Here is a 541,478-nt window from a genome sequence, read left to right on the forward strand (position 1 = left end):
CAGAACTAAAAAGGACCTAGATAGATGGAAAGTATCTCATGTTCATACATTTAACAACATAATACTTTTAAGGTGGCAATTCTCTCCAAATTGATTTATGGATTTAATGCAATCTCTCTCAAAATTTCAATTGTCTTTTTCATTATAAGTATAGACAAGCTGATTTTATAATTCATACAGAAATTCATGAGACCATAATAGCCAAAATAATGTTGAAAACCAAGGAAGAGATCGGTAGACTTAAATTTCATTTTCAAAACTTACTACAAACTTACTGTACAAATCAAAATTGGCCTAAGAATAAACATATCGATCAATGGAATAAAACTGATAGTCTAGGAAAATCTTCACATGACAGGTCAATTGGTTTTTGATAAGGGTGTCAAGGCTATTCAATAGACAAAATAATAGCCTTTACCACAAATGGGACAGGGGATATCCACATTAAAAAAAAAATCATTTGCATCTCTACTGTACACCATACACAAAAATTAGCTAACAATGAACCAAAAATTTAATTTAAGAGCTAAAACTATAAAATTATTAGAATACAACATAGGTAGAAGATTTGTGACTTTGGATTAGGCAAAGTTTTCTTAGATATAATACTAAAAGCACAAGCAATCAAAGTAAAAATAAATTGGATTTCATAAAAACTAAAAACACTGTACAACTAACTTAAAAATGGACAAAGGGTTTGAATAGACATTCCTCCAAAGACAACGTGGAAATTACCAATAAGCACATAAAAAGAGGCTCAACATCATTAATCACTAGGAAATGTAAGTCAAAACCACAATAACATCACTTCACACTCATTGGGATAGCTATAAAAAAAGTGTCGACAAGTATGTGGAGAAACTGGAATTTTCATACATTGCTGCTGGAAAAGTAAAATGGTGTGGCAGTTGCATGAGAGTTTGGCAGTTCCTACACACAGATGTCCTTTATCAGGCTGAGAGAGTTCCTTTGTCTCCCTATATTATTAAGTGTTTTCATCATGAAAGGGCATTGTAAAGTGTTTATTTTAAATTTATTGAGTTGATCATATGTTTTTCCTTTTATTCTATTAATATTTAATTCCATGAATTCTATCAATATCTAATAACATTCTATTGGTATGTGGTATGCTAAAAAATGACACCTCAAAGATGTCCAAGTCCTAGTTTCTAGGCCTGTGAATATGTTATTTTATGTGATAAAGGGGAATTTGAAAATGTGATTCAGTTAAGGATTTTGCAATGGGGTATTTTCCTAGATTATCTGGGTGAAATTAATGTAATCTCAGAGGTCCTTATGAAAGCAGAGTAGGAGGATCAGGGATTTCCCTGGTAGTTCAGCTGGTAAAGAATCCACTTGCAACGCAGGAGACACTGGTTTGACTCCTGGATTGGAAACATCCCCTGGAGGAGGGCATGGCAACCCACTCCAGTATTCTCCAGTATATCTCCAACCCACTCCAGTATTCTTGCCTGGAGAATCCCCATGAACAGAGGAGCCGGGCAGGCCACAGTCCATAGGATTGCAAAGAGTCAGTCACGACTGAGCAACTAAGCACAGCACAGCACAGGAGGATCAGAGTCAGAGAAGGTGTTGTGATGATGAACAGAGGGCGGGAGAGAGATTTGAAGATCCTTATCAATTTGTGTTGTTTTTAAGCTAGTAAGTTTGTGGTAATTTGTTATAGCAGCAATAGGAACTGATACAGTTAACACTAATTGTTGTTTGTTGAACCAAGCTTGCATTCCTGGGATAAATCTCACTTGCTCATGGTGTGCCATCTTTTAATATACTGCTGGAATCTGCTAGTATTTTGCTGAGGACTTTTGTGTATATATTCACAGGGAATATTGATCTATAGTTTTTCTTTACTTGTCTTCATATGCTTTAAGGTCAAGGTAATATGTCTGGCTTCACAGAATGAATTAAGAAAAATTTCCTTTTCTATTATTTTGGAAAAGTGTGTGAAAGATAGGTATTAATTTTTCTTAAACATCTAGTAGAAGTCATCAGTGAAGGTCCTGGACTTTTCTTTGTTGAAAGTTTTTTGATTATTGGCTCAATCTCTTGTGGATCTATTTAGATTGTCTACTTTGTCTTGAATTAGTGTTTGTAGTTTGTGTCTTTCGAAAATTTTGTCCATTTCACCTATATTATCTAATTTTTGGTATTCACTTATTCATAATATTCACTTCTAATCCTTTATATTTCTATAAGGTAGGTAATAAAGCCACTTCTTTTCTTGTTTTAGTTATTTGAGTCTACTATTTGTCTGTTTTCTGGTCATTCTAGCTAAAAATTGTTAATTTTTAAAATCTTTTTAAAGAATACTGTTCATGGTGTTCTCAAGGCAAGAATACTGAAGTGGTTTGCCATTCCCTTCTCCAGTGGACCACATTCTGTCAGACCTCTCCACCATGACCCGTCCATCTTGGATGACCCACAGGGCATGGCTTAGTTTCATTGAGTTAGACAAGGCTGTGGTTCGTGTGGTCAGATTGGCTAGTTTTCTGTGATTATGGTTTCAGTGTGTCTGCCCTCTGATGCATTCTCGCAACACCTACCATCTTACTTCGGTTTCTCTTACCTTGGACATAGGGTATCTCTTCACTGATGCTCCAGCAAAGCGCAGCCGCTGCTCCTTACCTTGGACAAGGGATATCTCCTCACGGCCACCCCTCCTGACCTTGAACGTGGAGTAGCTCCTTTCAGCGCTCCTGCCCCCGTGCAATGCTGCTCCTTGTTCATGGGGTTGCTCCTCTCGGCCGCTGCCCCTGACCTCAGGAGTGGGGTAGCTCCTCTGGGCCACTGCCTGAGCTCAGAGGTGGGGTTGCTCCTAACAGCCGCTGCCCCTGACCTCGGGCATAGAGTAGCTGCTCTCAGCTGCGTTTCTGCCAGGTCCGTCGCAGCTGCCGCGTTTTTGCGGAGTCCGTCGCACTGACAGATGAACGCCCCAGGTCGGTAGGTGCCCAAAATGCTACTGGAGATCAGTTCAGTTCAGTTCAGTGGCTCAGTCGTGTCCGACTCTTTGCGACCCCATGAATCACAGTACGCCAGGCCTCCCTGTCCACCACCAACTCCCGGAATCTATCCAAACATGTCCATTGAGTCAGTGATGCCATCCAGCCATCTCATCCTCTGTTGTCCCCTTCGCCTCCTGGCCCCAATCCCTCCCAGCAACAGAGTCTTTTTCAATGAGTCAACTCTTTACATGAGGTGGCCAAAGTACTGGAGTTTCAGCTTCATTATCAGTCCTTCCAATGAACTCCCAGGACTGATCTCCTTTAGGATGGACTGTTTGGATTCCCTTGCAGTCCAAGGGACTCTCAAGAATCTTCTCCAACACCACAGTTCAAAAGCATCAATTCTTCAGCGCTCAGCTTTCTTCACAGTCCAACTCTCACATCCATACATGACCACAGGAAAAACCATAGCCTTGACTAGACGGACCTTTGTTGGCAAAGTAATGTCTCTGCTTCTAAGTATGCTATCTAGGTTGATCATAACTTTCCTTCCAAGGAGTAAGCATCTTTTAATCTCATGGCTGAAATCACCATCTGCAGTGATTTTGGAATCCCCAAAATAAAGTCTGACACTGTTTCCACTGTTTCCCCATCTATTTCCCATGAAGTGATGGGACCAGATGCCATGATCTTAGTTTTCTGAATGTTGAGCTTTAAGCCAACTAAGGATCAGTGGAGAAATAACTCCAGAAAGAATGAAGGGATGGAACCAAGCAAAACAACACCCAGTTGTGGATGCGACTGCTGATAGAAGCAAGGTCCTATGCTGTAAAGAGCAATATTGCATAGGAACCTTGAATGATAGGTCCATGAATCAAGGTAAATTGGAAGTGGTCAAACAGGAGATGGCAAGAGTGAATGTCGACATTCTAGGAATCAGTGAACTAAAATGGACTGGAATGGGTGAATTGAACTCAGATGACCATTATATCTGCTACTGTGGGCAGGAATCCCTTAGAAGAAATGGAGTAGCCATCATGGTCAACAAAAGAGTCCGAAATGCAGTACTTGGATGCAATCTCAAAAATGACAGAATGATCTCTGTTCGTTTCCAAGGCAAACCATTCAATATCATGGTAATCCAATTACTTGGATTACATGCCCCAACCAGTAATGCTGAAGAAGCTGAAGTTGAATGGTTCTATGAAGACCTAGAAGACCTTTTAGAACTAATGCCCAAACAAGATGTCCTTTTCATTATAGGGGACTGGAATGCAAAAGTAGGTAGTCAGGAAACACCTGGAATAACAGGCAAATTTGGCCTTGGAGTAAAGAATGAAGCAGGGCAAAGACTAATAGAATTTTGCCAAGAGAATGCACTGGTCATAGCAAATGCCCTCTTCCAACAACACAAGAGAAGACTCTACACATGGACATCACCAGACGGTCAACACTGAAATCAGATTGATTATATTCTTTGCAGGCAAAGATGGAGAAGCTCTATACAGTCACCAAAACAAGACTGGGAGCTGACTGTGGCTCAGATCATGAACTCCTTATTGCCAAATTTAGACTTAAATTGAAGCAAGTAGGGAAAACCACTAGAGCATTCAGGTATGACCTAAATCAAATCCCTTATGATTATACAGTGGAAGTGAGAAATAGATTTAAGGGACTAGATCTGATAGATAGAGTGCCTGATGAACTATGGATGGAGGTTTGTGACCTTGTACAGAAGACAGGGATTAAGATCATCCCCATGGAAAAGAAATGCAAAAAAAGTAAAATGGCTGTCTGAGGAGGCTTTACCAATAGCTGTGAAAAGAGAAGCGAAAAGCAAAAGAGAAAAGGAAAGATATTCCCATCTGAATGCAGAGTTCCAAAGAATAACAAGGAGAGATGAAAAAAAAAAAAAAAAAAAAAAAAGCCTTCCTCAGCAATCAATGCAAAGAAATAGAGGAAAACAACAGAATGGGAAAGACTAGAGATCTCTTCAAGAAAATCAGAGATACCAAGGGAACTTTTCATGCAAGGATGGGCTAGATAAAGGACAAAAATGGTATGGATGTAACAGAAGCAGAAGATATTAAGAAGAGATGGCAAGAATACACAGAAGAACTGTACAAAAAAGATCTTCATGACCCAGACAATCACGATGGTACGATCACTCACCTAGAGCCGGACATCCTGGAATGTGAAATCAAGTGGGACTTAGAAAACATCACTACAAACAATGCTAGAGGAGGTGATGGAATTCCAATTGAGCTATTTCAAATCCTGAAAGATGATGCTGTGAAAGTGCTGCACTCAATATGCCAGCAAATTTGGAAAACTCAGCAGTGGCCACAGAACTGGAAGAAGTCAGTTTTCATTCTGATCCCACAGAATGGCAATGCCAAAAATTGCTCGAGCTACCACACAATTTCACTCATCTCACACGCTAGTAAAGTAATGCTCAAAATTCTCCAAGCCAGACTTTAGCAATACGTGAACCGTGAACTTCCAGATGTTCAAGCTGGTTTTAGAAAAGGCAGAGGAACCAGAGATCAAATTGCCAACATCCGCTGGATCATGGAAAAAGCAAGAGAGTTCCAGAAAAACATCTATTTCTGCTTTATTGAACATGCCAAAGCCTTTGACTGTGTGGATTACAACAAACTGTGGAAAATTCTTAGAGAGATTTGAATACCAGACCATCTGACCTGTCTCTTGAGAAACCTGTATGCAGGTCAGGAAGCAACAGTTAGAACTGGCCATGGAACAACAGACTGGTTCCAAATAGGAAAAGGAGTACGTCAAAGCTGTATATTGTCACTCTGCTTATTTAATTTCTATGCAGAGTACATCATGAGAAACGCTGGGCTGGAAGAAGCACAAGCTGGAATGAAGATTGCTGGGAGAAATATCAATATATATCAATATCAGATATGCATATGACACCACCCTTATGGCTGAAAGTGAAGAGGAACTAAAAATCCTCTTGATGAAAGTGAAGGAGGAGAGTGAAAAAGTTGGCTTAATGATCAACATTCAGAAAACAAAGATCATGGCATCTGGTCCCATCACTTCATGGGAAATAGATGGGGAAACAGGGGAAACAGTGTCAGACTTTATTTTTTGGGCTCCAAAATCACAGCAGATGGTGATTGCAGCCATGAAATTAAAAGACACTTACTCCTTGGAAGGAAATTTATGACCAACCTAGATAGCATATTCAAAAGCAGAGACATTACTTTGCCAACAAAGGTCCGTCTAGTCAAGGCTATGGTTTTTCCAGTGGTCATGTACGGATGTGAGAGTTGGACTATGAAGAAAGCTGAGCGCTGAAGAATTGATGCTTTTGAACTGTGGTGTTGGAGAAGACTCTTGAGAGTCCCTTGGACTTCAAGAAGATCCAACCCATCCATTCTGAAGCAGATCAGTCCTGGGTGTTTTTTGGAAGGATTGATGTTGAAGCTGAAACTCCAGTACTTTGGCCACCTCATGCAAAGAGTTGACTCATTGGAAAAGACCCTAATGCTAGGAAGGATTGGGGGCAGGGGGAGAAGGGGACGACAGAGGATGAGATGGCTGGATGGCATCACTGACTCGATGGACATGTGTTTGGGTAGATTCTGCGAGTTGGTGATGGACAGGGAGGCCTGGTGTGCTGTGATTCATGGGGTCGAAAAGAGGCAGACACAACTGAACGACTGATCTGAACTGAAACTTCTAAAGAATTTTTAAATACATTTGTTTGGTCTTCCTTTTCTGTTTTTTGCTTTGTTTATTTTCACTTTCATTTTATATTACCTTACATATGATTGCTTTCAGTTCAGTTTGGTCTTCCTTTCTAGTTTTGTTTGTTTTTTGGCCATATTGCATGACTTGTGAGATGTGGGATCTTAATTCCCTGATTAGCGATTGAACCCTTGGCAGTTAGAGCTTGGAGTTCTAACAACTGGTCTAACAGGGAATTCCCTCCTTTCTAGTTTCTTAATGTTGGAGAATATGGTATTGATTTGAGATCTTTCTTCTTTTTTGACATAGACATTTGTAGCTATGAATTTCTCTCTGGGCACTACTTTAACTGCATCTCATAAGTTTTGGAATGTTGAGTTTTCATTTTCATTCATTTCAAAGTATGCTCCAATTTCCATTGTGATTTCTTCTTAACTCATTGGTTATATAGGAGTGTATTTAATTTTTACATATTTGTTGATTCTCTAAATTTCTGTTATTGATCTTTAATTTCATTTCACTATGGTAGAAAAAGATGCTTATTATGATTTGAATCTTTATAAAATTTAGTTAGACTTTTTTATTGGCCTATATATGGTCTTTCCAATGTATACAAGTGTTCCATACATTGTTGTTCAGTCAGTCCTGTCTGAATTTTTGTGACCCCATGGATTGCAGCTTGCCAGGCTTCCCTGTCCCTCACCATCTCCTGGAGTTTGCTCAAACTCATGTCCATTGAATTGATGATACCATCCAACCATCTTATCCTCTGTCATCCCCTTCTCCTCTTGCCTTCAATCTTTCCCAGCATCAGAGTCTTTTCAAATGAGTCAGCTCTTTGCATCAGGTGCCCAAAGTAGTGGAGCTTCAGCCTCAGCATCAATCCTTCCAATGAATATTCAGGGTTGATTTCCTTTAGGATTTATTGATTTGATCTCCTTGCTGTCCAAAGGACTCTTAAGGGTCTTCTCCAGAACCACAGTTCAAAAGCATCAGTTCTTCCGTATGTACTTAAGGACAATGTGTAACTGAATTGGATGGAATATTCTATAGAATTTGTTATATATAGTTTGTTTATAGTGTTGTTCAACTCTTCTATTTCCTTATTGGTTTTATATCTAGTTGGTCTATCCATTATTGGAAATGGAGCATTTAAATTTCCAATTAATATTGTTGAATTTTGTAGTTTTACCTTATATTCTGCCAGTTCTGCTTCATGTATGTTGGGACTCTTTGTTAGGTATGGATATAATTGTTAAATATTGAACTGCCCCTTTTATCATTATAAAATTTATTCTCTGAGTCTAATAACAATTTTTCTTTTAAAATCAATTTTCTCTGATATTAGTATAGCCACTCCAGCTTTCTTATGGTTAATTTTTCATGGTATATCTTTTACTACTCTTTTGCTTTCAACCTATTTGTGTCTTTGACTCTAAATTTCTTGCAAGACTGATATCTGAGGTTATTGATATCTGAGCCTCAGATATGCAGATGACACCACCCTTATGGCAGAAAGTGAAGAACTAAAGAGCCTTGATAAAAGTGAAAGAGGAGAGTGAAAAAGTTGGCTTAAAACTCAACATTCAGAAAACCAAGATCATGGCATCTGGTCCCATTACTTCCTGGCAAATAAATGGGGAAACCGTGACAGACTTTATTTTTTTGGGCTCCAAAATCACTGCAGATGGTGACTGCAGCCATGACATTAAAAGATGCTACCTCCTTGGAAGGAAAGTTATGACCAAACTAGACAGCATGTTAAAAAGCAGAGACATTACTTTGCAAATAAAGGTCCGTCTGGTCAAGGCTATGGTTTTTCCAGTGGTCATGTATGGATGTGAGAGTTGGACTATAAAGAAAGCTGAGTGCCAAAGAATTGATGCTTTTGAACTGTGGTGTTGGAGAAGACTCTTGAGAGTCCCTTGGACTGCAAGGAGATCCAACCAGTCCATCCTAAAGGAAATCAGTCTTGAATATTCATTGGAAGGACTGATGTTGCAGCTGAAGCTCCAATACTTTGGCCACCAGATGCGAAGAGCTGACTCATTTGAAAAGACCCTGACGCTGGGAAAGATTGTAGGTGGGAGAAAGGGACGACAGAGGATGAGCTGGTTGGATGGCATCACCAACTCAATGGACATGAGTTTGAGTAAACTCCGGGAGTTGGTGATGGACAGGGAGGCCTGGCATGCTGCAGTCCATGGGGTCACAAAGAGTCAGACACGACTGAGTGACTGAACTGAAGACTGACATCCTATAAATTCAGGATGTAGTTGGGTCATCTTTTTTCTTTTAATTCATTCTGACAATCTTTGCCTTTTAATCGAAGAGTTTAATCCATTTATATTTGATGTAATTACTGATAGGGTAGGATTTATATCTTCTGTTTTGCTATTTGTTTCCTATATGTTTTATGTCTTATTATTCTTTTATTCCTCCATTACTGCCTTTTGTGTTAAAAAGATATTGTCTTCTAGGAGTTTTATGGTGTCATGTCTCATGTTTAAGTCCTTAATTCATTTTAAGTTTATTTTTATGTTTGGTGAGATCATATGCAAAACATTCTCTGACATAATTCAATACCAATGTTAACTTAGGTCAATCTCCCAAGGCAATAGAAATAAAACCAAAAGCAAACAAATGGGACCTAATCAAACTTACAAGCGTTGGCACAGCAAAAGAAACCATAAACAAAATAAAAGATAACTTACAGAATGGGAGCAAATATTTGCAGTGTGACTGAAAGGGATTAATTTCCAAAATACACAGATACCTCATACAGCTCAAGAACAGTAAAAAAACAAACAACTCAATTGAAAAGTGAGCAGATGCCCTAAATAGACATGTCTTCAAAGAAGAAATACAAATGGCTAATAAACACATGAAAAGATGCTCAACATCCCTAATTATTTCTTGTTCAGTCACTCAGTCATGTCTAACTCTTTGTGACCCCATGGACTGCAGCACGCCAGGCTTCCCTGTCCTTCACCAACTCCTGGAGCTTGCTCAAACTCATGTCCATTGTGTCGGTGATGCCATCCAACCGTCTCATCCACTGTTGCCCTCTTCTCCTTCTGCCTTCAATCTTTGCCAGCATCAGGGTGTTTTCGAATGAGTTGGCTCTTTCCATCAGGTGACCAAAGTTTTGGAGCTTCAGCTTCAGAATCAGTCCTTCCAATGAATATTCAGGGTTGATTTCCTTTAAAATTGACTGGTTTGATCTCCTTGCAGTCCAAGGGACTCTCAAGAGTCTTCTCCAGCACCACATCAAATCTTTGGCACTCTGCCTTCTTTATGGTCCAGCTCTCACAACCAAATGTGACTACTGGAAAGACCACAGCCTTGACTATACAGACCTTTGTCCACAAAAGAATGTCTCTGCTTTTTAATACACTGTCTAGATTTGTCATAGCTTTCCTGCCAAGAAGCAATCGTCTTCTAATTTCATGGCTGCAGTCACCATCCACAGTGATATTAGAGACCAAGAGGATATCTGTCACTGCTTCCACCTTTCCCCCTTCTATTTGGCATGAAGTGATGGGAGCAGATGCCATGATTTTAGTTTTTTTAATATTTAGTTTTAAGCCAGCTCTTTCAGTCTCCTCTTTTACCCTCAAGAGGGTCTTTAGTTCCTCTTCCCTTTCTGCCATTAGAGTGATATCATTCGCATATCTGAGGTTGCTAGTATTTTTCCCAGCAATCTTGATGAGAGCTTGTAACACAGCCAGCCCAGTATTTCACATGATATGCTTTGCATATAAGTTAAATAAACAGAATAACAATAAACAGCCTTGTCAAACTCCTTTCTCAATCCTTGACCAATCAGTTGTTCCATACAGGGTTCCAACTGTTGCTTCTTGATCAGCATACAGGTTTCTCAGGAGACAGGTAAGATCGTCTACTATTCTCATCTCTTTAAGAGTTTTCCACAGCATAGTCAATGAAACACAGGTAGATGTTTTTCTGGAATTCCCTTGCTTTCTGTATGGTCCATCGAATGTTGGCAATTTGATCTCTGGTTCCTCTGCCTTTTTTAAACTTAGCTTGGACAGCTGGAAGTTCTCAATTCATGTAATACTGAAGCCTAGCATGTAGGATTTTGAGCATAACCTTATTAGCATGGGAGATGACTGCAATTGTCCCGTGGCTTGAACATTCTTTAGTACTGCCCTTCCTGGAAATTGGGAAGCGTATTGACATTTTCTAGTCCTGGGGCTACTGCTGGGTTTTCCAAATTTGCTGACATATTGAGTGTAGCACTTTGATAACATAATCTTTTAAGATTTTAAATAGTTCTGGAATTCCATTGCATTCACTAGCTTTATTGACAGCAGTGCTTCCTAAGGACCACTTGACTTTACATTCCAGAATGTCTGGATCTGGGTGAGTGACCCTGACCACACCATCGAGGTTATCTGGGTCATTAAGATCTTTTTTGTATAGTTCTTCTGTGTATTCTTATTCTTTTCATCTCTTCTTGGTCTCTTCTGCTTCTATTAAATCTTTATCATTTCTGTCCTTTATTATGTCTATCTTTGGATGAAATGTTCCTTTACTATTTCCAACTTTGTTAGAGATCTCTAGTCTTTCCCCTTCTGTTGTTTTCCTCTATTTGTTTGCATTGTTCATTGAAGAAGGCCTTCTTCTCTCTCCCTGCTAGTCTCTGGAACTCTGTGTTTAGTTGGGTGTACGTTTCCCTTTCTCCCTTGCTTTTCACTTCTCTTCTTTCTTTGGCTATTTGTAAAGCCTCCTCAACCATTTTGCCTTCTTGATTTTTGCTTTGGAATGGTTTTGTTCACTGTCTCCTGTACAGTATTACAGACCTCTGTCCATAGTTCTTCAAGCACTCTGTTTACTAGATCTAATCCACTGAGTCTATTCATCACCTCCACTGTATATTCACAGGAGATTTGATTAAGTCATACCTGGCTGGCCTAGTGGGTTTTCCATGCTTTCTTTAGTTTAAGCCTGAATTTTGCTATGAGAAGCTGATGATCTGAGCCCCAGTCAGCTCCAGGTCTTGTTTTTGCAGACTGTATACAGCTTCTTCATCTTCAGCTACAAATAATGTAATAAATCTGATTTCAGTATTGACCACCTGGTGATGTCTATGTGTAAAGTCGTCTTTTGTGTTGTTAAAAAAGGGTGTTTGCTATGACCAGTGCATTATCTTGGCAGAATTCTGTTAGCTATCACCCTGCTTCATTTTGTACTCGAAGGCCAAACTTGCCAGTTACTCCAGGTATCTCTTGACTTCCTACTTTTACATTCCAATCCCCTATCATGAATAGGACATCTGTTTTTGGTGTTAGTTCTAGGAAGTCTTCTAGGTCTTCACAGAACTGATCAACTTCAGCTTCATTGGCATTGGTGGTTGGGGCATAGGCTTGAATTTCTGTGATGTTGAATGATTTGCCTTGAAAATGAGCTGAGATTATTCTATTGCTTTTGAGTTTATACCCAATTACTGTATTTCAGACTCTTTTGTTGATTATGAGGGCTACTCCATTTCTTCTACGGGATTCTTGCCCATTATATAAAAAGGCAAATATATATGACACTGAAAGATGAGTCCCCAGGTTGGAGGGTGTCCAATATGCTACTGGGGAAGAGTGGAGGAGATAACTACTAATAACTCCAGAAAGAATGAAGTGGCTGGGCCAAAGTGGAAATGGTGCTCAGTTGTGGATGTGTCTGATGATGAAAGTAAAATCCTATGCTGTAAAGAACAGTATTCTTTACAGTCCCAGTATAGGAACCTGGAATATTAGGTCCATGAATCAAGGTAAATTGGACGTGGTCAAACAGGATGGCAAGAGTAAACTTTGACATCTTAGGAATCAGTGAACTAAAATGGATGGGAATGGGTGAATTTAATTCAGAATTACCATATGATTCAGCAATCCCACTCCTGAGCATATATCCAGACAAAACTCTAGTCCAGAAAGATACATGCACACCTCTGTTCATAGCAGCACTATTTACAATAGCCAAGACATAGAAACAAACTAAATTGTCCATTGACAGACGAATGGATAAGGAAGATGTGCTACAGACATGCAATAGAATACTGCTCAGCTATAAAAACAGATGACAAAATAATGCCATTTGTAGAAACATAGATGCAACTGGAGATTATCATACTAAGTGAAATAAGTCAGAAAGAAAGGAAAATACCATATGATATCACTTATATGTGGAATTTAAATATGACACAAATGAACCTATCTGTGAAATGGAAACAGACTTAGAGGATAGAGACCAGACTGTTGGTTGCCAAGGGTGAGGGCACTGGGGGAAGGATGAGCTGGAGGTTGCGGTTAGCAGATGTAAGCTATTATATAGGGAATGGATAAACAACAGGATCAGGAGCACAAAGAACTATATTCCATATCTAAACCAAATGAAATAGATGGGGAAACAGTGTCAGACTTTATTTTTTTGGGCTCCAAAATCACTGCAGATGGTGATTGCAGCCATGAAATTAAAAGACGCTTACTCCTTGGAAGGAAAGTTATGACCAACCTAGATAGCATATTGAAAAACAGAGACATTACTTTGCCAACAAAGGTCCGTGTAGTCAAGGCTATGGTTTTTCCAGTGGTCATGTATGGATGCAAGAGTTGGACTGTGAAGAAAGCTGAGCGCCGAAGAATTGATGCTTTTGAACTGTGGTGTTGGAGAAGACTCTTGAGAGTCCCTTGGACCGCAAGGAGATCCAACCAGTCCATCCTAAAGGAGATCAGTCCTGGGTGTTCTTTGGAAGGAATGATGCTAAAGCCGAAACTTCAGTACCTTGGCCACCTCATGAGAAGAGTTGTCTCATTGGAAAAGACTCTGATGCTGGGAGGGATTGGGGGCAGGAGGAAAAGGGGATGACAGAGGATGCGATGGCTGAATGGCATCACCAACTCGATGGATATGAGTTTGAGTGAACTCTGGGAGATGGTGATGGACAGGGAGGCCTGGCATGCTGCGATTCATGGGGTCGCAAAGAGTCGGACATGACTGAACGACTGAACTGAACTGAAACCAAATTAAAAGATTATATATAAAAAGTGAAAGTGAAAGTCACTCAGTCGTTTCTGACTATGTAGCCCACCAGGCTCCTCCGTCCATGGAATTCTCCAGGCAAGGATACTGGAGTGGGTTGCCATGCCCTCCTCCAGAGGATCTTCCTGACCCAGGGACTGAACCCGGGTCTTAACATCTCCTGCATTGTTACATAGGTTCTTTACCACTAGCACCAACGTTAACTATGAAAGGAAGTGAAAGTGAAAGTCGCTCAGTCGTGTCCGACTCTTCGCGACCTCATGGACTGTATAGTCCATGGAATTCTCCAGGCCAGAACACTGGAGTGGGTAGCCTTTCCCTTCTCCAGGAGATCTTCCCAACCCAGGGATTGAACCCAGGTCTCTCGCATTGCAGCTGGATTCTTTACCAGCTGAGCCACAAGGGAAGCCCAGTTAACTAAGGGAAGTAAAGTTAACTATACTTCAGTAAAAATGTTTTATACTTGGTCAAAAAAATAGGATTGTCCAGTGTACCATTTTAAGTCCCCCCCCTATTTTTTATTATATATAGTTTGAGTTTATTTTCTTAGTGGTTACCCTGGGAGTTACCATTAACATCATAATTTATAACAACTTTGTTTGGAATTGTTCAGTCACTACGTTGTGTCTGACTCTTTGAGATCCCATCAGCTGCAGCATGCCAGGTGTCTTTGTCCTTCTCTGTCTCCTAGAATTTGCTCAAACTCATGTCCATTGCATCAGTGATGGTATCTAACTATCTCATCCAATGCCACCCACTCCTCCTCTTGCCCTCAGTCCTTCACAGCATCAGGGTCTTTTCCAATGAGTCGACTCTTCACATCAGGTGGCCAAAATATTGGAGCTTCAGCTTCAGCATCAGTCCTTTCAATGAATATTCAGGACTGATTTCTTTTAGGATGGTCTGGTTGGATCTCCTTGCTGTCCAAGGGACTCTCAGGGGTCTTCTCCAGCACCATGGTTTGAAAGAGTCGATTCTTCCACACTCTGCCTTCTTTATGGTTCAACTCTCATATCTATACATGACTACTGGAAAAAACCACAGCTTTGACCTTTGTCAGCAAAGTGATGTCTCTGCTTTTTAATATGCTGTCTAGCTTTGTCATAGATTTTCTGCCAAGGAGCAAGTGTCTTAATTTCATGGCTGCAGTCACCATCCACAGTGATTTTGGAGCCCAAGAAAATAAAGTCTGTCACTATTTCCATTATTTTCCCATCTATTTGCCATAAAATTCTGGGATCAGATGCCATGATCTTAGTTTATTGAATGTTGAGTTTCAAGCCAGCTTTTTCACTCTCCTCTTTTACTCTCATCAAGAGGCTCTTTCAGTCAGTCAGTCAGTTCACTCAGTCGTGTCTGACTCTTTGTGACCCCATGGACTGCAGCATGCCAGGATTCCCTGTCCATTACCAACTCCCGGAATATCAAACTCTTGTCCATCAAGTAGGTGATGCCATCCAACCATGCCATCATCCTCTGTTGTCTCCTTTTCCTCCCACCTTCAATCTTTCCTAGCATCAGAGTCTTTTCAAATGAGTCAATTCTTTGTATTAGGTGGCCAAAGTATTGGAGTTTCCACTTCAGCATCAGTCCTTCCAATGAATATTCAGAGTTGATTTCCTTTAAGATTGATAGGTTTGATCTCCTTTCAGTCCAAGGGACTCTCAAGAGTCTTCTTCAACACCACAGTTCAAAAGCATCAGTTCTTCGGGGCTCAGCTTTCTTTATGATCCAACTCTCACATCCATACATGACTACTGGAAAAACCACAGCTTTGACTAGATGGACCTTTGTTGGCAAAGCAATGTCTCTGCTTTTTAGCAGAGGCTCTTTAGTTCTTCCTTGATTTCTGCCATTAAGTGGTATATCTGAGGTTGTTAATATTTCTCCCAGAAATCTTGAGTCCAACTTCTGTTCATCTAGCCTGGCATTTTGCATGATGTACTCTGCATGTAAGTTAAATAAGCAGGTGTAACAATATACAGCCTTGATGTATTCCTTTCCTGATTTTGAACCAGTTTCATATCCAGTTCTGTTACTTCTTGTCTTGCAAAAGGTTTCTCAGGAGAAAGGTAAGGTGATCTGGTATTCCCATCTCTTTAAGAATTTTCCACAGTGCATTGTGATCCACACAGTCACAGGCTTTAGCGTAGTCAATGAAGCAGATGTTTTTCTTGAATTCCCTTTCTTTTTCTGTGATTCAGTGAATGTTGGCAATTTGATCTTTGGTTCCTCTGCCTTTTCTAAATCCAGCTTGTATATGTGGAAGTTCTCAGTTCACATATTGTTAAGCATAGCCTTACTAGCATGGGAAATGAATGCAATTGTCTGATAGTTTGAACATTTTTTGTCCCTGCCCTTCTTTTGGGACCAGAATGAAAACTGACCTTTTCCAGTTCTGTGGCCACTGCTGAGTTTTCCAAATCTGTTGGAATATTGACTGCAGTGCTTTAACTGCATCATATTTTAGGATTTGAAATAGTTCAGCTGGAATCCCATCAACTCCACTAGCTTTGTTGGTAGTGATGCTTCTTAAGGCCCACTTGACTTCATACTCCAAGATGTCTGGCTCTAGGTGAGCGACTGCACCATCATGGTTATCTGAGTCATTAAGATTTTTTTGGATAGTTCTTCTGTATACTCTTGCCACCTCTTCTTAATCTCTTCTGTGTCTGTTAGGTCCTTATTCTTTCTGCCCTCGTTGTGCCCATCTTTGCATGAAATGTTTCCTTGGTGTCTTGAATTTTCTTGAAGAGATCTCTAGTCTTTCCCATTCTATTATATCCTCTATTTCATTCCATCATTCACTTAAGAAGGCTTTCTTATCTTTTCTTGCGTTTCTCTGGAACTCTGCATTGAGATGGGTAATTCTTTCTCTTTGTCTTTTGCCTTTTGCTTCTCATCTTTTCTCAGTAAGGCCTCCTCGGACAACCACTTTGCCTTCTTGCATTTCTGTTATTCTAGTTTGGAATAATACCAATTTAATTTTAAAAGTATATAAAAACTTTGCTCCTGCATAGCTCATTCCACTCTCCCTTTCTTTATGCTCTAATTGTCACAAATTACACCTCTATACATTATGCACCTATAACACAGACTTAAAATTATTGTTTTATGCAATTGCCTTTTAAATTATATAGGAGAAGAAAGTTACAAACAAAAACAATCAAATTATATTGCAAGACAACAATATAAGACTAAGACAAGTCAGTGTAGGCTACTGTAACAAAATGACATAGACTGAGTGGCTTAAATAACATTTATTTCTCACAGTTCTTCAGGTTGGGAAGTTCATGTCAGGGTGCTGGGTTGGTTGAGTTTTTGTGGGGACCCTCTTTCTGGCTTGCAGATGGGCACATTCTAGCTGTATCCTCAACAGGGTGAAGAGATTTCCTGTCTCTTCTTTTTTGTTCAGTTCAGTTCAGTTGCTCAGTCATGTCCAACTCTCTGTGACCCAATGAATTGCAGCATGCCAGGCCTCCCTGTCCATCACCAACTTCCGGAGTTCACTCAAACTCACATCCATCAAGTCGGTGATGCCATTCAGCCATCGCATCCTCTGTCATCCCCTTCTCCTCCTGCCCCCAATCCCTCCCAGCATCAGAGTCTTTTCCAATGAGTCAATGCTTCGCATGAGGTGGCCAAAGGACTAGAGTTTCAGTTTTAGCATCATTCCTTCCAATGAACACCCAGGACTGATCTCCTTTAGAATGGACTGGTTGGTACTCCTTGCAGTCCAAGGGACTCGCAAGGGTCTTCTCCAACACCACAGTTCAAAAGCATCAATTCTTCGGCGCTCAGCTTTCTTCACAGTCCAACTCTTGCATCCATACATGACCACTGGAAAAACCATAGCCTTGACTACACGGACATTTGTTGGCAAAGTAATGTCTCTGCTTTTCAATATGCTGTCTAGGTTGGTTATAATTTTCCTTCCAAGGAGTAAGCGTCTTTTAATCTCATGGCTGCAGTCACCATCTGCAGTGATTTTGGAGCCCAAAAAAACAAAGTCTGACACTGTTTCCACTGTTTGCCCATCTATTTCCCATTAAGTGATGGGAGGGCATTAATCCTATCACAAAAGCCTCATGCTCATGACCTAAACTAAAGCTAAGAACCTCCAAAAGCCCCGTCTCCAATTATGATTCCTCCCCACTGGGGATTTGGCTTTACATATGAATGCTGGGTGGATAGTTGTTGTTCTTTTGTCACTAAGTTGTGTCTGACTCTTTACAACCCTATGGACTATAGCCTGCCAGGCTCCTCTGTCTACGGGATTTCCCAGGTGAGAATACTGGAGTGGGTTGCCATTTCCTTATCCAGGGAGTCTTCCTGACCCAGGGCTTGAACCCGTAATCTCCAGCATTGTATGTAGATTCTTTACCACTGAACCAAGCAAACAAATTTCCATTTCATAGCAACTGCCTTTTATATTTACTTATGTAATCACTGCAGATAGTGATTGCAGCCATGAAATTAAAAGATGTTTACTCCTTGGAAGGAAAGTTATGACCAACCTAGACAGCATATTAAAAAGAAGAGACATTACTTTGTCAACAAAGGTCTATCTAGTCAAGGCTATGCTTTTTCCATTGGTCATGTATGGATGTGAGAGTTCGACTATAAAGAAAGCTGAACTCCGAAGAATTGATGCTTCTTAATTGTGGTGTTGGAGAAGACTCTTGAGAGTTCCTTGGACTGCAAGGAGATCCAACCAGTCCATCCTAAAGGAGATCAGTCCTGGGTGTTCATTGGAAGGACTGACGTTGAAGCTGAAACTCCAATACTTTGGCCACCTGATGCAAAGATCTGGCTCATTTGAAAAGACCCTGATGCTGGGAAAGATTGAGGGAAGGAGGAGAAGGGGACGACAGAGAATGAGATGGTTGGATGGCATCACCGACTCAATGGACATGGGTTTGGGTGGACTCTAGGAGTTGGTGATAGACAGGGAGGCCTGGCATGCTGCGGTTCATAGGGTTGCAGAGTTGGACACAACTGAGCGACTGAACTGAACTGATGTAGTTACCTTTACCAGTGCTCTTACTTCTTCATGTGGATTCCCATTTCTTTGCCATGTGCCTCTTTTGCTTTCTTGTTCATTTCTCTTCACTAATTCGTCTTCTTTTTTTTTTTTAATTAAAAATAATTTTTTTTAATTCGTCTTCTTTATCCACAACTTCAGGCAACGTCTTTCTCATCCTGTGGGCCTTTAAGTACTTTACTTCCTATCTGTGCAACCGCTGACCTCTGCTGCCTCCAAGGCTGCCTTCTGTCCCTGCCCTCATCCCAGGGGCAATGTGTAGACATCTATTTCCCAAGCTGTAGGAACATAACCCACTTGAGGGAAAACTGACTTACAAATACAATATTTACCATGTTGTCTCTAGAAGGCTGTACTATGCCAGCCAATTTCACATAGTTCAGTTCAGTTCAGTTCAGTCGCTCAGTCGTGTCCGACTGTTTGCGATCCCATGAATTGCAGCACGCCAGGCCTCCCTGTCCATCACCAACTCCCAGAGTTCACTCAGACTCACGTCCATCGAGTCAGTGATGCCATCCAGCCATCTCATCCTCTGTCGTCCCCTTCTCCTCCTGCCCCCAATCCCTCCCAGCATCAGAGTCTTTTCCAATGAGTCAACCCTTCACATGAGGTGGCCAAAGTACTGGAGTTTCAGCTTCAGCATCATTCCCTCCAAAGAAATCCCAAGGCTGATCTCCTTCAGAATTGACTGGTTGGATCTCCTTGCAGTCCAAGGGACTCTCAAGAGTCTTCTCCAACACCACAGTTCAAAAGCATCAATTCTTCAGTGCTCAGCCTTCTTCACAGTCCAACTCTCACATCCATACATGACCACTGGAAAAACCATAGCCTTAACTAGATGGATCTTTATTGGCAAAGTAATGTCTCTGCTTCTGAATATGCTATCTAGGTTGGTCATAACTTTCCTTCTAAGGAGTAAGCATCTTTTAATCTCATGGCTGCAGTCACCATCTGCAGTGATTTTGGAGCCCAGAAAAATAAAGTCTGACACTGTTTCCACAGTTTCCCCATCTATTTCCCATGAAGTGATGGGACCAGATGCCATGATCTTCATTTTCTGAATGTTGAGCTGTAAGCCAACTTTTTCACTCTCCACTTTCACTTTCTTCAAGAGGCTTTTTAGTTCCTTTTCACTTTCTGCCATAAGGGTGGTGTCATCTGCATATCTGAGGTTATTGATATTTCTCCCGGCAATCTTGATTCCAGCTTGTGCTTCTTCCAGTCCAGCGTTTCTCATTATGTACTCTGCATAGAAGTTAAATAAGCAGGGTGACAATATACAGCCTTGACATACTCCTTTTCCTAACCATTAAATAAAGCATTTATTAGACTCCAGCATGGATGTTGTAAAGCACAGGGTAGGAGCAGACCACCAGAGCTGGCCATTAGCACCACATTATTCAGGGCCATTGTTAAAGAACTAATCAATTGTGAGTTAGAGTTTGAGCCATGCATAACTTATTCATGGCATGGTGTCACTATTAATTGTGTTCCAGAGTGCTGAGAAAAGACTAAAATGAGCTAAAAGTCGAAGGTTTAAGGTTTCTTGAAACAAAGCTCATTTAATAATATTCATAAGTGGATGACGTATTGTGGTAACCAGTCCTTGGCATTAGTCCAATTCCTTCGGTGATCCCATGGGCTGCCCCGATGCTGAGTTTTCTGGAAAATAGTGATTAGTATTCAGCATGAGTCTGGGGAGAAACCATACACAGCACATCTTGTATTTTCAAAGCTCTAAATGGAAACTAAATGAGAAGGAGAGGTTTAAGATTTCCACATAAAATCCAAAAGTTGTATTAGGCTGGAGAGAAGGGCCAGATTTCCTTGCAGTTTGGGACTTAATTCCTCAGAGCCCAAAAGGACCGGAAACTTTGGAACTGCAAAACATGAAGAAAGCTTGGAGTTGCATACTGCTCAGGCACTTTTTAATGCTACTTATCCAGCTACTATTATTATCTTGAACAATAATGCTGGCTACCATTTATTTGGATCTACTGTGTACCAGACTCTGTCTTAGGCTTTTGACCTTACTGTACCAGGCTTTTGTAGACATCAACATATATAGTTTAATTTCAATCTTTCATAGTAGGTTGTGTTCATTTCATTTCAGTCGCTCAGTCATGTCTGACTCTTTGTGACCCCATGGACTGCATTATTCTCATTTTAAGATGAGAAGACCATGCACCTCACGTATCTGTGGTATTGAGCACACAAAAATTCCATGGGTGGAATGATCATGAAGCATCTTATAGCTGCCTCTTCTTGTTCCTTTAAATCCACTCTGTGAGGCTGATTCTTCTCCTGACTCTGGATGAAAATTTTGGCTCATGAATTTTCTGATCTCTTGGTAATAAAAGCAGTTCTCCAGTCACTTTCTTAAGTCAATTTAAGGTGTGAAATATAGTCTCAATTCAGTAATAAAAATATCTAGTTCCACTTAATAATCCAAACTCTGAACTTATTTAAAGTTAAAATGACTCCTTCTCCAGTGGCTTGGGCTGCAAACCTGCTTGGGTCCATGATAAGGCTCTTTGAGCTTTCCCCACCTGGGCCTTATTCTTCTTCTGTGGGAATGTGGAGGATGGAGAGGAAAGGGAAGCAAAAAAGTTCCCACTGATGCAGCTATGGGGTTGAAGCATCCTTTGAGCCTTGACCTTTCTCCTAGAGCACATTCACAGGTTGTTTGGAGATACGCATACACGCATCACTCCATTTTATGCTGGGATCTTTCACCTACATCCTGCTGTATGGGAGACCTATCTTTTTCCCTTGTGGCTCACATTTGTTCTTCAGTTCCTGGGATGTTGACAGGTCACAGTTGTTGTGGTCCCCTCAAACCACACAGTCTTCTTGAACAGAACCCAGGGCCCCTACCCTGGCCCTGTTTCATATAAAGCCCACACATTCTGACACACTCTGGAAATTCAGGCTGATCCTACTGCAGTTACCTCTCATTTGCTCTGCCATCAAAAGAGCTAGGCAGGCTGCTAAAACTGCATTGTGTTCCCCTGCCCCATTCATCAGAGAAGTTGATGGCACCCCATTCCAGTACTCTTGCCTGGAGAATCCCATGGATGGAGGAGCCTGGTGGGCTGCAGTCCATGGGGTAGCGAAGAGTCAGATACGGCTGAGCGACTTCACTTTCACTTTTCACTTTCATGCATTGGAGAAGGAAATGGCAACCCACTCCAGTGTTCTTGCCTGGAGAATCCCAGGGACGGGGGAGCCTGTTGGGCTGCCGTCTATGGGGTCGCACAGAGTTGGACATGACTGAGGCGAGTTGGCAGCAGCAGCAGCCCCATTCATATGTTGAAGTCCTAAGCCCCAGTATGACTGTTTTTGGAGATGGGGCCTACAAGGAAGTAATTAAGGATACTAGTAAAGTAATGCTCAAAATTCTCCAAGCCAGGCTGCAACAGTACCTGAACCATGAAATTCCAGATGTTCAAGCTGGTTTTAGAAAAGGCAGAGGAACCAGAGATCAAACTGTCAACATCTGTTGGATTATTGAAAAAGCAAGAGAGTTCCAGAAAAACATCTATTTCTGCTTTATTGAGAATGCCAAAGCCTTTGACTGTGTGGATCACCACAAACTGTGGAAAATTCTGAAAGAGGTGGGAATACCAGATCACCTAACCTGCCTCTTGAGAAACCTGTATACAGGTCAGGAAGCAACAGTTAGAACTGGACATGGAACAACAGATTGGTTCCAAATAGGAAAAGGAGTATGTCAAGGCTGTATATTGTCACCCTACTTATTTAACTTATATGCAGAGCACATCATGAGAAACACTGGGCTAGATGAAGCACAAACTGGAATCAAGATTGCCAAGAGAAATATCAATAACCTCAGATATGCAGATGACACCACCCTTATGGCAGAAAGTAAAGAAGAACTAAAGAGTCTCTTAATGAAAGTGAAAGAAGAGAGTGAAAAAGTTGGCTTAAAGCTCAACATTCAGAAAACAAAGATCATGGCATCTGGTCCCATCACTTCATGGCAAATAGATGGGAAAACAGTGGAAATAGTGGCAGATTTTATTTTTTTGGGCTCCAAAATCACAACAGATGGCGACTGCAGCCATGAAATTAAGACACTTCCTCCTTGGAAGGAAAGTTACAACCAACCTGGACAGCATATTAAAAAGAAGAGACGTTATTTTGCCAACAAAGGTCCATCTAGTCAAGGCTATTGTTTTTCCAGTAGTCATGTATGGATATGAGAGTTGGACTATAAAGAAAGCTGAGCACAGAAGAATTGATGCTTTTGAACTGTGGTGTTGGAGAAGAATCTTGAGAGTCCCTTGGACTGCAAGGAGATCCAACCTGTCCTTCCTAAAGGAGATCAGCCCTGAATATTCATTGGAAGGACTGTTGTTGAAGCTGAAACTCCAATACTTTGGCCACCTGATGCAAAGAACTGGCTCACTGGAAAAGACCTTGAAGCTGGGAAAGATGGAAGGCAGGGGGAGAAGGGGACGACAGAGGATGAGATGGTTGGATGGCATCACTGACTCAATGGACATGAGTTTGAGTAAACTCTAGGAGTTGGTGATGGACAGGGAGACCTGGTGTGCTGCAGTCTATTGGGGTGCAAAGAGTCAGACACGACTGAGCAACTAAACTGAACTGAAGGAGGTCTTAAGGTGGGGCCCTGATCTAACAGGATTAGTGTCATTATAAGACAAGAGACAGAGCACTTATTAACAGCCTTCCTCCCACCATCTCTCTCTTTCCCTCTCCTTTCCTTCTTTCTTTGTCTCACACCATATCAACAACCCTCTCCAAAGAAATCCTTCAGTTGTTAGTGCTTTCAGACACAAGTGGGTTAGTGGTTTAAGAGACATGTTTTGACTCTTGGTTTGACAGCTTTGGCCAGGCATTTGATCTTTCTAGCAACACAAATTCCCACCGTAACGCTGTATTATAAATAGCCATAAAAAGCTAGACCTGTGTCTTGAATCCAGATCTCTTTAAGATGTGTTCTTTCCACAATTATATTGCACTGATTCCTGAAATGGCAAGATTCCAGACCGCAAGCTCATGAGGCAGGACTGTGCCTGTCACATTTCCTTTTGAATTCTGACGCACCTGGCACAGAGCCTACACCACTGTGCAGGTGATGTCAGCTAGCATGGTGCCGGGCACACAACAAGTACTCAATGAATATTTGTTAAACTTGTTGAATGAATCTCGGCAGCCAGCTTTCCAGGATCAGAATGAGGGACTGGGAATCACATAAAGATGCCAGAGCCTTCTGGAGGGTCCAGGGAGGTGTTTGTGAAGGGAACCTCCATGGGACACAGCTGGGTAAAGTTACCACCTGCGCATTTTCCACAAGGCTGGATGGCCCTGGAGCCACCTGGGTCCAGCTCACCCCTCTCCCTGCTTTTTCCCAGGCATACATGAGCCATCTCTTCTAGGAGAAAATCTCAGAGGACAGAAGCACACTGCTGTGAGCAGGCTGGAGTTGGCTGCCTGGAGGAGCGGGTCTCTGTCCCGGGGCCTAGATGTCAAGGCCTCAGCCATGGTTTGTAGATCAGCCTTGGCCGTTGGCCGAGGCAGAGGGGGAAAAACCAAGAGAAGCATAGTTAGGAGGGGGGGCTGGAGGTCTTTGCTGCTTTCACTTTCACCCCTAGTGTGCGGTGTGACCTTGGCAAAAATCTGTACTCTCTAAACAAGCCGGGGAGTGGGAATCTGCTAGCTAATGCTTTGCATATGTATGTTGCAAGGAATAATGAGACAGGCTCCATGAACCGTATTTTGTCCTTGAGGGACAAACAGTTCAAACTATTTATTTTAGGAGAATGGCTTAACCAACTCCTCTTGCTCAGCCCAGAAACACCCCCGGCAATCCTGGCATGGGCTCTCAGAAGCAATGAAGCCTAATTAGGTGTCCTTTCCTGCCTGGAAACTAGCTAGCCAGCTCCACGCAGATGGCAAATGCTGTTGATCAGGCATTCAGGGTCCCCTGTGTCTGACCACAACCACCTCTTGTCCTCATTCACTTATTGAGAAGTCTTTATGAGCCATTAATCTTCATCAGGCTCAGTGGGCTTGGGATGCAGGACTAGAAACATACTGGTCTTTGCATCTCTCTGTTCAACTCCCATTATGCCCACAACACTACAGCCTGAGTTCCAGCAACTTTCCACCCATCTCTGTTCCCCTGCACAGCCTGTCCCTCCTGCCCAGAATGCCCTTTCCTCTCCTCTGCCTGCCAAATCTTTACTTTCCTTCAGTGTCCTCTCTGTGAGGTTTCTCACGTATTCCATGAAGCAGAGTGAATCATTCTCTGTTCTTGTTTTGTGAGAGCCAACGATAAGAGTACCTCCCTGGCTGGGGCATTCCTGCTGTGAAGGTGACTGTGTCCCCTCTGTCTGTACAGTGACGTCCATCTGTAGAATGATGGATACCCCTCACTCTCATTACTCTTCATTTGGGTAATGAAGAATGAAGAGAGTAATGTCTTTTCATTACTCAAAGCTGATAGGACTTCATTTCAAGGTTCTTTCACCCCAAAAGCTGTCACCAGACCTAGATTCCACAGCCAGATTTCCTATAGGCCTCTGGGGGGTGGTTTTGAATTCTGATAAGGTAACATGTATTGTGGCTTACAGGACCCTACAGGTCCAGGGTAGGAGACAGGAGGTCCAAAGGGCCAGGAAATGAGATAGAGTAAATAGTTTGGTGTTTGATTTCCTAGTGTTTTTCTAAGGAGAGCCACCAAGAGTCAGGTGCATTTCTCACCTTGGGAGGAAGTGTAGGCCACGGGTCAGCTGAGGGCAGGCTGGCTGAGCGCAGGAGATGGCCACTGACCACTTGCTTGGACATAAGCCTTTGACCTTTCTGCTTCCCTTCCGTGGCACACAGGCCCCAGTGTCCACCTGTGGGTGCTGTCTGCATCCTCCTGAGAGTCAGGACCACTTTCCTCTTCTCGCATGTTGTAAAATACAATGTCCTCCTAGAATACATGAAGTACAGCAAGACTGACTGACCAGGAGATGACTGCAAATGACAAGAGTGTTTGTGACTCTCAGTTCCCAGGAGAGGGGAGCAGGCCATGCCACTCAGGGCCACACAGGAAGCCCTGGGGCCCGTCAGGAGTCAGAAAGTGTAGGGGGCAGATATGGGGAAAGGTTTTTTCTTTTTTTGGCAAAAGCCTTTACTGAGGTTTCTATAGGAAGAAACAGGCGAGGCAGGGTAAACTGCCTTAGGATTGCCTGGTTAAAATGATTTCAACTGCGGAGGGGTCTAAGGGCTGTGATGTGCTTAGTCGCTCAGTCGTGTCCAACTCTTTGCAACCTCATGGACTGTAGCCCACCAGGCTCCTCTGTCCATGGGGATTCTCCAGGCAAGAGTACTGGAGTGGGTTGCCATGCCCTCCTTCAGGGGATCTTCCCAACCTGGGGACTGAATCCAGATCTCCTGCATTGCAGGCAGATCTGAGCCACCAGGGAAGCCTAAGGGCTGTCCCTCATTATCCAGCACCTGACCCTGGGGTGCTCAGGAAGGTGGAGTGGCCCAGAATGTGAGAGCCTGATGGAGGAGGTGGCCGGGGATGTGGGCTGTGGACTGGTTGGTTTTCATGTGAGGAACACGCTGTCAGACTAGTCTAGGAATTGGCTAGCCTTGGGAGGGGCATTCCCTTCAGGGTCAGCTGTCAAACCCCAGATGTCAAAGCACCAGATAACAGAAAAGACACGGATGATACACGTCTCAACCTGAAGCACACAGCTCACTGGCCTTTGTGGGTGTGCACCCCAGCAGTGGTGGCCTGGACATCCTTCACAGACAGGCACAGCCCTCATGTTACTCCCCAGCTGCGCCTTGAGTGGGGGACCTGGGACCACGCCCCAACAATGCCCAGCACCTGCTAGGCTGTGGGCCTTGAGAGACTCTGGGAGACAGAAGCGGGAGGTCATGGGGCACTGAGGGCCATGAGGAGGAGCTGTTGGGAGGAGGATCCAGGGCAGGGGTGTGTGTGTATGGAGGGACAGGAGGGAGGGGGTGGCGTTCAAAGGCACAGGTGAGAAGTGGTGCCCCTTCCTGGAATTACTGTGCCACATGGAAGAGACCAACTCAGGTGAAGTTGAGAGTAGATAACATGAGATTCTTAGGAGCCAGCATAATTCAAAGAGTTGTACCTGGAGTTACCTAGAAGATTGTGCTGAGAAGAGTGATGTGGCATTGCTGGGTCCCACCCATGGCCAGGGGCTGGGCCGAAGAGTTGTCCGGACAGGCCAGAAGAAAAGGAAATAGAGCAGGATCTGCGAGAGAACAAGTTTCATTAGTTTTGTTAACTATCTTTAACCCTGTTGCATCTGTGGACTTAAATATTCACAAGCTAAAAGTTGAGAGCCACATCTGATTTGGTGGGAGTTTTTAGGACTTTAGGCCTGGGAGACAATATCTCAGGTAACCCTGAGAGAACTGCTTCTAGGAGGAGAGGGAGGATTCAGGTTATTCAGAGGCAGGTAGTCTGAACCTCAAAAGATTATTGTTCATTAAAGAAAACCAGATATCCCAAGTTAAGGAATTTAGCACTATTTTATGAACGGGAAGATGCAAGAGTCTGGGCTCACTGAAATCATTCCTTTGATATGCACCTCAGCTGTCAGGGCCAGTACACTCTTTTCATATCTTGAACTTACTTTCCTCGGGGCTCACCTTTCAGAGTGGCTGCAGTCTGATGGCCGCTAGATGGCAGGTATTCTTCCCTTTCTGAGTTCCCTCAAGGCTCACAAGCTTACCACCCATGGTGGCTGCAATTGCTGGTGACTATGATATCCTTGTTAACTGATAAGGCAGGAAGTATTCCATTTCTCACATCTCAAAGAACTACAGGAAGTGGCCTCCAGTGGAGTGTGCAAGGACAAGGTGTTATTGGGGCAGAAAACTGTAATCTATAGAGCCAACCTCAGACTGGTGACCCTCATACTCCAGGCTCAGACACACTTCCCACTGTGTCATTGAGAACAGGCAGAGGAAGGGGGCACCATTGCTGATCCAGGGGCCCAGATAGCCCGAGTGTTTTAGCCAGTGGCAGTGACCAGAGACGCGCCTGGCAGAGATGGGCCCAGTGCCTCCCTGAACACTGAGCTCACAGTGCCATGGTGACAGGCACTGGCAGTCCGTCCCTGGAAGGACTGACCTCTCATGAAGTCTCTCCTCTGCCAGTGGGCTCTTGCCCACCCAGTGTTCTGCTGGGCCTGAGGCTGAGCCTGGGGAGGTCCAGGTCCTGTCTACGATAGCTCTCGGCCTCACAGGGAGACAACTGACCGCTGGATCAAATGCTGGGATCTGAGTCAGAGTGGCCAATGCACATCAAAGGGCGCAGGGAGAGGCAGTTTAGGTTGAGGGTACAGCTGTGGAAAGGCTAGAGATTTTAGAGTGCTGAGAGAAGGGCTAGCAAATATTTTCTACAGAGTCACATGTTATGCATTTTAGATTTTGCAGACTGTACAGTCCTCCTCCTGGGCTCTGTCTTTGCTGTACACAAGCAATTGCAGGAGACAGACTAAGAGGTATACGTGGCTTATTCCAAGTAAACTTTCATTATAATGACAGCCAGCGGGAAGGGACTGGCTGGTGGGCCATAGTTGGGCTTCCTTAGTGGCTCAGACAGTAAAGAATCTGCTTACAAAGTGGGAGACCTGGGTTCAATCCCTGTGTCGGGAAGATCCCTTGGAGGAGGAAATGGCAACCCACTCCAGTATTCTTGCCTGGAGAATTTCATGGACAGAGGAGCCTGGTGGGCTACAGTCCATGGGGTCACTTTCACTTTAGGAGCCCTGGTAGCTCAGATGGTAAAGAAAGTGCCTGCACGCTGACTCCTGGCTTGGAGAGTTGGGGGCTTCATCAGTAACATCTTTCTAGATTCCATATATGTGCGTTAATATACAATATTTGCTTTTCTCTTTCTGACTTACTTCACTCTGTATAATAGGATCTAGGTTGATCCACCTCATTGGCACTGACTCAAATGCATTCCTTTTCATGACTAATATTCCATTGTATATATGTACCACAGCTTCTTTATCCATTCATGTGTTGATTCATGTGTCATCTAGGTTGCTGCCATGTCCTTGTTGTTCAGTCAGTCGCTCAGTCTTGTCTGACTCTTTGTGACACCATGGACTGCAGCCAGTCGGCTTCCCTGTCCATCATCAACTCCCAGAGCTTGCTCAAACTCACGTCCATTGAGTTGGTGATGCCATCCAACCATCTCATCCTCTGCCATCCCCTTCTCCTCCTTCCTTCAACCTTTCCCAGCATCAGATTCTTTTCAAATGAGTTGGCTCTTCACATGAGGTGGCCAAAGAATTGGAGCCTCAGTCTCAGCATCAGTCCATGTCCTAGCTATTGTGAACAGTGCTGTAATGAACATTGGGGTACATGTGTCTTTTTCAGTTATGGTTTTCTCAGGGTATATGCCCAGTAATGGGATTGCTGGGTCATATGGTGGTTTTTATCCCTAGGTTTTTAAGGAATCTCCATACTGTCTTCCATAGTGGCTGTATCAGTTTATATTCCCACCAACAGTGCAAGAGGGTTCCCTTTCCTCTACACCCTCTCCAGCACTTATTGGTTGTAGTTTTTTTTTTTTTTTAATAATGGCCATTCTGACTGGTGTGAGGTGATATCTCATTGTAGTTTAGATTTACATTTCTCTAACAACGAGCAATGTTGAACATCTTTTCATGTGTTTATTAGCTATCTGTATGTGTCTTCTTTGGAACAATGTCTTTCTAGGTCTTTTCCCCCTTTTTTGATTGGGTTATTTGTTTTTCTGTTATTGAGTTGCATGAGCTACTTGTATATTTTGGAAATTAATCATTTTTCAGTTGTTTCATTTGCTATTATTTTCTCCCATTCTGAGTGCTGTCTTTTCACCTTGTTTATAGTTTCCTTTGCTGTAAAACAGCTTTTAAGTTTAATCAGGTCCCGCTTGCTTATTTTTATTTCCATTATTCTAGGAGGTATGTCATAGAGGATCTTGCTGTCATTTATGTCATAGAGTGTTTTGCCTTTGTTCTCCTCTCAGAGTTTTATGGTTTCTGGTCTTACATTAAGTCTTTAATCCATTTTGAGTTTATCTTTGTCTATGGTTTTAGGAAGTGTTCTAATTTCACTCTTTTTTGTGCAGCTGTCCAGTTTTCCCAGCACCACTTATTGAAGAGACTACCTTTTCCCTGTTGTATATTCTTGCCTCCTTTGTCAAAGATAAGGTGTCCATAGATATGTGGGTTCATCTCTGGGCTTTCTATCTTTTTTCCATTGGTCTATATTTCTGTTTTTGTGCCAGTACCATACTGTCTTGATGACTTTAGCTTTGTAGTATAGTCTGAAGTCAGGAAGGTTGATTCCTTCAGCTTCATTCTTCTTTCTGAAGACTGCATTGGCTATTTGGAGTCTTCTGTGTTTCCATATGAATTGTGAAATTTTTTGTTCTAGTTTTGTGGAAAATGCCATTGGTAATTTGATATGAATTGCACTGAATCTGTAGATTGCATTTGGTAGTATAGTCATTTTCACAATATTGATTCTTCCAACCCAGGAACATCTTTCTGAAAGATTTCCTCTTCATTCTTGATTTTTTCAGTTTCACTGTGATTGTGAGGTATGGATTTCTTTCTACTGTTCACTATTCGTAATGCCTTTTGATATGAGGACTCATGTCTTTCTACAATGCTTGGACCTTCTAAGTTGTTATCTCTTCCAATATGGTTCCTCTGCTATTTCTTCTGTTCTTGACTCTGGAGCCCCTGTTAGACAAAAAATGGACACCTTTCAAGGTATATTTCTCTTTCTTAACTTTCAAAAATTTCATTTAAAAAGGCCTTTGCTTCTCTATACTACCTCTGGGCTAAAATTCTTCAATCCTACCTTCCACTAATGAATCCTGTTTGATTCCTTTATCTCCAGAGTTTATCCAGTGTCTTGAATTTTTCATTTTCATTTTTGACTTTGCTTATCAGTTCTGAGTTTTCTTGTTGTTTTTTCCTTTTCTATTTGATTTTGCCACATGACTTACCATTTCTTTAAAACGTATGTTACTCTTTGATTTATCTGTTTGAGAGTCCCCAGATAGCTGTGTAAAGGTCCAGCTTATATCTTCAACTGGCTGTGTGCAGACAGATATCCACCCATCACAGCCAAGGAGCTTGGTCTGCACAGATAAAACCACCCAGGACTCTTCAATGTGGTATGACCCTTCAACACACTGGGAAAGCCCAGATGATGTCATCATGAAGTGGCTTTTGTGATGTCAGAAGCACAGAATGCACTTGAGAGTGTTTATGAGGGAGGCACACCAGTTTTGAGAACTTGGCTTTGCTGAGTTGGACCCAACTGAAAGATAGTGGATCTGATTTCTTCTTGGGCCGAAGTTTGTTTATCCTGAATTCAGAGCCAATGGCCCTATTACCTTTGAACCGACTTAAGTATTTTTCCACATTTGGGCAGAGCTACTGTTTGCCAAAAGAAGGTACAGCTTCATATTGTTGTGATTCTCTGAGGACAGGGGACTGTGCATCATTCATCTCTCCCTTCACCCTGCCTGGACTGCACTGCTCAATAAAAATTTAGTGGCTTATGTTGTAAAATGATGGTTTAACATATGAATCATGATATACATTTTATATATCAGCACTTACATTCAGATGGGTGTTGCAGCAGCCTTTGGAGCCTCTGTCCTGACTGAGCAGCATGGATGCAGCGATGCTGCTGATTGAATCACTCTCAGGCCAGTGTAGAGGCCACAGTAGACTGCCCCCAGTTACCCTGTGGTCACACTTCACATGCATGCATTATACGTGTGTGTTTGTCCACTAGGTATATATAGAATAAAAGCAGAATATATCATAATATGCATGGATATATTACATGCTTATTTTGTAAAAAGCAATACTGGCAAAAACCATTAACACGTCAAATCAACCCTGTTCCAACACTTACAACAGGCTCCCTTCTGTTTGTTGTTGTTTTTCAGTCACCCAGTCATGTCTGACTCTTTGCGACCTCGTGGACTGCAGCATGCCAGGCCTCCTTGTCCCTCACCATCTCCTGAAGTTTGCTCAAGTTAATGTCCATTGCATTGGTGATGCCATCCAGCCATCTCATCCTCTGATGCCCTCTTCTCCTTCTGCCCTCAATCTTTTCCAGCATTAGGGACTTTTCCAATGAGTTGGGTGTTTGCATCAGGTGACCAAAATACTGGAGCTTCAGCTTCAGTCCTCCCAATGAGTTTTCAGGGTTGATTTCCATTAAGAATGATTCAATCTCCTTGCTGCCCAAGGGATTTTCAGGAGTCTTCTCCAGCACCATAGCTTGAAGGCATCAATTCTTTGGTGTTCTGCCTTCTTTATAGTTCAGCTCTCACAATGATATGTGACCACTGGGAAGACCATAGCTTTGATTATACGGACCTTTGTCAGCAGAGTAATGTCTCTGCTCTTCAACACACTGTCTAGGTTTGTCATAGCTTTCCAGGAAAGAAGCAAACATTTTCTGATTTCCAGGCTGCAGTCACCATCCATAGTGCTTTTAGAGCCCAAAAAGAGAAAATCTGTCACTACTTCTACTTTTTCCCCTTCTATTTGCATGAAGTAATGGGGCCAGATGGCATGATCTTAGTTTTTTTATAAATATTTAGTCTTAAGCTGGCTCTTTCACTCTCCTCCTTCACCCTCATTAAGAGGCCCTTTAGTTCCTCTTTGCTTTCTGCCATATAGCGTTATCATCTGCCTATCTGAGGTTGTTTGTTTCTCCCACCCATCTTGATTCCAGTTTGTAACTCATCCAGCCTGCCATTTCTCATGATGTGCTCAGTTCAGTTCAGTCCCTCAGCTGTGTCCAACTCTTTGTGACCCCATGGACTGCAGCATGCCAGGCTTCCCTGTCTATGACCAACTCCCGGAACTTGCTCAAACTCATGTCCATTGAGTCAGTGATGCCATCTAACCATCTCGTCCTCTGTCATCCCCTTCTCCTCCTGCCTTCAATCTTTCCCAGCATCAGGGTCTTTTCCAATGAGTCAGCTCTTCACATCAGGTGGCCAAGGTATTGGAGCTTCAGCTTCAGCATCAGTCCTTCCAATGAATATTCAGGACTGATTTCCTTTAGGATGGACTGGTTGGATCTCCTTGCAGTCCAAGGGACTCTCAAGAGTCTTCTCCAACACTACAGTTCAGGAGCATCAATTCTTCAGTGCTCAGCTTTCTTTATGGTCCAACTTTCACATACATACATGACTACTGGAAAAACCATAGCTTTAACTAGACAGACCTTTGTCGGCAAAGTAATGTCTCTGCTTTTTAATATGATGTGCTCAGCATACAGGTTAAACAAACAGGGTGACAACAGACAGCCCGGATGTACTCCTTTTTCAATCTTTAACAAATCAGTTGTTCCATACAGAGTTCCCTTTACTGTATCCCAATTTAATAAAATGGCATTTGGCTTCCAGTGAGGTTTCCAAATCTTTCAGTATTTGATAGGTCAACAATTATAATCATATGTTGACTTTGCAATATATTCTTTTAATGATGTGTTAATACATAGCAATCTTTGGACAGAACTTCCAGAAATGCTGTTTTATAACTATCAACTGATGCCTTAAATCTAACCTCCGTGGTGAGAAAACCAATAGCTGGAGATATATCTTTAGCCAAAGGATTGCTGAAGGTGTGATTGGCACATATAGAGTTAAGTTAGAAATGAGACCCCAGAGACCTCTAAAACTTCTAAAGAGCACTTATACTGGATAAGTGGTTTGAGAGTGAAATTTTAAAGGGTATTTGGTCGTCTAAAGGCTCTGTGAAAATTCAGTCCCTAGAGAAGTTTATCATTCCTTGGGCCCTTGATGGAAGTTCTTACAGGGACACAGAGTCAAAAGTAGAAAGTCATTTGAAATTGGAAAGAGTGGGGAAAATCCAGGCAGTGGAAATGGAGGAGAAAAGGAGAGATGGATATAGGGAGAATAAATGAATAAATGCCAGCCCAAGAAGGAGACAGAAAGTGAGATAACAAGGTGGACAGCATGAATAAGAGAGAGAGAGGGAAGGAGAAACAGATCATGGAAGAAGCAGGAAGGAGCCTGCTGGAAGCTGGAGGGACGCTCCCGTTTCCCCCAAGCCTCACTTAAGCCGACTGCCATGTCTGCGCATGCGCTCTGTGTACTGGGCTGCAGTACTGGGCAGGTCCCCAGGCAGCCCTGCTAGTGTGCTGGGCCTTCTCATTGCTCTATCAGAAAGGGGTTTTTCCTTGGCTCGCCTGGGGTCTATCTGCCAAGGGACCCTTTGATTCACTGGGTCATTTACATTTTTCTTAGCGTGGTATGGGTTCCTCAGACCTGAGTATCTAGTCTTTTCCAAGGGAAATCTCAGTGTTCTAAGAAATTCCAGGAGGAAACTTTCTAATCTCTTGGTCATTTTTGAATGTTATACCCTGTAATGCTGAAGCTGCTTGGGATCTGAAAGCGGTTATTTTTGAGAAGGCTTCAGAGCCAAGGGAATGCCAGTGCCATAGTGTATGGGGCGGGGGGTGGGGGGCACGTGATAAGAGTGGTCCTGCTCACAGAGCCCCACATGGAGCACTCCTGTCACACAAGAACCCGGCCAGGTATGGGGATTGTCCTGGCTGAGTCCACAAACCTTGTTGTGTGAAATTTTATTCCAGAAACACCAGATGGTGGCACCACAACGAGCTTTACAAAATCCTCAGCAAACCAGGGGCTTTCTCTTCCTCCTGAGTCCGTCACTTTCCTCTTTGAAAGATGAAAACGAAAGAAAACAGCTTCCAGATCACCATGGAAACCACCTGGAAACACCTGTCTCTGTTGGCAAGGGGTGGTTGACAAGGGGGAGAGTTTGAAAAACAGCCAACATCTTGTTCTCATGACTTACAGCTAGTTGTCCAAATATTTGTATCATTTAAGCCACATGCAAAAGACTCATTGAATTCAGAGTGCACTTTTCTTGTCCAGTATAAACATCTTCTGGTACAGTCCTGAACGGATCTGAAAAGAAACAAGTTATAACCAACAGAGAATAAGCATGCTCACTCGGGGCATGCCTGGGCTGGGAACCAGGGGTCCAGCCATACACAAGACGACCTGTTCTCTGGCCTGATGAAATTCACTTTCTAGATGGGAAAACAGGCATGACGTAAGTTTAAACGTTTACAAAATAGTGATAGGTTAGGACAAGTATCGAGGAGGGAAGGAAGATGGCTGTTGGGCTGGGGAGCCCACCTGAGATAGAATGCCGGGACCAGCTGTCTGCTGAATGATATTTCAGCTGTGACACAAAGGATGACAATGACCAGCCATGGGAATATCTGGGGGCAGGCGGGGACGCTGCAAAGGGAGGGAAAGACACCTGCAAAGGCCCAGGGGTGGTGTCGAGGGTAGAGGAGCCCAACAGAAAGGGGACTGTGGGCTGGTGTGTGTATGTGGATGCAGGTGGGAGAGGAGGACAGCAGGGGCCCCGATCACACTGGGCTTGAAATGCAAAAATTCCAGGGCTGAGTAGCTAGTGAAGGGTTTTCAGTGGGGAAGGCCAGGACTTATGTTTCTGAAGTCTTACTCTGATGAGGGTGTGAGAATGTACTGGAGTCAGGCGGGAGGGAGGTCGTCAGGAAGCTTTGGTGGGGTCCCGGGGTGAGGTCTGTGACATGCACAGTGGTGGCAGTGAGACAGGAGGCAGCAGACAGATCAGAGACTTAACCTGGAGGCAGAACAAATGGTGTTTGTGGTTGTGTTAACTGGGGATGGAAGCAAACATGAGGAGACAAGGATGACCCTGAGGTACTAATAGGCAGGGTCTGACACCAAGATGGGGAAGCCTCCAGAGTAAGAAGGCCGCTTGAGAGGAAGGAGACTGCAGCGTCCAGGTCTGAGGCCTGCAGTGGGCACTGCGGTGTGCCACTGACGCCCCTTACAGACTGCTTACCCCCAGCTTCCAGCAGCATCGGCAGACTCGCAGCTGAGCCCATCCTGGCCTCACCCTTAACGTAGGGGAACTGACTTTTGTGCAGTAACACTATTTTTATCTTTCTTGATATTCACAATAAAAAATTAAAATGAAAAAACAAAACAAAGGCCTTACTTCAGCTGTGGAGGACCGTCAACTTCAAGGCTCCTCGTGGGACCAGCTGAGCCCCTGTTATGATCACAGTAGAGTTCTTCATCTCCCTGTGCCCAGCCCAGCTTCTCTCAGTCCATCATGTGCCCAGGGGCACCTGCCATGAATATTCTGCCCACACATCTCCACACATCTCAGTTCCCAGAACCCAAACTAAGACAGTTAGTTCCAGGAACCAGAAATCCCAGGAATTTAAAATCCTATGGGATTTTAGAGCTTCATCACCTGCCAGCTATAAGGATGCCATGCCCTTGGCACCTGAGAAGGGTCATGATTAAAACATTGACTGGCAATGCAACATCTTGGTCATCTGAGAGAAACAGGGAAATAGAAATTGTAAGGCAAAGAAATTCAATGACTGTTGCTGAGCATAATGGATGTGCTGGAGAAAGATCACAAAGATGCTGAGAATGATTAATCGTTAATTTACCTGCTGCACACGGGATCCAAGTTGACGTTGCTGCTGGGGCCCAGACTCTTCTCCTGGTCCTCCTTTTAGAGTGAGGGGGGATGGGGTTCATGCAATAAATGGAGTCCTGGTTTGAGTTTGGTTCACAGTGGGCCCAGTGGGCCCTTGAGGTCACCCAGTGATCATTTCCTGTCCCTGAATCTACACCTGGAAAGGATGAAACCTGGTCCTTGGCCTGTGGGATAGAGAACTGTTATGGGAGGACAGGTTATACTGTGAAACTGCCTCCCTCTCCCCAGGCAAGACAGGAAGTCAACGACAATATTGTGACCTGGTGAGACAGGAATATTTTAGTGAAACACTTAAAGACCCTGTCATATCCCCCAGTAAGTCAGTCTGGGGTTGGGTCCTGTCACATGACAATGAACCACCACAGTCGAAACCAAGAACGAGCCCCTAACTCACTGCTGTACGGATTAACAAGGTTCAGACACAAGACATACGGCTGTTGAGCTGGGGATCGCATTCTTTTCCATCCTTTTAGAAAGGAGACCCAGTTCACGTTCATGTGTGAAACACCAGTACACACTTATGCTCAGTCTTTCCTGGGGCTATGTTAACTCTCCCACAGTCTGATACAGCGTGGCCCCAAAAGGCCTGGACTGTACACATCTTCCACAGAATCCACACAGACCCACTGTGCCCATGACATTAAGTTAATCAGACCAGGTAAAGAAGAAGAGGCCCTAGTACAGCATCTGCCCTCTAGAGAGTATGAGATAAGCCCCAGGGAGAATCAAGCAGATATTACATCAGTGAAGTTTTCAGGAGTCCAGTGGTCTGGGGCATGTCAGGACATCCTCTCCAAGGAAAAGGGCGCTTGACGGAAACTTGCTTCCCTTTCCATTCAGAGTGGATTACAACAAGCAGCGAGCCTCTTTGGGGCTGGAGGCAGCCCAGGGAGAATCATTCCCCGGCAGCAGGGCTGAGCGTAATGGGACTGGCCACATGAGCCAGGCCGGACTTCAGAGCTGAGCTGGACAGTGGCTGCAACGTGCTTCCCCTTCCCGTCCATTTTAAATAGGGAGTATCTAGAGTGGTGCTCCCAGGCCATCCCACCATTTTCTCTAGGGTGTTGAGAACTGGGTGGAGATAATCTCTCTTTTGAGTTCAGTACTCTTACAGTTGAGAGAGAAACTGCTTCAGAAGCTATACCTGAGGATCCATGGTGGGTCTGCACCTGCAGTTAACTTGGATGAGGCCATCCTGGACTGGGAGCCTGAACCTGATGCTGAGGTAAGATGAGGCTTTGGGGGTAGGGTGGCAGAAGGGTGAATGCATTTTGCATAAGGAGGGGTGCTGGGAGCCGCGTGAGGAGCTCCGCCCGTGGCAAAGGTCATGAGGAAGGAGGCTCAGCATATGCAAAGGCGGGATCGAGCCTCAGGAGTCCCCCTGGAAATTCTCGAGCATCTACCCCCAAAACCAGAGTCTGCCTACTTTCTGCTTTGTGCTCTCACCTACACCTCTGACTTTAGGGGGCTGTCCCCCACTACCTCTCTCTGAAAAAAGAGTTAACTTACAGCTCCAGTTAATAATTCCTGGATGTGACAGTGTTTCAACCTACAAACTCCTTTGGAAGTCCTCTAGCCTTCCTGAATAGGTTTTTCCGGCCACATGTGATTGTTCAGAGCCTCCCAACTGTGAGAGGCATGAGATGTTCTAAACTGTCTAAATACAGATTCCTTTGAGCAGTTAAAAGATTGATTAGAAATTGTATTGGTGAAGGGATTTTCACTTGTTGGGCCAATGTTTGCTGCTAAGTCTCCATATCCCTTACCTGCTGTGTCCCTGGCAGTGTATTGATTAATATAATTGGTGTAAGTAGTAGCTTTAATGTTTGTAACGTTGGACCCTTAATTCTTTTTCTTGTTATAGCCCACCACACCTTTGCCCTGTAGGAATGCAACTTTATCTAATGCTTTTGGAGGGTGGCGCCTGACTAATCACCTTTAGAGAAAAATAAGTTTTCTGAAGAAAGGGTCTTAAAATGTTAACAAGCCTCTGGGCCAGAAGATGATGCAAATCACCTAAACTTTTGCATATGATAAGTTTGCAGGAAGAAAGCCTGGCTTACTGCATGACTCTACCCCTTCCCCCATTATCCTCTATGCATAACTTAAGGTGTAAAAACTACTTTGGAAAATAAAGTGCGGGGCCTTGTTCACCAAAGCTTGGTCTCCCCATGTCATTCTTTCTCTCACCTTCTGGCTGAATTATTCAGCCTCTTTTCTCCACTGAATTTCCTCACTGAGCTATCCTTACTTAATCACTCTTTATATCCTTAATTAACGTTTAATTAAGCAGTTGTTTCCTGATCCTTGCCGACGCCGTCCCCGCTTCGAATTCCCTGGATCCACCGGGGCTGGACCCCGGCAGAGGGGTGTGTGTGTGTGTGTGACTCTTCCCTCAAATGGCCACAACAATCTTTCCCATCTTATGCACTCGTCCAGAACCTTTCCATTCTCTGAGCAAGAGGTGGACCCTTTGCACCTTCCCTTGAAGTTAGTGGGCCTTTGTGAGGATGGTGGAAGTGAGGTTGTGTAACTTTTGAGTTGTCATATGAGGGGACATAGTCCTCATGAGCGTCCCCATTGCTCAGGATGTTTGCCACTGAGACTCTGCCATCATACTTCAGGGTTGCTAAGCAGCCCTTTGGCAAGGCCGCTTATAGGTGTTCTGGTCAGCAGTCCTAGCTGAAGCTCTTAAGGCTGGCATCAGCTGCCAAATTTGCAAGTGCCTGAGTCTTCCGGGAGTCCCAGGCTCTACTTGTCCTCAGAGCCACCCCACATGATGCCATGCAGAGCAGAGGTGAGCCGTCGCACTGAATCTCCAGACTGGAACCCTTCTGAGGGGTCATCCCAGCCCCCGGGCTTCCCGCGGAATTGCCTGCGCATGTGCAGAGGGCACGCATGAATGTGGAGGCTGAGAGAGAGGCCAGGGAGGAAGAGGCTAATTTGGGAGACCCCAGAGAGTCAGTGGTTGTAAAAGCCTTGAGTGGGTGACATGACCCAGGGAGAAAGGAGAGAGAGAGAAGGGGGTGTAGGACCGAGCTCTGAAGCACCTTGTCATCTAGAGAGCTGCCAGAGGAAGGGGAGCTAGGGAATGGAGGAGGGGAAGTCAGGAGAGGGGGGCATCCCAAAGGAGAGCGTTGCTGAAGATGTCTGCAGGTCATGCCCAGAAGGTCACTGGGGACCTGTCAAGAACAGCGTCTGTGCAGGGGGCAAAAGCCAGGGGAGAGGTCTGGAGAATAAATCAAAGTGTGGAGGTAGAGAGGGAGTGCAGAGAGGCAGTGGAAGCTCAGTTGCAGGTGTGAGGGCTGGCCTTCTGTGTGGTCAGCTGTTGGAGGAGGAGGCTTCAGATGCAGGCAGATTTGTGTCTAGAAGCAGAAACACAAGGGCTTTTCCAAAAGTCTTTGCAGACGGCGAGCGCCACTGGAAAGGGTTTCAGTGCCATGCCTTCTAGCCTGTGTCCAGAGGGCAATCAGTAGACCCATAACGGAAGTCCTGACCTTTCCTTCTCGGAGTTCCTGTGGCTCTCTCTTATTCTCTTTTGTCCAGGACTCCAGGCTTGTCTGAGGGGCTGGGGGCGCCAGAGCAGGTCTTCCGCCCATTTGTGTTCTCGGTGGCTTCAGGAAGTGCTTGATTCCTAGTGGAAGCTCACCCAACACTTGCTGATTTCTTGCTTGTCAATTTCATTCTAACAGACTGGAATCTAAGCAGCTTATAAAGAAATTATATAGCATCAGAACTTTTACAGGTTAACCCACCAGAGAGATCGGAACTCTCAGGGCAAGGAGAGGGTTCTAACGGGTCCTGGAAGCAGGTGGCTGATGCTTCGTGGGAATTAATACAAACTACAGGTTTCTTGGTGATGGGGAAACTATGGGGAGTTAGCTACTGGTTAAACAAATGGTCTTTATTTTGTGAAACTTCTGGGTGTTGCTCCAACATTAAAAAGAGGCATTCTGTCTAATGAAGCTCTGGGGGAGCTCCTTCCCCTTGATGCCAGGAGGAGCCAGTTCCCCCAGGGGCAGGTGCTGTGACAGCCCTGCTCCACATCAGGCCCAGCGGGGCTCCAGAGGTCCCTGCTGTGATGGTGTGATGCCCGTGCTGAGCCCGCAGCCTGGGAGGCCAGAAGGGCCAGGTCTGCCTCACACCCGCAGGAGGGGAGCTGTCAGAAGGATTAGGAGGGGGGCTAAGGGTTGAAAGGGCAAGGTTGTGGGGAGCAGGCACCCATTCTGGCATGATGGGGCCCCATGCAGAGGGGTCACTGCACCCCCATGGAGCCTGGGCGAATCCTCCAGCGAGGTGGCTGCTCTGTGTCAGACTCTCAGACTCACGGTACAGCTGTCAGACCTTCGTGTCTCCACCCAGGGTTCTGGAGGCGCACAGTGGAGGCCCAGGACTGAATGGTTTGCTAGCGCTCCCTTGGGGAGATGCTGCCACCCCGCCAGAACTGCCTTTCCCAGCGACCTCTGACAGTGTCCACAGCTGTGGCCGGCAGGTTGCGGTTCCTTGCAGCCAATCCCAGGCAAGCAGGGTGACCACTGCAGAAGGGAAGGACACAGCCTCCCTCCGCCAGCCCTTGAGGACTGGTTTTTGTCTTTTACTTCACAGACAGCTTAACGTTGTTATGGAAGAACATTTTATTAAACATATTCAACTCACTTCCAATGAAATGATTAATTTTTCATTTACAGTGGTGTCCAATGTTTGTTTTCTGCGCTTTTTTTGTCCTTTCAAACCAGCACCAAAAAGTAAAACAAAAATACCATGGGTACAGTACGTAAGTTAACTAATGGAAAATATATACATTTGACTCTGAAATGAAGAAAAGAGAACAAAGCAATGATATTATTGCCATTGAGGATCTTTCCCTGTGTTCTGATAATATCAAGCCATGGTCAACCGAGAGGGTTTCATTTGCACCAATGAAATAGCACCATAAGATTGTGAGAGTCTGTAGTTAGTGACACATTTGTGCAACCAAAAAGGTACAGTACTTGAGTGACAGTACAGGGTGTTGTTAATAAAGAAACATCGCTGTTGCAACGACAGGGTTTCATTGTCTTCTGTACAAAGTGGAGCAGGAATGCCATGACGGCTTCACCGAGATCAACCATTGTTTGTGCCGTGAACAGAAGGTGGGCTGGTGAATTTCAGAGCGACAGTGCCAGCAAGAGCTGCAAGAGCTCAGAAAAACCCCGAACTTTGGGGAACCAAAGGGATGTTTAATGATAACTGAATCGATCACTTGCATTCTGAGGGTGCGGGGCCCTTGCCAGGGGCGTCCAGTTGATACAGCCAGGGTGGCCAGTGGGGAGACTGAGAAGCACCAGGAAAAGGGCTCACCTCTGGGCCATGCACAGGCCTGCCCGGCTCAGGTGGGCCCGTGGTTCCCATACAGACAGCATGCAAGGCTGCCCTGACTTCTTGGCTGGCTGCCCTGATTCCGCTCCTCAGCCCCAGAGGCTGAGAGCTTTCCGTCCATCCACGGTAAAGCACAGTCCATCCGGGGCTGGGGGAAAACTAAGCCCTAGCTCCCCAAGGCTTTGAGGGCCTTGGGGGAGTCTGCTGACGGCCAAGCCGGAGCAGGGAGGACAGCGTTCTGCACAGGCCCTGGGCAGCCGCAGGAGCTCACCCTGCAGGTGGGCTGCCCCAGCCTGGCACCCTCCGGGGTCTTGCCATAGAGCACCTAAGGAACTTTCTCAACACTTCTCACAGATTCAAGTGGAACTGAACAGATGCCCGGCCATCCGACCACTTCTCTGCCTCTGGGGTAGTAACAATCAGAAAGCAAAACAAGCCCGCAGGGCAGGCTGGACAGGGCAGAGTGTCTCTTTCTGATTTAAGCTGACTCCAAAGTTGTGACGTCAAAAACACAAACACAGATACATAAACACAGCACCAATAAATCAAGAAGCACTTGGAGATGATCCCACAGAGATTAGCCTAAGTAAGATCCCCTCTGAAATAAGGGAGCAGAGGGCGGGTTTTTCATGATAAAGTCCTTGAATAGAAGTACCCATCAAACACCCACCCAGCTGGCCAGCAGACCAGACTTCCCAGCATGTCGGGTCCCCTTCCCCCAGCTCCCTGGCGGGCAGGGTCCTACCTACCATCTTTGTGCTTTCACACACTCCTGTCATCTTCCTGCCTTCAGAGAGGGCCCAACTACATTTTGAGGGGTAAGGTGACCATAGGAGGCAAACGCCTTCTTCAGGCTTTTCTGTCATCCTTGCCCCACTAAAGTGGGTCAGTAACGACAGACAGTGAAGAACACTGCATGGTCTGGACCACAGGGGAGCGGGACGAGCACACAGCCATCCTGGGCAGGGGGCACTCCTCTGCCAGGCTGAGTGGTCCTGGAGGAAATCCGCCCCGTGTCAGGGTGAAGCACCAGGTCTGAGCCTGAGTCAGCGCTTCCAGGAAGGACCAACTTCAGATAGATGGCCAGGGTCAGCGCAAAGCCATCCCTAACGCGTGCAAAGCTTCGTGAAGTACTGGCTAGAGCAGAGGTCCCATGGAGCAAAGAGGGAGTGCCCCACCCTCACAAAGCTGCGCTGAGCTCACCTCTATGCAGGCAGCAAGCCCAAGGCTAGACCAGCACGTGCCTCCGCCCACAGCACCTTGAGGAGCGGCTCTCTGTCTCCCTGTGTGGGGGACTGCAGAGATCTGAAAACTAGCTGCGTCCTCTAACCCAGACACTACTGGAACATTCTCCCCCATGTGGCTGCTGTGCAGAGCTACGTAGCCCTGGCATCCTTGTTGGTTCACACACACTCAGCCTCCCAGGGACAAGACCTCCGAGGAGAGACCCAGGACCTAGAGAGCACGTTCCCTGACCGGGCGCAGTGCCACGTGGCGTCCTGGTGGTGTCCGGGGAGCTCCGGCAGCTCCCCCTCTCCAGAGAAGCCTCCTCCCATCCAGAGCATCACTGGCTTTGAGAATAAAGCCTGTTTTTAAAGGAAAGCATCTCATTTTTTTGGATATCCTCCCCCCGCCCCCCACCCCCACCCCACGGTACATCGAGCACTGGGAATTCAAACGTCAGAGGAAAAGTCAAGACAGGGGCGCCCGTGACGTCTCTCTTGACGACCGTCTGTCAGAGGTGTTCCCTTTGAGGTACGTGGAACTTAGAAATTACAATTATTTTGTGACTCATGCCTATTTTTTTTTCCTTATTGTAGAAAGCCATCCAGTGGCTGTTAACAATATATTAAGTATAAAAGCACTAAGCAAACGTCAAGTCCACTCTCAAGTTCTATGCAGTCGGATTCTTGGGACAGCCTCCTGGGTGAGCCACGGTGTGCCTTGGTGGGTGCCGGCCGCCCAGGACTGGTGGGCTCTCAGGTGGGTGGGCTTTCATCTAGCCATGTCGTCGGGACTCAGACCTCGCGTCGGAGCATCGCGGGACCACCGGGCTGCCTGTCAGGAGCTCGGCGGTGGGGGCGGCTGGCGCATCTTGTTCGCATAGAAGTCCCTGCACGTCTGGCAGCAGCGCTGGTACCACCGCATGTCCTGGCAGAGGTTCTTCTCTCGGATGACCCTGCAGTACACTGTCCATTGGTCCCGTGTGCATTTGTAGGTCAGGGCAGCTAAGGGGGTGGTGGAGAGAGAAAGACCAGGGGTTACCGGTGCCTGCGGATAACACTCCCAGGCCGCCCTCCCCTACGTGGACGCTGGAACCCTGCACAGACTGGGGGGACCATGCCCCTTCCAGGGCTGTAGCTTTCACAAGGGACACTCTGGGTCCAACCTGACCATTTCGGGGTTCGGTGCGAGGGCACTGCCACCCCTGCTTCTGAGCTGAATGGCATCCACAGTCGGTTTATGGGAGAGGATGCAATCTGTTGAAATTTATAAAACAGAAGGGCCCAGGGAATGGACATCCAAGGGCCCACAAAAGCACACGGTCACAGCACAAGCAAGTGGCCTGAATCTCCCTGCTCTCGGTTATGCAGAGACACACTCCTGCCCGATCGAGGCCTCTGGAGGATACCAAGGAGGGCTGTGCATGCCAAAGCCTGGCGAACACCTCAGCAAGCTTGAAGACCACCCCCAGTGAAGCTTGTTTGGAAACCCCTTCACGTTGGTGGCACCCCAGCATTAGGGAAAGGGGCTCTGGGTGGGAAACTGTTCCCGAAGGATTTCTATTCGGAAAAGCAGAAACTCTTTCAGTGGAATCATCAGATCATCACTAGACATTCTTCTTTTGGGGCCACCACTGGCTGGGGATGTGGCCAGGTAAAGGGCTGGGTTTGGAGCACTCAGGGCCAAACTGCTCACACCAAAGCTCCCTGCCAAATTAAAGGCTCCAATCTGTCAACACCTCTGCTTTTTCTTGAGCATCAGCTTCAGGAGCATTCCATGTATGTATCACCCAGATTTCATAAATGACACCCCCAGATCCTTCATTTACTGAATAAGTACCTTCCTTTGCCTTCTTCATGCAGAGAATCCCAAAACATTTGAGGAGCATTCTCTCATGTTGCCCTTTGTTGGGAGAGGGGCTCAAGGGTTTGAGGCATCTTTTTCATGACAAGGAATGAAATTCCATCTCTGAAACCTCAGATCCTCCCCAGAACTGACACACGTTGGCCTCTCCAGAGCTCAAATAAAGCCCATGGAGCACGCTTTCTGGCTTACAGAATTCCCACCACCAGTGGGGACTCGCTGGCCAGGGGGTGCAGCAGCCCCAGGAGTGGGGGCTCAGCAGAAGCACTCACCGAGCCGAGGGGAGGTGATGGTGTTCACATTGATCTTGTCATTGCAGACTTCCTGGTGGCACTGTTTGTAGGCGGCTGGCTTGGAGAGGGCAGGGCACTCATTGCCATGGCGCCCAGTGACCTTGTGCATGCACTGCACCACCCGGGACTGCAGGCCCTTCCCGCAGGTCGACGAGCACTGCCAGAGACAGGGAGAGGTGGGCTGGGGACAGCTGAGCTAGGAGCTGAGCTCGGGCTGAGGGGCTTTGACGATGCCACTCCTGGGTCTGGCCCCTGCATGTCATTCCTAAGTGCTTAAAATAATCGCTGTACAAGAGGGCTTGGCTGCATACTAGTAGCCTGATGGAAGACTGTTTCAAGATGTTACAGACTGCATGTCTGGGTCCCCTCCACCTCCAAATATTTACATGTTGAAGCCCTAATGCCCTTGCGTGTGTTAGTTGCTCAGTTGTGTCCGATTCTTTGTGACCCCATGGACTGTAGCCCACCAGGCTCCTCCATCCATGGGATTCTCCAGGCAAGAAAACTGGAGTGGGTTGTCATTTCCTTCTCTAGGGGATCTTCCCAACCCAGGGACTGAACCCAGGTCTCCCCTATTGCAGGCAGATTCTTTACTGTGTGGGCAGCCCAGGAAGCCCTAACCCTCAGTGGGATGGTATTTGAAAGTAGGTCCTTTGGGAGGTAACCGGGTTTAAATGAGGTCATGAGGGTGGGGCCCCCATGATAAGATTAGTGTCCTTATAAGAAGAGGGAGAGAGATCAGGGTTCTTTCCTTCCACCGAGTGAGGACACATGAGAAGGCGCCTGTTTGCAAGCCAGGAAGTGGCCTCTCACTAAGAGCCAAATATGCTAAGTACCTTGACCTCGGACTCAGCCTCCAGGTTTACGAGAAATAAATGTCTTGTTATGCAAGTCACCCAGACTGTGGTATTTCATTACAGCAGCCTGAGCTGACTAAGACATATTGCTGAAATATTAATTTATGCTCATTGCACTTCACCTCCCACCATCTCACTCCTGTTCCAGAGAACCAGCTGGGCTTTAAAATTCTCCAGATAGTGAGCAGGGTGGCGTGCTGGCACCCAGGAAGGGACTGAACCTGATGATCGCAGGGATGTCCCTGGCCCCTTGTGCCACACAAGGCTCCCAGGCATTTGCCCAGCCCTGGATGTAGGGAGGAACCCAATACCCATGGGGTTGAGTTTCCACAAGGCTGGAAGGGTGGGGCTCAGAATTAAATAGAGATATAGGAAATGAAGATGTGCAACCTTTCTTGCATGATGGATTCGTGGACTAATACAGGGGCTAACAGTTTCAATTTAGACACTCAATCCCTAGTTCTTGGCATTTCCAGCATTTGCAGATGGCTAAAATCAAACCACTGGAGTTTGGCAGACCATCCCGCCCTCCCATAGAGAGGCCTTATAAGACTGTGTGTTCTGTCTCCTGCCCTTCCTCTAGTTCCCCCTCGTGCCCCTTAGGGTGTTTTACAGGGAACCTGCTGGGTATCCAGCATCAGGATTCCCTCCCCCAATCCTGCTTGCCAGCTCCTTGCCCTCACTTGCTTTCCTGGGAGCCCCTAGAACCATCTCTCCATTAAGTTGTTCAGCTCCCGGCCAGAGAGCCTGGTCCACACACACACTCTCTTCATCTGGGCTCCACTAACATGCACACAACCTGTGGCTTACAGGGCTCTGAGGGCACTCTGCAGAACTTGAATAAAGCAAAGACCACAGGTGCAGCAGCCCAGCCAGGGCGGACACGGGCACCTAGAGGTGAGAGGGGAGCAAGGCCTCTCTGAATGCCACGTGTAGTGAGGATGCCAGGCACTATCTGCATCATGTGTCTCCCCATTTCTCCCCTTGGTCAACCCTGGCCTGTGCTGGAGGAGGCGCCTTCCCCAGGGCCTGGGAGGAGCCCTCCTGCACAGGCTCGGTGCGGAGCCCTTCATCCATGAGAAGCGGCCATCGTCTGTGCTCCCAAAGGGGATTTTGTGCCCCAGGTGAATTCTTCTGCTTTCTAGTCTAACAAGCAAGATCACAATTTTTTTTTTCCACTTTAGAAAGATGAAAGGCTCAGAGGGCACAGTGCTCTGATGGGGAACAGTCTTTCCAAACCATAACCGATGTAGGAAAACCACAATGCCCCCTTCCCCCACCTCCTCCGCTGAGGGTCCTGGCACGTTCAAACCAGAATGGGCTCTTCCTGAGAGGCAAGGCTGTGCGCCTTGCTCCATGCCCATCTTCTTGGTAAGGCCATTAGGGGAAGCTCGCAGCTTGGAGATGCATCCCTCGCGCATGATAAACACACATTCCTGGGTTCCGCCCCAGAGCTCAGGAGTTGGTACAGGAGCACAGGGAAGTCTGAGGGGTGCTCTGTGGAGGCATGAGGTCACGTGAGCAGGTTCCCACAGACTAGATACACAGAACAGGTGCCACAGCCATGTGACTTCTGCCTGGAGGGCATCCCCGAGGGAGAGGCTGCAGGCTGGGGATCTGCTGCGTGGGGTCACCTGGAGAACTTGGAAAGATCTCGATGCCCAGACCCATCAGTCAGTATCCCTGGAGGAGGCACCGGGCATCAGTGTTTTTCAAAGCTCTCCAGGTGACTCCAACAAGCAGCCAGAGCTGAGAACCTCTGACTCATCTGGATTTCTTCCCTGGGTCCTGTGTATAATGTGCAGAGCTCTGTTTTCTTACAAAGAAGTAGTCAAGTATTTGTATACAAATATGTGTAATTGGAAAGGACTCTGATGCTGGGAGGGATTGGGGGCAGGAGGAGAAGGGGACGACAGAGGATGAGATGGCTGGATGGCATCACTGACTTGATGGACGTGAGTCTCAGTGAACTCCAGGAGTTGGTGATGGACAGGGAGGCCTGGCATGCTGTGATTCATGGGGTCGCAAAGAGTCGGACACGACTGAGTGACTGAACTGAACTGATGTGTAATTAAGCTTCCTAGGTGGCATCAGTGGTAAAGAACCTGCTTGCCAAAGCAGGAGATGTTTAAGAGGCACGGGTTTGATCCCTGGGTCAGGAAGATCCTTTGGAGAAGGGAACGGCAACCCACTCCAGCATTCTTGCCTGGAGAATCCTAAGGAGAGGAGCCTGGCCGGCTACAGTCTGTGGGGTCACAAAGAGTCAGATACAACTGAAGTGACTTAGCACAGATGTATAATTAAGCAAGAACAGATGTCCACCTGAAGTCCCAAATATTAAGTTTATATAGAGGTGATGTGCTGCATGCTAAGTCACTTCAGTCGTATCCAACTCTTTGGGACCCTATGGACTGTATCCCTCCTCCAGGGGATCTTCCCAACCCAGGGATCAAACCCATGTCTCATATTTCCTGCATTGGCAGGCAGGTTCTTTATCACCAGTGCTATCTGGGAAGCCCAGAGAGGTAAGAGGTGTGCTCAAATACTAGAAGTGAAGCCTTTCATTCAAAATTATTTTTGGAAAAGAATAAATTGCCTAAGTAACAACAAAACCTCTCACAGTTCAAGACAGGGGTAAGGGGTGCCCTCAATTATTTGTAGCAAGAACAGCTGGGAGTTAAAATAAAAAGAGAGGCAAAGAAATTTAGCTTTTTTCTCCTGGAAGTAGGACATTATAATCCGTTAAGTTATGAGGGAGGGTGGTGTAAAAATGGTTAAAAATCACTTGAAAAGTAATCTGGGAAGTGGCTATCCGCAGAGACTGGGAGTCCACACCGACAGGGTGAGTGAAGGAAATGGCCCAGGGTCCTGCGTGCTAGTTGCTCAGTCATGCCTGACCCTTTGAGACACCATGGACTGTATGTGGCCCACAGGCTCCTCTGTGCATGGGATTCTCCAGGCATGAATCCTGGAGTGGGTTGCCATTTCCTACTCCAAGGGATCTTCACAACCCAGGGATTGAACCTAGGTCTCCTGCATTGCAGGCAGATTCTTTACTGTCTGAGCCACCAGGGAAGCCCGGTTCAGGGTCCTAACACAGTGCGAAGTCCTACGAATGAGAGCAAAGCCTTGCCTGTTCTAACTCCTGCCAACACGGAGCAAGGTTACCCACTGCAGAGCAAGGCCATGCCAACCTTGTGAGGGAATACCCAATGAAAAGAGCACATCCAAAAAAAGGTGGCATCTCAGTGGCTGGGCATGGCAGTGCCCTGCACACTGGCAAACTGAACAAGGGATCAGAAGGCGGAGTGAGTGGTGAAGAAGACAAATGCTATAAATGCTTGGATGCACTTTACAAAATTGCTTATTTTCAACTGTTTTCAACTCTGCAGGAAATAGCAATTTTATCAGGTTCCACTTCGTAATACAATTAAGACAGAAAATAGCAGTATTTCTAAATTAAAACATATAAACTTTAAATATGAACATATAATTACATGACTAAGTTACATATTTTAAGTAGGCATTTGACTAGTCCACCTACACCATTAAAGACTTTTATATTTAAATTGCTCATAAATTTTTTTAAAGCCCTGCTCCCTGGGAAAGCATGTGTGTGAAGCCTCATTCTGGTGACTACTGGGTAATTGGGGAAGAGGGGGCCATGTGTGCTACTGGATGGACCACTGGGCCTTGTGGTGTCTTGACTTGGCTCACGGGTGCCACCTGCCGTGGGAGACACAGCAGGAGGAAGAGCGGGCTGTCCTGGTGCTCCCTGGAGAAGGAGGTGGGTAGGCCGTGGTGGGGTTTCTGGGTCCTCAGGAAACTACACAGGCTAACAGAGAAGGACCTGGGACTCTGGTCTCACTTTCATGGGCCCCCTGACTGCGAGGTATGCAGATGCTGCCAGCAGGGCACTTCCTGCCCAATGCCTCTTGCAGCTGTCATTATTATTTATGTGCAATCAGGGCAAGGGCTCAATCCTATGGACCTACTAAAATCACACCCAGAACTCACAAAGCCTCTGGTGTGAAAGGACAGATGACCGTTGTAAAATTCAAGAGCCTGGGGCAACCTGGAAGACTAATCTCCCCTCTGAGAGTTCTTAGTCTTGTTTATTAACATGCTCTGGGCCTGGGCTGGGGCAAAGTACTCCGGACGCCTCCCTCCTGTATGCAGCTTGTTCTGTCTGTGGGCTCAGCTGTAGGATTCCACAACAGTGTGGAACATTTTACAACCATCCACTGAGATATACGGCTGCCAGTCTTGCCCAAGGTTACAGGTAGTGAATGGGAAAGGAGAGACAGGACCTCAGCTGCCCCATCCCACGGACTGAATATCATCTTCCTGTATGAGTTAGAGGTTGTACTGGATGGAGCTTCTATGGAGGGCCAGGAATCAGAAAAACAGGTGATTGCCCAGATCCACCATTTCTTCGTTATTTTTCCTAGCTCAGTCACTGATGTTTTTCCCAGTCTGTAAAAAGCACTGCCCTATGAAATCTCAGTGGGTGTCTCCAAAGTTCTGCAGAGGCTGTAGCATCTGTCCTCATGGCTTTCAGCACCTCCAAGAGGCAGGGCCGGGCCTGATGCTCAGCTGCTGTGGGGCCTGCTGAGATCCTGCAGACGCTGCCCCTCGTAGGGATCTGACTCGAGGACTTGGGCTTCCCTGATAGCTCAGCTGGTAAAGAATCTGCCTGCGATGCAGGAGACCCTGGTTCAATTCCTGGGTCAGAAAGATCCGCTGGAGAAGGGATCTACCCACTCCAGTATTCTTGGGCTTCCCTTGTGGCTCAGCTGGTAAAGAATCCTCCTGCAATGCGGGAGACCTAGGTTCAATCCCTGGGTTGGGAAGATCCCCTGGAGAAGGGAAAGGCTACCCACTCAAGCATTCTGGCCTGGAGAATTCCACGGACTGTACAGTCCATGGGGTTGCAAAGAATCGGATACGACTGAGTGACTTTCACTTTGGGTTATGCAAGATTTTAGCTGCAGTCCTGAGGGCTTCCGTTCACACAGCTCTGGGCTGTGAACGGCATGTGCTCACTCAGAAGAACCTTTGAGAATGTCAGGTGTCTGCATAGCCTCCTGGGAACGGGGGCTGAGCCAGCCCTGGAGAGGCTGTTTCGAGCATCAGGTGAGGAGACAGATGGGTTACAGAGTAGCCCATACAGAAACCATCCCATTTTTGTTCAGTACCTATGGGAGTGTATGTACCCATATAAAAGTTTGGAAGACAAACCATTGAAAAAGTTTACCATGTCGTCACCTGGTTTGTGGGGCTAGTTTTTTCTTCTGTCTTTCCAAGCGAGATGGAATCACCTACATAATTAAACACAAAAGTGGAGAATTCCACCAAGGACCCTTTGGTGCAGCTGCCACCTTCCAAGCCTGCTGCATTTTCATCTGGGCCAAGGGAGGGCCTCAAATGGCCCTGGCCTAAAATCCACATATACCTACCCACTCCTTGGCTGGAGTTTCAGCAGGGATGGTCAGTGTGGGCAGGACAGGCCTGTCAGCAAGCTGCATCCCCCCTTACTAGCAGTGTGACCTCGGACAAGTTACTTCACCTGTATGAGCCCTGGCTTCTTTATTTGTAGCTTGAGGATAATAAAATCTTTCTTGTAGGATGATTTCTAAGGTTAAAGACAGCTTAGAACAGGTGCCTGGCAGGGAGTCTGGGATGGACAAAGGCTGCTACTATTGTTAACAACAGCAAGCACACAGGTCTAAAAGCAGAGAGAGCTGGCCGGGGGTCCCCTGAACCCGGGAAGGTGCCCTGAGTCACTGGCCCACGTAGCAGGTGCAGACATCCACCTTTGCCTGGCTCTCGGCAATGATCGGGCAACGCGACCACACGGCGTGCAGGAGCAGTTAGAGGGTGACTTGGCCCCGAAGACACACGTGATTCCAGAGAGGCTGCAGGGCTGCATCCCCCTGTAACCTGAGCTCGTGGCATTAAGGGTAACACAGGCACAGACGATGACTCTCACCTCTGTCGGCCTCTGCCCAGCCCCTGTTTTAGGTAAACAGCAAGGAGACGGCAGTGTCTCCTGATAGCATCGAATTAGCCCCAGGCATCACTGTGAAGCCATTTTTTAGGCTTTTAAAAACTAAGCAAACAGGTCTATAAAAAAACAGATCTGGTCTTGTGTGAAGCTCTCTGTCACTGTTGGGTAGGTTTTTCAAGCCACTCTTGACATTAACATTTAATGTGGCTCCCCAAGCCTCAGGAAACCAAGACAGAAGAGGAACAGTAATAAACCCGCCAGGAAAGCTCCTTCCTGAGTGAGTGCAGACCCCCAGGCCCCGTCTCCAGCAGTGCCTGCAGCGGCCCACCACACACAAGGCCGGGGGACCTGCCACCCATCCTGTGGGTGGCGACGATGATGATGCTGGTGGGGTTGGCAGCAGAAGAGCGGCAGGGCCCACTCTGCCCACTGCCTGCTGGTGCTGGGCGCGAGGCTCATACCCGTTCTCAAGAGTCCTCCTTAATCTTCATGCTAATGGCCACTAGGAGCGGGGAGGCGCTCAGAACACAGCAGGTGCAGAATCACCGTGTACGCAGGGTGCAGCACTGCCTGCAGGGAGGCGGAGCATGAGGCTCAGAGCATCCACATCCTCCTGCGATGCAGCCCCAGGCCCCCACCCAGCTGCTGCGCGGAGGCCTGCACGCCTCCCGGACACTCCTCCCTGCAGGGCGGGACCAGGCCTCTTACCACCAGGGGCCCGGCTCCAGGACACCTCCACCAGGGTGAGCTCCTCTCCACGCCTCCCAGCTGTGACATCAAGCCCATACATGACACCAGATCAGGAAGCGATGTTGTGAGAATCAGCTAAAGGAAGTTGTAAGAATCCGGGGAAGAGGAAAACGCGACGGGCATGTTTATTACATACACAAGCACTGGATCCTACAGAGCAGGGGACGGGCAGGGGCTCCTGACACAGGCTCTGGGGTGGGCAGGAGATGGGGTGAGTGTGCAACAGTGCAAGGATGAACCCTCACATCATGATGTGCCCACACCACGCTCTCACCGAGCCATCCTCTGAAGGGCAGGACAGTGAGGGAGCTGCGGAAGGAATCCCCTTGCAGGAACTCCATTTTCTGCTTGAGTCTAAAAGGCCCTGGGAGAGTAAAATGTCAAAAGACGTTTTGACAGATTTCCCCCCAGACTTGGCATGAACCATAAAAACCTCAGAAGCTGCTGAAACCTGAAACAGCACGTTTAAACAATGATGAAAATCCCCACCATCTTTGCTCCTGCCTTGAAACTAGAAATGCTTTCACACACACACACACACACACATTCCCCCTTCAACTCATACTTTGTTTCAAACTGTTTTTGAAATCCTCAAATCCTTGAATCCTAACCTCAGCCTTAGCTTTGGGTTCACCCCGTCTCTGAATTCACAGCCTGCTGACCTACAGGTTCTGTTTGGGATGCTATGGTACCCAGAAGGCCGAGGTCACCCCCGTGACCTGCAAGGACGGGTTCTCCCAAGAGCTCTTGCTTCTTGCTCCAGACAGGCGCCGTGAGCACAAAGTGGGCCACAGGGGCTGGTTCACTGTCTGCCCCTGGGCAGAAGCTGCCACCAGTGTGGTGACACAGCTCTCCCAGCTCCTCAGCGACTGTTAGAAAGGCCGTCCACCCCTCCTACAGAGGATGGCCTAGGTGTCCAGCAAATGCTGCACAGCTGTCTCCTGCCCCGAGCCATGCTGTCCTCACGTGGAGCTCCAGGTCAGAGCACGTGCTGTTTCGCAGGGTTCAAACCACATTCAAAGAACTCATCTCCTAAGGCATAAATAGTTTACAAGACACATGATTCGGGCCAGAGATGAGAGCCCTGGGTGTCCTGGATAATGATGGTGAAGATGATGATGATAAAAATGCCGAAGCCAGCCAGCGTCTTAGGGGCCTTATATGGATGCTCTAGGAGGTGGGCACCCCTAACGCCATCTGACAAAGGATGACTCTGCTTCAAGGTTATGGCATCGGGAGAGCAGGGACGTGCCCCTGTGTTATCCTGCAGAGGTGCCCTGCTCTGAGGTCACTGACAGCGTGTGTCAAAACTGAAGTGTTTTTTAGGGATGGCAGCTTCTCTGATTCAGTGGCCAGGTCTATGGTTAAAACCTAGGCTGGCATGTGAGGCAGGTACCCCCACTCTCTGACCTCTGATTCCACACAAAGGAGGCTGATCTGAGGAAGCACAAAGGTGAACGAAGCACAGCAGGGGGAAGGAGGGGGCAAAGGCAGAGGCCTTCAGACTACAGCTGGCCCTTGAACAACATGGGTTATTCCTCCAAGTCCTCAGTCCCTCTGCGTCCGAGGATGCCCCCTGGACCACACACACTGCAGTATTTACTGTTGGAAAATATCTGGGTATAAGTGGACCCTGTAGTTCAAACCAGCGTCGAACAAGGGTCAACTGCGTTCAGTTCACTCCCATGCAGGCGCCTCACCTGGCAATTTCAGGGACCCTGCTGCCCTACACCAAGTTCTTCTCTCTCATCTGAGCAGGTGTGGGCCATGGACTTTTCTTTAACATCATGACCCAGTGGCCAGCTCTGCTCCCCCTGACAAAATGCTCTAGGCCAAGGGAGACTCTACCCCACTCCCTCCTGCCCTACTCAGAAAAACACTGAAGTCTGATGACTTTCATTTCACTGCTGCCTACACTCCCGAGAGCAGCATGGGATGGAGGATTTCCTGATCCCTGTCTTCAGGGTTTCCCTGGTGGCTCAGATGGTAAAGAATCCGCCTACAATGCAGGCGACCTGGGTTTGATCCCTAGGTCAGGAAGATCCCCTGGAGAAGGGAATAGCTACCCTCTCCAGTAGCCTTGCCTGGAGAATTCCATGGACAGAGGAACTTTATGATCTACAGTCCTGGGGTCGCCAAGAGTCTGACATGACTAAGCAGTTACCTTCTGTGGGTTTCCCAGATGGTGCTAGTGGTAAAGAACCCACCTGCCAATGCAGGAGATGTTAAGGGACTCAAGTTCGATCCCTGGGTAGAGAAGCTCCCCTGGAGGAGGACATGGCAACCTGCTCCAGTACTCTTGCCTGGAGAATCCCAAGGACAGAGGAGCCTGGTGGGCTATCATCCATGGGGTCACAAAGAGTCAGACACAACTGAGCAACTAACTCTTTCACTTTCACCCGCTTGCAGAGTGCTGGCTGTCTCTGTTATACAGTTTCACACGTCCCAGAAAAGAGCCCTGGTATCTCCAGTGCCTTTCATGCCTGCTCTTGGATGCTCAAGTTTCTTTTAATTAGGACTCAACTGCTTATTTTACAAATAAAGGGAGACAACATGCACGATCGTCTGTAGAGACAACAGATTGATACTACAGTACAAATGACTAATTCAAAGCCCTGGGGAGAGCAGGTTTTGATTGGTGAGTTGGAGAGAGAGTGGATAAATATGTGACTTTACAACAAGCTTATGATTATGCTGGTTAGAGCTGAGGCATATAATAGTTCATCTCCTTCCCATTTCAAATTAAAAACCCAAGCCTCTGATATTATTATGCATTTAAAGGAAAGACAGATTAAGAGCCAGAAGGCAAGGACCGGACTCTTAGCCCTGCCATTTTCTAGTTATGTGACCTCCAGAAAAAAATCTTACATCACTACTCTGAGCCTCAGTTTCTTCACCTGTAAAATGGGGATAGGGTCAAATGAGAGAATGTGAGTGCAAATGCTTTGTAAATTCTAGAGACCTGGTGAATGTCAGGACCACGGTCAATGGGCCCAGCAGAAGTAGCATCACTCTCTACTAGCACTCCATTCAGGGCTGCCCCCCGGCAGGGGCTGTGTTCATACCTGCCAGGGGACTCAGTGAGGCCTAGCATCTGTAGCTGGCTCTCTGTCTCCTGGATCTCCTGGGCACTGTCCATCTTGTCCCCTCAGTGCCCAGCACAGCCTGGCACACAACAGGAGCTCAGGAAATGCTGGTTGAACCACACTGAACTTGGCTGCAGGCAAGTGGGTGCCCAGACTGGCCCCGTAGGCCAGCTTTGCAGGGTTCAGGGAGCCGTCAGGTCCCAGCACAGGAAGTGCAGGCTTCAGAAGTGGTGAAAAGCTCTCTGGAACAAGCCCCCTCATGACACAGGTCTGTCTGTTTCTAAGGCCATGGAACTCAAGCTCCCATCCCTCTGCCCACAACCCCAGAAGGTATCTGACTGCTGTTCTGGGAAGGCACTGACATGGTCCTGTTTGAATGAGACGCTCTCCCTGACTTCTTCCCGGGGCTCTGCGACTGTGGGCACGTGCATTTTTACAGCTTCATTTGGTCTCCCACAGCCTCTGGGACATGCTGGGGCTCAGGTGTGAGCAGCACACTTGGGGTTCCACCAAGGCCTCAAGTCAGGCCAGCCCCCTTCCAGGGCACCTCCGCCAGCACCAGGAAGTCAATGGCCACTTTGATCTTTTTGGTAAAAGGGAACATACTCTTAAAAGAGTCAGTGGTCTTCATTAAAACACCATCTATTATAATCCCTCCAGAATAATTTGTTTCTAATTATTTCAGTGGTGATTAATGCCTCTGGTCTTGAAACTGTAACATCTCAACTTTTGATCAAAAGTCATGCTGCTCTAGAAAGAAATGTGATTTCCTCCTTTCCCAGTTTCAGGGGCACTCTCTTCCTCACCCCTGACTCCCCACCCCTCGCTCATTCTATCAGCAGGTTGAATACGTAGGCTCAGCATTTAGTGGGAGAAAACAATGATTCCCACAGATCTGGAAATAGCTTATATCCCAGGAGGGCAGGCAGCTGCAGGGCAGTTTCCAAACAGAGCAGAGCGATAATAATGCCCTCAGCAGGGCTGGGAAAGTGAAGCAGGTTTTTGGATAGGTCTCTAGTTAGTGTTCAGCCGTTTGCTGAGGATGGGGGAGGGGAAGGGGCCCTGAATGCCCTCCAAGCCCGCCCTGCCTCAGCCAGGCTCTGGGTGTGGCTCTCAGGCCCCCTCACCCAGCCAGAGGAATGGATGCTTGGTCCTGCTCACTTCAGGAAGTGCAGGATGGTACCTGCAGCTTGTCCTTGGGCTGGCCCGTCCATCACCTCCCTGGAGACAGGCTCATCTTTCTCAGCAGCACCTCTGGGTCACGTGATGGGAGTCTGCTTGGAAGGAAGATGTCAAAGCATCCAGATACACTGCACCGGGGGTCTAACAGGGCTCGGACTTCTTTCCACTTTCCTTCTGGGCAACTTGTTTGCTGCCTTCAAAGTCTGGCATGTGGGAGGTCTGGATGCCGGTTAGAGGAGGGTTACCCACAATGACTGGATTGAAAGTGCATCAGACTCCAATTGTGTGACGGCGCAGACAGTAAAGTGTCTGCCTGCAGTGCAGGAGACCCGGATTCAATCCCTGGGTTGGGACGATCCCCTGGAGAAGGAAAGGGTAACCCACTCCAGTACTCTTGCCTAGAAATATCCCATGGGTTGAGGAACCTGGTAGGCTACAGACCATGGGGTTGCAAAGAGTCGGACATGACTGAGCGACTTCACTTCCAAAATAACCTATCAATCAGAAAGCAAATCCAGGCTGAACAAGTGAAAATGTTAGGGGGCCACCATCCCCTGGAATCTGCTTCCATCAGTGCAGTCACCCAGTGAGTGAGAATGAGGGCCCCATGGGACTCGTATCTGTCCCACGTCTCCAGAGCAGACACAGGGAAGCAATAGGCGGATCTCTTCTCCTGTGCTGGGAAGGGGGCAGGGCATGTGCCAGCACACTCAGAGGTGGGCGCTGCAGAAGGGGGTAGGGGTGAGCAAACAGTTGGGGTGGGGGTCTCCTGGTTCAGTTCTATGCGGTCGCCATCCCCACCAACCCTTGTTTCCAGTGTGTGCACACGTGCACACACACACACACACACACACACGGTTCAGGTCTATGCGGTCGCCATCCTCACCAACCCTTGTTTCCAATGTGTGCACACGTGCGTGCATGCACACACACACACACACGGTTCAGGTCTATGTGGTCGCCATCCCCACCAACCCTTGTTTCCAGTGTGTGCACACGTGCGCACACACACACACACACACACACGGTTCAGGTCTATGCAGTTGCCATCCCCAGCAACCCTTGTTTCCAGTGTGTGTACACACGCACGCATACACACACACACACACACACACACACACGATTCAGGTCTATGCGGTTGCCATCCCCACCAACCCTTGTTTCCAGTGTGTGCACACGCACGCACACACACACACACACACACACACACACACGCACACATGGTTCAGGTCTATGCGGTCGCCGTCCCCACTGACCCTTGTTTCCAGTGTGTGCACACACACGTGCACACACAAACACACACATGCTACCTTCCAAGTCAGCGTCCCTATAGTTCTCGGCTGGGAAGAACGAGCTTGCCCTGGGCCCTGGCTCTGGCCAGACCTGCTGGGGAGGGGGTGGCTGGCACTAGTCCAGGGCTTGCCCCAAAGGCTGGATGAACACCAATCCAAAGCCGTTGGATACCAGCCCTGGACAGAGGCCCTGCACATCCCTTTGGTCTCTCTCGTTCTCACTGCCCAGCTGATCAAGCTGGCTGTGGCAGAAAGCAGGCACTGCAGCCTTCTAATATCTTAGAGTCCGGAAGGCCAGGAGGCGTTATGCTTCATGGCCTGGCTAGGAAGGTGAAGGCCAGAGAAAGGCTCTACTTCCCTGGAAGCCATGAGCAGTGGGCTGTGTGGGGGGCAGTTTGCCAGAATGTGCGCCCATGTCCTCGGCCAAGGAGGGGCCAAGTGCTGCGCTGAGCTCCTCGGTGTTCTTCACATCCATCCTCGGACATTCCACTGCTCCTGGGACCAGGGGGCTTATGGCGCCCAGGAAAACAAAATGCCCATCTGGTCCTCAAATCCAGAGTTATTAGAAGCTCTGGCAAGGCTCATCCACAGAGCACCCACCACGGGGACTCAGGACCCCACCATGTGTCCACCCGGTGGACAGAGTTCTGAACTGGGGCTCAGGAGCCTGGACTCTGTCAGAGAGCCAGGGCAGAGTTGCTTAACCTCTCTGCACCTCCGCTCCTTCTGTTAAGCAGGGATCAGCACGGGAGAGGGCTGGGGGCGCAGGGGTCACTGCATAGAGGAACCAAGGCTGGGGCCCCAGACTCTCAAGGCCCGGCTTATCCCTCCTCACCTCTCCTCCTGCCCAGGGACACCCGTGACCACAGGAGTCGCCCTTTAGCGGTACAGGCTGCATTCAGGATGTGACCACCAGGACCCTTCAAATAATGATAGCTTTATTCTAATTCACACCTGGACATATGGAATCCAGACAACACTATTCTGCCTGGCCAGACAGGTAAATTAAAGCCCAAAGGGCCTGCAGGAGCCTGGGGAGACGCAACAGCCCCTGCTGGGCCCCAGGTCACAAAGGCCATGTGCAGATGGAGGCCAGGTTGCCAGGTTTCTGTAGAAAGGCCCAAATCCAGATTGCCAGGTGAAATTTCCCATTTTTTAACTGTTAGCAATCAATTCTAAACTGTTCCCACCAGCATATGGCCTTAGAGCATAGATATCAATGGAAGCAAATGGGGAGCTTCCGGTTACTGAGACCAAAAGGAAACAAACACGCTCCAGGTTCTCACTGGAAATTTTCATCAGTAAATCAGACAGGAGAAACAGCGTTTGGAAGAAGATTCTAGAACACTCCTGGAAGGTTCTCGGGGGGACAATGGTATCCACCTTGGGTATGTGTCAAGGATATCAGACGAATGAATAAAGGAATAGCTACAGGGAACTTTCATTCACTTGAATGCTGTTGAACCCCCCTGCCCTGAGGCTCTGGGAGATGTCCTCCTTTCCTCACCCCAGGGCCCTGTGCTTTCCCATCAAGCGTTGTCCAGCCCTCGCCCAAGGGCCCTGGGGACAATGACGCTCTGTCCGCCCACAGAACCTCTGTGTCTGCCTGGGGACAGACTCCCAACCGCTGAGGAGGTTCTCTCAATGGCTGGTGACCAAACCCACTACAGGATGCATGGGTCCCCTTGGCACTCTTTCCTGTTTTGGGGGTTCTCAGGGCCCTTCTAAGTGGACCCCATATGGGGTCACCAGCAGGTGTGGAGTTGGGAGAGAAAGTGAATTCAGCTGGTGAGACTGGGACCATCTGGTTGAACTGGGGCCCACGGTGAGAGGGCTGAGCCCCCTGAGGCACCTCCGCTTCCTGGGCAGGATGTGAGAGGGCTGAGCCCCTGAGGCGCCTCCGCTTCCTGGGCAGGATGGGCGCGCAGGCACCATACTCACCTTGGACCAGCTCCCAGTTTTCCACTCGTAGCAGCCGGAGTAGTCCTCACAGGGCTCCTCGGCTCTCGGCCTAGTGGACGCATCGCATTTTCCTTGGGAGTTGGTGCATGTCACAGTCCGTTTCTGTGTGCCTTTGCCACAGCTGGCAGAACACTGCAAGACACCACTCGGAGACTGAATCCAGTCCAATCCAGTCAGGTCTATCCACACCTCTTAAGTGCCTACCAGGTACCAGCCCCAGCACTGAGGATGCAAGGATGAGGATGCTATTTTTCTGTCCTCGAAAAGCTCCTGGCCTTTTTGAGTCTTATGCACATGGTCCCACCCGGTTCCTCCCAGCTGGCCTCCAGGTCCTGTGCTTGGCCTGAGCCACTCTGGAGCAAAGGCACCAGTTCAGGGTTGGCGGCGGGGAGGAGATGGAGAGCAAAGCCCCAAGTGACTCTCACAGAAGGTGCCAGGCAAGCCCCTGGGTTTCATGTGAACGCCAAGAATGGTAACAGGGTAATGTTCCCTGTGCTATTTTACTTCCTGGGAAACACAGGAAGAGATGGTGTGGGCAGGGGACCCAGAGGAGTGATGCGTGAATCCTCAGTTTCCCACACCCCTAGGCAGCAAGATCCATGGAAACATGGACAGAGCTGGGGAGGTGACAAGGCACAGAGGAGGCAGACCTGGGGGGTGGTCTGGAGCCCAGTTGGGAAGTTCCCAGCCCTACTCTCTGGGCTGGAGATCAGATGATGCCTGGCTGACACGAGTGAGTTCTTACCCATCTCAAAACAAAGCACGAGGGAACTCAAATCCTGGCTCTGTAACTACCTGGAGGGGTGGGAGGGGTGGGAGGTCGGGGGGAGGTTAAAGAGGGAGAGACACATGTATACCCGCAGCTGACTCACGTGGACGGACGCCAGAGGCCAACGCAATATTGTGAAGCAATTTTCCTTCAGTTAAAAATAAACGAGTTTGGGGAAGAAAAAAACAAAGCACGAGGAGGAGAGGACCCTTGATCCTGGGAGACATAACTGACTTGATCAGCAAGCAGAGGTGACCTGGTTGGGGAACCTGGGGAGCCCACCCTTTGGTTCGTCGTGTGGGGAAGCCCAGTCCCCACCATGGAGACAAAAATACAGCCTGCAGAGATGGTGGGCTGAAGGCAGGGTTCTGTCCAATGCACAGACATGAAGAGACCCGGGAGATCCAGAGGGGACTCCCTCCCAACAGCTGGGTGGGGGGGGTCCCATCAGCCGCAGAAGCACGAGTGGAGCCCCAACAGCTCTAACTTTGGTTCTCACACTTGCGTGATTGACGAAAATATGGGAGGGTACATAGTAATTTTTCTTGAGCTACAACAAACTTGACTTTTCACAAGTTCCACTATGTCCACTGGAAAAATGCACATAAAGGACAAATGTTCTATTTGTTATTAACATTTATCTCAAAATGTTATCTAGTTTGATTTTTCCTATGAATTCAGCCTAGCTCTCCATCTGAAGGTCCTATTCTTGTTTTCTTTATTTACTTTTTTGAGATGAATTTAAACTGGTTTGTTTTAGAAGAAATACACATTTCACAGGTCATTATGGTATCACTGAGGGGCAAGGGGTTGGAAGAGCAATTGCATTTGATCTTGTGTGTGAGTTTTAAAGGGACTTCAAACACTCAACACCCAGCCCACTTCTTGACCAAATCCTGGTCTGGCCCCTTTTGACCAGCAGCCTGTTGGTGGGAAAGCCTTTAGGGAGGGCACTGCTGCAGGCTGGGTCCTGCAAGGGACCTGGGAGGGCAATGTCCAATTTCTCTCTTGGTTTCTGACCCAGGGGTACGAACCAGAAGTCAAAGACAGGAGACAGTTGCTACCTTTTGCTTCCTTTTAATATTTGTTCCTTATTCTGACGAAGTGGGGAAGAAGCTGGGGACTCCTGGTGCCAGTGGGAGCAAGCAAGCCCAGCAATAAAAACTCACCCAGGAGAAATTTAAACCCATTTGTTTCCAGAAGAAGAAGTGTAAGAGGGACTTCCGTATGTGGTAAAGTTGTAGGGATACCAATTTTGTGAGCATCTCAGGGAGGAAAGATTTGATTCTGCATCAAATGTTTATAAAGAAGCATTGTGAGCCTTGGCTGAGGCAGAATTAGACTGATTGGTGTGGATACTATTTCAGGACTAGCATCAGGCAACACACAGATACAGAAACAGAGATGGAGATATTTCTTTAAATCTTGCTCCAACTGTCTCACACTTTCCAAAATAGACCTCTTCAAGACTATAATGATAGTTGATTATGTCAGGCTTGTTTATTTGGTAAGAGGCATTTTTTTCTTTTCCCTGTAAGAGTCCTATAGGTGGAAAATTTATGGTTTTTCTGATTAAAACATAAATCTTATTTGGATTAAGAACCAGGTGATCAAGGCCCTAAGCTCATGGCAAGGGAGACTACACACCTGCCCCTAGCTTTCCAACTACCCTCCCTAAAAGCCCACTGAATGTTAAACTTCTTAACCTAGGTACATGTAAAGAGAAAAAATTAAAAAAAAAATTAAACTCTGTCCTTTCCCTAAAATATCCTAAGGGGTAGGCAAAAACCTCTCCTCTTTAAACAGGTACATGTCAGGATCTGCCTAAAAAGTAAATTCAGTCGCCCAAGGGCAGACTTTTCCTTCATTAAAAATGGGCTGAATACTTTCTTATTCAAAATAATTCCAACTGTTTGGCAATAAAAAGAAACTTTAAAAATACTTTCCACACTGAAGAGTGTCTTGGATTTAGCTTTTCTGACTTTCCTAGAACACGTCTGATGGAAGACCTCAGGGAAGCTTGCCCTTTATTCAGCTATTTTATTTGGTTTGTTTGTTTTATAGCCAAACAATCAAAATCATTAATGTAAGTTCACTGCAAAGCCTTGATGGATGATATTACCAAAGATAAAATATTTCCAGGATCAGTCTTCAAAATTAAAACTTAAAGCTTAATTGACCTCTTTCCAAAATGTTACATGGCATGAGATTTGTGACTCCAACTCACACACCAAAAGCTGTCTCTCCCAGCATCCACCCGCCTCTTGCAAAGGCAGCTCCACCAAGACTGCCGTGGAGCTGAAGGCAAGTCTTTGAAAGCACTTTCTCAACCTAACCACCGTACAGGTCCAGAGTGCGTAAAAGAGATGAAAAGGTATCTATTTGTCTACCCACCTACCTATCTCCTATCCATCCAACTATCCATCCCTCCATCTATATTTACAAGAGAATTCTCACAGAAAACAAACAGTACTGTGATATATATTATAAAAAATACACTATCCATGATTTTTGGGCCATGTTGAAACATCAGATGGAATTTGAGAATATGTGACCCAGAACGCGGCTTTGAGCTGCTCCAGGGTCTGGGTGAGGATATTCCTGCGGATGTGTCACAAACAGCACAGAGGGAAAGGGGCCATTTTGGGGTCCTTGCAGACAAGGCCCCGGGGCCCTGGTGGTCGTCTCAGCCCGGAGGGCAGCCCAGGCACCCACCTGTGACCACTCTGACGCCTCCCAGATGGACAGGCAGTCCTGGCCCTCGCAGCTCTGCACTGGCGACGGCCGGGGCACGGGGCAGTAGAGGGGCCGGGTGGCAACGTGAGTGCCGTTCTGCAGCTGGTACACGCAGGTCACTTCCCGGTGCTGGATGCCCTTCTCACAGGTTGCTGAGCAGGGGCTCCACGGGCCTGCCACCCACCTGCCCGGAGAAAGACAAGATGGTAAGAGGACAAAGGGCCTTCCAGACAGATCGCAGCATCGTGGGCCTGCTGTGGGAGGGAAGAAGGCGGATGCAGCTTTGCAGTTGGGTTTGGAGATAATTCCAGACTATCAGAGCTGTCTGAGTAGAGTGGTTCAGTGGTCTTCTCAGGACAGAAACCTTTCTGACCCCACTCCCCACGTCAGACTGTTACTGTCCCTATGTCTCCATCCTGCTATCTTGGGCCATCTTTGTTCAGGTGTGATGGACACGAAGCGGGCCACATCCCAGCAGAAGCTCTGGGTGACTCTGTGGCTCGTCTCTCTCTCTTCCTGCTCTCTGCCGTGAGAACAGCAGGTCCAGTACAGGAGCTGCCCCACCGCTGGGCTCTGTCATACACGATGCTGTGGTATGCCACTGGGATTCTGGGGTTGTTCGTCACTGCAGCAAAAGGTGACCGGCACAGCCCTCGGCAGAGGACGCCCTAGCCCCAGCTCAAACACACCAGGCCTCCCTGCTTTCCAAACGGTGGCGGGCCCTTCTGAGTGGGGACTGTCACTCTTGAGGAGGCAACTCGGGATGGCCAAAGTCTCTGGAGAGTGACTAAGCTGCTGAGGCCACCAGCTGAAAGTGCTCAACTATGGCTTTCTCCACCTGCCTAACATTTCAATGATCCCAACTCTGTCAGGTCTCTGCTGGCCTTACGGTGCTGGAAAGGAGCTAGGCAGTTTAAGAATCATGATTTCTCAGGACCCAAACAGGGCTTGGAATGTCCTTTCAGGGACTCTCTGAGCTGTGGTCCCTGGCACGCGTGTGTGCTGAGTCGCCTCCGTCATGTCCGACTCTTTGTGACCCTATGGACTGTAGCCTGCCAGGCTCCTCTGTTCACGGGATTCTCCAGGCAAGAATACTGGAGTGGGTTGCCATTTCCTCCTCCAGGGGATCTTCCCGACCCAGGGATGGAACCCACATCTCCTGCATTGCAGGCGGGTTCTTCACCACGAGCGCCACCTGAAAAGCCCTTGCGAGCCCCCAGTAGTGGCAGTTCCAGGAGCTCACTGCTTGACAAAGTGCACAAAGTGCCGCCTGGAGGGTCAGGGCTGATAACCACTCAGTTCTCACAACAGTCAGACCCAGATCCCACCTGATGAGGCCATCCCCCTTGGAAACATCTAGGTGCTGGTGATGAGGCAGAGAACGAAACAAAGCCTGCCTCTGAATCTTGGGGACAGAAAGTAAACCGGTGAGCAATATACAACAGAATCCAATGTACTGTAATAGAGCGCATGAAAGCTGATTGAAGGTGAGTGTTAGCTGCTCAGTTATGTTGGACTCTTTGCGACCCATGGACTGTAGCCTGCCATATAACATGTTCTATATCACAGACACAGAGAGAATGTGCCACGCCGTAATAAGTGCTTCAGAGGAAAGCAAAGCTGCACGGGGTGGACGGGGCGAGGCGAGGGTTAGCACTATTTTATCCAAGGTGGGGCATGGTCTGCCATGGACAGCGCTTGGGAGGAAGTGAGGCAGGAGCCCCGTGCTTTTTGGGAGAAGATGTCGGCAGAGCACACAGCAGGTGCAAAGGCCCTGGAGGCGGCGTGTGTTGGCAGGGCCGAGGGCAGCCGGGAGCAAGCGTGGCCGGGGAGGGGGTGAGCAGGAGAGGGCAGGACCCGAGAGGCCGCAGCGGGAGGTCACGCAGGGCCTGGCGGGCTGCTGCCTCCTGCTTCAATAAGATGCAGTCTGGGGGCTTTAGCGAGAAGAGGGCACGCCCCTCCAGGGCCGCCCTGGCTCTGCGCGGCGGCGAGCCTACAGTGGGTGGAGGCTTTAGGGAGGGCAGGGAGGAGGCCACTGCAGTGGTCCAGGTGGGAGCAAAGGGTGGCCTGGACCAGCTGGGGCGCTGGGGGGTGGTGGGCTAAGTTTTGAGAAGATGGGGCTACCCAGTTCCATCCTGACATGACTCCTCCTCATCCCTTAGGGCAAGCTCAGGCCACCTCATCTAGAGCTCATTCCAGACCCCTTGGCAGAGCTCACCACTCTGTCCTTCGTGGCCCAGGGACTAACTGCAGTGACGCTCCTCTCATCAGACCCCTTGCTTATGCTACGAAGATGGAGATGCAGTGCCAGCCTTGGGGGCGAGGACAAGCAGCACACCGCCTGCAGACTGCTTCTGGCAGTGCCTGGCACACTGCCGTATAGTGGAACTGGTATTGTTGTTATTCTGTGTCTCCTTGGTGGGAGATGAAGACTTTGCAGGTGGCACGCAGCCTTGCTTCCATTTCAGTGCCTGACAACTGCTTGAACACTTCTGAAAGACGTGAACCAACTCCTACCCATTTCTCCTAGTCCTGGTCTTTAGAGTACAAGAATTCCCTCTCAAGTATCTGAAGATAGGTCTTTGGTTCCCCTTTTAAGTTTTCTCTTCTCTTGATCAGAATAATGTACAGATTCTCAATCCGTTGTAAGTCTCAAATCAGTCACTGCTGTTCTTAAAATGGATTGATATGTCACAAATAGGATGGTCCAGATGTGACCTGAAAGTGGCGAGAGAATGTGCTGGTTTTCTCTTTAAGTGGGGACTTGCTTTCATGAATGCTCCCCAACTCTGCGCCATTTCCTTTCTTTCTTAAAGCAACCAACTACACTGACCTCTGCTAGCATCTATTATGTTTTTCTCTCAAGAACTGACTCTCAGCCAAATCTCCTTCGTCCTGACCTTTTGCAATTAACTTTGCAAATGTAAGTGTTAGGTTTTAGGTGGAGGCCTAGGTTTTAGGTTGAGGTCAGGCTGTTGTGCTGACCTGTGAAATGGCCTAGAATCCTGCTGCTGCCTTTTGTATTTGCTGTGCTTCCCAGGGCTGAGCCCAGAAGCACAGCACATCCCCACTGTGGGATACTCATGGGATACGCAAACACTGCCATGGCATACTCATAGGGCTATCATTGCCTCCGCATGCATGCCACTGCCATGGGTGCCAGCTTCTCCACTTCTGGGCACACAATCAGAGCATGTGCTCTAGGGAATGTGGGTACCAACTCTGTTCACACAAAGGTCACATCCAGGACACAGGGACAGGAGACAGGGAACTGCTGGCAGGGCTCAGCAGTCCTGCCTTGGGGGCTCCTCCCAGCCCACCACTGGCTAGAAAAGTCAGGTCTGTGGGGGTCAGATTCCCGTAGAGCTTGGAGGGACTGCCAGCCCCCTAGGTCCTCCTCTCCTTTACCTCTCGTGTCTGCTGTGTGCTGTGCTTAGTCGCTCAGTCATGTGACCCCATGGACTCCTGCCAGACTCCTCTGTCCATGGGGATTCTCCAGGCAAGAATACTGGAGTGGGTCGCCATGCCCTCCTCCAGGGGATCTTTGCACCCAGGAATCGAACCCAGGTCAGTGTTTGATCGGATTCTTTACCATCTGAGCCACCGGAAGCTGGTACTTTTCAAAAGGCTGACAGGATGGAAAAGAGCTCACGTACCCTTGTCTTCTTTCCAGAAGAATCCTCAGATCCATCCCTGCCTGAAACACGTGCCGAGCCACCGACAGGAGGGCTCTGTGTCGTAGGCACACCTGCTAAAGGTTATTGGAACTATTTTTCAGCTGGACCTTCTTGCTCCTGAACTTAAGAAACACCTCGGTGAGGAATGGGGATGAAAAGTGGCCTCCCGAAGACTTTGCTTTCGGTGACAGAAAGAAACCACTTCCGCTGAAGGGCCTCGGCTGCATGAAGCCCATGTGGGACAGGAGATGACATCAAACGCCTGGACATCACAGTCAAGTACCATCGATTCCAAGTCTACTAACTTGAGAAGGGCCAACAGTTCCACACAACAATGTGTACTACAATTACAATGCAAACGTGAGCTTTCTTCACTCATATCCTCTAAAAATCTTAACAGCGACATTCATTAGCTGAGTTTGAGTTAGTAGTTCTTCTTAAAAGCAATAAAACTGTAATTCTTGATGAAGCCACCATAATACTTCCATCATTCAGGTCCCTCCCCCCTTCCCACAGGGTCAGGTCAGCCTCTCCTGTCCAGCTGACACAGATGCACCTCCTTTGTATGTGTGCCAAGTTCAATCATTCTAATCAGGTAGTTTTCCGCCTTTATCTGTGGTTTCACTTTCCCCAGTTTACTAGCAGCCAACTGCAATCTGAAGACATTAAGTGGGAAATTCCAGAAATAAACAATTCATAAGTTTAAACTGTGCTCTGTTCTGAGCAGTGGGATGAAATCTCCCACCATCCCAATCAGTCCCACCCGGGATGGGACCCATGCCTTTGCCCAGCTTATCCACACTGTATAGGCTCCCTGCCGCTTAGTACAGGAAATACACAGTATGTAAATACCTGCAGGGTTCAGTACTATCCTGGGTTTCGGGCATCTACTGGGGGGGCTTGGGGTGTATGGCCCATGGATGAGGGGGGACTACTAGCTTTTGGACAGCGCTGTCACTACCTGACACCCTGTTTTTGTTTTTGTTTTTTTTTTAACTGCTGTCGCAAACTGCTATAAACTTAAGGGCACAAAAAAATACAGACTGATTATCTTTCACTTCTGGAGGCAGAAAAACTAACGTGGATCTCAAGGGGCTAAAATCAAGGTGCTGCACGGCTGGTTCCTTCTGGAGACTCGAGGAAGACTCTGCTTCCTTGTCTTTCCTAGCTTCTATACACTGCCCTGAGTCCCTGGCTGGTGGCACCTTCTTCTGTCTTCAAAACCAGTAAATCAAGAAGAACTCTTCTCGCACTATATCACTCCAACCTTCTCTTCTGCTTCCCTCTTCTGGTTTAGGACCCTTGCAATTATACTGGACCCACTCAGATAATTCAGGAAAAACCAGATGACTAGAAACCTGTATTAATTTCCTAGAGCTGCTGCGAAGAAGTACCACAAGCTGAGTGGCTTAAAACAGTTCAGTTCAGTTGCTCAGTGGTGTCTGACTCTTTGCAACCCCATGGACTGCAGCACACCAGGCTTCCCTGTCCATCACCAACTCTGGGAGCTTGCTCAAACTCATGTCCATTGAGTCGGTGATGCCATCCAACCATCTCTTCCTCTGTCATCCCCTTCTCCTCCTGCCTTCTATCTTTCCCACCATCAGGGTCTTTTCCAATGAATCAGTTCTTCTCATCAGGAAGCCAAAGTATGGGAACTTCAGCTTCAGCATCAGTCCTCCCAATGAATATTCAGGACTGATTTCCTTTAGGATGGACTGGTTGGAGCTCCTTGCAGTCCAAGGGACTCTCAAGAGTCTTCTCCAACATCACAGTTCAAAAGCATAAATTCTTCGGTGCTCAGCTTTCTTTATAGTTCAACTCTCACATCCATACATGACTACTGGAAAAACCATAGCTTTGACTAGATGAATCTTTGTCACCAAAGTAATGTCTCTGTTTTTTAATATGCTGTCTAGGTTTGTCATAGCTTTTCTTCCAAGGAGCAAGCGTGGCTGCAGTCACCATCTGCGATGATTTTGGAGCCCCCCCAAATAAAGTCTCTCACTATTCCCATTGTTTTCCCATCTATTTGCCATGAAGTGATGAGCCCAGATGCCATGATCTTTGTTTTCTGAATGTTGAGTTTTAAGCCAGCTTTTTCACTCTCCCCTTTAACTTTCATCAAGAGGTTCTTTAGTTCCTCTTTGTTTTCTGCCATAAGGGTGGTGTCATCTGCCTATCTGCGGTTATTGATATGTCTCCTGGCAATGTTGATTCCAGCTTGTGCTTCATCTAGCCTGGCATTTCTCATGATATATTCTGCATATAAGTTAAATAAACAGGGTGACAATATACACCGTTGACGTAGTCCTTTCCCAATTTGGAACCAGTCTGTTGTTCCATGTCCAGTTCTAACTTTTGCTTCTTGACCTGCATACAGATTTCGCAGGAGGCAGGTATGGTGGTCTGGCATTCCCATCTCTTTATGTCTGGCATTCCCAAACTCTTCCACAGTTTGTTGTGATCCACACAGTCAAAGACTTTGGCATAGTCAGTGAAGCAGAAATAGATGTTTTTCTGGAACTCTCTTGCTTTTTCTATGATCCAATGAATGTTGGAAATTTGATCTCTGGTTCCTCTGCCTTTTCTAAATCCAGCTTGAACATCTGGAAGTTCTTGGTTCATGTACTGTTGAAGCCTTGCTTGGAGAATTTTGAGCATTTCTTTGCTAGTGTGTGAGATGACTGCAATTGTGTGGTAGTTTGAACATTCTTTGGCATTGTCTTTCTTTAGGATTGGAATGAAAACTGACCTTTTCTAGTCCTGTGGTCACTGCAGACAGAATGAAAATCCCAAGTACAAAACACTAACCAAAATGACCACATGGACCACAGCCTTGTCTAACTCAAGGAAACTATGAGCCATGCCATGTAGGGCCACCCAAAATAGATGGATCAAAGTGGAGAGTTCTGACAAAAACATAGTCCACTGGAGAAGGGAATGGCAAACCACTTCAGTATTCTTGCCTCGAGAATCCTATGAACAGTATGAAAAGGCAAAAAGACAGGACACTGAAAAATGAACACCCCAGGTTGGTAGGTACCCAATATGCTACTGAAGAAGAGTGGAGATATAACTCCAGAAAGAATGAAGAGATGGAGCCAAAGTGAAAACAATGTCCAGTTATGGATGTGACTGGTGATGGAAGTAAAGTCTGATGCTGTGAAGAACACTATTGCATAGGAACCTGGAATGTTAGGTCCATGAATCAAGGCAAATTAGAAGTGGTCAAACAGGAGATGGCAAAGAGTGAACATTGACATTTTAGGAATCAGTGAACAAAAATGGACTGGAATGGGCGAATTTAACTCAGATGACCATTGTATCTACTGTGGGCAAGAATCCCTTAAAAAAATGGAGTAACCCTCATAGTCAACAAAAGAGTCCAAAATGCAGTACTTGGGTGCAATCTTAAAAATGACAGAATGATCTCTGTTCGTTTCCAAGGCAGACCATTCAATATCACAGTCATCCAAGTCTATGCTCCAACCACTAATGCCAAAGAAGCTGAAGCTGAATGGTTAAATGAACCTACAAGACCTTCCAGAACTAACGCCAAAAAAAGATGTCCTTTTCATCATAGGGGACTGGAATGCAAAACTAGGAAGTCAAGAGATACCTGGAGTAACAGGCAAGTTTGGCCTTGGAGTACAAAATGAACCAGGGCAAAGGCTAATAGAGTTTTGCCAACAGAATGCACTGGTCATAGTAAACACCCTCTTCTAACAACACAAGAGAAGACTCTACACGTGGACATCACCAGATGGTCAATACAGAAATCAGACTGATTATATTCTTTGCAGCCAAAATGGAGATGCTCTATACAGTCAAGCAAAAACAGGACGGGGAGCTGACTGTGGCTCAGATCATTAAATTCAGACTTAAATTGAAGAAATTAGGGAAAACCACTAGACCATTCAAGTATGACCTAAATCAAATCCCTTACAATTATACAGTGGAAGTGACAAAAATAAATTCAAGGGATTAGATTTGATAGACAGAGTGCCTCAAAAACTATGGATTGAGGTTCATGACATTGTACAGAAAGCAGTGATCAAGACCATTCCCAAGAAAAAGAAATGCAAAAAGGCAAAATGATTGTCTGAAGAGGCCTTACAAATAGCTGAGAAAAGAAGAGAAGTGAAATGCAAAGGAGAAAAGGAAAGATACATCCATCTGAATGTAGAGTTCTAAAGAGAAGCACAGAGAGATAAGAAAGCCTTCCTAAGTCATCAACACAAAGGAATAGAGGACAGCTATAGAAAGGGCAAGACTAGAGATCTTCTTCAAGAAAATTAGAGATACCAAGGGAACATTTCATGCAAAGATGGGCTCAATAAAGGACAGAAACAGTATGGACCTAACAGAAGCAGAAGATATTAAGAAGAGGTGGCAAGAATACACAGAAGAACTACACAAAAAAAGATCTTCATGACCGAGATAACCATGATGGTGTGATCACTCACCTAGAGCCAGACATCCTGGAATGTGAAGTCAAGTGGGCCTTAGAAAGCATCACTATGAACAAAGCTAGTGGAGGTGATGGAATTCCAGCTGAGCTATTTCAAATACTAAAAGATGATGCTATGAAAGTGCTGCACTCAATATGCCGACAAATTTGGAAAACTCAGCAGTGGCCACAGGACTGGAAAAGTTCAGTTTTCATTCCAATCCCAAAGAAGGGCTTAAAACAACAAGAATTTATTCTCTTACAGCTCTGGTGGCTGGAAGTAAAAAAATTAAAGTGATGGCAGGGTGGTTTCCTTCTGAGGACTCTGAGGAGTCTGTTCCATGTCTGTCTCCCAGGTTCTGGTAACTTTATTTGGGGGAGACCTATAACAACCTAATTCCACCTGCAGCCCTAACTTTCCTTTGACATGTAACCTAATATTTTCATGAGTTCCAGGGATTAGGATGCAGACATCTTTGATGGTCAGTATTTTAAGTATACATCACATTAATAGTTCTGAGAAATTATATCTTCTATTCAAAATTCAGTTTGTATTCAAGTCTTTATTTAAGACTTAAACTAGGTAAAGATCTCATGCAATCTGCTGAAATGTGACTGTCTCACAAAGAAACAATGGCATCTTTAGGATCACATTCTACTAACACAGTTATTTTAGGTTGACTAGAAAGTGAATCTCCAACACAGATAACCAAAAAGAACACATTTGTGGGTCATTCATTTTCAGCAACTTCAAACTGTGAAAAAAGTGTGAGCTGTTCTTTTTCAACATAACAAGTGTTTAAGATAGCAAGTGGTTTGCCTGTGGGGTCAGTTTTATCCATCTCCAAAATGGGTCAGCAGTAAGGATCTGGCATTGGCACCTAGTCTGTGCCTGTCTCTGAGCCAGGAAAGTTCTTTACAATAAGTAAATTAATCGAGGTAAGGCACCTGTATGTGATTGCCTGAGCATCTGTTGTAGAGACATGCAAATTCCCAACACAGAATCAAATATCCCACAGGGAAAATACCACACACAGCATAAAAAGAAGGATGTGAAACAGCCCGGAAGCTCCAGGAAGCTGCAGGGAGGTTAAAGAGATTTTGGCTACTGGGATGGCTCCTTTGTCCAGCCTCATCAACTTCATGCCAAGCCCTGAACCAAGGGCCCGGGCACTCAGCTCAGCAGCCCCACCTTCACAAAGCTCGGTCAAGCGTGTGGTCCTTGGGGGAGAGGGAAACATAAAAACAGGCAATGTCATCACTGTCTGATAAGTGCAGTGGATGAAATGGAGCTTGAGCTGGGTCATGAAGGTCAAGGTGAAGTTGGTCAAGCAAAGAAACAGGGCTCAGGGCTCTGAGAGCGAGCACCTACCCATGAAATGTTGAGGAGCAACTGTGAGTTTGGGATGACCAATCCTAAAGGATACTTCAGGGTGGGCAGGAGGAAAGCTGCCTTGGGGGTCTCCGGTGATCGTGTACCCTGGGGCAAGATGATGGGTTTCACCAAGGCAGCAGAGAAATGGAAAACAGGCACGCTGATACAAGCCTATGAAAGGGTGGAGTTGACAGGGCTGTGGGTACATGGGGTCATGGAGAGAAAGAAGGCAAGAGTTAAGCTCAGGATTCTAACTGGTCCAGAGGATGCTGGTGGTGCCTCCACTGCGAGGGAAGAACACAGGGAGGGGAGTTGACCTGGGGGTGGAAGGGGGGTATTACTTTCAGGTGGCCGCTAGGCCACTCGGTGGTGCTGGGAAGGGTCTGCAGGTGCAGTTCTGGAGGTCAAGGGTGCCACCTGATGGGAGACACAGGGTTGGAAGTCAAAAGCAATAAAGTCCTGGTAGACAGCAAGGGTAAGAACGACTAACGACTCATCCGGGGAGCTTATACTGGAGGACAGGGGGCAGGGCTTGGGGAGTGCAAGCACCTGGGGTTGGACTCAGTCATGGGGGTGGGAGGAGAGGTGATGAGAAAGGCCGGTGAGGGCAAGTGGACAGTGCAAGAGGCACCAAGAAGGGCTGGGCTGGATGAGGCTGAAGAGCGTCTCTGGATTTAGCCAGGAGGCAGCGAAGCTGATGGGGGGGAGGACTGGGGAGACCAGTCACCAGCGCTGTAAGTGCAGAATGGATGAGGGTGAAGAGGAGATGCTGGCACTTTTAGCAGATTTGGTTTGATGCCTACAAAGTGGGATCCACAAACCCTCAATGCTGGGGTGACACTCCACCTTTGGAAACTAGACCTAGAGGTCAGCAAGATGTGCCATGACTTGGGAGCCTCCGGTCAAGCAAGCTGCATGCGGGCGAGAAGGTGAGTGAGGATGTGAGAAGGGGATGCTGAGAACGGCCGAGGGCGGCAAGCAGTGGCTCCTAGAGCCACCTGTCTGGACCCGTGGGCCACCCTGCCCACTGGCAGTGCCTCCTGGAAAGTCATCTGGGCCAAGTGGCAGACCAGATGACCTGTTGGAGACCTGGGCCGTGTCTGAGAAGCTGGAGGCCAGCTGGGGAGGGAAGCCAGGGGCCTGGTGTGGACAGCACCGTGAGGGGAAGACTTGGCCACAATCATACAGACTGTGTAGCCTACCAGGCTCCTCTGTCCACAGGACTTCCCAGATACGAATGTGCTGTACTTAGTTGCTCAGTCACGTCCGACTCTTTGGACCCCACGCACTGTACGGTCCATGGAATTCTCCAGGTCAGAATAGTGCAGTGGGTAGCCTTTCCCTTCTCCAGGGGATCTTCCCAACCCAGGGATCGAACCCAGATATCCCGCACTGCAGCTGGATTCTTTACCATCTGACCTACCAGGGAAGTCCAAGAATACTGGAATGAGTAGCCTATCCCTTCTCCAGGGGATCTTCCTGACCCAGGAATTGAACCAGGGTCTCCTGAATTGCAGGCAGATTCTTTGTCACAGAGCCACCCGGGAAGCCCTGCCCAGGACTTTTTCACTGCCATCTTGCCTTCGACCCACCAGAATTCCCAGAGGAAGGCGGCTCAGGGCCTGCTGGGTTTGCTTCACAGATGGAGGAACTGACTCAGAGAGACAGCAACACTGGCCCAAAGCCCACCAGCTATTAAGTGGGTGAGCCCTCTGTGCCCCGACCCAGGGACTTCCTTTTTGTATTTACACACTCATGCTCTGGTTAGGGGACACCTGACCGATTTCATCAGGATGCCCCAAGGGTGAAAGATGCCCACTTACTAGAGCCAGACATTCTCAAAGTCACTGCAGGTCGCGTTCAGGATCCTGGGATCAGACGGGCCTGGCCTTGAGTATTCCTTCCATCAGCTTGCCAGCTGTGTGACCTTGGACAAGTCAGTACTCAAGCCTCTGCCAGGAGGTCAGCTCAGGCCTGGCGCTCTGTGGGCCTGATAAATATCAGCTGTTATTGCTGCTATAACTATTATTCTCAGTCTAGACATCTGTCTTATTCAGAGGAACTGCTGTTCCTCAAAGCCCTCTGGAATGGCTCGTCTATATGGGCATTTGGAACCAGAACAAATTCATTTGAATTTTTAGAAAATTTTCAATAAATCTGTATGATTCAGATGATAGGAATATGAAGAACCTGCTTGAGTGCTGAGTCCTGTAACTTGGTGTGCGTTTTCTCCCCGCTCTGAGCCCCTGGCTCTCATCCATAAAGCAGGACTGGATGCTGACCTCACAGCAGGTAAAGGCCCCAGGGGGATGCCCACGGGGGAGCCCCAGGGACGGACATCTTCCTTTCCCCCTGGGGCAGGGCTGCCGCACGCGGGGCTGTGAGTGTCCGGCCGAGGTCAGGCCAGCAGAGCTCTGCCTTCCGCGGATGACAGGGCTCTCCCAGGACACTCGGGCTGTGCTCACCACGTGCGCCGCCGGCCTGGGCTGAGCAGACGTGGCAGAGGCCGCTGGCCCGGAGCCGGACCTCCCGGGCCTCGTCCCAGAAACACCACGGAGGACGCAGCAGCGGCAGACGCCGCGTCCGCCCGGGTCGCTCTCACAGCTCAGGGCCGGCTGCAGCCAGCAGCTCTGTTATGAGAACAATCAAAACACGCCTTTAACATGTGCCGTTTAAAGTCCCCGAAGATACGTGGCTGCTTTTATTGAGCAGATGTCCGTGAGAGGAGCGGGGCGGGGAGGCACGACCAGGACTTAACGGGCTGGGCTGCGAGGTTCTCCCAGGGGACGGAGGGGGACACCTCACAGCTGCACACGAAGTTTCAACGCAACATTTCTCCATTTAAAACTTGAGAATTATGGGTTCTCGTATACATTTCCTTGAAAAGGAATATTATCCACATATTTGTTTTTTTCCAGGAGGAAATGAGAGCCTGCAGTGCGTGATTGGGAGAGAATACATGGGCCTGTGCACGTGAGCTTCTGCTACAGGACATTAGTCCCCCTCTGAAAACCAAGCTGGGTCAGTCTGAGAACTTGCCATGCTTCCCTGAAAAGGTTCTTGAGTCAGTGTGGTTAGTTCTCACGTGCCAGGGAAAGGAAGAGGAAGGAAGGAGGAAGAGAGGGGGAGGGTGGAAGGGGCAGGGAAGCGGGGGAGGCAGGGGGCAGGGAAGGTGGGGGAGGGAGGGGGCAGGGAAGGGAGAAGGAGGCAGGGAAGGGGGCAGGGAGCCAGGGAGGGAGGGAGCCGCGGAGGGAGGGAGGGGGCAGGGAAGGAAAGCTTTGCTAAAATACAACTTAAGGGAATATGTTTCAGGAGTGGTTTCTCTAGATATTGCACCAGCTAACCATTTTGGGAGCTTCCTATGTACTAGGCAATGTTCTGAGCACTTAACATGATTCGAAGTATTTGATCCCTGTAACAATCCTTCAGAGAGCCATTCTACAGATGAGGAAATCAAGGCACAGAGCGCTTAAGTGGCTTGCCCAAGGTCATACATTAGCAAGCAGAAGCATGATTTTAACAGTTCCATTGAGACCTAATTCACATACTCTACAATTCATCCATATAAAGAGAACAATAATATTCTGAGTTGTGAAATAACCACCACAATCAATTTAGCATATTTTCATTACCCTCCAAAGAGACTCTACAACTCTTAGCTGTCATCTCCCAGTAGATCCCCCCTCCCACCCCTCTAAGCCCTAAGCAATCCCTAACCTACTTTTCGTCTCTATAGACTTGCCTCTTCTGGACATTTCATATAAATGGACACATAACATGTGGTTCTTTGTGCCTGGATTCTTTCACTGAGCATGATGTTTCCAAGGCTCATCCACATGATAGCACCTATCAGTATTTCATTCCCTTTTGTTACTGAATAATATTTGATTGTATGGATATGCCATATTTATTTATCAGTTCATCAGTTGAGGGACATTTGGGTTATTTCCACATTTCAACTATTACGAATAATGCTACAGTGAACGTCAGTGGATAGTTTTTGTATGGACATGTGTTCTCATTTCTTTTGACTATATACCAAGGAGTGGAACTGCTGGATCATATGCTAACTCTATGTTTAACAATTTGAGAAATTCCAGACTGTTTCCAAAGCAGCTCCACCGTTTTGCATTTCTATAGTAGCAAATGAAAATCTAAATTCTCCACACTAACATTTGTGTGTGTGTGTTGCTCAGTCATGTCCGACTCTCTGCGTAGCCCACTGGGCTTCTCTGTCCATGGGATTCTCCAGGCAAGAATACTGGAGTGGGTTGCCATTTCCTTCTCCAGGGGATCTTCCCCACCTGGGAATCAAACCTAGGTCTCCTTCATTCCAGGAAGATTTTTTTTTACCATCTGAGCCACCAGGGGAGCTACAGTCCCATAAATTTTTGCTATTATCTCTCATTTTGATTACAGCCATGTTAGTGGGTGTGAAGTGGTATCCCATTGTGTTTTCATGTACTGTGGTAAAATATGTACAAAATTGACCATTTTTAACACTTTGCAGCGTACAGTTCAGTAGTATTAAATACATTCACATTGTTGTGCAACCCTCACCATTATCTCAAAACTTTTCATCTTCCCAACCTGAATTAATTAGATTCAATAAACAATAACCTCTTCTTCCCCTCTCCCCCAGCCCCCATCATCAAACTTTCCGTCTCTATGACTGTCTGCTCAGGTGCCTCATATAAGTGGATCCATACAGTGTTTGTTCTTCCGTAACCGTCTTATTTCACCAAGTATAATGTCCTCAAGGCTCATCCATGTTGCAGCATCTGTCAGAACTTCCTTCCTTTTGGAGGGTGAATAGCATTTCACTGTACATGTGTAACACGTTTCATTTGTCTGTTTGTCCAGAGAGGAACACTTGTACTGCTTCCACCCTCTGACTATTGTGAATAATGATGCTATGAAGCTAGCTGTACAGATTTCTGTTAGAGTTCCTTTTTTAAAAATTCTTTTGGGTATATAATTTTGGGTATATAATTCTTTTAATTCTTTTGGGTGGACTTGCTGGATCATATGGTAATTCTGTGTTTAAGTTTTTAAGGAATCACTGTACTGTTTCCCACAGTGGATGCGCCATCTGACATTTCAATCAACAGTGTAGAGGGTTCCAATTTCCCCATATCCTCTCCAACACTGATTTGCTGTGTGTGTATATATATATATATATATATATATATATATGTCTGGCTTATATATATAAGCTAGCTACATGGGTACAAAGTGGTCCTCATTGTGGTTTGATTGACATTTCCCTAATGATTAGTGATAATGAGCATTTTTTCAAGTACTTACTAGCCATGTGTGTATCTCCTTTGGAGAAATGAGTGAACATTTTCTTTGCCTATTTCTTAATTGGGTACCATTTGTTGTTTAGTTATAGGAGTTCTTTAGATATTCTGGATATTACTTCTTTATTAAATATATGACTTGCAAATATTTTCTCCCATGGTTTGGGTTGCCTTTTCACTTTGTTGATGATGTTCCTTGATGCTCAGTTTTCAAATTTGATGATGTCCAATTTGTCTATTTTCCCTTCCGTTGCCTATGCTTTTTGTCATATCTAAGAAATCATTACCAATGTATGAAGTTTTTTTCCTATATTTTATTCTAAGAGTTTTAGCTTTAACTCTTATATTTAGGTCTTTGATCCATTTTGAGTTTATTTTTGTATATAGTATAAGGTAAAGATTGCTGGGAGAAATATCAGTAACCTCAGACATGCAGATGTCACCACTCTTATAGCAGAAAGCGAAGAGGAACTGCAGAGACTCTTGATGAAGGTGAAAGAGGAAAGTAAAAAAGCTGGCTTAAAACTCAGCATTCAAAAAATGACAATTGTGGCATCTGGTCCCATCACTTCATGGGAAATAGATGGGGAAACAATGGGAACAGTGACAGACTTTATTTTCTTGTGCTCCAAAATTACTGCAGATGCTGATTGCAACCATGAAATTAAGATGCTTACTCCCTGGAAGAAAACTATGACAAACCTAGATGTCGTATTAAAAAGAAGAAATGTTACTTTGCTGACAAAGGTGCTTATAGTCAAAGCTATGGTTTTTCCAGTAGTCATGGTATGGATGTGAGAGTTGGACCATAAAGAAGGCTGAGCACCGAAGAACTGATGCTTTTGAACTGTAGTGTTGGAGAAGACTCGAGATTCCCTTGGAATGCAAGGGGATCAAACCAGTCAATCCTAAAGGAAAACAGTCCTGAATATTCATTGGAAGGACTGATGCTGAAGCTGAAGTTCCAATACTTTGGACACCTGATGGGAAGAACTGACTCACTGGAAAAGACCCTGATGCTGGGAAAGATTGAAGATGGGAAGAGAAGGGGTTGACAGAGTCTGAGATGGTTGGATGGCATCACCGACTCAATGGACATGAGTTTGAGTGAACTCTGGGAGTTGGTGATGGACAGGGAGGCCTGGCATGCTGCACTCCATGGGGTCACAAAGAGTCAGACACAACTGAGAGACTGAACATAAGGTAAAGGTCCAACTTCATTCTTTCATATTTTGATATCCATTCTTCCCAATACCATTTATTGAACTTTATTATGGTTTTGATTCTTGAACTCCTTGATGACTGATGATGTTGAACATCTTTTCGTGTGCTTATTGGCCATATGCATATCTTCTTCTGAGAATGTCTACTCAGATAATTTACCCATTTTTAAATTGGTTTATTTTTCTTATTATTGAGTTGGAAGAGTCATGGATGTGTGTTGTTTCAGTCACTCAGTCGTGTCCAACTCTTCTGAAACCCCCATGGACTGTAGGCCACCAGTCTCCTCTGTCCATGGGATTTTCTAGGCAAGAACACTGGTGTGGATTATCATTTCCTACTCTAGCAGATCTTCCCAACCCAGGGATCGAACTCATTTTTCTTGGGTTTCCTGCATTGGCAGGCAGATTCTTTACCACTGTGCCATATGGGAAGCCCAAAGAGTCCTTGATATATTCTAGTTAAAATGAAGTGAATTGAAGTGAAAGTTGCTCAGTTGTGTCTGACTCTTTGCGACCCCATGGACTATACAGTTCATGAAATTCTCCTGGCCGGAATACTGGAGTGAGTAGCCTCCCCCTTCTCCAGGGGAATCTTCCCAACCCAGGGATTGAACCCAGGTCTCCTGCATTGAAGGCAAATTCTTTACCAGCTGAGCCACAAGGAAGCCCAATAATACTGGAGTGGGTAGCCTATCCCTTCTCTGGTGGATCTTTCTGACCCAGGAATCGAACTGGGATCTCCTGCATTGCAGGTGGATACTTTACCAACTGAGCTATCAGGAAAGTTAAAATGATCTTTTCAGATATATGATTTGTGAAAATGCTTTTTCCCTCATTGGGTTTTTCTTTACAGCTTTGAAGAACAAAGTTTTAAATTTTTATAATGTCCTAGTTTATTTTTTCTTCATTACTTGTGTTTTTACTTTCATATCTAAGAAACCATCACCTAATCTAGAGTCAGGAGGATTTATGCCTAATGTTTCCTTGTTTTATAGCTTCAGCACTTACATTTAGTTGATTGATGCATTTTGAGTTCATTGTTGTCTATGGTATGATCTAGGGATCCAACTTGTTTTTTGATGTGGACATTCAGAGTCTCAGTACCATTTATAGAAAAGACTATTCTTTTTCCATTGGATTGTTCTGGTATCCCATGTTGAAAATTAACTGATAGTAAATGAGAGAATGTTTATTTCTAGATACTCATTTATATTAATTGTTCTATATGTCTGTCTTTATGCAAGTACCGTACTGTCTTGATTACTCTAGCTTTGTAATAATTTTTGAAACTGAGAGGCATAAGTCCTCTAACTTTGTTTTTATTTTTAAAAATTGTATTGACTATTCAGAACCCTTTGCAATTTCACATAAATTTTAGGGTCAGCTTGTTCATTTGTGCAATAAGGACAGTTGGAATTTTGATAGGGATTATGCTTTGTTAGTAGATCAATTTGTGTAGTATAGTCCTCTTAACAATATCAGGCTTTCTACTGGGATGTATTTAGATATTCATTAACTTCTTTCAATAATGTTTTGTCATTTTCAGTGTTTAAGTCTTGTACTTCTTTTGTTAAATTCATTCCTAAGTATTCTATTGTTTTTGATGCTACTGGAAATGGAACTATTTTCTCCATTTCCTTTTCAGACTATTCATTGCAAGGGTATAGGAAGAGAATTGATTTTTGTCTGTCAATCTTACATTCTATAACCTTGCTTAACTTGTTTGTTAAAAATAACAAGCCCAAAATGGCTTGTATCATTTGCCATGTCCACCACCATGACAGCAAACCAAGACTTAACTGCAGTTTCAATCCCTTCCAGAAATATGACCTTTAACAGTCAATCTGATATTTCCTGATCAACACTAGTGAGGTAATTGTGCATGATAAAGCCCTTCCCTTCCCCCAAAAGAAGATGGCCTGGACTAGAGTAGTCTTTGTGTGTGTTAGTCACTCAGTCGTGTCCCATTCTTTACGACCCCATGGACTGTAGACTTCCAGGCTCCTCTGTCCATAGACTTCTCCAGGCAAGAATACTGGAGTGGGCTGCCATTCCCTTCTTCAGGGAATCTTCCTGACCCAGGGATCGAACCCATGTCTCCTGCGTTGCAGGCAGATTCTTAACCATCTGAGCCGCCAGGCAAGCAATCTCTACTTGTTAATACTTTCTTGCCCCACCCTCTTCCTGCCAGTAAATACATTCCATTTGAGTATGACCCCTTGGAGCACTCTTCTAGTTGCTAGCTGGGATGCTGCCCGGTTCAAGAATTGTTAAATAAAGTCAACTAGATCTTTGAATTAACTGAGCTGAATTTTGTTTTTCAGCACATACATACATAGAAGATCATGTCATCTGCAAATATATGTAGTTTTACTTCTCTAATCTAGATGCTTTTTTTTTTTTTTGACTAATTTCCCTGGCTAGAACCACCAGTACAATGTTGAATACAAGTGGTGAAAACAGACATTCTTGTCTTATTCCTCTCTTAAGGGAAAAGCATTTAGTCTTTCGCTATTAAGTGTGATGATATCTGTGGGGTTTTTGTAGGTGCCCTTCATGAGGTTGAGAAAATTCTATTCTATTCATAGTTTGTTGAATGTTTTGATCATGAAAGAATATTTAATTTTGTCAAATACTTTGTGTGTGTTTGTGTTAATTGAGACAATAATGTGGTTTGTCTTTTATTCTACTGATGTGGTATATTACATTATTTGATTTTCAGATAAGTTTCCACTTGATCATGGTATGTAATCCTTTTTATATTGCTGGATTCAATTTACTCATATGTTGCTGAGGATTTTTGTGTCTATATTCATAAGTGATATTGGCATGTAGTTTCTTTTCTTGTGATATCTTTGTCTGGTTTTGTCATCAGGGTAATACTGGTCTCATAGAATGAATTGCAAAGTGCTTCCTTTTCTACTTTTAGGAAGAGGCTACTAAAAATTGATATTAATTCTTCCTTAGATGTTTGGTAAAATTCACCAGTAAAACCATCTGATCCTGGGCTGTTTTCTGTGGGAAGTTTTTGATTTACTTGTTATGTGTGTGCTCAGGTTATCTATTTTTTCTTGAGTCAGTTACAGTAGTATTTCTAGGAATTTTGCCTGTTTCATCTAACTAATACAATTTCTCATTACACCAGAACGTTTTAGGTTTTCAGTATAGTAACGCAAAATGTCCAGATAATAACGGGAAGATGTAGAGGCTGCTTGAGGGTCACACACACTAAGGGCACTGCCTTGTTTAGGAAGAGGCTGGTGATTCTAAATACTTTGGACTTTACTGAAATGCTTATAGTTAAGGTACATGGGTCACATTTAAGAGTAGCTATCAAAAGAACAGAAATATAATCCACAGCTTCCCAAAAATAGGGAGAAAAAAGAAAAATTGTTAGTTCTGAATATCTTATAATTTCCAATATCATTTCCTCCAAACTCATGAACTATATATTTTTTAATTTCTAAAAATATAGAAAAAAGTAGGTCACTATCTTTTTACTGCTTATTTCCAATGTAATTTTCTATGGCCAGAAAGAAGAGTGTGTTTTATTATCTTGGTTACCATAAACGCAGCCTTATCAATCAGTGGGAATGGGGTGAACTAGCCATGATACAATGCAGAAACAATAGGTTATCATACGGAAGAAATTAGTTCATTGTCTCAACTCAGACTATACAGGAAAAGGCATTCTGGATGGGTTCAGTTCAGTTCAATTTAGTCGCTCAGTCGTGTCCCACTCTTTGCAACCCCATGGAGTGCAGCACACCAGGCCTCCCTGTCCATCACCAACTCCCGGAGTTTACTCAAACTCATATCCATCGAGTCGGTGATGCCAACCAACCATCTCATCCTCTGGATGGGTTAAAGCCTTCTTATATGCACAAAAAAGCCAAACCTTAAAAGTTTTGAAAGAATATATAGGAAAATATATTTGCAGTTAAAAGGTCAGGAAGGAATTGTAAAACAAAAGAAGGACAATTCCTAAATTAAAAATTAGCCAATTTAACTAAATTAAAGATGAAAGCTTCTACTGAAAGACCTCATAGGTGAAGAGAGATGCCTCAAATAAGGGAAAATATAATCCAAGGTGTATGAGGAAGCTCATAATCAATTGGTAAAAGATAAGTAGCCCAACAGGATAATGGGCAAAGAACAGGAGGATAAATCACAGAAAAAATATAAATATCCTCTTAACATATGAAAACACTCAACCTCACTACAGCACAGGGGAATTAAAAAAAAATCAAACAACGAGGCACCATTTCCTCCCCACCAGATGGCAACACTACAAAGTCTGCTGCTGCTGCTAAGTCGCTTCAGTCATGTCCAGCAAGAACACTGGAGTGGGTTGCTATTTCCTTCTGCAATGCATGAAAGTGAAAAGTGAAAGTGAAGTCGCTCAGCCATGTCCGACTCCTAGCGACCCCATGGACGGCAGCCCACCAGGCTCCTCCATCCATGGGATTTTCCAGGCAAGAGTACTGGAGTGGGGTGCCATCACCTTCTCTGACAAAGTCTGACTAAACTGAATTTGTTCACCACTGGAGCAATGGGAGCCCTTGTGGCGCTGGTGACAGGGTAATGCTAGGCAAGTCTTGGGAGGAAAGCTCGAGGTGTGCAGACCTATGACTGTGTAGTCAGCCTTGTGGGGACACAACTTGCACATGTGTCCAAGGAAACTGGACAAGGATGTTCACAGCATAGGTGTTTATTAGCTAATCTCAGACTTTCCTATGCATCTGAACATTTTTCTTAAGAAAAATGCTTGCACAACCCAGAACCAGGTCAGAAGTACTAACTGACCTTGACTGCTGAGAGTGGCGGCATCTGTGGTCAACTGAGAATGAACGTGGTGTCTGTCCTGGGAGCTGCCAGGCTCCAGTCTACTGTTGCCATGTGGGTCAAGTATTGCCACATCTTTCCTTTTAAAAAATAATGTTGAAAGCTCCCAGTCTTATTGCAATCTCTTGATTTTTAAAGTATTGGAAATGAACTCTAAAACCTTAAGACGCCTGTGCAGGCCAAGCCATGTCTGCTGTGGAATTCAGTTCTGCCTCTGGTCTGGGACTGCCCACTTTAATTTTCCAAGGAGGCAGCTCTGGTGGTTCTGAACCTAAACCAGAGAGGCTGGATGTGCATCTTCCTGTGGCTCTGGCCCGAGAGGCTACTCTGCACCTCTGTCTTGCCACATGGGTCCTCCCACAATGCTCTGTCCCCACATTCCTATTACACACACACTCTAATTTGTCTTTTGGTTGGCTCAATATGTGTGTCCCAAGAATTCTGTCCTGAGAAGATGAGGGCAACAAGACTCCCCCAGATTTATTATGTGATGCAGTTTTCCCAAGACACCAGTCTGAGCGGTACCATTCTGAAACCAACACCAAAGTCCTGAATCCAGGGGGCTGCAGAGATAGCCAGAGGCCTGATGAACGCCAGCAGGAACCCCTGCCCAGCTGGCCCAGTGGCCCAGCCCCACCAAATTATTCAATGTGAAAACATGCAAGCAGACCTCCCCGACATTCCAGCCCTGCCGTTGCCTCACATTGGCTAGGAAAATGCTCAGGATTTCACAAGACTCTCTGAAAATGTTTCTGGGGGAGTTCTCCAGAGCTGGAGTGAGCCATAGCCCTATGTCTTCTGGGAGGGGCACAGAAGGGAAAAGCCGTTGTGTGCAGAGGGACAGGGGCAGGGCTCCAACATGACCAGTCTGCAAACCTGGCTGACGCTGGCTCCGAGCTCGCCCTGCAAGGGTTCTGGCCCCGGGCTTTATGAGCGAGGGAATGTACAGCACCGCCCGCGTCCCCACCCATGACTCCCTTTAATTGCAAGCCTCCCATTTGCTCCCTGAGCCTCTCCTGCCAAAGGCGCTTCCCGACTCCCCCAGAGCAGACAGGAGCTGGCCAGAGCCCTGGACAACAGCCTCCACGGTGACTCTTTGTTGGTCTATTTTGAATTGCTGGTACCGCCTAATGTGCTGCTGGGTTAGAAGCTGTGTCCCTGCTGGAACGGTTTGGAAAGGGTGGTGTCTGCGTTGAGCCTGGGAAGAGATTCCCTGGGGAAGACAGACATTCAGGCCAGAACTGTGTGGGGACGGCTGGCGATGGGGTGCCCCAGTCCTGCTTGGTGGCTGGCATCCTGCAATGTCTTCCTTCCCGCACTGAATAAAATGATGCAGGGTCTTCGGTAAGCATCACTCGTCAGGCCAATCCTTAGTGCAGATGGTAGCTTCGACACTTTTGACCCTGGCAACTGCCCTGTCTGATTTGTACTGGTTCCTCCTTGACTTCTCAGATGCCCAGAGCTCCTGCCGCTTGCCTTCTACTTCTCTGAAGCCTCCTCCTCCCCTGTTTTCCAAGGAGTCCCGGTCCTACCCTTGTTCAGCCTTGGGCTCCTTTGTTCCCATGGCTCTCCTTCCTTCCCTTCCCTTCCCTTCCCTTCCCTTTCTTTTCTTTTCCCAGAGCTAACTCATGATATGATTCCCGTATGTATCGTGATGCATAGGCCTCCCTGCTCTCCACTTTGGAAACTCCAGGACTTCATGACTGGCAGCCTGAAGGACAGCAGGGGTCCTACACCTCTGGTTCTGGGCGGGCAAGGTCACAAACCATTCCTCCTTGCCCCACTGCCAAGACTCTTTTCAAGAGACCAGCCATGCAGGGTTAGAGGGCAGCTGCTAAGTGCCACCAAGCCAAGCTCCATGAGGGATCTCAGATCTGCTTCCCTTCTCCACTTCCATGGCCACCTTGCCTGGGGTATTGTAATAGTCTCCTAACTTGCCTTCCCACCATGGGATCTCTTTTCTCTTCCAAGTAATCTATGCACCGCTGCCATGGCATTAGTTATGTGACTTTCTCACTCTAAAACCTTCAGTGGCTCCCTAGGGCCTACTATCTTTCACATTCTGAAGTCACACTCAAGGCCCAGCCCGATAACTTAGTCATTCTTTCAGCCCAGGCTCCTCCATCATTCCACTAGGGATTGAAGATGTTTTCATGAGTATAAACAGGCAAACAAAAATAAGACACTGCTCTAAAACAAATGAAAATTAGGTCAGATCAAGGTAGCAGGACTAGCCTTACCTGCTGGCTTCAGTTGGCCCCATGTGCTCCTCCCTGTGTTTGACATTCCCTGACCTGGAGACGTGGGCACTGACCCCTCTGCCTGCACAGCCTCCTCACTTGCTCAGCTGGCCAGTTTCAAGAGTCTGCCCCTCCAGGAGCTCTTCCAGAAGTCCTGCATGTGCCTTCTTCTGCCTCTGGTTCCCAGTCTGAAGGATACTCTTTCCCCCAAGAATATCCTCACCTTGTTACAGCTGGGAACCTCCTAGGAGGCAAGAGGCTTGGTTCTAGTTTGGGCTCACTGGCTAAGTCTTTGATGACTTTGGCTGCTGAACTTCCCACACTTTGCTTTACCATGTGAAATGGGGTGATGGGGTGAATGGCTCCTATTCATTTCTCACGTGGACATGCCAGCGATTGATCACACATGTCAACCTGTTATCATCTCGTGCTCCCCTTCCGGATGGACCCGGATCTTAGCGGGCTCATCACTGAATAGTCCAGGATCTGTATTTCCCATCCCATACACTTGCTTCAGCACATCGCTCACAGACCTGCCTACCTTCTCCTCAAGGGTGGATCTCAGTAAGGCAGCGTGTTCTGAGAACACCCTAAACCTTGGCTCCAGCACTCTGGAGAGACACTGTGTATTAATGCTGCTGGCTAATAAAACCACCAGCAGTTTCCTATAAAAAGTTACAGTGGGATAAATCTACAATAAAATATTCATGCCCTTTATTTCACTTCACAGAAAGATTCAAACATCCCAACCAAATGGAGTCACAGCAGATGTTGGGCAGATGTTCTCAGGCAAGGGAATGAGAGACAATGATTAGTCTCAATTAAGTTCTCAATAAATTATGTAACAGATTCCTTTAGCCACTCAGCCCTGAGTGGTTTGCTGGGCCAAAGTCAGTGAACCTGGTCCAAAACTATTTAGAAACTTTGGATTGCTTTGGACAATTCATGTTCTGAGTAGGCTGTAGAGAATCTTGGCATAAGAGGAAATAATGAATACCATAACCACTTTCAATTGAAAATAATAATTTGTTAATAATTTTAATAGCTAATGAGCTACAGAAACTGTGTTCCTGAGCCCTCCAAGTAGAAAGGAAAGAGGTTCATTTTATTTCTGGCATTATTAAGTCTATGGTATGAAATCCCCCTGTGAACTTCTGAGATTTTTATTCAGCAAGTACTGTGTCAGAATGATCTATTTTCACTAGAATATTGCTCCTTCTCTTTGATTTGTAAACGCAGGTTCCTAAGTGTCTGTCCTGCAAAGGCGGCTCTATCTAATTGAGCTTTAAGGATTTCCCACCAACAGGCACACGAGACTGGCCACACCCTACTCTGCCATCAAGAACCAGAGAAAAGAGACTTCTACTACAAGTTTTGTTGGACTGAGTTCCGTGACATCTTCTCCCTCCTCCAAGTGTTGCATGTTGTCAATTTTAACTTTTAGGCGAACAAAAGAAAATTTTATTTAGAAAATTGTAGAGAATGTCCCAGTCCTTGGCAAAATGTTTGGGGTCACTCAGAGTCCAGACTCTCTTCCCTCTGGCTCTCAAAGGCCTGGTCACATTTTGCTGTAGATGATTCTTGTCTCTGGCTCTTCTGAGAGAAAGCTTCTAGTGCAGAGCCTTGTGCTTATTAAGGATGTAACAAATGTTTTTTGAATTTAATCGAATTCCATGATTGTCAATAAAGAAAACTGAGAAGTGATCAGGAGCTTCCTAACATGATCTTTGTGTTCGTCCCCAGGGTATCTCTTGTCTACACTTTCAGTCATATTAGGAATCTCCTCTAGAGTCATATTTTTTGTTTACTTAGCAGAAATGACAAATACAATTCATGTACATTGTACAAAATCTGAAAGGTACATAAAAACATAAAGCAAGAGAACGAAGAACACACATGGTCCCAGTCTTTTCCTAAACATAGTTTCTTTAAAGATACCATATTATAAACAACTCTCTTAATATTGTGCCTATTTTTCTCTTGATAGGAGAAACAATTTGTATGCGATCAAAAATATTGTCTCAAGAGTGATTTTTAATGCTTGCGTAATGCTCCAACGTATAGGTAGAGCCATATTACTTAGGTGGTACATACTTGGACATCTGGGTAGTTGCCAATTTCGTCCATAATTTGGATGATTTCTAGAAGGCAAAAGTTGAAGTCCTGGATCCAAGGTGATGAGTGATGCCTTCAGAAGACTGGCAGGGACTGCGTGGATCTGTGCATGATGGGGAGCTCATTACACTATGGCCGGGATGTCTGTCCCACCAGCCTGGGAAGCACCAGAGTAGCAGTGCTTGTCCTCTAGATGATGACACAAAGTATACAAAGGCACCGGGGCAAATCCTTCCAGGTATCTGAAAATCCTTCCAGATACTCTGAAATCCTGCCAGGTATTCCTTTAGTTTTCCCTTTTAACTAATGTACATAGCCTTTCAGTTGCTCTTCATGAGGCAGCAATGTCTGGGCCTCTCACCCTTGACTGCCGTCTCCTGCTGTGGACATAGCCATCCCAGCCAACTCGCGCCCTAGCGTGTGGCCTTAAACACACTCTTCAGTTATAACCTGAGCCGCTTCAAGTCAATAAGCAATAAATACATACTAGCTGGGCCCCTCTGTAACCAGATGTTATGTGCTCTAGTCTCTGCTCGGCTCCTACTAAGAGGAGGAAAGGGAGGCTTGTGCGAAGTGACCGGCTCGGGCCTACCCAGCCAGTAAGAGACGAGCTGGCTCCACCCAGGTCCACTGGGATGCAGTACAGCTACTGCTTCCTGCTACCTCGGCACGTCCACACAGATGTTGGCTGGGCAGCTGACCCCTGCCCGAGTCACGAGCTCTGCTATCCTGATGCCCCCACACAGATCTCAGCTGGGCAGCTGACCCCTGCCCGAGTCACGAGCTCTGCTATCCTGATGCGCCCACACAGATCTCGGCTGGGCAGCTGACCCCTGCCCGAGTCACGAGCTCTGCTACCCTGATGCGCCCACACAGATCTCGGCTGGGCAGCTGACCCCTGCCCGAGTCACAAGCTCTGCTACCCTGATGCGTCCCACTGATCTCGGCTGGGCAGCTGACCCCTGCCCGAGTCACAAGCTCTGCTACCCTGATGCGTCCCACTGATCTCGGCTGGGCAGCTGACCCCTGCCCGAGTCACAAGCTCTGCTACCCTGATGCGTCCCACTGATCTCGGCTGGGCAGCTGACCCCTGCCCGAGTCACAAGCTCTGCTACCCTGATGCGTCCACACTGATCTCAGCCGGGCAGCTGACCCCTGCCCTAGTCATGAACTCTGCTACCTTGACATGTTCACACAGATCTCAGCTGGGCATCTTACCCATGTGCTAGTCATGAGCTCTGCCACCCTGATGTGTCCACACTGATCTCGGCTGGGCATCTTACCCATGTGCTAGTCACGAGCTTTGCTACCTTGACACATCCACACAGATCTTGGCTGGGCATCTGACCCCTGCCCTAGTCACGAGCTCTGCTACCCTGATGCATCCACACTGATCGTGGCTAGGCATCTTACCCATTTGCTACTCATGAGCTCTGCTACCTCAACACATCCACACAGATCTCAGCTGGGCATCTTACCCTGTGCTACTCATGAGCTCTGCTACCCAGATGCGTCCACACAGATCTCGGCTAGGCATCATACCCATGTGCTAGTCATGAGCTCTGCTACCTTGACATGTCCACACAGATCTCGGCTGGGCATCTGACCCCTGCCCTATTCACGAGCTCTGCTACCTCAACACGTCCACATTGATCTTGGCTGGGCATCTGACCCGTGTGCTAGTCACGAGCTCTGCTACCCTGATGCGTCCACACTTATCTCAGCTGCACATCTGACCCCTGCCCCAGTCACGAAATCTGCTACCCTGACACGTCCACACTGATCTTGGCTGGGCCTCTGACCCGTGTGCTAGTCACGAGCTCTGCTACCATCTCAACACGTCCACACCGATCCTGGCTGGGCATCTGACCCATCCCCTCGTCACGAGCTCCCCGACAGGGATCAGGGCTAAGGCCGCCCTGTGTCCCTAAGTTTTCTAACCCGGAGGAAGCTCTGAAAGGTGGAGAGGAGATGCTTCATCAAACGTTATCCTCATCTGGTACTCAGTTAAGGCTGTTAAACGAGTGAACAAAGGAACAGCTTTAAATGCCCAGGCTGAGTTTAATGTCAGTGGACATCCCCAGGTCTCTGCACTTTTAAGTTACTTCCCTTTGAGCCAAATGTGGGTTTTGTATCCTGTAAATTTTAATTTTCAGGTAGAGGGGACCTTTGTTCTTAAATTTTTTTTCATTAATTTCGAACCCTATTGATGTGTGATCAGAGGCTACTATCTGTACTATTTCTAGGAACCTATTGATGTTCTCTTTGTGGATTTGAGAAAAAGGTGTGTTCTCTATTATCAAGGAATAGTGCTTGGTATATATGATTTATATTATTGATTATGTTATTTAGATCTTTCATATCCTTTCTTGTTTTTTATTTACTTGGCACTTGGTCTGTCTTATATTAACAGTCACCTATACACAATAATGGTGTAGTCCCAGAAAAGCATCTATGTCTGCTTTATTGACTATGCCAAAGCCTTTGACTGTGTGGATCACAATAAACTGGAAAATTCTGAAAGACATGGGAATACCAGACCACCTGACTTGCCTCTTGAGAAACCTGTATGCAGGTCAGGAAGCCACAGTTAGAACTGGACATGGAACAACAGATTGGTTCCAAATAGGAAAAGGAGTATGTCAAGGCGGTATATTGTCACCCTGATTATTTAACTTATATGCAGAGTACATCATGAGAAACGCTGGGCTGGAAGAAGCACAAGCTGGAACCAAGATTGCCGGGAGAAATATCAATAACCTGAGATATGCAGATGACACCACCCTTATGGCAGAAAGTGAAGAGGAACTCAAAAGCCTCTTGATGAAAGTGAAAGAGGAGAGTGAAAAAGTTGGCTTAAAGCTCAACATTCAGAAAATGAAGATCATGGCATCTGGTCCCATCACTTCATGGGAAATAGATGGGGAAACAGTGGAAACAGTGTCAGATTTTATCTTTTTTGGCTCCAAAATCACTACAGATGGTGACTGCAGCCATGAAATTAAAAGACGCTTACTCCTTGGAAGGAAAGTTATGACCAGCCTAGATAGCATATTGAAAAGCAAAGACATTACTTTGCCAACAAAGGTCCGTTTAGTCAAAGCTATGGTTTTTCCAGTGGTCATGTATGGATGTGAGAGTTGGACTGTGAAGAAGGCTGAGCGCCGAAGAATTGATGCTTTTGAACTGTGGTGTTGGAGAAGACTCTTGAGAGTCCCTTGGACTGCAAGGAGATCCAACCAGTCCATTCTGAAGGAGATCAGCCCTAGGTGTTCTTTGGAAGGAATGATGCTAAAGCTGAAACTCCAGTACTTTGGCCACCTCATGCAAAGATTTGACTCATTGGAAAAGACTCTGATGCTGGGAGGGATTGGGGGCAGGAGGAAAAGGGGACGATGGAGGATGAGATGGCTGGATGGCATCACTGACTCGATGGACGTGAATTTGAGTGAACTCCGGGAGATGGTGATGGACAGGGAGGCCTGGCATGCTGCGATTCATGGGGTCGCAAAGAGTCGGACACGACTGAGCAACTGAACTGAACTGAACTGATGCACAATAAATTTCTATCTATATTTCTTTGCATTTCCTGTGGTTTAGGCTTTACATAGGTAATTGCTCTGTTATTTGGGACATAAATATTCATTACTGTTATATCTTCATTGTTAAATATGCCTGTCTCCATCTTTATTTTAGTTTTACCTCTACAATTAAACATTTTAAAATGTTCTCCATCAACCCATTTATCAAAGTGTCCCCAGTCACCTCTCAGTTAAATGAAGAGCATCCTATCATAGTGGAGTTGGCAAACTATGGCCTGAGGGCCCAATCCCTTCTGACATTTGTTTTTTAAATAAAGTTTTACTGGGAAATAGCCCTACCTATTTATCTATTGTCCATGGCTGTTTGGCGCTACCATGATAGAGCTGAATAATAATGACAGAGATCATATGGCTTAGAGAGCTAAAAATATTTCATATCTTTAGTTAACAGAAAAAAAAAAATTGCTGAGTCTTGGTCTGGTAGAGTCCTTAAGAAGGGCTCATGGGTACAGTAGCCTAAGCTTCTGCCCGAAGGACAGTTTTGCTAGCTATAAAATCTTCAGTGCACATTCTTCTTCCCTGTCTGCTGTCCTTAGAATCACTGAGAGCTGGGAGTCTGTGTTCCATTCCCCAGAACCACAAGGAGTGGGTGGGGCATGGAGGTGAGGGGGAATAGACTGGGTGCTGGGTTCTGAGAGGATCCCTACCACTGAACAGCCACAAGTTTCTGTGGAGCCTCCTGATCACACGGCACCTCCCACCACAGGGCCCGGCCCAGAGGAGCCACATGATGAGACTCTGACAAACTCTGCAGGCAGCGCTGCAGACATACACCAGGGGCCTCCCTGGACAGAGGAGACCTGAGTCTAGCAGCAGCTCCATGGGGACAGGCCATCAGTCCACCTGTTTTCCTGCTTCATCCATAGTGATACCATGGAGACTTGCTAAGTGTTCTGCTGCCCTGACCCACCACCCCATTAACACTGTCTGACAGGCACTGAGTGTTCTCATTAAACCCTCCCTCATTTAGGGCATACACGCAAGCCTTCTTTTCTAAAATGCACACAAACCATCTGTCTAAATCATTGATTTGTCCTCCAGCTGTGCCAGGGGTTGACAAGAGGCTGAAGCTACATTCCTTGGACTTGCCCATTTATGCATTTGGGAAATTGAAATCCACCCTCAGACTTTTGGCTCTTCTCTCATCAGCCACGATTTCAGAGAACCAATCGGCAGAGTCTTGGAGGTAACATCTGTAGAGTTCTGTAGCATCTTGGATTGAATTTCCTCCTGGAATGGGGTTTTTGGATACTTCTGAAAAATCATGATGATGACAGTGGTTATAAAAATGATAAATTTATCACTTACTGTGTGCCAAGAACTGTCCTAAGCAATTTATTTCTATTAACTCATATAATTCTCATGACAGCCTTATGAGATGGGTGCTATCTATGTCCCCTGATTATGGAGGCAAGTAGCCTGGTTGAGGTCCCCAGCAGCAACTGTGAAGCTGGGACAGGAATCCAGCAGCTGAGTCCTCATTCTTGAACTTGGACACACAGTTTTCTGGGGCTCAGGCTCCACCGTCTCTGTACTGCTCCTGGCTGCCATGCTCTGGTCCTTTCTTTTATCTGTCCCAGTTTTCATTCCATTCTTTTTGTTGAAAAGCTGCAGGATTTTGGCCTTATTCAGGCTTATCTTCCAGTTTTTACTTTGAAGGTTAATTTAATAAAAAACAAAAAGCTATCTTTGTAGACACTTTATAAACAGGGATCAGCTTGCAGGCCTCTGCCTGTCTGGCTTGAGCTATCTGCTGAGGTTTCAAAGTGTTTTCTACTTGCGCTTGTCACTTGCCTCTTTCTCTTGTCTTTTTAGGCCTTTACATCCAGCTCATCCAGGGCTGCCATGTAGCCCCTGGCTCTGCATCTGTCCCCCTCCCCCTTTGTCTTATTCGGTCTGTCCATGATTATGTAAATAGAATCTTCCAGAATTTCCCCTACCTGCTGAGCTGTGTTGACCTTCTTTAGCTATGGAGTCAGAACTAACTCTGCTCTGACCTTTATTTATTCTCTTTTTTAAAAGCAGAGGGGTCTTTGCTGAACCTTGCTCAGAGTTCCCTGTTCTGACTGTGGCAAACTGCAGAATGATAGTCAGTCATTGCTGCCCAGGTTTTGGTCACCGTCCTCCAATGACTCCTCTTTCCTGGTTTGTAAGGATTAAAGTCAGAGTGATGAACACTTTCACAGCATCCTTTGTCTTCTGAGAGCAGAGAAAGTTGGGAGTGGTTTGTCTCTAAACTTGGGTGACCAGCTGCCTGATCCCCCATCTCCAGTCATGGAGTTTCTGCTGTACAAGGCCTGGAGTCTCCAAGAGGGTTCCACCTGCATTTGACTTGGGTAGGGTCTCTGGCCCCAGCTTCCCTCTGGACCTTCTAGTCCTCCAGCCCTCAGAAGATAAGATAACTATCTTTCCTTCCCAGATTAGCCACATACTTGTTCTACTGGATGATTTTTGTGTCTACTGTCAAGTTCAAGTCACAGAACCAAGCTCACCAGTCTTGGTTGTTTTCATCATATTTCTTGAGTTAAAATTTCAAGTAACCTTTGTTACTGTATGCCAGTGGCTCATTGTGTGGTACCTGCACCTCATTATTGGAAGCTTTTTTTGAAATGCAGAATCTCAGAACCCTCCCTAGATCCACTGAATCAGAAACTTTAGTGGTGGGCCAGGCATTCTGCAGATCAGTAAGACCCCAGGGAGTCCCGTGCATGTGCTCTGAGGATCATCCCCTGAGGTTCAAGCCTGTCTAGCTCTTGGAGAATGGCTGGCCCTGAGGTCACCCTCTGTCCTCCCTGACAACTCACTGGGCAGATAGCTGAAAGTTTTCCCTTCCTGCTCTCAAGACTTAGTGTCAAGCTCACTCCAAGTGGCCAGGGAGTGTTGGCTCCCCAGTAAACGGATTAGGAGTCATGAAAGGGAAACATGCCCAAGCCATGCTTGGTGTGGGCCAGAGCACATTCATTAACTCTGCAGTGCTAATTTCTGCTCTCAGGGCCATAAGGAATTCCTCGTGGAAATTATATACTTATATTTCACCAGGCTCCTTCCTTCAGCAGTATTTAAATCCAAACACAGGTTAGCAGGCAGAGGTGCTGGCAGGAGCGAGCATTTCACATCCATCCACATCAAGCAGAAACTCATCACTCACTCCCACCACCCACCTCTCCAGCCCACTTTGCACTGAGCCATGGAGGGGGACAGATCTGGAAGCTTCCAGTCATGCACCAAGTCATAGTCCAACCTTGGGGTCTGAAAGATGCTGAAACCCCTTCCATAACTGCTTCTCCTTCCCAAGTCCTACCCTTGTCCTACTGATAGAATTATCTGAAGTCTACAAATACAGAGCTCGGAGACATTCATAAAGTTAGAAATGAACCACTCAACGTAGTTCTGCTGTTTTAATTTATCCTAAAATACATGTAAATTATGTAAACTTGTTCTGACAAGAAGGGGAATGTTAGCATATACTAGGACCTTCCCTCAAATCTTCATTACCTGCAAAATACCACTGTAGGTTATTTAAATGGTATAGTTACACACTGTACTGTGTCTGTGTGTGTGCACGTGTGTGTGGTGTCTTCAAAATGGTGGACAACATGTAAATGCTGGCCTCCAACAACTGGCTGATGTTTACCACTAATAGAGTTTTGTAGCTGAGCAGTGGTGATGGTTTTGGCTAGCGTTCACCAAGGGCTTACTAGGGACGGAGGAACTTATAGGCATTACTTCACCTAATTGTCTCTAGACTTATATGAGAGAGGTTCTAATTTCCCAGTTTATAGATGCTGAGATCAGGTAACCCGCCCTCGAATTTGCCTGTATCTAGTGGTGGCTCTGGTATCTGAACCCGTGCCTGCCTTGACCACGTCCATGACCTCAGTAACCCCCACGTAAGGCCATCTGGGATAATATGGAGAGAGCTTGTCATTCTTTTTCCGATTAGCTACTGAGCCTTATAAGTTGAGTGCCTTGGTTCTTCCACATAATAAGGATATAATGCTCTTTTTTTCCTACCTTTAAAACAAATCCATTTAAATAAAGGCCACAGTAAGGCATGACGGGTGAAGGAAAGATTTAAGAGGTTTCTGCAGGAACTGATGCTAGTAGAACAGAATGAGAAGGGCTACTGGGAAGGTTCAAGGTTGAGTCAAAGTCAGAGTCAGGTCAAGGTCAAGTCAAGGTTAAGTGGGTCAGGACACCTCGTGGATAAATCCACAATGACTGTTCTGCGGGAAGGTGAAGGATTTAACCGGAGGGTCCCAAACCAGCCTCTGACTTCCACTCTTCTGTCATTGGAGCATCTGCCCCCCACCTGCACTAGTGTGTAAACACTCACGGTCCTAGAATAAAACCTTGTTTTCAACACAACGCTGCTGACCATGAAGGTGAACAATTCTGGATGACTGAGGTGCTTTCCCTCCACCAGTGCTAAACAATCCATTCATCCGTTCAAATGACTCACCGGCCCTCCTAAACCCTGGGTGCTGTTGGGCACAAGGGAGAGAGGAGCACAGCCAAGTTTCCAGTGCCCACCTGACACATGGCAGGTGCTCTACAAATGTTTGTTGAATGAATGGGACATTGACAAGGTCCTTGCCCTTGTGAGAAGAAAGAGAAGGGGAACAATAAACAAAGGGCTGACACAGGTATACCACCTGTTCATGGCACCCAGGCTAGGTGAGGTCATTGTTCAGCCCCAGTGGGCACACTGGAGGTGTCACAGCTATGGGTTTGAACCCTCAATGCGCAGGTTTAGCTTCTTACCCAGAAAGACCATGAACCTGGGCCACAGACGGCCTCTTACCTGTCCAGCGCCTTTAACTTGTGTCACTACTCCCTCCAGTCTGAGGGTCCCTCCCAGTCTCTCTGAGCCCAATATCACCTGACTGGGGACCAACAGGGATACACAGGCATACACAGGACAGCGCACCTACAAGCACCTCACCTGCACCCCAACACTGTACACACACAGAGCCTTCCTGGGAAGCCACCTTCACATCTGAACCCCTCATCTTAGATAGCAAAATTCCTGAATTTTAGTTTCTTATCTAGCAAGGGTCCAGATAACCATAAGAACAAGTCAGAAAATTAAGCAGCTATAGCATTTAGCATAACTACTCTAGTGTTTAATTTTAAAATCATAAGTTTCGTAGTGTAGTCTAAAGTCAGGAAGGTTGATTCCTCCAGCTCCATTCTTCTTTCTCAAGACTGCTTTGGTTATTCGAGGTCTTTTGTGTTTGCATACAAATTGTGAAATTATTTGTTCTAGTTCTATGAAAAATACCATTGGTAGTCTGATAGGGATTGCACTGAATCTACAGATTGCTTTGGGTAGTATACTCATTTTTACTATATTGATTCTTCCAATTCAAGAGCCATGGTACATTAATCTATCTGTGTCATCTTTGATTTCTTTCATCAGTGTTTTATAGTTTTCTGTATACAGGTCTTTTGTTTCCTTAGGTAAATTCATTCCTAAGTATTTTACTCTTTTCTTTGCAATGGTGAATGGGATTGCTTCCTTAATTTCTCTTTCTGATTTTTCATTGTTAGTGTATAGGAATGCAAGGGATTTCTGTGTATTAATTTTATATCCTGTGACATTACTATATTTATTGATTCAGTTCAGTTCAGTTTAGTTGCTCTGCCTGTCTGACTCTTTGTGACCCCATGGACTGCAGCACGCCAGGCCTCCCTGTCTATCACCAACTCCCAGAGTTTACTCAAACTCATGTCCCTTGAGTTAGTGATGCCATCCAACTATCTCATCCTCTGTCGTCCCCTCCTTCTCCCATCTTCAATCTTTCCCAGCATCAAGGTCTTTTCAAATGAGTCAGCTCTTTGCATTAGGTGGCCAAAATACTGGAGTTTTAGCTTCAACATCAGTCCTTCCAATGAACACTCAGGACTGATCTCCTTCAGGGTGGACTGGTTGGATTCCCTTGCAGTCCAAGGGACTCTCAAGAGTCTTCTCCAACACCACAGTTCAAAAGCATCAATTCCGGGGAGGAGCTAAGATGGCAGAGGAGTAGGACGGGGAGAACACTTTCTCCCCCACAAATTCATCAAAAGAACATTTAAACGCTGAGTAAATTCCACAAAACAACTTCTGAATGCCGGCAGAGGACATTCACCAGAAAAGCAACCCAAGTCTTCGAAAGGAGGTAGGAAAAAATATAAAAGACAAAAAAAGAGACAAAAGAGGGAAGGACAGAGTTCCGTCCCGGGAAGGCAGTCTTAAAAAGAGAGAAGTTTCCAAACACCGGGAAACCTTCTCACTGCTGAATCTGTGCCAAGCCTTGGAAGCACAGAGGGCAACATAACAGGGAGGAAAAATAAATAATTAAAACCCGCAGATTACGAGCCCTACCGTAACTCCCCCAGCGGAGAAGCAGCGCAGACGCCTGCACATGCCACTAGCAAGCGGGGGCTGGGCAGGGAGGCGTGGCGCGGGCTGCATTGCTTAGAGTAAGGATCTGGCCTGAATACCCCAAGCACTATCTGAGCGAAATAATTTGGGCTAGCAAACCAGACTGTGGGATATCTACCACGAGAAAAGCCAGCCCTAACCTAAGACACTGCCAGGCCCGTGCACGGAACAAAGGACTGAACAGAGATAGCCGGCTGCAGACCTTCCCCCTCTGGTGACAGGCAGCCAGAGCTGGAAGGGGGCAATCGCAGCCCCAGAGAGACATTATCTATAAAACTGTAAGCAGGCTTCTTTGCTAACTAAAACTTCTTGGGGGTCTGGATGGTCAACATCCGCCTGAGAAGGTGCGCCGGTTGTACACCTAGATAACTGAGCGGGGGGGAGGCGATAAGTCGCAGCAATCGCGCTCGCCAAACACCTCATCACCTGAGCTGCTTGGACCTGGGAAGGGCACAAAACGCAGGCCCAACCGAGTCTGCACCTCTGAGGACTACCCGAGTGCCTGAACCTGAGCGGCTTGCACCTGGGAGGTGCATGCAGCCCAGGGCCGGCCTCGGATGGTTCCCAGCAGAGCAACCTAGAGCCTGAGCAGTGTGGGCAGGGAGGCTACATGCCCTGTGAGGGGGGGCAGACCCAGTGTGGCTGAGGCACTGCGAGCACGCGCCAGTGTTATTTGTTTGCAGAGTCCTTCCCTCCCCACAGCGCGACTGAACAAGTGAGCCTAAAAAAAAAAAAAAAAAAAAGTGTCTTCCACCGTCCCCTTTGTGTCAGGGCAGAAACCAGACACTGAAGAGACCAGCAAACAGAAGAATCTATAACAGAGGGAACCACCTTGGAAGCTACAGGCAATAGATTAAAACCCTGTGGTTAGTACTGACTACATAGGAAGGGGCCTATAGATCTTGAGAAATATAAGTTGGACCAAGGAACTAGCCAAAAATGAACTGAACCCACAATACCCACAACAAAACTAGAGAAAGTCCTAGATATATTTTTACTATTTTTACGATCATTCTTTCTTTTTAAATTTTTTAAAGAATTTTAAGTCTTCTATTATTCCTTTAATTTTCACTTTTATAACCTACTATTACTTAGCAAAAAAAAAAAAAGACCCTATTTTTTTTAAAAGAAAACTTCATATATATATTTTTTATAATTTTTTCACTTTTTTTTTTCTTCTTTTCTTTAACATTGCATTTTTGAAATTCCAAACTCTACTGTAGATTTTTAATTTTAGCTTTTTGGTATTTGTTATCAATTTTGTACCTATATATTTTTTAAATGATTTTTGTGACTTTTTTTTTCTCTCTTTCTTTCTCTTCTTTTATATAACATTGTATATCTGAAATCCCAAACTCTACTCTAGATTTTTAATTTATGCTTTTTGGTATTTGTTATCAATTTTGTACCTATACTTTCTTTATAATTTTTGCGACTTTGTTTGTTTTTGTTTTTTTTTTCTCTCTCTCTCTTTTTTCCTTCTTCTTCTTTATTTTAACATTGTATTTTTGAAATTCCAAACTCTACTCTAGATTTTTAACTTTTGCTTTTTGGTATTTGTTATCAATTTTGTACCTATATTTTCTTTATAATTTTTGCGACTTTGTTTTTGTTTGTTTGTTTTTCTCTCTTTCTTTTCCTTCTTCTTTTCTTTAACATTGTATTTTTGAAATTCCAAACTCTACTCTAGATTTTTAATTTCTGCTTTTATGTATTTGTTACCAATTTTGTACCTTTAAGAACCCAATCTTCAGTACTCATTTTTCACTAGGGAGCGAGATTACTGGCTTGACTGCTCTCTCTCCCTCTGGACTCTCCTTTTTCTCCACCAGGTCGCCTGTGTCTCCTCCCTAACCCCTCTCTACTCTACCCAACTCTGTGAATTTCTGTGTGTTCCAGACGGTGGAGAACACTTAGGGAACTGATTACTGGCTGGATCTGTCTCCCTCATTTTCATTCCCCCTTTTATCCTCCTGGCCACCCCTGTCTCCTTCCTCCTTCTTCTCTTCTCTGTATAACTCCGTGAACATCTCTGAGCAGTCCAGTTGTGGAGTGCACATAAGGAAGTGATTACTGGCTAGCCCACTCTCTCCTCTGTTGATTCCACCTCATCTCATTCGGGTCACCTCTAACTCCCTCCTCCCTCTTCTCTTCTCCATGTAATGCTGTGAACCTCTCTGGGTAACCCTCACGGTGGAGAAACTTTTCATCTTTAATGTAGATGTTTTATCAATGGTGCTGTATAGAAGGAGAAGTTTTGAAAAGACTGTAAAAATAGGACCGATAACTGGAAGCAGGAGGCTTAAGTCCAAACCCTGACTCCAGGGAACTCCTGACTCCAGGGAACAGTAATTGACAGGAGCTCATCAAACGCCTCCATACCTACACTGAAACCAAGCACCACACAAGGGCCAACAAGTTCCAGGGAAAGACATACCAAGCAAATTCTCCAGCAACACAGGAACACAGCCCTGAGCCCCAAGATACAGGCTGCCCAAAGTCACCCCAAAACCACAGACATCTCATAACTCATTACTGGACACTTCATTGCACTCCAGAGAGAAGAAATCCAGCTCCACCCACCAGAACACCAACACAAGCTTCCCTAACCAAGAAACCTTGACAAGCCACCTGTACAAACCCACACACAGCGAGGAAATGCCACAATAAAGAGAACTCCACAAACTGCCAGAATACAGAAAGTACACCCCAAACTCAGCAATTTAAACAAGATGAAGAGACAGAGGAATACCCAGCAGATAAAGGAACAGGATAAATGCCCACCAAACCAAACAAAAGAGGAAGAGATAGGGAATCTACCTGATAAAGAATTCCAAATAATGATAGTGAAATTGATCCAAAATCTTGAAATCAAAATGGAATCACAGATAAATAGTCTGGAGACAAGGATTGAGAAGATGCAAGAAAGGTTTAACAAGGACCTAGAAGAAATAAAAAAGAGTCAATATATAATGAATAATGCAATAAATGAAATGAAAAACACTCTGGAGGCAACAAATAGAATAACAGGCAGAAGATAGGATTAGTGAACTAGAAGATAGAATGGTAGAAATAAATGAATCAGAGAGGAAAAAAAGAAAAACGAATTAAAAGAAATGAGGACAATCTCTTAAACGCTACAACATTCGAATCATAGGGGTCCCAGAAGAAGAAGACAAAAAGAAAGACCATGAGAAAATACTTGAGGAGATAATAGTTGAAAACTTCCCTAAATGGGGAAGGAAATAATCACTCAAGTCCAAGAAACCCAGAGAGTCCCAAACAGGATAAACCCAAGGTGAAACACCCCAAGACACATATTAATCAAGTTAACAAAGATCAAACACAAAGAACAAATATTAAAAGCAGCAAGGGAAAAACAACAAATAACACACAAGGGAATTCCCATAAGGATAACAGCTGATCTTTCAATAGAAACTCTTCAAGCCAGGAGGGAATGGCAAGACATACTTAAAGTGATGAAAGAAAATAACCTACAGCCCAGATTATTGTACCCAGCAAGGATCTCATTCAAATATGAAGGAGAAATCAAAAGCTTTTCAGACAAGCAAAAGCTGAGAGAATTCAGCACCACCAAACCAGCTCTCTAACAAATACTAAAGGATATTCTCTAGACAGGAAACACAAAAACTGTGTATAAATTCGAACCCAAAACAATAACGTAAATGGCAACAGGATCATACTTTTCAGTAATTACCTTAAATGTAAATGGGTTGAATGCCCCAACCAAAAGACAAAGACTGGCTGAATGGATACAAAAACAAGACCCCTATATATGTTGTCTACAAGAGACCCACCTCAAAACAGGGGACACATACAGACTGAAAGTGAAGGGCTGGAAAAAGATTTTCCATGCAAATAGGGACCAAAAGAAAGCAGGGGTAGCAATACTCATATCAGATAAAATAGACTTTAAAACAAAGGCTGTGAAAAGAGACAAAGACGGTCACTACATAATGATCAAAGGATCAATCCAAGAAGAAGATATAACAATTATAAATATATATCCACCCAACATGGGAGCAATGCAATATGTAAGACAAATGCTAACAAGTATGAAAGGAGAAATTAACAATAACACAATAATAGTGGGAGACTTTAATACCCCACTCACACCTATGGATAGATCAACTAAACAGAAAATTAACAAGGAAACACAAACTTTAAATGATACAATAGACCAGTTAGACCTAATTGATATCTATAGGACATTTCATCCCAAAAATGAATTCCACCTTTTTCTCAAGCGCACATGGAACCTTCTCCAGGATAGATCACATCCTGGGTCATAAATCTAGCCTTGGTAAATTCAAAAAAATAGAAACCATTCCAAGCATCTTCTCTGACCACAATGCAGTAAGATTAGATCTCAATTACAGGAGAAAAACTATTAAAAATTCCAACATACGGAGGCTGGACAACATGCTGCTGAAAAACCAACAAATCACAGAAGAAATAAAAAAATAAATCAAAATTTGCATAGAAACGAATGAAAATGAAAACACAATAACCCAAAACCTGTGGGACACTGTAAAAGCAGTCCTAAGGGGAAAGTTCATAGCAATACAGGCATACCTCAAGAAACAAGAAAAAAGTCAAATAAATAACCTAACTCTACACCTAAAGCAACTAGAAAAGGAAGAAATGAAGAACCCCAGGGTTAGTAGAAGGAAAGAAATCTAAAAATTAGGGCAGAAATAAATGCAAAAGAAACAAAAGAGACCATAGCAAAAATCAACAAAGCCAAAAGCTGGTAATTTGAAAGGATAAATAAAATTGACAAACCATTAGCCAGACTCATCAAGAAACAAAGGGAGAAAAATCAAATCAATAAAATTAGAAATGAAAATGGAGAGATCACAACAGAAAACACAGAAATACAAAGGATCATAAGAGACTACTATCAACAATTATATGCCAATAAAATGGACAACGTGGAAGAAATGGACAAATTCTTAGAAAAGTACAACTTTCCAAAACTGGACCAGGAAGAGATAGAAAATCTTAACAGACCCATCACAAGCACGGAAATTGAAACTGTAATAAAAAAATCTTCCAGCAAACAAAAGCCCAGGTCCAGACGGCTTCACAGCTGAATTCTACCAAAAATTTAGAGAAGAGCTAACACCTATCCTACTCAAACTCTTCCAGAAAATTGCAGAGGAAGGTAAACTTCCAAACTCATTCTATGAGGCCACCATCACCCTAATACCAAAACCAAACAAAGATCCCACAAAAAAGAAAACTACAGGCCAATATTACTGATGAACATAGATGCAAAAATCCTTAACAAAATTCTAGCAATCAGAATCCAACAACACATTAAAAAGATCATACACCATGACCAAGTGGGCTTTATCCCAGGGATGCAAGGATTCTTCAATATCCGCAAATCAATCAATGTAATACACCACATTAACAAATTGAAAAATAAAAACCATATGATTATCTCAATAGATGCAGAGAAAGCCTTTGACAAAATTCAACATCCATTTATGATAAAAACTCTCCAGAAAGCAGGAATAGAAGGAACATACCTCAACATAATAAAAGCTATATATGACAAACCCACAGCACACATTATCCTCAATGGGGAAAAATTGAAAGCATTTCCTCTAAAGTCAGGAACAAGACAAGGGTGCCCACTTTCACCATTACTATTCAACATAGTTTTGGAAGTTTTGGCCACAGCAATCAGAACAGAAAAAGAAATAAAAGGAATCCAAATTGGAAAAGAAGAAGTAAAACTCTCACTGTTTGCAGATGACATGATCCTCTACTTAGAAAACCCTAAACACTCCACCAAAAAATTACTAGAACTAATCAATGATTATAGTAAAGTTGCAGGATATAAAATCAACACACAGAAATCCTTTGCATTCCTATACACTAATAAAGAGAAAGCAGAAAGAGAAATTAAGGAAACAATTCCATTCACCATTGCAACGGAAAGAATAAAATACTTAGGAATATATCTACCTAAAGAAACTAAAGACCTATATATAGAAAACTATAAAACACTGGTGAAAGAAATCAAAGAGGACACTAATAGATGGAGAAATATACCATGTTCATGGATTGGAAGAATCAGTATAGTGAAAATGAGTATACTACCCAAAGCAATTTATAGATTCAATGCAATCCCTATCAAGCTACCAAAGGTATTCTTCACAGAGCTAGAACAAATAATTTCACAATTTGTATGGAAATACAAAAAACCTCAAATAGCCAAAGCTATCTTGAGAAAGAAGAATGGAACTGGAGGAATCAACCTACCTCACTTCAGGCTCTACTACAAAGCCACAGTCATCAAGACAGTATGGTACTGGCACAAAGACAGAAATATAGATCAATGGAACAAAATAGAAAGCCCAGAGATAAATCCACACGCATATGGACACCTTATCTTTGACAAAGGAGGCAAGAATATATAATGGATTAAAGACAATCTCTTTAACAAATGGTGCTGGGAAAACTGGTCAACCACTTGTAAAAGAATGAAACTAGAGCACTTTCTAACACCATACACAAAAATAAACTCAAAATGGATTAAAGATCTAAACATAAGACCAGAAACTATAAAACTCCTAGAGGAGAACATAGGCAAAACAGTCTCCGACATACATCACAGCAGGATCCTCTATGACCCACCTCCCAGAATATTGGAAATAAAAGCAAAAATAAACAAATGGGACCTAATTAAACTTAAAAGCTTCTGCACAACAAAGGAAACTATCAGCAAGGTGAAAAGGCAGCCTTCAGAATGGGAGAAAATAATAGCAAATGAAGCAATGGACAAACAACTAATCTCAAAAATATACAAGCAACTCCTACAGCTCAACTCCAGAAAAATAAATGACCCAATCAAAAAATGGGCCAAAGAACTAAATAGACATTTCACCAAAGAAGACATACAGATGGCTAACAAACACATGAAAAGATGCTCAACATCACTTATTATCAGAGAAATGCAAATCAAAACCACTACGAGGTACCATTTCACGCCAGTCAGAATGGCTGCGATCCACAAGTCTACAAGCAATAAATGCTGGAGAGGGTGTGGAGAAAAGGGAACCCTCTTACACTGTTGGTGGGAATGCAAACTAGTACAGCCACTATGGAGAACAGTGTGGAGATTCCTTAAAAAACTGGAAATAGAACTGCCTTATGATCCAGCAATCCCACTGCTGGGCATTCACACTGAGGAAACCAGAAGGGAAAGAGACACGTGTACCCCAATGTTCATCGCAGCACTGTTTATAATAGCCAGGACATGGAAGCAGCCTAGATGTCCATCAGCAGATGAATGGATAAGAAAGCTATGGTACATATATACAATGGAGTATTACTCAGCCATTAAAAAGAATACATTTGAATCAGTTCTAATGAGGTGGATGAAACTGGAGCCTATTATACAGAGTGAATTAAGCCAGAAAGAAAAACACCAATACAGTATACTAACGCATATATATGGAATTTAGAAAGATGGTAACAATAACCCGTATACGAGACAGCAAAAGAGACACTGATGTATAGATCAGTCTTATGGACTCTGTGGGAGAGGGAGAGGGTGGGGAGATTTGGGAGAATGACATTGAAAGATGTATAATATCATGTATGAAACGAGTCGCCAGTCCAGGTTCGATGCACGATACTGGATGCTTGGGGCTGGTGCACTGAGACGACCCAGAGGGATGGTATGGGGAGGGAGGAGGGAGGAGGGTTCAGGATGGGGAACACATGTATACCTGTGGCGGATTCATTTCAATATTTGGCAAAACCAATACAATATTGTAAAGTTTAAAAATAAAATAAAAAAAAATGTTTTTCTCTGACTCTATTAACTAGAAAAAAACAAAAAACAAAAGCATCAATTCTTCCATGGTCATTATAAATAATGCTAATTTATTGATTAGCATAGTAATAAATAATGCTAATTTATTTATTGATTAATGTATTGATTGATTATGATAGTAATTTTCTGGTGGCAGCTTTTTCACTCTCCCCTTTCACTTTCATCAAGAGGCTCTTTAGTTCCCCTTCACTTTCTGCCATAAGGGTGGCATCATCTGCATATCTGAGGTTATTGACATTTCTCACAACAATCTTGATTGCAGTTTGTGCTTCATCCAGCCTGGCATTTCACATGATGTACTCTATATATAAGTTAAATAAACAGGGTGGCAATGTACAGCATCAATGTACTCCTTTCCCAATTTGGAACCAGTTCATTGTTCCATGTCCAGTTCTAACTGTTGCTTCTTGACCTGCATACAGATTTCTCAGGAGGCAGGTAAGGTAGTCTGGTATTCCCATCTCTTTCAGAATTTTCCACAGTTTGTTATGATCCACACAGTCAAAGGCTTTGGCGTAGTCAATAAAGTAGAAGTAGATGTTTTTCTGCAACTCTCTTGCTTTTTCTATGATCCAATGGATGTTGGCAATTTGATCTCTGGTTCAAAATCAAAAATCAAAAAAAAAATCAAAATCTGCATTTTCTAAATCCAGCTTGAACATCTGGAAGTTCTCGGTTCATGTACTGTTGAGGCGTCACTTGGAGAATTTTGAGCATTACTTTGCTAGCATGTGAAATGAGTGCAATTGTACAGTAGTTTGAACATTTTTTGGCATTGCCTTTCTTTGGGATTGGAATGAAAACTGACCTTTTCCAGTCCTGTGGCCACTGCTGAGTTTTCTAAATTTGCTGGCACACTGAATGCAGCACTTTAACAGCATTATCTTTTAGGGTCTGAAATAGTTCAACTGGAATGGAATACTACTCAGCTGTAAAAGGAATGCATTTAAGTCAGTTCTAATGAGGTGGATGAAACTGGAGCCTATTATACAGAGTGAAGTAAGTCAGAAACAGAAAGACAAATAGGGCATATTAACACATATACATGGAATTTAGAAAGACAGTTACAATGACCCTTCATGCAGGGCAGCAAATGAGACATAGATGTAAAGAACAGGCTTTTGGACTCAGTGGAAGAAGGTGAGGGTGGGATGATTTGAGAGACTAGCTTTGAAATATGTACATTACTGGACTTCCCTGGTGGCTCAGATGGTAAAGTGTCTGCCTACAGTGTGGGAGACCTGGGTTCAATCCCTGGGTCAGGAAGATCTCCAGGAGAAGGAAATGGCAACCCACTCTAGTATTCTTGCCTGGAAAATCCCATTGATGGAGGAGCCTGGTAGGCTACAGTCCAAGGGGTTGCAAAGATTCGGACATGACGGAGCGACTTCACTTTCTTTCTTTCTTTTATGTACATTACTACATGTAAAATAGATGGTCAGTGCAAGTTTGATGCATTAAGCAGGGTACCAAAAGTCGGTGCTCTAGGACAACCCACAGGGACAGGGTAGGGAGGGAGGTGGCGGTGGGGGGGACACATGTATATCCGTGGTTGATTCATGTTGGGGGGACACATGTATATCTGTGGTTGATTCATGCTGATATATGGCAAAAACCATCACAATACTGTAAATAATTATCTTCCAATTAAAATAAGTAAACTGCTTTTTTAAAAAAGGTTAAAAAAAATAAAACCATGAGTTTCACTTCCAGACAAGGGAACCACCATGGCTCCCCTACAAAACCCCTCTGAACCCAAGGTCACTACAACACCATCTGCTGATCTCTCCCATTCCACTTTAAAATACCTGTGGCGGATTCATTTCGATATTTGGCTAAACTAATACAATATTGTAAAGTTTAAAAATAAAATAAAATTTAAAAAAATAAATAAAATATCTACTTACAGGTGCCCTAGTCAAAAAGGGTTCTTTTCCATGCCACGGTAGAAGCAAGTTGTACTACTTTTAAAATGAAAATGACATAGCAGAAAGTATGAAAGATTTAAAGTAGGAAAAGCTTGGTTTGAGTCCTACCTGCTATGGGTATGACCCTGAGTAAGTTACTCAACAACCAAGTGTCTTGAAATCTTCATCTGTAAGATGGGGTGACAGCCCCAACTTCCCAGCCACTCCCCACCATCTCTCCTTGCTACTGACAGGCAGGGACAGACTGGCTCACTCCTACTCTACCCTGGATTTCTGCCACCTCCATGATTTACATCTTAGCAAGAAGAACACAGGTCCTCAGTTTTAAGATTCTCTGTTTCTACAATAAATTTGTTTTCAAATATTCTTTTGAGAGAAAAAAACCATTTCTCTGGGATTTATAGGAACAAACTGAATTTGCAGTAGGAAAGCAAAAGGACAGTGAATAGGGCTCAACCAGCAGCTGATGAGATCACAGCCTGGCAGCATTTCTTCTCAGCCATCACACCTGATCAGGTTACACTCCATTACTGGCGTTTGTGTTGGTACGATTTGGGGGTTAAAATAACCAGGAGAAGCTTGGGTTTGGTAACAGGTTGTACCACACCCAGGGACTCACAGTTTGGAAAAAAAACTCTCATGCTTTGAGAATCACATGGCTGCTGATGTTGAAAGTTCACATCCAAGAGCAACATTCCCGACAGGCTGCCTTTCTCACCAGGACACAGGAATTTTCCAGTACAGTAGCCCTCCTGCTAATAGACTTGCCGGCACTCATCCTAGCTGGACAGCGTCCACTGGATGGTCTTTCCTAGTCTTGGTTTGATCATGATGTCAGCATGTCTCTATGTGTTTGGGGTGGAGGACACGTCTGCTGCTTTTGCCTGCCTAGTGTCGCCTTCCTTTTTCTGATAAGAATACCTCAGTTTTCCTTTGGGTGTCTACATCATGCCACTGGAGGGCATGTGAGCCAAGCCACGCCCATCTGATCTTCTCCAGGAAGCTGGACTCTCAGTGGAGCAGCTCCACTGCAGTTGCCTCTGAGACTCCCTCTCCAAAATTCTTTTCACCATTGCTTCAATTTGGGGAGCTGTTCCACATCCTATTTATATATGCTTGTCTTTTTGGTATAGTTTTAGATTCAATTCTTGTTGCCTGGTATCAAAAACCTTGATGTTCTTGAGTCCAACACTTTACCTTCCCAAAGACAATGTCCAGTGAGATTAGAAGTTGGTGGCCTCATTCATTTTGGGAGGCTGGTGGAGCAGGAGTTCCTTTTGCAGCCACGTCCTGAGTGAAGCAGGTAGTCCTACCCCACTTGGTTATCTTCAATGGGAGGAAGAGGTCGATGGAGTGTACTTTTGAGGTGCAGGCACAGGGCACCCTGAGCAGTTCACCTTGTTAGGTAAGGGGTACCTTGAGTCTCCTGCTGGAGCACCCGGCTCTAGAAGCTCTAGGAAGTGTGGTTTTCAAGATCAAAGTTCTCCTGGGGAAACAGCACAATTCTCATATTGATTCACAGAGCACGGTGTCACATCAAAAGTGTGTCAGTGAGGGACTGTATAGTCCTAAGTCCCATGTGTCTCTATGTAACCAGCACTTCTCTTTCTGGACAACCACAGAGAACTGCGTCCCTCTAAACTTTCCATGGGCCCTGCAGTGGCAAGAACAGACATTCTACCTTATTCTTTTTACTTTTTAGCTACATATCATCAATATTGTTTTAAGAGAAAGTGGAGCATAATTTCAGTGGGCTTCCCACTGGTGGCTCAGTGGTAAAGAATCCACCCACCAATGCAGGAGATGTGAGTCTCTGGGTCAGGAAAATCACCTGGAGAAGGAAATGGCAACCCACTCCAGTATTCTTGCCTGGAGAATCCCATGTATAGAGGAACCTGGTGGGTTACAGTCTACAGGGTCACAAAAGAGTTGGACATGACTTAACAACTCAACTCCCCAGTGGCTCAGTCAGTAAAGAGTCTGCCTGCAATGCAGAAGACCCGGGTTTGATGCCTGGGTCAGGAAGATCCCCTGGAGAAGGGAATGGCAATCCACTCTGGTATTCTTGCCTGGAAAATTCCATGGACAGAGGAGCCTGCTGGGCTACAGTCCATGGGATTGCAAAGAGTTGGACATGACTGAGTGACTAACACCTAACAACTCAACAACAACATAATTGCTTTACAGTGTTGTGTTAGTTTCCACTGTACAACAAAGGGAATCAACTGTATGTGTACATATATTCCCTCCCTCTTGAGCCTTCTTCCCACCCACCCCATTTCACCCCTCTACATCATCACAGCACACAGAGCTGAGCTCCCTGTGCTATCCAGCAGCTTCCCACTAGCTATCTATTTTATACATGGTAGTGCATATATGTCAATGCTACTTTCTCAATTTGCCCCATCCTCCCCTCCCTCTGCTGTATCCACATGTCCATTTTCCATGTCTGCATCTCTATTCCTGCCTGGCAAACAGGTTCATCAGTACCATTTGCCCAGATTCCATATATATGCATTAATATACAATATTTGTTTTTCTCTATCTGACTTCATGTTGTATGACAGACTCTAGGTTCATCCACAACACTACAAATGACCCATTTTCGTTCCTTTTTTTGTGGCTGAGTAATATTCCATTTGCACCTTATTCTTGATCTTAGGGGTAAAGCATTCAGTCTTTCATCATAAAGTATGATGTGAGCTATGGGGTTTTGTAGACGCAGAAAATTTTATAGATATCTGTATGTATTTGTAGATATAGAATATTTTGTAGATACCAGGCTTCAGTTCAGTTCAGTCGCTCAGTCGTGTCTGACTCTTTGCGACCCCATGAATTGCAGCACGCCAGGCCTCCCTGTCCATCACCAACTCCCGGAGTTTACTCAAACTCATGTCCATCGAGTCGGTGATGCCATCCAGCCACCTCATCCTCTGTTGTCCCCTTCTCCTCCTGCCCCCAATGCCTCCCAGAATCAGGGTCTTTTCCAATGAGTCAACTCTTCGCATGAGGTGGCCAAAGTACCGGAGTTTCAGCTTTAGCATCAGTCCTTCCAATGAACACCCAGCACTGATCTCCTTTAGGATGGACTGGTTGGATCTCCTTGCAGTTCAAGGGACTCTCAAGAGTCTTCTCCAACACCACAGTTCAAAACCATCAATTCTTCAGTGCTCAGCTTTCTTCGCAGTCCAACTCTCACATCCATACATGACCACTGGAAAAACCATAGCCTTGACTAGACGAACCTTTGTTGGCAAAGTAATATCTCTGCTTTTTAATATGCTATCTAAGTTAGTCATAACTTTCCTTCCAAGGAGTAAGCGTCTTTTAATTTCATGGCTGCAAGATACCAGGCTTAGGAAGTTCTTTTTCAATCTAGTTTGTTCAGTGTTTTGTTTTTTTTTTTAAACAGTCATGTATTTTGTCAAAGTCTGTTTTCACATCTACAGAAATGATCATTTTGTTTAAAAAACATTTTATTGATAAAGTATATTACATTAAGTGATTTTCAGATGATATACCAACCTTGTATTCCTGGGATAAGTCCTATTGGTTATGGTGTATACCATCCTTTTAATATGTTGCTGGATTCAGTTTGCTTGTATTTTTTTTGCATTAATATTCATGAGAAATATTGGTTTGTAGTATTCTTTTTTCCTTGTGATGTCTTTGTGTGGTTTCAGTATCCGGGTTTTACTACTCTCATAGAATGCACTGGATTGGAATGTGTCCCCTACTAATTCATCTTTTGGGAAGAGTTTGTGAAGGGTTGGTGTTAACTCTGCTTTAAATATTTGGTAAAATTCATAAGTGAAGGCTTCCAGTCCTGGACTTTTCTTTGTAGAAAGTGTTTTGATTAGTAGTTTAATCTCTTTGTTTATTATAGGTCTATTCTTTCTATTCTTTATTCAGTTTGGGAAGCTTGCATCTTTCTAGCAGTTTGTCCATTTCACGTTCAATATCTAATTTACTGACGTACAGCTTACTGGCATACAATTGTTCATGGCATTCCTTTACAGATCTATTTTATTTCTGCAAGGCCTGCCTTGAGGCATGAGGGATTTTAGATCCCTGACCAGGGATCAAACCCATGTTCCCTGCAGTGGGAGCATGGGGTCCTAATCACTGGACTGTCTGGGATTCCTCTTCTTTTTAAATATAGTGTTTACTGCTATACATTTCTCCCTAAAGTTTGCTTCAGTTGCCTTCCCTAAATTTTGGCATGGTGTGATTTCCTTTACGTTCATCTGAAAGTATTTTCTAAATTTTCTATGATTTCCGTTTCAGTTCAGTTCAGTTCAGTTCAGTCGCTCAGTCGTGTCCGACTCTTTGCGAACCCATGAATCGCAGCACGCCAGGCCTCCCTGTCCATCACCAGCTCCCGGAATTCACTGAGACTCATGTCCATCGAGTCAGTGAGGCCATCCAGCCATCTCATCCTCTGTTGTCTCCTTCTCCTCCTGCCCCCAATCCCTCCCAGCATCAGAGTCTTTTCCAATGAGTCAACTCTTCGCATGAGGTGGCCAAAGTACTGGAGTTTCAGCTTTAGCATCATTCCTTCCAAAGAAATCCCAGGGCTGATCTCCTTCAGAATAGACTGGTTAGATCTTGCAGTCCAAGGGACTCTCAAGAGTCTTCTCCATCCTGAACCCTCCTCCCTCCTCCCTCCCCATACCATCCCTCTGGGTCGTCCACACATGTATACCTGTGGCGGATTCATTTTGATATTTGGCAAAACTAATACAATTATGTAAAGTTTAAAAATAAAATAAAATTAAAAAAAATAATAATAAAAAGAAAAGAAAAAAAAAAGAGTCTTCTCCAACACCACAGGTCAAAACCATCAATTCTTTGGCACTCAGCCTTCTTCACAGTCCAACTCTCACATCCATACATGACCACTGGAAAAACCATAGCCTTGACTAGATGGACCTTTGTTGGCAAAGTAATGTCTCTGCTTTTGAATATGCTATCTAGGTTGGACATAACTTTCCTTCCAAGGAGTAAGCATCTTTTAATTTCATGGCTGCAGTCACCATCTGCAGTGATTTTGGAGCCCCCAAAGAATAAAGTCTGACACTGTTTCCACTGTTTCCCCGTCTATTTCCCATGAAGTGATGGGACCAGATGCCATGATCTTCGTTTTCTGAATGATGAGCTTTAAGCCAACTTTTTCACTCTCCTCTTTCACTTTCATCAAGAGACTTTTGAGTTCCTCTTCACTTTCTGCCATAAGGGTGGTGTCATCTGCATATCTGAGGTTATTGATATTTCTCCCAGCAATCTTGATTCCAGCTTGTGTTTCTTCCAGTCCAGTGTTTCTCATGATGTACTCTGCATATAAGTTAAAGAAGCAAGGTGACAACATACAGCCTTGATGTACTCTGTTTCCTATTTGGAACCAGTCTGTTATTCCATGTCCAGTTCTAACTGTTGCTTCCTGACCTGCATACAGATTTCTCAAGACGCAGGTCAGGTGGTCTGGTATTCCCATCTCTTTCAGAATTTTCCACAGTTTATTGTGATCCATACAGTCAAAGGCTTTGGCATAGTCAATAAAGCAGAAATAGATGTTTTTCTGGAACTCTCTTGCTTTTTCCATGATCCAGCAGATGTTGGCAATTTGATCTCTGGTTCCTCTGCCTTTTCTAAAACCAGCTTGAACATCAGGAAGTTCACGGTTCACATATTGCTGAAGCCTGGCTTGGAGAATTTTGAGCATTACTTTACTAGCGTGTGAGACGAGTGCAATTGTGCGGTAGTTTGAGCATTCTTTGGCACTGCCTTTCTTTGGGATCAGAATGAAACCTGACCTTTTCCAGTCCTGTGGCCACTGCTGAGTTTTCCAAATTTGCTGGCATATTGAGTGCAGCACTTTCACAGCATCATCTTTCAGGATTTGAAATAGCAATTCCCTTTCACTCACTGGTTATTTATAAAGTGTTTTGTTTAATTTCTATGCATTTATGACTTTCCAAAATTTCTTTCTGTTGTTGAATTCTAATTGTATTTTTTTCCCGTAATTGTGACATAAAAATCAGATGCAGATATTGAGTACTTAATAACTCAGGAAAGAGAAGGCCCTCCTAACAGACCCTGGGACCACATGGGAAGCATTAATCAACAGAATTTGGTTACCTGTGAAACTGGTATCTGGGAAGTCTCTTGTCTCTGATGATCAAAGGGAGGGATATTCAAATGGTCAAAGAGTTTAAGTATGGAGGAAAGGAAGAAAACAGAAGCTTTAAGACAAGACTCTGGAATCCTTTCTTCTCCAATGTTTCCTACTTTAGACAAGTAAAAGCTTCAAAACAATACTATTTAATTTAAATACAAGTGAAGTTCTAGATACTTTGGCCACCTGATGCGAAGAGCTGACTCATTTGAAAAGACCCTGATGCTGGGAAAGATTGAGGGCAGGAGGATCAGGCGACAACAGAGGATGAGATGGTTGGATGGCATCACTGACTCGATGAACATGGGTTTGGGTGGACTTCAGGAGTTGGTGATGGACAGGCAGGCCTGGCGTGCTGCGGTTCGTGGAGCTGCAAAGAGTCAGACGTGACTGAACGACTGAACTGAACTGAACTGAGGTTCTAGAATTTGGGTAGTGCCAGAAAGACGTTTTGGAATTCTTTGAACTAAACTTTTCCTCACCATTCACATACTACTGAATAGGCATATAATGGATCACTGATGCTATTCTCCATTTTCCCCCTCAGGCACTTTTCCTTTATTTCACAGGGACTGTGGGGCACCCCTCATTCCAAGCCTCTAACCACGTGTTCAAGTGTCTGGAGAGTGGCTGAGCCTGAAAGTCCGGAGCAGCGCTCCAGAGATTCTGAGGTTCTTACTGCTGCCTGCAGGCCCGCCCTCCCTATCTGAGAGCTCTCCCAAGTAGCCGGCTCCTGTTTGGCCACATGGCAGGGCCACAGGCAGCCTCCTCCACTCTCCTACATTCAAGGCACAGTGAACAGAGGAGTGACGATTAGACTTACCTATTTTATTTTAGAGGAAAGCAGAAAAAAAAAAAAGCTTTAAGTTTTAGACAAGCTAGAAATGGATTAAACAATGGTATCTTTTCAGATATTGGCAGTACCTTAGGGCCACATGTTACAGGCTTCATTCTTAAATCAGGATCACATACACACACAAACCATGCTTTCATAAAAACATGAGGAATTACATTCAGTTTTAACCTAAAATGAGGCAAACTGGATAAAATAATTGAGCAAAGAGGACAAATTTAAAATCCAAATACATTTCCTTGCAGACAACTATTCAATTCAATTCTGTTGCCAGTAAGATATTGAATATTCTTTCTTGAATCACCCTAATTCAATGTACAGTACAGTATGTACTGCCTGGGAAGAAATTCAAATCATAAATACTACAGGGAAATATCCAATAGCTCAGAATGGCCTTTTCAAGTAGCCAATAAGCTCTAAAAGACTGCAAAAATATTAAATCCGGTCATACATGGGCTATGTGTTCCAGACTGAGCACATCTTGCTGTCATAGCCCCCCTCCTTGCTCCAGGACTACCTGGAACTGGGTCTTAAGGAGTTGGCACACAGGGCCGCTTGGGCTGCTCACTGAATGCCAGATGACGGCGGGGCCTCTTCCCTGCAGACTGTGGTCAGCGAGGTGAGGGCTGCTGGCCACAGTCACAACAGCTGAGCTGATCTGCGATTTCTGCCTCTCCTACCAATGTCAGGTCCAGGTTTGCTGATGTGTTTGTGCTGCTGTGCAAGATACTGGAGAGAGGCTGTCTGCCCTGCATGCCAGATTCCAGACTCCACATGGTTATGGCAGGGTTTGGGAGAAGGATCCACAGAGCGAGGGGCAGGATTAGAATAAAGAGGTGTTAATGGTGTGAGTTGGGAAGGTAAAGGAAACTGTCGGGAACTCAGTGGAAAAAAAAAAAAAAGGTTGAAGAAAATTAAAGGGGGATCAGGGGAAAAAAAAAAAAAAAAAACACGGGAAAAAGACAACCATCTCTGTTGTTTTAAAGGCCAAAGAGTAACAATAATACAGAAAGACTCTTTCATCTTGCCAGATTCAACAGCACACTACATTTTGGCTTTTTAAATAACGTTTATACCATTGGGTTCTGGGTTCTTCTTCCAACCACAGGCTCTGACTTCCAATCGTGCTCACTCCCAACCCCCTGAAGCACCTGTTTTTTCCAGACCGCACACTTCTCCAAACCCCACCCCCTGACCTAAGTTCAGTTTTCATTTACGATTATATCTCTCTCTGTCTGGTACTCATTTTCTAAGATCCTCACTTCTCTTCACTTACTAGCCTAAATCCATATTACTCTATACTTTTAAGAAAGATGCATGACAGCTAGATCATGCCAGGTAATAATTCAAGTTTTACTGTCTAAATGTTTGTGTGTGTGTATATATATAAAATATCTGTACACAATACATATACACTTATATATGTAATTGTGCATATGTGTGTATGTATATAAATAAATAAAAGTAGCATTTGCAAGAGTTTTAAAATCTATCAGATCACACATTTCTTTAGCCAAACAATAAATACTCTGTGATGAGTCATGATACTTCACTTTCAAGTGTCCACTTTAAGAATCAGTATGAAGTCAGATGGTTCAAAATAAGCAAATAAGCAAACCAACAAATACAAGAAGACTAGGATAGGCATCCGGGAATTTCTTTTCTAGGCTCTGAGGCAAATTCCAGGTGCTGTCTTCTCTTTCATCAATTTTATTTCCTACTCTGTTTTGGCAAATTCAATTCATTCTTCCAGTCTGATGCATATGACTTCACAGAGTTGGCGAGGGAATGAAAGGGGGCGGGACCAAAAGGAGAGTGGGGGGAAGGGGAAGCCGAATGTTTATCAAGTTTGTTGTTGCTGTTGCTTGGCTGACAGTAAAGACTTTGCCTGTCCTTCACCTCTGTATACATTGGTACCAAGAGCAAAGCCAAGTGAATTTATTCAATAAACACACTTTGAATAAATGAAATCACTGACTCTACACTGCATGCTGAGGGTCACGCTGGATGGTTATAAAGAGAGCACTGGCTTCCCTGGTGGCTCAGTGGTAAAAGAACCAATGCAGGAAACACAGGAGACGTGGGTTTGATCCCTGGCTTGGGAAGATCCCCTGAGAAGGAAATGGCAACTCACTCCAGTATTCTTGCCTGGGAAGATCCCATGGACAGAAGAGCCTGGTGGGCTGCAAGGCCATAGGATCGCAAAGAGCTGGACACTGACTGAAGCTCATGAACACACATACTGAATAACTGGGCAATGAAAAGTAACTCAGTATAACACGGTGCCCTCCCTTGTATGACAAGAGAATACATTCCCTAAGGTGGTGTCTTCAGAGCTAGGGCTCATGCTGAGGCTGTGATCCCATCATCTCAGTGGGCAAAACAAGGGTAGGCAATAACTTAAGGCAAACTATCATTCATGGGCCAAGGCTGGCCTGCAGATTGTACAGCCCGGGAACTAACAATGGTTCTTACGTTTAACAGGGTTATAAAACAAAACAAAAAACAGACAGCAGAAATCATACACAGCCTACAAAACAAAAATATTTACTCTCTAGCCTTTCACAGAAAAAGTTTTCTGACCCTGTTCTAAAGAGACACTAAGATTGGACAAGGAAATGGCAACCCACTCCAGTACTCTTGCCTGGAAAATCCCATGGATGGAGGAGCCTGGTAGGCTATAGTTCATGGGGTTGCAAAGAGTAGGACACGACTGAGCGACCTCACTTTCTTTTCTTTCCTTCTGAAGTTGCTGTTGTTTAGTTATTGTGTCCAACTCTCTGTGAACCCATGGACTGTAGCACACCAGGCTCCTCTGTCCTCCACTATCTCTTGGAGTTTACTCAAATTCATGTCCATTGAGTCAGTGTTCAAACTGGTTTTAGAAAAAGCAGAGGAACCAGAGATCAAATTGCCAACATCTGCTGGATCATCAAAAAAGCAAGAGAGTTCCAGAAAAACATCTATTTTTGCTTTGTTGACTACGCCAAAGCCTTTGACTGTGTGGATCACAATACACTGGGGAAAATTCTGAAAGAGATGGGAATACCAGGCCACCTGACCTGCCTCTTGAGATATTTGTATGCAGGTCAGGAAGCAACAGTTAGAACTGGACATGGACTGGACACGACTGAGCGACTGAACTGAGTCGGTGATGCTACCTAACCATCTCATCCTCCGCTGTATCCTTCTCTGTTTGCCTTCAATCTTTCCCAGCAACAGAGTGTGAGATTACTTTTAATCTAAAGTGTGTTCGACTTGAATTGTGTTCAAACACAGCAAGACTGCAGGCCTAAGCTCTGTGGGCTCTTGTCTGCTAATACCAACATATATGTTATCTTGGAGTCAATTTCTATTAATTGCCTTCTCTCATGAGTATGGATCACATTTTTCTGTTTCTTTGTAAGTCTAATAATTTTGGATTGTATCTTGTTATGTTAATTATAGTAGTGCTGTCCAATACACACACAAAAAATGAGCCACACACATAATTTTAATTTTCTATTATCCACATTAAAAAAGTAAAGAAAAATGTGACTTTAATATATTGCATTTTGATCCAATGTCTTCAAAATACAACAGGCTTCCCTGATGGTTCAGTAGGTAAAGAATCTTCCCCAAATGCAGGAGACACAGGAGACATGGGTTTGATCTTTGAGTAGGGAAGATACCCCGGAGCCGAGGGCATGGCAACCTACTCCAGTATTCTGCCTGGAAAATCCCGTGGACAGAGAAGCCTGGTGGGCTACAGTCCATGGGGTCGCAAAGAGTTGGACACGACTGAGCGACTGCATACATACACACTCAAGATATAATTATTTTAACATGTAATAAATATTAAAAATTAATATTATATAATCTCTTTCCAGACTAATTCTTTGAAGTCAGGTGTGTATTTTGGATTTATAACACATCTTGATTTGGACTAGCTAGTGGCTACCATGTCAGTCAATCAGCATGCATGTATGCATGCATGCTCAGTAGCATCTGACTCTTTGTGACCCCGTGGACTGTAGCCCACCAGTCTCTTCTGTCCATGGGACTTTCCTGGTAAGAATACTGGAGTGGGTGGCCATTTCCTCCCACAGGGGATCTTCCTAACTCAGGGATCAAACTTGCTTTGCAGGCAGGTTCTTTACTGCTGAGCCACCAGGGAAGGAAGCACTGATCAGCATAGCCTTAGAATATCATTCTAGGAGAATACTCAGGGTTTGTCCAATATAAGCTCTTCCATCATTATGGGAAACAGAATCCCTGACTGATAGTTTTTAAACTTTACCCCTTGGTATTTCACAGAGGTGCTCTGGGCCAACTGAGATGAGGGGAAGGCTAAGGGCACTGAACCACTCTTCCCAATTATATGTGCATCTCAAGTCAATCAGACCAACTCTGATTTCATGTTTCATATATTTCGTTTCTGTGCATAATTTAAAAAGATTTTTTTTTTAAATTATGCACAGAAACGAAATATATACCTGTGGCGGATTCATTTCGATATTTGGCAAAACTAATACAATATTGTAAAGTTTAAAAATAAAATAAAAGTTAAAAAAAAATAAAAAGATTTTGATACTAAAATAATATGAAAACATAAATGACTGTAGAATATAATTCTTGACTGGGTCCCTAGGATCGTTCTTGCTCAATTATGCCCTTGAACCTATGCTAAGGTCTCTTCTAGAGTCACTTACTCTCCTTTCTAATCATATCACAAGAGCCAGCTGTCTCTACTTTCAGCAAAAGAAGCTGTGGCCTCTCTGATACCTACGTCTTTACAGTGGCAAGTTCTTCTTTCTTTAGCCCCACATGTGTGTGACTGATTGATAAATCGATCAATCGACGGATAGGTTTGCAAGATGGCTGTTCACATCCAAATTCTCAAGACTTCTAGAAGTGAGCTGTTTCTCATGCCCTTCACCATTCGGGTAGAAAATTTCATTCTTAATTTTCCAAGGACCACATAAAATCACATCTCACCTTGCTTTCCCTTCTGGCTTCCCTCTCTCATTCACACACATTTTATCAGTTTGACAAAGAAAAGAGGGTCAGAAACAAAACAAAATGCTTTGTGATACTTTTCACCAGGTGAGTGGTACAAACTGAGCTTAAGAAACCCAAAAAACTGCCCGGTTAAAAGTCCAGCCTCTTTCATTTTTGCTTTCCTCAGGGTATATGCCTTAAAGCGATTATCCTTCAATAAAAAAATTAATTAATTAAAAAAAAAAGTCTAGCCTCTTTACAAAAGCTATACATGCCTTAACTGGATGCATAGAACCACAAAACAAAAGCCACATACCTCAACGCTGGGCAGAACAGGAGGCCAGGCGTGATATTACATAATACAACAGAATCAGATGCAAAGTCCCACTAAGATGGAAATAAGGAGGCTTAACTGATGAACACATTCCACACAATTCATCTCGGTTAACAACCCAAGAGAATGCACTTCGGAGTACATGGCCATGAAAGCTAGGGTTGGAAACAGAAGTTCTGATGGATCCCAGACAATAAATAACTTACTGATGTCAATTTCAGCCACTAAATCAGACCAATCACAAACACTAACCAATCAGAATCACTAACACCTACTCACAGGTGCTCATACTCTGAGTTCCTTTTTCTCCAAGACAGAGTAACTTGGAGGAGGTGACATGTGCCAGGTGAAAGTGTGTGGAGATGGCTATTTCTTTTTTTCATGAGATGTTCTTAATGGTCCCCTATGAGACACCTTCCAGTGAGGACTATATACTGCTATCAAAGTTATGGCTTAGTAGCCAGAAATTGAGTATTTTGAACAATCAAAAAATCACTCAGCAACAACAATGGAACTCAGAGTAAGACTGGTATTAATTGTGCAGCACCCCATTCATGGGTTCTGCTGCTCTGACCCTGAAGGATCCAAGCTTGAGAACAGAGCTCCTTACCGTGACTGGCAGGGGTGCAAGTTGCACCTTCGAACCTGGGGCTCCGGGCGGCTGGCCTGAGGGCAGTCACTGTCGTTCACTAGAGTTGTGGTCTTGTTAACAATCCGTGTGCATGACACGATGCTTCTGCGTTCCCCTGGAAACCAAAGTACACAGAACTGAGAGGCCACAGAACACATTCCTGGAAAGGCCATTTCTTCACCGTGTGGAGGAATGTTCAGATGCGTCTTGTGATCAGTTTGTCATTTAAACTGACTCTTCTAATGCCTGTGGGTTGTCAGAGAGGGAGGATCATAATTTTAGGGATAAGGGTGTGTGAGACAGGGCAGGGGTAGTAGGGGCAGGAGAAAGACCCTAGAAGAGGATCAGAGAGAAGCAACGCTTCAGATCAGCTGTGTTCCTGGACACCTTGGGGCTCACTGTGGCCAAAGTTCTGATTTGGGTCTCTAATTTCTAACAAAGATTACCAGTCTCTATATCTGTTCATTTGAAGTCTATGGAGATCTGGGCTTGATTAAACAACTGTACAACAGCCCTCACCAGAGATGACAGTTACTTATTACAGAATTCCTGCTTTCTGGAGAGAAGCGAGAAACAGGAAGTGTTGTCTGAAGGACATAGACCCACCTGAAAATTTTTCTATCAACTGCTGCTCATGCCTGAGCATCACCTGCTCTTGGGAAGCCTCACTAACCCCAGCTGACTACACGTTCATTTTTTTGGGTGTTTCCAAAGCACCCTGCTGGAGAAGGCAATGGCACCCCATTCCAGTACTCTTGCCTGGAAAATCCCATGGACGGAGGAGCCTGGTAGGCTGCAGTCCATGGGGTCGCGAAGAGTTGGACACGACTGAGCGACTTCACTTTCACTTTTCACTTTCATGCATTGGAGAAGGAAATGGCAACCCACTCCGGTGTTCTTGCCTGGAGCATCCCAGGAACAGCAGAGCCTGGTGGGCTGCCATCTATGAGTTGCACAGAGTCGGACACGACTGAAGCGACTTAGCAGCAGAAGCAGCAGCAAGCACAACTATATGGATCCCATGCTCCTCAATCAGTCTATCTTCTGGGGAATTTGTCATGGTACAGCCCTGAACTTGAGTGAGCATAGAAAGCACAGAGATGCCTCAAGCCAGATTTTGGATTGGGCTGCAGGTCAGGGAGCTGGGAGTCATTGGTGCCATAAAGGGTTGTGATAGTGACAGCAGCAGAACAGCACCCCGTACCCCCAGCCAGAGAAGCCTGCTAACTCTTGTCCTGGGGCCATGCTGAGTTTGCAGCAAGTTGGCCTAGAGGAAGTTTGGTGCCATTAGCCCTGCAGGACCAGTGCCATGCCCGCGTCTTACCTGCCAGCCCAACCTCTGGGTTGGCATTCCAGGGTCCAGGTCAACCTTCTGTCCTAACTCTGTCCATCAACATTTACCTGCCTTGCATCCATCCCATGACCCCGCTCTGTGTCCTGTCAGGGCGCTGTTGGCTAAGAGTTCAGAATGCTTCCCTTCACTCCTCCTAAACAACACTGTAATGACTATGATGTTCTTTGTTCATATTGATGTTTATAGTATTTGAGTTTCCTCCTGCAGTGGGCATGAGGGCTGATCATCCTATTTTGGAGGTGAGGAAATTTAGGTACAGAGAGAATACATCATCTGCTAATAAATGGAGGCAAATCATGAAGCCAGAACCCAGACCCAGAGTGTTGCACTGGAGTTGGAGGACTTTTCTTTGCATTATATTACTGTTGATTCCATTGGTTTCCATGTATTTCCACTGGTGACTGTAGCAAAAAGGAAAGGGTATTTGAAGGTCAGAAACATCTTCCAGCACCCTTTTCCAAGCGTAACAGGTGCAAGTCTGTTCTGTGCACTCCCAGGGTCACCTGTCATACTTGTGACACAGCTACACATTAGTCAAACCTCCACTCCGATCAGCATCAAAGGCCGTAGGGAAAGCAGCCACATGGACGCAACTTCAGCCTGGAGGAGTCTGGAAGAAGACCCTGCCCAGAGAAATCTGCAGCAGGATGCAGTTACATTCCACAGAAATACAAGTTACTTATGTGGCCAGCCTTTCCCAGGCAATGTGCACCCGCCACAGAGTGCCCTGAATTTACTTCTCCTCTGTTTGGTAAAACCCCACACCCAGTGAGCCCACAACCCTGCTGCTCACCTCCGCCACACTGCACACTGCACCCTTCCCAGCCGCTGTGGGTCCAGATGAACAAGGAGTCCTGGGGTTTTTCTGGTTCACTTTGATTTTCAGTGGTGTAGTTTACAGGAATGGTGTATTCATAATGAATTCCGTAATTTTGGTCATGAAATAACAACACCTGCATCAGTAGCAAAATAAAAGGCCACTTTGAAATAGAGCAAAAGCCCACAGGATTGCTGAATTTGCAAGCCAACCCGTGTTGTGGCTGTCTTCCCACCAGGGATAGCCCATTCTTTTGGGGGTTTCAAAACAGGTTCATGCCAGGGGCACTCCTTTATTTCAGTTTTGGTTTCCACAGATACTCAACTCGGGGGCTGGAGCATATGTAAACCATTGGCAGGGAGCTCTACTCTTTTCCACTGGAGAGAGGACTGGTTTAGATGAGGGATTTGGGGATAAGCCAGTCTGAGTGCTCTAACTGCACTTTACATGCTCCATGTAATCACCCACGAAACTGCCCTTGTGGGTGAGAAAGACACAAATATACGGCTTTTTCTAAACAGGCATCTGAACAGGTAGGGTGACTCCTTTGCAAATGAATGCCACTCTTCATGCCCCAAGCACCAGTCACTGCCATGTGTAAGGCAGGCTCCAGGTTAAACATAGTCCCTACAAGGGAACCTTGTGGATGCCTGTCAAGGATGCAGGAGCCTTCCTGTACCATGGGAGCTAGGATCACGACAATGCCCACAGGGTGGCACAGGCCTGGCACAGGGCTTAAAGCTGGCAGTGAGGTATGGGGGAGCCATGATCCTGCAGCCTGGGGACCCTGGGGTCTGAAATCCTGGCCAGTGGGCAGGTAGAGGGGCCTTCTCTTAGTTTGGTAATGCATTTGACAAGCCTTGGAAGCACAGAGGTGCTGTATGGGCTTTATTTTTCTACGTGTACTTAATGGTGTGAAAGAAGCTCTCTTGTGGGAACTTCAAATGGCCTGCCTGTTGGTGGTACATCTTCAGCCCAGGCTTGGAACCAGGTGGCACTCCTGGCCAGCAACTTCACGTCCAGGCTGCGGTTCTGGGACAGCAGGTCAGCGGGAGCTGGAGGCAGAAGGTGCTCCATCTGACCTGAGGGAGGCCAGCAGACTGTGTGCCAGACGACAGGAGTCACTCTCCCACCCAAGCATCTCCCAGCCCTCCTAAGGCTGGAGTTGCAGGGTGGGGGTGGGGTGCTAAGAGCAGCCCAAACTGAATAAACATCCACTTCTCCAAGAAATAGACTTGCGGTAATACATTTGGAAAAATGCCTCCAGTTTTTAAAAAAAAAAAAAAAACAACTCTTTAAAAGAGATCTTTATTATCTCAGTATGGGAATAAGACTGGTGAATTGAGAATCCATATGAAACTAATTTCATGCAATTTTGTAGCCACGTATAATTTGTGTGTGCATGTACGTAATTGGTTTCAAATGCAGGTCCCCATGACTCTATGGGCACTCCTGACCTCTCAAGCAATGAGCACACCTCAGTTAGGGGACAATGGATTTCCCTTCAGAGGAAGACGGGCTCCTCTCATTTCTAGGTTTAGAAACTGGAAGTAACTAGCAATCACATTTCAAGAGAGAAAAGTGATTAATGTTCAAGAAGGCAGGAACTTCAGCTGTGGCAGTTGTTGCGTTCCCCGAGTTTTGTTTATCATGGTCTGAATGAATCCCGGCTGTGCATTTGCTTTAACGGGCTGACAATTCACTCACAGTTTATGCAAGCTTTGGGGAAAGAAGGGAAATAGACCCATCTTGGTGTTTGCTAGAAAAGCAACTTCATGTGCTAACAGGTGATACTGCTATCTTGGGTTTTATCTTGTCTTTCACTTCCTCTTTTAGTCCCTCTGAATGACTGCTTTTAACTCAGGACAGGAGGATTTGTTCCAGTGACTTAGATTAGGAAACAATCTAATCACAGAGAAATGGCTTAGGTAAAGGCTTCCCCAATGGCTTAGCGGGTAAAGAATCTGCCTGCCATGCAGGAGACACAGCAGATGTGGATTCAATCCCTGGATCCGGAAGATCCTCTGGAGGAGGAAATAGGAACCCACTCCAGTATTCTTGCCTGGAAAATCCCATGGACAGAGGAGCCTGGCAGGCTACAGTCCACGGAGTTGCAGGAGTCAGACAACTGAACACATAAGTGTGCACAGGTTCTTAGGTCCCAGGAATCAACTTTCAAATGTATATCTGCAGTAGATTTAGTGTGTGGATTGTTGCACTACGTCAGCCATGGGAACTAGCTCCCTTTGCTCTTATTGGAAACTGTAACAGGCTTAGGGCCATCGTGGGAGCCATCTCTGCTCACTTGCAGAGCTGGTCTCCTCAGGAGATTCTTACTGAGAGGTGGCCTGGGAATCTCTCGGGCATCACCTAATCTTAAACAGATGCCGGCTGCCAGAGACCACAAATTAATGGGGATGATAAGAACTTCCAAGTAGAGACTTCGGGTGGCGTGGAGGACAAACTGTCCTTTGATTACAGATACACAAGCTGTCACAATCCCCATTCTTTGGAAGGAGACATCGAATCAGTAATTATGAGCCATCCAAAGTTAGCCACAAGAACTCCTGAACCCTGAGAAGGCAATGGTGGCATTCTTTTCCCAGGAGATCTTTCACAGTCTTAAAAGGCAGTATAACCAAACATTTCAGTGGTTTGCATGCGGTCCTTCCTGAGACAACATGTAAGACCAGAGTGCCCAGATCTGGCCCAACTCCACAGATTTCTTGAGACCATCTGGGGAGTAAATAGTCCAGTAGAATTTGTTTCTGTCTCAATTCCTGAAGGCTTGTTGCAAGCTGAGTCTGGAAAACCTGAGTAGTGTTGGTTTGGAAACAGAGTCAACAGTTTGTTTTCAAAAGGTAGTTTCTGATGTAATTATACAAACTGTGGGGCAAATCTAAGCCACCTGATACGAAAACAGACTTTGAGTGGGACTGTCTGCTTAATGATGCCAGGTCTCCCCGGCGGCCACATGACTAAGCATTTCCATCCTGGAGGTGGTTCCTTTTGAAAAAGATGGGAGTTCTGCCAGTAAAGAGCCAAGGCAGAATTTTGAGAGGGCAGCATTTTGAAGCATGTGGCAAAATGGATTATACAAGGTAAAAACCAAGAGAGAGACTGGACCAGCAGGTGGCCAGGTAAACCACCAGGAACCAAGCGTACCTCCTCCCATAGGGCCCCAGGGAGGAAGTCAGCTGGTAGATCTCTTGGACCCAACCAACTCAGGACAAACACAAAAGTGCAGCAAATTACCATCAGATGCAGCGGCATTTTGGTCGGTCCCTTGGCAGAAATTTTCTCCCACAGGCCCCTTCGAACGTAGCGGACAGTTGTGCCTGCAATCTGGAACTCTCCAGGGAGCTCTATCTTCCAGTCACTGTTGATGGATCTCTTACTGGAGTCTTTGAGAGCTAGAAAGAAAATGGAACGCCACGGAATTGGGGGAGTCAGCCTGTGTTTGAAGGGAGTCAGGGTGTCTTGAGGGGTGGGTTGGAGGGCTCATGCTCCGCCTCCACAGGGGACAAGAGGGAGGCCTGCCCTGAGAGAAAGGGAGCTTTCTCTGAGAACAGAAGACTGGCTCATGGGCAGAGAACGGCTCCTGACCCCAGGTCCCTGAGCTCAGCTGCCTGGGCTCCTGCACCTCTGAGCATGGGCTGGTGTCTCAGAACCAGCTCACACGGAGCGGGTGTGGGAAGGAGTGCCAGAGGACGCAGACAGCCACACACAGCCCTATCATATTTCGCTAGACTTACAAAGTAGAGGGTTTTCAGCTGGATGAATGGATTCTATTTCAACATGTCCAAGTCTCCAAAACAGGTTTTGCAGCTTTAGCAAAATTCATCATTCATTTCACTCTTACCTACCTGGGGCTTCTTAGAGGGCAGCCTAACTCTAGTGTCCCTTAAGGATCTGATAGCCCCAGATTAGTGAAGTAGATGCTCCTTCAAGAAGCAAGTGCCCTTCTATAAAGATGGGAGTCTCCCATCCAGAGCTGCTTACAGACAGACGTGGCAGTAAGTCAGCTGATGCCTCAGGAGTGGCAGGGGCGCTCAGCCTCATGGCCTCTGCCAGTTTCACACTTTGCTCTCTCAGCGTGTTGGAACTGACATGGAACTGACATTCTGCTGACTGGCTATAGCAAAGATTTGGTTTTCCATACAAGCCATGTATTTATTATCATCCGACTGCTCACCCGTAATTTCTTTGTTTTTTCCTCACTCAGGCTTTAGAGTCATGTGGTTCTCATGAGAGAGCATTCTACAGTGAAATTCTGGGCTTTTTAGGTTTGTTTTGCTTTGTTATTCAGGAAAGTAACCAATGATTATAGAACCTACTCTGACATGTAAGAGAAGGCGGTAAATGAAAATAGTCAATAGCAAGTCTTTATGTCACTCAAAACATAAAATTCTCTGTGTACCCCAAGTCCAATGCCACATTCTTTGCCAGCACCCCTGAACCCTGCTCAGTCTAGAATCAGTGAAATCAGGTGCCCCACTCTTTGCTTATATGGTCAGAAACAAAATGCCCACATATAATACCAGTTTTGGATAATGAGAGTTGAAACCCACAAGTAGTTTCAGTTAAGCCTGAACCCACGAGCCCTGGGCTGAGTTAGGACCTGATGGGTTCAATCCTGGTCAGGCCACAAGCAGCTGGGGGTGCTGCCCTCTGTTTCCTGGTCTGCAGGACATGGTGGTCCCGGCTGGCTCCCCTGCCCCGAGGGGGAGGTGCAGGCTCAGCATTCCGCATTTACAGGAACCACCAGGAGAAACCGAGGGCTCTGGGTAGGGCTGCCTCCCAGTAGGACAGCTTCCAGGAGGGGCCGCACTCAGTGAGGGTGGCTGTGCAGCACGTGGCTGCGGATTACAGGACTCCAGGAATGGCTTCGAAAAGAGAACGCTCCAGCGCTTAGCACCCAATGTTTCCCGTCAAAGAATTCTGCCCACTCTTGGGATCTCCTGGCTACTGGAAGGAAGCGAGTCTGTTGGGATACTCACAAGTTCTGCTCCTTTTTCTCTTCCTCAGCCAGCCCTGCAAGTCCCCATTTAAGGGGCACATTCTCTGGGTTAGCTTCTCTGTATGCTAGTACCCATTTGACCTTCCCAACAGTGCTCTAAGGTAAAGGATTACGGTCTTCTTTCTCACAGATGAGGAAATGGGGGCACGGGGGGTTCAGTAACCTGCCTGAAGTCACACAGCTATTGTCACGTGGAGGCCTGAACCTAAATAGACCAAGGTCCCACGTTCGTTAGGTCACAGCACAAGTCTAGAGTTTTACGACAGACACTGGAATGTGCAAATGTCACATTCTCCCAGAGAACACATTCCAACCTCAGATCACTGTGATGCCTCATGTTCTACATATCCTCATAAAAACACCTAAGCTTGTGGTTTTCCACAGCTTCCAGTGAACTACCAACCTACAAGTACTTTCGGCCATATTAGCTATTGGGGTATCTAGCAACGGGTGCATGGGTGTTCACTGCTCTTTCACTTCCTCTGAAGGTTTGGACAACTGTTTTCTTACCACTTTCTGAGGGCCTTGTAGCTGGTGCTGAAGACACAGCTCCTGCCCTCGGGAGCTCAGGGTTTGAAAGCGAGGTGGGCGAGAAGACAGATAAACATGAGACACTTGCAGAAGCTCTGAGACAGAGGCCAGTCCAGGGCTCATGTGTGTGTGTGGGCAGAGACTGGGCCTGCTGGGGAAGGCCTTCTGGAGGGGAGGCCCGGAACTGAGACAGCAGGGAGCAGAGGCGGCTGGAGCGCCTGGCAGCTTGGACTTGCTCCCTGGCTCCTTGATAAGCTCAGTTTCTGTGCAGAGTGGGGGTGTTCGGGTGGGGAGGGAGGCACTCTGCCCATGCAGAGAATCAAGAGGAGGTGACAGAGAGAGGCTGCAGAGGTGGAGAAGGAGAGGGGAGGCTTATTGTCATTGTCACTGGGCTGGGATGCTTGAGCGGGTTGAGAATCTCTGTAACTTGGAATCAGCGAGATGAGCAGAGTGAGTTTCTGTAAAGCTGGGGACCACCGTCACTCTGGGGCCACCCCCAGAGCCTCTTTCCCTCACAGAGACCAGGGCACACTGGGGCGGCCCGCCCCTCCCATCTCAGCCTGCGCTCGCGCCCTAGTTGACTCCTGCACTCAGTGGCCCTGGCTGGGCCTGGCCTTGCTCCACTTTAGGGCTTTTGAACTGTGGTGTTGGAGAAGACTCTTGAGAGTCCCTTGGACTGCAAGGAGATCCAACCAGTCCATCCTAAAGGAGATCAGTCCTGGGTGTTCATTGGAAGGACTGATGTTGAAGCAGAAACTCCAATACTTTGGCCACCTTGTGTGAAGAGCTGACTCATTGGAAAAGACCATGATGCTGGGCAAGATTGAGGGCAGGAGGAGAAGGGGACGACAGAGGATGAGATGGTTGGATGGCATCACTGACTCAGTGGACATGGATTTGGGTGGATTCTGGGAGTTGGTGATGGACAGGGAGGCCTGGCGTGCTGCAGTTCATGGGGTCGCAAAGAATCAGACACTACTGAGCGACTGAACTGAACTGAGTGTGTTGCTCCCTGACATCTCTCTGTCCTTCTGCAAGTAACACCCCCCAGAGGAGCTTCTGGGGATGTTTTTTTCCCCAGTCATGGGAGGCTGACCCTAAACTCCTCCTCAGCTCCAGAAGTGGGTCCACCACCCAACTTGGGACATGAAGAGTCGATTGTAACACTTGCATTCACCTTGGGAAGAAGCAGCTCTCTTTCCCAAAGTTGCCCAGGGACTCGATATATCGAGTCTGCCAGTGCGTGGCAAGAGGCCCTCAGACGACAGTGCACTGAGGCAGGACAGCAGGGCTGGATACAGGCATCATTTCCCACAGTTTTATGCCCCTGGGCCCAGCGGCACCTGAAGGCAATACTCAGAACCCGAGGACTGGGTCTAGCTTCCACATGTCACATTTGGAGGTTGGTTTTTGAAAAACATTAACCATGATAGAAGCAGGGCAGGTTAAGAAAGAAAATGACTAGTATGGATTTCTAGAAGTCACCCTAGGATCCTTACTGATGTCAGCTTAGTACCCTCTGACACTCAGAAAGGCACACTCCCTCCAGGCCTTAACCCCTCTCCGGGACCCTGCCCTGCCCAGTACTTGTTCAGGGTGAGGTGGCTCTTTCTTACTTGGCCTTGTTTCCAAGGTGCTTTAACAGGACTTATTGGATTATGAACTGAAAACCACGCCACTCTCGTGCCAAAAGGCAAGCATCGGGGAGGTCAAGAGTGGGAAGAACTGGAAAAAGTGCAGGAGGGCACAGCTGGAGCCAATTATAACCCATCCACAGAAACGGCACACAGAGGTGTGGGGACCGCCTGGGGAAGCCCTATTCCTGCGGGCAGAGGCACCCACCGTGGGTCCCCCCAGGAACAGAGCCTGCGGGTGCTGGGCATGTGCCACCCTCTCACCATGAGGGCAGGGTCCTGTGGGGTGGTAGGGTTGAGGGGAGGAGACGTTTCCATAGGCGGTCCACAGGCTGGGCGGGGGAGGTCACAGAGGGGTGAACACGGCCAGGGAAGACAGGGGGCGAGTGAGAGAGGCAGGCAGTGGCTCCCCCGTGATTCCAGAAGGGCAAGGAGCAGGAGGGGGAGGAACGCGCCTGACGGCACAGTGCTGGGGACAGGCTCTGGAGAAAGCAGCCTAGATTTCCACTGCTTGTCACTACTCAAGCTGTAAACGCGCCCTCGTGGCAGATTTCAGCGAGCCACGTGAGCTCTGTGAATGCAGAGCTGGGAAGAGACACAAACTATCAGCCTTCCCATCCACACCCTGCTGCTGGGCACTCTCACACCTGTCTGAGCCTTGGAGGTCCAGGCCTGGGCTGCTGAATCGGTAAAATCTCACTGTCACAGCTTCAGAGGGTATGTGTATGGGGGGGCCGGTGGGCTCTCATGGCCCCCAAAAGAAGAAACTTTGCCTGTCCAAGGTTGGCTGTGGCCGTCTGCACGGCAGCTACAAGCTTCTAGAACATGCAGCCAGTTTTACCACTGCTACTTGACCCCCTCATCTGACCACTTCCTCGGGACAGCGGGCTCATGATGACAATCCTTCATGCATTTTGCAAGGGAGGAAAACTCAGAGGCAGAATTCTAAGTAGGAGGCCATCCGTTCCAAGAATCATGGGGATTGCTGCAAGCCTGCTGACTCTGGGGTGAGTCATTGAGGCAGTAAATCCAAAATCTACAGGCTGCTATGGTCCACGCTGGAATTCTGAACTTCCTGCTAAAACTGGACATTAGCACCTTACATCCTTTCAGAAGAGTACGACTGCAGCCTCAGAAAGTCTGCTGGAATCTCAAGATCTGAACATCACTGATAGTGGACAGGTTCAGTGTGGAGTCTGATGAGAAAACCACCCTGTGGGGCCACGTCAGCCCTAGAGAACAGGCGTGCAGGTCGCTCCTGGCCCGTCTGCAGCAGCCCCCCAGAGCGAGCTTACCAGAGCAGGGTTTGCACAACCCAGGGGAAGCTCCAGAGCCCCTCGTGGGGCCCTTTCCAAGGCTGTATACAAAATGCATTCTGTTCCTTAAAGAAGCCCTCCGAAATTAAACAAGTTTTGGTCTCTAGAAATTCCTGTTCCTCTCGATCCTTGGCATCAATGGTATTTGCAAGCCCCCTTCATCTGTAAGCATTTTAAGGTGAATTTGTATTTGAAATTAGAATCTTTAGGCTGAGAAACTCAACAGGGGCTGTTAAGTTGTTGCTCAGTCGCTCAGTGGTATCTGACTCTTTGCAACCCCATGGACTGCAGCACGCCAGGCTTCCCACAAATGCTCTGCTCTGACAAAGAAATAATGGAGTTAAGAACAAAGGGGATTCCAGAGCAACGTGATCCTATCTGTAATGTCAGAAATTCAGATTCGCTGGGGAGGATATTTTCACTTGCTGGTCCTGCCTCAGCCAGAAGTTGGATGTTTAAACCCTGCCCCAAATGCAGCAGTACTTGCTTTTGTGTGTTTTGCTTAGGAGCTACTAGAAGCCTTTCAACAGCTGAAGAAACTCGCGGGATTAAGATGAGTACACGCCTTCCCCTGCTACCACGGTAGAGCCAAACCTCCTCAAAACGGCCCGAAGTGTGAGGTCACGTGGGGACCGTCTGTTTCCATCCGGCCCTCCTGTCTCTCTGCAGACATTGACACGATGTTCCTGGACTTCCGGGCACCGCGGGAGATCCTGAGCCTTTTCAGGGACTGGGGAGGGGGCATTCCTGCGGGATGGCCCGGCTCCTCTCTGGACTGCCCAGAGGCAGACACAGGTCAGACTGTGTCCGCATGCCCACCTCTCGCTCAGCACTGTGAAGAAGCCAGGCTCCTTTCTGTCTCTCTGCCTCCTGGACTCCACTGGAAGACTTGACCCACATTCAACCTACTTCTCATCCTGGCATTGAGTCAGCTCCTTTTATTTCCACTCGGAGTTCTGCCAGCTCCGCTCTCAGCTATGGATGCAAACTGCAGAGGCATTTCCTGTTCCAGGTGGTTTCGAGCAGAAAGCCAGGCAGCGTGGGTTGAAGGTAGGTGGGGTGAATTCTTCAGGAACTGCTCCCGCAAATGGGAGAGCAACTCAAAGTTACACAGGGTCGATATCCAAAGCACCCAGCCCTGGATGGAAACGAGGCTTGTTTGAACTGACTTTAGAAACATATCGCGCATGGACCACCTTCTGATCTCCCTTGTGTACACACCAGGCCCTGGAACACTGGAACTGTGATTTGCAGATAAGGTGGCAGAGTCTGGCTCCAACCTCCCAAGGAGGTTCAGTGCTTCTAGGGAGCTGAGAATTCGTCCTGAGACATTGACCCTATCTCCTAAGATGGACACATGCTTCTCTGAAATCCACATGTCAAAGCAGTAGCAACGGGCAGGTTTAACACATTCTCCAGTGAAAAACTACCTGCATCCAATCTCTGGCTGTGACTGACGCCTCCATGAGCTGCAGCCGGCTAAGCTGGAGAGAAGCTTGGATGAGCAGCTGAACTCCCAGAGCCCTGGTTTCCTCCTCAGTGATTAGGCACAGCAATACTCTGGTATTTGGGGATCAGGGGTCAGGTCTTCAAAGCTGAGCAGAGCTCAATGACTGGGACTCACCATGTCAGTGTCAGGGTTGTTATTGGAAGGTGTGGCCCTCGGCATCAGGGGCAGAGAGGGACCACCATGAAAAAGCTGGCTCCCCCCGGTGGCATCCACAAGGGGTTACTTGTTGGCCCTAACAAGTTCCAGTGAAAACTCATCTTCACTACAGGAATTAGATGTCGAGGGAATCTAAAGGATTCTGACAACCTTCTGTCTATTCTATCACACAGAAAAGCACACGTAAGGATCATGTTCCCACCTTTACCAGATACCTGGGGCTGGAGGAATGATGCTGGGAAGTCTTAAGGGCAGGACAGGAAGCTGAGGAACTTACTTTCAGGGCACCTACTGGTGCTTTATGGAAGGACCAGGAAACTGACCTTGGAATTGTGCCAGCACCTGAGATACCAGGATCATGAGTTTTGAATAAGATAAAGGTCAAAGGTGATGTCAGATTCCCACAGAGGCCCAATGCTTCTGGGGAGCAGAAACATCTCCAGGTAGGGGAGGGCCAATGGACCAGTTGGAAACGCTAACTTTTGCCATGATACTGGGTGATGGGACCCCAAAACAAACGCTGATAAAGTTGACAAAATTTCCTTAGATGGGCAGAAAGAAGGGGCTGGTGTTCTTCGAGAATCTAGTAAAAAGGCTGTCACTTTGAAAAAGTTGCGGAGAGCAGGGTAGGCCCTGTTTTGGAAAGCATTTATGAGCATCGCTCTATTTGTAAAGCAACAGCTGGGATGGCTGCAGAGAAGAGTGCCAGGCTGGACCGAGCCAGCGTGGGAAAAACCACAGGGCTGATGGAGACCAATGTGGATGCCAACCTGAGGAACAGCATGTCCCAGGCTGGCAGCAGGAAGAGCAATGTCCATTATGGCTTCCAGGACGCGGATGGATGGGCGGCAGGTGAGAGAGTTGGGAGGGGGCAGGGCTGTCTGGGACCCAGTAGGGACCCCTGGGGGCTGCTTGCCCACGAGCCTGGTGTAGGCACTTAGAAACAGGAGCTCCTGTGCCCGCTCCCAAGTCAGGTGTGAGAGGGCTATCTTGGTATCTGTAAGTGGTTTGCAACTCCTCTATAGGATGGTGGTCTTCACTGCACACCTGCCTACTAGAGGTTTGGTCTGCATCCATCTCATCAGACTTTGGGTTTTTCAAGTGGAGACCATTTCAAAGAAAGACTTAGATACTTTTATATCTACAAAGCAAAGAATGTGGACAAAGCCATGTTTTTAAAAATCAGTGATAAAGGTTGAAATAAAAGCGTTTCATGAGTAAACCTCATTTTAGCCAAAATAGCTTAATTCTTAAGTTTGAAGCCAGAAAAAGATCATGTCTTACATAAAAAACATCTCAAACAGCACCTTGCCACACAGATGGGGAGATACAACATGAGGACGCTTGAGAGGGGTGCCTGGGTAGGAGGTTAGCCACCTCCATGCGAAATCCAGCCCAAGACAGGAACACGGGAGCAGGGCTGGGGGGACAGGGGCACAGCACGTCCCATCCCAGTGAGCTCAGGCCAGAGGCAGGCCCTGTGCGAGGCAGCATTCAGAACAGCTGTGTGTCCGCTCAGCACTAGTACTACCCTGGAACCTGAGCACAAGGTGGACCTTTCGGGGACTCATGGAGAGCCTGAGAATTGAGTTTAGGACACACTCAGAGGATCTTTGGTGAAGAAGGGGCTAAACGGAACAATGCTTGGGCTTTAAGCACAGTTTTGTCAGCTCTGTCGAAGGCAATGAAGACCAGTGCGGAATGCAACTTAATCCTTCTACAGAAAGATGAGCAACCATCCATGCAGTTGGCACTGGGAATTTGGGGCACACAGTACTTCGTGAAACCAGTGTTCTTTTGGGTTTCCATTAGATTGAGAGCAGTTATTCTTTTTCCAGATAACGAGTCACACCGAGAGCCATCCACAGCCTACAGGAGCTCCCACAAGTTGGGTGCTGCACCCTTGCTGCTCAGGCTCTGGCTGCCTGAGCGCTCCTGGAGTTACTTTGGGGGACTTAGGCTACCCCAATTCCTTACAACTTCCTTCATTCACTCTTCTATCACCTGCCTTCCTGTCCAAAGCTGGTGGTTCCTATTCAGCCCCTCCCCTCATCCACCTTGGGGTTGGCTGCACTTTAGCCAAACACGACAGTACTGCTTGGTACCTGCTGATTGCTCACCATGCCTAAAATATGAGTTAGAATCAGTGGCCTGAGAGCACCGTGTCAGCATTTCGCTGACCCAAATTAGCAGCTTTATCGTCCAAATCAGTGTTCAGAACATAAACTATGAGTCAAACATTTTTGTTTTACCCAGAAAACTGTGGGCAGGTTTATCCTCCACCACACGAATCCTTCGAGCTCCAGCTGGAATGATGGCAGCTTCAATATAACCTGTATTGACAGATAACACACAGGTGAGCCAACATACCTCCACCCGCCAGTAGAGGCTCACAGCAACCCCCACCAAAACCCGCTGCTCCATCCCCACGGTGACTTCAGAGCTCTGAGAAATCAAGCTGGTCAACTAATAAGAAGTGTTCTTCTATAGCCAGAATATCCTGGCTGCCCAAATTCCAGAGAGCACCATTTGCATGTGTTACGAGTTGAACTAGGTGCCTCCCACCCCCAAATCCATATGATGGAGTCCTAAGCCCCAGGACCTCAGAATGTGACCTTATTGGAAACTGGGCTGTTGCAGACGACATTAGTTAAGACAAGGTCATATTGGAGCAGGTGGGTCCCCAGTCCTATATGACTGGTGCAATTATAACAAGAGGAAGACTGGACACAGACATGTACACAGGGAGAACTCTGTATAATCACGAAGTGGAGATCAAGATGATGCCTCTTACAAGCTGAAGACTGCCAGCAAAACACCAGAAGCAGGAGAGAGGCATGGGACAGATTCTTTCTCACCTGCATGAGAAACCAACACTGCCAACAACTGATCTCAGACTACCACCCCCCAAACTGAGACCGTGTGTGTCTCCTGTTTATGCCTCCCTGTGGTACTTGGCTGCAGCAGCCCCAGTAAACTACGAGCCTGGAGTTGTGTGTGAAGAGCACTGCCCTGGAGCACGGGTGCTAAATGCCCCCGGCCACACCATCTACTAGGTTCCTTCCATCTTTGCTGAACTTTGTCCCTGGTTCTATGGGATGACGGCAGAAACTGGGCTACTTGCCCTATGACAAAACCACTGCCTTGTCACCAGGTATCATTTCCTGCTTTCATTGCCCTTTGGACTTTTCTGCAACCACTGCAGTGAATACTTCTGTCCATTTCCCTGAGTATTTCCAAGTATAATGGGGTCCCTCAGAGGCCAGGGCCTTCCGCCCATGCTCTGACCCCACACATGCCCAATACGGCAGGTGGTTAGTGAAGTTCTGGAAGGAAATGACTGAGGCTGCCAGGGAGGAAGTCAGGGGCTGGCAAAAGCCTGGTTAACAGGGCAACTGCGTCAATTAATGAGCCCAACATAATAGCGAGATTCTGAAATGTAGGCTGGTAATCACTTGGTTTTGGTTTACATTTGGGTTTTAGACAAAGGTAATACACATTTGCTTCAGCAATTTAGCTGATGATCCCAAATTAGACGATAAATCCTACCCCTGTAGTTCCCAAATGTGATCATCAGAATCAGCAGGGGAGTTTTAAAAATGAGAAATTTCTGGCCCAAGTATGCAGAGATTATGGAAATCTATTTTGAGCAGTTTATTTCCTCATTTTCTCATAGTAAACATGGCTCAATTTTCATTATAAATATAGTACATGATAATTCAAACCAACAAAAGGGGAAAAACTAAAAACAAACATTGAAAATTATCCTTATTTTTGATGACCAGCCTTTTCAGCAACTTTTAATGCGTATAAACATATGCACATCATTTTATGCCAACAGAATACCGTATATAGTTTTAAAAGATCAGGGTCAACTTTAAAATAATTAAGAGTTTTGTCTGGCAATGTGTACCCAAGGTGCAAAATTTTAAAGTTATAAAAGGATATGGTAGAAAGTATATTGATACTATAAGATATTGGATCGGTCAAAGACTCCCGTAAAAATGCAAATGAACTTTTTGGCCAACTCAATATATCCTATAGTTGACTGTCTTTCTAACACTTTTATCATTTATAATAATTTGTGTATTTTAGCTGGGTTTCTATGTTGCTAACTGAAATGTGCCCAAATGACAGTTTTGTTTCTTCCTTTCTGATCTTTATGCCTTGGATTTCTTCTCCTTTCGCCATTCTGGCTGGAACTTACAAAACCACATTGTGGGCCACATGAGATAGTGACATCCTTGTCTTATTCATGAAGTTGGAGGAAGGGAATTTTCCCACTGAAAATGATGTCAGCAGTGAGAATATGATAGGCATCATTTATCAGGTTAGGGAAATCCTCTTTTTCCCTAGTTTGTTAAGAGTTGTGTTATAAAGAGGTACTGAAGTTAATCAAGTGTTTTTTTGCATCTACTGAGATCATCATACTTCTTTTCTCCCAGACAACACAAAAATCTCAGAGCAGTTTAATGGCAGTCATGCTTCTCATGGCTAACATGGTGTGTGGGTCAGTATCTTAGCTCTGTTTTTCCCTCATCCATCCATTTTAGTTCACTGTTCTCTCTTTTTTATTTTGATGTTTTCCTGTAAACCTTTAATTATATTTACACTTCTAATACATGACTTATCAGCTATAAACTATTTTAATCTCTGGATATTAAAAGATGAGGAAATCAACATAATACATTGCCCTTCATTCTCTTACACTGCCCTTCAATATTTACTGAATCATTTCTACACTGTTAATTTACATTTATCTTTTGCACTCTAAGATAATTCCTGCAGTTATTTTAGTCCTAAAAATTAATTTAATGTTCACTATGTGTCCTTTTTCCAGTTTTTCCAGCAGATTCTTGCTTGCCTCAAGTTAGTTCTCTTTGAGATGGACTCAAAGAAAATTATAGCTTCTGAATTGTAATATAGTAAAATATACTATATATACATACATATATATACATACATATATGTATACATACATACATAATATATATATACACATGTATATATATGTTGTTGTTAAGTTGCTAAGTCGTGTCCAACTCTTTTGTGATACTGTGGACTACAGCCCGCCTGGCTCCTTTGTCCACGGGATGTCCCAGATGGCTCAGTGGTAAAGAGTCTGCCTGAAATTCAGGAGATGCAGGTTCAATTCCTGGGTTGTGAAGATCTCTGAAGGAAATACATTTCCTTCTGCCACTGAAAATATATATATATTATCAATCTGTTAGTGTCCTTTCCTCAGGGATACCAAATTATTTATGTTTGACCCGCTTTTTCTTCCATAACGCTCATTCAGTTTCTTACCCCTCTGATTCTTTATTTCCACTCTGCTTTGCTCGTTTTTCTCAGTCCTGTCCTCCATGCTTCTCACTGTGTTCTCAGCGGTGTCCCTTTCCTTTGAATCCATGCAGACGTGCTTTCTGTAATGGACTCATTTTCTTCCTCTGCCCTTTTCCTCAGCTGAGTCTCATTTCATTTCCCTCTGTTGCTTCACTGGCTGTTCCTTGAGCTCTCATGTCTTACCAATGAGTTCTTTCATTGAGGCTATTACTTAATCAGTTTTTGGAATTTACAGCAATAATATTGGATAATAATTTTCAGCTTCTCCTTGGTAATATTTTGCTGGTGAGTTTTTTTTTTCTTTACACTGGTCATTTGTTCTTGTCCCTTTCCTCCTTTTCCTATTGCAGTATATCTGTGTTGATCCTATACTAATTCTCCTTCTAAATTTATTACCAGTTTTTAGCTGACACAGTTTTAATTGTACCAACTGCTTCTATGTTTGTGTGGTAATAACAGGACTGTGTTATGGGCTAACAGAAGTTTCCCTTCAGTTCAGTTCAGTTCGGTCGCTCAGTCGTGTCCGACTCTTTGCGACCCCATGAATCAGCACACCAGGCCTCCTTGTCCATCACCACCTCCTGTAGTTCACTCAGACTCACATCCATCGAGTCGGTGATGCTATCCAGCCATCTCATCCTCTGTCGTCCCCTTTTCCTCCTGTCCCCAATCCCCCCCAGCATCAGAGTCTTTTCCAATGAGTCAACTCTTCACATGAGGTGGCCAAAGTACTGGAGTTTTCAGCTTTAGCATCATTCCTTCCAAAGAACACCTAGGGCTGATCTCCTTTAGAATGGACTGGTTGGATCACAGTAAAATTTGTTAAGACATGGGTTTATATGTATCAGTGAGTTAATTTTTAGGTTTGTAAACATTTATGTATTTTAAATTTACAGAAATATACATGTATATTTCCCCATTATAAAAATTTTAATACAGGCAAATCCCACTCCGATCCCCTGTGGGAACTGCCACTATCAGTCTGATTGATGTATATTCATTCAGATATTTTACTGCTTATACCAATGTCTACACAAATACAAATATGAAAATATCACACAGTATATGTTTTGCCTATATTTTATTTAAGTGTTAGGAAAAGCATGTGAGTATTGTATTATACCACATTTTTTTTAAGAAAAGCAGGCTATGTCTTCTATCCATGTATATATAGCTCTCCTTATTTTTCATTTACATTGCAATGTAGCTTATGCAACTACTCCCCTACTGATTTAGGTTATTTAAAAATTGTCATTTAGGACATTAAGGTTATTTCAAAATTGTCACTTTTAGAAAATATGCTATATCATATATACATGGGCATCACCAGATGGTCAACACCGAAATCAGATTGATTATATTCTTTGCAGCCAAAGATGGAGAAGCTCTATACAGTCAGCAAAAACAAGACCAGGAGCTGACTGTGGCTCAGACCATGAACTCCTTATTGCCAAATTCAGACTTAAATTGAAGAAAGTAGGGAAAACCACTAGACCATTCAGGTATGACCTAAATCAAATCCCTTATGATTATACAGTGGAAGTGAGAAATAGATTTAAGGGCCTAGATCTGATAGATAGAGTGCCTGATGAACTATGGAATGAGGTTCGTGACATTGTACAGGACACAGGGATCAAGACCATCCCCATGGAAAAGAAATGCAAAAAAGCAAAATGGCTGTCTGGGGAGGCCTTACAAATAGCTGTGAAAAGAAGTGAAAAGCAGAGGAGAAAAGGAAAGATATAAACATCTGAATGCAGAGTTCCAAAGAATAGCAAGAAGAGATAAGAAAGCCTTCTTCAGCGATCAGTGCAAAGAAATAGAGGAAAACAACAGAATGGGAAAGACTAGGGATCTCTTCAAGAAAATCAGAGATACCAAAGGAACATTTCATGCAAAGATGGGCTTGATAAAGGACAGAAATGGTATGGACCTAACAGAAGCAGAAGATATTAAGAAGAGATGGCAAGAATACACAGAAGAACTGCACAAAAAAGATCTTCACGACCCAGATAATCATGATGGTGTGATCATTCACCTAGAGTCAGACATCCTGGAATGTGAAGTCAAGTGGGCCTTAGAAAGCATCACTACAAGCAAAGCTAGTGGAGGTGATGGAATTTCAGTTGAGCTATTTCAAATCCTGAAAGATGATGTTGTGAAAGTGCTGCACTCAATATGCCGACAAATTTGGAAAACTCAGCAGTGGCCACAGGACTGGAAAAGGTCAGGTTTCATTCCAATCCCAAAGAAAGGCAATGCCAAAGAATGGTCAAACTACCACACAATTGCACTCATCTCACACGCTAGTAAAGTAATGTTCAAAATTCTCCAAGCCAGGCTTCCTCAATATGTGAACCGTGAACTTCCTGATGTTCAAGCTGGTTTTAGAAAAGGCAGAGGAACCAGAGATCAAATTGCCAACATCTGCTGGATCATGGAAAAAGCAAGAGAGTTCCAGAAAAACATCTATTTCTGCTTTATTGACTATGCCAAAACCTTTGACTGTGTGGATCACAGTAAACTGTGGAAAATTCTGAAAGAGATGGGAATACCAGACCACCTGATCTGCCTCTTGAGAAATTTGCATGCAGGTCAGGAAGCAACAGTTAGAACTGGACATGGAACAACAGACTGGTTCCAAATAGGAAAAGGAGTTCATCAAGGCTGTATATTTAACTTATATTATTTATTTAACTTGTTTATTAATAAAACCCTGTTTATTTAACTTATATGCAGAGTACATCATGAAAAATGCTGGGCTGGAAGAAACACAAGCTGGAATCAAGATTGCCAGGAGAAATATCAATAACCTCAGATATGCAGATGACACCACCCTTATGGCAGAAAGTGAAGAAGAAATAAAAAGCCTGTGATGAAAGTGAAAGTGGAGAGTGAAAAAGTTGGCTTAAAGCTCATCATTCAGAAAACGAAGATCATGGCATCCGGTCCCATCACTTCATGGGAAATAGATGGGGAAACAGTGGAAACAGTGTCAGACTTTATTTTTCTGGGCTCCAAAATCACTGCAGATGGTGACTGCAGCCATGAAATTAAAAGACGCTTACTCCTTGGAAGGAAAGTTATGACCAACCTAGATAGCATATTCAAAAGCAGAGACATTACTTTGCCAACAAAGGTCCATCTAGTCAAGGCTATGGTTTTTCCAGTGGTCATGTATGGATGTGAGAGTTGGACTGTGAAGAAGGCTGAGTGCCAAAGAATTGATGGTTTTGAACTGTGGTGTTGGAGAAGACTCTTGAGAGTCCCTTGGACTGCAAAGAGATCCAACCAGTCCATTCTGAAGGAGATCAGCCCTGGGTGTTCTTTGGAAGGTATGATGCTAAAGCTGAAACTCCAGTACTTTGGCCACCTTATACCAAGAGTTGACTAATTGGAAAAGACTCTGATGCTGGGAGGGATTGGGGGCAGGAGGAGAAGGGGACGACAGAGGATGAGATGGCTGATGGCATCACTGACTCGATGGATGTGAGTCTGAGTGAACTCCGGGAGCTGGTGATGGACAGGGAGGCCTGGCGTGCTGCGATTCATGGGGTTGCAAAGAATCGGACACGACTGAGCGACTGATCTGATCTGATCTGATCTGATATGAATATGCACACAAGACCCCTCAGTGAAATACTAGCAACCTATTTCAACAATGTAAAAAGAGATTATATGCCATGGTCAAAGATAATTTATCCTAGGAATTCAAGGTTGGTTCAACATATAAAAATCTACCAATGTAATTTATCTGAAAAGGGACAAAACACTTTTTCATTTCAATGGACACAGAGAAAGCATTTGGCAAAGTTAATACTATTCCATGATGAAAATACTTAACAAACTAGGAATAAAAGGAAACTTCCTCAGCCTGATAAAGAGCATTTATAAAACCCCACAGCTAACATCAAACTTAATGGTAAAATATTTAATGGTTTACTTTTAAGATCAGGAAGAGGAAAAGGATGTTCAGGAAATGCTGTTGCCAGTTCTGTTCAACACTGTACTAAAAGTTCTCTCTCTGTCAATTAGGCAAGAAAAAGATTTTCAAAAGGCATTCAAATTGGAAAGGAAGAAGTAAAATTATCTCTATTTGCAGATGTCAAGACTTTATATATAGAAAAATACTAGGGAAGCCATTAAGATATGATAGAACAGGTTCAGCAAGATTGCAAGATATGAGATCAATATACAAAAATTGACTGCATTTGTATTCATTAGGGTTAAACATTTCCAAATGAAATTAAGAAAAACACTTGACTTAATATTAAAAACAAACAGGAATAAATTTAATAAAAGATGTATAAGATATCTACACCAAAGACTACAGAAACCTAGTTGAAAGATATTAAAGAAAATATAAATAAATGGAATGACACTACATGTTCAGGGATCAGAAGACTTAACATTGTTAAGGTGGGAATACCTAAAAATTGATTTACAGATTAAACAAAATCCTTACTAAAATTCCAGCTTTTTTTTCCCCCCAAAATGACAAGGTGATTCTCAAATTCATATGCAAATGCAAGGGATCCAGAATAGCCAAAACAATATTTAAAAAGAATAAAGTTGGAGGACTGACAATTCTTGCTTTCAAAGTCCTAGTCAGCTCCTGTAATCAGGACGACGTGGTACTAGCCTAAGGACAGATACTTCTATTAATGAAATACAATTGAGACTCTAGAAATAAGTCCCTTATTGATTTCTTAAAACAAAAATGCCAAGATATTCAATGGAGAAAGAACATTATTTTCAACAGCGTTGGTATGACTGTATATTTACATACAAAGGAATGAAGAGGGACTTTTACCTCAAACTGTACATGAAAACCTAACTAAAATTGGTCATAGACCTAAATCTTAGAGCTAAAACTATAAAATTCCTAGAAGAAAACATTGAAAGAAATCTTTGTATCCTTGGATTAGGCAATAGTTTTTTAGATAGCAAAAGTGAAACTGTACAAGTCCCTGTATTCTTGTCTTTTGAAGTACACTGCTGACTCAAGAATTAATGACTGGGAAATGTGAAGATGCAAAAATGAAGAGTGGCTGTTGGGCTAGGGAACTGGTAACGATTCAGACTATAATTCTGCCACATAGCAGAATCACCGAACTCCCACTTCCCTGAATGACATAGATAAAGGCTTGACACACATTCCTAAGTTGTATGGGAAACACACCCCTCCAGATGAAAACTGCTTATCAACAAGAACACAGACTCTAGACTGGTTGAAACCAGAAAATTGATGATGCTTGAAACTTCACCCTGATGCCAACCAACCCAAGAATTGTCCACAAGCTGATCATGCCCTTTTCCTTGAACACTGAAAAACTTCTCACCATCCCCTCCAGGGTGGGTCATACAATCTTGAGGGCAGCAGCCCACTGTGGCCCCCTTTGCCTGGCAAAGCAATAAAATCCACTCTTTTCTACTTCATCCAAAACTCTGGGTCTGCATTTCTATTCAGCACCAGTGAACAGAGGCTGAGTTTTGGCAACAAACGCACAAGCAACAGAAGGAAAAAAAGGAAATGGATCATATTAAAATTTTAAACTTTGTGCTTCAAAGGATACCATCAAGAAAGTGAAAAGGCAAACTCATACACTGGGAGAAAATATTTGCAAATCATTTTGATAAAAGAACTATGTCCAGAGTATATAAAGAAACCTTACAACTCAATAATAAAGTGGCAAACAATCCAATTTAAAAATGGGCAAAGGATTTTAATAGACATTTCTCCAAAGACGATGCATGAAAGGCCAAAAGGCACATGAAAAGAGTCTCAGCTTCATTAGTAATTAAAGAAATACAAATCAAAACAACAATGTGATACCACTTCATACTTACTAGGATACCTATAATAAAAATGATGAACAATAACCAGTGCTGGAGAGAATGTGGAGAATTTGAACCCCTCACTTACTGCTAGTAGGAATGTAAAATGGTACAGGAATATTGGAGAAGAGTTTGATAGTTCCTCAAAACAGGAAAAATAGAATTACCATACAACCTACCAATCCTACTCCTATATATTATATACCTAAGAAGAATGAAAAATATGTCCATACAAAAACTTATACACAAATGTTTATATCAGCATTATTCATTATAACCAAAAAAGCAGAAAAAACTCAAATGTCCACCAAGTAATGAATGTATTTTTACATTCACATTTTAAAAATATGAAATCCATTTTTACAATGGGTATGATTTAGCAAAAAAAAATATGAAACACTGATGGATGATACAATATGGAAGAAACTTGAAAATGCTATACTAAATTACCAAGGCCAATCACAAAGATCACATATTGTATGATGCCATTTACAGGAAATGTCCAGAACAGACAAATAGACACAGAAAGTAGCTACCTAGGACTGGGGTAGGAGGAGGGAGATGGGGAATGACTGCTAACAGGTGTGGGGTTTCTTCCTGGGATGACTGTGGTCATGGCTGAAGAAAGCTGTACATTTACCAAAGCCCTTTGAATTGTACACCTTAAATGGATGAATTTTATGGTATGTGAATTAAGCCTCTGCAAAAGCGCTAAAAAATCATAAATTGCATTGAACAGCTTTGCACGTCTATCTATGCATATATACAATATCACTCACATCAGCTGTGAGAATTGCTGGGTCAAACATACCTGCAGTTCAGTTCAGCTCAGTCGCTCAGTTGTGTCCGACTCTTTGCGACCCCATGGACCGCAGCATGCCAGGCCTCCCTGTCCATCACCAACTCCTGGAGTTTACTCAAATTCATGTCTAGTGAGTCAGTGATGCCATCCAACCATCTCATCCTCTGTCGTCCCCTTCTCCTTCCTTCCATCTTTCCCAGCATCAGGGTCTTTTCAAATGAGTCAGTTCTTTGCATCAGGTGGCTAAAGTATTGGAGTTTCAGCTTCAGCATTAGTCCTTCCAATGAATATTCAGGACTGATTTCCTTTAGGATGGACTGGTTGGATCTCCTTGCAGTCCAAGGGACTCTCAACACCACAGTCTTCTCCAACACCACAGTTCAAAAGCATCAATTCTTCAGCACTCAGCTTTCTTTATGGTCCAACTCTCACATCCATATATGACTACTGGAAAAACCATAGCTTTGACTAGATGGATGTTTGTTGGCAAAGTAATGTCTCTGCTTTTTAATAAGCTGTCTAGGTTGGTCATAACTTTTCTTTGAAGGAGCAAGCATCTTTTGATTTCATGGCTGCAGTCACTGTCTGCAGTGATTTTGGAGCCTCCCCAAATAAAGTCTCTCACTGTTTCCACTTTGTCCCCATCTATTTGCCATGAAGTGATGGGACCAGATGTCATGATCTTAGTTTTCTGAATGTTGAGTTTTAAGCCAAGTTTTTCACTCTCCTCTTTCATCAAGAGGTCTTTAGTTCTTCTTCATTTTCTGCCATAAGGGTGGTGTTATCTGCATATCTGAGGTTATTGATATTTCTCCCAGAAATCTTGATTCCAGCTTGTGCTTCATCCCAGTTCAGCATTTCTTATGATGTACTCTTCATATAAGTTAAATAAGCAGGGTGACAATATACAGCCTTGAAGTATTCCTTTCCCAATTTGGAACCAGTCTGTTGTTCCATGTCCAGTTCTGACCGTTGCTTCCTGATCTGCATACAGATTTCTCAGGAGGCAGGTAAGGTGGTCTGGTTTTCCCATCTCTTTAAGAAGTTCCCAGTTTGTTGTGATCCACACAGTCAAAGGCTTTGGCATAGTCAATAAAGCAGAAGTAGATGTTTTTTTGGCACTCTCTTGCTTTATCTGTGATCCAACAGATGTTGGCAATTTGATCTCTGGTTCCTCTGCCTTTTCTAAATCCAGCTTGAACATCTGAAAGTTCATGGTTCACGTACTATTGAAGCCTGGCTTGGAGAATTTTGAGCATGACTTTACTAGCATGTGAGATGAGTGCAATTGTGTGGTAGTTTGAGCATTCTTTGGCATTGCCCTTCTTTAGGACTGGAATGAAAACTGACTTTTTCCAGTCCTGTGGCCACTGCTGCATTTTCCAAATTTTCTGGCATATTGAGTACAGCACTTCCAGAACATCATCTTTTAGGATATGAAATAGTTCAACTGGAATTCCATCACCTCCACTAGCTTTGTTCGTAGTGATGCTTCCCAAGGCTCACTTGACTTCACATTCTAGGATGTCTGGCTCTAGGTGAGTGATCACACCATTGTGATTATCTGGGTCATGAAGATCTCTTTTGTATAGTTCTTCTGTGTATTCTTGCCACCTCTTCTTAATATCTTCTGTTTCTGTTAGATCCATACCATTTCTGTCCTTTATTGTGCCCATCTTTGCATGAAAATTTCCCTTGGTATCTCTAATTTTTTGAAGAGATCTCTAGTCTTTCCCATTCTATTGTTTTCCTCTACTTCTTTGCATTGATCACTGAGGAAGGCTTTCTTCTCTCTCCTTGCTGTTCTTTGGAACTCTGCATTCAAATGGGAATATCTTTCCTTTTCTCCTTTGCCTTTCACTTCTCTCCTTTTCTCAGCTATCTGTAAGTCCTCCTCAGACAACCATTTTGCCTTTTTGCATTTCTTTTTCTTGGGGATGGTCTTCACCACGGCCTCCTGCACAATGTCACAAACCTCCGTCCAGAGTTCATCAGGCACTCTGTCTCTCAGATCTAATCCCTTGAATCTATTTGTCACTTCCACTGTATAATCATAAGGGATTTGATTTAGGTCATACCTGAATGGTCTAGTGGTTTTCCCTACTTTCTTCAATTTCAGTCTGAATTTGGCAATAAGGAGTTTATGATCTGAGCCACAGTCAGCTCCCGGTCTTGTTTTTGCTGACTGTATAGAGCTTCTCCATCTTTGGCTGCAAAGAATATAATCAATCTGATTTTGGTGTTGACCATCTGGTGATGTCCATGTGTAGAGTCTTCTCTTGTGTTGTTGGAAGAGGGTGTTTGCTATGACCAGTGTGTTCTCTTGGCAAAACTCTATTAGCCTTTGCTCTGCTTCATTCTGTACTCCAAGGCCAAATCTGCCTGTTACTCCAGGTATTTCTTGACTTCCTACTTTTGCATTCCAGTCCCCTATAATGAAAAGGACATCTTTTTTGGGTGTTATTTCTAGAAGGTCTTGTAGGTCTTCATTGAACCATCGAAACTGTTCAACACACATGCAAATTGAGTTTCTGTTCAACATACATGCAAATTGAGTATTTCTTAAGTAAAACTTACTGCTTTGTGCTAAGTCCTAGGACTGTTTCCAAGAAGTCAGCTTTAGAGAAAGAAGCTTGTTTTCTAATTGTGCATTAGAGTGAAGATGACAACATCATTACCACTGTGGGAAAGTGTAAATATTGACTTTTTCTATAGATCAAAAGTGATCAGATATTGACAGGTTTAGCCTAAAACCAAAAATAACCAAACCTAGAATGTCTTGACTCCTGCATTCTATTCAACAGAGGTCAATAATAAATCTGTCTACTGAAAAAATATACATGCAGTTTAAATGTTAAATGTACATCAAATTGCTCTCCATAATGCCTTAACTAATATAGAAGTTAGTTAAGATGTGAAACAGTATGATATCAAGATGTAATTTGCATTTCCCTCATTGTCAGTGTGGATCTGCATCTTAGCATATTGGTCATTTGTGTTTTCTCTTCAGTTAACTACCGTATTCACAAATGTTGTCCATTCTCCTACTGGCTTGTTGTTTTTATCTATAAGCAAGAGCCTTGAAAATATATTTTATATCTATTAATGTGTATTTAATACATTTTGGACTGAAACTCTTAACTAGACTTGCATATATTTTTTTCTGTCATTTGTCATTTCTTTATGTATGGTGCTTTAGATTCCAAGGTTTTAATATGATAGTCATAGTTTTAATAATTGAGATCTCCTTTTTGTTTTCTGATTGCTTCTTCTCATGGCACTCTGTACTGGTTTTTTGAGTAAAATCACTTCTCAAATATTTCTAAGACTAGTTATTAGAGCTCAGGAACTTCTATTATTTATCTTGTTTTTCACATTTCAGTTATCTTGGTCTCTCCCATTTGTTGCAGACTCTTCTGAGAAGGATGCCACAGATGAGTTGCTTCTACATACAGTAACCTCCTTATCTGCAGTGTAACTTTCTGTAGTTTTAGCTACCTGCAGTTAATTGTAGTCTAAAAATATTAAATGGAAAATTCCAGAAATAACAATAAGTTTAAAATTGCATGCCATTTGACTAACGTGATGAAATCTCACACAGTCCCATTCCATCCTGCCCAGAACGTGAATTATCCCTTTGTTAACCATAACCTGCCTATTAGTCACTTAGTAGCCATCTCTTATCAGACTGACTATTGCGGTTTCACAACAGTCAAGTGATCTTTATTTTACTTTATAATGGCCCCAAGGCACCAGAGTAGTGATGCTGGAAATTTGCACATGCCAAAGAGAAGCTGTAAAGTTCTTTTTAAGTGAAAAGGTAGAAGTTCTAGACTTAACAAAGAGAGGGGGGAAAATCATATGCTTAGGTTGCTAAGATCTATGGTAAGAATGAATCTTCCATTTATAAAACTGTGCACAAGGTAAAAAGAAATTTGCTGTCACATCTCAAACTGCAAAAGTTTATGGCCACAGTGCATGCTAAGTGCTTAATTAAGATGGAAAAGGCATTAAATTTGTACAGTAAGATATTTTGAGAGAGAAAGACCACATTTACATAGTTTGTATTACAAGATAGTATTGTAATTGTTCTACGCCTTCTCCGATTTTATTATTAGTTATTATTAATCTCTTACTGTGCCTAATTTGTATATTAGACTTTATCTCAGGTTGTGTATTTGTAGGGGAAAAAAGCATAGTATTGGAATAACCAAAAAATTCATTTGGGTTTTTCCACAAGATATTATGTAGAAACTGGAAGGAACCTTTTGGCCGACCCAATATATAAAGGGCCCCCGACCATTTATGCTTTCAGTTGTCCACTGGGGGTGTTGAAAGGTACCCCCCAGGGATAAGGGAGTCTACCATACATGGATGGTGTTTGCTGCTTATCAGGACTGGCTTTCAGTTAGGGGCCAGGGAATGATATAACATGTTGGCAACCAAAATACCAGAAGGCAGAGAAGTTTGCTAGAGGTGCTGTGTCATGGGGCTGGCCACCAAATATTGTCAGGTCTCTCTCTGGAATCATGGTAGGAATGCGTTTCCTTGACCTCTTAAAATTATGTGACCATGCGACTTATTTTGCTCCTTAAAATGTGAGTGACAGTGGTGTGTATAAGAGTATCAGGACCTGCTCTGCCGTGTTCCCTTTTTCCTCCAAGGTAAATGGCAATGTGTGTTTTGCTTGTTTGCTTATTTACTAGATCTAAACCAAATCTATTAATTCTCATTCAGACAACATATGAACATCCACTTGATATGAGCTTGCTCTCCCTAGACCTTTTAATAAGTTCCTGCGCATTCATTTTTAGGTGATCATGAAAAGCCAAGGAGATAAACACCTGTGTTCAACCAGCCATCCTAGACTGAAAGTTTAGTGGAGTCCTTGAGTCTTGATAGCAAATATTTTGGCATTGTTACTAAAGATCCAGTCTTGGATGCCTACAAATAAATGTTTTATGCTTAGGAAGACTTCACAGATGTGAATACAGTCCGGTATGAGTTGTCTACTTCTTGTGCCCTGATCCTCCCTGATTCCCAGGCAGGCAGGATGACTTCTTGAACCAGGTTGGGGTATGGTCCTCCAGGCGATCCCCTCCAACCACCTCTCACTTAAGGGCAGCAGCACCAACTTGCAGGCACAGCCCCTTCACTTTCCAGTCCTTTCAGTGTGGTGTTGTTATATAGTCGCTAAGTTGAGTCTGACTCTTTGCAACCCCAAAGACTGTAGACAACCAGGCCCCTCTGTCCATGGGATTTCCCAGGCAAGAATACTGGAGTGGGTTGCCATTTCTTTCCCTAGGAGATCTTCCCAATCCAGGGATCGAACCCATGTCTCCTGCATTCTTTACCGCTGAGCCTCATAGTATGAGACAAGGTTTTTTGATTAAAAACAATTTTTGCTTCAGGAATGCAAAAAAAAAAAAAAAAAAAAAACATCTTTGAGGATCACAGCAATGGATTTTATACCACAAATCTCTCTTAGAGAAAAGTATTCCTTCTTGGGGAGTTTGAAGACTCATTGGATTCCAGGCATAGAAGATAGTGAAGTGTCAAAAATGAACACAAGATTGTTCAGGGTTGGTGGTGGTTAAAACCTTTTTTGAAGAACATTCCATTTAAACCATTAAACTGACCTGGTAACAGGATCTCCGAAAATTGCTGCTGTTACATGGACTTTTCCTATTTTGTGCTTAACAAATCTTGGTAGCATCACCAGCAGAACCAAAGGCAACAGACATATCTGCTGAGGTCCAAATCAGTTAAATTTCTACATTCCACAGCAAGGGGCATCTGCACTAAGTGTGTGCTCACCAGCCTATTTTTAAGCTTAGATTTGGCACCTGTAGTAACACTGAAAAGGCACCTATTTCCTTTCCTTTCTCAAGCACCCTAGTGGACAGAGGCTGATGGAGAGTAAAGAGCTCAGGGCAGACACACAGCCCAGTTGTGTCTGAATAAAGGTAATCCCTGAATAATGGGGCAGGGCATTGCTGTGCTTGGGCTCTGCTAACCTTTCCTTCTAAGATAAGCTTCTCTGCTCATGACATGGAGTAATGAAATAATGTAAGAGAAAATCCCTGAAGTGAAAAGCAGGGCTTCTGTCCACAAACCAAGGAAACCATCTCTCATGCACTGTTCCCAACAGAGCCCAAAGCCCATCCCAAGGTTGGCATGAAGAGTGACCAGCAAGGGAAAGAGTCCCATTACCAAGCCCCGAAGCACCTTGTCATCCCTCATACCAGATGTCTCCCCTTTGCAGATGCCAGGTATCACTCTGTTGATGGCATGAAAGGCGGGGGTGGTTTACTCCAGGGATTCACAAGAGAGAGTCACACTTTAGGGAAGACAGCAAGACTATCTTTAATTTAATTTTCCATTCTAGTCGCTGCCATTAAGCAGGAGAAATCCAGTTAGAGGGACACAATTTAGTGTCATGAGGAAGCCATGGATAAAAGTTAATACTGTCGCCATTATTCTAGGAGAACATGTAATTTTCGCCATAAGGACAAGTAGTCAGGAAGAACTTCAAAATGATGTTGACCTTAAAATGATGTTGATCTTAAACCTGCCTCAAATTTTCTGAATAATTAATATCACCAGGCTATAAGCACATTTCCTTGCAAAATACCTTTTGTCTGAACTTTACATGTAGATTATTTAGATCATATTTTTCCCTTGTTACAGGTTTCAGCAGCATTAACTTTCTTTGGAAGAAAACCATTGAGTTGATAAGATGCCATGATGGAACATAGGTAATGCCCTGGCTACATTGACTGGGACACTTTTGAACGATTGTATCAAACATGTACAAAAAAAAAAAAAAAAAATCAAAGTTTTTTTTCTTTTGGGAGGGGTAATAATCTTTAAAAATGCATGGGGAGGCATTTTGTGTAAGTTTCTAGTTTTTGCTGTTTACAAAAGTTATCAGAGTATTACTGTCTTTATGTTTATTACTAATGGTTTCTCTGGTTCCAGTTGAAAATGATTTGGGAAGCCCAGGAGTCTGGCTAATATTCTGGCTCAGTTCTCAGAATGTGAGGTCAGTGCAGGTGGGCCGAACAAGGCCATGGCCTTTATCTCCAGCATGAACACCAGGAGGGTCTTGTCAAGTGTCCTCTGCCTTTTGGGAAGCCCAACCACGTAATACGGAAACTTCCATTCTCTGGCAAGTCTTAGCATTTTCTGCCCAAGTGCCAGGTGAGACTGAGGAGAGTGAAGACGTGTCCCCGGCATACTGACATGTGTTTCTGTACGGCCCCTAATCTGATGAATCTTTATCTTTTATAGACTTAGAACTGGTTTTATTCTATAGCTTTTCTTTTAGGTCATCAGTCTTATACTTCAATTTCACATAAGCGATATGTGTTTATCCACAGCTTCATACATGACTCACTCCCACTGACCCTACTTAGCAAACATTCAGGCACATAAGCGAGGTAAGAGCCCCACACCAGGCATATCACCACTAGTTCTGCTTGGAATAGCCAGAATCTTACATGAGAAACACCTGGGAACAGCCTTTGCCATCACACATGTGGACACTTTGGTACAAAGATTATTCCTGACTGAGAAAAAGAAATACATGGTAATTGGTTTACATGCATATTGCAGGAACTGATACTGTAGTTCATAGTCAGTGCAGAGAAGTGGCCTGTGTCACCATCACACAGTGGTAAATTTCCCCATGGAACCTCCACACCCCACACCTAGACACTGGACCTCAGAACTTGGCATGAGGTACAGGTTCTAAAGGTAATTATTGAACAAACGTGTGACATGTGGATCTATCCACATTCAATAGGGATAGATGACATCACTCTCCTTTTTAAGAGCTGATAGTTTGAGAAGGTTCTCTTCAAGAACACAGTGCAAAGGGATTCAGAGCCCATGGGGCATCATGGCCAGCTCTTGGTGAGGACTTGAGCCCAGAGATGTCCTGGACTGGGTGTCCATGGACATCAGTCACCTTTCAAGTGTCAAGGAGCAGCATGGAATAATGTGAAAATGAAAATTTAATGAATGAAATGAAAGCATCCTATCAAGAACTTTCAAGTTTCTAAATTAAAAAAAGCTCACCTGTTTCAACTCAATCCAAGGCTTGTGCATTCTGAAGCCCATCCATCAGAAAAGTAATATGATAGCCAATTCAAGTGGATTCCCCTAGAGCCAAGTGGCCCAAGACCTCATCTGTTCAAAGTCGGAAGGCAAGAGGCCAGAGAGCAATAAAACACTCAGCTCAGGACACTGCACTGGGACCTCTCCAGGACACCCAAGGGGGGCATCCTGGGGGTGTGGACACTCTCCCTGTGTAGGTCTGTTCAGGGTCCTCAGCTCAAGTATGTGGATTAAGGACCCAGAAGAGTTCAGGCAAGGGTCAGGACTTCATATAATTGGGCAAAAATCCTGCATTTGATTCCGCTTTATCTTTTGGGTATGGTATTTTCTTTGATATTCACCCTCAGGGTGATAAGGCATTCCTCCTCTCTCCTGTCTTTAGAGTTGGGCAGAGATGAAAGTTACCTTCGTATCTAAACTGACAAGATTCTGAATTCATCCAACCGCTCTTGGAGTCACCTAGATGTTACACGACCTGAGGGCTTTATGCCATTTCTAAGCTGGGTTTTTCCTGCAGCCTGAAATATCCTTCCCAGATCTCCATTGTCATTTAATTCCTACTTATCCTTTAGGGTGTGGGGGCCATCCTCATCTGTCTGCAGGGCTGGGCGATGAGCCCCACCAGGACTTAGGGCCCCATGGTACCCCTAGAGCCGAGTGGAGCCCCCTCCACCTCACATGTGGGCTCAAGCTGTTTGCCCGAGGGTGCCCTCCCTTGACTGTGACCAGCTCAGTGACAGTTAACTTTTATTTCTGCAACTCAAGCTTAAAATGCAGCAGTGCTGAACAAAAGTTCATAGGGTGAGTGGGCTCACAGGTGGCCGTGTGCATCATCTCAAGAATGTGCATTCCAGAATGTCAGACCTGGATTACACGTCTGTGTCTGATGAAACTTGAATTAGATAGCGACTCATCCATGTGTGAGTGAGCATTCTACACACATCTTCAATAAACAGAATCCCAACTGACATTAGCTGATGATCACAGACCCCAATCCCTAGGATTTGTTAAAGACAGCTTTAGACTTCAAAACGAAGGTGTAACATTTGGAAAGCATTTAGGACAGAACTTTTAGAGGTGGGTGAAGCTAACTGAGCTTATCTTGCTCTGAAGGTTTGCTAAGACTTCAGTGAAGGAGCACTAAGTCGCATGTCAGGGTGGGGACTGCTCTCCTCCAGAGGCTTCCAGTCCACCTGCCTTCTGCATGTGCAGGGGGCCAGGCACAGGCTGGGGTGGAGAATGGGGGGAGCAGAGAAGGACGCTGCCATCATAGGAGGAATGGATGTGCTCGTGCCAAGACCAAAGGCCAACAGGTGCATTAGAACCTGGGGGGAAAGACAGTGCTTCTGTCCTGATCTAAGCGCTCTTGAGGTTGGCAGCTCTGTGGCGCACAGTGGTCATGTACAAAGGACTATGGTGGAACTTTCCTTAGGGCTCTGAGAACTGCCTGGGGGCAGAAGTGGGCACAGCTGCGCTCGACTGCCTTCCACAGAGCGGAGCAATTGCACAGCTCAGCTTACTGGAGCTCAGCACAACATTCAGTTTATAAACATAAAGGGTTCTAATGCTGACTTAAAAAAAAAAGTCAGTAACAAACACTTGCCAGAGGCTGAGGTCTGTTCTTAAGCAGCCTTGCTGCTCAGGTGCAGAGGAGGCAAGGTCAGTCTCATGGCAAACTGGAGCTGGAGTCCAAACAGGGACAGTGGCATCAGACGAAACAGAGAGCGGATGTCCCCAAGGTGCAGAGCACTACTGTCCGAGAGAACTTTCTGCAAGGAAGGAGCACTTCTCTCTGTGACATTCAACGCGGGAGCCCCCTGTCACACGTGGCAACGGGGCATTGAAATGTGGCTCACGGGACTGAGGACTGAAGTTTTATGTTGCTTTAATTTAAACTAATTATATTTAAAATCTGAATGGACGTTGGTGGCCTGTGGTGACTGCACTGGATGGTGCGGCTTTGGGGGGCACCTCCCCCACACTGACTCGTTCCAGTGGCAGCTTCTTTGGCTTTCGTCAGAGCCGGGCAGGAGGCAGAGGTTCCCTCAGGAGGCCAGTCCCACAGCCTGGGCACCCATCTTCAAAGTCCGGAAACCAGCCCTTACTGAGCCGGAAGTGTAATTCTCACTTGCGTGTGGCTCTGGTTTGGCTGTCAGGATTCTGCAGAGTGTCTGTATAGTAGGAGCCCTTTCCGTGAGGTGTCTAGAAGCAGCCTTTGCTCCAGACCAGGGCTCCTGTACCAACAGAGAAAGGCAGCCGTGCATGGATTCTCCTCTCTGCTCGCTCTGTGGGACAGGGGGAACAACTGTGATCCCGTCCCCGTACCGGGGGAACGCGCCTGAAATGCCTCCATCCAAAGCAGCTCTGGGAATTGGAAGCTTCTAGCTCAGCTCCACTCAGCGAGTTATCCTGGTGCCGTCATCCTTGGCGGTGTCAGGGGAAGGGACACTCACTCACCCTCCGGGCGACTTGCCCACCTCGTGCTCCTCTCATTGAGTGGGTGTCAAGAAGCTACTTCCCTGGACATTGTAAGTTGGCAGCCACCAGGCGGGCAATCAGAAACTCTCCCACCTCTGGGCAAGGCAGCCCACACACATAGGCTGTGAAGATGGTTCCAGCGGAAAGACTGTGCTGCCCATCAGCTGAACCCTTCGACTTCTCCAGGCCCGGGGAGGGGGCCGGGCTACCTCTGGGACAAGGGAGTCACAGGGACTCTGCAGTCCCATCCAGCAGCCGCATCACGGACGTCCCAGAACATGGGGCTTCAGGCATGTTTAGTGATGTGTGTAAATGCTATCCTTTTATTGTCAGAAAATTCAGGGACAGAAAAGAACCTCATCATTTTACACGGGTAAAAACGATGTGGACAAGTGTCTCTGTTGTCACCTTTGTATGCGGGACAGACAGACAGACGAGCTGGCGCGCCCTGCGAGAGGGGCGGGGGTGGGGGGAGGCTGGTGGGACAGGGAGCCACTGCATGAGAATGGACCTCGGGGGCCAACCCACAGCACTGGGACAGACTATTCAGGTCAAAGAACCTAAACATATCATTCTGGCTATAATGTTTTTCTCTGCCTTTCAGAAATCCTAAGACTAAAGTGCAGGGTGCCCTAAATACTATTGTGGGTGCGTGCTCAGTCACTCAGTTGTGTCCAATTCTTTGCAACTCCGTGGACTGTAGCCCACCAAGCTCGTAAGCTCCTCTGCCCCTGGGGATTCTCCAGGCAAGAATACTGGGGTGGATTGCCATTTCCTTCTCCAGGGGAATCTTCCCAACCCAGGGATCGAACCTGCGCCTCTTGCAATGGCAGGAAGATTCTTTACTGCTGTGCCACCTGGGAAGCCTCCCTAACTATTATTAACTGGTCCATACATGTAAGATGCAAGGAAGCCAAGTGATCATTGACTTTGGTCAAGAGAGGATCCAGTAAGATTGGCTTTGGGGCAATAAAATGCACAGCACTTGTAGGCTGTCCGGTTGCTGCAGCAACACCCTGGGGACCGCGCTCACCCGTCTGCTCTCAGTGGCCGGGGCCACCTTTCCTGAGGCTCGAGCTCACCTGTGCCCCGAGCATGGCTGAAGTCGCCCTTGACCACGCGGCAGGTCTTGCCGTCCCCGCTGCAGACCCCACACCGGTCTTCTTTGGCCGCAGACCCGATGATGCCATCACAGCCGATTTTCTAAACAAGCAGAGTGCTGGGTTATTCTGAGTGTAGCACTCAGAGGCACACCCTGCAGGGCTGACTCTCCATGAGGCCCAGCAGGCTGGCGCGGGAGGGCTCACAACACCTCCAGAGGCCCAAGCAAATATTTTAAAACCCGGAGAGAAAAAGAATACAATCCAGCTTGTATTACATTTGCCCTTACACCACATAGTCATCAAATACCTGCGTTAGTGTCTGTTAGGGAGAAGGGATCTGTGAAGGCCCAGGGGCCTGGAACTCACACTGGGGCCCGGGCCAGGCCCTTCCAGAGCCACCCGAGGTGGGGCCATGGGGAGAAGGGAAGCCAGCTCCCACACCTCCCGGCATGGCCACAGTTTCACATGACCCATGTTCCCCTTGGAGCTGCGTCAGTCCGTGATTCTATCTCGGCTGGAATAGCCAACAGTCTCAGAAGACACGGCAGACACCATAGTGACTTTTCTGCTGGGGTCAGGAAGCCCAGAGCTCACTCAGGCTGGCTGGGCGTGAGTCCCCTAGTCCTCAGTCAGGGGGATTTAGCCCAGGAAGATACCCTGCTGCTCAAATTTTTTCAAATTTTTTTCAGACAGGCCTGTCTGAGGGCAGAGGAGGGTCACCCTGACCCTGGCTGGCCCCAGGGAAGCACAGTCAGTTCATAAAAAGTGGAAAAAGGTTGTGAATTCCTGTTTCTCCTTAAAAAAAAATTCACGAGACTTTTATGGTCTGCAAAATAACATACCTGAGTTTATGTTACGGTAAACACTGGTGTGTTTAATTATTTGCTAGTTAAATTGCTAAAATGTCTCTCCACCCATCTCCCCTGGAGTAAAGAATTCCAGAACAAGAACTGGGTCTCCACTGCCCTGTACCCTGCATCAGGCTGGGAAGGGTTCTAATCCAGACAAGCCAAGCCCAGGTGACTGCACCCCTTCCCCCTTCTGTGTCCCTGCTCCCAAGGGGGCAGGGCACGGAGGCAAAGGCTTGGCCCCGCAGCTCACCCAATGAACCAGAACCCTCTGTTTCATAAGGGCAGTGATTCTTAAACATCAAGGTGCATCCACCTCACCAGGAGGGCCGTGAAAACACAGGTGCAGGACCCATTCCCAGAGTTTCTGATCCAGCAGGGCTGAATGGACCCGAGTATCTCTATTTCTGTGAAGTTCCCAAGTGCTGCTGCAGCTGCTGGCCGGGACCACACTCAGAGAACCCTGGCAGCGTGGCATGCTACACGAAGCACAAATGAGGCTTCATTCTGAACAGTGTGGAGTCTCGCCCTTGGACGCTTTTGTTTCTTTGGGAAAGAATTAGTGAGAACTTATTATCATGTGTCCAAAAATGATATCGTCACTGAATGTATTTCAGCGAAGACTTGAAGATATGCTAAGGGCAAAACAAATTTGGTTCCCAAATGAAATGAAAACTGAAAAAGGGCAATACATTTTTAAAAAAGAAACTCCAATGTGTCCAAAGTTAGTATAAAAACAGCTACAGGGCGAGAAGATCAGGGGCTTTGGCAGCCAGAGACCAGACAAGGTGTGAACAGAGAAAGTGAATGAAGGGGTGAATCAGTGACGAATGGAGACCCCGACTGGTAAGCGGCATTGACTGTCACACCTTGCCAGGGCAGACCACCCCGTGAGACCTGGAAGTAGGCGAGCTGGATCATGTGGCAGGAGCTGCCTAGGTTCACGATCTGGACTGCTGGCTAATTCCTGGGAAGACGCTTAACACAAAATTACAGGCACTATGAACAGAAGGCAGCCAAGATCCAAAATTCTCCTCAACCGGCAGCCTCTGCAATTCCCTGTGGTCAGATCTGTGTGCCACATGTGCGCTGCCCAATTTTGAGTCTCCTGTTCCAGAGTCCAACGTCCCGGTCCCTAGCCTGTTTCCAGTACTGCCACAGGGCCAAGACCCCCAAGCTGGCCCCTGCACCTTGCCTCTTTCACGTCACCCTGACCTGTCCCCACGTGGCTTCCCCGTCTCCAGGTATTCTCAGCTCTAGACTCCTCTCACACTGGTTTCCTATTATGCTTTTAATCACACTGCGGCTCAGCAATAGTGGGTCTCTGATTTGAGCAGGTATCACTGATATCTCAGTCAGGATGTCCAGATAAAAGTTTTCTGGATACTCTACGCTAACAGCCCTCCTGGTCTGGACAGCTTTCCCCAGCCCAGCGAAGGCACGTGGCAAACCTAGGGGCCACACAGTGAGTGTCTGGCAGGGCCAGGAATGGTCCTTCACCTCCTGCCTCCTAGCCTCAGGCTGGCTTGGGAACCCTGATGTCCCCAGCCTGGGACTGAGGCCACTGTAAGACATTCTGGACAAGGTCAGGCCTCTCCCCAGAGCATGCTGGGTTTGTGAGAACTTTGAAATGCTCAGAATAGGGAAGCTAAAAGAACACCAGAAACACTACCTTTGGGAAAAGGAGGTGTTGGGGCAGAATCCATGCTGGAATTTCAAAAGGCTACTTGTTGTCTGGCTGAGATCGTGTGTGTGTGGCTGTGTGTGCATGCGTGTGCACGTGTGTGTGTGCGTATGTGCTCAGTTGCTCAGGCTCCTCTGTCCATGGATTTTCCTGGTAAGACACAGCTAGGAGGCGAAGTCTGCATTTCAAATCTGCCAGACTAAGAATTCACCTGGATGCAAGATGGACAGGCATGGGAGGAGCTTCCAGGAGTAGGATGAGGGACTCACTGGGAAGAAGGACACCACTTTCCTAAATGAGCAAACTGCTTTCCCTCCCAAGGGTCCCCTGAAAGAAGGATCTTGGTGGGGAAAAGAAAGTGAGAATGAGGAAGGGCAGTAGTGCAAATGAATGCTCGCAAAGCCCCTGCATAGCCAGGGCAGCATCAGGTGTCCTCAGGGGCCCCCTCCCCTGACAGGAGACACTGCCGCTCCGGACAAGCAGAGGCAGGTAGGGGGGCCCACGATGAGAACCACTGTGATTCTCACCATTGCTCCTAAAACATAACATAAAGAATGTGTGCATGCTTGCTCAGTAGCAGGCCCCAGCTGACACTGAGTTAGACCTCATGGGATCCAATGTTTAAGAATATGCAACGTTTGGAATTGGTTTCCATTTTTTCAGGGATGAAGTCACCATCAGTTGGGGGCCTGGTGAGACGAGACTGTCCACGGGACTGCTGGGCGCCCTGTGGCTTTGCAACACTTGGGTATGCTTGGACTGCAAGGAGCCAGCCCTCGCCTCTTTTTGAGAGTCCAGGTTATTCACAGGTAAGTCCAGGGGCCCACTGTCAGCATCTGTTTCTCTGAGGAGGTGTTGCACCATCCTTTCCAAAACATGAGCCCCCTGCTTATTTTTTCACTGGGGTGATGACTCTTGAGGGCTAAAATTAGTCTACCAAGATGGTATGCCCTTCCACACAGTCCTCACTTAGCACCTGCTAAAGGAACAACGCCTCCTGGTCTGACCAGCTGTGGTCAATGTCCAGAACAGAGAGATGACCTCCTGGGCCCAGGAACACAAGCTCACCAAACTCCAGCAGGCTGCAGTCACCTGGAGGCCTGGGTAGGTCACCCATTGCCCAAGGATTTGTGTTCCTGCTGAATTCCCAGGTGAGGCTGCAGGCCCAGGGCCTCGTGGAAGACCACTGGGCTAGGTTTGGAGCTCAGAGAGGGACCTTCTTGGAGACAGCCACTGCTGAGAGACCCCAGCCCTGTGTCCTGAAGAAGTGTCCCTTCCTGTCGGGAAAGGTCCCATGCCTGGAGCTCCCACTGGAGCTGTGCCCCTGAGCCAAAGCCGTTCTGGGCTGAGGACCCCTCAATGGATGTGGGGGCCTCCCTGTGCTCTCGGAAATGGGGCACACTTACAGTGGTGCTCAGGTCAAGTAAAGAACCCACAGGAAGCTCCATCATGACAGAACGTCTGGTTATAAATCACAAAATGCCTTTGGCGAGGGCCTCACAGACCACCTGGATGCTGGTTTATGGCTGTTCAGAACTTCTGACTCACAGGTCTCTACCCAGGAAGCAGAGACCCAGATCTGGGAACCTTCAACAGCCTTGTTTGTAGGACTCACAGCATCTTCCATGTTAAACTGTCAAAGGCTGGATACAGGGGGAAGGTTCTCCGTTATTTTCTCTTCTTTCCTTACCCAGCATTCTGCTTTAATTTTTTTTTTTTAATTTTATTTTATTTTTAAACTTTACAATATTGTATTAGTTTTGCCAAATATCGAAATGAATCCACCACAGGTATACCGGCGTTCCCCATCCTGAACCCTCCACCCTCCTCCCTCCCCTCCCCTCCCTCTGGGTCGTCCCAGTGCACCAGCCCCAAGCATCCAGTACCATGCATCGAACCTGGACTGGCGACTCGTTTCATACATGATATTATACATGTTTCAATGCTATTCTCCCAAATCTCCCCACCCTCTCCCTCTCCCACAGAGTCCATAAGACTGATCTATACATCGGTGTCTCTTTTGCTGTCTCGTACACAGGGTTATTGTTACCATCTTTCTAAATTCCATATATATGTGTTAGTATACTGTATTGGTGTTTTTCTTTCTGGCTTACCTCACTCTGTATAATACGTTCCAGTTTCATCCATCTCATTAGAACTGATTCAAATGTATTCTTTTTAATGGCTGAGTAATACTCCATTGTGTATATGTACCACTGCTTTCTTATCCATTCATCTGCTGATGGGCATCTAGGTTGCTTCCATGTCCTGGCTACTATAAACAGTGCTGCGATGAACATTGGGGTACATGTGTCTCTTTCCCTTCTGGTTTCCTCAGTGTGTATGCCCAGCAGTGGGATTGCTGGATCATAAGGCAGTTCTATTTCCAGTTTTTTAAGGAATCTCCACAGTGGCTGTACTAGTTTGCATTCCCACCAACAGTGTAAGAGAGTTCCCTTTTCTCCTCACCCTCTCCAGCATTTATTGCTTGTAGACTTGTGGATCACAGCCATTCTGACTGGCGTGAAATGGTACGTCATAGTGGTTTTGATTTGCATTTCTCTGATAATGAGTGATGTTGAGCATCCTTTCATGTGTTTGTTAGCCATCTGTATGTCTTCTTTGGTGAAATGTCTATTTAGTTCTTTGGCCCATTTTTTGATTGGGTCATTTATTTTTCTGGAGTTGAGCTGTAGGAGTTGCTTGTATATTTTTGAGATTAGTTGTTTGTCCGTTGCTTCATTTGCTATTATTTTCTCCCATTCTGAAGGCTGCCTTTTCACCTTGCTAATAGTTTCCTTTGTTGTGCAGAAGCTTTTAAGTTTAATTAGGTCCCATTTGTTTATTTTTGCTTTTATTTCCAATATTCTGGGAGGTGGGTCATAGAGGATCCTGCTGTGATGTATGTCAGAGAGTGTTTTGTCTATGTTCTCCTCTAGGAGTTTTATAGTTTCTGGTCTTACGTTGAGATCTTTAATCCATTTTGAGTTTATTTTTGTGTATGGTGTTAGAAAGTGTTCTAGTTTCATTCTTTTACAAGTGGTTGACCAGTTTTCCCAGCATCACTTGTTAAAGAGATTGTCTTTAATCCATTGTATATTCTTGCCTCCTTTGTCAAAGATAAGATGTCCATATGTGTGTGGATTTATCTCTGGGCTTTCTATTTTGTTCCATTGATCTATATTTCTGTCTTTGTGCCAGTACCATACTGTCTTGATAACTGTGGCTTTGTAGTAGAGCCTGAAGTCAGGTAGGTTGATTCCTCCAGTTCCATTCTTCTTTCTCAAGATCGCTTTGGCTATTTGAGGTTTTTTGTATTTCCATACAAATTGTGAAATTATTTGTTCTAGCTCTGTGAATAATACCGTTGGTAGCTTGACAGGGATTGCATTGAATCTATAAATTGCTTTGGGTAGTATACTCATTTTCACTATATTGATTCTTCCGATCCATGAACATGGTATATTTCTCCATCTATTAGTGTCCTCTTTGATTTCTTTCACCAGTGTTTTATAGTTTTCTATATATAGGTCTTTAGTTTCTTTAGGTAGATATATTCCTAAGTATTTTATTCTTTTCGTTGCAATGGTGAATGGAATTGTTTCCTTCTCTTTCAGTTTTCTCATTATTAGTGTATAGGAATGCAAGGGATTTCTGTGTGTTGATTTTATATCCTGCAACTTTACTATAATCATTGATTAGTTCTAGTAATTTTCTGGTGGAGTCTTTAGGGTTTTCTATGTAAAGGATCATGTCATCTGCATGCAAACACTTGCTTCTTTTGTTAAAACTTCACCTCTCAGAACAAAAGTGTCCTCAGACATGACTTCAGATTGTAGACAGCTGGCTTCTGGATTAGGGCAAAGCTACCTGGCAAGTGGGCAGTCAGCTTCTCTTCTGAAAATGCTAATGCGTGAACTGAGGAGAGTTACACATTTGGATACAAGCCTCAGTTTTCCCATTCTAAAAATAAGAGTATTAACCTCAGTCTCTGAGGGTTGCTGCAAAAATTACCTCTGTTCTAGTTGGAGAAACCCAAGTTCACCTCTCAGGCCCAGATGAGAGGTGGGCCCTGTTGAGATGGATGGAGCCTGCTCCTGGGCCACCTTCCTTCTACGAGGCTGGGGAACAAGCTACCCCTCCTCCGATTTGAGCAGAGGAGGGCTCAACAGGTAATTGTCATCTCTCCCTTTTCTGCCACAGACTCCCTCCTCTCCAGAAAAGGCAGAGGGGAAGGAGAAGGCCTGCAGAACCGCATCTCCCCTCTCCGCACACAAGCCAAGTGCAGAGGCCCATGTGCAGGCGGGCTCTCCTGTATTGTCAAGCAGCCCCACCTGCAGCAGGTCGTGGTCTGTCCCCGTGGGATTTTCAGGTCAGGTACACACAGGGATGCGGGCAGGGTCACCCTGTAAGTTAATTCTTTGGGGCACCCAGGGGCTGGGACAGTTTTGCATGCTGTGCTCTCTGCCTGGTATTATTTTAGATGACAACTGCATTTAAAGGCAGGGCATGCAGGGCATGCATGTCTCTGAACAGCAGTGAATCTGAAAACCAAGGGGCAACAGCCAAACTAATCTGCCAACAGTGGTATTTCCTCCCTCTGCTACAGCATAGTTCAAGAAACACATTATATACTTGGAAGAGGCTGGATTCTCCGATCCCCCCGCCCCCCACCCAGATGCTGACTGTCACAGATTTAATGACTGTGTTTATGAGGTTTGGTGTTCTAGAGGACAAGATGACAAAACCAAAGGAAACTCCAAACAACTCACTCTTGCATCTTCCCATTTATCCCAGGGATCACTTTTCTACAGGCACTAGGAAAACCTGCTACCCATTTCTGAGCTTTCAAAGCAGTTGCTAGTCAGCATCCGCTGGTCAGAGCTCTGTTCTGCTGATGAGCCAGGGTGCGTGTGACACCAAGGGGAGGACACTGTCCAGGGTGTACTTAACTGAAGGTTCAGGGTGGTTGGGACCTGGCGGGAAAGGCACAAGTTCATTCAGTAAAGACAGTTCCTATGGAACATGCAAAACGCCTAGGAGAGCATTAGTACTCAGGGCTGTGTTCTGGAGGAGGGCAAAGGATGGACCATGAACAGCACAGAAGTGAGGAATATCCACTTCAGTGCTGGAAAACCTGAATGCTTTCCCCGGCATCCTGCCCTTGTTGATGGACGATCACCAGCCACAGATAACCTCCTGGTCACCACATCCATTGACCATGTCTCCATCCTCATCTTTGGCCTGTCACTTTTTAGCATCTGACGCCCCATCTGTGCTGTGCATTGATTCATTCACCCAAAGCATGGTCACATGCCTGTTATGTGCCAGACCGGGAATAAAGATGCTAAGACAGAGGCCGAGAAGGGGGCAAACTCTTGTGTGCTTCTCTCGGGCCCCATGGACGGCTCTTTCCCCTCCTCTCTTGCCCTGGACTCTGCAGAAGTGGGTAGCTCTTGTGCCCCTTCTGCTCCTGATTTTCCTTGGTAATGTCACCTTCTCCTTAAGCTGCAACCATCACTCACGTGCAGATAGCTCTTAAACCTCATACTTGCCCCCCACCCAGGCTCACAGGGGCTGGTCTGCTGACAATCCTTACTCCCCCTGACTTTCCAGCCAGGACACTGACCTCAGTGTGGCCACCCTGAGACACTGGCTCCTCCTCCAAAGCTGCAGGCTCCAGACTTCTCAGTTCAGGACACTTCCGCCCACTCTCCTGGAACTCACAGATGCGGCCGCCTTCCCAGCCCTGACCCAAGCCCTCCAGGCCACTTCCGGTCCTCTTCATAATACACTCACTCAGGTGCCGGCTCAGACCTTGGTGCCCCGCGACCCCTCCAGTGCCTGTTTCTTATCTGTGCTCATGGCCACTACCCAGGTGAGGCCTGATTACTCAGCAAAGGGCCGACTGCACGGGTTTTTGCTCTTCTGCTCCGGGACTGACCCTCACCAGGGAAGATGAGTGGGTAGTGGCCATGGACCCCACTGCCTGCAGAGCATGCCCACATTTCCTCAATCTCGTCTGAACCCCTCGTCTGCCCTCCCCCTCCTCCTGGCACATACCATGGCCCACTGCCTCCCGCATGCTCCCACGAGCTCCACCGTCAGAAGAAACCTGGAGCCCCACCACCGCCGGCCAAGCCCTGCACAGCCTGGACCACGGCACCTCCCCCACACCCGCCCCTGTTTCTGGAATGCCCGCCCCCCCCACCCGCACACCCCTGCCTTTTGCCAGGAGCACTGGCCCTGCCCCATCTCCACCAGGCCGGCTCTATCTCTTCACAGGGCCCTGCCATGCCGCCCACAGCTTACTTTCCATGACCCCATTTCCCTCCTCACGTGGGCCAGACTGAGGGGATGACCAGGTCTGTGAGTGTACATGTTCCTCATCTGCGCTGTGCGTGGGGACAGGGACCCTCTTGGTCCTGCCGAGCACTACATGCCCAGTGCACCACCCAGCACATGGAATGTTCTTTCTGCTCTTTCTAAACCCAGTCTCTCACTGGCTCTTGATCATACCTTCACCTGTGGTCATTAGGGTTTCACGTGAGTCAGTCTCATCTTCCCCCAGACGGACCATAAGCCCAGGAAAGAGGGTGTCTTATGAACCTCTGTTTTGTTGTCCACCCCAAACACAGTGGCCTGTGTGGTACAGAGCACAGAATGCATGTGCAATAAAAGCATACCAATGCTGAACTCGCATCAAGCTGGGGAAACAGGAGGCTTCGGTTTTCAAACCAAGGCCTCTGCCTTCTCTTCTGCACCAACAGCTGGACAGCACAGTGACCATTCCCTCAACCATGCGGTTTCACCTTCTCATTTTTGAACTGGGACTTCCTCACACAGATTTCAGCGGTCCTCATTTGTATTCATGTTCCTGGCTGAGATAAGAAGCACTTCCTTTCTTCAGCTTAATAGCTATCTTCCAACCACTGCCCTTCTCTCTCTGCTGTTAGAGGGACATCTCTGACTTCTTATTTTAAAGTTAATTGCTGCTTTCAGCCAGCGATGCTGACCCCTCCTGGCCTCTCCCGGGCTCCCGGGCTGCTCCACCAAGTCCTGCTGGGCTTGTCTTCCTCCTTCTGGCCTTCACCCTCATCCCAAACTGCTAAACTGCACCTCATTTCTTCAGAAGGATGCATGGAAAATAAAATTTCTGAGTTCTTCCATGTCCCAAAATTATTTTGCCTGCATGCTTGGTTGATCATTTGGCTGCATACAGAATTCTGTAATTATCTCAATTTTTTTGCCAGGGTCAGTTTTCCTGTTTGTTTTTCTTGGTCTTTTCTCATTCTTGCTGCTGGTTTTCTTCAGGGAGCTGATGATCTCTGGCTGACCACTTGTATTTGAGAATGAGGCACAGATGGCCAAGTGACGGGCCACTTTGGATGCAGGGTGGCAGGCTTCCATTCGGGCTGGGTAGGAGGGAAGCTGGGCTCTGCCCTTAGTCCCAGAGGGTGGGCACTGCGCTTGAACACTGGGGTCCCTTCCCTGCTCCAGCTGTCCTTGAACAGCTTATCACATGACTTTGGGGAAAAGCTTGAAGATAATTCCCTAAGAGCTCGTCAAGCTCCAAGTTCCAGGCCAGGCATGGTCACCAACCGTGACTCACTGTTTTCAGCCAACTCTTCGCTTCCACCCTCCATTCCCAAGTCCTAGACTTCCTCAAGCTTCTTGCTTTCTCTTTGGTTGTGACTCTCCATCTGTTTCAGCTTTGGCCTCTGTTCCTTCAGTAAAACTTCCATCCACTTCTGCCTTCTTGTCAAAGGATGGCCTCTACTTCTCTTCACCACCATGGTGCATGCTATGCTGCCTTAACCATTGGGTTACTAGAGTCCTGGGATGGAAGAGGGGTGACCATGTGGCTTAGTCTACAGGCTTAATCTGAAAGTTGCTATGGGAGGTTAATCAGGTGAAAGGGATGCAGGGTATGACATCAGAGGTATAAGCACTGCTTTGGGTAAAGGTCCAGTACCAATAATCACACACTTCAGGGTGTCAGCTGAAGGGTGAAAAGCAGCAACCAGGTGGGCATATTGAAACACAGACCTACCTATACATAAACACCCAGTAGAGCTTCCTGCAAGGAGATCCACCCAGTCCATCCTAAAGGAAATCAGTCCTGAATATTCATTGGAAGGACTGATGCTGAAGCTGAAACTCCAATACTTTGGCCACCTGATAAGAACTGACCCATTGGAAAAGACCTGATTCTGGGCAAGATTGAAGGCAGGAGGAGAAGGGGATGACAGAGGATGAGATGTTTGGATGGCATCACTGACTCAATGGGAATGAGTTTGAGCAAGTTCCGGGAGCTGGTGATGGAAGGGGAAGCCTGGTGTGTTGCAGTCCATGGGGTTGCCAAGAGTTGGACACAGCTGAATAACTGAACTGAACTCAACTGAGAGCTTCCTGCATGCTTGTGACCCCTTCTTTACACGAGGAGACTCTGAAGTTAGAGTCTCTTATAAATCTCCTAAATCCCATCAGTAATTCTACTTGCCTAATAGAAAACCACTGTACCCAAAATAAGAGATAAATAAATTCTGGACATTGAAAACGGTCCATTGAAATGAGCTCCAGGTTCCAGAATCACTTAAGTCCTTAAGAGCCAGGGACCCACCCAGTCTTCTTTTTTTCCTTTGTGAAATGCAATCAGAGACTGTCTGTCCTTCAAGATAGCTCTTTGGAGAACACAGATTATCAGACACCATCCCTTCACTGAAGAAGCTTACAGGCCCTGAAGGTGTTTTGCTGTTTGTCAAACAAGGGATCCATACATGAGCTAGGGTCCCAAGGAAATGTGACTGCAATTAGAGTTCATTGGCTGCAAGTGTACATAAGCTGATGAAGCCAAACACATCTGGTCCCAGACGTGTTCAGCTGTTTGACTCACCCCTTACTGGTCAGCAGCTTTGAGGCAAGTTGCACATTAGAGGCATATTAACTTGATTTCTTTGCTTCTGGAGGCCAACAGGAGGAATCATTAATGACGGGACTCCTGATTTATAGGGACTTGCTGAAAAATAGACAATGTTTGTGTTTCTTCTCCCAACTCACTCCCACTTTTATGAGTGCTGTTAAGTTTCACTTTAGCATGTTAAGTAATTTGTGACTCAATGAAATGAAACTCAACTTGGTCCTCATAAAACAGAGTAAAATGGTATTTCCATGTTTCATGTTATGGTTTGAATCAGCCTGCTATTTGGAGCTCAGTGGAATCTTCTCAAAAGGCCATTTTGGAGCCTCTTGTCCCTGCCGTTCCCCACCAACTAGTCACCATGCTTCTCAGAATTTCCCAGAACTCCTTCCGCTACCCTAAAATAGCAAAATTTACAGCTGCAGAGAACAGCAGGAAAAGCTAGCAAGTTAACCACAGCAACATTTCCGTAGTGCTGTCTTACATAAAGTATGGAAGATTTCTACCTTTTATCCACTGTAATTAGGTGATGGCATCGATGAACAGGTCAGACCCTCTGCTCACAAACCCCCTGAGGTTTCTTTTTATTAATAATTCTCTTCTCTTTAAGCAACATTCCTTGCCTGACTCATTTACAAGCACCACAGAAATCCAGAACTTTCCACCTTGGCAATCACTATAACTAAGCATAAATACTATATTTGTATTTAATTTCTTACAGTCTTACTTAAACATGCTCAATAGTATTATAAAATTTCATTAACTCTGACATTACTAATTTGAATTTCTGTGTGTATTGAGTTAACCATGGGTGAAAGTTAACCTTCACAGATTCCCTCTGAAGAATGAGCACTATTAGAAAAATTACAGATGGGATTTAACTTCCTTCAGAAAGCCAGTTTCTCTCATGAGGTGCTTGCTGGTAGGTGCTGGTGCCACCCGCCAGGACAGTGGCCTTCTGCTAGGACTGGTGGGCTGCCTGGAGGCAGTGGGTCACTGGGGGGCATCCACGTAGAGGTGATGGTACTTCCAAGAATAGGCACGGGTCTCCCCACTGTCAGGGCGAGGCTCCAAGGATCATGAACCCCATCCACTGTAGTGCACTGTGAAAGGGGCCACTGTCTGAGCCTCTGCGCTCCCCAGTGCCCCTGCCTGGAGGGGCTGTGCTGGTTAGCACCAGTCTCAGTGCAGGGTGAGTAAATATAATGATGGAGATGGTGGAAGAGCCATGTGAGATGGACTTGGAGGTGGTAACGGGATAGAGGTGGGAACAGAAAGGCAAGTGTTCACATGGCATCCCGGTCACACTCAAGTGCAGGCCAGGCTCTGGCTCAATGGTACACTGATGACCAGACTTAAAGCTATTCGAATACCTTAGATGGCCTCATGAGTGCCCAGCTGTACTCACGAAAGGGCTGAGAGTTTTGCTGTCATGGCATAGGGGAGCCTCTCTAATTGAAAAGGCTGCAATAAGAACTAAAGCCGTGGAAAGGTCACACTGGCACTCATTGCCGAGAGCTGAAATCATGAATGGCCATTTAACATGGACTCCACTGGCCAGAAAATGTCAGGATGCCTAGAATTGTTTCCACGTTGGTAAGAACACTGCAGAAAATGCTGCTGAGAGGCTGGAGGTGGCTCAGCTGGTGCTGCTTTAAAGAACACACGTGCTTTTAACTTGGGATATGTTTGCTAAAGGAACATACGTACTTGGGCCGCACTGTGACCCCTGCAAGTGTATGTTATAATTTAGGACGGAAACAAGTTAGCAGGTTTACCGAGAAGCAGAACCATCAGCAATTTCTCATTTCAATGATAATGATAAGATCGGGTTCACACTGCCCGAGGCTCTGTACATTCTTTGCCACAACATGGCAGCCCCGAGGGCCCATCACCCCTCCTTCCCTGGGAAGGTGCCTGGCCAAGGCTCTTGGGCACCAAGTGTCTATCGCCCCCCACATATTCATACTTGATAACAAAGCCACGCAGTGCCAAAGGAATCTGGACATTGTCAAGTTTTTCCCTGAAAAATTCCAGTCTTAGACTAGTTTGGACTTTGCAAGGGGAAAAAAGTCCACTACAGTTAAAATGATTGGCATCCTCTCTCCTTCCTCTTTTTGCCTTCTTAAATGACATCTTTCATCACACTAATGAATCACAGACATCTAACACCAGGATGAGTTTGTGGATCATATTCCAGTGGGTGGAGCCCTAAAGTCAGGCATATTCACCTCCTTAGGTACCACCTGTGAAGGCATCAGCTCACTTGTACTATATCTTTGGTAGCTAAGCAAGCAAAGCTTGCCCCCAATACACATTCATATACATCCTCCAGTCCACCTAGTAGCCTACCTGCTCTTCCCTTTGTCATGATGTCCAAAGTAACTCTAAGATGTTTGCGATGACCATGTTGCCACTGCTCTTTCAGCACCTCAACTCTTGGTTGGCTCAGTCACTGCTGAGGGAGGGAGGGGTGCCAGGCTACAGGAGGCAACACCACCTGCGGGATGCCTTCTTGAGAAAGTCCACTCACCCAGGCCTCCTGAGGCCTCTGCCACCCCAAGCTCCCCCTGGAGGGAGCCTCCCCTTCAAAACCCTGCCAAGGACACAAGGAAAACACATCACCTGGCACCTGCCATGCACGCAGAGATCCGTCTCGTAGGGCCCACAGGGCGTGCCGTCCAGGACTCTATCGGCCACCAGCAGAGGGGACTCCTTCCCGAGGGGTGAGCAGTAGAGTTCACATGGCTTATCTGAGGAGGGAAAGGGGTGGACATTGACGTGGGAAGGGTCTTGGGCGCCAGGTGGGGTGCAGATGCTTGTAGGCGCAGGCCAGTCCAAGAGACAAGAAGTTGGCATGGGACTGAGGTCACAGGTACAGGGCACATGCTGCACCCACCCCTTGGAACATGTGACCCAGAAAATGGAAAAAGACCCTCCTCTGATTCGGGGGAACGACACGCAGGTGAGAGCACTGTGGGCTTTTCTTCACGTTGTTTTCTTTATCCTTTGCAAAGATACAGTATTTCTTTTTCCTTAAAGTACTAAAAACACCAGGCTGAACAAACATTTTGTAGAGCGCTAACCTCTAAGCAAGTTGAATATGTACCAAGGGTGGGCCTGGGGTGGGGAAGGGGGAGGAGGCGGCCTCCCAGCAAGGGGAGCGGCCCTGGGGTGTCTCCAGAGTAGCAGCTTTTGCTGAAGTTTTAGTGCTCCTCAGCCATTGGATAAAAGCTGCGGGGCTGTGCTATGCAGCAAGAAGGTCCTAGAAGAAATGGTATAGGAATAAGGAACAGAAGGGGACACATGAGTCTCTAGGACAACTTGTAAGAGCCATTTCCCCAGGCATGATGGAAGCCCTGATTTCTGCTGCTGCTGCTGAAACCAAATGAGCTCCCAGAACATGCCATGATCTCGCACCTTTACCTGGATTGTTCTCTCTGCCTGGAAATTCCTCCACACACTTAGCTTTCTGGAATATTTCTGGCACCCCAGAATCTACTCCAGAGCCCTCTCTTCTCATGCCACCTCTGAGTTGCAATCTCCATCTGCACTTTGCACACACCTCCATTCAGTTCAGTTCAGTCGCTCAGTCGTGTCCGACTCTTTGCGACCCCATGAATCACAGCACGCCAGGCCTCCCTGTCCATCACCAACTCCCGGAGTTCACTCAGACTCACGTCCATCGAGTCAGTGATGCCATCCAGCCATCCCATCCTCTGTCGTCCCCTTCTCCTCCTGCCCCCAATCCCTCCCAGCATCCTCCATTAGAGCCCTCAAATCCTACTGTCTGGGATTTCTTATAAGGTGAGTCCTTTTGCTATGTAAGTTTGAAGGGGGTGGATTGCAAATTACCTTTAGATTAAAGAACTGATGGAAATTGGAGCCCTTGGAGGACAGAGTCAAACTTTCATCTTTGGTCAGTCCCAGGATCTGCCTCACAGAAGGACTTGGTAAATATTTTCATCTTTCGGTATAAACTTCAGAATCAGTTCGTTGATAGCCCCAAAATAACCTGCTGGTATTTTGACCAGGATTACTTAATCTATAGATCAAACTGGAAAGAACTGGCATCTTGATATCTTTCCACTGACATGGAATATTTCCCCATTTATATAATTGTTTTATTTCATTCATCAGAGTTTTGTAGCTTTCCTCATACAGATCTTATACATATTTTGTTAGATTTAAACCTGATTGTTTCATTTTGGGGGTAGTAATGTAAAAAGCATTGTGTTTTTATTTTAAGAATTTCAGTAGTGTTCCTTTTACTTCTTGGCTGTGAGGCATGGCATGCAGGATCTTAGTTCCTTGACCAGGGATTGGACCCATGCCCCTGTAGGGGAAGCAGAGTCTTAACCATTAGACTTTCAGGGAAGTCCCTGGCATTGTGTTTTTAATTTCAAACTCCACTTGCTCATTGCTATTATATAAGGAAGTGACTGAGTTTTGTACATGTTGTATCCTGCAACCTTGTTATAATCCAGGAAGTTTTTGTTTTCTGTTGACTCTTTTGGATATTCTATAGATTATTATGCCATCTGCAAACAAAGATAGTTTTCTTTTTCCCCAATCTGTGGACCTTTTACTTCCTTTCTTGTCTTATTGCATTAGCTAGGACGTCCAGTAAGCTAGGACTTACATTGTTATAAGGAAGTGAAGTAACAATGCTTCATTTAATAAATGTGGATGGAGGACCTCTCTCACACAAGGCACTGTTTGAAGTAGGGAAAAGAGGACTTAAAAAAATAATAATACGAATGGATTTTGTTCTTTTGTAGGTAATTGAGAAAGATAAATGTACCATTTTCTCTCTCTCAGTCACCCAATTCTAATGCAGTTTCTATGATTATTTTTCAAAAGAACTTCCAGAGAGAGAAACACCAACATCTTTGCGTTGTTTCTGCCAAGTCTTTTATCTCCACTATGAGCCTTCCCCAGGAGGGCCTTCTGGTGGCCTCAGATAAACAAAGGCAGGGGTAAAACAAAAGGCTTCTGGAGCTGACACGGCCTCAGTTTAGACTTTGGCATCCTAGCTGGAGAGGTCTGGTCAGAGCAGACATGTTGCCTCGCCCAGGCTCACTTTTCTGATTCAGTGGCATTCACTAAACTGCCACTGTGTTCAACAGCTTTTCATTGAGCTCTCCATGTAGTGCTACTGACCAACATGTCCCCTGGGAATCTTGTCTTAGAACACTAGAAAGAAGCTATAGGGGTAGAGTGCACATGTTCAACTTGGCTGTTCCAGTTAGTTGTGGGGGGAAAAATCAACTGTGAAGGGTAGTTTCCCAAGTAAGCAAAGTAACAGTGCTTCATTTAATAAATGTGGATGGAGGACCTCTCACACAAGGCGCTGTTATAGCACTGCTTGGGAAAGAAAGATGAATCATGCATGCTTTTCAAGGCCCTGGTAGTTGGTCTTGTGGACAAATAAATAGCAAACTCCTGATGAGGCAGACAGTGAAAATACTCATAGGTCTGATCTGAGCTGTCAGAGGACAGGCATACTGGAAAGAATGCTCCATTCCCCCAGGTGGCAGGCTGAGGTCAGCTGTCCCTCCATTTAGATGGAATAACCCAAGATGATGGTTGCCAGGAGCCAGCACGGGAGATCCCACCCATGACAAGGTCATGCAGAGGAGACCTGACAGGCAAGGTGGATCAGGACTCGAGGGACTCCCTGGACCCGCTTGAGCATCTACCCTGAAACCAAAATCTATCTGTCTACTGTTTACTATATTATGCTTTTCACCAACTCTTCTGACATTAACAGGGGGCTATCCCCGACCACCTTCCTCTGAAGAAAATCAACTTAGGGCTCTAGTTAATAGGTCTCCTGGGCTTGAAAGGAGTATTTTAACGTTAACCCCTCTGTTACCATTTTAGCTTGCTTGGCAGGTTTATCCATACTCTTGCAACTAATGCACACAATTGTTCACAACACCCCAAGCATAACCTTCGAGCAATAAAAGAGCTTTATTAGAATAATACTGTATTGTTGAGCCAATGTTTGCTACCGAGTTTTCTTGTTCTTTACCCAATGTGCGCCTGGGAGTGCATAGCTAGTATAGTTGGTATGCAAGAAAAACAAGCAGTAGCCTTGGCATTAGCAGCATAAGACCCTTGAGTTAATAAGCTCTTTCTTTGTTGTAACCCACTGCACCTTTGCTCCATAAGAATGTAGCTCTGTTTCCTGAGGGGGACTGCAGACTGGAAAGATAAAGGGAAAGCAGGTTTTCTGGTTGACCAACCTTTATCAAGAAAGAGTTACAAAATGTTAACAGGCCACAGGGCCAGAAGATGATGTACATAACATAAGACCCTTGTTTATGAAAAGCTATGCAGAAAATGTCCTGGTTTTGATAAAGGTAAAACTGATGTAATGTTGAGCTGACTCTGCATGACTTTGTAACTTTCACTTCTGGAAATGTGTAACTCAGGGTATAAAAGCCCCTTTTGAAAATAGGGCTGCAGACCCCATTCCACCTAAGCTGGGTCTCCCCATGTCATTCTTTCTTTCTCTCTCTCTCTCTCTTTTTCAGGCTTATTCCCTGGAGCACAGAGGCTCTCTGAGTTCAATTTTTTGCCAGGGCTTCTAAGACCCAATCGAGGAGGCGCTCTGCATCTCCACTCTGGAGAGAAGGCGCTCTGCGTCTTTGCTCCATCGAGAGGGCACCTGTGGCCTCTGTGAACAGAGCAAGTCCTGTGTCAGGGACTTTATTGGCTTTCTGTGTAGACCAAGGAATATCAGCCTCTTTTTCTCTCCTTTACTTTCTCTCTCGCTGATGCTGTCCATCCTGAGGATCCTGGATCCTGCTGGGGCTGGACTCCGGCAGATGGTCAGTGAAAGAACTATGGGAGACTGAAATGTAAACTGAGATCAAGTTCTGAGAGGCTAATTCGACAAGAATTTTGGGGTGCTCTTTGGGACCCTGAGGTTTCCTGTGAGCATGTCAGGGAGCCACTGGGAGAGGGGCAACACAGAGCCCCAATCTTGAATGGATGGATATACCTTCTCCACATATTAGGCTTCCTCTAGTGTTTCATTGACCCACTCCAGTGTTCTTGCCTGGAGAGTCCCAGGGATGGGGGAGCCTGTTGGGCTGCCGTCTATGGGGTTGCACAGAGTCAGACATGACTGAAGCAACTTAGCAGCAGCAGTGTTTCATTGTATGGATGGATCCCTTGGCCAAAGCAGTTTCAAAATGAAGGATTACATTTAAACTGAGGAGCTACCTCAATATCTGCAGTAACTGAGCTTTGAGGTGATTCATTCAACTACAGTAATAATGACAATGGTGATGATGATGATAAAGTCATAAATAACATTATCTGCTATGTGCCATGCAGCATGCTAAGCAGTGTTTATGCATTTCAGGAGGGTGCTGTCATCATTCCACCTTACAGCTGAGCACGTGAGGCTCAGAGAATATGTGTGGCTACCCAGAGCCCCTTGGCGGGCAGGGCCAAACCCTGGTTTATCACTGTTTTCCTTCTGAATTGAGAACTCTGGGACTCAAAGGTACCAAAGATATCATGCTGAAAACAAACCACTTTTATGAACTTCTCTGGCTTCTGAGTACGGTGATTTAGGCAGAAATGAAAATGGGATTTGGGTAGAAAAGTAGAGGCTCTTTGAGGTACGTTAGAAAGACCAGACTTGAAAGGGATGAAGATGGTCTACCCAGGTTCTTTGATGTGAACATCAGGGAAGTAGAGACTCTGCAAATCAGGGGATCCCAACCTCAGATGGAGGGATTCTGACATGAACCCAGCAAGAAGGTATACTCAACTCTACTCCCCCACCTGCAGACACTGTCCTTCATGGCTTGGGCAGTCTGGAGAGCCTCAAGCCCCACAATAGAGCCCAGAGGTAACACTTCCTTCTCCTGCTCAGCTGAAACTCACTCCATTTGTCCATCTCTTTTTCTGAGGATTCTACTCAGAAATCAGGGCACCCCTCACCCAAAGGACACAGGATAAACTTTACAAAACTTGAGCATCTCAGAACCTCTCAAAATTCTCTGACTATTCCCCTCTGAGCTGCCCTGGCTGGGCAATTAATTTCTGATAAATAACATGAGGTGCTGGGTTTCAACTCTGGGCAGTATCAACACTCTTACATCCTCAGTTGTATGTGCTATGCTTAGTTGCTCAGTCGTGTCTGACTCTTTGTGATCCCACAGACTGTAGCTGGCCAGACTCCTCTGTCCATGGGGATTCTCCAGGTAAGAATACTGGAGTGGGTTGCCATGCCCTCCTCCAGGGGATCTTCCCTACCCAGGGACTGAACCCAGGTCTCCCACATTGCAGATTCTTTACCATCTGAGCCACCAGGGAAGCTCTCAGTTGTATACAGGGAGGTAAAAGTTTCTTAAAAATTATACAACCATGTACCCTAAGGAAAGAAGCTTGGAATATCCCTCTTGCCTGGCTGATGTGTGCCAAGATGAAATCTGGATTGAAGATGTTTGGGATCAGTTCAGTTCAGTCACTCAGTCGTGTCTGACTCTTTGTGACCCCATGGACTACAGCATGCCAGGCCTCCCTGTCCATCACCAACTCCCAGAGCTTACTCAAACTCATGTCCATTGAGTTGATGATGCCATCCAACCATCTCATCCTCTGTCGTCCCCTTCTCCTGCCCTCAATCTGTTTAGGGTGGGTCCCAGCTTTCCACTGGCTCACCTGTTGTCAGGACTTACACTTGATGGAGAAGCTGCAAACAGGGAAGGTGAGACAGGCTTGGGGGCTTGACAGCCACACCACCACATCTGCTTGGTGGAGGCTTGGAGGACTTGCCCTGGTGCTCTAGGGCCAGGATGGTGAAGAGGACACTTGTGGTTCTTCGTGCTTTTGTTGTTCTCTCTCTGCCAGTGGTTACAAAGTCTTACTAAGGTGGAGACTAGTTAACTTTGAGGCCATCATAGCTGCTCATCCAAGCCCTGCCTGGCCCTCTGTGAGATATCCACACTGAGGAGGCTGCTTGGCTCCCTATCTCCAAAGCTGCCCACCATGACCCACAGCCAGGCCTCAGCTGATTGGACCAGCAGCAGCCACCTGACTGCAGCTAGACCAGTCAGAGTCTTTCTCCCCACCACAGCCTCATAACCAGGCCTCAACGGGCCTCAGTTGATTGGACCAAGAATGGCCACCTGACCACAGCTACACTCATCAAAGTCTCTCTCCTGGAAAATCAGCTCTGAAAGTCAGATTAGTTCAGTTCAGTCCCCCAGTCACGTCCAACTCTTTGTGACCCCATGGACTGCAGCACGCCAGGCTGCCCTGTCCATCACCAACTCCCAGAGCCTACTCAAACTCATGTCCATGGCATCAGTGATGCCATCCAACCATCTCATCCTCTGTCATCCCCTTCTCCTCCTGCCTTCAATCTTTCCCAGCATCAGAGTCTTTTCCAATGAGTCAGCTCTTTGCATCAGGTGGCCAAAGTACTGGAGCTTCAGCTTCAGCTTCAGCTGAAATTCAGGTACAAAGGTTATTCCAATGAATATTCAAGTAGAGAGATTATATCTGCTCAAGGTTGATGGATCTCTAAGAAGTCTACACTCCCTCATCCACAATTCAGAAATCCAGAAGCTCTGAAAACTGCAGGCATTTTTTTTTTTTTTTAAACATTTACAGTAGACATAAAAGGCTACAAAACTAGCCTTGACTGACATGAGGCTGCTGGTAGTATGCAGTAACCCACTTAAAGACTGTTCCCTGGTAACCTGGAGATGTCCATGTGTCTGACTGAGAGGTGCTTCCCAGGACCCTGCTGGGTTATTAAGTAATACATGGTTGATGTCTGGTTGGTATTCTTCTAACAGCTGAAGTGCTCTGATCTCCCAACCACATCTGACCCCAAAGGATCTGGATACAGGAGGAGGACTTAATAAAAGGTGCTGTGGGCTGCCCATGAGCCTGCTCATGGACAAGCTGTGAGAAAGCCAGTCTGCAGCAGGGACAGGAAGTCATGGCTCACAAACACAAGCTGTGCTGAATACGGACAGAAAGTCCTGACATCTTCAGAGACCCTGGCCCAGAACTTTCTCCTGGCCCTGAACTTTCTCCTGGCCCTGAGGACCTGTGAGACACCTTCCATCTTTGCAACCACTCTTTTTTTTTCATTAAGCAATTCTAGCTGCCAGCTTGGTCAAGCTGGAATGAGAGAGCCCTGACCATCAGACCTTCCATCTCCTGGGAGGCTCAGATCCACAGTGGGTCCTGCCATGTTGCAGAGAGTGAGTTCAAAAAGTACCTCCACATCCAGACAGGGCCTTTGCCATGGCTTCTGACACTTCGGTGGGCACGTGGCCTGCTGGCCTGGGCAGGGAGGACTAACCTCTTGAAGGTTTCTACTTCAACGAGATTCCACGGGGTAGGCAGAAAAGGGGTGGGTTTGGCAACAGGCCACCTCATTGGATTTCTGTCTAAAGGCTTTTCCACTTAGAAATATTTTCTAAGGAGAGTCTTTGTCTTCTTTTGGAGGTGGTATGAATTTGTGGTCCTGAGCTCTCCCTTGGAAAATCTACCTCTGCAAGAATTCTTTTTTTTTTTTTTCAATAAGAGAAAAAAAAAAAAAATATATATATATATATAGCTTCCCCTTTCTTGAACTGTGCATCACTCGCCAAAGAATTCCACAGCGATAGCGATGCTATGAATGGGGCAGTCATAATGGGCTTCAGAAGAGCCCAGAGCCCAACCACAGGAATCGTTCCTCTCACGGCTGAGCTAGAATTGTGCCTTTTATAAATGGAGTTGTGAGGGGAACACTTATAATCTGTATTCTCCCCCTACCTTCTGAATTGGCCATTTATTATTTTGCTTCTATCCTTGTGAAACACTCCTTTTAAAAAAAAATGCTGGCTTCTGTTTCTATTTGAGAAGGAAAGGAAACCAAATATGTAAGAAGACGTGACAATCCCACCCCCGAGGGGGCCGTGTCAAGCTACCCCAGCAAAGCCCTGAACTTGAGGTCTTTCCTTCAAAGGCAGAGTGCTCACCGCCTTATCACATAGGGCTGCACTTTTCAGATCAAAGGCAGGGGCACTCTGGCTGTAATTATTCATTGCTTTGGCAGAAACAAAAAGTGAGTGGGTCAACACACATTCTGAACCCAGCCAGCTTCCTCAGATAGCTGTACTTGGAGGCTTCCCTGAAGGGGGCTCTGGGCAGACAACAGCCTCAGCCACTGTGATGATAAGGAACCAAGCGGCTCAGTGATCCAAAAGCGGTTACAAGGAAAACAGAAGTTTAATCTGCACTTGGAGAAATCTATGGAAAAACAGACATTTCAGTGGGATTTCTGCATTGAATAAATGAGGCAGGAAAACTGAAAACGGGAGCGAGAGACCAAGGAAAGAATAACAAGGCCGTGCGCATGGCCGAGGGGAAACGAGCGTGGGGCACGTCTGTCCAGACCTGACCTCTTCTAATTCCCGAGACGAGGGAGAGGACAGGCAAGGGACCCGAACCCATTCATCCATGAGTCTCGGGATGGGGCTGAAGGTGTGCCAACGCGCTGGAAACACGGCAGCCCCTGCCGGCACTGTCTCCCTCCCGAGTAGGGTGCCTGGGATGTCTAGAAGCCTCGAGTGTCTGCCTGCATCAGACGGATGCCGGATGCCGAGGTAAAGCTGTGAGGCTCTCGTGAGCCTCGGCCTCCAGCTGCCTGTCCCCCTTTGGAGAGCGCAGGTCTCCTCTATCCCTAGACCGCAGGGAAAGCAGAGAGTGTGAAGGCTCCATCCCCTTGGAAGTCTGCTGGTTAGGCAACAGGGCACAGCTCCCAAAGGTGGTGGTCTTTGTGAAAAAGGAAAACATCTGAAGGACTCCCCAGTGCTTTAAAATGAGCCCATCGCCAGTTGAGTTGATGTTCTCTGCGATGGTTTAGAACATCCCATGTGACTTTGAAGGAAACTAATGGGCCAGGTTGTTGGGTTAAAAGCTGTAGGTCTGAGCCCACTATTTCCTGAACTGCCTGGGCCTACCCCCGGCACAGCTATGCACACTTGAGCGTGTAACAGAGTGTAGATTTCAGAGGTTCTTCAGATGACAGTGAAGTAACCTAAGTCCTGACACAGGAACCTCATTTTCCTGCAAAATACGTCAGAGACTGTGTAAAAATCATGCCCAGATGCCTGAGGTCTTACTAAAGCTCCTCACTTGGCACTCACGAATTTTTTTTTCTTATTTGAGTACCAGAAGCCAGCTGGTTATTTGCTGAGTCAGCAGCTCCTCCAGAACTGGGGTCAGCTCCCTCCTAGCTCCTATCAGCGGCCGAAGCTACGGAATGTCACATAACCTGTAACCTCTCACCTTCCACACAGCTTGTCTTGCACATTAAATGACATGATGCCTGCAGGGCTAACTTGAGCCTGGCACGTGGTATGCTCCATAAATGGGACCATGCTGTCATCATTATAATGCACTCTTGTTTCCCAAAGATGAACAGAATCTTAAGAATGAAAAGACCCTCTAATAGGCCCCAGGATATCCTTGTGGACAATAAATAAACATCACAAATTCTACAGACATGATACTCTGCCTAGAATTTTATCAGTCTCTGGAAATGCTTGCAATGGCCCAGGGGGCAGAGTCTCTTGATTTGAGAGAAAACCGAAGGAAAGAAAGGATGACCTCTGCTTACTATTATCTTCACCAAGCTATAAACTGTCCTCGAACAAAATGAAAACAAACACAGATACAGTGAACAGGGCAGTGGTTAGCAGCGGGGGAGGGGAGAGGGGGAGGGGAGAGAGGGTCAACTGTATGGTGGTGGATGGAAACGGAACTTCTCGTGGGGAGCACGCTGCAGTGTACACACAAGCAAAAAATATGGTGTTGCACATGTGACATTTATATAATGTTATAAGCCAATGTTACTTCAATTAAAAGAAAACAAACTTTTTCACAAACACTCTACTCAAGTGCGGGGAGCGAGCTCCGCCCCTGGCAAAGGTCATGAGGAAGGAGGCTTGGCATACGCAAAGGTGGGATCAAGCCTCAGGAGTCCCCCTGGAAATTCTCGAGCATCTACCCCCAAAACCAGAGTCTGCCTATTTTCTGCTTTGTGCTTTCACCTACACCTCTGACTTTACGGGGGGCTGTCCCCCACTACCTCTCTCTAAAAAAAGAGTTAGCTTACAGCTCCAGTTAATAATTCCTGGGTGTGACAGTGTTTCAACCTACAAACTCCTTTGGAAGTCCTCTAGCCTGCCTGAATAGGTGTTTTCCGGCCACATGTGATTGTTCAGAGCCTCCCAATTGTGAGAGGCAGGAGATGTTCTAAACTGTCTAAACACAGATTCCTTTGAGTAGTTAAAAGATTGATTAGAAATTGTATTGGTGAAGGGTTTTTCACTTGTTGGGCCAATGTTTGCTGCTAAGTCTCCATATCCCTTACCTACTGTGTCCTTGGCGGTGTATTGATTGATAGAATGGGTGTATAGAAATGTAAGCAGTTGCCTCAATGTTTGTAACCTTGGACCCTTGAGTTAATTCTTTTCTTGATTGAGCCTACCTCACCTTTGCCCTATAGGAATGCAACTTTCTCCAATGCTTTTTGGAGGCTGGTGCCTGACTTTAGAATAATCACCTTTAGAGAAAAATAAGTTTCTTAAAATGTTAACAGGCCTCCTGGCCAGAAGATGATGTAAATCACCTAAACTTTTGCATATGATAAGTCTGAAAGCCTGGCTTCGATAAGGATCAGGAACTGCTGTCTTTGCATGACTCTACCCCTTCCCCCATTATCCTCTATGCACAACTTAAGATATAAAACTACCTTGGAAAATAAAGTATGCCCTTTTGTTCACCGAAATTTGGTCTCCCCACGTCGTTCTTTCTTTCACCTTCTAGCTGAACTTTTCCTCTGAGGCAGGGAAGCTCGTCAAGCCTACTAATTTTGCCTGGGCTTCTAAGATCTGACCGGGGAGGCTTTAGTGTCTCCTCTCCTTCGGGACAACGGGAGGACGCCTGTGGCCTTCGTAGGTGACGTAAATTCCCTGCTTTGGAATTTTATTCAGCCTCTTTTCTTCACTGAATTTCTTCGCTGAGCTATCCTTATTTCACCATTCTTTATATCCTTAATAAACGTTTAATTAAGTAGTTGTTTCCTGATCCTCGCCGACGCCATCCCCGCTTCAAATTCCCTGGATCATCCGGGGCTGGTCCCCGGCACTCAAGGAGTAAGAGCCAACCCAAGATGAACCAAGTAAAGAAATGCAAGAAGGCTTCGCCACTGGAAAGAGAAACAGATGCACAAACCCGCTGTCCTGCTCCTGCAGAGCTGTGTTCTCAGGGTTGGCCTGGGCCTGGCAGCACAGGGCATGAGATGGCAGGCTGCCAGCACACCCAGGCAGGAGAGATCAGGCCCACTGCCTGCCTTATGGCTGCTTTTGGGAAATCTCACCGAGCTGGGTCATCTAAGTTCAACCCATGGCTCAAGAAGCGGGTTCACAGCTGAGTCGGGCAGGACTGGGTGGATTTTGGGGGTGGGGATGCCTGTGGGTTTTCCCAGGAGGTGTTTACGGCGCTGGGGGAGGGGAGAGGGAAGCTCCCCTGAAAAGATGTGCCCTGTGCCTTTACCGTCAACCACCACTGCGGTGAGCAGGCCCTTCTTCTTGCTGCTCAGCCGGTCGTGCGTCTGGCACTGCTGGTCACGGAAGCTGGGCAGGCCCTTGGGACAGGGCAGGTTCTCGCAGACTGTGTGCTCCACACTGGCGCCCAGGCAGTGCGTGCCTCCTGGTCCTGGGCTAGAAGGAAGAGAAGGGTTCATGTTAACCAGACAGGCCGCAGAAACAGCAGGGGAGCTCATGGGTGGCTTCTCTTTCCAGGAGGGGGAGGGGCACGCAGGGTTTCCAAAGCAACACCCCCTCTCCTCTTACACACCATCTCTCAGCAATCCTGGCCCCACAATGACGACATGTTAAGTAAGCCATGAGAAAAATACATCCAAGAACTATAAATCAAGGTCATCTGGAAATAGGATACGAGATGGATCAGTTCAGCAAGATCCCAGAATTGTCTTTCATCTGAACTTAAAACTTGACCATCTGTAACACTGAAAACCCCAAGGGGAATTTTTGGCGTGTGTGGGTTTTTTTTTTTCCTTCTACAGAATGAAGACCTTTAAATGGCTGCTAGCTATAATTCAGAGGTCACTGTTTCACATTGAGTAAACAAACAGCTCTCATTTACTCTATAATGAAAAGAATCAGAACTATTAATTCACTTGTTCATGGGCTCTGGGTAGAGACCAGCCAGATCCCAGCTCTGCATCCTTTACCAGACAAGCGTGAGTCCACACATGCTCAAGATTGCAGTCTTGGGTCCTCAATGCTCTGTGCAGAGGCTGGGGTTTTAACCAACTGTGCAGACCCAGATGTGTCCTGGGGCCACGTCTACGCATGGGAAGGGCACTGGGGAGCAGCAGGACCCTGGCCCGGCTGGCTGAAGCTGGCTCTGCCCAGCTCTTCTGCGAGGCCCTGGTGTCCTCTTAGGACTCTGATGGGGGCCACCTCAATGGTCCCCTTCACTTCCACGATGCCAAGAACATCATGATGGGGTGAGACTGCCTCCCCCATTCCCCGGGCACATTTTTTACTGAAATCCAGCACAAATCACAGCTGCTCTGCTCAAGGACTTTTCACAAACTATAAAGTCCTGTTAGCAAGGTGACACTCTGACACCCTAACCATTTTATTTTGAATATTTCTTTTCCCTCTTTGCCAGTTCTTGTCTTCACACTGTAAGACCACACTGTGATCACTGCCTTATAGAAGAGATATGACAGTAGAAGATGGCAAAAGTCTTTAGGCTTTTGTGTCACAATAATCTATACCAGGAATCCACAAACTTTCTCTGCAAAGGACCAGACAGTCAATTTTTTTGGATTTATGGGCCATGCAAGTACTCAACTCTGCCACTATAGCACAAAAGCGGCCAAAGACAGTGTATAAACAAAAGGATGTGGCTGTGTGCCAATAAAACTTTATTTACAAAACCCAGTGGTGGGCCAGACTTGGCTCATAGGCCATAGCTAGCCAGCCCATGGTCTACATAAACGTGTTTGAGGAAACACCTGCAATAGGAGGAAAGGCGTGTTCATTCCTCCATGCCTACCTCAAACACACCAGGCAACATCTCTCCTGCCCTGAAGTGGAGGCAGCCTTGAGAGATGACATACGCTAGTGGCTCCACAGAGCATTCTGAGTTTTGATCTCAAAGGCCAGACGAGACCTTGTATTTCTTCAGGCTGACTCCCGGTACAGAGAAACGTTTGAACAGGGAACAGTAAAACCTCTCCAAGGCTTATGAGATCTGACAAGAGAGGGATCCCTTCTTCTTCTTTTTGCCCAGAGTACAAAGAAGGCAGCTAGAGCTAAGGGAGAATGACTATATGGCATGTTTAGGTAGATGAAGCCTCAGACTACCTCCCCACAAACCCTAGGCTGAAGTGTAAGTAGGTGAATGTATTTCTGTGCCACAAACCATGGTGTGGAAGGGACTTGCACTGATGAACCATGTGAAACTGCAGGAAGGACATCTTTTCTGCAACAGGTGAGCTGAACATCCCATGGCTGGGACCAGAAGGCAGAGATGCTCTAGGGTAAGAAGTTGTGGGTTGAACTGTGTCCTTTCTAAAATTCATGTGCTGCAGTCTTAACCCTCAGAGCATCAGAATACGTGAAAATAGGACCACTGCAGACGTAATTAGTTAAGATGTGGTCATACTAGAGTAGAGTGAGTTCCTACTTCAGTATGACTGGTATTATTATAAAAAGGGGGCAATCTGGAGACAGACACCCACAAAGAGAATGCCATGTGAAGATGAAGACAGAGATCAGGATGATGTCTCTACACTCTATGGAATGCCAAAGATCGCCAGTAAACCACTAGATTCTCCCTTACTACCCTCAGAAGGAGCCAAGTCTTCCATACCTTGATCTTGGACTTCTAGCCTTCAGAACTGGGAGGATAAATGTCTGTTACTTATGCCACCAGTTAGAGGGTTGTTATAGCAGCCCTAGAGATGAATAAACCAGACATCACAGTAACCAGATGCATCAACTGAACTTAGATGCAAACTCAGGAAAAATGGAGCAAAAAACTCTTGAAGTGATTAGGAATCCAACATGGACTAGAATGGAGTTAAGAAACACAAATTAGGCTAGCTGCTAAAAAATAAAAGAAGCTACATTTTTTATATACCTTCCTTAGGGTGTGGACCAAGATTTGTACACATCATGTAATTAACTTCTGGAATTGTGATTAAGTTTCATTTTAGTTTCCTTCATCAGTTGATTTTTCCAGCTTTATGTCTGACTGACCCTCATATACCAACTACCTTTATGCCTCACAGCAGGTAGGTGGAGAGGAGATCAGATGTGATAGAAGAGAGCTCCTGGATCCCGCAGCAAGTGGGCCTGGGAGGGGGCAGCCCATGTGATACCACATGTGCCTCAGAGGGCTTCCTCTGGAATTCTGTTTATCTTGTCTCTTCTCCGTTTCTGATCTTTTCTTACAGGGAAGTCTGCTTTCAGCTCCTACCTGGCTCACTGTGCCCCATCTTCCCCACTCTCCCATCCCTAACTCTTTGCTCATCCTTAAGGCTACCTCCATTCTGTAGCCTATTTTCCTTTCCTTCTTGGAACCTCTCCTGACCCTGCTTGGGTCTCTGCTATGCTGCTTATCATTAACCTTGTGAAATGGTGAACTGAGTTCCCTTTCTCCTATTCCTCTGCAGTTTTCAGCAAAGAATCTCACACAGGCTGGTCTGTAATAAACAGTAGTTAGACTGAATTAGATTGAAGGCAGGAGGAGAAGGGGATGACAGAAGATGAGATGGTTGGATGGCATCACTAACTCAATGGACATGAGTTTGAGTAAACTCCGGGAGTTGGTGATGGACAGGGAGGCCTGGCATGTAGTCCATGGGGTCACAAGGAGTCGGACATGACTGAGCGACTGAACTGAACTGAACTGATCTATATAAATTGAACTAATTTATCTTAAAAGGACCAAAATACAAAGCAATGTCAGGGAATACAGTGGAGTAGGAAGCACCAAGAATCTATCTCTTCACCCAGACAACTGTAATTGGCAAAAACTGACTGAAATAACTATTTTGCACAGTGCTGCTTTTGATTTCTGAGGTATAAGCATAGGAGCTGGCCACCACTGTTTCAACCAATACCAGAGGGGTTTTCAATGAGCAATACATTAAAAAAAAATTCTTTATCTCCTTTTGGGAGCCAAATATTTAAGGATGAGGCTATTCAGAAGCAACTGCACATATGGGAATACTTAGAAAGCCACTAGGTATGCTCAGGGAAAGATGAAGCCTCAGAAAAGGCCAGAAAAGACCTTACACTTCTTCAGGTTGATGCCAGCACAGAGAAACTTTTCAAGAGCAAAGAAATGGCAAATCTGAGAAGAAGGAGAAAAAGATGATTTCCAGCGGTACATTATAAGATTCAAATGTCCAGTTTTCAATAAAACAGTCAAAAGTCATACAAAGGAACAGGAAACTATGGTCCATTCAAAGGAACAAAATACATTAGTAGAAACTGTATCTAAAGAAGCTCAGAGGTTGGACTTATTAGACAAAGATTATGAAATAATGGTCTTTAAGATGCTCTAAGTGCTAAAGGTATACAGACTAAGATAGAGAATGATATATGAAAAAGCAAGAATATCAATAAAGAGACAGAAATTACAAAAAGGAAACAAAAATGCTGAAATAAAAACTCTGAAGTTGAGAAGTACAGTAACTGAAATGAAAAATTTACTAGGTGGGTTCAAAAGCAGATTTGAAAGGGCGGGAGAAAAAAATCAGGAATATATATTTGTTCTATGAATTTGTCCTATGAATTGAAATATTGAGTCTAGGGAATGAAAAGAAAAAAAAATGAAGAAAGCAGAGAGGCTCTGTGGGAAATCAGAAAGGGGACAAATAAACACATTAAGGGAGTCTCAGAAGGAGAAAAAGGAGTAGAGAGATTATTTGAAGAAATAATGGCTGAAAGCTTCCCTAATTTGAAGATATGAATCTATAATTCAAATAGAATAAATTCTCTGAGATACACTATAATTAAACTGTTAAAGGACAAAAAGAGAATCTGGAAAGCAGCAAAAGAGAAGCAAGACATCACAGACAAGAGATCCTCAATAAATTACAAGTCGATTTTTAGTCAGAAACCCTGGAGGCAAGAAGTCAGTGGGTTGATACATTTAAAGTTCTCAAAGAAAAAATCTGGCAACTTAAGAGTTCTGTACCCAGCAAAACTTTAATTCAAAAATGAGGGAGAAAATTAAGATACTTGCAGATAATCAAAAGTTGAGGAAGTTTTTTTTATCATCAGACATGCCCCACAATAAACGCTTCAAGTTCAAATGAGAGGACAAGATGGTAACTCAAAGCTGTATGAACAATTAAGGCCGTATGAACAAATGAAGCTTTCAAGATGGCATGATGCTAAGCTTTGTCAGAACCAGCTTTTATGATAGAGAGATAACAGAAAAACACCTACTTCTGTTCATTGACTACACCAAAGCCTTTGACTGTGTGGATCACAACAGACTGTGGAAAATTCCTAAAGAGATGGGAACACCAGACCATCTTACCTACCTCCTGAGAATCAGTATGCAGGTCAAGAAGCAACAGTCAGAACTGGACATGGAACAACAGACTGGTTCCAAATTGGGAAAGGACTATATCAACGCTATATTGTCACCCTGCTTATTTAACTTATATGCAGAGTACATCATGCAGAATGTTGGGCTTGATGAAGCACAAGCTGGAATCAAGATTTTCAGAGGAAATATCAATAACCTCAGATATGCAAATGATACCACCCTTATGGCAGAAAGTGAAGAAGAACTAAAGAGCCTCTTGATGAAGGTGAAAGAGGAGAGTGAAAAAGCTAGCTTAAAATTCAACATTCAAAAAATTAAGATCATGGCATCGGATCCCATCACTTCATGGCAAATAGATGGAGAAACAATGGAAACAGTGACAGATTTTCTTTTCTTAGGCTCCAAAATCACTGCAGATGGTGACTGCAGCCATGAAATTAAAAGACGCTTTCTCCTTGGAAGAAAAGCTATGGCAAACCTAGAAGTGAGAGTGAAAGTCACTCAGTTGTGTCTGACTCTTTGCAACCCCTATACAGTTCATGGAATTCTCCAGGCCAGGATACTGAAGTGGGTAGCCTTTCCCTTCTCTAGGGGATCTTTCCAACCCAGGGATTGAACCCAGGTCTCCTGCAGGTGGATTCTTTACCAGCTGAGCCATAAGGGAAGCCCCAGACAAACCTAGACAGTGTATTTAAAAGCAGAGACATTACTTTGCTGACAAAAGTCCATCTAGTCAAAGCTATGGTTTTTCCAGTAGTCATGTATGGATGTGAGAGTTAGACAATAAAGAAGGCTGAGCTCTGAAGAATTGCTGCTTTTGAACTGTGGTGTTGGAGAAGACTCTTAAGAATCCCTATGATTACAAGGAAATCCAACCAGTCCATCGTAAAGGAAATCAGTCCTGAATATTCACTGGAAGGATTGATGCTGAAGCTATAGCTCCAATACATCGGCCACCTGATGAGAAGAGCTGACTCATTAGAAAAGACCCTGATGCTGGGAAAGATTGAGGGCAGGAAGAGAAGAGGACATCAGAGGATGAGATGGCTGGATGGCATCACTGACTCACTGGACATGAGCTTGAGCAAGCTCTGAGAGATGCTGAAGGACAGGGATGCCTGACATGCTGCAGTACATGGGGTTGCAAAGAGTCATACATGACTGAGCAACTGAACAACAGCAACGCACTAGAGGAGGGACAGGCTTTGTCTCTGACTCTGGTATGTGATTTCTCCCAGCAGGCTCCTATTGGCCCATGATGCCCACCTCCCTCTAGGCAGCTTCCAAGCACGCCACACTTTGGGAAAATTCTAGTCTGGTATCACATGCAGTTTCACCTTTGGGCAGTTTTCTCTGACATCCCTAAGTATGGCTTTCCAGAGAGTTCTACCAGTGCAGCACCTCTGCAAACCTCTCCCTCATCCAGTGGGCCCTGGGTGTATGCTCTCCAACAGGTCCAAGGAATTTCAGCCCTGGATGTGTATGTGAAGGGGGCACCCTCATCCACACTTGTTCTGCCCTTGGGTGCCCTGCCTCAGACCTGAAGATAGAGGCTGCTTCCTGTATCTACTCTTCCTGTGTTTTTAGAGTTCTTTGCCTCTTAGCAGCTAATTTCCCCTATATTCCAACCACCTGTTATAGTTAATGCTTTTTTACATTAAGCTTTTCCTGTTCAAAAAAATGACTAAAAGTTTGTTTTTTTCAGTCTTCCCTCTGGTCACTGTTTTGAACAGCATGGGAAAAGGAAGAAGCAATCCACAAGCGGCACGACCTGCTCCCCACATCATCCGAGTTTTGGCAGGTTGATCTGTGGCAGGACTCTGCGCTCAGCTGACTCACTCTTTAAGATGGTGCCAATAATACAGGCCATCTGAGTGTTACTGCGACACCAGTGAGGGCTTCCTGGGTACACAGTGGTGCTGAGACCCCGAAAGGAGGGTCATCAGGGGGGCCAACGTATTAGAGCTACAGCTTCAGCATCAGTCCTTCCAATGAATATTCAGGACTGATTTCCTTTAGGATGGACTGGTTGGATTTCCTTGTAATCGAAGGGATTCTTAAGAGTCTTCTCCAACACCACAGTTCAAAAGCAGCAATTCTTCAGCACTCAGATGCAGGAGAATCTTTGTGGAGGGTGGGCATGTCTGATGAGAAGGTCCACAGTAGCTTATGAACAGAAGTTCTGGGACAGGACTTGAAGGAGGGACCAGCTTTACCAAGGAAGTCACATGGGTAAGTGGACCACATTTGAGTTGCATGGGCCTTCAGGAGATGCTGTAGAGACCTGTAAACACAGGCAGAAGAGATAACCCTCCCAAAGTCTGAGGAGCAGAGGGCCGGGGTTCTCATTTACCCTGAGTCATGCACTGTAGATAAAATTAAAAGCACCGAGGAAGGCTAAAACAATAGAAACCAAGCTGGACATGGCTAAAATGGAGGATGGTGAACACGGTCGGATTTGTGGTAGAACAGTCATCTGTCCTCAGTCTTTCCCACAGGAGCTGGAAGGGCCAGAAGGCTCCATGAAGACTCATGTATATTGAAGGGGAGGCAGCGGCAATTGAAATCTCATCCTTGAGGACAGAGGTAAGGCCAGAGGCACTTTCGCATCAACTGTGATCACGTGCTAATATGCTGGAGGGCACACCCTCTGCCTGCTCTTGATACTCATTACCTCGTTAAGTTGGCAGAAAGAATCAGATGGGGGGGTCCTGACTGCATCCTTCAGATGAGGAAATCGAAGCTCCAATGTATTCAACAACTTCTCAGCAGGGAAGTAAGAGGTGGAGATAAGAAAGTGTGACTCACAAGTGCTCCTGGTTGCAGCAGGAGCAGGCTGTGGAAGGGGGCCACCCACTGGCCATTGTGGGGCCAGGAAGGCCAGCCTGACTCACCGAGACAGACTTTGGGGTGTGTTGGATTTTCAAGATGATTCTCCAATATCAATCCCCAATTTCTATCTGTACTCTATCAGGACTTTACAAACATAAACAAAGTAGGAATTTAGACATAAACCCAAATGACTGGAACAGGAATGGATATCCAAGTGGCAATTACAGACACACTCAGATGCTCAGCCTGACTGCTTATGAAGGAGACGCACAGGACAACCTCACTGACACACCGCTACACACGGACCAGATGGAGGCACCGGGGAGGCTGCGGGCGGGCAGAGGCCATCGCTGCTCAGGGCAGGGGGACAGCACAGCCACTCTGCAGACAGGCCCTCAGCCACTCACACGTGCACCATGAGTCAACGGACCTGCACACACACCCAGCACACGCGAGCGGGGCTGTGTTGGGAGCCACGCACTCAGGGGTAGACGCCCTTTCTGCACATCACACCATCAGAAAGACGTTTAAAACAGGGAAAAGCACAAGGCAGGGACGGTCCGGCGGGGGAAACTGGAAAGCGGGCAGAAAGGTGAGTCCTTCTGAGCTCCTGTGAGGGTGGGCCCAGCTCCTGCCAGTTGGGTCCCAAGGGCCTCAGGTAGACCCAAGGCAGAGCAAGGGAGGCCAAAGGGCTGCTCAGAGTCACAGAGGGCAGGTGTGCCCTTTCCTTGAGTGACAGACAGCATTCAAGTGGAAGGAAAAGCAAGCAGCAGCTGAGTGGAGGCAAGGTTTGGTTTTTTGCTCTGCTCGACTGAACGAAGGTAGATGAGAAGATAAAGTCACCACAGTGGCTGACACCCACTCACCACCCAGAGACACGGCAGAGTCAGCTTCGCCTCCTGGTCTTGCACCAAAAGCTCCAAGGAGCAAGCAAGGTAGGGTTTCAAAGTGCCACAGGGCTGCCAACACCCCCCACCCAGGGCAGCTGCCATCCTAGTGTTAAGGCCGCCTCTGAAAGGTGCCAAGTAACACATGTAATTTAGGCTCAAGTGAATAAAACTGGGACTTTTAAAAACGGTCGCTGTGAACACCAGGTATGTTAAAAGCACACATACAGGGGTTTCACTGTGGAAGCAGAAAGCCATTACAGGCACATAACTTCACTCCTCTGGGTCTTAGGAGGCAGGCTGTTTTCCATTCTGATGCTCGGGGGTGGATGCTGCATGGTGAACCCTGATGCACCCCTGCTTCTAAGATCCACGCACATCCCTGTCTTTTTTGTGCAGAGCCGGGTCTTCACACAAGATCAGTGGAGCCTCTTCTCTTTACCCTACTCCTCAGCCCTCCCCACACGCAGCCTCTTAATGGGGTACCAGAATTCACATCAGAGATGAGCTCTCTGCCTCACAGTCTTGGCACTAACAGCGACACAAATTAAGGCACGAAAGGACAAGCTTAGGAAGCTGGATGAAAACCACAGATGGTCCCCAAAGCCTTGATGTCAGTTGGCAAGAAATAAAAATTCCAATAGCTGTAAAGACCAAGACTTAGAGAAAAAATGGGGGGACTCTTTTGCCAGTATTTTGGACAGTGAATAAACCAGCTGCGGAAGATGGGAAAGGTGCCAGGAATATAAAGTGAAGGGGGTGGGGAGATGGTGGTGGGAGCGCTCCAAGTCTGAGACGCACATAGCAATGAGATTTGGACATCCTTGGGGGCTCTCAAGGCAGTGAGCGTGGTGATTTAAGGAGTGAGCCGGGGAGAGGACGCTGTTTTGGTCAGAGCTTGGCTCAGGGCCGCCATCAGCTGTGCTTTGTAACAATCACCACCTCAGGCCATTCTGCAAAAACAGGCTGACAGCTGCTGCCTGGACTTGAGCAAACCCTCGCTGCTCCTGCTGCTCCCGGGAAGCACCCAGGCCTGCTGCGAAGCCGCCCCCGAGGCCGGTCCCTTCTCCTCCCGTTCACCTGGGTGGCTCTACGAAGGTGGGAAACCCTGAAGAAAACTACAGGAGACAAAGAGCCTGTCCCTTCTGCTCAGAACAGGAGATGGAGCCACACGGTTACTATGAAAGACTGAGCTGACTACCAAGGCGTAACTATTATAGGAGCAAAAACATATTGTTTCTCTCACTTGGAATAAACAAGGCTGGATTATGTTTGGAGCTTGCTCTCGAGAGGGCTCTGAGCACCTCAGCTGTGACACGGCCTCACTGGGAGGGCAGGCTGGAAGAAGATGGCCCCCGGGTCCAGGGACACCTGGATCCCACTCCTGGCTGTTCATAGCCCATAGGCCTCCGTGATGCGAGATGGTACAAGGGAAGGGGCCTACCTGGTGATGTTCTTTTCTGGCTAATAGTTCACAATAACCCTTGTCTTTTGGGGGGAAGACAAGATTAGGTGTGTGTTTTGCAACTAGAAGATCAGAACAGCCGCTTTTTCTCAGCAAGCACGCACCCAGACAGTAAGGTACTCAGGCATACATTAGGGAGGGCTGGCCTGCTGCGGGCATAGGAGGAGGATGGGGCCCCACAGCTCAAAGGCCAGTGGGGGAGGGCACAGGAAAACAAGTGAGCAAATGCACATGAGTAATTATAAATCGTGATACCTGTAAAGTGAGGGAAGGGTACAGAGGGAGTGTGCAGAGCAGGCACCTGCCTCCGGCATGGTGGTCAGAAGAGGAGGCCAGTCTAAAGAGAAGACACAGAGAGGGCAGAGGGAGCTGGGGGGAGGGAAGGGACACTGACTTGGGGGTGGGGGTCGGGGCTGGTGTCTGAGCACAGAAAGGAGGGCTGGACAGGGAGGCACCTTCTCCTACAAAGACAAACCCGCCCAGAATCTACAGATGCAACCTTATCTGGGAAAGGGTCTTGATGGGTATCATCAGGATCTCTGAATCATGAGCTCGCCTGGGATTAGTGTCGGCCTAAACCCAACGGCTAGTGTCCTGAGAAGAGAAAAGGAAGTGAAGAGATGCATTGAGAAGATGCCTCTGTGAAGGTAGAGGTGCAGTGGTGTGCCTGCGGGGCAGAGAAGGCTGGCAGCTGCCAGGAGAGGGGTGGGGTGGGTAAGGGGCCAGTGATGGCTTCTCCTTCAGAGTTTCAAGAAGACATCAACCCTGCTGACACTCTGATTTCAAACTCCTGGCTTCCAGAACTCAGAGAGGATAAATTTGTGTTGTTTTCAGACACCAAGTGTTGGTAATTTATTATGGCAGCAGCGGAAATAATACCAGGGCCACGGTGAAGAGCATGGATTTCATTCTGAGTGCAGCGGGGAGTGACCAGGAGGGCTGAAGCAGGAAGAGATTGTAACTGACTTTACAAGAAAGAGGGGATGTCTCTGGCTTGCTGTGGAGAATGAACCTGGGGAGGGAGAGCAGAGGGGAAACAGGGAGGCTGATGCTGATGGTTTGAAAAGACCCTGGAACATTGCTGCTGGCTCCAAACCTGACCTGCTGTTGCCCAGCTGTGTGACCTGGGGCAAGTCACCTAACTGCCATGCGATTCAGTGTTATTTAACACGTACAATGGGGATTAAAAAAAGAATGCCTCTCCCTTATGGCAGCTTTAGGTGATTTACTACACGCGGCAAGTCACCAAACTTCCATACGATTCAGCTTTTAACACGTACGATGGGGATAAAAAAAGAATGCCTCTCCCTTACGGCAGCTTTAGGTGATTTACTATGTGCAAATGCCTAGAAGGGAAGCTGGCACCTGGTGAGAGCCCGCGTGCCCTGTTCTTATCACAATCATATGCGGAGGAGGAAGGGCAGGGACAAGGGGACACATGTGGACTTCGGGGCTTTGAACTCAAGCTATGCAGCAGCTGGTGGTGCTATTTACTGAGGGGCATGTGGGCTGCGAGGGGAACCAGGGTGAAGGGGGAAGGAAGTTTAGGAAGTGTTAGGTTTGAGGTGTCCAGGAGAAAAACCAAGGGACTGTGGTTGGTGGGACTAAGATAAAAACAGGGCACAAAGGGGCCCTCACCAGATGCCAGCTTCCCTGGACACTTGGGGGCAACACAAAATGCCCCTGGAGTGTCCCAGAACAGACAAAGCATCAGGGGTGGGGACAAAGCATGTGGGCACCTTAGCCAACATCATCTTCACAAAATACAAAATCTGGTCCCATGAAAGTCGTGCCTAACACAATTAATCAGCATTAATAACATCTTGGGCTTCCAGGCGGCACTAGTGGTAAAGAATCTGCCTGCCAATGCAGGAGAGTTAAGAGATGCAGGATCAGTCCCTGGGCTGGGAAGATCTGGAGGAGGGCACGGCAACCCACTCCAGTATTCTTGCCTGGAGAATCCCATGGACAGAGGAGCCTGGCGGGCTACAGTCCATGGGGTGACAAATGGTTGGAATGACTAAAGCGACTTAGCACGCATGCTCGAAATAACATCTTATTCTTGCAACAGAGCCTTCACCTAAACACAGTTGTATTGTTGGGACATAGAGTCCTTTCAGAGGTATTTAAAGAGTCAGATACTCATCTACTATGATGTTTATTTGGTGTCACCTGACCTGAGATGAAGTATGTAATGTGCCAAAGGACAGCAGTCTTGGATCAGGGCACCTGAGCTCCAATCAGAAACATGGGACACCCATGCCAGCCACAGCCTTTGCAAACTGTGCTCTGCAGTTGACGAAGCCTTTCCTTCTCTGAGCCTCAAAACAGCAAGGTAGGAGGCAGGGCACGTGGTCTTGCCTGTTCTTCTCTTAGTGATAACATCAAGAGGGGTCATGAATTAAATATAGACCATGTACTCCATGTGGATCCTCATGGATTGCTCCAAGTTTTAGATAAATAAGCAGGTAACAGTCACATGTTGCTATAAAACGTGGCCCCGGGATTTGAAGTCTAGCTCCTCCTACTGTACCTACTATACTCTACGTCCTCTCATGTAGGAAACTGAGACGCAGAGAGAGAAGGATCTGCCTTGAGGTCACAGGACCAACCAACCACACCAGGCCCAAATCTCCAAACCCAGATTCCAAACCCAGAGCTCTCTTCTTCTGGGCCAGAGGTGGAACTATTTTAACATCATCACAGAGCAACGGAAAAACAGAAACCACTATTGATTTCTCACCACTTAGCTAAATAGCCCTTCTAATCATCTACCTACCTATGATGGCTAATTTTACATAACAGCTTGACTGGCCTTGGGGCGCCAAGATTAAAAAGCACTCCTGGGAGTGTCTGTGAGTGTATTTCTGGGTGAGATGTGCATTTGGATCGGTGCATTCCTAGAGCAGATGTCCTTCCCAGTGCGGGTGGGCATCTCCCAACCAACTGAGGGCCTGATGAGAACAAAAGCCCTCACTGTTTGAGCTGGCATGTCTACTCTCCTCTTCTCCCGCCCCTGGAGTGATATTTACACATGTGCTCCCTGGTTCTCTGGCCTTCATACTGAATTACACCTGGGCCTCCAGCTTGCAGGTGGCAGATCAAGGGGTTTCTTAGCCTCCAGGACCATGTGAGCTGATAATAAATCATATGTATATGGATATTGGTTCTGCCTCTCTGGAAAATCGTAATATACCACCTATGCTTTTAATTAAGAACTCACTTCTAAAAGTTTAAATACCTACCTACCATGCATCAGACACTCTGCTAGGTGCTGGAAGGAAAAGGTTTAATAAGACATGGTACGTAATGCCAATTCTTATGGTGCTACCAGAGAGTACAGCGTTCTCAGCATTGCCTCAACTGTGAGTGCAAGTTTTCCTTTAATCCAGAGGTTTTCAGCCTTGGCTGGACATTGGAATCACCTGGAGAGATTCATACATCTGACTCCTTGGCCCCACCTCCAGACTTTGTGATTTGATTGGTCTGGGATATACCTTGGGTGTTAGAATTTTTAAATACAAGAAAGGTGTGCTAATCATTTGTTACTGTGATTTAATATACTGTGATTTATATACTGTTGATATAAACCATTTGCTTTTAGTCATAATTTATAACTTTCTCATTTTCAAAATTAATGTGATGCAGTTAATAGCACACAAGATATAAAACAGATTATTTAAAGAAACATTAAAAGTTGGAAATTTCAAGAGAAGAAATAGGCCAAACCTGTGATAAAGGAATTGCTACAACTGAGGATAAGATCTAGCCCTGAGTTTTTCAGATCAAGTGTATAGAGGTGAACAAGGGTTATCATAGGTGAACAAAGTGTCATCATAGTCAATAAAAGGAAGCCTATGAGGGGAAAAAAAAACAACCCAAAAGGTTATCTTCTGTCAGGTCTAACAGGACAGGTAAAAGATATTTGGATACACAAGAGCAGAACCCACAAATGCACAAATGCTCTGTGACTTTTCAACAGCCAGACTGCTTCCAGTTCAGCTCTTAGCCAATTTGAAAGTCAGCCCCGTTTTCCCGAAGGTCTGCCGGCTTCCCTGGATGACCCTCTTCTAAGGCAGCCTCGAAGCAGGCCAGGAGGGGTTGTCATCCAGCTGTCTCGAGAAACGGTTCTGCCACGGCCCACACAAGGGAGACGAGCCAGCTCCCCACAGGACTCACTGCCTCCGTCACAGAGAGAGCTCTGTTGGGCTGAGATGCCATTTGAAGTACACGAGGCCCGGCACCCAGGACCTTTGGTTCGAGTTCACTCTTCTTCAGCTCAAAGCCTCAGTGGGAGACAGACTGCTCTGCTAAGGCAGCGAGAGCTGCTCTTTGGACACCCTGATCCAGGCACCCGGGAGAAGGCTGGCGGGGGACTTACGGAGGGTTGTCACATTTCCTCTGCCGGAAGCGGGCTCCCGTCCCACACGTGCGGCTGCACATGCTCCAGGCGCCCCAGGGGCTCCAGTCTCCGTCCACGTGCTCTGGGATGGGTGTCTTGCTCACACACTCCCCCGCGCGGCACCACTGAAACACAGCAGGGTGGCAAAGCTGCTCACTCACGGCTAACTGATCCCCTCCACGTGAGAAAACACCATGCCCCCCAAAGCCCCCAATTTTTATAATTTACACAAAAGCAGACTATTTCGGGGTGTGTACGTTTGCTAACTTTGGTAACATTCCTTCCCTATCCAACATGACAACTCTAAGGCTCTGGGGTTTGGATTTTGCCCTAAACGATGTGATGTGTCCAGTGTAGGTTCTCAAAGCTCCCAGAAGAAAAGGAAGAATGCACATGGCTCACGGAGAGACTTCACCTTCTGCAAACTGTTTAGTGTGAGTCTCTTTCTGGAAGGCAGTATTTCCTGGCTCTGTAGTTTTGAACTTCAGATTTGGTTTTGGTGCTGGGAGATGACACAGCTGGGGCCATGTGAGAGAACCATGGCTCTTTCTGAGGATAAGAGAAAGCCAATCCTTGAAAATAATTTCCCAAAGTATGCAGCACAACCCGTGGGGCACAAGATGTGATTAAACAGTCGTGATCATAGCCTCTCTTTCAGTTCTTACAGTAAGACTAAATAGAAAGCCTCAGGCTGTGGTGGCTGGCCCTAACCACCTCTAACACTTCAATTTCTCCTGTTAAAGAAGATCAGTGTGAAGGCTGGTGCACTTCACCTCTAGCACCATTCTCATTAAAATCATCTTTTGACAGTGATTTCTGCATGGCAAGTAACCCTGTTTTTCCATTTACAGTCTTCTGATATAAACATTTTAAGTAAATTCACTCGTGTAACAAAAGGAGTTAATTTAATAAAAACATTGAGTAAATGATTATTGTATAAGAGGAAGAGGAGAGAGGTGAATGTGTCCCTCAGTGCCTGAAGTGGGCTCGAAGGCATTTCTGGGGTGGCCCGGGGCATGCCAGGGGCTCCTGAGTGCACTTTTCAGAAGAGGTGCCAATGTGCAGGGGACATGGGACTAGCTGTCTGCTAGGGGCAGTGGGAAGTGGGGTTACCTTGTCTGCCCCACACTCTGTGCCATCCAGGGGAGGGTCCAGTTTGGTCTTGCAGGACGTATCTCCTTCCACCAGGCACCACAGTCCAGCGCACATCAGATGCTGCTGACAAGGGAAGGAACGTGACTGCCGGGAACTCTGCACTCAGGTCACAGCAGAGTCAGAGGCGGGGCCCCTTGACGGGTTTGGATTTGGGATCCGAAACATGAGGGGAGGAGGAAGGGTCATGAATCTGCATGTCAAAAAAATAGATGCTTCACTTCAACTAGATCATTTAGCTCGACAAAATTCCGTGCATTTACTCCTAGGAGGGTGGGTCTCATGGGGGTTGAGCTCAGCAGTTCCTGAACTAGCTATTGAGGGCCTAGGAAGTGTCTGGCACAGGCTGGAGTCTGGAAGCTCTTAACAAGTAGACACATTCAATGTAGGAAGGTATTAATACAAGGCAGACTCCCACACATCACACAGAGCACACGGGAAAAGAACTGCAGCAACCAAGCCTCTTCAGGGCGGCTGGCTCTGGAGCTGAGGCTGGTGCAGCAGCTGTGTGACCTCAGGAGACAGAGTCCAGCAGGCAATGTAGGCTCAGGGCCGCCCTGGGCTTAAAGAGGCAAGCTTTAGTCCTCCACAAGGTCAGCTGCTTTCTAGCTCAGCTGAGCCGTGTGTGCACCTACAGAAATGTCTTACCATCCATGAGTATATAATGAAAATAATTCTGCTGAAACAGGAACAGGCATTTAAAACCACAGACTCCCATTTTTATTAATGGGAAACTCAGACACAAGAAAGTGCTAGAAGGAGGAAATTTATCAAAATAACTGAAGCAGGTGTAGGCCAGTGTCCTCCCCGTCTGCCTTGGTCTCCCCTGCAGGACAATGTCTGCATGACCTGCTGCCTCCCTGATTTCCCGGTTGTTAGGAGCTGTCCTCTGGCCATGGAGCAACCTCGACCACAAGGGATGGAGGACACCCGTCCCCTGGGTGAGAGGCTGTGAGGGTCCCAGGGGTGGCCTGCTGTTCACACATCAGTGCACCTTGCCTGAGTCCTCCCCCACTTCCCTGCCCCCTCAAGGGCATCCTGGGATCACTTCCCAGATAAACTCCTTGCACCCAAACCCTCGCCTTGTGGTCTGAAAATTGAGAACAGATGTACTGAAGGCTCTTGAAAGACACAGTACTTCCACGATGTCAGAGCCAATCAGGGCGACAAGGTCTGCGGGGAGTGGGAGAAGTCCCCTTCCAGGACCTGACCCAGGCACCCCTCGGGCAGGGTGACGGTTAAGGGTCCCCTTGCGGGCTTGCCAGGGTGTGGGGGCTCAGTACAGAGGCCGGCTGTTCCAAGTAATCGTGAACATCTGCTCAGAGGAGAGTGCAACTGTGCTGTCCAAAGTCAGAAAATGTTTAGATGTTGAAAGGACAGAAAAAAAGGCGCAAAGGGAGGGAAGGCAGAGCCGCGGGGCTTGACAATGAGCTCAGAGCAGCCCACGGCCCTTTCTCATTTTTCAACTATGTCGGAGCTGCTCTGTGACCTTAACGACACTGATGATTTGAGCGGAATTTTGCACATTTGGGTTTGGAAAAGCCCCCACATTCCCATCACTGTCTGCCCCTCAATGGAGTGGTAACAGGATAAGCGGCTGGAGCCCAGTACTGGCTGGTCCCATAAAGACTGACAGCATCTCGTTAAAAGTGCGAGCTCATGCACTTTGATCTAAGAGCTCTTCCAGAGGATGGTGTCAGTGTGTGGACACGTGTTCATGAGACAAGGCGGGCCCAGGAGGTGAATTTATCGGGTAGGAGTGTTTGGGATTAGGAGGCCTAACTGCCCCTTTCTTCCAAGGACTAAGTGTCTTTTAATTTCATGGCTGCAGTCACCATCTGCGGTGATTTTGGAGCCCAAAAAAATAAAGTCTGACACCGTTTCCACTGTTTCCCCATCTATTTCCCATGAAGTGATGGGACCAGATGCCATGATCTTCATTTTCTGAATGTTGAACTTTAAGCCGACTTTTTCACTCTCCACTTTGACCTTCATCAAGAGGCTTTTTAGTTCCTCTTCACTTTCTGCCATAAGGGTGGTGTCACCTGCATATCTGAGGTTATTGATATTTCTCCCGGCAATCTTGATTCCAGCTTGTGCTTCTTCCAGCCCAGCATTTCTTATGATGTACTCTGCATATAAGTTAAATAAGCAGGGTGACAATATACAGCCTTGACATACTCCTTTTCCTATTTGGAACCAGTCTGTTGTTCCATGTCCAGTTCTAACTGTGGCTTCCTGACCTGCATACAGGTTTCTCAAGAGGCAGGTCAGGTAGTCTGGTATTCCCATCTCTTTCAGAATTTTCCACAGTTTATTGTGATCCACACAGTCAAAGGCTTTGGCATAGATGACCAACTTAGATAGCATATTGAAAAGCAGAGACATTACTTTGCCAACAAAGGTCTGTCTAGTCAAGGCTATGGTTTTTCCAATGGTCATGTATGGATGCGAGAGTTGGACTGTGAAGAAAGCTGAACGCCGAAGAATTGATGGTTTTGAACTGTGGTGTTGGAGAAGACTCTTGAGAGTCCCTTGGACTACAAGGAGATCCAACCAGTCCATTCTGAAGGAGATCAGCCCTGGGATTTCTTTGGAAGGAATGATGCTAAAGCTGAAACTCCAGTACTTTGGCCACCTCATGCAAAGAGCTGAGTCATTGGAAAAGACTCTGATTCTGGGAGGGATTGGGGGCAGGAGGAGAAGGGGATGACAGAGGATGAGATGGCTAGATGGCATCACTGACTCAATGGACGTGAGTCTGAATGAACTTTGGGAGTTGGTGATGGACAGGGAGGCCTGGCGTCCTGTGGTTCATGGGGTCGCGAAGAGTTGGACACGACTGAGCAACTGAACTGAACTGAACTGCCCCTTAGGAGAGAGAGGAAGACTGGTGCAAACTGTTTATTATGCAATTTATAGACAATTTAATCTTAACTTTTCTAATCATCAAAGCAAAAGGAGAATGAGGTCAGGTAAAGGTTTTTTAAATAGAACACAAAAAGTACAAAATGTAAGGGAAAGAAACTGATGAATTTAAAAACTATATTAAATATTAAAATGAGCTGGGGTGGGGAGATGTTAAAATAAAGAACTTGTCTTTATCAAAAACAACTGTAAGAAAGTGAGAGATGTTTGCAATGGGAGAAAGATTTGTAAGGCACAGAACCAACAAAGATTTGTATGCAGAATATACATAAAACAAAAGCCAAAAACTCCCACTGATCAATCAAGAAAAAGGCCCAACAGAAAAATGAGCAGAAGATTTGAGTACACATTTTACATAAAAGGATCTATACACATATAGGATGGACAGAAAATACAAAAGGATGCTCGATTTCATTAGTCATCAGAGAAAATCAAATTAAAACCAACCAGCTAAAAAACAAAAATAAAACAAACCAAAAAACCCAACCAGCTACCTCTTCACATCCACCAAAATGGCTAGAGTGAAAGAAGAGCTGGAGACTACCAGGTATCAGCAAGGATGTGATGCAATGAGAACTCTCATAAACTGATGATGAGATTCTTAGTTCTGTAACTTTGGAAAACTCTTCGGCAGTATTTACTAAAGGTAAAGAGAAGAATATTCTAACACCCAGCAATTCTACTCCGAGGTATGTATCAAACAGAAATGTGTGTTTAAGTTCACCAAAAACACTGTCAAGAATGTTCACAGCCACCGTATCTGCCTTAGTTCCCAAGATGGAAACAACCCAAACACCTGCCAAGGTAGAACAGATAAACAACGGTCTATTAGAACAATGGGACACTATTAGATCTCATTAATATGAAGTTCAAAATGATTAAGAGAAAACTATAGTTTTGGGAGTCAGGTTAAAAACAGACAAGGAGGATGAGCAGGAAAAAAACGACTTTAGAGCTGCAGCCTCTGCCCTCAGCTTGGCCACCCGCATTGCTCTGTGTGCCCGAGCCAAGCAATCACCCTCTGTGATTCCCTTTCACAGCTGGGCAAATGGGGTGGACCACCCCATGACTGTCACTGTGATGCCTTCTAGATGGACAGAAGGCATGCTTTACAAATGACAAAATGCTCTGACATCTGTGATCCTGAGGCTCACGACAGCCCCGGGAGGCAAGTATGACAGAGCTTTCCCTATTTTTTTTCCCACTTTTCCCCTTTTCTCTTTCTCTTTTTAGTAGATGGGTTTATTATTCATAAGTCCTGCAAAAATTAGTAGTAAGCATTAAGGGTTCACTCTGGGAGGCCAAGTCAAGATGCAGACAGAATACAGTTGATTTTCACTGTTGTGTTAGTTTCAGGTGTATAGTAATCAGTTATACACACACACACACACACACACACACACACACACATATATATATATATATATACTCTTTTTTAGATGCTTTTCCCATATAGGTTGGACTTTCCCAATGGCTCAGTGGGGAATAATCAGCCTGCAATGCAGGAGACACAGGAGCCAAGGATTCAATCCCTGTGTCAGGAAGATCCCCTGGAGGAGGAAATGACAACCCACTCCAGTATTCTTGCCTGGAAAATCCCATAGTTTGAGGATCCTGGTGGGCTACAGTCCAAAGAGGTCACAAAAAAGTTGAACACAACTGAGCCCATATAGATCATTACAGAGTATTGAGTAGAGTTCCCTGTGCTATACAGTAGGCCTTTATTAGTTATCTATTTCATATATAGGAGTGTGTATAAGTCTTTCCCAACTTGGCCATCCCCACTTTTGCCCCCTGGTAGTCATAAGTTTGTTTTCTACACTTGTGACTCTATTTCTGTTATATAGATAAGTTCACTTGCACCATTTTTTTGATTCCACATATAAAGTGATGTCGCCATGATATTCGTCTTTCTCTGACCTACTTCACTCAGTATGACAACCTCTAGATCCATCCATGTTGCTGCAAATGGCATTATTTTTTTTTTTTAAATGACCGAGTAGTATTCCATTGTATGTAAGTTCCACATCTTCTTTATCCATTCCTCTGCTGATGGACATTTAGGTTGCCTCCATGTCCTGGTTACTGTAAATAGTGCTGCAATAAACACTGGGGTGCATGTATCTTTTCAAATTATGGTTTTCCCTAGATATATGCTCAGGAGTGGGACTGCTGGATCATATGGTCATTCTATATTCAGTTTTTTAAGGAACCTCCAGATTGTTCTCCATTATGGTTATACCAGTTTACATTCCCACCAACAATGTAAGAAGGTTCCCTTTTCTCTACACTCTCCAGTATTTATTGCTTGTAGATTTTTTGATGATTTTCTGATCAGTGTGAGATGATACTTCATTGTAGTTTTGATTTGCAATTCTCTAATAATTAGCGATACACAATATGTTAGTAGCTCACTCATGTCCAACTCTTTGCGACCCCATGGACTGTACCCTGCCAGGCTCCTCCGTTCATGGAATTCTCCAGGCAAGAATACTGGAGTGGATCAGCATTCTCTTCTTCAGGGGATCTTCCTGACCCAGGAACCAAACCCAGATCTGCACTGCAGGCAGATTCTTTACCATCTGAGTCACCAGGGAAGCCCAATAATTAGTGATGTTGAGCATCTTTTCATGTGCCTTTCAGCCATCTGTATGTCTTTTTTGGCAAAATGTCTATTTAGATCTTCTGCCCTTTTTTTGCTTAGATTGTTTTTTTTTTTTTTTTTTTATTGAGCTGTGTGAGCTATTTGTATATTTCCCACTTTTTCAATGAAGAGGTAGACATTTGCAGACTTTAAGGGCCCTGAGCTGGGTCAGAAACACAGGACTGGGAATTCACTTATCAAGATTGATATTCTAATTCTTGACTCGTCTGGTGCCTACACAGGTGCATTCACTTGATAAAAACTAATCAAGCTCTAAACTTAGGGATTTGTGTACTTTTCTGTATGCATATTATAATTCAATAAGACTATTATATAAATAAATACTTAGACTGGTGATGGAAGGTTATCTGGACTTATCACAGGGAGAAGTAGGTAAATCAGAGCTTCACAAGGAAATACAAATAAACCATATGTGCTGGAAGTCATATCTCAAAACTGGAAAGAGACTCTAAATGTTGAACAGTCCTTGTACGTTGGGACACACACACACACACACACACACACACACACACACACACGCACACACTCTTACTCTCTCTCTCTTCTCATAAGGAGAGTTCCTGCTAGGATGAAAGCAGCCCTGCTTCTTCCTGACGTGAACGTCCTATAAATAGCTGGTCCAGGAATAACTCAGAGGTGAACAATAGTAGGTAAGAAGCAGTACAGGATATAACTAAGATACCACAAATAAAAAAGAGAGAAAAAAACAGGAGGGAGAAAGCAGATGAAGAATACTCATCAGACAACATGATCATGGAATGGCTAAAATTAATGTCCAAGCATAGTACTATTAAAGTTTTAAAAACACAGCAGTTGTGTCTTTCTTTCTTTTTTTTTTTTTTTGCATTTGCAAAAAGCCAATACATAAGAACTTAAGAAAAAGACAGTCTTGTTAAAGGAGATAAAACATGAGCTATTAGAACTTGATCAAGAAATGTAAGAGAAAATAAAGTCAGATGACCAACGATGACTACATTGAAAGCAACATGAAGAGACATACCACTGAACACACAGGGAGGTACACAGAGTTAATGATTGAGAAAAAGTGAATATAACGAGATAGAAATGAACAAATAATTTAAAACAAGGAAGAGGAAACAACAGATATGGAAGACACATAAAGGAGAGCTGACAAAAGCATAAGTGGGATGCAGGGAGGAGGGGCTTTCTTTTTTCCACTTTTCCAATGAAGAGGCAGATGATTATTGAGGTCAAGGACCCCAAGCTGGATCAGGAGCATGGGGTCCTTGCTAAAGAGTAGAACTAAAGTAATACAACAGGAAAGGTATTTGAATATAAATTCAAGATCTATCCTTTAAATGAAAGAAAATCTCAGTATAAGATTGAAAGACAAAGCTCTGTTTCAGGAAAAAAGGCTAAGAATGATGAATACAGAGGCAAGTCCTAATAAAGTTGATCTCAGAGATAAAGCAAAAATACATTTTATGCAGCCAGAGACTCTTCCCCACCCTCCCAAAGAGAGAGCAGTTCACAGATAATTGAGAAAGATATTAGGCTAAATTCCTCTATAGCAGCATTCACTGCCAGGAGGCAGTAAAGCAATGCTTAGAGAAACACAAAGAAACAAATTCAACCCAAGAAGTGTCTAATAACTAAACCTCTGCTCAAGTATTTAGGTAACAGGAAAACATTTTTGAACATATAAAGAGTTAAGTCCTCTTTTGGAAAAAATACTAGAGGATGAACTTCACTCAACAAAGACATTAATGGAAAATTCATGATAAAAGGATTGGAAGTAAAAATTGATAAAAGCATTGAAGGAAACCAATGGAGGACTGAAGCTGGAGAACAGAATGCAGATACAAACCCAGGTGAGGCAGGAAAAAATGGATAAAAACAGGCTGGAAAAGGAGGTACAGAGGGGTGGGGGCAATAGGAGATTGTCCATATCTCCCAATTTTGTCAACTTTTCTAGCTGGGGAAGGAGCAAAACATAACAGATAAACATAATAACTGAGATATAAGAATTTTAAGGGCTTCCCTAGTGGCTCAGTTGGTAAAAAATCTGCCTGCAAGGCAGGAGACCTGGGTTTAATCCCCAGGTAGGGAAGATCTCCTGGAGAAGGAAATGGCAACTCACTCCGGTACTCTTGCCTGGAGCATTCCATGGACAGAGGAGCTAGGCAGGCTATAGTCCATAGGATTACAAAGAGTTGGACATGACTGTGTGATTTATAAGACTTATAAGTGAACTTATAAGAATTTTAAAGGTAAAATGTTAGCCACTAATAAAAATAATAAAATTGAGTGGTAGAAGGAATGGAAAGGAGGTAGAAAGGTATTGATTTCATCATGTTCATGGAGTGAGGAAACAGTAGACACTCTAAAGAGAAGTGTGCCTGAGGCACTTTTTGCTTCCAGCAAATGTCAGAATAGATACCCTGTGGGAGGCAGGGCTGTTCCTCCACTATACAAATATAGGCATTGTAGTAAAACATAATTCTTACCACTGAACTCATCAGAAGTAAAAAGAACTATTCAAGGAAGCAAACACAGAATACATACACGACTGTATTTATACATACAAACATACTCCAATCCGTGGTTATACATAGTTACAAACATATTCCAATCCGTGGTAAGCACATACAAGGGGTGTGCTTCCCTGAGGCCTGGCTCTGATCTTCACACTAGACTTGGGAGAATACGTTCTGGACTGGTGGCAAGGTCACAAGATCTATCTGAGATACCCAGATTACACCAAGGAATCTGGAAGAGTATTAACCAGTCCAAAAGGATTGGTGGCCTCTCCTGGCCTTGGTTGAGATAAATATAAATTCTCCGTGAAGGAAACAACTATCACTCAGGCTCTCAGAATTTTCTGGTTACCTTCAATAAAGGTAAACTCACAGTCAAGGATAGAAACATGAGTGACAGTTGGCAGAAACAATAAGCAAAAGATTTAAATTCTCAAAGTGTTTATATAATAGAATTATCAGATACTGAATATACAATCAGTTCAGTTCAGTCGCTCAGTCATGTCCGACTCTCTGTGACCCCATGGACTGTAGCATGCCAGGCTTCCCTATCCATCACCAGCTCCTGGAGCTTGCTCAAACTCATGTCCATGGACTCAGTGATGCCATCCAATCATCTCATTCTCTGTCATCCCCTTCTCCTCTTGCCTTCAATCTTTCCCAGCATCAGGGTCTTTTCCAATGAGTCAATTCTTTGTATAGAGAACATACATGAACTCTCTATAAAATATCTTAAAAAATAGAAGATGAGATCACATAAACAAGCTAGCAGCAAGATACTATTGAATATGATCAGGCAAATTTGGGGAAAAAAACTAGAAAGAACTTTTGAAAGTCAAATATACTAAGAAACTTGTAAGATCTACATTAAAAAAAAAAAAAAACTTTAAAATTCCCCTGAGGAGGGGTGGATTCCTTTACATCTTGAATGGATGTAAAGGAACAGTATATATAAAATCATATATTTTCCCTAAGTTAATCTATAAAATAATGTAACAATTTAAAATACCAATGTAATTTAGAACTATAAAAGCAGATTCTAAAGACCATATGGAAAAACAAACAAGAAATAACAGCCAGTAAAATTTTGAAACAGCATATGTTTAGTGTATTAAAATATTTTATAAAGTCACAGTCATGTAAATATTAAGAAGCATATGATTACATTAGTAGAAGAGACTGGAAAATCCAGAAATATTTTTAAAATAAGATACGCAGAAATGTATATTATAAAGATAGTATTTCAAATTTATGGGGAGAAATAAATTATTCAATAAATGGTATGGAGCACCTGAGTAGCTATCTGGAAGCAAAGTGAGGTTAGACCCCTACCTCACACCTTACACTAAAATAAATGATCACTGGATTAGGATTTCAATATAAAAATTAAATAATAAAAATACTAGAAGTCATGAAAATTAAATTTATTTATAGTTTAGGAGTGGGAAAGACCTTTCTAAACATGGCTTAAAACCCAGAAGCCTTAAAAAGAGATTTATATATTTCACTTTACACACACACACACACACACACACACACACACACACACACACACCTCTGCCTGACATAAAATAAGATAAAGTAAAACACAAACTGAAAAAAAAAGACCATTTGCAACTCATATTTCACCTAAAGCGCCAATTTCCTTAATAATTAAAACTTCCAACAAATTACTTTAAAAATAACAATCCAATATAAAAAAAGATTTCAGAAAACAGTTCACGGAAAAGAAAACACACCCGACTTTTTAATATATGAAGAGATGCTTGAATTTATTATGAGAGAAATGCCTTTCAACTTGTAACAAGCTCATTTCTTGAATATTCAGACTGACAAAGCTCAGACAGCCTGGGAGAAGGTGTGGGGATCCGGTGGTCCTCAGAGAGCTCAGGCCAGGGAAGGGACCAGAGCTAAATTATCTTAACAGACAGCCAGGGCATCACTTGCCATATTCTTCCCCACCCTTGTGAAGTCTTTCCTCCTCTTGTCCATTCCCCCAAGGAAGAACCCATCGGGGTTCTAAGAGAGCTCCCACCTAACTGGTCCTGAGGGTGACAGGCCCAGGGGTCTCACCCCTGACCCTCCGCCTCTCCATCCTGGGCTCCTGGGGAGCAGCAGCTGTGTCTGCCTCCTTGTCTCATTAGCACACAACTGGCAGCACAGGGTACAGACGCAAAGACCGTGAGCTGAGTGAGTGAACGAATGACTGAACAAATAAATCCGCGTGTCAAGCAATGCAAGGCTTGAGCAGAGAGAAAGGTGACACGTTTACCCAGCCCAGGCATCAGGCTAAGAGCTCTACCAGGATTCCTCAGTTCTACTCACACAATGCCATGAGACAGACTATTACCACTCACATTTTGTGAAGAGGAAATAGAATGAAGCGACCTGCCTAAGCTGCAGGGCCAGGATCTGTCCTGACCCCAGAACACACTCTCATCCATTGGTCATACTGCCCATGGGTCCCCAGTTTCCTCTCCCCACTTTCCGGGGTCTAGCATCTGTTAGCTCACTGGCCACATTTAAGGTTTGGTGAAAGTCTACTGAGAACATTTTGCTGCAAATTCCTCAAGGTGCTACATGACAAATAAGCCTGGGCAGAGCTTCCTTGGAATACCATGGCAACATGCGGAAGACCTGAATGTTCCAGGAGAAGGACACTCCTGCTCATGCCTTTAAGGCTTTGTCCTTCTCTGCACCTGGTGGTGTCCGTCGTAGGCTATTCTGACCCTCTTCATGCACTGTTTGGAGAGCAGCTCTGGCTCAAAACAATACTGAATGGGAAGGTTATGTAAAAATCCTCAGAAATGTGTTGCTGCTAACACAAGCCAAAAGGGAGATAAAATGAAATACTAAAAGCTGGATGAAAAAAATTACTCATCCAAAATTTCCACACATACTACTTACGGTCTGAAGCCTTCCCCCAGGCTGGTGTGCCAGCCCCACTTCTGGAAGGCTGGTCACCTCCTCCGTGTTCCCAAAGTTGCAGAGGCTGTCACCTGGCTGGGGACACCTAGGGTGGGGGCCAGCGGGTGAGGCCAGGGCCGGGGCACTGGGCACTGAGCTGGCAAGGAGGGCGGGCAAGAAAGAAAGGATAACACACAACTTGCTAAGTCTGGAGAGCACTTTGAGGAGGCAGTCCACTGCTTGCATTCAAACACTTCTGGAAAATGGGGGCCATCTGCTGCCAAAGTTCAACAGTTTTGAGAGAGGCGGCAGATGCTGGGCAGGAAGCTGAGACTGAGGCAGGCAAGACGGCTTTCAACCTGGCGCCCAGCCCAGCGTCCTACCACGGGGCCCTGTCTGTCTGAGAGTGGCAGGGCAAGGCTCCTGTTCTGCCAGCCATCACCTGAACCCTCAACCCCGGCCAGATACGCTGGCATGAAAGGGGCAGGTTTCACTCAGATCAGCAGTTCCCAGATCAGGCTGAGCATAAGAGTCCCCGGGGAAGCTGAATAAAAAGAAACAGCTGAAGGCCATCCCCCAGCAATCCTAACAGAGAAGATCCGGAGTGGGGCACATACACTGCCACTCTTCCCTGCAGGAGATGCCAATGACCCACCAGCAGAAACAACTGGCATCAGAGAAAAGAATATTGCTGGTTCCAAGGTGGAATCCCGACACCCTGAGCTCTCTGGCCACCACAGGGATCTCCATCCATCAAGACGACCATGAGAATCTCCCTGGGACTCGGGGAAGGACAGAAGGAGGCTTCCCAGTCTGGGCGCTGGAAGCGCACCGAGAGAGAGAGATGCTGGATCCTGGAGAGCAGCTCCTAGAGGTCACAGGCTCCCAGGATGAAAGGAGGGGTGGTGAGGGCAGACACAGAAGAGGACCAGCCAGTGAGACTGTCAGCTAAACAACATCTCCTCTACTACTGACTCTAGGGAATGAGTTGACGGAAAAAATATAGCTAATGCTTATTGAGCAGCTACTATGTGCTAAGGGCTCTAGTTAATTTGTTCCTTAACCCTCATAACAACCCTATGCTGTGTAAGTAGAACTATTTTTCTCATTTTGCAGATTAGAAAACTGAGGCATAGAGAGACCATAAGCATGACTGCAGAACTCATCTTCTTAACCACTGTGTGATATGGACAGCAGCTCCACCCTGTGCTGAATGAGGGCCAAGAGAATTAAATGGAAAAGAGCAAAGGAGCAAACATGAGGTAGAAAAGAATGCATGACTCTCAAATGACACCATTCTAGACACTGTTGCCTCCTTGCAACAACTGGCGTACAACTGCCATGCTCAATTTTTTTTTTTTAAATAGCAGAATATGCACATCTCAGTCCATTGTGCACACCATCACACGCTGGCACACCCGTGCTCAAGTCAACCAGTGAGGCCGCTGTGCATCACTTCCCTGTGGGGCAGTCAGGCATGGACTTGGAGCAGTGGCAGTGGAATGTGTTGCTGAGATACAGAAAAGGTGGAAGGACGCACCTTTCAACTGAGAATCTCTAGGAACCAGATGAGGGGCGGGGACAGGTAAATTCCTCTTTTATGTTGAAATGGGGTGAGGGCTTTGTGAGGCCATGATCATTGGCAGAACGATGCCCTAACTCCCCACTCTTCCTTTCAGCTGACAATCCTATTCTGGCCTTCTCACCCTTGTTTCACCTGGCAGAATATCTGAGCTTAAATAGCTTTAAGGTCTTGCTAAATAATGACTTTGCAAGTAACTTTGCTGACAGAGACAGGAGGAACTTGTAATCATAAAAAAAGATGGATTGGGCTAATTGCATAAAGTTCATTTCCCCTTTCTAATAAATATTTACCATCCAATGTTTATAACTTTTATGTTTGGACTTTCTTGAAATGCTTTATTGAATTAAAAACATCACATTACCATTGGCTAAAAGAGGAGACAGCTATATTTGCCAATAACTTCTGCAACAAATGCCAGCTATTGATGCCAATTTTTTTTTCTTTTGGTAGTTCATATTTCCACAGACAGCTTTGAGCCTTACAATACCCGTATTCTGCAGACAGACATGAAGGATGCAATGGTGATGGTGTGGGGATCTCCAGGGCCCTAGAACTGAAAATGGACTGTATTTTAATTTTTCTTCATTCCCCGATGCAAACGTTTAAGAAAGCAGAAATATTTGAAGCCAGGCTGCTCCCAAAGCAACTGTAGCAATGTTTTTCCAAAGTTACCCTACACCTTGGGGAAGGAAGTGGCTCTTAATTCTGATTGGTCTTAAAGTGGCTACGAATTATGAATGCCCAAAGAAGAACATACCATGGAAGTCCAATCAGAAGGATATTCTGTATTGGAAATTCCACCTAAAGAAGAGGAACAGTCAAAGAAAGGCAGTTCATCCCTCAGTGGGTAAATTCTGACTGGTCACTGCCTAGCACTAAGCAATTGGCCTTGTGCTCTGAGGCACAGGGTGGAGCCTGTGAACCCTTCTTGGAATAATACTTGTCAGTGCATGATTATAAAATACATAAAGTTAGCAATCAAACAATTAAGTTCAACTGTAATTCAAAATACGAATTTGTGATATAGTAAGTGAAACATGTGTTTCCTTGTCAACACATTACATAAGAAGATCTGGCCCTAGATCTAGTAACCATTAAAATTTTGAAGCAGTCATGAGAATAAATGATATTTCCAAATAGCTGCTAGAACAGTCATGCAATATAAGAAGTATCTGTGATTCCTGATCACATGACGTCACAGGTACTGCTGAGACTCCTGTGGCTTTTATCACTGACTCTCATAATCAAAGGAAATACTCATTTTGGTTACAGACTGGAGAAAAAAAGATGTGATCTTTTCCCTATCCCTATTTACAAATCCTCTGAAATCCATCAGCAGACCCTAGCTCAGAACCCCTCCTTGCACACTATAACGAAGGAGCGTTCTTGAGAGCGTGATCCCCTGAGCCCGTGGCCTCTACCTTCTGCCAAGGACAAGATTTTGTTCCTTATAAGAGGCAGCAGCAAAGTAAGAACTGCCCACCAGTAGTCACGGTGGTTAGTATTCTTCTCAAAATATAATCTATCCAGTTTCTTTTCTCCTTATTTTTATGGTCTGCTTTCCAGAAAAAGAAAATGTTCAACTCCTGAAACACTGATGGGTTTCGTCGTTTGATTCCTCTGGCAGTGTCCATGCTGTTACACTTCATTATTATTTTCTTTTCTGTAATAGGCTTAAAGTTCTAGAAAATTTTAAGACAAAAGATTCACACATAGGCATTCACACACAGACTACTTGCCTCATTAATGTTTCTGTGCTTTTCCAAGCTACCCCCTGAAGGCTCGTGTAGGAATGCAAGCTACATTCCTTGCCAAGGAAGTCCTCCTCATGGACACGGCCTTGGGGGAGCCAGGACTTCAGGGAGTGTTCCCAACTGGCATGCATGAGTGGAGTTTTCAAGAGATCCCTCCACATTTTTGGAGTTGTAATGTCTTCACAATATTCATTCCCCTAAAACTCCTGGCTATGAGTGTTTTCTTTTTCACAGCATCTAGTAGGTAGTATTTTTTTTTTTTCCTATTAAAAGGGTGTAGAATTCTAAGGTGGCAGGCTTTTTTTTCTTTCAGTGCTTTAAAGATGCTGCTCCATGGTCTTTTACCACTTGCGTTGTTTCTAATGAGAAATATGCTCTTTGAAGATCTTCTCTTCATCACCACTTTTAAGCAATTTGATTATGATGAGCTTTGGTCTGGATTTCTTCATGATTCTTGGGATTCACTAAAATTCTTGGATCTGTGGGCTTGTGTTTTCATCAAATATGGAAAAAGTTTCAGCCATTTTTCTTTATTTTGAATTGAAGGATAATTACAATATTATGGTGGTTTCTGCCATATATCAACATGAATCAGCCATAGGTATACATATATTCCCTCCTTGTTAAACCTCCCTCTCAATCCCCTCTTCTAGGTTGTCACAGAACACTGGCTTTGGGTTCCCTGTGTGTTAGTTGCTCAGTTGTGTCTGACTCTTTGCAACCCCATGGACTATAGCCCGCCAGGCTCCTCTGTCCATGGGATTCTCCAGGGAAGAATACTGTAGTGGATCGCCATTCCCTTCTCCAGCAGATCTTCCCGACCTGGGGATCGAACCCAGGTCTCCTGCACTGCAGGCAGATTCTTTACCATATGAGCTACAGGGAAGCCCTCGGGTTCCCTGTGTCATACAGCAAATTACCAAGAGCTCTCTCCTTTACCTATGGTAAGGTATGTTTCAATGCTACTCTCTCAAATCATCCCACCTTCTCTTTCCCTCAAGGTGTCCCAAAGTCTTTTCTCTACGTCTGCATCTCCCTTGCGGCCTGTAGATAGGTTCATCAGCACCATCTGTCTAGATTCCATATATATATGCATTAATATGTATTTGTCTTTCTCCAATTTCAGTTTGTATAAGTGAAGGCTCTAGGTTCATCTACCTCATTAGAACTGACTCAAATGCATTCCTTTTTATACTTAAGTAATATTCCATTGTGTATATGTACCACAACTTCTTTATCCATTCATCTCCTGATGGACATCTAGGTTGCCTCCACATCCTAGCTGTTGTAAATAGTGCCGCAATGAACACTGAGGTACATGCCCAGCAGTGGGATTGTTGGGTCATATGGTAGTTTTATTCCTAGTTTTTAAAGGAAACTCCACTCTGTTCTCCATAGCGGCTGTACCAATTTGCATTCCCACAAACAGTTCAAAACAGTTCCCTTTTCTCCACACCCTCTCCAGAATTTGTTTGTGGACTTTTTGATGGTGGCCATTCCAACCAATGTGAGATGATACCTCACTGTAGTTTTGATTTGCATTTCTCTAATAATGAGTGATGTTGAGTATCTTTTCACGTGCTTATTAGTCATCTGTATGTTTTCTTTGGAGAAATGTCTGTGTAAGTCTCCTGCTCACTTTTTTATTGGGTTGTTTGTCTTTCTGGTATTGAGCTTCATGAGCTGCTTTGTGTATTTTGGAGATGAGTTTTTTGTCAGTTGTTTCATTTACTATTATTTTTGCCCATTCTGAGGGTTGTCTTTTCACCTTGCTTATGGTTTCCTTCGTTGTGCAAAAGCATTTAAGTTCAATTAGGTCACATTTGTTTATTTTTGTTTTTATTTCCATTATTCCAGGAAGTGGGTCACAGAGGATCTTGTTTTGGCTTATGTCAAAGAGCACTCTGCCTATGTTTTCCTCTAAGAGTTTTATAGGTTTGCTTTTACACTTAGGTCTTAATCCATTTTGAGTTTATGTCTGTGTATGGTGTTAGGAAGTGTTCTAATTTCATTCTTTTACACAAAGCTGACCAGTTTTTGCTGCACCATTTATCGAAGAGACTGTTTTTTCTCCATTATATATTTCTGCCTCCTTTGTCAAAGATGACCGGTCCCCTTTAGGTGCATGGATTTATCTCCAGGCTTTCTATTTTGTTCCACTGATCTACATTCCTATTTCTGTGCCAGTACCATACTATCTTGATGACTGTAGCTTTGTAGTAAAGTCTGAAGTCAGGAAGGTTGATTCATCCAGCTCCATTCTTCTTTCTTAAGATTGTTTTGGCTATTCAGGATCTTTTGTGTTTCCATACAAACTGTAAAATTATTTGTTTTAGTTCTGTGAAAAATGCCATTGGTAGTTTGATAGGGATTGCACTGCATTTATAGACTGCTTTGGGTAAGTACATTCATTTTCACAATATTGATTCTTCCTGTCTGAGAAAACAGTATATCTCTCCATCTGTTTGTGTCCAGTTTAATCTCTTTCATCAGTGTCTTATAGTTTTCTGCATGCAGGGCTTTTGTCTCTTTAGGTAAGCTTATTTCTAAATATTTTATTCTTTTTGTTGCAATAGGTAATGGGATCTTTTCCTTAATCTCTCTGATTTTTCATTGTTGTTGGAGAAGGCAATGGCACCCCACTCCAATACTCTTGCCTGGAAAATGCCGTGGATGGAGGAGCCTGGTGGGCTGCAGTCCATGGGGTCGCTGGGAGTTGGACATGAGTGGGCGACTTCACTTTCATTTTCACTTTCATGCATTGGAGAAGGAAATGGCAACCCACTCCAGTGTTCTTGCCTGGAGAATCCCAGGGACAGGGGAGCCTGGTGGGCTGCCATCTATGGGGTCGCACAGAGTCGGACACGACTGAAGTGAGTTAGCAGTGTATAGGAACACAAAGGATTTCTGTGTGTTAATTTTATATCCTGTGACATTGCTTTGTTTATTGATTAGCATAGTGATTTTCTGCTGGCAGCTTTAGGGTTTTCTATTTAAAGAATCACGTCACCTGCAAACACTAAGAGCTTTACTTCTTCTTTTCGAATGTGGATTTCTTTTATTTCTTTTTCTTCTCTGATTCCTTTGGCTAGGACTTCCAAAACTACATTAAAAAATAGTGGCGAGAGTGGGTATGCTTGTCTTATTCCTAATTTTAGAGGAAATGCTTTCAATTTTTTCACCATTGAGAATAATGTTTGCTGTGGGTTTGTCATATATGGCCTTTCTTATGCTGAGGTATGTTCCCTCTACCTACTTTCTAGAGAGTTTTTATCATAAATGGGTATTGGATTTTGTCAAAAGTTTTCTCTGCATCTATTGAGATGATCACATGGTTTCTATATTTCAATTTGTTAATATGGTGTATCATACTGACTGATTTGTATAAATTGAAGATTCCTTGCATCCCTGGTATAAAGCCCACTTGATTCATGATCTTTCTAATGTGTTGTTGGATTTTATTTGCTAAATTTTGTTTGGGATTTTTGAATCTATGTTCATCAGTAACAGTGGCCTGTAATCTTTTTTTGTGTTGCATTGTTATCAGGTTTTGGTATCAGGGTGATGGTGGCCTCATAGAAAGAGCTGAAAGTTTTCCTTCCTCTGCAATTTTCTGGAAGAATTTGGGCAGGATAGTTTTTAGCTTTTCTCTAAATTTCTGGTAGAATTCATCTGTGAAGTCATCTGTCCCTGGGCTTTTGTTTGTTGGGAGATTTCCACATTTATGATTGCTCTGTTCATATTTTCTCTCTTCCTGGTTCACTGGAAAGTTAAATTTTGTAAGAATATGTCCATTACTTCTAGGCTGTCCATTTTATTGGCATATGGTTGTTCAAAGTAATCTCTTATGATCCTTTGTATTTCTGTGTTGTCTGTTGTAACTTCTACTTTCTCATTTATAGTTTTATTGATTTGAGTCTTCTTCCTTTTTTTTCTTGATGAGTCTATCTAATGGTTTGTAAAATTTATTTTCTCAAAGAAACAATTCTAAGTTCTATCAATCCCTGCTATTATCTCCATTTCTTTTTCATTTATTTCTACTCTGATATTTATGATTTCTTTCCTTTTACTAATTTTGGGGTTTTTTAAAAATTATTTTTCTAGTTGCTTTTGATATAAGGTTAGGTTTTTTTATTTGATGTCTCTTTTGTTTCTTGAGGTAGGCTTACATTGCTATAAATTTCCTTTTAGCATTGCTTTTACTGTATCCCATATGTTTTGAGTTATCATGTTTTCATTGTCATTTGTTTCTAGGCAAATTTTGATTTTCCTTTTGATTTCTTCAGTGATATGTAGGTTATTCAGAAGTGTTTTTTAGCCTCCATGCATGCTCAGTCACTCAGTTGTGTCTGACTCTGTGACCCCACAGACTGTAGCCCACCAAGCTCCAATGTCCATGGGATTACCCAGGCAAGAGTACTGGAGTGAGCTGCCATTTCATCCTCCAGGGGATCTTCCTGGCAGAGGGACTGAACCTGAATCTTTTGCATTTCCTGCACTGGCAGGAGAATTCTTTACCACTAGCACCACTTGGGAAGCCCCACACATATGTGTTTGTTTTTATATAGTTTTTTTTTTTTTCCTACAGTTGGTATCTAGTCTTACAATGTTGTGGTCAGAGAAGATGCTTGAAATGATTTCAATTTTTAAAATATACCAAGGCTTGATTTGTTTGTAGTGATGCTTCCTAAGGCCCACTTGACTTTGCACTCCAGGATGTCTAACTCTAGGTGAGTGACCACACCATCATGGTTATCTGAGTCATTAAGGTCTTTTTTGTATACTTTTTCTGTGTCTTCTTGCCACCTCTTCTTAAAACCTTATGCTTCTGTTAGGTCCCTATTTTTTCTGACCTTTATTGTGCTCTTTTTTTGCATGAAATGTTCCCTTGGTATCTCTGATTTTCTTGAAGGGATCTCTCAGTTCAGTTCAGTTTAGTTCAGTCGCTCAGTTGTGTCTGACTCTTTGCGACCCCATGAATCACAATCTTTTCCATTCTATTGTTTTCCTCTATTTCTTTGCACTGATCACTTAGTAAGGCCTTCTTATTTCTCTTTGCTATTCTTTGAAATTCTGCATTCAGATGCATGTGTCTTTCCTTTATTCCTTTGCCTTTTGCTTCTCTTCTTTTCTCAGCTACTTGTAGACCAGATCAGTCGCTCAGTCGTGTCCGACTCTTTGCGACCCCATGAATCGCAGCATGCCAGGCCTCCCTGTCCATCACCAACTCCCAGAGTTCACCCAGACTCACGTCCATCGAGTCAGTGATGCCATCCAACCATCTCATCCTCTGTCGTCCCCTTCTCCTCCTGCCCCCAATCCCTCCCAGCATCAGAGTCTTTTCCAATGAGTCAACTCTTCACACGAGGTGGCCAAAGTACTGGAGTTCCAGCTTTAGCATCATTCCTTCCAAAGAAATCCCAGGACTGATCTCCTTCAGAATGGACTGGTTGGGTCTCCTTGCAGTCCAAGGGACTCTCCAGAGTCTTCTCCAACACCACAGTTCAAAACCATCAGTTCTTTGGTGCTCAGCCTTCTTCACAGTCCAACTCTCACATCCATACATGACCACAGGAAAAACCATAGCCTTGACTAGACGAACCTTTGTTGGCAAAGTAATGTCTCTGCTTTTGAATATACTATCTAGGTTGGTCATAACTTTCCTTCCAAGGAGTAAGCATCTTTTAATTTCATGGCTGCAGTCACCATCTGTAGTGATTTTGGAGCCCAGAAGGCCTCCTCAATCAGTCATTTTGCCTTTTTGCATTTCTTTTTCTTGGGGATGGTTTTGATCACCACCTCCTGTACAATGTTACAAACCTCCATGAATAGTTCTTCTGGCTCTCTATCAGATCTAATCTCTTGAATCTATTTGTCACTTATACTGTATAATTGTGAGGCATGAGATTTAAGTCATACCTGGATGGCCTAATGGTTTTCCCTACATTCTTCAACTTACATCTAAATTTTGCAATAAGGAGTTCATGATCTGAGCCACAGTAGGCTCCCGGTCTTGTTTTTGCTGACTGTGTAGAGCTTCTCCATCTTTGGCTGCAAAGAATATAATCAATCTGATTTCGGTATTGACCATCTGGTGATATCCATGTGTAGAGTCATCTCTTGTGTTGTTGGAAGAGGGTTTTGCTATGACCAGTGCGTTCTCTTGGCAAAGCTCTGTAAGCCTTTGCCCTGCTTCATTGTGTACTCCAAGGTCAAAGTTGCCTGTTAACTCCAGGTATCTCTTGACTTCTTACTTGTGCATTCTAGTCCCCTATGATGAAAAGGACATCTTTCTTTTGGTGTTAGTTCTAGATGGTCTTGTAGGTCTTCATAAAACTGTTCAACTTCAGCTTCTTCAGCATTAGTGGTTGGGGCATAGACTTGGATTACTATTATACTGAATAGCTTCCCTTAGAAATGAACAGAGATCACTGTGTTGTTTAGAGACTGCACCCAAGTACACCCAAGCATTTTGGACTCTTGTTGACTATGAGGGCTACTCCATTTCTTCTAAGGAATTCTTGCCCACAGTAGTAGATATAATGGTCATCTGAATTAAATTTGCTCGTTCAAGTCCATTTTAGTTCACTGATTCCTAAAATGTCAATGTTCACTCTTGCCACCTCCTGTTTGACCACTTACAATTTACCTTAATTCATGGACCTAAAATTCCAGGTTTCTATGCAATACTGTTCTTTACAGTACCAGACTTTACTTTCCCCACCAGATACATCCATAACTGGGCGTGCTTTCTGCTTTGGCTCAGCCTCTTCATTCCATCTGGAGCTGTTTCTCTGCTCTTCTCCAATATCTGCCTGAAATGCAGGAGACCTGGGTTCAATTCCTGAGTCAGGAAGATTCTGCAGAGAAGGAACTGGCAACCCACTCCAGTATTTTTGCCTAGAGAATCCCCATGGACAGAGGAGGCTGGCAGGCTACCGTCCATGGGGTCGCAAGAGTCAGACATGACTTAGTGAGTAAACCACCACCACCACCAACACCAACACCAACGTGGGGAGGTCATCTTTAAGTGTCATATCTTTTTGCCTTTTCATACTGTTCATGGGGTTCTCAAGGCAAGAATGCTGATGTGGTTTTTCATGCCCTTCTCCAGTGGACCATGTTTTGTCAGAACTCTCCATCATGACCCGTCTGTCTTGGCATGGCTCATAGTTTCATTGAGTTACATAAGGCTGTGATCCATATGATCAGTTTGGTTAGTTTCCTGTGATTGTAGCTTTCATTCCGTCTGCTCTCTGATGGATGAGGATAAGAGGTTTGTGGAAGCTTCCTGATGGGAGGGACTGGCTGTGGGGAAACTGGGTATTGCTCTGGTGGGTGGGGCCATGCTGGGTAAATCTTTAATCCAACTTTCTGCTGATGGGTGGGGCTGTGTTCCCTCCCTGTAATTTGACCCATTCACGCCAAACTATGGTAGGGGTAATTGAAAAGTCTTGAAAAGACTTCATCTGTGATCCAAAAATGTGATCTATCCTGAAGAATGTTCCATGTGCACTTAAGAAAAAAGTGAAATCTATTGTTTTTGGATGAAATGCCCTGTAGATATCAATTAGGTCTAACATTTAAAGCCTGTTTTTCCTTATTTTCTACCTGAATGATCTGTCCGTTGGTGTGGGTGGGATATTAAAGACACACTACTACTGTTTTACTGTTGATTTTCCCTTTAATAGATGTTAGCATTTGCCTTACGTATTGAGGTGCTCCTATGTTGGGTGTATATATAATTGTTATATCTTCTTGGATTGATCCCTTGATCATTATGTAGTGTCCTTCTTTGTCTCTTGTAATGGTCTTTAAAGTCTCTTTAATCTGATATGAATATTGCTACTCCTGCTTTCATTTGATTTCTATTTACATGGAATATCTTTTTCTAGCCCCTCACTTTCAGTCTGTAAGCATTCCTAGGTCTGAGGTGGGTTTTCTCCTGGACAGCGTACATAGGGGTCTTGTTTTTGTATCCATTCAGCCAATCTGTGTCTTCTGGTTGGAGGGTTTAGCCAATTTACATTTAAGGTAATTATTGGTATCCTGTTACCATTTACTTCATTGTTTGGGGACTCTTTTTGTAGGCCTCTTCTTTTTGTGTTTCCAGCCTACAGAAGTCCCTTTAACATCTGTTGTAAAGCTGGTTTGGTGGTGCTAAATTTTCTTAACTTTTACTTATTTATAAAACTCGGTTTCTCCATCAATTTTGAATGAGATGTTTGCTGAGGAGAGTAATCTTGGTTGTAGGTTTTTCCCTTTCATCATTTTAAGTATGTCCTGCCATTTCGTTCTGGCCTGTAGAGTTTCTGTTGAAAGATCAGGCGTTAGCCTTATGGGGACCCGCTTGTATGTTATTTGTTACTTTTCCCTTGGTGCTTTTAACATTTGTTCTTTGTGTTTAATTTTTGTTAGTTTGATTAATATCTGTCTTGGCATGTTTCTCCTTGGATTTATGTTGTATGTGGCTGTCTGGGCTTTGTGAGGTTGGGTGGCTATCTCCCTTCTCATTTTAGGGAAGTTGAAAACTTCCAACTATAATCTCCCTAAATATTTTCCCATGGCCTTTCCTTTTGTCTTCTTCTTCTGGGACTCCTATGATTCTAATGTTGTTATGTTTAATGCTGTCTGTTAAACAGTCTCTGAGACTGTCCTCATCACTTTATTCTTTTTCTCTTTACTTTGCTCTGTTTCAGTTATTTCCACCATTCTATCTTCCATCTCACTTATCCATTTTTCTGCCTCAGTTGCTGTACTGTTGGTTCCCTGCAGTATATTTTTAAACTCAATCATTGCACTGTTCATTGTTGATGGTCTATTCTTTATTCAAGGTCCTTGTTAAATATTTCTTGCATCTTCTCAATCTGTGCCTCTAGTCTATTTATCCATGCCTCAATTTTATTTTCAAGATTTTGGACCATCTTTACTATCATTACTCTGAATTCCTTTTCAGGAAGATTGTCTACTTCCTCTTCATTTGTTTAGTCTTAGGAGTTTTTACCATGTTCCTTCATTAGCTGGATGTTTCTCTGTCTTTTCATTGTGTTTAACTTACTGTGCTCGGGGTCTCCTTTCTGCAGTTTGGAAGGTTGTAGTTCCTCTTAATTGTGGAGTGTGCTTCCCCTGGGTGGGGCTGAACCAATGCCTTGTGAAAGTGTCCTGCTTTGGGGGACCTGTGCCTGTGTTCTGGTGGATGGAGCTAGATCTTGTCTCTCTTAAAAGCAGTACTGTGTCCTCTAGTATGTTTGGGATGTCTATGGGTTCAGTATGGCTTTGGGCAGCCTGTCTGCTAACGTGCAGGGTTGTGCTCCTGTTTTGCTGAAGGGTTGGTGTGGGGCACTTGGAACCAGAGCTTGCTGGCTTTTGGGTGGGGCTTGGTCTTAGTGTTGAGATGGAGGCCATTGTGAGGGCGTTTGTCTATTAATGTTCTATGGGGTCTCTAATGCTCTCTTGTGGTCCAAAGTCCTAGCGTGGAGTCTCCTACCTGTGGGCTTCAGGTATGACACCTTACTATAGCATCAAGATTTCACAGGTGACACAGCATAAAAGACATAATGGTGAAATACCTCTCATAATAGTGAACTTTCCTAGTGGCTCAGACAGTAAAGAGTTTGCCTGCATTGTGGGAGACCTGGGTTCGATCCCTGAGTCAGGAAGATCCCCTGGAGAAGAGCATGACATCCCACTCCAGTATACTTGCTTGGAGAATTTCATGAATAGGATTCCATGAATTCCATGCAGTCTGGTGGGCTGCAGTCCATGGGTTCACAAAGAGTCAGACATGACTGAGTGACTAACACTTTCACCTCTCAACAGCCAAAATTCATCCCAAGAGAGTCATACACTTATATAGAGAAGGAAAGAGGGGGAAAGGAGAAAAAGAAAAAAAGATAAAGAGTCAAAAGAGAAGACAAGAATCAAGCCAATAATAAAACCTCTAAATGGAAATGGATGCTAAAAATTAATAGACTCTTAAAGACACAAAATCAAAAGCAAAAGATCAAAACAAAAATTAAAAACATGGAAAAAGTTAAACTCTCAAAAATAAAAAATCAAACAAAACATCTAAAACAAAAATCAAAAACATGGAATTTGTTTTAAAAATAAGGCTTTTTTCAGAGAAAAAGAAGAAAAAGTAGGCTATAAAAAATAATAATTGAAGGAAAAGAATGAATTGAGGATAGTCTCAGAGACCTATGGACAGTATTAAACACACTGACATTCAAATTATAGGAGTCCCAGAAGAATAGAAAAAGAAAAGGTATGAGAAAATTTTTGAAGAGATTATACTTGAAAATTTCCCCAATGTGGAAAAGGAAATAGTCAATCAAGTCCAAGAGGTACAGAGTCCCATATAGGATAAACCCAAGGAGAAACATGCCAAGACACATACTAATCAAACTAACAAAGATTAAACACAAAGAAAGAATATTAAAAGCAGCAAGGGAGAAGCACCAAGTACACACAAGGGAAACCCTATACATTTAACAGCTGACCTTTCAGCAGAAACTCTGCAGGCCAGAAAGGAATGGCAGGATATATTTAAAGTACTGAAAGGGAAAAACCTAAAACCAAGATTACCCAGCAAGGATGTCATTCAAAATTGATGGAGAAATCAAAAGCTTTGCAGACAAGCAAAAGTTAAGAGAATTCAATACCATCAAACCAGCTTTACAACAAATATTAAAGGGACTTATATAGTCAAGAAATACAAGAGAAGAAAATGATCTACAAAATCAAACCCCAAACAATTAAGAAAATGGCAATAGGAACATATGTATCAATAATTACTTTAAATGTAAATGGATTAAATGCTCCAACCAAAAGACATAGTTGGCTGAATGAATACAAAACAAGACCCATATATATGCTGTCTACAAGAAACCCACTTCAGACCTAACAAAACATATAGATTGAAAGTGAGAGGATGGAAAAACATATATCACGTAAATGGGAAGCAAAAGAAAGCTGGAGCAGCAACCCTCATATCAGACAAAATAGGCCTGAAAATAAAGAATATTAGAAGAGATAAGGAAGGACACTAAATAAAGATCAATGGATCAATCCAACAGGAAGACATAACAATTGAAAATATCTATGCATCCAACATAGGGGCACCTCAATACATAAGACAAACACTAACAGACATAAAAGGAGAAATTGACAGTAACACAATAATAGTAGGAGACTTTAATACCCCACTCACACCAATTGACAGATCATGAAAATGAAATTAATAAGGAAACACAAGCCTTAAATGATACATTTGATGAGATGGATCTCACTGATATCTTCAGGACATTCCATCCAAATGCAGAAGAATACACCTTCTTCTCAAGTGCACATCGAACGTTCTCCAGGATAGACCACATCTTGGGTCACAAATCAAACCTCAAAAAATGTGAGAAAATTGAAACCGTATCAAGCATCTTTTCCAACCACAATGCTGTGAGACTAGATATCAATTACAAGAAAAAAAAACTGTAAAAAACACAAATATATGGAGACTAAACAATACATTTCTAAATAACCAACAGGTTCCTGAAAAAATCAAAGGGGAAATAAAAAAAATTATAGAAACAAATGACAATGAAAACATAACTTAAAACCTAAAACAAACAAACAAACAAACAAACAAAAACCTATGGGATGAAGCAAAAGCAGTTCTAAGAGAGAAGTTTACAGCAATACAATCCTACCTCAAGAAACAAGAAAATATCGAATAGACAACTTAACACCTAATTTAACTGGAAAAAGAAAAACAAAAAAAATCCCCCAAAATTAGGAGAAGGAAAGAAATCATAAGGATCAGAGCAGAAATCAGTGAAAAAGAAATGAAAGAAACAATAGTAAAGATTAATAAAACTAAAAGCTGGTTCTTTGAGAAGATAAACAAAATTGACAAACCTTTAGCCAGATTCATCATGAAAAAAAGAGAAAAGAATCAAATCAACAAAATTAGAAATGAAAAAGGAGAGGTTACAACAGACAATGCAGAAATACAAAGGATTATAAGAGACTATTATGAACAACTATATGGCAATAAAATGGATACCCTAGAAGAAAAGGACAGATTCTTAGAAAAGTTCATTCTTCCAAGACTGAACCAGGAAGAAGTAGAAATTATGAACAACCCAATTACAAGCACTGAAATTGAAGCTGTGATAAAAAAAAGTCTCCCAAAAACAAAAGTCCAGGACCAGATGGCTTCACAGGAGAATTCTATCAAACATTCAGAGAAGAGCTAATGCCTATCCTTCTAAAACTCTTTAAAAAAATTGTAGAGGAAGGAACACTTCCAAACTCATTCTATGAGTCCATCATCACCCCGATGCCAAAACCAGACAAAGACAACACAAAAAAAGAAAACTACAGGCCAATATCACTGATGAACATAGATGCAAAAATCCTCAACAAAATTTTAGCAAACAGAATTCAACAACACATTAAAAAGCTCATACACCATGATCAAGTTGGGTTTATCCCAGGAACACAAGGATTCTTCAATATATGCAAATCAATCAATGTGATACACCACATTAACAAATTGAAAGATAAAAACCATATGATAATCTCAATAGATGCAGGAAAAGCCTTTGACAAAATTCAGCACCCATTTATGATTAAAACTCTTCAAAAAATGGGCATAGAAGGAATCTACCTCAATATAGTAAAAGCCATATATGATACGCCTACAGCAAACATTATTCTCAATGGTGAAAAACTAAAAGCATTCCCCCAAAGATCATGAAAAAGACAAGGGTGTCCACTTTCACCACTATTATTCATCACAGTTTTGGAAGTCCTAGCTACAGCAATCAGAGAAGAAAAATAAATAAAAGGAATCCAGATCAGAAAGTAGATGTAAAGCTCTCACTGTTTGTAGATGATGTGATACTGTACATAGAAAACTTTAAAGTTACTATCAGAAAATTACTAGAGCTAATCAGTGAATTTAGCAAAGTCACATGATATAAAATCAATACACAGAAATCACTTACATTTATATATCCTAATGATGAAAAACCAGAAAGAGAAATTAAGGAATCAATCCCATTCACCATTGCAACAAAAAGAATAAAATATCTAGGAATAAACTTACCTAAGGAGACCAAAGAACTGTACACAGAAAATTAGAAGACACTGATGAAAGAAATCAAAGATGACAGAAACAGATAGAGAGATATCCCATGTTCCTGGGTAGGAAGAATCAATATTGTGAAAATGACTATACTACCAAATGCAAACTACAGATTCAATGTGATCCCTATTAAATTACCAGTGGCATTTTTCACAGAACTAGAACAAAAAATTTCACAATTCATACCGAAACACAAAAGACTCCTAATTGCCAAAGCAGTCTTGAGAAAGAAGAATTCAGCTGGAGGAGTCAAGCTTCCTGACTTCAGATTATACTATAAAGCTACAGTCATCAAGACAGTATGGTACTGGCACAAAAACATAGATATAGACCAATGGAACAAAATAGAAAGCCCAGAAATAAACCCATGAACCTATGGGCACCTTATTCTTGACAAAGGAGATAAGAATATATAATGGGGCAAAGACAGCCTCTTCAATAAATGTTGCTGGGAAAACTGGACAGCTACATGTAGAAGAATGAAATTAGAACACTTCCTAACACCATACACAAAAATAAACTCAAAATGGATTAAAGACCTAAATGTAAGATCAGAAACTATAAAACTCTTAGGGGAAAACATAGGCAGAACACTCGATGACATAAATCAAAGCAATATGCTCTATGACCCACCTCCTAGAGTAATGGAAATAAAAACAAAAGTAAACAAGTGGGACCTGATTAAACTTAAAAGCTTTTGCACAGCAAAGGAAACTATAAGCAAGGTGAAAAGACAACCCTCAGAATGGGCAAAAATAATAGCAAATGAAACAACAAAGGATTAATTTCCAAAATATACAAGCAGCTCGTACAACTCAATACCAGAAAAACAACCCAATCAAAAAGTGGGCAAAAGACCTAAACAGACATTTCTCCAAAGAAGACATACAGATGGCTAAAAAACACATGAAAAGATGCTCAACATCGCTCATTATTAGAGAAATGCAAATCAAAACTACAATGAGTTGTCACCTCACACCAGTCAAAATCACCTTCATCAGAAAGTCTACAAACAATAAATGCTGGAGAGGGTGTGGAGAAAACAGAACGCTCTTACACTGTTGGTGGGAATGTAAATTGATACAGCCACTATGGAAGACGGTATGGAGATTCCTTAAATAACCAGGAATAAAACCACCATATAATCCAGCAATCCCACTCCTAAGCATATACTCTGAGGAAAGAAAAATTGAAAAAGACACATGTATCCCATTGTTCACTGAAACACTATTTACAATAGCTAGAACATGGAAGCTACCTAGATGTCCAATGACAGATGAATGGATAAAGAAGTTGTGGTATATATACACAATGGAATATTACTCAGCCGTAAAAAGGAATGCATTTGAGTCAGTTCTGATGAGGTGGATGAACCTAAAGCCTATTGTACAGAGTGAAGTGAGTCAGAAAGAGAAAGATAAATATCATATTCTAACGCACACATACGGAATCTAGAAAAATGGTACTGAAGAATTTATTTACAGGGCAGCAATGGAGAAACAGACATAGAGACCAGACTTATGGACACAGGGGGAAGGGGGAGGGGAGAGGGTGAGGTGTATGGAGAAAGTAACATGGAAACTTACATTACCATATGTAAAATAGATAGCCAACGGGAATTTGTTGCATGTCTCAAGAAACTCAAACAGGGGCTCTGTACCAACCTAGAGGGGTGGGATGGGGAGGGAGGGAAGTTCAAAAGGGAGGGGATATATGCATACCTATGGCTGATTCATGTTGAGGTTTGACAGAAAACAACAAAATTCTGTAAAGCAATTATCCTTCAATTAAAAAATAAATAAATTTTTTAAAAATTGAAGGAGTAATAAAGAACCACATCAGGAGAGTTTGAGAAGATAAAATATAAAGGGGGAAAAACAGGGGGCTCTATATAGACAGTGGTAGTGGAGAAGGCAATGGCACCCCACTACAGTACTCTTGCCTGGAAAATCCCATGGACAGAGGAGCCTGAAAGGCAGCAGTTCTTGGGGTCACTGAGGGTTGGACACGACTGAGCGACTTCACTTTCACTTTTCACTTTCATGCATTGGAGAAGGAAATGGCAACCCACTCCAGTGTTCTTGCCTGGAGAATCCCAGGGATGGGGGAGCCCGGTGGGCTGTCGTCTCTGGGGTTGCAGAGAGTCGGACACGACTGAAGTGACTTAGCAGCAGTGAGAGGAATGTCCAAGTAATTTCTCAGTTTTCCTGGTCCAGTTGATTTGCCTACTCAAAAGTCCTCTAGGAAGATCTGTGGACGGGTTTTGGGCAATGTGGGGTCTGCTCAGACTCGGGTCTTGTCCATGTCCGTTCACTGCCCAGACACGAGCAGGTGAAAGTGGCTGCTTGTTTGGGCTCAGCCGCTCAGTCGTGCTGGGGAGAGGAGTGTGCTGGTAGTGCTCACTGTGTTGGGGCTGCGCAGGGTGTCTCCCCAGTCTGAGGGGGGGCATACGCTTTCCCAAGGAAGTTGGTCCCAATTTGTCGGGCCCTTGGCAGAGCCAAGCCACTCAGGCTCCCAGCAAGACATTGGGGTCAACTCGCAGCTGCTTACAGCTTGGTGGTCGTTGTAATCTCTGGGACCGAGGTCATAGAGGTCCCTTGCCTTCGGCCCCTGGCACTGCGCCTGCCTGTTTGCCTCTGGGACCACAGACCACAGCCGGCTCGCCCTTCTCTGGCATCTGCCTGGGCAGGGTCCCTCGTTCTGTGATGGCTCAGAATCTAAGTGCAGCACTGAAGCCTTCCCGTGGGAACAATCCTTTGTTTCTGTGATGGACGCAGTTTCCCTGGTCTGCCTCTGCTGTGCTGTGCCACCCCCTAGAGCACCTCCCTGGCAGTCAGCCCGGGCCCTCTCCCTGAGGCCTGACCCCCGAAGCCTGGGCCTCCACACTTAGCCCCCAGTTACTGTGGGCAGAAGTGAGCGCTTGAGCCAGTTCCCAGGTGGGAAGTGCCGTTCGGTGCGACCCCTGTGGTGAATTTTCTCCGTTTTGCCTTTGGAGCACCTGTCTTGATGCACTGTCCTTCCCTCAGCAGTTCCAAAGCTCCCCCCGACCCTGCCTGTGAGGGGGTTTCCTAGTATGTGGGAACCTCCCCTCCTTCAGGACTTCCTTCCCCCAGGGCGCAGGACCCCACCCCCAAATCCTTTGTCTCCCTTTTAGTCTCTATCTTGTGCCCTACCTCACCCCATGAGATTGGTTTGCCTTTCTGGAAGTCTGGAGTGCTCTGCCAGCGTTCAGAGGATATTCTGTGGGAGTTCTTCTACATGCAGGTGATTTTTTGATATATTTGTGGGGGAGAAGGAGTTTGCCCTGCCTTACTCCTCTGCCATCTTGAAGGTCCTCCTTCTATTATTTCTTCAAATTTGATTTTAATCCTGTCTCACCTCCTTCAGAACATCAGGTGCATATTTCTTAGGCCACCAGGAGTCCCACAGTTCTTTTTGTTTTCAGGCTTTTTTCTCTTTGTGTTTCACTTTGGGTAGTTTCAAATGTTTTGTCTTTAGCAGTCATCTCTTTTACAATTTTCATTTGCTAGAAATCTTAAGCAGGGTATCTTTCAACTTAAATATTATAGTTTTCATTTCTAGAAGTCCCAGTAGGATCTTTTCCATATCTTCCATATCTCTACTTAACACGTTCAATCTTTCTTTGTGCTACATTCATGAACCTGGAATATGGTTATAATTATTGTTTTAATATGTTTCTCTACTAATTCTATCACCTGTGTCTTTTCTAGGTCAGTTTTGATGGATTTTTCTACTCGTTGTGGATGTATTTTCCTTCTCCTTTGAAGGCCTGGTGATTTTTTATTTGATGCTAGACACTGTGAATTTTATTTTACTGAGTGTTGGTTTTGTATTTCTATAAATGCTTCTGAGCTTTGTTCTGGGACTTGGCTGAGTTACTTGGAAACAGCTTGATCCTTTCAGATTTTGCTTTAAAGGTTTATTGGGTGGGAGCAGGTCAGCATTTAGCGTGGGGTTAGTTTTACCATGCTGCTGATACAGCAGCCTTCTGTGTCCTCAGCCTGATGCCCCTGTGTGCCTCGGAGCTTGTTCCCACTAACGCTTTCAGATGGCTCTTTTCTTGGCCTTGGGTAGTTCCTCACACACATGTGTTTCTCAGCACTAAGCTGAAGATTCGTGCAGATCCTGGCAGACCTCCGAGGTTCTCTCTTTGTAATGCTGTTTCGTCTATGATACTCTGCCTGTGGATCCTAGCTGCCCCAGCCTCCTAGGACTCCTGGCTCTGTTTCTTCAACTCACGAAGCCTGCTGCTTCTTCACAGCCCAACCGCCACCGTGCCACAGCCTGGAGACTGCCCAGGCAGTAAGCCAGGACGATGTCATTTGTTTCGTATCTCCCAAGGATCATTGTCCTTCCTTGCTTGATGGCCATTGTCTTGAAAATCATTGTTTCATATATGTTGTCTGATTTCTTAGTTGCTTCAGGTAAGAAGATAAATTTGGTCCCTGATACTCCATCTTCACCAAAGGCAGATGTCAGGATGACAAATTTAAAGGAAATTCTGGGACCATGATCATTTCATTACATGATATTTATTTCAATCCTCAAGGGCATTTAAGAATAATAATGGTTATAAAGATCGATTTGGCTTTGGATCATAAGACCTTGCTGGTTGGTGCTGAATGTCTCTAGAGTTTTACATAATGCTTAAACTTGCATGGCCCTGAGGAATTCAATATAGAGAAGTGCTGATCCTGGAGATGTACACAGATAGATTAGTTCTGTGCTCCACCCTCTACACACCCAAGATAGGAACCAGGGTTATCCAGAAAGGTAACAGCAACATATGTATCAGCTCAAACGAATGGGTGCTTACTTTGTGATAGACCCAGTTCTCAGCATCTTACATGTATTAACTCACCAGGAGTCTCAGATTTTAACAATGGTTTTCATTAACGCACAGAGAGAGATGGCCACTAAGAAGCAGGCTGCAGTCCCTCACTATCAGATTTATACTGTCCTGGGAGGAAGCCACAGGAAAGGTCTGTATAAACCCCTGCAAGACATTTGGCAGAGTCTATCATGTATGTTGGGGAACTAGATGGATAAATGAGGACTCGGGCTTAGAGAGCCAAATCATTATATGAGGAGGCCTGTAAGGGTTTCTTCCTCACCTGTGAGCTTGTCTACAGTTTCATCAGTGGTTGGGTTAACATTAGAACTTGAATTTACCGTTAGGGTCATGAATGGACCTCAGAACAACATATACTTGTTGAACACTTACTGTGTTCCAGGTACTGACCAAGGCAGTTGAAAAATAATAGTGTGAAAAAGTAAGACTCTTGTCCGGGAAGGATTTAAAAGCTTGAAGAGGGAGATTATCAGAACAATAGAAAACAATAGTCATGGGGACATCCCTGGTGGTCCAGTGGTTAAGAATCCACCGTGCAATGCAGGGGACACAGGTTGAATCCCTTGTCGAGGAACGAAGATCCCACATACCACAGAGCAACTATGCCTGTGCACCAGACTTACGGAACCCACACACAACTACAGAACATTCCACCACATGGCATAGCTAAGGCCGGATTCAGCTAAATAAATAAATATTTAAAAAAACAATAGTCATGTAAACAAGCAAATTATATAGCATGTGAAAAGTTAAGTTTATGAGAGCAGGGTTTTCCCTTAGGGGATCAGGAGATCTGGGTACTGCAAAGGTGACAGGGAGAGGTACTAGATGGCAAATTTATATAGGGTGGTAGGCTTCCCTGAGAAGGTTACATCTGAGCAAACAAACGAACTCAAAATGAGGGGCTCGGTCACGTGGACAACTGGGAGAAGAGCATCCCGGTAGAGGAAACAGCAGGAAGCACAGTTCGTCCCCGCTAGGAGCAGGCCTTTTGGGTTTGAGGGAGAGCAGGAAGGCAAGCAGAACTGGAACAGAGTAGGTGAAAGGGAAATAATAAAGGGATGAGGATCAGGAGGAAGGGGAGGGACTCACCCCAGCACAGAGTCAGTTTTGCAGGAAGAAAGGAACAATTCAACATGTGTGCCTGTCACACTGAACATCAACTGAAACAGACCTACAAGTGCACAAATGAGCAAAACGCTGGTCAAGTGAGCCGGAGAATCCCACAGGGTGGTGCCCCAGCTGGGGGCAGCATTCCCCAAGGCCTGGGTCCCAGCAGGCAACTGTCTGTCTCCTCCGCCAGCACATCTCTGGCATTAGTATGACCTCTCCTCCAGCGTGAGAAGTTACTGTTTCCTAACTGGTAGAGTCACGCCTTGTAAGCAGGACGATCAGCACCAGCTGAGGCTGACGCTTAGCTGGCTGAGCTTGCGGACACACCTCCATGCCCCTGAGGAGTCGATCCTGCTGAGACAGGCTAGGGCCTGGCACCTGGGAGCCTCTGCTGCAGTGCCTGCACCTGGACAAATGTCTCCTCGAGCAACAAAATACAAAAAGTATAAGGGACTAAAAATAACCACGTATATGTACAGTTGGAGCATACTGGTCAGCAAGATAGAGAACTGTTAAAGAAAAACCCCCCAAAAAACCCAACTGCCACTTCTGAAGAGCCAGGAGCAAACACAGGGTGACGAGAACAAAATCAGGGCACTGCACATCCCCCTGCACCCAGCACCACCTAAGGGGTAGGCAAATCAGCTGAACAACCCCTCCAGCCCAACCCCTGAGCACACTGCTCGCTCCAGATAAGGAACCCTCAGGAAGCGAGCAAGCGTGGGGACCTATTACTTGCTCCCCCTGCTGCAGCAGGGGCCCGATTGAAGCCTTGCCTGAATTTCTTGTCTGGCCTCTGATCAATTTCTATTGATTAAAGAGGCCAAAAACTCTGGTCAGTAACACTGCTAGGATTTGGGGAGAAAAATGCCAACTTTGTTTTGGTATTGGTGAAATTCTCAGAAAAAAGGGCAAGCAGGGAAGCATATTTCGTGGTTCTTAGTGAGCTGCAGGAATAAATGCTCAGGTGCGTTGTAACTTACAAAGCAAAAAGATCTCCCTTTATGTAGTTATATTTTGAGCTTCAAGAGAGAAGCTAAACTGATCATGACTTGCTGACCTCTAACTGTCCTCTTTAAGCAAAAAGATGCCAACGAAGAAAATAAAATACCAAGTCCCTTCCTCTCCTTTGGAATCTGTCTTTGAATAAATAGAGCCTGCCTTTTCTCCTGCAGTAATAGTCACATCTGAGCTTGGTCTCTAGCCCATCCCTTTCTGGCTGAGTGACCTTGGTCCATTACCCAGCCTCTCTCAGCCTCTGTTTTCTTATCTCTTAAGTGGGGGTCAAAGCTCCTGCCCTCGTGGGGTGCAGTCAGGGTGTTATGAGACAATGCAAGAAACAGTCTAGCCTAGGGGATCATGAGCCTCCAGGAACTGTACACCCTTCCTCCCATCACTACTGACCCAACTGGTATGCAATAGTCTGGCTTCTAGAAGCCAATATCTCGGGGCAGGCTGTGTCCAGCTCCCACCTGTTAATCCTGCCCACCTGTGGGGCCAGTTCAGCCTGGTCTTTGGGGCAGGGAATACCCCACAGTGGGCAGAGTGGCCACGGCATGCCCACTGACTCAGCTGGGTGCTTCCCTCTTCTCCCCCTTGGGTGCCCAGGCACTCCTGCCCTTCTTGAATGCTCAGAGTCCTCCTCTAGGATACCATGCACACAGCTCTCCTGCCGCCACTGCACCATCAAAGGGCCCTCTGAAACCTGCCCTCCCCAGGAGTTCTGTGCCATCACGAACTTTAAGGGATTGAAGGTTGGGACAGGCAAACAGGATGCCTCTTGGCCAGCATATGGTACCTGAACAGTCAGGCCTTAACATCAAGGCAGATGGTGAGTGCCAGACACGGTGGCAGACCACTGGGGTTGATCAGGTCCTGGGACTGGTCCCATCTTCCCAGGGAGGTATCCTTCAACCCAGCCGTGGCTGGATGTGAAGTGGGAGGCAGCTTCCTGTTACCAGGGCATGGAAGGGACCCTTGCTGACACCTCCACAGGGGAATGGAGAGAAAGATTCTAGACAACCCTGCGGATAAACGCCCTTTGGGGAAACAGCCGGCAGGAGGTGCTGACCTGGTTGTGAGGCACAGCCCTCTGCCACACCCTGAACAACTGCAGGCAGTGTCCCCGCTGCGGATTCCACCCAGACTTCCTGAACCAATTCACACACAGCCAGGAAACGCTCAAGAGGCAGCAGCCCGCCTCCCGGGGTCCAGGCTGACCTGCTGTGCCGGCCGGGATCCCGCCCGAGGTCTCATTCTGAAGGCGCAGTCCCGGGCTGTCTTGGAGTTGCTCCCATCCTGAGTTCTTGCTCTGGGTACCTGCCCAGCCCTGCAGGCTGCCTCCCTTAGATTAGATAGTGCCCTGAGCTCCAGGCCCACTGCTGCTGCGTGGCTCCTGAGTCCCACTCATCCCAGGCTGGTCCTCCAGCCCCACGACGACTCTGGCTCTGCCCCACTTCCTGAGCCAGCTGCCAACTTCCGGCTGGACCACAGGCTGCTCTGGCCTCCCCCGCTGGGACCCCGGCACAGAGACTGCCTGCCCCAGGGCCCGGCACATCCTTCTTGGCGCACTTCCACCCACAGAAGGGGCCATGCTATCTGCAGCATGGTCAGAAAGTGTGTGCTCTGGGGGTGAACAGACTTGAATAAAATCCTTCCTCTACTTACTTCCTGGCCAAGCCATTCTGAATCATCAGTTCACCCCTGAGGCTTGGTGTTACCATCTATACCCTGGGGAGAGTAACCTGGGGAGTCTGTGGTAATCGTAAACTGGGATCAGGCACGATGGAAGCTTCAGGGCAAAACACGTGGGCACTGCTCAAAAAATGGTAACATTTTAATGGGGCTATTAACACCATTATCATATAATCAAGTTATCATTCACTAAATGTTCTCCGTATGACACTCTCCAACATCCAGTAGTTTTTAGTTCTCTTCTGTATCTGTGAGGATTTGGTATCAGGCAACATTGCATCACCTCCAAGAGGAACAGACTCATTAACTTTCTTCCTAGTGTCTTAATATTACCATGTCTTAATATTACAAAGAAAGACCTCTATATTAGAAAACAAAACAAAATATTAGGCTCTTAGTGTCAGCTGTAACTCTGAACCACCCCCTTGCAAAGCTGCCTATGTGAGAGAGTATGTGTGCGTGCATGTGTGACTCACACTGGGTGCTCCATGCACACATGTATGCATATACATGTATATATATATGTGTGTGTATGTGGAGTGTAAATACCTGTATCCACCAACAGAAGCCAGATGATCCTTCCAGAGCCAGCCCTCCCCTCCCGAGGCAGCTTACCTCCATGTTTCTGCAGAAGGTGGCATTGGTGCCAAAGAGGATCTGGCACTGCTCGTTGGCACTGTAGTGCATGCCTGGCAGCTTGTGGGGCAGGCGCACTGCATGCCGGCTCCTGGGGTCTGTGACCAGCAAACAGGTGCTGACTTTCGACCTGAAACAGCCAAGAAGATAGTTGGTTTGCAAACGTACCTCCCAGGTTTTTGTTCTACTCTGCCAGTAACTAAGCAGCAGTGCTCTCCAAGTTATTTATGGGGAGATGACCAAGCACCCTGTGATCACGTATGGATGTGAGAGCTGGATTGTGAGGAAGGCTGAGCACTGAAGAATTGATGCTTTTGAACTGTGGTGTTGGAGAAGACTCTTGAGAGTCCCTTGGACTGCAAGGAGATCCAACCAATCCATTCTGAAGGAGATCAGCCCTGGGATTTCTTTGGAAGGAATGATGCTAAAGCTGAAACTCCAGTACTTTGGCCACCTCATGAGAAGAGTTTACTCATTGGAAAAGACTCTGATGCTGGGAGGGATTGGGGGCAGGAGGAGAAGGGGACAACAGAGGATGAGATGGCTGGATGGCATCACTGACTCGATGGACATGAGTGTGAGTGAACTCCAGGGGTTGGTGATGGACAGGGAGGCCTGGCGTGCTGCGATTCATGGGGTCGCGAAGAGTTGGACACGACTGAGCAACTGAGCTGAACTGAACTGACCAAGCACCGGACATGGGGACTACACCTTTTGCTCTTTTCCAGATAGCTGAATGCAGATCTTTACTCTGGAGGCCACGAGAGCTGGGCAACAAGAAGTGGCCCGGGCATATCACTCACATAGCAATGTATTTTTCTTGGGGAGTCTGAGTGCTTTCTTGGATGAAAATGGTTTTGAAATAGATTGCTATGATATGTTCTCAGAATGAATCAAGAAAAAATTGGAGTTAGGGTTATTTTGCTTTTAAATAAATAAGCAAACAATCAAGCAAGCAAGCTTATTTCCAATTCTGCAGACTTTCTTAGGGGCGGGGGCTGTCAGGTTCTGGACACTGGCTAGTCCAGGTGCCCTACCTGGCCATGAAAGCTGGCTGGAGGCACACTGTGCAAAAGACTTAAGGATTTCAACCAGGACAGAAATGTCCAGAGATGTTGAGGACAGCTCTGAAAAACAATTGGGGGGTGGTATGGCTGTGGCTCCGTTAGGAGTTAAATACTTGAATGCTTTTATTTTTCAATTCCTAAAACAAGGCAGATGGTAGGAAAAAGAAAACCCAGCCTCTTGCCAAGATTCTTGAAGAAAAGAGTTGCATGCACGCAATACACACAGGCTGACTATATTAAAACTAACAAGGCCATTTTTAAGCCCTTAGTTTCCCAGCTACAGGAAACATCATAAAAGAAGACCCAGGATGAGGACAGAAGCCAGAGCGATCCCTTTGATCCTCCTTCCTGAGTTCACTGAGCACTCTACTGTGTTACAGGACTATAAAAGCTCTGTGTATAGCAGAGACTCACTGACCCCTTCTGTCTCTGTGGGGGGTACAGATGATGCAGTTAAGTGGTGAAGCAATCGGGGTCTGCCTGTCAAGCCTATAAGTTCAGTCCTGAGGTCCTGACACTAAGGGATGCACATAGTACTTGAGTACAGACTCTATTTGACAAAGGTCTGACATCAGATAGCTAATTCTTCCACTGAAATCTGTAACGGAGTAAGGCAGACACATTATAAACCCATTCTAGCCTCACATGTGAGGAAGGTAAGCAAGCCCTCCTCCCAGGAAATGGACTTCCACCCAGGGAAGCAGCCTAAGCTTTGGGGAAGCACCCAGTTCTACAGCAGCCACGGGTGCCACTAGGGTGGTGCCCACTCATGGTCAAAATAATGAAGAGAAGTGAAATGAAACCTTGCCAAGATATGGTCACTGCATTGACATTTCCGTTGATAAACTTTGTGATCACCAGCAGGGTGGCCAACGTCATACCAGATGCACACCTGGAAGGAAGTCTCTCCAGCTGAACTGTAAGAGATTCACTTCTTACTTCACTTACTTCACTTCAGCTCCTATTGGCTGATACCCCAACTATTGTGCTTTAGGAAGTATTGTAGCACTTTCTACTGTACTGATGGTACCGAACGATTTGAGGACTTACTTGAGGAAGTTCTCGAGGTCATCTCGACTGCAGGAGGACCAGGAGAGGTCGCTGGGGCTCCGGCCTTTCACCCACTCTCCCGACATGATGTGGGACCTGCCGGCGCAGGAGGAGTGGTCATCGTCGTGGTTCATCCCCAAGCTGCCCGAGGGAGAGGGGGAGAGGGCGCTCATTACAGGCTTCTCATCTCCTGGCCCGGATGCCAGCACCCTGTGCCCACCTAGATCACAGCTTAATCACACACAGTAGCACAGGAGATGCCTGCTTCCCTGCCATTCTCAGAGCAGACCGCGAGTCACGAGCTTAAAGAAAAGAGTGAGGGTGATGACTCACTCACTCAGTGAGTGGAAACTAATCAACCATGTAACCAACAGCATTCACCTAACAAATGAATAATAAATGAGTGAGCCAATTATATTAAATGCAATATCACAGTTCTTCTGATGGTTAGACTTGCTTTTCCACACTAACATATCCCAGCGTAATGCTTCAGTATCTCACTGCCTGCAGAGAAGTCGCTAAGCTAAGGGCTGGTGCTAGCCAAGACTCTGGCTTATGAAAACTCATGAACACTCACGGCTTCTGATTCATATCACTATACCTGGGTCCACCAAGATCATGCCTATCTCCTTCCCACCCAGTTGTACCTGGAAGACAACAGGATGCTGATGTAGATGAGGGAGGCTAACTGTAAGCGGAACAATGATCTCAGTTCACAAACAGGCTGCCGGTAAGGGGAAGCCGAGAAACAGAACACCCGTGACCAGATGGCCCACCGTCTGCTGACCCGTGACCTCCAGGGCAGAGATTCACCGTGCATAAGGGTTGCTCACTCTTTGTCAACAGCCCCGTGGGAAACACACACATGTGCATTCCTTCAAACATATTTAAGAGAGGTTTCTCAAGTGCCACAAACGACCTAGAAAGAGAAGATACAGCGGGGCACAATAAGCCATCAAATCAGCCTGGGAGATGAGATGGACCCAGAGACGACTGTGCCGAGAGGTTCTAAACGTGCCTCCGCGGCCTTATTTCTCCCAGCTCTCCTCACGCACCTCCGACTCTTTCCCCAGTTCCTCTGCGTTCTCACTCCGCACACTCCAGGACCACTCGGTGCTCCTGTACAGAAAGGCTACCTTGGTCAACCCCCCATGAAACTGGGAAGCTGACTCAGCTCCCATCCCTGGAACAACAGGGCCTGGCACCCGAGCTCCTGCTCCAGGTGAGCAGGGCCCCCTCTGGTCACCCAGCGGGCCCGTTCCTATAGCTGAGGGTGTGCATACCAAAGGTGAACTGAATTTATACTCAAGCCTATTTATAATAGTAATACTTGTTATTTCAATCAATACATGTGGTTACATGTTATGTTAACCAGTGTAATATGAGCATAAAAGTAAAGTTTTCATGAAAAGCAATTTAGCTCGAAGCTAAACTAGGCTGCTGCCAAGTTGGGTGTGGGCAAGACAACGGTAGAAGTTGAGGAAAAAAATCATAAAAATCTACCCTTAGACTGTTTCACAAGGGTCTTTCAAGGTCTGCTGAATCTACAAAAAGAAAAAAAAGACACTGAACTCAAGCTCATCACACTATAGTTGTGGTTTCTGTGAGGAAGGTGATGGGAAGCCCAGTCAGCTTCTCTCAGAGAAAAGGCTTTCGCCCCCACCACAAAATTGGTGACAAAATGAATGTTTTCATTACTTAAGTCAAAACAAAAGGGCCAAATGTTTAAGAACCTAAGTACCATTTCTTTGCATTTCCCCTCTTGACCCAGTTTTTCAGTAATGGCTCAGCTGACCAACCACTACCCTGCTATCCTGTCAGACAGGAAGGTTTCTGCAGTGTCGCCTACATGTTGGCTCCCCCTTCACCTCGGTCCAGGCCTCTCCTGCCAAACCTCTCCCTGAAAAATGCCCACTCCTGGGATTTCCCATGGGCTCTTCCACCCCACCAGGTGCCCTCAGCACAGCTTTCCATCCCAGCCTGTCCACTCACGACTGACACAGAGCAAGTACTCAATAAATATTTATCAAGTGGATTAACTATTTGATGCAGGAGAAAACATCAAAAAATTGGAGGATCCACATCCACAGTAGCTGTGCTGGTCTAGGGCAGTGGCCTGCTCAACAGAACAATGAAAATCATCTCTGGATAGACACAATCCTGTTTTCCTGCCTAGATGCCAGGAATCCATCCAATTAGGGTTAAGTAGAGAGCCTAGAAATTATCAGATACATCTGACCAATAAGAATAATTTTTCAATGGTATTACTCAGGTTTTTACTTTTTTTTTCCTGCTTGTTATCTGTGGCTCAGCTGATAAAGAATCTACCTGCAATGCAGGAGACCTGGGTTCAATCCCCGGGTTGGGAAGATCCCCTGGAGAAGGGAAAGACTACCCATGCCAGTATTCTGGCCTGGAGAATTCCATGGACTGTATAGTCCATGGGGTCGCAAAGAGTCGGACACGACTGAGCAACTTTCACTTCACTTTTCATACCTTTATCTACACAGACACACACATATATCCATCTCTTTGTTTCAGGAAAGATAGGAACTGACTGTAAAAGATATTGCTGCTGCTGCTGCTAAGTCGCTTCAGTTGTGTCCGACTCTGTGCGACCCCATAGACGGCAGCCCACCAGGCTTCCCCATCCCTGGGATTCTCCAGGCAAGAACACTGGAGTGGGCTGCCATTTCATTCTCCACTGCATGAAAGTGAAAAGTGAAAATGAAGTCACTCAGTCGCGTCCGACTCTAGCGACCCCATGGACTGCAGCCTACCAGGCTCCTCCATCCATGGGATTTTCCAGGCAAGAGTATTGAAGTGGGGTGCCATTGCCTTCTCTGGCAAAAGATATTAAGTCACCTTAAATTTGATTTAGGGTTTGATATGATATCTATAAATAAAATGAATGATAGGACTTTCAAATGGGTAGATCTGAACATGTCGATGGCTTCCAGGAAGCGCTGGTGTAGAGGTTACATAAATACAAGGTCTCATGAAAAAAGTGGCTCCCAACTTCATCATTAAGGACAAAGCGTGAGCACAGAACGTGGAGCAGGTCAAACTGTGTCATTGCTCCCCGGGAGAATCCAATCCCAGGGGGACTCAACCTGGGATCCTAACCCCCCTCCCACATCCCAACTGGGACGTCCTGAGCGGCCCCCAGACGCTCCTTGCTGTTTGGGAAACCACAGTCGGAGGACAGCCAAGCCCTGGCAGGATGGCTTCGCCACGTATGGAGGAATGTTTCACTTGTGACTTACTTCCAACTTTTTTCCCCGTGGTCAAGCTGCTTGTAAAATCAAAGAGGTTCTTTCGCCCATATGCCAGACTCAGCTGGCCAGAGAGCCTGGTCTCTCTGGAGACAAAACTCTGTCCACCAAAGTGCTCAGAAAAGCTGACTGTGCCCTTGACACCCGTATGCCCACAGGGCGTTGTGTTCATGGTTCATGCTGCCAGCCCCCAGAGGGACTTCCCTAAAGAATGTTCTAGTCAGCAGGATCAGCGAGGAGTGCCGTTCTTGGGTTTCTGGAGCTTGTCTCGAATACAGATGGTGGTGGATCTGGTTTAAAATGTTCAAATGCTAACTAAGAGCCTCACAAACTGAGGAACTTGCATTTAGGTAGGAGTTTTGATATTTGAGGTCTACATAAACTACAGTTTAGGCTATTTTTAGTTTAAATTAAAGATCACTTGACTGAAGAAATTTCATGTTATTTTAGGTTGATGTCTGTGGTAACATTATATTTAACAGAACATGTAGCATTAAGCACAAAGTTAAAGCAACTTTAACCCTAAGTGACTGAGATTAAGGACACAGACGGGTCTCATGTCACATGTGGTACACATTTATCAAACACAATGACGTCATGGCCTTGAGTAGACTTTATCTTAAGACAAAAGAACATGGTGTTTCCAAATCTGCTTCAGGAAATCCAATATATGCTGCTAAGTCACTTCAGTTGTGTCCGACTCTGTGCGACCCCATAGACGGCAGCCCACCAGGCTCCCCCGTCCCTGGGACTCTCCAGGCAAGAACACTGTAGTGGGTTGGCATTTCCTTCTCCAATGCATGAAAGTGAAAAGTGAAAGTGAAGTTGCTCAGTCATGTCCAACCCTCAGCGACCCCATGGACTGCAGCCTTCCAGGTTCCTCCGTCCATGGGATTTTCCAGGCAAGAGTACTGCAGTGGGGTGCCATTGCCTTCTCCATCCAATATATACCATGCGGGAATTCTGAAAGGCAATGCACCCCCCTTGCTAGCTTCACTGAAATCCTGGAAGGCGCAGCAGATACTAGGTGTTCTGGGGCTGGTACCCATGCCATTGTGGAAACTTCTGTTTTACCTGGTTTAGAGCCTGTCCCTTGGATGCTTGGGTGTTTTGATGTCAGGTTTGTGACCTGGGCTGCCTCCCTTTATAGTACTCTTGGCTGGGTTTGTGAAATAAATGCTCAGGTGGAATAAAAGACCCCAGAAAGTCTCCCATGAGGGCAGTCTCTCCAGGGAAGGGGTTGAGGCTGGCTTGAGTCTTGCTTCAGCTGCCCCCGGGGAACACTGCCTGGCAGTCCCTTTTCAATAAATGTTTACTGACTTTGAAATAACAGGAAAGGCCCACAGCAGTTTCCAGGAGATCATTACTGTTGATTAATAAAATAATAATAAACACCTCCAACATTACTCTAGAAGGGAAATTCTTTACTACCACTACCTGTTTGCCAAGAACCAGACTACCCTCAACCTATAGCTACTCAGAAACTTTACCTTCAAGGATTAAGTCACCAGGGGTACCAGGCTGCACTCATTTAAACAGGTTGAACAATAGGGTTGATTGTCATGATCATCAATAACCCCATTTATAGGGAACACAGCATCCATATTCTCTCACCTCAGAGAAGTTGTTTTTATTTTTATATAGGAAACTGAACTCATCAACTTGCAGGGACTTAGGAACACTGCAACTACCAGAGTAGACCTATGGCCTCCACCCTAGGTCCCCGGGATACAAATAACCCCAAAACACCATGGAGTTTTGAATCACTAATGGATAAAGAATAACCAAAATAGTGTTGACATTAAGTGCATTTTGCTAAAATGGGTAACAGCATAGTAGGTGAAAATGCATAAGGAACATCATAGTATATAGAACGTATCTCTCTTAGCTAACCAGAGGACTGAAATCAAAAAAGCACTCATGTTCTTGGGTTTACATGGATGAGATTTTGATGTCAGGTCAAAATTTGATCAGATTTTTGATGTCAGAGTCACACCTGGCTTTCCCTCAAAGTAGTCTTGCCTAGGACTTGCATGTGTGAGTGTATAAACATATACATACATTGAAACACACAAGATCGATTTCAAGTGGGCTTTAAACTTCTATTTCAAGTAACTGGGATGAAAGACAGGAAAAGAGAAAGAAAAAGAAAACAAAGCACAGGCAATTCTATCCCCTCCTTGGGTTAATGAGCGTGCATACAAGTGCATGCACGCATGTGACCATGCACCCTTGGGAGGACAGAAGAGGAGAGCTGGCCACCTGCCCTTCTCTCAGGGTCTGGAGGCCTCTCTCTGTGAGCACAGCATCACTCAGGGTGACTCTGATGCTTCACGAAACAAATTTTTCACCCAACAAGGGCACAAGCTGTGGAGTCTTGATACATGAAGTTCAAATTTGTTTAATGCTCAGAGAAACAGCTGTCACTTCCAACAGTGCTGGGGAGACTGGGGTGATGAACTTAAGAGAGGCTGGGTCTGGTGTCTGACGTGGCGCTTCCAAAGTGATTATCAAAGATAATTCTGATGAACTATTTTCACCTTTCATCCTTATTTCAGAGCCTAACTCTGCACAATATGCAGTGACACAGGGCTATTATTTACCCGAGCACTTTCAATTCACATCACTGCTATGTCTCTACAGCCTCCAGATAGAAAAGGAAAAGGAGTAACCATGTCATCTCCCTCCTTCTTGATGACCACCTTTCGGAGCTACACGACTGGAGTCATCTACTTGAGGTCACACGCCAGGTTAATCTCAAAACCACCACTCTGGGCCCCGTGAACAACAGCAGACACCACGCCTCTCACGGCTGAGGCTTCCCCTGTTCAACCTCCTTTTGTCCCCACGTGCCTGCCCCCTGATTCTACTTCAACATCTACACACATGCTCTGATTTTCTAATAGTTTTGACGAAAGTACATAAATAGTCAAAGAGGATGGTATGAAACCCCTCCTTCTCACATAGAAGTCGAGTGCTGTATTTGAAAGGGCCTGGCTTGGTGTCAGACTGACCTGGGTGAAAATTTCAGCTCTGCCTCGAGAGAGCAGTGTTACCCCTCCGAGCCTCTGCTTCCTGGTTTATGACTGAATAGGGCTCATGGTAGTTAATGTCATTCATTCATTATTCAACAAACACGGCTTAAATGCTATGACCAGACACTGTGCCAGGGGCTGACATGGGCTAGGCCCCTGCTTCCATGGGGTTTACATTCTGAAGAAATGGAGATGAGGGTTATATGGGCCAGCAGACACCATAGAGCCTGGCGAGTAGTGGGCTCTGTAAGACAGGAGGGTCTTGCTGCTTCTAAGCACATGCCGAGTGACGGAAAGCTGGCTGCACCCAAGCTGCAAACTCAGGTGCCCTCAGAGAGCTCTGAGTTAAGGGGGGAGGTGAGAGAGGCCACAGACAAGGGAAGGGAGGCTCATGGCCAACAGAACAGTATCTTCCTGATCCTATGCTTTTAAATTCCATTTCTCTTCTGCAAAAAGCTAACTGAACAGAACTGCCTGCTCTGGCCAGCGCAGCCCAGGAACTCAGAGAATGGGACCCCTGGACAGAGGCGTCACAGAAGTCAGAGCAGCCCAACTGTTCTTGGCAGGTGGTCATCCCGTCCAGATGGCCAGGGGGGACAATCACGGTCCACAGCACGTGCTGCCTTCAGAGGAAGAGGCCGCTGGCGATGGCCTGTGGCATAGCCCCCGTTCCTCGTCTCCCAGCAGCGGGCCACACTTCTGCTCAGCTACCGGTGCATCCAGCAGCCGGCACTGGTGAAGACCTGAGGGACACAGGCCCCAGGGCTGTGGCTGGGTCCTCTCAGCAAGAAGCTGTCATGGCCCAGACAGCTCCTACTGGCTCACCAGCCCCTAGACAAACGTGGTCGGGACACAGTGAGACGGTCGCATCCTCCTCTGCTCCACTGGTTCCCAGAGCAGGCTGGGCCCATGGCAGGGCTCAATTAATAGCTGTGCAATGGCATAGGCACACGAGTGCCGAGGTCGACACAGCAGCCTACCAGCACACAGAGCACAGGCTACCCTTGACGCCCCTTCTCCCGCGGCCTCATTGGCATGAGGGGAGGGCCCCCAGCATGAACACACAAACAAACCAGCAGCACCTCCTTAGGGGGATCCTGGCCTCTACCCGGACACCTCCACTGCTCAGAGCATTCCAGCAGCCCATCCGGAGCCAATGAATGCAAACGTCTGTGATGTCACTTTATGATCATAGACTTGAAGTCAAATGACATTTGCAAATTTTACAAAAAAAAAATCCATACAGCCAAGTTGGTTTCTGACCTGGGAAAATAGTCTACAGATGCGTGGAGGGGGTGTCTGAAGCTATTTCCAGGTAGAAATTCCAAAGAAGTTTAGAATGATGGCTACATTGACAAAATAAGGATACAGCCTCCTAAGGTGAGGGACTGTTTCAGAGGGGACATTACTGATTCAGATGAAAAAGCTGTAGAGTATAAAGAAAAAAAAGCCTCTACCAAGGCATAAGAAATAAGTCAGTTTTCCTTCTCTCCTTTCTTTAGTCTTTTTGGAGAACTTTACTCTTCCATGATTTTGGTTTATCATGTTTCATAAGAAGTCCTTTCAGTTTGGGATTCATCCAGCCTGGCATCTTGCATGATATAATCTGCATAGAAATTAAATAAGCAGGGTGACGATATACACACTTGTTGTACTCCTTTCCCAATTTTGAAGTAGTCAGTGGTTTCATGCCCGGTTCTAACTGCTGTTTCTTGCCCCGAATACAGGTTTCTCAGGAGACGGGTAAAGTGGTCTGGTACTTCCATCTCTGTAAGAATTTTCCACAGTCTGTTGTGATCCACACAGTCAACGACTTCACTGGAGTCAATGAAGTAGAGAACGTTTCTCTGGAACTCCATTGCTTTCTCCATGACGCAACAAACGTTGGCGATTTGATCTCTGGTTCTTCTTTGAAATCCAGCTTGTACATCTGGAATTTCTCAGTTCATGTACTGCTAAAGCCTAGCTTGAAGGCTTTTTGAGCACAGTTTCAAGCATATGTTGCTGTTCATTTGCTCAGTTGTGTTCGACTCTTACAACCCCATGGAATGCAGCACACCAGGCTTCCCTGTCCTCCACTATTTCCTGGAGTTTGCTCAAATTCATGTCCATTGAGTCAGTGATGCCATCCAACCATCTCATCTTCTGTTGCCCCCTTATCTACCTGCCCTCAATTTTCCCCAACGTCAGGGTCTTTTCCAGTGAGTCACCTCTTTGCATCAGGTGGCCAAAATATTGGAGCTTCAGTTTCAGCAACAGTCCTGCCAATCAATCAGGGTTGATTTTCTTTAAGATTGACTAGTTTGATCTCCTTGCTGTTCAAGGGACTCTCGGGAGTCTTCTCTAACACCACAGTTGGAAAGAATCACTCTTTAGCACTCAGCCTCCTTTATGGTCCAACTCTTAAATCCATACATGACTGCTAGAAAAGCCATAGCTTTGACTATATGGACCTTTGTTGGCAAAGTGATGTCTCCACTTTTTAATACACTGTCTAGGTTTGTCAAAGCTTTTCTTCAAAGGAGCAAGTGTCCTTGAATTTCATGGCTGCAGTTACCGTCCTAGGTGATTTTGGAGCCCAAGAAAATAAAGTTCTGTCACTGCTTTCATTTTTTCCCCATCTATTTGCCATGAAGTGATGGGATTGGATGCTATGATCTTAGTTTTTCAATGTTGAATTTTAAGCCAGCTACTTCACTCTCCTCTTTCACCTTCATCAAGAGGTGCTTTAGTTCCTCGTTGCTTTTTGCCATTAGGGTAGTGAGATTATTGATAATTCTCCCATCAATCTTGATTCCAGCTTGTGCTTCATCCAGCCTGGCATTTTGCATGATGTACTCTGTATAGAAGTTAAATAAGCAGGGTGAAAATATACAGCCTTGATGTACTCCTTTTCCAATTTTGAACCAGTCCCTTGTTCCATGTCCAGTTCTAACTGTTGCTTCTTACAGGTTTCTCAGGAGGCAGGTAAGATGGTCTGGTATTCACATCTCTCTGAGAATTTTCCACAGTCTGTTGTGATTCACACAGTCAAAGGCTTTAGAATAGTCAATGAAGCAGACGTAGATGTTTTTCTGGAACACCCTTGCTTTTGCTGTGATCCAACAGGTGTTGGCAATTTATTTCTGGTTCCTCTGCCTTTTCTAAATCCAGCTTGAACACCTGTGATTTCTCAGTTCATGTACTGCTGAAGCCTAGCTTGGAGAATTTTGAGCATTACCTTGCTAGAATGTGAAATGAGAGTAATTGTGCAGCAGTTTGAGCATTCTTTGCCATTGCCTTTCTTTGGGATTGAAACAAAAGCTAACCTTTTCTAGTTCTGTGGCCACTGCTGAGTTTTCCAAATTTGCTGGCATTTTAAGTACAACACTTTAACAGCATCATCTTCTAGGATTTGAAATAGCTCAGCTGGAATTCCATCACCTCCACTAGCTTTGTTTGTAGTAAAGCTTCCTAAGGCCCATTTGACTTCACATTCCAGAATGTCTGCTTTAGGTGAGTGACCACACCATCGTGGTTATCTGGGTCATTAAAACCTTTTTTGTATAGTTATTCTGTGCATTCTTGCCACCTCTTCTTAATATCTTCTGCCTCTGTTAGGTCCATACCATTTCTTATCCTTTACTGTATGAATAAATTTGCATGAAATGTTCCCTTGGTGTCTCTAATTTTCTTGAAGAGATCTCTAGTCTTTCCGATTCTATTATTTTCCTCTATTTCTTTGCAATGTTCACTTAAGAAGGCTTTCTTATTTCTCTTGGGTATTCTTTGGAACTCTGCATTCAGATGGGTATATCGTTCCTTTTCTCCTTTGCCTTTCACTTCTCTTCTTTGCCCAGCTATTTGTGAGGCCTCCTCAGATAATCATTTTGCTTTGTTGCATCTTTTTCTTGGGGATAGTTTTAGTTACCGCCTCCTATGCAGTGTTGCAAACCTACACCAATAGTTCTTCTGGCACTGTGTCTATCAGATCGAATTCCTGGAATCTATTTGCTAGCAAGTGAAATGAGTGCAACTGTACAGCAGTTTGGCCATTCTTTGGCATTGCCCTCCATTGGGATTGGAATGAAAACTTACCTTTTCCAGTCCCGTGGCCACTGCTGAGTTTTCCAAATTTGCTGACATGTTAAGTGTACAAACTGGAATCAAGATTTCTGGGAGATTTACCAACAAAGTCAGATATGCAGGTGATACTACACTGCCACTACAATGGCAGAAAGTGAAGGGGAACTAAAGAGCCTCTTGATGAAGGTGAAAGAGGAGAGTGAAAAAGCTGGTTTGAAACTCAACATTCAAAAAGCTAAGATCATGGCATCTAGTCCCATTACTTCATGGCAAATAGAAGGGGAAATAGTAGAAGCAGTGATACATTTTATTGGGTGGAGGCTCCAAAATCACTACAGATGGTGACTGCAGCCATGAAATTAAAAGATGCTTGTTCCTTGGAAGGAAAGCTGTGACAAACCTAGGCAGTGTATTAAAAAGCAGAGATATCACTTCGCTAATAAAGGTATGCAAAGTTAAAGCTATGGCTTTTCCAGTAGATGTGAGAGTTGGACCATAAAGAAAGCTGAGTGCTGAAAAATAGATGCTTTTAAACTGTGGTAGAAGACTTTTGAGAATCCCTTGGACAGCAAGGAGATCAAACCAGTCAATCTTAAAGGAAACCAACCCTAAATATTCACTGGAAGGACTGTTGCTGAACCTGAAGCTCCCATACTTTGGCCCCCTGATGCAAAGAGCCGACTCACTGAAAAAGACCCGGATGCTGAGAAAGATTGAAGGCAAAAGGCAAAGGGAGTGGCAGAGGATAAGATGGTTAGATAGTGTCACCAACTCAATGGACATGCATTTGAGCAAACTCCGGGAGACAGTGGAGGACAGAGGAGTCTTTGTCTCCTCTGAGGACAGAATCGCAAAGAGTCAGACATGGCTTAGTGACTGAACAATAACAACAACCTTTTAGTTCAGAATCGTACTGATTACTTTGGAGAGAACTGGTACCCCTGTAGTTTTGAATCTTGCCATCCAGGGACATGCGGGCACCTTTTCATTTTTTCAGGCTTTCTTGAATGTCCTTTGGCAAAGTTTTACAGTTTGTATCATCATGGTCTTCCTTTTTCCTTTTTGTTATCAGCATCATTCCTGGGTATTCCACATCTGCGGTTGAAGTTGTAAGCAAGGTCCATTTTTTATTCTTCCACAACTGATGGCTGCTTGTGTATAAATAAGAAAACCACGGATAACTGTATGTCGCGTGACTTGCAATCCGATGAATACTCACTGCTTCAAACGTTTGCCAGGTGATTCCCTTACAAAATGTACTTAGCCACTACATTTTGTAGTTAGCCACTACTGCTTTGCTTCTTCCCTTTCAAGCTTTATATCTCATTTCTTACCTTATGAAGTTTGATGGACTTCCAAACAATGCAAAATGTTAGTTAGAACATGAGGACCTTTATCCTAGTCCAAAAACTCATGGAAATACTACTAATATTTGCACACTGGATACATCTGTTCTAGACTGCTTGCAGGTAGGTAAACTTGGTCAGCTTAAGGACACTTTCTTCTAAATAATCATTTTAAGAGGCCTTCCTGCTACCATCTCAAAGTAAACACTAAAGACAGTCTAATACAGTGGAAAGAGTGATGCTCCAAAAAGACAGAGGTCATGGTTGATATTAAAGACCTGCTCCAGTTATTTGGGGGAGCTGAGGCAAAATTCCTAACTCAATAGGACTGTTCTCCTAGCTGGGAAGTGAAGGGCTTGAACCAGGGATTCAAGGGGTTTTCCAGTTCAAAATGGAATCATTTTGTGATTCTTGATCTAGAAGACTAAGTACGATGTAAGACAGAGCTGCTACTCTTTGTTCCAGTAAGAGCTGGGTGGGCCCTAACCTATACTGGCACTCTCAGGGTACCTGGGACACAGCACTGAGGGGCACACACAGCCCTGCCTGCAGGAAGCCCACAATCTGGCAGGGATCACAGACAAGTCAGAAGTAGTGTAATGATGCGACAGTCCCTGTGTGACTATCCAGTATGGCAGCCACTGGCCACGTGTGGCCTAGGAACACTTGGAATGTGCTAGTATGGCTGGAGAACCGAAACTCTGATTTTATTAAATTTTAATTGAGATAAATTTAAAGGCCTACTTGTGGCTAACTGCTACCACACTGAACTGTACAGGCAGAGATAAGAATCTAATTCAATGACCCTGAGTACCACCACTGTGCCAGGAACTGCCAATGTCATCACTTGGGTGCAAGAGTATACGCAGGCCCACAGAGTACTTACAGGCTTACAGACATTTAGAGACATAAGACAACCTGATGACACAACTGGAGAAGACTCAGTGCCAGGTGCAGACACCAGAAGCTGAAAGTCATGGGGATTTAGAGAAGGGAGCCATGCTGACTCACACTGACTCTTTGTATGACCTCATGCCTATTTCTCCTCTAAAATGGTTGTGCTGATGGTGCCATCTGTGCTAAGCCCTCAAATTGCAGGACTGTGATGTGATGGATTAGAAGAGAAGAACCTAGAGATCTACAAAGGCTTTACAGAACACCCAGGATAATGAAGGGATATCAGTCTAAATTGCTTTAGACCACGATGTCTGAAAAGAGGGATTCTCTCAATGACCTCCCACAGAGGCCTCTTATATGCAATTAAATCTGGGACATTCTCAGTTGCAAATGAATTTTCTCAAGAATGGCATAAGATCACAAGCCTTCACTCGCTAACTAAAAAAGTGAATAGTGGATTGTAACAGGGCAAAACAAAGGAGGTTATTTCTAATGCTAAGCAGTTCTGCGAGGATCTCCTTAGCTTCTTAAAGAAAGATAATTTATTGAAGAAACCATTTTTATTTCAGAAGACTTCACAAAAACACTACACTCTTCTCAAATTAACCACTGACATGAATGTCATCCTGGTCCCACATCCCTAGTGTGGCCTGCTCTGGGCCTGGAGTGCAGAAAGGCCCAAGGAAAGGGCCCACGTGACCTGAAGTTGAGAACGCTCTGAAGCCCGTGAAGATGCTACAGCAGCAGCAGTCAGGCTCAGCTTCCCTCCCAAATTGCATGATGGTTCACTGGCACCCCTTCAGTTCCATTCAGTTCATTCAGTCGTGTCCAACTCTGAGACCCCATGGACCACAGCATGCCAGGCCTCCTATCCATCACCAACTCCCAGAGTTTACTCAAACTCATGTCCATTGAGTCGGTGATGCCATCCAACCATCTCATCCTCTGTCATCCCCTTCTCCTCCTGTCCCCAATACCTCCAAGCATCAGGGTCTTTTCCAATGAGTCAGCTCTTCGCATCAGGTGGCCAGAGTATTGGAGTTTCAGCTTCAACATCAGTCCTTCCAATAAACACCCAGGACTGATTTCCTTTAGGATGGACTGGTTGGATCTCCTTGCAGTCCAGGGGACTTCAAGAGTCTTCTGCAACCCTACAGTTCAAAAGCATCAATTCTTTGGCCCTCAGCTTTCTACTCTCACATCCATACATGACTATTGGAAAAACCATAGCTATGACTAGATGGACCTCTGTTGGCAAAGTAATGTCTCTGCTTTTTAATATGCTGTCTAGGTTGGTCATAACTTTTCTTCCCGGGAGTAAGCGTCTTTTAATTTAGCTGCAGTCACCCATAGTCTCCTTCAAGTCTGCAGTGGGCCTTCCCTTAGGCCTGGCTGTGCTAACTGGAGGCCAACGTGGAGCACAGGGTGGGTTCCGAGGACTCAGGCTAATGCAGCATAAGTGGGTCTGAGCCCGTGGCTCCACTCGCCCCTCCTGGTCTGCCAACGGCATCCCACAGGGCTGGGGGGACCAAGTCTGAATTTTGGTTCCAGGGCGGCTCTCTGGCTTATCAAGCAAGAACACAGCAAGGGAGCTGAAGAGTACAAAGTGTTTCCCTGCATGCAGTGTGCTCCCAAGGTCCTGCCAAGGAAAGTCTGCCTGAACAGAGGGCTGGCACTTATGTTTTGAAGGAAACTGGGAGATGGGGTGAGAGTCAGAAAAATATGCCTTCTGCTGCTTAGCCTACAGTGTAATTTCTCAGAAGCCCCTGTGGGCACCAGGCTGAACAGGGCAGGAAACAGAAAGATGGCTGAAAGATTCCAAAGAAGTCAGTCCTGGTTATCCCCCAGCTCCGGATGTCAAGATAGAACCTCCTGTGCACCGCAGGTGGGAGAACGGTGTGTAAACAGGGAGGGATTTCTTGGTTTCAGGGCCACCTACAGTCCCCATGAGTCCTCTGTACTGCCCTCTGTGGAGTGCTTCAGAAGGTCAAGGTCGAAGCCCCTGGGCCTCTGGGGCCCACACAGCAGAGCGCTGCAGTGAGGCGAAGGGCCCCTGCCATGTCCTGGGGCCCTGGGTTAGCTGTCTGTAGTAGAGACAAATCACAGCATCAACAATGCATTTGGCTCAGGAACTGCTAACAAATGTACAGTACAGTGGTTGTTCAAGAGTTTTGCAAAGGAAACAAGAGCTTTGAAGATGAGGAATGCACTGGCCAGCCACTGGAAGGTGACAGCGACCAACTGAGAGGATCATCGAAGTTGATCCTCTTAAAACCACAAAAGAAGTTGCTGAAGAACTCAGTGTCAACCATCTTAGGGGCATTCAGCATTTGAAGCAAATTGGAAAGGTGAAAGAGCTTGACAAGTGGGTGCCTCATGAGCTGACTGCAAATCAAAAAACTTGTCATTTTGAAGCGTCATCTTCTCTTATTCTACTCAACAACAAACCATTTCTTGACTAGATTGTGACATATGACGCAAAGTGGATTTTATACAACCACCAGCAATGACCAGCTCAGTGGTTGGACTGAGAAGAAACTCTGAAGTTTAAGCTCCAAAGTTAAACTTGCACCAAAAAAAGGTCATGATCACTGTCTAGTGGTCAGCTACCCATCTAACCCACTCAGCTTTCTGAATCCTGGTGAAACTATTACATCTGAGACGTATACTCAGCAAATTGATGAGATGAGCCAAAAACTGCAAGGCCTACAGCTGGCATTGGTTAACAAGGGCCCAATTCTTCTTCATGACAATGTCCAACTGTATGTCGCACAACCAATGCTCCAGAAGTTGAATGAAGTGGGCTACAAAGGTTTGCCTCATCTGCCATATTCACTTGACCTCTTGCTAAGGGACTACCATTTCTTCAAGCATCTCAAAAACTTTTTGCAGGGAAAATGCTTTCACAACCAGCAGCAGGCAGAAAATGCTTTCCAAGAGTTCATCAAATCCCGATGCACAGATTTTTATGCTATGGGAATAAACTAATTTATCTCTCATCGGCAAAAATGTGTTGATTTTAATGGTTCCTATTTTGATTAATAACGTTATGTTGGAGCCTAGTTATAATGATTTTGTGTTCATGGTCCAAAACCACAACTACTTTTTCACCAACCTAATAGCATCATTCCTACCCTCCCAACTCCCATCTACACCTGAGGGTCAGAGGGCGAGGGTGGGGGAGGGAGACACATGTACCCAGGTCCCTGAGATGCTGGCGGGTGCAGTGAGGTCAGGGAATAACACCCAGAGTGTGGGGGCAGGGTTGGGAACCCTGAAGTGCTCTATGATATTCATCCTGCCTCTCCTTTTTGGTACTTGAAAAATTCGCACATTAAAAACAAATCGCCAGGAACTTGATGCTCAGGATATTAATTCCTTTTCTAGTGGAGACTCAGCCTCTAAAGAACCATAGGAGTTTAACCACTTCGTGGGCTCTTGAAGCCCCCTCTGTCTGTGTCTATGTGGAATCTGGAGCCCAGAGAGAGGTGACCACCCAATACTTCACAGCCAGTTACAGCAAGTCTTCCCAGAACCAAGGGTCTCCCTTGTTCTGGTCTGAAATCAGATTTCTGGTCTACCTCACCGGTTCTGCCTTTGTCCAACCCAGCCACCCTGTGAATGCGGACTGGGCCAGAGTCTAGGGGCTTAAACCGGGAATCATTCAAAGATCATCTACAGACTTCAGGATGAAATTTGGTTTGGTTGTGGAAAACCTCATAGTTAGCCTTCAAAATAACCATCTTTTAAAAGTACTAACTTAAAAGAAATGCTCTAAATTCATTGGTTTCATAGGCCTTCCTCCACCATCCTCCCATCTCCCTCTCTCGCTGCAAAGAAACCAAAGGACAGTGAGTGAGTGTTTCCTTTTTAACAGTTGATATCCCTTAACCAGACAACATTCTTTTCAGTCCCACCTAGACTTAGCAACTTTGACTGCTTAGAAGTGTATTAATAAGCTTTCCACTAACAAATAATAACAACTGCCTGATCTCTCAGGGAGGGATTTTCTTAGCCAACAGGAGGAGCCCTGGTGTGGAGTAGCTAAAACAAGTGTCTGGCAGAAATTCAAAGAGACAAAGGAGTATAAACTGAAACCTGAGTCCCCCCTCCCCTAGAGTAGCTCCCTAGGCCCCCTTTCGCTCCCCTACCCCAGACCTGGAGGCAATCTCTGTCCCCAGTTTCTCCACGGGCTGGTGTTTTAATGGGTGTTGGAAAGCAGCCCCCAGCACTTCCTACCCCTTCAAAGGTGGTGCCGGGAGAGGATTAGCTGACTGCAGGGGGACCTGCTGCTCAGAGAACCTGCAGCTTCTCAAAGTTCAAAGGCCCCTCAGGAACATCAAAGGGCACAGGATGCCCCAGACAGAAGACCAGTTAAGGACAGGCTGCTTCCTGCCCCTAATGACCCTCACTCCCTTCCTTCCCCAAAATCACACATCAGCAGGGGCTTTATGGCCTCATTACTTGATCGGCCTTTTCCTCTCTGACCAGGAACTGGGGTAGGGTGAGGTCGGGGGTGGGGTGTGCACTCCACCCCAGCTCCCAGCTGTGAAATGCACGCCACGGGGTCAGCAGGCCTGAGGGGGTGTTACCCCCAGTGACCCCGCCTCCAGACCCTCTATCCCAGGGCCTTTGCCTGCCCACCACCTCGTGTGGACACCCCTTCCCAACCTCCCTGCGGGCCAAAAGCTTCCCCTTCCCGTAAGGCACAGATTGCCGTTCTCAGCAGCCTTGGCCCTTCCCAGCTAAGAGGGACCCCTCCTAAGGCCTTTCTTTCAAGGCCTCCTTGCGGGTAGAATTTGCCATTTTTTACACCTCAGCAGCCCAGAGCCTCCCCACAGACAGGCCTAGCACTAGCCACACAGAAGGTGCTGATGAGTATTCCTAAACTGACAAGAACAGACTGCACCAAAGCCAGTCAGCTGGGCGGTATCTAGGAATTCCTCTTGCAAGTCTCCACCCCACGGCTCTACGGTCTCTGCGCCTGTCGTGCAGCGGGCAGGGTGAGCTGGGAGCCTCACGGCAGAGCCCGGGGAGCCCTTCTCTGAGCAGTGGTCTCACAAGCAAGCAGCCACCCCCTCCATCAAAACAAAACGGGCTGTCATCCCTCCCTTGACCTAAGGCACGTTATGTCCTGCCTAAATGAAACACTAGAGAGACAGGACAGAATTTCAAAGGCAAATTCCAGAATCTTAAAACCAGGAGGGATGTCACTCAGTTCCTGTAAATCACTGGTTCTCATCCTGTAAATCTCCTGGAGAAGAAACCCCGAGGCCTGGCTTCACCACCAGAGGTTCTGATTCCATTGCTATGAGGCATGACCCCAAACATCTGGATTTTTGGAAGCTCCCAGGTGATTCTAGAGTCCATTAAAGTCTGAGAACTGCTGCTAGTGTTGACCAGTGGTTCTCAGACTTCAGCACCAGCTAGAGACCCCCAGTGCACAGCGAAAACCCAGAGGGCTGGGCTCTGCCCCAGAGTTTCTGACTCAGTCAGTCTAAGGGGTGGGGGTCAAGGGTGGGATGACAATTCATCTTTTGATTAAGTTCCCTAGAGACGCTGAAGCTGCCGGTCCAAGGACCACACCTGAGAGCCACTGCTAATGATCTTCTAGTAACCGTCGTACCCTGACTATGGGTGAGAGCTACCTGGGAAACTTTGAACGTAACAGTTCCTGGAGCCCACCGCACACCAGGTAAATCAAGATTTCTAGAGGAGAGGCCAGACACTTGTATTGTACAGGGGCTCCCAGGGGTGTGTAATGTAGCCCCTGGGCTAAGACAGTACCCCTAGAAACAGGCCATCCTCAGCGGAGCCAGCGGCCAGCCCTTCCAAGCCGCGACGGGCCTTCATGCACACACAATCTGGCCCGCCTTCTGAGCGCTGACCGAGCCCCTCCCTTCACGATGTGCCACAGGTCAAGTATTTGAGCTCACATTCTTGTCCCCCTCTGCTTTTCTTTCCTTCTGCCCACAAATTTCAGGGAGAAGTCCAAGTTCAGAACAAATGGCAGGAGTTCTCATCGTGTTTTCAGCCAAGCAAAAGATTAGGACAATTACATCCTGGTTAGTCAAAGTCAAAAGCCTGACACTGTTCTTCATTTCTGCCCAGATTCCCAATTTAGGGGCGAGACCAGGGAGCACACTAGTGTCTGTAGCTTCTGGACACAGACAAAGTACATGACCCAAGTGTTTCATCTGCAAATTCTAAGGAGCAAATTTCAGGTGCAGTAATCACCCTGGTGCTATATTATTAAATGGTGGTTTATGTGGCTCTCTGAAGTATCCTGGGAACTGAATACACGGACTCACAGGTCTCTAACCCAAGGGTTTGCTCCAAGTTTCTACAACGTTGAGACTTTGGGAGTTTTGTCACTACGATTTCTTTTGCCTTTTATTTTTTTTTAGGCCTTACTTAAGCAATACTTTTTATCTTAAAAAAAAATCTTCACTTCCCCTGGTATAAATTATAGCTTCTTGCAGTAATCACTACTGCTTAACTGGCATTCAATTTACAGGATAAAAATATATTCTTTTGGCCATCTAAATGACTGTGTACACAACTTGTCCTCAAACCCACTCTGAATTTTGGCTCAGAGCAACCATCATGTTAAGAGGATGGAATGTGGTTTCAAGTAATGCCAGAAGTATTGCATAAGCGATAATTGATATTTTTACTAGCGGCAACTTTGTAGTTGATAATGGGTTATTAAAACAGGAAAAGAGGCCCTCCCCACAGGATCCCATCTGAAATGTACTAGGAAGAGGTGTTCCAGATAAAATGCTTCTCAGTGTCAATAAAGGGTGGTTCCAGCAGCCCCTCCATCTTCCAGAATGTGCGGCCCCCGGCAGAAAGGAGCAGGGAAGACGGCCTCCAGCTCCAGGGTCTCCTCGGCCTCAACCAGGGAGCTGTTGCCCCGCCATGGGTCCCCTCCCACTCTCCATCCCCTCCCCCGCACCGCCCCCGTGCCCGGCCCCCCACCCCTCTGACCACGGGCAACTCGGCTCTGGTGGGTGGGACTCTGCTGCGTTTTGGAGTGAAAGAGGAGCCAGAAATAGCAAGGGTACCAAGTGCCCCGTCATCCTATTCCTTTTACAAAATAATCCTGATACTGGCCTTTATTTAAATGTCTGCTTTCAACTCGTGTTTACAGAAGGGATTAGTGTCCCATCTGGCCACCGGGACAGCAGTCTAGCTGGTCTGAGCTGTGCACCGTCAAAGGTGCAGCTGGCTGCATCACTCGGGCCGCACCCACCACCAAGGCGTGTCCTCCAGGTGGGACTCAGGGTGACCTCACTGAACGGAAGGCAGCAGAGGGCCCATCTAGGACAAACACTGCAGGCTGAGCCCTCCTCCACCTGGAGATCTTCAGGAGAATGCTCATCCTTTAGGAAAAGGAACCAACACTCTAACTCTTCATGCAGCACCCTGAGGTCAAGGCAGGACGGGGACTCGAGGCCTCGGGGTCACCTCCCCTGTGGGTCACTTTTGCCCCTGATGCTCAGCCGGTGAGACCACCAGCTCCCTCTGAGTGCTTTCCACCTTACATCAGCACGATTCTACCTCCTTCCCCTACCGCACCCCAGAGGAGGGCAAGACTTCACATGCTTGCTTCTCTTCCTCACCCTCCAGCCCAAACACGGACTCATTCTTGTCAAAGTCACAGGTATATAAATATTTTTCTCAGCCAAAGAGTTTCTTTTTAGAGTGCTAGAATGAAGACAGCAGGAGTGGGGAGGGGGGAGAGAGCGAGTGCTGAAGGCAGAAGAAACGGGGACAGGCTGGCCTGCTCTGCTAAGTGTTCCTGCAACAAGGCTGTACTGTCCTTTAACGATGACGGGACCAACCCCGGACAACAGCCTGCCCTGTAACTCGTCTTCCAGGCCCTACTGCCCGGGCCTGAGGTCAAACAAGGGCAAACAGACCCACGTAGGCGTGGACTTCCTCTGCTTCCAAGCTGTCATTTCTTTCTGTGTCACCCTAAATGTCTGTGACTGTCACATGCACGAGGGCTTCCTCGGAGCCGTATCTGCTGGTTTCCTAGGAGCTGATCAGGTCCCTGGGGCCAACAGACCATGCTTTCTGGCTTCCCATTTCCCCCACTCCATTGGCCATGTTCCCTAGGGCACCATCGCCCATCAGCACAGGTGGGAGGAAGACAAATGTGAAAACTCAAAGACTACAATGGGGGGAGGTTTCCCAAGGCCCACTCATCCCGACCTGTTTCTGAAACAGGGGAGGGAGAGCTCTTGAGAAGCACGAACACACCCAAGTTATGTCACCATATCCCCCAAACCCCCTGCCTTTTCTCTCTCATTACAGGGAAGACTCATGGAGACAGCAGCAAACCAGAACCCACTCAGGCTCTTTTCAAAATGAGGTGAGTGTGCTAAGGATGGGGAAGCTCTGCCTTTTCTGTGCTTCCAGAGTCATCAGACAGGAACTAGTCCACGAAGGGGAGGGAGAGCTGATGCTGGCCGGGCATAAACAATAGTGGTCATTATCAATGGTGAAATGAGATGATGGATGCAAAGTGCTTTGAACAGCGCCCAGACAGAGGGCGGGCTCTGCTCCTGCAGCTGTACCGATGATGACCAGGATAACTGCTCAGGGGAGTGAAGACAGGTCCTCAAACTTGGCTGTGTGTTCAAATCACCAAAGGAAGTTTAGAAAATTTTGGATGCCTGGATCCCACCAGCAAAAATCCTGATTCAATTGTTATGAGGTGTGGCCTGGACACCTGCATTTCTGGAAGACCTTCAAGGCATTCTCTCTCTTAAACTTTTAATTTTGAAATAACTATAGATGTATATGAGCTGGAAAGAAAATACAGAGGTGGGGTTCTGCGCCTCCATACACACACCCCCAATGGTATCATAACTACAGTGCAGAATCAAAATCAGGGAGTGAACATGGACGCAACCTGTAGTGGTTCTTCAGATCTCATACACGCACTCTCAGTGTGTAGTTCTGGGAAATTTCTTCACACACGCTGCTACCTATAAACCATAATCACAGCACAATCAGGAAGTCATGGCATCACCAATAGACTACACTTCCATGGCCAACCCCCTACCCCACCCCTTAAACCCTGGCCACCACTAATCTGTCCCCTATCTCTACGTCCTTCCTGGTGGCTCAGATGGTAAGGAATCTGCCTGCAAGCCAGGAAAGCCAGGTTCAATCTCTCAGTTGGGAAGATCCCTTGGAAAAGGAAATGGCAACCCACTCGTTTTCTTGCCTGGAGAATTCCATGGACAGAGGTACAGTCCAGGGGGTTACAAAGAGTCAGACACGACTAACACTTTCATCTCTACGTTGCACCATGAATGTTATATAAATGGAATCAGGCAGTATGCATCGTTTTAGGACTGGCTTTTTTTTTTCACTCAGTATCATTCCCGTGGCTGCGTTCATCATCTGTTTATTTATTTATTTTTTTACTGCAGAATAGTATTCCATGGTATGGATGTATCCACTTGTCTAACTATTAACCCACTGAAAGATATCTGGGTAGTTTCAAGCTTTTGGCTGTTACAACCAAAAGCTGCTATAAACATTCATGTACAAGTTTCTATGTAAAAATAAGTTTTTATTTCTCTTGGATAAATGCCCAGGAGTACAACCACTGGGTCTTAGTTTTAAAAGAAACTGCCAGATCATTTTCCAGAGCAGCCATACCACTTTACTTTCCCACCAGCAATACATGAGCGACCTGGTTCTTCTGCATCCGGGCCAGTGTTTGGCTGCATGGCCGGCCGTCTGGTGAGTGAACCCTGGGTACCTGAAAACAGTGTTGCCCGGGCTCCTGTTCACTAACTGTGGTGACGTCTGTGGGGCGGAAGGCACTCCCATCGCTGCCTGGTGTCACCCGGCCACCCTCTGCTGGGAGGGGCATGGGAATGGGAAGCCGCTGGGCTGGGGCTCCTTGAGCCACTGGGATGAGGACGAGGAGGCACAGGCCTGGGCCGCTGCCTGCTGTGCGCTGGCTGAGGGACACGAGCTGGGTTCACCATGCAGCGGCCAGCAGCTCAGCCAGCCCAACACATCCTGTGTGTGGAAGGGGGTGTAGCGGGCTCCCCACAAGGTCTCCTGGGCCTCTGCCTTTCCCAGCCCATCGCTCAAGGAGCAAGCAGGCTGTTCTTGGGTTTTATGTTCGTATCTGTTGATGGTTCCAGGTCACAGACCTCTAAGTCCCAAGTCCAGATACATGGGAGGTAAAAAGAAAGCCTTGGAACTCACCATGCTGTCATTTCTCAGGTCCTCAGGACCCCAGCCAATCTGCCTTCTCCTTCCCAGCTTTCATAGCCCTTTTATTATTGCCTGTTGAATAATTCTCAAGGTACATTTGGTTGCATTTAAAGGAGAGGAGCGGGGAAAAGCTGAGTTTACATCAGCTCAGGCCAGGACCAAAGCCAGCACTGGCTCCTTGAATCCTCCAAACCACGCTACGGAAGAGGGAAAGTCAGTGCGCCCACTATACAGATGGGGAAGCTGGGGGCATAGGAAGATTAACTGACTCAACCTGTGGCAAAGCTGCCACAGGATTTTCTCCCTGAAAACTTGAATTAAAGCTGCAGGCCTGGGCTACACACCTGGGCAGAACCTCGGAGGCCTGAGTCCTAGGGCACAGCATGGGCCCTGCCTTTCCCCTGCGCCGCTTGACAGCCACTGGCTGCACAGATGCCAAGGTACATGGTCTCAGTCAGAGCTCCTCCCTCCCTGGACTGTCACCACCTTCTCTCCGTGACCTCTAGACCAGGCCTGCCTGACCCCTGTCACAGTGGCTTCCCATGGGAGGCTCTGTACCCTGCCCGCTGTGTCCCTGGCTCACCGCCCTCAGCCCCCCACACATCCCCCGTCCTCTGACTACTCTGCAACCTCCTCCCTCAAGGCCCATTCCCACCCTCCTGCCTCCTCTCTGAGGACCCTCAACGTGGCCCTTTTATGGGGCTGACAGTCCTGCACATACGCCACAATAAATAGCCTGCTACGTACAATTCTACTTCCAAACGCGGCATAACTTTGTATTATGATAAGCCTGGTTCCATCACCTACAAGCTCCAGGGCTGTGGTGAGTCATGTAACCTCTCTGTGTTTCAGCTTCCTCACCTGTAGAATGGAGAGAATGACAGTACTTACCCCACAGGGTGGTGAGGAGGACTGAAAGAACTAATGAATATAAGACACTGAAAACTAGCCTGTATAATAAACCTGTGAGAGGGGCTACTGTTCAACATGGGTGTGTCTCTGCTGCCAGTTCTGCCTTGGGGTCTGGGCACCGCCCAGATCCTGGCCTAGTGTGTCCTTTATGTTGTGCGGGGGTCAGGATCAACAAGGGGAGGGTTTGATATGAGCTCAGAGATTAGCTCAACTCTCCTCATCCTCCAAGAATCTCTCCTTCAATCCCCAGGCTGCAAAGAACCAGCTCTGTGCAAATACCCCAGTGGCAGGAAATCAACACTGCTAGAGAACTCGAATTTGATGAGCTTTCTTTCTTCGTTGGGTTGAAGCCGCTCTCTGTGTGTCTTGAGCATGCTGGTTTTACCCTGATCTCAGGGTCTGTGCAGAGACCCCTGGTGCCCGGCAGCCTCTAAGGTGCCCCCAAGTGCTTGTGTTCCCCAGCCCTACTCTTCAACACAGAGACACTCAGTTCCTCCAGCTGTTCCCTTCATCATCCCCTTCCCTTTCACATGGGCATAATCCTGCCTCCTGTGGTGTTTTTTAAAATAGACTTCCCAATACTGAATGCAAGACTCCTGATGCCACTTAACCTCTGAAGGGCAGAGCAGAGCCATCACTGCCTTCTTCATTTCTGGAGATGTGAGGCTCCTGTTAACGGGGCCTAAGAATGCATGTGTTTTAATGAGTATGCAGCTAACCATGAAAGTGAAAGTGAAACTGCTCAGTCGTGTCCGACTCTTTGTGACCCCATGGACTGTAGCCTACGAGGTTCCTTCATCCATGGAATTTTCCAGGCAAGAGTACTGGAGTGGGTTGCCATTTCCTTCTCCAGGGGATCTTCCCGACCCAGGGATCGAACCTGGGTCTCCCACATTGCAAGTAGATGGTTTTACCATCTAAGCCACCAGGGAAGCTCACCAGCTAATGGTAACCCTTACATAAAGGAAATCAGTTTCATCTCTTGTGCCAATCTTACTCTATGGGCTGCTGCAGAGTTAGGGAGGATTATGAGTTGGAACTCAGTGGAAAATGGTCCTGGGATCAATTAGTAATGTCTGTCAATGGAGTACAATGCAGAAGCAGAGACACACGTGTTTGCTGGCAGGGGCTGAAATCTTTTTACACACGCTGCCATTAAGCCATGTTTCCACCATCCTGTGCATTACATCTGCTTCATCTGGGGCTTAACTCATATTAAATACCATCTGGAAAGCTGCAAGGCATATGGTTAGTGCACAGATTTCAACACTGACAAAGGGCTTACAGCCTGACTCTGCCACTCACCAGTGGACTGTCCGTGGACCTCTCTATAAAATGCAAATAATAATACCATAAGATCGGAGGTGAAAATGAAATGCAATCATGAATTGCAGCATTTGGCCCACTTTTTTAGGTGGTCAAGAACTTCATATTTTCTGAATGTTTGCACACCATTCTCCCTCCTGTCTTTGTGCCATCTCAGTGTCTGATGGGCATGCGTCCTCTCTCCACATGCATGCAGCTCATGGTAGAAATGTTAAATCAGTGAGCCCCCCGGCAGCCAGAAGCCTCTCCACAGGTAGATATTTCTCTTCTAATAATGATGCTTTGAGTCAAGTTCAAGTTATAAGTTCATTTAACTGCAGCAGTATCCAGCCCATGGTTCCACATATTTCCCATCAAGAGTGCTAAGAGTTTTGCAGAAACCTGGGTGAAATTTACATTTTACATTCTCTGCTTCTGCAGGATCTGTTGGGGATGACTTGTCTGGAGGTTCTCGGCTGACTTCCAGGATTGCCTCTTTTAAACCTGAGCGCTCACAAATGACGTTTGATGAGTCATTCTGGAATCTTTCCTCCAAACAATATTAATATCCCAAGTCTAAAATGTATGCCATTTGTCTCGTTCCCCTCTTGCATGACAGCATTTACCTATTTTAGTCTTTAGCACCCCTGCTTTCCCTCATTGCCGGTGCTCTCATTTGCAAGCAAGTCTCCTCAGCCTGAGCCAAGACAGCCTGAATCACGCGAAGCACCTTCACCTCCTCCATTACTGGCTGGTGATCTCTCTCATCTCCTCCATTATCTGGTCTTCAGCTCCTACTCGGAGAAGGCAATGGCACCCCACTCCAGCACTCTTGCCTGGAAAATCCCACGGACAGAGGAGCCTGGTAGGCTGCAGTCCATGGGGTTGCTAAGAGCCCAACACGACTGAGCGACTTCACTTTCACTTTTCACTTTGATGCATTGGAGAAGGAGATGGCAACCCACTCCAGTGTTCTTGCCTGGAGAATCCCAGGGACGGGGAAGCCTGGTGGGCTGCCATCTATGAGGTCCCACAGAGTCGGACACGACTGAAGCGACTTGGCAGCAGCAGCAGCAGCAGCAGGTCCTACTGGTACAACATGTAGTGTACAAGCTCATGAACACTGGGTGGGACTCTCTGGGCAGTTCTGTCATGATGAGCATGCCCAGTGATAAAGGCAACTGAGTTACCAAAGCCAGTGTCCCTCAGGGTGTGGCTCTTCAAAAGACACCATGCCCTTGGCCTTCAAAAGGGGTATCTTTACAGCCCTCTGCAAATATGCCAGTTTGGAAGTAGGATCGCTTTGGGGAACTTTTTAACTTTCTTTCCACTTTGGTAACCAGGCCCCATTGTTTTCTCTCCTGGGACATTTTTCACAAGGAAACAATTTTTGTAATCACCTGGCAGGAGTTGTTATATGCACAACAAAGACCAGAGAATAAGAAGTTCTGAAGACCAACGCCAGGCGTTGCTAAGCTTAAACCCCCAGGGCAGATAGGCTTCTAGGCCCATGTGATTCAACTCATGTTGCAGCTAGAAGTGAGCAAGGGCCTGGATTTCAGGGCTTACTCTAAACTCTCATATTCCAGGCATTTACACATAGCATTTGGGGGCTGCACTTGTCTTCTAGACTTTGGATAATATGAGCAAATGTGGAAAGAGAAAATAACATCTTTGATATTAGATACAAAAAACAATTAAGAGGCTGACTTGTCCACTGCGTGATTCTACCAACAGGGCAACGCCAGGATGGACTCTGCACATGCAGGTCACTGGCAGCGAGGTTGGTTAAGAAGCCACGCTTAGGAAAAGCACTGACTCTCCCACAACGGCTACTGCCTCCAAACTGAGAACAGAAACTGAAAGGGGGACTGGAGGGGGAAAGACAGGAACGCCAGCATCTCAAGGCCTCAGGTCAAGGACTTCTGCTGCCCTTTGGGGATGTCAAAGACCACCGCGTCGGAGGCTTTTCGGGAGCATCTGACATTTTTGCTCAGTGTTTCAGTCCTGTTGCTTTTTTCCATCGTCTTCACGGAAATATCTCATCTCACCCAAACCAAATTCCGCTTGATCAGCATGTTCCTAAACAGGTCCGTTGACATCCACGAGCTTGACATTCTGGTGTTTAGCCCAAAATTTATCAGATTTTATGATACATCACATTAAATCTTTACACTACAGTGGGGTCAGAGAAGGCAATGGCACCCCACTCCAGTACTCTTGCCTGGAAAATCCCATGGACGGAGGAGCCTGGTAGGCTGCAGTCCATGGGGTCACGAAGAGTCGGACCTGACTGAACGTCTTCACTTTCACTTTTCACTTTCATGCATTGGAGAAGGAAATGGCAACCCACTCCAGTGTTCTTCCCTGGAGAATCTCAGGGATGGGGGAGCCTGGTGGGCTGCCGTCTATGGGGTCGCAAGAGTCGGACATGACTGAAGCGACTTAGCAGCAGCAGAGTGGGGTCACTTTTAACAAGTACGATGTACCAACCATGACAAGGAAAGCTGGTCTCTAAGCTACAGAGGAAGCTGAATGGAAACCCAGCATCAACTCTGGAAGCCTGGTAAAGACCCGTTGGAGTCTGCTGGCATCACAAGAATGGTAAATGAAGCACAGGTAAAATGGGACCATGGAAAAGATTCCAAAGTCAAGGCAATAAAGCTGTTCTAAAAACTCCCCCGTAGACCAAAATTTTAAAAATGAAAAAAAAAAAAAAAGTTTTTTTTTCCCTTCAGCTCCATATAAAGAGCTGTATGTTTGTATACACACACACACACACACACTCACACACACACACACACACACACACACACAAAGGTACAATATATAGCTAGGAGCGAGCACTGCTCTGAGATGGGGTCTCAAAGTATCACATGCAAAGAAATCACCCAGCTGGGCTTGGACCCTGCATTCCTAACAGGTTCCCAGGTGACAGGATGCTACTGCTCCTGGGACCACTCTCTGAAGACCAAGGCGGGGTGCAGCTGGAGCGAGTGTGTTTCTCCCTCTGTGCCTGGTGCAGCTCCATTCCCGGGGCTGCCTTGCTCTTCCTCACCAGATTCCGAACGGGGCATTGGAAAGGGGTGCTCCAGGTGGCAGCTGCCAAGTCAGTAAGAACAGACCAGGCTGGGGTGGGGTGAGGCTGGGGGGCAGGGAAAGAGATGGGTCCTGGGAGCCTGCTCTGTGGAGTCAGCCAAGCTCCACGTGGGCCAGGCAGCTGGCCGCCAGCACCTCTGTCTGCACGGTAGCTCTCTCCCTTGGCCGAAGCAGTTTCCGCCCCTCCCTGGCGGAAGCAGACCACAGGTCACAGAGATTCATCCCGGGGCTCCCCCCAGCACAGACGACTGACACAGTCAACCTCAGGCTGGTTAGGCGTTCTTTACCCAGGAAGCACGTGTTCCTGCCTGGAAGGCGCCTCTGACCGAAAACCAAACCGCCTGAGCAGGTTATCAGCGGGTGAGCCGGCGTCCTCAGTGTGTCTGAAGCTGCCCTGTGGCAGGGGTCCTGCTGGGCCCGGCAGGCCCCTGGTGTGAGAGACAATTTAACAAGTCTGACTTGGAAAGCCACCATTGTTTCTCTGACCCCTTCTCGTTAACAACCTACCTGGTTATGGGCTGCGGAAGCCGGGGCCTTTGTAGAGGTGCAGGTTCACCCCCAATAACACCTCAGTCCCCCAAGTCACAGGGCCCAGCTTCTTGAGGGGCTGTCTGCCCACCTCAGCCACAGCCTCTCAGGGGACTCCGACGACCCAAAGATTTTTCCCGGCTCAGTTCAGAACTGACCAAGGAGCCTTCTTCTCGTTCTCTTTTTGCTCCTGATGATAGTGAGTCACCAGGCTCACTTCACAGCGGCCCCTTCAAACACCACAGAAACGCGGCTGTGACTAAGACCAGGCCTTTGTCAGGCATCCAGTGACCCTGGGGAGTGTTACAATCTTCCACATTCTATATCCTTCCACTTATTCATATTTTCTCTGAGAGGCCATCCCCAGATCCTCACACAGGCCCCTGACAACCACAGTGCTCTGTTCTGAAATCAGGAACAAGATCCATGATTTCCAGCTCCCTGGCCCCTTCAAGCTCCTCTGCTGGCCCTGTCTGCCGCTGCCATCATCTGGCAAAACCACCTCCAGGCTAGCTGGGAGCGTGCCCTCGGTGCCTAAAGCTGGACAAGGAGATCAGGGCCTTTTCCCAGAACCGCCGTTGACTGGGCTGGTGGCAAAGTTCCCTGGGATGGAGAGAACGTGCAGCTGCCCTCAGGCCTTTGGAATTTTCCATCAGCAGCGGGCCGTGGATGAACAAGGATTTCAGGCATGAAACCAAATACCTTGGGAGAATGTGGGCATGTGTGAGCCACAACAAAACACCACAAGCTGTGTGGCTTATCGACAACAGAAACTTCTTTCTCACAGTAGTAGACGCTGGAAGCCCAAGGTCAGGGGCCCGGCACAGTGGGGTCCTGGGGGCCCTTTCCTGGGTCGCAGAGGCTGCTTTCTTGTTTTCTTACACGGCAGAAAGAGAGCTAGCCAGCTCTCTGGCTTCTTCTTTGAAGGGCACCAATCCTATTCGTGTGGGCTCTACCCTCTTGAGCTAATTACTGCTCAGGGGCCCCACCTCCACGTACCATCACCATAGGGGTGAGATCTCAACATAGGAGTTTGGGGGACACAAACACTCCGTCTGTAACAGAGTACTCCTCCGTCTGTGGAGAAGTTTGCATGCTAGAACGCCCCACCGCCTCCCACAGTGCTTACACGACCCTGGTTAGGTAAGCAACAGGGGTCTTTCCCAGCAAATGTGTGTAAGCCCAGAACCAGAAGAGCCACTTGGGGAGCACGTGGCCTCAGCATGCGATCGATTCAACTGTATGAAAGGCACCACACTGGGCCTGAGGCTCTGGTCTGAGTCTCTGCTTGGTCACTTGGAGCCCTGGAAAGGGAAGCTGTCTGCAAAATGAGGCTGAGATGATTTTGGACATCCCTTCCAGCTCCGAGAACCATGAGAAAAGCCACTTACGGGGAGCTGCCAGAAGCTCTGCTGTTTCTAACGAGAAAATTGGATCTCATCTAATTCCTGGGATAGTCTGTAATGTAAGGAAGTTCTGAGGGGATTTCAAAATTTGGTTCTTCAGCCAAACCCAATTCACACCTCACATCCCCCTTCCTGCCCCGCCATCTTCTCAAACACTGTCTCAGATGACATGATTTCAGGTAAGGAAATCCACCAACAATTAAACACAAAGAAATCCTGGGGTGGAGACAAACACTCCCACATCTTGTGTAACCTTCCCTATCAGAGTAACGGAACTCTGGGAGCAGCAGACGCCCAGATCCAGCTGGATTTCCCATCATGGCGATAACATCCAGCCAATAGCTACTCGGCCTAGCCACTCAGGATGCAGGTGGGAACACATGTGTCTGCTCGCTGAAGAGCTTTTGATGGCTTTCCCTTTGTCTTCCCTCCCAGGCCTGGCCTGGGCAGATCTGGCAAAGCTGCAATCAAGGTCTTCTTAAGAACAGTGGCTCTGGGCGTTCCAGTCAAGTGGAAGAAGGGTTCTCTCCTCACATTCAATCCAAGGCAAGGGTAAGACTCCAGTGGAAACAATGATAACTTCCCTGCAACTCTTCCTAATGCCGGGCAATAAGAAATCACTCCCTAAGGCAGAGAAGTCATTTAAACGGGGCCCCAGAGACAAAGTTCCTTGCTGCGCTGGACCCTGTACCTCCCATTCAAAACCATCCATCTGGGAAGGGCCCAAAGGAAATTCTGCTTTTTTTTTCAGTTTGGGGTGGGGAAAGGAGGGGAAGGAAAGCCAGAGCTGTTAGGAAGGAGTCACTCAGGGCAACATGGAGCAGGGCTGAGAACTGCTGTGCTTGGTGCAGACCCCACGGTGGCTGCCCCACAACTCTCCAGAAGCCACAAGTCATTCTAGCTCATCCAAGACACCAGGAGAAGGCTGGCTTGTAAATTAATGTCAAAGAGCTTAGAATTTTCAGTGGCACATTTTAAAAAATAATAAGAAAAGTAAATGAGGTTTGATATGACTCTGGAATTTGGATAAGACAGCCGAGTCAAGGATGCTCGTACAGCAACTTTAATCCAGGGGCCAAGCGCTGAGGAAATGGTACTTAGAAATCTCTCCAAGCACCTCCGTGTGAATCCTGAGAGCCCTGAACACCACTGGCACCACCAGTTAAGGTTCCTTCTAGGACAGGAGGCTGCAGGAAGCTATAGCAGCCAAGTAGGGATGGAGGGTGAGACCCAGGGATTCAGGGAGAAATCCCTCTGAAAACCTCAAGTGGGACTTGCCCTGGGAATAGAACCAGCCATTCCTGCAGAACTCCTGGGAGCCACCTTTTCTGTTCTGCAAGAAAGGCTGACCGACACATGAACACAGCCGTCCCGAATTCCAACTAGAACAAAAGCACACTTGTCCTCCTCCTGGGATTTCTAAACAGTTATCACATTTGCAAAAATCCTCTCTCCACTACACCTTCCATGTGAGGTCCGTGCTTTGCCCGCTGAGTTGAGCACCCAGGCCGAGGACTCGGCAGGCTGCCTGGCCATCCTTGGGGGCTACCTGCCTGCTCACATCTCCCCACCGCCATGTGCATGGCTCGGACCCCCTGCTCTGCACCGGCAGTTTGCTCCCCTCTTCACGCATCTGGATGATGGCTTTCCTTCCTGCCTGTTCTGGGACAGAGACAATTCCTTTCAGTTTGAATTGTGTCGACTCCAGTTTTGAGAACAGTTCTCCTGGAACAGGTGTCCCCTCCCCTTTCCTCAGCTCCCTAGGCATCCAACCACCCTCTGCCCATAAACCACCATCCTTGGGAACTGAACACAGTCTGCTTCCATGCTGCACCTCAGCAAGTGTGTCCCCAGGCCCACGACAACAGCACACCCTTCCTCATCTGCTGCCCTGAACTCATTTGTGCAGAGTCACATTCTAGCTGGAAACATCCAGAGTGCCTGGCTCTAGCTTTTCACTGGTGTCTTTACTGGAGGCCAGCAAGCTTCACCGGGACCTGCCTGGGCCATAGGTCCATTTCTTACCTCAGGCAGGTGGCCCCCCACCTGGCCTCTGTCTCCGCTGGACTGAGCAGGGCAGCAGAGTCCCCCCTCTGGGTCACATCAGCCAGGACAGGGCTTCCGCCAGCTGCAGGGGGTGAGGGGTGCTTGTGTGGATCTGGGGACCCAGTTGTGCACTCACGCACTGATGGGCCGGGGTCCCTCTAGGACTGACTGCGTGTCTGCAGGCACACAAGTGTCATCAAACACAGCTCCTGATCGCCAGGGTCTCCAGGTGGGAGCGTCAGGCCCCTGTGGGCTGCCTGTCCCCCTCCTTCTGCTCTTTCCTTCCATTTCCAGGTCTCCCTGGAGGTGTCAGCTGCAATAAGACAGGACTACCCCTGACTGCGGTGGCTTCTTTCAGGAGGGCTGGGCCTTTCCTCACCTGACTCGCCAGCGATAAACACGACTACTGGGCTTCCCTGGTGGCTCAAGTGGTGAAGAAACTGCCTGCAATGCAGGAGCCACAGGCGATGCAGGTTCGATCCCTGGGTCAGGAAGATCCCCTGGAGGAGGAAATGGCAACCCACCCCAGTATTCTTGCCTGGAGAATCCCAGGGACAGAGGAGCATGGTGGGCTACAGTCCACGGGGTCACAAAGAGTCAGATATGACTGAAGTGACTTAGCACGCACGCACCTGGTGCAAGGCTAGGAAAGTAGCAAAAAAGCATGGAATTCAGGGTGACCTCGTGAGGGGTGAGCTGGAGCCAGGAGCACATCCAGCACCATGGCTCAATGCTGGGGGTGACCTGGGGGGACAGGGCCAGGGAGCGAGAGATGGAGCAGGCAGGTGGATGAGGCCAGAAGGAACGATACAGGGTCTCAGACGTCCGGCCGGCAGCAGCTCCGCCCTGGTGCACCTGGTGTCTCCTGGAGAGCTTTCCAGGCATCCATCCCCAAGAGCGGGTGGTTTAACTGATCAGGCCTGTTAACACTTGGCCATGGGCACTTCCAAGAGCCTCGGGGGCTCCTCTCCTGCAGCACAGCCCGTACGTCACCTCTGCTGGGTTCCCAAGTTCCCATGAAGGCAGAGATTTTCAGAGGCCACAGGCAGGGCCAGCTGACCAGAGCAGAGGTAGATTCCAGAATGGAAAGGCCCAAGAAAGGGCATCTGGAAGTCAGGAAAGATCCCAGAAACAGCAGGTGGGGAGAGGCCCGGCCCGCAACAGCTTGCACGTGGGCCATGACTCTCGGGCCTGTCTGGAGCACCTTCTTCAGATTTCTGCGAGTTGGAGGGGTCACGTGGTTTGGTCTGATTCTCTAGGCAGGCGTTGATGTGGCTCAGGCTTATCTAACAGAGCCTCCTAAATCCGACAGAAGCAGAGATTTATTTTCTGCAAGGGAAACTCTGTTTTTCTGAGTGGGTAGCCAGGTAAGCCGTGAGTAGAGTCCTTCTCTGCTCTCCCCACCCCACCTGGAAGCCCTGTTTAGACACTTCCCAGGTGCTGTCTTACCCAATTGTCTGCACGCTGCATGCATGGTTCCTGGGTTTCCCCAGCCCCTAAATGACCAGCTGAGACTTGAGTCTGTGCCCTCCCAGCCTCCAACCGCATTAGGAAGCATTCTGCTCAATCAAATGTCTCCCCTGGGCCTTATCATGCCACATCAGACCGACCTTCCCCCAAACAAAAGGCACTCTAACCAATTTTCATGGAAATATTTTCTTTCTAACACTAAAAGTTCCAAATCATAGTAAACAACAGCCTTTAAAAATAATGTTATACTAACATCACTACCAATGCTCCCCTTGATTATCAAGGTATCACTTGATTTTTTAAAAAATTTTTCTCATGGGCAGTCAGCATGGATATGAGCTTCTGAAGAGAGTTCTTCCCATGAGCAATCAGGGCTGCATTTGGCCTCAAAGAAACGAATGCTTGGAGCTCTCTCTCTTTCTCTCTAAAGTCAAATAGTGATGAACAACTTGGACACTGAGGTTCACAGCAAGGCATCCTGGTTCCTTAAGGGAAAGACCTGGGCAGAGCTGTCCCAGCTGGGCGGTCTGCTCCATGTCACTGATTCTGTCACAACCAACAGCTGGAAACATGGCCCTCTAAAGTGTCTATCACAGACACCCTCTCGTGCTCAAGACCATCGCTTTCTCATGGTCACCGCAGGCTCAAGGCGGCACAAAACCAGCTTCATTTTCAGCTGGGTTTCTCAAGCTACCACAAGACAGGGAGACAGCTGCCTTCCAAAGCTCGCACAAGGCAAACCAAAAGATGGGGGTAGCTGCCTATCATGGGCAAGAAGGCATCTAAGGTCATGTTGTTAGTTGTTCAGTCATCTCCGACTCTCTGCGACCCCATGGGCTGCAGCATGCCAGGCTTCCCTGTTCCTCACCATCTCCCAGAGCTTGCTCAGACTCATGTCCATTGAGTCGGTAATGCCATCCAACCATCTCCTCCTCTGTTGCCCACTTCTCCTCCTGCCCTCAATATTTCCCAGCATCAGGGTCTTTTCCAGTGAGTTCGCTCTTTGCATCAGGTCATTAAAAAGCCCCAAAGCTGCCATCAGAAGAGCGGCTGACAGACCCAGCTCATCCTCCAGGCAGGAACACAGGACAGCCCCTTCCCAGGGTGCCCCCACGACTGCCATCAGGAGATGCAGATCCTTTACCTTCTGTCTGAAGCCATGGCCGGAGTCTTTTCTGCCCTACCTCTTCACCAGGGCAGATCACCAGAAAACTGCCAGTCTCCCCGACAGCACTTGAGTTTCCTAGGGAAACCCCTCTCGAGGACACACTGGCTTCCTTCAGGCAGCTGTACCATGTCATTTTTGCCTTTTCTGCATTGGCTGCTGGCAAACTGAAGGTACCTTGGTTCTTTGACTATATAGCAAGCTCTCTTCTTTATAACATACATTTCTATAATTTGAATTCTTATTTTAATGGCCCTGTTGCACGAGTATATTATCATATGTGTGTGCGTGCTAAGTCGCTTCAGTCCTGTCTAACTCTCTGTGACCCATGGACTGTAACCTGCCAGGCTCCTCTGTCCATGGAATTTTCTAGGCAAAAATACTGGAGTGGGTTGCCATGCCCTTCTCCAGGGGATCTTCCAGACCCAGGGATCGAACCCGAGTCTCCTACATTCCAGGTGAATTCTTCAACACTGAGCCACCTGGGACGTCCATATTATCATACAAGTGATCCCATATCATTTTAGGTAGAGACTAGAAATTGTCTCTAAAGTACCACTAGTTTCCTAATCTATAAAGTAAAAGCTAGTAAAACTGCTTCATAGGACGGATTCAATAACACAGTGAATACACAGCATGTAACAGTACCTGGTACACAGTAGGTGCTCTATGAGATCTGACGTGATTTAAACATCATTACTTCATTGTTAATTTATGTCCAAAGCAGCATTATTGATGTTACCAAGTCAAAAGTCTTTCATTTAATCTATAGTTTAGAACTTACTTTACTGCAAATTGGATTGGAGCCAGAATCAAAGCACCAAATGAATTATTTTTGAACTACAATAATTGAAATAAAACCATGCATACAAGAGAGGGAGAAAAAGGCCAGCACTACAATGAGTTAAATATTAAAACTGAGCCTTACATTTAGCTTTGTGGTTTTTGAAAGCCAAGGCAAAAATGAAATCATATTAACTTATGTGACACTCATCAGCTGATAAATGGCCTGTGTGGCTCCTATCGAAAGTGACTTTTCCCCTAACACTGGCATCTGAGGGTAAGTGTTCACACTGCTCCTCACAGGAGGTATACTGGGTACGAGCAGAAGGGCCACGTCCATGCGTGCCTGCATGCAAAGGCACACACATTCATCCTTCAGAAGAGATGCTTCACTTTTCAGTATTAAATGATTAGGGCCTGGTGGGTGAGCTCTCTGGAGATTTCCCACGGGTACACAGAGGGGTGTTCTTTATTGATTTCTAAAACTCTCACCAAGAAATTTTGTTAGAGAGCACGGACCAATGGATCAGATCACTGAGAATACCATCCATCCTATGTCAGTTTACACACATTTAAGAAACACGGAGTTAAATTATTCCTCTCCATCCCAAAGAATGGACCAGTTTCCAGGTTCGTATCTGTAAAACAGCCTGTCCAGTGGCTTTCCTGAAAGTGCAGGCTGGCCTCCACCTTCCCACTCCACACAGCCACCCCGACTCCTCTGAGCTGGATGACCAGAGGAGTCCGTGGACAGGGAGGCTGACTTCATCCACGGAGGATCTGCTTCTCAATGCTTGCGAATAATCAGAGACAACAGACTCCTCTGGGAAAACCACGATCGCCCAAGCAGGGGCAGGACCAGATGCTAGCAGGATTTACTGGCTTTGATGAACAATAAGGTGTTTGTTTTTGCAGGTAATTAGAGTTCAGTAGCAAGCTATAAAGAGTTCTCCGAGAATTCTAAACAGACTGTAGCTAAAGGCTATTGGATTATGACTGGATCTAATCAGTCATCTGCAGACCTCCTGAGTTAAAATGCCAGTATTTGATAAAGCACAAGCACACAGACCACCAGGGAGAAACGGTGCTCTGTGCTCTTAACGTCCAAGGAGAAAAGGCGGCCCACGTGTGCGCACGTGTGGGGGTGGCTCTTGCCATGGCATGCAGCAGTTCACACAAATACATCTCTTCAAAGGTTCACACACGCTGTGTGTTGGGAAATGCTTCAATAACTCCACACTCTCACTACTGTTAGGGAGTGGGTTCCCAGGTACTACGAAGGGCTGGGTGGGCATTTGACAGAGAGAAGTGGTTTGCAAAACCATACGCATTTGCACTTTTCTTTCAGCACCCACTGCTGAATGTGGGGCTTTTTTTTTTTTTTCTTAACAAATCTGAGATATGAATACAAATTTGATTACAATTAGTTTAAAAAGTTAGTTTCTAGTAGTGTAGACAAAAGAGGATGAGCAAAACGCTGTCACCGATATTTTTAAAATACTGTCAATTGAGGTTTGACAGAAAACAACAAAATTATATAAAGCAATTATCCTTCAATAAAAAATAAATTAAAAATTACTGTCAAGATGAAATAAATGTGTGCTTAGAGAAAACTGCTCATCTTGCTTGTCTTGGCCAAGAACTTGTTATTTTCTCCTTAATACCAGAAAATACGCCTAAGATTATTTTCATTTACTCACATCATGATAACCAAGAGGGACAGAAAAGTGAACAACAAACCCACCCACAGGAGTGAAAAAAATTAAAATGAGACCAGATAAATGAAACAAAGTAAAAAAAAAAAAAAAAAAAAAGCCCCAGATATGGCTAAGACTAGGGGACAACAACTGCTTTTGTACTCCTTACCCATAGCCTCTACTCTTGAGAAGCTTGAGTTCACATTTAGGATTCTAGGCATCTTACTATCTAGGGCACTAGGAAAACTTGACAATATATATATTTTCTCCGAGAACTAGATTTCCATTTAATTTTGTTCTCTTCAGTCCAATATAAATTTTCCCATTGTTTTGCATGTTTTGGACTCCTCAATTTATTTATTTAAAGTTCTCAAGCAGTCACCTCACAATCTTTCCTTCAGAGAAACATGAAACAGCTACTCCAGGAGGAAGAGAAAACCCTCGGGCCGCAGGTTGAGAGTCAGCTGGCCTCCTGCCCCGGAGGCTCCCTGCAGGTGATCTCAGCCTTGGGCCAGCCACTCAACCCCCAGGCCTGCTGTCTCCTCGTCTGAAACGCCAGCAGGCAGCCTCAGATTCTGTCCACACTTTGGGCTCTAGGGTTCTGTAGTTCTTTCTTCCTTAAGGGGAGAACTGCCAATGGACAAAGGATGTAGCTGATGATTCTTTAAACTAAGACACTGACATTCTACTTTCAGAAAGTTGGACTTTGAAACTGGCTGAAGGAAAAAAAATTCAACGGCAGGAAGATACTCCCACAATCTGAATATATTTAGAGTGAATCAAAATCGTGCTGATCTGGGGAAGGGGATGCAACTCATGACAACACTCTGAGAAAAACCTCTTCCCTTTACAGAGTGTGCTTTAAGAATAGACCAACCTCAAATGAGCATTTCCACTTTCAGAGACAGTCTGTTCAGTGATCTCCTGGATTCCCTGAAGGGCTGGGACTTGGGCTTGCCTAGGTCCCTACTCGAGAGGAAGCAAAGGCGCCCAGCAGTACTGTTTTAGAACTTCCAGAATCTGAGTGAAAAGAATATGTATTCAGAAAAGCATTTAAAGAGGCAGAACAATCCAGAGTCTGATACTTACTTGTGGCCCAGCTCATGAGCGATGGTAAAGGCCAAATTGAGGCCATTGTCTTCGGCAAGCACACATTTCCTCTTAGCACTGCACACACCTCCTAAGTAAGCAATTCCTGCAGCAGAGACACAAAACACATCCTCTTCAGAACATGCGAGGTCCTGACCTCGCAGGGCAAATCCACACGGTCAGCATCACACACCATCGAGAAGGGCAAGCAGGGGCGAGGATGACCACGGGACTGGGCCTGTATCTCCAGAGCTCATGGAGACTGGCTGGTCAGTGTGGGATGCTTCTGTATTTGTCTAATGATAACAATAACCACCACAAGCATCTCTCAAGCATTTAACATGAGTCAGGCTGAGCAGCTGGCACATCTTATCTAACAAAGTCCTCATTAGCCAGGATGGAGGCAACAGGGAAACCGCGGTTCAGAGAGGAAAGGTAACTTTCCCAAGGTCCCCTGGACTGGCACCTGGAGCTGGAGGCTGAGGCAGCCAACTTCAGCATCCAGGGCTGGGGCCAGGCGAGGCCAGCAAGGCGAGGTGCCCAGCGTGCAAGGTTCAAGGAGAGGACCCCGAGGGGGTGAGCAGGCTCCTTCAGACTCCGTGCCCTGGGCCTCCACATCCCTCGCCCCAGGCCCAGCCCCGCCAGGGTTAACGCTCTCAGGGGGTGAGACAGACCAGGGCCAGGGCTCACTCAGAGCAGGCCAAGGACAGCGGGAAGGTTCAGGAAAATGTCTCAGGAGCCCCTCAAAGGGGGAGACCGGGTCCTGGGAGGAGTGAAAGACACTGGAAGAGTAAGGGCCTGGAGGCCATCTGGAAAGACGGACCCCGCGGTCCAATGGCTCATCCCTGCACACACGTGAGGGACCCCAGGACCTTCCCTGAGAGGGCAAGACTGAGGCAGCGCAACTAGGGGAACCAGACTCAGGAGAACACTGTGAGCAAGGGGCTGAGGAGAGAGGATGGGAGGGGGTGGGCTGTGGGGGTGATGGGGGGAGGACAGAGGACGGGGGGGGCGGCCTGTGGGGGTGATGGGGGGAGGACAGAGGACGGGGGGGCGGCCTGTGGGGGTGATGGGGGTGTTCCAGGGGAGCAAAGCTGTTCTGCTACAGAGGCCCGTGAACAGGAGAGGGCCTTGGATGGACTGGGCACAGCTGTAGGTCACGGGCATCAGCCGTGCATAGCTGCCCATCTCTGGGCTGACACTGCCAGTGGCATCTCTGCACGCTCCTTCGCAGCTCTGAACCTCGGAAGGGCATTCCCGTGGTCCCCTCGAAGGACCCCCAGCACAGGGCCTGAGACAGGGCTTGAGTGCTGGTGGCGGCCGACTCCCCACTGTGTCCTGTGACACGAATGAGGGTCTGGGGGCCTGGGGGGCGGTCGGTGGGTCACAGGCCTGGGCGGGCCCAGGGCGGCCCTCGCTGTGTACTCACAAGAGTGTGGAGCGGGCAGCGGCTTCAGCTGGGCGTGCATGGGCCAGTGGCACAGGTGACCCGGTGACCAGGGCCTCTGCCTGCCAGCCCGCACCCTGGGAAGCGCTGTGGCCACACGTGGCTCCCTCAGTGTGCTCAAGGAGTCTTGGGAGCGAAAGGCATCCCCTCGGGCACAGGGGCCAGGGCGGGAAGGAGCTGGCAGAAACGGTAAGTAGGGGGATTTAGGAATTAAAAACGAACCTCCCTCCCTGCTCCCAAAGAGCTAAACCAACATCCTATGTGTTGACATCAAGACTAAGCTGGGGCAGACCCCCAGCACACACAGGGCCCCCTCACAACCCCTGCGAGGGGCAGGCCAGCTCAGCACAGGAGCCGGGCACCACGGCACATGCCTGCTTTTATTTGGAAACATGCTTGGCCAGGGTTGAACTTTTTGTTTTCCACCAAAAAAAAAAAAAAAAAAAAAAGAAAGGAAATGCTCTTAGGCCTCAAGATGTGTTTTTTGCACGCTGGCATCTTAATGCAGACTATGGGAAGGAAGAAAATGACAACCAGAAAGGACACGATCTGCCTTTGCAGTGCCTTCAAGGTCATTATTCTGGTTTTGTTTTAAAAATGCTTTCTGGGCTGCTGCAAAAAGTCCGGCAGTGAGCAGGGCGGAAAGCTTCCACAGGGCACTGACGGCATCCGCGTGCCGCACACACGCACGCACACACGCACACACACACACTCAAACACACCGATGGTCTGTCCAGCCTCCCGGGTCAGTGAATCAGTCGGAAACAATCAGACGTGCTCGCCCCGAGGAGTCGTCTGGTGAGGGGGAAAGACAGACATCCAGGGCCAGCTGTGCTGAGCCTGCTGTCCCAGGACCGCCGCTGAAGCAGCAGACTTCAAATACCACAGGAACACGCCCCCGGCCCCGGCTGCACTCAGCACCAGAATGGGGCATCCTGAGCTTCCACTCTAACTGGGCGACACGCAAGGCTGGGGAACAACTAAGTGGAGGGCCTCTCAATAATCACATTTTAGTTTCTCCAAGGTGCAGATGACTTTTTTTTTAAACTAGAAATGAAGCCTTGGTTTATAAGAGATGCTCCCAGACAAAGATGGATTAAGGTCTAGTGTTTTTAATGATTTATTCCAATTGTGAACTGCCTGGTCATAAAACCAAGCAAGGCAAAACACCTCAACAAAAACAGCCCCAAAATGGAGCACTGGAGCTTGCAAGTGTATGAGCAATGCTGTGGAAAATGCTTAGAACTCGAAAAACAAAGTCTGGAGAGAAGCCCAGGTTGTTGTAAAAGCACTGTAGGGAACAGATGATAATTAAGCCAGGAGCTTCAGGGGAAAACAAAGCCCAGCACTACTCCATGTTTTCTGGGAACAGCAGTGTAGACAGCAGGGTGTGATGGAGACACGGAGACACCCTGTTACCTCTGCAAAGGCACCAGCTTGAAAACCCCATCAGATCCCACCTTAGCACTTGTCAAGAAATGAGGAAAACCCAGTTTTCTCAGCATCGATTTTGTTTTTTAAATTAAAAAAATGAAGTCTGTAAACATAAGTTCTGCTAATGTCCATGCTGAAACTGTGGAAGCAGAGGGACCGTCTTGTGGAACTGGAATTCCCCACAGACAGCAAGGATTTCTCAGACCCCAGAGTAGTGCTTTCAACGGTTTTGGCCTTCCATGATTTAAAATTCTACACCAGAGAAATCAGAGTAGAACTTATTTTTGAAATCTTAAAAAACATCAATTCCACATGTTTGCGGAGCTCCTTGGAACCAAAGCGAAGCAGAAAGGCAACTGGCATTTATTAGGGTTCTCTTCACAGGCGAGTTCAGCTCTGCGTGCGCCGTCCTCCCTTATCTGGAAGGTATTACTGGCCCCACTTTACAGGCAGGGAAGTGAAGGTTCAGCATCCGGTTACGTGGCTGATCAGGGCTCAGACTTGTGTACAAATGCAGGGCTCCCTTTCTCCAGCACCCGCGCTCCCCCAGGCAAATGCTGGGCCTCCCACACCAAACTTTTGGTAACCAGCAACAACGACAAGCTTGAAGGATTTAAAAGATTTTCATAAATCTTAATGTGCTCTTATGCTGAGATGTGGGTGGGATACAGTAAAGGTTTCACATGTTTAAGTCCAAATTCTTTAATCCTAAAGATGAAAAGACTTGAGGGATATATGTGGTCATATTAACAGTAGCAGAGCTACCTCTAGGACATGGTTAAGTCATTACAGATCTTTACATTTTTTTTCCTTTTGGCTTAAACCTAGTACAATGAATATGCACTCACCATGAAAATTAAAGGTATTGGTTATATTTCATTTATTCAAGGTGACATACAACAGAGGCAGAGGTGGGAGACCAACAAACCACCACCACCAACAAAAACTATCTGGATTTTGATTCTGAGTGTGCAGCCCTGAAGGCCGTAGATATGAAGGAAGTTCACAGTCAGCACATAATTGAGTGTGTGCTTGTGTCCTAAGGGCAACTCACTCCATCTCCATGAAACCCATGGCGCAGATTAGGAAAAGCAATGTACATTTTGGAAAGTCTGAAATACTGGAGTTACAGATGAAGGGCTGTAAAGCGTTTTCCTGATGCCTGGAGAAGTGTATCTAATTCATCACAAAGCAGATCACATCCACCAGAGCCTCCCAACCCAGTTTCTCAGGCAAATCAATTCAATGTGGACACACTCTTCTCTATTCCTTTTCTTGGTGGGAGCACAAGCTTGAGGAGCTAATTGGGTGAGATTGTTTAATTTCTTTTTCAGTGGAAAACTGTGTGGTATAAGCACATAATTCTTAGACTTAGAGTTGACCATATGATGTTTTCTAGATTTAAAGAGTAAACAACACCCAATTGTATAAACTCTGGTTTATCCAGCAAATTGTCTGTGTGAACAGTTTATAGCTGCTGGCCCTGTTGCCCATTATTCAGACCTTCTTGGGCTCTGCCTGAGAGAGATGATCAGCTTTCTCCCACCAGCCACTCCAGGAATCAACACCATCATGGTTATCCCTGGCATACCATGCTGCCAATTATGAGACCGTAATTTACATCTATTCTCTCAGCAATCACAGCAGTAGAGATTGAGTTTCACGCTCAGGCTTGTCAACAAGTCCTTGTGCTCTTGGAAACTCACTAAGTGGTTGGAGGTACGATCTGAATTTGTGAACGGCATTAGGAACAAATGTCTTAGAACCTAGGATGTGACAGATGAAAAGTAACTCCAGTCTATTCTTATTACTCACAGTACTTGGATTCTAAAAGGAAGCTCTGAACCCTGAATTCTGGAATAGAGAACAACTGGTCCTAGGGGAAATACAGGGTTTAGTTCCTGTGAGCTTCTGATCACATTTTGTCAACTGACACATAACTTTGTTTTATATGTGTTTCTGTTTAAAGACACGTATTCGATACGTATCATTGACTCATTAACATTGAACTCAGTGCCTGTAACTCAAGGCTGAATGAAGTTCATCTAGTGTTTTCTTTGCAAGCCATGTGGCAACCTTGAGCTCTGAAACACTAATCAGCACTTCAGCACTATCCTTGGAGGCCACTTGAAACAGCAAAATCACCACTAAAAGCAGAAAAATATGAGAACAAGGTGCCAGGGAGACCTCAAAAAGGACACTTGTTCATAGCATGAGAGCTGAAACAAGAAAGAAAAACACTGCCTTGTTTGACCTCTCCTGGGAACATGCCTGTTGGGTGACTCAAATATTTCACCATTCTCCATGTATCTGCAAATGACCACAGAAGTACTGCAAGTTCTGACTGGGGAGTTTCAAATAAATTTTAACGAGTAGGTGAATTCACAAATGCAGACTCTATGAACGAGGAAAATTGGCTGCATTCTCAAAAACCGTGTCTTTTACCAGGCACAATGAAGTCCTTATCAGTTGCAATAAGGAAAATCACTTTTCATTTACATTTCCTATACATGCTGCTTATATTTCCTAACTCTATACTATTAGATTAACTGACTCAGGCCCTTCTCTGTAATTCTGCTTCTGCAGTCTCTGAGATCAGCGGTTCACAGGGTCACTGTAAGTCACTGACCCCCGAAAGACTTCTGCACAGAGTGGACAGAGCCCCACAAATGCGGAAGGACAGTCTTCTAACAAACCGGGAAAGAAGGTTCATGCTAAGTGTCTGGAGAGGTGGCAAGGGTAGGAGAGGGTGGTCCCACCGCTTGGGACTGAGGGACACTGCTTCTCAGCCCGGCCCTGCCCATTGCTTTCTGCCCTGGTGCAGGGCCCCCATGCCCCAGGGGGCACAGCACGACAGCCCCTCCCAGATGCAGCCTTGTCTTAGCAATTCCCCAAAAGTAGGAATCCCCATCTCCCTGCTCTTCTGGGCCCCTTGGGGTCAGTCACAGAGGAAGGAAGATGAGTTAATAAGGTCTTTATCCCTATACCATGGATGGGGATGGGAGGCAACGGCTTAAAAAGTGGCACTGGTTCCCTCCTTAAACATGAGCACTGCAGAAGTTGCCACTACAATACAAAACTGTGCCAAACATCTATCTAACCTGGAAGCACTGATGAACTAAAAACCCCGCAGCTCCCAAAGGTCAAACAAAGCGGTAAACAGACAAAATGTGACGGTAACAGCTTCCAAGTCTGACCACTGAAGGGCTCACATGCTTGATTTTGAAACTTAATACCAAGTCAGAGTAATCAAAGTAGTGTGCTACATACATAGACATTCAGATCAACTGAGCAGAACCGAGAATCCAGAAATAAATCTTCACATTTATAGTCAACTGACTTTTGACAAAGGTGTCAAGACCATCCAATGGGGGAAAGAACAGTCTTTTTCAACAGATGGTGCTGAGACAGACACCCAATGTCAGAACCCCTTCCTTAGATCATACACACAAATGAACTCCAAATGGATTGTAGACCTAAATGTAAGAGCTAAAATGATAAATCTCCCAGAAGAAAACAGAAGTAAATCTCTCTGATCAGAGTGGAAGGCAAAGCCTTCTCAGATGTAACACCAAAAGCATGAGTGGAGATAAAAAAATCCCACGCCAGTGTGTTTACCAATGCAGACATGGTCTTCTTGTGGCCCACTCCTCCCACAAAGGAGAATGGCTGGGTGGGGGCTGGGAATGAGGTGGGGAGAGATGGAGCTCCCAGCCAAGCAGTGAACATGCTGATACCTCCCCAAGGAAGCTGTCCAGCCACACTGCCTGCATTATGACTTCCTGCTAAGTGGGATCGTCCCAGCAGCCTCTGTGCTACAGGCTAGCTCATGCAGCCGTGTCAAATCCACGTGAGCTGCTGCTTGTGTGTGCATGGGTATGGGGGTGTGTGTGTGTGTGTGGCTCTTGATTACGGTCAGAATCAGAAAGGACAACGTGTGCTGGGCCGCACTCCAGCTTAGGACAAACATGCCCTCACTCTGGGCATCCCAGGCACCTCTGGGATCTAGGGCTTTAGGAAGAGATGCCACCCCTGGTGAGGGAAGCACACGGCAAGACCCCCAGAGGACTCAAGGGTTGCTGGGCTAGAGCTGAGACTCCTACAAGATAAGTTAAGTGAGTGAAGTGTAAACAGACTCTCCCTGGGATTCACAAACTGGAACCGAAAAATTTATCCGAAAGGTTTGTTGCACTCTGTGGAAACTGAAACATACTGGGAGATGGCAAGGGAAGCGAAATAACTATTGACATTCAACAGACCACAGCCAGCTTGAGCCCCGTGCACAGAGACGCCATGCAGGCTTCCTTTGCTCCAGCAAGACGGAGCTTATGTCTGGGAAGAGGATCCCCAGGGAGCAGACAGGGCGCCTCCAAAAGCTCAAGAGGCCTCTCCTCAGAGGGCACACAGGGGCTCAGGGGCTTCTGCCTCAGGCCCAGACCCCCAGCAGAGGGCCTCAGCAAATTCACCTCAGGACGTCAAAGGAAGGAGGTCTGTGCCAAGATCCTGAGACTCTCTCATTTTGTCAAATACTTCGCACAGTGTTTCCTGACTGCCTGAACGTTACAGCCTCATGCCAGGCACAAGATCCAAAGATGAACCAAAGGGGTGCAGGCCATGGGAAACAGTCCCAAGAACACCATTCCAGCAAGAAGACACGGAGGCAGGTGGAAAGGTGAGCAGACATTTTATACATCAAGCTCAGGGCCCGACAGGTGGGCACTGGGGTCTCTAAGGGACGATCGTCCCGGTGTCCTGTGTCCAGGTCTGAGCTCCTGGGAAAGTAGACAACGGAGACTGCAAATGGAGCTGGCTCTGGGTCCCTGCTCAGGGTCACCGGTCACAACAGAGGACCACGCCCTCCTCACTCTCACCTTGGGTCACTCGGCAAACATGTCTGGACGCCCTGGCCATGGCTGGCTCCGCCGGTGGGAGCCTGCCGGCAGCACTGTGAATGCAGCAGGGATGCAGGCCTTCAAGTTTCATTTCAAAGACCTCCAAACCCTTGTGTGTGCTCCCCAAGCACCGCAGAGGGAAACAGACCCTGCCAAGCCTGCTCGGTGTCTGCATGTCTCAAGCTCTCCTGGATGTGCACATGCACGCGTGTGGGTTTGTGCGTGGGCACACATGAGTGTGCCTGGATGCGGTCTGGGCAGCCACCACCAGACAACATTTCTGAAAGCTGGTGGTGTGAGGTGGACGGCCACGCTCCCGTAGTAAGGAACCCTGGTGGATTTCAGAAGTTTTAACTATATTCCCATTTGCTCACCAACCTCACCATTTAGCATCTGTTTTTGTCAATAATTCCAGGGACCTTTACTAGTCCTCCTTTCACAGCTTTGAGACTCCTCCAGCCTCCTCTCTCACCATCGTGTTTCCTCTCCCTGGGGGTGAGGGCGCCCTCTCTATCCCTAGGGAAAGTTGGGGTTTAGGGGTCAGGGGTCAGGATGCACTTTCCTTAAAAATATCTCGGTCCTGTGGGATGTGGAAAATGACACAACCAAGGCTTCCACAGGGCCAGATATCCCAAAGGAGTACCTAGGAGTGGATGTGAAGTGTTCCCTGCAGAAATTCAAGTGCCACCTGGCAAGAGGGACACACTCCTGACCTAGCCTGCTCGTGGTCAAATGCACCCTGAGTCATAATCTCCCTCAGCAGTCCTGTCTGGACTGAATGTGTGAGAGCAGCGGGCAGGGCGTGAGGGAAGACCACCACACTGTGATGGCGGCTGAGCTGGAAGAAGGCGTGGTGGCTGGCGGTGGGGGCAGAGGGCACCCGAGGCAGCGCCCAGGGAAGGGCATCCACCTGGCTGAGGGGGTGCTGGCCACAGGGCAGTCACACAGGCGTCCACTTTCTACAGACCTACCACATGACAGAAGCACTCAGGCGCGGCTTCCCCAGAGGGAGAGGACACCAAAGGGAACAAGTGGGTCTTCCCAGGGGCTGGCGCTCTCTGACCACCAGATCTGGGTCACAGCGAGTGCTCAGCTTCAAGCATTCACTGAGCAGCACACCTAGATACGCTTGTTTTTATGTAAATTTGAAAAAGAGAAGAGCTGCACACACAAGTGAAAAAGGAGAGTATGGACCTGATTTAATGATCTGAGACCGGTCAAGATTACTGAGTAGTTCAGATGATAGTGTCTTGTCCCAGGAGCTAACATATAACCTGGTGACTACAGTTGATAAGACTGTATGATATAATCAAAATTGGTTTAGAGAGTGGAAGTTCAATGTTTTCACCCGCTCCCCCCAAAAAGTAAATATGTTAATAAACTCCATGGTGGTGGGTGGAACCTTTTCACAAATTACCAAGTGGTACACTTTAAATATCCTAAATTTTTGTCAGTGATACCTCAATAACATTGGGAAAGAAGACAGGTTATCTTAAGAGAATTCAAAGGTCTTCAGATCAGATCAGATCAGTCGCTCAGTCATGTCCGACTCTTTGCGACCCCATGAATCGCAGCATGCCAGGCCTCCCTGTCCATCACCAACTATCGGAGTTCACTGAGACTCACGTCCATTGAGTCAGTGATGCCATCCAGCCATCTCATCCTCTGTCCTCCCCTTCTCCTCCTGCCCCCAATCCCTCCCAGAATCAGAGTCTTTTCCAATGAGTCAACTCTTCACATGAGGTGGCCAAAGTACTGGAGTTTCAGCTTTAGCATCATCCCAGGGCTGATCTCCTTCAGAATGGACTGGTTGGATCTCCTTGCAGTCCAAGGGACTCTCAAGAGTCTTCTCCAACACCACAGTTCAAAAGCATCAATTCTTCAGCAATCAGCCTTCTTCACAATCCAACTCTCACACCCATACATGACCACAGGAAAAACCATAGCCTTGACTAGACGGATCTTTGTTGGCAAAGTAATGTCTCTGCTTTTCAATATGCTATCTAGGTTGGTCATAACTTTCCTTCCAAGGAGTAAGCGTCTTTTAATTTCATGGCTGCAGTCACCATCTGCAGTGATTTTGGAGCCCAGAAAAAGAAAGTCTGACACTGTTTCCCCATCTATTTCTCATGAAGTGATGGGACTGGATGCTATGATCTTCGTTTTCTGAATGTTGAGCTTTAAGCCAACTTTTTCACTCTCCACTTTCACTTTCATCAAGAGGCTTTTGAGTTCCTCTTCACTTTCTGCCATAAGGGTGGTGTCATCTGCATATCTGAGGTGATTGATATTTCTCCCGGCAATCTTAATTCCAGCTTGTGCTTCTTCCAGTCCAGCGTTTCTCATGATGCACTCTGCATAGAAGTTAAATAAACAGGGTGACAATATACAGCCTTGAGGTACTACTTTTCCTATTTGGAACCAGTCTTTTGTTCCATGTCCAGTTCTAACTGTTGCTTCCTGACCTGCATACAGATTTCTCAAGAGGCAGATCAGGTGGTCTGGTATTCCCATCTCTTTCAGAATTTTCCACAGTTTATTGTGATCCACACAGTCAAAGGCTTTGGCATAGTCAATAAAGCAGAAATAGATGTTTTTCTGGAACTCTCTTGCTTTTTCCATGATCCAGCGGATGTTGGCAATTTGATCTCTGGTTCCTCTGCCTTTTCTAAAACCAGCTTGAATTAGGTTGATGAAATCATAGTGCTATCAATTAGTTAACTAAAGTGGTATTAATGAGTCAAGGTTTGCTTTTATCTGTATCCCCAGAATTCACCTGTTTTATCTGTATTTCTTGGACCATATGAGGTGGCCTTATATGGTCCCATTCTTCCAAAGACCCTTGCAATGTTATGTCCTTGAAACTCGCCTGAAGCAGCCTTGACTACAGTTTCACCCCCTCTCATACTAATAACTGTATTTGTACAGAAGAATAAAATACAAGGTCATATGCAGAATTAGGGAGAAGGCAATGGCACCCCACTCCAGTACTCTTGCCTGGAAAATCCCATGGATGGAGGAGCCTGGTGGGCTGCAGTCCATGCAGTCGCTAGGAGTTGGACACGACTGAGCGACTTCACTTTCACTTTTCACTTTCATGCATTGGAGAAGGAAATGGCAACCCACTCCAGTGTTCTTGCCTGGAGAATCCCAGGGACGGAGGAGCCTGGTGGGCTGCCGTCTATGGGATCGCACAGAGTTGGTCACGACTGATGTGACTTAGCAGCAGCAGCATGCAGAATTACTTGCCAAGTTAGCAAAGAGAAGCTTTTTCAGAATAATTAAGAAACCGTGTCTCTTGCTAAATGCTGAGCCCAGCAAAACCATCCTCTAGGGGATGAACTGTGGAACGTGAGTGCGGCCTGGGGTGAAGGTCAGCGGCGTCCAGGGCCCCTCCCCGCTGTGCTTTGTCCTGGGGCCCGCCGGGTGTGGGGAAGGTCAGGCCCCAGGGCAGCTCTGGACAGCAGCTTCTGACTCAGGTCTGTCAGTGCCCGCTGGCAGGACCCCACAGCCCGTTAACTAAAGACAGGGTCTTCACACAGGAAGCTGGCCGTCATCTGGGTGCTGACTCAGCTGCCGTGAGCTAAAGTCCACCCGCCATGCCAGCCCCGACTCCAGACAGCCTCAAGAGGCCTGAGAGGGCTCTGCCTCTGCAGACAGGAGGCAGAAAGGACCCTGTTTCATTGTAGTTAAAAACAAAAGCTAGCCTCTTAGAAAGGAATGCTGATGAGAAGTCAGGTGGGCCCCCAGCACAGTGACAGAAAACAGGCCAGCCTGCGGCAGGACAGGCAGCAGATGAGGAAGACGCCCAGCCTGGGGAAACGTCCCCAGACGTGGCAGGCAGTGGATGGTTTGCCTTTGGGTTCAACATTTTACTGCTCTACACTTACGGATACAGCTCGTACCTAAGGCTCCTGTCTTAGTTCCTTCAAGCTGCTGTAACAAAATGCCAAGGAAATGTATTGCTCACAGTTCTGAAGGCTGGAAATCTGAGACTAGGGAGCCAGCACGGTTGCGGGTGAGGGAGCTCACAGTCTTTGAGGCACAGTCTTCCTGTTGTGTCCTCATATGACAAAAGGGGCAGGGAATTCTGTGAGGTCCCTCTATTATGGCACTAATCCCAACCACGAGGGCTCCGTCCTCATCTACCATCATCACACTGTGGGTTAGGGTTCCAATATATAGATCAGGGCGAACAGAAACATTCAGATCAGAGCAGCTACCTTGGATCTCAAGACTGGCCCAAGACTACAGGAAAACATGCAGGTCAGGGCCTGTGTTTGAATAAACAAATGCTCATCTTTTAAGCAATTCCACACGCTTCCATCTTCCCTCTGTGATTATGATGACGGCCCCATGTTCCATTCCCAGGACCAGGGGATCCTTAGAACTCCGCTGTGGCCTTCCACCAAGGCTGGCCGGCCACCGGGCCCACACCTACCCCAGACTCACACCACATCCAAAGGACTCACCACCCCAAACTGTGTCTCCTCAAGTTTTCCTCCCCTTGAAGTTCAAAAGCTTGCAGACCTGGCCATTCTCTCTCCTCCCCACCCTCTCTCTCTCCTTCCACCCCACCTCAGTAACCATTAAGTACTGCCATTTCCTGCTGCTCACAGACTCTGGGATTTGTTTGTTTCTTTTTGGTGCCAAGTCTAGAACCTGTAAGCTTGGATTATTGAGGTAGCTCCTCAGGGGTCATCTTTCCTGCTTCTCTCCACTCCAGTGAGTCCTTTAAAGGCTAGATTCAAGTGTCCTCTCTTCCACTGATTTTGCCCTGATCCTGCCAGCTCACATCCCCTGCCCCTCTAGGGCCTGTCATGATACCTTTTCTTTACAATGAGCCCCATCGTCCTGCAGTCCAGTCATCTGACCAAATCTTATGTCTGCAGGGATGTTAAGCATCTCTGAGCCAGCACCCACACACTATTTCATAATTAACATGGGCTAGTTAATTATGAAACAGGTTCTCAATAAGTTCCATAAATGAGTAAAAGGATACTAATCTTCATAAAAAGTACCCTCTGGTGCTTAAGAAGTCGACTAGAGTTCGATGCATAAGACAGGGTCCTCAGGCCTGGAGCACTGCGACAACCCTGAGGGATGGGATGGGGAGGGAGATGGGAGGAGGGTTCAGGATGGGGGATACATGTACACCCGTGGCTGATTCATGTCAATGTACGGCAAAAACCACTACAGTACTGTAAAGTAATTAGCCTCCAATTAAAATAAATAAATAAAAAGAAGTCGACTGGAACAGGAAGAAGTAAACGGTAAGTAAATGATAGAATGATACTAACATCAAACCTGTGTGTACCAGATCCAATGCTAAAGATTTCCCTTCATTGTCTCATTTTATACTTACAATCTCCTGGTGAGGTAAATACTATTTATTATCCCCATGACACTGGGGAGAAACTAAGACCCTAAGAAGTAGACAACTCACTTGAAGTCAAACAGTGAGTGATGGAGCTTGGTTCCCATCTCAGATCTTTTGGATCAGAGGCCTCACACTAAACTTAAGAGGCTGCAAGCTGGTGGCCACAGAAGAATACAGACTATAGAAATGTTCTGTTTGGACCACTAAGTATGTTAAAAAAAAATAACCATCACCAAAAATTAAAAATTAGGGGAAGCTACATAAAATTCAGATTTCCCGACTCTTCTTAAAATATCAGATAACCAGAAAATGATACACTGGTCAGTTGATGGTGCCAGGACAACAACTGATCCAAGTGGAAACAAATGATTAAAACCCCCACCTCACAGCACACTCACAAAAATAAACTCTAAACAGTACAAATGTGAAAACAAAACTTTGAAAGGGTAAGAAGAAAATACAAATAAATGTCATTACGATTTCACAATATTAAAAACACTTTAAAACAAGACCTAAAAAGCAGAAATCAGAAGGCAAAGAGCTGTTATCTAGCTAAATCCATGCAGAAATGTCTACATGACAAAAGTCATAGGCATAAAAGGACAGACATGAAGAAGATATTTTCAACTCACATGACCAAGGAAAGATTTACAAGACAGTCTTCCTAACTAACAGCCAGAGGTATGCAGGATAGAGTCCCCTGAAGACAGCAGCTCACACACGCCATGCCGGCAAAACCTGACGGTGGTCAGCCTTAAAGACTCAGATGCTGGGGATGAATAGAGTATAAGTTGGTATAAGGGCTGTTTTAGAGAGCAAGTTGGCTTGTCTAGAAAATCTGAGGGCTGTGAAAGCGTTGTGGAATGGTTATAGCCTGGAAGTGCCAGACTGTACTTCTGCACTGGCAAGCCCCAGCAGACTGGTCTTAACAGGAAGGCCTACCACCCATCACACACACACACACACACACACACACACACACACACACACACACACACGCATACTCGTGTCCACACACACACACATGCACACATGCATGTGTGCATACATATAACTACCACCCTGTGAGGAGACGTTGTCCTCAGCCTCAGTTACAGCTAAGAAAATGGAAGCATGCAGAGGGTGAGTCTCTGTCCCAGGCTGGAGCTGCAGCCAGGAAGGACAGCAGCTTCTGGCCGCAGCCCTCCCGACTGCGCTGAGGGCGGGCGGGCCCAGAGCGGCAGGCAGGCGGGGATGGACCCAGCCAGCACTGAGCAGAACACATGCCAGGGGCTGAAGGGGAAGTCTGCCAACTACTGTTCAAAGTCCAGGGAGTTCTCTGTTAAAACCCAAACCAAAAAGACTCTAACACAGATGGCTTTAACCCTTGAAACTGTGCAAAGTTTGGTATGTATCTGTGTAGTTTTTTTAAGAAGGTTTACGGTTTTCATCAAATTTCCAAAGGGGTCCATAACCTTAGAAAAGTTAAAAACACTAAACACAGGAATCCCACAATATAATCAAGGACATTCCCTAGGAAAAAATCCTCTCTGGACAGCCAAGTCAGAGCAAAAGATCCTGGGAAAATTATCCTTCAGCCCTCAGGGATTACCCAAGCATTCCTCAGAAGGTGATAACCACCAATATTCTGTTGAGTGTGTTTTTCTTTGCCAGATCTAAACTGACTGACTCATGGAGTAAAAGAGTAAGGGTCTAACTGCCTTTATTCACCGAGGTTACTTTTAAAAGAGCAATCAAGGTAACGCAAGGGTGAAAGGCGGATTTTATTGGTTAGGTGCATGCTCTTTCTTAAGAAAACATCCGGAATTCAGTATTCAACTTAAATTGAACTCTGTGGTTATAAAGAATCTAAAAATAAAAGACAAAAAATCTGAGAGACATGGGCTATTCATATACGCGTATTCGTACATACACATGATCTACAAGTATATAATCCTAAGGGTTACAATATACATACTTTCTTTAAAAAGAAACTACTCTTCTGTTTTATCAAGGGCCTACCTCTTCCCCTGGAGCTGCATTTAGCTTTATTATAGGATCTTTACTAAAGATCTTTATAGTAGGATCTTTACTATATCTTGGAGCTTTTTACTGGGGCCTAGGAATTAAATATGGAAATGTACTTTCCTCAGCAAAGTACACACTGACCTTTGTTACAAACTGTCTTTGTTTTCTGCAAGTAAGTATTTCTAAAAAATGGATTTTGTTTGGATTTAATAGTAAAAACAATATAAAAGCCATTTGTTGATTTTGTTCTCCACTTGCAGGAAACTTACTGATACACTGCCATTCTCATTCAGAAAATTTATGTCCACATCCACTCTGTCTGCTTCAAGTCTGAGGTCAGAGGAGCACTTATTCTGCTCCGGCCAGTGCACAGCACATGTCCCCTGACGACACTTCACACAAGTGTCACCAGCACGAAACAGAGCAGAGCTTTGTTTTCCATAAATCATTCTCAGTCTTGGTCTAACAAAACCCAACGAAACTGAGAGACAAGGCAGGAAAAGTCCCTCTAAAAATAGATACGTCCTTTAAGACCATCTTCTGAGAGTGTGGAACTGTACACACTTTTTTAGGCATCTCAACCAGACTGTTGACCTGGCTACCATCCACTCTTCCCAGTACTGAAAACCAAAGAACGTTCTAGGCTCATCTGCCTAGGTTGCCATCCACATAGGTTCCTGAAATTATTTCCTAGTGGCACCACCTTAACCAGTCTCCCCAGTTCCAAACAAGCTTCAGACTTCCCAAGATGGGACTAGATTATCCCCATGGGAACAGTGACATCATGGACAAGTGTCAGTTTGCTGTGACACTGTTACTCCCCAGCAAACATAGCTGACTCTTACAGGGATAGAACTGCCCCACTCCATTCAATTGTCCCACTGATCTTTTTTTGCACCAGTTTGGTATCATGAAATAAATATTAATTCCAACCCTCTCAACAGAAGATCTTCCATTCAAAAACATAATAACCCAAGAATGCAAATTGCTATTTCCTGATCCCTGCACTGTGCTGGGCAGGCTCTGGCTATAGTCAAAGACAGCCCCCATGACTGCATTTGGAATGCAGAGGCAACAATAAATCAGATGGACTAGTGAACACAAGAATCAAACCAGAAGGCAGTGGGGCAAATTTTCCAAAGCAAAGCAAGATTTTGACGCAGAGGATCAGCTGCTCAGGAGATGAGGTGACGATTTTCCTGGACTCCTTTTTAAATTTCATGTCTGGATCTCGTCTGGAACATCTACCAAATGGACTCAGGCCCAGATATCTGACATTCCTTTCGTAATTCCAGCCCTGTGACTGCCCCTGTGTCACGGCAGCGGGAACCTTACTTCCAGCCTTGATTTCAGATCATGACCGACACTCCATTATCTGAGCTCCCTCAGCACAGATAACTGCCCAGGAGTCTTTATACAGCCACAGAGGACTGGGAGGCCTCCAGTGTGAAGATGTGCTGAGTCTCTACATGCTTCTCTCAACATGACATTTGGAAAGCTGAAGACAAGAGCAAGCAGCTGGGGCCTTGGAAGGCACCATCCTCAGTGATCTCAGGGGCCACTCTCTGCATATGTGCTGGGGGCAAGGAGGCAACCAGGTGGCAGGAGCCATCCTGAGGGACAGGGTCATCGCCGCCCTCCAGCTGACACGCAGGAAAGCCTTGGGCTGATCTGGTGTGTGTGATAAAGGCAGCAGAAGTCCCTCCCCAAACATAAAGGATGGTCCACAAGGCCCTGGGCTGCTCTATACCTGAGGGCAAGTGGACTACTCTTAAGGGAGTGCATTTCCATTATCCTGCTCAAAGACATAAATGTCAAAGACATATGCCACTGGCAGGATAGCTAGTGAACCCCAGGAGAGATTCCTCTGAGGATTGGTCTCAAACTAAAGAGTTATGAATTCACAATTAAGGGTGTTAAATGATTCCCTCCAAGAGAACCAGGATTGTGCTGATCCAGGTAGAGCTGACTTAGCAGTCACTGCTTCCAACACATCCTTGGCTCCCTTGGCCTTTCTTAGGGATGTAAACCACGGGGAGATTTCACTTCAGGCTGGTGGATTCTGAGGGGATGAGGCAGACAGGCTCTTGGACACAGGGCCACTCTGTCATTTACCACCTAGGTGATTATGGCAATTACTTAAGCTCTCCAAGTCTTTATCCCCATTTGTGAGATGAGATGAGACAAATACCTACCTCATGGGGCTGGGGATTAAATGAATAATGCAAGTAAAGCATTTTTCACATAGTAAACACTGAACAAACATTATCTATCACCACAATTATTTTGACCAAGTCCAAATTAAAAAAAAAAAAAAGGTTAACAAAGCAAAGACTCGGTGCCAAGAAGCCTACAACCATTTCACAATTGTCTGCAGTTTAGCTGCCAGTGTAAAGATGTGCTGAGTCTCTAAATGCTTTTATCAGCACGACATTTGAAAGGCTGAAGACAGAACAACCAGCTGGGGATTTGGAAAGCACCATCCTCAGTGGTCTCAGGGGTCACGCTCTCTGTATATACGCTGGCGGCAAGAATGCAGCCATAAGAGCTGTCATGTACCCTAATATGCTTGGAATCATGCTGTATCGCCTCACTCGCTCTGGTCTTCCTCACCTGCCTCAGTTTCAAGCTAGACTGTAGACTGACTCCCCTCAAAATAGGTGTAAGCAACCCCCTTTTGGATGCTTCTACCTGCCTGGACACTGCCTGTGTCTGCCAAGCGACCAGGATGCCTCCAAGGGCCAGCCCTGCTGGGTCGCGGTGCACCACGCAAGCCTGATAACTTCCCTGTGATTCAAAGGGAAACAGAACCTTCTACAAAGCTTTCTCAGAGTTAGAAATGGGTGAATTCATAAAAATTGACTAAGAAATTTATTAAGATTAAATATGCAATGCACACTGAATGCACTCCTCGGAAACATCACGTCCCTCTGTTCTCTTCTGAGATCATGGGGTCTTCATGCTTAGGCCTCCTGTGTATTTGATCAAACAGAATTCTAAAAATTAATAAAATTAGCTTTCTGAGGCAGAAAATGCTATTTTCAAAAGAGAGAATTAACAATAAACTTATAACTAGACAATGGGGACTTACCCTGGGGGTGAATATTATAGCACAGAAAACAACTTTTTGAAAGGGAAAAAGAAATAAGATGCCTCGGAGGCCACTGGAGAAAATATCTGTCTGGGTTTTTCCACCAAGTTATCATCCCGGCCAAAATAATTCAATATGAAAAAAAAAAAAAAAGAGTCTTTTTAATAAGTGATGCTGGGCCAACTGAATATCCACATGCAAGAAAACTAATTTAGACCCCTACCACATTCAGACACAAAAACCAACTTAAAGTAGATCACAGATCTAAATATAAAAGCTAAAATGATAAAACTCTTAGAAGAAAACACATAGGTAAATTTTCATGACTTTGGGTTAGCCAATGATTTCTTAGGTCTGACACCAAAAACACAAGTGAGAAGAGAAGACTGATAAGCTGAAGTTCATCAAAGTTAAAGTTGTCCATGCTTCACAGTATACCTTGACTAAAACAGAAAGACAATCCCCACCCCCTCCAGTGGGAGAAAATATCTGCAAACTATTTATCTGATAAGAGACTTGAATCTAGAATATATAAAGGATCTTTACAACTCTGATAAAAAGAAAACTTCCCCATTTAAAATGGGCAAAGGATCTAAGTAGACATTTTTCAAGAAGATAAACAAACAGCAGTAGGTTTATGAAAAGATATTCAACATCACTAGCCAACAAGGAGACACAAATCAAAACCACAAGAAGATACTATTTCACACCCACCAGAAAACCTATAATGAAAAAGGCAAGTGTTATCAAGAACAAAGGGAAATTAGAACCTTCATATATTGCTGGTAGGAATATAAAATGGTTCAGACACTTAGGAAAATGATTTGACAGTTTCTCTAATGTTAACATAAAGTAACCATATGACTTAGCAATGCCACTCCTAGTTATAGATCCAAGAAAATTTTCCACATAAAAATCCATACACGAATGCTCAGTTCAGTTCAGTTCAGTCACTCAGTCATGTCCGACTCTTTGTGACCCCATGGACTGCAGCACGCCAGGCCTCCCTGTCCATCACTAACTCCTGGAGTTCACTCAAACTCATGTCCATTGAGTCGGTGATGCCATCCAGCCATCTCATCCTCTGTCCTCCCCTTCTCCTCTTGCCCCCAATCCCTCCCAGCATCAGAGTCTTTTCCAATGAGTCAACTCTTCGCATCAGGTGGCCAAAGTACTGGAGTTTCAGCTTCAGCATTAGTCCTTCCAAAGAACACCCAGGACTGATCTCCTTTAGAATGGACTGGTTGGATCTCCTTGCAGTCCAAGGGACTCTCAAGAGTCTTCTCCAACACCACAGTTCAAAAGCAGCAATTCTTCGGCACTCAGCCTTCTTCACAGTCCAACTCTCACACCCATACATGACCACAGGAAAAACTATAGCCTTGACTAGACGGACCTTTGTTGACAAAGTAATGTCTCTGATTTTCAATATGCTATCTAGGTTGGTCATAACTTTCCTTCCAAGGAGTAAGCGTCTTTTAATTTCTTGGCTGCAATCACCATCTGCAGTGATTTTGGAGCCCCCAAAAATAAAGTCTGACACTGTTTCCACTGTTTCCCCATCTATCTCCCATGAAGTGAGGGGACCAGATGCCATGATCTTTGTTTTCTGAATGTTGAGCTTTAAGCCAACTTTTTCACTCTCCACTTTCACTTTCATCAAGAGGCTTTTGAGTTCCTCTTCACTTTCTGCCATAAGGGTGGTATCATCTGCATATCTGAGGTTATTGATATTTCTCCCGGCAATTTTGATTCCAGCTTGTGCTTCTTCCAGCCCAGTGTTTCTCATGATGTACTCTGCATATAAGTTAAATAAGCAGGGTTACAATATACAGCCTTGACATACTCCTTTTTCTATTTGGAACCAGTCTGTTGTTCCATGCCCAGTTCTAACTGTTGCTTCCTGACATGCATACAGGTTTCTCAAGAGGCAGGTCAGGTGGTCTGGTATTCCCATCTCTTTCAGAATTTTCCACAGTTTATTGTGATCCACACAGTCAAAGGCTTTGGCATAGTCAATAAAGCAGAAGTAGATGTTTTTCTGGAACTTCCTTCTTTTTTCCATGATCCAGCAGATGTTGGCAATTTGATCTCTGGTTCCTCTGCCTTTTCTAAAACCAGCTTGAACATCTAGAAGTTCATGGTTCATGTATTGCTGAAGCCTGGCTTGGAGAATTTTGAGCATTACTTTACTAGTGTGTGAGATGAGTGCAATTGTGCGGTAGTTTGAGCATTCTTTGGCATTGCCTTTCTTTGGGATTGGAATGAAAACTGACCTTTTCCAGTCCTGTGGCCACTGCTGAGTTTTCCAAATTTGCTGGCATATTGAGTGCAGCACTTTCACAGCATCATCTTTCAGGATTTGGAATAGCTCAACTGGAATTCCATCACCTCCATTAGCTTTGTTTGTAATGATGCTTTCTAAGGCCCACTTGACTTCACATTCCAGGATGTCTGGCTCTAGGTGAGTGATCACACCATCGTGATTATCTGGGTCGTGAAGATCTTTTTTGTACAGTTCTTCTGTGTATTCCTGCCACCTCTTCTTAATATCTTCTGCTTCTGTTAGGTCCATACCATTTCTGTCCTTTATTGAGCCCATCTTTGCATGAAATGTTCCCTTGATATCTCTAATTTTCTTGAAGAGGTCTCTAGTCTTTCCCATTCTGTTGTTTTCCTCTATTTCTTTGCACTGATCACTGAGGAAGGCTTTCTTATCTCTCCTTGCTATTCTTTCGAACTCTGCATTCAGATGTTTATATCTTTCCTTTTCTCCTTTGCTTTTCTCTTCTCTTCTTTTCACACAAATGTTCACAGAACTATTATTCATAATATCCCCAACATAGAAAAAGAACCAAATGTCCATCAAATCAAGGATATATAAACAAAATATGGTATATCCAAGCATTAGTATATCATTCATCATAAAAAGAAGTGAAGTACTGACACATGCTAAAACATGGAAGAACTCTGAAAAAACTGTGGTAAATGAAAGCCAGAAAAGGGCACAAAGTATATGATTATGATTTCATTTAAATGAAATGTCCAGAATAAAGAAATCCATAGGGACAGAAAGTGTATTTGCGACTGGTTGAGAGTGAGAGCAGGGAGAGAATGTGGCATAACTTCCAATTGTCCCAGGGTTCCTTTTTTAGGGTGATGAAAAAGTTCTAAAACTTAAAAAAATATGATGGCCAGAAAACTGAATAAATAAACTAACAAGCAGGGACACATACACTTAAAAAAGGTGAAATTTATGGTATGCAAATTTTATTTCAACAAAGCTGTTTGTAAAATCTCATTCCACATGCAAAGTTAAAATTTTCTTAAAAAACCTTTCCCCCTAATTAAAAAAGTCTTATTAGTTCTCAAAAACACTAAATAAAGAACCAGGAAAATAGAAAGCACTCATAACTCTGCCCCTAAATAAGCAGGTTACTGTCCTTGGAGAAGGCTTCTCCCAGTGTCTTGATAGCAGATAGCAGCAGACTGGCTCCGGCAGGCCCGGAGTGAGTCCTGGAATGGTGCCTGTCGGGTGTGCTCAACTCACGTCCTCACTCGGGTTGAGGGAGGCAGATTCGGAGAGAAGTCACGGCCGAATCACAGCAGCTTCACTCTCAGGAGATGGCAAAGGAAAGAAGAATTCTGACTGTTGCAGGTAAAAGTGAAACCTCTCTTCATCTAACCTGGGGGCACTCGAGTTCCTTCCAGAAGTCTTCAGAAGTTACCAATGCTCCTATAAGCCATTCTGTTAATTTTTTTCTCCCTTTAACCGTTTCTATCTTCCACCAGACATGAGTACATAACAAATTTTTAAATAATGTGTGCCTGAAATTATGATTAACACTTTACACATGTTGCCTCACAAAAATTTTATGAGCCAGGTACAATTGTTATTCCCACTGTGCAGAGGAGGAAACTGAGACCTACATGCAGGTCCTTGTCTCCAAGGTTCAGCATCAATCCCTGTGCACTGCCATGATAATTTCTGATGCAGAGTCTTATCACCCACCCATCCACCCAGTCCTTTATTTAACCAGGACTATTAATATAATGGACTGAGAGTACGGCCTTGAACACTCTTCATAATGGACAACAAATATATGTCCATGCCAGGCCTCTCCACCAGGAGACTCCTCAACCAGGATCAGACTAACTCCCAATGAAAATAAAAGTGTAAGTTGCTGAGTCGTGTCTGACTCTTTGAGACCCATGGACTATACAGCCCATGGAATTCTCCAGACCAGAACACTGGAGTGGGTAGCTGCTCCCTTCTGAAAGGGATCTTCCCAAACCAGGGATCGAACTGAGGTCTCCCGCATTGCAGGCGGATTCTTTACCAGCTGAGCCACCAAACACTCAGTTCCCTGAGAGCTGATCAGTTCCTCCTGTGTCTTTATTTTTTTCATTCAACTCAAATAAATCCATCCCATATAAGGGTTTCTTAGTGGCTGCAGTTGAAACATACAATATCTTCAATATCTTGTCTTTATTATTTTTTTTTGTTTTGGTTTTCTCCCCTGAATCATTCATCGGGAATATATTCAAACAGAAAAGCTGAAAGAACAAACTGATCAGCCTTTACTCCTTCCATTAGAATTAATAACTGACATTTTATCCTATTTGTCTTATTTAGTTTTTAATTATTCAGATTTAAGGTATTCACATACCATAAATTTCCTTTCAAGTGTGCATTTCAATAGTTTCTGGTATATTCACAAAGTTGTACAAACATCACCATGATCTAACTTTAGAACACTTTCATCACCATACAAAGAAACTCTGTACTCGTTAGAAATCACTCGTCAGAAATCACTCGTCTCCTTCAAGCTTGAGGCAATCTCTAATCTACTATCTCTGATTTCCACATTCTAGACAATTCCTCTGAATGGAATCCTACAATATGTGATCTTTTATGCCTGACGTCTTTCATTTTGCATGAATTTTCCAGATCCATCCATTCTGTAGCCTGTATTATTATTTCTGATGATCAAAAAATTTTTCATTATATGGATGGACACCACTTTGTGTAATATTTAGATAATTTCCACTGTTGGGTTACTTATAAACAATGCTACTATGAACACTGATCTACAAGTTATTGTGAAACATATGTTTTCAATTCTCTTGGGTATATACCTAGGAGTGAAATTGCTGGGTCATAGAGTAATTCTAATATTTTGAGGCACTGAACATATATTTCTTTATTTCCAATTTAATTTCACCAATTTGATGGTTAAATGCATGTGTTTTTCTGAAAAAAAAAAAAAAAAAAGACCTACAAGATGTTTACAAATCCTCTCAATTAAAATAATAGTTTCTTGATATAAAAAAATATGCTGGAAATGGTTTATGCTCACTAAAAAATGAATAACTTTGTTTTTTACAACAGTGATACAAGTTTGTTTCACTGCCTAAAGACTTTAAAGGAGAGAAAATAAAAAAAAATTTTGATTCAAGCTATCAACAGCACATATAATTAGTCACATAAAGTGATTTTGAATATATGAATCACATATGAAACATATATGAATAAAGCCATTGGAAAATTGTTTTCTACACTTTTTATTGTCCTTTAGAGGTCACAGAAGCACTGCCCTGAGATAACAGATATCCCAATGGATTTATATTTCCCCCTTTAAATATACTAATTCTCACTTGTTCTAAAACCTATCAGTACTGGGTCAGTCATAACTACTTGCTAAATACATGTTAAGTGTTCAAACCCCTGCATCATTGTCAAGGTTGGGGGTTGTTTCTATAAGGAGTATTTCTGTAGATTGGAAGGATGGTCTAAGAGCTGGTGTGCAACTGTTCAGAATTCTACCTACTTCCAAGACCTCTGCTTCCACTAGCAGGGCCACTGTTTACTTCTGTTTGTGCTAAGGGCTGGCCCAGCCAAGAGATTTCTTCAGCCCTTGAGCTGACCCCTCTGCCCACCATGGCTCGGGGTCTCTAAGCAGCACCATGCAGGCTCTATCTGAGGGCCAGGAGATGCTGTTGGCCCTACCACACCATGACCCACTGAGATCCTTAGAGGATCTACAATCTAGTGGGCCAAGTGAGTTTGTGTGCCCCAAACCGTCCTAGCAAACTAAATCATGCCGTAGCCTTAACAGTACTCCAATGGTGGTTTGACCCCACTGCAGTGATCAACCCAACAGGGTGCCTTGTGACCATTCCCTTACAGCTGCTGCAGACTAATTCACACAGAACAATGTGGACTCTGTGGCATAAACAGCAAAATAGATCCCAGGAAGGAAGCAGAGGGCAAGGTAACCAATGAGGTGGGGCCATTCTGTGCAGATGGTTCTTTGCCTTTAGTCTAGGCATCTGTTGGCTTTGGATCACTCTTAATACCATGCTGGAGGACGAGCCAGATGTGCCTGCTAGCTCACTTCGATCGAAGCAATCAGGGCACATTTGAACAGAAAGGTGTGATAAGAACAAGCATGGCGCTTTGTTCTGCCAGATCTTCTGCAAAGCCCAACAGCTCTGCTACAGGAGGAGGCAGACCTAACGTGCTGGGCGGGAAAGTGGGGGTCACTGCATACCTGGACAGCCCCTGGGCCCTCCCCACGCCAAGCTCAGGAGTCTGGTCCATCCACTCTGGTCCATGATGATCCCAGGCACACCCATCCAGCCACAAGTCCTGGAGGGCAGTGTTTCTCCACTGGGAATGTTTGTACATATTGGACTACCACAACTGACGGGTCATGCTCTCAAGTGCACACAGTCCTGAACAAGGAGAAACCAGCCTGTCTCCAAGGCCAATATAGTTGCCATTGAGAAATGGCCCCTTTAAGACAAGGTCACAAACTCAAATGCCAGTGAAGGTCAGGCAGATATCCTAAGGATGAGGCAGAGTCCCAGGAAGTAGTCTTATGAACTATGTTCTTTGACACAGATGCACTTTATTGGTATTTTAATCACAAAGGGGTGTTTTCTGTGATTTAGTTCTACAAAGAAGTGCGTCCTCTCATTTTTTTCCATGAAACACTCAGCCGTCTTACCCTATACTTCGTTTTCCCACTTCTTATAAAGATGTGGGTACAGAAACATTTTGGTCTCAACTGTACCACAGGGAAAGCAACGCAAATCTGAGAATGAATGGCACTTGCCACTTAGCACCAGAGAAGAGAAACACGAGGGCATGGTGGGGACTGAGGCAAACTGAAAACTGCCTAAAGGGGGCAGCCACTGTCAGCTCCAGCAGACTGCTGCCATACAGGGATGTGGGTCTGGAATTGCCAGATCTATCCAGAAAAGCCAGAGAGCCTGGGAAGAGGAAAACACATTGCTTTCTTTGGTAAATTTCAGAAAACTAATAGGAAAAAAGAAACAAAACATGTTTGAGGCCAGATGCAAGTAGATCAAACCAGTCCATCCGAAAGGAAATCAGTCCTAAATATTCATTGGAAGGATTGATGCTGAAGCTGAAGCTCCAATACTTTGGCCACCTGATGCGAAGAACTGACTCATTGGAAAAGACCCTGATGCTGGGCAAGATTGAAGGCAGGATAAGGGGATGACAGAGGATGAGATGGTTGGATGACATCACTGACTGGATGGACATGAGTTTGAGCAAGCTCCGGGAGTTGGTGATGGACAGGGAAGCCTGGTGTGCTGCAGTCCATGGGGGTCGCAAAGAGTTGGACACAACTGAGTGATTGAACTGAACTGAACTGCAGCTCCTAGGTCTGCTACTTGTGCATGGGATATATGACCCCAGTTCAGAGTGCTGTCCATCCGCACTCGCTCTGAGCTGCTCTCACGTGGCCAATGGCTGGACCCTGCGTTCCCAGGAGGTCAGGAATAGTGCAAGGGAGTCAGGTACACACCCACAAATGGGAGACCTGCAAGGATTACAGTGACCTCTGTCTCAGTGACCCACGTAAGTGGGGGAGTCCACACTGATCAGAGCCCTTCAGCTCCACTCACCAGTGGCACAGCAGAGGCACGCTAGATGTAAGTGTCCAGGTGGAATGAGCACAGAGCACCTTAGGGGCTGTCATGGACACGGAGGTTTTCACAGGTGGGAGTTTCTTCCTCTGCCACCATCTGTGACTTAGGCAGCAGGTGTGGGCAAGGGTAAAATGAGTGGTTGAGATACAGACACAGTTACTTTGTACATTACTATGTACGTCATAGATTCCTCGGTCATCACAAACTCCAAGGCAAGGACTAAGGAATGATTTAAGAGAAAAAACGCTTGCCATTGTGAAGAGACAAAATTCTCTTTTCTGACAAGGTCCTGGCTCTTCACCCCGAATTTGCGAGCTAGTAGGAAGCATTGTTTTCCCAGCATCCCCTCTGATCTGCCTCAGCCTTCTCCTAGGCTTCCCCTTTGAAAGCAGCAGAAACAGACACAGAGAGCCCTTTGTCCGGCACTGACGGCCTCAGGCACTGACATTCTCGGGAGAGGGCCTCCCTTCCGCTCCAGAGACAGCCCGAGGGTATGACCCCAGGGCTCCTGACAGTGGTGTTCTTTGTCAGGGACAGGGCCACCCACAAGTCTGGGGGTTAGGAGCAGCAAAGGAAGCTGTGAGGCTGGGCAGATAACTTTGAGAACCTCACAAACTTCACTACCAAAGCTCTGCCTGGGCCCAGGAACACCCATATCACCAGGTCCCAAGCGAGGTGTGGGTCTACAAGGAGGACCCGCCCATCCCTCCTCACGTCTTTCCAGGGAAAACCCCGCAACTTGACAGCCCCAAGGAAGGTGTGCTTTGTAACCTGAATTCAACAAGAAAAAATTTTTTTCCATATATAGCAAAATGTGCAGCCGCTATTGCTCCACTGTCTAACCACCTGAGCAAAAGCTTCCTGAGCAAAGAGTTTATGCAGGAGTCTTAAAATTTCCCTTTTCTTTTTTTGATGGTTGGGAAGGATTATAAAGAATTTTCTATCTTGGCAGAAAATGCATATAGTTTTATTAAAACAACCTACTTTCAGAGCATAGCCCACACTAGGAGCCACGAGGGAACAGAGGGGACCTGGAGGATCTTCCTGGCTGGTTCAGAAACAAGCCTGAAGACAGCTGTGCCTGGGGCAGGGCAGCCAGTGTGGGCGGCTCAAAGACAGAGGATGGCACGGGGCTAGGTCCCAAAGACAAGCTGGACTCAGCCTAGAAGAGAAGGGCTTCCCCCGTGGCTTAGTCGGCAAAGAGTCTGTCTGTGATGTGGGATACGGTGTTTGATGCCTGGGTCGGGAAGATCTGGAGAAGGGAATGGCAACCCACTCCAGTATTCTTGCCTGGAAAATTCCATGGACAGAGGAGCCTAGTGGGCTACAGTCCATGGGGTCGAAAAGAGTCGGACACGACTGAGTGACTAACACCCGAAATTGCTGATAGTTAATGATTTTGATTTATACAAATGACGATTTCACTTGGCTAAATCCTTGTCATTTGATGTAAGTAAGTGACAAACAGGTGATGTCTACTGTTTCAAAGGACACCAAAATGAAGACACCAGGACCAATCAGAAAAGCAGGAGCTGTGCACGTGGCCATCTGCTCACCTCTCTGGCTCCTGCTGAAGAAACATGATGCTCTTGTAGCTGCAGAACATCTGACACTGGACGCCAGAGTCTACTACCCTCTGACGCTGAAACATGTAAACACAAAGCCATTTGAGGTGCCCTTCCTGAAGTTTTAAGGCCAAAGGGCAGTGGCCATGTTTTTAGAAATAGAACTATCAGGTCTCCTTCACTAAGACTTAGTATTCATCTCAGTCTACTGTAGATTTGAAATCAGGTTTTTGATAAAATAATAACAACACACAATGCAAAAAAAAAAAAAAAAATCTCTTCTCATGCTTCAGGACTGTCTGAGTGCTGATGAGCCCGAACGGCCAACTCAGCCAGCCCTCTCTGAAAATCCAGATCCATGTTTCACGCCCCTTGGACTCCTCCTCCTGGATTTCTCATCATTGAAAACTGAACCTCAGACTCAGCTCCAGATTAAAGGCATTTCACCTTGACCCTGATGCATTACTGTCTACTGTGCTAGGAGCTAGGTTCTAACTAATAAACAAAATGGATCTCCCTTAGTCTCCCTTCTCCTCACATCAGAATTCTTCACTAGCCCCTCTCCATACCTCCCCATTCACCTCCAATTCATCAATCAGATCAGATCAGATCAGTCGCTCAGTCGTGTCTAACTCTTTGCGACCCCATGAATCGCAGCATGCCAGGCCTCCCTGTCCATCACCAACTCCCGGAGTTCACTCAGACTCACGTCCATCGAGTCAGTGATGCCATCCAGCCATCTCATCCTCTGTCGTCCCCTTCTCCTCCTGCCCCCAATCCCTCCCAGCATCAGAGTCTTTTCTAATGAGTCAACCCTTCACATGAGGTGACCAAAGTACTGGAGTTTCAGCTTTAACATCATTCCTTCCAAAGAAATCCCAGGGCTGATCTCCTTCAGAATGGACTGGTTGCATCTCCTTGCAGTCCAAGGGACTCTCAAGAGTCTTCTCCAACACCACAGTTCAAAAGCATCAATTCTTCAGCAATCAGCTTTCGTCACAGTCCAACTCTCACATCCATACATGACCACTGGAAAAACCATAGCCTTGACTAGATGAACCTTTGTTGGCAAAGTAATGTCTCTGCTTTTGAACATGCTATCTAGGTTGGTCATAACTTTCCTTCCAAGGACTAAGCGTCTTTTAATTTCATGGCTGCAGTCACCATCTGCAGTGATTTTGGAGCCCAGAAAAATAAAGTCTGACACTGTTTTCACTGTTTCCCCATCTATTTCCCATGAAGTGATGGGACCGGCTGCCATGATCTTCGTTTTCTGAATGTTGAGCTTTAAGCCAACTTTTTCACTCTCCACTTTCACTTTTAGTTCCTCTTCACTTTCTGCCATAAGGGTGGTGTCATCTGCATATCTGAGGTGATTGATATTTCTCCTGGCAATCTTAATTCCAGTTTGTGTTTCTTCCAGTCCAGCGTTTGTCATGATGTAGTCTGCATGTAAGTTAAATAAACAGGGTGACAATATACAGCCTTGATGTACCCCTTTTCCTATTTGGAACCAGCCTGTGGTTACATGTCCAGTTCTAACTGTTGCTTCCTGACCTGCATACAAATTTCTCAAGAGGCAGATCAGGTGGTCTCGTATTCCCACCTCTTTCAGACTTTTCCACAGTTTATTGTGATCCACACAGTCAAAGCCTTTGGCATAGCCAATAAAGCAGAAGTAGATGTTTTTCTGGAACTCTCTTGCTTTTTCCATGATCCAGCGGATGTTGGCAATTTGATCTCTGGTTCCTCTGCCTTTTCTAAAACCAGCTTGAACATCTAGAAGTTCATGGTTCACATATTGCTGAAGCCTGGCTTGGAGAATTTTGAGCATTACTTTACTAGCGTGTGAGATGAGTGCAATTGTGCGGTAGTTTGAGCATTCTTTGGCATTGCCTTTCTTTGGGATTGGAATGAAAACTGACCTTTTCCAGTCCTGTGGCCACTGCTGAGTTTTCCAAATTTGCTGGCATATTGAGTGCAGCACTTTCACAGCATCACCTTTCAGGATTTGGAATAGCTCAACTGGAATTCCATCACCTCCACTAGCTTTGTTCGTAGTGATGCTTTCTAAGGCCCACTTGACTTCACATTCCAGGATGTCTGGCTCTAGGTCAGTGATCACACCATCGTGATTATCTGGGTCGTGAAGATCTTTTTTGTACAGTTCTTCTGTGTATTCTTGCCATCTCTTCTTAATATCTTCTGCTTCTGTTAGGTCCATACCATTTCTGTCCTTTATTGAGCTCATCTTTGCATGAAATATTCCTTTGGTATCTCTGATTTTCTTGACGAGATCCCCAGTCTTTCCCATTCTGTTGTTTTCCTCTATTTCTTTGCATTGATCGCTGAAGAAGGCTTCTTATCTCTTCTTGCTATTCTTTAGAACTCTGCATTCAGATGCCTATATCTTTCCTTTTCTCCTTTGCTTTTCGCTTCTCTGCTTTTCACAGCTATTTGTAAGGCCCCCCCGGACAGCCATTTTGCTTTTTTGCATTTCTTTTCTATGGGAATGGTCTTGATCCCTTTCTCGTGTACAATGTCATGAACCTCATTCCATAGTTCATCAGGGACTCTATCTATCAGATCTAGGCCCTTAAATCTATTTCTCACTTCCACTGTATAATCATAAGGGATTTGATTTAGGTCATACCTGAATGGTCTAGTGGTTTTCCCTACTTTCTTCAATATAAGTCTGAATTTGGCAATAAGGAGTTCATGATCTGAGCCACAGTCAGCTCCTGGTCTTGTTTTTGCTGACTGTATAGAGCTTTTCCATCTTTGGCTGCAAAGAATATAATCAATCTGATTTCGGTGTTGACCATCTGGTGATGTCCATGTGTAGAGTCTTCTCCTGTGTTGTTGGAAGAGGGTGTTTGTTATGACCAGTGCATTTTCTTGGCAAAACTTTTGCCCTGCTTCATCCCGTATTCCAAGGCCAAATTTGCCTGTTACTCCAGGTGTTTCTTGACTTCCTACTTTTGCATTCCAGTCCCCTATAATGAAAAGGACATCTTTTTTGGGTGTTAGTTCTAAAAGGTCTTGTAGGTCTTCATAGAACCGTTCAACTTCAGCTTCTTCAGCGTTACTGGTTGGGGCATAGACTTGGATTACTGTGATATTGAATGGTTTGATACATTGTATCAATTTGGATATCTGACACATACCCTGTTTTTTCATCCCCCGGACATATGAATTAAGATGCAAGTAACAGAATACCTGGCTAAGGTAAGTACAACTTAATCATAGAGGCAATAACCATTGCACAAAACACAGGCATGGGAGTGGGTCTTTTGGGCAGATTAGGTAGACCACTGGTAGCACAGCTCTGGATGGGCAGTTCTGTGACTGTTGGCCTTTCCCTCACGGTCCCAAGACGGCTGCTGCAGCATTAAGCACCATCCTCAGTTCCCGGAGAAGACAGTGTTTCTCTGCAGCTTTCAGTAGGTCTTCCCTTTGGTTTCCCCGGGCCAAATTTGGTCACATGACCACTGCTGCAAGGGAGGCTGGGCAAGTGATTATCTGGCAAAAACAAATAGGACTCCTGCCCCGAGGAAGGGTGGCCCTCAAACTGTGCTTGTGTGCTTAGTCATGTCTGACTCTTTGTGACCCTATGGACTCTAGCCCTCCAGGCTCCTCTATCCGTGGGATTTCCCAGGCAAGAATACTGGAATGGTTGCCACTTCCTTCTCCAGGGTCCCACAATCTGGAGAACAATTATATTGCAGAGGTTCTCCCATAGAAGTGAAAGTTCTGAGCCTCATGTTGAGCTCCCCAGTCTGGGAGTCCTGCACCAGGAAGGTGAACCTTCAGGACATATGGCTTTGAAGGCCGATGGAGTTTAATCTCAGAAGTCCCACAGGAGTGTTGGAAATAGAGATTTCACTCTTAAAAGAGGGCACACAAAATCTCACATGTTCTAACACTCTGGGCAAATGCAATAATTTGATAGGAACCTGGGCCAGAACTACTTCATGGTATTGGAGTTTCCCAGAAAGCTGGCGGCAGAGTGGGGGCGTGAGAGGCAGCTTGGCTCACCCTGAGGACACAGACAGAGACGACCGCCATTCTTGGGAGCTTCTTCTACTGTTTCAACAGTGGTGCTGGTGAGGGCCATTGTGGAATCCTCCCTCTAGCTCATTAGTGCCAAGACCTGGCTCCACCCAACTGCAGGTGCCAATGCTGGGATGCCTCAGGTCAAGCAACTAACTGGGTGGGGACACAGCCCCACCCATTAGCAGACAGACCTGCTCATCAGAGGACCAAGACACAGCTCTACCCATCAGTGGCCAGGTACCAGCCCAGCCCTGAAGAAAACCTGCTCTAGCCTCTGGACAGCCTTGCCCATCGTGGGGGCAGACACTAGATACAAGAAAACCACAGTACCACAGCCTAGAGACCAGTCTGCCCACAGCAGGAAGGATCCTGTCCTGGGACCAGCTAGGTCTTGGCCTTATGCACTAGCAGGCCAACACAAGCTCTGGGACATCCCAGACCCCCATACCCAGCTGTGTCAAGAACTGCCGCATCCCAGCAACCTCATGGTCCTTGACCCTGCAGCCAGACTCCAGGATCCAGCAGTCTGGCACTAACTATAGGATCTGGTTCACCCATCAGTGGACAGGCAACAGCCCTGGAGTCTTCTGGGCCCTGACTCCACTCACCAGTGAGCCAACACTAGCCCAAAAACTCCCTAGGGTTGGTTCTGCGGTCAGCCACCTTGTGAACAGTTTCCAGCAACCTGCAGCCTCCACACAAGGCAGGGTCTGACAACCAACTGGACCAGGGGTAAAGAACCAAGCCTACAAGACCACCTACTGTGGCAGTCAATCTGCCACAACAGAAGGACCCACACAAACCTCATGGGGGAACCCCTAGAGCACAGCTGAGGTGACAAGAGAGGAGTGCACTGCTAGGATGCATAGAGCGTCTCCTAGAAAACACCATTTCTCCAAGATGTGGAATTGTAGCTAACCTACCAATATGGGAGACCTGAGTTCAATCCCTGGGTTGGAAAGATCCCCTGGAGAAGGGAAAGGCTACCCACTCCAGCATTCTGGCCTGGAGAATTCCATGGACTGTATAGTCCATGGGGTCACAAAGAGTCGGACATGACTGAGAGACTTTCACTTTCACACTTTCACCAGATACATAAAATACAAACAGCAACTCAGGCAAAATGATGCAACAGAGGAACATGTTCCAGACAAAGGAATAAGATGAAACCTCAGAAGAAGAACAAAGTAAACTGGAGATAGGTAATCTACCCAAGAGGGAGTTCAGGGTAGCGATTGCAAAGATGATCAAAGAAATTAAAAGAAGAATGGATGCACAGAGTGAGAAGTTAGAAGTTTTAAACAAAGAGTTAGAGAACATAAAGAACAACCAAGCAGAGATTAAGGATATAATAACTGAAGTAAAAAAATACAGTGGAAGAAATCAATAGACGGCTAAATGACACAGGAGGAGAAGGGGACGACCGAGGATGAGGTGGTTGGATGGCATCAGTGACTCAATGGACATGAATTTGAGCTAGCTCCAGGAGTTGGTGATGACAGGGAAGCCTGCCCTGCTGCAGTACATGGGCTCACAAAGAGTCAGACATGACTGAGCAACTGAATTGATCTGACTGAAATGACACAGAGGAATGGATTAGCAAACTAGAAGATAAAGTAGTGGAAACGACTGCCACTGGATAGGAAAAAGAAAAAAGAATGAAAAGAAATGAGGACAAAATTTAAGAGACCCTGGGACAACATAAAGTGCACTAATATTTGTCTTATAGGGGTCCCAAAAGGAGAAGAGAGAAGGGGCTGAGAATATATTTGAAGATATAATAGCTGAAAACTTCCTTAACCTGGGAAAGGAAACAGTCCCAAGTCCAGGAAGCATACAGAGTCCCATATAGGACCAATCCAAAGAGGAACATATCAAGAGACACAGTAAATAAAATGACAAAAAATAAAGATAAAGAGAGAATATTAAAAGCAGCAAGAGAAAATCCACAGATAACATACAAGGGAATTCCCATAAGCCTATCAGTTGATTTTTCAGCAGAAACTCTGCAGGTCAGAAGGGAGTGGCATAATATATTCAGAGTAATAAAAGGGGAAAATCTACAACCAGAATATTCAGCCAGGCTCTCATTCAGATTAGATGGAGAGATTAAAAACTTTACAAATTAGCAAAAGCTAAAAGAGTTCGTACCACCAAACCAGCTCTACAACAAACATTAAAGGAACTTTTCTAGGTGAAAAAGAAAAGGCCACAACTAAATACAAGAAAATTACAACAACAACAAAATTCATCAGTAAAGGCAAATATATAACAAAGGTAGGAAACCTTTCATACACAAAACTAGTAGGAAAGTTAAAATATACAAATAGTAAAATCATCTACACCCAAAAAAAGCAGTTAATAAATACACAAAAAAGATGTAAAATATATTAATCACAGTATTCATAAGGTGAAGAGGGTAATGCAAGGTTTTTAAAATGCATTTGCAATTAAGAGTTCAGCAACTTAAAACAATCATTTGTATCTACAGATTGCTATATTATATACAATTAACCTGAAATCTACAAATAGATATTCACACAAAAAGAAAAAGGAATTCTAACATACCACTAAAGACAGTCATCAAATGACAAGAGAAAAGAACAAAAGAAGCAAAAAAATAAAAAACCTATAAAAGCAAACCCAAAACAATTAACAAAATGGCAATAAGAACATACATATCAATAATTACTTTAAATGTAAATAGACTAAATGTTCCAATCAAAAGACAGAGAGTGCGTGAATGGATATTTAAAAAAGATCCACATATACGCTGTTACAAGAGACTCACTTCAGAGATAAAGACACACATATAGTAAAAGTGAGGGGATAGAAAGAAGTATTCCATGTAAATGGAAATCAAAAGAAAGCCAGAGTAGTAATACTTATATCAGACAAACAGACTTCAAAATAAAGACTGCAATAAGAGACAAATCATAATGATCAAGGGATCAATCCAAGAAGAAGATATAACAATTACATATGCAACCAGTATAAGAGGACCTAAGTATATAAAGCAAATACTAATGGACATAAAAGGGGAAATCAACAGGAACACAGTAATACTAGGGGACTTTAACAAACCACTTACGTTAATTAATAGATCATTCAGATGGAAAATCAATAGGGAAACATTGGTCTTAAATGACATATTTGACCAGATGGACTTAACTGATATTTATAGAGTATTCCATTCAAAAGTAACAGAATACACATTCATTTCAAGTGTACATGGAACATTCTCCAAGGTAGATCATATGCTAGGGCAGTATACCCAGGGTACTATGATCAAACCTGACTAATAAACACTACTGAATTCGTGACTGATCAGTACATACACAAATTGGTCTTTGAAAGATGGACTGGCCCAAGGCAAAGACAAAGGCTCAAGGGCAACAGTGGATACAGTACTTTCTGCAGAAAGGCAGGATCTACCGCGCAATTACACTCATCTCCCACACTAACAAAGTAATGCTCAAAATTCTCCAAACCAGGCTTCAACACTACGTACACCATGAACTTCTAGATGTTCAAGCTGGATTTAGGAAAGGCGGAGGAACCAGAGATCAAATTGCCAACGTCCGTTGGATCATTAAAAAAGGAAGAGAGTTCCAGAAAAACATCTACTTCTGCTTTATTGACTATGCCAAAGCCTTTGACTGTGTGGATCACAACAAAACTGTGGAAAATTCTTAAAGAGATAGAATACCAGACCACCTGACCTGCCTCCTGAGAAAATCTGTATGCAGGTCAGGAAGCAACAGTTAGAACTGGACATGGAACAAAAAACTGGTTCCAAATCGAGAAAGGAGTACGTCAAGGCTGTATATTATCACCCTGCTTATTTAACTTATATGCAGAGTACATCATGAGAAATGCTGGGCTGGATGAAGCACAAGGTGGAATCAAGATTGCCTGGAGAAATATCAATAACCTCAGATATGCAGATGACACCACCCTTATGGCAGAAAGTGAAGAACTAAAGAGCCTCTTGGTGAAAGTGAAAGAGGAGAGCGAAAAAGTTGGCTTAAAACTCAACATTCAGAAAACGAAGATCATGGCATCTGGTTCCATCATTTCATGGCAAATAGATGAGGAAACAATGGAAACAGTGACAGACTATTTTGGGGGCTCCAAAATCACTGCAGATGGCGATGCAGCCATGAAATTAAAAGATGCTTGCTCCTTGGAAGAAAAGCTATGACCAATCTAGACAGCATGCTAAAAAGCAGAGACATTACTTTGCCAAAAAAGGTCTGTCTAGTCAAAGCTATGGTTTTTTCCAGTAGTCATGCATGGATGTGAGAGCTGGACTATAAAGAAAGTTGAGCACCAAAGATTCGACGCTTTTGAACTGTAGTGTTGGAGAAGACTCTTGAGAGTCCCTTGGATTGCAAGGAGATCCAACCAGTCCATCCTAAAGGAAATCAGTCCTGAATATTCATTGGAAGGACTGATGTTGAAGCTGAAACTCCAATACTCTGGCCACCTGATGAGAACTAACTCATTTGAAAAGACCCTGATGCTGGGAAAAACTGTAGGTGGGAGGAGAAGGGAACGACAGAGGATGAGATGGTTGGATGGCATCACTGACTCGAAGGACATGAGTTTAAGCAACCTCTGGGAGTTGGTGATGGACAGGGAAGCCTGGCGTGCTGCACTCCATGGGGTCACAAAGAGTTGGACACAACTGAGCAACTGAACTGAACTGAACTGAAGGTCTAGGACACTGGCTCAGCTGAAGTGGTTGTCTTGACATGAGAGACAAGAAACCACTGAACAGATAAGGCATGCAAAGGCATGGAACTCTGAATTCCATACTCAGTGTGTTCTTCTAGAACCCATATTCTGTACTTCTCATATTTCGTGTGGACAGACCTTAGCTGCAGTAAGGCTCCATCAGTAAGTAAGTAACTGGCGTGTCTGGCGGTCTGTGGGAGGAACTGGCACACTCACTAGCCCCTCTGGCTCCTCTTCACGTCTACCTGCAGGAGAACAAGGGCCCCGAGGTGGGCTTGTCACCTACACAGCACTACCTGTCCCTGTGAGGGAGCCCTCCCCCTCCAGCTCTGTCCATGATGGCTGCAGAGGGATAAGCTACATAATTCTTGGGTGAAATATCAGGGGCTGAAATGGGTGACTTTTGAGTGAACTTCTTCCTGAGCAGGAGCCATGACTACCATTAGCTCTAAGTTGGGGAGGGGAAGATGTGTGTTAGCCCTGAAGACCCCAACTCAGCGGTGTACCATTTATTTGGCCAGCAATGAAGAGGCAACATAGTTTTAAGTCTCCAAAGGCTTGAGAACAGAACTTGAAAGACTGTTTCAGGCTATCACATTTTCCTTCCAAACATCTCTGCCCAGCCATTGCCAATGTGGACTGAAGAGGTGAACATGGGCCCAGCCCCCCAGGCCTGCTGGTTTATACTGTGCCCTGCGCCTCTGACCTGAAGTGTGAGTCTTTCTGATGCTTCCCCTGCAAGCCCTGCCTGGTGAGTCTGCTCATACCCTGCTGTGTAGCACAGTCCCCCTCATCTCAGTGGCATGAGATATACAGCTCACTCATTCTGCAAAGCATGTGGTATACTGACCTTGTATATACAAGGACATTCCCCAGGCTTGGAAGCACAGCGAGACTGGCCCCATTAACCTGGACAGGCCCCAGTCTCCTGGCCTGCAGTCCAAATAGTCCACTCATGCTGACTACACAGAACTGCACAATATCCCTCTGAGAGGCAACCACTCAAAGGTCACATGTGCCGGCAACGTCGCTGACCTCCTGCCATACCAGAGAGTGTGCCCTCCACTGAGCAAACACACATGCCTACCATGAAGAGCAGTCAGGAAACGCAAGGAGAGCTGCCTCAAGGTGGTGCTGACCTCAGCTCCATGACAGAGAGCTAGGCTGAGACAAAAGGCTCACAGTGGCCCTCACGCAGTGTGAGATTATCAGGCAAAGCCACCAGAAGTCACCGCCACTGGGAAACTCACCTCCCTCTCCTGGGCAGGCAGTGGGCTCCAAGGGCTTCAGCTCTGGCAGGATAGAGTGGCTGCCGTCCAAGACTGACTTTGCCATGACAAAGCCCCCTTCCTCCCCGCCACAGACCTTTCTTGCACCCTGGCCCCTGGGTTAACACAGGAGAGACTGATACTTGACATTTCTGTCAGTTTTAGCCACTTGGCAAGTAGTGGATTTTTAATAGTTTTCACTGTTTTAAATGAAGGTACCTCACAGATAATGGTAACTCTTCGAAGAGAGATAATTACAAAAAGAGACTTAAAAACAAACACACATGGAAACATATCTTAGCAGGAGAAGCAAAGCCCTTGCTTGTAGCCACCCTACCCTCCTAGTGTTGAGAACTCTGTTGGCACCAAAAGGAATTTTGAAGTTGGAAATCCTCATCAGAGAGCACTTTGTCGGGGAAGTAATCTGAAGCAGTCTTTAAGAAAAATACTTCCATGGGGTAATTGAAGTGCTTGGTATCTAGTGATGGTGCACCTCATTATTTTTAGCACTGTGTTATGTTGGGGCCTATACTGCTTTAAATTCTGAGCTCATGCCATTTATCAAAGATAATAAAATCCCAAAGGCACAACTACTTATCATCAGATAATCCAGTGGAAAGTTTCATTGAGGCTTCGGTGTAATGCCTCTTGGCAATGACCCTGACATCTAACTCTCTGGCTAATTCTCATTTCATTAAAGACATTTCCCAGGATGCCTAAGCTTCTTACTTCATAAAGCAGCCACTGGAACTCTGCAGAAAATAATTGCCTTCTTACAGGAATGACTGGCACCTCTTATCCACAGGCCTGGCCTGGCCTGGATGGGAGAAGAGGACCCGGCCAGTTACTGAGGCTCCCTTCTCCACGGACCATCTGTAATCAGAGGGACTATATTTGTAAGTGTTTCAGCAGTGGATCTCTTAGTTGGGATTAAAAGGCCTTCTCCAGAGCTGATGTCACGTGATGAGAGTAATTTCCCGGCATGCCTAAGGCTTCCTCAGGGCTGGGGATATTTGGAATCACTTACTTGGCTGGTCAGGTGCAGGCTTTTCCTGAACTTACTAAGTCTCATCCAAAGGGGTCCTCTATTGTCTGCTTTCTTCTGAGCTCTGCGTGTACATTTTCTGGCCTTAGACTGATCCATGATTGTATTATGCAATCTTATAGTAATCCCCTACAGACTTGAATGATGTGTAGTAATTTCTCATCATTTTTCTTCTTTTGAGCACAAGTTTGGGCTGAGCACAGACACAGAGTAAATCTTTGGCATCATCTTCCTTTCTGAGTCTCCACATATAATTTTTGAATCTTCATTTTACTTACAAATTATAATTGTGCCAGAATGTAACAGATTAACAGAAATGAATCAAGGAGATCTTAGCCTCACTTGGATTATTTTAAGAGTCAAAACTTCTTTTCCCTCAGCCGAAGTAATGAAGAAATTTATGCTCAGAAAATGATAGGCAGAAAAATCAGGTTGGGCTGGATACCTGTCTAGAAGGCAGTTTCAGATTTCATTACACATCTCAGAAGGTAAACTTCCCTTATCAGAGCCAACATAGCCCTAGGACAGGAGGCCAGTCTCTCCAGGTGGGACCCCTGCCTGCAGGGTGTAGTCAGGGTGGGAGGCTTGGCTTCCCCTCTGTAGCTACCTCCCCACTCCCCAAAACACATCATCCCCCCAAAGGCAGAGGTGACATTCAAATCCTGGGTGTGGACCATCCATGGCTCTGGAAGTCTAGGGGAGAGGAAAAGAGTGCCAGATATGGAACGAATAGTTTGGTATTCCTAGACCAGCATCAAGTCATACACTCTCTCAGTAAATCCGCTTTCTTCTTAATCAAAACCATGCCGGTGAGACACAGACGCTCCACTGGCTGCACCCCTCCCTACTTGTTCTGAGAAAACTTGTACAGTCGTGGAGAGCTTTATCAGAATGTGTGGGTCTCAGAATCACCAGATCTGGCCCTTCCTCTCTCCAGGAACCTGAACAAGTCACCTGACTCCTCCCAGCCTGCTTCCTGACCAGGTGCTGCCACCAAGTTGTAGGGGGTGACACGGGCTAGCAGACAGAATTCATTATCAGCCCAACAGCATGCCCCAGCTTTATCTCATTCCATCTCACAACAGTTTTATGCACAGACCCTGTTTCAGTCACATTTTAAGAGTCATCTTTGAGGCCACATACATTTATGCAACTGCTTAAGGTCTCACAGGCAGAAGGGTGACGTCAGGTACCACCCCACTGGAGGAATGCTATTCTTAATTTCCAAGGCCCACCACGTAATTTGATTTCTGAAAAGTGGAATATCTAAATAGTCATTAAATATTGGTGAAATCTGAAGCCCTTTGTTCACAGCACAGATGAAATGGGGCAAAAAAGAACAGAAGAATAACCCACTGGAAAGTCATGTTGATCATCCTTTATTAAGACGGTAAACTGGAGTCAAAAATGGGACTGAAAACTCTGCAGCAGTGAGACCTCAGCCCTTCATCTCTCTAACCACCACTACAAATGCACTTGCTCAACAAAGTTTTCATTCATTTGTTCATTCATCTAGTTGCACAATAAACCTTTATCGGGCATCCATCACGTGCTGGTGCTGGGGACACAACGCAGGACGTGAAGACAAAGGGCTCTTCACGGGGTCCGTGTTCCTGTTGCAGAGGCTGGCAGGACACAGGTAAACACGCAGCGTTGGGCAGTGACAGGTGAGAAGGAAAAGGACAGGCTGCTTCTGCTCCTGAGGAGACGCTACTGGAACAGAGAGCTGAAGGGACGGGCAGAGGGAGCATGGAGATGTCGGGGAGAGCAGGCTAAGCCCAGAGGTGGAGGGAAGCTTGGTCAGGGAGGAGAGGGCAGGGCCAGTGCGGCGGGTGTGCCAGTGACGTGACGCTGTGAGCGGTGGGAGGTAAGGTCGGGGAAAGCGGTGGGCCACAGGGTCCGGGGCCCCTGGAGGACTGTGAGCAGAAGCTCACAAGACGAGATCTTGGTTTTGAAAGTAATCTTCTGGCTGTCACTTAAGAACGTGCTGTTCAGAAAGCCACTGTGGAGGCTGAGAGACCCAGAAGGTGAGGGTGATGGAGGCCTGGACCACCGAAGGAACGGCAGGCGTGGCTAAGAGAGGTCTGATTAAGAACACGTTCTGAGAGCAGAGCAGGTGGGAACTGCTGGTGGGTTAGAAGTATCAGGCACCTTCTGAAACACAATGGCCAGTCAACTTCTAGAAATAGCTAAGAAAAATCACAGCCGCCACCACCCATTAGGCAGGCGGGGGCTGTGCCCAGCACTTTATATTTGTTCACACACTTGATCCTGACAACACGGTCGTGTGCGGTGGCCTCATCACCGTCCTACTGATGAGCGGGGGGGCTCATCCTGGTAAAAAGCGGAGCCCCTCTTCTGCTCCTGGACCTGGCTCCTCAGCCCCCTCCCACCTTCACGTGCAGGCCGAGCAAATCTGGGTGTGGAGGAGAAGGGCTTCTTGGCTCAACATAGAGACTGTCTCATTGATTTCTTTTTCCAAAATGAAGACCTCGGGGGATTTCACTTTATCTCAAAACGTATGTTTATCTTGGCAACTGGAGCCCTGTGGCAGAGGAACCGCTACAAGCAGCCTGCACAGCCAGCCCCCAGGGGCGCTCCCCCTGCCCTGCCTTCCTGGGAACACATCCATCTCATCAGCAGCTCAGCCAAGGTGGAGGGAAGCGCAGGCCACCCCTTGCCCTCCGGGGGGCTCTGAAGGCACCCGACCACAGCCTTGCACAGCTGCTTGCTCCCCTCTGATTCTGTAACTATGGGGTACAGGAGACAGTGTTATGAAATCAAACAGGAGAAAAGCAGTGGGAACTTCAACTGAATTGGCTTTTCAAAAACAAAACAAGAAACCCACTAATCATTTTCATGGAAGAAAACCCTGGAATGCTGTGGGAAACGGGAAAGCTGGAAAAGCAGCCCCATCCAGCAATTCGAGAAGAGGAAGATCCAAACAGACCCCCAGTGAGACGTATGCCAAAGATGCTCAGGGGGTGGGAAACGCAAGGGAGAAATGATACTCGGGGAGGGTCTCTTCTGTCAGCAGTGATACAACCAAGATTCCATTTGCCAGAAAAGCCGCGCCTGGAGCCTGGGCAGGAAGTCAGCAGTGCTGACGGTGGGGCTGGGGGTCCACAGAGCTGCCTTGCTAGTTCCTTCATGCAGGTGCTCGGCACCTAGCTTCCCCATGCTCGCAAGCAGAGTTCCCCTTGCCCCCTCCCACACTTCACGGGCACACACAGAGCTGGGAGAATGAAGTCTCCTTTTTCTCTGGTATAGCCAAGGCTTAGATCAGTGGTTCTCAAACTTGAGTGCACACGGAATCCCCCAAGAGCTTACAAAACCCTGTGGCCGAGGGGCTAGGGTGGGCTGTGAATGCGCATTTCTAGTGCTTTCACAAGGGGTGCTGATGCTGTGACCTGGGATCACCCTCGGAGAACCACTGGCTTTCAGCATCTCCTTTCCCAAACAGCACCACCAAGGACTCCCAGGGGCCTCTTCTGCACCCGCTGAGCAGGGGGCACTGAAACAGGATCACCATGGCCAGCAGCGATGGAGCATTCATTATGAGTTCCAGGCCCTCCACCCATAATAAATGCCTCACTTCCTTTTCACAACTTCTGCCCAAGCAGGGATTACTATTGTCCCATTTTACAGATTACGAAACTGACGTAAGAGGACAAGCAGATGCCCAAGGTTCCACAGTGAGCAGCAGAGCTGGGATTTGAACGAGGCAGGAGAAAGTGCTGGAGCCCTCCACTCCCTCTACCCCTCTTAACAGTCAACATCGAGCTCATGGAAAATGTGATGAGGTGGCAGAACATTGGGGCAAGTCTGATTCTTTGGCTGACAGTCAATATCCTAATTATCACAATGTCCACAGTGCCCAGTAACTGACTGAATTACCATCCCTAACACGGGTCAGCTGTTAAGAGTTCTACAAACTCAAACAGAGAGAACACGGGAAGTAACTCAGAAACTCACATCATCATGGCTTTCTGTACAAAAGTAAATATTTAAGATGTTTCTCCAAGTAATAACAAAATGACCATAACATTGAGAGAGCTACTCTATATTCATGTCATTGTGTGTTTTTTTAATCAACGAATCATAACAAGGAAATCAGGGACTCCAGCCCCAACCACACAGGGCAGTGGTTGTCCAAGCATGGTCCCCAAAGCAAGCAGCAGAGTCATCCAGGCCTCCACAGACCCACGGAGTCCAAACTCTGAGGGTAAGGCCCGGCCATCTGCATTCTAAGGATCCCCCTGAGTGATTCCCATACATGCCCATTTAAGAAGTCTGACTTAGTTCCATACCGGTTTTATGCACCCTCTTTAAATCTTTATTATATGAAAATATCAACTGTCTGTCCCACGCTCCCTGCTTCCTTCTCCAAGAACTGAGCCAAACCTGGCTCTGTCGTAGGAGGGAACTTTGTGGTTGGATGCCTGGATCCCAGCTCCAATTCCACTCTTCCTTTCTGCAGACAGATAGGATAAGCTCACTTAATGGCTCCTGTTATCACCAAACTCAGTGCAAACTGGAGTCCCCAAGCCTCCATGACCCTGCCCTGGAGTCACATTACCCCTGACACCAGGTGGGTGTCAGGTCAGCCTACATTTGCTCACTATGAAGCTCTGGGTGAGTAACTCTGCCTTAGTTTTTTCATCTGTAAACTGGAAGCTATACCTTCCACCAAAGTCCCAGCAGAGCATCTGGCAGATGGAAGGCCTTCAACAAACATTAGGCCCCTTCATCTTCAACCTATACCCTCAGGCTGCCTGTCTTTGCTCACACTGAGACTCCTGCCTGGAGAGCCTTCACCCCAACCCACTGCTGAAGCCCCATCCCAGTGCCCTTCCCAGAAGACACACATGATGGCAGGAGCGGGGTGGCTGGGCATAATGTCCTATGGCCACTGAAAGGAAGCAGAGACAAGATGCACAGAGCGGTCACCATGCATCACAGTTTACACAGGCATTTTCTCAGTGCAGGCCCACCACGCGGGGGTTGACAGCTCGCACACAGAGGGAAACTGAGGGCTGGTGAGTTTACTAAAGGGCACGCCCAAGGCCGAGAGAGTGGTCTGAGCACGGCTGAGGAGCAGAGCCAGAGTCTGCATGGGAGGCCCCGGGACACCCGACTCGTTCCCGCTGGGGAACCGCTGTCTGCCCTCGTTGCTCACCCCAAGGACCCTTTCTTGGCTTTTAGAGATTCATAGTGACAACAGAGTGAATCTCAGCACTTCCAGAAGTTCTGGCCTGCCAAAGGCATTACAGGTGGAGAACCTAATTTCCAAATCACCTTCTCAGCAAAGTCTTTAGCCGCTGAAGCTAAAATGTGAAGTCCTGGCCCATCAGCTTCCTATCTCCCTATTTTTCCACTTTATCACTTTATTCTGACTCTGGAGTTTCCTTACTGATCATACATATTCATTCCCTCCACTAAAATGTCAGTTACACAAAAACAGGGCTCTTTACTTTGTACATCAAGCTTCCCCAGGGCTGGAGCAGTGCCTGGCAGATAGTAGGTTCTTTGAGAACATTTACCAAGTGTGAATGCTGAAAAATCAAGATGTTAGAGGACAGAGGTCCATTCTGTAAATAATACACATGACAAAGACAATGAAAAGAAAGTACTGGGTAAAAATAATAATGGGCAGTATCTACTTGCAGAAAAATGAATGGGCAGAGACCTGGAAGGAGGAATTTAAGGCCAGCTGTCATCATTAACAGTATAATTTCAGACAAGAAATGTATCCTTTTGGAGCCTCGGTTTCCCCATCTGTTAACAGGAATCCTACCTCTTTTAGAAGGTTATTCAAAGGGCAAGATACACTTAGGAGAAAAGCATAGTTAAGAAAACAAAAGATTGAAACTGAACTGTCCAGGGTCGAATCTTGGCTCTACCGCCTACAAGCTACGAGGCTTCTGGCAAATTACTTACCTCTCTGTACCTGTTTCCCTACATATGAGATGGGGATTATAGCAGGGCTTCCTCATGGAATTAGAAAGATTCAGATCAGGTCAGTCACTCAGTCGTGTCCGACTCTTTGCGACCCCATGAATCGGAGCATGCCAGGCCTCCCTGTCCATCACCAACTCCCGGAGTTCACTCAGACTCATGTCCATCGAGTCAGTGATGCCATCCAGCCATCTCATCCTCTGTCGTCCCCTTCTCCTCTTGCCCCCAATCCCTCCCAGCATCAGAGTCTTTTCCAATGAGTCAACATGAATTAAAAACAAGAAGCATCTGACACTGAAGTTCTCAAGAAGTGGGAGCTGCTCTCACTGTCACCTCCACCGCCACCCAGAGCACCAGGACAGAGAACAGTACGGGCACTGTCTGTCAAGCAGAGAACAAGGAGGGGACAGCAGAAGGCTCTGCTGAAAGCCAAGCACTCCAACTTCCTGAGGCTAAGCTCAAAGAAGACTTGGATCTTGGCACCACCCCCAGGCCTGTGAGACACTACACTGCATTGATGCCCACTGTGGACTGCATGTTTGTGTCCCCCAAATTCATTTGTTGAAGCCCTCACCTCCAAATGAGATAGTACTAGGAGCTAAACTGATTTACTTGCATCATGGGGTTAGCCCCGCTTTGTGAGGATATGGCAGTTGTCTCCATGCCGGGCAGAGGGTTCTTCACAGACACCAAGTTGGCTGGCACCTTGATCTAAGACTTCCTGGCCCCAGAGATAACAGAAATAAACGTCTGTTGTTGAAGCCTCCCTTCTGTGGCTTTCATTACAGCAGCCTGGGCTGAGGAAGATGACGTCTTGACCAACAGGACACGTAAGGAGCATGAGGAGCAACAAGAGGCCACTCCTCATGGGAGCAAGTGGAGAAGGGGGCCTCTGCACACTGAAGGAGGGAGCCTACAGAAGTGCTCTGGAACCACGGAGGTGGCACCTTGACCACGTGTGGACATCCACTGAGCCGTGAGGTTCCTTGGCTTTCCCGTGGGAACAATGGCCGTGCAGGAGAAAAGGCTGATGCATGAGGAAGAGGGCAGGCAAGGACACATCGCCCTCATGTAGTCGACTTGAAAGAAGTCAAACCTGAGCCCCATCAGTCTTCCAACCCTCCCGCAGGGAGACAGGAAACCATCTGGGGAAATAAGATTCACCCCAGGATCAGCCCCCTCCGGTCAATGACAGTTGTCTCCGGGTTAAAGCTGACACTGGGGCTCTCAATCATAGCAAAGCCAGAGCATGGCCAGGAAGGTTCTGGTCCGCATCTAGACCACATCTGTGCAAATCTGTGCAGGACCGACAGCTTCCTGTTTTCAGCACTCTGCTCAAGTTGTCAGGCCTCTTTCCTCTCCACTGCCGTAAATCCCTTCAACAATGGAAGGGATTTCCCTGAAGATTCCAGTTGAGTCTAAAGAGTTGCAGAATATGCCACCCCAAAATGTGCCACTTTGGCTTAAGGATTATTTTGAGCTGAAGGCAATTGAGAAGATACAGATACAAAAAAAAAAAGATTTCTGCCCGCCCTTCATTTGCCTAAAAGCAGGACATAAGTTTGTAAATTGGTCCCCAAAGCCCTCTCTACAGAAGTTAATTACTGGAGATAACCCTACACCCTTATCAGCCCAGAGATGGCACCAGAGGACTCTATCTAACAAGCCTTGCTTTACATCGTCTTTACGCACCATTGCTGCTGCTGCTGCTGCTAAGTCGCTTCAGTCATGTCAGACTCTGCTCGACCCCACAGGTGGCAGCTCACCAGGCTCCCCTGTCCCTGGGATTCTCCGGGCAAAGAACACTGGAGTGGGTTGCCATTTCCTTCTCCAAGGCATGAAAGTGAAAAGTGAAAGTGAAATCACTCAGTCGTGTCCGACTCTTTGCGACCCCATGGACCGCAGCCTACCAGGCTCCTCCGTCCATGGGATTCTCCAGGCAAGAGTACTGGAGTGGGACCCCATATATATACCTTCCTGCAATTTGCCACCCAAAAAACTCAAAGTCCCTTTCCTTTGTAAAGTTACTTCTTTAAAATTTACTGTTCTTTATTTTAAGATACTATACAAGCCCAAGTTGTAATCACCCCTTAAACTTACTGCCTACTAAATGTTCCCATGTGTATGCATGATGCATTATCACTTGTGTTTGCTTTTCAGTTATTAATTTGTCCTTTGTCTATTATATAAAGGGTCCCAGCCAACGAACCTAAGATGGGTAGATGAAAATAAGAGTTGTTTTCCTACCTGCCAAGTCTAAGACTGCATTTTAATTCTTCTCTAGAAATCACTCAAGATTCTGGGCCCCACCTCTTATTCGACCAGGTCCTGAGGTTCACTTGCCAAAGTCATTCTTTCAGGTGCAACAAGGAGACAATACAGCTGTTCACTCAGTCCTCAAAGAGATGAAATCTTCCCTGCCTTGAGATCTTGTGTGCTTAGCTGCTCAGTCATGACCGCTGACCCCATGGACTGTAGCCCACCAGGTGCCTCTGTCCATAGGATTCTCCAGACAAGAATACTGGAGTGGGTTGCCATGTCCTCTTCCAAGGGATCTTCCCAACCCAGGGATCAAACCCAAGTCTCCCATTTTGCAGGCAAATTCTTTACCATCTGAGCCACCAGGGAAGCCCAAGATTACTGCAGTGGGTAGTTCATCCCTTCTCAGGAGATCTTCTCAACCCAGGAATCAAACCAGGGTCTCCTGCATTGCAGGTGGATTCTTTTCCAGCTGAGCTACCAGGGAAGCCTGTTTTGAGATCTTAAAGTCCCTCAAGAGCAGGGACTCATATTCAACTCAGCCTTCAGCATTTCTGATCATTGGAGATAAGTGCTGTTGCACATCTCAGTGTCTTCAGATGCTTTACCTCTCACTCACAAAACATCCAGTGTTTCAAGGTTCAAGGATGTTGGCTCCTGGGTGAACCTTAGCCAGTCAACCAATAGAGAAAAGAGCCTCTTGACCATTTCACAGGACGTTTGTAGGGGACAAGTCTGAAAATAGTACCCATCACTTCTACTTCCATTCCACTGGACAAAGCAGTCACTTGGCCACACCTCATGCCAGGAAAGTAGGGAAATTCAACCATCCAGAGAGGGTGGAAATGGTGTGTATATCAACCAGCAGTCTTTCTGGAATGACCTGGACTGTGTCAGTAACATATCCTAAATACAACTGAGTCCTTTCTGACCATGACTCAGTGCTTTACTAACCATGACACAGTTCTTTACCATGACAGTCCTTCATGACAATGACTAAGTTATTTCTGACAATGACTCAGCACTTCCTCACCATGACTATGCATCTTCCTCAGCATGACTTTAGCTCTTCCTGACCATGACTCAGCATGTTCAATGATGCAGCACTTCCTGATCATGACTCACCAGCTTCCTCACCATGACTTAGTCCTTTTGTTAGGTAGGAAGTTAGGCATGAGCAGTGAGGGGTAGTCTAGCCAAAAAGATGCAAGCTGATCTCTAAACTCCACCCAAGACACACCCAGGAAAGCTCACAGATATGCTACAAAAATAACCACAGAAACTTTTCCAACTACCCTGCACATGTGACCTAGGCACAGCAGATACAAACTAACCACAGGGGCTTCTCCAACTCCTGCACAGGCACCCTGGATGCACAGCTGTGTCAAGTAAACATTCTGTACATACATACATCTGATTATAACAGACCTAATTATGGGAAAGACATGTGCAATAGAGCCTGTTGTAACTTGCAACTGTCAATGAAAACTCTTAGTTCACACCCACCTAGATGAATATGTACAAGTCCTATTTTGCATATAACCAGACATGCTCCCTTCTCTGACTGGCCTTGAGCATACACCCATTTACATTTTTTACAGGGCAGAACCAATAAGCAGACCTGACACTTCCTTTTAATAACTCAGCACTTCCTCACCATGACTCAGCATGACCCATTGCTTCCTGACTATGACTCAGCACTTCTTCACCATGACTCTGTGCTCTCCTACCCAGGACTCAGCACCTTTCTGATCATGAGTCAACCCTTCCTGACCATGACTCAGCCCTTTCCTATATTTCAATTAAATATACTTCCCCCACAACAGTACTTTTCAGTAACTTCTCATCCATGTTGTCTATATCCATATATCAAAAGGCATTTAGAACCCAAACCCTAAATAACAGCCTGGCCAAGATCTGGTCCTAATATAATCTTCTCTCCTTCCTAGAGTGCCCCTGTTAAGCTACAGATTCGCAGAAACTGAGTTTTAAAAACTCAAAACTGAGTTTAAAAACTCCCATAGCTTCACATGGGAGAGCTATGGTTTCTTCAATTTAATGAGCTCACAAACACCACAGAATCCTGGTGAATTGCCTAAAACATGCACAGAGCAAGCAAACCTTCTCCTCCAAATTGCATTTCTACCCCTGGAGGGTCACACACATCCTGTCCCTGTGGTTACTTCTGAGCATAACATGACTTTAGTACAATCAACCCTAGTTCTATATACCATGATTCTAATAATTGAGCAGTCATTGGGAAAGTAAACTCTTGGCTTGATTCTAAAGTGATGATTTTAGTGCCAAACTTAGGTGAGGATGGCTCAAGGTCCAAAAATATCAGCTGTAACTTCACTAAGTCTCAATTCTTGCAAGGTCCAATCCAGCCCTGGAATCTAAGCCAGAGAGGTACAGCCTAACAACCAAAAAGGGCCTTTAAATTCCTACTTGCATTTCTCCAAAAACATCAGAAAGGCTGCCCAATTCAACCCCCGGCAACACTTCTTCAAATGCCCTCTCCTCTCCTCTCTTTCCCCACACTGAGACTTGTCTCTCCCAGCCCTCCACCCTCCCTCCTTCTCTGCTCTGCTTTCCACACCACCCCAGGCCCCTTGCAGCTCCTGCATCACCTCCTTGGCCTCCCAGGGAGAAACGCACGAGGACCCCCTTCCCTGTGAATTGTACTTTTTCTCACCATCGTTTTTGGAAGAAATATTTGAGAAGAAGTACTAGTCAATAAAATCACTTTGCTTCCTTGGTCATCTCTTTTAAAAAATGTAGTAAAGTATTGCCTGGAAAATCCCATGGACAGAGGAGCCTGGTGGGCTGCAGTCCATGGGGTCACAAAGAGTCGGACATGACTGAGCAACTTCACTTTCACTTCTCACTTTCATGCATTGGAGAAGGAAATGGCAACCCACTCCAGTGTTCTTGCCTAGAGAATCCCAGGGACGGGGGAGCCTGGTGGGCTGCCATCTCTGGGGTCGCACAGAGTCGGATACGACTGAAGTGACTTTGCAGCAGCAGCAGCAGCAGCAAAGTATATACTATACAAAATTTACCATTTCACCATTTGTAAGTATACAGTTTAGTGACATTAATACATTCCCATCATTGTGCAACCATCACTATCATTCACCTTCAGAGCTTTTCCACCTTCTCAAACTGAACCTCTGTACCCATTAAACGCTAATTCTTCATTAGCCCTCCTCTTTACCCCATGCCATCCACTAACCTGTTTTCTATCTCTGTGAATTTCACTCCTCCAGGAACTTTAAGTAGGTGGAATTACAGTAATTCTTTTAGTGCCTAGCTTATTTCATTTAGCATAATATCTTCAAGTTTTATCCATGTTACGACATATCTCAGAATTCCTTTCTTTTTTCAGGCTGAATATTATCCCATGTATGTATAAAAGGACACTTGAGTTGCTTCCACCTTTTGGCTATTTGGAATAAGGCTATTATGAACATAGATGAACAACTCTCTGTTCAAGTTCCATTTCACTGAGGTATATGCCTAGAAGTGGAATTTCTGGATCATATTTTTATTTCCTGAGAAACTACCATATTATTTTCCATACTGGATGTACCATTTTATATCCCCATCAGCAGTATACAAGTGTTCCCATTTCTTCACATTCTCTCCAATACTTGTTCTACTCTGCAGGTTCTTTGTTGTTATTATTGACAATAGAATGTTCAAACTACCGCACAATTGCACTCATCTAACATGCTAGCAAAGTAACGCTCAAAATTATCCAAGCAAGGCTTCAACAGTACATGAACCGAGAACTTCCAGATGTTCAAGCTGGATTTAGAAAAGGCAGAGGAACCAGAGATCAAATTGCCAACATCCGATAGATCATAGAAAAATAAGAGAGTTCCAGCAAAACATCTACTTCTGCTTTATTGGGGATTCCCTGATAGCTCAGTTGGTAAAGAATCCATCTGCAATGCAGGACACCCCAGTTCAATTCCTGGGTGGGGAAGATCCACTAGAGAAGGCACAGGCTAACCACTCCAGTATTCCTGGGCTTCCCTTGTGGCTCATCTGGTAAAGAATCCACCTGCAATGTGGGAGACCTGGGTTCGATCCCTGGGTTGGGAAGATCCCCTAGAGAAGGGAAAGGCTACTCACTCCAGTTTTCTGGCTTAGAGAATTCCATGGATTGTATAGTCCATGGGGTCGCAAAGAGTCATATATGACTGAGTGACTTTCACTAGAATTTTCACTTTCTGCTTTATTGACTAAGCCAAAGCCTTTGATTGTGTGGATCACAACAAACTGTGAAAAATTCTTAAAAAGATAGGAATAACAGACCACCTTATCTTCCTCCTGAGAATTCTGTATGCAGATCAAGAGGCAACACTTAGAACCAGACATGGAACAACGGACTGGTTCCAAATAGGGAAAGGAGTGCGTCAAGGCTGTATATTGTCACACTGCTTATTTAACTTGTATGCAGAGTACATCGTGCGAAATGCTGGGCTGGATGAAGTACAAGCTGGAATCAAGACTGCCGGGAGATATATCAATAACCTTAAATATGCAGATGACACCAGCCTTATGGCAGAAAGTTAAGAGGAATTGAAAACCCTTTTGATGAAAATGAAAGAGGAGAGTAAAAAAGTTGGCTCAAAACTCAACATTCAAAAAATAAATAAATAAAACTCAACATTCAGAAAACAAAGATCATGGCATCCAGTCCCATCACTTCATGGCAAATAGATGGGGAAACAATGGAAACAGTGACAGACTTTCTTTTCTTAGGCTCCAAAATCACTGCAGATGGTGACTGCAGCCATTAAATTAAAAGATGCTTGTTCCTTGGAAGAAAAGCTATGACCAACCTAGACAGCATGTTAATAAGCAGAGACATTACTTTGCCAACAAAGATCCATCTAGTCAAAGCTATGGTTTTTCCAGTAGTCATGTATGGATATGAGAATTGGACCATAAAGAAAGCTGATTGCTGAACAATTGATGCTTTTGAACTGTGGTGTTGGAGAAGACTCTTGAGAGTCCCATGGACTTCAAGGAGATCTAGCCAGTCAATCCTAAAGAAAATCAGTCCTGTATATTCATTGGAAGGACTGATGCTGGAGATGAACCTCCAACACTTTGGCCACCTGATGCAAAGAACTGACTCATTTGAAAAGACCCTGATGTTGGGAAAGACTGAAGGCAGGAGGAGAAGGGGACGACAGAGGATGAGATGGTTGGATGGCATCACTGACTCGATGAACATGAGTTTTAGCAAGCTCTGGGAGCTGGTGATGGACAGGGAAGCTTGACACACTGCAGTCTATGGGGTTGCAAAGAGCTGGACACGACTGAGCAGCTGAACTGAACTGAATTGTATTGGGTGTTATTGATCACCTCACTTTACTCTCACAATAATGCTGGGTATCATTAACTCCATTTTACAGAAGAGAAGAGCCAGAAGTATCAGGGGACTCATAAAGGACACTGGTGGAAGAGGGGTTTGAGCCCTGATTTCCCTGTGAGACAAAGCTCAGACCACTGGGCTGAGCCAAGCCGCAGCCCCTGAGGATGATTCAGTGTTCACTGCGGAGGTGGTGGACAGGATCACCCTGAGGGTTCCTGCAAAGGAAGCCATCGTAGGGACACCTCTCCAGCTCAGGGCCCTTGCTAGCTGAGGCAGGACTCACTGCGTAGGAGCCTGGCCCCTCACCTTTCCCGCCTGCTCATCCAGCTCCTGGCAAGAAGCTGTCTGAAGGCTCCAGGAGGGTTTTGGGACATACAGTTATACAAATGGCTTCTCAGAAAGACCTGGTTTCCCATTTATGACTCTACTCTCCACTGTCTACCCCTGGCTGGGAGGGGTTCTGTGTTTCAAGCAAACTGCCTCAGCCTCATATATGTGAGAGCCACTCAGCAAGGTGTAGAGGCGTCCACTTCACTCCAAGCTCATCATAAAGCGCTTCTGGGCCACGAGGATGGGAGCATCAGGGAACACAGAGACAGCAGTCCTTCTGCTGAGGTCACACTGAGGTCCATGTGAAGTAAGAGGGCAGTGGCTGGCACACAGATGGCACTGACATTTCCCACAGGTTAGGGACTACATAACTGGCAGGGCATCTGCTTCAGAGTTGCCCCCACAGGCCACCCCAGCACAGAGACTGTGAAGGCATGGCCCAGTGGCCTATGGAAAGCTCTGTAAGGCACCCACTCGCCAACCTGAAGGTAGGAGGGGGGCGCCACGGCTCAGAACCCTCCAGGGGCCATTCATTCTCGCTCAGCTCTCTTACTGTCCAGCCCAAAAGGCAATCAAGCATCACCAAGTGTTCTGTAGTCTTTGTGTAGTTACAAAACAAAGATACCCCACATAAAAACATATCCATGTATTTTCACAATTTTTAAAAGTATTTCAGCATTATGTAACTTTAGTCATGACGCTGGCATGAGGAAGAAGAAAAAAAAAATTTAACTTGGTCCCCTGGGGCCATTGGTTTCAGTGTGGACTTCCTGCCAAGCCCCAAATAAAAATCCCCTGCCCTGGTTCAGGCTGTGTTCTGTGTGGAAACTCATAGGTGCAAAAGAACTCCCCCCCGCCCCACCATGCAGACTTTAAGGTTCAGAAAGTATAAAGACCACACACTGCCACATGCAGACATGCACCTAGGCTTGTGTATACATACATATGCACAGTCACGTTTTTATTCACCACAGTCAGGCTCTTCAGGCCACGCCACAGGACACCTGCCCAAGGTGACCAGCAGGAAACCCTCTGTGACCACCCCTTTCTTGCCCTCCTTTGTTTTCCTCAGGCAATTGGAGCTCTTACAAAGAATCTTTTAAAAGTCCATCTCCAACATCCAGACACGACTTAATTGGCATTTTTCATTAAATACTCTCTACCTAAAAAAAGCTTAATGGTGAGAGAAAAAGTTAGTTTACTCAAGTACACTCAGCCCTTCCATCTGCAATTAATTAAATCTGCAGATGCAGAGCTTACGGATACAGAGGGCCGAGTTATACCGGGCCACTTTATATAAGGGACTTGGGCATCCATGGACTTCGGTATCCTCAGGGGTCCTGGAATTAATCCCGTGGATACCAAGAAAAGACTGTATATACTTTTAGCTTTCCCAGTAATCCTATTAGCTGAGAAATTCAAGCTGAATTTACGGGGAGCAAAGCCCTAACATTGATAGAATGTGACTTTCCTAACTCTCTTAAGGGAATGACCTATTTTTTTATTGTATGATAAAGAAGGCAGCACTTGCCCAAATAGTCCGAACCCCTAATTGCTAGGTACATGCATATTTTATTCCCCAAATTAAAATCTTTCATAAAACCTCTCAAAAAATCACAGGATGGTCAAGAACATAATTATAATCATAATTTCTGACAAACAGATGAATTTGTTGAAGACCTCAAGTTGTCTGATTTGGGACAACTAATATGTCATTAAATGTTAAGCCTTCTCCTTTGCAAATTTCTCAGAGAAAACACAAAAGACATAGTGTGGATAAGCCTGAAACTGAAGCAGGGTGCGCCATGCCCATGAGATGGGTATGAGGTAAGGATACGGACACAACAGGACTTGTTTATTCAATGGGGCAGTTTCCCCAGAAGGCAATCATGTGAGAGGACTTCTAACAAACAATCTTGAAGCAAAACTGAATTGTGACTTCTGTAAAGTCTCAAGGAATAACAAAGTAAAGTAAAATGAACAAATAGCAAAGCCCCCAGAAACAAAAAAACTCGAGACTGACTAATAAAACTTTTGTATTTTTACCTCAAACATTTTCCAGCCTCACTCAGCGAACAGCACATTTGACATCTCTCCAGTTGCAAACCAAAACGAAGCTTGACCAACACCATGAAAACAGAGAAGATGAATGCTCACTCTGAAGGAAATCCACAAGGGAGTGTCCACAGTTCCAGCCATAGCACCAGGACTGGAATAAGCAAATGGTCCTCTAGAGTAACTACTGTAGAGGGGATAATGTACAGCCAGATATATACGTTCTGATGTCTGTTTTCATATACAAAACTTGCTCTTACTTTTTTCCTGTCTGAGCCTTAAATTATGACATCACACAGTTCAAAATTCTCTTCTTCCCTGATACATGCAGTGAATAAAAACCCAGCTGGGGCAGTGTTATGACACTGTAGCCCCAGCCTCCCTTACCTCTCACTGGCTCCCAGCACTTTTTACATCTGTGGCCTCATGCAGGGCTGGCCTGAAACAGACTTCTGAAGGAGATGCTGCTTCATTCCTGGACGCCCTTATCCTGTCAGTGAAGCTCCCTTCCTCCTTCACAGACGGGCCTGCTGCATGGTGGTCAGTGGCCACATCTATGAATAGTCCCTGGGTTCAGACACATTTCTCAGGGAGCTCAGTGACAGTGCTGTGGGTCACACAAGCAAGGGTCCTCCATCAAAGTTTGGGGACAACTATATCCAGGCTATGGTTTTTCCTGTGGTCATGTATGGGTGTGAGAGCTGGACTGTGAAGAAGGCTGAGCACCGAAGAATTGATGCTCTTGAAATGTGGTGTTGGAGAAGACTCTTGAGAGTCCCTTGGACTGCAAGGAGATCCAACCAGTCCATTCTGAAGGAGATCAGCCCTGGGATTTCTTTGGAAGGAATGATGCTAAAGCTGAAACTCCAGTACTTTGGCCACCTTATGCGAAGAGTTGACTTATTGGAAAAGACTCTGATGCTGGGAGGGATTGGGGGCGGGAGGAGAAGGGGACGACAGAGGATGAGATGGCTGGATGGCATCACTGACTCGATGGACGTGAGTCTGAGTGAACTCTAGGAGTTGGTGATGGACAGGGAGGCCTGGCGTGCTGTGATTCATGGGGTCGCAAAGAGTCGGACATGACTGAGTGACTGAACTGAACTGAACTGAACTGATGGGAAGGGACCATCAAGCCAGAGCAGCAGGGCCCCAGGACACCACCTGGGCTCAGAGCCCCTTGGCAGCCTCTCCCTGGCCTGCTGCGTGACGTAGTTCACAAGGTTGTGGAGTATTCCCATTTTCCTTTGTGTAGGATTATCACATCCCTCTCCTGAGGGAGGAAACGGGAGGATTTTCCAGTAATTAAAAACTTTTATGAGGCCAAGGAAGGAAAAAGCTAAATCTCGATAATTAAAACTAAATTCACGAAACCTGAATTTGCTGTGTTTAGTCAATAAGTTGTGTCCAACTCTTTTGTGACCCCATGGACTGTAGACCACCAGTCTCCTCTGTCCATGGGATTTCCCAGTCAAGAATACTGGAGTGGGTTGCTATTTCCTTCTGCAGGGGATCTTCCTGGCCCAGGGATTGAACTCACATCTCTTGCACTGGCAGGCAGGTTCTTTATCACTGAGCCACCAGGGAAGCCCTTGAATTAGGCTGTCAAAAAAACCTGACCATAGCTCAACCTACAGCTGAGGACAGGAGCAGGACAAACATCCCACATCTCCTGACCATAATTAAAACGTGTCTGGTCTTCAGTAACCTGTTGGTTATTTAGAAATGTATTACTTACTCTCCACATGTTTGTGTTTTTTACAGTTTTTTTCCTATCGTTGATATCTAGACTCATAGCATTGTGGTCAGAAATGATGCTTGATATGACTTCAACTTTCTTAAATTATTTTGAGGCTTGATTTGTGACCCAATATGTGATCTATCCTGGAAAATGTCCCATGTGCACTTGAGAAGAAAGTGTATTCTTCTGCATTTGGATGGAATGTCCTGAAGATATCAGTTGGGTCCATGGGGTCTAATGTGTCATGTAAAGCTTGTGTTTCCTTATTCATCTTCTGTTTTGATGATCTGTCCATTGGTGTAAGTTAAATGTTAAAGTTCCCTACTAATACTGTATTACTGTCAATTTCCCCTTTTACGTCTATTAATGTTTGCCTTATGTATTAAGGTGCTCCTATTTTAGGTCCGTAAATATATACAACTATTATATCTTCTTCTTGAGTTGATCTCTTGATCATTATGTAGGATCCTTCCTTATTTATCCTGATATTCTTTAAGTTCTATTTTGTCTGATATGAGAATTACTACTCTGGCTCTCTTTTGATGTCTGTCTGCATGGAATATCTTTTTCCACCCTCTCACTTTCAGTTTCTATGTGTCTCTAGATCTAAAGTGAGTCTTTTGTGGACAGCACATATATGGGTCTTGTTTTGTATCCATTGAGCCAGTCTGTGTTTCTTGGTTGGAGTGATTAACTCACTTATATTTACAGTAATTACTGATACATATGTTCCTATTATACTGTATATATCCATATATACTGATATATATGTTCCTATTGACCTAACAGAAGCAGAAGATATTAAGAAGAGATGGCAAGAATACACAGAAGAACTAAACAAAAAAGATCTTAATGATCCAGATAACCACAATGATGTGATCACTTACCTAGAGCCAGACATCCTGGAGTGCAAAGTCAAGTGGGCCTTAGGAAGCACCACTATAAACAGAGCTAGTAGAGGTGATGAAATTCCAATTGAGCAATTTCAAATTCTAAAAGATGTTGCTATGAAAGTGCTGCATTCAATATGGCAGCAAATTTGGAAAACTCAGCAGAAGCCACTGGAAAAGGTCAGTTTTCATCCCAATCCCAAAGAAAGGCAATGCCAAAGAATGCTCAAACTACTGCACAATCGCACTCATCTCACATGCCAGCAAAGTAATACTCAAAATTCTCCAAGCCAGGCTTCAATAGTACATGAACCATGAACTTGCAAGTGTTCAAGCTAGATTAAAAAGCAGCAGAGGAACCAGAGATCAAATTGCCAACATCCGTTGGATCATCAAAAAAGCAAGAGAGTTCCAGAAAAACATCTATTTCTGCTTTTAATGACTATGCCAAAGCCTTTGACTGTGTGGATCACAACAAACTGTGGAAAATTCTTAAAGAAATGGGAGTAACAGACCACCTTAACTACCTCCTCAGAAACCTGTATGCAGGCCAAGAAACAACAGTTAGAACCAGACATGGAATAACAGACTAGTTCCAAATAGGAAAAGGAGTACATCAAGGCTATATATTGTCACTCTGTTTATTTAATTTATATGCAGAGTACATTATGCGAAATGCCAGGCTGGATGAAGCACAAGCTGGAATTGAGATTGCAGGAAGAAATATCAATAACCTCAGATATGCAGATGACACCACCCTTATAGCAAAAAGTGAAGAACTAAAGAGCCTCTTGATGAAACTCAAAGAGGAGAGTGAAAAAGGCTTAAAACTCAACATTCAAAAAACAAAGATCATGGCGTCAAGTCCCATCATTTCCTGGCAAATAGATAGGGAAACAATGGAAACAGTGACAGACTTTCTTTTCTTGGGCTCCAAAATCACTGCAGATGGTGACTGCAGTCATGAAATTAAAAGATGCTTGCTCCTTGGAAGAAAAGCTATGACCAACCTAGACAGCATATTAAAAAGCAGAGACATTATTTGTCAACAAATGTCCATCTAGTCAAAGCTATGGTTTTTCCAGTAGTCATGTATGGATGTGAGATTTGGACTATAAAGAAAGCCCAGTGCCTAAGAATTAATGCTTCTGAACTGAGGTGTTGGAGAAGACAGTTGAGAGTCCCTTGGACTGCAAGGAGATCCAACTAGTCCATCCTAAAGGAAATCTGTCCTGAGTAGTCATTGGAAGGACTGATGCTGAAGCTGAAGCTCCAATACTTTGGCCACCTGATGCAAAGAACTGACTCATTGGAAAAGACCCTGATGCTGGGAAAGACTGAAGGCAGGAGGGGAAGGGGACAACAGAGGATGAGATGGTTAGATGGCATCGTGACTCAATGGATATGTGTTTGAGCAAGCTCTGAGAGTTGGTGATAGACAGGAAAGCCTGGCGTGCTGCAGTCCACGGCATTGTGAATAGTTGGACATGACAGAGTGAACTGAACTGATATTTCTATTGGCATTTTCTTAATTGCTTTTGGTTTGTTTTTGTCATTCTTTTCCTTCTCTTGTGTTTCCAGCCTATAGAAGTCCCTTTAACATTTGCTGTAAAGCTGGTTCGGTGGTGCTAAATGCTCTTAACTTTGTCTTGTCTGTAAAGTTTCTGATTTCTCCAACAATTTTGAATGATATCCTTGTTGGGTAGAGTATCCTTGGCGTAGATTTCTCCCTTTCAGTACTTTAAATATATCCTGCCATTCCCTTCTGGCCTGTAGAGTTTCTGCTGAAGGATCAGCTGTTAATTGTATGTGGCTTCTTTTGTATGTTACTTGTTGCTTTCCCTTGCTGCTTTTAACATTCTTTCTTTGTGTTTAATCTGTTACTTTGATTAGTATGTGTCTTTGTGTGTTTCTCCTTGGGTTTATCCTTTGTGGGGCTCTCTGCACTTCTTGGACCTGACTATTTCCTTTCCCATGTTAGGGAAATTTTCAACTATAATCTCCTCAAAAAATTTCTCAGATCCTTTCTTTTACTTTTCTTCTCTGGAACCCCTATAATTTGAATTTAATATCATCATATATTTAATATCATCCCAGAGGTCTCTGGGACTATCCTCAATTCTTTTTCCTTTATTCTGCTCTTCAGCAGTTAGTTTTCACTGTTCTCTCTTCCATGTCATGTATCTATCTTCTGTCTCAGTTATTCTGCTACTGATTCCTTCCAGGGTATTTTTAATTTCAGTAATTGTATTGTTTGTCTCTGTTTATTCTTTACTTCTTCTAGCTCCTTGTTAAGTGTGTTAACTGACTCTTGCACTCTGTTCTATTTTTGAGGTTTTAGGTAATCTTTACTACCATTACTCTGAATTCTTTTTCAAGTAGTTTGCCTATTTCTTCCTCGATTATTTGGTCTTGTGAGTTTTTACCTTGTTTCTTCATTTGCCTAATATTTCTCTGTTTTTTTACTCCAACTTACTGTGTCTGAGGTCCCCTTTCTCCAGGCTATATAGTTGTAGTTCTTCCTTTTGGTCTGTGCCCTCGGTGAGTGAGGTTGGTCCCGTGGTTTGTTTAGGCTTCATGTTGGGAGGGACTTGTGCCTACATTCTGGTCGGAGGAGGTGAGTTTTTTCCCTCTGGTGGGCAGGGCTGTGTGAGGTGGTATGTTTAGGGGTGTCTGTGGAAAGTCTGTCTGCAGATGATTAGGTTTGTGTGTATCTTGCTTGTTGTTTGGGTCAAGCATCCTATACTGAGTGCTGCTGAAAGTTTGGTGATGCTGGGTCTTGGGTACAGCTGGAGTCTTTGTAGGAGTTATCACTAATTAATACTCCCTGGGATCAGAACTTTTCTGGCAATTTAGTGCCCTGAACTCAGCACTCCCACCCCAGAGGCTCAGGCCCCATCACTGGCTGGGGAAGCAAGATCCCACTAACTGCTTGTTATGGCATTAAAGCTGATTAAAACAAACACAGTAAAACAAAAAACAAAATAAAATTTTTTTAATTTCTAGAAACAAATGACAATGAAAACACAATGACTCAAAACCTAAGGGATGCAACAAAAACAGTTCTAAGAGGGAAATTTATAGCAATACAATCCTATCTCAAGACACAAGAAAAACCATAAAATACACAACCTAACTTTACCCTAAAACAACAGGAAAAAGAACCAAAAAACCCCCAAAGCTAGTATGAGGATAGAAATCATAAAGATCAGAACAGAAATTAACAGAAAAGAAATGAAGGAGACAAAAGTAAAGATTAATAAAACTTAAAGCTGGTTGTTTAAGATAAATAAAGTTACAGTTAGCCAAACTCATCAAGAAAAAAAGGGAGAAGACTCAAATCAACAAAATTAGAAATGAAAAAGGAGAGGTTACAACAGATAATGCAGAAATACAAAGAATCCTAAGAGACCATTATGAGCAACTATATGCCAATAAAAAGACAACCTGGAAGAAATGGACAGATTCTTAGAAAACTTCAACCTTCCAAGACTGAACCAGGAAGAAATAGAAATTATGAACAAGTCAATCATAAGCACTGAAATTGAATTTGTGATCAAAAATCTCCAAAAAACAGAAGCCTTGGAGCAGACAGTTTCAAGGTGAATTCTATCAAATGTTTAGAGACAAGCTAATGCCTATCCTTCTCAAACTCTTCCCAAAAAATGAAGGGGAAGGAACAGTTTCAAACTTATTCTATGAGGTCACCATCACCCTGATACCAAAACCAGATAAAGACATCACAAAAAAAGAAAATTACAGGTCAATATCACTGATGAATATAGATGGAAAAATCCTCAATAAAATTCTAGCAAACAGAATCCGACAACACATTGGAAGAACCATACATCATGATCAAGTTGGGTTTGTCCAAGAGATGCAAGAATTCTTCAATATCTGCAAATCAATCAATGTGATACACCATATTAACATATTTAAATGTAAGAGTCATATGATAATCACAATAGATACAGAAAAAGCTTTTGACAAAATTCAGCACCCATGTATGATAAAAATTCTTCAGAATGGGCATAGATAAATACAATATAATAAAGGCCATATTTAATACACTCATAACAAACATTATTCTCAATGGTGAAAAACTGAAAGTATTTCCTCTAAGGTCAGGAAAAAGACAAAATTGCCCACTCTCATCACTATAATTCAACATAGTTTTGGAAGTCCTAGTCATGGCAATCAGAGAAGGAAAAGAAATAAAAGGAATCCAGACTGTAAAAGAAGAAGTAAAACTCTCACCGTTTGCAGATAATATGATGCTATACAAAGAAAACCCTAAGGATACTATCAGAAAATTATTGGAGATAATCAGTGAATTGCCATGGATAGAACCTCCACAGCAATGTTGAATAAAAATAGCAAGAAGCAATATTCTTTTTTTGTTCCTAGTCCTATGAGGAAAGGATCCTCTGGAAAAGAGAACTGCTATCCACTCCAATATCCTTGCCTGGAGAATTCCATGGACAAATGGGCATGGTGGGCTACAGTTCATGGGACAGCAAGGACTTGGACACGACTGGGTGACTAAGCAGACACACAGGCAATCAGTGAATTTAGTAAAGTAACAGGATACAAAATCAATACACAGAAACCACTTGCATTCTGATACATTAACAATGAAAACTCAGAAAGAAAATTAAGGAATCAATCCCATATACCACTGCAACAAAAAGAAAAAAAAAATCTATGAATAAAATTACCTAGGGAGATAAAAGTGCTGTACACAGAAAACTAAAAGACACTGATGAAAGAAATCAAAGCTGACACAAACAGATGGAGAGATATACCATGTTCTTGGACTGGAAGAAACAATATTGTGAAAATGACCATACTACTCAAAGCAAACTACATATTCTAAGCAATCCCTATCAAATTACCAATGGCATTTTTCACAGCACTAGAACAAAAAGAAAATTCACAATTTTTATGAAAACACAAAAGACCCCCAATATGCAAACAATCTTGAGAAAAAAGAACAGAGTTGGAAAAATCAACCTTCCTGATTTTATACTATACTACAAAGCTACAGTCAACAAGACAGTCTGGTACTGGTACAAAAACAGAAATATAGACCAATGGAACAAGATAGAAAGGCCAGAGATAAACCCGTGCACCTGTGGGCACCTCATCTTTGACAGAGGAGGCAAGATACACAATGAAGAAAAGACAGTCTTCAATAAGTGGTGCTACGAAAACAGGACAGCTGTGTGTAAAAGAATGCAATTAGAACACTTTCTAATACCATACACACAGATAAACTAAAAAAGGACTAAAAACCTAAATGGAAGACCAGAGACCATCAAAATCTTAGAGGAAAACATATGTAGGACACTATTTGACATAAATCACAGCAAGATCCTGTGACCCGCCATCCAGGGTACAGATAAAATAATAAAAACAAAATAACAAGTGGGACCTAATTAAACTTAAAAGTTTTACATAGCAAAGGAAACTATCAGTTCAGTTCAGTCGCTCAGTCATGCCTGACTCTTTGACCCCAAGCCAGGCTTCCCTGTTCATCACCAACTCCCGAAGTTTACTCAAACTCATGTCCATTGAGTTGGTGATGCCATTCAACCTCTGTTGTCCCCTTCTCCTCCCACCTTCAATCTTTCCCAGCATCAGGGTTTTTTCCAGTGAGTCAATTCTTCACCTCAGATGGGCAAAGTATTGGAGTCTCAGCTTCAGCATTAGTCCTTTCAATGAGTATTCAGGACTGATTTTCTGTAGGATAGACTAGTTGGATCTCCTTGCAGTCCAAGGGACTCTCAAGAATCTTCTCCAGCACCACAGTTCAAAAACATCAATTCTTTGACACTCAGCCTTCTTTATGGGCCAACTCTCACAACCATACATGACTATTGGAAAAACCATAGCTTTGACTAGATGGACCTTTGACAGCAAAGTAATATCTCTGCTTTTTAATATGCTGTCTAGGTTGGTCATAGCTTTTCTTCCAAGTAGCAAGCTTCTGTTAATTTCATGACTGCAGTCACCATCTGCAGTGATTTTGGAGCCCAAGAAAAGAAAGTCTGTCACTGTTTCCATTGTTTCCTCATCTATTTATCATGAAGTGATGGGACTGGATGCTATGATCTTTGTTTTTTGAATGCTGAGTTTTAAGCCAACTTTTTCATTCTCCTCTTTAACTTTCATGAAGAGGCTCTTTAGTTCCTATTCCCTTTCAGCCATAAGGGTGGTATCATTTGCACATCTGAGGTTATTGATACTTCTCATTGCAATCTTGATTCCAGTTTGTGCTTCATCCAACCTGGCACTTTGTATGATGTACTCTGTATATAAGTTAAATAAGCAAAGTGAGTGAAGCTGTCCGACTCTGCAACCCCATGGAATACAGTCCATGGAATTCTCCAGGCCAGAATACTGGAGTGGGCAGCCTTTTCCTTCTCCAGGGGATCTTCCCAACACAGGGATCAAACCCAGGTCTCCCACACTGCAGGCAGATTCTTTATCAGTTGAGCCACAGAAAAGCCCAAGAATACTGGAGTGGGTAGCCTATCCCTTCTCCAGCAGATCTTCTTGACTCAGGAATCAAGCCAGGGTCTTCTGCATTGCAGATGGATTCTTTACCAACTGAGCTATCAGGGAAGTCCAAACTGAAAGTCACTCAATTGTGTCTGACTCTTTGTGACCCATTAGACTGTACAGTCCATGGAATTTGGAATTCTAAGCAAAAGGTGACAATATACAGCCTTGACATACTCTTTTCCCAATTTGGAACCAGTCCATTGTTTCATGTCCAGATCTATCTCCTGCTTCTTGACCTGCATACAGATTTCTCAGAAGGCAGGTACGGTGGTCTGGTATTCCCATTACCTTCTTCCAACAACACAAGGTACAAGTCTATACATGGACACCACCAGTTGGTCAATACCAAAATCAGATTGATTCTATTATTTGCAGCTGAAGATGGATAAGCTCTATACAGTCAGAAAATATAAGACCAGGAGCTGACTGTGGCTCAGATTATGAAGGAACTGACTGTGGCTCAGATTATGAACTCCTTATTGCAAAAATTCAGACTTAAATTGAAGAAAGTAGGGAAAATCACTAGACCATTCAGGTACGACCTAAATCAAATCCCTTATGATTATTCAGTGGAAGTAACAAATAGATTCAAGGGATTACATGTGATCAATAGAGTGCCTAAAGAACTATGGACAGAGGTTTGTAACATTGTACAGGAGGTGGTGATCAAAACCATCCCTAAGAAGTAGAAATGCAAAAGGGCAAGATGGTTGTCTGAGGAGGCCTTACAAATAGCTGCGAAGAGGAGAGAAGTGAAAAGCAAAGGAAAAAAGGAAAGATATACCCATCTGAATACAGAGTTCCGAAGAATAGCAAGGAGAGATGAGAAAGCCTTCCTAGGTGATCAATGCAAAGAAATAGAGGAAAACAATAGAATGGGAAAAACTAGAGATCTCATCAAGAAAATTAGAGATACCAAGGGAATATTTCATGCAAAGATGGACACAATAAAGGATAAAAATGGTATGGACCTAACAGAAGCAGAAGATATTAAGAAGTGGCAAGAATACACAGAACTATAAAAAAAAGTCTTCATGACCCGGATAACCATGATGGTGTGATCACTTACCCAGAGCCAGACATCCTGGAGTCAAGTGGACCTAAGGAAACACCACCACGAACAAAGCTAGTGGAGGTGATGAAATTCCAGCTTAGCTAATTCAAATCCTAAAAGATATGCTGTGAAAAGTGCTGCACTCAATAGGCCAGCAGATTTGGAAAACTCAGCAATGGCCACAGGACTGGGAAAGATCAGTTTTCATTCTAATCCCAAATAAAGGCAATGCCAAAGAATGTTCGAACTACCACACAATTGTACTCATCTCACACACTAGCAAAGTAATGCTCAAAATTCTCCAATCTAGGCTTCAACAGTACATGAACCAAGAACTTCCAGATGTGCAAGCTGAATTTAGAAAAGGCAGAGGAACCAGAGATCAAATTGCCAACATCTGCTGGATTATAGAAAAATCAAGAGAATTTCAGAAAAACATCTACTTCTGCTTCATCGACTACGCCAAAGCCTTTGCCTGTGTGTATCACAATAAACTGTGGAAAATTTTTAAAGGAAACTATAAACAAGGTGCAAAGACAACCCTCAGAATAGTGGAAAATAATAGCAAATGAAATAACTGACAAAGGATTAATTTACAAAATACACAAGCAGCTCATGCAACTCAATACCAGAAATATAAACAGCCCAATCAAAAAGCGGGCCAAAGACCTAAACAGACATTTCTCCAAAGAATACATACAAATGACTAATAAACACATGAAAAGATGCTCAACGTCACTCGTTATTAGAGAAATGCAAATCCAAACTACAATGAGATGTAACCTCACACCAGTCAGAATGGCCATCATCAAAAAGTCTACAAACAATAAATGCTGGGAGGGTGTGGAGAAAATCTTCTTGCACTGCTGGTGGGAATATAAACTGATACAGCCACTATGGAGAGCAGTATGGAGAGTCCTTAAAAATCTAGGAATTAAACTCATATGACCCAACAATCCCACTACTGGGCATATACCCTGAGAAAATCATAACTGAAAAAGACACATGTACCCCAGTGCTCACTGTAGCAGTATTTACAATAGGTAGGACATGAAAGCAACCTAGATGCCCATTGACAGATGAATGGATAAAGAAGTTTTGGTACATATGCAAAATGGAATATTACCCAGCTATCAAAAGGAACACATTTGAGTCAGTTCTAGCGAATTGGATGAACCTTGAGCCTATGATTCAGAATGAAATGAGTCCGAAAGAGAAAACCAAATGTCGTATATTAATGCATATACCTGGACTCTAGAAAGATCGTACTGATGAACCTATTTGCAGGGCAGCAATGAAGATGCAGACATACAGAACGGAACTGTAGACACAGTAGGCAAAGGAGAGAGTGGGATGAATTGAAAGAGTACCATGGAAACATATGTATTACCATATGAAAAATAGACAGCCAGGCAGAATTTTCTATATGATAAAGTCAGCTCAAACTAGTGCTCTTTGACAACTTAGAGTGGTGGGATGGATTGGGAGGTGGGAGAGAGGTTCAAGAGGGAGTGGACATATTTATACCTAGGGCTGCTTCATATTGTTGTATGCCAAAAACCCACACATTATTGTAAAGCAATTATCCTCCAATTAAAAGTAGATAAATTGAAAAAAAAAGATGCGTCTGGTCAGCCAGGCTGTGGAGAGACATGGCTGATCATGCCTGGACCACAGAGAGGCCTGGGGGTGGGGGAGGAGGAGAGCAAAGGATCAGCACAGCCTTCAGAGATCTCCCACGCCCACAGCCCTGCACTTCCCGGCACCCTCTTCTCACCTAGGAGCCCTCAGCATCAGGATGGTGGCAGGCAAGCAGATATTGGAGGATGAAGCAACTCAACAGAGGAAAGTCCACACCCCACAAAGGCAAGTCTGAAACATGCCCCATAGGGACCACAGTGAGGCAGCAGCTGCTTCTGTTAGAGAAGAAGCCTGCTTTCCCAGATTCTCCTGCCTCAAGAGTTGTCTTCAGTTCTCCTTGAGTGTGTCTTCCCCCAAGCTGGAGGTGAGTGGGACCCTTAGGTATCTTCCCTTCCCTCCCACAGTAACCTAACAGGGTGGGAGGGTCTACCTGGCACAATTATTTAAAACTGTGTCCACTTGTCTGCTCAGCCAAGCTCCTGGCCAATGTGGAGCCACTTGATGTGGCCTCACCCCTGCAGGAGTCAGGACTGCCTTAGAATCGGGGTCAGGGAAGCCTCCTCACCTGTGTCAGTAGGAACCCTGCAATGTGCACAAACGACATGTCGGCGTCTCAGGCTTCAGTCTTTACTAAAAGCTCAGGCGTGCAGAGGGCACTGTCATCCTTGGCCGTCAGCACCATCCTTCCTTGGTTAAGCACCCTCTTGGCAGACCCCCAGTACACACACGCATGGTGGACGTGCCTGGGTCTCCCCTGTGTCTCCCCGAAGGGCCAGAGCCCCCTTGCCCCCACGCAGGTCAGGGTAGAGAGAGGCAGTCACGTGATTGAGGGCAGGCTGACACGGTGGCTGAGGGGGCCATTCCCCACAGCCCGGCCACCGACCTCTGCGCAGGCCTCACCCTGCGGGGCCCCCTCAGGTGCTAGCTGTGTTCCGAGCTGGTCCTCTAGCCTGGGTCAGTCCCACTTCTGACAGACGCCCTTCTGTTTGTCTCCACAGTCAGAAATCCTGCCTGGGGAGCTGAGCTAACGCAGACTGAGCAGTGTAGAGGGAGGTACTATTCATAGAACCCCGAACTCCACTCAGTACCTCAGAGATTCTTCAAATGAATCATTCAAATTTAACTTCAAAGTTTAAACTATTTTAAAATTACTGTTAAAAAACAGGGATTTAAACATGTATAATAGTAGGTTACCTTTGGAGGCACACCTCTGGAGGACTTGAAGGAAGCATGAAGGAACCTTCTGGGGGCTGAGAACATTCCATATCTTATTACGAGTATTGCTCTGAGAGTACAGGGATATGATTACACAACAATGCACTTAATGCCACTGAACTACCCACTAAAAAATGGTTAGGATGGTAAATTTCATGTTATATATATATTTTACCACAATTTAAAAAAATAGATTAAGACTGAACTCAAAACACTCCTTTAAAATTATTTCAATAAATAAGATAGAAAACAAGTATAGGCATCAATGTTTTAAATCCATCAAGATTTGTACTCTTTACTTCCTGTAAGTTATATCCTAAATAAAACAACAAGGAAAAAAAAAAAAAAAAAAAAACAACACTACTACATACCAAATATAAAATGTTGATAAACACCAAGCTTCCCCAGTTTCTCAAGGTACCAGACTATTTCATTTTCTAAAGGACTCAGGACAGCCCCTCCTACTACAGCTGGATTCTGAGATTTGAGGCAGCTGCTCAAAATCTCCTGGCATTGGCAACCGCATATCTATGTGATTCAGATTATTTTTCCACTCTGTGGGATGCTGGAATGACAAAATCATAGTGACAGATTATGGATAAGTAGTAGCCAGGATTAGGGAAAGACAGGGAAGGAAAGGGTGATTCAGGGCCAGCCTAAGGGAACTGCTTGGAAGGGACGAACCAGTTTTGCTCTTGATTGTTGAAGTGGATGGACGAATTTACACATGATAAAATGTCATGGAACAACAGGTAAAAACAAACCCTAAAATGAATGAATGCAAAAATCAGTGAAACCTGAACAAGACTGTAGTCTAGTTCACTGCATCCTGCCAATCAGTTTCCTGGTTTTGGAAATCCACTAGTTGTGCAAGATGTCACTACAAGAAGCCGAATGATTGATAAGAGACTTTTCCGTACTATTTTGACAGCTTAAAGAACTTCTATAATCATTTCAAAATATGAAGGTAAAAAAGTATAGAAGTAAACTGGATGAGACTGCTGTAAGACTTCCATAAGCCCCGTGTTCAAATTATTATTTTCATCAAATGCACCCATTATTCTTACTGGCTAACTTGATACAAGTAAATTGTGACATATTAGGATAAATGTATACTAACAAACACCATGTGGGTTTTGTGACTGTTTTTAAAGAAACTGACAGTATGTGGTTAAGTGTCAATGAGTAATATTATGGATTGCACTGTGTCCTCCCAAAAACTGTAAGTTGAAGCCACAACCCTCAGCGTGGAGATATTTGGGGACGGGGACTTTGAAGAGGTAATTAAGCTTAAATAAGGTCATCAGAGTGGGGCTGTGATCGAATATAAGTGGTGTCCTTATAAAAAGAGGAGTTTGGGGCACAGGTATACACAGAAAGAAGGCAGGTGAGGACATGAGCAGGAGACGGCCATCTGCAAGCCAAGCAGGGAGGCTCCAGGAGAGATCGAGCCTGTGGATGTTCTGGTTCTGAACGTCCAGCCTCCAAAACTGTGAGGCAATAACTGTCTGTGTTTAAGCCCCCCAGTCGTGATATTTTGTTATAACTGCCTAGCAGATGAATATAGGTCACACGGGGATGTGGTTTAGATGAGGTAAGGACACATGAGAGAGCCAGCTGCGGTGCAGATATGAAAGTGATATATTCAAAAAAAATTAAAGCTGGCTCTAAATTGCATGAAAGAAAACCATTTCATCAGATGCACACCACTCAAAAATATTGGTGTCCATTCATTTGCATTCAATTTTATTCTTTCATTCAGTTAACAGTGGTGATCCAGCCTCTCTAGCCCTGCTAAAGGACACAACACATGGGTTAAAGCTGTCAGAGCTGACCTGTGAACACTGGGACAGAGCAGACAGTCCTCCAGGTAGCTTATGCTTTGGCAGTCCTGGCAGGGGACTGCCAGAGGTGGACATACCCCAGTCCTCAGTCCTCTACAGTGTGAATCAGACTCAGACGGGCATCAGCTAACCCTCTGTTGAAGCCTACTTTACGCTGCATTTGTCTAGTAATTCCATTATGGAGACAGCTCCCAAATAACAAAGCATGATTGGTTAGTTGGTTTTTAACACTTAGTTCTCAGACTTTAGAGGATTGATAAAGTATAGTATAAAAAAATCATTTTTAAATTCTGAAATGCGACATAAATGCTAGCTACCATTCTACAAGATTTGGAAAGACCTTGTCCAAAGTGACCATTTTATGGATTATGGAGATTTACTAAGGGCTTCCCTTGTGGCTCAGCCGGTAAAGAATCGGCCTGCAATGTGGGAGACCTGGGTTCGATTCCTGGGTTTGGAAGATCCCCTGAAAAAGGAAATGGCAACCCACTCCAGTATTCTTGCCTGGAAAATCCCATGGACAGAGGAGCCTGGCAGGCTATAATTCATGCGGTCGCAAAGAGTAGGACACGACTGAGTGACTTCACTTCACTGAAGGTCACCCAGCTCATATGTGGCAGAGCCAGAGCAAAGGCTCGGGATTACCTGCTGCCAGGACTCAACGGGAAGCATAGGTTTGTAACATCTGCTGCTGCTGCTGCTGCTAAGTCGCATCAGTCGTGTCCGACTCGGTGTGACCCCATAGACAGCAGCCCACCAGGTTCCCCTGTCCCTGGGATTCTCCAGGTAAGAACGAGGGAGTGGGTTGCCACTTCCTTCTCCAATGCATGAAAGTGAAAAGTGAAAGTGAAGTTGCTCACTCGTGTCCGACTCTTCGCAACCCCATGGACTGCAGCCCACCAGGCTCCTCCATCCATGGGATTTTCCAGGCAAGAGTACTTGAGTGGGGTGCCATTGCCTTCTCTGTGTAATATCTGAATTTCACAATAATAGATATAGTCAATTCTATACCATTTTCCTTCACTTTTCCTATAATTTCAGTTCCAAACTGTGCTTCTGATGGTGCAATATTTCAACCTCCTAGTGAACAGAAGTTTGTGCTACAGCAGACAAAACTGGCAACCTCTTGGTATTTCCCCTAAACCAAGTACTCTATTCCTGCACCCAAAGACCGGTTCCAATTTGAAATCTATGAGGGGTCTAGAGCAAGCCAGACATAACTGGGGACAGGAGAGAAAGAAAACAGCAGTGTAGGGGAACGTGGGGAAGGTGGTACAGGCCGAAGGGCGGAGGCGAGGGAAACTGTGTTTTCCTGTGTTATGTGTCAGCATCGCTACCGTTCGACCAGAAAGCGATGGGCCTGGGGCCAAGGCTGGGGGAACACACCAGTCCCACAACCCCGCAGTCACATCTCATCTCTGAGGACACTTGGTGAAGCTTCTGTCTCATGACAATCGTGTAATTCAGTGAGGTCCCCCTCCTTACTGGTGACCAACAGGCTCAGCCAAGTGCAACCCAACTAGTCACCTCGGGGCAGCCTGGAGGCTCCTCCCCTGGACTGTACTTTTCATTTCTTCCTTATTAACCCTGTCTAGATGACTTCTGCCATAAGAAATTGCAAAACTTTTTAGGAAAGAAGAAAAGTAAAATAAAATCAAAGACCAAATTTACCAAAAAAAGAGGTAACAGAAAAGGCACAGCTTCTCTAAGGATGGCGCTTTCAGACTGGAAGGCTTATCAAGTGTCCACATTATCAGAGAGTATGGAGTTATTATTTTAACTCTAAACTTACCAACGGTGTCACAAGGCTCATCTTTGTGTACGCAGAAATCTGTCCTAAAAAAATTTTTAAAAAGACATAGTAAGGTGTGTGCAGTACCTCCAAGAATGGGAGAAGAAAACATGTCAATTAATTTTGATTACTTGTCTTGCCGATAACAAAGTTAATACTTTATTTGCCATGAATTATAATGAAAAATAATAACTAGCAGTGTTTTGGTTTTTTTTTTTGCCAAGATTAGCCACATTTCCAGCTGATAGGCCCAGTAAACCCCACATAAGACCCTCTTTTCATAACTAAACTATTCCACACATAACACTTAGTTGCTGGAACGACTCCATCCAGTGATGGAAGTTGCAGAAGATACTTACCAAATCATCTATCAGAGACAATTATTTGTCACTATCATCACACTACAGTGACTTCCGAAGTTACTCTGCTTGCACAGGAATTAGTTTTATATGCTTGAATGACCATATATCACTTACATGAGAACACAACAAAAAAGTCATTTCTAAAAGTTATATTTTGGGACTTCCCCGGTGGTTCAGATGGTAAAGAATATGCCTGCAATGCAGGAGAACCAGGTTCAATCCCTGGGTTAGGAAGATCCATAGAGAAGGGAATGGCAACCCACTCCAGTAACCTTGCCTGGAGAATCCCACAGACAGAGGAGCCTGGCGGGCTATAGTTCATGGGGTTGCAATGAGTTGGACATGACTGAGCAGCTAACACACTGGGGGTCCAGTGGCTAAGACTCCACACTCCCCATGCAGGGCACTGGGGTTCAATCCCTGGTCAGGGAACTAAGATCCCACATGCTATGTGGCACAAACAAACAAACAAAAAGTTATGTTCTTTAGAGCTCCCTAGGATCTCCCAGGTGCGTGGCTGTGGACAAATGAAAAGCAAAGATGCTCGAAATCTGGTGTAGCCCTGGTTCTGCAGGCACCAGGGGCTCCGTCTGGACCCTTCTTTCTGCCCATAAATGCCCACAGGTGGAAGCTAACCAGAGCACTGTCTGAGGCGGTATCTTGCCCAAGACTTGGCGAGAACAGAAGTGCCTGGCCCCACGCTCATCCACCCACAGGGACCTGTGGGAGCTGGGAGAAATCACCCCTTCATCCACTCCAGTGAAGCTTCAGGCTGAAACGCGTTGTAAGGCACCTCTTCTCATTCAACTTTAAAAAAAATTCTCTGGGAAGACAAACAGGGCCAGCCTGACGACGTGGGCACTAAGCAATGCTGAGAACGCAAGCGGCAGTCCTGCGCGGGCCGTGCGCCGCCTTCCCTTTCGGACAGCCCACCCTACTTCCGCATCCAATGTCCCCAGTTCCTCTCCCACCGTCTATCAAAAAAATCTATTCTCATGGAAGGGATCTCCCACTCACACTGGGGACAATGGCAAGAAGGCAGTGTAATGCCATCAGCTTTCCTTTTCTCTCCCTCCAACCCACAGCACGTTCTGTTCTATTTGTCTCCATGATGTAACCTGGGCTTCCCAGGTGCTGCAGTGGTGAAGAAGCCACCTGTCAATGCAGGAGATTCAAGAGACACAGCTTCAGTCCCTGCGTTGGGAAGATCCCCTGGAGGAAGAAATGGCAACCCGCTCCGGTATTCTTGCCAGGAGAATACCATGGACAGAGGAGTCTGGAGGGCTATAGTCCATGGGGTCACAGTCAGACACAACTGAATGACTGAGCATAGAATGGAACAATGTAACCCATGCCTAACACCTCTCAGCAATACGTGGCTGCCCACACGGATGGAGCAAAACCTGCGTGTTCCCAGCACCAGCTCTGCTTCAGGCTGGCTATTCTACCTACCCACTAGACCGCAGAGTCCAGATCTGTAGGCATGAAGATTCCACGTGGGGTTCTGAGGTACGGAATACCCTGGTCGAGGCCACTGCCTCAGGCCTGCCAGGCACCCCAGACATCCTGCGAGCCCAGAGGAAGCGGCAGCCGGTAGGGTGTGGCAGCTTGGAGGGGCGGCCCTGAAGCTGGGCAAAGACAGCGGGAGGGAACTGGGCAGTGCCTTCGGTAACCCACCTGAGTGCTGCTGACTGCACTTCCAATCTTTCACAATAAACATGTATTTTGGTAATCAATTTTAAAACAGTTTTTAACAAAGGATAAAAGGAAGCCTTGAAGACCCCCATGCTTTTTACAACCCCCTCCAAAACTACACACACACACACACACACACACACCAGACTGGCCTGAGACCTCGCTCCAGGGTTTCCCAGAGCAAGCAACTGAAAGTGTCATCGCATTGCCTCACTTGGGCAAGGGGAGAAAGGCTGTGTGGGCATTAGTCTCATAGGAGAGAACTAAACAGGCTGACGGGGCTGCTGAGGGAACCGGCCGCACCTCCTCCTGTCTGGCTCTCTGGCCAGCTTGGGGGAAGACGCTTAAAGGGCACGGTGTGCCCTCTCATCCCGGCTTCCCTGTAGGGAAACGGGTGGTCCCAAGCGATGGACCCTGCAGCATCCCCCGCTGCTTCTCCCAAGGAGGTGGGTTCACAGGGGGCCAAGTTCAATTAGAGGCCTGCTTTGAAAGGGTCACCAAAACCTAAATCTTTTCTCCCCTTCCTGTTCAAGGTCCTTTCTCAGAAAAGGAAAGTAAAGCCATCCGCCTGCAGGGGCAGCTTCATCTCTAGGTTCTCTGGCTCCTACATGCCAGACCCACAAATACGGGCTGCAGGAGTCAACAGAGAAATGGAAAAGAAAAAATAAAAAAGGGAGGGTCGCAGTGCAGCTCTCCAGCCTTTACATCTGCTCACATTCACATTCCACTGTTTCTACCTCAAGAAAAGCCTACATGGATCTACAGGCCAGAGTGGACTCCACGGATGTGTGAGCTGTACCATCACACAGGCCCCTCACCCAGAAGCCTCCCATCCCCCAACCTGCTTTAACGCTCTGCTCAATGTCTTGAAATTCTTAACAATTTTTTAACATGGGATCCCATGCTTTCATTCTGCACTAGGCACAAGTTACATAGCTAATTCTGTATATCACCTATTGCCTGGCATACAATTAGGGTTTAATAAATACTGACTCCTTTACTAAATGACTGGCATACATTTCCAGGCCACTTTCAACGTGCCTTATCAGCTCGCTGGTGGCCTCATCTCTCCCCAGTGTTTAAAAATGTAACGCCACAGGTACCCACCAATCTGTCCCATAAGCAAGACCAAAGGCTGAGAGAAGACCATCCCTGGGGCTGGGTAGGGACTGGGTGGAGTCACATGGGAAGAAAAAGTGGAGGGACAGCTGGACACGTCCCATTGGTCACACTCTCGACTGGCCATGCGTGTCCCTACAGCTATTTTCCAGGAGCATAGACCTGGGTCTCGGGGGTAAAACTCCTGGCTTTCTGGAGGAGATGTGGAGCCAAAGGTGAGGCCACGACAGGTGTGAAGCTCCCTGAGGCCCAGTCTGTGCATGTTCGCCTGGTCCCCAGGCTCAATCTACTGAGAGGTCCCTGCTGGCCCCACAGGGCTGCAGCTGCTGGAGATACAGTGCCCACCACTCCTGTCTAAGCAGCTTCTGCTTGACATGTCATGCTCCCTTCTCAGCGACTGGCCGTCTGTACAGCTGGTGGGCGCCCAGGAGGATACGCTGTCGGGCTCAGCCACAGCCCAGATGGAAAACAAAAGGCAAAGAAACCACACCAGCCAGCCCCAGGACTGGAGGATGCTGGCCCCTGAATACGGCCCCTGAATACACACGGCCTCCAGTTAGACCCTCGGTGCAGATTACTCCAGGGGGAAGGGCCGCTGGTCCACAGCGGCAGCTGCCTCGCACCCGACTTCCCTGTGAAGATGTCAGCCCATCAGTATTCCAGCCCAGGGAACCACAGCTCACAGCCTCTGATTTCTAAATGGTGCGTCTCAGTCCCATGGGCTTCCAGCCCTGGTTCTGTGGCCGCCGCCCTGTCCTTGTAGGAGGGCTTCAGTGTAACGTCTCTGAGGACCCAGGAGACGGACAGCACCATTGGTTTAGTCCAGTGGCCCCACGGAAGTGAGAGGGACCAAGATTGCTCGAAAAGGAGATAGGCAACGCCGGCAGGGCCGAGGCCTCTGTGTCTCTGCCTGCCGCTGAAGACACCTTGCCTTCCCAGGCCACCAGACATCTTCCTCTCCGGCACCCACAACCCGTCTACAATCAGGACCACCCCCTCCAATGTGCTTAGTTAGAAAAGAACATTTTAAAAGATTTTTACTGTCGTAAAATAAGTTCTACAACAGTAAAACTTACCATCTTACCCATTTTTAAGTATACAGTTCTGCAGTGTCTGAACTGCAGGTATATTCACATTGTCCTGCAACATCTCCATAACTCTTGGAAGAGTGAAATTCTATATGCATTAAACACCTCCCTATTCCATTCTCCCCGCAGCTCCTGGCCACTAACCATTTCTGTCTAAATGAATTTAACTTTTCTAGGTGTGTCATACGAGTGGGATCACAAAGGATTTGTCCTCTTATGACTGGCTTATTTCACTCAGCAAAATATCCTCCAGGTTCATGGTAACCAGTGTTAGAATTTCCTTCCTTCTTAAGGCGGAATAATATTCCATTTGTTGGAATACAAACAGCAACAAACACCAGACCCCACGTTTTGTTTACCCATTTCTCCATTGATGGACACTTGGGCTGCTCCCACATTACTTACCATTAGCAATGTTGCTATGAATAGAGGTGTTTGAATACTTCTTTAAAACTCTGCTTTCAGTGCTTCCAACGCTTTTAGAAGTGGACTTCTTGGACCATATGGTAGCTCTAGTTTTAATTTTTTGAGGAACTGCCATAGTGTTTTTCACAATGGCTGCACCATTTTACATTCCCACCAACAGGACACAAGGGTTCCAATGCTTCTACATCCTCGCCAACACTTGTTCTGTGGTCTGGTGTTTTGTTTTAATAATAGGCATCCTAATGTGTATGAGGTGTAAAGAAGAACATTTTTATGCAAAATATTTCCGGTATGGTAAATAAGCTGTTGGGACACAGGAAAAAGAGAAAGGAGAAAGCTGAATGGGAAGCATTCTAAGGCTGAGGGTGCATGCAGTCTCTCTCGTGGTGTTTTGTAAAAAGGCTAATCCAGTAGCTTTGTCAACACTAACTTTGGTAACATCTATTGCCTCTGATAAAAAGGCTATTTGTTCCCAAACCTAAAACGCTTGCAAGTATTTTCTCCCCCAGACAAGAAAGGAAATAGCAGGAAGGTGAATAACCAATATAGAGGAAATCCCCCGGGGTTATTCTCAACAAAACACCAGAATTTATACATTTCATATAGTATTTATAGAAACCACTTTCAAAGTAATAAACCTGGAAGTTTAGCTGCATATTCTAAAGGCGATATTACATAGAGCTCCTTTCTAGGAAAAGTTTGTACTACTCATTGAATTATCATTTGGAAAATCAATCACATTAATTTATAGTCACATATAGACAAGGTTCCCAAGGAACCATGCCTGCTCCCCAAATCAAACCCACTCTCAAAGGCTGCAGCCATATGCTCAGTACAATCTTCAGTGCTTTACTGAGTGCCCCAGAGGCTCCAAAAACCATTTGAAAGAGCATGGAAGCCTCTGATTAGTTAGTGTGGGGGCCAGAGCTGCTGAAGAGATGGCATCCAGGGGTTCCCATCACTGACAGGGGTGGGCAAATGTAGCTTAAAGCAAGTACAAGGTCAGGCTCACCCCTTATCTTTGGTGCCTAGTAGACCACCAGCCACATGAAGGCAATTGGAATTACTGAATAGACTTCCCAAATGTCCCATTATACATTTAATCACATCCTGTAGAAGCAGCAAGTGTTCTCATAAGGGATCAGTGTGCTGCAGATCACATTTTAACCCTTTAGGGTTCACAACCGATGAATCATCTACAAGTGTGATTAGGTATCTCTTTGGTGTCTGGTGGTGGCAATGTGCATGTTCTAGGTTTTTTGCGGAGAAGGCTACTGAGCTATCATACCTGGTACCTGGTGCCTGAGGCTGAGATCACATAACACATCTGGCTACCTTCAGGACATCATCAAGCCAGGGGCTTGTACATGGCCCAAGAGATGCAAACCGAGAGCCTTTCTGGGCTCAAACCCAACATCTTAAACCAGATTTAACTCCTCTTAGAGGAGTACGCTGTCTTCATGCTAAAGATACGGTAAACTGTTCCCTTTCTCTGAACTCAAAGAAAAAAGAAAGCATACAATTTTGAAAGTAGTTTCTTAAAAAACAAAATCTTAAAACCAAGGTTGATACATTCATTCAAAAAGTAAAACATTGTATTTTAATCTAATGGGTTAAATTATCATGAATCATTTCCACATATTTTCTAAAAGGGGATTTTGGTGTGAACTCATAATACATTTTATTTATATTACTGAGGTAAAACAATCAAGGAAAATCAGTTTTTCTAAGAGAGATTTGAGACAGGAAAAAATTAAATAGCCACATCTATACCTACAGTGAGTTGAATTGTGTCCCCAAAAAGACATGTTTAATTCCTAACCCCCAGTCCCAGGGAATGTGATTTTATTCGGAAAGAGAGTCACTGCAGCTGTAATCAAGTTAAGATGAGGCCACACTGCATTAGGCTGGGCCCCAGTCCAGTGACTGGTGTCCTTACAGAAGAGGGAAACGTGGACACAGGGAGAACACCACGGGACGATGGGGGAGAGACTGGAGAGATGCACCCACAAAACTGGGGATGCCCAGGACTGCAGCCGCCTCCGCAAGTTAGGGAGGAGGAGGGATCCTGCCTCCTGGCTTCAGAGAGAGCAAGGCCCTGCCCACACCTTGACTTCAGACTCCTGGCCTCCAGAACTGTGAGAAAATACATTTCTGGTTTTTTGAAGCCACACATTTTGTGGTAGTTGGTTACTGTCGCCCTAGAAAACTAAAATAACGTTGCTGCCATCTACACAGAGAGATGCCATTGATTACTACTGTCCAGCAGGGTCCCTGGCTTCCCTCTCAACCAGGAAGAGTACATCCAGCTCTGCAGACGTGAAGCTCAGCTCCTGGCTTCAAATGGAGCCTCTCTGTGAATCCCATGGGCCTCTGTGCCTGCTGCTGTGTCCTGAGAGTGCCCATAGATGGGGCTGTGCACAGCACACACATTCACCTACGTGGACTTCTTGAAGCTGCCTTGCGCTGGGCTCAGTTGCTTTAGTCGTGTCCTACTCTTTATGACCCCGTGGACTGCAGCCCGCCAGACTCCTCTGTCCATGGGATTCTCCAGGCAAGAATTACTGGAGTGGGTTGCCATGCCCTCCTCCAGAGGATCTTCCTGACCCAAGGATCGAATCCACGTCTCCTACATCTCCTACACTGCAGGTCGATTCTTAACCGCTGAGCCACTGGGAGCATGGACTTCCCTGAACAGGAAAACTGGGGGCATCCACTCCCTCCAGTTAGGAAGCAGCCTCATACACAGGTGAGCTCTTTCCAGTGAGCTTTATATTTGGTGTTGGGAAGAGGTAGTAGACAAATTTTCTTGAGTTTTAAGAGTCTTGGGTAACTAGAATTCAGTAGTTTTATATTCATAACAGCAATAACAATAATAATAGCTAATACTTTTGTCCTTACTTTGGGGCACTATGAAAGTGCTTCCCATGGTCATTTAATCCTCACATCTCAGAGGCAGAGCTATCATTTATCCCCATCTTACAGATGAGGAATTCAAGGTTCAGACAAGTGCCCAAAGGCCTGATTTCCAAGCCTGAATTTCTCTCCAATGGGAAATGCCTTCCCTCTCAAGTCTGCAGCCCCAGGCCGAGTCCAGCTTTACCTGGTCACGAAAACAGCAGCATCCACGGGGGGCGTGTCGTCCTTGCCTCCTGGAACCTGGTTGTTGCCGAGGTACCGTGCACCTCCGTACTCTTCATTCTGCCAGTGACAGAAGCTCTCCAGGGACCGCTCACCATGATGCCCAATGGACAACTTGGCCTAAAAGAAATTGGGGGGCGGTTACAGAAGCAACTTCCCAGGGAAGCCAGAGTTTATGCTCAGACCACAGTGCGGGTATTAAGGAAGAGACAGGGGCTGCAGGGGCATTATTCAATGTCACCTGCCCACAGCGCTGGTAGGCAGATGTAGAGACCCAGAGAGAGGCTACCAGGGCCTTACCTAGAAGTTAGGATGAAGACTATCTTATTAAAGATAAGCTTTCTTCTTTTTAGCAAACTGAAGAGCATACCCAATGTTCTCATGTGCACTGCTTAACTCTTTAGGTAACACTTTCATAAGGAAACGCACTCAAGACCAGAAAACGATGCTACAGTGCACCAAATTCAGCCTGAAGCTTGGGTATAGCTCCAAAAGGCTAGCCATGATCGCAAACATCAACTCTGCACCCGGGAGACACGGGGGAATGAAGGGGGGGGACAAAGGTCCACTGCTCAGGGCTCCCCGAGAGGCTGCGGTTACGTGCACGCCAGCAGCAGTGCCCGTCCGCCTCCCACCAGGCATCCCTGGTCGCTGGCCTGGGGCACACTGCTGCCATCTGACAGCCAGGGACAGAGGGCAAGACAAAACACACGGGCCCTCCTCAGCACTCTGCAGCCACTAAGAAGCCTAAGGACCAGATTCGTCTCCTGTAACTGTGCTGACGGACACTTACAGGGCGTTGTCGTAGCAGGACAAGCTTGGTAACCTGAATGTTGACTTTAATTCCAAGGCTCTGGTGCTGAAACATATTGTATACCTGTCAAGAGAGAAGAAAAGAAATGTAGAGAGATACCAAAAAAAAAAAAAAATAGCAGTATCCTAAAACAAACAAAGATATTAGGTAAAAACTAAGGATATCTGAACAAACTATGGACGTCAGTCAATAATAATCAACAACACTACCCCATTAGTTATAATAAACATATCATATTAATGTAAGATGTCAAAAACAGGAAATTGTGAATGGGAATTCAATGTACTGTCAATTTTTTAATAAATCTAAAACATAAAATATAAATGAATGAAATATAAATATATTCATTTATAAATTAATGAAATATAAATTATATTCATTAAATGTTAATTACTTAAAAATATTTTTTAAAAACTGTGTTCTTCTAGTACAAAAAAATCTAAATATATGATTTGCAATCATATATATATATATATATGAAATTCAAATTTCAATGTTCATAGATATTTACTGGAACAAAAAATACATACACGTAAGATTTATAACCCAGATTTTATTTAAAAGGCCTTCTGAGACAAAAAAAATTCCCATAAATATAAATTCCTCAAAAGAAACTTGCATAACAGGAAACTCTGGAATCACATACATGTGAGGGCATACAAGCTTACATGCAAAGACCAATTGGAAATAGGCTGGTTGAAAAAAAAATACATAGGATGGGTGAATTTGAAAAAAAAAAGAAATGGTTTCAGCTGATTCTGGGGTTTCCTGCAGGAGGGTGAAGAGGATCTTCATGATGGTAGAGGCAAAGTCCGTGCCTGTGGCCCTCTGCCACGTGCCAATCTGCATCATCCCTAACCCTCCTCACAACCCATCACAGGTGGTGTCTGCACCAACCTCGACTGAATGAAATCAAGCCACTCGCTCCGGACTCACAGTCAGTCAACTATGACCACAATCCAAATCTAGCCTTGTCCAGCCATAAAGGCCACATTCCTATTTTACCTTAAGTCCTCATTCTAACCAAAGTTCGTCATGAGATACAGTAACAGAAAAGCATAAACAAAAACAAAACTTGTCGCTCAGTCGTGTCCGACTCTTTGCGACCCCATGGACTGTAGCCTATCAGGTTCCTCCGTCCATGGGATTTTCCAGGCAAGAGTGCTGGAGTGGATTGCCATTTCCTTCTCCAGGGGATCTTCCCAACCCCGGAATCGAACCCGGGTCTCCCGCATTGCAGGCAGACACTTTACCATCTGAGCCACCAGGGAAGCCCATAACAGAAAAGCATATGCCCCCTTAATTCTGCACCTCTTGTTGGTAGAACTTAGTTGCAGGGGTCTCAACATCAAGAAATCACAGAATTCAAGGGGAAGAAGGATAGGAAAAGTCAAGTAAGACAGAAGAATGAAAGTTGATGTAGACAGAGAAAAAAAAAAAAAAAAAACATCGGATTTGAGGACCCCCAGATCATGACATCCTCCTGAGTTCCTTCTCAGGAGAGAGTGGGATGCAGGGAGGCAGAGTGGAGTAGGTGATAAAGGTAGCAGTATAAGATAAGAAGGAAAAGCTAAGAACCTTTTAAATATTCCCTTTTCCTTTTAAATTAGGAAAATACTTTGGTTTCATTATGTCCTTTTCCCAATGTTATTAATATATAATTGCCTTAGGTTCAGGTATACAACATGATGTTGATGCTGGGAAAGATTGAAGGCAGGAGGAGAAGGGAACATGAGGATGAGATGGTTGGATGGCGTCACCGACTCAATGGACATGAATTTGTGCAAACTCTGGGAGACGGTGAAGGACAGGGAAGCCTGATGTGCTGCAGTCCATGGGGTCACAAAGAGTCAGATGTGACTGAGCAACTGAATAACAATATAACATTATGATTATATATCCTATATACCACAGTATATATAATATAGTAAATATATACATATCTCAAAATGATTACCACAGTAAGTTTAGTTAACATGCCTCAACCCACACAGTTACAACTGTTTTTCTTGTGAAAGAACTTTTAAGACCTACTCTCTTAGCAACTCTCTGAACTTCCCTGGTGGCTCAGATGGTAATGAATCTGTCTACAATGTGGGAGACCCAGGTTTGATCCCTGGTACAGAAAGATCCCCTGCAGAAGGGAATGGCAACCAACGTAAGTATTCTTGCCTGGAGAATTCCATGGACAGAGGAGCCTGGCAGGCTACAGTCCGTAGGGTCACAAAGAGTCAGACACAACTGAGAGACTTTCACTCTTCGCAGCTTTCAAACATATGATACTATAGTCCTGTTAACTATAGTCACCATGTTGTACATTACATCCCCAGGACTTATTTATCTTATAACTAAAAGCTTGCACCTTTGACCACCTCCACCCATATCCCTACTCTCAGCCTCTGGGAACCACCAATCTGTTCTCTGTATCTATAAGTTCAGTTTTTTTTTTAGATTTCACTTATAAATGAGATCATACTGTATCTGTTTCTAAGTTACTTCACTTGATTTTGGATTTGTTACTTTTTTTCTGACAGACGTAATCTAGAGGGAGAATTTTTCAGCAGGGGCATTAAAACTTTCTCTCCAGTACATCAGCAGCAACATAAAGCAATGGCTACAGCCGACAGCACGGCCACAGTTAATCCAGGCCCTGTGAAGCTGGGCACACCACTGGGCATAGAAGCAGCAGAAACCAGGCATGCAGTGTTTGAGCATCTGTGCGACAAAGGAATTAGCTGTGTCAGTGCTTGGACTTTTCTCTTTGAAAGCTATTATTAAAGCAAAACAATCTTTGTGTAATTTAATATTCTTTCCCACAAGGAAAAAGACAACATATTCAGTTCTTCTGTTCTCACTCCCTCCTTCCAAAACTTTTTCTTTCCTTAAGAACAAAATTGCAGTCATTTTTTAAATTCTGGATCATCTGTAGGCCAATTCTGAAGTCATGCCTTAGCTACCTATCCCCAAACCTGGGTGAAGAAAGGAAAAGCACATAACTTTTTCCTTGTTTTGATATTCTGAGAACCACCCAATGGCTATAAATCAAATTTTTCCAGAAATATTCAGCCTTAGGATTGGGCCCAAACTAGAAAACCTCAATTCAAAACATGAAAACTGGGAAGAATAAAAACTTTAAATTATGAGGGAGAAAATTCAAGTCACAGAGGGTTTCAAAGCGCAATCGAAACATTGCCTTTAACAGTAACACCAGCCAAATACATTAAAGAATACTGCAGGTTTAAAGGAACAACACAGGAAACCGGTTCTCAGGGTGTTCTGACACACCCCCTGAAAGCAGCATGAAGAATGGAGCCTGAACGGAATGATGCAGGTTTTAGCAAGGACAGAACCATGGGGACAAACTCCCTCCTCAGAATTGCTGGGTTCTTCCTCTCCACCTGAGGACACTTCGGCACATTCTGTATAAGGCTCAGGTGCCATCCTTGGAACAAATACACAAAAAAATACATGAGCTGGAGCAGGAGAAAAGCTTCATGCTCCAGGAGCTGGGATGGAGGGCAAGATGGGGACCTGCTTAATGAGCACTGAGTTTCAGTCTTGCCAGATAACAAAGTTCTCAGGTTTGGTTTTTCAACAATGTGAATACATGTAACCATCCGGAATTGCACACTTAATGACTAAAATGGTCAATTCTGCTATGTGCATTTACCAAATTAAAACTTTTTCATTAGCTAACTTAATAAGCCTCATGCTCTCAAGATGTTCTCTAGGAAGCCTGCAGGAAGCTACCGGCTTTGATGTGTAACCGGGAGGCTCACGTTCAGGAGAGCGCGTATGGAAACCTGATCGCGGCTGAAGCGTCTTGTCCCGGGGGCAGAGCACACTCCCGCAAAGCATGGCAGACACGCGCTCTCCCGCCGGGGCCAGGGCCAAGCCAGGCTGGCCAGCTGAAAACCCGACAGCACCCCAGAACACAAAGCACCAGGCCTCAGAGATGTGTAGCAAAGGCTGCCTGTCTTCCTCGCCTGTGTGGAAATGCACGCTCGGGAGAGCCGTGGAGGTGGCCTCATGGTCTTTAGGGAGACACCTGGCTGGAGAGGAAGCAGCGCAGCGATGTCTGGAGTCTGTCCCGCTCTGGCTGGCTGCGTCCTGGCACGCTCAGAGCCCCGGCTGTGTCCACCGCATCGGCACCCGGGCGCCTAGCCGGGACCCTGCAGCCAGCAGTGCAGCGACCTGGGGACACCGTCAGGGAGGGGCAGACAGGGACAGGTGACGGAGCACGTGGAAGGAACTGGTCCAAAGGCTGGGTAGGGGTGCTGTTCGCAACTCCAGGCCTGTGGGGTGGGCGGGGAGGGTGCTCACAAGAGCACCACCTACCAGCATGACTCAGGGCCTCCCTAGGGACACAGCGGAACCAGAGGTGACACGCTTACATCGCCGGCTGCACCCACCCAGGCCCCACCCTGGAGGGGGCTATATTCTCTAGCAGTCCCTCTGACCAGGGTCCCTGAAGCAGCAGCAACACCCCCTGGGCACAATTTGGAAATGCATTCTGGAGCCCACCCCAGACCCAATGAATCAGACAGCCAGGGGGGAGACAAGCCGTCTACATCCACCAAGCCCCCCAGGATCCCTAGGCTGTGGGAACCAGTGAGCCTTTGAACACGCCGCTGGTCTCTGCTCACCAGAGAGAGGCTTGTTGTATGTTTCACATGGTAATTGAGTCAAATTGATGTCATTTTTCCTCCAAACAGAACTCGCCTGGAATGTCTCAGGTTTTCGTTCCACTCTGTGGTTGTTAAGGAAGCTAAAAACAACCAAAGCTCTGTCAAGTGGCCCCATTTTCCAGCTTGGCTGCCCAGACCCAGAGCTTCGAGTGTCAGCACCACCTGTTTCCGTCTGCAATTTGTTCTTTAAAATATTCCTGCTCCAGTGTCACCACCACCCCCAAGCAAAGGAAAATCAAGTCATGCATATAAAAAAGGCACTACCGCACATTTGGAAAATCAGCCAGATTTTCAAATCACTCAGAGCACAGGCTGCAGCTTGCTGACAGCTCAGAGATCCAGGTCTGGGCGAAGTGTCTCTCACACATAACCACACAGGTAAGCATACTTGCAATGTGAAGAGGACTGCTGGAACACACAACCCAGCGGGACCCTATCTCCCTCTCAGCCAGGAGGGAGGGATCTTTTAACTGACCCGTGCAGCAGCCTTCCAGCTCACTTACAGCAAAGCTGAGCGCCAGGGCACCACGCCCCGCCCTCCCGTCACCCACGGAAGCACCTCTCCCTCTGCCTCCCAGATGCCAGGATGACCCTACTGGCCAGCTCCTTATGTCAGGACAATGCCTTCCCTTCTAAATAGAGGGTCAATCATCACAGAGGTGTCCTTAACTGCCCTGGTCACTTGCTACCACCTGGATCTTTGTGTAGCATTTTTTAAAATTTGCACACAAATCTCATGGAACTGTCTGCTGGGTGCTCTTGGTTGGCACCACCACATGAGGTCTATGAGGATGGGAAGTGTCGTGGTCCCTGCTTGATCCCTAGAGAAGTCCCCAGTGCACATTAGGTACCCAGTAAAAATATAACTGAATGGAATTACTGAGTGTATTTCATTTTATTTTTTATAGTGATAAAATACATACAGGGTTTCCCAGGTGGTGCAGGTGGTAAAGAATCCACCTGCCAATGCAGGAGACGCAAGTGGGTTCAATCCCTGGGTCAGGAAGATTCCCTGGAGGAGGAAAGGACAACCTGCTCTAGTATTCTTACCTGGAAAATGCCATAAACAGAGGAGCCTGGCAGGCTACAGTCCACGGGGTCACAAAAAAAGTCAGACACGACTGAGCAACTGGGCACACACATAATACATATAACATAACATTCACCGTCTTAACCACTGTTAAGTACACAGTTCAGTGGCATTAAATGCAATGTTGTCATTGTGCTCCCGTCACTACATCCATCTTCGCAGCCTTCTGTCTTCCCAGACTGAACCTCTGCATCCATTCAACAACGACTCACTCCCCTCTCCCCTTAGTCCCGGCAACCCACCACTACTTTCCGTGTTTATAAATAAGACTACACCAGGCACCTCTTATGAGTGGAGTCATATAGAATCTGTCTTTTTATGATTGGCTTATTTCCTTACCATAATGTGCTCAAGGTTCACCTACATCATAGCATGTGGCAGAGTTTCTTCCCTTCTTAAATTTGAATCATATTCAATTATATATGTGTGCTTATATATATATATATATACATACACACACATTTTTGCCTATCCTTCAATGGATATTTAGGTTGTTTCCTCCGTTTGTGAATTATTTGTGAATAATGCTGCCATGAATAAATAAATATCTCTTGGAGACTCTGCTTTCGTTTTGTGTATATACCCTGAAGTGGAACCACAGAATCATGTACCTTGTGCTGCTGCTGCTAAGTCGCTTCAGTCGTGTCCCACTCTGTGCGACCCCATAGACGGCAGCCCACCAGGCTCCCCCATCCCTGGGATTCTCCAGGCAAGAACACTGGAGTGGGTTGCCATTTCCTTCTCCAATGCATGAAAGTGAAAAGTGAAAGTGAAGTCGCTCAGTCATGTCTGACTCTTAGCGACCCCATGGACTGCAGCCTACCAGGCTCCTCCGTCCATGGGATTTTCCAGGCAGGAGTACTGGAGTGGGGTGCCATTGTGTATCTTGTGAGTGAACCTCTTTCATGCTCTGGCCTGTGTAGAGTCTGGACACTCTGCTGAGATGTTTTAAATTTTTCTCTTTTGGCTAAGGATGCTGTTTTCATTGGGGAAACCTCCCTCACTGGGTGAGCTCTGGACAAAGGAAGGAACCCTCTTTCTACTGCAGAAACCGAAACAGGTGAGAACTCACTGTGCCTGCCACAGAAGCCTTGGCGGGGTGCCGGCAGTGGAGAGACGGTCCCAGGACACACAGTGGCTCCAGGACCATGGCCACACTCCTGCAGAGCTCAGCCCTGCTCTCTCCTGCTGCCTGGCCTCCCTCCCTGCAGCCTCCTGCCCTTTACCTTCCCCCAATTCTGACGCTGGTGACCCAGCCTCCCTTTTGATTCTGGGCTCCTCGGTACACACCTCCTAAACACAATTCCACTTCTGCTTCAGTTAGCCCAGGTGCAGTTTCTTCTCAGTTCAGTTCAGTCACTCAGTCGTGTCCGACTCTTTGCGACCCCAAGAACCGCAGCACACCAGGCCTCCCTGTCCATCACCAGCTCCTGGAGTTCACCCAAACCCATGTCCATTGAGTTGGTGATGCCATCCAACCATCTCATCCTCTGTCATCCCCTTCTCTTTCCCCCTTCAATCCTTCCCAGCATCAGGGTCTTTTCCAACAAGTCAGTTCTTTGCATCAGGTGACCAAAATATTGGAGTTTCAGCTTCAACATCAGTCCTTCCAATGATCAGGGCTGATCTCCTTTAGTATGGACTGGTTGGATCTCCTTGCAGTCCAAGGAACTCTCAAGAGTCTTCTCTAACACCACAGTTCAAAAGTGTCAATTTTTTGGTGCTCAGCTTTCTTTATAGTCCAACTCTCACATCCATACATGACTACTGGAAAAACCATAGCCTTGACTAGACAGACCTTTGTTGGCAAAGTAACATCTCTGCTTTTTAATAAGCTTAGTCTAGGTTGGTCGTAGCTTTCCTTCCAAGGAGGAAGCAGTTTCTTCTGCTTACAGTCAAAACCCTTGACTGAGCCAAGCTCACTCTTCTCTGGGTTACAGAGCTCCTTTCTTCCCTGTTTTAAAACAGGACCACTCTGCCTGATGCCAGGGTTCTTTTATTACCTCTTCCATGCTTCACAAGTCCTCAAAAACAACCAAAGTGGTTCTGTTCTCATCCTTTCCTCTGGTTCTCTACAGACTGACTCAACAGGACTCAGAAGTGAATTCATTCGCGGCAGCCAAGCACGCTCTCACAACAGTTCTTGCCCACTGAACTTGTTTTATCAGCTCCATCTTGATACCTCCTCTGTGAAGGACAAGGTGTGAGCTGGGAAGAGAGATGGGGCAGAGAGGGACCACCCATAGAACAGGGTGGGAGGTGTAAATATGTAATTGTATTTATGTAAAAACACTTCCTGCCAGAGTTTAGGACACCACATCTGTGTGATATGCTTAGAATACAAAAGGCTTTTCAGAAGTAAATTAATCGAGGAATTAGAAAGGGAAAGCCAGTGTTGACACAACTCCAGTGCTAAATCCTTTGCACAGGATGTTAGAAAATGGTATTAATCACTCATTTATGAGTTCACAGTGCCACAAAAATTTCTTGATTCTCTACACATGTCCAAGGCGCTGGGGAAACAACAATGAAGGCACGTACAGCCCTATCTTTGAGCTTATAGATGGCGCAGAGACAGTTAGCAGGGTGGGTTCTTAAAAAATCCTGTTACATATGCAGTACACGAAATTTACATTTTTAAGTGTATGGTTTAGCAGCATTCAGTACACTCACACTGTTGTGGAACAGTCACTATTTTCCATCTACAGAACACTTTCATCTTCTCTAGTTGAAACTCTGCAGCTATTAAACACGAACTCCCCACTCCCTGCCCCACTGTAGCCCCTGGTAAGCACCATTCTGCTTTCTGTCTCTGTGAATTTGACTACTCCAGGGACCTCCCTTGAGTGTAATCATACAGTGTTTGGACAGTATCCTTTTGTGACTGGATTATTTCATTTAACAAAATGTTCTGAAGGTTCATCCATGTTGTAGCATGATCAGAATTTCATTCCTTTTTTAGGCTGAATGATAATTGAGTGTATATACCATATTTTGTGAATCCCTAACGAGATGGGACTACCAGACCATCTTACCTACCTCCTAAGAAATCTGAATGCGGGTCAAGAAGCAACAGTTAGAGCCTTACTTGGAACAAATAACTGGTTCAAAATTGGGAAAGGAATATGACAAGGCTGTATACTGTCCCCCTATTTAACTTCTAGGCAGAGTACATCATGCAAAATGCTGGGCTGGATGAATCACAAGTACTAGAATCAAGAGTGCTGGGAGAAATATCAACAATTTCAGATATGCAGATGATATCACTCTAATGGAAGAAAGTGAAGAGGAACTAAAGAGCCTCTTGATGAGGGTGAAAGAGAAGAGTGAAAAAGGTGGCTTAAAACTCAACATTCAAAAAACGAAGATCATGGCATTTAGTCCCATCACTTCATGGCAAATAGATGGGGAAACAGTGGAAACAGTGGCAGATTTTATATTGGGGAGGGGCTCCAAAATCATTGGGGATGGTGACTGCAGCCATGATATTAAAAGATGCATGCTCCTTGGAAAGAAAGCAATGACAAACCTAGATAGCATATTAAAAAGCAAAGGCGTCACTTTGCCGACAAAATTCCGAATAGTCAAAGCTATGGTTTTTCCAGGAGTCGTGTATGGATGTGAGGCTGGACATAAAGAAGACTGAGCACTGGAGAATTAATAATTTTGAACTATACTGGAGAAGTATACTGGAGAAGATATACTGGAGATATACTGAAGAAGATATATTGAAGATACTGGAGAAGACTCTTGAGAGTCCCTTGGGCAGCAAGAAGATCAAACCAGTCTATTCTAAAGGAAATCAACCCTAATATTCATTAGAAGGACTGATGCTGAAAGTCTAATTCTCTGACCACTTGATGCAAAGAGCTGACTCATTCGGCTGAGTCTGGGAAAAAGACCCTGAGGCTGGGAAAGACTGAAGACAAAAAGAGAAGGGGGTGGCAGAGGATGAGATAGTTAGATAGCATCACTGACTCAATGGACATGAATTTAAGAAAACTCTGGGAGATAGTGACGTACAGCAAAGCCTGGTGTGCTGCAGTCCCTGGGGTTGCAAAGAGTTAGACGTAACTTAGCAGCTGAACAACAGCCACCACAGCAACCACATTTTGTCCACCTATTCATCCTTCAGTGGACACTGAGTTACTTCCTCCTTTTGACTATTCTGAATAATGCTGCTATGAGTGTGGGCGTACAAGTTCATGACCTTGCTTTCATTTTTTTTTGGTTTATACTCAGAAGTGGATCATATTATAAATTCTATTTTCTTAAGAACTATCACACTGTTTTCCAAAGGAGTTACCGCATTTTATGGTCCCAAGAAAAGTACACAAGGCTGCCATTTCTCCACATCCTTGTCAACACCTATTATTTTACACTGTTTTAGTAATAGCATTTCAGTGGGAGTGATGTAATATCTCACTGGGGTTTAGATTTGCATTTCCCTAACGATCAGTGACACTGAATATCTTTTCATATGATACACAAATTATAAGATTTGTATATCGTCTTGGAGAAATGTCTATCTAAGTCCATTTTAAAATGAGGTTGTTTGGTTTTCATTGTTGTTGAAATCTCTGTATATTCTGGGTATCATCAGATATGTAACTTGTACATATTTTCTCCCATTTTGTGCTCTGCCTTTTTACTTTGTTGACTGTGTCCTTTGGTGTACAAAAGTTTTAAAATTTGGTGAAGACCAATTTACCTGCTTTCTTTTGTTGACTGTGCCTTTGGTATAATATGCAAGAAATTATTATCAAATGAATGTCATGAAGTTTTCCCTTTTAGGATTTTTATAGTTTTTAAGCTCTTACATTCATGTCTTTAACCCAATTTGAATTAATTTTTGTATATCATGTTAGGTAAGGGTCCAACTTCATTCTTTTGCATGAACATATCCAGCCTTGCTATTTCCATCTGTTCAAAAGGCTGTTGTGTTCCTACTGAATGGTCTTTGTAGTCTTGTTGAAAAGCATTTATACGTCAGAGTATATTTCTGGGCTCTGTATTCTATTCCATCCATCGGTATGTTTGTCTTTATGCCAGTATCACAGTTTTTTGAGTACTATTGTTGCTCATTCACTAAGTCGTGTCCCACTCTTTGCAACCCCACGGACTGTACCACGCCAGGCTTCCCTGTCCTTCACTATCCCACGGAGCTTGCTCAAACTCGTGTCCATTGAGTCAGTGATGTCATCCAAGCATCTCATTTCCTGTTGCCCCCTTTCCTCTTGCCCTCAATCTTTCCCAGCATCGGGGTCTTTTACAATGAGCCAGCTCTTCGCATCAGGTGACCAAATTATTGTCAATTATTGACCAAGTATTATCATCGTCAGTCTTTCCAATAAATACTCAGGATTGATTTCCTTTACATTTGTAGTACTTTGAAATCAGGAAATATAAGGCTTTCAAGTTTGTTTTTCTTGCCAAGATTGTTTTGGCTGTTCAGGGTCTCTTGAGATATTAATTTCTCAATTTCTACAAGGAAAAATGTTGTTAGGATTTTGCTAGTGACTGCATTGAGTCTGTACATTTCTTTGGGCAATATTGACATCTTACTGATAAAACTTCCAATCCACCAACATCAATGTCTTTCCATTTATTTATGTTTTATTTCTTACGTCAATGTTTTCTAGGTTTTAGTGTATAAGTTTTTCACCTCTGATTAATGTGTAAGTATTTTATTCTTTTTCACATTTTTGCAAATGGAATTGTTTTCTTAATTTCTTTTTCAGATTGTTCAATTTTGGGTACAAAAATATCACTACTTTGTGTGTATTGGTTTTGCATCCTGCTAATGTGCTGGATTATTTTATTAGTGCTAATTTTTGTGCCTTAGTACTTCATGATTTTCTATAGGGCTCATGCTATCTGTAAACAGATAATTTTACTTCTTCCTTTCCTAATTGTATGCCTTTTATTTCTTTTACTTGATTAACTGCTCTGGCTATGACTTCCAGTATTACGTAGGACAGAAGTAGTGAAAGAAATCATCCTTGCCTTGTTCTTCATCTTAGAGAAGAAGCTTTCAATCTATCACCCTTGAGTATGACATTCACTAAGGGTTTTTCATATACGGGTTTTATGATGTTGAGGTACCTTCCTTTTATTCCTATTTGCTGAATTTTTTTTTTATCACGAGAGATAGATGAATTTTAGCAAATAGTTGTTTTTTCATCAACTGAGATGATTGTTTTTTTCCTTCCTTCTGTTAATGTGGCATATTACATTCCTCAATTTTGTATGTTGAACCATCCTTGAATTCCAGAAATAAATCCCACTTTGTCATGGTGCATGATATGATTTTGGTTTGCTAGTATCTTCTTGAGAATGTTTGCAATAATATTCAAAAGGGAAATTTTTTCCTTATTCATAAGGAACTATAGTACTCTTAGACTGTCTTTATCTGGCTTTCATCAAAGGGCAATGCTATCCTCATAGAAAAGAGAAAGCATTTTCGCCTTTTCAGTTTATTAGAAGAGTTTGAGGAGGATTAATTAATTAGTTCTCCTTTAAATCGGATAAGGCAATGGCAACCCACTCCAGTACTCTTGCCTGGAAAATCCCATGGACGGAGGAGATTGGAGGGCTGCAGTCCATGGGATCGCTGAGGGTCGGACACGACTGAGCGACTTCACTTTCTCCTTTAAATGTATGGTATAGTTTACCAGTTAAGCTGTCAGGTTCATGGCTTTCCTTTGTCCGGAGATTATTGATTACTGATTTGATCTCCTTTTTAGCTACAGATCGACTCAGATTTTCTATGTCTTTGTGATTAAGTCTTGGTGAGCTTTGTGTTTCTAGGTATTTGCCTAGTTCATCTAGGTTTAGCTAATTAGATAGTGTACAGTGGCTCACTGTATTCTCTTATAACTCATTTTGGTTCTACAGAATTGACAGTCATGTCCCTGCATTCATTTCTGATTTTAGTAATTCAAGATTTTTCACTAATCAGTTTGCTGTTGTTGAGTCGTTAAGTCACGTCCAACTCTTTGTGGCTGCATGGACTGCAGCCCACCAGGCTCCTCTGTCTTTCACTACCTTGTGGAGTTTGCTAAAATTCATTTCCATTGAGTCAGTGATGCTATATAACCATCTCATTCCCAGTATCAGCGTCTTTTTGAATGAGTTGGTTCTTTGCATAAGGTGGCCAAAATATTGGAATTTCAGCTTCAGCATGAAGCTTCAGTCCTCCTAATGAATACTGATTTATTTCCTTTAGGTTTGACCTCCTTGCAGTCCAAGGGACTTTCAAAAGTCTTCTACAGCACCACAGTTCAACTCTTTGGCACTCAGACTTCTTTATGGTCCAGCTCTCATATCTCTATATGACTACTGGAAAAACCAGTAGTGTGTAGACTTTTGTCCACTTTGACTACAGTGAAGAACAGGGAAGCCTGGTGTGCTGCTGTCCATGGGCCTGGCAAAGGGTTGGACACAATTTGACGACTGAACAACAATAATCTTTGTTGGCAAAGTGAACTCTCTGCTTTTTAATATGCTGCTTAGGTTTGTCATCACTTTCCTTCCAAGGAGCAAGCGTCTTTTGATTTCATGGCTGCAGTCACCATGTGCAGTGATTTTGGAGCCCAAGAAAATAAAATCTGTCACTGCTTCCACTTCCCCCCTTCTATTTGCCATGAAGTGATGGGACCAGATGCCATGATCATAGTTACTGAATTCACTTTTTCACTCTCCTATTTCAACCTCATCAAGAAGCTCTTGAATTCCTCTTCACTTTCTGCCATTAGAGGGGTATCATCTGCATATCTGAGGTTGTTGATATTTCTCTTGGCAATCTTGATTCCAGCTTATGATTCATCCAGCCCTGCATTTTGCATGAGGTACTCTGCCGCTGCTGCTAAGTCACTTCAGTTGTGTCTGACTCTGTGCGACCCCAGAGATGGCAGCCCACCAGGCTCCCCCATCCCTGGGATTCTCCAGGCAAGAACACTGGAGTGGGTTGCCATTTCCTTCTCCAATGCATGAAAGTGAACAGTGAAAGTGAAGTTGCTCAGTCGTATCCGACTCTAGCGACCCCATGGACTGCAGCCTACCAGGCTCCTCCATCCATGGGATTTTCCAGGCAAGTGTACTGGAGTGGGGTGCCATTGCCTCCTCCAGATGTACTCTGCATAGAAATTAAATAAACAGTATGTCAATATATAGTCTTGCCATACTCCTTTATCAGTTTAGAACCAGTCAGTTGTTCTATGTCTGGTTCTAACTGTTACTTCTTGACTTGAATAGAGGTTTCTCAGGAGACAAGCAAGATGGTCTGGTATTCCCATCTCTTTAAGCATTTTCCACAGTTTGTTGTGATCCACACAGTCAAAGGCTTTAGTGTAGTCAATGAAGCAGAAGTAGATGTTTTTCTGGAATTACCTTGCTTTCTCTATGATCGAATGAATGTTGGCAATTGGTTTCTGGTTCCTCTAACTCTTTTAAATGCAGCTTCTACATCTGGAAGTTCCCAACTGATGTATTACTGAAGCCTAGCTCTAAGGATTTTGTGCATGACCTTGCTAGTGTGTGAAATGAGTGCAGCTGTACAATAGTCTGAACATTCTCTGGGACTGGCATGAAAACTGACCTTTTCCAGTCCTGTGGCCACTGCTGAGTTTTCCAAATGTGCTGACATATTGAGTACAAAGCACCAACTCTTTGGCACTCAGACTTCTTAGTGTTGAGTGCAACACTTTAACAACATTCTCTTTTGGGATTTTAAATCCTAAGGTACTGAGTGCAGCACTTTAACAGCATACTCTTTCAGGATTTTAAATAACTCAGCTGGAATACCATCACCTCCACTAGCTTTGTTCATAGTAAAGCTTCCTAAGGGAAGTTTTTTTTTTCTTTTTTTTCTTTTTTCATTTGACTTCACACTCTAGGATGTCTGGCTCTAGGGGAGTGACCATTGTGGTTATCCAGTTCATTAAGACCTCTTTTGTAAAGTTCTTCTGTGTATTCTTGCCATCTCTCCTCAAACTCTTCTGATTCTGTTAGGACTGTTTCTGTCCTTTATCATACCCATCCTTATATGAAATGTTCCCTTGATATCTCCAATTTTCTTGAAGAGATATCTAGTCTTTCCCACTCTGTTTTTTCCCTTTATTTCCTTGCATTTCTCATTTAAGAAGGACTTCTTATCTCTCCTTGCTATTCTCTGGAACTCTGCTAAAGATTTAATCAATCTAGCTAAAGGTTTATCAATTTTCTCAGTTTTTCTGAAGAATCAGTTCTTGGCTTTACTGATTTTATCTACTGTTTTTCTATTATTTATTTATTTCGGCTCTAATCTTCCCTTCCTTTTGCTAGACTTGAGTTTAGTTTGCTCTTCTAGCTCTCTTAAGGTGTAAAGTTAGGTTATTAACTTGAGATCCTTTTTTTTTTTTAATAAAAGTAAGCATTTTACAGCTATACATTTCCTTCTGAGTACTGCTTCCCCTGTCTTCCATAAGTTTTGGTATATTGCATTTTCATTTTAACTCAGCCTCATGCATTTTCTCATTTCCCCTGTGATTTCTCCCTTGACCCACTGGTTGTACAAGAGTGTGTTGTTTAATTTCCACATATTCGTGAATTCTCCAATTTTCCTTCTGTTACTGATTTCTAACTTAATCCCACTGTGGTTAGAGAAGATACTTTGTATGATAATTTTTAAATCTGTGGAGACAATCTGTGAATATATACAGTATATCCTGGAGTATCTCCCATGTGCATTTGAAAAAAAGGAATATCCTGCTATTGTTGGGTAGTGTTCTGTACATCTTATTAGATCTAGTTGCCTTACTGTGTTGTTCAAGTCCTCTATTTCCTCACTTATCTTCTGTCTAGTTTTCCCATTCACTACTAATAGTGTGTGTGTGTGTGTGTGTGTGTGTGTAAGGGGGGAGCTGAAGTGTCTATTATTACAGAAAACTGCAGACTTGTCACTACAATTCTATAAAGTTTTTGTTTCATATATTATAATGATCTGTTATTAGGTGCATAAAACCTTATAACTGTTCCATTGTCTTGCTATACTGAATCTATTATTATATACAAGATATTTTTGTCTCTTGTAACTTTTTCTGACTAAAGTCTATATTGTGTCATATTAATGTAACCACTCCTGATCTCTACAGTTACTATCTGCAAGGACTATCTTTTTATTCTTTTGCTTTTGATTTATTTGTGTCTTAATGTAAAGTCAGCCTCTTATACACATTGGCGCATTTCTTAGATCCATTCTACTAATCTGTCTTTAAAAAAAACCAATTTTTTATTTTGTACTGGAGTATAGCTGATTAACAAGCAACATTGCAATAGTTTTAGGTGAACAGGAAGGGACTCAGCCATACATATACATGTATCCATTCTTCCCCAAACTCAATCTGTCTTTTGACTGGAGAGTTTAACCTATAATTTAAGATAATTACTGACGAAGAGGGACTTACTTCTGCATTTTGCTATTTGTTTTCTATGTTTTATAGCTTTTTGGGGCCCTCATTTCCTGCATTAGTGATTTTTTTTCATGTTTCATTTTTTTATGGTGAAATTTTAAAATTCCCTTCTCATTTCCTCTTGGGTATATTTTATAGCTATTTTCTTTGTGATTACTATGAGCATTATATTTAACATCCTACAGTCATAGCATTCTGATTTTATACCAGCCTGAATTCAATAGTACACAGAAACTCTGCGGCAAGATGGTTTTTAAAAAGCAAAAAAAAAAAAAGAAAGAAATGGAATTATAAATCAAGACAAGAACCACCAAGGAAAAAGCAGACTGCTATGATAAAGAAAACAGGTGGCCTTTTCAGAGGAGTCAGCAAGGAGGGCCTCTCCGGAGACATAAAAGACAGAGGAGCCAACTCTGTATGAAGTGGGGCAAAGACTATTCCTGACAAAGAGATACTACAAGTCAGAGAGGAGCCCACTGGGGTCCCTGAGAAATGGTGGCACACATGGCAGGAGTCCATGCTGGCATGGAGAAGGGCGTGAAGCCGGGAGAAGCGGGCGGGCCCCGGCCACACGGCCTGGGAGGGCAGAGGCAGGGGAGATTTCCACGTCCACCGCGAGGGGAGCCACAGAGCCTCAGAGCTCCTAGCCACAGCATCCTAATTCTGTCAGAAGACGCTTCTGGCCGTTCTGTAGCAAGGACCCAAGAGGGAAGACAATGGAAGTGCGGAGCCCGGGAAGATACTCCTGCAGTTGTCAAGACAAAGAGCAACGGCGGTCAGTCCAGAGCGGAAATGGAAAGAAAGGGCAGATCTGAGATACGCGGTCTCCCTTATGACCAGGTGGTACCGGGAACCCTCAGCCCGGGTTTGAGACCTCACCCTGCGAGGCACTCACTGGCTCTGCACCCCGAACTCCCCACAAGCCTCTGTTTTTGTCTCGTAAAATGAGAATGAGGAAATCCACCAAGGATGAGGAGGAAGTGACATGAAATCATGAAGTGTCCATCTGGACTAGTCAAGGCACCACATACATCCTTCCTTCCTCTGAAATATGGGCCATCAGCTACTGATTGACGTGGACCTAATTCACAACTCTGTGATGCTACGAAAACTGAGCACTCGACACCAAACCCCTACACTCTGCCAACTGTGGGTGGGCTGTCCCACACCCCGGCCCCACAAGCCCCCTGGCCTGACCTGGGGACAGGGACTTGTCCGGGTTTAGTCCCTGTGGTCAGAGTGGCACGTAGGAGTTGGGTCAGTCCCCTGCCCACAGAGACCCAAGCGGGAGGGCGGGGAGGTGGGGTGGGCACTGGACATCAGCACCAAATGGTGCTGGAGAGAAAGCGATGGAACAAAGGTGGCCACCTCTCCGGCAGATTTCCTTCCAAATCCAGAGGAGCGAAGGAGACAGAGCTGTTTCAACCCTACACGCCCACACGGTCCACCAGGAGAGAGAGGGTGGCTGGCCTCCCCTTCCTGCCGGCTGCACCCAGGGGCCTAGTCTAACGACAGGGCTCCTCAGTACAGCCACCACCCTTCCCTGGAATCCCGGCTTAGAGATGATCTTACTGACTAACAGAGATCCCTTTTCTGAAACAGCTATGGGCAGGACAGACAGAATTCTTTGTATTTTTAACACTAGGGTTTGAGAAATTGAAGGACGCTGGAGGCCGTGGAGGGTGGCCTTGTTTAAAGCAAGGTACACTGTCTGAATGCAACTGGTTCTTAAATATTCTGAACAGCGACTCAGAGCAACAGACAGAGGTTGCCAGTGGGGAGAGTCGGTGTGAGCTCTGCTTCCGTTTGTTCTCTGGCCTCGTCAGACCAGCCAAGAAACTCCAAGGAGCAGACGACCCAAGGGCTAAGTGTCAGTGTACAAATGTCATGTGCCCTTCACCAAAGTGGCACTGCCCTTATTAGGCAGCCCTCTGTTAAGCCCTCATTAAGAAACATTTAAATCTCAAATGAATGTGGTTGGCCCAGATGTGCCCTCAGGCAGCAGGATCTGGAGCCGCCAACATCTTAGTATCAGCAGCTGAAGAGGTGTGAAAAGTGTCAAGTTGAAGGCAAGCATTGCCACCCCTCAGCCCCTGTCGTTCAGTCCTTACAACTCGTGGGGAGACCAACACTCCCACATACAACCCCTCTCCGACCTGTGATAAATAAAACAGCGGCTCTTGTCCACATGATAAAACTATGAAAGCAAGTATCAAACTAGGAGCTTTGCCTTATTACTACTTTAGCTGTTGTAATGAATGTTTATTCCCTGGACTTGTGCCCTGAACAAAAAATAAATAAATGAGATGTAATTACCTACAGGTGAGAGAGCTTGGTGCTGAGCCAGCCCCTGCAGGCCGCCTCTGGGCTCTGCTCTGGGCACTGGAGCACTGCAGCCCGTCATTAACCAGCCGCCAGGGAGGCCAGGGCTCGTGCAAACGCAGAGCTCAGGGATATTTCTCAGAAATCAGGGCCAAACACCATTAAAAGCTGAAACAGGAGCAATTCCCCTTCTGGGTACATACCCAAAAGAAGTGAAAGCAGGGACTCAGACTGTACACCTACGTTCGCAGCAGCATTATTCAAAAGAGCCTAAAGGAGGAAGCAACTGAACGTTTATCAGTGGATGAACAGACAAAATGCAGTGTATTCATATGATGGAACATTATGTAGCCAAACAGGAAGGAGATTCTGACACCTCCAAGGACACGGACCAAACTGGAGGACATCGTGCTGAGTGAAAATCAACCAGTCACAAAAGAACAAATACTGTCCTACTCCACGTATATATGAGGTCCTTGCTGCTGCTGCTAAGTCGCTTCAGTTATGTCCGACTCTGTGCGACCCCACAGACGGCCGCCCATCAGGCTCTGCCGTCCCTGGGATTCTCCAGGCAAGAACACTGGAATGGGTTGCCATTTCCTTCTCCAATGCATGAAAGTGAAAAGTGAAAGTGAAGTTGCTCAGTTGTGTCTGACTCTTGGCGACCCCATGATCTGCAGCCTACCAGGCTCCTCGTCCATGGGATTTTCCAGGCAAGAGTACTGGAGTGAGTGTCAAATTCAAAATGGAAGGGTGGCTGTCAGGGCTGGGGGAGGGGAGCATGGGCTGCCAGTGTCAAATGAGGACAGTTTCAGTTCTACAAGACGAAAGGAATTCCAGGGACGGATGGTGACAGTGGAGGTACAGCAATGTGAATGTACCTAATGTTATGGAACTGCAGGCTTAAAGGGTCAGACAGAAACTTTTCTGGCACGTATTTATTACCATAAGTTTTAAAAATCTGGAGAAGGAAAGGAAGGAAGTAAAAAAGGGAGAGGAAGGAAAGGGTTGGGGGAGAAAGGAAAGAAAAAAAGTTAATGGAATTCCTAGAGCTGATGACTTTAAAGGGGAGGGTGACCTGGAACCTCATGGTGTGCCCGTGTCCACGGATCAGCCCTGGATCAGTCCCCCAGTGGGTCCACATCACTGGGCTTTGCAGACGAGCCCGTCCTACAGGGAGGTCTGTGGGTCCAGAGGGTAACTCACCTTCAAGACTCCATGCACCACCAAAGCAGCCTCGGCCTTAGGGCATGGCCTGTCTGGGGTGGGGGTGGGGGTGGGGGACAGACAGATGGAGTTTCCTGCAAATTGATACACGTCCCCAAAGCAAGCACTGGCAAGTCAACCTGACATAGGTCGAGGTACTGGAGTTTTGACTACACAGTGGACAGGAACACCGTGGGGCTCGCCATCCCCATCAGCCCAGGGTGAGGCTTACGATCATCTGTTTCACTGTGGAGTTACAGACAGGCCTGGCCTGACGGCCACAGCCCTGCCAGGGACTGCCTGTGTGACCCATGCCATGTCTCTAGCCTCTCTGTTCTCGGGCCGCCTCCAGCATCTCTCAGTCACTGTGGCACAGCCAGGGCCTGGCCCTTTCCACTTTCCATGAGCTGTATGTGCTTTTGTCACCAGGCAGAAGGCCCCTGGGGCAGCTAAAGTCCCGGGGGTGGTTAAGCCCCTGCCTCGAAGCTGCTCACGCAGGGGGGCCAGCTCAAAGTGGTTCTGATGCTGCCAGCTCTGAGCTCAGAGCAGGGCTGCTGCTGCAGGTGTGTCTGGGCCTAAACCCCACTCTGGTACCCCCTCACCCGCTTCCCTCTCCAAAGTCCTCCTTGACCTCGGTTCCACCCAGTGAGGCTCTTTTCTCTTCTCTCCCTCAGCCAAGATCTTCTGCAATGCTGTTTCTACTTCTTCACTTCCTGATCTCATCCCAGTTTGCCCCTACCCAGCTTCCCTCCCCAGCAATGCCGAAAGTGAAAGTGAAAGTGAAGTCGCTCAGTCCTGTCTGACTCTGCAAACCCCATGGACTGGAGCCTACCAGGCTCCTCCGTCCATGGGTTTTTCCAGGCAAGAGTACTGGAGTGGGTTGCTATTTTCTTCTCCAGGGGAACTTCCCCACCCAGGGATGGAACCGGGGTCTCCACATTGCAAGCAGACGCTTTTACCGTCTGAGCCACCAGGGAACCAATCCCTAAAGCTACTCCTTTGGGGCCGGCAGCGGCATCAGGCATTGTTAACCACTCCCTTCCCACACCTCTCACCTCACTCCTTAACAACAACCCACACCAGGTCTGTCTGCCTTCCCGCCCGGCCCTGACCCCAGCACTCTGCTGTGCCTCTGTGGGCAGCTTCTCTCTCCCCGTTGTGCTCTGCTCGGCCTGGCCAAGGCCAGCCTCACCAACAGCTGCAGACACACCAGTCCACCTGTCCTCCCCAAGATGTAGCTCCTGCGGCACCCGCTATGTGACCTGCCACTGCTCCCCCAATAGGGCAAGCACCCTCGCTTGGCTGAAGGGTCAGCTCTTCCATGATGCCCCCACACTTCTGGGTGATCACTCCCCAGCCCTCCACCTGGCCCCCAGTGCTCCCTGAAGAAATGCCTACTCAGCACAGATGCTTCACCCATCTGTGACACCACTGCCTTCTGCAGAAAGGATTTGTAACTGGCACCTACCACTATGCCAGGAGATCTTCAAAACTGCTTGTTAGGAGAGTGGATAGATGGTGGAGTGGGGATGCACAGAAACATTCTTCCATGTCTAAAGTTTGAGGTGGGCGGCCCCTCTCCACCTACCTACCATGTGAAGGTTTCCCTCCTCTGCCCATTCATCAAACCAGAGAAGACCCAGACTCCTTCCTTGCTTCCCTCAACTAGACAACCTCTCTTCCTTGCACACGGCCAGCTCTGTTTTACACTAAAGTCAGATACTGATTCTTTGTACTAGACGGTTGGTTCCTTAGAGCAGGACTGACTTACTCAGCGTTGACTCCTCTGAGAGGGGCCTTCACCCACAGAAAGGGTCTTGGGAGGCATCTAGTGGGGAGCACGGGTGGACTCCCACTACCAGAGGACTCCCATCCCCCATCCCCGGGCGGACTCCCACACCAGGTAGACTCCCGCACCGGGTGGACTCCCAGCACCAGGCAGACTCCCGTTCCCGGGCGGACTCCAGTCACCAGGCGGACCCCCCAGCACCAGGTGGACTCCCACTACCAGAGGACTCCCATCGCCTGGCGGCCTCTCGTCCCCAGGCGGACTCACACCTGGCGGACTCCCATCCCTGGGCGGACTCCCACACCGGGAAGACCCCCAGCACCAGGCGGACTCTGGTCACCGGGAGGACTCCCACAGTGGGCGGACTCCCATCCCCAGGCGGACTCCGGTACCCGGGCGGACTCCCACACCGGACGGACACTCGTCCCCAGGCAGACTCCCAGCACCGGGAGGACTCCCATCCCTGAGCGGACTCTGGCACTGACCCTGCACCAGCCCCGCTCAGCACTCAGGCCTCTGCCTAGGGTGCCCCCCCCCCCGCCCCTTGTGCCCCACCTGCCCAGGGGTGGCAAGTCTGTGTGTGAGCCCACCCCCGACCCAGAAGCAGACGCCGGCGCCACGTGCAGAGCCCTCTCCAGGAGGAAGCAGACTCACCATGTTCATGACGGTGAGGATGAACCTCTGGGCCGCCTCAGCCCCGTGGTACTGCACCATGTCGGCGTCGGCCACCACCAGGGTCTCCACCGTGTGTTCGCTGGTCAGCCGGATGGCATTCCTCCGCTGCCGCCCGTCCCGCGACTGCCGGCCCTTCCTCGGCTTCTTCTTTCCTAGAAAACAACAGAGACATTCATGCCGCGCTTTGCTGTTTCCTCACCACAGGGAAAGGATATTAGTAAACAGTGAGTAACCCTCTGCTGACTCTTCAGATCAGTTGATTTCCTAGAAGACCTTACTTTGCTAAACAGCTAGGGTTATTACTGAGTCCCACGTCAGAACATCTGGACACTCAAAGCCGCCACTTGAGGACTGACATACAGATTTGTGGGTGCAAACACCTCTGACCAACATCAAAGGTTGATGTCAATAACATGCACTTTCAGAATTGGAATGTGAACAGAAAGACAGTTCCTTAATTCGATAGCTATTATTTCCATTTTTACATCAGCCCACACGGAAGCCTTTCTTTGGGACTGGAATGAAAATCTTCCATGCGGGCTGATATAAAAATGAAAATAATAGCTATCAAATTAAGGAACTGCCTTTCTTTCTCTTCTTGGAAGAAAAGTTATGACCAATCTAGACAGCTTATTAAAAAACAGAGACATTACTTTGCCAACAAAGGTCTGTCTAGTCAAAGCTATGATTTTTCCAGTAGTCATATATGGATGTGAGAGTTGGACTATAAAGAAAGCTGAGCACCGAAGACTGATGTTTTTGAACTGTGGTTTTGGAGAAGACTCTTGAGAGTCCCTTGGACTGCAAGGAGATCCAACCAGTCAATCCTGAAGGAAATAAGTCCTGAATATTCATTGGAAGGACTGATGTTGAAGCTGAAACTCCAATACTTTGGTCACCTGATGCAAAGAACTGACTCATTGGAAAAGCCCCTGATTCTGAGAAAGATTGAAGGCGGGAGGGGAAGGGGACGACAGAGGATGAAATGGTTGGATGGAATCACTGACTCAATGGACATGAGTTTGAGTACACTCTGGGAGGCCTGGCATGCTGCAGTCCATGGAGTCGCAAAGAGTCAGATACAACTGAGCAACTGAACTGAACACAGAAGCCAGCTCTGCTACAACCTCTATAGAATAAACTCAGCCCATAGGTGTACAAACTGGTTTCACACAGTGACTCAGTCATTCTAGAACCGAAGATGAACACAAAAAAAACCTGAAATACGGTTCATAGTGTATAAACAGTCTGTGCAGTGAGACAAACTGAAAAACAACCTACAACCACAGAGAAAGCCAATGATGCTAAAACAGTGGGCAGTCATGCAAAGCACAATTGTGAAGATTATTTAGTGATGTAGAGAGAAGCACATATGAATCTATATATAGTTAAATCTCAGGTTGGCAAAGATTTAACACACAAGCATCTTCAGGCCCAGGGATAATAACCTTCTTTAGGAAGAACTTAACTAAAATATGAATCATGGGTGATGTGTGATCTTCATTTTCCTTTTTTTCCTCTGTATTTTCCAAATTTATACAATAGAACAAGTACTTATTTATTTAAAGTATTATCCCTGAGTCTGAGAAAACCCCAGAAGTCACTTTTAAACTATAAGCAATAAAACAGAGGGCCTGGGGAGCAAAATATGTCATCTGACTTATCACAGAAATGCAAGACAAAATGTATGACTGTCTTGTCAACCCGCAGGGTGGGTCCCTCCTCCCCAAAGCCAGGCTCACCTCCCATGGAGACTTCCAGGCCTTAGGAGTGGAATTTAGGAAGACAGGGTCTATTCTAAGAGAAAAGATATGGTCTCAGATGGTACTGCGTTTGCACACAGCCAGAATGAAAGAGGCCCCTGGCTGGCAATCTCACTCTGGACCTGCACTCACATTCACGGAGCCCCTCTGAATACAAGGAAGGTAGACCATGGGCAACCTCCAAATTCTGAGCTCAGCATGCTTGCCGGGCACTCACTGCCTGAATCAGGCCAACCTATCCATCTTGGAATATGCGATAAGCCACGTCACCCTCACTTTAAAGCAGCAGAAGTGAAGGGCCACCCAAATAGGAGCTTTGCTGTAACCAGCACACCCACATTTTCCAAGGTGATGAAGAAACAAACTGTGCCGTGGCTCCTCCCTAAGCTGGGAGTTATTACCCATCTTTCCGCATCCCCAACTCATGGATTCCTCTGCAGCTACTCCCCACACTGGCTGCTTATTTTCACCATGTCTGTGTTTTCTGGTTCCTGCATGAATACAGCTGCATTTTTAGCAGTGTCTAAAGGATGCATGAGCAATATTTCTCTGGAAGATGCTGGGCTGAAACAGCTAAGTGGTGAGTGCTTTCTAGAAAGGTATTCTAGCACTTCCCACCAGAGGAGCAGGTGACCCCTGGACTTTTCACACAGCAAAACACTGCACTGGGCATCCGTCTTTCAAGTAGGACCAACAAGAACTGCCTCTCCCTCCCTGATGGACCTGGGAGAGCTAACAAATGGTGCCACAAAGGGTGTAATGTTGCACGCTAACATCTGCCCAGAATACTCAGTCACAGGTAAAACACAACAGTCGGGGCTCTGTGGTTGTTAAAGGGTTTGCAACTACAATGACTTTGTCTGCCCCTTTTGCCCCCAGCCCCGGGCCCAGTACATGTTGTGAAGTAAACACTCACTGAATGAGTGCATGCTTGAGTGGATGGATGAATGAATGCATGGATGAATGAGTGAGTGGAATCCCTATTTCCCACACAACAAAGCTGAAGTCAAGCACTGGGCAGAGGTGGATTTGGCCCTAGAACCCAGGCCTCACCCCACAGCTCTGACTCTCCTGCCTGCACTGCTTTGGGTGTGAACAGGCTCCTCAGTGTCATCTGAACTTAAAACACAGGGACAGGAAAGGCCACGGAAAACTCAGCAGGAAAGGACTCTGTGCATGGCCTTGACTGCTGTAGGACCTGAGCAGGAGGAGCAGCCTTCTGCCTCCACGCGCACCAGGCCCTCGAGTCAGAGCAGCAAGTACACAGCTGGCCCGGGGCACGCGTGCTCCTGCTGTGTCCCCTCACCAACAACCGAGAACTGGGGCTGTCACACGGCAACCACGATAGGTTGGCTGGTGATCCCTCCACACGTTCAAGGACGTGAACTAGTGTTCACGGACACCCTGGTGCTCCGTCCTTTCCCAAGCATAAGAAGAGGAGCCTAAAGACTCGAATCAGATTCCCACAGCCAGCTGGGTTTCAGGAAATCAGAATTTTTCAGATTTCACGGGACAGTGTAGTGTCCGGGCCGCATACTGAACACCCCTTCCAGGGACGTCTAGGACAGCAAACCCTCATCAAAGGCAATACTTTTTTCTGCAGTGGAATGAGTACATAAAGACACTCAGCAGTCAGCATCCAGAAGCCTGGATTGGGGAACAGCAGGTAAGATAGCTAGCGAGGACCTGTATTCCCTCTCCCTACACGTGGGAACAGGAGGAGCAGAAGACAGCTCACTGCCCTCCTCAATCCCTGCTCCCAGCAACCCCTCCATCAGCAAAGCTCTACAGCCATCACGCCTGATGATTCTTTCTTTCCTACAGGGAGAACAGAACCATAATCTATTTTTACCTTTAATTCCATGAACTGCATCAATATTCCCTAATAAAGTCTCAGCAATACCAATATTCACAGATGAGAAGCATATTGAAAAGCAACAAGAAAAACATCAATTTCAGAATAAAATTGGTCCTGAATCTAGACCTCACAGGAGAGGTCAAAATTGAGGCCAAGCAGGCAGGCAGCCACCTGGGGGCCCTCCAGGCTCACTTGGTAATCAGCTGTCTCCCTCCACTGTGGGAACGGGGGAGGCGGCCCTCACCCCACCGATGAGGACAGACCGCAGCCTGCGAGGCCCCGGGTCTGTTGTCACAGACGCCGGGCATCACTCCCAAGTCCTGCCCAACAGTGTCTTTTGCCAGAACGTCGCTGGGGCTTGGTGCTGACTTGGTAGACTTTCAATCTCGGGCTTCACATTATTTTTCTTACATTTATTTTCCCCTTGCCCCAATTATCTATCAAAGAAGAAAATTGTGTGTGTGTATGCAAGTTACCATGAACCTTGTTTGGGACAAGACGCAGGAGAGAAGAAGACAAGGAAGAAACCAAAGGCACTCTAAACACTGTACATTTAGCATATCCAAATCATTCAAAGAGTTTGGGGAGTGTTCAAAATGCTGAGCGAGTATATAAGTTACTGTAGTTATTAGTTTTGCTCTTGGTAAAGGAAAAAAATAAGCTGTTATGAATTGTCAAGCTCTATATAACAACAGCAGAGAATTTAGGTATTCACAAGGGAAAACCAATGCATAAACTATAAAATACTTCATGTAAGAATTCAAACAGTGGAGCGAAATTACTCTATGTCCTGCAAGGAGGATCCTTGCAGGTCTGATTCTATAACGTCATCTCCAGGGAAGACCTCAGGTTATCCTCATGCCAAAGGAGCCCTGCCAGCTGCAGAAGCAAATCAGAAGGAAAACAGACACTGTGGAACAGATGGAGGCAGCTACCCAAGGACACTGGGAAGACAAAGACGAGCCTCTCCCCCAGGAACTGGGTGGAAGGCATCCAACACGCTCACAGAGTCAACGAGAACATGCACACTTAACCTGAACTTGGCATTCAAGCCAGAAACATCAACATTTCCCACACGCAGCACTCAAGGTCCAGACACAAGAACGTCCCCACCCGGGTACACTAGTTCAGTGGACAACCAGAACCCTCAGCACCGGGGAGGAGTCCAGAGCCACGTGTTCCTTTAGCTGCCCTGACCATGGGTTTTCTCCAGCTCTCTCGTGGGCAGGATGAGAACAGTCCCATTGGAAGCCCTTGCAGCTCTGTGATGTGTTGCCCAGAATTCACCTGAGGCCAGAGGACGGCCACCTGTCCCTCGTTCTCATCTGGAGGCACGGCTCGGGGATCTGCGCCCAAGCCCCTGAGACCTTCGTAAGCCCTGGGGAGAGGGGTCTCCTCTGGGGCTGGGAGAGGGGTCCCCACTGGCAGGACAGGCCCTGGTGCCCAGAGTGAGCACAGGGCGCAGGAGTTCTTCACCCTGGGGGCCATGGAGGCCTACAGATGAGTAGCAAGCAACGACAGGATTCAAAACAGGGATGCGGTTTGGGGCAGACCAGAGCGTGCACCGAGCTCAACCACAAGCTACTTGTGGGACTCTGGGCAAGGCTCAGAACCTCGCCAAGTCCACGTGACTGTCTTCAAAATCGGAATGATCACCCCCACCGCACAGGCCTGCACAGTGACTGAGGTGCTTATGGAGCACTTAGTTCATTCTCTGGGATGCTGTGATTCTTCAATAAATGGCACCCTAATTGCAATGACAATTATGACTCTGGTGACAGCCAGGTCACCTAGTGGCCAAGGACAGAGCTTTAGAGACAGAATACTTGGATTCAAATGAGGGTCCCCATTGTTCTGTCTGATCTGGGGTAAATCATGTGCCCCCTGCTAGCCTCAGATAACTTATCTATGAGGCAGAGGGACAACAGCTCCTCTCTCAGTGGGCTGCGATCAGGCTTAAAGGAGATCCAGGTGCAATCCCTGAGCTGAGTGCCTGGCTCACAGTACGTGCTCAATAAAGCTTAGCTCTACTGATGACGGACCACTGCTGTTCTTCATAGAGACAAATGAGGAGGGTGGGCCTGGAAGCTTCAGCCAGGGTGTCCCAGATGGCTGTGTGACCCATGCAGCTCATCTAGTGCTCCCTCTGAACACTGCTGAGGAGGAAACGAGACAGCCCCAGGAAGCCCCAAAGAGCATCTGGCAGGTGAATGCATACCGCCAAGGCTATGGTCAGGAGGGGCGATGGGACACAGACCCAGAGACACACCTGACCTGCATAGAAACCTTCTGAAGTGCCAAAACTGTCCTCCCAACCCATAATTTGTGTATAGCGGGTTCTAGTTTTTAGACAAGGTTTCCCCCAGGGAATCACTTTTTAGAACCCTCATTTTCACACCTTATTCTTTTGGAAACAAACAGTCCCTGGGCTGTCTGAGGATGCGCTCTGGAAAGTTGTTCCTAGGGAGCACTCATTGCTTCTGAAGGCTCTCTAGATGAAGTGCATGGGCCCACGTGTGCGCTGGGGACAGGTGAAGTCACACCTGTGAAGCCAGTGCTCTGAGGACGTGGCTTCCCAAAGCTGCAGCCGAGGTCCCACCAGAGCCTCCAGGGTGAGCTCACTCCACCCTGCAGACTGTTGTCAACCTCACCTCCAGACAAGACAAGCAAACAGAGACCCCCAGAAACGTGTCCGGCATCTTGCTCCTGGAGGCCACTAACCCCGCTGACTGGGAGTCCAGCCTCGCAGAATGACCACTGTCCACTCTGCCCTTGAATTGGGTTCTGAGTTTCCTGAAATCAGGAGAAAAATTAAAAGCTTAAGAAAAACATGCCAGATGATCAGTTTTACACAGCCCTCCAACAGGAGGAACACCATTCCTCAGGGAAAGACAGTATTTTCCTAACACCAACTTCTAAAATAAAAACAACAAGTCAGACTTCATCTAGGGGCCACTGCACTAGCCAGCGCTTCCCACACTTTATGACAAACGTGATCATGGATTTAGTTTAGCTACATCTCTCAGGAACCTTCTACAGGAGTGGAGGACCAAAAACTACAGCACTCATCAGAGGGAATTCCAAAGAAATTGTCCTACATGTTCCAAGTGGATGGCCTCGGGGATCCCTCGGTCCCGGGGGCAGTGGGAGCACCCAGAGGAGCCGCTATGGGCCCACAGCCAACAAAACAGGCGGGCAGAGCCGAGAAGGGGGATGACCGGAAGTCAGAGCCAGAAAGAAGAGGGAGGGCACACGCTTCCAGAATCAGGGGTCAGCCCAGCGGGCAGGGCCCCGGGCTCGCTCAGTGTCAGACTCACCAAGGCGCCATGCTAACCTCCCTGCCGGGGCAGGCCGGGCTGCCATGCAGGACATGGGGAGGGAGCCTTCTTTTCTGTACCAGCCACATCAGAAACGAACTCAAAACTGGACAACAGAAGTTACCCTGAGAACAGTGAAACCTCTTAGACCAGGCTGAACAGGAGGCTGGAGATCTGGGGTCTACCCCGCTTGCCGGGGAGAACCCCTGTAGCCCACTGCAGGGGGAGGACCTGAGCAGACGACCCTGAGGCTCTTGGAGTGCCCCCTCCTCCCCGAGCCCCCTGCTCCCCAGGAATCCTGCAAACTCCAAACTCCCATCCATGCTATAGTCTAACATGGGTCTATACTTAGCTTCTGGGCTAGACTGTGAGCTTAAGGACCCAAACATCAGCCTCTGGACCTTCCAAATTGCCAAGCATGGCCTAGTGCATAGCAGAAACACTTGAGAATTACACTTGGTTGAGTGATTTTTTTAACTCTTTGAATTCCTAATTAATAGCAAGATTTTCAACAAACTTAACCTAAATGTCCTGAAATTAAATTCACATACAGCACGACCATCACCTAAGGGGGCAGTTGTTCCATGGCTCAGTCGTGTCTGAATGCTTGTGACCCGTGGACCGCAGCATACCAGGCTTCCCTATCCTTCACCTCTTCACAGAAGGCGGGGGCAACGCTAACTGTGAGGAGCCCAGCTATGGCACCCGATGGAGCTGAGTAGAGTATGCCTGTGTTGTGGGGGCCGGGGGCAAGCTTCCTCATTTCTAAAACTAGGGGATAATTACTCCACTCTCTTAGGATGGATGTGAGTCAGGTGTAACACAGGACCAGGTGTATAACTGTTACTATTCAGTCACTAAGTCATGTCCGACTTTTTGTGACCCCATGGACTGCAGCACGCCAGGCCTCCCTGTCCTTCACTATCTCCTGGAGTTTGCCCAAGTTCATGTTCATTGAATCGGTGATGCCATCCAACCATCTCATCCTCTGCCGCCCTCTTCTTTTGCCTTCAATCTTTCCCAGCATCAGGGTCTTTTCCAATGAGTCAGCTCTTCTCATCAGGTGGCCAAAGTATCAGAGCTTCAACTTCAGCATCAGTCCTTCCAATAAGTATTCAGGGTTGATTTTCTTTCAGATTGAGTGGTTCAGGTATATAAGTGCACTCAAATATGCTGCTAGTTTTATTTCTATCCTTATCATTACATCACTATTACTGCTGTTAACTACTAGGGTCTAAATGCTAGTTTTTAAACTTTGTGTGAGTGACCCAAAACAAATAGTGGATGCTCGTATACACCCTACAGGGTCTGACCAGGATCTCTAGTCTAGATACTCACCAATCAACTTGTTGTCTTCAATATTTCTTACTAGGCAGGAGCATGAAATAATTTCCCTAAGGACATCCTTAATCATGCAACAACAAATTAGAATTGTACAAAAATAACAGTTTCAAGAGAAGTGGCTTTTAACTCCTGCTCAATATCCCAATGTAACCTCCCAACATTCCAGAGGGTGGAATATTTTAATCATCACAAATGTGACAGAACACAAAACATGACTGTACATGAAATCAGCCATTTAAACCATGAAAAATTAATGATGTTTCATTAGAAGAGATTTCCATAAAAGAATGGAAATCAAATGTTTCTCATTAAGATGGAAAACAGACAGTGTGAGTCCTTCTCCTTGGGGAAGAGACCGACTCTTGCCCCAAGCGGGATCCTATGTACAGACAGACACCCCTGCCACGGCCACACAAATCCATTTTCAGGGCACCAAAGCCACTGCTGCCACAGCAATTAAATTAGTAAGATGTGTAGTTTAAACTGCATGTACAAGAGCCCATTGTCTTTTGTCTTTAATTTTTTCAAAATAAGCATGTATGAGATATAATAAAAAATACCTTCAAGATGGGAATTGGAAACTGAAAATTCACCTGGGCCTGATCTTGATGCCCACGAAGGTTCCACTTAACAGAAAGGTATCCATTTCCCACGCACCAGTTATTTGTCCTTTTTCTCCTAGCCCTCTCTTTTGCATTCCACTCTGGGGTGGTGGTGGTGGTGGTGGTGGTGGTTGTTACTCAGTTGCTTAGTTGTGTCTTACTCTTCACGGCCCCATGGACTACAGCACGCCAGGCTTCCCTGTCCTTCACTGTCTCCTGGAGTTTGCTCAAACTCATGTCCATTGAGTCAGTGATGCTATGCTACCATCTCATCCTCTGTCGTCCCCTTCTCCTCTTGCCCTCAATATTCCCCAGCATCAGGGTCTTTTCCAATGAGTCAGCTCTTCTCATGAGGTGGCCAAAGTACTGGAGCTTCAGCTTCAGCGTCAGTCCTTCCAATGAACATTCAGGGTTGATTTCCTTTAGGATTGACTGGTTTGATTTCCTTGCAGTTCAAAGGACTCTCAAGAGTCTTCTCCAGCACCACAATTCAAAAACATCAATTCTTCAGCACTCAGCCTTCTTTATGGTCCAAATTTTATTGATATCATTCATATATGATACAATTTTACTGTTGAACATGCACAGTTCAATGGTTTTAGTATATTCTCAGAGTTATGCAACCGTCACCATCATCAATTGTAGAGGACCTGCAAACTACTTCCTGGACTCCCGTGCTGGCTGGGCGTGCTGGAGGGAGACAGGAAGGTAGGAGATACGGAGAAGGGGCCCCTGTTTTTCAGCACAGGGTAACAACTATTCCAGCAGTGGTGGGCAGCTGCCGCTCCAGCCTCTAGCTCCCGGGGAGCTCCCAGCCCAGCTTCCTCATCTCCTTCAGAGGTACGTCCACAGGGACACCAACGTGGCTGTCAGTCCTTAAACTACTTTCTGCGCTGCATTCAAGCTTTGAGGACTCCTCCCAGGTCCATGGAAATAGTAAGGAGTGTACTTTCACACGGCAGAGCACTGCCATGGACGGAATGCTGCCCTTCACCCTGAACCATCTTTAACAAAAGCCAGTCAGTGGTGCCCCATGAAGGACATGCATGCATCACTGTGTGCCCAGATTTCTCAACAACCTATCACCGCCACATCCAAAGACCTGGCGACAGCACCTTGCAGATTCAGTCAACGCGGGGAAAGCACTGGAGGAGGAAACATGAACAGCTAGTCCAGTTTTTAAGTTCATACACACACAGACTTACAAACAACATGCTTACCAAGAAAACTGTCAGATCCAAAAAAATTATTTTCTAATCACTTTTTTTCCTTCAACAAAGGGTCTTCTTATTTTAAAAAAACAACAAAACAGCAAAAAATCTGGAATGATAGGTCCACAGCTGAAGATGAGCTCCCAGCCAGGTGAACTTTTGGCAGTTGCATAAATCCAACATCCTTGAAAAATAATGGCCTTCTCTTTCTCTCTTTTTTTTTTTTTTGAATAAGGAAAAAAATAAGTTTTGTGCTCCAAGTATGAATTCTTTAAATAACTTTCCCCAAGGCCAAGTCATTTTTATAAAAGGCATATTTTTTCATGTAAATTCCTTATAAAGAAAGGTGGAAAATAAAGATTTTTTTGTGGTTAAGATCTTGAATGAAGGACTGATCAACCTTGGAGTTCAAAATCAGTCCCTTCACTAGGCGGGAGGTGTCCCCCACCTCCACCCCCACCCTGGGAAGCAGCAGGGCTGGGGTAAGAAAGCTGAACTGGCCCTGCCAGACCTTTCCACTCATGATTAGAGCCACGTGGGCACCAAGTAGCCAGGCACCACTGTCTGTGGGTGAGGCTCATTCAGTCAGTAAATATTGAATTGTGAACCTACCGTGCAAGGCAATGTAAGTGATCACCAGAAGGAATAAACATTAACTACAAGAACAGATGCATATATAAAAATCATAAATACAACAAATGTTTGCAAAGAAAGAACAACGCTATGAAAAGATAAAAGGAGGGGGTTCCAATTTAGATTGGGTTCCATCAGGAAGTGACAACCGGGCCAAGATTAGAAGGATAAGCAAGAGTTAATCAGGGTGGGTGAGAAGAGAGGAGATGGGAGCAGTCCAGGCAATGGGAACAGCAGGTGCACAGGCCCTGGGGACAGAAGAAAGCACAGCATGTTCCAGAAACCACCGGGATCCCAGAGCAAGAGAGAACGTGGCTGGCAAAGAGGCTGAGCGACCAGACAGAGGCACACTTGTAGGGTCATGTGCAATATGCTCGGGGTTTTCTTCCTTATCCCTGGAACAGTGGCCAGTCACCAGGGCTCAGGTTTCCAATGTGTCACTCTGGCTGTTGTGGGTAGAACAGATTCCAGGGGAGTTGGATGATCGCTATAGGAGCACAGGTAAACAAGGACCACAGCTGGACAGGGCGGGGCAGATAGATTCCAAGAGGTATGGGTTGGCCAAAAAGTTCATTCAGTTTTTTTGCATAAGATGTTATGGAAAAGTCCCAACAAATTTTCTGGCCAACCCAATACTTCGAAGGTGAGGTCAAGAATACTGGGGATATCAAGGTACCAGGTTAAGACAGTTATCAAAAATAACCCCTGGTTTGTATGGTTGTGCTAATCATTGAATAAGGGACCCCTATAACAGGGCCAGATGTGGGAGAAAAAAGCACTGCAAGTTTTGGCCCTGTTAAGTTTCAGGTGCTTTTAAAGCACTCAAGTGCAGCGGTCAAGTTGAATGTGGAGTGTGCAGACTTGGCGCTTAAAGGCAAAGGTGAGATCAGAGACAGGCATTCAGGAATCAACAATCCCAGACCAATCCTCCCGGGACCTCAAAACTGCATGACTGGGTAGAAGAGATGACACCAGCAGCAGAGGGGCAATTCTAGGAAAAGAGGGCATGCAGTCACAGGAGCAGATGGAACAGCATCAAGGGGAAGGGCCAGGCGGGGACCCCGGGGGGCCTTACAGGGGCGCTCCTGCCACAGGACTGGGGGGCTGAAGCCAGTGAAGGGAAAAGTGAGAGAAGGAAACTGCAGACTTTAGAGGAGGAGAGAAACAAGGATACTGCCTGAAAGTACTAGAATTGAGGGAAGCTTTCCTTAAGGTGGGAAAAAACTCACACATCCAATGAGGAAAACCTGGCCTATGGAGGAGGGCCATCTCCACTCGGTTTCTGCCTCCCTACCATCTAGTCACAGGCCGCATCCACAAGAACAAGGCTTCCAACATGCCCGCCTCATGCCAACCGAGGAAAGGCGTGACTGCTCCACAGCCACTCGTCACACCACAGCCTTGCACTAGTTAAGCAAGATTAACTCTTGCTTATCCTTCTAATCTTGGCCCGTGTGAATCTGTGGCTGGCTCCGTGCTGGGTGCTCTGCTCAATGGAGGGAGAGAAGCATACAGAACCTCAACAGTCCTATAAACCCCACACAGATGAAAAGAATCGTCAAGGAAACAGCCCCGACTTCTAGGGAAAGTGGGCTTCCAAATGGACGGAGAGGAGGAAGAAAAGCACATTCATTTTATCAGAAAATGACAGAGGTGCACAAACAGAAACAAGCAGCAAGGCAAACGCAAGGCAGCACCATCTCAGAAGAGACGCTGGGCCTACTGCAGTAAGGATGCTTCAAGCTGGCTGTCGCCAAGGTCCCAGAAGGTAAGGCAGATGGCTGCGATTCACATCAGTCCAAAACCTTGTCTCAACCTCTATTAAATATTAAATGTTCTCATAAAAGATACTGTATTAGTCAGCTAGGACTGCCATGACAGAGTGACACAGACTGGGTGGCTTAAACTACAGACAGTTATCTTCACAGTTTTAGAGACTAGAAGCCAAGACTGAGGGGTCAGCAGGGCTGGTTTCTTCTGAGGCCTCTCTCCTGATTTGCAGATGGCCATCTTATCCCTTCATTTTCACAGGTCTTCCCTCTGTATCCATCTAAGTCCAAGTTTCCTCTTCTTATAAGGACTCTCTAATGACCCCATCTAACTCAATCACTTCATTAAAGGCCCTATTTCCAGATACAGTCATAGTCCGAGGTGCCAGGAGTTCAGTTCAGTTCAGTCACTCAGTCATGTCCGACTCTTTGCACCCCCATGGACCGCAGCACGCCAGGCCTCCCTGTCCATCACCAACTCCTGAAGCTTACTCAAACTCATGTCCATTGAGTTGGTGATGCCATCCAACCATCTCATCCTCTGTCATCCCCTTCTCCTCCTGCCTTCAATCTATCCCAGCATCAGGGCCTTTTCAAATGAGTCTGTTCTTTGCATCAGGTGGCCCAAGTATTGGAGTTTCAGCTTCAACATCAGTCCTTCCAATGAACATTCAGGACTGATTTCCTTTAAGATGGACTGGTTGGATCTCCTTGCAGTCCAAGGGACTCTCAAGAGTCTTCTCCAACACCACAATTCAAAAGCATCAATTCTTTGGTGCTCAGCTTTCTTTATAGTGCAACTCTCACATCCATACATGACCACTGGAAAAACCATAGCTTAGACTAGACGGACCTTTGTTGATCAGGGGTTAGGACTTCAATACAAAGATTTGGGGGGACACATTTCAGCCCATTAACAGATGACCATCTTCTTTCTTGCCTTAAGCACTGTGGACTGCGCAGGTCACTTTCACATGAGTTGGAGTGCGTATATTTACACAGTCAGGACAACATGTGAGTCCCAGAAAGGACAATCATCTCAGAGGTCCATCGAGATACATTTGGAAAATTCAAGAAAACAAATGCAAATGCTTTGGATTTATCACGCTTCTCCCACCACTTTCCAGTTAAGTTTGTTGCTGAAAGATGACACTAGCCTACTAGAGCTCAATGGCTTTACCCTCCAAATTGATGGAAGAGAAAAAAAAAAAAGGACACCCCCCAAACACACAGCTTGGGGGAAGAATAATTAACATGCTCATACTTCAGTCAGAACAAGACAGGACGGACAAAAGCCTAAAAAGAAATCGACTTGTCTTCTGCACCTGGAATCCTCCACAGGGATCCTGGGTATTGTTTCTTTTGAGAGATGGTTTTTCATCTTTGACAAAGAAGTACAAGAAACTTTAGACAGCCCAGATACTTCTCCACCTTTGAAAGGAGGGCAGGCCACTCTCTGGACCAGGAACTCTACTTCCATGCTTTAACATAAAACTAAAATACAGGTAAAGGCTTCTTCCTCCCACTCCCTCCCCTGATAATGCAGTAGTGCTCAGCACAGGCCTCAGGTGGCCTGGACATGTCCCCAGGGATGTGGGCTTTAAGGTGGGGACTGCCCTTTCCACCTGTTTATCCCATGGTGAGCAGGGTACCTGGTATACTATTTTTGAATGTATTAATGAATGAGAGGATGAAGCCCATAAACAACAAACAAAAGGATCAAAAAACCCTTTGCCTTATTTTTAGAAGCTTAGGGAAAATAAATTTCTGGTTCTGTCTTGGATGTCAGTGGTTCTTCCAAAAACAATAATCACATATTTCCAAAGCAGTTAATACTAAGATATCCTTCACTCCTCCAAAGGCCCCTTGACTCTCACAGAAGCCCTAGATGTACCCTACTCATGGACAGAGAGCTCAAATAACCCACCAGCAGACCCAGAGGTGTGAAAACAAGTCAAGCCTTCCATTTTTGGCCTACACCCAGTAATCAGACCACTCAACATGCCAGCAAATTTGGAAAACTCAGCAGTGGCCACAGGACTGGAAAAGGTCAGTTTTCATTCCAATCCCAAAGAAAGGCAATGCCAAAGAAAGCTCAAACTACCACACAATTGCACTCATCTCACACGCTAGTAAAGTGATGCTTAAAATTCTTCAAGCCAGGCTTCAGCAATACATGAATTGTGAACTTCCAGATGTTCAAACTGGTTTTAGAAAAGGCCGAGGAACCAGAGATCAAATTGCCAACATCTGCTGGATCATAGAAAAAGCAAGAGTGTTTCAGAAAAACATCTATTTCTGCTTTATGGACTATGCCAAAGCCTTTGACTGTATGGATCACAATAAACTGTGGAAAATTCTGAAAGAGATGGGAATACCAGAACACCTGACCTGCCTCTTGAGAAATCTGTATGCAGGTCAGGAAGCAACAGTTAGAACTGGACATGGAACAATGGACTGGCTCCAAATAGGAAAAGGAGTACGTCAAGGCTGTATATTGTCACCCTGCTTATTTAACTTATACACAGAGTACATCATGAGAAATGCAAGGCTGGGGGAAGCACAAGCTGGAACCAAGATTGCTGGGAGAAATATCAATAACTTCAGATAATGCAGATGGCACCACCCTTATGGCAGAAAGTGAAGAAGAACTAAAGAGCCTCTTGATGAAAGTGAAAGAGGAGAGTGAAAAAGTTGGCTTAAAGCTCAACATTCAGAAAACTGAGATCATGGCATCCAGTCCCATCACTTCATGGGAAATAGATGGGGAAACAGTGGAAACAGTGGCTGACTTTATTTTTCTGGACTCCAAAATCACTGCAGATGGTGACTGCAGCCATGAAATTAAAAGACACTTACTCCTTGAAAGGAAGGTTATGACCAACCTAGACAACATATTAAAAAGCAGAGACATTACTTTACCAACAAAGGTCCATCTAGTCATGGCTATGGTTTTTCCAGTGGTCATGCATGGATGTGACAGTTGGACTATAAAGAAAGCTGAGCACCACAGAATTGATGCTTTTGAATTGTGGTGCTGGAGAAGACTCTTGAGAGTCCCTTGGACTGCAAGGAGATCCAACCAGTCCATCTTAAAGGAGAACAGTCCTGGGTGTTCATTGGTAGGACTGATGTTGAAGCTGAAACTCCAATACTTTCACCACCTGATGCGAAGAATTGACTCACTTGAAAAGACCATGACAGGAGGAGAAGGGGACAACAGAGGATGAGATGGTTGGGTGACATCACTGACTCAACAGACATGGGTTTCAGTGGACTCTGGGAGTTGGTGATGGACAGGGAGGCCTGGCGTGCTGTGGTTCACGGGGTCACAAAGAGTTGGACACAACTGAATGACTGAACTGACTGACTGACAGTAATCAGACTATGACTCTTTCCCAAAGAACCGCCTTCCCAAATGCCAAGGATGCTTCAGGGTCAAAGAACGTGCCCAGAAAGGCACTTTACTTAAGTCACCAGACCACATTTTTCTTTTCCTTGGAGCACTTACTGCAATTTGAAATTATTTAATTGTTCTGTGTTTAATAACAGTCTCTTCTACTCTATAGGAAGCTCAATAAGAATAGGAATCATCGCAGTTTATGCATTGTTCCATACGTACTGCCTACTACATAGTAGGTACTTTGTAAATAGTTTTAAAGTAAGTGAGAAAGTAAATGAAAGAATATTGGACTTTTGTACTAACAGGATTTCCAAATATCTGTTGAATCATAGAAAAAGCAAGAGAATTGCAGAAAAACATCTACTTCTGCTTCATTGACAACGATAAAGCCTTTGACTTGTGTGGATCACAAAAAACTGTGGAAAATTCTTAAAGATATGAGAGTACCATATCTTTATCTGCTTCCTGAGAAATCTGTATGCAGGTCAAGAAGCAACAGTTAAAGCCAGACATGAAACAACAGACTGGTTCAAAACTGGAAAAGCAGTATATCAAGGCTGGATACTGTCACTCTGCTTATTTAACTTGTATGCAGAGTACATCATGTGAAATACTGGGCTGAATGAATCACAAGCTGGAATCAAGATTGCTAGGAGAAATATCAATAACCTCAGATATGCAGATGATACTGCCTTAATGGCAGAAAGAAAAGAAGAACTAAAGAGCCTCTTGATGAAACTGAAAGAGGAGAGCGAAAAGCCTGGCTTAAAACTCAACATTCAAAATACAAAGATCATGGCTTCTGGTCCCATCACTTCCTGGCATAGATGGGAAAAAAAAATGCAAGCCGTGACAGACTGTATTTTCTTGGGCTCCAAAATCACTGCATATGGTTACTACAGCCATAGAATTAAAAGATGCTTGCTCCTTGGGAGGTATGACAAAACTAAGCAGTGCATTAAAAAGCAGAAACATCACTTTGCCAACAGAGATCTGTCTAGTCAAAGCTATGGTTTTTCCAGTAGTCATGTATGGATGTGAGAGTTGGACCATAAAGAAGGCTGAGTGCTGAAGAATTGATGCTTTTGAACTGTGGTGTTGGAGAATACTTTTGAGAGTCTCAGACAGGAAGGAGATCCAACCAGTCCATCCTAAAGGAAATCAACCCTGAATATTCATTGGAAGGACTGATGCTAAAGTTGAATCTCCAATACTTGGCCACCTGATGTGAAGAGCTGACTCACTGGAAAATACCCTGATGCTGGGAAAAATTGAGGGTAGGAGGAGAAGGGGGCAATGGAGGACGAGATGGATGGATGGCATCATCAAAGAAATGGACATAAGTGTAAGCGAACTTCAGGAGATAGTGATGGACACGGAATACTGGCGTGCATCAGTCCATGGGGTCACAAAGAGTTGGACACAACTTAGTGACTGAACAAATCAAATCAAAATTACTATGATAGGCTTCCCAGGTGGCACCGTGTGAAAGTCGCTCAGTCATGTCTGACTCTGCGACCCCACTGACTATCCAGACCATGGAATTCTCCAGGCCAGGATACTGGAGTGGGTAACTTTCCCTTCTCCAGGGGATCTTCCCAACCCAGGTTGCCCACATTGCAGGCAGATTCTTTACCAGCTGGTCCATAGGGTCCATAGGGGAACCCGAAGAATACTGGAGTGGGTAGCCTATCCCTTCTCCAGCAGATCTTCCCATGTGGCATTAGTGGTAAAGAATCCACCTGCCAATGCAGGAGATATGAGTTCAGTCCCTGGGTCAGGAAAATCCCCTGAAGAAGGACATGGTAATCCACTCCAGTGATCTTGCCTGGAAAATCTCAGGGATAGAGGAGCCTGGCTGGCTGCATTCCATGGGTTAAGAGTCGGACAGGAATGAGCGACCATGTGCACACACACACACACACACACACACTATGATAAATATGTTCTTGATTTTATTATGTTTTAATTGTATTTGATGTTTAAATCTTTACCCATGCTTTTACCATCTTTTTCGTGTCATTTCTGAGTCTTTGCCACTGAATAGATGGTTTTAACACCTTTATTACAAAAACAATATTTTTTTATCCTCTGTCATGTTTTTAGTTCCGTTTTCTCTTAATTACCATGTGAGCTATATTTTCCTGAGTTTGTCATCTCTAGTACTGAGAAGGCAATTCTACAATAAGCTATCTTTACAATCTTATGAAACATTCTTTTGGTGTCAAGAACATAGTAGAACTTTGTCTTCCCCTTTGTACGGAGAAGAATTTAGCATCCCTTTTTTCTTCCAGATCTTTTTCCATTTTTCTGCTTTGTAAATATTTCAATTTGAGGTACAGAATATTAATAAAGTACTTTACAGTTTACATCTTTCATTACTTTTTACAAGTTTTATTGAGATATGATTCACATACAATTCACCCACTTTAAGTATATAATAGCTTTTAGTATAGTCTCAGAGTTGCACAATCATCATGACAGTAATAGACCATTTTTATTACCCAAAATGAAACTTCATACCCATTAGCAACCACTTCCCATTTCCCTCTGCCCTCCACCACTGCCACCCTAGGAAATCACTAATTACTTTCTGTCTCCATAGGTTTACCTATTCTTAATATTTCATATAAATAGAATCATTAATACATGGTCTTTTGCATCTAGTATATTTCACTTATGAACATATTCTCAAGGTTCATCCATCTAGCATGTATCGGTACTTCATCTCTTTTTATGGCCAAATAAGACTTCATTGTGATCTACATAGTCAAAGGCTTTGGCATAGTCAATAAAGTAGAAATAGATGTTTTTCTGGAACTCTCTTGCTTTTTCCATGATCCAGCGGGTGTTGGCAATTTGATCTCTGGTTCCTTTGCCTTTTTAAACTCCAGCTTGAACACCTGGAAGTTCACGGTTCATGTACTGTTGAAGCCTGGCTTGGAGAATTTTGAGTATTACTTTGCTAGTATGTGAGATGAGTGCAATTGTGCGGTAGTTTGACCATTCTTTGGCATTGCCTTTCTTTGGGATTGGAATGAAAACTGACCTTTTCCAGTCTGCGGCCACTGCTGAGTTTTCCAAATTTGCTGGCATGTTGAGTGCAGCGCTTTCACAGCATCATCTTTTAGGATCTGAAATAGCTCAACTAGAATTCCATCACCTCCACTAGCTCTGTTCATAGTGATGTTTCCTAAGGCCCGCTTGACTTTGCATTCCAGGAAGTCTGGCTCTACGTGAGGATCACACCACCATGATTATCTGGGTTGTGAAGTATAGTTCTTTTTTGTATAGTTCTTCTGTGTATTATTGCCACCGCTTCTTAATATCTTCTGCTTCTGTTAGGCTCATAGCATTTCTGTCTTTTATTGTGCCCATCTTTCCATGAAAAGTTTCCTTGGTATCTCTAATTTTCCTGAAGAGATCTCTAGTCTTTCCCATTCTATTGTTTTCCTCTATTTCTTTGCACTGATCACTGTATACATGTCAAGAAGCAACAGTTAGAACTGGACATGGAACAACAGACTGGTTCCAAATCAGGAAAGGAGTATGTCAAGGCTGTATATTGTCACCCTGCTTATTTAACTTATATGCAGAATAAATCATGTGAAATGCCAGGCTGGATGAAGCACAAGCTGGAATCAAGATTGCCGGGAGAAATATCAATAACCTCAGATATGTAGATGACACCACCCTTATGGCAGAAAACAAAGAAGAGCTAAAGAGCCTCTTGATGAAAGTGAAAGAGGAGAGTGAAAAAGTTGGCTTAAAACTCAACATTCAGAAAACGAAGATCATGGCATCCGGTCCCATCACTTCATGGCAAATAGATGGGGTAACAGGGGAAACAGTGACAGACTTCATTTTAGGGGGCTGCAAAATCACTTCAGATGGTGATTGCAGCCATGCAATTAAAAGATGCTTGCTCCTTGGAAGAAAAGTTATGACCAACCTAGACAGCTTAATAAAAAACAGAGACATTACTTTGCCAACAATGGTCCATCTAGTCAAAGCTATGATTTTTCCAGTAGTCATGTATGGATGTGAGAATTGGACTATAAAGAAAGCTGAGTGCCAAAGAATCAATGCTTTTGAACTGTGGTGTTGAAGACTCTTGAGAGTCCTTTGGACAGCAAGGAGATACAACCAGTCCATCATAAGGGAAATCAGTCCTGAGCATTAATTGGAAGGACTGATGCTAAAGCTGAAGCTCTAATACTTTGGCTACCTGATGTGAAGAGCTACCTCACTGGAAAAGACCTTAATGCTGGGAGAGATTGAGGGTAGGAGGAGAAGCGAGCAACAGCAGATGAGATGGATGGATGGCATCATCAAAGAGATGGACATGAGTGTGAGCCAACTTCAGGAGATAGTGATGGACAGGGAATACTGGCATGGGGCAGTCCATGGGGTCGCAAAGAGTTGGACACAACTTAGTGACTGAATTGAATTGAATTGAAGACTTCATTGTATGGAATACTACTTTGTGCAACTGTGCACAACTGTTCATCAGTTGAGGGACATTTGAGTTTTTTCATATTTTGGCTACTGTGAATAACACTGCCATGAACATTCATGTTAAAGTTATTATGTGAACAAATGCTTTAATTTCTCTGGGGTACATACCTTGGAGTAGAATTGCTTGGTCATGTATTAACCCTTTGCTTAAACTTTTGAGGAACTGCCAACCTGTTTTCTCAAAGTGCTTGCACCATTTTTATTCCCAGCAGTAGCACACGAAGGTTCCAATTTCTCTGCTTTTCCACCAACACTTGTTATTGCCCATCTTTTTACTGTAATCATCCAAGTGGGTATGAAGTGGTATCTCACTGTGGTTCTGACTTGCATTTTCCTCTGCTTGCCTGGAAGAGCCCATGGACAGAGAAGCCTGGTGGGCTCCAGTCCATGGGGTCGCTAAGAGTTGGGCACGACTGAGCAACTTCACTTTCACTTTCCACTTTCATGCACTGGAGAAGGAAATGGCAACCCACTTCAGTGTTCTTGCCTGGAGAATCCCAGGGACAGAGGAGCCTAGTGGGCTGCCATCTACCGGGTCACACAGAGTCGGACACGACTGAAGCGACTTAGCAGCAGCAGCAGCAGCAGCCACAATGCTGAGTATCTTTTCATGTGATTATTGGTCATTTGTATATATTCTTCAGAGAACCATCTTATTAAGCCTTTTGCCTATTTTTCAACTGAAGTGTCTTTTTATAACTGAATTATAGAATATATCCCAGATACAAGTTCCTTATCAGATACATGATTTGGAGAAATTCTCTTCTATCATGTACGTTATCTTTTCATTTTCTTGATGGTATCTTTGGAGCACAAAAAGTTTTAATTGTGATGAAGTCAAATGTATCTTTATTTCCTTTGGTTGCTTGTGTGTTTGGTATTATATCTAAGAAATCATTGCCTAATCCAAGGTCACAAAGACTTATTCCTATACTTTCTTCTAAGACCATGATAGCTTTAAATTTAGGTCTTTGATCTTCCAGTAACTTTTTAATTATTGCTTTCTATTTATAACTGTATTTGCATCAATTAGTTAAGACTTAATGCTATGGTAAACCAGTTTCAATCAGCAACATCAACTTCTTATATTAAGACTTCTCAATTCCTAATCTCTTAATTTTGTTTTAGCTCAGAATCAACTGCAATTATATTGATTTCTTCTTATGTTCTAGAATTATGTTCCTCTAGGAATTATGTTCTTCTAGGAATACATTCTTGACAGAAGAAGGACAAGTAGGGTGTACAGTTTCTAAGAGCACCAGGTGCCCTCACATGTGAAAAACAAATTGTCTGAGTGTCAAATTCATGGAACACAATCACGTCCTATCCCAACACTGCAATCTTGGCTCTATTGTGTTCTAGGACTTAGTATCATGGACAACTCAGAACTGCCAGATTTTTGTTTCTTTTGAGTAACCCGTTTTGTCGTCTTCAGTTCAGTTCAGTTCAGTCTCTCAGTCGCGTCCAACTCTTTGCAACCCCATGAATCGCAGCACGCCAGGCCTCCCTGTCCATCACCATCTCCCGGAGTTCACTCATGTCCATCGAGTCAGTGATGCCATCCAGCTATCTCATCCTCTGTTGTCCCCTTCTCCTCCTGTCCCCAGTCCCTCCCAGCACCACAGTCTTTTCCAATGAGTCAACCCTTTGCATGACATGGCCAAAGTACTGGAGTTTCAGCTTTAGCATCATTCCTTCCAAAGAAATCCCAGGGCTGATCTCCTTCAGAATGGACTGGTTGGATCTCCTTGCAGTCCAAGGGACTCTCAAGAGTCTTCTCCAACACCACAGTTCAAAAGCATCAATTCTCCGGCACTCAGCCTTCTTCACAGTCCAACTCTCACATCCATACATGACCACAGGAAAAACCATAGCCTTGACTAGATGAACCTTTGTTGGCAAAGTAATGTCTCTGCTTTTGAATATGCTATCTAGGTTGGTCACAACTTTCCTTCCAAGGAATAAGCGTCTTTTAATTTCATGGCTGCAGTCACCATCTATAGTGATTCTGGAGCCCAGAAAAATAAAGTCTGACACTGTTTCCACTGTTTCCCCATCTATTTCCCATGAAGTGGTGGGACCGGATGCCATGATCTTCGTTTTCTGAATGTTGAGCTTTAAGCTAACTTTTTCACTCTCCACTTTCACTTTCATCAAGAGGCTTTTGAGTTCCTCTTCACTTTCTGCCATAAGGGTGGTGTCATCTGCATATCTGAGGTGATTGATATTTCTCCCGGCAATCTTGATTCCAGCTTGTGCTTCTTCCAGTCCAGCATTTCTCATGATGTACTCTGCATATAAGTTAAATAAGCAGGGTGACAATATACAGCCTTGACGAACTCCTTTTCCTATTTGGAACCAGTCCGTTGTTCCATGTCCAATTCTAACTGTTGCTTCCTGACCTGCATACAAATTTCTCAAGAGGCAGATCAGGTGGTCTGGTATTCCCATCTCTTTCAGAATTTTCCACAGTTTATTGTGATCCACACAGTCAAAGACTTTGGCATAGTCAATAAAGCAGAAATAGATGTTTTTCTGGAACTCTCTTGCTTTTTTGATGATCCAGCAGATGTTGGCAATTTGATCTCTGGTTCCTCTGCCTTTTCTAAAACCAGCTTGAACATCTGGAAGTTCACGGTTCATATATTGCTGAAGCCTGGCTTGGAGAATTTTGAGCATTACTTTACTAGCGTGTGAGATGAGTGCAATTGTGCGGTAGTTTGACCATTCTTTGGCATTGCCTTTCTTTGGGACTGGAATGAAAACTGACCTTTTCCAGTCCTGTGGCCACTGCTGAGTTTTCCAAATTTGCTGGCATATTGAGTGCAGCACTTTCACAGCATCATCTTTCAGGATTTGGAATAGCTCAACTGGAATTCCATCACCTCCACTAGCTTTGTTCGTAGTGATGCTTTCTAAGGCCCACTTGACTTCACATTCCAGGATGTCTGGCTCTAGGCTAGTGATCACACCATCGTGTTTATCTGGGTCGTGAAGATCTTTTTTGTACAGTTCTTCTGTGTATTCTTGCTATAACTTTTCTTATTATTGTAACTCACACATTCTTCCAGAATAGAGAGCTGTTAGGTCTAGATATATGAATTTTGATCAAAACACAGTAAGCCTTTTACTAAGTAAATGCAAAACTTTACTGGGGAGCATTTTCCCTATGCTCCCCAGTAAGTCCTTGTTGCTTACCTATTTTATATATAGTAATGTGTATATGTTAACCTCATAATTTATCCTTCCTTGCTTTTCCCCTTTGGTAACAATAAGTTCATTTTCTCTCTGTGAGTCTGTTTCTGTTTTGCAAATAAATTCATTCATAATACTTTTAGATTCTATCACACAGTTGCATATATACATATACATATATACATATACATATATCTGTATACATATATATATCTGTATACATACATATATATATACATGCACACACTACAGGTTCTTTATCCACTCAGCTGTGGATGGACACTTAGGTTGCTTCTATGTCTTGGCTATTGTAAATAGTGCTGCTATGAAAACTGGGTACATGCATCTTTTCAAATTGAAAGTTTTCACCTTTTCTGGTTATATGTCTAGGAGTGGGATCACTGGATCATATGATAGGTCTGTATGTAGCTTTATAAGGAACCTCCATACTGTTTTCCATAGTAAAGCCCTGTCTTCTTACATCCCATTAGGACATGTAATAAATCCTTTCCATAGATATGTTTTTTTCTGCATAGCCTTTCCCTGATAGGCTGTAGTATTTGTATTGAGATCCTCAGACAGGTTTTCTCTGCACACTCAAATTGGACTCAGAAGAGGTCTATCTAAAGCTAACGCCAAGACTTGGATGATCAGGTCTCCCCTGATCACAGCAGTCAGCATCCCATCTCAGACCTGCTGCTAGAGGGCAGGTGGACAAGCAGTCTCCAGTAGGCATCTATGCAGTCAGCTCTGCCAGGCTATGGTGGGACCCTGTGCCTCTCCAGGGAGCAATACTGTACATTCTGAACCGATGGGATGCTTAACCTGGATCCACAGGCCTCCTTCTGTCCACAGGTCGATGCTAGATGCAGAGTGCCAGCGACACGCACTTGACCACAGAGCCGCCCTGGAGCTAAGCTGCAGAACGGCCGTAAAACAACGGCCATGCCAAAGCAAGAGGGACAGCCAGCCATTTTCCTAAGTAGATAAATCTTCTGAAATTCAAAGCCAAGGACAAACAAGAGATGGAAAAATATTTTTTCTGGCTCTCCTTCAGTGGGGCAGGATTTGGCCACTCTGAAAAGGCCACTGACTACCCTTACCAATCCAGGCCCAAGTCCGTACTGATTTTGATAACGGACTACCCATTTCCTTCATTTTTCTAAATGTGATTTTGCCTTTTTTTATCTTCATGCAGGTTTTAGTGGAAGGACTATTTGACAGTTGCAGGGTGAAATGCAAGGCTGTGCTGCAAGCATGCTTTGCAGTACCCACAATGCCTCTGCCATTTCAAAGATTAATAAGAGGGCATTTCTATGGCCTCCTAGTCTGAATGTGTCATCATATTCTGGGTGATTTATTTAAATCTGCTGCCACTGTATGGTCTCCTATAACAGACTCATTTGGACTGTCCTAAGCTCTGTACTAGAGTCTTTACAAGGAGCTCAAGGAGTTGTAAGTCTACCAACCTCAGCATTCGATTCCTGAGAGATAGTACTCCCACACATCAAGTCCAGACCCTGACAGCTCACTGGGAGCTGAGATGCCCCAGGGCCTCCTCAGGGCGTTCAGAGGAGTTGCGTGCTCTCTGTCTATGGTACTTTTCTGCCCTCTCTTTTAGAGACAGGGTAACCCCTCCATCTCCCTCCCCCACTTTCACACCCTTTCCACCCTATTTACTGCATGCTCTTTCTCAGCCAGACTCACACCACTCCTTCTCTGGTCCTGGCATACCTGTGCCAACCATCCACTGAACAAGACACTCGTACCAAGTGGCCCGTGAACCAACCTGTTACAAGAGGAGGCCTCCCTTCATGAGGTACACGGTCAGTTTCTTTGTCTGATATAATTCATTCTTTGAATGCCTGGAAACCAGACCCATCACGCTGATTTTCTTTTCTAGAAGCCTATAAGAACAGACCAACATAAAGCCCCCAGCCCAGCAAGCAATCTTCCAGGGCAAATTCTGCCACCATAGAATCCTGATCACTTGCAGCAGAACCTTGACCTCTGGGGACCACACTATGTCATCAATCAGTACAGTGGTCTGAGATCAGCTCTGCAAATGCCTTCAATTTGAAATTACACCTGCCTACACATACCTTGCAGGAGCTTTAGAAATGGCACAAGCAGCTATAATATATAAGCCCACCACTTGTGGCCCTGGTCCCATCACAGGTCAACCCACTCCCTGCCTGGATGCTGCATGAGAGACAAGGATAGTCAAGCTAGGGAAATCCAGAGATCAGCTGCTATTGTCATGACCAACCTGTTTCCAAGCTCCGGGAATGACACCAATCAGTTTTCTTTCTGGAACATCCCCTTTTTGGGCCAGATACCCTGGTCAGCAGTAGAAAAAGCCCACTCTCCCTATCAAACCCAACAGGAGGTCTTTCTTGCTTTGAGGAGTCTTTGAGGACTCTTAGATCATAGACTACACTTCCAGGAGATCCACTTCAACGCTGCCCAAATTGAGTCTTCATTTTCACAACTATACTGCCATAGGCAAACTAACCTCATATTTCTAGAGTTCCCACCACAGCATAGAAGAGTCCATTCTATGACAACTGTGGTTCTCAAACTGACCACTTTTCTCTTGCAGCCCATGAGCTCCTAGAATAAGCTACTGTGCCCTACTTTCAGGACAAGAGTGAAAACCGACATTTAAACCACTACTCATTCCTTCCCATCCTAGCTCAGCTTAGGAAGCTCCACTCTAGATAAGTGTGACAAAGAAGCAGAGCTCCCATTCCCTCAGCTGCCAGTCAAAGGATATGATACTATACCCGGAGGGGTAGGCCACCATCATTTCTTATCCCCAACAGTCCAAACTAAAGAGTCTAATTTCCTGAAGAGTGCATCCAAAAGGTTAAGATTCCATTCTTTCCCCCAGTCCCATTCATAAGGAGGAGGTTCTAACCCAGGAAAATCCTGGGGGCACCAACCACTCTCATATCAGCTTGCTACAGGGCAGACATTCTATGTCAAAAGAGGCAACCTGAGAAGACCATATTATCAGCTTCACCTACTGTCCAGAGTAGCAGAGGTGGTCCATAAAAATAAAGAGCTTCCATGCTTTCCCCAAAAGTACTGGCATTATTTGAAATAGTGTGGGAAGTTCAAGCCTACAGGCACTCTCAAAAACAATGAGGATTTTAGTGATAAGCAAATATGGGGCTGGCAGCTCCTCTTAGTTAAGGGCAATAAATTAAAAGATAGGTCAGGTGGTTCTTCATAGAGAACAGCAAAGGAGAATCCTCCTGGGGTTAGAACAGATCTTAAAGACTTGTCACAAAGAAAACCCCTAAATGAATTTAGTTGGATCAAACTGTGGAGCCATGTATGTCTTAGGCATTGTTGAAAACAATAAAGCAGTCAGTCAGCAAATAAGGAAGCATAACAGTTGGGTGTAATTCCAAAAAAGGCAGACAGCTTCATAGAGAGATTAGGGAAAGAGACAGTCAACGAGAACCCTATTTAAACCACTGTCATGCAAGGTGACTGTATACCTGCCCAAGGCTGCTCCTTCTGAGAGTTAATGCCTCCTTCTGAAGCATTATGAGAACAAAAGACATCACCAAAATAGTCTGAGTCACTAAACAAGTAAACAAGAAAACAACAACAAAAGAAGACCTGAAGTGATGGGGAACCAGTATTCAGCTCTCTACAATTATTATAAAATGTTCAATTTTCAACAATTATGAGACACAAAAAAAGAAGCAGGAAAGTGTAACTTACACAAGAGAGAAAAAGACAAGCAACAGAAACTGCCTATGAGAAAGCACAGATGACAGATTTAATAGGCAAAGACTTCAAAATGTCCACAATAAAAATGTTCAAAGAACAAAAAGAAACTATGCTTAAAGAAGTAAAAGAATCTATAAAGACAAGATCTCGTCAAATACAAAATACCAATAAAGAGATAGAAATTATATTTTTAAGGAATCAAACTAAAATTCTAGATGTGAAAAGCACAAAAACAAAAATAAAAATTACACAACAGGAGATAAAACTATATTTAAGCTAGAAGAAGAAAGACTCAGCAAATGTAAGGATATACTGATAGAGATTATACAATCTAAAGAAAAGTGGGAAATGAACAAGGTCTCGGAGAAATATGGGACACCATTAAGCACCCCACCATGATGCATGGGAAGGAGAGGAGAAAGAGAAAGGACCAAAGAACAAGTTCCTTTTTTCCCCCATTATTTGAAGAAATAATGCCTGAAAACTCCCCAAGTATGATGAAAAACATGAATTTACACATCCAAGACACTCAACAAACTCCAAGTAGAATAAATAAAAAGAGATCCACATCTGATATATGGTAAAAATGCTGAAAACCAGAGGAAAAAAGAAAATCTTGAAGGCAGTAAGAGAAAAATGTCTTTTTATATATAAGGGAATCCCAGTAAGATTAACAGCTGACTTCTCATTAGAAATGATAAAGGCCAAAGACAGTGGGATGACATATTCAAGGTGCTGAAAGAAAGAACTGGACCCAATAATCTTATATTCAGCAAAACTATCCTTCAAAAACAAAAGTGAAACAAAGGTATTGTATGATAAGCAATAACTGAGAGAATCTGTTCCTAGCAGACACTCCTTGCAAGAAATACTAAATGAAGTTGTTCAGACTGAAAGCAAGTGACCCCAGATGACAATTCAAATACACACACACACATGGAAAATAACAGGGTTGAATATATAATTATAAGAAACAGTGTAATTGTATATTTCTTCCCCTTTTTATCTTAACTTATTTTAAAAGAAATTGTATACAACACATTAAAAAGATCATACACCATGACCAAGTGGGCTTTATCTCAGGGATGCAAGGATTCTTCAATATCTGTAAATCAATCAATGTAATACATCACATTAACAAATTGAAAAATAAAAACCATATGATTATCTCAATAGATGCAGAGAAAGCCTTTAACAAAATTCAACATCCATTTATGATAAAAAAAAACTCTCCAGAAAGCAGGAATAGAAGGAACATACCTCAACATAATAAAAGCTATATATGACAAACCCACGGCAAACATTATCCTCAATGGGGAAAAACTGAAAGCATTTCCCCTAAAGTCAGGAACAAGACAAGGGTGCCCACTTTCACCATTACTATTCAACATAGTTTTGGAAGTTTTGGCCACAGCAATCAGAGCAGAAAAAGAAATAAAAGGAATCCAAATTGGAAAAGAAGAAGTAAAACTCTCACTGTTTGCAGACGACATGATCCTCTACATAGAAAACCCTAAAGACTCTACCAGAAAATTACTAGAGCTAATCAATGATTATAGTAATGTTGCAGGATATAAAATCAACACACAGAAATCCCTTGCATTCCTATACACTAATAATGAGAAAACAGAAAGAGAAATTAAGGAAACAGTTCCATTCACCATTGCAATGGAAAGAATAAAATACTTAGGAATATATCTACCTAAAGAAACAAAAGACCTATATACAGAAAACTATAAAACACTGGTGAAAGAAATCAAAGAGGACACTAATAGATGGAGATATATACCATGTTCATGGATTGGAAGAATCAATATAGTGAAAATGAGTATACTACCCAAAGCAATTTATAGATTCAATGCAATCCCTATCAAGCTACCAACAGTATTCTTCACAGAGCTAGAACAAATAATTTCACAATTTGTATGGAAATACAAAAAACCTCGAATAGCCAAAGCAATCTTGAGAAAGAAGAATGGAACTGGAGGAATCAACCTACCTGACCTCAGGCTCTACTACAAAGTCACAGTCATCAAGACAGTATGGTACTGGCACAAAGACAGAAATATAGATCAATGGAACAAAATAGAAAGCCCAGAGATCAATCCACACACATATGGACACCTTATCTTTGACAAAGGAAGCAAGAATATACAATGGATTAAAGATAATCTCTTTAACAAGTGGTGCTGGGAAAACTGGTCAACCACTTGTAAAAGAATGAAACTAGAGCACTTTCTAACACCATACACAAAAATAAACTCAAAATGGATTAAAGATCTAAACGTAAGACCAGAAACTATAAAACTCCTAGAGGAGAACATAGGCAAAACTCTCTGACATACATCACAGCAGGATCCTCTATGACCCACCTCCCAGAATATTGGAAATAAAAGCAAAAATAAACAAATGGGACCTAATTAAACTTAAAAGCTTCTGCACAACAAAGGAAACTATAAGCAAGGTGAAAAGACAGCCTTCAGAATGGGAGAAAATAACAGCAAATGAAGCAACTGACAAACAACTAATCTCAAAAATATACAAGCAACTCCTACAGCTCAATTCCAGAAAAATAAATGATCCAATCAAAAAATGGGCCAAAGAACTAAATAGACATTTCTCCAAAGAAGACATACAGATGGCTAACAAACACATGAAAGGATGCTCAACATCACTCATTATCAGAGAAATGCAAATCAAAACCACTATGAGGTACCATTTCACACCAGTCAGAATGGCTGCGACCCAAAAGTCTACAAGCAATAAATGCTGGAGAGGGTGTGGAGAAAAGGGAACTCTCTTACACTGTTGGTGGGAATGCAAACTAGTACAGCCACTATGGAGAACAGTGTGGAGATTCCTTAAAAAACTGGAAATAGAACTGCCTTATGATCCAGCAATCCCACTGCTGGGCATACACACTGAGGAAACCAGAAGGGAAAGAGACACGTGTACCCCAATGTTCATCGCAGCACTGTTTATAATAGCCAGGACATGGAAGCAACCTAGATGCCCATCAGCAGATGAATGGATAAGAAAGCTGTGGTACATATACACAATGGAGTATTACTCAGCCATTAAAAAGAATACATTTGAATCAGTTCTAATGAGATGGATGAAACTGGAACCTATTATACAGAGTGAAGTAAGCCAGAAAGAAAAACATCAATACAGTATACTAACGCATATATATGGAATGTAGAAAGATGGTAACAATAACCCTGCATACGAGACAGCAAAAGAGACACTGATGTATAGAACAGTCTTTTGGACTCTGTGGGAGAGGGAGAGGGTGGGATGATTTGGGAGAATGGAATTGAAATACGTATAATATCATATATAGAACGAGTTGCCAGTCCAGGTTCGATGCACGATACTGGATGCTTGGGGCTGGTGCACTGGGACGACCCTGAGGGACGGTATGGGGAGGGAGGAGCGAGGAGGGTTCAAGATAGGGAACACATGTATACCTGTGGCGAATTCATTTTGATGTTTGGCAAAACCAATACAATATTGTAAAGTTTAAAAATAAAATTAAATTAAAAAAAAATTGTATAAAACATTATTTACACAGTTGTATTGTCAGGACTTTCACATAGAGAAATATAATATGTTTGATCATAAAAACACAAAAAGAGATAGGTGTGAGCAATGCTGTCATGGGGTAGGAAATTGATACCAGATACTAACTCAAATCCACAGGAAAAAGTGAAGAGAATAAGAAATGGTGAAAAGGAACAGTTACAACAAGCTATAGATGTGCTCAATTTTCCTTTCTCAGTTTCTTTAAAACACAAAAAGAGAATTATTACATAGAGAATTGTACAAATTAAGATAAGTTATACTAAGAACAATACATTGCTGGGTTTGTGATATGTATATAAATATAAAATATATTTATACATTTATAAACAATAATTGTTCACTAAAGGAGAAAGAGAATAAAGCTATCAGATCAGATCAGATCAGTCACTCAGTCGTGTCCGACTCTTTGCGACCCCATGAATCGCAGCACGCTTCAAGAAATTGTGACATAATAATTAAAAGAATTATAATGTTATGTTGAAAATAGTCATTAATTAAAAACACAAAGCAGAAAACTAGGTATAGAGGAACAAATAATATACAGAAAACAAAATTTTAAATGGCAGACATAAATGCAACTATATCAATATTAGATGTGAGTGGATTAACCAACTGAGATTGGCAGAATAGATTTTTAAAACCCAATCATATGCTGTCGACAACAGACATACTTTACCTTCAGTGATACAAATAGGTTGAAAGTAAAGGAATGGAAAAGACACATGAAGCAAAAAGCAATTATAAGAAAGCTGGAGTGGCTATATTTACATCTGACAACTTAGACATTAAAACATAAAATGTTATTGGAGATAGTAAATGTTATTAATGACAAAAAATAGCCAATTCATCAGGAACATGAAATAATTTTAAACTTACGTGCATCTGATAGGACCCCATAATATACAAGGTAAAAGCAACAACAACAAAACTGAAGGAAGAAACAGACAAATGAACAAAGATAGAGACATCAAATCAATAACTTAACCTTTCATCTCAAGACATTTAAAAAGAAAAAGGCAGAGCAAACAAAATCTGAAGAAGGAAGAAAATAAAAATTAGAGAAAAAATATTTTTCTGATTCTTTGCAACCCCATGGACCATAGCATGGAATTCTCCAGGCCAGAATCCTGGAGTGGGTAGACTTTCTCTTCTCCAGGGGATCTTCCCAACCCAGGGATCGAACCCAGGTCTCCTGCATTGCAGGCGGATTCTTTACCAGCTGAGCCACAAGAGAAGCCCAAAGAAGGAAGAAAATAAAAACTAGAGAAAAAAATTAAAGAAATGAACAGTAGAAAAATAAAAGAATCAACTAAACCAATATTTGCTTCCTTAAAAAGATCAATAAAATTAACAACATTTAGCTACACTGGCCAACAGAGAAGAAAAAAAAAAGACTCAAGTATGAATGATGGAATATTACCACTCACCTTATAGAAATACAAAAGATTATAAAGGAAAACTATCAACAACACATGCCAACCAATTAGATAACACAGATAAAATGAACACGCTCCTAAAGAGACACAATTGTAAAAACTTACCCAAGGGAAAAAAAAAAAAAAACACCCTGAATGGACTTATTATATGTAAAGAGTTTGAATTAATAATTCATGGCAAATAGATGGGGAAACAATGAAAACAGTGAGAAACTTTATTTTCTTGGGCTCCAAAATCACTGCAGATGGTGACTGCAGCCATGAAATTAAGAGACACTTGCTTCTTGGAAGAAAAGCTACGACCTACCTAGACAGCATATTAAAAAGCAGAGATATAACTTTGCCAACAAAGGTCAGACTAGTCAAAGCTACAGTTTTTCCAGTAGTGTATGGATGTGAGAGTTGGACTATAAAGAAAGCTGAGCAGTGGAAAATTGATGCTTTTGAACTGTGGTGTTGGAGAAGACTCTTGAGAGTCCCTTGGTCTGCAAGGAGATCCAACCAGTCCGTCCTAAAGGAAATCAGTCCTGAATATTCATTGGAAGGACTGATGTTGAAGCTGAAACTCCAATACTTTGGCCATCTGATGAGAAGACCTGATTCATTGGAAAAGACCCTGCTGCTGGGAAAGATTAAAGGTAGGAGGAGAAGGGGACAACAGAGGATGAGATGGTTGGATGGCATCACTGACTCAATGGACATGAGTTTGAGCAACCTCTGGGAGTTGGTGATGGACAGGGAAGGCTGGCATTCTGAGTCCATGGAGTTGCAAAGAGTTGGACAGGACTGAGTGACTGAACAACCATTCCAAGTGTTGCAGATATTGGAATTCTCATATAGCACTGATGGGGATATAACACGGTAGGTACAACTACTCTGAAATGTGATTTGGTAGTTCCTATAAAAAATAAACATATACCTATTTTATGACCCAGCCAATCCTCAATTACGTATTTATCCAGGATTTTAAGTCCATAAAAAGACTTAAATATTCACAGTGACTTTACTTGGTATAGCCAAAAACTGGAGACAACCCAATGATCAACAGGTGAATGGATACACGAACGGTATCATCCATGTGATGGAATACTACTCAGCAATACGAAGGAACAGACTGTTGATATGTGTACAAACTAGCAGTTGGTAGTTCTACCTTCAGGTCATTCACCCCAGGGCCAGGCACGTGCATGGAGGCATTTCCAGATCACCCTAGTCCCCAGACCTCAGGTCTTCCCAGGTGACACCTGGACACTTGGGAGCAGATACAAGCTAGCTCCTCCCTGCTCTGTCTGAACTCCTCACCCACAGAATCTGTGAGCGTATTAACATGGCGTTTCATTAGTTACAAACCATGCAGTGAGAGTGAGAGGGCGTGGGCTAAGACAGCCTGACCACAGCCTTGTTGGCTAATTTGCTCTTTGCCTACATTCCACACTCCAGGGTCTCCCGCCTCACAATCTGCGTGCAATCCATCTTCCACGATTTTCCATGATCATGTAACAGCTGAGATCACGTATAGTACTGCACATGCACGTCACGAGGTACTCGCTTGGCCATGGGCTGCTTTTGTCCTGTAAGCATATTAAGCTCCACCTGAAAAAGCCGCTGAGGCTACGTTATGGCTGCATTATGGTAAGGCTGCATTACAGCTGTATCCACTGGGGCAACCACGAGAGCAGAGAATACAGTGTGGGTCTGCTATTATGGCTGCTGTTCAGTCAGGAGAGAATAAATGTGTTTGCAGTTCAAAACACAAATAAATAAAATGGCAGTTTGAAGCCACTAAGCCTTGGAGGTAATTCAGTACACAGCAATAGTAACTGATCCTGGGGTAAAAGCAGTAATTTGCTGTTTTTTCCCCCCATGCTGAGCTAAGTAGAAACTCATAAGTCCTGTCACACTTCCAAAGTCCAAAACACCTACCTACACTACCTGAGCCAACTTGGGCATCCTACAAGGGCATGGGCCCTTTTACAGCACCCTGCTCCACAGTCACCTAAGCACAGTCCACTGCTTGAACAGGACTTCATTCCTCAGGAGAATGGAGAAGGCAGCTCAGGGAGGACAGTCAGGGACTGAGCACTTTACAGACACCCCGGGGCAAAGGCCCCCTCAGGAGTCCACTCAGGAGACAAAGGCAGAGATTAACAGTAATGTATACCACCTTAGGGGCATCCGTAGCTCCACCCCATCATGACAGCAGAACATCTCCCTGCCACTTGCCATTTGGGACCCCACAAAACTGATGGGTCTTCTATGAGCAGCCCCCCTCTACTGCCACATGCTGACCATGTTATGTGAGAAGAGAGAATGCCGCTCTTGAGATACAATGACTGGTCCAGGGCATGCGATGCAAGCAGGACCCTGCGAGTCATCTTATGAAGTCTGATGTGATTGAGTTCCTGGACCCCAGGAACCACGTGAGCTGCAGAGGCCAGGAGCCACCTTTCTTATTGGCAGGGACCAGCCTGAAAACTAAACCAAGCTAGAGGCAAACAGAGGCAAGCGATGGGAGCAGAAAGGAACAGTGCTCCGCCTACATTACTTGAAAAATCCTGGGTCCGTCATGGCTGAGGCTCATATAACCTGATAGACTTCTCACAGGAGACAAAATTCTTTTACTGATTAAACCTGGCACCCAGCCGGGCACTCCTGGGTAACGGTCTTGATCACATACAGGGATGCCCTGCTAAAAGGGCCCGGTAACCACAAATCTGACCTGGGTAAGCAGTTAGGCTCTTATAGAATAAATATAAGGAGGCCTGGCGCACTGCAGTCCATGGGGTTGCAAAGAGTCGGACACAACTGAGCGACTGAACTGAACTGATAATAAATACAGAAGCAACCAAGAAGTACATTCTGAGAAGTTGGTCTGCATCCTGCCAAAAACGTCTCTCCTTTATAGGATTCATTCCAGATTTCCTTAAAATGATAAGTTCATGTACTTAATTTAAAATTTGGTTCACTTTGCAAAAATCTCACTTTTTAAACAACTTATCAGTGCTATATATTACCAAAAACATTATACCCTGGAAGAGAACAATCTCTGTTTTTTTTTTCTCTCCATACAAAGACAATTCACACACACACACACACACACACACACACACCCCACAAAATGTTTTATAGTAGAGCCCTGTCAAAAAGTTATTTTAAAACCTTTTATTTTCTCTGGCAGCCAGAAATGATGTTCACTTGTCTGGAACACAGGCTGTTACAGGCTGCTTGTCACAGACGACTGGGAGGGAAAAAAGCAGAAGATGACAGCTGCAAATCTCAGACTCCCCAAAGACAAAGCGCGTGGCCAAACGCCATCGTTCAGTGCCGCTCAAAGCCTCGGCCTCCTGAAGAAAGTGCCCACGTCATTCACACTAGCACTCAGTAAATCAGCGTAGTACTCTCACTGCAACTTCAACAGCTTCCTTCTTTTCTTGCTATTGTTAAATACTTTCCCTTTTTAGGTAGTTACTAGTGTATCAGAACTCCAAGTAACTACTCTTTAATATGGTTGAAACTGGAATATCTTCAAGATGTCTGTACTGTCAGCACTGGAATCAGGAAGGAAAGAAAAAAAATTCCTGGGAAAGGAAAACAGAACCCTGGCTGAGCTCCCCAGCACTGCACTGCCCCCCTCCCAGCTGACTCCCTCCACGGGAGGCTGCAGCACAGGGTGCCCACTGCAGCCGCACAGGGCAGAGGACACACCGCCCCGGGATGCAAGGATGAGCCTCACCCGCCCAGCAGCTGGCACACAGCCCTTTGGTGCTCAGCCTCCTTGTCAGACAAGACGAGGAAGCCACACTGGGGTCAGGGCTGTGACTCTCTGCTCCAGTCTCATGCCAAGTCTCGGTGTCCCCAAACCTAGCAATTTCCTGGCCTCTACAACAGGCACGGTGTTCTGCTGGGCAACACTGAGTTTTCACAACGCAGATGCCCCAAGCAGGGACGTCTGTCATCACATGACGCCCGTCTTCCACCGAGGCTGCAAGCTGCCCGCCAGCAGGACTGCTCCCGCACCAGCTGCCCCCATGCTGTCCGCCAGTGACCACGATGTGGCTGGCCTCCGCCTCGTGACAATCTCTGGCGGAGACACATGTCTGGGGTCAGGCATCCGCTCAAGATCATACGGTGTGTGTGCATTCTGAGCCAGGCCCCAGGGCAGGGCTCTGGGCTTTGCCCTCATTACCCTGGCCACTGGGTGTCCTTTCTGTGCTACCGAGGTCACTGAGCCCAGGGGATAGGCAGGCGCCACATAGTGTGAGTTGCCCCCTTCTTTGGGTAATCTGCCCTATAAACCTACTGGCATCCATCCATGTTTAGGGCCCACCCCACTCCCTGGTGGGAGAAAGCAATGGCACCCTACTCCAGTACTCTTGCCTGGAGAATCCCATGGATGGAGGAGTCTGGTAGGCTGCAGTCCATGGGGTTGCTAAGAGTCGGATACAACTGAGCGACTTCACTTTCACTTTTCACTTTCATGCATTGGAGAAGGAAAAGGCAACCCATTCCAGTATTCTTGCCTGGAGAATCCCAGGGATGGGGAAGCCTGGTGGCCTGCCATCTATGGGGTTGCACAGAGTTGGACATGACTGAAGCGACTTAGCAGCAGCAGCCACTCCCTGGTGAGCCCCTAGCCCTCCCCCCAGGCACTCAGAGCCCTGGGCCCCGCCAGCGCACCCTGGGCCAGGGTGCCTGGAGTCTGTGGGGCTCAGCCATTTGCTGGAGTTCCTTCTCCACACTCCCCCACCACCCACCACCGAGCCTGGGGTGATGTGAACACGGAGGAAGGGGAAATGTTCTTCAGCATCTTTAGACAGGTGCTGGAATGGACTGCCTAAGTGTATCCTGGTGGCTCCCCTGGTGGTGCAGATGGTAAACCTCTACCTGCAAGGTGGGAGACCCGGGTTCGATCCCTGGGTCCAGAAGATCCCCTGGAGAAGGGAATGGCAACCCACTCCAGTACTCTTGCCTGGAGAATCCCATGGACGGAGGAGGTGTAGTCCACGGGGTCGCAGAGTTGGACACGACTGAGCAACTTCACTTTTCAAGTGCCTCCTGAGCTGGTGTGCCATTAAAACTGGAGAGCCAGGTACCTGCACTGACCCTTGGAGTCTTCAGGTGATGCAGTGAAAGGCTTTCATCTTCACAAGGGACGTGCAGGGACGCAAAGACCTATGAGGCGCAGGCTCGGGGGAGAGAACCCTGCGGCTACTGGCAAGGGATACATGTGCCCCAGGGGCTTGGAACATGGATGCTCACATCACTGGAACAGTAAGACATCTTTCACCTCCAGGAGATGCATATTTATACTGAAGAAGGCAGTTTTTAAGCCCAGAGACCAGCCAAAGAGGCCCTGAACATTAATTGAAGGTCTCTGCCTCCATGCTGCTCTGAAGAATTTCACCCCAATAAAATGATTAACTGCTGCTCCGAAAGAAGACCCACAGTCCATCTGGGACTCAGTGATGCCCTCCAGGACAGAGCAGGCATGAAACCCAGGTGCTCGGCGCTCCCAACATCAGCAGTGAGCCACACGCAAGGAAGAGGTACCTCTGTACACGTCAAGGTCAGAAAACGAGAGATGGTCAAGGGAACCAAAACTGCCCTAAAAGCAGAGTCAGAAAAGCAGCAGCCATCCTTCGCCAGGGATGGATGACGGTCTATTTGGAGAAAGTTGGACTTCTTCCAATGTGGACACAGAGGACTTCCCTGGTGGTCAAGTGGTTAGGACTCTGCCCTTCCAATGCAGGGAATTGCAGGGATTCCTGCTCAGGGAACTAAGATCCCACATGCCACGCAGTGCAGCCAAAACATCAAAAAAAAAGGTGATGCAGAGAATGCTCATTCCCTTCTCAAGGGCCCATAAAGCCAAGTGCAGACTGCCTAAGGGATCCATGGGAGGCCTATATGCTCTGTCTCTAAACAGTGGCTTTCTCTTTGGAGAGAAGAAAAGCCCCTTCTCCCTCCCCCAGACCTAAGCATCTCTGAGCATGGGGACCCATACCACACGTAGGCAAAGCCTCTCTGAGGGGCTCGGCCCCTCCCAGCTGGCCCCAGATTGCATTCACACCACCATCACCGACCACCAATGATGCCTGCTATTTTCTGCTCAACTGGGCGGGAACACTCGCAGCTTTCTCGGGCTTTTCCCCTCCAGTTCACTGTCCAGCTCTGTCCAAACCCAGTGACGGGGAGTTTGATCTATGACTTGCTAATGGATTGAGAAAGGTACGCGCTCCTTCAGCCTGAAGGCAGTTTATGCAACCCCACGGCGGCTCCAGCCAGCGCATTCCCTGTCTGGTCGTGCACAAGAAATCGCCTGATGCTTTGAAAGAAGACTGTGCAAAATGAACCCGCTGCATTCACAGCTGGACAACACCCAAGAAAACTGGGCAGCAGGCTTTTTTTTTTTTTTTTTTTTGCCGGGCTTTTCCATGAGAAAGTAGTACACTGAAAGAAGGCTAGACCTTTCGGCAGAGGGGGAAAAATGCAACCGTAAAAGTCATTTCTTAAAAGAAACTGAGCAGTCACTCCAAACAGAGTGTCTGTTCCCCTTCCCTTTCTCGGTGTTGGACTTCCTGGCCCGCGTCCTCCTGCTGGGAGGGAAGCCGGCTCGCTCCTCTGCTCGGTCACACGTTCCCCGGCTCTCTCCCTTGGAGGGAACAGGAAGGCTGCTGATTCAAAAATCAGACACTTCTGTGGGAGCTGGCAAGGGCCGCACTCTCCACCCCCGCAGCCCTGGAACACCAAGTCAGCGCCCGGCCTCCCGGCCCTGGCCTCTGGAGGGCCACCGGCCCTCCTCCAGCCCCGGGCTTGGACCAGCTGCCAGGAGCTTCCTTGAGCCACCTGGACAGCCCCAGCCAGCGTGGACTTTAAATAATAAACTATGCATTCTTGGTCCATCTGCCGCTGAAGGCAGATTTTCCTATTTAAGCTGGAGGCCTCCTCTGCTTTGAGTTACTAAAGTAGGGCGGGTGTGTGTTGCATAAGAGCGCAGGAGAGAGCCGGGAAGAGACAGCTCCGCTTCTCCTCCAGTTCCCCGGCCTGGTGGGACCGCATGGGGAGAGGACTCAGACACACGTACAAAAAATAGCGCAGCGGCCTTTCGTTTCTGGTCTCGGGGCTTCAGTTTTAGACTATCTCTCTCAGTCAAGCAATGGGATTATCAAGGAAGAGGTCTACAGTGAATTTTTCTGTGTTCTGATACAGAACATGTCTGAAACATAACTGAAGGAGGAAAAATAATTATTGAACAGTGGCTGTGACTGCAATGCTTAGCCCTATGAGAGAAACATATTTATGATATATGTTTACAGGAAACATTGGAAACATAATAATTAATGTGATAAGTTTGAGAGTGGTCCCCCAACAATGCCCACATCCTAATCCCCTGAACACAGGAGTGTGTTAACTTACACCGTAAAAGGGCTTAGCAGATGTGATTACATTAAGGATCTTGAGACAGGGACACCCTGGATGAGTGAGGTGGGCCTGATGCAGGCACACATGTCCTTATCCCAGGGAGGCAGAGAGAGATGTGACTAGAGAAGAGAACTGTCAGCGTGAGAAAGTCTCCACTGTCCATGGCAGGCTTTGAAGATGGAGGCAGGGGCTGAGAGCCAAGGAATACAGGCGGCCTTGAGAAGCTGGAAAACGCAAGGAAACAGACTCTCCCCTAGAGCCTCCAGGAGGAATGAAGGCCTGCTGACATCTTGACTCTAGCCAGTAAAACCAATTTCAGACTTCTGACCTCCAGGATTGTGAGATATTAATAATACATTTGCATTGTTCTAAGTCACTAAGTTTTTGTGGTAATTTTTTATAGCGGTGATAGGAAACTCTTGCCTTCCACCCAGACATAATGACAACAAACAGCAGAGAGAGATAAATGTGACATAGGACCTTGAGACTCCAGAAAGTAGGCGAGGCAATCAGGGTAGACTTCCTGGATGAGGTGACATATAGGTTGGGCCTCCAAAAACAAAATGGATTTTCAACAGCAGTAAAAGGCAACAAAAAGGTCATTCCATAAGCCAAATATAACTTTAATATACCCAAGGCCTGTGACCTAGGAACTTGCAGTCTACTATAATCCACACTAAATATTTAATAGGTCAAGTAATAGGGGACTTAAATTTGAAAATCTAGACGAAATCTGCTAGAATAATACAATTCACCAAAATTGATCCCATTAGTAATATAAAACTTAGGCTAATTTTTATAGAAGAAACAGTAAGTTATAAAGAAACTACAGACACACACACAAAATCAGACTAAGATGATTTCACAAGGGATTCTACCAAACCTTCATAAACCAGACAGCCTCAATGATTCATAAATTATTCCAGAGCACTGAAAACAAAGGAAAACGTCCACCCTTTTTAAAAAACTAGTATAATTTTGATAAGTGAGCCCATACACAAAAGAAAACTATAGAGCACTGTCAGGTATAAATACGGATGCAGAAAGGCTGAATAAAATATTAGCAAATAGTCTGCAAAATCACTTTAAGGAAATAATGCATTACAACCAAGTGAGACAAATACCAGGAATTCAAGGTTGGTATAATAATTGGAATCCATTTACATAACACCCAATATTAATCTGTTTAAAAAGAACAATCACATGCATGACCTCCCCCTAAAGGTCTGCAAAAGCCTTTAGAAAATCTAAAACCCATATCTAATTTTAACAGTTACTCTCACAAAGGCCAAATCTGAGATCACTTGTGTATCAAAAGAAACAGGTAAATAAATTAATACCTATGGAGTACAATAAGGATCTACAAGTCCACACAGATATAAATAAATAAAGGGGGGTGGGGGGAGAGAAAGCTGTCCTTGCAGGAGGGCACCAATTAGAAATGGGAAGAAAGTAATGGAGCTAGAAATGCACCATTGTGAAGCCATCACAATCAAAACTGAGTCTGCCAAGAATTAAGAGACACTAAAACTAGTGAGGGAAAGTTTAAAGAAGAACAAGATATTTTTATAAGCTCAAAATATCCCACAAATAACTTACTAATTACATACAAGAAGATAATGACTTGAAGCAGATAAAATAGTGATTACAACCTGAGCCAAGTAATAAAATCTGACATCCCCAATATGACACAAACTGGTGGCACGAGCCTCCTGGTAAGATACACCGAGAAGAACACAACAGTCCGTTTGCGGTATTCTCCCCAAAAATGAACAGCCTAAGTTCACTCGTGAAGAAACAGCACACAAAACCAAAAGTAGAGGTTTCCTCCAAAATAACTAGACTGTAATTGTATTTTTGAAGAAATGTGATGGCTATAAAGAAAAATTCTAAGTAACTGACCCAGACTGGGGGAGATCAAGGAGATGTGATAACTAAATGTAACGTGTGGTTCTATCAATAGATTAGCATCCAGACCAAGAAAAGAAAGCTACAGAAGACATTCATGGGACTACTTGCAAAACTTAAATATGGATGGTTCACTTGACAATAGTATTGTATCAATGTTTCATATCCTAAATTTGATAAACATATGATGGTTAGTAAGTCCTTAGAAAATATAAATGAATGTATTTACAGACACATTCTATAAATACATATGTATTTATATATATAGATATAGATACATAGGACTATGATATCTGCAAATTACTCTCAAACACTTCAGAAGAAATAAGTGTGTGTGGAAGGAGAGAGGGTTGGGGAGTTTGGAAGGAAGGTGGGGAGGAAGAAAGTGAGAAAGCAGACTCCAGAGTGAGCAGGGGGAAATGTTAACAAGTGGTAATTTGGGGACTAACAAAGGTCTTTGCAGTGATAGCAAAATAAGAAGCCAACAAAAAGATGGGGGATATAAACTAAGCATACAAGGATAAGAGAGCAAACAGGTAATTCTGAGTCTGGGCAACTGGAAAAAAAATGGGTCAGGACACTGGTATTGGGCTGGTGGAGGCAGGCATGGTCAGACAAGGGTTTGGTTCAGAAACACTGCGTTCTGCGGAGTGGGCGGCCATCCCAGCTGGCCACTGCAGACAGAACCCAGAAGGATGAGGGGCTCGAGACAAACAGCAAGGGGGTACTGTTCCAGGAAAGAACCAGATGAGGACCCCAAGAGAAGGGAAAAAAAGGGCAGGAGCGACCACACGTGCACCTTGGAAAGTGTTCGCATCTGGAGGCAGAGGAGGAAGGGAAGCAGGGAAGCCAGGAGCGAGGGGTCCCTGCTGCAGTGCTTGCAGGATACTGGAAGATACACCACGAACACGCTCCAGTGTTCCACTGGAGGTCTGAGGGCGACACCCCAGCCCCACTGAGTCCTTCTGTTCCCACAGAAAAACGGAAAGCAGAGAACTGTAAGAGCATTAGAGGCCGCACCGCAGGCCAGCGCGTGGCAGGCAGTGTGGGAAGTGAGACGTCTGCCCTCGCACCCAGCCGCCAGTGCAGAGGCGGGGTGCTACTCAGAACTCCCATCCCGTGTTTCGTCATCTCTGCTCAGGCTGCAGAGTCACAGTCGTCAATCTTTTCTCTCTCCACCCAGCCCAGCAAATTCCACTGGGAATCAGAAGGTCCTTCCGATCTGGGCCCCTCATAGGTAGGGCAGGCAAGGGAGAAAGGGACGGTCATGGGACTGGGGACCTACTTCCCTAGGCCCCATCCAGAATGAGACTGGCAATCAGCTTTCAACCATCCCCTGGAGCGTGGGCTCCCTGACTCCCTAAGAACAGGGACTCGTATCTCTTGTTTACTACAGAATGCCCCAGGCCTGGGACCGGCCCTGAAACACAGTCAGCGTCAGATAAACACTGGCCGAGTAAGTAAAGCACTGTTGTGAGTAACAGGGCATATTACAAGTTTAAATACAAACATAATCAAGCCAATTTAGAGAAAACACACGCACAGAGTCACTGAGCACAGAGAATAAAATTAATATTTACATAAAGATTCATTCAAACCCTGCCTCCAGGCCTGGTTTACCCATTTCTCCTGATTCTCCAGCCACCAGCCCAGAAAGCAGAGCCTCCGGAGGGAACCACAAGAGCACAGGTGGGTCCCCCAGGCTACAGTTCCCTTCCAGATGGCCCTCACCAAGCTCCCAGGAGGCCTATGTCTCCAGTGCCCTATTCACTCCTTTAGAGATCTCAGAGCTATTTTTGCTGAATGACTAAATTTTTAAAAATGACATAAGGATGGAAGAAGCGACTTATCATAGGTCAATTTATTGTTCACACAGGAAGAATTTTTCTAACTGAATATACAGGAATTTTTAGAAGGTAACAAGTTTTCTTAAATTGTTAACATTTTTATTTTTTTAATTTATTTATTTTAATTGGAGGCTGATTACTTTACAATATTGTAGTGGTTTTGCTGTGCATTGACATGTTAACGCTTTTAAAGGCCAGGGGTCCCTACTGCTAGGCGCCGTCTCCCAGCCGGGACTCCTGCAGGGTCCTCTTTTCCTTCTGTGCCTCCCTGTAGTGGCTCCTGCCCCAAGGCACGTGCCTTCCCCAAGCATAGGAACCTCGCCTTTCTTTTTTGGAGGCTCTCAGCCCTAGAAGCTCCCTCGGCCCATGCAAGAGCATAAGGAGACAGGAACCACTGAAGACACTCCAGCAACCCACCATCCACATCTTCAGGACAGCTCTAGAACTCTCCATGCTTCCCAGAGTTCCTGCTGTGGCAACACAGCCCCCCTATTGCCCATAGCAACAACCTTGGCACACACTCACCTCCCCCTGGATTTCCTGCTGGATTCCACTGCATATGCGCTCCCCTGTCTCTCTCTCTCTTGCTCCCCGGGACCCCTCCCTGCCCTAAACTAATCACTTGCACCCAAGTCCGCATGTCAGGTTTGGCTTTAGGGAACCCACTCTGTGGGCCTTTTCTATAGAGATGACACAGTATGTTCTAGTAATACTTTCTACTTAATGAAAAACCATTTGCATTAGCCCATTTAAGTCAGTAACCCGGTGAAGTAGAAATATTGAGAAAAGTACTAGCCCTCTTTTACAGATGAATAAAAACAGGGGAAAAGAAAATTAGCAAACTGTAAGAACCTCAGCATCCTGGGAAGCAGAGTCAGACCATGCCCAGTGTCAGCAAGGTTCAGTTCAGGGCTGTGTTCATTCCCAGGACACCCAGACAGGCAGTACCCATTTTACAGGCCCCCAATTCAGGGAGTCATACAGCTTCAGGAAAGAATAATGATAAAAATAATAATTTTATTCTTCCCAAATGATGATTAATGCACATCCCCTAGCCATCCAAACACCCCAAAAGAAAATCCAAAAGATTTTCTCTGTCACTTGTCTTCAAAAGAAATAAACATGAGATCTGAGGGACTTGGATAAATGCATGGTTCATATAAAGCAAATGGCAAGATCAGAAATTCCCCTCAAAGTTTATGAGAATTAAGCCTGGAAAACAACAGCAAATGCAGAAATGATTATGACTGAACCCTCACACTGCACAAGGTGCCCCGTGGGCTCTTCCAGGAGACACTGATCTAAGAAACAGCTGGTGATCTCAGAAGTATCCCCCCACCCACCTCCCGAGCACCAGCAGCCAGGGAAGCGGGTGTGTGTGTGTGCAGGTGAGCCTGACCATCGGGTCTTCCAGGGAGATCCTTGCTCAGCCAACTGCTGACACCTGTACCAGATCCCCCCAGATAAGGGGGCGGGCACACATCAGATGTGCCACAGGGCACCAAGAAACAGTGCCAGGAACATGACAGCTGCCTCCTACAGTCTAAGAGAACAAACTCAAGACCTGTCCTATGGAGTCTGAGGTTAAACCATTGACACTTTCTTCAGACAACAAGGAGACTGTCTGTACTTGCGGTCCATGAAAGAAGCAGGGAGTGATCTCAGCACGCTGATTTACTGTGGCACTAATGCGGTATATTTCTTAGGCTATCACCACAGATGGCTTCTGCGTTCCTTTACTGAAGGCACTTTATAGAGCCCAAGGTGGAAAACGTCTGGACACAGCTGCCCTCTGGCCACTGTGTCTGAAACCTTGGCTCCCTAAAAGAACAGCACTTGGCGAAGGGGTGCCCTTGAGAAGGGGCAGGACTCTTAGTAGAAAGGGGGGTAGGGATGACTGCCCCGCTCTGGTGGGGTGGTTGGTCCTCTGAGCCACGGGAAGGCATCTGTGCTTGCAGTCCCCCAGGGTGGGGCGCAGGCAGGACCACTGAGCAGGGCCTCAGATGCCACAGCCTCCCTGGGGGGTCCCAGTCATCAAGGATGGCCAATACCTAGAGAACTGTCACACTTGGAACAGTAAATGAGTGTTCTGAGAGGCCAGCAGATATCAGGCACAGATACTAGCCCAAAGGGTGAAGGGCCAGTGTGTTCTGCCACAGCAAGATGAAAAGATCTGGCCAGGACCCTGGCATGACTCAGGACACGGAAGCACCAGGAAGACTCCTGTGCAGAGCTGTGAATGCCAGAGGAATGTCACTGCGCCTCAGTGCAAACCCCTCAGCCTGTGCCACACACACCAATAAGCATCACTCTCATGGTATAGATTTCCTAAGGAAAAACACTAAAGTAGAAATCATGTTTGTACTTTGAAAAGGTCCTGGGGCATCAGACAAGAAGACATGTGACATTACTTGGTGAAGATTCTTCCATAGCCCAGAGCATAGCACACTCTCATCGAAGAAGGGGTAGTGAGGGCTGAGAGAGCATACATCAGCCTAAATTGAGCTCACAGTGTGAGATTACAATCCACATAGGAGAATGTGGCCCAGTGTAAGAGAGTGAGCAAATACAACAAATAGGAAGATCAGGACTCCAAGAAAGTCAGAAGGTGGAATGATTCAAAAAAAGACAAAATAATTATGCTTTAAAAAAAACAAAGTGACAAAGGAAAGGAAAAATCATAATGAAAGAACCAGACACTGTGAAAATGACAGATAGAATTGGAAAATAATGGAATATAATTTCTTGATGTACGGAATATAATTGCTAAAATTAAAAACTCAGTAGGTGGACTAAATGGAGATTAGATCCAGTTTAAGAGTAAACTGGTGAACTGAGAGACAAATGAGAATTACCCAGAATATAGAATATAGAGATAAAGAGACCAAATACATAAAAAGGAGACTAGGGAGATCCACATCAGCTAACGGTTCTAGAAGAAGAATAAACAGACAACAGGGAAGAAGCTTTCTTCAGTGACATGGAGGCTGGGCAGTTTATGATGATTTTTGTGATTTAATGAGAAGGGACAAAAAATATATAATTAACAGACAAAAATAACAAGGACAATGAAAGCTAAAGCATTTGAAGTTTCATGTATTATGAATGAAAGATACCTAACACTTTCAGACTTCCTTAGGACCATTTCTTTTTTAATTTTAGGGTAAAAGCAACTAAAAAGGAAATAAATTTTATAAAATTTCCACGCCAGTGGAAGAAAAAAGAATAAAGAAAAGCTGGTGGAACCAACAGAAAGAAAGAAAACAACAACAAAAAGAAACAGAAGCAAAGAAAAAGCACAGCATTATAAATGGAAAACAAAAGACGGCAGAAATAAATGTAATTGTATCAGTAACACCATAAAAATCCTAACCCTGTCAATGAAAATAAAGATGTTCCTAAATTGGACATTTTTTTAAATTCATTTAAAAAACATTTTTTTAATTCATTTAAAAAACATTTTTTTAAATTCATTTAAAAAACATTTTTTTAAATACATATTACTTTTAGGAAACCATATAAAACATCATTATAGAGAAGGACTGAAAATAAAACTAAAGAAAAACAAGAATAATGTAAACATTAACCAAAATAAAAATTAACTGGCAATATTAATATTAGATGAAAATAGCAAGAAGGCCAAAAGCTTTACCAGAGATTAAAAAAGCCCTATTACATGATAATGGAAGAAATAATTCACCAGGAATATGGCCACACAACAAACAATACTGCCTTATAACTTATAAAGAAAAAATTGATAGAATTAAAAGGTTAAATAGGCCAAACCACAACTTATGAGATTTTTATGAGATTAAAACAAGTCAAACAAGACAAAACAATGATATGAATAATTCTGTCATCACAAAAATTTAAACTAATGAATATATAGAGAATGATGTTCACAATTAAAGAATACATATTCTTCTAATTTACATATAAAACATTTATTAAAACAAAAATACCTATGTTTTAAACCACAATGCAAATCTCAACCATTAGCAAAGAATCAATATCACATGGAATGCAGGCCAACAAGCTTCTAACAGACCTACACCTCCTACAGAGAGCAGCTGTAAACTTAAAAAATAAAAACCCCACTGACTAAATTATTGGAAAGTAAGCTAATGCAGGAAGACTTTGGTGCGAAGTCAATGCTTGGACGGAGAAGGCGATGGCACCCCACTCCAGTACTCTTGTCTGGAAAATCCCATGGATGAAGGAGCCTGGTAGGCTGCAGTCCATGGGGTCGCCAAGAGTCAGACACGACTGAGCGACTTCACTTTCACTTTCCACTTCCATGCACTGGAGAAGGAAATGGCAACCCACTCCAGTGTTCTTGCCTGAGAATCCCAGGGACGGGGTCGCACAGAGTTGGACACGACTGAAGTGACTTAGCAGCAGCAGCAGCAGCAGCAATGCTTGGAAGAACAGAAGAGCACAGGGGACTGAACGCGGGCCTAGTTAGTGCGATATATACTCCAGGTCAGCACCATACTCCAGGTCAGAGTTATACTCCAGGTCACTGCTCTACTCCAGGTCAGTGCTCTACTCCAGGTCAGCGCTTTACTCCAGGTCAGAGTTATACTCCAGGTCAGAGTTATACTCCAGGTCACTGCTCTACTCCAGGTCAGAGTTATACTCCAGGTCACTGCTCTACTCCAGGTCAGTGCTATACTCCACATCAGCACTAAACTCCAGGTCAGCGCTATACTCCAATAGATTTCCCACAACTCTCAGGCCTAAAGAACCAGAGGGCAGAGTTCAGAGCAAAAAGGTGACTATAAACTAAGTGGGACATATCAGAAAAGAGAGCTCCAAAAAGAGGGAGCCCAAAATTCTGTATATCAGTTACATCAAAATCTCTAAATGATCCCTACATGGAAGAGACTTTAGCTAAGGATAAAAAAACAGAACTGAGATTTGAGATGCTGCCCTAGAGATAAATTTTGCAGTTTGAGTCCAAGAGTATTAAATTGGCAGCTAAAATACTCCAGAAGAATAGAATCCACTTCAAAACATTACATTTACACCCAGAACACATTCCAAAATTACTTGATACATGAATAACCAGGAAGATGTGATCCATTTTCAACAGAAAAGACAATAAATGGAGAAAAAAAATCCCAAGAGAATCCAGCTGTTAGAAGAGCAGACAAAAATTTTAAAGCAACTATTATCACCATGCCTAAAGACTTAAAGGAAAATATGCTCTTGATGAATGAAAATATAGGAAACCTCAGTAGAGATCCTAAAATTACAAAAAAGAGAACCAAATGGAAAACTTGACATGGGCCACATCTTTTAACTGCTAAACAGAGAACTATAAATTCATTTTTGAATGGTGGTAAAAACATATAATAAAAATTTATAAATAATATAAAGCTGTAATGATAATAGACAATAGAGAATATTAGTGCCATAGATTATTGTAAGTGCATTATACATTAATGTATTTAACCATCTTAATAATTCTATAAAGTACATGCAACTGTTGATCATTTTTACAAATAAAGAAATTTAGGTACAAAAAGATTAAATAAACTACTCAAAGTCATTCAAGCCAGTAAATGGCTTAAGGCAGGAATTCAAACCCAGTAGACCTATCTGTAAATTCTTAAGTATCTACACTGTACTGCCCCTCTAGGAGAAAATTATTTTGAATCTTGGAGAATGTCTAGGACTGGATACTGGAAATATATCAAAATTTGTACGCAGTCAAGAGGCATGCTGCTGCTGCTGCTCAGTTGTCAGTGTGTCCGACTCTCTGTGACCCCATGGACTATAACCCCCAGGCCCCTGTGTCCATGGGACTCTCCAGGCAAGAACACTGGAGGGGGTTGCCATGCCCTCCTCCAGGTCAAAGGTACACTTATGGGGAACGTATAGTCTTAAATATATACAGGAAAAATTAAGACAGATAAAGCTTAATGAGTTAAGTATTTTACTCAAAAAATTAGGAAAAAGGCAACAGGATTAAATCCAGAGAATGTAAAATAAAATTAAAAAGATAGAAATTAAAGAAAATGGAAATAAAAAAAGTAGTAAGGAAGAAAAACATAAAACCAAAGCTAGTTTTGAAAAGATTAATTAAAAACAGGCAATTTTCTACAATTAAAATAAATAAACTAGATTTGCATTAACATGGATAAACCTAAAAAATATTATTATAATAAAAGCAAACTGTACAGTATGAAGCCATTTGTGCAAATTTTAAAACATACGAAACAACACAACATCTAGTTTATGACTATATATCACAAATACTGTAATAGTTCAAAAAACATGGACAGGAAGGATTCACACCAACCTCAGGATGGTGGTTTCTTCTAGGCAGTAAGCTATGGGGATAACAGAGGTGCAGTGGAAGGATACTAAGTCATACCCATAAATATGAATTTCTCTTAAAAAAAAAAAAATATTCTGAAGCAGATGTGACCAGAACTTAACATTGGTTAAGTCTGAATGCTGAGCACATGGGCTTTCAGTTTTTGTTTTGTGTTTTTTTTCCGCCTATTTTTATAACTAAAAAAGTATTTCAGTTTTTACAAAGTATTTTACAACTAAAATTAATTTATACCTGCTACTTTCACTTACTTCTAGCTCCTCTATGAGCTTCCTGGAGGAGGGACCATGCTGTGTCATGTTCACCACAGTTACGTTCTATGTCTAGAGGGTCAGTGAACACTTGATGACTGAATAAACAAGAACAAGAACATATGACCTCTAGGGGTAACTTTCAGTCTACAAACACTAAGATTCTCTCATTGCATTACAGATTTTCTCAAGAGGCAAGGATGAGAGATAATAATGAGAACTTTAAGCTTTCAGCTCAGTGCTCCACAGAGTTTCTCTTTCTTTCCCTATTAAACAGAACAAGGGCACTGAAGTGGTCCCCTGATATTAAAGAATGGGGGTAGGAATCATAATTATAACCACAGCAGCTGCAACTAATATTTGTTAGTTGCTAAGTGACAAGTACGCATTATCTCATTTAAAGCACACAAAACCCCCAAGAGGTAGATATTAGTGCGCTTCAAATGATGAAACCAGTGGCCCAGTCTTTTCTAAACTTGCCTGAGGCTACACAGCTCCTTTCCTATTTATTTATCAAGAAAAAACCATGAATAGATGATGAACAAGCCAACTATGATATCTATTCTTATTGGAAGGGTCCCTCCGTTCAGCCCATTCCCAATTTCCTCCAAGTTTGTTTTTCTGTCTCTTGGGCATTTGTAAGTGTTCTTATGAATATCCCCCCAACCAATGTGGCTGAAAGTGGTGCCATCACCTTCTCACCTCTGTGTTCTTCAGCAATAACCCTGAGAAGCAGACAAGGCTGGCATCATATCAGCATCACAGATGAGAAAACAGGCTGCTGTGGGCTGAACTGTGTACTCGAACCCTCAGCACCTTTGAATGTGACCGTGTTTGAAGACAGGGTGTTTAAAGAGGTGATCAAGTGAAAATGGGGTCATGAGGTTGGACTCCAATATTACTGACATTAGAGATCAGGATACAGACACGCATAGACCAAGAGCCCACGACAGGACAAAGGGAGAAGACAGCCACCTACAAGCTAATGAGAGGGGCTGCAGAGGAAACCTACCCTGCTGACCCCGTGACCTCGGGGCTCTAGATCCAGAACTGTGAGGAAACAGTGTCTGCCGTTCACTCTGCTGGGTCCATGGCAGTGTGTTCCAGCAGCCCCAGCACACTAACAGGACACGGAGATGCCGAGGGACCCTTCTGGGATCACACACTAGGGAGGCAAGAGGTGGGCCTCTAGCATCCCTCTTCTTCTCATTCTCAGGAATAATGATTCTAAAGTATCAGGGTCTCTTTTCAGACCTGATATTTTATATATGAGTACATACTTAAAATACTAACATGAAAAAACACAAAGTACAAATTTAATTCCATTTCTTTTGGCTTCTTCTCCCACTGAAGATGCAGAAAAACATGGAAGACCATCACCACCACTGAAACAAAACCCACTGGATAAACGACAAAACCATATTTTGCTTCATGCACTGAAGACCTGAGGTCTCCAATGACTTTAGAGGTGACAAATGCTAGGGGGACTGAGCCCTTCCCACTGAGCAAAGACCAGCAGCCAAGTACCCCTGGGGCACAGGTCGGGTGAGGAGTTAACAGGCATCTGACAAGGACTCGGTGAAGTCAGAAGGAACCAGCCGAAGTCTCATCCACCACATGGGCTACGATGAAGGACTCAATCTGGATTAGAGGTGTCCTGAATCTATCCCACCAGACTTGTACCTGACTTACAGGAAGTCAGGAGAGGATGGAAAGCAGAGTGACATCTCCACTATCAGGTGGGGACTGAGTGACGCTCTTACACTCCTGCCGCAAGACATTTGAAACCAGGGGTGAACCGGAAGGAATTCAAGTCACGATCCAAGCCAACCCACCCAAACTCCTGATTAAACAGAAGGCTTCAGCTCCTCATCCCAGGGACCTCTTTATTACCAGAAGAGAAGCCAGCTAGGACAAAGCTGCCAGATACAGAACCGCCGTGGCCAAGGCTGACCTGAGGTCCAGCCTCCTAACTCAGCTCCAGGGGCCCATGGCAGTGACATCATTTAGTGTTTAAGCCAGTTTGATTTCTGTGATTTCCAACCAAATGAATCTAAAGTAACACAAACACAATTTCCAACCAATAGTTTTTTATAGAGTATATACAGGTATTATTACACATGCAAATTCTTGCATAAATTGGCAATACACAATTTCTGAGTCATTATGATATCCTCTAAACACTCACTAAAATTAACTTTAGAATGCTATAAATGAATGAAACAATACTATAAAATAACTGTACTATTTTTAAAATAATCATAACAAAACAAACTATAAAGTAGCCATCAGTGACTTCACAGAATGGCATTGATGTGTTTGTGTTCTAAAGAGCCCACCACCAAGCAAAACACTGCAGGATTCCTATTGTGACAGTGCCTCATAGAAAACTAGTTTTATTATTTCACAATCTACTTCAACCATCCACAGGTTTACATCTACCATAGTGAATGAGAAGAGATTCAAATTATTACTTAAAAACCATGAAAGTGCTAGTGGGAAGATTCTAAACCGAATCTGAATGGAGAAATTAAAATAAGCATAGCAGGCAGACAAAAAGTTTTGGAGTCAAAATAACCACTCAAAAAATCAAGCATCTTTTCAAAACATCCAAAGTACCATTTTAGTGTTTAAGAATAGCCAAAAATATTTTCAAATACTCATGCTCACCAAAAAAAAAAAAAAAAAAAGAAAGGAAAAGGAAAAAAGGCTCACAGGCTCCATATTTTCATGCCAAGTTCCAAGCTGGAGTGATATTTTATGAATTAATTTATAAGGTCCTAAAAGAAGCTATAAAGGAAATAGGATCTGCCTGTCCCCTCTCTGGAAGCCCTGAATCTTTTAGCCTCTAGCCTCTGAGCTGGAAATGCAGCCTCTGTGGTACAAAATAGAAGGCAGTGATTCCTCCCAGGTGGCCTTCCCTGTGTCGGCCTCTCTGCCCCTAGCATGGTGGCTCACCTGGACTCAATCAGCGGAGCAATGAGTGCTTTGTGGAGGAGAAAGAGTTATCAGACTTCTCTTCACCTGCCTGAGCCAGCTGCCCACCCCCAGGCCACGTCCAAGGTTGGGATAACACAAGATCAGTGACAAGGCACGATGACACTGGTGACTGCCGTGCTCAGCCATAAAGAACATGCTCCCATGGGAAATCATGAATTAATCTCATTAATCTTTCCAGGAAACTTCAAGAATGTATTCTGCTGGCACCCTGGTAAATTAATTTTTCCAGTTTCTAAACCCCCAATGTTTAAAAGTTAATCCAAACTAGATAGGGCCTAATTAACTGCTTATTAGCTAAGCCTCTTAGAAGGCCTGTTGTCTTTCTTCACACAGCAACAAAGTTTACTATTTCACACAAGTCAAGAAGGACCAGAAGCAAAATTTATACTTTTCTCCTAAGTCTGTGTTCCTACCCAAGACAGAGCCTGAGTTGGCATCACCTTAAACAAACACGTGCTCCTGCATGGCAGAGCATGTTGATGAGAGATCTGGGGGTTGGGAAGAGGATTATTTTCTAGGCAAATTCAGAAATTTCTCTCTGCAGCCTTGCATGACCACTCTTGTTTCAACTTAATTTCCATCATATCCTCCCTAGCCTGGCTTTGCACATTTTATTTCCTTCATTAAAGGCAAAACAGTCTCTCAAGAGTGCCTCCAAACTAACCTTAGGGACAAAAATGCAAATATCAGCACAATTTATCATTTTGTCAGCAATCCTTGGTATCACAACCCCAAAGAGGATGGCAGCTGGTAATCACACAAATATTCCACAATACCATCCACAGGCACCCCGAGTTTCTGGTCACTGACTAGCAGCTGACGAGCACCAACTCGAGCAGAGGAAAAGTAGGAATAAAACATATTTGCTCTTGGGTTTTACTCTGTGGGCCTGCTTGGTGGTCCTCACCCGAGAAAACACCGCTTGCAATGGCCCACAGGTGCCATTACTCATGTTTAAAACGTCGGAGGGCAGCAGTTCTCAGCACCAGCTGAACGTTAGAACCACCTGGGGAGGTTTCAAATCGCCAGATGCCCCAGCTGCACCCCAGACCAATAGAAGTGGCTCTCTGGGGGCAGGACCAGGGTGCGACTAGTTGTTAAGGCGCCCCACGTGATACCAATGGACAGCCAGTGCTGAGAACCTCTGCCTCCGAAACAATTTTTCAGAAATGCAGAAAACGCACAGATTTAGAATGATCACCAGTCATTCACTTTGAGAGGAGATAGAGAAAAAAATGATTCACCAAGACTGACCCAAAAGGGAAGAAGCACCACCCGCAAGCCGTAGACTATCATCTTCATCAAGGGACACCGACAGGCAGCCAGCCAGGGATCTAGCACCGTGAGAAGTCCTTAAACACCGACAGGTAATCCACAGGCTGCCCAAACAGAGCCGCAGAGTACAAGAACCCTGGGTTCTCAGCCCAAACTGCTCATCAGAACCACCTTTAAAAACACACCCAAGTCACACCAGACCAATTAGATCAGGATTTGTGGGGACTGGCTAGTGCACAGCACTTTTTAAAACAATGGCTCTCACACCTAACTTGACCAGATTTACCTGGACCCACCGCCATGGTTTCTGATTCGGGCTGGGCTGGGGATGGGTATATGAGAACACACAGTTCTAACAGGCTCCCTGGTGATGCTGGTGCTACTGGCCCAGGGGTCACACATTGAGAACCACTGTTTCCTAAGTTCCCCAGCTGACGCTGATCACTGCAGCCAAGTCAGAGGACCGCTGTATAAGAAGAGCGTGCTCTGGCCATGGTGTCCAGGGAAGGAATTACTGTAGCTCTGCCACCAACCTTGGACTTGACAACGATAAGCCACTGAGGTTTTTCAAGCCTCAATTTGCTCCTGGTCTATAAAATTGAGATGTAACAAAAAGAGATACTTGGTACTTTCTACAAATGCTTTTTTCAAAGAGCTAATTACACATGAAACACTGATATAAACACACATAGAAAGGAAAAGAAAGTGGCCTTATGGGCAATTAAAAAAAAATAGCTTTCAAAACACCGGAAACCTAAGTTCTTGCTCACAGGATTTCAGTACATTTGGAGACACATCAATGGGGATGGTCTAGGGATGTGTGACAGTATCAAACAGGCACGTGCTGTGAGTCATTCACTCTGTTTCCCAGACTCACCTGTGAGGACCTTGCAGAGCTGCCCAGGTATCTGGGCCTTGGGAGAGGGGCTGGGTGTCAAGGACAATTTGCGTCTGACCAGATGCTCTTGTCCCTGGGAACTGTTGAGGGGCTGGATGAGCACCTGCTCCTGCCCGAGCTGGATGAGGCCAACCTGCCCAGAAAGAGAAAAACAGACGTCAGTCATCCTCATTCACGCCCATCCAGGACCCCAGCGGCAGAAGCTGGGAAGGCCACCCAGCTGAGGCCTGTTCCCGTGCTGGGGCTGCTGCTTTGCAGGTTCCGCTGATTCACGAAGCCCAAGAATGAGCTCATGTGTGACCTGAAGCACAGGGATCAAGCGACAGAAGGCAGAGGCTGGGGCACGACAGCACCCGTTTTCTGTGTTCACTTTCAAAGGTATATTATTCTGTTGTTTGTTTTTTTTTTTAAACTTTTTAAACTATCTTTACGTCATCCCCCGGATCATCCACTAGATCACTGAAAAAGCAAGAGAGTTCCAGAAAAACATCTATTTCTGCTTTATTGACTATGCCAAAGCCTTTGACTGTGTGGCTCACAATAAAATGTGGAAAATTCTGAAAGAGATGGGAATACCAGGCCACCTGACCTGCCTCTTGAGAAACCTGTATACAGGTCAGGAAGCAACAGTTAGAACTGGACATGGAACAACAGACTGGTTCCAAATAGGAAAAGGAGTACATCAAAGCTGCATATTGTCACCCTGCTTATTTAACTTATATGCAGAGTACATCATGAGAAACGCTGGGCTGGAAGAAGCACAAGCTGGAACCAAGATTGCTGGGAGAAATATCAATAACCTCAGATATGCAGATGACACCATCTTTATGGCAGAAAGTGAAGAAGAACTAAAGAGCCTCTTGATGAAAGTGAAAGAGGAGAGCGAAAAAGTTGGCTTAAAGCTCAACATTCAGAAAACGAAGATCATGGCATCTGGTCCCATCACTTCATGGCAAATAGATGGGGAAACAGTGGAAACAGTGTCAGACTTTCTTTTTCTGGGCTCCAAAATCACTGCAGATGGTGATTGCAGCCATGAAATTAAAAGCCACTTACTCCTTGGAAGGAAAATTATGACCAGCTTAGACAGCATATTAAAAAGCAGAGACATACTTTGCCAACAAAGGTCTATCTAGTCAAAGCTATGGTTTTTCTGGTAGTCATGTATGGATGTGAGAGCTGGACTACAAAGAAAGCTGAGCACTGAAGAATTAATGCTTTTGAACTGTGGTGTTGGAGAAGGCTCTCGAGAGTCCCTTGGATTGTAAGGAGATCCAACCAGTCCATCCTAAAGGAAATTAGTCCTGGTTGTTCATTGGAAGGACTGATGTTGAAGCTGAAACTCCAATACTTTGGCCACCTGATGCGAAAAGTTGACTCATTTGAAAAAACTGTGATGCTGGGAAAGATTGAGGGTAGGAGGAGAAGGGGATGACAGAGGATGAGATGGTTGTATGGCATCACCGACTCAATGGACATGGGTTTGGGTAGACTCCAGGAGTTGATGATAGACAGGGAGGCCTGGCGTGCTGCAGTTCATGGGGTCGCAAAGAGTTGGACACGACTGAGCAACTGAACTGAAGTCACCCCCCAAAAGTCAACCTGAGTAGGTACTCCAAAAATGTTGGGAATGAATGACAATTATATCCTTAACAGGGAAAAAAAAAAGTATATATGTATATCCCTGCTACTGCTGCTAAGTCACTTCAGTTGTGTCTGACTCTGTGCGACCCCATAGACGGCAGCCCACCAGGCTCCCCCGTCCCTGGGATTCTCCAGGCAAGAACACTGGAGTGGGTTGCCATTTCCTTCTCCAATGCATGAAAGTGAACAGTTGAAGTGAAGTTGCTCAGTGTGTCCAACTCTTAGCGACCCCATGGACTGCAGCCTACCAGGCTCCTCCATCCATGGGATTTTCCAGGCAAGAGTACTAGAGTGGGTTGCCATTGCCTTCTCCAATATATATCCCTCAGTTCAGTTCAGTGCAGTCGCTCAGTGGTGTCCGACTCTTTGCCTAGGCATCACTATTTAGACTATTTAGAATCCCTACTTAGACTATTTAGAATTTTATATAGAAACTTATCCCTGGGAATTAGTAGAATCAAATAGAGAGGATGGAGTCAGATCTTAGTGTTAATAGTTTGGTGATAGGAGATTTATAGATTTTCTTCAGTATTTCAAGAGAACTTGGCAGAGTAATGAATTAGATTTAGGTTCTAATTTAAAGTACATCAGTGATTTAGACCTGTAATTTTAAAATCTTATCAGGTTCGTAAGCAGTATCAGAATGTATAAGAGAACTTAGGACTTCTTTACAAGACTATTAACTCATTATTTACAAGAACCATTTAAGTTCTTGCAAAGGATTTATTCTTTAATCAGACTACAAAAGAATTTGAAAATGAAACTGAATATGCTAAATTTCTAAACATGGTTTTAAAGGTTTAAATGTTGTCATCACCAGATTTGTAAACAGGATCAAATGTTATCCAAAGGCTCCTTAAAAAGAATTTCAAAAACTTGCTACATTATAATGAGAACGTGATTTGTAAATTGAACAAAAAACTTGCCGCTTTAATAAAATGACTATTAATTCTTAAAAACATGTACACAATGCAGAGAACTTTTCCCTTCATTTGGAACCAATGCTGACAGTATTAAAAGTCTGCCCTCCTTCCCAGGATACTTGCCGCTAGCTTCCCTCTGAATCATCAACAAAACGAGGTAAACCTCCCACAAGGAACCTGACTGGCTATTATCTGTGTTTGCCCGCTGGACCCTGCAGCCCACGGCCCCTGCTCTGGGTTCATGGTTGGGACCACCTTTGCCAGCACAGATTCGGGAGATAGAGCCAATCTGTCTTAGGCTGTCACGAACATCCCTGCTTCTCTCCCCCCAACCCCACACACACACTACTTTCTAAAAGCTGTAAACGCACTAAAGCAATGGTTCCCAAACTCCAGTGTGCATCAAAATCACCTGGAGGGTGTGGATGCTCACCAAGAACACTCATTTCTAACAAGTCCCCAGGTGACACTGCTGCTGTAGGCCTGAGGACCACACTTTGAGAAGCACTGGTCTCCACCACAGCTCAGCAATTCCTCCAGCCTCAGGTACAAAGTTTACTCACACGAAAGGATACAGACTCCTCTACCTTCTGAAAGGATGCATCGATTCGAATCCTCTGGAAATAAATCAGATCAATTACGAAGATCGCCTACAATTTTAGTCCCCAAATCACAGGGTGAGACCATACTTACTGTTCTAAGCAGATTGCAAGGTTTCCATTTCATTAGAACTTCTGCCAAGAACAACTCAAGAGATTTTACTGCCCAAATAAAACTGTCTTAAAGTGGTACTGCATGACCTGCCAGGAAGCAGGGCTTTCTCCCCTCTCCTTTGAAGTTAAAACCCGAGTCTGTTCACTGTGATACTTCAGGGAGGTGGTTGTGGGGGGCAGTGCAGATCCCCACCGGAAAGCCTCAGGGCAGAACCCTGGAGAACTGTCACTGGAAATGTTCATGATTGAAACAAAGTTGGTAGACGGGCCCCACATGGAAGGAGGCCATGCTCCCTGGAGGACATGCTCCATTCTGACAGGGTCCCAAGTCCTCCCAAAATGCTCAGGCTGCGGGAGGCAAAGCCCCCTTGTGTCTAGCACTTTCCAAGCCAGTTATCCTCCACTCAGCCCAGTGTCCAAGCTGCAGGGTAAAAGACCATTTAGCCAGTAGTTCTGATGTGACATAACACAGAGAATCTGTAAGAAAGCCTACGGGCAGGCACACATAAACACACACACACACACACAAAACCACGGTCCCACCTCCTGGTGGAGTTTTTACCTTAGAGGGTCGTTTTCACAGGGACCACATGGTGGTTTCAATCTACTCAAGAAAGAGACTAGCAAAGCTGCTGAGACAGACATATGGGCCAGAGGCCTGTACTCAACCGGGCAGCCAGGTGCCCCAGGGCCCGGAATTTCACGCAGGCCTGTGGCCAGAACAAGCACCTGGAGGGGCCGCAGGGCATGGCCTGCCTGTCCAGAAGCCACCACGAGGAGGGACTCACCCCTGTCCTCCCCAAGCACTGCCACCGGGCACCCTGAAGCCTCACCAACACCCACTGGGTCATTGCGGGGGTAAGACGTTCTGTGAAAAGCGCTGTCTCCACCACCACCACCACCCTCCCTGCCACACACACACACACACACACACACATACACACACAGACATACACACACACACATGCAGAGACATACATATACACACATACAAACACATACACACACAGATGCACGCACACACATACACACACACATATACACACATGCCCCCCCACACATGTGCACACATATATGCCCACATATACACACATGCATGCACACGTGCACACATACACAGAGACACATATATACATACACATACACACACACATATACACACATGCATGCACACATATACACACATGCCCCACACACATACACGCATATGCATACACGTACACACAAACACATATACCCACACACACGTACACACATACACACAGACATACATACACACACACACAATCTCAGCATGGGAAAAACTTGTCAGCCCTTTCCCTAACCATCCTCTCCCTCCCCTTTCCCTACAAAAACCAATCCCCTTCCCTGGCACTCTATGTCCCAGCCCACTACCTGCTGTGTTAGAGGGCATGTGTCACAGCCCAGTGCGTAGTTTGTGTCTTTGAGGCCGGATCAGAATTATTCCTCCTTATTTTTCCAATGTCTGCCACATAAGAGTGACTCAAGAAAAATGTGAGTGAACTGGACTGTACTGGGATGGACTCAAATGAAATGGATGGAACAGAATGAAGTGGACGGACTGGCGCAAACTAGGAGGCCCCAGCACAGCACTCCCGCAGCCCCGCGCCCACATTCCTGTCCCCGCTGCACGCTGCAGTCCCTCGGCCGGTTCTGAGAACTCCTGAGGCCCAGGCCCCACTCCAGGCCACATGAGTTAGATCTCTGGGGGTGAAACTCGGGCACTGGTATTTTTTTAAGCTCACTGGGAGACGCTGATGCAGCCAGCATCAAGAACCACTTTCCTAGCTTTCAGCTGGCTGCTGGAGAGGTGGCCACCTCCCGCATCAATCCAGGACCTGGAGGTGCCCTGGGCATGGAGCGCCTACACCAGCCTGGGCCTTCCTGATGGGGCCCTCTGCCCTGTGGCCCCAAGAGCTGAGCAGGGCTTGCATTATTCCTCTGCTTACCGTCTATGTCGAGAAGGGAGCCACTGGGAAGTGCTCTTGCAAGGCTTCCCTGTTCCATAGACAGCAGTGAGGAACGCCTCAGATCACAGTATATGCAGGACCACTGCAGACCCCATCTAAAGGGGACTGGACTCCCACGGCGGACAGGACTGGAAGCCCAGAGGCCTCTGGCTTTTAAGGAGACAACAATCCTCAATGAAATGAAGAGAAATCTTACATCTTCTAAGATTTGGTATCCTACTAAAGAAGTTTGTTGAAGTTGCTCAGTCGTGTGCAACTCTTTGGATTCCCATGGACTGTAGCCTACTGGGCTCCTCCGTCCACGGAATTTTCCAGGCAAGAGTACTGGTGTGGGTTGCCATTTCCTTCTCCAGGGGATCTTTCCGACCTGGGGATCAAATCCAGGTCTCCCACATTGCAGGCAGACGCTTTACCTTTAAAGAAGTTTGCGGCAAATAAAATGTATCAGGTGTAACCTGATATTACAAAAGTTCTGAGTGGTTCCCTTTCAGTTCCCTTTGTTCTGGAAGCTGGCTTTGAGGGGTTTCAGTGCTGCTTTAAGAGAGCATTATAATCTGGGTATTATTAACCCCACCCAATCCCCTGAAGCAGGACTAGCTCTCCCTGCAGCTGAAAAAATGAGTGAAGGTCAGAAAGGTTTGTAACTTCCTAACATTAGTGAGACTTCTTTGCATAACATGAAAAATGCGTTTAAGAAACTCTGTTTCATGCATGTTCTGGAACCATCTGACGCTCTTCCCTCTGTCTGAGGGGACCTGCCTAGTGACTGGTGACCTCACTGTCCTACAAAGGCCACATGGGGACTTCAGCACCCAGGGAGCCTTCGAAGCCTCTCCTTTTCAGGAGGCCACGGCTTCTGGGTTCACTGGACTGGGCCTTCAACGGCCTCCTCCCTGTGGATGGGTGAGTGTAGGTGGCTGGAGAGGAGGGAGCAAGTCTGCTCCCAAGAAGGAAAAACAGTCCTGGGGCTGCAGGCCCTGCTACACTGGCCTCAGACTTTTGGGAGGCCTCAGCGGAATCTGGGGGGGCCTCAAACCTGTCCCAGAAGGAGCATCCCCGATACAGCACAGGCATGAGGGGCCTCCCAACCTCCACAAGGAGCCCCCCTTTCAGGGTCATGTTGCTGCCTCTGCAAACGTCAATTGCCTGAACACAGATTCTTGGTCTTGACTCCAAAGTCGGCCTCCCCATTTACAGCACTAGACAGTCACAGACCCCCTCCTTCAGACCCCTCTCCTGTAGTTTTCCTGTCTGTCTCCACAACCCAAGCCTTGAGGCCCATCACCTCGCCCTTCCAAACGCCCCCTGCTCCTGTCCTCCCCACAATGCTCTCCCCAGGGACTTCCCGGTTAGTAGCCAGAAATGCCCCCTCATGCCCTCCAGGCCAGTGATCCTCAAAATGGTTCCCAACCAGCAGCAGCACCTGAGAACCTGTCAGAGCTCAAGCTCTCGGGTCCACCGCCAGATGGACTGGATCAGAAACCTGGGGGGTGGGGCCGAGCAATCCAGGTAGCAAATGCTGCCAGGAACTCTGATGCCAGCTCAGGGCTGAGAACCACTCATAAAGGATGAACCCCTCCCTACCCCCACCCTACAGGCTTAAGAGCATGCTCCTTCCCCTGCCAACCTTCCGAGACAGGGCCCCATACCCCACTTCTCTCTGAGGCTCACTGGGAGCCTACTGGAGGGTCCTACACACGGCAGGTATATGATAATGATCTGCTCATTTAGTCAACAGCCTTGACTGGTTGGCTGATCTATAAATGGAAAAGTCTGGAAACAGCCTGTGGGGCAAGAGAAGAAATGTGTTTCTAATGCCTTAACATGCCAGGCTCTAGCTAACTGATTTCAGACTTTATCTTACTTCCTTCTCTCGACAGCCACGCAAAGCCGATGCTATTTACCCTTGTGTGACTTCAGACAGGGGCATTCAAAGGACATAAGCGACTTGCTCAAGATCACAGCCTGGAAAAGTCTTATTTCCGAAAGAACATGGGTGTGACGGTGCACCTGTGAGCCCGTATGTGGAAACACACACGGGGAAGGTGCTGACTCTGAGTGGTTCCCCAGGACGTACTGGCTGCAAAAACATCTCCTGTTGCACATATCCAAGGTCAAGGAGCTGCAGTATCTCCAATTCAGGAAATAAGCTTCAAGAATGCTGTCAAAGAAGACATCTTCAGTCATCATCCCATCTTGTACTTCTTCTTTTTTAACAGGTTGCCAACTAAATACAAAGTTCAGGTATACACGTGTATACCTGTGGCAGATTCATGTTGATATATGGCAAAACCAATACAATATTGTAAAGTTAAAAAATAAAATTAAAAAAAAAATACAAAGTTAAGATGGGAAAATCTAGCTACGTACCCTAGGTAAGTAACTAGACAGGCTTAGGTATCCGAGGTTACAGTCAAGGGCAGCCTGATGCTCACAAGCGGTGGGTACAGAGTTACCATCAAGCAGAGTGAGCATCCTCCCAGAGGCCTTAGAATTCTATGCTCCAGGTTCTCCTCTTCAATTTCTCCGCATCCCAAATCTCACAACTGTCTTTTCCCTCCTTGCTTTCCTTAACATTCACCCAAGTGATCCTTTTTACAAAGCTTTAAAAAATGTGTTTTGCATTTTCCAAATACATTTATGTTGTGCATGATAAATTCTTCAGTAACATTAGCTGCTGAAAGACTAAGGACTGCGTGCCTTCCCCACACCCGTATCAATACCATGATGCAGGATAACGTGCATAAAGGATAAGGTCTCTTTGCTCCCTTCCCAATGGCCTCCACACCACACAGCTTTTGCCAAGACTGCTTCCTACTCAGCTATAGTGATCAAGTGATGCTGCATTTAAAAGCTGAGCAATTTTGTGGGCAATGAAAAGCGAGTTGGGCAACTCTAAAGGGAGAGGCAGCAACCTCCCAAACTGGCCCCTTCATCACTGATATCACGCTGCCCTCTTGAGAGCATGGGCCCCCAACTCTTCTAAGCCACCTGCTGACTGCCTGGCTGACCTCAGTTCCACCCTGTTCTTATCTGGACCACAATTGTTCCCCTATGGAAATGGTGAGCACTCTCCTAAAAGCTCCTGAGCAGACTGGAAGGAGGAGCTATGGGAACTAAGAATGTGGGGAGCAGCACGGGCGAGGGGCTCCCGCCCCGGCCCTGCACTGTGGTCGGGCACTGGGCAGACAGAGCCCCTGCCCCGTGGTCGGGCACAGACAGAGCCAGGCTGGGTGGCCCATGAGGCCAGTGAGCAGCCTGAGTGACAGAGACATAAGCCAGCATCTCTCGGAGCATGGATGTGACTCCAGAGAAGGTGTCCTGGGACCACCCCTGACCTTCTGTTCCTCCTGGGTGGCCTGGAGAAAGGGCCATGCCCCAGAGCTCCTGGGTGTCCCGTGTGGCCCCAGCATCTCGCCCACAGGGCACCCCCTCAGGCCACATGCTAACAGGCAGGCATGTTCCGGCCAAGGACTTCCCTGACCTGGTGCTTGTGACGCAGAAGGGCCCCTGTTCAGCAGACCAGACGCTCTGCCTGCCCGCCCTCCTCTCCTCTCACGTGGGGATGAGGACGGCCCCTCCATCCTCTTCTTTCCGACAGGCAGCACTGAGAGTCTTTTCAGAGACGGAAACTCGCTGTCTCTGGGGTTCCACCTCCACTGCCTGCTCTGGTGAATCTTAACCCGAAGTTTCTTCAGATTCCGCCAGCCTTCCATGATCTGGTCCCATTCACACAAGGCAGCTGATCCAAACTCACATAAATCCTCTGGGAGGGAAAATACCTTCTTCATATGCCCAGAGTTCATCGCTTTGAAGTCAAATACAGTTAGAGAAACTTCCCAAAACCTATGTTATGTCTGAGGACTTCTCTGAAATGTAAATAAAACGAAGATGCATAAATGTAAAACAATTAATACTTGAGCCCATGGTCTCTGAAGATCCAAAAAATGCAGCTTGCACAGCTTTTCAAGGTAAGACAGAGAAGGGAAACACCATAGACCCCCACCTCTGCCCGCTGTCAAAAGGCGGGGTTCCAAGGGTGGAGAGCAAAACGGAGTGTGAGATTTACTTCCCCTGCCCCCATGCACAATTAAGGAATGATCTATTCTAATCACGCATCTCCTTCAAACAGGTGTCAAATGTCTCCGGAGACAGCTCAGGGAGCAGAGGCTGCACACGCCTCCCTGCAGGCAACGCTCCTCATTAGGCCGTTCCGGAGACGTGAGATGCAGCAGGTTTAATTCATACTCAACACCAGAATAAAATTTTATCGAACACATACATGTCCACCTGTCTCTTTACCTTCTTACGGCTGCTTCTGCACTCAAAGAGCAGTGTTGAGTAGTTGGGACAGAGACCATACGGCCTGCAAAGCCTGCAGTATTTACTACTTGGTCCTTTGCAGAAAGTTTGCCAGCCCTGCTCAACATGATTCTTCAGACACAACGAGCCTTTGGAATGCTCCCAGCTGTGGGCACCAAAACTCACCTACTGGGCATTATTCCTTTCCCCATACCTCGTGGTTGAACCTGTCCTCAAAAACACACAACACCCGAGCGAGATCTCTATGGAGCTTCTACCACGGTCCAGAAGGGCTAACACAACGTTACCAGCCCAGCGGAACTGTCTTAGGCACACTGAGTACCAAAATCAAAGTAAGGTGGGGTGTGCCTACATTCCTGCTGCTTTCTTTTCTAGAGGAGCAGGACCACTCTGCCACCAAAGAGGTCCACTCCAAGTCACCCGGCAGTCTCTGAACCCGTGCCCTTCCTCTATAGGGTGTATTAGAAAGAAGTGTCCAATGTCCAGCTTACATCTATGGGACGCACAAAGCAGATGAAACCACAGAAATACGAATTTTAAATCTAAAGTCTTAGAGGTGCCCCCACCGCAGCTGGCACATGCTTAACGCAGCCTCTTTGCCTTGTTCCTTTATCTAAAGCACAGCGCCCTCACATGGTGCTGAAGGGAAGGGCAGTCCTGCTGAAAACCTGGAGGACAGAAGTGAACTCTCACAGCTCAGAGCCATGTGTGAAAGGGCCCAGCACTCACTCCGGGAGGATTTTAAATCAGTGTTATCCAGATATCCACTCTCAGATCCTTCGCAGATAGCGCCTCGCTGGAAACTTTACACCAAGAAGTATAAACTCTGACCTCTACAGAAACTCACTAAACCGCAGCAAATGGGATTCAGATGTTTCCATGTTCAGTACAGTGATGTGACCTAGACTTTAAACACTTTGGCAAAAACAGGAAAAATGATGTGGGCCTTCCAGTCCCTCCCAGAACATGATACAGCCTTGACCCGAGTCCTTCAGTGATCTGAGCCTTTCTCACCCCTGCTTAAGCCTCCTCACCCACAGCTCAGACTCCCCGCTGCTGTTCCACACTAGCTCCTACCAGGCTCCTCCACAGTCCCTTTTCCTCATTTAACCAAAGATGTCAATTTCTCCAGTCCAGCAAATGGAGATCATATTCTTATCAGAACTCAAAAAATCCTACAAGGGGAACTGGTGACGGCCAAGTTTAGAATTACTACCTAAGGTCCCCTACACTGCCGGGAAGGGAGCAGTCTTACATAAAGACTCTGACCCTCAGGGTTTCTGACCTCTGTGGCAGATTTGTGTCAACTTGTTGCACGCTATGTGGGTAAGGGCGAGAGAATTCTAGATGGTGGAGTGAGAGAAGGTGGAAGTGGGGAAAGCAGTTTCCTGTGCCAGGAAAGGACAGACACAAAAGAGTATCAGAAACCACTTCCCCAGAAGATAGAGAAGTGTGCTCTGCGCCCATCCCAGGCTCTGCCGGGTGGGGGCAGCCCATCTGCCAGCCATCTGTGCTCCTTGGGGGCATGATGAGAAGCTGAGAAGTGTTGTTTGGGCACCAATGTAACCAAGTGAGCCAGTGTGAGCAAAGGCAGGGCAGAGGTGCCAAGGACTTCCTCCCTCCCTCCGAGCACTTCACAGGTGCGGAAACCGAAGCAGTGGTGGGTAAGGGCAGATTACTGCCACACCCAGAGAGCTTCCAGGGACAGAGACAGGGGCTTATAACCATGGTCAGCATTCCTCAGGCCTAGCTGAGGGTAGGTGCCAACAAATGCCTGCTTGCAGCATAAGGTAAAAATATTAGGGACACCTTCTCTTTCCTGGCTCCCATGTTTTAACTAAGAAGAGTAGGTTAGCGGCCTGTCTGGAGACCCCTCCAAATATCCTTTCCTGAGTAAAGACTCAAAATTACAGAAAGGAGGCCAATGCTTGACTCGATCCCCAATTCAAGAACAGACGAACATACAGATCGGTGTTCCCCGTGACACACATACAGCACACCTGTGCAGAAGCAAACTGGGCTCTCTCTACATCCCGGCCAGGTGCACGTCTCAGTCTAGGGGCCTGGCGGATTTCATCTGGGCATGGCCTATGCTCCCTAGGCAGGCTGCGGCTATCTCGCGGTGCACCCCCACGTCGGTGCTGGCCTGACTCACCTCTGAATTTGCAGAACTGACAGCGCTGGGTAATGAGATGACTCCCCTTTCTTGCCCTCTGCTCCTAGACCCTCTGGAAGGTTGGGGGTGCTCCCTCCTGCCAGCGGCAGAGCACATCGGAGGCCCCACCGCCATCCCAGCCCTCCCCGGAGACCTCCCTTCACCCCCACCCTTGGCGCCCGGACAGATCGCCAGGCAGACCCGGAGGTGGCAAGAGCTGTACCAGGCCGCCGGCGGCGCCGCAGGCGCTGAGCGAGACGAAGGATCCGGGGTGGCCGAGCACGCTGCCGGAGTAGAAGCACAGCTCGGCTGACCGTCCATGGCGCCCGCCTGCGCCGGCCTCCTCCACCTCGAAGCCGCCGGACAGGAAGCGCAGGTCGCGGCGCAGCTGCAGGTACAGGTCGCGCCCGAAGGCCGGCAGGTGCAACAGCAGGGCGCGCTCCCCCAGCCTGGCGCGCGGGGCTGCGGGGGGCGCGCGGGGCCGTCGGCGCCTGCGGGGCCCGGGGGCGCCGGGCAGGGGCGGCAGGTGCACTTCTTCCAGGCGCACCCGCCGCGGGAGCACCACCTCCACGTCGGCGGCCGCGTCGCCGACAGCTGCGGGGAGAGACGAGACGCGTCAGCGCGGCGGGGCCCGCCCTCCCGCCCGCCTGCCGCTCGCGGGGGCCAGCGCCGGGCATCCAGCGCCAGCGCGGTCCCGAGACGGCGCCCTCGTCCCGTCCCTCGCCCGGGCACCTCCGCGCCGGCCAGCGCCGCCGCCTGGGCCCCGCGCCACTCCGGACGCGGCCGCCCGGGCCCCTCCGGGGACGCGGCGCCCGGGGGAGCCGGACCCCCGGCGGCCGCCCGGAGCCGAATCCTCCGGCCGCGGCCCGCGCCCCCTCGACCCCGCGACTGTCAGCGACCGGCCGCCGCGACGCGGCGGCGCAAGCAGGCGGAGGCCGCCGGGGAGGGCAGGCGGAGGGTGGCCGCGGGAGGCGCGGGCGAAGGGGCGGCGGGAGCGGGGCGCTACCTGTGCCCGGGTCCAGTCCCCAGAGCAGCAGCAGCAGCAGGGGTAGGGCCAGGGGGGGCAGCAGGGCGCCGTCACACATGGTTCTCGGGAGCAGGCGCCCCCCGCGCGGCCGCTGCGGAGCAGGAGCGCGCGAGGCGGCGGCGCCAGCCGGAGTGAGGCTCCCCAGCCTTCGGAAAAAGTAATTAGCGCTGCGGACAAACCCAACGTGGTAAATCGCAAGCCCCGCCTCCTTCTCGGGAGGCGGGCAACGATTGGACTCCCGCTTTCTCCCGCCCCGCCTTCCCCTCGCCGATTGGCTGGGACGGACCTGACCCAGAGTGCGTAGTTAGGTTGTAAGCACTTTCTTACACGTGGTTTCTGGGCAGTTGCGGGAATGGGGCACCAGGTGGCGCAAGGGAGCCGCGTGAAGCCGCGCGATCCTGGACCACTCGGGGAGACTCCTGACTGATGTTCAGTTTGTCCCCATATTTGGAACTCCATTTCCCTGGAAGACAGGCCAGAAATTGTCTAGCGTTAAGGGACTTCACCCATAAAGGCATATTATGTCTATATCTAAAGTAAAATGAGTTTTGGTTGTTTGTGGGAGAGCATTTTCGTGCACAAGGTGTGCAACTTTGCACCTTGGAAGAAAAGCTATGACAAACCTATGGTTTTTCCAGTAGTCATGTACGAATGTGAGAGTTGGGCCATAAAGCAGGCTGAAGGCCAAAGAATTGATGCTTTCGGAACTGGAAAAGACGCTTAGAGTCCCTTAGATTGCGAGGGGATTCAACCAGTCCATCCTAAAGGAAATTAGTCCCGAATATTCATCGGAAGGACTGATGCTGAAGCTGAAGCTCCAATACTTTGGCCACCTGATGCGAAGAACTGACTTATTTGAAAAGACCCTGATGCTGGGAAAGATTGAAGGTGGGAGGAAAAGGGGACGACAGAGGATGAAATGGTTGGATGACATCATTGACTCCATGCACATGAGTTTGAGCAAGGTCTGGGAGATATTGAAGGACTGGAAAGCCTGGCGTCCTGCAGTTCATGGGGTCGCAAAGAGCTAGACACAACTGAACGACTGAACAACTAGTTACATTCAAGGCAGTGATGTTTATGCAAAATCTTCACACCCCCTGTTGTCTCTATCTTCACAGAAGTCAGTGGAACTGGAAAGATCACACCCTCTGACAGGCTGAGAAACGGAGGGAGAGAGAGCTTAAGGAGCTTACTAACTCACCCAGTGAGTTCCTGTCAGAGCAAGAGCTGGAACTGTGGTCCTGACTTCCAGCCCAGTGCTGCTCACTACAAACAAGAGCCCCCCCCCCCCCCCCCCCCCGCAACTCAAGCAGTAAGGAATATTATCCGGTTTTACAGATTAGGAAACAGGCATACAGTGGCAAAGCCTGGACTTGGACCCAGGTCTTCCAGCAACAGAATGACTCCATTCTTTTCCTCAGAGTATAACTGAGGTCTTCAGGAAAGTTGACTCCTTTAGTTTCCTGAGGAGCATCTTGTAGAAACAAAAACGGAATGAATTGATATGCAGCCATTCTCAGCTCTCTCTCCTTCTTTCCCCGTCCTACCCATTTTTGTTTTCTCAAAGCAGAGGGGCTACAGCACTTCTCCTGTACTCTGCTGAGGGCCTCTCAGAATCTAAAACGTATCACAGGGATTACATGTCATCAGAAGGAATCCAGAGGTGAACACTATCCAGCTTTCGTGCCAGTTAACCCTAGGAGGGGACTGTGTCACTGACTCTTAATAAAGCCCAGCACTCTCACTACTGCTAATTCATCGTTTTGTGTTTCCCCCGGGCGTGGCTGGTGGAATCCTCTCCTGCTTTGTCTGCCCCACCCTCCACTGCTCCAGGGGCTGCCACTCATTGCTGGGCACCTGAAGCTTCTGAAAGTCTCCACACACTTCCTTTTTCTCTCCTCTGATAGCAGCCTCAGCCAAACGAAAGTTCAGCATCATCTTCTGGTGGAACAAGATATCCTGGTGAGCTTTTTGGTGCAGTTTTCTTGGCCAAAGTCCTGCCATTGAAATCCAGGGAGTAGCAGCCCCACTGCCTTTCAGGAATAGTCCTGCTGTTGGAACCCACCTGAGTTTGCCATTGTTAACCTATCAGATAGTCAGCAGTCTCCAGTCCTTTTGGCACCAGGGATCGGTTTCATGGAAGATAATTTTTCCAACAGGCGGGATGTAGGGAGGGCAGAGAGCAGATGGTTGGGGGATGATTCTCATAAGGAGCATGCAACCTGGGTCCCTGGATGTGCAGTTCACAGGAGGGCTTGTGTTCCTACAAATGCCACCACTGATCTGACAGGAGATAAGAGTTCAGCTGGTAATGCGAGTGATGGGGAGTGGTTGTCAACACAGATTCCCTCACTTGCCTCACCTGCCTGCCCGACACTCACCTCCTGCTCTGCGGCCCAGTTCCTACCAGGTGGGGGGCCCCGAGATAGGTGACCCTCAAACGCATTAGTCTATAGGGATGTGGAACCTGAAGCAACAGCAAGATGACATTTCATCTTCCAGCCTGTCTGAAACATAAGAGCTTGGAAATATCTTTATTTCCCTTGGTAACAGGATTGGAGAGGACACTCTCCTGCCCATGGATAGGGGTGTACACTGGTGCAGCCAATTTGAAGAAAAAATAGACAAACTGTAGTCAAATTTAACATGTACACACCCTACAACTCTGCTATCTGTTCTGGTTAACTACAACAGACAAACTGATAATGTGTAAAAGAATGCTCATCAGACCATGTAACTAACAGCAAAAAATTTTGCAAAAATCTGAAGGTTAATCATTAGATAAATGGCGACTAGAGCCTAGAAATAAACCTGTGCATATATAATCAACTAATATTTTACAAAAGAGCCAAGAATACTCAAGGAGAAAAGATAGTTTCTTTAATATATGGTGGTGGGAAAACTAGAAATCAGTTTGCAAGAAAAATGAACTTGGACCCTGTCTGACCCCATCACAAAAAACAACTTGAAATAAATGTAAAATTTGAAATGGTAAAACTTGTAGAAGAAAACAGAGGAGAAAAACTCCTTGACATTGGTCTTGGTAACAATTTCTTAAACGACAGTTAAATTGCAAGAAACAAAACAAAAATCAACAAATGGCACTGAATCAAATCTCAAAGTTTCTGCAAAGCAAAGGAAACCATCAACAGAATGAAAAGGCTACTTACAGAATGGGAGAAAGTATTTACAGACCATACATCTGATAAGGGTTTATTATCCAAAATATATGGGATATTTATGCAACTCACTAGAAAAAATAGCCATCCAGTAGAAAAATGGAAAAAGAACCTGAAGAGTTTTCTAAAGAAAATGCCGTACAAATGGCCAACAAGTACATGAAAAATTGTTTCAGGCTAAGGGATTGGGGGCAGGAGGAGAAGGGGACGACAGAGGATGAGATGGCTGGATGGCATCACTGACTCGATGGACGTGAGTCTGAGTGATCTCCGGGATGGAGTGACTGAACTGAACTGAACCATCACGGAAATGTAAATCAAAACCACAATGAGATATCACCTCATATCTTTTAGGACCAGTCAGTTCAATTCAGTCCCTCAGTCATGTCCAACTCTGTGACCCCATGAACCGCAGCACGCCAGGCTTCCTTGTCCATCACCAACTTCTGGAGCTCACCGAAACTCATATCCACTGAGTTGGTGATGCCATCCAACCCTCTCATCCTCTGTTGTCCCCTTCTTCTCCTGCCTTCAATATTTCCCAGCATCAGGGTCTTCTCAAATGAGTCAGCTCTTCACATCAGGTGGCCAAGGTATTGGCATTTCAGCTTCAACATCAGTCCTTCCAATGAACACCCAGGACTGATCTCTTTAGGATGAACTGGCTGGATCTCCTTGTAGTCCAAGGGACTCTCAAGAGTCTTCTCCAACACCACAGTTCAAAAGCATCAATTCTTCGGTGCTCAGCTTTCTTCATAGTCCAACTCTCACATCCATACATGACCACTGGAAAAACCATAGCCTTGACTAGACGGACCTTTGTTGACAAAGTAATGTCTCTCCTTTTTAATATGCTGTCTAGGTTGGTCATAACCTTCCTTCCAAGGAGTAAGAGTCTTTTAAGCTCATGGCTGCAATCACCATCTGCAGTGATTTTGGAGCCCAAAAATATAAAGTCAGCCACTGTTACCCATCTAATTGCCATGAAGTGATTGGACCAGATGCTATGATCTTAGTTTTCTGAATGTTGAGCTTTAAGCCAACTTTTTCACTCTCTTCTTCACTTTCATCAAGAGGCTCTTTAGTTCCTCTTCACTTTCTGCCATAAGGGTGGTGTCATCTGCATATCTGAGCTTATTGATATTTCTCCCGACAATCTTGATTCCAGCTTGTGCTTCTTCCAGCCCAGTGTTTCTCATGATGTACTCTGCATAGGAGTTCAATAAGCAGGGTGACAATATGCAGCCTTGATGTACTCCTTTTCCTATTTGGAACCAGTCTGTTGTTCCTTGTCCAGGTCTAACTGTTGCTTCCTGACCTGCATACAGGTTTCTCAAGAGGCAGGTCAGGTGGTCTGGGATTCCCATCTCTTTCACAATTTTCCATAATTTATTGTGATCCACACAGTCAAAGGCTTTGGTATAGTCAATAAAGCAGAAATAGATGTTTTTCTGGAACTCTCTTGCTTTTTCAATGATCCAGCAGATGTTGGCAATTTGATCTCTGGTTCCTCTGCCTTTCCTAAAACCAGCCTGAACATCTGGAAGTTCACGATTCACGTATTGAGGAAGCCTGGCTTGGAGAATTTTGAGCATTACTTTACTAGTGTGTGAGATGAGTGCAATTGTGTGGTAGTTTGACCATTCTTTGGCATTGCCTTTCTTTGGGATTAGAATGAAAACTGACCTTTTCCAGTCCTGTGGCCACTGCTGAGTTTTCCAAATTTGCTGGCATATTGAGTGCAGCAAGAGCTCCACTAGAATTCTATCACCTCCACTAGCTTTGTTCATAGTGATGCTTCCTAAGGCCCACTTGACTTCACATTCCAGGATGTCTGGCTCTAGGTGAGTGATCACATCATCGTGATTATCTGGGTCATGAAGATCTTTTTTGTACAGTTCTTCTGTGTATTCTTGCCACCTCTTCTTAATATTTTCTGCTTCTGTTAGGTCCATACCATTTCTGTCCTTTATCGAGCCCATCTTTGCATGAAATGTTCCCTTAGTATCTCTAATTTTCTTGAAAAGATCTCTGCTGCTAAGTCACTTCAGTCGTGTCCAACTCTGTGCGACTCCAGAGATGGCAGCCCACCAGGATCCCCCATCCCTGGGATTCTCCAGCCAAGCACACTGGAGTAGGTTGCCATTTCCTTCTCCAATGCATGAAAGTGAAAAGTGAAAGTGAAGTCACTCAGTCGTGTCCGACCCTCAGCGACCCCATGGACTGCAGCCTACCAGGCTTCTCCGTCCATGGGATTTTCCAGACAAGAGTACTGGAGTGGGATGCCATAGATCTCTAATCTTTCCCATTCTGTTGTTTTCCTCTATTTCTTTGCATTGATCTCTGAGGAAGGTTTTCTTATCTCTCCTTGCTATTCTTTGGAACTCAAAGAATAGCATTCTTTGCATTCAAATGGACTTATCTTTCCTTTTCTCCTTTGCTTTCTGTTTCTCTTCTTTTCACAGTTATTTGTAAGGCCTCCTCAGACAGCCATTTTGCCTTTTTGCCTTTCTTTTTCTTGGGAATGGTCTTGATCCCTGTCTCCTGTACAATGTCACGAACCTCCATCCATAGTTCATCAGGCACTCTGTCTATCAGATCTAGGCCCTTAAATCTATTTCTCACTTCCACTGTATAATCATAAGGGATTTGATTTAGGTCATACCTGAATGGCCTAGTGGTTTTCCCTACTTTCTTCAATTTAAGTCTGATTTTGGCAATAAGGAGTTCATGATCTGAGCCACAGTCAGCTCCTGGTCTTGTTTTTGCTGACTGTATAGAGCTTCTCCATCTTTGGCTGCAAAGAATATAATCAATCTGGTTTCGGTGTTGACCATCTGGTGATGTCCATGTGTAGAGTCTTCTCTTGTGTTGTTGGAAGAGGGTGTTTGTTATGACCAGTGCATTCTCTTGGCAAAACTCTATTAGCCTTTGCCCTGCTTCATTCCATACTCCAAGGCCAAATTTGCCTGTTACTCCAGGTGTATCTTGACTTCCTACTTTTGCATTCCAGTCCTCTATAATGAAAAGGACATCTTTTTTGGGTGTTAGTTCTAAAAAGTCTTGTAGGTCTTCATAGAACTGTTCAACTTCAGCTTCTTCAGCATTACTCACTGGGGGCATAGACTTGGGTTACCGTGATATTGAATGGTTTGCCTTGGAAATGAACAGAGATCATTCTGTCATTTTTGAGATTGCATCCAAGTACTGCATTTAAGACTCTTTTGTTGACTATTATGGCTACTCCATTTATTCTAACGCATTTTTGCCCACAGTAGTAGATATAATGGTCATCTTTTAGGATGTCTATTATCAAAAAAACAAGAGACAACAAATGTTGGCAAGGATGTGATAAAAGGAACTCGTGCTCTGTTTGAGGGAATCTAAATTGGTACAGCCATTGTGGAAAACAGGACAGAGAAAAATCTTAATGGTACTACCACATGATCCAGCAATTCCACTTCCGGGTATATATCTGAAGGAAGACATTAAATGAAATAAGTCAGTCACAAAAAGACAAATACTGTATGAGTCTGCTTATATGAGGATATTAGGTGCCTAGAGTAGTCACATTTACAGAAACAGAAGGAAGTCTAGTGGTTACTAGGGGCTGGGGGGAGGGGAATGGAGTGTCAGTGTTCAATGGAACAAAGTTTTGGTCTGAGAAGATGAAAAAGCTCTCAAGATGGATGGTGGCAATGGCTGCACAACAATGTGAGTGTAACCTAATACCATTGCACTGTACACTTTAAATGACTTCAATGGTAAATTTTATGTTAGGTATACTTTCCCAAAATTAAAAAAAAAAAAAATTTGCTTGAAAAAGGAAATCACTACTATTTGCTATGATCCTGTTTCATCTTAACACACAAATTTCCTGGTCTTAATTTTGTGGAAGAGCGGTGCTTAATCTCATTTCACACATGGAAGAGGGCTGGGAGAGATTAAAAGCAAGGCAAACAAGCAGATAAAAGGCCTATAGATGGAAGTAGCAGTTTAAATCTGATGTAAGGGAAGCCCTCTTTTTTGTCTGAGGGTCAAAGCTGTCTATTGCACTCACAAATGAGAAAGATCCTGAGTGTTTCAGCTTGTCTGGTGCTTTTTGTGAACTGCTCCATTCTCGTGTCAGATCACGTTTTCTGATCATGTTGTCTGGAACTGACTCCCCAGCAGGCCAGTTATGTTGATTCTCATGGCTTCTTGGATGTTTGCATGCTGGTGACCATCATCATGACCACTACTGTTGTTACTGAAAGCAAGACAGTCCCCAAAGCAGCACAGACTCTGCCAAGAGATGCCATGTTCAAATGTCAAACTTAGAAACAGAGGGTCAGGGACTTCTTTGGTGGTCTGATGGCTAAGATTCCCAGCTCCCAGTGCTGGGGGCCTGGGTTTGATCCCTGGTCAGGGAACTAGATCTCACATCCTGCAACTAAAGATCCTGCATGCTGTGACCAAAAGACCCTGCACACCACAACCAAGACCTGGCACAGCCAAATCAATAAATTATTTTTAAAGAAAAGAAAGAAATGAGGGCCAAAGACACAGACTGTGCAGGCTCTTCAGCCGAACATGACCCTCCCTTAATTCCCCCCACTGCGAGCTTTCTTGAGCTGATGATTGATGGGTCCAGGTGCCAAGATTCACGTGCAAACTTGATCTGTATGCAGGGGGAAGAAGACCCTGTGCTCCAGATATCACTAGGCATTGGTAGGGTGCTGAGGAGAGAGGGGTACTCCACATGACAACCTCCTCTTTGAGACTAAATTCACTTGGATTTTGAGGCAAACTCTCCTGGGGGCTCAGAGGGTACAGCATCTGCTTGCAATATGGGGAAACCCAGGTTCGATCCCTGGGTCAGTAAGATCCCGTGGGGAAGGAAATGGCAACACATTCCAGTACTCTTGCCTGAAAAATCTCATGGACAGGGGAGCCTGGCAGGCTACAGTCCGTGGGGTCCCAATGAGCTACTTCACTTTCACTTTTTCACTTTCCTTCCTGGGAGCCAGTCAGATGCCACATCCTCTCCAGCAGGGGGCATCCAGCGTCAGTTCTGTCTTCCCACACCACATTTGGTGTGAAACGCAGGCCCCAGCTCTGTTTGTTCCAAAGTCCTGCTTTTTCAGACTTATATTTTGCCCTTTCCTTGTTGACCTTGGATCCTCCCCCAAATTCAGCTACTTGGCTGTCAGCCTGGTCCCCAGGTGAATATGACCAACCTCTCCCTGTGGGTTTCCAGGCCCTTTCCTGGTTTCAGAGCTATGGCGGTGTCAGCTTATTTTGAAAGATACCCTGGCCGCATGAAGCCATCCCTGCCTGACTCAGGCCCCTGTTCTGTTATGGCTGAAAAATTCTAAGTTATCACTCCTCTAACCAACTATCTTTCAGTATAGCTGTTACTTGTTCAATCAGGGTTGTGTACTAAGGTATTTCTAGCCCTACCCTTTCCCAATATCCTGCCTCTTCTGCTCCCCTAGAGTGTGCTCCTGAGGTCTCAGCCTGCCTTAGAGTGAGTGTCTGTGGCCTTCAAGTGTCCTCATTGTTGAAAAGACAACTCCATCCTTATGTCCTGCTGAAGGTCACCAGAGGCATCATCTAACCAGGAGGCAAGCCTTGCAGCCCACATGTCTGAATGAACAGGATAAGGGTCTTCAGTGCCAGACTTGAGCTCACAGCTTCATCCCAACCAACTCCCCTTGATGAGGATGATTGAGAAAAGCAACATACTTTTCATTGTTTTGAAAAACACCTTTCCCTTTTCCCATGTCTCTCTCTTCTTTTAGCTTTTCCTCTCGAGATTCCCTTCTTTCTCTCCTAGTCCTTTCTTTGCTCAAAGAAGTCACCTTCTCTGGTATACTAGGCTGAAACATAATGCAAGTAAAGACTGAAAAGTGGGATAGACACAAATTTATATTTGATTTTAGCTATGGTTTTTCCAGTGGTCATGTATGGATGTGAGAGTTGGACTGTGAAGAAAGCTGAACACCGAAGAATTGATGTTTTGAACTGTGGTGTTGGAGAAGACTCTTGAGAGTCCCTTGGACTGCAAGGACATCCAACCAGTTCATTCTAAAGGAGATCAGTCCTGGATGTTCTTTGGAAGCAATGATGCTAAAGCTGAAACTCCAGTACTTTGGCCACCTCATGCAGAGAGTTGACTCATTGTAAAAGACTATGATGCTGGAAGGGATTGTGGGCAGGAGGAGAAGGGGATGACAGAGGATGAGATGGCTGGATGGCATCACTGACTCGATGGACGTGAGCTTAAGTGAACTCTGGGAGTTGGTGATGGACCGGGAGGCCTGGCGTGCTGCAATTCATGGGGTCGCAAAGAGTCAGACACGACTGAGTGACTGGACTGAACTGAACTGAATGGCTGAAATTGGAACGATGATAGACTATTCAATATGAGATTGGATGATTATAAACTTGGACAAAACTTACGTTAGATTATATAATGCTTTTAAAATATATCTGCTCATTATAACCCCCTACCCTTCAACAGGTGGAATCTAACTCTTCTGCTTTGAAAGTGTGAAGGAAGGGTAGAGAAACACTGACTTGCTTTTAATGCATAGAATGTGTTAGGAATGCTTTTTTGTGATTTCTGGGGGTAGGTCATAAAGAGAATAGAACTTGGCCTGTTCTTCTCTAAGATTACTTACTTTGGTGGAAACCATTGGCATGAAGACACTCAACAAGCCCTGTGGAAATGCCCATGGAAAGGGAACCAGTATGATAGAATTAACAACTAGCCATGTGATGGAGGCACTTTGGAAACAGATCTTCCAGACCCCGTCAAGCTTTCAGATGATTTTAGTTCTCAGCATTAAGATTCTATCCAGAATATTGTGAGCAGAAATAAGCCACACTCACTGTACCCTGAGTGAATTCATGACCCACAAAAACCAAGAGAAAATAAATTACATTAGTTTTTTAAGGCAGTATTTTGGAGAGGGGGGGGATATAACTTGTTGTGCAGTAATAGCTAACTAATACAGATGCAGAGCATATGCTAAAATTAATTCCAAGATAGATTAAAGATTTATATGAAAACATTCATAAGTATAGGAAGTGGCCATCAGGAGTTTAGGGTACCTAGAAGCAAAATGCAGAGTAAGCAAGTTGACTACATTCACAAGAGCAGTCAGATGGTTGGTCCCTGTGCATGGCTTCTACACCAAGACTTAACTCAGATCCAGGGATGAAACTGACCAGCTTGTCTTGAAAGAAACGAGTGTGGATGCTTGTATCTGTGAGCACATGTGTTTGGCACCGTCAGAGAAAAACCAGTACCCAAGGTAGGCAGAAATACTTTTTAAAACATGTCATACAAGACGATTGGTTCAAGACGACAGAGAGAAGGACGTGCACTCATCTTCTCCTACCAGAGCACCAAAATCACAATTAGGTGCTGAACAACCATCAACAGGAAGACACGGGACCCACCAAAAAATAGATACCCCACATCCAGGGACAAAGAAAAAGCCACAATGAAACAGTAGGAGGGGCACAATCACGATAAAATCAAATCCTATACTCGCAGGGTGGGTCACCCACAAACTGGAGAACAATAATACCAAAGAGGTTGTCACACTATTGTGAAGATTCTAGGCCCCATATCAGGCTCCCCAGCCTGGGGGAAGGGCCTGGGAATCCCCAGGAAACCTGATTTTGAAGTCCAGTGGGATTTGATTACAGGAACTCTACAGATTGGGATGTTAGTTCTAAAAAGTCTTGTAGGTCTTCATAGAACTGTTCAACTTCAGCTTCTTCAGTGTTACTGGTTGGGACATAGACTTGGATTACTGTAATATTGAATGGTTTGCCTTGGAAATGAACAGAGATCATTCTGTCGTTTTTGAGATTGCATCCTAGTACTGCATTTTGGACTCTTTTGTTGACCATTATGGCTACTCCATTTCTTCTAAGGGATTCCTGCCGGCAGTAGTAGATATAATGGTCATCGGAGTTAAATTCACCCATTCCAGTCCATTTCAGTTCGCTGATTCCTAGAATGTTGACGTTCACTCTTGCCATCTCCTGTTTGACCACTTCTGATTTGCAAGGAAGTGAAACTTTCCAGAGTTCCCAACTTTCCACCAACTGCCGGTGTTCACTCAGACTCACGTCCATCGAGTCAGTGATGCCATCCAGCCATCTCATCCTCTGTCGTCCTCTTCTCCTCCTGCCCCCAATCCCTCCCAGCATCAGAGTCTTTTCCAATGAGTCAACTCTCCTCATGAGGTGGCCAAAGTACTGGAGTTTCAGCTTTAGTATCATTCCTTCCAAAGAAATCCCAGGAGTGATCTCCTTCAGAATGGACTGGTTGGATCTCCTTGCAGTCCAAGGGACTCTCAAGAGTCTTCTCCAACACCACAGTTCAAAAGCATCAATTCTTCGGAGTAGCCACCATGGTCAACAAAAGAGTCCGAAATGTAGTACTTGGATGCAATCTCAAAGACGACAGAATGATCTCTGTTCGTTTCCAAGGCAAACCATTCAATATCACAGTAATCCAAGTCTATGCCCCAACCAGTAACGCTGAAGAAGCTGAAGTTGAACGGTTCTCTGAAGACCTACAAGACCTTTTAGAACTAACACCCAAAAAAAGATGTCCTTTTCATTATAGGGGACTGGAATGCAAAAATAGGAAGTCAAGAAACACCTGGAGTAACAGGAAAATTTGGCCTTGGAATACGGAATGAAGCAGGGCAAAGACTAATAGAGTTTTGCCAAGAAAATTCACTGGTCATAGCAAACACCCTCTTCCAACAACACAAGATAAAACTGTACACATGGACACCACCAGATGGTCAACAATGAAATGAGATTGATTATATTCTTTGCAGCCAAAGATGGAGAAGCTCTATACAGTCAACAAAAACAAGACCAGGAGCTGACTGTGGCTCAGAACATGAACTTGTTGTTGCCAAATTCAGACTTAAATTGAAGAAAGTAGGGAAAACCACTAGACTATTCAGGTATGACCTAAATCAAATCCCTTATGATTATACAGTGGAAGTGAGAAATAGATTTAAGGGGCTAGATCTGATAGATAGAGTGCCTAAAGAACTACGGACGGAGGTTCATGACATTGTACAGGAGACAGGGATAAAGACCATCCCCATGGAAAAGAAATGCAAAAAAGCAAAATGGGTGTCTGGGGAGGCCTTACATATAGCTATGAAAAGAAGAGAATCAAAAAGCAAAGGAGAAAGGAAAGATATAAGCATCTGAATGTAGACTTCCAAAGAATAGCAAGAAGAGATAAGAAAGCCTTCCTCAGTGATCAATGCAAAGAAATAGAGGAAAACAACAGAATGGGAAAGATTAGAGATCTCTTCAAGAAAATTAGAGATACCAAAGGAACATTTCATGCAAAGATGGGCTCGATAAAGGACAGAAATGGTATGGACCTAACAGAAGCAGAAGATATTAAGAAGAGATGGTGGGAATACACAGAAGAACTGTACAAAAAAAATCTTTATGACCCAGATAATCACGATGGTGTGATCACTCACCTAGAGCCAGACATCCTGCAATGTGAAGTCAAGTGGGCCTTAAAAAGCATCACTACGAACAAAGCTAGTGGAGGTGATGGAATTCCAGTTGAGCTATTTCAAATCCTGAAAGATGATGCTGCGAAAGTGCTGCACTCAATATGCCAGCAAATTTGGAAAACTCAGCAGTGGCCACAGGACTGGAAAAGGTCAGGTTTCATTCCAATCCCAAAGAAAGGCAATGCCAAAGAATGCTCAAACTATCACACAATTGCACTCATCTCACACACTAGTAAAGTAATGCTCAAAATTCTCCAAGCCAGGCTTCCTCAATACGTGGACCGTGAACTTCCAGATGTTCAGGCTGGTTTTAGGAAAGGCAGAGGAACCAGAGATCAAATTGCCAACATCTGCTGGATCATCGAAAAAACAAGAGAGTTCCAGAAAAACATCTACTTCTGCTTTACTCACTATGCCAAAGCCTTTGACTGTGTGGATCACAATAAACTGTGGGAAATTCTGAAAGAGATGGGAATACCAGACCACCTGACTTGCCTCTTGAGAAACCTATATGCAGGTCAGGAAGCAACAGTTAGAACTGGACATGGAACAACAGACTGGTTCCAAATAGGAAAAGGGGTACATCAAGGCTGTATATTGTCACCCTGCTTATTGAACTTCTATGCAGAGTACATCATGAGAAACGCTGGGCTGGAAGAAGCACAGGCTGGAATCAAGATTGTCGGGAGAAATATCAATAACCTCAGATATGCAGATGACACCACCCTTATGGCAGAAAGTGAAGAGGAACTTGAAGCCTCTTGATGAGAGTGAAAGAGGATAGTGAAAAATTGGCTTAAAGCTCAATATTCAGAAGACAAAGATCATGGCATCCGGTCCCATCACTTCATGGGAAATAGATGGGGAAACAGTGGAAACTGTGTGACTTAGTTTTTTTGGGCTCCAAAATCACTGCAGATGGTGATTGCAGCCATGAACTTAAAAGACGCTTACTCCTTGGAAGGGAAGTTATGACCAACCTAGATAGCATATTCAAAAGCAGAGACATTACTCTGCCAACAAAGGTCTGTCTAGTCAAGGCTATGGTTTTTCCTGTGGTCATGTATGGATGCGAGAGTTGGTCTGTGAAGAAAGCTGGGCACCGAAGAATTGATGCTTTTGAACTGTGGTGTTGGAGAAGACTCTTGAGAGTCCCTTGGACTGCAAGGAGATCCAACCAGTCCATTCTGAAGGAGATCAGCCCTGGGATTTCTTTGGAAGGAATGATGCTAAAGCTGAAACTCCAGTACTTGGCCACCTCATGCAGAGAGTTGACTCATTGTAAAAGACTGATGCTGGGAGGGATTGGGGGCAGAATAAGAAGGGGATGACAGACGATGAGATGGCGGGATGGCATCACTGACTCGATGGACGTGAGTCTGAGTGAACTCCGGGAGTTGGTGATGGACTGGGAGGCCTGGTGTGCTGCGATTCATGGGGTTGCATAGAGTCTGACATGACTGAGTGACTGAACTGAACTGAACTAACTGAACTGAACAGACTGGGAGAAACAGAGACTGCACTCTTGGAGGGCACAAAGAAATCCTTGTGTGCACCAGGACCCAGAAGAAAGGAACAGTGGCCCCAACGGAGATTCAGCCAGACCTTCCTCTGAGTGTTTAGGGTCTCCTTTAGGGGCATGAGTTGGCAGTGCCCACCATGGGGACAGGGGCACTAGTGGCAGCAGTCCTGAGAGATGTAACTCAGTGTAGGTCCTCTTGCAGTTTACCAATGGCCCCAAACTCCAAGACTGTGTCACCTGTAAATTCCAGGACTGTATCGCCTTAAGCCAGACAACTAACAGAGAGGGAGCCCAGCCCCACCCATCAGCAGACAATTGGATTCAAGTTTAACTGAGTGTGTCCCTAGTACCCAAGGTAGGCAGAAATACTTTTAAAAAAATGTCATACAAGAGGATTGGCTCAAGACGACTGAGTAGAAGTCTGGCCACCAGAGCAAGACCCAATTTTCCCCACAGCTAGTCCCTCCCATCAGGAAGATTGCACAAGCCTCTTATCCTCACCCACCAGAGAGAAGACAGAAGAAACAAGAAATACAATCCCATCATCTTCCAGAATTAATACCATAATCACAGAAAGGTAACCAAAATGAAAATAAATAAGATTATATCCCAGATGAAGGAACAAGATAAATACCCAGAAACATAACTAAATGAAATAGAGATAGGCAACCGTCCACAAAAGAATTCAGAAAAATGATAGTGAAGATGATCCAGGATCTCAGAAAAATAATGGAGAAGATGCAAAAAAAAAAAAAAAAAAATGTTTACCAAAGACCTAGAAGAACTAAAGAACAAACAAACAGAGATGGACAATACACTAGAAGGAATCAATAGCAGAATAACTGAAGCATAAGAATGGATAAGTGACCTGGAAGATAGAGTGGTGGAAATCAATGCTGCAAATCAGAATATAGAAAAGAGAATGAAAAGAAATGAAGACAGCCTAAGAGACCTCTGGGACAACTTCAGACATACCAATATTCACATTATAGGGGGTCCCAGAAGGAGAAAAGAGAGAGAGAAAGAACCCCTCAAAAATTTGAAGAGATAATAGCTGAAAACTTCCCCAATATGGCCAAAAAAAAAAAAAAAATGGTCAACCAAGTTCAGGAAGTGCAGAATCCCAGACAGGATAAACCCACGAAGAGAGACATAGTAATCAAACTGACAAAAATTAAAGACAGAGGTAAATTATTAAAAGAAACAAGGGGGGAAAGGCAAACAACATACAAAGGAAATCCCATAAAGATATCAGCTGATTTCTCAACAGAAACTCTACAAGCCAGAAGGGAATGACACAATATATTCCAAGTGATTAAAGGGAAGAACTGACAACCAAGAACACCTAGCAAGACTCTCATTCAGATTTGATGGAGAAATCAAAAGCTTTCCAGATGAGCAAAAATTAAGAGAATTCAGTTCAGTTCAGTCGCTCAGTCATGTCTGACTCTTTGCGACCCCATGTACTGCAGCACGCCAGACCTCCCTGTCCATCACCGACTCCCAGAATTTACCCAAACTCATGTCCATCGAGTCAGTGATGCCATCCAACCATCTTATCCTCTGTCATCCCCTTCTCTTCCTACCTTCAATCTTTCCCAGCATCAGGGTCTTTTCAAATGAGTCAGCTCTTCACATCAGGTGGCCAAAGTATTGGAGTTTCAGCTTCAACATCAGTCCTTCCAATGAACATTTAGGACTGATCTCCTTTAGAATGGACTGGTTGGATCTTGCAGTCCAAGAAACTCTCAAGAGTCTTCTCCAACACCACAGTTCAAAAGCATCAGTTCTTCAGCGCTCAGCCTTCTTCACAGTCCAACTCTCACATCCATACATGACCACAGGAAAAACCATAGCCTTGACTAGACGAACCTTTGCTGGCAAAGTAATGTCTCTGCTTTTCAATATGCTATCTAGGTTGGTCATAGCTTTTCTTCCAAGGAGCAAGTGTCTTTTAATTTCATGGCTGCAGTCACCATCTGCAGTGATTTTGGAGCCCCCTCAAAAATGAAGTCTGCCTCTGTTTCCACTGTTTCCCCATCTATTTCCCATGAAGTGACGGGACCATATGCCATGATCTTAGTTTTATGAATGTTGAGCTTTAAGCCAACTTTTTCACTCTCCTCTTTTACTCTCATCAAAAGGCTCTTTAGTTCTTCACTTTCTGCCATAAGGGTGGTGTCATCTGCATATCTGAGGTTGTTGATATTTCTCCCAGCAATCTTGATTCCAGCCTGTGCTTCTTCCAGCCCAGCGTTTCTCATGATGTACTCTGCATAGAAGTTCAATAAGCAGGGTGACAATATACAGCCTTGATGTCCTCCTTTTCCTATTTGGAACCAGTCTGTTGTTCCATATCCAGTTCTACTAAGCACCACTGGGGGAGCCTGATGGGTTGCTGCCTATGGGGTCGCACAGAGTGGGACACGACTGAAGCGACTTAGCAGCCGCAGCAGCAGCATCAGCATATATGATCCTTTGTTAATTGTTTTGGGTTTATTTTTGTAGATCTTTCCATTCATTTATGTTTCCTGCCTAGAGAATTTCCTTCAGTATTTGTTGTAAAGTTGGTTTGCTGCTGCTGCTGCTAAGTTGCTTCAGTCATGTCCGACTCTGTGCGACCCCATAGGCAGCAGCCCAGCAGGTTCCTCTGTCCCTGGGATTCTCTAGGCAAGAATACTGGAGTGGTTTTCCATTTCCTTCTCCAATGTGTGTGTGAGTGTGTGTGAAGTTGCTCAGTCATGTCTGACTCTTTGCGACCCCATGGACTGTAGCCTCTGTCCATGGGATTCTCCAGGCAAGAATACTGGAGTGGGTTGCCATTTCCTTCTCCAGGGGATCTTCCCAACCCAGGGATCTAACCCAGGTCTCCTGCATTGCAGGCAAAAGCTTTATCCTCTGAGCCACCAGGGAAGCCAGAATACTGGAGTGGGTTGCCATTTCCTTCTCCAGGGGATCTTCCCAACCCAGGGATCGAACCCAAGTCTCCTGCATTGCAGGCAGACGCTTTATCCTCTGAGCCACCAAGGAAGCCATCCTTCTCCAATATATGTTGATAATTGCTTTAAATGTAAATAGATTAAATGCAACAACCAAAAGACATAGACAGGCTGGGTGGAAACAAAAACAAGATCCATATGCACGTCTACAAGAGACCCACCTCAGACCTATGGGCACTTACAGACTGAACATAAGGGGATGGGAGAAGGTATTTCATGCAAATGGAAATCATAAGGAAGCTGGAGTAGCAATACTTATATCAGACAAAATAGACTTTAAAACAAAGACTGTTATAAGAGACAAATAAGGACATTACATAATGATAAAGGGTTCAATCCAAGAAGAAGATATAACAATTGTAACTATGTATAGACCCAACAAAGGAGCACCTCAATACATGAGGCAAATCCTAACAAACATAAAGGGAGAAATCAACAGTAACGCAATGATAGTGGGGGATTTTAATACCTCACTTTCATCAATGAACAGATCATCCAGACAGAAAATCTGTAAGGAAATGTAGGCCTTAAATGACACTTTAGACAAGTTGGACTTAACTGGTATCTATTGAGCCTTCCATCCAAAAGCAGCAGACTACACATTCTTCTCAAGTGCACATGGAATGTTCTCTAGGACTGACCACATGCTGGGCCACAAGATGAGCCCTGATAAATTTAAGAAAATCGAAATCATATCAAGCGTCTTTTCAGATCACAACACTATCTGATTAGAAATAAAATACAAGGAAAAAACTCTAAGAAACACAAACATATGGTGGCTAAACAATATGCTACTAAACAACCATTGGATCACTGAAGAAATCAAAGAAGAATTGAAAAAAACACCTGGAGACAGATGAAAATGAAAACACATCAGTCTAAAACTAATAGGATGCCCCAAAAGCAGTTCTAAGAGGGAAGTCCATAGCAATACAGTGCTACCTCAAGAAACAAGGAAAATCTCAAATAAACAGCCTAACCTTACACCTAAAACAACTAGAGAAAGAACAGCAAACAAAACCTAAAGTTAGTAGAAGGAAGGAAGTCATAAAAACCAGAGCAGAAATAAATGAAATAGAGACAAAGGAAACAATGGCAAAGATCAATGAAACTAAACATTGGTTCTTTGGAAAGATAAACAAAATTGATAAACCTTTAGCCAGATTCATGAAGAAAAAAAGGAAGAGAACTTAAATCAGTAAAATTAGAAATGAAAAAAGAGACGTTACAACAGACCCCATAGAAATACCGAGGATCATAAAAGACTACGATGAACAATTGTCTGCCAATAAAATGGACTACCTAGAAGAAATGGACAAATTCTTAGGTACAGTCTCCCTAGATTGAACCGGGAAGAAATAGAAACTATGAACAGACCAATCGTGAGCACTGAAATTGAAACCATGATTGAAAACCTCCCACCAAAAAAAGAGCCCAGGACCTGAAGGCTTGACAGGCAGATTTTATCAAACATTTAGAGATGAGTCAATGCTTATCCTTCTGAAACTGTTCCAAAAAGTCGCAGAGGAAGGAAAACTTTCCAACTGATTTTATGAGGCCACCATCAGTCTGCTACCTAAACCAGACAAAGATATCACAAAAAAAAGATTACAGGCTAATATCACTGATGAACATAGACGCAAAAATTCTCAACAAAATACTAGCAACCTATATCCAACAATACATTAAAAAGATCATACACCATGATCAAATGGGATTCATCCCAGGGATGCAAGGATTTTTCATCATCCACAAATCAATCAATGTAATACACCATATCAACAAATTGAAGAATAAAAACTATACAGATCATCTCAATAGATACAGAAAGAGCTTTTGACAAAATTCAGTACTCATTTATGATTAAAAACAACCTCTCCAGAAAGTGGGCATACCCATTTAATACCACAACATAATAAAGGCCATATATGACAAACCTACAGCTAGTATCATGTTCAATGGTCAAAAGCTGAAAACATCCCTCTGGGATGAGGAAGAAGACAGGTATGTCCATTCTCACCACTTTTATTCAACACAGCTTTGAAAATCCTAGGTATAGCAATCAGAGAAGAAAAAGAAGTAAAGGGAATCCAAATTGGAAAAGAAATTGAACTGTCACTGTTTGCTGATGACATGATACTATACATAGAAGCTCTTAAAGATCTACCAGAACACTACCAGAACTCATTAATGAACTTGGTAAAGTTTCAGATTACAAAATCAATACACAGAAGTCTGTTGCATTTCTATATACTAACAACAAAAGACCAGAAAGAGAAATTCAAGAATTGCATTTACCATTATATCAAAAAGAATAAAATACCTAGAAATAAATCTACATAAGGGAAAAAAAAACCTGTACTCTGAACACTATATGATGATGATGAAAGAAATTGAATAAGACATAAACAGGTGGTTAGACATACCATGTTCATGGGCTGGAAGAATCAATATTGTCAAAATGACTATACTACCCAAGGCAATCTACAGATTCAGTGCAATCCTTATGAAATTACCAATGGCATTTTCCACAGAACTATAACAACAACAACAAATCTCAAAATTTGTTTGGAGACACAAAAGACCCTGAAATAGCCAATGAAATCTTGAAAAAGAAAAACAGCTAGAGGAATCAGACTCCCTGGCTTCATACTATACTACAAAGATATAATCATCTAAACAGTCTGGTACTAGTGCAAAAAGAGAAATATAGATCAATCAATATAGGACAGGATATAAAACCCAGAAAAAAGCCCAGGCACCTATGGTCAGTTGATCTGTGACAAAGGAGGCAATACTACACAATACTGGAAAGACAGTCTCTTCAACAAATGGTGCCGGGAAAACTGGACAGCCACATGTATAAAAATGAAATTATACCATTTCTTAACTCCAAACACAAAAATAAGCTCAAAATGGATTAAAGACCCAAATGTAAGACCAAAACTATAAAACTCCTAGAGGAAAACATAGGCAGCACACCCTCTGACATAGGCCACAGCAACATCTTTCCTTGCAATAACCCTGTAAAGGAAAAACACTGTCTCTCATTTCAAAACAGGCAAAGTGAGCTGAGAAATACTAATGATTTGCCCAAGGTGAGTTAATAAGTTATTGCCTTAAGAGTTATAAATTTTTAAAACTTTGACCATTTTCACACAAACACCATGAGGTAGAGTCCCACTTTATGGAGGAAAATGTAATGTCAACAAAGATAAGAAATTTTCTCTGAGATCCCAAAGATGTGGTGGATGAGCATGGTTCCCACTTCCTTCCTGCTTTGTCTGGAGGAAGTGATGACCATCAGCACATGCATCTGAAAGCTGGAAATAAGAGAAAGAAGACCAGAAGCAAAGGCTTCATCATTACCCTTTAATGATGGCTATTATTAACCACATTCTACAGATGGGGCCATAGTGCCAGGCAGAAAAATCATTGTGCTTTTCAGGGTCACAAAGATGCTTACTGGCGCAGCTGGGATTTGACTCAATGTTGGAGCCTCTTTCATTAAGTTTAGAGTGGGGATAGGAAGATACAGAAAGTTCAAATGCCCGTGAATTTCTTTTCTCAGATCCTCAGTTTTCTCATCTGTAAAAGGAAAGGGTGATTTAGGTTATCTCCCTTTCAAACTTAAACTTGATTTTAGCCTAGCAATTCAAGCCGTTCTTGGAAACAAGAGCCTAGGGGTATTCTGGTACATTATAGGTGCTGATTCCTGTTTTTTTTTTTTTTTTTTTAATAAATGAATAAATAAAGAAAACAGCCATATAAAATCATATATTTCTGAAAACTAATATTTGTTGGGTGGTCAGAGATGATGACACAACTTAACAACTGAACAACCAGCACAACAACAAAGATGAAGAAGGATCAAAACCACCCTGCTCTCTAGATTCATTTATTGTCATTCTTCTCTGGGGTAATTTTAATTCACCAGGCTCATGTAGGCTTAATTAAAAAAAAAAAAAACAAAGGCTCAGATATCAAAAAGTTTTTCAGGCTCATTAGAAAAGGAAGCTCTCCATTATTTGAATAATACTAATATTTCTTCACAACAATCCCTCGCTGGTCATTACATCTCATGAGAGTGTATTTTAGCACCTAACACCTGAGGCATAGCTCAATACATAGCAAGCACTCAAAGAATATTTGCCAAACCAATAGGTTAAGGATTTTTTTCCCTTTCTTGTATATTATCCAGAACTGTCTTCCAAGATTAAACTGTGAAATACAAAGCTTGACAGAGAAGCTATAATCAGATCTATTCATCAGAAAACTTTGGTTGGTAATATCACATATGAGTACAAGTAAGCACAAAGAGGATGTTTGTTATAAGGTATTTATTTAATATTTTAAAATCAATCATTGCAACTCACAGTATTAACAAACTGAAAAAGAAAAATCCTATTATCATCATAATAGACACAGGAAAAGCACTTGGCAGTCCAATACTCATTCCTGATTTAAAAAAAAAAAAAAAAAGCCCTTGGGGTGTGGGAAGGTAATACAGGAGTAGGGGGGAAAGGTTATTATGGAATTATATGACATCATGTATGTGAAACATTAAAACTGTAAAGCACTATAGAATTTTAAAAATCTTTTATTAAAAAAAAAATCTCAACAAACTAGCAACCTGAACCTACAGATAATACATACTTAACAGTAAAAGATTTAAATACTTTCTCCCTAAGATCAAGAAAAAGTGAAGGATGTCTGGTTTCATCATTTCTTTTCAGTGTTGTACTAGAAATTCAAGCTAATGCAATCAGGCAAGAAAATATAAAGAACCTAGGTTGGAAAAGATAACTAAAATTGCCTTTATTCACAGATAGTATGATCATCTTTATAGAAAATGCTTTGAAATCTATTTTTAAAAAGGTATTAAGACTAATAAGTTCAGAGAGGTTGCAGGATACCAGACCAATATAAAAATTTCATTTGTGGACCTCCCTATTGGCACAGGGGTGAAAATACATCTGCCAACGCAGGGAACACAGGGTCAATTCCTGGTCCAGGAAGATTCCACATACCACAGAGCAACCGAGTTCATGTGCCACAACTGCTGAGTCTGCACTCCAGAGCCCACGAGCTGCGACTGCTGAGCCTGCACATCACAGCTACTGAAGTCTGCATACTCTAGGTCTCTGGAGTCACAACTTATGAGCCCCTGTGCCACAACTACGGGAGCCTGAGCCTGGAGCCCGTGCTGCACAAGAGAAGCCACTGCAGTGAGAAACTGGTGCACCATAAGAGAGTAGCCTTCATTCTTCACAACTAGAGAAAGCCTACATGCAGCAACAGAGACCCAGTGCAGCCAAATAAATAAATACAGCAGTGTGTACCTGTCAAAAAATCAGAAATAAATGATAGATTTAAAAAATTTCAATTGTATCCCTATACAACAGCAACAAACAAACAGAAACTAAAATTAAGAAACAAAACCACTTACAATAGCATAAATACTATGAAATACTTAGGGATGTGCCTGACGGGATGCAAAAGACCTGTACATCAAAAACTACAAAACATCATAGAGGAAAATTACAGACGACTGAGATAATGGAGGAAATGAACAGTGTTTATGAAACTCAACATTGCTAAAATGTCAGTTGTGGAAATTCCCTGATGGTCCAGTGGTTAGGACTCTGTGTTTTCACTGCCATGGGCCTGGGTTCAATCCTTGATCAGAGAAGCCAGAGAGCATGCCAAAAAAAGTCAGTTTTCTGCAAATTGACATACACATTCAATGCATCCAAAAAATAGCCCAGCAGATTTTTGAAGAAATTAATAAGCTAAGTCTAAAATTTATGTGGAAAAGCAAAATCATAGAAAACAACTCTGAAAAAGAACAATTTGGTGGATTATCTGATTTCAAGATATTGTAAATCTACAACCATCGGGGCAGCATAGTGTTTGCATGATGTTAGGATAGATCAACGGAACATAATATAAAGTTTAGGTACATCCACATGTATGTGGACAGTGGAATTTTGAGAAAGGTGCAGAGGTAATTCAGTGGAGAAAACATGGTCTTTAAAAAAAAACTGGATTAGAAAAATCAGATATCCATAGGAAAAAATTAGCATGTATAAACCTTCCCAAGGCACTGGTTCAACTCCACTCACAGGGGGCAGACTCCACAATTAAGAGGAACTGCAACTTAGCAGCAGCAGCAGCAGCCAACCTTCCAGCCAGCAGAAAGGGCAGCATAATTTACCCCAAACACAGTAAATTAAACAAAATTAAAAGACAGAGAAATATACAGCAGATGGAGGAATATGGGGAAAACTCACAAGACCAAACAATTGAAGAGGAAATAGGCAATCCACCTGAAAAAGAAGAGTAATGATAGTAAAGATGATCCAAACTCTTGAAAATAAAATGAAAGCACAGATAAATAGACTGGAGGCATGGATTGAGAAGATGAAAGAAATCTTCAAGGATTTAATTTAACAAATGACCTAGAAGAATTAAAGAATAAACCATCAACACAATAACAGATTAAAAATACATTGAAGGGAAACAACAGCAGAGTAACTAAGGCAGAAGTACAGATAAGTAAGCTGGAAGATAGAATGGTGGAAATAACTGAAGCAGAACACATTAAAGATAAAAGAATAAAAAGTACAGTTTCAGAGAGCTCTGGAATAATATTAAGCATAACAACATTCAAATTGTAGGGGTCCCAGACTAGGAAGACAAATGGAAAGGACATGAGAAAATATTTGATGAGATTATAGTTAAACACTTCCCTAAAATGGGAAAGGAAATATCCATCCAAGTACAGGAAGCCTAGAGAGTCCCATGGAGGATATACATAAGGAATATCAGGCCAAGACACATATTAATCAAACTAACAAAAATTAAACACAAAGAACAAATTTTAATAGCAGCAAGGGAGAAGCAACAAATAATATACAAGGAGATCCCCATAAGGCTAACAGCTGATCTTTCAACAGAAACTCTGCAGGCCAGAAGGGAATGGCAGAATATACTTAAAGTAATGAAAAGGAAATATATACAACCAAGATTACTCTGTCCAGCAAGGATCAATTCAGATTCACAAAAGAAATCAAAAGCTTTACAGACAAGCAAAAGTTAAGAGAATTCAGGACCACCAAACTAGCTCTATGGGCTTCCCTCATAGCTCAGTTGGTTAAGAATCCACCTGCAATACAGAAGACCCCAGTTTGATTCCTGGGTTGGGAAGATCTGCTGGAGAAGGGATAGGCTACCCACTCCAGTATTCTTGGGCTTCTCCTGTGGCTCAGCTGGTAAAGAATATGCCTGCAATGTGGGAGACCTGGGTTTGATCCCTGGATTGGGAAGATCCCTGGGTTGGGAAGAAGGAAAAGGCTACCCACTCCAGCATTCTGGCCTGGAGAATTCCATGGACTGTGTAGTCCATGGGGTCGCAAAGAGTTAGACACAACTGAGCGACTTGCACTTTCACTTTCAAACTAACTCTCTAACTTCCTAGACAGGAAACGCAAAAAGAAGAAACCTACAAACACAAAACAATAAAGTAAATGGTAATAGGATTGTATGTTGTTGATGTTCAGACACTCAGTTGTATCTGACTCTTTGCGACCCCATGGACTGCAGTATGCCAGCCTTTCCTGTCCTTCACCATCTCCCGGCGCTTGCTGAAACTCATATCCATTGAGTCAATAATGCCATCCAACCATCTCATCCTCTGTAATCATCCCCTTCTCCTCCTGCCTTGTATCTTTTCCAGCATCAGGGTCTTTTTTAATGAGCTGGTTCTTTGCATCAGGTGGCCAAATATTGGAGTTTCAGCTTCAGCATCAGTCCTTCTAATGAATATTCAGGACTGATTTCCTTTATGATTGACTGGTGTGACCTCCTTGTAGTCCAAGGGACTCTCTTCAACACCACAGTTCAAAATCATCAGTTCTTTGGCGCTCAGCCTTCTTTATAGTCCAGCTCTCACATCCATACATGACTACTAGAAAAACCATAGCTTTGACTAGAAGGACCTTTGTTGGCAAAGTAATGTCTCTGCTTCTTAATAGGCTGTCTAGGCTTGTCATAGCTTTTTTTCCAAGGAGCAAAAATCTTTTAATTTCGTGGCTACAGTCACTATCTGCAGTGATTTTGGAGCCCAAGAAAATAAAGTCTCCCACTGTTTCCATTGTTTCCACATCTATTTGCCATGAAGTGACAGGATCAGATGCCATGATCATACGTATCAATAATTACCTTAAATGTAAGTGGGCTAAATGCTTCAACCAAAAAACACAGATTGGCTGAATGGATAAAAAAAACAAAACCCCTATATATGTTGTCAAAGAGACCCACCTCAGACCTAGGGACATATACAGACTGAAAGTGAGGGGCTGGAAAAAGATAATCCATGCAAACAAAAATCAAAAGAAAGTGGGAGTAGCAATACTCAGATAAAATAGACATTAAAATAAAGACTGTTATAAGAGACAAAGAAGGACTGCATAATGATCAAGGGATCAATCTAAACATAAGATGGAAACAATTATAAATAAATATGTACCCAAAAAAGGAGCACCTCAATACATACAGCTGATGCTAACAACAATTATGTGGGAAATCGACAGTAACACAATAATAATGTGGGACTTTAATATCCCACTCACACCAATGGACAGATTATTCAGACAGAAAATCAGTAGGGAAACACAAGTTTTAAATGATACATTGAGCTAGTTGGACCTAATTGATATCTACAGGGCATTTCTTCCAAAAACAATAGTTGTTGTTCAGTCACTGGAAAAACCATAGTTTTGACTATACAGACCTTTGTCGGCAAAGTAATGTCTCTGCTTTTTAATACACTGTCTAGGTTTGTCATAGCTTTTCTTCCAAGGAGCAAACGTCTTTTAATTTCGTGGCTGCAGTCAATGTCCTCAGTCATTTTGGAGCCCAAGGAAACAAATGTTTCCATTTTTTTCCTCTTCTATTTGCCATGAAGTGATGAGACTCGATACCATGATCTTAGTTCTTTAAATGTTGAGTTTCAAGCCAGCTTTTTCACTCTCTTCTTCCACTCGCATCAAGAGGCTTTTTAGATCCTCTTCACTAACTGCCATTAGAGTGGTATCTTCTGCATCTATGAGGCTGTTGATATTTCTCCCAGCAATCTTAATTCCTTTCGAACTGTGGTGTTGGAGAAGACTCTTAAGAGTCCCTTGGACTGCAAGGAGATCCAACCAGTCCATTCTGAAGGAGATCAGCCCTGGGATTTCTTTGGAAGGACTGATGCTAAAGCTAAAACTCTGATACTTTGGCCACCTCACGCGAAGAGTTGACTCATTGGAAAAGACTCTGATGCTGGGAGGGATTGGGGGCAGGAGGAGAAGGGGACGACAGAGGATGAGATGGCTAGATGGCATCACTGACTCAATGGACGTGAGTCTGAGTGAACTCCGGGAGTTGGTGATGGACAGGGAGGCGTGGCATGCTGTGATTCATGGGGTCGCAAAGAGTCGGACATGACTGAGCAACTGAACTGAACTGAACTGAATCTTAATTCCAGCTTATGGTTCATCCAGCTCAGCATTTCACACGATGTATTCTGCATAGAAGTTAAATAAACAGGGTGACAATATACAGCCTTGAGTTAATCCTTTTCCAATTTGGAACCAATCAGTTGTTCCATGTCCAATTCTAACTGTTGCTTCTTGTCCCACATACAGATTTCTCAAGAGGCAGCTAAGGTGGTCTGATATTCCCATCTCTTTCAGAATTTTCCACAGTTTGTTGTGATCCACACAGTCAAAGGCTTTAGTGCAGTCAACGAAGCAGAAGTAGATGTTTCTTTGGATTCCCCTTTAACTGTTTCATGGCTTTTTGTTTCCATTATTCCTTTCTTCTCTTGATTCCTTTCTTTGTGATTTGATGGTTTTCTGTAAGTTTGTGCTTTGATTGCTTTCTAGTTACCTTTTGTGTATCTACCATAGGTTTTCGTGTTATAGGTGGGTACCATGAGGCTCACAAAAAAGCATCTTTTATTTATGAGTCTATTTTAAGCTGATAACAACGTTGAATGCATACTAAAGCTCTACATTTTTACTCTTCCCATCATTTTACTTGTTTGTTGTTTCAATTTACCCTTTTATCTTGTGTATTTATTATTATCATAGTTATTGTTGTTTTTAATGCTTTTCTCTTTTAACCTTCAATATAGATTTATATGTTATCTACCACCATTACAAAATTAGAGTATTCTGATTTTAACTGTATAGTAAGATTTATATTTTCATATGTTTTCCTATCACTAATTAATGTCTTTTCTTTGCAGTTTGAAGTTCCTTTGACATTCTTATAAGGCTGCTCTAGTGGTGATGAACTCTTTCAGCTTTTACTTGTCAGCTGCTCAGTCGTGTCCAACTCTTCATGACCCCACGGACTGCAGCACACCAGGCTTCCCTGTCCATCACCAACTCCCGGAGCTTACTCAAACTCATGTCCATTGAGTCAGTGATCCCATCAACCATCTCATCCTCTGTCGTCCCCTTCTCCTCCTGCCTTCAGTCTTTCCCTGACTGAAAGGCAAATAATGGGATAAAATTCTGACAATTCTTTTATGTATTTAAATCTTAAAACAACACTGTATTTTGAAAACAGAAAGTGGACTAGAAAAACATAGATTAAATAGTATGTATTCCTCTACCTCTATAGGACAGTAGAAGATGAGGCATCAAAGGGAAAATAATGGAGGAAAACAAAGGAGTCTTTGGGTGGCCCTATGAGGAAAACATGCACAGTCTGATTAAATCAAACCTGTCCAACTACGATCCTGTGGGCTTGGAGGACTGTTGCTGGGAGAAAGAAAGCTGGAGGGAGGACAAGAGAGAAAAAGAGAATTGTAGTGGCAGAAAACCAAAGGGGAAAATAGAGGGGTGGGAGGGACAGACAGACACATCAAGCTGAAAGGTAAATGGATTTTGTAGAAATAACTTCCGTGTTTCAGCTTTGCAAACACACACTTAGTTAATGGCCAGACAAGGCCTGAGCTATCTGCTGGTGAAGTAACGTGGCTATCAAATTCCCCTTCCCTGGAGCCCTTGGAAGTTGTTGCCAGAAATAGGAGGGGAAATCCATCTGTCTGTCTCTCCTTTCTTTCTTGGACTGGATTTCCTGTTTCCTCTCTCTATTCCCCCCAGGGAACCCTCCAGCCCCCACTGCCTCCGAGAGTAAGACACGATATTTGGGCAAAGTGTGGAGTGAGGACAGCACTTGTGACTAGAGTTTCATGAAGCTGAAAACGGGCTCTCTGGGCCGGGTGGGAACCCAAGCCCATGCACCCCCTGCCTCTTTACAGGCTGAGGTTAGCAGGGTCCCCCGCCCTTGCCTTCCTTCCCCACCTTCCTGGGTGCCAGGGGATACTTGACCCTGGGGGCCCTTGCCCCTCCTGAGCCCCAGCACCCAGCTTGGGTGAGGGTCTCCTGGAGCCCGAGTCTTTCCTGCCAGGGGTGCAGGCTGGGGGAGCACCCTCTCTTGCCCCAGCCCCTCTCCACGCACAGACACCTCCCATCCACCAGGCTATGGCAGCCTCTCTGGGTCACTAGGTTGGAGAGCAGAAGTTCGCAGCCTCAGGGCAAAGCACGGACTGGGCTCCCTGGCGGGGGGTGGGGGTGGGGGGGTCACAGCCCATTTCCACGTGGCCGGGGCAGGGCCCGGGGTTGCAGTCCCCTGGCTGGGCAGACAGGCAGGGGTGGGGCGAGGCCCTGAACTTGCCCGGTGCTGGGGCCTCCTCTAGTGTCGGGCAAGGCCCCCTCTTCTCAGACAGGAAGTCTTCATCATGATCAAGTTAGGCTCCCAAGTGTATTGCTGATCCTGTTAGCGCTGCCAATTGTCTGGCTGTTCACACTGTTCACTGAATCCAGGATAGGCAGGGTGTGAGCTAAGAGGCTGGAAGAAGACTCGAGGAGCCGAGGAGCCGTGGGAACTGCAGACGCGTTTATCCTCTCCTGGCTGATGCAGCAGCCACAACATAACCATATCGCAGCCATAATGTACTCAGAACACAGCCTCATGCAACATAATCGTGATCTCGGTCCAAGGTAGCCCCATTGCAGCAGTGGCCAGGGCTTTCGTGGTGAAGCTCACAGAGGCGTACCACACACAGCAGCCCGTGACCAAGGTAATGCTTTGTGACGTGCATAGGCAGTGTTACAAGTCATCTCAGCTGTTACATTACAACATGTGAAGGCAGAGCGAGAAGCCAAGGGGCAAGAGAGCCTGACCGTGGCTCTCTTGGCTCATCTGCTCTCTCCCTACACCAAGGCAAAGTCAAATCAGCTGCCAGATGCACAGGACAATCTTCAGGTGGACAGAGTCACCAGCTCACTGTGCTGGGAGCAGACGACAACACTGAACAGAACAGGGTCGTGAAGGGCAGGGGGTGCTCGGGGACTTCCTGGAGGGTTGGGGTTAGAAGCGAGAAGAAGCTGAGGGGGCAGAGGTGGGCGCGTCAGGATGAGGGGCATGCGCAGGGCCAGGGATGGGAGTGAGGAGGTCTGGACGGGGAGGGGTGGATAGAAAGAGCCTGCAGACGGGGAGGGGGAGGGGGCCGTCTGCCCAGTCCACCCCGAGACCCGCGCCGCCCCTTCCGCTGGCTCTCTGTGCTCCTCTTTTCCCTCCTCCCCTCCCAGGTGGTGCCTGAGAGCACAGACTCCTCCCCACAGTGGGGCCAGCCGGGCCTGTTCCCTGAGAGCTCGATTCAGAGTGGCTACGTTGACCCCTGTGCTCTTGGCAGTCCCTTCTGGACCCAAAGGCCACAATTTAACTTGGTTTACTAAATTGTTCCAGTGTTTGGTGTTTTGGGGTTTTGTTTGTTTTTTCCTTTTAGAGACAGGTATAATGAGATCATGGTCATGGTCCATTTAAGAGAATCAGGGATCAAAACCCAGCCATCATTCATCCTCTCTGTTTGTCCCTCTAGCTTGAGTTCCACTGCTGGGAGGGGAAGGAGCTAGCCTTCCCTGTCATTACTTATCCTGCAGAATCCCAACTTCTGCTGAGACTTGACAACTATGCTACATTTACAGTTATTCCCAGTTTATAACAACAAAAATGCTGAACTGCAATTGGGAGAGAGAAACTTCATGAGGTTCCGGGTGCATGCTTGCATGCTAAGTCGCTTCAGTCGTCTCCAACTCTGTGTGACCCTATGGACTGTAGCCTGCCAGGCTTCTCTGTCCTCAGGATTCTCCAGGGAAAAATACTGGAGTGGGTTGCCCTGTCCTCACTAACTTTCCAGGTAGTGGAGAGCAGAGCTTGGATTTGTCTGACTCCAAGCCTCTACTCATTCATTCTTGCCTACTTAATTCTATTTTTAAACTATAGAAGTTATCACATGTACAGAAGAGTACATAAAAGATATATGTACATTTAACAAACCCGATGGCTCAGTGGTAAAGAATCTGCCTACCAATGCTGGAGATGTGGGTTTGATCCCTGGCTCGAGCCTGGTGGGCTACAGTCCATGGAACCATAAAGAGTCTGATGTGACTTAACAACTGAACAACAACAATAACAAATAAAATGAATACCACTCAACCTATTGCTCCAGCTAAGGAATAGAACATTATCAGTACCTTAGAAGCCCCCACCCCCATGCTCCCTGAATTCCTGCACCCTACTTCCCACCAAGAGACAATCATTCTCTGGACTTCTGCATTCATCTCATATTCCTTCTAAAGTAGCTGTGAATGAAAAATATCACCTGCTTTTTCAGTAGGTAAAAGATGTTGCAGTCATCAAGCCACTATAGTCACTCCCACAGTGAGCCCAGAGGAGGGAATTCAGGATGGGGAAGAATAGGATACTGGCCCTAGTTAGTGGAAGAAGTGGAAGCGTTAGTCTCTCCAACTCTGCAAACCCATGGACGGTAGCTGGCCAGGCTCCTCTGCCCATGGAATTCTCCAGGGAAGAATACTGGAGTCGGTTGCCATGTCCTCCTCTGGGGGATCTTTCCAACCCAGAGACTGAACCTGGATCTCCTATGTCTCCTGCATTGGCAGGCAGGTTCTTTACCATTAGTGTCACCTGGGAAGCCCTTGAGGTGCATATCTAAGGCGTGATTTCAGTCAGCTCAGACTCTTGGATCTTCCCATCATAGAAAAGTCCTAGATTCGTTGACTTGAGATATCTGGTTTTCTTTAATTAACAGTAATCTTTTGGTGTTCTGACTACCTGGTTTTTGTGGGGAAAAACCTCTATATATCCTTGGCCCCTGCCTTGTCTCTTGGGGAGCAGTCCCTCAGAGCTACCTGAAAGACTGACTCCTGAGCTTGAAGTCCTCAGAAAGTCTGCTAAATAAAATATAATTCCTATCTTTCAGGTTGTGCTTTTTTTTGGATCAACAGTTTTGGCCACCAACTACAAAGGGAGCCAAATCAGACTTCTCTCCTTGGCTTGAACTCTATGAGGATCAAAAGGCTGGTACCAGTAAAGGCCTCTTGTGGAGGAGGCCTCCACCTCCTCAGAGACCAGATGAATTTGGGTGAGTCTCTCCTTGTTCTTAGTACTCTTGCCTCAAAAATCCCATTGACAGAAGAGCCTAGTAGGCTGCAGTCCATGGGGTCGCTAAGAGTCAGACATGACTGAGCGACTTTCACTTTCACTTTTCACTTTCATGCATTAGAGAAAGAAACGGCAACCCACTCCAGTGTTTTTGCCTGGAGAATCCCAGGGGCAGGTGAGCCTGGTGGGCTGCTGTCTATGGGGTTGCACAGAGTCGGACATGACTGAAGCAATTTAGCAGCAGCAGCAGCTCCTTGTTCTTGGATCTCCAGATTATTGGTTGATGATACTGAGTTTTATTTGGAGACATCACTTTGAAAGATATTGCCGAGTGACTCCCCCTATTGGAAAGACACCAGAGGAGTCCAGTGGAAAGACTGGGAAGATTCTCGCTCAGTTTAGACCCAGAGTGGTTTTGTTAGGGGAAGTACACTGACTGAAACCAACCACCCTGGACAGGCACCCTAGTAACCATTTGCACGAGTTGTTTTATGACAGGAGGTCCTGGTAAGGAACACAAAACTAATAAGCCACACCAACTGGAAGAGTTCAGGAAAGGTCAAAAGGAGACACCACGTGTCTGACCACTTCCCAGAATCCTTCTCTCTGGCATCCATCTTGGCTGAGTGATTCGTGCTCAGTAATGCATCCACCAGTAAGGACTCTGAGTCAGAATGATTGGCTAAAAACAACCCGGAAACTAATCCCATCAACATAAAACCTGAGACTGTGGCAGAGCAGTCCTCCTGGGTCCCCTCACCCTTGTGCTCTCTGCCTGGGTGCCCCTCCCCAAGAAAATCTCTTGCTTTATCAGCACATGTGTCTCCTTGGACAATTCATTTCCGAATGTTAGACAAGAGCCCACTTCAGGCCCTGGAAGGGGTCCCCCTTCCTGCAACAAATGGTGACTCCCCGACTGGGTAAGGAACAAGAGACTTTACTGACCTCTCTCCCCTTCTGTCTCTCTTTCCTCTCCTTAACCCTTCCTATCCTATCCTTTTTCCTGGTCCCGCGGTCTCAGACACAGGAATCTGGTCGAAGGGCCTCAGCCTGAGCTGAGGATTGGAGCCCGATCATCTCCTATTGGCAGAGAACTCGAATTCTGGTTCTGTTCTGGTCTGGTTTCTGGTAGGGCTGAGTTCCTGTCCTCTCTTCTCTGGAGGCCCAGGGTAAGGTCCCGTAATGCTTGGGTGTCTGCAGGTGGCAGGAGACGTCTGTAAGGCCACCCCTTTTGCCTCCTCTCCCACCTCCTCCCCCCTCTTATTTCAACCTGGTTTCCTTTCCTCCCTTTGAAATCTTTGAAGACCTGAGATATTTTCATTTGTTCTGTTAGAACTTGGATCTGAAGTTCTGTGTTTCTATAGGAGGTTTTCTGAGAGACTATAATCTTGTATTTAAGGGAGTGTCTGATGAGGACTGCCAGGTCTATGTGTGTGTTTTATACTCTGTGTTCTGTGCTGTGACTTGTGATGGCCATTTTGCTTTGTCTGGCCCCTGTTTGGTTTAGACCTGCCGCCATTTTGTTAGAACTTGGCTTTCTTTCCTTGTGCCTTGAGACCAGGGCTCTCAGGAACACTTATCTAGACCATCTCTAACTCCTGAGACTGAGGAAAAAGGGGAAGAAGCCTTTAAAATTTTATTTATTCCAACTGTTATTTATAAACTAGTGAATTTTATATTGTAATATCTATTTCATGACTAAACTTAGAAAATGAAGCTTGCATTGTGTCTGTCTGAATATGTGTGTCTCAGTATGTCTTTGTTTCAGGATAATATTTTGAGTTAATTTGTAAATGAGCACTATTTAATTGGCTTTAGAAAAGTAAGCACTTACAAATCAAATAATTCTAAATTAAACTATGAATTCCAGGTTCATGTGAACTGGGAAATATTCAGTATTAAATTAATGCCTGGTAACATAGACATGTCTTTAGATCCATCAATAAGTAATTCTGTTCTACCTAGTTTTACTAGTGGTCAAATAAGACTGTATTTGGTTACAAATCTGTCAACAAGAAATGTACCTCATTGAGGAAAATACTTTAGGGAAACTAAGAAGTGTTTTCAGTAGGAGAAAATATGAAAAAAAAATACTGAAAAGAGTTATACATGATAAAGATTTTCTACAATTGGATTATAATTAGTTGGATAGATGGATTTGTTAGGAATGACACAGCCATAGGAAACTGGTTAGAGCCAACTAGGCCCAAGATGGCTGAGTCGACTTTCACTTGGCCTTGAGACTCAGTCAGTTCATATGCCTATTGTGACATATCAGCAAGCTAAATGATACACCCATCAGTATTGACGAAATCTGACTGAATGTTCTAAAACCCTTTTGACTGATTTTTTTTTTTTTTACAAAAGTTCCTAAATTGAATTCTTTTGATCTTTAGCTAACTTTGGGTTGTTTTAGAGGGCCACTGAAACATTCCAAAGAGAGATATTGAACTAACTGTGTTTATTTGGTTGGTTAAATGGAAAATGTTATCAAATGAGTAATAAATCCTCTCATGTTATAATGTATGGTAAATATTACTAATATAGATATTCCTAACATTCTGATGCCAAAACCTTTGACTGTGTGGATCACAATAATGTGGAAAATTCTGAAAGAGATGGGAATACCAGACCACCTGACCTGCCTCTTGAGAAATCTGTATGCAGGTCAGGAAGCAACAGTTAGAACTGGACATGAAACAACAGACTGGTTCCAAATAGGAAAAGGAGTACATCAAGGCTGTATATTATCACCCTGCTTATTTAACTTATATGCAGAGTACATCATGAGAAACGCTGGGCTGGAAGAAACACAAGCTGGAATCAAGATTTCTGGGAGAAATATCAATAACCTGAGATATGCAGATGACACCACCCTTATGGCAAAAAGTGAAGAGGAACTAAAAAACCGCTTGATGAAAGTGACAGTGGAAAGTGAAAAAGTTGGCTTAAAGCTCAACATTCAGAAAACGAAGATCATGGCATCTGGTCCCATCACTTCATGGGAAATAGATGGGGAAACAGTGTCAGACTTTCTTTTTCTGGGCTCCAAAATCACTGCAGATGGTGATTGCAGCCATGAAATTAAAAGACGCTTGCTCCTTGGAAGGAAAGTTATGACCAACCTAGATAGCATATTGAAAAGCAGAGACATTACTTTGCCAACAAAGGTCCATCTGGTCGAGGCTATGGTTTTTCTAGTGGTCATGTATGAATGTGAGAGTTGGATCGTGAAGAAGGCTGAGCGCCGAAGAACTGATGCTTCTGAACTGTGGTGTTGTAGAAGACTCTTGAGAGACCCTTGGACTGCAAGGAGATCCAACCAGTCCATTTTGAAGGAGATCAGCCTTGGGATTTCTTTGGAGGGAATGATGCTAAAGCTGAAACTCCAGTACTTTGGCCACCTCATGCGAAGAGTTGACTCATTGGAAAAGACTCTGATGCTGGGAGGGATCGGGGACAAGAGGAGAAGGGGATGACAGAGGATGAGATGGCTGGATGGCATCACTGACTCAATGGACGTGAGTCTGAGTGAACTCTGGGAGTTGGTGATGGACAGGGAGGCCTGGTGTGCTGCGATTCATGGGGTCATGAAGAGTCGGACACGACTGAGGGACTGAACTGAACTGAACATTCTGATATGTTCTGGTATTCTAATGGGAAAACTCATGACTTCACAAAGTTAACAGAAGGACTGAATGAACCAGTGAATATGCTTATAACTTTTATAGTTTCTATCTGAAAAAAATTACAGGTTTGAATCTGTGTTTTATGGAAGTAGGGAAAACCATCCCCTCAAACTAATTATGACAGTAATTTGGTAAAATTAAATGTTATAAACAAATTAAAACAATTATATTTTCTCTCTATCTGACTCCTCCAGAGATTGGAAATTCTTAGGTTTCCAGTAATTTTAACAGGTAGGTTTAGGAAGGTTATCTCACTAAGAGGTACAGAAATTTCAAGGAATTTTTGAGAACATGAAAAGAGCACTCTGTAAGGCAAATCTATGATAAGCCTTTGGCATGACTTTCCTAGTCCTGGAAGGTTTTACTTTAAAAGTTCAGTCTGAGACTCTATAAAAGTTTCAGCAAAGCAAAAAGATCTATGATCAATTATGGTTATATAAATCATCAGGCCAAGTTTATTGAGACCATACCTATGTCATAAGCAAGTCTTAATTTGGTTATATTTAGTAAAAAATGATGGTGATTTCAGGAAGAAAAAAGTGTTTGTTTCAATGAATGTTAAATACCAGTTTGTTTGGAGATCTGTATCTAGTAAGACTCATTTCCTGGATAGTTCTTTGCTGTTATGCAATATTAATGTAAATTTTAATTGAATTCTTTAAAAAACACCCTAAGTTTGTTTCTGAAGCTTATCTCAGTAATCTCTCTTGGGATAAAGATCAGATGCTTCATAAGCTGCAATCAGGACTGGAGAAAGACATAATTTAAGGGGCTGTCTCCAACCTGGATGGAAGGACCTTTAAATAAGGTACTCTTAACTGGCTCATTCACAGTGAAATTGAAGGGAAACTGACTCTTAGATTAATTCCCACTTCTAAAGGCCCCTACACTGGACTGGTCTATAGAGAGGACAGCTGACCTGATCTCACCTTAAAGTGGCGTTCAAACAGAGGAGAAACCCCACTATACCAGAACAAGAAGATGACATAAAGGCAGACACCTTGCCCAAGATGCTGGACCTGATACATGTGATCATTTATAATATTTTGTTGACTTCTTAGACCTTTGCATATAAACCAAATGCTTTTCTATCCTAGGCCTGATCCTAAGCTAGTTTTAGAAATCAATCCAATTGTTGGGTTTGTGGCCAATTACTTGTGTCTAGTTCTGGGTTACCTTGGTGAATTTCTCTATTCCAAGGCTGTAGCTGGTTGGCCCTGAGAAAATTTACTTAAAAAAATTATAGTTATATTCAGGTCACTACTGATATTGCTAGATGGAATCCCATCACCTGGCCAATTAATAATGCCTGCTCTGACTCTGACCATAAATTTGAGTTTTCTTCTTCTATTTCTTCTATTACTCAAGCTCAACCAGAGCAACAAGCAAAGTTTCAGCAAAGGGGAAAAAATCTCCCACAATTAGGGAATGGATTTATATAGATCAGATCAGATCAGTCACTCAGTCGTGTCCGACTCTTTGCGACCCCATGAATTGCAGCACGCCAGGCCTCCTTGTCCATCACCAACTCCCAGAGTTCACTCAGACTCACGTCCATTGAGTCAGTGATGCCATCCAGCCATCTCATCCTCTGTCGTCCCCTTCTCCTCTTGCCCCCAATCCCTCCCAGCATCAGAGTCTTTTCCAATGAGTCAACTCTTCGCATGAGGTGGCCAAAGTACTGGAGTTTCAGCTTTAGCATCAGTCCTTCCAAAGAAATCCCAGGGCTGATCTCCTTCAGAATGGACTGGTTGGATCTCCTTGCAGTCCAAGGGACTCTCAAGAGTCTTCTCCAACACCACAGTTCAAAGGCATCAATTCTTTGGTGCTCAGCCTTCTTCACAGTCCAACTGTGACCATAGTCCATACATGACCACAGGAAAAACCATAGCCTTGACTAGACGAACCTTTGCTGGCAAAGTAATGTCTCTGCTTTTCAATATGCTATCTAGGTTGGTCATAACTTTCCTTCCAAGGAGCAAGCGTCTTTTAATTTCATGGCTGCAGTCACCATCTGCAGTGATTTTGGAGTCCAGAAAAAGAAAGTCTGACACTGTTTCCACTGTTTCCCCATCTATTTCCCATGAAGTGATGGGACGGGATGCCATGATCTTCGTTTTCTGAATGTTGAGCTTTAAGCCAACTTTTTCACTCTCCACTTTCACTTTCATCAAGAGGCTTTTGAGTTCCTCTTCACTTTCTGCCATAAGGGTGGTGTCATCTGCATATCTGAGGTTATTGATATTTCTCCCAGCAATAGCACCAGGCTATGGATAATTTAGGTTTAAAATCACCTCTGTGTTGGAGATTAAATTAATTAAATCATATTAAGGATAATCAATCTAGTAACACTAAAAAACTGGGCTATGTGCCTTATAGACAGTGCCAATATATAATTTCCCTGGAAGATAAAGATTTGTACAGAGTAGACTAAGTCAGATGACCTGGGATATACTGGGCTACATCTAATGGAAGCTCTTAGCTTAATTCTTACTTATGACTTTACTAATACTGCTGGCTATGTTATTTGTATTTCGCCTGTTTTATAAAATTGCTATTTCTTACACTGAGAAATGTGTGACTGAGGCCTCTGATAAAATAATATATAGTTCCATAATAGACTGACAATGGTAACAGTATAACTCTAGATATGGGAAGAAGCAACAAGAAAAAATGTTTTCCTGGACCAAGAGGCTGATAAGACAGGTGGTCCAGAGAATTTTGGATACTGCTTTATGACCAAGTCCAGTAACAGCATATTGAGTGGCCTGTCAACAAAATCTTTGCCAGAACCTGAGAATGGACATTCTCAGCACCATGGAATGAAATGGTCATGAAATGCCCCCCTTAAAATCATGGTCAAGTTTAATCAAAAAGGAGGCCTGCCAACTGAAAACTGACACTTGCCATCTACCTCTACAAAGATTAAATCTTGGCCACTGCAGCTGCTGACCTTCAACTCCCCCGAAAGGAGTTCAGGGTGGAAATCAGGAATGAGGCACTCTGCTCTGGGAGAAACTGGCAGAACAGGCCTGCAGGTAGATAGATCTTTTCAGGAGAAGCTTTTATGAGTCCCAATTCTTGCATCTTCTCATACCTAGAGAAACACTGACATCATTAATGGTGACATCTGCTTTGGCTATTAAGGAGAATTTTACAATTAAAAGTCAAAATAGAGTAGCTATGGTTCAGACATCCAAGGAGATACCTAGGTGATTCTATGGGTGTAATTTCAGACTAGGCCTTGTATTGCTAAACACTTGTATTTTCTGAGTCATATCAGGCTTGGATACAACCATTCTCAAAACAATGTCTGCTGGCAGCTAGTAACTGCAACCTTACTTTTTATAAAACTAGGCAACTGGCTACCTGGCTACAAGTCTCCCTGAAGTGCCAGGTCCAGACTGGGTTTCGGCCTATTCTTCTAAAAACAAATGAGATTTATTTCATCTATTAAAATTCCAGTTGTCACCCCTCCAACTACTTCTAATTGGGTCTGTTACACCAAAATGGCTGACAAGGGTTTGAGAGTTTAATCATATTAGACTCAGACCTAGGACTTGGAACTCAGGAATACTTCCAGTTCAGTGTCTGTTCTCCCAGCTGAGGCAGTCCTGTGCCCCATTTTGACAGGAAGTTATCACAGTCATAGTTGCCCAGTTCCCTGAATTAAAACTGAGCAGGACTCCGTGGGGCTCGAGAGTACAGATCTGTTCTGTGTTCTCCATTTCTTGTCTGTAGGATACCGGCTTCATTCAGCCTCATGACCTTCCCTGAGTTCCAAAGGGTAGATTTAGACAGTTGCTAATCAGGGAAGTGAGGGGATACAGAAACAGAGGAACAGTCTATTGTTGGTACAGCCTTGAGGCAGGGTCCTGGTTCCTACTCAAGAAATGTGCAAATATAACAATATCTTTGAGTTCCTCTGCAGAACTGGGGCCCCCACCCAGGTGGAGGATGGTAACTTCAGGCTGAGCACAAGATTCCTGGAGCACCGCTCTGTTGCCTCACCACCAACCAATCAGAACAAGGTCACACACCCTGCAGCCCTCACCACAAATGTTGCCTTCTGTTTCTGGGACCAGTGATGACCACCATCCTTTTAGGCCTCCTGTTTGGCCCTGTATATTTCATCTCTGACAGGGGCCAACAGTTTCAAGCTAAATTGCTATTATTATAAGGATGAATGCTGGTTTCAGGCAAAGAATACCTCAACTTAGATTAGGTTAAGAGAGACTTCTGCTCTGCTAGGCAGGCCTACACCCATGCACAGCAGGAAGAAGTTACAGAAGAAAGAGACCTCCACCCCAGTTCCCAAGAAGTATCTTGAGTATGAAGTTTCTCAGGGGGGAGTTGTTAAGGGGAGCACACTGACTGAAACCGCCCACCCTGGCCAGGCACCGTAGCCACCATTTGCATGAGTTGTTTGATGACAGGTGGTCCTGGGTAAGGAACACAGAACTAATAAGCCACTACCAACAGGGAGAGTTCAGGAAAGGTCAAAAGGAGACACCACCTGTCCGACCCCTCCCAGAATCCTCCTTGCTGGCATCCATCTTGGCTGAGTGATGCATGCACCACCAGGAAAGACTCTGAGTCAGGAAAATTGACTAAAGACACCCTGGAAACTAATCCCATCACCATAAAACCCGAGTCTGTGAGCCACGTGGCAAAGCAGTCCTCCTGGGTCCCCTCACCCTGCTGCTCTCCACCCAGGCGCCCCTTCATGATAAAATCTCTTGCTCTGTCAGCACATGTGTCTTCTCGGACAATTCATTTCTGAGTGTTAGATAAGATCCCACTTCTGGGCCCTGAAACAGGTCCCCTTTCCTGCAACAGTTTCATCTTCAGTTGAAAGAACCCTGAGTAGGATTGGATGGTAATTAAAGGGAAGACTGGCCTGTCATTTTTCCTTAAATTGGCTACACTAGCAATTTTATTTCAACAAACCAACCTCTGAATGGGGAATAAAGCTTTCAAAACAAGACAAAAGAGGAACAACAGATTGCCAGCCTCCAACAAATACCCTAGCCAGAGGCTCTTTTATTACATACACAGTTAAATTAAAAAGCCAGCTTGATGAAAGCATCTTTTCAGAATATTGACCTTAAAAAACCAAAAGCCCTTCTGGGGGAACTTGCATTTCTCTTCCTATGCCTTTGAAATGTAAATGTTCTACTTGATCTGCCAGCATTTTGTGTGTGTGTGTGTGTTCACACGTGCGTGCATGTGCATGCGTGTTTTTGTAGCTATGTTTTGAAAACTTGGTCTTTGTCATCCAAAATGTACAGGTATGGTGTACGTTTGGCAGCCAATCAAATAAAGTGGGATTTTGAACGGTCTTTTGTCTGTTTGTACCAACTCCCAGGCTTTTCTTTGTTTTTCCTGTCATCTTAACTTTTGTTGTGCTGGCCTGTACAACGAAGGCCTTTACTTTCTTGGACTGTTTTTGGGAGGAAACTCTCTTAGGGTCTTGTTTAGGCAGCATCCTCCCCACTCTCTTGTGGGGAAGCCTCTTGTGCCTGATTGGTTTGAGTCACTATTAATATATATCTCATTAGCGGCCAGATAATAGATGCTTTAAATTGGAGAGAGTTTTAATTGGAGAAAATTGGTAAGTTTTTTGGTAACTATGTAAAAAATCAGAAGGTGGAAAATAAAAGTGTATATTTTATGTGTGAAAGTTGCTCGGTCATATCCAACTCTTTGCAACACCATGGACTGTAGCCCACCAGGCTCCTCTGTCCATGGAATTCTCTATTTTAGGCCAGAATACTGGAGTGGGTTGTCATTCCCTTCTCCATGGGATCTTCCTGACCCAAGGATTGAATCTGGGTCCCCTGCATTGCAGGCAGACTCTTTACCAACTGAGCCACCAGGGAAGCCATATACATATATATATATATGATGATTAACCTAAGAACTCCCTTAGTTTAAAACAAACAGGAAAACCATCTTGGGAAATGTGTTCTCCTCTTCCCCTCAATGTGTCTTACAGATGCTAATAAAATCATTAAATAATTAATGTTATTTAGGTTGTGTTCTTGCCTGGAGAATCCCAGGGACGGGGGAGCCTGGTGGGCTGCCGTCTATGGGGTCGCACAGAGTCGGACACGACTGAAGTGACTTAGCAGTAGCAGCAGCAGTAGCAGATTGATTAACAGAAAAAAAAAATGTAGGGAAGAGCCAGAGATTCCTTTCCAACAGGTAGAAATTTTAAGGAGACTTATCCCAAATGTATAAAGAAATCTTTAGATGATTATTTTTATTTTCATTTTAAAATTTATTTATTTATATTTTGCTGCACCCTGTGGCATGGGGAAATCTTAGTTCCCAACCAGAAATCAAACCATGCCCCTAGCACTGGGGGTGCAAGAGTCTTAACCACTGAACTGCCAAAGAAGTCCCTAAATGGTTATTTTTAAATGGGACAAGTAAAACAGACATTTAATAGGTCAGAAGAAAATCACACAGAGACACCTGACCAACAATTCAGTTCAGTTTGGTTCATTCGCTCAGTTGTGTCTGATTCTTTGCGACCCCATGAACCGCAGCACGCCAGGCCTCCCTGTCCATCACCAACTCCCGGAGTTCACCCAAACCCATGTTCATCGAGTCATTGATGCCATCCAACCATCTCATCCTCTGTCATCCCCTCCTCCTCCTGCCCTCAATGTTTCCAAGCATTAGGGTCTTTTCAAATGAGTCAGCTCTTCGCATCAGGTGGCCAAAGTATTGGAGTTTCAGCTTCAACATCAGTCCTACCAATGAACACCCAGGACTGATCTCCTTTAGGATGGACTGGTTGGGTCTCCTTGAAGTCCAAGGACTCTCAAGAGTCTTCTCCAACACCACAGTTCAAAAGCATCAATTCTTTAGGGCTCAGCTTTCTTTATAGTCCAACTCTCACTTCCATACATGACCACTGGAAAAATCATAGCCTTGACTAGATGGACCTTTGTTGACAAAGTAATGTCTTTGCTTTTTAATATGCTGTCTAGGTTGGTCATAACTTTCCTTCCAAGGAGTAAGCATCTTTAACTTCATGGCTTCAATCACCATCTGCAGTGATTTTGGAGCCCAGGAAAATAAAGTCAGCCACTGTTTCCACTGTTTCCCCAGCTGTTTGCCAGATAATCATGATGGTGTGATCACTCATCTAGAGCCAGATATCCTGGAATGTGAAGTCAAGTGGGCCTTAGGAAGCATCACTACAAACAAAGCTAATGGAGGTGATGGAATTCCAGTTGAGCTCTTTCAAATCCTGAAAGATGATGCTGTGAAAGTACTTCACTCAATGTGCCAGCAAATTTGGAAAACTCAGCAGTGGCCACAGGACTGGAAAAGGTCAGGTTTCATTCCAATCCCAAAGAAAGGCAATGCCAAAGAATGCTCAAACTACCGCACAATTGTACTCATCTCACATGCTAGTAAAGTAATGCTCAAAATTCTCCAAGCCAGGCTTCAGCAATACGTGAACCATGAACTTCCAGATGTACAAGCTGGTTTTAGAAAAGGCAGAGGAACCAGAGATCAAATTGCCAACATCTGCTGGATCATTGAAAAAGCAAGAGAGTTCCAGAAAAACATCTATTTCTGCTTTATTGACTATGCCAAAGCCTTTGACTGTGTGGATCACAATAAACTGTGGAAAATTCTTAAAGAGATGGGAATACCAGGCCACCTGACCTGCCTCTTGAGAAATCTGTATGCAGGTCAGGAAGCAACAGTTAGAACTGGACATGGAACAACCGACTGGTTCCAAATAGGAAAAGGAGTATGTCAAGGCTGTATATTGTCACCCTGCTTATTGAACTTCTATGCAGAGTACATCATGAGAAATGCTGGGCTGGAGGAAGCACAAGCTGGAATCAAGATTGCTGGGAGAAATATCAATCACCTCAGATATGCAGGTGACACCACCCTTATGGCAGAAAGTGAAGAACTAAAGAGCCTCTTGATGAAGGTGAAAGAAGAGAGTGAAAAAGTTGGCTTAAAGGTCAACAATTAATTGGGGCAATAGTTCGGCCAATGAAGCAAGTTTAAAGATTGACATAGGACGTGACGGTCTCAGAAAGTTTGCCGAATAAAACATAATTCTCAACTTACACATTGTACTTTCTTTTTAAGTCAACATAAGTATCCCCAAGTAATACATTGTTGAATGTGGGGAAACTGAGTACCAGTAGAACCTCTGCTAGAAAAAGGCTCTCAGGAAAAGAGAAACTGAACAGTGTCCCCAAGTCTTAGTCTGATTTCAGTTCATCTGAGAGTTTCCCAAGGGCATTTTCTGGGAAAGTATGAGGGCAAGATTATGATCAAGTCCTAGAAACACAGGTCTCCCCACATTCCGTGTACTTAGAATGGCTCCAATGGGCAGGGATTGGTCTTCTGTCTGTCATATGCAGAGAACGGAATGGGATACTTAGTAACTTATTTTTAGGCTTGCCACAGCTGTTGGAAGAGAATTCCTCCAGGGGCCGTTTTCACTTCTGCAAGTCTTGTCAAGAGTCATTGATCACTTTTGCCCTAGACTATACCTATGGCTGACTCATGTTGCGGTTTGACAGAAAACAACAAAACCCTGTAAAGCAATTATCCTTCAATAAAATATAAATAAAATTTTACAAAAAGTTAAAAAAAAAAAAAAAAGACTATCTTTCAAAGGATATTTGTACAGCAAACAATCTTGGGAACTGACCAGGATAATAAAGATCATGTCTCCCTCTGGGACCAAGGTCAGGCCAGTTTGCTAGCAGACCCCTTGTTAATTTTATGTGTCAAATTTGACTGCCATAGTGGCACCCAGATTAAAAATTGTTTCCAGGTGTGTCTGTGAAGGAGCTGCCAGATGAGATTAGCATTTGAATCAGCAGACACCATTTAATCCACAGAGGCTTGACTAAAACAAAAGGTAGAAGAAGCAGGAATTTTCCCCCTTTTTTCAGCCTCACAGCTTGAGTTGGGACATCTTACCTCATCTTCTGCCCCTGACCCGAGTTTCACATGAAACTTTACCAGGCTAGCAGTTTTTGACAAATCTATCTCCAAATCTTCGGAGAAGGCACTGGCAACCCACTCCAGTACTCTTGCCTGGAAAATCCCATGGATGGAGGAGCCTGGAAGGCTGCAGTCCATGGGGTCGCTAAGAGTCGGACACAACTGAGCGACTTCACTTTCACTTTTCACTTTCATGCATTGGAGGAGGAAATGGCAACCCACCCCAGTGTTCTTGCCTGGAGAATCCCAGGGACGGCGGGTCCTGGTGGGCTGCCGTCTATGAGGTCGCACAGAGTCGGACACCACTGAAACGACTTAGCGGCAGCATCTCCAAATCTTAGGAGTACACTGAGAGTGCTTCCGTGGGGTGAAATGAGTGTCTTCAGCAGATCCAGGCAGGAGGGCTTGGAGGGGGAGCAGGAATTTAATCAGCATGAGTGAAAGTGATAGTCCCTCAGTCAAGTCCCACTCTTTGGGACCCCATGGATAGCAGCCCACCAGGCTCCTCTGTCTATGGAATTCTCCAGGCAAGAACACTGGAGTGGGTTGCCATTCCCTTCTCCAGAGGATCCTCTTGACCCAGGATTGAATCTGGGTCTGCCGCATTGCAGGCAGATTTCTTAGCCTCTGAGCCACCAGGGAAGCCCCAGTCAACATATGGTCAGAGAAAATGAAGAGCAGGTAAGAGCTTGGGCCACACTCTGGGGTATTCTTGCTCAGGTTATGGAGGTACTACAGAGGTGTTATTGTGGTGATGACAGTCTCTCCTGAGTCACATGCTGCATTTGGTAGTCAGCTCTCATTCTGGCAGCTGTCTCTGCAAACGCCCCTCTGGGCATCCTTTCACCAGTCTCCTCTCTGGGATCTCCTGGTTCCTGACTCCAGTCTTCCTCTGTCTTGCTTTCTCCTCTCATTTTGGTGAAGCACATCCCCAGTAGTCTCCTAAGAAGCATGCAGAGACATAAGAGAGAGTTTCTGAGAACTTGTGTATCTCAAAAAAAAAAATTTTTTTTTTTTTTTGCTTTTTCCTCCTATTTGACAGTTTGGGTATAGAATTTGAGGTTGAGGATGATTTTCTTTCAGAACTTTGAAGCCATTGTCACCCTGTCATTCTGTGTCCAGTGTTGTTAAGTAGTCCAGGATCATTCTGATTCATAATTCTTTGTATGTTACCTGCTTTTTATCTCTGGACCCATACAGTGCTCTGAAATTTCATAATTTTGTACCTTGGTGTGGGTCTGTTTTCACATGTTGTACAAAACATTTGGTGGGTCCTTTCACTCATACATCACTTATCCTTCAGTTTAGAGAAGTTTTCTGGAATCATTTTGTTTTTTACTTCAACACATTTTTAATAGACTATATTTTTAGAGCAGTTTTAAGTTCACATCAAACTTGAACAGAAGGTACAGAGATTCTCTCGTACCCCTCCCCTCTGCATACAAATAGTATCTCCCACTATCAACGTGGGTGTGTGCTCAGTCACTCAGTCACGTCAGACTCTTTGCAACCCCAAAGACTGTAGCCCACCAGGCTCCTTTGTCCATGGAATTTTCCAGGCTATAATACTGGAGTGGGTTGCCATTTCCTCCAGGGGAACTTCCTGACCCAGGGACTGAACCCGCATCTCCTGTGTCTCCTGCATTGGCAGGCAGATTCTTTACCCCTGAGCCACCTGGGAGTCTGCTCCCCGCCCCTCGGCCCCCACCCCCGACTATCAGCATCCCACATCAGAGTGGCAAATCTGTTAAAGTTGATGAACCTTCATTGAAAAACCGTTATTACCCAAAATGCATAGTTAAAATTAGGATTACTCCTGGAGTAGAACAAATATATAATGACACGTATCTACCATTACTGTCATGCAGAATGGTTTCACTGCCCTAAAAATCACCATGCTTTGCCTACTTATTCCTCTCTCTTCGCCAACTCCTGGCAAACATAGTTTTACTTTTTAAGAATGTTGTGTAGTTGGAATTACACAGTATATAGCCTTTTCATATTGGCTTCTTTCACTTAATAAAATATTTAACATTCTCTCATGTCTTTTCATAGCTTGATAGCTCATTTCTTTTTAATGCTGACTAATATTCCATCGTCTTGATGTACCACAGTTTATTCACTTACCAAAGGACAATTTGGTTGCTTCCAAGTTTTGACAATTACGAATAAAACTGCTATAAACATCCATATGCAGGTTTTTGTGTGCACACACATTTTCAACTCATTTGGGAATGAGAGTTCATGTTGTTCCACATCCTTGACAGCTTTTGGTATTGACAGTGTTTTGAATTTTGCCTGTTCTAAGAGGTGTGTAGAGGTATTTCAGTGTTTTAATTTACATTTCCCTGATGACTTCATTCTAGTGGATTATATGGAGCATCTTTGCACATACTTATTTGACATCTGAATATCTTCTTTGGTGAGGATTTGTTAAGATTTTAACCCATTTAAAATATGGCTGCTTACTTTCCTTATTGTTGAATTTTAAGAGTTCTTCATATGTTTTGAGTAACAGTGCTTTATCAGATGTGGGTTTTTTTGGCAAATATTTTCTCCCAGTATGTGGCTTGAATTCTCATTCTCTTAACACTGTCTTTCACAGACAAGAAGTATTTAATTCACTGAATCCCAGCTTATCAAGTATTTCTTTCATGGATCATGCTTTTGGTTTTGAGTCTTAAAAAGGTCACCACCAAACCCAAGATCATCTAGATTTTCTCCTATGTTATCTGCCAAAGGGATCTCCCTTGTGGTATAGTGGCTAAGACTCCATAATTCCAATGCAGGGGCCTGGGTTCAATCCCTGGTCAGGGAACTAAACCCCACATTTCACAACTAACAGTTTCCCCTTCCTGTCCCTTGGTGGCTCACATGGGAAAGAATTGGCCTGCAAAGCGGGATACCTGGGTTTGATCCCTGGGTTGGGAAAATCCCCTGGAGAAGGAAATGGCAACCCACCCCAGTATTCTTGCCTGGAGATTTCCATGGAGAGAGAAGCCTGGCGGGCTGTAGTCCATGGGGTTGCAAAGATTTGGACACAACTGAGCGACTAACACTTTCACTTTCTTCTAAAAGGTTTATGGTTTTTATTTGTTTTACATTTAGGTCTGTCAACAATTTTGAGTTATTTTTATGAAAGATATAAGGTCTGTGTCTAGATTCATTCTTTTGCATGTGGGTATACAGTTGTTCCAGTATCATTTGTTGAAAAGACTATCTTTTCTTCATCCTAGTAACTTAACTCCTTTATCAAAGATCAATTGACTATATTTGTGTGAATATATTTCTGGGCTCTCTATTCTGTTACACTATCTATTCTTTCACTAATAGCATGCTGTCTTCAGTACCGTAAATTTATAGTAAATCTTGATGTCAGGTAGAGTCAACCCTCCAAAGTTGTTCTTCTCATTCAATACTGAATTGGCTATTCTGGGTCTTTTGCCTCTCCATATAAACTTTAAAATCAATTTGTCAATACTGACAAAATAACTTGCTGGGATTTTGATTGAAATTTCCTTGAATCTGTAGATCAAGTTGAGAAGAACTGACATTTTGACAATAATGAGTCTCCCTTCATATCCTAAGAGGTATGAACATGGAATATCATTCATTTAGTTTTTTTATTTCTTTCATCAGAATTTTACAGTTTTTCTCATAAATATCTTATCCATATTTTGTTAGGTTTATACCTAAGTATTTCATTTTGGAGATGTTAATGTAAATGGTATTGAGTTTTAACTTCAACTTCTACTTGTTCTTTACTATTAGATAGGAAACTGATTGACTTTTGTGTATTAAACCTATACCCTATAATCTTGTAATAATCACTTGTAAGTTCTGTGAGTTTTTGGGGTGTTTTTTTTTTTTAGATTTTCTACCAATACATAATCATGAAAGTTTTATTTCTTCTTTCTCAATCTATACACTTTTTATTTTCTTGTCTTAGGCAATAGCTAGGTCTTCTAGTATGATGTTGAAAGGAGCAGTGAAATGGGATAGCCTCACCTTGTTCCTGATCTTAGTGGGAAAGCTTCTAGTTCCTCATCATTAAGTGTGATGTCAGCTGTAACTTTTTGTAGACCAAGCTAGGGAAATTTTTTATATTCCCAGTTTGCTCAGAGTTCAGTACAATTTGATGAGGTGTAACTACAAACAATAAAGTGAACAAATCTTGTGTTCATTTTGGAACAATGTATACCCCTGTGTAACTGCCAAACATGACATAAAACATTTATATCACCCCAGAAAGTTCTATTGTTCCCCTTTCTAGTCAGTGCCTCCTATCCCAGAGGCAACTGTTTTCTGATTCGTATGATCTTAATTTTTTCCTGTCTTTGCTGCTGCTCCTGCTGCTAAGTCGCTTCAGTCATGTCCGACTCTGTGCGACCCCATAGATGGCAGGCCACCAGGCTCCCCCGTTCCTGGGATTCTCCAGGCAAGAATACTGGAGTGGGTTGCCATTTCCTTCTCCATTCCTGTCTTTGAACATTATATAAATGGTCATATGCAATATGTATCTTTTTCTTCTGATGTCTTTTCCCCAATATAATATTTTTTAGATTCATACATGTATAGCGTATATCTCTAGTTTTATTCCTTTATATTGCTGAGTAGATTCCATTGTATAACTATGCTTTAGTGTATTTATCAGTTCTCTTGGAGATATTTGGAGATATTTCCAGTGTTCAGCTATTGCACTGGTGTCTTCTAATGAACAGAGACTTCTAATTTAATATTTTACTTCATGGCTAGTGTTTCTCATGTCCAACCTAAAAGTCTTTGTCTACACTAGAGTTAAAATAATATTTTTGTTTTACTGTAGTTCTATTGTTTTAGTGTTCACATTTATATATATGATCCATTTCAGATTAATTTTTGTCTCTGGTGTGAAAAGGTTTATCTTTTTCCCATCTGGTTAGTTTTCACAGCATCAATCATTTTTTTTAAAGGCAAGAAAAAGTTCTTTCCCCCATTCAATTGATTTCTCACCTTGATTTTTTAAAGTAATTAACCATATATGTAAGTAACTATGATATGTGGATATTAAATTTGTCTGGAAGACTCTTCCTCCTCCCACAGCTCTAACCAAGATGAAATCAGCGGTGGGTATCTTCCTTCCTAAAAAGAACTTATGACTTTCTAGAATTTTGTTCATCTCTGTTTGTACACACAGGCATTTTGATTAGCTTTTTAAAAATCATGGTTTTAAACCATTATTTTGTAGCTTATCTTGCTTCTTCTCATTGTTAGGGTGGGAGTGATGGTCTTTGAGACATTTTACAATTTAGCCAGAAGGGAATTTTCGTAGTTCATGAGTTCTTTTCTTGATGATTGCCTCTCTTTGTTTATTCCAAACATTCTTTATGGAAATCATACTATTTGGATATTGAACTTCCTGGATTGGTTTTTAGCATTTTCTTAAATATTTCATTCTGTTTTCCAATTCTTTTTACTCTACTTTCTAGAAGATTTCCTTGACTTTATCTTCCAATATTGTTTTCATTTCAGCTATTATGTTTTTAACTTCCAAGAACCCCTTTCCATTCTCTGAATGTTTCTTTTCTGTGGTGTCTTGTTCTTATTTAATCTCTTCTCTTATGTCTCTAAGATTAATAGGTTTCTTGTTCTTGCACAGTGTTTCCTTCAGTTGCATTTTTGTTATGGTTTCTTTTGGTCCCTATCATCTTATTGTGGGCTGAATTCTGTCCCCTTCAAACACAGAATGAGACTGTGTTTAGAAATAGAGTCTTTAAAGGGGATATCAGTTTAAAAGAGGTCATTGCTGCTGCTGCTGCTGCTACTACTGCTAAGTCGCTTCAGTCGTGTCCAACGCTGTGCAACTCCATAGACGGCAGCCCACCAGGCTCCCCCCTCCCTGGGATTCTCCAGGAAAAAACATTGGAGTGGGTTGCTGTTTCCTTCTCCAATGCATGAAAGTGAAAAGTGAAAGCAAAGTTGCTCAGTCGTGTCCAACCCATGGACTGAAGCCCACCAGGCTCCTCCGTCCATGGGGTTTAGGATGACCTAATCCAATATGCTGAAGCTGATGCTGATTCTGAAGCTTATGCTGAATCTGAATCCAGACTGACACTGAAGCTGAAGCTCCAGTACTTTGGCCACCTGATGCCAAGAGCTGACTCATTGGAAAGGACCCTGATGCTGGGAAAGATTGAGAGCAGGAGGAGAAGGGGATGACAGAGGATGAGATGGTTGGATGGCATCACCAATTCGATGCACATGAGTTTGAGAAAACTCTAGCAGTTGGTGATGGACAGGGAAGCCTGGCATGCTGTAGTCCATGGGGTTGCAAAGAGTTGGACATGACTGAATGACTGAACTGAGCTGAATCCAATATGACTGGTGTCCTTACAAGAGATTAAGTTACAGACTTACATAGAGGGAAGATCCTGTGAAGACACAGAAAGAAGATGGTCATCTCCAAGCAAGGAGAAAGGCCTCAGAAGATACCAACCCTACTGACACCTTGATCTTAGACTTCCAGTCTTCTGAATTGTGAGAAGATAAATTTTTGTTGTTTAAGTCACGCAGACTAAACAGCTTTGTTGTGGCAGTCTTAGGAAACTAATATACCTCTCTCTGAGGTATTTCTCAGATGTCTGATAATGTTCCCTCATCTGCTCCTAATTAAGAGGAACTAAAATAATCACTGAAACTCTGGGTCTGTAGGCAGGACTTATTGACTTTGAACATCACTGTTCAGTGGCATTACAGGAATATTTGGGGGCAACTTCTGAAGTCAGTATCTTGAAGTCTTTTCCTGTTGGCCTGGTTAGATTCTCCAAAGAAGAATTCTCTAAGAGACTGTCTGGAGGGTAAGAGTTTGGCTGCATACCTCTGGGAGAGAAATAAAGTTTGCCTCTACATTTATCATTCAGTATGCATATGGTCACTTAATCCTTGTTTTGAGTCTGGTGCTCCCTTTCTAGATTTTCTGTTTTACCTGCTCCAGAGAATAAACATGCAGAATTCCATAGGGTTGGGGAGAAGCAGTTGCTTAGGAACATGAATGGGAAGAAGGATCTAGAGATGAAACTGCTCTCAGATCATTCATTCATGTTATCCTTATTTGAGGGTAAGATCCTTCCCACTTTTGGGCTTCCCTTGTGGCTCAGATGGTAAAGACACCTGCAGTGCAGGAGACCTGGGTTCAGTCCCTGGGTTGGGCAGATCCCCTGGAGAAGGCAATGGTAACCCACTCCAGTATTCTTGCCTGGAGAATTCCATGGACAGAGGAGCCTGGCCAGCTATCATCAGTGGGGTCTCAAACAGTCAGACACGATACACACGCTTCTCACTTTCAGCTGCAGAGGTATGTGATGGTGCTATTTTTTGTGCATTTTAAAGATTCAGCAGGATAATTCAAATCAACTCTTAGTTTTCCCCACTGCTTTCTAGGGGTTCAGTGCTCTTGTGCTTATTAAATCAGTTTTTATTTGTTCATTTGTTTTTCAGCTTCCAAAATGGTGCTGCTATCTTAGGGGTTTACGTCTTTTTTTTTTTTTTTTTAAAGAAAACCCACAGCAAACATTCTCAATGGTGAAAAATTGAAAGCATTTCCTCTAAAGTCAGGAACAAGACAAGGGTGCCCACTCGTACCACTACTATTCAACATAGTTTTGGAAGTTATGGCCACAGCAATCAGAGAAGAAAAAGAAATAAAAGGAATCCAGATTGGAAAAGAAGAAGTTAAACTCTCACTGTTTGCAGATTACATGATCCTCTACATAGAAAACCCTAAAGACTCCACCAGAAAATTACTAGAGCTAATCAATTAATATAGTAAAGTTGCAGGATATAAAATCAGCACACAGAAATCCCTTGCATCTCTATACACTAACAATGAGAAAACAGAAAGAGAAATTAAGGAAACAATTCCATTCACCATTGCAACAAAAAGAATAAAATACTTAGGAATATATCTACCTAAAGAAACAAAAGACCTATATATAGAAAACTATAAAACACTGGTGAAAGAAATCAAAGAGGACACTAATAGATGGAGAAATATACCATGTTCATGGATCGGAAGAATCAATATAGTGAAAATGAGTATACTACCCAAAGCAATCTATAGATTCAATGCAATCGCTATCAAGCTACCAACGGTACTTTTCACAGAGCTAGAACAAATAATTTCACAATTTGTATGGAAATACAAAAAACCTCGAATAGCCAAAGCAATCTTGAGAAAGAAGAATGGAACTGGAAGAATCAACCTGCCTGACTTCAGGCTCTACTACAAAGCCACAGTCATCAAGACAGTATGGTCCAGGCACAAAGATAGAAATATAGATCAATGGAACAAAATAGAAATCCCAGAGATAAATCCACGCACCATGGCACTCCACTCCAGTACTCTTGCCTGGAAAATCCCATGGATGGAGGAGCCTGGTGGGCTACAGTCCAGAGGTTGCTAAGAGTCAGACACGACTGAGCGACTTCACTTTCATTTTTCACTTTCATGCATTGCAGAAGGAAATGGCAACCCACTCCAGTGTTCTTGCCTGGAGAATCCCAGGGACGGGGGAGCCTGGTGGGCTGCTGTCTATGGGGTCGCACAGAGTCGGACACAACTGAAGCGACACAGCAGCAGCATGGGCACCTTATCTTTGACAAAGGAGGCAAGAATATACAGTGGAGAAAAGACAATCTCTTTACCAAGTGGTGCTGGGAAAACTGGTCAACCACTTGTAAAAGAATGAAACTAGAACACTTTCTAACACCATACACAAAAATAAATGCAAAATGGATTAAAGATCTAAATGTAAGACCCAAAACTATGAAAGTCCTAGAGGAAAACATAGGCAAAACATTCTCTGACATAAATCACAGCAGGATCCTCTATGGCCCACCTCCCAGAATATTGGAAATAAAAGTAAAAATAAACAAATGGGATCTAATGAAAATTAAAAGCTTTTGCACAACAAAGGAAACTATAAGCAAGGTGAAAAGACAGCCTTCAGAATGGGAGAAAATAATAGCAAATGAAGCAACTGACAAACAACTAATCTCAAAAATATACAAGCAGCTCATGCAGCTCAATTCCAGAAAAATAAATGACCCAATCAAAAAATGGGCCAAAGAACTAAATAGACATTTCTCCAAAGAAGACATACAGATGGCTAACAAACACATGAAAAGATGCTCAACATGACTCATTATCAGAGAAATGCAAATCAAAACCACTATGAGGTACCATTTCACGCCAGTCAGAATGGCTACTATCCAAACGTCTACAAGCAATAAATGCTGGCGAGGGTGCAGAGAAAAGGGAACCCTCTTACACTGTTGGTGGGAATGCAAACTAGTACAGCCACTATGGAGAACAGTGTGGAGATTCCTTAAAAAACTGGAAATAGAACTGCCTTATGATCCAGCAATCTCACTGCTGGGCATACACACCCAGGAAACCAGAAGGGAAAGAGACACGTGTACCCCAATGTTCATCGCAGCACTGTTTATAATAGCCAGGACCTGGAAGCAACCTAGATGTCCATCAGCAGACGAGTGGATAAGAAAGCTGTGGTACATGTACACAATGGAGTATTACTCAACCATTAAAAAGAATACATTTGAATCAGTTCTAATGAGGTGGATGAAACTGGAGCCTATTATACAGAGTGAAGTAAGCCAGAAAGAAAAACACCAATATAGTATACTAACACATATATATGGAATCTAGAATGATGGTAACGATAACCCTGTATGGGAGACAGCAAAAGAGACACAGATGTATAGAACAGTCTTTTGGACTCTGTTAGAGAGGGTGAGGGTGGGATGATTTGGGAGAATGGCATTGAAACATGTATATTATCATATGTGAAATGGATCGCCAGTCCAGGTTCGATGCATGATAAGGGTGCTTGGGGCTGGTGCACTGGGATGACCCAGAGGGATGAGATGGGGAGGGAGGTGGGAGGGGGGTTCAGGAGGGGAACACGTGTACACCCGTGGCAGATTCATGTCGATGTATGTCAAAACCAATACAACATTGTAATGTAATTAGCCTCCAATTAAAATAAATTTATATTAAAAAAAAAGAAATCTGCTATTTTAGTTTTAGTGCACTTTTGAGAAGGAATTAAATTAGATACATGTGTTCAAGCCAATATTAATACATAAGCTGAGCCCACGTTGTCTTGTATAAAAGGACAGTTTTTAAATACAACAATAAAGTTGATTGTAACTACTACTTATCTTGTTATAATTGATTCAAATACTGTGCCCAGTGATCAAACCAATCTCATACTACCATGTGGCTTATGTTTAGAATGGAAGATACTCAACAGAGAAAAAAAAAGGGATCAGAACAAAGGTGTACATAGGTTGATGCATCCGAACATTTCTGAAAAATCTGCATGTAGACTGAATTCTTCCTAACTGAACTGTGCTTTAAAAAGTACAGTGGGACTATGCCCCTTTAAAGGGAAAGCTGCAAGGGAAGTTTTTGTAAAGTTTGGAAATTGCCCAGATTTCTCCTTCAGTTAAGTCCCCAATAGCGGGATTTTCTTCAAATAGAACTCACCTACATTGAGAAAATAAACTTGAAATTTTATTTATCTTCAAATAAAAATATATGGTGATAGGGATGACTTTGGTGCTATTAGTACAAGCTTCACATGAAATAGGGAAGGTCCTAGGCTAAGTGCTGTCATTTCTGAGCCCAGCTCTGCTTATGGAACTGGGTCACTGTATTCATTTATTTCTGACTGTGCTGAGTCTTTGTTGCTGCCCGGGCTTTTCTTCAGTTGTAGCAAGCAGTGGCTGTTCTCCAGTTGTGGTGCAAGGGCTTCTCACTGCAGTGGTTTCGCCTCCTGCAGAGCATGGGTGCTGGGGCACTCAGGCGTCAGCAGATGTAGCATACAGGCTCCGTATCTGCAGCTCCCGGCTCCAGAGGACAGGCTCAAGAGCTGTGGTGAAGGGGCTTAGTTGCTTTGCGGGGCCGCACGTAGGATCTTCCAGGATCAGGGATCCAACCCCTTGTCTCCTGTGCCTCCTGCATTGGCAGGTGGATTCTTTACCACAGAGCCACCAAGGTTTTGAACAGGTGTTTTAAATCTTAACACAGTCCAATTTAAGAAATTTCACTTTTATTAGTGCTTTTCATATCCTCTTAAGAAATACTTGCCTATTACCAAGTAATGATGATATAGCCTATGTTTTCTTCTTAAAATCTAGAAAACATTCTGGATTTATCTCTAGGCTTTCTATTTTGTTCCATTGATCTATATTTCTGTCTTTGTACCAGTACCATACTGTCTTGATAACTGTGGCTTTGTAGTAGAGCCTGAAGTCTGGTAGGTTGATTCCTCCAGTTCCATTCTTCTTTCTCAAGATTGCTTTGGCTATTCAAGGTTTTTTGTATTTCCATACAAATTGTGAAATTATTTGTTCTAGCTCTGTGAAGAATACTGTTGGTAGCTTGATAGGGATTGCATTGAATCTATAAATTGCTTTGGGTAGTATACTCATTTTCACTATATTGATTCTTCCGATCCATGAACATGGTATATTTCTCCATCTATTAGTGTCCTCTTTGATTTCTTTCACCAGTGTTTTATAGTTTTCTATATATAGGTCTTTTGTTTCTTTAGGTAGATATATTCCTAAGTATTTTATTCTTTTTGTTGCAATGGTGAATGGAATTGTTTCCTTAATTTCTCTTTCTGTTTTCTCATTATTAGTGTATAGGAATGCAAGGGATTTCTGTGTGTTGATTTTATATCCTGCAACTTTACTATAATCATTGATTAGTTCTAGTAATTTTCTGGTGGAGTCTTTAGGGTTTTCTATGTAGAGGATCATGTCATCTGCAAATAGGGAGAGTTTTACTTCTTTTCCAATCTGGATTCCTTTTATTTCTTTTTCTTCTCTGATTGCTGTGGCCAAAACTTCCAAAACTATGTTGAATAGTAATGGTCAAAGTGGGCACCCTTGTCTTGTTCCTGACTTTAGAGGAAATGCTTTCAATTTTTCACCATTGAGGATAATGTTTGCTGTGGGTTTGTCATATATAGCTTTTATTATGTTGAGGTATGTTCCTTCTATTCCTGCTTTCTGGAGAGTTTTTATCATAAATGGATGTTGAATTTTGTCAAAGGCTTTCTCTGCATCTATTGAGATAATCATATGGTTTTTATTTTTCAATTTGTTAATGTGGTGTATTACATTGATTGATTTGCGGATATTGAAGAATCCTTGCATACCTGGGATAAAGCCCACTTGGTCATGGTGTATGATCTTTTTAATGTGTTGTTGGATTCTGATTGCTAGAATTTTGTTAAGGATTTTTGAATCTATGTTCATCAGTGATATTGGCCTGTAGTTTTCTTTTTTTGTGGGATCTTTGTCAGGTTTTGGTATTAGGGTGATGGTGGCCTCATAGAATGAGTTTGGAAGTTTATCTTCCTCTGCAATTTTCTGGAAGAGTTTGAGCAGGATAGGTGTTAGCTCTTCTCTAAATTTTTGGTAGGATTCAGCTGTGAAGCCGTCTGGACCTGGGCTTTTGTTTGCTGGAAGATTTTTTTTTTTTTATTCTTCCAATTTTATTTTATTTTTAAACTTTACATAATTGTATTAGTTTTGCCAAATATCAAAATGAATCCGCCACAGGTATACATGTGTTCCCCATCCCGAACCCTCCTCCCTCCTCCCTCCCCATACCATCCCTCTGGGCCGTCCCAGTGCACCAGCCCCAAGCATCCAGCATCATGCATCGAACCTGGACTGGCAACTCGTTTCCTACATGATATTTTACATGTTTCATTGCCATTCTCCCAAATCTTCCCACCCTCTCCCTCTCCCACAGAGTCCATAAGACTGTTCTATACATCAGTGTCTCTTTTGCTGTCTCGTACACCGGGTTATTGTTACCATCTTTCTAAATTCCATATATGTGCGTTAGTATACTGTATTTATGTTTTTCCTTCTGGCTTACCTCACTCTGTATAATAGGCTCCAGTTTCATCCACCTCATTAGAACTGATTCAAATGTATTTTTTTTAATGGCTGAGTAATACTCCATTGTGTATATGTACCACAGCTTTCTTATCCATTCATCTGCTGATGGACATCTAGGTTGCTTCCATGTCTTGGCTATTATAAACAGTGCTGCGATGAACATTGGGGTACACGTGTCTCTTTCCCTTCTGGTTTCCTCAGTGTGTATGCCCAGCAGTGGGGTTGCTGGATCATAAGGCAGTTCTATTTCCAGTTTTTTAAGGAATCTCCACACTGTTCTCCATAGTGGCTATACTACTTTGCATTCCCACCAACAGTGTAAGAGGGTTCCCTTTTCTCCACACCCTCTCCAGCATTTATTATTTGTAGACTTTTGGATCGCAGCCATTCTGACTGGTGTGAAATGGTACCTCATAGTGGTTTTGATTTGCATTTCTCTGATAATGAGTGATGTTGAGCATCTTTTCATGTGTTTGTTAGCCATCTGTATGTCTTTTTTGGAGAAATGTCTATTTAGTTCTTTGGCCCATTTTTTGATTGGGTCGTTTATTTTTCTGGAGTTGAGCTGTAGGAGTTGCTTGTATATTTTTGAGGTTAGTTGTTTGTCGGTTGCTTCATTTGCTATTATTTTCTCCCATTCTGAAGGCTGTCTTTTCACCTTGCTAATAGTTTCCTTTGATGTGCAGAAGCTTTTAAGGTTAATTAGGTCCCATTTGTTTATTTTTGATTTTATTTCCAATATTCTGGGAGGTGGGTCATAGAGGATCCTGCTGTGATGTATGTCAAAGAGTGTTTTGCCTATGTTCTCCTCTAGGAGTTTTATAGTTTCTGGTCTTACGTTTAGATCTTTAATCCATTTTGAGTTTATTTTTGTGTATGGTGTTAGAAAGTGGTCCAGTTTCATTCTTTTACAAGTGGTTGACCAGATTTCCCTTGCTGGAAGATTTTTGATTACAGTTTTAATTTCCGTGCTTGTGATGGGTCTGTTAAGATTTTCTATTTCTTCCTGGTTGAGTTTTGGAAAGTTGTACTTTTCTAAGAATTTGTCCATTTCTTCCACGTTGTCCATTTTATTGGCATATAATTGTTGATAGTCTCTTATGATCCTTTGTATTTCTGTGTTGTCTGTTGTGATCTCTCCATTTTCGTTTCTAATTTTATTGATTTGATTTTTCTCCCTTTGTTTCTTGATGAGTCTGGCTAGTGGTTTGTCAATTTTATTTATCCTTTCAAAGAACCAGCTTTTGGCTTTGTTGATTTTTGCTATGGTCTCTTTTGTTTCTTTTGCATTTATTTCTGCCCTAATTTTTAAGATTTCTTTCCTTCTACTAACCCTGGGGTTCTTCATTTCTTCCTTTTCTAGTTGCTTTAGGTGTACAGTTAGGTTATTTATTTTACTTTTTTCTTGTTTCTTGAGGTGTCCCTGTATTGCTATGAACTTTCCCCTTAGGATTGCTTTTACAGTGTCCCACAGGTTTTGGGTTGTTGTGTTTTCATTTTCATTCATTTCTATGCAAATTTTGATTTCTTTTTTGATTTCTTCTGTGATTTGTTGGTTATTCAGCAGCGTGTTGTTCAGCCTCCATATGTTGGAATTTTTAATAGTTTTTCTCCTGTAATTGAGATCTAATCTTACTGCATTGTGGTCAGAAAAGATGCTTGGAATGATTTCTATTTTTTTTGAATTTACCAAGGCTAACTTTATGGCCCAGGATATGATCTATCCTGGAGAAGGTTCCATGTGCACTTGAGAAAAAGGTGAAATTCATTGTTTTGGGATGAAATGTCCTATCGATATCAATTAGGTCTAACTGGGTCTATTGTATCGTTTAACGTTTGTGTTTCCTTGTTAATTTTCTGCTTAGTTGATCTATCCATAGGTGTGAGTGGGGTATTAAAGTCTCCCACTATTATTGTGTTATTGTTAATTTCTCCTTTCATACTTGTTAGCATTTGTCTTACATACTGTGGTGCTCCCATGTTGGGTGCATATATATTTATAATTGTTATATCTTCTTCTTGGGTTGATCCTTTGATCATTATATAGTGACTTTCTTTGTCTCTTTTCACAGCCTTTGTTTTAAAGTCTATTTTATCTGATATGAGTATTGCTACTCCTGCTTTCTTTTGGTCCCTATTTGCATGGAAAATCTTTTTCCAGCCCTTCACTTTCAGTCTGTATGTGTCCTCTGTTTTGAAGTGGGTCTCTTGTAAACAACATATGTATGGGTCTTGTTTTTGTATCCATTCAGCCAGTCTTTGTCTTTTGGTTGGGGCATTCAACCCATTTATGCAATCCCACTGCTGAGCATACACACTGAGGAAACCAGAAGGGAAAGAGACACGTGTACCCCAATGTTCATCGCAGCACTGTTTATAATAGCCAGGACATGGAAGCAACCTAGATGTCCATCAGCAGATGAATGGATAAGAAAGCTATGGTACATATACACAATGGAGTATTACTCAGCCATTAAAAAGAATACATTTGAATCTGTTCTAATGAGGTGGATGAAACTGGAGCCTATTATACAGAGTGAAGTAAGCCAGAAGGAAAAACACCAATACAGTATACTAACGCATATATATGGAATTTATAAAGATGGTAACAATAACCCGGTGTACGAGACAGCAAAAGAGACACTGATGTATAGAACAGTCTTATGGACTCTGTGGGAGAGGGAGAGGGTGGGAAGATTTGGGAGAATGACATTGAAACATGTAAAATATCATGTAAGAAACGAGTTGCCAGTCCAGGTTCGATGCACGATACTGGATGCTTGGGGCTAGTGCACTGGGACGACCCAGAGGGATGGTATGGGGAGGGAGGAGGGAGGAGGGTTCGGGATGGGGAACACATGTATACCTGTGGTGAATTCATTTTGATATTTGACAAAATAATACAATTGTGTAAAGTTTAAAAATAAAATAAAATAAAAAACATTCTGAAAAGCTAGAGAGTGCTCTTAAATCTAGAAATCTTTCTAAAAAATCCATATTTCCTTCTTATCTTTAACATTTAGATTCATTGTCTATAGAATTAATTTTGCACATAGTGCAGGAATGGGCAAAGATACATTTTCCATATGTATCTCCAATTGAACCAGTACTATTTACCAAAAGTAATTGTACCAGTTATCAGTTCATCACCTCTCAGCCCCCAGTGCACCTTGCAGTGCTCTCTGCAACAGCAGACAGAGCTCTTTAGGTGGCTCTCCATTAAGGGGGCAGCATGGTAACCTTCAGCTTCCCTCATAGCTAATTAGGTAAAGAATCTGCATGCAATGCAGGACACCTGGGCTCGATCCCTGGGTCGGGAACATCCCCTGGAGAAAAAAATGGCAACCCACTCCAGTATTCTTGCCTGGAGACTCCCATGGACAGAGGAGCCTGGTGGGCTACAATCTATGGGGTCGCAAGAGTCCACACAGCTGAGCGACTAAAGAGAGCGAGAGAGAGGGGGTAACCTTTCTCAGCAGAGACAGCTGGAGGGAGACCACCAGGGGAAGGGGCTGTCCTGCACCTTCCAGGGGCTGTGCACCGAGTCAGCACTGCAATGGGGGACACCCAGCGATGCTCACCTAAGCCACACGGCCAGGACATGTTTTCCTCGGCAACGTGTTAACCCCAGCACAGCCTGCTTCTCCCCTCCCCGTGGCTTTCTTGGAGACAGCACAATCCTGGCCTCCCATCTTCATCAGCACCTCCACTCCTCCTGCACGCTTCCCTCCCAGCTTCCAGCTGTGGCTCGTCTACCTCCCAAGGTTGCTTTCTGCTGGCTCAGCAACCATGGTCCAGCTCTGCTCTAGGCAAGGCCCGGAACTTCTCCACCAGGGGTGGGAGCTAGGCTGGGACCTGGGACCCTCTACTGGAGTGCTTGCACTTGCACATAGATGTCTCTTCCATCTATATTCCAGCACTGGAAAACCGAGAAGCTACAAGGGACTCAAAATAACTGTATACAGGTGCGAATGCAGCAATTATGAGCAATAAGATTCGAAAAGCCCACAAATCAACTGCCCCTTCTAAGTGCCAGGAGCATGATTCCTGTTTACAGCACCGCCACAAGGGTGTGAGAAGACCACCTAAACCATTCCTCTGGCCAGGCCCACCAATGCCCCCACCCTCAGCCCATTTAAAGAACCACCCCACTCTCCTCCAAGACCCAGTTAGGCACCTGTTAACATGTTCTCATGGTGAAGTCTTACCTGAATTGCTCATCAGACCTCTTCATTTCTACTGATTAGAGTCCAAGGACCATGGTTGATAACACTTTGAAGTTTATTCCTCCTTGGGCACTCTTCCTCAGTCCTAGGGTTCCATTGTAAGTTATATTTTCTCTTTTATCATGGCTTAATAGTATAGCTTTATATTAAACTTCCCTTGTTTAAATCACGTGTGGTTTCTGTTCCCGATTGGACACTAACTGATACACTACCATCACTTCCTATTGCCGTGTGGCATAGGTCCCTAGATCTGTGTTGGTGATTTCGTGGAGTCTGTTCTGCTTCATTTGTCTTTGTCCCTCAGCCCCTGCTTTATCATTCATTTTACAGTATTTTCAGAGGCTTCCTGGCTGGTTCACTGGTTGAGAGTTCGCCTGCCAATGCAGGGGACACGGATTCAATCCCTGGTCCAGGAAGATCCTACATGCCTCAGGGCAACTGAGCCTGGGCACCACAATAAGAAAAGCCCCCAGGATGAGAAGCCCACCTACTACAGCCTGACAGAGTCCACACACAGCAACGAAGCCCCAGCACAGCCAAAAATAAACAAACCGGTTAATTTAAAAATATTTTCAATTTTTTGTTTGTAATTTTTGAACCTGGGTTATTTATAACTATAGTCTTTAATTTCTAGGCAGCTGGACATTTTCTAATATACTATAGTTACTGTTTTCTATGAACAAGAACATACTCTGTCCTGTCACAGAGAAATATACTGTGGCTTTCTTTCTGGCCCAGCATGTAGTCGATTTTGATTTGTGTATTTGACGAGAATGTTAACATTTTACCAGATGTTCTCAATGTGTTAATTAGATCGTTTGTTGATTGTCTTATTCAGATCATCTGTACCTGAATCTTTTTTTAATATTTTGTGGTCTGCTGCTTCTGTTATTAAAAGAGGTGAGTTTTAGTCTTCCACTAAAGTGAATTTGCATTTTAGTTTTGGAAAATTTTTCTGTAGTAAATTATTTTCCATGATTCTAGTTCAAACTTTCTATGTGCTTATATTTAAAGTGTATCCCTTGTAAGCAGCTTAAGGATCAGTCTGTATCTGGCTCACCTCGGGCCCTAGAATGTAAACATGGAAACTGCTTCTGGCCTTTCCTCTGAGAGCTTGGTGGGTCTTTGTCTCAACCCTAAGGTACTGCAGGAATGTCCTCTCCATTTTTTCACTGATTTTAGCTTAGCATTTTCTTCTGTGCAGTTTAACAATTTGACCAGTTCTTACCAGGTCTTCTTGTTGGGCCCTGCTGTCATCAGAGGATGTGAGAGCTCCCCCTTCTGGTCTTCTATCCTATTTAATTGAGGTTTCTGTTTATTAATTTTTTTTTTAACAGAAGATAGGAAAGGAGGGAGAATTCAGCAAACCATAAACAAAGTAAAAAGGCAACCAAATATATGCAAATGAAGTGACCAATAAGGGATTAATCTCTAAAATATACAACAGCTCATGCAGCTCAATAACAAAAACAAACAACCCAATCAAAAAATGGGCAGAAGATCTAAATAGACGCTTTTCCAAAGATAGCCATAAAGCATGTGCAAAGATGCTTAGTATCACTAATTAGTAGAGAAATGCAAACCAAAACTCCAATGAGGTGATCAGCTCACATTGGTCAGAGAGGGTACCTACCTGCTAAGTTGCTTCAGTGTCTGACTCTCTGTGACCTCATGGACTGTAGCCCACCAGGCTCCTCTGTCCATGGGATTCTCCAGGCAAAAATACTGGAGTGGGTTGCCATGCCCTCTCTCCTCCAGGGGATCTTCCCAATCCAGGTATCAAACCCATGTCTGTTAAGTCTCCTGCATTGGCAGGTGGGTTCTTTACCACTAGCGCCACCAGAGTGGCCACCATCAAAATATCTTCAAACAATATATGCTGGAGAGGGTGTGGAGAAAAAGGAACCCTCCTAAAGTGCTAGTGCGAATGTAAATTGGTACAGCCACAATACAGAACATTATAGAGATCCCTTTAAAAAACTAAAAACAGAAGTACCATATGACCTCACAGTCCCACTACCAGGGATAAATCTAAAGAAAATCATTATTCATAACGATACATGCACCCAAATGTTCAGTGAAGCACTGTTTACAGTAGGCAGGAGACAGAAGCAGCCTAAATGTCCGTCGACAGAGGAATGGATAAAGAAGATGTGGTACATATATACAATGGAATATTACTCAGGCATAAAAAGATCAAAATAATGCCATTTGCAGCAACATGGATGGACCTAGAGGTTTTCATACTGAGTGAAGTAAGTCAGAGAAAGAAAAACGTCATATGCTATTGCTTGTATATAGAACCTTAAAAAATGGACAAAGTAACTTATTTCCAGAACAGAGAGAGAATCGTGATGTAGAAAACAATTTTATGGTTAACATAATTTTATGGGAGCTGAATGGGGGAGAAGGATAAAATGGGGCATTGGGATTGACATATACACACTACTATATATAAAAGGTCGCACAGAGTCGGACGCGACTGAAGTGACTTAGCAGCAGCAGCATATATAAAATATTGTGGCTTGGCCAAAAAGTTCATTCAGGTTTGTGATAGTGTACAAAAACCCGAACAAACATTTTGGCCAACCCAATAAAGTGAAAGTTGTTCAGTCTTGTCCAGTTCTTTGTGACCCCCTGGACTATAGCCTGCCAGGCTCCTCTGTCCATGGAATTCTGCAGGACAGGATACTGGAGTGCGTAGCCATTCCCTTCTCCAGGGGGTCCTCCCAACCCAGGGATAGAATTCCAGGTCTCCTGCGTTGCAGGTGGATTCTTTACCATCTGAACAACCAGAGAAGCCCGAGTAGCTAACTACTATATAGCATAGGAAACTGTACTCAATACTCTGCAATGACCTACGTGGGAAAAACATCTAAAAAAGGGTGGATATATAAAACTGATTCCCTTTGCTGTACAGCAGAAACTAAAATCAACTATACCCCAATACGAATTTTTTTTAAACTGAAAATAAGATTACAGAGAATTTATAACAAATATAACTATGGAATTAACATGAAATAAAAGTCTTCTGGAGTAAATAAATGCACTTCTCCCTGTTCTTCCCACTAAGCACAGTTATAACCTCTGGATACTATACATCAAATGAGAGCAAGAAGACACTGAGAGGTGGAGAAAAGCAGTCAGGCTGGCTGGGACCACAGGACCGAAGAACAACACAGAGGCAGGTTCCTTGGGTTTTCTTTCTGCCTCCTGTGTCCAACAATGGGAGCTGGAGAAGCCAGCTATCCAGAAATAGCAACACAGAGAGCCCCCCAAAAAGCCTGCTCTCTCCGTCTAGAACATGAGGGAAGGGGCAGCCTAGCAAGACGGAACACTTCTAGGTGATAACTCCCCTACTCCAGTCAAGCACTGTGGAAAAAACAAGGGCCTCACCCTACTCCTGTAACCAAAATATAAGAGGGGCCTAGACGCTCACAAGTTGTGACAAGACATACCCCCACCCGCAATGGGTTGGTGGTGTCAGACATGCTGGAGTGGGGAGCTGAGACTTTTATAGCCTGAGACTCACAACAGTGAGTCCTTATCCCACTCTGCAGTGTCAATGTCAGAGTATGGAAGCACCAGGGTGGTTGTGTCAGCGAACATCTAGTGGGGACCCTGAGGTCTTACAGTAACGGGGCACCTTCTGTCCCTGGGTGTCAGCACAGGCAAAGTAGGGTCGCTGAACTTCTACCTCCAGCAGGCAGTAAGTAGGCACTGATAAGACAGAAGACCTGAATAAAAGCTAGTGTCTCATAACACAATACTCACAGTGTTCAGGATTCAATTGAAAATCATTGTCAGAAAATCTCAACTTGAATGAGAAAATACAATCAACAAATACCAATTTTGAGAAGATGCAGAAGTTGGAATTATGTGACAAGGAATTTTAAGAAACTAATTTGGAAGAAGATTTACAGTAGGTAGGGAAAAACGTATAGTACATCCTGTGTGCTCTGTACCCCTAATCCCACGAAGGTAGCATTTTGCGTGACTATAATATCAGATCCATGATACTGACATTAGTACAACCCACAGAGTTTATTAAGGTGTTGCCAGTTGTATAAACAATCATGTGCATGCGTGTGTGTGTGTGTGTGTGTGTGTGTGTGGTTCTATGAAATTTGTCACATAGGAGCTTTGTGTATCTAGCATCTTGAGGTCCAGAACTGCTCCGTCACCGCAAGGCTCCCTTGGGCTACCCTTTTGGAGCCAACCCTCCCTCAAATCCTAACTCCTAGAAACCACTCATTGGTTTCTCATGTCTATAATTACATTAGTTTAAGAGACCTGGGTTGGATCCCTTGGATTGGGAAGATCCTCTGGAGAAGGGAAAGACTACCCTCTCCAGTATTCTGACCTGGAGATTCCATGGACTGTATAGTCCATGGGGTTGCAAAGAGTCAGACAAGACTAAGCGACTTTCATTTTCAAGAATATTATAGAAATGGAATCATTCAGTATGTAACTTTTGGAGATTGGTTTTTCTCACTCAGCATAATTTCCTTAAGATCTTGATTGTTGTGTGTAGTTTATTCCTTTTTATTACTGAATAGAATTCCATGATACAGATGTACAAATTTGTTTAACCATTCATCCCTTGAAGAACAACTGAATTGTTTCCAGTTGGAGTTATTTTTTTTCTTTAAACATCTTTATAGAGCAGCATCCAAACTCCAGATCCAGTGGCCAAGGAGACCTATTTTGCTGTGGGTACCAGCTGGGGCATGCAGGCGGCTCAGGCTTCCCACTCTTCTGTTTAGAGACGAGGGTGGTGGGCGCGTTTCATCTTTGGCTTCCACAATGCTCACGTCCTCAGGCAGAGGCTTCTTAGGACCAGTCTTACCAGCTGGGTCCCAAGGCAGCATGCTCTTTCCCTTGACGCCCAGCACACCCTGTCTGAGCAGCATAGGGCACACAGCAGGCTCAACATAGTAGTTAACAGGTTCCCACTGTGGCTCATGAGGCCATCTGCGTGGGCTTAGCCATGCGTGGATTTAGCCCTCTGTCCTCAGAGTTTCCCAGACACTACCGCCTCGCAGCCTTTGGCCCCCCTCTCCAGGAGGAGCTGCAGCGTACCACAGCAGGCCCGCCGCACGGGAAGTGGAGGACCGACCAGTCTATAACACAGAGACTCTGCCTGGGAATGGCACACAGACCTCCTGTGGCTCCCTTTTCAGCATAAAGTTCTACTCTGCCGTCAGGGAAGCCAAATTTCTTCTGAACCACAGCAGTCAATTCCCGGAATCCACCGGCCCTTCTCACCAAGAACATTCTGTGTCCTGGTGGCCAAGATAAGGATTTCTGTCCTGGTTGGTGTAACATGGACCTCACCTCAGCCAGCTCCTCAGTGAAAGACTCATTCAGTTCACCTTTGAAGATGCCATCAGTGACGAACTTCCTCTTCTTAGCCCCAGTTGGAGCTATTACTGATAAATCTACTGTGCACACTTATATATACATTTTTGTGTGAATTGAAGCTTCCATTTCTCAGGGATAAATGCTCAAGTGCAGTTCGTGATTTGTATGGTAGTTAACCTCTTCAGTTTGTTTTTTAATTGCTAAACTGTTTTCCAGAGTGGATGTTTATTTTACATTCCTACAAGCAATAAATGAGTGATGAAGTCTCTCTGCCTATTCAGCATTTGGTGTTATCAATATTTTTTATTTTAATTATTTTGGAAGTTGTGTAGCAATATCTCATTGTAGTTTGAATTTGTAAATTCAAATGACTACTGATATTGAACTTCTTTACCTGTGCTTGTTTTCCATCTATATATCCTCATGAATAGAAATATCTGTTCATAACTTTTCCCCATTTTCTAATTCAATTGTTTTTTTGACATTGAATTTTGAGAGTTATTTGTATATTCTGCATACAAGTCCCTTTTCAAATATATGATTTGCAAAATTTTTTCTTAGTCTGTAGATATGCTTACCTTTTCATCCTCTTAACAAAGTCTTTTACAGAGCAAATATTTTAATTTTGATGAGGTATAATTTATCAATATTTTTCCCTTATGGATCATACTTTTGGTGTCAAGTGTAAGAATTCTTTATCTAGCACAAGAACCTCAAGACTTTCTCCCATTTTTTTTTTTCTCTAACAGTTTTTATTTTACACTTTTAAGTCTGTGATTCATATAGACATGATATTTGGGTTGAGGCTCATTTAATGTCTCGTTTCTCTAGCACACTTTCTTGAAAATGCTATCTTTCCTTGTTTAAATGGCTTTTCACCTTTGTCAAAATAAGTTGGACATATTTGTGTAGATGAATTTCTGGGATCTCTCTTTGGTTCCATTAATCTTTGTGTCTATCCCTTGCCAGGCTTCACTGGTGACTCAGATGGTGAAGAATCCACCTGCAATGCAGAGCCCCAGGTTCAATCCCTGGGCCATGAAGATAGTCTGGAGAAGGGAAGTTCAGTTCAGTTCAGTTCAGTCACTCAGTCGTGTCCGACTCTTTGCGACCCTGTGAATCGCAGCACGACAGCCTCCCTGTCCATCACCAACTCCTGGGGTTCACGCAAATTCATGTCCATCAAGTCAGTGATGCCATCCAGCCATCTCATCCTCTGTTGTCCCCTTCTCCTCCTGCCCCCAATCCCTCCCAGCATCAGGGTCTTTTCCAGGGTCAGCTCTCCCCATGAGGTGGCCAAAGTATTGGAGTTTCAGCTTCAGCATCAGTTCTTCCAATGAATGCCCAGGACTTATCTCTTTCAGGATGGAGTGGCTGGATCTCCTTGTAGTCCAAGGAACTCTCAAGAGTCTTCTCCAACACCACAGTACAAAAGCATCAATTCTTCGGCGCCCAGCTTTCTTCACAGTCCAACTCTCACATCCATACATGACCACTGGAAAAACCCATAGCCTTGACTAGATGGACCTTTTTTGGCAAAGTAGTATCACTGCTTTTCTCTATGCTATCTAGGTTGGTCATAACTTTCCTTCCAAGGAGTAAGCATCTTTTAATTTCATGGCTGCAGTCACCATCTGTAGTGATTTTGGAGCCCAGAAAAATAAAGTCTGACACTGTTTCCACTGTTTCCCCATCTAGTTCCCATGAAGTGATGGGACCAGATGCCATGATCTTCGTTTTCTGAATGTTGAGCTTTAAGCCAACTTTTTCACTCTCCTCTTTCATTTTCATCAAGAGGCTTTTGAGTTCCTCTTCACGTTCTGCCATAAGGGTGGTGTCATCTGCATATCTGAGGTTATTGGTATGTCTCCCGGCAATCTTGATGCCAGCTTGTACTTCTTCCAGCCCAGCATTTCTCATGATGTACTCTGCATATAAGTTAAATAAGCAGGGTGACAATATACAGCCTTGACGTACTCCATTTCCTATTTGGAACCAGTCTGTTGTTTCATGTCCAGTTCTAAGTGTTGCTTCCTGACCTGCATACAGATTTCTCAAGAGGCAGATGAGGTGGTCTGGTATTCCCATCTCTTTCAGAATTTTCCACAGTTTATTGTGATCCACACAGTCAAAGGCTTTGGCATAGTCAATAAAGCAGAAATAGATTTTTTTCTGGAACTCTTGCTTTTTCGATGATCCAGCAGATGTTGGCAATTTGATCTCTGGTTCCTCTGCCTTTTGTAAAACCAGCCTGAACATCTGGAAGTTCACGGTTCATGTACTGGTGAAGCCTGGCTTGGAGAAGGGAATGAGAGAGCTAGTTCTTAGGTAGGTAGATAAGGAGTCTAGGGCTCTTGAGGAGGAGTAAAGGACAAACTTTTTTTTCTACTCTCCTTTTTCTTAGTCATGTAAGATTTTTTTTCTTGAACTCTGAGTTGTTATGGCAACAATCTATTTCTTCTAAGACTAACTTTCTTTAAGCCCAGAGCTAATGATTACACAATAAAACAACTCATCTTACTCAGAGGTATGTTTTTCCTTAAACTCTGTACTAACAGCACAATTGCACTCATCTCACACGCTAGTAAAGTAATGCTCAAAATTCTCCAAGCCAGGCTTCAGCAATATGTGAACCGTGAACTTCCTGATGTTCAAGGTGGTTTTAGAAAAGGCAGAGGAACCAGAGATCAAATTGCCAACATCTGCTGGATCACGCAAAAAGCAAGAGAGTTCCAGAAAAACATCTATTTCTGCTTTATTGACTATGCCAAAGCCTTTGACTGTGTGGATCACAATAAACTGTGGAAAATTCTGAAAGAGATGGGAATACCAGACCACCTCATCTGCCTCTTGAGAAATCTGTATGCAGGTCAGGAAGCAACCGTTAGAACTGGACATGGAACAACAGACTGGTTCCAAATAGGAAAAGGAGTACATCAAGGCTGTATATTGTCACCCTGTTTATTTAACTTATATGCAGAGTACATCATGAGAAACGCTGGACTGGAAGAAACACAAGCTGGAGTCAAGATTCCTGGGAGAAATGTCAATAACCTCAGATATGCAGATGACACCACCCTATGGCAGAAAGTGAAGAGGAACTAAAAATCCTCTTGATGAAAGTGAAAGTGGAGAGTGAAAATGTTGGCTTAAAGCTCAACATTCAGAAAACGAAGATCATGGCATCTGGTCCCATCACTTCATGGGAAATAGATGGGGAAACAGTGGAAACAGTGTCAGACTTTCTTTTTCTGGGCTCCAAAATCACTGCAGATGGTGATTGCAGCCATGAATTTAAAAGACCCTTACTCCTTGGAAGGAAAGTTATGACCAACCTAGATAGCATATTGAAAAGCAGAGACATTACTTTGCCAACAAAGGTTCGTCTAGTCAAGGCTATGGTTTTTCCTGTGGTTATGTATGGATGTGAGAGTTGGACTGTGAAGAAGGCTGAGCGCCGAAGAATTGATGCTTTTGAACTGTGGTGTTGGAGAAGACTCTTGAGAGTCCCTTGGACTGCAAGGAGATCCAGCCAGTCCTTTCTAGAGATCAGCCCTGTGATTTCTTTGGAAGGAATGATGCTAAAGCTGGAACTCCAGTACTTTGGCCACCTCGTGTGAAGAGTTGACTCATTGGAAAAGACTCTGATGCTGGGAGGGATTGGGGGCAGGAGGAGAAGGGGACGACAGAAGATGAGATGGCTGGATGGGATCACTGACTCGATGGAGGTGAGTCTGAGTGAACTCTGGGAGTTGGTGATGGACAGGGAGGCTTGGTGTGCTGCGATTCACAGGGTCGCAAAGAGTCGGACACGACTGAGCGACTGATCTGATCTGATCTGAACAGTTGTATAACATCAATGTATCTTGCTCGAGGACACGTTTCTTCTTAAGAACCTTCTGACTAATCCTGTTATCTTAAGATGCATGTTGCCGGAGTGCGTTTGTTAAGACCTTTCTATTGTTAATAACCAACTGAAAAAGTATATAAAGACAGGCCTGATAAGACAGGCCAGTGGGGCGCTCTCTGCCCCTTCGATGTCTGTGTCAAACACTCTCTCTGTCCCTTTTTCACTGTGATAAAACTTTTGCCACATGAAGCTCTAAGCGCCTTAAGCCTTGTCTCTGGTCCCAAAGCTAATTTTTCTTCTTCGGAGGTCTCGTTCCTGACACCGTTCACCATAAGCTATCAGGAATGGCTCCCCACTCCAGTATTCTTGCTTGGATAATTCCAAGGACAGAAGAGCTTGGTGGACTATAGTCTATGAGGTCACAAACAGTCAGACATGACTGAGCAGCTAAGCACACACACACAACACACAGACATCCCTTTACCAGTACCACTCTGTCCTGACTACTGTAAAGCTATATAGTAAGCTTTAGTATCAAAGTTTTTCCTACCACTTTATTCTTTTCAAGTTGTTTTACCTACTCTACTACCATACCTTCCCATATAGATTTTACAAAAAGCTTGTTGATGTCCACAAAAACAAACAAAATTAAGTGGTGGTTTGATAGAAACTTTATTAAAACTAGAGAATTTGCAGAGAATCAACATCTTTACTAAGTTGAGTCTTCCAATCCATGAACGTAGGACTTATCTTCTATTTTTTAAGTCTTTCTCTATTTCTTTCCTTGGAATTTTGCAAATTTAAGTATACAGACCCTGAATGTGTTACACTTATAGGTAAGTCTTTCATTTTATTGGAAAATTAGAAATGGAATCATGCTTTAAATTTGTTTCTACATGTTCTTTTTTAATAAGTAGAATTTCAGTTAATTCTTTGATGATTTTATGTCCTGTGACCTGATGAACTCATATGTGGTGAAATTTTATGAGGATTTTGTAGATTCATTAGTATTTTTTACATAGATAATGTTATCAGAAAATAAGGAGTTCTTTTCTTCCTTTTCAATCTGTGAGCATTTTGTTTCTTTTTACTGTCTTATTACAGCAGTTAGGACCTCCAATGCCATGTTGCCAGGTGGTCAGAATAACAGTGCTAAGAGGAGACATCCTTGCCTCAATCACAGTCTTAAGGGGAAAGCATTGTCTTTCCTTTAACTATGATGTTAGTTATAGGTTTCTTTGTAGGTGCTCTTCATTAAGTTGAAAATTTTCCCTCTATTACTAGATTGATGAGAGTTTTCATAATGTGTTTATTAGATTTTGTCCAATGCTGTTCCTGCATTGATTGATAAATCATATATTATTTGTTCTTGTTCATATGGTTGCTGCTGCTAAGTTGCTTCAGTCGTGTCCGACTCTGTGTGACACCACAGATGGCAGCCCACCAGGCTCCCCTGTCCCTGGGGTTCTCCAGGCAAGAACACTGGAGTGGGTTGCCATTTCCTTCTCCAATGCATGAAAGTGAAAAGTGAAAGTGAAGTCACTCAGTCATGTCCAACTGTTAGCGACCCCGTGGACTGCAGCCTACCAGGCTCCTCCATCCATGGGATTTTCCAGGCAAGAGTGCTGGAGTGGGGTGCCATTGCTTAAGGTAATTGATTTTCAAACATTGATCTAGTCTCACATAGCAGGAATAGTCGCATTTGGTGATGGTATATCATTTTAAAAACACACACACACACACACAAAAACCACAATGCTGGGTTCAATTTGTTAGCATTCTGTTGAGGAATTTTGCAACAAAGTCATGGGAGATTTTGATAGATGATTGTATTTTCTTGTACTGTATTTGTGGTAATTTTTGAGGCAGTACTGGTTTCAGAAATGTTTTCACCTTCTTATCTTGCTGGAAGAGATTGTGTAAAATTGGTGTTAACTTTTAAACATGTTTGGTAATTCTACAGTTAAACTGAGAATCAGCTCATTGCATTGCTTTTTCTTATTGTTTTTGCTTTCACTTTTATTCATTTCTACTTTCATTTTATTATTTGCTTCTTGACAAACACTCTAAAGCAGTTCTAAATTTTAAAAATGCCTCAAGGAACAGTTACAAAATTCTGTAAACAAATGTAAATGTGAAAAAGTTCCAGCAATAAAGATATAATAATAAGTTTCAGTAATAAAGATATAAATGAAAACCAAATAGAAATCTTAGAATTAAAAAATACAATAACTAAAAATTTTAAACTCAGTGGAGTTTTATGTTGTTTCTCTCAACAACAAAACGGAGAGGACAGAGGAAAGAATTCATGATCTGGAAATTAATACAGTAAAAATTGTCCAGTCTAAACAAGAAAGAGAAAATAGAGTGAATAAAACTAAAATCAAAACCATGACCAAACCAAAACCTCAGGGGCTTATGGGAGTCTAATGAAAGTGCTGACATTTGTGTCATTTGAATCCCAAGTGAAAAGGAGAAAAAGAGGGGGCTGAAAAAGCCTTCAAATAAATAATGACTGAAAATTTTTCAGATTCAGTAAAAGACATAAATATACAGATTTTAAAAGCTAAGCAAAAACATACAGGATAAACACAAAGAAATTCATTATCAGTACATGTCATCAGCTCAGTCGCTCAGTCATGTCCAACTCTTTACCACCCCATGAATCTCAGCACACCAAGCCTCCCTGTCCATCACCAATTCCCGGAGTTCACTCAGACTCACGTTCATCGAGTCAGTGATACCATCCAACCATCTCATCCTCTGTCGTCCCCTTCTCCTCTTGCCCCCAATCCCTCCCAGCTTCAGAGTCTTTTCCAATGAGTCAACTCTTCGCATGAGGTGGCCAAAGTACTGAGTTTCAGCTTTAGCATCATTCCTTCCAAAGAAATCCCATGGCTGATCTCCTTCAGAATGGACTGGTTGGATTTCCTTGCAGTCCAAGGGACTCTCAAGAATCTTCTCCAACACCACAGTTCAAAAGCATCAATTCTTTGGCGCTCAGCCTTCACAGTCCAACTCTCACATCCATACATGACCACAAGAAAAACCATAGCCTTGACTAGACGAACCTTTGTTGGCAAAGCAATGTCTCTGCATTTGAATATGCTGTCTAGGTTGGTCATAACTTTTCTTCCAAGGAGTAAGCTTAATTTCATGGCTGCACCTGCAGTGATTTTGGAGCCCCCAAAATAAAGTCTGACACTGTTTCCACTGTTTCCCCATCTATTTCCCATGAAATGATGGGACCGGATGCCATGATCTTTGTTTTCTGAATGTTCAGCTTTAAGTCAACTTTTTCACTCTCTTCTTTCACTTTCATCAAGAGGCTTTTTAGTTCCTCTTCACTTTCTGCCATAAGGGTGGTATCATCTGCATATCTGAGGTTATTGATATTTCTCCCAGCAATCTTGATTCCAGCTTGTGTTTCTTCCAGTCCAGTGTTTCTCATGATGTAGTCTACATATCAGTTAAATAAGCAGGGTGACAATATACAGCCTTGATGTACTCTTTTTCCTATTTGGAAGCAGTCTGTTGTTCCATGTCCAGTTCTAACTGTTGCTTCCTGATCTGCATACAGATTTCTCAAGAGGCAGATCAGGTGGTCTGGTATTCCCATCTCTTTCAGAATTTTCCACAGTTTATTGTGATCCACACAGTCAAAGCTTTGGCATAGTCAATAAAGCAGAAATAGATGTTATTCTGGAACTCTCTTGCTTTTTCCATGATCCAGCGGATGTTGGCAATTTGATCTCTGGTTCCTCTGCCTTTTCTAAAACCAGCTTAAACATCTGGAAGTTCATGGTTCACGTATTGCTAAAGCCTGGCTTGAAGAATTTTGAGCATTACTTTACTAGTGTGTGAGATGAGTGCAATTGTGCAGTAGTTTGAGCATTCTTTGGCATTGCCTTTCTTTGGGATTAGAATGAAACCTGACCCTTTCCAGTCCTGTGGCCACTGCTGAGTTTTCCAAATTTGCTGGCATGTTGAGTGCAACACTTTCACAGCATCATCTTCCAGGATTTGAAAGAGCTCAACTGGAATTCCATCACCTCCACTAGCTTTGTTCATAGTGATGCTTTCTAAGACCCACTTGACTTCACATTCCAGGATGTCTGGCTCTAGGTGAGTGATCACATCATCGTGATTATCTGGGTTGTGAAGATCTTTTTTGTACAGTTCTTCTGTGTATTCTCGCCACCTCTTCTTAATATCTTCTGCTTCTGTTAGGTCCATACCATTTCTGTCCTTTATGGAGCCCATCTTTGCATGAAATGTTCCCTTGGTATCTCTAATTTTCTTGAAGAGATCTCTAGTCTTTCCCATTCTGTTGTTTTCCTCTATTTCTTTCATTGATTGCCAAAGAAGGCTTTCTTATCTCTTCTTGCTATTCTTTGGAACTCTGCATTCAGATGCTTATATCTTTCCTTTTCTCCTTTGCTTTTCGCTTCTCTTCTTTTCACAGCTATTTGTAAGGCCTCCCCAGACAGCCATTTTGCTTTTTTGCTTTTTTTTTTCCCATGGGGATGGTCTTGATCCCTTTCTCCTGTACAATATCATGAACCTCATTCCATAGTTCATCAGACACTCTATCTTTCAGATCTAGGCCCTTAAATCTATTTCTCACTTCCATTGTATAATCATAAGGGATTAGATTTAGGTCATACCTGAATGGTCTAGTGGTTTTCCCTACATGTCATAATCAAACTTAAAAACTAAAAACAAAGGAAAAAATTCTTGTAGCAGCAAGACACAAATAATACCTATCAATAGGGTATAAATAATTCAAATCACAGCAGATTTCTCATCAGAAACCATGAAGACCAGAAAGAAGTGACACAACAGTTTCCAAGTGCTGAAAGAAAATAACTATAATTTGATAGTTATTTAAGTATACATTTATTCTGTAATTCTATATTCAGTGAACCTGTCCTTCAGAAATGCAGGGAAAATGAAAATGTTATCAGGTAAAGGAAATGAAATATTATAAGTACCTACCCTAAACAATGTTCAAAGAGAGTCCTTGAAAAAGAAAAACACAATAAAAGAAGGAATCTTAGAATCTCAAGACAGAATAGAATACAACAAAAAGGGTACAGGTGAAAGCAAAGATGTAGCCTTCTTTGTTTAACTTTTCTAAATTAACTTTGAGGATTGGAGCAAAAATTATAACATTATCTGATGTGATTCTCAAAGTATATACAGGAAATATTTAAACAATTATAAATGTAGGATGGTAAAGAGACAGAGGGAAATAAGATTCTCGCACTTCACTTGAACTTGTAAAAATGCCAAAACCAGTGATCAGTTATGTATGTAAAATGCAATACTCAGAGCAAGCAATAACAACAACAACAAAAAAAATAATAAGGGAAAGAATACAGTAAAAAAGGAGCAAGAAAAGAACCTTCCAAATTTTTCTTTATCAGCTCTACACAATATTTATACAAAGAACATTTAGAACAAAAGTAGAAAACTGTAGAAAAATACTTTAATAACATTCATTCTAAAATGTTCAACAGAATATTAGCAAAAACATATTTTCAGTAAATTTTAAAATAATACATGACCAAGAGTTGGTTCCCTGAATACCAGGCTAGTCCGGTGGTGGTGGTTTAGTCACTAAGTCGTGTCTGACTCTTGCAACCCCATGGACTGTAACCTGCCAGGCTTCTCTGTCCATGGGATTTTCCAGGCAAGAATACTGGAATGGGTTGCCATTTCCTCCTCCAGGGGATCTTCCCAACCCAGGAATTGAACCCGGCTCTCCTGCATTGCAGGCAGATAGCCAGTAGTAAGAAACTAATATGAGATCACATTAACAGAGTAAAAAACTACTAGATCAGCACACCAAGAAATGTAATTAAATATCCACATCCATTCCTGATTTTTAGGAAGAGCTGAAAACCAACATCCAAGGAGTGGCGGTGGCGTGGGTGTAGGAAGGCCAAGAGGAGCTACTCCACGTCCAAGGACCAGTGGCTGCGCGGGTGCAGGAGGGCCAAGAGGAGCTACTCCACATTCAAGGTCAGGAGGGGCAGCCATGAGGAGATACCCCTCGTCCAAGCTAAGGAGCAACAGCTGCGCTTTGCTGGAGCAGCCGTGAAGAGATACCCCACGTCCAAGGTAAGAGAAACCCAAGTAAGATGGTAGGTGTCGCGAGAGGCATCAGAGGGCAGACACACTGAAAGCATAATCACAGAAAACTAGCCAATCTGATCACACGGACCACAGCCTTGTATAACTCAATGAAACTAAGCCATGCCGTGTGGGGCCACCCAAGATGGGAGGGTCATGGTGGAGATGTCTGACAGAATGTGGTCCACTGGAGAAGGGAATGGCAAACCACTTCAGTATTCTTGCTTTGAGAACCCCATGAACGGTATTAAAAGGCAAATGATAGGATACTGAAATAGAAACTCCCCAGGTCAGAAGGTGCCCAATATGCTACTGGAGATCAGTGGAGAAATAACTCCAAAAAGAATGAAGGTATGGAGCCAAAGCAAAAACAATACACAGCTGTGGATGTGACTGGTGATTGAAGCAAGGTCCCATGCTGTAAAGAGCAATACTGCACAGGAACCTGGAAAGTCAGGTCCATGAATCAAGGCCAATTGGAAGAAGTCAAACAGGAGATGGCCAGAGTGAACGTCGAATTTTCTTGTTACTCCAGGTGTTTCTTGACTTCCTACTTTTGCATTCCAGTCCCCTATGATGAAAAGGACATCTTTTTTGTGTATTAGTTCTAAAAGGTCTTGTAGGTCTTCATGCGAAGAGTTGACTCATTGGAAAAGACTGATGCTGGGAGGGATTGGGGGCAGGAGGAGAAGGGGATGACAGAGGATGAGATGGCTGGATGGCATCACTGACTCGATGGACGTGAGTCTCAGTGAACTCTGGGAGTTGGTGATGGACAGGGAAGCCTGGTGTGCTGCAATTCATGGGGTCGCAACTAGTCGCAACTAGTCGGACACGACTGAGCGACTGATCTGATCTGATCTAATGCTAAAATAAATGCAAAACATATACTTGACAACTATAAAAGATGGTGGACAGAAATCTAAGATGTAAGTAATGGGAAAATATCCCCTATTTGGACTCTTTTGTTGACCATGATGGCTACTCCATTTCTTCTAAGGGATTCCTGCCCACAGTAGTAGATATAATGCTCATCTGAGTTAAATTCACCCATTCCAGTCCATTTTAGTTTGCTGATTCCTAGAATGTCGAGTACATTATGAGAAATGCTGGACTGGAAGAAGCACAAGCTGGAATCAAGATTGCCGGGAGAAATATCAATAACCTGAGATATGCAGATGACACCACCCTTATGACAGAAAGTGAAGAGGAACTCAAAAGCCTCTTGATGAAAGTGAAAGTGGAGAGTGAAAAAATTGGCTTAAAGCTCATCATTCAGAAAACGAAGATCATGGCATCCGGTCCCATCACTTCATGGGAAATAGATAGGGAAACAGTGGAAACAGTGTCAGACTTTATTTTTCTGGGCTCCAAAATCACTGCAGATGGTGACTGCAGCCATGAAATTAAAAGACGCTTAGTCCTTGGAAGGAAAGTTATGACCAACCTAGATAGCATATTCAAAAGCAGAGACATTACTTTGCCAACAAAGGTTCGTCTAGTCAAGGCTATGGTTTTTCCTGTGGTCATGTATGGATGTGAGAGTTGGACTGTGAAGAAGGCTGAGCGCTGAAGAACTGATGCTTTTGAACTGTGGTGTTGGAGAAGATTCTTGAGAGTCCCTTGGACTGCAAGGAGATCCAACCAGTCCATTCTGAAGGAGATCAGCCCTGGGATTTCTTTGGAAGGAATGATGCTAAAGCTGAAACCTCAGTACTTTGGCCACCTGATGCAAAGAGTTGACTCATTGGAAAAGACTCTGATGCTGGGAGGGATTGGGGGCAGGAGGAGAAGGGGACGACAGAGGATGAGATGGCTGGATGGCATCACTGACTCGATGGACGTGAGTCTGGGTGAACTCCAGGAGTTGGTGATGGACAGGGAGGCCTGGCGTGCTGCGATCCATGGGGTCGCAAAGAGTTGGACACAACTGAGTGACTGAACTGAACTGAACAGGTATATGCACCCATCACAAGTCAATTCTAGGACATTTTCATCCAGTCCTTTAGCTGTCACCCCTCTGCGCCCCCACTGCAGCCTTCAGCACTCATTATCTACTTCTAGAGTCCCTATTCTGGATCCTCCCCTAAAAGGAATCACATAGTAATGGCCTTTGGTGATTGCCTTCTTCCTCTACTGAATGGTCTTGGCACTCTGGCTGAAAGTCAGTTGACTATAGAAGTGTGGGTTTATTTTTCTGGCTGCGCTGCATGACATGTGGGATCTTAGATCCCCCATCAGGGATCGAACCTGTGCTCCCTGCAGTGGAAGCACGGAGTATTAGCCACTGGACGGCCATGGATTTCCCCATGTGGGTTTATTTCTCACTCTCAGTTCTATCCCATCGATCTCTAGGTCTATCTTTGTGTCAATAAGTACCATGCTGTCTGGATTACTGCTGCTCAGTAGTAAGTTTTGAAATTAGAATGTGTGAAACCTATTGGATTCTTCTTTTCCAGGATTGCTTTATCTTTCTGGGTACCCTTCAATTCCATATGAATTTTAGAATTAGCTTACCAGTTTCTAGGTGACACTTCCCAGGTGGGGAGGGTGGTAAAGAACCCGCCTGCCTATGCAGGAGATGCAGGTTTCATCCCTGGGTCCCAAAGAACCCCTGGAGGAGGGCATGGCAACCCACTCCAGTATTCTTGCCTGGAGAATCCCATGGACAGAGGAGCCTGGCAGGCTACATACAGTCCATGGGGTTGCAAAGAGTTGGACACAACTGGGCACACACACACATCAGTTTCTACAAAGACGTCAGCTGGGATTCTGATCGGAATTGTGTGAAATCTGAAGATCAGTTTGGGAAATAGGGGCATCTTAACAAGATTAAGTCTTCTGACATAGGAATAGGGGATATTTTCCCATTTACTTACATCTTAGATTTCTGTCCACCATCCTTTATAGTTGTCAAGTATATGTTTTGCATTTATTTTAGCATTAGATCAGATCAGATCAGTCGCTCAGTCGTGTCTGACTAGTTGCGACCCCATGAATTGCAGCACACCAGGCTTCCCTGTCCATCACCAACTCCCAGAGTTCACTGAGACTCACGTCCATCGAGTCAGTGATGCCATCCAGCCATCTCATCCTCTGTCGTCCCCTTCTCCTCCTGCCCCCAATCCCTCCCAGCATCAGAGTCTTTTCCAATGAGTCAACTCTTCGCATGAAGACCTGCAAGACCTTTTAGAACTAATACACAAAAAAGATGTCCTTTTCATCATAGGGGACTGGAATGCAAAAGTAGGAAGTCAAGAAACACCTGGAGTAACAAGAAAATTTGGCCTTGGAATACGAAATGAAGCAGGGCAAAGACTAATAGAGTTTTGCCAAGAAAATGCACTGGTCATAACAAACACCCTCTTCCAACAACACAAGAGAAAACTCTATACATGGACATCACCAGATGGTCAACACCGAAATCAGATTGATTATATTCATTGTTTTGGCATAGAAGGACCCATAAAACAAACTTCAAATTATCAGAAATAATCTGACCTTGCCTTTCCCTCACTGCTCAATGCCACTCCCCTCTAGGTGCTCTGTCTTACTGCCATGGACAATCAGCTAGGTTTGTCTCAAGAACAGGCTGCATTGGGGATGTTTGGGGAGCTGGCATAGCAAAGAAAATTCAGGTTAAATACTCATGTTTCTGAATGGAATCATAATGAATGTCAAGAGTGCTTCCTTTTTGCAGAGAGCTTTTCACTTTTCATTTAATATTAATACATATTTACATTATTACTACATTATTTGAATGCTCTAATTATGTACAGGGACTTCCCTGGTGGATCAGATGGTAAAGCGTCTGCCTACAATGCGGGAGACCTGGGTTCAAGCCCTGGGTTGGGAAGATCTCCTGGAGAAGGAAATGGCAAGCCTGGTGGACTACAGTCCATGGGGTCATAAAGAGTCGGACACAACTGAGCAACTTCACTTTCACTTTCACATTATTACTGCATTATTTGAACGCTCTAATTATGCACATGCATTACTCATTGCATGCATATATGCTTAGCCTCAGTCGTGTCCGACTCCTTGCGACCCTATAGACTGTAGCCTGCTAAACTCCTCTGTCCATGGGATTCTGCTGGACTGGGTTGCCATGCCCTCCTCCAGGGAATCTTCCTGACCCAGGGATTGAACCCATGTCTCTTAAGTCTCCTGCATTGGCAGGCAGGTTCTTTACCACTAGTATCACATGGGAAGCAATTATTTTAGATGCCAATGGGGATTACATGGTAGTAAGACTATGGGCTTTTATGTATATCTTAAGATAGGTACTTTTGGTATTAAAATTTATATTGCAAAAGAAGAGACTGTTGTCTCTAAACATCAGCTGTCTTAGAAAGGTAAGGACTTAAAAGTAGCTAGTTTCTGCTTTTTCATTTTTAACAGCTTCCAAGAAATTGTAATGTATATACAGAACATCATACTAATCCTAAGTGTACGGTTTGGTGATGGATCAAACTGAATGCACGCATGGAAGCAGCACCCGCGTCAAGAAGCAGAACATCGCCAGCACCCGAAGTCCCTTCAGGCCTCATCCAGGCACCGTTCCTCTCTTCTCCCCAGAGCTAACCTCTGCTCTGAGTTTTACTATCATAGATTGGTTTTATCTGTTTTTGAATGTTATAAAAATGGAAACATAAAACATCTATTTATTTTTCATTAGAGTTTTTTTGCTAAACATGAAGATTGTAAGAGGAAGCTACATTGTTGTAAGTACCAGTTGGTTCATTTCCTTGCAACACAGCATCCCTTGGAGTAAATAGACCACAATGTCCACTTTACTCTTGGTGGACATTTGGGAAGTGCCCCTTTGAGTTACTGTTAACGTTGCTCGTGTGAACGTTAACATGCATTCTTTGGCGCTCTTGTGAGTGTCCTTCTGATATGTGCCAGCAATGAAATTGCTCGGCTATATGTGCCTATGTTCAATTTTAGGAAATAATGACAAATGGTTTTTCAAAGTGGTTATAATTGTTTAAAATTCTCCAACAGTGTGTGAGTTTCCATTGTTCCATGTATTGCCAGCTGGTACTATGAGTATTTCTAATAATGAGATTGAGCACCTTTTCATATGTTTATTGGTCATTTAGATACGGCATTTTGTAAAGTGTTTGTTGAGTGCCTTGTTCATTTTTTTTATCGAGTTGTCAGTATCGGGTTTGAGTAGGACTTCTTCACATATATTGGATATGAGCCATTTGTCAGTTTTAACACTCCATGGCTTGCCTTTTCGCTCTCTTAATGCTTTCTTGAGAAATAGAAGCTCTTTATTATCATTTAACCTGCTTCATTAAGATGCTCCTTTACAGACATTGTTTTCAGTTCAATTCAGATGCTCAGTTGTGTCTGACTCTTTGAGACCCCATGAACTGCAGTACGCCAGGTCTCCCTGTCCATCACCAACTTCCAGAGTCCACTCAAACTCATGTCCATTGAGTCGGTGATGCCATCCAACCATCTCATCCTCTGTCATCCCCTTCTCTTCCTGCCTTCAATCTTTCCCAGCATTAGGGTCTTTTCCAATGAGTCAGCTCTTCGCATCAGGTAGCCAAAGTATTAGAGTTTCAGCTTCAACATCAGTCCTTCCAATGAACACCCAGGACTGATCTCCTTTAGGATGGTCTGGTTGGATCTCCTTGCAGTCCAAGGAATTCTCAAGAGTCTTCTCCAACACCATAGTTCAAAAGCATCAGTTCTTTGGCGCTCAGCTTTCTTTATAGTCCAACTCTCACATCCATACATGGCCACTGGAAAAACCGTAGCCTTGAATACACGGACCTTTGTTGACAAAGCAATGTCTCTGCTTTTTAATATGCTGTCTAGGTTGGTCATAGCTTTCCGTCCAAGGAGTAAGCGTCTTTAAATTTCATAGCTGCAGTCACCATCTGGACTGATTCTGGAGCCCAGAAAAATAAAGTCAGCCACTGTTTCCACTGTTTCCCCATCTATTTCCCATGAAGTGATGGGACAGATGCAATGATCTTAGTTTTCTGAATGTTGAGCTTTAAGCCATATTTTCACTCTCTTCTTTCACTTTCATCAAGAGGCTGTTTAGTTCTTTACTATCTGCCATAAGAGTGGTGTCATCTGCATATCTGAGGTGATTGATATTTCTCCCAGCAATCTTGATTCCAGCTTGTGCTTCCTCCAGCCCAGCATTTCTCATGATGTACTCTGCATAGAAGTTAAATAAACAGGGTGACAATATATAGCCTTGAAGAACTCCTTTTCCTCTTTGGAACCAGTCTGTCGTTCCATGTCCAGTTCTAACTGTTGCTTCCTGACCTGCATACAGGTTTCTCAAGAGACAGGTCAGGTGGTCTGGTATTCCCATCTCTTTCAGAATTTTCCACAGTTTATTGTGATCCACACAGTCAAAGGCTTTGGCATAGTCAATAAAGCAGAAATAGATGTTTTTCTGGAACTCTCCTGCTTTTTCAATGATCCAGTGGATGTTGGCAATTTGATCTCTGGTTCTTCTGCCTTTTCTAAAACCAGCTTGAACATCAGGAAGTTCACGGTTCACATACTGCTGAAGCCTGGCTTGGAGAATTTTGAGCATTACTTTACTAGCGTGTGAGATGAGTGCAACTCTGCAGTAGTTTGAGCATTCTTTGGCATTGCCTTTCTTTGGGATTGGAATGAAAACTGACCTTTTCCAGTCCTGTGGCCACTGCTGAGTTTTCCAAATTTGCTGGCATATCTTGAGTGCAGCACTTTCACAGCATCATCTTTCAGGATTTGAAAGAGCTCAACTGTAATTCCATCACCTCCACTAGCTTTGTTCATGGTGATGCTTCCTAAAGCCCATTTGACTTCATATTCCAGGATGTCTGGCTCTAGGTGAGTGATTATACCATCGTGATTATCTGGGTCATGAAGATCTTTTTTGTATAGTTCTGTGTATTCTTGCCACCTCTTTTTAATATCTTCTGCTTCTGTTAGGTCCACACCATTTCTGTCCTTTATTGAGCCCATCTTTGCATGAAATGTTCCCTTGGTATCTCTAATTTTCTTGAAGAGATCTGTAGTCTTTCCCATTCTGTTGTTTTCCTCTATTTCTTTGCATTGATCTCTGAGGAAGGCTTTCTTATGTCTCCTTGCTATTCTTTGGAACTCTGCATTCAAATGGGTATATCTTTCCTTTTCTCCTTTGCTTTTCATTTCCCTTCTTTTCACAGCTATTTGTAAGGCCTCCCCAGACAGCCATTTTGCTTTTTTGCATTTCTTTTTCTTGGGGATGGTCTTGATTCCTGTCTTCTGTACAATGTCACGAACCTCTGTCCATAGTTCATCAGGCACTCTATCAGATCTAGTCCCTTAAATCTATTTCTCACTTCCACTGTATAATCATAAGGGATTTAATTTAGGTCATACCTAAATGGTATAGTGGTTTTCTCCACTTTCTTCAATTTCAGTCTGAATTTGGCAATAAGGAGTTCATGATCTGAGCCACAGTCAGCTTCTGGTCTTGTTTTTGCTGACTTTATAGAGCTTCTCCATCTTTGGCTGCAAAGAATATAATCAATCTGATTTCGGTGTCAACCATCTGGCGATGTCCATGTGTAGAGTCTTCTCTTGTGTGCTGGAAGAGGGTGTTTGCTATGACCAGTGCATTCTCTTGGCAGAACTCTATTAGCCTTTGCTCTGCTTCATTCTGTACTCCAAAGCCAAATTTACCTGTTACTCCAGGTGTTTCTTGACTTCCTACTTTTGCATTCCAGTCCCCTATAATGAAAAGGACACCCTTTGGGGGTGTTAGTTCTGAAGGTCTTGTAGGTCTTCATAGAACCGTTCAACTTCAGCTTCTTCAGCATTACTGGTAGGGGCATAGACTTGGATTACCGTGATATTGAATGGTTTGCCTTGGAAATGAACAGAGATCATTCTGTTGCTTTTGAGATTGCATCCAAGTACTGCATTTCAGACTCTTTTGTTGACTATTATGGCTACTCCATTTCTTCTAAGGGATCCCTGCCCACAGTAGTAGGTATAATGGTCATCTGAGTTTAATTCACCCATTCCAGTCCATCTTAGTTCGCCAATTCCTAGAATGTCAATGTTCACTCTTGTCATCTCCTGTTTGACCTCTTCTAATTTGCCTTGATTCTTTGACCTAATGTTCCAGGTTCCTATCAATATTGCTCTTTACAGCATCAAACCTTGCTTCTATCACTAGTCCCATCCACAACTGGGTGCTGTTTTTGCTTTGGCTCCATCCCTTCATTCTTTCTGGAGTTATTTCTCCACTGATCTCCAGTAGCATATGGGCACCTACCAACCTGTGGCATTCATCTTTCAGTGTCCTATCTTTTTGCCTTTTCATACTGTTCATGGGGTTCTCAAAGCAAGAATACTGAAGTGGTTTGCCATTCCCTTCTCCAGAGGGCCATATTCTGTCAGACCTCTCTACCATGACTCGTCCGTCTTGGGTGGCCCCACACGGCATGGTTTAGTTTGATTGAGTTAGACAAGGCTATGGTCCATGTGATCAGATTGGCTAGTTGTCTGTGATTGTGGTTTCCGTCTGTCTGCCCTCTGATGCCCTCTCTTGGTGTCAGCCTTAATCTTTGACATTTATGTTTAAATTTACACACAACACAATGTGTGGGGTTTTTCTGCATATATGTTTGCAAGAACAATTTTTATTTTTTCCTTTTGAGCCTTGTAATTTATATTTATTAAATATTATATTTGTATTTATACATTATATAATATTATATTCAGGATGATGAGACTTCTTGCAGATAATGGACATTTTTGTCTAAGTGATAATAATCTCAGGGGGGTAAATCTCAATATCTCCCTATTATAGGATTACATGATACTGAGTTTACAGTTTTTGAAGATGCTGTTTATCAGATAAACAGCATCTTTTCTGTGAGTTTTTTTTTTTATGAGTGGGGGTGAATTTTATCTAAGGCTTTTGAAAATTTGGCTTTTTCCTTTATTCTTTTTAAATGGTTAACAACATTGTTTTTCAAATAGTAAATCAGCCACATATTCCTGAAATAAACCAAACTTGTTTGTCGTGTACTATATGTTACTTTGTTTAGAAAATTTGCACTTATGATTCTGAATGACTTGGCTTATATTTGTTGGGTCTTTTTCTCCAAATATCTTGTCAGACTTTAGTATCAAGATTATGCTGGCCTTGCAAAACAAATGTGGAAGCATTCCTTCCTTTTTTCTCTGGAAAACTTTCTGTAATACTTGTGCTGACTCTTCCTTAAATATTGGAAGAATTCACTGGAAAAGCCATCTGGGACTAAAGATTTGGGGGAGTAGATTTTTAAAATTCAGATTTGTTTTGTATAGAAGACTATTTGGATATCTATTTCTTCTTGTGCTCATTTTGACAAATTAGTTTTTTAATTTGACAAATTAAACTTTTGACATAAAGTTCTTCATGATGTTAGTTGCTCAGTTGTGTCCGACTCTTTGTGACCCCATGGACTGTAGCCCACCAGGCTTCTCTGTCCATGGAATTCTCCAGTGGATTGTCATTTCCTTCTCCAGGGGATCTTCCCAACCCAGGGATCAAACCCGGCTCCTACATTACAGGCAGATTCTTTACCACCTGAGCCAACAGAGAAGTTCATTGACATAAAGTTGTTTGTGATATTCTCTTATTATTTGTTAAATATCTGCTTAATCTATAATGACAGATCCTTTTGATTCCTCATATTATTTGTGTCTTAATCAGTCTTGCTAGAATTTTATAAATTTCTTTCTTTTAAAGAAACAACTTTTGCTTTTATAATATTCTCTATCATGTGTTTGTTTCCTATTTTACTCATTTCTCTTCTGTTTTTGAGACATTCAATCGTTGATTTTCATCAGTCTTCTATATTTATAAAAGCTTTTAATATTATAAAACTTCCTCTAAATTTGTCACTATTTGAATCCCACCTTTTATTATTATTATGCATTTTAAAATGTTTTATTTCCATTGTGATTTCTTCTTTGCTACATGTAGAAGTACATTGCTTAACTTAAAAATATGTGACTTTTTTCTAGTAATTTCACTGTGATCAGTGATTATACTCTATAGATTTAAAATCTTTGAAATTTTTGGGATATTTTTTTAAGGGCTGTCATGTGGCCAACCTGGGTAAATATCCACGTGCACTTGAAGAGAATAACTGTCTGCATTTGCTGGGTACAGTGCTCTCTGCATATATCAACTGGGTCAGTTTTGTTCATTTAATTGTTCACATCTATATTCTTATTGCTTTTTGGTCAGCTGGTTTTATCACATACTGAAAGGTGTGTTAAAACCACCCAAACATAATTATGACTTTGTTATGCCTTTTAATTCTGTAAACTTTATATATTTTAAAGGTATATTATTCAGTGTCTCCAGATTTAATTTTTAAATATTTTCCTGGTGAACTGATCCCTTTCACTGTTATGAAACATTCCTCTTAATATCTGCTAGTTCTTTTTGCCTTCGTCTGATATTAGAATAGCTATGTCAAGTTTGGGGGGATAGAGTTTGCTTGGTATACCTTTCTCCCTCTTCTTACTTTCAACATTTCTTTTTGGTTATATTAATAGCATATCTCTTATAAGCAGCTTATAGTTGGGATTTTAAAAAGTCTAATCTGATACTCTGTTTTTCAATGGATGTATTTATTTTTTTAATTAATTATATTTAATTGGAGGCTAATTACTTTAAAATATTGTAGTGTTTTTGCCATACATTGACATGAATCCGCCACAGGTGTACATGTGTTTCCCATCCTGAACCACCCTCCCACCTCCATCCCCATCCCATCCCTCAGGGTCATCCCAGTGTACCAGCCCTGAGCACCCTGTCTCATGCATTGAACCTGGACTGGAGATCCATTTCACATATGGTAATATACACATTTCAATGCTATTCTCTTAAATCATCCCACCTCCGCCTTCTCCCACAGAGTCCATAAGACTGCTCTCTCCATCAGTCTCTTTTGCTGTCTTGCATATAGGGTCATCGTTACCATCTTTCTAAAGTCCATATATATGCATTAATATAATGTATTGGTGTTTTCTCCACTGATCTCCAGTAGCATATTGGGCACCTACTGACCTGGGGAGTTTCTCTTTCAGTATCCTATCATTTTGCCTTTTCATACTGTTCATGGGGTTCTCAAGGTAAGAATAGTGAAGTGGTTTGCCATTCCCTTCTCCAGTGGACCACATTCTCCCAATATGCTACTGGAGATCAGTAGAGAAATAACTCCAGAAAGAATGAAGGGATGGAGCCAAAGCAAAAAGAATACCCAGCTGTGGATGTGACTGGTGATAGAAGCAAGGTCCCATGCTGTAAAGAGCAATATTGCATAGGAACGTGGAAAGTCAGGTCCATGAATCAAGGCAAATTGGAAGTGGTCAAACAAGAGATGGCATGAGTGAATGTTGACATTCTAGGAATCAGTGAACTGAAATGGACTGGAATGGGTGAATTTAACTCAGATGAGCATTATATCTACTACTGTGGGCAGGAATCCCTCAGAAGAAATGGATTGGCCATCATGGTCAACAAAAGAGTCCAAAATTCAGTACTTGGATGCAATCTCAAAAACGACAGAATGATCTCTGTTCGTTTCCAAGGCAAACCATTCAATAACACAGTAATCCAAGTCTATGTCCCAACCAGTAACGCTGAAGAAGCTGAAGTTGAACGGTTCTATGAAGACCTACAAGACTTTTTAGAACTAACACCCAAAAAAGATGTCCTTTTCATTATAGGGGACTGGAATGCAAAAGTAGGAAGTCAAGAAACACCTGGAGTAACAGGCAAATTTGGCCTTGGAATACGGAATGAAGCAGGGCAAAGACTAATAGAGTTTTGCCAAGAGAAGGCACTGGTCATAACAAACACCCTCTTCCAACAACACAAGAGAAGACTCTATACATGGACATCACCAGATGGTCAACACCGAAATCAGATTGATTATATTCTTTGCAGCCAAAGATGGAGAAGCTCTATACAGTCATCAAAAGCAAGACCAGGATCTGACTGTGGCTCAGATCATGAACTCCTTATTGCCAAATTCAGACTTAAATTGAAGAAAGTAGGGAAAACCATTAGACCATTCAGGTATGACCTATATCAAATCCCTTATGATTATACAGTGGAAGTGAGAAATAGATTTAAGGGTCTAGATCTGATAGATAGAGTGCCTGATGAACTATGGAATGAGGTTCATGACACTGTACAGGAGACAGGGATCAAGACCATCCCCATGGAAAAGAAATGCAAAAAAGCAAAATGGCTGTCTGGGGAGGCCTTACAAATAGCTGTGTAAAGAAGAGAAGCGAAAAGCAAAGGAGAAAAGGGAAGATATAAACATCTGAATGCAGAGTTCCAAAGAATAGCAAGAAGAGATAAGAAAGCCTTCTTCAGCGATCAATGTAAAGAAATAGAGGAAAACAACTGAATGGGAAAGACTAGGGATCTCTTCAAGAAAATCAGAGATACCAAAGGAACATTTCATGCAAAGATGGGCTCAATAAAGGAGAGAAATGGTATGAACCTAACAGAAGCAGAAGATATTAAGAAGAGATGGCAAGAATACACAGAAGAACTGTACAAAAAAGATCTTCACAACCCAGATAATCACAACGGTGTGATCACTGACCTAGAGCCAGACATCCTGGAATATGAAGTCAAGTGGGCCTTAGAAAGCATCACTATGAACAAAGCTAGTGGAGGTGATGGAATTCCTGTTGAGCTATTTCAAATCCTGAAAGATGATGCTGTGAAAGTGCTGCACTCAATATGTCAGCAAATTTGGAAAACTCGGCAGTGGCCACAGGACTGGAAAAGGTCAGTTTTCATTCCAATCCCAAAGAAAGGCAACTCCAAAGAATGCTCAAACTACCGCAGAGTTGCACTCATCTCACATGCTAGTAAAGTAATGCTCAAAATTCTCCAAGCCAGGCTTCAGCAATATGTGAACTGTGAACTTCCTGATGTTCAAGCTGGTTTTAGAAAAGGCAGAGGAACCAGAGATCAAATTGCCAACATCTGCTGGATCATGGGAAAACCAAGAGAGTTCCAGAAAAACATCTATTTCGGCTTTATTGACTATGCCAAAGCCTTTGACCGTGTGGATCACAATAAACTGTGGAAAATCCTGAAAGAGATGGGAATACCAGACCACCTGATCTGCCTCTTGAGAAATTTGTATGCAGGTCAGGAAGCAACAGTTAGAACTGGACATGGAACAACAGACTGGTTCCAAATAGGAAAAGGAGTACGTCAAGGCTGTATATTGTCATCCTGTTTATTTAACTTATATGCAGAGTATATCATGAGAAACGCTGGACTGGAAGAAACACAAGAGTCAAGATTGCCAGGAGAAATATCAATAACCTGAGATATGCAGATGACACCACCCTTATGGCAGAAAGTGAAGGGGAACTAAAAAGCCTCTTGATGAAAGTGAAAGTGGAGAGTGAAAAAGTTGGCTTAAAGCTCAACATTCAGAAAATGAAGATCATGGCATCCGGTCCCATCACTTCATGGGAAATAGATGGGGGAAACAGTGGAAACAGTGTCAGACTTTATTTTTCTCGGCTCCAAAATTACTACAGATGTGACTGCAGCCATGAAATTAAAAGGTGCTTACTCCTTGGAAGGAAAGTTATGACCAACCTAGATAGCATATTCAAAAGCAGAGACATTACTTTTCCAACAAAGGTTCATCTAGTCAAGGCTATGGTTTTTCCAGTGGTCATGTATGGATGTGAGAGTTGGACTCTAAAGAAGGCTGAGCACTGAAGAATTGATGCTTTTGAACTGTGGTGTTGGAGAAGACTCTTGAGAACCTTGGACTGCAAGGAGATCCAACCAGTCCATTCTGAAGGAGATCAGCCCTGGGATTTCTTTGGAAGGAATGATGCTAAAGCTGAAACTCCAGTACTTTGGCCACCTCGTGTGAAGAGTTGACTCATTGGAAAAGACTCTGATGCTGGGAGGGATTGGGGGCAGGAGGAGAAGGGGACGACAGAGGATGAGATGGCTGGATGGCATCACTGACTCGATGGACGTGAGTCTCAGTGAACTCTGGGAGTTGGTGATGGACAGGGAAGCCTGGTGTGCTGCGATTCATGGGGTCGCAGAGTCAGACATGACTGAGCGACTGATCTGATCTGATCTGATTGGTGTTTTTCTTTGACTTACTTCACTCTGTAGAATAGGCTCCAGTTTCATCCACCTCATTAGAACTGATTCAAATGCATTCTTTTCAACAGCTGAGTAATATTCCATTGTGTATATACACCACAGCTTTCTTATCCATTCCTCTGCCGATGGACATCTAGGTGGCTTCCATGACCTGGCCATTGTAAACAGAGCTGCCATGAACATTGGGGTACACGGGTCTCTTTCAATTCTGGTTTCCTCACTGTGTTTGCCCAGCAGTGGGATTGCTGAGTCGTATGGCAGTTCTATTTCCAGTTTTTTAAGGAATCTCCACACTGTTCTCCATAGTGGCTGTACTAGTTTGCATTCCCACCAACAGTGTAAGAGGGTTCCCTTTTCTCTGCACCCTCGCCAGCATTTGTTGTTTGTAGACTTTGATAGCAGCCATCTGACTGGCATGAGATGGTGCATCATTGTGGTTTTGATTTGCATTTCTCTGATAATGAGTGATGTTGAGCATCTTCTCATGTGTTTGTTAGCCATCTGTATGTCTTCTTTGGAGAAATGTCTGTTTAGTTCTTTGGCCCATTTTTTGATTGGATCATTTATTTTTCTCGAGCTGAGCTGCATAAGCTGCTTGTATATTTTTGAGATTCTTTGTCAGTTGCTTCATTTGCTATTATTTTCTCCCAATCTGAAGGCTGTCTTTTCACCTTGCTTATAGTTTCCTTCGTTGTGCAAAAGCTTTTAAGGTTAATTAGGTCCCATTTGTTTATTTTTGCTTTTATGTCCATTACTCTGGGAGTTGGGTCATAGAGGATCCTGCTATGATTTACATCAGCGAGTGTCTTGCCTATGTTTTCCTCTAGGACTTTCATAGTTTTGGGTCTTACATTTAGATCTTTGAACCATTTCGAGTTTATTTTCGTGTATGGTGTTAGAAAGTGTTCTAGTTTCACTCTTTCACAAGTAGTTGACCAGTTTTCCCAACACCACTTGTTAAAAGTTGTCTTTTCTCCATTGTATATTCTTGCCTCCTTTGTCAAAGTTAAGGTGCCCATAGGTGCGTGGATTTATTTCTGGGCTTTCTATTTGTTCCGTTGATCTATATTTCTGTCTTTGTGCCAGTACCATACTGTCTTGATGACTGTAGCTTTGTAGTATAGCCTGGAGTCAGACAGGTTGATTCCTCCAGGTCCATTCTTCTTTCTCAAGATTGCTTTGGCTACTCAAGGTTTTCTGTATTTCCATACAAATTGTGAAATTATTTGTTCTAGTTCTCTGAAAAATACTGTTGGTAGCTTGATAGGGATTGCATTGAATCTATAGATTGCTTTGTGTAGTATACTCATTTTCACTACATTGAGTCTTCCAATTTATGAACATGGTATATTTCTCATATTTGTGTCATCTTTGATTTCTTTCATCAGTGTTTTGTAGTTTTCTATGTATAAGTCTTTTGTTTCTTTAGGTAGATTTATTCTTAAGTATTTTATTCTTTTCATTGCAGTGGTGAATGGAATTGTTTCCTTAATTTCTCTGTTTTCTCATTGTTAGTGTATAGGAATGCAAGGGATTTCTGTGTGTTAATTTTATATCTTGCAACTTTACTATACTGATTGATTAGCTCTAGTAATTTTCTGGTGGTGGCTTTAGGGTTTTCTATGTAGACAATCATGTCATCTGCAAACAGTGAGAGTTTTACTTCTTCTTTTCCAATCTGGATTCATTTTTCTTCTCTGATTGCTGTGGCTAAAACTTCCAAAACTATGTTGAATAGTAGTGGTGAGAGTGGGCACCCTTTCTTGTTCCTGACTTTAGGGGAAATGCTTTCAACCTTTCACTGTTGAGGATAATGTTTGCTGTGGGTTTATCGTATATGGCTTTTATTATGTTGAGGTATGTTCCTTCTATGTCTGCTTTCTGGAGGGTCTTTATCATAAATGGATGTTGAATTTTGTTAAAGGGTTTCTCTGCATCTATTGAGATAATCATATGGATGTAATTACTCATAAATTTGGATTTGGTAATTTGGGCTTCCCTGGTCACTCTGTGGTAAAGAATCCATCTGCCAATGCAGGAGATGTGGGTTTGATCCCTCGGTTGGAAAGATCCCCTGGTGTAGGAAATGGAAACCCACTCCAGTGTTCTTGCCTGGGAAATCCCATGGACAGTGGAGTCTGGCAGTCCATGGAGTTGCAAAAGAGTTGGATGCAATTTAGTGACTAAACAAACACACAAACAACAACACTGCCATTGTACTAACCAGTGTATCACTCTTGTAGTGTTTTCTATTTGTCTTGACTATTCTCAGGTTTCCTTTTTTCCTTTATATTTTATTTGGGTTTAGTTTGGAGTAAATAGTCTGTAGCATATGAAACTGCTAGTGAGACACAACAGCATGCATGCAAAGTCCACACAGGAATAAAACTAGGTGGGGGGTCACACAGAATCCTGATTGCTCTTCAGAAGTACCTGGGCTTGGTTAAAATGCAGTTTTTTCCCTCATCCCAGAAGTATGAAATAAAATGTGGAGCAGGCAAGGTGTGTTTTAAGCTCAACAGGTAATTCAGTTGAACCATCAATAGACCCTATTTCCTCCTCCACCTTTGAAGGGTAGGTACAGAAATGAGGGCTGAGAAAACACCTTTAGGGCCACGCTCTTCAGCATTTCCTCAGGGCCACACATCACAGGGCTCAGGCTAGTCTCCAG

General features: G+C 44.8%; 1 protein-coding gene, 2 long non-coding RNA genes and 1 pseudogene across 8 annotated transcripts; 2 read left to right on the top strand and 2 right to left on the bottom strand.

The window, feature by feature from the left end:
- Window positions 1-41,029: 41,029 nt before the first annotated feature.
- On the bottom strand, window positions 41,030-447,725 carry ADAMTS17 (ADAM metallopeptidase with thrombospondin type 1 motif 17). Of its 6 annotated transcripts, none has more exons than XM_086364865.1 (24): window positions 447,550-447,725; window positions 446,767-447,137; window positions 434,774-434,927; window positions 379,449-379,621; window positions 357,228-357,311; window positions 356,397-356,554; window positions 348,604-348,647; window positions 276,976-277,081; window positions 238,607-238,702; window positions 236,469-236,619; window positions 199,654-199,755; window positions 198,520-198,665; window positions 183,903-184,069; window positions 171,936-172,063; window positions 157,838-157,958; window positions 153,659-153,727; window positions 136,426-136,506; window positions 127,262-127,419; window positions 123,983-124,142; window positions 121,815-121,950; window positions 63,775-63,979; window positions 60,270-60,422; window positions 45,131-45,308; window positions 41,030-43,999 (listed from the first exon to the last, which is right to left on the bottom strand). In XM_086364865.1, the coding sequence occupies exons 1-24, from the start codon at window positions 447,626-447,628 to the stop codon at window positions 43,833-43,835; spliced, it is 3,387 nt and encodes a 1,128-aa protein (XP_086220991.1). In that variant the 5' UTR covers window positions 447,629-447,725; the 3' UTR covers window positions 41,030-43,832. The 6 variants fall into 6 exon arrangements, with proteins under 6 accessions (XP_086220991.1, XP_086220990.1, XP_086220989.1 ...); XM_086364864.1 differs by having other exon boundaries at window positions 238,607-238,747; XM_086364863.1 differs by having other exon boundaries at window positions 199,654-199,758; window positions 238,607-238,747.
- LOC147349819 (uncharacterized) lies at window positions 256,238-276,003 on the top strand. The gene is made up of 2 exons (XR_015150166.1): window positions 256,238-260,989; window positions 265,430-276,003. It is a non-coding gene; the product is annotated as an uncharacterized LOC147349819 (long non-coding RNA).
- A 61,281-nt stretch (window positions 447,726-509,006) lies between the features above and the next one.
- Window positions 509,007-509,828, top strand: LOC147349820 (uncharacterized). Its single transcript, XR_015150167.1, has 2 exons — window positions 509,007-509,359; window positions 509,592-509,828. It is a non-coding gene; the product is annotated as an uncharacterized LOC147349820 (long non-coding RNA).
- Window positions 509,829-512,859: 3,031 nt separating this feature from the next.
- LOC147349821 (small ribosomal subunit protein uS3 pseudogene) lies at window positions 512,860-518,807 on the bottom strand (annotated as a pseudogene).
- Window positions 518,808-541,478: the final 22,671 nt, after the last annotated feature.

This window comes from Bos grunniens, chromosome 21 (assembly GCF_055505025.1).
Source record: "Bos grunniens cultivar Pamir isolate PY7600 chromosome 21, Bosgru_T2T1.0, whole genome shotgun sequence".
NCBI lineage: Eukaryota > Metazoa > Chordata > Mammalia > Artiodactyla > Bovidae > Bos > Bos grunniens.

Bases quoted from the DNA above. Each gene is read 5' to 3' on its own strand.
- ADAMTS17 (XM_086364863.1), bottom strand. From the start codon at position 447,628: ATGTGTGACGGCGCCCTGCTGCCCCCCCTGGCCCTACCCCTGCTGCTG. The intron at 348,648-356,396 runs GTAAAGCTGGAC...AAATTTTTTTAG, and splicing joins GCTGCTGTTTTCGTGACCAG to GACAGATTTCTGCGTACACA. The intron at 236,620-238,606 runs GTAAGTCCTCAA...TGGCTGTTTCAG, and splicing joins GACCTCGAGAACTTCCTCAA to GTCGAAAGTCAGCACCTGTT.